The following is a 576,716-nucleotide window of genomic DNA, read 5'->3' as shown; positions in this document are numbered from 1 at the left end:
AGAAATCTTCACGAGTGGGCTCTTTTTTGGAAGTCCGGGTGTCTGATTTTGGGGCTCGGGGTTTAGCAGCACCCAATGAAGGGTGAGCCGTAGAGTGAGCAGGTGAGAGTGGGGAGATTGAATGAGCGATCTTTGCGCTGGCCGATCTGACGACTGTGGCACTAAAGGTGAGATCATGAGTCTGTGTGGCTGCCTCCTTTGTCGGCCAAGGAGAGGCAATGACAGCGCTGCATTTACCTGCGTGAAGCACAGTGGGCTTTCGACTGGCGAATAACTTTCGATCAGCAAAGGTCGACACCTTTTCCTTCACTCTGATTTCCTGAATGAGCCCTTCGTCTTTAAACATGGGACAATCTCTAGAGGAAACATCCTGGTCACCCATACAGTTGATGCAACGAGGGGATGGTGGTGGACCAGCACCCTGATGGGCATCCTTGACACACGTAACGCATTTGGCCGGATTGGAACATGACTGGCTGGTATGACTGAGCCGCTGACACCGATAGCAACGCATAGGGGATGGGATGTAAGGGCGAACGGAAATTATCTCATAGCCCACTTTTATGTTCGATGGAAGTTGAACTTTGTCAAATGTCAAGAAGACAGTACGGGTTGGAACCATGTTCTTGTCAACCCTTTTCATGACTTGATGAACAGCCTTTACGCCCTGGTCAGACAGGTAGTTTTGAATTTCCTCGTCGGACAATCCGTCGAGGGAGCGTGACGAATTTAAAGTGCAGTGCGCTTCCACCTGGACAGGGAAGGTGTGTAGCAGTGAAGTACACAGCAATTTCTGTTTCTAACAACAAGGTGCCACTTCGTAATCGAGAAGAAGACTTTACAGGACCTGCAATTGCGTCGACACCTTTCTGAATAATGAAAGGCTTGACTGAGGAGAAGTCTTTTCCTTCGTCCGACCGAGAAACAAGGAACTTTTGCTTGTGAGCAGACATAGTAGATGATGATGAAACCATTGCGGAAGTATCCCCCATGTTTACCGGCGTCTCCGATGGCGCGCTCCTTCCTTGTGGGGGCCCTCTCTGAGGGCACTCCCGCCTTAGGTGATTGTTCACACCTCAGGTCACACCTCCCGAGAAACGGATGGAGGGACCAATCGGCACGTTCGGAAGTTATCACCTCGCGTAATCACCCCTCCCTGGACCTGGCCATTACCAGGGCATACGTACGTGTCCTACCTGTCTGCCTGGGGCAGAGAATTATGCGTTACCCTGTCACCGGTTACGCGTGGGAATGCGTGGTTTGGCCTTCAGACACGCACAGGGAGGAAAAAGAAACAGGGAGGAACAAAGGAAAGGAAAGGAAAGGAACGAAGAGAGGTTTCAAACGCCGCAGCGGAGAAAATGGTAAAGAGAAGAGATAAGGAAAAGAGAAGGACAAACGAAGGACAAAGACGTGCCAGCAGAGAAAGTGAAGAAGAGAGACTGTTTTACAGTTTCGAGCGTCTGTCTCCAGACGTAGGCACTCAACATACTCCCAGAGGGGGAGAAAGGGAAGAGCAGAGGTGGAGGTGGAGGTGAGGGGGGGGGGGGAGACGAGGGATGGGGAACGATGTGGAAAAGGAAGGAGGGCCACACTAGCTCGGGGTCCCGTGCTCGCTACGCACGTATCCACAAAAGAGTTGTGGACCCCCTGGGGGGTGGGGGGGGGGGGGGGGGTAGGTACGTAGTAACTGCACGTGATGACCTGGATACGCCTGTTATTTATGCAAATAACTGAAGCCAACAGAGAGAACTACAGCTAGAGTACATGACTAACCAGTCCCATACAATTATAGTTAAAATGTAGTATGTGCAGTCATTAGTTAAAATTACTTCACATGGCAAAATGAGAGTCCGACAATATAACATGCACTGACATACAATGTGTGTAACTAGATCCATACCTAAAATCCATATAAAAGGTGCAAATATTAATAAAGGGAAGTTCCTAGCCTGGCAAGCCATGAAGGTTTCGATTTAAAGATGTGACATTATTTAACTTTTTATTCTGCCTCTTACACAACTGTGTGTTTTAATTTGGCAGGCTCTGAGCTTCCCAGATCCGACCTTGTAGTAAATACTTTAGCGAGCCATTGTAGTGACCACTGTGATCCATCATACATTTTAGGGGAGGGTACCCCTTTTGCCTTTAAATGTTCTCTCGGTTATCTGGAAGTTGTGTTCACCCCAAGTTCGTCAGACACTTAGTTTTCCAGCCATAGTTCGACTTTTGAAAAAGTGTCTGGTAAAAAGGCGACATCATGATCAGTGTGGCAACATTTAATTTCAACGATGAATAGAACCAGCATGTAGAAAGTTCTGCATAAAATCGGACGAAAAAAGTATCGAGCGAACGGAGCCGCCATCCCCAGAAGCTGCCCGAGGGGTCGCAGGACCACTACGGCCACGAAGAAGATAGAGGACGATCTCCTTTGGGAACTGAAAGGATTGCTCTGTAGTCCAGAGATCACTGGCGAGAGTTGTGTCTGTCTCACTTAACCACAAAAAAAGCGTTTTTCTCGAAAGCCTGTTTTCAAATTTGAGGGAAACTTAACTTGAGAACAGTGCATACTATTTTCTACCGAATCTGATTTTATTAGAACTTAATGCGTTTTAGTAATCTTATATGCTGATAGAGGATATATTGAAAATAACTTATACCAAATTTATTTCTTACAAGTCTAGTAGGGGGCTTCGGCAATTTCCAGCAATGACGAATGTTCAGGCTACAAGGGATCGTTCCACGTGGTGCAGCGGTTATATGAAGCGTCAGATATGGATTCAAAAAAGATTTTTAAAGAAAAAAGCTTAAAGAATAAAACCATACCACCCAATTTACCATAACTTTGTGTTTTACATGGAAAAAATAATGAATTTTTCAAATTTTCGTGCTTTCAAACATGTCCGTCCCTTAAGCTGCAGGCGGGATGGCTCACCTACATTTAAGAAGAGAACTACTTTCAGAATTCTACAAAAGCGTTTTCAGTGCACTCACCTCTTCCGCGGATACCGTCGGCAGCTCTGCCAGGCGGTACAGTTCTCACATTAAGGTACCGACGTAGAAAAACATTTCCTGTCACCTCTGTCACAGAAGGTGTTCCCCAGTTTGTATCTGCAGAATACTCCACTTTTTGCTACAGAAACAGCCTCGTCCTAATTCACACAGCACTCTTCCATGCTGCCCTAAATGCAACCGACGGACGTTTAGCCCACACTTTTAATACTCAAGTATCTAAACTTCACCGTCACCATCCTGTAGGCGAGGCATCACACATTTCTGCCGTTCTACAGATCAACCAGATACGACAGTGAGCTCCTACCAAAATTTCATACACACACTCATCGGTGCAAACTTTGCACCCTACATACCACAGACCACTGCACTATGTGCTCTATTCGCATCGTGTCTTTTTTAAAGACCCAGCACGGCCCTTCTTTTTACCAAGGAACGTCATCATTGGTTTCCAGCACTCATCTCCAATTTACTAGCATATGACACTTCAGGACAGCACGTCGCTGTGGTCCATCTTATGATACCCAGAAACTGCCAATTTCTTTTGTTCCAGCAACCACCATCGAGCCTGCCTGCTATAGGGACATGAAGATTGGCTTTACGATTTCCTCCATTCTGTAGAGAAGAGGGGGGGGGGCGAGAAGAATTCTGTGCGACCTTTAACACCTCTTGTGTCAGCAGTCAACATCACACTAGTGCCTCGAAGCTGCTTAGCACGCAGGGGACACTGTTCTTGACAGAGCGCTGTGCTCCAACGGTCCACTAAGAGGTGAAAAAAGCACCGCTGGAGACCGTGCGGTGCACGGACCTATTCTCTTCCGCAACAGGCGTGACGAGAGCTAGTCCCAATTGGATGCTAACGCCGAGCGTTATTTAGGACAGTAGTCGAACCACAGCACAGCACAGCGTTTCACTCAGAGTGAGTTTACTTCCAACAGGATTTCCACTTTATAAAGTACATGTTTAATGAACGTAGATTCAGTGACCATCAAACGAGCCTTCGGCTGCCACAAGTACTAATGCTCCATTTCAAGAAGTGACTTGCTATTCAGTTCACATTGGAGTACACTTGTTATTAATTCCTGATGAATCAATTCATTAACTGTACGCTACCTGGGTACTTTTGTTCCACCATCGGCGCACATATCAAGGAGAACCCTGCCTCCTGCAGCTCCGAGCTGCGGCCCTACTGAGACTCGTCCAGCTGGGCAGCCAGTCGTCGAATTCGTCACCTGTGTACTGCATGTTCAGGTGACGCTCTGATGGTGCCACCCGCTGACGTAGCGGCCGGCACAGCCGCTCGGGACGCTCTTTTATCGACCGAACTCTCGGCCCCACTCACGCTCCCTGACTGCACCGCTAACTGTGGCCCAGCTGATGGTGTGCAACATACCCACCCACTTTGCAGTGGATCGGCAGGAGTTTTAGGTCAGCTGTTTTTATGACGATTAACAAATGACAGCAACGGCAACGTAAAGGAAGTCACAAATAACGTCTCGTAAACACTTGCTTAAAATTCGCTTCATTCCTTCAAGTGTTCGAAATCCTCACCATCCACTCTTGGTTGCTGGTGCAAGTACCAGGTGATCAAAAAGTCAGTATAAAATTGAAAACTGAATAAATCACGGAGTAATGTAGATAGAGAGGTACAAATTGACACACATGCTTGGAATGACATGGGGTTTTATTAGAACCAAAAAAATACAAAAGTTCAAGAATTGTCCGACAGATGGCTCTTCATCTGATCAGAATAGCAATAATTAGCATAACAAAGTAAGACAAAGCAAAGATTTTCTTTACAGGAAATCCTCAATATGTCCACCATCATTCCCCAACAATAGCTGTAGTCGAGGAATAATGTTGTGAACAGCACTGTAAAGCATGTCCGGAGTTATGGTGAGGCATTGGCGTTAGATGTTGTCTTTCAGCATTCCTAGAGATGTCGGTCGATCACGATACACTTGCGACTTCAGGTAACCCCAAAGCCAGTAATCTCATGGACTGAGGTCTGGGGACCTGGGAGGCCAAGCATGACGAAAGTGGCAGCTGAGCACACGATCATCACCAATCAAGAGATCTTTCACGCGTCTAGCAATATGGGGTGGAGCGCTATCCTTAATAAACACCGTACGTACGTTCCAGAAGGTGCTTATCAGCCAGGTTGGGGATGATGCGATTCTGTAACATGTCGGCGTACCTCTCACCCGTCACGGTAGCAGTTACAAAACCAGGTGCACGCACTTCCTCGAAGAAAAAAGGCCCTCTAACGGTAGATGTGGTAAACCCAACCCATACCGTGACTTTCTCGTCGTGCAATGGAGTTTCCACGAGAGTTATAGGATTTTCGGTAGCCAAAATTCTGCAGTTGTGAGCGTTGACAGACCCTCAGAGCATGAAATGAGCTTCGTTGGTCCACAACACGTTACTCAACCAATCGTCATCTTCCGCCGTCTTTTGAAACGCCCACACCGCAAATGCCCTGCGCTTCACTAAATCTCCAGGTAACAGTTCATGATGCCGATGGATTTTGTACGGATGGCATTGGAGGGTACGCCTAAGTGCCAACCAAACAGTAGCATGGTGGGACGTGCGACTGCACGAGCGCTGACTTCCCCGTGCATAGACGAACCCGCTACAGTCTCCATTTCTTCCTGAACTGTCTCAGCAGCATTACGCCTCGTGCTCGGTCGGCCACGAAGGGGTCTATCGTCTAAACAACCCGTGGCTTCTAACTTCGAAACCATTCTCGCCACAGCTGCATTTGTCAACGGACCTTTACCCGATCGAATCCCCTTCCTATGACGATAGGATCGTAACGCTGAACTAGCACATTCCCCATTCTGATAATACAGCTTCACTAAAAGCACATTTTCAGGTAACGTCAACATGCTGCGACAGCTGGCGCATCTGATTCTCTCTCTCATTACAGCTCCTTTTATACACGATTGTCATGCGCAGTTACTGATGTTTTGCTGTCCAGCGCCATCTGTCGGACATTTTGTGAACTTTGTTTTTTTTTTGTTCTAATAAAACCCCGTGTCAAGCATGTGTGTCAATTTTTACCTCTCTATCTACATTATTCCGTGGTTTATTAAGTTTTCAAATTTATACCTACTCTTTGAACACCCGGTATATCTGAGCAAACTTAAGATCCATTCCGTGACATTGCACTCGCTACTACAATATGAAGCTCTAAACGCTCTTCCGTCGTTGGAACTTTTACACAGATTACCTCATTGCGTATACCCCTACAGATAAAAGTCTCGGGGTTTCAAACGAGGCGAACGTCCAAGCCAACTGATAGCGCCTTCACGTCGTATCATTCGACCAGGAAAGAAATGAACGAGTGCTTTCCTAGTCAGAAGTGACTAGTGATCTGGGAGCACACTGTGCTGCCAACACTCATATTTACATATTTCAAATGGTACTTCCTCTAGGGGGAGGCGGTAGCATCTGGGTAAGGAATTTTCCCTATCTTTTAATCGTAAAATTTTTTCAACAAAGTACAGAGCTGCATCGCATCCACGTCACACAGATGTTTAAAGTGGATTCCATGGGATGCAATGCACATATTCACCTGTCACATCATGGATTCTCACACTCTTTCACACATTCCAGCCACTCTCCAAATAACTTACATACATCGTGAACACGCATTCCTCTGTTGAGCCGTTAGTTGAGCACAAAGGCGGGTACAACCCCACCTTTCTTTATCGCCAAATTTATTCAAGATGAGGTCCAATAGGGTGGCCATAGATGTGGCAACATCGCAGTGACGTCAGGATGGGAAGTTCAAATTTTAGTGGGGAAACAGGTTAATTCGGCTACCTCCACTAACATAACACCTTCCCCTCCCCCACTCCCCTCATCCATCTGGAAATTGCCGGGGAAAGGACTCTGTGCTGAGGTGCTGGATAGCATGGAAGTAAGTCTTTATTATGCAAGCATTGTTTATTTAAACAATCTGAGTTGTCATAGGCAGTAGCTCCGTCCAGGGTTTTCACGATGTGGTCTGGAGTGCATCTGACCTAGTTTGAAACACCGTCACCTGAGGCCGCCGTCTTCCCTTCCCCTCTCTTCTCCTGTGATGTAATCCAAGATGGCGGTCTGGCGAAAAACTGGCAGGGAAAGGACTTGGCCCCCTTCCAGCTACTGGACTGGAAATGCGAACGTAATTGTGTACTGTGTTCAATGGATAAAACGTCTGTGCTGGAAGAGGAGTTCATTAGCACCTGAGAACTCTGTCAATAGCATCGATATTTCGTGAAGACGAACATTGTTCATGAAATAATGAATATGGGCTGAGATGGGGCCCCTCCACGCCCGCACCAACGTGGTGACCAAACCAAAAGTTCTACTGTCACCTCCGTAAAACATGTTAGTTATCTAGTAAGTGGATCACAGGATGCTGGGCTGTGATGTTGTCCGTGCGTCTGGGTAAGACTACGCATTAACACGGTCCATCAGGTGATAGATAGTGGACGAAACGCGAGTGAGGGTAGCGATTTGAAGAGCAGAGGGAAAAAAGTGCCATGGCTCGTGCCGTGGGAAAAAAACCTCTGCGACAGTGGGATGGGTAGTAAGAGCAGTAGTGGCTTACTAGCTGCGATAGCTCATGCAAGGTTGGATTTGTTAGTATGGGTATCATGCATCATTACCGTGACAAGCGATGGCGATGTGTCCCAGTGGCTGCAGCTGCTACATTCCTGGAACAATCAAGATCGTTATACAGTAGTGGGAGATCGGCCATAGATCGTCTCACTGTGTGGGGGATGTGTGGAGCCTGTCTGCATGCAGTGTACGGTACGGCTTCCCTGTGTGGTGCCAGTTATTCGGCAGTATATTTCAGCTGGATATCCAGTAATGGCGTCTGATTAACAGGGGCTCGCCTGTGCCGTTATGTTTGCGTATGCTTGGCCATAGATGTTATGCCCTTGCAAGTATGTCTTTTGGTCTTTTATGTTTCCATCTATGGTTGTGGTCGTAGTTTCCCAGATTCAGAATAAACGGGTTCTGCGAATGTCTGGAGTTTCTGTATAGTCTTGTGGTGAGTTTGTGGATTACCTCCGTGAGAGTCTCTAGTCGGTATTCCCGGTGAAGGTCCGCAATGCGTGTGTATCGTCGAGCATTGCTTTGATTTTGAGTACTTTGTTTTGTATGAGCTGCAGACGGCGCAGGCATGTAGGCGCAGCGTATCCCCAGACAGGAGCTGCGTACGTCATCAGGGGTCGGATAAGTGTCATGTACATGGACCTCGACACCCTTCTGTTCAGTGTGCTACGCCTGTTGAGCTTAGGATAGAGCTGTTTGAGCCTCGTGCTAGCTCGGTTGGTCATGTGTTGTATGTGGTCCCCCCAGAGTAATTTCCGGTCCAGCCAGACACCGAGGTATTTGACTTTCTCGCGGAAACGTATTGGACGTGCATGTAGGGTTATTGGTCTGCAGTAGCGGTGTTTACGCAGTTGCTTCGGTCTTCTAGTGAACAGAATGGCTTCGCACTTGTCGACGTTTACTCTAACACGCCATTTCTCCAACCAAGGCTCGGCCACTCTGAGTGCAGTCTGTAGGCGTGACGTAATGTTTGATGGTTTCCAATCTTGCGCAAGGATGGCTGTGTCATCCGCGTAGATTGCCATCATTGTGTTGTGTGTGGTTGGGAGATCGTTTATGTAGAGGTTAAACAGTAGGTGCCCTAGAATACTTCCCTGGGGTACTCCCGCGTGTATACCGTGTCGTGTTGATTGTTTTCCCTGCACGTCAGGCTGAGTTACACTTCGCAGCTCATACTAACAAATGCGTGTGCATTAACTGTGGATCACTCGATAAAAGTCGAAGCAGTCAGTCAGTCTTCCAACTTACAAGAGGTCTTGTCTTGAACATGAAGTGCTTCAAGAATTATTACATCTGGTTTTGCAGAATGATGTCACAAACTTAATTTGAAGATATTACAGCAAGTAAATGGACCACTGCGCAGAGTGTGTGAGAGAGAGAGAGAGAGAGAGAGAGAGAGAGAGAGAGAGAGAGAGCGCTTTGTAGATGATGTGAAAATATTTAAACAATTACACGTGTTATTCCGAGAATCACTGCACCACTTTTTGAGTTTCAGCTACTTGCTGGAAGGCAGTGCCAGAGAGAGAGAGCAAAATTTCTGAGTCCTACAGCTGTTGTTATGTTTGTCACTTTTCTGTTAGTTTTGTATTTGCTGCTGCTGGTGAGTGACATTTTGCTTACCTCTCGAAGCACTGTCTAAGCACAGACGGGAAAATCAGTTCAATTACACAAGCAGAATTCGAAACACTGTCCTACAACCGAGAAAAAAATGGCTGGAATTTTCGGTGAATTTTCGATGTCCTACAGTTGCTGGTCTGTAGGTGCTCTAAAGCCACAGTGGTGGATGAGGGACAGCATCCAGCAAGAGGAGGATGGTACGCTTGGACTTGTGTCTGAGCACTAACAAAAAAGGCAACACGTTACTCTCAGACGTCACAGAACTTTCCGTAGATACCTTTGCCCTGTCTTGTTCAAACCAGTCTGCAGATGGTCCTAAGCCCTGTACAAAGGATCTCTTTCGAACTGAACATTACGATTGGGTCTCATTCAATTTACCCGACAAACTGCGCCTGCTGCTGCTGCTGATGATGATGATGAGACAGCACTGTCCACCACACTCTGCAGACGAGACTCTCTTGTATATATCGAAAAAAACATAGAGCACTCATATTGTACCGACAGTAAAACTCTGAAAAAGTGGTATATAGATCATGAAATACGGAAATTATCGCCAAAGACACTTCCTCAATTACACAGCTCTGCTACTGGCGAGAAGAGCTTGAATTTTTTTCAGCATGAGACCGAACTGTTGTACAGGAGTAGGCCAGTCCATCTCGGCACAAAGACGTTACTGTTTCTGGACCATAGCTGTTAGCTTGTTTGCTGCCACGCTTTCCACACCCACCTCCATACTCTGGGATTACAATAACACATCTACTTTCACATGGTTTACCAGAATGTCATACCATTTACGCGATAGTTCTCGACATCAAGCACATGGCAATAATGCTTGCAATGCACTATCTCTTGCACAGTATTATTCCAAAGATAAAGATTGGAAATTATTATCTCTAGTTGGGACGTATTGCAAACCACAGAGAACTACAAAACCCTCTGGTCTGTGAGAATCTTTACGTGAAACTCGAAAAAATAGAGGAAACTGCTAGTTCTGCTTTTATTTTTTTTAACGAATACCTAAGACAACCATACAATACATTCCAAATCATAAAGTCAATTAAGGTGTTTCTCAAGTCTAGAGAACCAGGAAATGTGTCTTCCACCCATCTTATGTTCTCTCAAACAAATAATGTTGGGAATTGTGTAGATGCAGTCAACAAGACAATTTACATGGGAGGCAATAGCTGTCCACCGCAATGCCCATATTGAATCATCTCAAATTTCCATGGTGAACACACGCGATTACAAAGGCTGCCAAACATATACTGAGTATCAGTTCGCTGTTCACCCGCCTAGAGGGCGGCATTGTTAGGTGGGCCACATTCCTGTACCCAGCCAGCTTCTCCAGTCTGAGCAGCTCCCACTGTAAACCAGAAATGTCGATCGTTCCGGCCACAGGACACCGCCAATAAGCACTCCCCGCATGCCAGGCGTAAGCGTCCGAGGAAACCCGCCACACACATTTTATAACTGTACTTACAATTAAATCTTACGATTACAGTATGGATCTGGAAATAGAAATATCAGTATCTTACTTACGACTGGAATTAATTGTCCACGTAAAAAATCTGTTATTCCGCTTCCGGCTGTCGCAGATTTCTACGTCAAATCCACACCTTTCTTACGACAGACCAAAGCCATTATCTTTGCACATGTCGGAACACAAACATACATTATAATCCTGCTGATCACAGCGAGTCTGTCACTCAACCCCTACTACTATGTATGATAATTCTCCAATAACTGTATGCTGGCAAAGCCAAACAGTACACAGCAAAAAACGGTGATGGATAGACAGGTCCTATTTGTTTTTCTTGCAAGTGGTACCAGTGCTTCTTGGGAAGAGACAGACGTAATTGTCTTATAACCTACCAAGTATTTAAAAAAAGAACGCGATCACGACGACTATGTTACTTTCACAAACAGTGTTGGTTCTACAGACGCATACAAGTATCGCTAACGATATCCATGCTAAAAACTATACAACCCTTATAAATCGAGGTATGGCCTTACCTCCAAGTGAGTGGTTTTTCACACAAACACCGCGACACTGGATATAGACGGTGTTCTCTGGGGTGTGTATTAACACACCGACAGTGGGGGTACATGTTGCCGGCGGTGTAAGCTCGTAATAAAACCAACGAATTTAGAAAGGGTTTCGGCTAATGAACGTGGTATGAAGCTGATATCTGCAACTCGCTCTTCCCACTGCTAGATATGCCTCCATCACTTGTAATGCATTCTTCCCTGCTGCCAAGTTACAGGTTCTGCGAAATTTCCAGTGGGTTATAAGCGATGATTGCCTGAAAATTATCACATGCAGAACATGGTGTGCTATGCAACGAATCACTTAAAAAATGCAACACTAGAATGAGCTAGTAAGAAATATGCATTGGCTTTTCAGAACTATAGTGTTACACTTTGTGGTCGAAATGCTGTCTGGAATCAAGCCTTCCCATTCAACCACACACCTGCGTTACATCCTATGGAGGCGTCTTTTTAATGATTACGGCCACTAGTGAATCATATTCGTGGCTCTCGCGTATCTCGAAACGACTCACCTTTTTCGAACCTATCTGGTACAATAAAATTCCAACGCGGTTTTTCGGCAGGACCTAGGTATCATAACTGTTCCTCAGACTCCAGCTTTGACCATGTGATCGTTCCAATTTAAGTCGGAACTGAGCAGAAGTCAGAGAGTGCAAAATATACCACCTTCTGCAACCCATGTAGAAATAGTGAGCTGTGTTAATGCGACAGGACCGTGTTTTGATCATTCGGTGGAAATGGGAACATGTTGTTGTCGTAGTTCCTCCAATAATGTACGATCCGTAAGGCCAACGCCAAGGCCGGCCGGAGTGGCCGATCGGTTCTAGGCGCTACAGTCTGGAAACGCTACGGTCGCAGGTTCGAATCCTGCCTCGGGCATGGATGTGTGTGCTGTCCTTAGGTTAGTTACGTTTAAGTAGTTCTTAGTTCTGGGCAACTGGTGACCTTAGAAGGTTTGTCCCATAGTGCTCAGAGCCATTTGAGTCATTTGAGCCAACGCCAAACGAAACCTTTTCCACAACACACACACACACACACACACACACACACACACTGGATGATTTTAAATAAGGGACAGTCATGATATATGGAAACGTGGAAGAGCCTTGCAGCAATGTGTAGTTTTTCCTAACAGCTGGCTGAAGATGATTGACAGCCTCTACATTTAAACTCCTCTTTCATAAGTGATGGGATAGCTGATGGCTCAGTGTTCCGTTTAGACTGATTCCTCGTACTCAATCATGTATGCGAGCACTGTTTTGGTGCTACCCATCTCTGGAAGGTGCTGGCCTCCGCCAACGCTCTTTCTTCATCTCGGACAAGTGATGTCAGTTGATCATTATGTGCTTATCAACAGCCACCACTGTGGATAGTGGTGGTGGTGGTTAGTGTTTAACGTCCCGTCGACAACGAGGTCATTAGAGACGGAGCGCAAGCTCGGGTTAGGGAAGGAAATCGGCCGTGTCCTTTCAAAGGAACCATCCCGGCATTTGCCTGAAACGATTTAGGGAAATCACGGAAAACCTAAATCAGGATGGCCGGAGACGGGATTGAACCGTCGTCCTTCCGAATGCGAGTCCAGTGTGCTAACCACTGCGCCACCTCGCTCGGTCACTGTGGATGGGTGAGATGTAAAAGACACCACGGAGGTACCATAGTAAACACATGTTGATAAAGCGATCAATTTTAGCAATTTTTCCAGTTTTTCCACAACACCGACCTGTGGTACGGCAGCATCCTTCCGAATTTCTGTATCATCGCTAAACTGCCCCTCCACTACTTTGGGAGTATCATATAACTGATTGCGAATGTAGTCAGATGACTGTGCAGTACGTCCATTCATTGTTAATTCTGTGACACATAAACTGAAGCATATCAGACAGGAATTTACAAGTTTCTACCACTTCGATCATAGTGCGTTATTTAAGATCTTGCTGCATGGGGATGGATACCAAAGTGAATTCTTGCATTCTTAGGATAAAGTGAGACTGAAAGATCTCACATTGTCTTTGACCAGCCCTCCCTGCAGCATTTTAACCCATTTAATTTGCAGGTTAGCAGTAGTAGTCCGGGACATTCCACGTCTCGTGAAGGAACAGAGCGAGCCGAGAATGAGATTTTCACTCTGCAGCGGAGTGTGCGCTGATATGAAACTTCCTGGCAGATTAAAACTGTGTACCGGGCGTGAGTCGTGCTTCGGTAGCTCAGTTGGTAGAGCACTTGCCCGCGAAAGGCAAAGGTCCCGAGTTCGAGTCTCGGTCGGGCACACAGTTTTAATCTGCCAGGAAGTTTCATATCAGCGCACACTCCGCTGCAGAGTGAAAATCTCATTCTGGAAACATCCCCCAGGCTGTGGCTAAGCCATGTCTCCGCAATATCCTTTCTTTCAGGAGTGCTAGTTCTGCTAGGTTCGCAGGAGAGCTTCTGTAAAGTTTGGAAGGTAGGAGACGAGGTACTGGCAGAAGTAAAGCTGTGAGTACCGGGCGTGAGTCGTGCTTCGGTAGTTGGTAGAGCACTTGCCCGCGAAAGGCAAAGGTCCCGAGTTCGAGTCTCGGTCGGGCGCACAGTTTTAATCTGCCAGGAAGTTTCAGAGCGAGCCGAGTCTGTGACTGCAGTCCACACCAATCTTATGGTAGGCACCAAAGTGCACAAGTTTCTCCAGATGCACACATGTCGAGGACGTTAGCATCCCTTACAGTTGTATAGTAGATATGGAAGTACTGTGATGCAATAGACAGTTCAGAAGGAGAAGAAACTGGTGGTTTTTATGCATGATGGAACTCCAGAAGACCAGCGTTTGACGCATTATACGTATATCAACCGCGCTATCAATTCTGAAGCACTGTCCTCGTGTCTGGGGACAGCACCAAGAAGGTATTGGTAGGACAGAACATAAACTCATGCACTCATAAGACTGCACTATTCTACATTTAAGACACGCTATAATGTTTGAATGGTGCGGCTTCCGAAATATTAATTACGTGAAATCCAATGCTGTTGACACTATAATGTAAGAAATACATCCTCAGCACATGACATACATTCTCCTTGAAGATTTCTCTATGATAAATTATGGTGGCAAACTGTAAATTGATAAAACTACTTCCTAAAAACACGATCTTTATTATACATGCACAATAGAGCTTAGCACAGATGTATAGCGTCCGCTATTGACATCCGATCACGGTTCAGAAATTATACTATGCTCGCATCAGTCCTGGAAAATGATCGATAGTAATGGAGAATGCCTCTTACAAGTAATCAGACAAACGCATATCAGCGGTGTTTCACGTGTGAAATTACAGGTCATGCCGCTACTACAAGCGTAAACAGGACATAAATCAAGCAGGTGTGCACGTGGGGATTGCAGTACCTCACAAACACCATTCGCTAATTTATAATCACCGTAATAACGAAACTAAAGACTCCATTTTATGCCCTAGATGTGGCAGGAGAATGTAGGACGTCGCATATATCTTCGTTCGTCTAGAGGAAAGTGCCGCAACAGGATAGACATTTTTCATCATCATCATACAGGAAATGAAAGACCTCTGATGACAGAGGTCTGCTGTTAACGACCGTAAGTAGATAGTGCTCTATGTCACACACATAACACTCAGTTTTATGCGAGTCGAACGTAGGCCATGTCATACAACTCATTCACCCCAACAGAACAACGGGAAAAGTGGTTACATGACCTGCAGTAACATGTCCCTCTCTCTCTCGCTAGAACGCATCCTCAGTCTACCATTAAATTGTACTTCGTTACAACTCCGTCTCGACCGATCACCCCATCCACTTTCTGTCATCCTCCAACGTGGATGAGAATACGTTTAGAGGCAGATGGTTCTGTTTTGTCCAGGAAAGAATCAAAGACAGCAGTCAACTCGCGTGTGTAACTGTTACCTAAGTAGACACAGAGCAAAATGTGGCCGCAGAGCAATTGTTTGTTAGCTGTGATTGGCGGAGTGTACGGAGACCCACATTGTAAATCCTGTTTGTTAGTTATTAAAATACCTAGTCAGTCCTGCACAGGGTCAGACACGCGATTCACTCTGTAGTTGTATATTGCAGTCTCCCCACCATGGAGTACAGCGCCCTTTAGCTGAGGACACACAGCGTCCTGACGTCTGGGGCCTCCAACACTCGTCAGCTGCCGGGCCGCGCGACACTGGTCAGGGCGCATGCTCGACCGTGCACCAATCCTAGGCATACATCCTGTCTCACGAGAGACACCTCAGCCTTCGTTCTTTGTGACCATGTGATGCTGAGAGCAGACCTGAAGCCACTCTGCCTTCCTCCCTGAACCATCCATGACAGACATACAGAAAACCGAGTGTATCTTCTACTTTGGAAACTAAGCCCACCCACTGCAGCCATAGGTCTCAGATATTTCTCTCTCTCTCTCTCTCTCTCTCTCTCTTTGTGCAGTGGTACATTTAGCCCCTCTGACACCATCAATTCTTGAAACAATTCATGTTCAAAGATGAAAGATATCCGTTAGGAGGGGTGCAAGGGGGGTGCTGGTGAATTTTGTTAGGGCGGGTTGCATACATCACAGGCAGGTATGCACACAGGGGCAAACCTATTTTTTTCCTTTGATTGACAGGTATTTAACCTATTGTTCTCCTTTGATTGACAGGTACTAAACCTATTGTTCTGTTAAGCGGTTTTCCATGTCACCCAAATTTCCTTTAAATTGATAGGCAATTATCCTATTGTTCCCCCACCCCCTCCCCTTCGCCAAACCCACTTGCTGCTATACATACACTTTCATGTCTGAGTTGTTGGAATAGCTCCTCTCACACTTATCAATTTGATTGACTACTGAATTAAATTGATCAATTAATTAACCTCTCACCCATTCGTCCCCCCCCCCCAAAAAAAAAATGCTGGTAAGTTCAAATTACATCAGCACAATGCAACACACTATGGCTACCTCCACTAACCTAATAAGGGGGAAAAGGGCACTTTGGCTACCTCCACTAACCTATATAATCCAACCGCCACCTCTTCCTACGGATTGGCAGGGAAAGGACTCTACCTGTGCTGGAGGTAAACTTTTATTTTCAATCTCTATTTAAACAATTAGAGGTAGTACTGCCATCAACTGTCTTCACTACAAGGTCCAGGGTCCAACTCACCTGCTATGCAGTACTGCCATCATAGGGCGCTGTCATCCCTTCTGTGACATAATCCAAGATGGAGGGCTGGTGGTGGTGGAGAGGAAGGATCTCGTAAGACCAAATTCAAGGGCATAATGTTTATTTATAACAAAATCAGTTTGTGGATCTGGATTCCTCCTGCCCATCATTCTCTGCTGTTTGGAAACGTATTGGTTTTGTAAGAAGCAATTACATGGGGCAAACATGTTGCATAACCTAATGTTTGGCACTGGGTTTCTCAACCTAATGTTAGGGCCTTAGTTGGCATTAACCTATGTCCTCCCACCATTTTCTGACACACACTTCGAATTTCACGTGCTTTTGATCGCTATATTTGGTGCATTCTTCTTTGTCACCCACCCCTTAAAATATTGTACTGCGTTTTACATAAAAATTATGCAGATTAACCTATTGTACTGCACTTAACCTGCTGTTCTGCTCATTGTCACCCACTCACACACACCCTCCCCTTAACTATTGTATCACTAACTCCATGTTGATATAAAAATTTATGCAAACTAATTAAATCTGTATCCTTCACATGTATAGGGTAGTTATTCTTAATTCACAGCATCCTATTAGTCGGCAAAATCGATGTAATATAGTTTAAGCAAAAGGTCACTAATAAAAAACACACCCACCCACCTGATGCCCGACCACGACGCCAGAGTCTGGGTTCATCGGCGGACCCCATGAAGTGGTAATGCTGCTATCAGCTGCTCAGTGATACACAGGTCTCCGTTCAGGACCTGCAAGCATGAAGCAGCGACATCTCTTTCACACTTGACACCCAAGAAATTCCTGTCGAAATACGTCTTTACCTAGGCACCATTGCTGGCACAATGACGCATAGTTGGTGTGGGTACAGCGCTGAGGGATGTTGCAACGATTCCCAGAATAGCACAGCGTGCATTGTTCCTAGCAATCCTAACAGAACAGCCCATCTGTCAGTGAATTTACCCACCAAACTGCTGCTGCTGCCAGAGTGGGAGCACTGTCTGCCCTCTTTTTTTCTGCAGACGAGAGTTTCAGCGGCAAAAAACTGTTTTCTACACATCGCCATATTGCACTGGCATTTTAGCCCCGCAAAAGTGTCTACAGATCATCAAATACATACAAGACTCACAAGAATTTTGGGAGCCAGGAACATATTTACCAGTGTAACTACAATTAAATATTACAATTGCTGCTACAGTCTGACAACGATCGATGTACAGGTAATGTCTCCTCTTGACACCTGTGGTTCTGGAACGAATCTCAGTATTTATAGCGCACATAATTTTCCACGTAAAAATCTCTCTCATATCCTTGCACTTATCGATGTGCTGAATCTATACATCCCTCGTGATAGGATACACACTCATTTTCTCTGATCATGTCACAATGTAAGCCATAGTAACTTCGCACTGCTACATATACGCATTTCACACAAACAGTGCAATTAACTTTCATATCTGTACAGCGCCCGAAAAAATTATGGTATGCCTACACTCACACCGCTTATACGTCTCGATTTTCCTCCATCCCAGGAAATTATGTCACAAAGTCTTCGAATCAGCGCTTCTGGAAGGTGCTGCATCCCGCCAAGATTCTCTCAAACAAGTGTTATGAAGGACAGGTGTCAGGTACTATGTGTGATGATGAATACTGCACCCGCGGACGTAATGCTTGGAAAGACATCACCGACACGGGTTAGTGTACTGTAATCAACATCACTATCAACAGAACAACAAGGAAAATGAGGGGGTACACTTGGACGTGCTGATAACGTTCTCACTGCTATGTAGAAACTCTTACATCCTAGCACAAAGGATGTCTTGTGAATGAATGATTGTTATTGGCTCTTACCGAATTTACCACCAAGGTACTGATGCCACCGGCGTGGAAGCACCGTCCACCATTTTCTTTTTGCAGACGAGACTTTCAGCGACAAAAAGCTATTTTACACAGATCGCGATATTGCACCGACAATTAAACATTGCAAAGTGCCCTATATATCGTCAAATACCGAAAGACTCCTACTGAATTACACTGCTCTCCCACTGAGGACACGAGCCAGCGATATATCACCACGTACCATGTCGATGTAGTAAACATACAATTCATATCCTGTACCATACAAAGTCACCCCTTTTACATCGTTCATACATATACCGCGAAGACAGACAGCATAAGCACATGCACCATAGATATCCTCGTGGCACTAGATATTTCCCATGAGGGCGGGTGGTCATCCACTCCTGAAGCATGACCAGCGCTCCCTCAGTGGATAGAAGTCACTCTCAGAATTGTTGTGCAAGGACGGGTTCGTTTCCCCCTCGGCACAAACGCGCTACTGTTTCTGGTCCAGACCTGCTTGCTTGCTTTTCTACACACATCTTCAGACTCTGGGAATACAAGAACATATGTAATTTTGCATGGTTTGCTAGAATATTATACCATTTAAACGGTACTTCTCGATATCAAGCACATAGCAATATCGTTTGCATAGAAGTAGCGCTTTCATGACATAGTTCCAAAGATAAGGACTGGAAATTATTTCTGTAGAAACTCTACACTACAGATAGGTGGAGCGTACTGTAAACCACAGAATAACTAGAAACCTATCCTGTCTGCGTAGACCTTTACGTGATAACTCGAAAAAATAGAGGAAACTGATATTTCCACTTGTGAATACCAGTGTCAGTGATGTAACAGATTCCGAATCATCCTTATAATTTTCAAAGTCAACTAAGGTATTTCTCAAGTCTGGAGAACCAGCAAATGTGTCTTCCACCTGTCTTTCACCTGCTAGATGCACACCCCCCAAACGATGTCCTCTCAACTAAATAAAGACACGAAATGTGAAGAATCAGTCGACCGAACAATTTACATGGGAGGGCATAATGGTCCAGCTCAAACATATGTCCATGTTGAATCCTCTAATATTTACATGCGATCACGAAAGCTACCCAACACATACTAAGTATTAGCTCCGTATTCGGCCGTCTAGACGACGGTTGTCAACTACATTCCTACATTCCATTTGGACAGCTCCCACTGTTAATGGGAAACGTGAATCATTCCCACACAGGTCACCGGCGCTCCAAGTTAAGCACCCCTAGAGAGAATTATCCTAGGAAATCGGTCACATATACCTACTATTAAATATTACAATCGCAGTCTCAATTGAACGACATTCGACAATGAGTGAATATCGGAAATATACCCTGCTGACGGCTGTGGCTCTCGAAATAGAAATATCTGTACCATTCTTATGACTTGACATACTCTCCGCTTTGCTATCACAGTACTCGACATCAAATCCATACCTTCCTTACGAATTTACAGTCATTTCCTTTTCACATGTCAGAACACCACCACACAATTTATAAGTCTGATGCTCAAGGCGAACCTATCATATACCCCCTACTACTAAGTATAATACTTCACCAATAAATGATGGCCGGTGATAGAAAGTAATACTGATAGAAAATCAACGATAGGTGGACATGTCCAATAAGTTTTCTTGCGAGTGGTACCACTATGTCATGGAAAGAAAGGCGTAATCGTCTTACAAACTTCCACATGTTAAAAATGACAACCATATTACCATCACAAGCGGTCTTGATTCTACAGGTGCATCATACAAGTATCCATGTTAAAAGTTATACTGGTTTTATAAATCTATGTATGGCATTACCTCTTAATGAAGTGGTCTTTTAGAGACACAGAATATAGACGGTGATTGCCGGAGTGTATAGTAACAGACCAAAACGTCGCCGACGGTGTAACCTCGTAATAAAAGTACCGCATTTTGAAAGTAATTCGACTATGGAGCATGGTATGAAACCAGTACTTGCAACTCCCTCACACTGCTGCCGCTAGATATTTCTCCTCTATTTGTAATGCATTCTGTCTTGATGTCATGTCAGAGGCTCTGCGATAAGTCCACTGAGTTATAGGCAATGATTGATTGAGAAGCATCACAAACGGTATTGGATGGTGTGCTTATTTAGGTCGTAAGAAATGTACACCAGCTTTTGAGAGCAGTAGTGTTACGCAATCGGCTACAAATGGCGTCTATGATTTGGAATTAAGTCCTCCCATTCAACCACATACCTGTGTTGAATCACAGCCACAAGTGAATCATACTTCTGACACTCTCATATCTCAGAACGAGCCACCTTGCTCAAACCTATCTGCTACAGTAAAGTTCCAACATGGTTTTAGGTAGCCCCTATGCATTTTTGCACTTGTGCAGCTTTGCACTTGTGATTGTTCCAATGAAAGTCGGAACTGAGTAGAAGTCGAAGAAAGTTATTTCTACCACCTTCTGCAGCCTGTCTAGAAACAGGCGAAGCTGAGTTACTGTGACAGAACTATGTTTTCACCATTCGGCGGAAACAAAGCCTGCTCTTGCAACACGAGGTAGTATAAAAGACAGCATGGGAACAGGGGGAAGGACATCGATTTTGCTACTGCATTGTGGTGCTTCTCCAAACTACAAGCGGATACTACAGATCTACATCCCTCAGCGCTCATTCACATCTATCACCTAACATTCTATCATCGTTATTCTGAACCATCCACCAGAGAAAAATTACGAACTATAGAAGCTCCACTAACTTCATCTGATAGAGAACTCGATAAGATTTTTACCACATCTCTCTCCTCCCAAATATCGAAAACAAATACCGCATGCACATCATAGGTCAATGTTGAAGTTACTGTAAAAATGGTAAAATTGTTCACACAATCAACCATAATGCTTATTATTACGGTACGTTGGGGCTGTCTTTTCCAAGCCATCCATCCACTGGTACGCTGTTGGTTACCACATAATGACTGACTGACATCGCTTGCCGGCCGGAGTGGCCATGCGGTTCTAGGCTCAACAGTCTGGAGCCGAGCGCCCGCTACGGTCGCAGGTTCGAATCCTGCCTCGGGCATGGATGTGTGTGAAGTCCTTAGGTTAGTTAGGTTTAATTAGTTCTAGGCGACTGATGACCTCAGAAGTTAAGTCGCATAGTGCTCAGAGCCATTTTGACCAACATCGCTTGTTTGAGTTGAAAGAGTTTTGGTGGAGGGACAACACTTTCTGGGGACGGATAGCACCAAAACAGTGATTGCGTGTATGACTTTAGTATGAGGAATCAGTCGAAATGGAACACAGAGCCATCACCTACTGCGTCACTGTGACAGATGAGTTTAAATGTAGAGGTCGTCAATCACTTTTGGACAGCAGTTCGCAACACTCCAGAACGCCACCAAACTCTTCCAGGTTCGTTATGTTGTAACTGTTTTTTATTTAAAATCATGCACTGTATGCGGCATGTTATGGTAGGGGCAGTAACAACATGATTTACACCGTGTGACGTCTAGCTTTTTGCAAGAGGCAATGGATCAGAACATGTTAATGTCACTTTAGAACCTGACACCACGAAGACATGGCAGAAAAACCAGATGTATGGCAGTGTACAAAGCGTGTTACAGCAGGAAAAAAAAACAATGCTTCAAACAATGACACGGGGTCACAGGTAGTGTCTCTTGCAACTTACAGTATAGTCTGTGGGATACGGTCATCCTCCTACAGTACAGGTGATGAAACTTTAAACTGGTCTGCACAGTGGATCAATACCTGTATATTTAATAGGATCGTCACATGTGTTCGAAGCCAGCATGCATGCGGTACTTGTTTTCGATGTATGGGAGGAGAGAGATGTAAAAATCTTATCGAGTTTTCTATCTGATGAAGTTAGTGGAGCTATGATAGTTCGTAATTTTTCACTTCAGAGTAACAATGATAGAATGTTTTGTGATAGACGTGAATGGGCGCTGAGGGATGTGGATCTGTGGTACCTACTTGTAGTTTGGAGAAGCACCACAATGCATGTTCTTCCCCCAGTTCCTGTACTGTCTTTTATACTACCTCATGTTGGAGGAGCAGGCTTAGATTCCACCGAATCGTCAAAACACAGTTATGTCGCAGTAAATCAGTTTCGCCTGTTTCTGCACAGGTTGCAGAAGGTGGTAGAAATAACTTTCTTCGACTTCTACTCAGTTTCGACTTTTATTGGAACAATCACAAGTGCAAAGCTGCAGGGACAATAGCGCTGAGTATGTGGGGTGGTTCCAAGATGCATAGGGGCTACTTAAAACCATGTTGGAACTTTACTGTAGCAGATAGGTTCGAGAAAGGTGGCACATTTCGAGAAATGAGAGTGTCAGAAGTATGATTCACATGTGGCTGTAATCCAATGCAGGTATGTGGTTGAACGGGAGGACTGGATTCCAAATCATAGACGTCATTTGTAGTGGATAGCGTAATACTAGCGATCTGAAATGCTGGTGTACATTTCTTACGACCTCAATCAGCACACCATCTACTACTGTTCGTGATCCCTCTCAATCAACCATCACCACTAACTCAGTGGGTATATCGCAGAACCTCTGAAATATTATCGAGACAGTATGCGCTACAAATACAGGAGAAATATCTGGTGGCGGCGGCGTGAGGGAGTTGCAAATTCTGGTTTCTTACCAAGCTCCTTAGCCGAATTGCTTTCAAAATGCATTAATTTTATTACGAGCTTGCACCGTCTGCGATGTGTAGGTCTGATACTATACACCACTTCATTCAGAGATAATGCCATATGTAGATTTATAAAACCATTATAGCTTTTAACAAGGATACTTGTATGCACTTCCAGAACCAAGACCACTTGTGATGGTAATATGGTTGTGTTTTTTAACATGTCGAGGTTTGTAAGACGATTACGCCTTTCTTTCTATGACACAGAGGTACTACTCGCAAGAAAACTTATTGTACATGTCCAGCCATCGTTGATTTTCGATTAGTATTATTTTCTATCGCTGGCAATCATTTATTGCCGAAGTATTATATTTAGTAGTAGGGTGTGTGTGTGATAGGTTCGCCGTGAGCATCATGCTTATAAATTATGCTTTTTCGTTTCCGACATGTGTAAAAGAAATGACGTCCATTCGTAAGGAAGGTATGGATTTGACGTCAAGTACTGTGATAACAAAGGGGAGTATGTCAAGTCATAAGAATCGTACAGATATTTCTATTTCGAGAGCCACAGCTGTCAGCAGGGTGTATTTCCGATATTCGCTCATTATCGAACGTCGTGCAATTGAGACCGCGATCATAACATTTAATTGTAAGTATAGCGATCAATTTGTACAGAAACCAGATGGCAGTTATAAGAGTCGAGGGGCATGAAAGGGAAGCAGTGGTTGGGAAAGGAGTGAGACAGGGTTGTAGCCTCTCCCCGATGTTATTCAATCTGTATATTGAGCAAGCAGTAAAGGAAACAAAAGAAAAATTCGGAATAGGTATTAAAATTCATGGAGAAGAAGTAAAAACTTTGAGGTTCGCCGATGACATTGTAATTCTGTCAGAGACAGCAAAGGACTTGGAAGAGCAGTTGAACGGAATGGACAGTGTCTTGAAAGGAGGATATAAGATGAACATCAACAAAAGCAAAACGAGGATAATGGAATGTAGTCAAATTAAATCGGGTGATGCTGAGGGAATTCGATTAGGAAATGAGACACTTAAAGTAGTAAAGGAGTTTTGCTATTTAGGGAGTAAAATAACTGATGATGGTCGAAGTAGAGAGGATATAAAATGTAGACTGGCAATGGAAAGGAAATCGTTTCTCAAGAAGAGAAATTTGTTAACATCAAGTATAGATTTAAGTGTCAGGAAGTCGTTTCTCAAAGTATTTGTATGGAGTGTAGCCATGTATGGAAGTGAAACATGGACGATAACCAGTTTGGACAAGAAGAGAATAGAAGCTTTCGAAATGTGGTGCTACAGAAGAATGCTGAAGATAAGGTGGGTAGATCACGTAACTAATGAGGAGGTATTGAATAGGATTGGGGAGAAGAGAAGTTTGTGACACAACTTGACTAGAAGAAGGGATCGGTTGGTAGGACATGTTTTGAGGCATCAAGGGATCACAAATTTAGCATTGGAGGGCAGCGTAGAGGGTAAAAATCGTAGAGGGAGACCAAGAGATGAATACACTAAGCAGATTCAGAAGGATGTAGGTTGCAGCAGGTTCTGGGAGATGAAGAAGCTTGCACAGGATAGAGTAGCATGGAGAGCTGCATCAAACCAGGCCTGAAGACCACAACAACAACAACAACAACAATAGCGATCAAATATATATGTGACTGATTTCCTAGGATAATTCTGTCTAGAGGTGCTTGGCGTGCAGCGCTGGTGACCTGTGTGGGACTGACTCACGTTTCGCATTAACAGTGGAAGCTGACCGAATGGAAAGGTCTGTTGGGAGTATAGGAATGTGGGAATGTAGTTGACAACCGTCGTCTAGACGGCCGAATACGGAGCTAATACTTAGTATGTGTTGGGTAGCTTTCGTGATCGCATGTAAATATTAGAGGATTCAACATGGACATATGTTTGAGCTGGACCATTATGCCCTCCCATGTAAATTGTTCGGTCGACTGATTCTTCACATTTCGTGTCTTTATTTAGTTGAGAGGACATCGATTGGGGGGTGTGCATCTAGCAGGTGAAAGACAGGTGGAAGACACATTTGCTGGTTCTCTAGACTTGAGAAATACCTTAGTTGACTTTGAAAATTATAAGGATGATTCGGAATCTGTTACATCACTGACACTGGTATTCATGAGTGGAAATATCAGTTTCCTCAATTTTTTTCGAGTTCTCACCTAATGGTCTTCACAGACGGGATAAGTTTCTAGTTACTCTGTGGTTTACAGCACGCTCCACCTATCTACAGTGTAGGGTTTCTAGAGAAATAATTTCCAGTCCTTATCTCTGGAGCAATGTCGTGAAAGTGCTACTTAAATGGAAACGATATTGCTATGTGCTTGATATCGAGAAGTACCGCGAAAATGGTATAATATTCTAGCAAACCATGCAAAATTACATATGTTCTTGTATTCCCAGAGTCTGAAGATGTGTGTAGAAAAGCAAGCAAGCAGGTCCAGACCAGAAACAGTAACACGTTGGTGCCGAGGAAGAAAAGAGCCTGTCTTTGCACAACAGTTCTGAGTGTGACTTCTACCTATGTAGGGCGCGCTGGTCACGCTTTGGGAGTGGGTGACCACCCGCCCTCGTGGGAAATATCTAGTGCCGTGAGTATACCTATGGTGCATGTGCTTATGCTGTCTGTCTTCGCGGTATATGTATGAAAGATGTAAAAAGGGCGATTTTGTATGGTGCATGATACGAACTGTATGTTTACTCCATCGACATGGTACATGGTGGTATATCACTGGGTTGGAGATCGGTTTCACGCTCTAATATTCAAGCTCATGTCCTCAGTGGGAGAGCAGTGTAGTTGAGTAAGAGTCTTTTCGTAACTGACGATATGGAGGGTACTTTGCAAGCTTTAATTCTCAGTGCAATATCGCAATCAGTGTAAAATAGCTTTTTGCCGCTGAAAGTATCATCTGCAGAAAAAAGAGAGCAGCAGCAGTTTGATGTGTAAATTCACTGACAGACGGGCTGTTCTGTTAGGATTGCTAGGAGCAGTGTACCCTGTGCTATTCTGGGCAGCATTGCAACATCTCTCGGCACTGGACCCACACGTCAGCTATGCGTCATTGCACCAGCAATGGTGCCTACGTAAACACTTATTTCGACAGGAATTCCTCTAATGTCAAGTATGAAAGGAATGTCCCTGCCTCATGTTTGCAGGTCCCGAACGTACACCAATGTATCACTGGGCAGCTAATGGCGGCATCCCCATTCATGGGGCTCGCCGATGCACCCAGACTCCGGCATCCAGATGTGTTTTTTTATTAGCGATCTTTTGTTTAAACTATATTCCATCGATTTTGCCAACCAATAGGATGCTGTGAATTAAGAAGAACTACCCCATACATGTGAAGAATACCGATTTAATTAGTATGCATAAATTTTTTCTATCCATGTGGAGTTAGTGGTACAATAGTTAAGGGTGGGGGGGGTGGTGTGTGTGTGTGAGTGGGTGACATGGAGCAGAACAGCAGGTTAAGTGCAGAACAATAGGTTAATTTGCATAACTTTTATGTGAAATGCAGTACAGCAGTTTAAGGGGGTGGGTGACAAAGAAGAATGCAACAGAAATGGCATTCAAAAGCAAGTGAAATACGAAGAGCATGTCAGAAAATAGTGGGAAGACATAACTAATTACTTAATTTGGTATCAAAGGCGGTACAATAGTTTAAGGAAATGGGGGTGACATGGAAAATCACTTAACAAAACAATAGGTTAAGAGCCTGTCAATCAAAGGAGACTAACAGGTTTGCCCCTGAGTGCATACCTGCCCCTGATGATGCAACCCACACTAACAAAATTCACCAGCACCCCTGTTGCCCCCCTACTTCCATTTGTCAGGTATGAGATGTACGAAGGCCATGGAGGCTTTGGTGTGAAGATCTTCCCTCTTGCACCTCAGAAGTCTGACTAGACTAAACTTATCGAATGATCTACAGTTATAGCAAACCCATTTGTCAGAATGAGTTGTGAAGTGTAACATAGCTGCAGCTCCATCCTGCTGCATATTCATTATTTCATGAAACGTATTCCCCTTTACCAAGTATCATTGCTACCGACAAAGTCTTTACATGCTTGGCTACTATTAATACTACTACTTCAGCATAGACATCTCAACCACTGAAGACAGTTATCAATTATGATTTCTCTCCCAGTCCAGCAGCTAGACACATACAGTCCTTTTCCCACGATTTTCCCCAGACCGCCATCTTGAATTACGTCATGGGAGGGGGGAGGGTGTAAGGAGAGGAACGAGAGCGCCGTCAAATTGTTTAAATAAACAATGCATACTTACATCCGTCCCATCTGGAAACCCAGCACTGAGTCCATTTACTACCAATGTCCTGATGGGGTAGGGGACATGGAGTGGGAAGGTGTGTGGGGATTGAAGAGGGTAGGTGATTTAGGTTAGTGGAGGTACTTGAGTTGACTTATCTTCTACACAAAATTTGAACTTCTCGCCAAGATGTAACTTTGGTGTTGCCACATCTTAAATTTGCCAACAATGCAGTGGCAACGTTTCTACTTTTCCCTACCACTAAGTACGATTCTGTGCACTGTGTCCTTTAGATTTTAGAATATACTTGTTCCACTACTCGTGTTTCGTGTAGTAATGAAACATGCATACTTTTAGGTCTAAATCCCACTTCAATAATATTTTTATTGGATAACTACACTCGTTTAGGTTGATGTCACGCTAGTGCATCTTCGGTCAGGTTCATTTCTTGGGCAGAATAGATCTACATTCAACAAATCAGACTTATAAAAAAAAATGGCAATTTTAGAATCTCATCCCATCTTCAAATAAATTATGTGCATGCTCGTAGGCTGCAGTAGGTACTGGGAGACGAAGAAGCTTGCACAGGATAGAGTAGCATGGAGAGCTGCATCAAACCAGTCTCAGGACTGAAGACCACAACAAACAACGTTGCTTTACCCAGACTTGATAGGTTATTGCTTGGCAGGATGTATGACAATGCTAACGAAAGAAGTACTGTCCACTGAAGTTAGCTCCACGTTTATTTTGTAGCTGAATATTTTTGTAATTACTTACGCTTCGAAAACTTTAAAGCGACTGAGCAATGTATCGACTCGTGCTACACCTTGTGTTTAAATTGCATTGGTTTTGCTTTTCTTCCCCTGACATGTTTGTTTGATATGTTGTCTGTCATTAAGTGACTGCTTGGTTGTCTTTTCCCTCTGCTATCGGTATCTGCGTTTTGCTTCCGGGAAACTGCTATGGAGGAAGTGAGATCTTTGACCGGTGGTAACTTCGTGTGGTGGCGCGGAAGTAGGGGCGTGCGCGCAGAGCGTCTGGTGGAGATGGGAGGGCAGTGTAGCTGGCCAGCGCGGACCAAGCGTGGTCGGTTGTACCGAGTCGCTACGTGACGTATGTCGGTTGTGAGTTGACGGAAGAGCTCCCCGCGGGTTGGTTGTATACAGAATCGCCCCACGAGTAGTTGCTGTTCATTTCACCTTGGTGGGACGTTAACCAGTTTCTTTGTCCTCCGTTTCAACACTGGAGTTTAAAAAAGGAGACACCAAACATGAAGGAGTGGTCTCTACCCGTCAACGTTGCAGAGAAGACGTGAACTCCGGTGACAGAACGCGTTGTCGCGTGACCGTGGCGTGTTGGGTACACTGGCGACGCGTGCGCGGTCGGATGTGGGGATCCTTACCATCGGAGGTCGTGTACTGTCTGTTCGAGCATAATTGCAAGTTAAGTTAATCGAAGGTTTAATCAGTAAGTAATAAGTTGGCGTAACCAGTGTCTCTTCTGCCTTGTGGCCTCCGTCGATCGGGTTTCCTGTCCCCAGCACCGATGTAATTGAAGAAAGTGATCTTTCCTCCTCCTCCTCCTCTCGTTACTGCCCGATGGGAGGTGTACTTTTGGAAGTTTAATTGTTTCGCTATTCTGTCGTGTGTTATGAGTCAATTCATGCTTCATGTTGGTTGATCATGTGGTCGCTCATTCAGGACTGTGTGGTGTAATGTTTCCTTGCACGAGGTTAGCTCTAATTCTGTCAGCAAGTTAAGCCATCTTATTACAAGTTTTCGCTGGCTAAAAGTCGGTGCAGTGACCAGCTTGAGAGTGGCAATTGTATTTACGGGCGTTTTAAATTGATCGGTATTCTGTCTAGCTTGAGCATCCCTGAGTGGGTGATTTGTGGCCGCCTTACACTGGTCCGTCATATCTGTTATGTTCTAATGCTATTCCAGGACACTTTTGTTTAAAAACTTTTTAAATTCCTCCATTCCTTTATTGCCATTAATCGTGTGTTTGCTGAGACCTTTGATTTTTTTTTAATGGCGGTGTTGGTAGCTTCACTACCTCACCGTACTTTATTAACAAAGTTCTGTATTTACTTTAGTAGCCTGTTTACTAATGTCCTTTAAATTTTTTAAACTGTTGTATTGCTATAAATGACTTGAGTGCCGTTAGCGGCGTGTTTAAAAGGCTGTTTATTGCCGTACTGCTAGTTTCTGTAAGATATGAATAAAACATTTGGGGAGTGACGAGTGACCAGACTCCCCACATTTGTTAATAGCTCTCAAGAAGGATCCAATCTCAACATCAGAGTAAGGCAGTCACTGCTAAATACAAGTAAAGATAAATACAATTACATCCAAACTCAGAGACTAACGATGTAGAAGAATCTCATGATGCAGACAGGGAGTCGTTTGAAAACTTGTGCTTAGATTTAGAATCAAAGATAGCAACACTGCTCCAGTCAAATGTTGTGTTACCACCTAAGTCTGCAAGTTCATGCAGTGCACGTGAAATAAAGCTCCGAGCAATTTCATTACCAAAATTCAATGGTAACATAGCACAGTTCGTGCATTTCTTCGATACCTTTAAGGCACTAGTTATTAGCAATGAAGGCGTAACTGATGTCCAGCGATATTATCTACTGTCATGTGTGTCTGATGAACCTCGTAACCTGGTTGAGAACTTACCGGTTACAGAAAGTGACTAAGATTGCATGGGATTTGATCGTTCAAAGGTATAACAATCCCAAGTTATCAGAATGAAATTTTCACTCTGCAGCGGAGTGTGCGCTGATATTTAACTTCCTGGCAGAGTCTTTGCCGGACCGAGACTCGACCTCGGGACCTTTGCCTTTCGCGGGCAAGTGCCCTACGGACTGAGCTAACCAAGCACGACTCACGCCCCGTCCTCACAACTTTACTTCCACCAGTGCCTGGTCTCCTAACTTTCAATCCCAAGTTAAATGTCAATTTTCATGTAAAAGAACTTCTGAATTTGCCCAACGTCAAAGTTGAATCTACTAAGGACTGACAGATGTTAATCAATCAGCTAATGAGAAATCTGAACGCGATTGAGGTAATGCAGGTCGGCATTCCACTGCATGAAATATTGCTCTCGCACATTTTGTTGGATCGCTTTAGTGTGACTCTGAGGAAACAGTGGGAATGTAAAACACCTGACACCACATTTCCCGTCTGAAAGATCTGATGGCATTTCTAGAAACAAGCTGTCAGACTTTAGAGCTCAGTCATCTAGACAAAATGTTGCCCCACTCCCAGCAGCCGGCCGCGAAGCATACTAAGGCAGAAGGGTACAGTTCTCGACGTACATTTGTCACGACTGCTCCCGACTGTCCGTTCTGCAACTCAACGCATTAACTAAGTACTCGTAGATGTCCAACGTTCAAGAGAGCGACATTGCTAGCAGAATAGACTTCGTGAATAGACAAATACTTTGTTTCAACTGTCTGGCCTTGAATCATGGGGAAAAGGAATGTCGTTCTTGCAACTGCTGAATTTGTAACAAGCACCACAACACATTACTGCACAAGGAACAAGCCAGTAGTAGTGACAGTAGAAACCAAGAAGCGGATGTACAACAACAGCAAACATACTGCACAGTGACTAACAAATGAACTTTGTGTCTAGGAGCTTAGCATATCGGATGGGACTACTGCTCAGTCGATATTCTATACCAATAAGTGGCATCAGCGATGATCAAGTGGTAGAATCGTCGCACGTTTGCAGTGTGTACTTTTCCTCAAAGTTGTTGACTATGGCACACATGCTGTCTGTACATTACTACCGCGTATAAAAGGGCCACTCCCAACAGCATCCCTTGAAACCTCCACCTGGCAGCTTCCTAAGCACGTAGGGTTAGCTGACCCATCATTTAACAAACCTGGTCAGATTGATCTTCTGCATGGAGTATCGATCTTTTTTGATATATTGCAGCCTGGTCAACTGAAAAAGAGGTAACAACCGAAACTTACAGGAAACATCATTTGGTTGGATTGTGTCAGGAAATATACCTCCTCATTCAGCTAAGTCCAATGCTCAAAGAGTACTGTCATGCCTTGCACGCAATACCAACCTCAATATTCAGGTCAAAAGGTTCTGGCAGCAAGAAGAAATGGTATGTTTCTTTGCACACAATAGAACGATTATGTGAGGAGCATGTTGCGCGGACCATTCAGATGATGCAAGTGGTAGATTCGTGGTGAAACTAGCAGTGAAAGATAGATAATCATGCAGGACTAGGAGAGTGTAAATAATGCTACATGCTGCTTAGAACGCTTAGAGAGAAGGCTACAGCGACAGCCAGAATTAAGGGCACAGTATGTCAGTTTCATGAGAGAATATTAAAATTGGGTCATATGGAACTGGTGACCACAGAAACAAAGAACTTCACATATTACATGCCACATCATGCCACATCATGCAGTGCTTAAAGAATCAAGCAGTACTACTAATCTTTGAGTAGTGGTTAATGCCTCAGCAAGGACATCATTTCGAGAAGAATTGCAGCAGGTATAATAAACCACTTGTAGTTCAATGAAGAATAACGGTGGTGTCAGCTTCGTGCTGGAAGCAAGTAAGTTAAATGAAATTGTAGTAAGAGAGAGTGACAGACTAGCTAACATATATGAAATTTTGCAAAAGTTGTGCTAGGTGACAGTAAATCCGCCAGGGTAGCCGAGAGCGCTAACGCGCTGCTTCCTGGACTCGGGTAGGCGCGCCGGCCCTGGATCGAATCCGCCCAGCGGATTAACGACGTAGGGCCGCTGTACCGGCTAGCCTGGATGTGGTTTTTAGGCAGTTTTCCACATCCCCCTAGGTGAATACCGGCCTGGTCCCCACGTTCCGCCTCAGTTACACGACTAGCAGACATTTGCAACACATTCGCACTCTTCCATGGCTTACTTTACACAAAGACAGCTGGGGTACACTAATTCCTTCCTGGTGGGTACGGGGTGGCAGCCACATCCGATTAACCATGGCTGACCCTGTGTAACTGTGGGACAAGGCTCAGGGAAAGAAAGCTAGGTGACAGTAAGCTATGGTGGACAGGTCCTTGCTGGCTCCATCAGCCACCATCATCATGGTCTGTTAACACCATGAAGTATGCAGACGAAACAGCTGATACACCAGAGAAATGCATTCAACATGTTTGCTTACTCGTAACTACTTGCATTGTGAATGAGATAGCCCAACATTATTCTTTATGGGTTCTTACAGTCAGACGCACCCTGTCATCATTCCTCCTAAGCATCATGTCACTAAATTGATAGTTATGAGCGATCATCTTCGTTTGTTGCATGCAGGATCTCAGTTGCTCTTAGCAAGCCTCAGACAAAGGTACTGGATACCCAATGGAAGATCTGTAATCACACAAATAATCCACCAATGCCATGCCTTGCCTTTCGTGCCATCGCTTGAAGGCAACCACTGCAACACACCACATGGGACAACTTCCGTCAGTGCGTGTAGAGCAAAGAAGATCGTTCCTTAATTGTGGGGTTGACTATGGAGGGCTGCTACACATAAGGAATGGAGGAAAGAGGAGCAAAACTAGGACAAACGTCTACATTGCCTTGTTCGTTTTCGTACACATGGAGCTTTTCACTGATTTGTCCTCCCAAGCTTTCATTGCTGCTCTTCGAAAATTCGTTTCACGACGAGGCGTTTGCGCAAACGTGTGTAGTGACAATAGGAAGACGTTTTTGGGTGCAAGGAATGAACTGAGTGAACTGCATGAACTGTTCAGCTGTCAGTTTCACACAACCCAAATCCAGAACTATGCATCGCAGAATGGCGTACACTGGCATTTTACCACACCTCATGCAACTCATTTTCGTGCTCTGTGGGAAGAAGGTATAAAATCTATCAACACATATTTGAAGAGAGTCGTGAGAAACCAAGTGCTGACGTTTGAAGAAATATACACAGAAATTGAAGCATGTTTGAATTCCTGACCCATTACACAACTTCCTGACAACCCAGATGAATTCCCATACCTTACGACAGGCCATTTTCTTATTGGTGAACCCTTCACCACTATCCTAGAGCCAGGCTTGTTTTCAGAGCAATCATCCAGGTTGTCAAAACAGTAGCTCAACTAGAAGTGTAGCAGCACATTTGGAAATGGTGGTCAAAGGACTACCTATCATAACTACAACAGAGAGCTAAACAAAGGACAATCTACAGCCAGGTACATTGGTTCTACTGAAGGAAGACAATTTCCCACCCCTCATGTGGCGGTCTGGGGTCATTGCTCGTACATACCCTGGTCCTGATGGTATGGTACGAGTTGTTTCAGTGTGTACAGCAATGGGAACTTACAAACGACCACAATCGAAGATCGATGTTGTTCCACAGGAAACAGACTCTAATGCACATTACTATTAAATTACTAACTGAAGTAGTTATTTTGTTTACAGAGGACACAGTTTCTTCAATCACTTTATTTCTTTCTGTGTTTGGTGTAACTTGTGCTGCATGTGATTAATTGTATTTCTTTCATTTTCAACCGCTTTTCCTTTGCAACGAGTGATATGCCTTCGTTTGCCCTGTGGAAAGAGCGAAGTAGTGCAGAATTTACCGCCCGTTTTCCGTCTGCCTACAATAGTTCTTGTGTTAACTTGTATAGAATGGCATCTTGGCCTGGCAGATTATTTTTCAACAAGTGACAAGAACATGAGAGTTTCACTCATGGGAGTTCTTAAGAATTGTAAGAAAGAACTTTGAGAATTATTTAGACGAATACACAAAACCTTAACGATGACTTTCATGCAGTAACATCAGAATTCGCTGAAAACGTAGTGGCAACCTTTGAATGTCATTGGCATATATGGGAGGATAAAGAATGTGTTTCGAACTGACGATATTGCAAAATACAGGAACATAATGATTCAGTGAATAACAATTATAATGTTACACCCAGGTATTTCCATGAGGCAGAAATTTCTGACTAAATCAAATTGAAATATCATACATTGTAAGATGTAGGTACAACAGCGGACACATATCAGTCCTGGATACTTTGAAAATGAAATCATTCTATAAAGGGGACTGCTTCCAAAACACGCATACAACCAATCATATTATACTGCTTTACTGGTTGTGGTGCACCCCAGATACACTACAGGAAACACTGAATGGGTATAATGACGTGCAGCATATATGGCCAAAGGTTTATTTGACCCATGGAGAAGTGTTGTGGATACGCTGAAGAAACCAAATTAAACACCTGAACATCGAAGTGAACTTTCAGAATTTCAACACACAGTGTTAGGTGAGGAATGTAAAAATATACTAGACCCCTGAATCTCTCGTATCCATATGGTACACAAACACAACAGTACGCAAATTACAGTGTGCATGGTGGTATTTGAGCAGTAGTTCCTCCTCTGCTCCGTTTGCAAATGGAATGGGAAGCAATCCCAATACTTGGTAGAACTGGATGTACCTTCTGTCATTCCCATTACTGTGGACTGCAGAGTCTGGCTGTATATGTTACAACTCTTAAGGCAGTCCACCACTTACTTCTGAAAAGTGTACTAGAAGGCGTTAAATACTGTGGTTAATACGCTGACTGCGTGTAAGTCATGGTGTGATTTTTTACTATCGTTCTTTGGTATTGGTGAAATTAAGCTTAGCTTCCCTTCAGTAGTATATGTACCCCTAACTAGGGAGAGTCGTGTGCGTGCGTGCGTGCTTGCGTCAAAACATTATTATTATTATTATTATTATTATTATTTCTTTCTTTTCTCAGACGTTATGCCTGGTCAAAAATGGAAAGTGACGCGGACCTTGATCAAGCGTGACTTCCTTTTAACTGTACGGTATATGTTATATTGCATTTAGGAATTTTCGGGTAATTGAACATGTATCAATAATTACGGATATCTGTAGTTGTACATATAAGTTTGGATGTAGCAGTATTGCATTGATGTACTGGTGGATATTGTGTGGTATGACTCCTGTAGTTGATAGTATAATTGGTGTAATGTCAACTTTATCCTGATGCCACATGTCCTTGACTTCCTCAGCCAGTTGGATGTATTTTTCGATTTTTTTCTCCTGTTTTCTTTTGTATATTTGTTGTATTGGGTATGGATATTTCGATTAGTTGTGTTAATTTCTTCTTTTTATTGGCGAGTATGATGTCAGGTTTGTTATGTGGTGTTGTTTTATCTGTTATAATGGTTCTGTTCCAGTATAATTTGTATTCAATCATTCTCCAGTACATTTTGTGGTGCATACTTGTATGTGGGAACGTGTTGTTTTACAAGTTTATGTTGTAAGGCAAGCTGTTGATGTATTATTTTTGCTACATTGTCATGTCTTCTGGGGTATTCTGTATTTGCTAGTATTGTACATCCGCTTGTGATGTGATCTACTGTTTCTATTTGTTGTTTGCAAATTCTGCATTTATCTGTTGTGGTATTGGGATCTTTAATAATATGCTTGCTGTAATATCTGGTGTTTATTGTTTGATCATCATCATCATCATCATCATCATCATCATCATCATTATTATTATTAATGTTGGCAAATTTGTAATCATACCTACACTTCTCCCATCATCAACCACTGCCTCACAAGAAGTTCCCTCGACTGCTTTTATACTGTGCAAAAAGAGATCTGATAGAAAGTTTGTGGCATCACTACTGTTTGTTGCTGAACATCAATTGCAACGCAAGAGCTGTCTGCTGTTTAAGTAAGCTGTTTCTAAAGCTTCTGTAGACTAATTAATCGTCAGGTTTTGATTTATTTTGATAGAGCAGCACAGTATTTTTTATGCTGCATACAACGGAGCAAACCTGCCAGATTTTGGTGCTGCGCGTGTTTTGCTGCAATTTGAGCCACTGTTGCCTGCCTAATTCATAAAGCTCTGTGAGATTTTGCTTGTGCAAATTATGTTACTTACATTTTTATGTAACTGACAGACTTCGACGTTTTCACTCTAAAACATCAGAAGTAAAATGAATTTTGAAAACAGTGGGCCACAAATACTTTGTTTTGATATATTATTTTACTTAGCAGATTTTTATGCCTGCAATATCCTTGTTCTAGTATAATATACAATTTAAAAAACTAGCTCTATTAGAAAAATTTAAGTGACAATATCTTGTTTATCAAGAATACTGCGTTCTAGGTATTTATTTCAATATAGGAATACATATTTTCTCAAAAGAGAATTAGCAGTCCTGGCAGGACATCCAGTCAGTCAATGGTATTAGTGACGAATACAGTTTCATGTTAAGAATTTTTAGAATCAAAGCTAAACATAGCAGATTAGACAATGAAGGATAGAAATGAAGTATAAATACGAAAAATTTAATTGTAATTACTCAGGTTTAGTAAATATATGGATTTACAGAAGATGATATTGTACTATAGCTCATACAAGCGCCCTTTATACACGACTTCAATTAATACTAATACTTTATCTGGGGAAAGTAGCCAAGCCATTAAAGATTACTAAATGCACAGAGCCCATTCAATGTTGAAATAATGAATTTGTATTCCAGTTGAACAGAAGCAGGTATCCTTGACGGTATTTATATTTTTATTTACGAAACTTGGATTTCCACATCACCATAGAGGTACCAAGCATGATGCGTTACTCATTGTTTTACATGGCGAGTATCCCCAGTAGGCCTATAAACCATGGTGCATGCAACTACATGCACAAACATTATGAGCAGATCAATTTCCCTACGTTATGTTTATTACATACTCACCACACCTTCAGTTTTTGAATGCTAGTACAATCTGGAACATTTAAGTCAGCGTTGCAAAAAGACAAAAGGTGTTATGATTGAAGAAAAGGACATCATTGCCCTGTAACAAATTTAGGTGACCTATTAGTTTTTCTTAAGAATTTGTAATGTACCATCTAGTTCCCAGTCGTCATTATGTTTTCTAACTGAAGAGAAATTGTTAGCAGCTTCTTGAGTCACGATGACTGCACTGTGAACATTGTACCATAATGTAAGAAATAATTCACTGAGGTAACATGTATGTATTAGCATATGTTTAGCTTGGATGAATTGTCAAACCGAGAACAAAGAAATACGTTCACAGCTCTACCAAAGCAGAAAAAATTATTTCAGAATCCAACTCACACTCTAGTGTGTTTCGGATCTAGTAAGATATTGTATGCCACCATTATAAACTGTGATTAAGTATTAATAAAAACCCACAATAGTCCCACTAATTATGGAAAGGCACAATTCTCTTACTACCAACTCCTTGAAAGTGTCACCAGCAACGTATGAACAGTAGTGTTACGTATGAAGTCAATATAAACATCACTTGGTTCCAATTTTTCAGTGACAGTATTCAATGTTGCGATGTTTTTTCTCAAAATCGTTCGTCTTTTCACAATTTTTATTTATTTATTTATTTATTTATTTATTTATTTGGATCAGAACACTGATTTCCTCCAAACATACAACATTAATTTCGAGGATATAGTGGAATTGGTTAACACTGATGCCGTAATTCCTCTTCACGTTACAACCACAAGGGCAAGGTCAGAACGGCCTCTCCACTTCCACAGAATGCAATCTCTCGTCACATCGAATAGTTGTGATGTCGCACTCTCCTCAGTTTTGCCTGTCACATTTTACTCATTAGCTAACCGCCAACACATCTTCAAATTAAAGCAACTATGTATATCTCGCTTTATTTATAATTGTGGCAAACCATATTGTGGGGACAGAGGTTATGAAATTTTGTTTGTATGTATACCTTATATCTGGGTAAAAGATACAGAGAGTGCTAATGTGCTGGGGTATGTAAAATATGCCACGTGACTTAACCTCAGTGTGTTGTGTTTAGTACATCCTCCAGTCTGCTAAGGTTTTAATACGACTTGAGCAGTAGAACACTGCCTGGAAGAGAAGAATGGGCAAGGCTCAGGTGTCGGCAAGACATAGTTACTACAGGGTGGACACAATGAAACGGTTTGGAATTTGGTGACGATAGTATGCACAATATCAGTATCCACTGTCGAAAGTTACAGCTTGTTCTGTTCAGTAACAGATAACAGCGCTTGGGAGTGGGGTGAGAGCCAAAATGCGGTTACAGATCGTGCTGGATGTGAGGTGAAGCTAATGTATCAGGTGACAGAGCTGTGATGAGAAGCAGTATTGCTTTTTATCTGTTTGCTGTCTTGTGCTGTGAGGATTGTGTTAAGTTCTTTGTCTTGATGTGTAGGTTATTGAAGTGGTGCTAGAGGTAGTGCAGAGGTATTATTTAGTTTGAGGACTGATGAGAAGAGAGTAATAGAAATTGGGATTGTGATGAATTTCAAAGTATCGACAATATAATATTGTAAGAGAAATGATTCATCTGCTGAGACTGACTTTGTAATTAATTGCTCTATCTTTTAACTTAAATTGTCCCCAGGTTTCATTGAGCACATATAATATGGATGAATGCATCATCATGAACTGTACTTGGGAGGAAGCTTTGCAAGAGAAACAATCTAAGAATGATCACACATTGCTTACTGCAACTAGCGATGTTTATTTTGTACATATCCGAATATGGAATCCATCTGTATGGGTGTGGGGGTTTTGTTCTTCCTTGCTTATTCTTGAACTGAGAACAATTGTGTGAGGTGAAATGACAAGTTCAGTGTCGCAATATTTCTCGCCACATTACAGCTTTTTCACACAGTTTTCAACTCGCCAACATAAAAACAGCGCAATGGATAACACATCTTGCCAACATCAAAGAGTGAAATAAGTTTATACACAACAACATTAAATATTAACTCTCTGAATGAACATAAATCCTAAGCACAATATTATGAAAGTTTAATTGGACATTTTCTTACAAAATTGCTCCTACACATACTTTATGATGTTGGTCAGTACTACGAAAATCGTCCGATTTCGGTTCAATGTTCGGTATTATTTAGGATGACAATCAAGTCTACGGTGGAAGGTTAGCCAAGTGGCAAATTTGAGCCCAAGATTACCCAAGGCCGCTCGAGTTTACAGTGGACGCAAGCTGGTGAACCAACAAAGTTTACACCTCTGCACGCGGTATTTACATTAAGCTGCGACATGCTGCTGTCGGCAAGACCGCTATCTCCCACTGAAATTCCTACAAAACTAATCTGGCCTTTGCTGAAATTTCCAGCAGAAACTTTCCCTATGTTTCTCATTATGCGAGAAAACATGTACTCAGCCCTAGTCTTATTATGTGGCGATATTCATGTGCATGGTTGGAGCAGCGTGCATATTATAGTTCCCTCTCAGTTCTCGCAAGAACAATTAACTAATTTGGCTGGTTTGTTTCTCCACAGTTGGAGCTAAACGTTGCTACAGCTAATTTTAGCTGGAGTGCAGCTGCCGTGAACGCAGTGTCCACACCAATTTCTTCTCTGCATCGTAAGGAGCGTTAAGCGCTATGTTCTGCACTTCACGCCAGTTCAGAGAAGAATCCGCCACAAAATTTCTCTCTTGTCCTACTCATGACAGAACTGCCTCCCTCCACTTGGGTTCCTTTTTCGAGTCATGGCTTTTTTCGACCAATACGAGCGTTCCTCTAATTTTCTAGAAACAACCTCTACCAATCGCAACGTCCCTTCAATGCGTCGAAAGTTCAGTAGTTTTCTCCTTCCTAGTTAGTTTCCGCCAATCGGACGTTTTGTGCCCGTTCTAGACGCCTGAAGTACATTGACCTTTCCATGTGTCGCACTCACTGGACGAAAAAGCGTCACTTGCTTTTGTTCGTATCCCGATGGAATTTCGAAATGCAGTTTTCTAAAGCTTCTTCTCTGCTCTTGTACCGATGCCCTCGCTACAGGCGGCCCTCCAGCTTGAAACACGTGGCCCGGGGTTTCTGTCCTCATTACTGCCACCCCTTTAAGTGGTTGCCAGTGTAACCCTTGCAGCGCGGCTTCGATACGCCTGGCTTTTCAAAACTAAAAGAGACTCGACTCGCGTTCCCTCTTCTACCTTCCCCTCAAACACATGCATTGTATAGGAATGGTGTGTAATTACCATCAATTGACTGTCATCACTTTTTGAGTTACATATTACAGGCAAATGTTCTCGTAATTGTCGATTTACGTTAGGTGTCCTCTTCATCTTCTCATTGCCATTTGTAAAGGTCTCATGTATGGTGCGAATCTGAAAATTTATTCTGCCATGTTACATATCTATTGGCATCAGTTACACAGGACGTTTTACAGTAAGGTTGAGAGTTTCCACGAAAAATTCAGAGACTGTATTTTCCATGATCTCCAAATTAGAGATAGTTGATAATGCATGGATTGGGCTCTATATCTCCATACTGTGATTGGCACTATGGTCACACTTTATTGAGATGGTAACCTTTTAAGTAGGAATTATATGCATTACATGGCGTGGCACTTCAGTCACTTTGTCGCGAACTGCAGTGCCCAAGTCTGCCATCGGGATATTCGAAACTCATCTTACTTGCACTCCTACTCCTATTTCTATTTAGACATTATCTTTTGGTGTATGATCAACTAGAACTCGTCACTACAAAAAGGACATTTGTAGATTGGGCTGTGTACACATTCAAAGATACGTTCATTACATCTTGATGTCAGTTACCAGTTGGAGGAGTTGAGCTGCATGTACCTGGCTTCTCAGTTGAAGCTGATCACATGAACAGTTAGAGGGGTCTCATCCCCCTTCCATCTGACCCTCCAAAGAGGACATTACGAACAGACGGTAATCCTCAGATGTGATACGAAGTCCGTTAGTGTGGAACGATCTTTTTGATTTCCGTTACGAAAAAAAAAAATTAAAGTGATACGAAGTGTTACAAACGATCACTTCCCTCACATATTGCTTCTATTGAAAAAATAGAGGCGATAGATGTACCCTCCACTACACACATGGAATATTTTGGAGCCCGAATACCGTGGCTATCAAGAAGCGCATACTCACGACCAAATCGCTAAGAATTCGAGCCATAGCCTCGTCCTCGTGCTCGTGCTCACTCTCTGCTGTGCTCAGTAGCGGCGACTCAGACAGGAAGGTGGTCGGCGAGCGGTCTGGACTGTGGCCGCGCCGCTCACACGTGCGTCTCGCGGGCCCCGAGGAATCGCTTCATGACGTCATCAACAAGGCTTAAAGCTTGACAGCGCTGCCTGGTGCCTAGACCTGTAAACAAATCTGTTGACGTAAGTGACGTCACACGTTGGCTACAGTGTTTATACAGACTTGCCTTCAGCTGTTGTTTTGGAATGTCAAATCAATCCAGATTGTTTGAATGAAGCTTCCGTTAACAGAATAAAATGTAGAAAGAAGGTTTAAATGCGAATAATCTGTATTATGGTGACATGATAAATCCGCAGCGTAGTCAAGGTTACATATTAGAGCCGTACGTGATTGAAACCAACTCATTACAAATTATTGGTCGAAAGGCAGAGTGATTTATTGCATAACACATATTACGCATTGCGGACAATGTGTCTAAATGTTTTTAACGCATTAACTGCTGCTTACTAATGTAGGCTAACTACCGCTGAGACGTTTGCAGCACGAATTTGTCTTTGAACCCATACCAGCAGTAGCAAATGCGGAAAAACGAATCAAATATGGTAAAGGATGCGTAGTGGAACGCCCATTGCATTTTTCCAGTTTGTGTACGATATCTGTACGTAATATGCATCAAAACACGTCGGATGCTTGTTCATTTTCTAATATATGTTTTTTGGGGATGACCTAGTAGTTTTATTTTTTTTTATTATGAGAAATGCGTTAAATGTGGGAAAGTGCATTTAAATATGCCACAAACAAATATTAGGCAAAGACACACGTCTGTCTGTTACCACAACCTTTATTTCTCATTCGCTGTGTTCCACAACTGTCAACGAAATTATCGCTTTTCAACCTAATGTAGACCTCAGACTATGATACAAATAAAGTTATTACTCCAGTCAAGGTTTCTAGGGAAAAGGAGGCGAAATCCAGTATAGTGCTCTTGCCCAGATATGTGCTCTTGCCCAGATATGTGCTCTTGCCCTGTGTGCGTTACCGATATGCTTAAATTTTGATCGTTGTTTTTCTGTAAACAAACAGCTATATGCCAATCACATCTTCCTGTATGTAGTTTCTCAAAAATCCAGTTTATGTGATCTTAAAATAAAAAGAGCTCAATGAGGGAATATTAATAGATCGAAGCAATACTGACATCTCCAAATTGTAAGACTGCTATAGATGGAAGTCACTGATTGTCGGAGTGTGTCAGTGGGACAAAACATTTGAAGTAAATCACGAAGCTTTAGGTTAGTTCAACTATTACTTCTTAATGTAGTAGGCAGTCACAGTTTTCTTCCGTATTTTTATGTATATACATATACATACTACACAAGCAACCAAATGGTACCGTTCCACTCGCAAATAGAGAGAGGGAAGAAAGGCTGTCTATTATCCGAGCCCTGATTTCTCATACCTTCTAAATTTTCTCAATAGTGTTATACAAAATAATACTCGCACATAGTTTGAAACTACTGGTAACCTATCTACCATCCAGCCTCTGAGTTGCTTCAATGTGTTGCTTAAATCTGACATGGATCTCAAACTTTGGAGCAGTATTCATGAATGTGTCACGGGTGGTCTAAGTGATCTTCCCCTCATTTCCAGTCACAAAACATATTCATCTTCCCAGAGGAAGGAAGTAATGACCCTGAAAGCTAGAAATGGTTTTTTTTATTCAAGTGCTGTTTCTCTCATACTTTGTACAAAGCATTTCAGAATTTTACAATGAGTACTGGCAGCCCTATATATAATGGTAACATTAAAACCCTGTTTATTTGAACCTTAGTGTTAACTATCATATGCATCCTTGAGTAAGAACATTACGTTTAATTATAATTATAGAAGGAGAGGCTAATAAAATAATTTTTTTACTTTGTATTTTATTAATATCTTAAGATTTTCAGTTTGCTGCCTGATGTCTTGCAGCAACCTCTTAAAGACTTTCAATCAGAATGTGAAATTCCATTTCCTTCCAGTATTTTGCAAGTTCATTTCACTGAACAGAGTAAAATTACCCCTATTATGGACAACAAATACTATTAGGGAGTAAATATGTTGACATGTAAGTGAAAGACTCCGAAGGCCCTGAAGAGACTTCTGTAAGAAGCTGCACTATCGATTTTACACAATAATTTTACTCACATGGATCAAAAGTTCTGTTAACTTGCCATATCAGATTTGAATAATATCGCAAGCTTTTCATAACAGCCTCCATCACCGTCACCAGTAATGGTACTGGTATGTAATGGTATGGTGTACTGTAGCAGCACATTAAAAGTGTTTCAATTGAATTGATTCTGCATTATCTCTCTTCCCCATGTCCTTGACATTAATGCTACCAAGTTATGTTCTTGTACGGTAATTAGTTTCCATGTTATTTTATTTATTTATCGTGTGAGAAGCAAACTAAAAAAAAAAATATTAGATACATTACTACATACATACATACATTATGGTTTATAAATTAAACTAGTCAAGAATGAAATAAATGATTAGGCACAGATTGTGTTGTCAAACATAAGGTAATTTTAATCTATACAGTGGATGCCCAAAAATTTGCAGCGTCCAGTGCACTTTGTGTAGCGTTTACGAGGTCCTCCATGGTGCACACAGTTGGAGGTAATGTGCATTGTAGTAGATGTGTTGATGTCTGCATGGCAGCTCCGCAGTCACGCTGGAGAGAGTCCACCTGGAAGCCCCACCCCTCCAGATTACTCTTGGATCTTGTGACAGAAGAACACAGGCGGTTGAGTGATTTCCAAGTGGACCATTTCTCTGTGTGGCCTGGGGGAAATACTTCTTGCGGGATCAGCCACTCCTCCAGATGCTGGCATCTGACCTGCCATCTCTTCTCCCGGTGTTGATGTGGAGTGTCAGCGAGTGGTTCTGTACTGTGAAGGAAGCTCTTTCTAGACACAATTCTTTGCTGTGCCAGTTGGTGGCCATGTAGTGGGTGGGCTTCGGATGTTAATGCCTTCTTCATTTCACTCTGTGCTGCTGTATCTCTTCGGATGTCCGGGGGGGCTATGCCGGATAAGCAGTACAGTTTTTCCACAGGTGTGGCTCTTAGACAACCCGTAGTGATACGACATGTCTCATTCAGAGCAACATCAACTTTCTTTGTATGTGTAGATCTGCACCATACTGGGCAAGCGTACTCAGCTGCAGAGTAGCAGAGGGCTAATGCGGATGTGCGCACTGTGTCTGGCTGTGCTCCCTATGTTGTTCCAGTCAGCTTCCTAACCACATTGTTCCTGGCAGCCACTTTTTGCTTTGTTTTTAAGCAGTGTTCCTTATATGTAAGAGCACGGTCCAGAGTGACTCCGAGGTATTTTGGAGTCTTACAGTGTTCTAAAGAGGTTCCTTCCCAATCTATCTGCAAGGTTCTACTAGACTGTCTGTTTCGGAGGTGGAAAGCACAGGTCTGGGTCTTAGACGGATTTGGTTTCAATTGATTGTCCCTGTAATAGGCAGTTAATTCTTTCAGAGCATCAGTTAGCTTCCGCTCCACCCTCTCAAAGCTGTGATCTTGTGCTGTGATTGCTCGGTCATCCGCATATATAAAGCTTTGTGTTCCTTCTGGTAACGGCTGGTCATTAGTGTATATATTGAAGAGGGTGGGTGCCAGTACACTGCCTTGTGGCAACCCATTTTTCTGCTGCCTCCATCTGCTTCTTTGTCCTTGATATTCCACAAAATATCTTCGGTTCTGCAGAAGATTTCTAATTAGACAGGTTAGTTTATAGTCCTTGGTGAGGTTGTATAGCCTGAAAGATCTATAAACACTGCTCCTGTTATCTGTTACCTTTGGAAGCCGTCCTCTATATGCTGTGTCAAATTCAACACCTGTGCTGTACAGCTCTTCCCTTGTCCGAATCCTGCCTGTTGAGGGATCAGTAATGGTTCTATCATATCTGTAATTCTGTGGAGGATCAACCTTTCCAATACCTTATACAGGTGGCATAGGAGGGAGATTGGCCTGTAGCTTTTGGGGTCATCCCGGTCTTTCCCTGGTTTATGTATAGCTATAATTTTTGCTTTCCGCCAAGATTTTGGTATCTTGCCGCTCTTGACACAATTATTCATTAGCTCGAGTAGCCAGCACTTTGCGCCTGGACCAAAGTTCCTGATCTGTTCACTTCTTATGTCATCTACCCTGCTGCTTTTCCGACTTTGCACTTATTTAGAGCTGAGTCGAGCTCATTCAAACTGAACGGTCGAGACAGAGTGTTTCCCTCTTGTTCGGGCTCCCTTTCCAGGGTTCGTCTCCCGATTTTACTGGTATGATCAGGTTTACCATTTTTGAAAAGCTGGTATGCGATCTGGTCTGCCTTCACATTTGTATGCGTATTGGGTTGGGAGGGATCATTGTTAAGGTGTCGTAACAATCTCCAGGCCTTTTGACTACTTCTACTCATCTCACATTCTGTCATCAGTTTAATCCACTGTTCTCTCTTCACCTCAGAGATTGAGGAGAGAGTATTTTGCGCAGCCAGATAAGTCTCCTCGCTATAAGGGTTTTCTTCATATAGTCGATAGTATCCGTACAGCAGAGAAGCTGTTTCAGGTGTCACACCCTGCAGATACATTGTCCTACACCCTCTTGGAATTGATGCCCAGGAGCAATGTTTGACAGTTTGAACAAAGCTGTCATACTCTTCAGGAATAGGTCGCACGGACTTAATCTCCTTGTCCAGCATCTTAGCAAATTTTTTCCAATCAGCTCTCTTGAAATTGTATCTCCGTTTGAAATTCACCTCCTGTGGCCTTATTGCTGGAAGAACTTGACACAGTAGTGGCCTGTGTTGCGTCTTTGGTATGGGCGAGCACACTGATTTGGAGCAAAGCTGTGTGATGTCTTCACTCACAAAGAGGAGGTCAGGGTTAAATCCACGTTGCCACATGCCACTGTTGAAGGAGGGGGGTAGCTTGCTGTCATGTATAAGAGACAACTGGCAGGATTCAGCCCAGGAGAGGACTGCCTCCCCATTTTCGTCATCTTCAGAGTATCCCCACAAATGACTATGGCTGTTAAAGTCACCGATTACTACAGACGTCTTGCTGTTATGGAAGTTCCTGGGTGGTGTGAAGGAAAATGCAGCCGAAGGGGGCTTATACACAGAGGTAGCCACGCAGTTACTCAGCTCCACTGAAATGACTTCGATGTTATTTTCTACGGTGCAGTGAGCACTGATTATCTGAAGCCCTGGTCTTAACAAATATAGCACTTCCATACTGAGAGTGCGGTGTTTCTGCAGCTAGTTTCATGCCCGGTATTTTTGGTCGTCTCTGTCGCTCATCTCTATGCGTCTCTTGTATACACAGGACGTTGCATTTTTTGTCACTGCATAGGTTGTTCTTTGGCTGATGATATGCCTTCAACATTTATAGATATGATAGTTAAAGTTGGCTCTGATAAGGACCGTTTATTTCCATGTTATAACATGTTAAATATAGAAAGTTTAACTGTAACCAAGCAGTAGTTTTCTTTGGTGACAATATCAGTTCCAGTGCACAACTGAATTTAAAAATCTGTCTTGTGGGGTGAAAATCCGTTACTGCTGCTATCTTGTGCTGACAATGAGATGACTTTCATAGAAATACTGAGTTATTTCATTTGTAATACAGTTTCATAGTTTTTGTAGTTGCTCACGATCTTTACACTTGCATGCAATTGGTGTAGCATCGGCATACAGAACTATCCTTGAATTTGAGGAGCAGTATTTTGTCATTTACACAAATCAACAAAAGAAAGTATCCCAGTACAAAGTCCTGGGTACCCTGTATTACCTATCAGTAATGTTAGATCTGTGTGTGCCAATCGCCATCCTTATGAGTGAAAACTGATTTGTGTTAGATAAGGTTTTATTAAACTGTGAACAATTATCAGCATAATTACCAGCCGTTTTCCCTTAGTATTTACTATCTCTCTCTACAAGCAACTGATAGAGATTAGCTAAAACAAATCTGTAATTTCAGATGGAGGTCTGTCTATATCTAAAATTATGTTTCCTTTCCCATCTATAGCTTATCGCAGAAAGTTCAGTAACACCTTCAACGCGTAGGAATTACATCTTTGAGCACCAATTATTGCCACTTTTTGCAACATCACCATAAGGTTTCATATCCCTACTGAAAGATGAGCAGAAATTCTTTGTTAATGGGTGCATAACAAGATTCTTTTTTGGTATACCAATGCTCAGTAATAACTGAAACATCTGGTTTATTAAAACATGCTATTATGTCCAAATCATTGTGCTTACTTCCTAGGCTCGTAAAGTTTTGGAGGATGATCTTGGTTTGCAGGTTGCATTGTATCCACATATTTATTTATTTATTTATTTATTTTTGTTACCATAAATATACCCATTAAGCAAATCAGATGTGCTTGTCAAGCTGGGAAGAGGAAACAAAAAGGCCACACATGTACAAAATAATAATAAAAGGAAAGATCCCAAAAGAGTTCCTGACAGCAAAATGTAAAACTTAATTGTTTTTGGATGTATTACTTCTTATATCCATCATTCAAAAACTTAAGAAGGCTGTTAGTTTAGTGTCTTCAAGGCATAATGCTGTTGAGCATTGCAACAATCAAGTCTGAGATAGTAGTGTACTGATACTACCTATGAAGAAATTGATGCACTGGATGTGAAGTGCACAGTTTAGTCTACCCAGCAGAATATGGCCCTGCACTGTTCTATACCATCATGAATATACCTATACATTAGTGATATATTCATCACTGACAGAAAATTGAATAATCACATTTTTGCTTCAAGTTTCTGAAATGGCAGTTGATGAGATCATATCTGAAGAGACAGCTATCAACCCACACTTTCAGCATGAGGTAGGACTAGCAATTACCAGAATTCTGAAATGTGGATCTTGTAAACCTAGAGTTGCTCTAGGAAAACAAGTAAGATGTGACACGTGTTCCAGATCAAAGATGAGAAGATAAAAGGTTGCTGTATTAGTTATAGCACACAAATATGCAGTGAATAAGAAGTGTCAAATGACTGTGTTCGCCGGCTGCGGTGGCCGAGCGGTTCTAGGTGCTACAGTCTGGAACCGCGCGACCACTACGGTTGCAGGTTCGAATCCCGCCTTGGGCATGGATGTGTGTGATGTCCTTAGGTTAGTTAGGTTTACGTAGTTCTAAGTTCTAGGGGACTGATGACCTCAGAAGTTAAATCCCATAGTGCTCAGAGCCATTTGAACCAACCATTTTTTGGCTGTGTTCAAAGCTATGTAGACTTGTTTAATTCCTGGTTTAAGTAATTCACATTATTTCATTGCTGTTTCCTGCTGTCATCCATTAATATCTCAATGTCAACAACTACTTTGTTACTTTAAAACCTTCAACATGTTTACTGTGGCTGACAAGGTCAATAAGAGCTACTAATACCGTGCTTTTAAGTGTCATACACAGTGAATGTGGAAAACAAGAACACTTTTGCAATTTAATTGAAAGTCCTAATTCAGCTTCCTTTTTCAGGCATATTTATTTTTAAATATTAAAACTGATGAGAGTTTCATTACTAGACCACTAATTTTGAAATCTGGATGACATCATCCCAGCACTGTAACAAAATGTGCACCATACACAACAGGTTAAATGCAATCTCTCCTCTCCACAAATTTGCACCTCAGATGTGTTGTATGTCATATAATACTACAGTTAATTTTCCATATATCTGAGCAAAACCAGTTCTTGCGTGTCCAAGTTTATCTCATCTAGGCATTGCACCTTTCCCTTAACTTTAGTGTGCTTTACAATAAAATTTGTATAAAAAGTTTTCTGTGTAAATTACCTATTCTACACCTACAGCTAATGCTTGTATAACCCAGTGTGCCATTCAGGTGGTTTACTTGTGTGTCAATATAATTGTCAGGTTTGGTATGAAAAGGTTTCTTGAAATATATTCCCCACATACATTTTTTAGTATCTATTCTCAGTTGCAAAATATATTACGCACTGTCAGTGCCATTTCAATGCAAAAATTTTAAATCATGCTGGGGAATATACCAATAACTCAGTTCCAGCACACCTCAGAAATTTGATTTTAGTTGCTTCAACCAATGAGAATTACGGACCAAGTCTTGCACTGCCCTGTTTTGTGTATTAACCCGTTGGCTGGCATGAATGTGCCGGTGGTCACAGCAGACTGCTCTGCTGGGGCCAGCAGTGATATGGTAACAACCAGGTATCAGCAATTTTACACTTTTATCTTACTGAGGAAAAATATTTACTTATATTTGATATTCCTTGCCATTTCCAGACTATTTTTGGGTGTGCAGTATTTTTATTTAAATGTCTTACAAAACCAAATGATTAAATGACTACAAAGTTATTCATGAATTCATTTTTAGATACATATTTAACTGTGTAAAGGATAATTCCTGAAACAGTAATTAGCATTCTAGCTGTTCTTTTTAGCCACAACTGTACAGATGCATATACTTCACATTCAAAGTTCCTAAACGCCTGCTTAACACATTGACTACCATGCTGCTCACAGCAGAGCAGGACACTTAATGCTGTATGCCTAACCTGGTGGTGAAACACCTATTACTAGTCATGTCAGGGTCAAGAAATGCAGAAGATAATCTCTCAGGGAGTACTATAATCTAAAAACGTAAAATTATAACTAAAAAGGTTATTTCCAATTATGTCTACCAAGCAAATTATGCTTTCAGTCAGTGATTTCTTTTGCCATAAATGACTAGTGAACGCACGTGCCAGAGGATGGTAAATATTCATACTTTGCCTCTGACAAGCAGCAAAGCCATTAGAAACAGCTATGCACATAGTCCAATTTATGTTGAAATTATCACCTGGGTATTTTAATTAAATTTGGTCTACTATAAGCAACATGATTAAGGAATCAAAAGAAACACACACACACTGAATTAATTTCTTTATTAACAACGCTGGGATTTCCACATCACCATAGAGGTACCAAGCTTGATGCGTTACTCGTTTTTTTACATGGCGAGTTTCCCCAGTAGGCCTATAAACCATGAAACAGACAAAAAGCTACTTCTCGCTGTCTTCTCTTCTTTGGATTTTCACTTCAGAAACTGAAACATCCATTACAAAAACAGATTACATCACTCACAAATCTGGATTCAGTCACTGCAATTCATACCTATTTTACTGTAAAAATACTGACTATGATGAATGATGTAATTTTGAACATTCAAAATTTTTCAAATGTGCATGTTACTGACGTTATAATACAGTTACTATACAATTTTTGATGAGGAAAAAGTTACGATGATTGCAACTTAAATATCGAAGCCATTCGTTATGAGAATACGCCGTTACTACAAATAATTCACATAGAAGCATTGAAAGAAACTTTACTGGGTAACATAATGCATCAGAACACTATAGGCACAAAGAATGAAATTTCTGTAGATTTACCATACACTTTACTTTTCTTGAGCATTATAAGATTACTAACGGAAGTTACTTACCGTCCATTATCTGGAATATAAACTATCCTTTCTCCTCTGCAAGCATCTGCTTTTGCAGCAAGTATTATAAATTTTTTCCGTGATTGAAAAGCTTTAACGCACACAAATCACAAAACCCGCCATTATACACAAACACACACCCACAAGGCATTAGCATGTCATGTTCAAAGAATATCCGCGTTTCGAAAACTACCAGCGATATTGGCTAGCGTGAGAGACGACGTCATGTCATTATGTGACGTCATGATTCCTCGGGGCCCGCGAGACGCTTCTCGCCGCTCACCGCCAGCCACAGCTGAGCACCTGCTCCGCCTCCACCTCCCCCACTCTGTCTGGCTGCCCAGCCCTTCCGACTGACGAGGGACGCACCTGGTCGTCCGCAGAACTTGGCACCAACCACACTAACAATCCACTGCTCTGCACCCATCCGCCAGACACTCGTGTGCCTTCCAAATCCATTTACAGGCTGACTGATAACCTGTAGGTCTTTTTCGTCATTGCCCCATGCATTTTAGTCACACCACAGTAAAATGAAATGGAAATACCGAAGTATTTTCTCTGTACAACGTTTTATCACTTGCCTCATCTTTTCTTGTACACTGAGATGTCTTCTTGAGACCTACTGGCCATGTTCAACAGCATGTGCAATATATCTCAGTTGAGGTTGGAAATATGCATTGGCCAAAACTAACTCTCTCTTCATGTGACACTCTTTAAGATATTACAAATGGAAACTAATAGACATGTATGTTATCACACCGTTTCGTCTCAGCAGTATGAAGATCATTAAACTGGGTAGCTACATACTGCGAACACAGTTTACATACACATCGAGTTGTTTGAACAGAATATGACATTATCATTTTCATATAAACACTCTAATCGAAAAGTAAATAAACCAAGAGTAATAGGAAAGTTCCCTGACAGCGTGACAATGTCGTAAAATGAAGCCTCTGATTTCGAATATAAGTCTCAGAAAACTATCTGACTTTGCTAATTGAGATGTGAGTTTTAATTAATGCACCCCATTCGCTCGTAAGCAATAATTCCAAGACATCAGGTCGTCGTTCACTGTGTGCCAAAGTGATTTTTTTTTTATGATTCTACACATGCATAACCACACGAAGATATAATGTAGGAAACACTGTACTCAGTGCAAGATACTGCAATGCTTCAGAAGCTAACGGGAGCAGTAACACATCTTGAAATTATACCTGTAATGACAGTTACTATTTTCACCACCAGATGGCGCCACACCGACGAGAGAGGGAAGGAGAGAAAAAGAAAAAAAGGGGGAGCCGATGGAGGGAGGGGACACAGGAAAAGGGGAGCTAGGTGGATACGAGAAAGAAAGGCAGTGGAGGGGAGAGCAAAAGGACAGGGGAGAGAAGGGTATCAGAAAGAGGGTAGGTAGGGGGGAAAAACAGGATGGAAGGGAGGGGAGAGGAAGCCCAGGAAAAGGACAGAGGAAGGGAGGGTAAGGTGAGGATCAGAGTTGATAACAGGGATAAATGGAGGAAGAGTGGGTATCATCCGGGAGGAGGAGTTGATGGAAGCCACGTTGGGAAAAAGAGATGAAGGGTGTAGAGGTGGAGGGTAGGGGGGACACAACAGTGGAGGCGAGGCAGGGGACAGGGGTTTGAGCGGAGCAACCAGGAGATGAGGGGATCGAGTCAGCGGGAGGTGTAGAGGACGTGGGTGTGTATCTACCTCATACAAGCTTACACATTCACATGTCGCTGTCATTTGCTGTTATATACATTCGTAACACCTCTAAGTAGTGCGAGCACACACGTCCATATATCCACCATCACTAGTAACTTTTACACTAAACCACAGTAGCGAACTACAGTTTGGCGCGTAAACCGATTACAGATACTATTTTTGTTCTTCGTAAAGAGCCACTGCAATCCAGCGACTGTATTAGCAAACTTGGAGTTATGCACTCGTTATAAAATTATGGAACATCCTATAATTTCTCACAAAACCCACTCTTAATGCAGGATGGATGTAGGAACAGCACAACATTTATTTCGTCATTGGTTTTTAAAAAAAGTAGTAGCTAAAATACGTGAAGGTTTTAAATCATTTAATTAATGTTGGGGTGATATTCTGCCACCTTTACACATATTTTAAGCACACAGGTTGATCATCGGCATATAGGCATAAATTCAGGTACATATACTGTGTACTATTAAAGGCAATCGCCGTTACATAACTAAATTAATCATACAAATAGAGCACATAGTCGTTTCACCGAGATTTCTTCGTTTTCAGACAGTCGTAATACAATTTTTTTATTACGTTAGCCTAACTAGCGGATATTGGCTGTGTACATATCTAGAATAGTGTCTCTAATCCATTCAGAGTTAGGTGAATAAAACAGAACTTAGTGCCCAATGTCTCCAGAAATCAGTAGTATATGATGTGACTTCCACCTACAGCTTCGCGGCCTCTGATGGTAGGTAGTAGGCAGTGGTTTCATCAACGATGCTTTACACTGCCTATGACGAAACTGCAAGCACACAGTGAAGGGACATAAGCAAGAACCCTACCGAGGTCGGTGCACAGAACGTAACATTAATAACAACAATAACGACCGAAAAAGCACAGAAACAAATTCTCGAGTCATATCCTGAAAATCAATTCACGATAGTGTGTACTTATTGGCGATGAAATTCCGAAATCGCATTTTCCTAATGTTTTGAGAGAAAGATACATAGTGTCTGCGGCTAGCTCCAGAGTGCGCTGCTCTTGTCACACTAACAAATGTGGCATACTGCTTTACTACAAGTCACGCGTATGTTCATATTATTCAGCACCAATCCAGAATCGGATGTTCTTTCCGCCAATGCTATTCCGAAATCGTTATTCGTAACGTTTTGGGAGAATGATACATAGTATCTGCGGGTAGCTCCACAGTGCGCTGCACGTCCTACACCACAAAATGTGGCCTACTGCTTTACTACCATACACGAATCAGTTCATAATATTTAGCACCAAATCAGAATCGTGTGTTCTTTCAGCCAATGCTATTCCGAAATCGTTTTCGTAACGTTTTGGTGGTTTTGGGAGAATGATACTATGTATTACGAATAACGAATCGTGTGTTCTTTCCGCCAATACAATTCCGAAATCGTTATTCGTAACGTTTTGGGAGAATGATACATAGTATCTGCGGCTGGCTCCACACTGCGCTGCCCGTCCCATACCACAAATGTGGCCTACTGCTTTACTACCGTACACGAATCTGTTCATAATATTTAGCACCAATTCAGAATCGTGTGTTCTTTCCGCCAATGCTATTCCGAAATCGTTATCCGTAACGTTTTGGGAGAATGATACATAGTATCTGCGGCTGGCTCCACACTCCGCTGCCCGTCCCATACCACAAAATGTGGCCTACTGCTTTACTACCGTACACGAATCTGTTCATAATATTTAGCACCAATTCAGAATCGTGTGTTCTTTCCGCCAATGCTATTCCGAAATCGTTATCCGTAACGTTTTGGGAGAATGATACATAGTATCTGCGGCTGGCTCCACACTGCGCTGCCCGTCCCATACCACAAAATGTGGCCTACTGCTTTACTACCGTACACGAATCTGTTCATAATATTTAGCACCAATTCAGAATCGTGTGTTCTTTCCGCCAATGCTATTCCGAAATCGTTATCCGTAACGTTTTGGGAGAATGATACATAGTATCTGCGGCTGGCTCCACACTCCGCTGCCCGTCCCATACCACAAAATGTGGCCTACGGCTTTACTACAAGTCACACGTCTGTTCATATTATTTAGCACCAATACAGAATCTTGTGTTCTTTCCGCCAATGCTATTCCGAAATAGATATTAGTAATATTTTGGGAGAATGAGACATAGTATCTACCGCTAGCTCCAGAGTGCGCTAATCGTCCCACACCACAAATAGTGGCCGACTGCATTACTACAACTTTTCCATCTTTTCATATTATTTAGCACCAATTCAGAATCGTGTGTACTTTCCTCCAATGCTATTCCGAAATCGATATTCGTAATATTTTGAAAGAATGATACATAGTATCTGCGGCTAGCTCCAGAGTGCGCTGCTCGTCCCACACCACAGAATGCGGCCTACTGCTTTACTACCAGTCTCACGTCTCTTCATATTATTTTGCAACAATTCACAATCGTGTGTACTTTCCGCCAATGCTACTCCTAAATCGTTAATCGTAATATTTTGGGAGAATGATACATAGTATCTACCGCTAGCTCCAGAGTGCGCTAATCGTCCCACACCACAAATAGTGACCGACTGCATTACTACAACTTTCCCATCTTTTCATATTATTTAGCACCAATTCAGAATCTTGTGTACTTTCCGCCAATGCCATTCCGAAATCGATATTCGTAATATTTTGAACGGAATGATACATAGTATCTGCGGCTAGCTCCAGAGTGCGCTGCTCGTCCCACATTACAATATGTGGCCTAATGCTTTACTACCAGTCTCGCGTCTCTTCATATAATTTAGCAACAATTCAGTATCGTGTTTACTCTCCGTCAACTCTAATCCGAAATCGTTATTCGTAATATTTTGGGAGAATGATACATAGTATCTGCGGCTAGCTCCAGAGTGCGCTGCTCGTCCCACACCACAGAATGTGGCCTACTGCTTTACTACCAGTCTCACGTCTCTTCATATTATTTTGCAACAATTCACAATGGTGTGTACTTTCCGCCAATGCTACTCCTAAATCGTTATTCGTAATATTTTGGGAGAATGATACATAGTATCTGCGGCTAGCTCCAGAGTGCGCTGCTCGTCCCACATTACAATATGTGGCCTACTGCTTTACTACCAGTCTCGCGTCTCTTCATATTATTTAGCAACAATTCAGTATCGAGTTTAATCTCCGCCAACTCTAATCCGAAATCGTTATTCGTAATATTTTGAAAGAATGATACCTAGTATTCACAATCGTGTGTACTTTCCGTCAATGCTATTCCGAAATCGATATTCGTAATATTTTGGGAGAATGATACATAGTATCTGCGGCTACCTCCAGAGTGCGCTGCTAGACCAACACCACAAAATGTGGCCTACTGCTTCACTACCGGTCTCGCGTCTCTTCCTATTATTTAGTAAAAATTCAGAATCGTGTGTACTTTCCGCCAATGCTATTCCGAAATCGATATTCGTAATATTTTGGGAGAATGATACATGGTATCTGCGGCTAGCTCCAGAGTGCGCTGCTCGTCCCACACCCCAAAATGTGGCCTACTGCTTTACTACCAGTCTCGCGTCTCTTCATATTATTTAGCACCAATTCAGAATCGTGTGTACTTTCCGCCAATGCTATTCCGAAATCGATATTCGTAATATTTTGGGAGAATGATACATAGTATCTACGGCTAGCTCCAGAGTGCGCTGCTCGTCCCACACCACAAAATGTGGCCTACTGCTTTACTACCAGTCTCGCGTCTCTTCATATTATTTAGTACCAATTCAGAATCGTGTGTACTTTCCGCCAATGCTATTCCGAAATCGATATTCGTAATATTTTGGGAGAATGATACATAGTATCTACGGCTAGCTCCAGAGTGCGCTGCTCGTCCCACACCAAAAAATGTGGCCTACTGCTTAACTACCAGTCTCGCGCCTCTTTATATTATTTTGCAACAATTCAGAAGCGTGTGTACTTTCCGCCAATGCTATTCCGAAATCGTTATTCGTAATATTTCAGGAGAATGATACATAGTATCTGCGGCTAGCTCCAGAGTGCGCTGCTCGTCCCAAACCACAAAATGTGGCCTACTGCTTTACTACCAGTCTCGCGTCTCTTCATATTATTTAGTACCAATTCAGAATCGTGTGCACTTTCCGCCAATGCTATTCCGAAATCGATATTCGTAATATTTTGGGAGAATGATACATAGTATCTACGGCTAGCTCCAGAGTGCGCTGCTCGTCCCACACCACAAAATGTGGCCTACTGCTTAACTACCAGTCTCGCGTCTCTTCATATTATTTTGCAACAATTCAGAAGCGTGTGTACTTTCCGCCAATGCTATTCCGAAATCGTTATTCATAATATTTTGGGAGAATGATACATAGTATCTGCGGCTAGCTCCCGAGTGCGCTGCTGGTCCCACACCACAAAATGTGGCCTACTGCTTTACTACCAGTCTCGCGTCTCTTCATATTGTTTAGTACCAATTCAGAATCGTGTGTACTTTCCGCCAATGCTATTCCGAAATCGTTATTCGTAATATTTTGGGAGAATGATACATAGTATCTACGGCTAGCTCCAGAGAGCGCTGCTCGTCCCACACCACAAAATGTGGCCTACTGCTTAACTACCAGTCTCGCGTCTCTTCATATTATTTTGCAACAATTCAGAAGCGTGTGTACTTTCCGCCAATGCTATTCCGAAATCGTTATTCGTAATATTTTGGGAGAATGATACATAGTATCTACGGCTAGCTCCCGAGTGCGCTGCTCGTCCCACACCACAAAATGTGGCCTACTGCTTTACTACCAGTCTCGCGTCTCTTCATATTGTTTAGTACCAATTCAGAATCGTGTGTACTTTCCGCCAATGCTATTCCGAAATCGTTATTCGTAATATTTCAGGAGAATGATACATAGTATCTGCGGCTAGCTCCAGAGTGCGCTAATCGTCCCACACCACAAATAGTGGCCGACTGCATTACTACAACTTTTCCATCTTTTAAAATTATTTAGCACCAATTCAGAATCGTGTGTACTTTCCGCCAATGCTATTCCGAAATCGATATTCGTAATATTTTGGGAGAATGATACATAGTATCTGCGGCTAGCTCCAGAGTGCGCTGCTCGTCCCACACCACAAAATGTGGCCTACTGCTTTACTACCAGTCTCGCGTCTCTTCATATTATTTAGTACCAATTCAGAATCGTGTGTACTTTCCGCCAATGCTATTCCGAAATCGATATTCGTAATATTTTGGGAGAATGATACATAGTATCTACGGCTAGCTCCAGAGTGCGCTGCTCGTCCCACACCACAGAATGTGGCCTACTGCTTTACTACCAGTCTCACGTCTCTTCATATTATTTAGTACCAATTCAGAATCGTGTGTACTTTCCGCCAATGCTACTCCTAAATCGTTATTCGTAATATTTTGGGAGAATGATACATAGTATCTACCGCTAGCTCCAGAGTGCGCTAATCGTCCCACACCACAAATAGTGGCCGACTGCATTACTACAACTTTTCCATCTTCTCATATTATTTAGCACCAATTCAAAATCGTGTGTACTTTCCGCCAATGCTATTCCGAAATCGATATTCGTAATATTTTGGGAGAATGATACATAGTATCTGCGGCTAGCTCCAGAGTGCGCTGCTCGTCCCACACCACAAAATGTGGCCTACTGCTTTACTACCAGTCTCGCGTCTCTTCATATTATTTAGTACCAATTCAGAATCGTGTGTACTTTCCGCCAATGCTATTCCGAAATCGATATTCGTAATATTTTGAAAGAATGATACATAGTATCTGCGGCTAGCTCCAGAGTGCGCTGATCGTCCCACATTACAATATGTGGCCTGCTGCTTTACTACCAGTCTCCCGTCTCTTCATATTATTTAGCAACAATTCAGTATCGTGTTTACTCTCCGTCAACTATAATCCGAAATCGTTATTCGTAATATTTTGGGAGAATGATACATAGTATCTGCGGCTAGCTCCAGAGTGCGCTGCTCGTCCCACACCACAGAATGTGGCCTACTGCTTTACTACCAGTCTCACGTCGCTTCATATTATTTAGTACCAATTCAGAATCGTGTGTACTTTCCGCCAATGCTATTCCGAAATCGATATTCGTAATATTTTGAAAGAATGATACATAGTATCTGCGGCTAGCTCCAGAGTGCGCTGATCGTCCCACATTACAATATGTGGCCTGCTGCTTTACTACCAGTCTCCCGTCTCTTCATATTATTTAGCAACAATTCAGTATCGTGTTTACTCTCCGTCAACTATAATCCGAAATCGTTATTCGTAATATTTTGGGAGAATGATACATAGTATCTGCGGCTAGCTCCAGAGTGCGCTGCTCGTCCCACACCACAGAATGTGGCCTACTGCTTTACTACCAGTCTCACGTCGCTTCATATTATTTAGTACCAATTCAGAATCGTGTGTACTTTCCGCCAATGCTATTCCGAAATCGATATTCGTAATATTTTGGGAGAATGATACATAGTATCTGCGGCTAGCTCCAGAGTGCGCTGCTCGTCCCACACCACAGAATGTGGCCTACTGCTTTACTACCAGTCTCGCGTCTCTTCATATTATTTAGTACCAATTCAGAATCGTGTGTACTTTCCGCCAATGCTATTCCGAAATCGATATTCGTAATATTTTGGGAGAATGATACATAGTATCTGCGGCTAGCTCCAGAGTGCGCTGCTTGTCCCACACCACAAAATGTGGCCTACTGCTTTACTACCAGTCTCGCGTCTCTTCATATTATTTAGTACCAATTCAGAATCGTGTGTACTTTCCGCCAATGCTATTCCGAAATCGAAATTCGTAATATTTTGAAAGAATGATACATAGTATCTGCGGCTAGCTCCAGAGTGCGCTGATCGTCCCACATTACAATATGTGGCCTGCTGCTTTACTACCAGTCTCGCGTCTCTTCATATTATTTAGCAACAATTCAGTATCGTGTTTACTCTCCGTCAACTATAATCCGAAATCGTTATTCGTAATATTTTGGGAGAATGATACATAGTATCTGCGGCTCGCTCCAGAGTGCGCTGCTCGTCCCTCACCACAAAATGTGGCCTACTGCTTTACTACCAGTCTCGCGTCTCTTCATATTATTTAGTACCAATTCAGAATCGTGTGTACTTTCCGCCAATGCTATTCCGAAATCGAAATTCGTAATATTTTGAAAGAATGATACATAGTATCTGCGGCTAGCTCCAGAGTGCGCTGATCGTCCCACATTACAATATGTGGCCTGCTGCTTTACTACCAGTCTCGCGTCTCTTCATATTATTTAGCAACAATTCAGTATCGTGTTTACTCTCCGTCAACTATAATCCGAAATCGTTATTCGTAATATTTTGGGAGAATGATACATAGTATCTGCGGCTCGCTCCAGAGTGCGCTGCTCGTCCCTCACCACAAAATGTGGCCTACTGCTTTACTACCAGTCTCGCGTCTCTTCATATTATTTAGTACCAATTCAGAATCGTGTGTACTTTCCGCCAATGCTATTCCGAAATCGATATTCGTAATATTTTGGGAGAATGATACATAGTATCTACGACTAGCTCCAGAGTGCGCTGCTCGTCCCACACCACAAAATGTGGCCTACTGCTTTACTACCAGTCTCGCGTCTCTTCATATTATTTAGCACCAATTCAGAATCGTGTGTACTTTCCGCCAATGCTATTCCGAAATCGATATTCGTAATATTTTGGGAGAATGATACATAGTATCTACGGCTAGCTCCAGAGTGCGCTGCTCGTCCCACACCAAAAAATGTGGCCTACTGCTTAACTACCAGTCTCGCGCCTCTTTATATTATTTTGCAACAATTCAGAAGCGTGTGTACTTTCCGCCAATGCTATTCCGAAATCGTTATTCGTAATATTTCAGGAGAATGATACATAGTATCTGCGGCTAGCTCCAGAGTGCGCTGCTCGTCCCACACCACAAAATGTGGCCTACTGCTTTACTACCAGTCTCGCGTCTCTTCATATTATTTAGTACCAATTCAGAATCGTGTGTACTTTCCGCCAATGCTATTCCGAAATCGATATTCGTAATATTTTGAAAGAATGATACATAGTATCTGCGGCTAGCTCCAGAGTGCGCTGATCGTCCCACATTACAATATGTGGCCTGCTGCTTTACTACCAGTCTCCCGTCTCTTCATATTATTTAGCAACAATTCAGTATCGTGTTTACTCTCCGTCAACTATAATCCGAAATCGTTATTCGTAATATTTTGGGAGAATGATACATAGTATCTGCGGCTAGCTCCAGAGTGCGCTGCTCGTCCCACACCACAGAATGTGGCCTACTGCTTTACTACCAGTCTCACGTCGCTTCATATTATTTAGTACCAATTCAGAATCGTGTGTACTTTCCGCCAATGCTATTCCGAAATCGATATTCGTAATATTTTGGGAGAATGATACATAGTATCTGCGGCTAGCTCCAGAGTGCGCTGATCGTCCCACATTACAATATGTGGCCTGCTGCTTTACTACCAGTCTCGCGTCTCTTCATATTATTTAGCAACAATTCAGTATCGTGTTTACTCTCCGTCAACTATAATCCGAAATCGTTATTCGTAATATTTTGGGAGAATGATACATAGTATCTGCGGCTAGCTCCAGAGTGCGCTGCTCGTCCCACACCACAGAATGTGGCCTACTGCTTTACTACCAGTCTCGCGTCTCTTCATATTATTTAGTACCAATTCAGAATCGTGTGTACTTTCCGCCAATGCTATTCCGAAATCGATATTCGTAATATTTTGGGAGAATGATACATAGTATCTACGACTAGCTCCAGAGTGCGCTGCTCGTCCCACACCACAAAATGTGGCCTACTGCTTTACTACCAGTCTCGCGTCTCTTCATATTATTTAGTACCAATTCAGAATCGTGTGTACTTTCCGCCAATGCTATTCCGAAATCGATATTCGTAATATTTTGGGAGAATGATACATAGTATCTGCGGCTAGCTCCAGAGTGCGCTGCTTGTCCCACACCACAAAATGTGGCCTACTGCTTTACTACCAGTCTCGCGTCTCTTCATATTATTTAGTACCAATTCAGAATCGTGTGTACTTTCCGCCAATGCTATTCCGAAATCGATATTCGTAATATTTTGAAAGAATGATACATAGTATCTGCGGCTAGCTCCAGAGTGCGCTGATCGTCCCACATTACAATATGTGGCCTGCTGCTTTACTACCAGTCTCGCGTCTCTTCATATTATTTAGAACAATTCAGTATCGTGTTTACTCTCCGTCAACTATAATCCGAAATCGTTATTCGTAATATTTTGGGAGAATGATACATAGTATCTGCGGCTCGCTCCAGAGTGCGCTGCTCGTCCCACACCACAGAATGTGGCCTACTGCTTTACTACCAGTCTCGCGTCTCTTCATATTATTTAGTACCAATTCAGAATCGTGTGTACTTTCCGCCAATGCTATTCCGAAATCGATATTCGTAATATTTTGGGAGAATGATACATAGTATCTACGACTAGCTCCAGAGTGCGCTGCTCGTCCCACACCACAAAATGTGGCCTACTGCTTTACTACCAGTCTCGCGTCTCTTCATATTATTTAGCACCAATTCAGAATCGTGTGTACTTTCCGCCAATGCTATTCCGAAATCGATATTCGTAATATTTTGAAAGAATGATACATAGTATCTGCGGCTAGCTCCAGAGTGCGCTGATCGTCCCACATTACAATATGTGGCCTGCTGCTTTACTACCAGTCTCGCGTCTCTTCATATTATTTAGCAACAATTCAGTATCGTGTTTACTCTCCGTCAACTATAATCCGAAATCGTTATTCGTAATATTTTGGGAGAATGATACATAGTATCTGCGGCTAGCTCCAGAGTGCGCTGCTCGTCCCACGCCACAAAATGTGGCCTACTGCTTTACTACCAGTCTCGCGTCTCTTCATATTATTTAGCACCAATTCAGAATCGTGTGTACTTTCCGCCAATGCTATTCCGAAATCGATATTCGTAATATTTTGGGAGAATGATACATAGTATCTACGACTAGCTCCAGAGTGCGCTGCTCGTCCCACACCACAAAATGTGGCCTACTGCTTTACTACCAGTCTCGCGTCTCTTCATATTATTTAGTACCAATTCAGAATCGTGTGTACTTTCCGCCAATGCTATTCCGAAATCGATATTCGTAATATTTTGGGAGAATGATACATAGTATCTGCGGCTAGCTCCAGAGTGCGCTGCTCGTCCCACACCACAAAATGTGGCCTACTGCTTTACTACCAGTCTCGCGTCTCTTCATATTATTTAGTACCAATTCAGAATCGTGTGTACTTTCCGCCAATGCTATTCCTAAATCGTTATTCGTAATATTTTGGGAGAATGATACATAGTATCTACGGCTAGCTCCAGAGTGCGCTGCTCGTCCCACACCACAGAATGTGGCCTACTGCTTTACTACCAGTCTCGCGTCTCTTCATATTATTTAGTACCAATTCAGAATCGTGTGTACTTTCCGCCAATGCTATTCCGAAATCGATATTCGTAATATTTTGAAAGAATGATACATAGTATCTGCGGCTAGCTCCAGAGTGCGCTGATCGTCCCACATTACAATATGTGGCCTGCTGCTTTACTACCAGTCTCGCGTCTCTTCATATTATTTAGCAACAATTCAGTATCGTGTTTACTCTCCGTCAACTATAATCCGAAATCGTTATTCGTAATATTTTGGGAGAATGATACATAGTATCTGCGGCTAGCTCCAGAGTGCGCTCCTCGTCCCACACCACAGAATGTGGCCTACTGCTTTACTACCAGTCTCGCGTCTCTTCATATTATTTAGCACCAATTCAGAATCGTGTGTACTTTCCGCCAATGCTATTCCGAAATCGATATTCGTAATATTTTGGGAGAATGATACATAGTATCTACGACTAGCTCCAGAGTGCGCTGCTCGTCCCACACCACAAAATGTGGCCTACTGCTTTACTACCAGTCTCGCGTCTCTTCATATTATTTAGTACCAATTCAGAATCGTGTGTACTTTCCGCCAATGCTATTCCGAAAACGATATTCGTAATATTTTGGGAGAATGATACATAGTATCTGCGGCTAGCTCCAGAGTGCGCTGCTCGTCCCACACCACAGAATGTGGCCTACTGCTTTACTACCAGTCTCGCGTCTCTTCATATTATTTAGTACCAATTCAGAATCGTGTGTACTTTCCGCCAATGCTATTCCGAAATCGATATTCGTAATATTTTGAAAGAATGATACATAGTATCTGCGGCTAGCTCCAGAGTGCGCTGATCGTCCCACATTACAATATGTGGCCTGCTGCTTTACTACCAGTCTCGCGTCTCTTCATATTATTTAGCAACAATTCAGTATCGTGTTTACTCTCCGTCAACTATAATCCGAAATCGTTATTCGTAATATTTTGGGAGAATGATACATAGTATCTGCGGCTAGCTCCAGAGTGCGCTGCTCGTCCCACACCACAGAATGTGGCCTACTGCTTTACTACCAGTCTCGCGTCTCTTCATATTATTTAGCACCAATTCAGAATCGTGTGTACTTTCCGCCAATGCTATTCCGAAATCGATATTCGTAATATTTTGAAAGAATGATACATAGTATCTACGACTAGCTCCAGAGTGCGCTGCTCGTCCCACACCACAAAATGTGGCCTACTGCTTTACTACCAGTCTCGCGTCTCTTCATATTATTTAGTACCAATTCAGAATCGTGTGTACTTTCCGCCAATGCTATTCCGAAATCGATATTCGTAATATTTTGGGAGAATGATACATAGTATCTGCGGCTAGCTCCAGAGTGCGCTGCTCGTCCCACACCACAAAATGTGGCCTACTGCTTTACTACCAGTCTCGCGTCTCTTCATATTATTTAGTACCAATTCAGAATCGTGTGTACTTTCCGCCAATGCTATTCCGAAATCGATATTCGTAATATTTTGGGAGAATGATACATAGTATCTACGGCTAGCTCCAGAGTGCGCTGCTCGTCCCACACCACAGAATGTGGCCTACTGCTTTACTACCAGTCTCACGTCTCTTCATATTATTTAGTACCAATTCAGAATCGTGTGTACTTTCCGCCAATGCTACTCCTAAATCGTTATTCGTAATATTTTGGGAGAATGATACATAGTATCTACCGCTAGCTCCAGAGTGCGCTAATCGTCCCACACCACAAATAGTGGCCGACTGCATTACTACAACTTTTCCATATTCTCATATTATTTAGCACCAATTCAGAATCGTGTGTACTTTCCGCCAATGCTATTCCGAAATCGATATTCGTAATATTTTGGGAGAATGATACATAGTATCTGCGGCTAGCTCCAGAGTGCGCTGCTCGTCCCACACCACAAAATGTGGCCTACTGCTTTACTACCAGTCTCGCGTCTCTTCATATTATTTAGCAACAATTCAGTATCGTGTTTACTCTCCGTCAACTATAATCCGAAATCGATATTCGTAATATTTTGGGAGAATGATACATAGTATCTGCGGCTAGCTCCAGAGTGCGCTGCTCGTCCCACACCACAGAATGTGGCCTGCTGCTTTACTACCAGTCTCGCGTCTCTTCATATTATTTAGCAACAATTCAGTATCGTGTTTACTCTCCGTCAACTATAATCCGAAATCGATATTCGTAATATTTTGGGAGAATGATACATAGTATCTGCGGCTAGCTCCAGAGTGCGCTGCTCGTCCCACACCACAGAATGTGGCCTACTGCTTTACTACCAGTCTCGCGTCTCTTCATATTATTTAGCACCAATTCAGAATCGTGTGTACTTTCCGCCAATGCTATTCCGAAATCGATATTCGTAATATTTTGGGAGAATGATACATAGTATCTACGACTAGCTCCAGAGTGCGCTGCTCGTCCCACACCACAAAATGTGGCCTACTGCTTTACTACCAGTCTCGCGTCTCTTCATATTATTTAGTACCAATTCAGAATCGTGTGTACTTTCCGCCAATGCTATTCCGAAATCGATATTCGTAATATTTTGGGAGAATGATACATAGTATCTGCGGCTAGCTCCAGAGTGCGCTGCTCGTCCCACACCACAAAATGTGGCCTACTGCTTTACTACCAGTCTCGCGTCTCTTCATATTATTTAGTACCAATTCAGAATCGTGTGTACTTTCCGCCAATGCTATTCCGAAATCGATATTCGTAATATTTTGGGAGAATGATACATAGTATCTACGGCTAGCTCCAGAGTGCGCTGCTCGTCCCACACCACAGAATGTGGCCTACTGCTTTACTACCAGTCTCACGTCTCTTCATATTATTTAGTACCAATTCAGAATCGTGTGTACTTTCCGCCAATGCTACTCCTAAATCGTTATTCGTAATATTTTGGGAGAATGATACATAGTATCTACCGCTAGCTCCAGAGTGCGCTAATCGTCCCACACCACAAATAGTGGCCGACTGCATTACTACAACTTTTCCATATTCTCATATTATTTAGCACCAATTCAGAATCGTGTGTACTTTCCGCCAATGCTATTCCGAAATCGATATTCGTAATATTTTGGGAGAATGATACATAGTATCTGCGGCTAGCTCCAGAGTGCGCTGCTCGTCCCACACCACAAAATGTGGCCTACTGCTTTACTACCAGTCTCACGTCTCTTCATATTATTTAGTACCAATTCAGAATCGTGTGTACTTTCCGCCAATGCTATTCCGAAATCGATATTCGTAATATTTTGGGAGAATGATACATAGTATCTACGACTAGCTCCAGAGTGCGCTGCTCGTCCCACACCACAAAATGTGGCCTACTGCTTTACTACCAGTCTCGCGTCTCTTCATATTATTTAGTACCAATTCAGAATCGTGTGTACTTTCCGCCAATGCTATTCCGAAATCGATATTCGTAATATTTTGGGAGAATGATACATAGTATCTGCGGCTAGCTCCAGAGTGCGCTGCTCGTCCCACACCACAGAATGTGGCCTACTGCTTTACTACCAGTCTCGCGTCTCTTCATATTATTTAGTACCAATTCAGAATCGTGTGTACTTTCCGCCAATGCTATTCCGAAATCGATATTCGTAATATTTTGAAAGAATGATACATAGTATCTGCGGCTAGCTCCAGAGTGCGCTGATCGTCCCACATTACAATATGTGGCCTGCTGCTTTACTACCAGTCTCGCGTCTCTTCATATTATTTAGCAACAATTCAGTATCGTGTTTACTCTCCGTCAACTATAATCCGAAATCGTTATTCGTAATATTTTGGGAGAATGATACATAGTATCTGCGGCTAGCTCCAGAGTGCGCTGCTCGTCCCACACCACAGAATGTGGCCTACTGCTTTACTACCAGTCTCGCGTATCTTCATATTATTTAGCACCAATTCAGAATCGTGTGTACTTTCCGCCAATGCTATTCCGAAATCGATATTCGTAATATTTTGGGAGAATGATACATAGTATCTACGACTAGCTCCAGAGTGCGCTGCTCGTCCCACACCACAAAATGTGGCCTACTGCTTTACTACCAGTCTCGCGTCTCTTCATATTATTTAGTACCAATTCAGAATCGTGTGTACTTTCCGCCAATGCTATTCCGAAATCGATATTCGTAATATTTTGAAAGAATGATACATAGTATCTGCGGCTAGCTCCAGAGTGCGCTGCTCGTCCCACACCACAGAATGTGGCCTACTGCTTTACTACCAGTCTCGCGTATCTTCATATTATTTAGCACCAATTCAGAATCGTGTGTACTTTCCGCCAATGCTATTCCGAAATCGATATTCGTAATATTTTGGGAGAATGATACATAGTATCTACGACTAGCTCCAGAGTGCGCTGCTCGTCCCACACCACAAAATGTGGCCTACTGCTTTACTACCAGTCTCGCGTCTCTTCATATTATTTAGTACCAATTCAGAATCGTGTGTACTTTCCGCCAATGCTATTCCGAAATCGATATTCGTAATATTTTGGGAGAATGATACATAGTATCTGCGGCTAGCTCCAGAGTGCGCTGCTCGTCCCACATTACAATATGTGGCCTGCTGCTTTACTACCAGTCTCGCGTCTCTTCATATTATTTAGCAACAATTCAGTATCGTGTTTACTCTCCGTCAACTATAATCCGAAATCGTTATTCGTAATATTTTGGGAGAAAGATACATAGTATCTGCGGCTAGCTCCATAGTGCGCTGCTCGTCCCACACCACAGAATGTGGCCTACTGCTTTACTACCTGTCTCACGTCTCTTCATATTATTTAGTACCAATTCAGAATCGTGTGTACTTTCCGCCAATGCTATTCCGAAATCGATATTCGTAATATTTTGAAAGAATGATACATAGTATCTGCGGCTAGCTCCAGAGTGCGCTGATCGTCCCACATTACAATATGTGGCCTGCTGCTTTACTACCAGTCTCGCGTCTCTTCATATTATTTAGCACCAATTCAGTATCGTGTTTACTCTCCGTCAACTATAATCCGAAATCGTTATTCGTAATATTTTGGGAGAAAGATACATAGTATCTGCGGCTAGCTCCAGAGTGCACTGCTCGTCCCTCACCACAAAATGTGGCCTACTGCTTTACTACCTGTCTCGCGTCTCTTCATATTATTTAGTACCAATTCTGAATCGTGTGTACTTTCCGCCAATGCTATTCCGAAATCGATATTCGTAATATTTTGGGAGAATGATACATAGTATCTGCGGCTAGCTCCATAGTGCACTGCTCGTCCCACACCACAAAATGTGGCCTACTGCTTTACTACCAGTCTCGCGTCTCTTCATATTATTTAGTACCAATTCAGAATCGTGTGTACTTTCCGCCAATGCTATTCCGAAATCGATATTCGTAATATTTTGGGAGAATGATACATAGTATCTGCGGCTCGCTCCAGAGTGCGCTGCTCGTCCCACACCACAAAATGTGGCCTACTGCTTTACTACCAGTCTCGCGTCTCTTCATATTATTTAGTACCAATTCAGAATCGTGTGTACTTTCCGCCAATGCTATTCCGAAATCGATATTCGTAATATTTTGGGAGAATGATACATAGTATCTGCGGCTAGCTCCAGAGTGCGCTGCTCGTCCCACACCACAGAATGTGGCCTACTGCTTTACTACCAGTCTCACGTCTCTTCATATTATTTAGTACCAATTCAGAATCGTGTGTACTTTCCGCCAATGCTACTCCTAAATCGTTATTCGTAATATTTTGGGAGAATGATACATAGTATCTGCGGCTAGCTCCAGAGTGCGCTGCTCGTCCCACACCACAGAATGTGGCCTACTGCTTTACTACCAGTCTCACGTCTCTTCATATTATTTAGTACCAATTCAGAATCGTGTGTACTTTCCGCCAATGCTACTCCTAAATCGTTATTCGTAATATTTTGGGAGAATGATACATAGTATCTGCGGCTAGCTCCAGAGTGCGCTGCTCGTCCCACACCACAGAATGTGGCCTACTGCTTTACTACCAGTCTCGCGTCTCTTCATATTATTTAGTACCAATTCAGAATCGTGTGTACTTTCCGCCAATGCTATTCCGAAATCGATATTCGTAATATTTTGGGAGAATGATACATAGTATCTGCGGCTAGCTCCAGAGTGCGCTGCTCGTCCCACACCACAGAATGTGGCCTACTGCTTTACTACCAGTCTCACGTCTCTTCATATTATTTAGTACCAATTCAGAATCGTGTGTACTTTCCGCCAATGCTACTCCTAAATCGTTATTCGTAATATTTTGGGAGAATGATACATAGTATCTGCGGCTAGCTCCAGAGTGCGCTGCTCGTCCCACACCACAGAATGTGGCCTACTGCTTTACTACCAGTCTCACGTCTCTTCATATTATTTAGTACCAATTCAGAATCGTGTGTACTTTCCGCCAATGCTACTCCTAAATCGTTATTCGTAATATTTTGGGAGAATGATACATAGTATCTGCGGCTAGCTCCAGAGTGCGCTGCTCGTCCCACACCACAGAATGTGGCCTACTGCTTTACTACCAGTCTCACGTCTCTTCATATTATTTAGTACCAATTCAGAATCGTGTGTACTTTCCGCCAATGCTACTCCTAAATCGTTATTCGTAATATTTTGGGAGAATGATACATAGTATCTGCGGCTAGCTCCAGAGTGCGCTGCTCGTCCCACACCACAGAATGTGGCCTACTGCTTTACTACCAGTCTCACGTCTCTTCATATTATTTAGTACCAATTCAGAATCGTGTGTACTTTCCGCCAATGCTACTCCTAAATCGTTATTCGTAATATTTTGGGAGAATGATACATAGTATCTGCGGCTAGCTCCAGAGTGCGCTGCTCGTCCCACACCACAAAATGTGGCCTACTGCTTTACTACCAGTCTCACGTCTCTTCATATTATTTAGTACCAATTCAGAATCGTGTGTACTTTCCGCCAATGCTACTCCTAAATCGTTATTCGTAATATTTTGGGAGAATGATACATAGTATCTGCGGCTAGCTCCAGAGTGCGCTGCTCGTCCCACACCACAGAATGTGGCCTACTGCTTTACTACCAGTCTCGCGTCTCTTCATATTATTTAGTACCAATTCAGAATCGTGTGTACTTTCCGCCAATGCTATTCCGAAATCGATATTCGTAATATTTTGGGAGAATGATACATAGTATCTGCGGCTAGCTCCAGAGTGCGCTGCTCGTCCCACACCACAGAATGTGGCCTACTGCTTTACTACCAGTCTCACGTCTCTTCATATTATTTAGTACCAATTCAGAATCGTGTGTACTTTCCGCCAATGCTACTCCTAAATCGTTATTCGTAATATTTTGGGAGAATGATACATAGTATCTGCGGCTAGCTCCATAGTGCACTGCTCGTCCCACACCACAAAATGTGGCCTACTGCTTTACTACCAGTCTCGCGTCTCTTCATATTATTTAATACCAATTCAGAATCGTGTGTACTTTCCGCCAATGCTACTCCTAAATCGTTATTCGTAATATTTTGGGAGAATGATACATAGTATCTGCGGCTAGCTCCAGAGTGCGCTGCTCGTCCCACACCACAGAATGTGGCCTACTGCTTTACTACCAGTCTCACGTCTCTTCATATTATTTAGTACCAATTCAGAATCGTGTGTACTTTCCGCCATTGCTACTCCTAAATCGTTATTCGTAATATTTTGGGAGAATGATACATAGTATCTGCGGCTAGCTCCAGAGTGCGCTGCTCGTCCCACACCACAAAATGTGGCCTACTGCTTTACTACCAGTCTCGCGTCTCTTCATATTATTTAGTACCAATTCAGAATCGTGTGTACTTTCCGCCAATGCTACTCCTAAATCGTTATTCGTAATATTTTGGGAGAATGATACATAGTATCTGCGGCTAGCTCCATAGTGCACTGCTCGTCCCACACCACAAAATGTGGCCTACTGCTTTACTACCAGTCTCGCGTCTCTTCATATTATTTAGTACCAATTCAGAATCGTGTGTACTTTCCGCCAATGCTACTCCTAAATCGTTATCCGTAATATTTTGGGAGAATGATACATAGTATCTGCGGCTAGCTCCATAGTGCACTGCTCGTCCCACACCACAAAATGTGGCCTACTGCTTTACTACCAGTCTCGCGTCTCTTCATATTATTTAGTACCAATTCAGAATCGTGTGTACTTTCCGCCAATGCTATTCCGAAATCGATATTCGTAATATTTTGGGAGAATGATACATAGTATCTGCGGCTAGCTCCATAGTGCGCTGCTCGTCCCACACCACAGAATGTGGCCTACTGCTTTACTACCAGTCTCACGTCTCTTCATATTATTTAGTACCAATTCAGAATCGTGTGTACTTTCCGCCAATGCTATTCCGAAATCGATATTCGTAATATTTTGGGAGAATGATACATAGTATCTACCGCTAGCTCCAGAGTGCGCTAATCGTCCCACACCACAAATAGTGGCCGACTGCATTACTACAACTTTTCCATATTCTCATATTATTTAGCACCAATTCAGAATCGTGTGTACTTTCCGCCAATGCTATTCCGAAATCGATATTCGTAATATTTTGGGAGAATGATACATAGTATCTGCGGCTAGCTCCAGAGTGCGCTGCTCGTCCCACACCACAAAATGTGGCCTACTGCTTTACTACCAGTCTCGCGTCTCTTCATATTATTTAGTACCAATTCAGAATCGTGTGTACTTTCCGCCAATGCTATTCCGAAATCGATATTCGTAATATTTTGGGAGAATGATACATAGTATCTACCGCTAGCTCCAGAGTGCGCTAATCGTCCCACACCACAAATAGTGGCCGACTGCATTACTACAACTTTTCCATATTCTCATATTATTTAGCACCAATTCAGAATCGTGTGTACTTTCCGCCAATGCTATTCCGAAATCGATATTCGTAATATTTTGGGAGAATGATACATAGTATCTGCGGCTAGCTCCAGAGTGCGCTGCTCGTCCCACACCACAAAATGTGGCCTACTGCTTTACTACCAGTCTCGCGTCTCTTCATATTATTTAGTACCAATTCAGAATCGTGTGTACTTTCCGCCAATGCTATTCCGAAATCGATATTCGTAATATTTTGGGAGAATGATACATAGTATCTGCGGCTAGCTCCATAGTGCGCTGCTCGTCCCACACCACAAAATGTGGCCTACTGCTTTACTACCAGTCTCGCGTCTCTTCATATTATTTAGTACCAATTCAGAATCGTGTGTACTTTCCGCCAATGCTATTCCGAAATCGATATTCGTAATATTTTGGGAGAATGATACATAGTATCTACCGCTAGCTCCAGAGTGCGCTAATCGTCCCACACCACAAATAGTGGCCGACTGCATTACTACAACTTTTCCATATTCTCATATTATTTAGCACCAATTCAGAATCGTGTGTACTTTCCGCCAATGCTATTCCGAAATCGATATTCGTAATATTTTGGGAGAATGATACATAGTATCTGCGGCTAGCTCCAGAGTGCGCTGCTCGTCCCACACCACAAAATGTGGCCTACTGCTTTACTACCAGTCTCGCGTCTCTTCATATTATTTAGTACCAATTCAGAATCGTGTGTACTTTCCGCCAATGCTATTCCGAAATCGATATTCGTAATATTTTGGGAGAATGATACATAGTATCTGCGGCTAGCTCCATAGTGCACTGCTCGTCCCACACCACAAAATGTGGCCTACTGCTTTACTACCAGTCTCGCGTCTCTTCATATTATTTAGTACCAATTCAGAATCGTGTGTACTTTCCGCCAATGCTACTCCTAAATCGTTATTCGTAATATTTTGGGAGAATGATACATAGTATCTGCGGCTAGCTCCATAGTGCACTGCTCGTCCCACACCACAAAATGTGGCCTACTGCTTTACTACCAGTCTCGCGTCTCTTCATATTATTTAGTACCAATTCAGAATCGTGTGTACTTTCCGCCAATGCTACTCCTAAATCGTTATTCGTAATATTTTGGGAGAATGATACATAGTATCTGCGGCTAGCTCCATAGTGCACTGCTCGTCCCACACCACAAAATGTGGCCTACTGCTTTACTACCAGTCTCGCGTCTCTTCATATTATTTAGTACCAATTCAGAATCGTGTGTACTTTCCGCCAATGCTACTCCTAAATCGTTATTCGTAATATTTTGGGAGAATGATACATAGTATCTGCGGCTAGCTCCATAGTGCACTGCTCGTCCCACACCACAAAATGTGGCCTACTGCTTTACTACCAGTCTCGCGTCTCTTCATATTATTTAGTACCAATTCAGAATCGTGTGTACTTTCCGCCAATGCTACTCCTAAATCGTTATTCGTAATATTTTGGGAGAATGATACATAGTATCTGCGGCTAGCTCCATAGTGCACTGCTCGTCCCACACCACAAAATGTGGCCTACTGCTTTACTACCAGTCTCGCGTCTCTTCATATTATTTAGTACCAATTCAGAATCGTGTGTACTTTCCGCCAATGCTACTCCTAAATCGTTATTCGTAATATTTTGGGAGAATGATACATAGTATCTGCGGCTAGCTCCATAGTGCACTGCTCGTCCCACACCACAAAATGTGGCCTACTGCTTTACTACCAGTCTCGCGTCTCTTCATATTATTTAGTACCAATTCAGAATCGTGTGTACTTTCCGCCAATGCTACTCCTAAATCGTTATTCGTAATATTTTGGGAGAATGATACATAGTATCTGCGGCTAGCTCCATAGTGCACTGCTCGTCCCACACCACAAAATGTGGCCTACTGCTTTACTACCAGTCTCGCGTCTCTTCATATTATTTAGTACCAATTCAGAATCGTGTGTACTTTCCGCCAATGCTACTCCTAAATCGTTATTCGTAATATTTTGGGAGAATGATACATAGTATCTGCGGCTAGCTCCATAGTGCACTGCTCGTCCCACACCACAAAATGTGGCCTACTGCTTTACTACCAGTCTCGCGTCTCTTCATATTATTTAGTACCAATTCAGAATCGTGTGTACTTTCCGCCAATGCTATTCCGAAATCGATATTCGTAATATTTTGGGAGAATGATACATAGTATCTGCGGCTAGCTCCATAGTGCGCTGCTCGTCCCACACCACAGAATGTGGCCTACTGCTTTACTACCAGTCTCACGTCTCTTCATATTATTTAGTACCAATTCAGAATTGTGTGTACTTTCCGCCAATGCTATTCCGAAATCGATATTCGTAATATTTTGGGAGAATGATACATAGTATCTACCGCTAGCTCCAGAGTGCGCTAATCGTCCCACACCACAAATAGTGGCCGACTGCATTACTACAACTTTTCCATATTCTCATATTATTTAGCACCAATTCAGAATCGTGTGTACTTTCCGCCAATGCTATTCCGAAATCGATATTCGTAATATTTTGGGAGAATGATACATAGTATCTGCGGCTAGCTCCAGAGTGCGCTGCTCGTCCCACACCACAAAATGTGGCCTACTGCTTTACTACCAGTCTCGCGTCTCTTCATATTATGTAGTACCAATTCAGAATCGTGTGTACTTTCCGCCAATGCTATTCCGAAATCGATATTCGTAATATTTTGGGAGAATGATACATAGTATCTGCGGCTAGCTCCAGAGTGCGCTGCTCGTCCCACACCACAAAATGTGGCCTACTGCTTTACTACCAGTCTCGCGTCTCTTCATATTATTTAGTACCAATTCAGAATCGTGTGTACTTTCCGCCAATGCTATTCCGAAATCGATATTCGTAATATTTTGGGAGAATGATACATAGTATCTGCGGCTAGCTCCATAGTGCGCTGCTCGTCCCACACCACAAAATGTGGCCTACTGCTTTACTACCAGTCTCGCGTCTCTTCATATTATTTAGTACCAATTCAGAATCGTGTGTACTTTCCGCCAATGCTATTCCGAAATCGTTATTCGTAATATTTTGGGAGAATGATACATAGTATCTGCGGCTAGCTCCATAGTGCACTGCTCGTCCCACACCTCAAAATGTGGCCTACTGCTTTACTACCAGTCTCGCGTCTCTTCATATTATTTAGTACCAATTCAGAATCGTGTGTACTTTCCGCCAATGCTATTCCGAAATCGATATTCGTAATATTTTGGGAGAATGATACATAGTATCTGCGGCTAGCTCCATAGTGCGCTGCTCGTCCCACACCACAGAATGTGGCCTACTGCTTTACTACCAGTCTCACGTCTCTTCATATTATTTAGTACCAATTCAGAATCGTGTGTACTTTCCGCCAATGCTATTCCGAAATCGATATTCGTAATATTTTGGGAGAATGATACATAGTATCTGCGGCTAGCTCCAGAGTGCGCTGCTCGTCCCACACCACAGAATGTGGCCTACTGCTTTACTACCAGTCTCACGTCTCTTCATATTATTTAGTACCAATTCAGAATCGTGTGTACTTTCCGCCAATGCTATTCCGAAATCGATATTCGTAATATTTTGGGAGAATGATACATAGTATCTACCGCTAGCTCCAGAGTGCGCTAATCGTCCCACACCACAAATAGTGGCCGACTGCATTACTACAACTTTTCCATATTCTCATATTATTTAGCACCAATTCAGAATCGTGTGTACTTTCCGCCAATGCTATTCCGAAATCGATATTCGTAATATTTTGGGAGAATGATACATAGTATCTGCGGCTAGCTCCAGAGTGCGCTGCTCGTCCCACACCACAAAATGTGGCCTACTGCTTTACTACCAGTCTCACGTCTCTTCATATTATTTAGTACCAATTCAGAATCGTGTGTACTTTCCGCCAATGCTACTCCTAAATCGTTATTCGTAATATTTTGGGAGAATGATACATAGTATCTACCGCTAGCTCCAGAGTGCGCTAATCGTCCCACACCACAAATAGTGGCCGACTGCATTACTACAACTTTTCCATATTCTCATATTATTTAGCACCAATTCAGAATCGTGTGTACTTTCCGCCAATGCTATTCCGAAATCGATATTCGTAATATTTTGGGAGAATGATACATAGTATCCACCGCTAGCTCCAGAGTGCGCTAATCGTCCCACACCACAAATAGTGGCCGACTGCATTACTACAACTTTTCCATATTCTCATATTATTTAGCACCAATTCAGAATCGTGTGTACTTTCCGCCAATGCTACTCCTAAATCGTTATTCGTAATATTTTGGGAGAATGATACATAGTATCTGCGGCTAGCTCCATAGTGCACTGCTCGTCCCACACCACAAAATGTGGCCTACTGCTTTACTACCAGTCTCGCGTCTCTTCATATTATTTAGTACCAATTCAGAATCGTGTGTACTTTCCGCCAATGCTACTCCTAAATCGTTATTCGTAATATTTTGGGAGAATGATACATAGTATCTGCGGCTAGCTCCATAGTGCACTGCTCGTCCCACACCACAAAATGTGGCCTACTGCTTTACTACCAGTCTCGCGTCTCTTCATATTATTTAGTACCAATTCAGAATCGTGTGTACTTTCCGCCAATGCTATTCCGAAATCGATATTCGTAATATTTTGGGAGAATGATACATAGTATCTGCGGCTAGCTCCAGAGTGCGCTGCTCGTCCCACACCACAGAATGTGGCCTACTGCTTTACTACCAGTCTCACGTCTCTTCATATTATTTAGTACCAATTCAGAATCGTGTGTACTTTCCGCCAATGCTACTCCTAAATCGTTATTCGTAATATTTTGGGAGAATGATACATAGTATCTACCGCTAGCTCCAGAGTGCGCTAATCGTCCCACACCACAAATAGTGGCCGACTGCATTACTACAACTTTTCCATATTCTCATATTATTTAGCACCAATTCAGAATCGTGTGTACTTTCCTTCAATGCTATTCCGAAATCGATATTCGTAATATTTTGGGAGAATGATACATAGTATCTGCGGCTAGCTCCAGAGTGCGCTGCTCGTCCCACACCACAAAATGTGGCCTACTGCTTTACTACCAGTCTCACGTCTCTTCATATTATTTAGTACCAATTCAGAATCGTGTGTACTTTCCGCCAATGCTATTCCGAAATCGATATTCGTAATATTTTGGGAGAATGATACATAGTATCTACGACTAGCTCCAGAGTGCGCTGCTCGTCCCACACCACAAAATGTGGCCTACTGCTTTACTACCAGTCTCACGTCTCTTCATATTATTTAGTACCAATTCAGAATCGTGTGTACTTTCCGCCAATGCTATTCCGAAATCGATATTCGTAATATTTTGGGAGAATGATACATAGTATCTGCGGCTAGCTCCAGAGTGCGCTGCTCGTCCCACACCACAAAATGTGGCCTACTGCTTTACTACCAGTCTCACGTCTCTTCATATTATTTAGTACCAATTCAGAATCGTGTGTACTTTCCGCCAATGCTATTCCGAAATCGATATTCGTAATATTTTGGGAGAATGATACATAGTATCTGCGGCTAGCTCCAGAGTGCGCTGCTCGTCCCACACCACAAAATGTGGCCTACTGCTTTACTACCAGTCTCACGTCTCTTCATATTATTTAGTACCAATTCAGAATCGTGTGTACTTTCCTTCAATGCTATTCCGAAATCGATATTCGTAATATTTTGGGAGAATGATACATAGTATCTGCGGCTAGCTCCAGAGTGCGCTGCTCGTCCCACACCACAAAATGTGGCCTACTGCTTTACTACCAGTCTCACGTCTCTTCATATTATTTAGTACCAATTCAGAATCGTGTGTACTTTCCGCCAATGCTATTCCGAAATCGATATTCGTAATATTTTGGGAGAATGATACATAGTATCTACGACTAGCTCCAGAGTGCGCTGCTCGTCCCACACCACAAAATGTGGCCTACTGCTTTACTACCAGTCTCACGTCTCTTCATATTATTTAGTACCAATTCAGAATCGTGTGTACTTTCCGCCAATGCTACTCCTAAATCGTTATTCGTAATATTTTGGGAGAATGATACATAGTATCTACCGCTAGCTCCAGAGTGCGCTAATCGTCCCACACCACAAATAGTGGCCGACTGCATTACTACAACTTTTCCATCTTCTCATATTATTTAGCACCAATTCCGAATCGTGTGTACTTTCCGCCAATGCTATTCCGAAATCGATATTCGTAATATTTTGGGAGAATGATACATAGTATCTGCGGCTAGCTCCAGAGTGCGCTGCTCGTCCCACACCACAAAATGTGGCCTACTGCTTTACTACCAGTCTCGCGTCTCTTCATATTATTTAGTACCAATTCAGAATCGTGTGTACTTTCCGCCAATGCTATTCCGAAATCGATATTCGTAATATTTTGAAAGAATGATACATAGTATCTGCGGCTAGCTCCAGAGTGCGCTGATCGTCCCACATTACAATATGTGGCCTGCTGCTTTACTACCAGTCTCGCGTCTCTTCATATTATTTAGCAACAATTCAGTATCGTGTTTACTCTCCGTCAACTATAATCCGAAATCGTTATTCGTAATATTTTGGGAGAATGATACATAGTATCTGCGGCTCGCTCCAGAGTGCGCTGCTCGTCCCACACCACAGAATGTGGCCTACTGCTTTACTACCAGTCTCGCGTCTCTTCATATTATTTAGTACCAATTCAGAATCGTGTGTACTTTCCGCCAATGCTATTCCGAAATCGATATTCGTAATATTTTGGGAGAATGATACATAGTATCTACGACTAGCTCCAGAGTGCGCTGCTCGTCCCACACCACAAAATGTGGCCTACTGCTTTACTACCAGTCTCGCGTCTCTTCATATTATTTAGTACCAATTCAGAATCGTGTGTACTTTCCGCCAATGCTATTCCGAAATCGATATTCGTAATATTTTGGGAGAATGATACATAGTATCTGCGGCTAGCTCCAGAGTGCGCTGCTCGTCCCACACCACAAAATGTGGCCTACTGCTTTACTACCAGTCTCGCGTCTCTTCATATTATTTAGTACCAATTCAGAATCGTGTGTACTTTCCGCCAATGCTATTCCGAAATCGTTATTCGTAATATTTTGGGAGAATGATACATAGTATCTACGGCTAGCTCCAGAGTGCGCTGCTCGTCCCACACCACAGAATGTGGCCTACTGCTTTACTACCAGTCTCGCGTCTCTTCATATTATTTAGTACCAATTCAGAATCGTGTGTACTTTCCGCCAATGCTATTCCGAAATCGATATTCGTAATATTTTGAAAGAATGATACATAGTATCTGCGGCTAGCTCCAGAGTGCGCTGATCGTCCCACATTACAATATGTGGCCTGCTGCTTTACTACCAGTCTCGCGTCTCTTCATATTATTTAGCAACAATTCAGTATCGTGTTTACTCTCCGTCAACTATAATCCGAAATCGTTATTCGTAATATTTTGGGAGAATGATACATAGTATCTGCGGCTAGCTCCAGAGTGCGCTCCTCGTCCCACACCACAGAATGTGGCCTACTGCTTTACTACCAGTCTCGCGTCTCTTCATATTATTTAGCACCAATTCAGAATCGTGTGTACTTTCCGCCAATGCTATTCCGAAATCGATATTCGTAATATTTTGGGAGAATGATACATAGTATCTACGACTAGCTCCAGAGTGCGCTGCTCGTCCCACACCACAAAATGTGGCCTACTGCTTTACTACCAGTCTCGCGTCTCTTCATATTATTTAGTACCAATTCAGAATCGTGTGTACTTTCCGCCAATACTATTCCGAAAACGATATTCGTAATATTTTGGGAGAATGATACATAGTATCTGCGGCTAGCTCCAGAGTGCGCTGCTCGTCCCACACCACAGAATGTGGCCTACTGCTTTACTACCAGTCTCGCGTCTCTTCATATTATTTAGTACCAATTCAGAATCGTGTGTACTTTCCGCCAATGCTATTCCGAAATCGATATTCGTAATATTTTGAAAGAATGATACATAGTATCTGCGGCTAGCTCCAGAGTGCGCTGATCGTCCCACATTACAATATGTGGCCTGCTGCTTTACTACCAGTCTCGCGTCTCTTCATATTATTTAGCAACAATTCAGTATCGTGTTTACTCTCCGTCAACTATAATCCGAAATCGTTATTCGTAATATTTTGGGAGAATGATACATAGTATCTGCGGCTAGCTCCAGAGTGCGCTGCTCGTCCCACACCACAGAATGTGGCCTACTGCTTTACTACCAGTCTCGCGTCTCTTCATATTATTTAGCACCAATTCAGAATCGTGTGTACTTTCCGCCAATGCTATTCCGAAATCGATATTCGTAATATTTTGGGAGAATGATACATAGTATCTACGACTAGCTCCAGAGTGCGCTGCTCGTCCCACACCACAAAATGTGGCCTACTGCTTTACTACCAGTCTCGCGTCTCTTCATATTATTTAGTACCAATTCAGAATCGTGTGTACTTTCCGCCAATGCTATTCCGAAATCGATATTCGTAATATTTTGGGAGAATGATACATAGTATCTGCGGCTAGCTCCAGAGTGCGCTGCTCGTCCCACACCACAAAATGTGGCCTACTGCTTTACTACCAGTCTCGCGTCTCTTCATATTATTTAGTACCAATTCAGAATCGTGTGTACTTTCCGCCAATGCTATTCCGAAATCGATATTCGTAATATTTTGGAAGAATGATACATAGTATCTACGGCTAGCTCCAGAGTGCGCTGCTCGTCCCACACCACAGAATGTGGCCTACTGCTTAACTACCAGTCTCACGTCTCTTCATATTATTTAGTACCAATTCAGAATCGTGTGTACTTTCCGCCAATGCTACTCCTAAATCGTTATTCGTAATATTTTGGGAGAATGATACATAGTATCTACGGCTAGCTCCAGAGTGCGCTGCTCGTCCCACACCACAGAATGTGGCCTACTGCTTAACTACCAGTCTCACGTCTCTTCATATTATTTAGTACCAATTCAGAATCGTGTGTACTTTCCGCCAATGCTATTCCGAAATCGATATTCGTAATATTTTGGGAGAATGATACATAGTATCTACGGCTAGCTCCAGAGTGCGCTGCTCGTCCCACACCACAGAATGTGGCCTACTGCTTTACTACCAGTCTCACGTCTCTTCATATTATTTAGTACCAATTCAGAATCGTGTGTACTTTCCGCCAATGCTACTCCTAAATCGTTATTCGTAATATTTTGGGAGAATGATACATAGTATCTACGGCTAGCTCCAGAGTGCGCTGCTCGTCCCACACCACAGAATGTGGCCTACTGCTTAACTACCAGTCTCACGTCTCTTCATATTATTTAGTACCAATTCAGAATCGTGTGTACTTTCCGCCAATGCTACTCCTAAATCGTTATTCGTAATATTTTGGGAGAATGATACATAGTATCTACGGCTAGCTCCAGAGTGCGCTGCTCGTCCCACACCACAGAATGTGGCCTACTGCTTAACTACCAGTCTCACGTCTCTTCATATTATTTAGTACCAATTCAGAATCGTGTGTACTTTCCGCCAATGCTATTCCGAAATCGATATTCGTAATATTTTGGGAGAATGATACATAGTATCTACGGCTAGCTCCAGAGTGCGCTGCTCGTCCCACACCACAGAATGTGGCCTACTGCTTAACTACCAGTCTCACGTCTCTTCATATTATTTAGTACCAATTCAGAATCGTGTGTACTTTCCGCCAATGCTACTCCTAAATCGTTATTCGTAATATTTTGGGAGAATGATACATAGTATCTACGGCTAGCTCCAGAGTGCGCTGCTCGTCCCACACCACAGAATGTGGCCTACTGCTTAACTACCAGTCTCACGTCTCTTCATATTATTTAGTACCAATTCAGAATCGTGTGTACTTTCCGCCAATGCTATTCCGAAATCGATATTCGTAATATTTTGGGAGAATGATACATAGTATCTACGGCTAGCTCCAGAGTGCGCTGCTCGTCCCACACCACAGAATGTGGCCTACTGCTTTACTACCAGTCTCACGTCTCTTCATATTATTTAGTACCAATTCAGAATCGTGTGTACTTTCCGCCAATGCTATTCCGAAATCGATATTCGTAATATTTTGGGAGAATGATACATAGTATCTACGGCTAGCTCCAGAGTGCGCTGCTCGTCCCACACCACAGAATGTGGCCTACTGCTTAACTACCAGTCTCACGTCTCTTCATATTATTTAGTACCAATTCAGAATCGTGTGTACTTTCCGCCAATGCTACTCCTAAATCGTTATTCGTAATATTTTGGGAGAATGATACATAGCATCTACGGCTAGCTCCAGAGTGCGCTGCTCGTCCCACACCACAGAATGTGGCCTACTGCTTAACTACCAGTCTCACGTCTCTTCATATTATTTAGTACCAATTCAGAATCGTGTGTACTTTCCGCCAATGCTACTCCTAAATCGTTATTCGTAATATTTTGGGAGAATGATACATAGTATCTACCGCTAGCTCCAGAGTGCGCTAATCGTCCCACACCACAAATAGTGGCCGACTGCATTACTACAACTTTTCCATATTCTCATATTATTTAGCACCAATTCAGAATCGTGTGTACTTTCCGCCAATGCTATTCCGAAATCGATATTCGTAATATTTTGGGAGAATGATACATAGTATCTGCGGCTAGCTCCAGAGTGCGCTGCTCGTCCCACACCACAAAATGTGGCCTACTGCTTTACTACCAGTCTCACGTCTCTTCATATTATTTAGTACCAATTCAGAATCGTGTGTACTTTCCGCCAATGCTATTCCGAAATCGATATTCGTAATATTTTGGGAGAATGATACATAGTATCTACGACTAGCTCCAGAGTGCGCTGCTCGTCCCACACCACAAAATGTGGCCTACTGCTTTACTACCAGTCTCGCGTCTCTTCATATTATTTAGTACCAATTCAGAATCGTGTGTACTTTCCGCCAATGCTATTCCGAAATCGATATTCGTAATATTTTGGGAGAATGATACATAGTATCTGCGGCTAGCTCCAGAGTGCGCTGCTCGTCCCACACCACAGAATGTGGCCTACTGCTTTACTACCAGTCTCGCGTCTCTTCATATTATTTAGTACCAATTCAGAATCGTGTGTACTTTCCGCCAATGCTATTCCGAAATCGATATTCGTAATATTTTGAAAGAATGATACATAGTATCTGCGGCTAGCTCCAGAGTGCGCTGATCGTCCCACATTACAATATGTGGCCTGCTGCTTTACTACCAGTCTCGCGTCTCTTCATATTATTTAGCAACAATTCAGTATCGTGTTTACTCTCCGTCAACTATAATCCGAAATCGTTATTCGTAATATTTTGGGAGAAAGATACATAGTATCTGCGGCTAGCTCCAGAGTGCACTGCTCGTCCCTCACCACAAAATGTGGCCTACTGCTTTACTACCTGTCTCGCGTCTCTTCATATTATTTAGTACCAATTCTGAATCGTGTGTACTTTCCGCCAATGCTATTCCGAAATCGATATTCGTAATATTTTGGGAGAATGATACATAGTATCTGCGGCTAGCTCCATAGTGCACTGCTCGTCCCACACCACAAAATGTGGCCTACTGCTTTACTACCAGTCTCGCGTCTCTTCATATTATTTAGTACCAATTCAGAATCGTGTGTACTTTCCGCCAATGCTATTCCGAAATCGATATTCGTAATATTTTGGGAGAATGATACATAGTATCTGCGGCTAGCTCCAGAGTGCGCTGCTCGTCCCACACCACAAAATGTGGCCTACTGCTTTACTACCAGTCTCGCGTCTCTTCATATTATTTAGTACCAATTCAGAATCGTGTGTACTTTCCGCCAATGCTATTCCGAAATCGATATTCGTAATATTTTGGGAGAATGATACATAGTATCTGCGGCTAGCTCCAGAGTGCGCTGCTCGTCCCACACCACAGAATGTGGCCTACTGCTTTACTACCAGTCTCACGTCTCTTCATATTATTTAGTACCAATTCAGAATCGTGTGTACTTTCCGCCAATGCTACTCCTAAATCGATATTCGTAATATTTTGGGAGAATGATACATAGTATCTGCGGCTAGCTCCAGAGTGCGCTGCTCGTCCCACACCACAAAATGTGGCCTACTGCTTTACTACCAGTCTCGCGTCTCTTCATATTATTTAGTACCAATTCAGAATCGTGTGTACTTTCCGCCAATGCTATTCCGAAATCGATATTCGTAATATTTTGGGAGAATGATACATAGTATCTGCGGCTAGCTCCAGAGTGCGCTGCTCGTCCCACACCACAGAATGTGGCCTACTGCTTTACTACCAGTCTCACGTCTCTTCATATTATTTAGTACCAATTCAGAATCGTGTGTACTTTCCGCCAATGCTACTCCTAAATCGTTATTCGTAATATTTTGGGAGAATGATACATAGTATCTGCGGCTAGCTCCATAGTGCACTGCTCGTCCCACACCACAAAATGTGGCCTACTGCTTTACTACCAGTCTCGCGTCTCTTCATATTATTTTGCAACAATTCAGAAGCGTGTGTACTTTCCGCCAATGCTATTCCGAAATCGTTATTCGTAATATTTCAGGAGAATGATACACAGTATCTGCGGCTAGCTCCAGAGTGCGATGCTCGTCCCACACCACAAAATGTGGCCTACTGCTTTACTACCAGTCACGCGTCTCTTCATATTATTTAGTACCAATTCAGAATCGTGTGTACTTTCCGCCAATGCTATTCCGAAATCGATATTCGTAATATTTTGGGAGAATGATACATAGTATCTACGGCTAGCTCCAGAGTGCGCTGCTCGTCCCACACCACAAAATGTGGCCTACTGCTTTACTACCAGTCTCGCGTCTCTTCATATTATTTAGCACCAATTCAGAATCGTGTGTACTTTCCGCCAATGCTATTCCGAAATCGATATTCGTAATATTTTGGGAGAATGATACATAGTATCTACGACTAGCTCCAGAGTGCGCTGCTCGTCCCACACCACAAAATGTGGCCTACTGCTTTACTACCAGTCTCGCGTCTCTTCATATTATTTAGTACCAATTCAGAATCGTGTGTACTTTCCGCCAATGCTATTCCGAAATCGATATTCGTAATATTTTGGGAGAATGATACATAGTATCTGCGGCTAGCTCCAGAGTGCGCTGCTCGTCCCACACCACAAAATGTGGCCTACTGCTTTACTACCAGTCTCGCGTCTCTTCATATTATTTAGTACCAATTCAGAATCGTGTGTACTTTCCGCCAATGCTATTCCGAAATCGATATTCGTAATATTTTGGGAGAATGATACATAGTATCTACGGCTAGCTCCAGAGTGCGCTGCTCGTCCCACACCACAGAATGTGGCCTACTGCTTTACTACCAGTCTCACGTCTCTTCATATTATTTAGTACCAATTCAGAATCGTGTGTACTTTCCGCCAATGCTACTCCTAAATCGTTATTCGTAATATTTTGGGAGAATGATACATAGTATCTACCGCTAGCTCCAGAGTGCGCTAATCGTCCCACACCACAAATAGTGGCCGACTGCATTACTACAACTTTTCCATCTTCTCATATTATTTAGCACCAATTCAGAATCGTGTGTACTTTCCGCCAATGCTATTCCGAAATCGATATTCGTAATATTTTGGGAGAATGATACATAGTATACGGCTAGCTCCAGAGTGCGCTGCTCGTCCCACACCACAAAATGTGGCCTACTGCTTTACTACCAGTCTCGCGTCTCTTCATATTATTTAGTACCAATTCAGAATCGTGTGTACTTTCCGCCAATGCTATTCCGAAATCGATATTCGTAATATTTTGGGAGAATGATACATAGTATCTGCGGCTAGCTCCAGAGTGCGCTGCTCGTCCCACACCACAAAATGTGGCCTACTGCTTTACTACCAGTCTCGCGTCTCTTCATATTATTTAGTACCAATTCAGAATCGTGTGTACTTTCCGCCAATGCTATTCCGAAATCGATATTCGTAATATTTTGGGAGAATGATACATAGTATCTACGGCTAGCTCCAGAGTGCGCTGCTCGTCCCACACCACAGAATGTGGCCTACTGCTTTACTACCAGTCTCACGTCTCTTCATATTATTTAGTACCAATTCAGAATCGTGTGTACTTTCCGCCAATGCTACTCCTAAATCGTTATTCGTAATATTTTGGGAGAATGATACATAGTATCTACCGCTAGCTCCAGAGTGCGCTAATCGTCCCACACCACAAATAGTGGCCGACTGCATTACTACAACTTTTCCATCTTCTCATATTATTTAGCACCAATTCAGAATCGTGTGTACTTTCCGCCAATGCTATTCCGAAATCGATATTCGTAATATTTTGGGAGAATGATACATAGTATCTGCGCCTAGCTCCAGAGTGCGCTGCTCGTCCCACACCACAAAATGTGGCCTACTGCTTTACTACCAGTCTCGCGTCTCTTCATATTATTTAGTACCAATTCAGAATCGTGTGTACTTTCCGCCAATGCTATTCCGAAATCGATATTCGTAATATTTTGGGAGAATGATACATAGTATCTACCGCTAGCTCCAGAGTGCGCTAATCGTCCCACACCACAAATAGTGGCCGACTGCATTACTACAACTTTTCCATCTTCTCATATTATTTAGCACCAATTCAGAATCGTGTGTACTTTCCGCCAATGCTATTCCGAAATCGATATTCGTAATATTTTGGGAGAATGATACATAGTATCTGCGGCTAGCTCCAGAGTGCGCTGCTCGTCCCACACCACAAAATGTGGCCTACTGCTTTACTACCAGTCTCACGTCTCTTCATATTATTTAGTACCAATTCAGAATCGTGTGTACTTTCCGCCAATGCTACTCCTAAATCGTTATTCGTAATATTTTGGGAGAATGATACATAGTATCTACCGCTAGCTCCAGAGTGCGCTAATCGTCCCACACCACAAATAGTGGCCGACTGCATTACTACAACTTTTCCATCTTCTCATATTATTTAGCACCAATTCATAATCGTGTGTACTTTCCGCCAATGCTATTCCGAAATCGATATTCGTAATATTTTGGGAGAATGATACATAGTATCTGCGGCTAGCTCCAGAGTGCGCTGCTCGTCCCACACCACAAAATGTGGCCTACTGCTTTACTACCAGTCTCGCGTCTCTTCATATTATTTAGTACCAATTCAGAATCGTGTGTACTTTCCGCCAATGCTATTCCGAAATCGATATTCGTAATATTTTGAAAGAATGATACATAGTATCTGCGGCTAGCTCCAGAGTGCGCTGATCGTCCCACATTACAATATGTGGCCTGCTGCTTTACTACCAGTCTCGCGTCTCTTCATATTATTTAGCAACAATTCAGTATCGTGTTTACTCTCCGTCAACTATAATCCGAAATCGTTATTCGTAATATTTTGGGAGAATGATACATAGTATCTGCGGCTAGCTCCAGAGTGCGCTGCTCGTCCCACACCACAGAATGTGGCCTACTGCTTTACTACCAGTCTCACGTCTCTTCATATTATTTAGTACCAATTCAGAATCGTGTGTACTTTCCGCCAATGCTATTCCGAAATCGATATTCGTAATATTTTGGGAGAATGATACATAGTATCTGCGGCTAGCTCCAGAGTGCGCTGCTCGTCCCACACCACAGAATGTGGCCTACTGCTTTACTACCAGTCTCGCGTCTCTTCATATTATTTAGTACCAATTCAGAATCGTGTGTACCTTCCGTCAATGCTATTCCGAAATAGATATTCGTAATATTTTGGGAGAATGATACATAGTATCTACGACTAGCTCCAGAGTGCGCTGCTCGTCCCACACCACAAAATGTGGCCTACTGCTTTACTACCAGTCTCACGTCTCTTCATATTATTTAGTACCAATTCAGAATCGTGTGTACTTTCCGTCAATGCTATTCCGAAATCGATATTCGTAATATTTTGAAAGAATGATACATAGTATCTGCGGCTAGCTCCAGAGTGCGCTGATCGTCCCACATTACAATATGTGGCCTGCTGCTTTACTACCAGTCTCGCGTCTCTTCATATTATTTAGCAACAATTCAGTATCGTGTTTACTCTCCGTCAACTATAATCCGAAATCGTTATTCGTAATATTTTGGGAGAATGATACATAGTATCTGCGGCTAGCTCCAGAGTGCGCTGCTCGTCCCACACCACAGAATGTGGCCTACTGCTTTACTACCAGTCTCACGTCTCTTCATATTATTTAGTACCAATTCAGAATCGTGTGTACTTTCCGCCAATGCTATTCCGAAATCGATATTCGTAATATTTTGGGAGAATGATACATAGTATCTGCGGCTAGCTCCAGAGTGCGCTGCTCGTCCCACACCACAGAATGTGGCCTACTGCTTTACTACCAGTCTCGCGTCTCTTCATATTATTTAGTACCAATTCAGAATCGTGTGTACCTTCCGTCAATGCTATTCCGAAATAGATATTCGTAATATTTTGGGAGAATGATACATAGTATCTACGACTAGCTCCAGAGTGCGCTGCTCGTCCCACACCACAAAATGTGGCCTACTGCTTTACTACCAGTCTCACGTCTCTTCATATTATTTAGTACCAATTCAGAATCGTGTGTACTTTCCGTCAATGCTATTCCGAAATAGATATTCGTAATATTTTGGGAGAATGATACATAGTATCTGCGGCTAGCTCCAGAGTGCGCTGCTCGTCCCACACCACAGAATGTGGCCTACTGCTTTACTACCAGTCTCGCGTCTCTTCATATTATTTAGTACCAATTCAGAATCGTGTGTACTTTCCGTCAATGCTATTCCGAAATCGTTATTCGTAATATTTTGGGAGAATGATACATAGTATCTACGACTAGCTCCAGAGTGCGCTGCTCGTCCCACACCACAAAATGTGGCCTACTGCTTTACTACCAGTCTCACGTCTCTTCATATTATTTAGTACCAATTCAGAATCGTGTGTACTTTCCGCCAATGCTATTCCGAAATCGATATTCGTAATATTTTGGGAGAATGATACATAGTATCTACGACTAGCTCCAGAGTGCGCTGCTCGTCCCACACCACAAAATGTGGCCTACTGCTTTACTACCAGTCTCACGTCTCTTCATATTATTTAGCACCAATTCAGAATCGTGTGTACTTTCCGCCAATGCTATTCCGAAATAGATATTCGTAATATTTTGGGAGAATGATACATTGTATCTGCGGCTAGCTCCAGAGTGCGCTGCTCGTCCCACACCACAGAATGTGGCCTACTGCTTTACTACCAGTCTCGCGTCTCTTCATATTATTTAGTACCAATTCAGAATCGTGTGTACTTTCCGCCAATGCTATTCCGAAATCGATATTCGTAATATTTTGGGAGAATGATACATAGTATCTACGACTAGCTCCAGAGTGCGCTGCTCGTCCCACACCACAGAATGTGGCCTACTGCTTTACTACCAGTCTCGCGTCTCTTCATATTATTTAGTACCAATTCAGAATCGTGTGTACTTTCCGCCAATGCTATTCCGAAATCGATATTCGTAATATTTTGGGAGAATGATACATAGTATCTACGACTAGCTCCAGAGTGCGCTGCTCGTCCCACACCACAGAATGTGGCCTACTGCTTTACTACCAGTCTCGCGTCTCTTCATATTATTTAGTACCAATTCAGAATCGTGTGTACTTTCCGCCAATGCTATTCCGAAATCGATATTCGTAATATTTTGGGAGAATGATACATAGTATCTACGACTAGCTCCAGAGTGCGCTGCTCGTCCCACACCACAGAATGTGGCCTACTGCTTTACTACCAGTCTCGCGTCTCTTCATATTATTTAGTACCAATTCAGAATCGTGTGTACTTTCCGCCAATGCTATTCCGAAATCGATATTCGTAATATTTTGGGAGAATGATACATAGTATCTACGACTAGCTCCAGAGTGCGCTGCTCGTCCCACACCACAGAATGTGGCCTACTGCTTTACTACCAGTCTCGCGTCTCTTCATATTATTTAGTACCAATTCAGAATCGTGTGTACTTTCCGCCAATGCTATTCCGAAATCGATATTCGTAATATTTTGGGAGAATGATACATAGTATCTACGACTAGCTCCAGAGTGCGCTGCTCGTCCCACACCACAGAATGTGGCCTACTGCTTTACTACCAGTCTCGCGTCTCTTCATATTATTTAGTACCAATTCAGAATCGTGTGTACTTTCCGCCAATGCTATTCCGAAATCGATATTCGTAATATTTTGGGAGAATGATACATAGTATCTACGACTAGCTCCAGAGTGCGCTGCTCGTCCCACACCACAGAATGTGGCCTACTGCTTTACTACCAGTCTCGCGTCTCTTCATATTATTTAGCACCAATTCAGAATCGTGTGTACTTTCCGCCAATGCTATTCCGAAATCGATATTCGTAATATTTTGGGAGAATGATACATTGTATCTGCGGCTAGCTCCAGAGTGCGCTGCTCGTCCCACACCACAGAATGTGGCCTACTGCTTTACTACCAGTCTCGCGTCTCTTCATATTATTTAGTACCAATTCAGAATCGTGTGTACTTTCCGCCAATGCTATTCCGAAATCGATATTCGTAATATTTTGGGAGAATGATACATAGTATCTACGACTAGCTCCAGAGTGCGCTGCTCGTCCCACACCACAGAATGTGGCCTACTGCTTTACTACCAGTCTCGCGTCTCTTCATATTATTTAGTACCAATTCAGAATCGTGTGTACTTTCCGCCAATGCTATTCCGAAATCGATATTCGTAATATTTTGGGAGAATGATACATAGTATCTACGACTAGCTCCAGAGTGCGCTGCTCGTCCCACACCACAGAATGTGGCCTACTGCTTTACTACCAGTCTCGCGTCTCTTCATATTATTTAGTACCAATTCAGAATCGTGTGTACTTTCCGCCAATGCTATTCCGAAATCGATATTCGTAATATTTTGGGAGAATGATACATAGTATCTACGACTAGCTCCAGAGTGCGCTGCTCGTCCCACACCACAGAATGTGGCCTACTGCTTTACTACCAGTCTCGCGTCTCTTCATATTATTTAGTACCAATTCAGAATCGTGTGTACTTTCCGCCAATGCTATTCCGAAATCGATATTCGTAATATTTTGGGAGAATGATACATAGTATCTACGACTAGCTCCAGAGTGCGCTGCTCGTCCCACACCACAGAATGTGGCCTACTGCTTTACTACCAGTCTCGCGTCTCTTCATATTATTTAGTACCAATTCAGAATCGTGTGTACTTTCCGCCAATGCTATTCCGAAATCGATATTCGTAATATTTTGGGAGAATGATACATAGTATCTACGACTAGCTCCAGAGTGCGCTGCTCGTCCCACACCACAGAATGTGGCCTACTGCTTTACTACCAGTCTCGCGTCTCTTCATATTATTTAGTACCAATTCAGAATCGTGTGTACTTTCCGCCAATGCTATTCCGAAATCGATATTCGTAATATTTTGGGAGAATGATACATAGTATCTACGACTAGCTCCAGAGTGCGCTGCTCGTCCCACACCACAGAATGTGGCCTACTGCTTTACTACCAGTCTCGCGTCTCTTCATATTATTTAGTACCAATTCAGAATCGTGTGTACTTTCCGCCAATGCTATTCCGAAATCGATATTCGTAATATTTTGGGAGAATGATACATAGTATCTACGACTAGCTCCAGAGTGCGCTGCTCGTCCCACACCACAGAATGTGGCCTACTGCTTTACTACCAGTCTCGCGTCTCTTCATATTATTTAGCACCAATTCAGAATCGTGTGTACTTTCCGCCAATGCTATTCCGAAATAGATATTCGTAATATTTTGGGAGAATGATACATTGTATCTGCGGCTAGCTCCAGAGTGCGCTGCTCGTCCCACACCACAGAATGTGGCCTACTGCTTTACTACCAGTCTCGCGTCTCTTCATATTATTTAGTACCAATTCAGAATCGTGTGTACTTTCCGCCAATGCTATTCCGAAATCGATATTCGTAATATTTTGGGAGAATGATACATAGTATCTACGACTAGCTCCAGAGTGCGCTGCTCGTCCCACACCACAGAATGTGGCCTACTGCTTTACTACCAGTCTCGCGTCTCTTCATATTATTTAGTACCAATTCAGAATCGTGTGTACTTTCCGCCAATGCTATTCCGAAATCGATATTCGTAATATTTTGGGAGAATGATACATAGTATCTACGACTAGCTCCAGAGTGCGCTGCTCGTCCCACACCACAGAATGTGGCCTACTGCTTTACTACCAGTCTCGCGTCTCTTCATATTATTTAGTACCAATTCAGAATCGTGTGTACTTTCCGCCAATGCTATTCCGAAATCGATATTCGTAATATTTTGGGAGAATGATACATAGTATCTACGACTAGCTCCAGAGTGCGCTGCTCGTCCCACACCACAGAATGTGGCCTACTGCTTTACTACCAGTCTCGCGTCTCTTCATATTATTTAGTACCAATTCAGAATCGTGTGTACTTTCCGCCAATGCTATTCCGAAATCGATATTCGTAATATTTTGGGAGAATGATACATAGTATCTACGACTAGCTCCAGAGTGCGCTGCTCGTCCCACACCACAGAATGTGGCCTACTGCTTTACTACCAGTCTCGCGTCTCTTCATATTATTTAGTACCAATTCAGAATCGTGTGTACTTTCCGCCAATGCTATTCCGAAATCGATATTCGTAATATTTTGGGAGAATGATACATAGTATCTACGGCTAGCTCCAGAGTGCGCTGCTCGTCCCACACCACAAAATGTGGCCTACTGCTTAACTACCAGCCTCGCGTCTCTTCATATTATTTTGCAACAATTCAGAAGCGTGTGTAGTTCCCGCCAATGCTATTCCGAAATAGATATTCGTAATATTTTGGGAGAACGATACATATTATCTGCGGATAGCTCCAGAGTGCGCTGCTCGTCCCACACCACAAAATGTGGCCTACTGCTTTACTACCAGTCTCGCGTCTCTTCATATTATTTAGTACCAATTCAGAATCGTGTGTACTTTCCGCCAATGCTATTCCGAAATCGATATTCGTAATATTTTGGGAGAATGATACATTGTATCTGCGGCTAGCTCCAGAGTGCGCTGCTCGTCCCACACCACAAAATGTGGCGTACTGCTTTACTACCAGTCTCGCGTCTCTTCATATTATTTAGTACCAATTCACAATCGTGTGTACTTTCCGTCAATGCTATTCCGAAATAGATATTCGTAATATTTTGGGAGAATGATACATAGTATCTGCGGCTAGCTCCAGAGTGCGCTGCTCGTCCCACACCCCAAAATGTGACCTACTGCTTTACTACCAGTCTCGCGTCTCTTCATATTATTTAGTACCAATTCAGAATCGTGTGTACTTTCCGCCAATGCTATTCCGAAATCGATATTGGTAATATTTTGGGAGAATGATACATAGTATCTGCGGCTAGCTCCAGAGTGCGCTGCTCGTCCCACACCACAAAATGTGGCCTACTGCTTTACTACCAGTCTCACGTCTCTTCATATTATTTAGTACCAATTCAGAATCGTGTGTACTTTCCGCCAATGCTACTCCTAAATCGTTATTCGTAATATTTTGGGAGAATGATACATAGTATCTACCGCTAGCTCCAGAGTGCGCTAATCGTCCCACACCACAAATAGTGGCCGACTGCATTACTACAACTTTTCCATCTTCTCATATTATTTAGCACCAATTCATAATCGTGTGTACTTTCCGCCAATGCTATTCCGAAATCGATATTCGTAATATTTTGGGAGAATGATACATAGTATCTGCGGCTAGCTCCAGAGTGCGCTGCTCGTCCCACACCACAAAATGTGGCCTACTGCTTTACTACCAGTCTCGCGTCTCTTCATATTATTTAGTACCAATTCAGAATCGTGTGTACTTTCCGCCAATGCTATTCCGAAATCGATATTCGTAATATTTTGAAAGAATGATACATAGTATCTGCGGCTAGCTCCAGAGTGCGCTGATCGTCCCACATTACAATATGTGGCCTGCTGCTTTACTACCAGTCTCGCGTCTCTTCATATTATTTAGCAACAATTCAGTATCGTGTTTACTCTCCGTCAACTATAATCCGAAATCGTTATTCGTAATATTTTGGGAGAATGATACATAGTATCTGCGGCTAGCTCCAGAGTGCGCTGCTCGTCCCACACCACAGAATGTGGCCTACTGCTTTACTACCAGTCTCACGTCTCTTCATATTATTTAGTACCAATTCAGAATCGTGTGTACTTTCCGCCAATGCTATTCCGAAATCGATATTCGTAATATTTTGGGAGAATGATACATAGTATCTGCGGCTAGCTCCAGAGTGCGCTGCTCGTCCCACACCACAGAATGTGGCCTACTGCTTTACTACCAGTCTCGCGTCTCTTCATATTATTTAGTACCAATTCAGAATCGTGTGTACCTTCCGTCAATGCTATTCCGAAATAGATATTCGTAATATTTTGGGAGAATGATACATAGTATCTACGACTAGCTCCAGAGTGCGCTGCTCGTCCCACACCACAAAATGTGGCCTACTGCTTTACTACCAGTCTCACGTCTCTTCATATTATTTAGTACCAATTCAGAATCGTGTGTACTTTCCGTCAATGCTATTCCGAAATAGATATTCGTAATATTTTGGGAGAATGATACATAGTATCTGCGGCTAGCTCCAGAGTGCGCTGCTCGTCCCACACCACAGAATGTGGCCTACTGCTTTACTACCAGTCTCGCGTCTCTTCATATTATTTAGTACCAATTCAGAATCGTGTGTACTTTCCGTCAATGCTATTCCGAAATCGTTATTCGTAATATTTTGGGAGAATGATACATAGTATCTACGACTAGCTCCAGAGTGCGCTGCTCGTCCCACACCACAAAATGTGGCCTACTGCTTTACTACCAGTCTCACGTCTCTTCATATTATTTAGTACCAATTCAGAATCGTGTGTACTTTCCGCCAATGCTATTCCGAAATCGATATTCGTAATATTTTGGGAGAATGATACATAGTATCTACGACTAGCTCCAGAGTGCGCTGCTCGTCCCATACCACAAAATGTGGCCTACTGCTTTACTACCAGTCTCACGTCTCTTCATATTATTTAGCACCAATTCAGAATCGTGTGTACTTTCCGCCAATGCTATTCCGAAATAGATATTCGTAATATTTTGGGAGAATGATACATAGTATCTACGACTAGCTCCAGAGTGCGCTGCTCGTCTCACACCACAGAATGTGGCCTACTGCTTTACTACCAGTCTCGCGTCTCTTCATATTATTTAGTACCAATTCAGAATCGTGTGTACTTTCCGCCAATGCTATTCCGAAATCGATATTCGTAATATTTTGGGAGAATGATACATAGTATCTACGGCTAGCTCCAGAGTGCGCTGCTCGTCCCACACCACAAAATGTGGCCTACTGCTTAACTACCAGCCTCGCGTCTCTTCATATTATTTTGCAACAATTCAGAAGCGTGTGTAGTTCCCGCCAATGCTATTCCGAAATAGATATTCGTAAAATTTTGGGAGAACGATACATATTATCTGCGGATAGCTCCAGAGTGCGCTGCTCGTCCCACACCACAAAATGTGGCCTACTGCTTTACTACCAGTCTCGCGTCTCTTCATATTATTTAGTACCAATTCAGAATCGTGTGTACTTTCCGCCAATGCTATTCCGAAATCGATATTCGTAATATTTTGGGAGAATGATACATTGTATCTGCGGCTAGCTCCAGAGTGCGCTGCTCGTCCCACACCACAAAATGTGGCGTACTGCTTTACTACCAGTCTCGCGTCTCTTCATATTATTTAGTACCAATTCACAATCGTGTGTACTTTCCGTCAATGCTATTCCGAAATAGATATTCGTAATATTTTGGGAGAATGATACATAGTATCTGCGGCTAGCTCCAGAGTGCGCTGCTCGTCCCACACCCCAAAATGTGACCTACTGCTTTACTACCAGTCTCGCGTCTCTTCATATTATTTAGTACCAATTCAGAATCGTGTGTACTTTCCGCCAATGCTATTCCGAAATCGATATTCGTAATATTTTGGGAGAATGATACATAGTATCTGCGGCTAGCTCCAGAGTGCGCTGCTCGTCCCACACCCCAAAATGTGGCCTACTGCTTTACTACCAGTCTCGCGTCTCTTCATATTATTTAGTACCAATTCAGAATCGTGTGTACTTTCCGCCAATGCTATTCCGAAATAGATATTCGTAATATTTTGGGAGAATGATACATAGTATCTGCGGCTAGCTCCAGAGTGCGCTGCTCGTCCCACACCCCAAAATGTGGCCTACTGCTTTACTACCAGTCTCGCGTCTCTTCATATTATTTAGTACCAATTCAGAATCGTGTGTACTTTCCGTCAATGCTATTCCGAAATCGATATTCGTAATATTTTGGGAGAATGATACATAGTATCTGCGGCTACCTCCAGAGTGCGCTGCTCGTCCCACACCCCAAAATGTGGCCTACTGCTTTACTACCAGTCTCGCGTCTCTTCATATTATTTAGTACCAATTCAGAATCGTGTGTACTTTCCGCCAATGCTATTCCGAAATCGATATTCGTAATATTTTGGGAGAATGATACATAGTATCTGCGGCTAGCTCCAGAGTGCGCTGCTCGTCCCACACCCCAAAATGTGGCCTACTGCTTTACTACCAGTCTCGCGTCTCTTCATATTATTTAGTACCAATTCAGAATCGTGTGTACTTTCCGTCAATGCTATTCCGAAATCGATATTCGTAATATTTTGGGAGAATGATACATAGTATCTACCGCTAGCTCCAGAGTGCGCTAATCGTCCCACACCACAAATAGTGACCGACTGCATTACTACAACTTTTCCATCTTTTCATATTATTTAGCACCAATTCATAATTGTGTGTACTTTCCGCCAATTCTATTCCGAAATCGATATTCGTAATATTTTGAAAGAATGATACATAGTATCTGCGGCTAGCTCCAGAGGGCGCTGCTCGTCCCACATTACAATATGTGGCCTACTGCTTTACTACCAGTCTCGCGTCTCTTCATATTATTTAGCAACAATTCAGTATCGTGTTTACTCTCCGTCAACTCTAATCCGAAATCGTTATTCGTAATATTTTGGGAGAATGATACATAGTATCTGCGGCTAGCTCCAGAGTGCGCTGCTCGTCCCACACCACAGAATGTGGCCTACTGCTTTACTACCAGTCTCACGTCTCTTCATATTATTTAGCAACAATTCAGTATCGAGTTTACTCTCCGCCAACTCTAATCCGAAATCGTTATTCGTAATATTTTGAAAGAATGATACCTAGCATTCACAATCGTGTGTACTTTCCGTCAATGCTATTCCGAAATCGATATTCGTAATATTTTGGGAGAATGATACATAGTATCTGCGGCTAGCTCCAGAGTGCGCTGCTCGTCCCACACCACAAAATGAATCGATATTCGTAATATTTTGGGAGAATGATACATAGTATCTACGGCTAGCTCCAGAGTGCGCTGCTCGTCCCACACCACAAAATGTGGCCTACTGCTTTACTACCAGTCTCGCGTCTCTTCATATTATTTATTACCAATTCAGAATCGTGTGTACTTTCCGCCAATGCTATTGCGAAATCGATTTTCGTAATATTTTGGGAGAATGATACATAGTATCTGCGGCTAGCTCCAGAGTGCGCTGCTCGTCCCACACCCGAAAAAGTGGCCCACTGCTTTACTACCAGTCTCGCGTCTCTTCATATTATTTAGCACCAATTCAGAATCGTGTGTACTTTCCGCCAATGCTATTCCGAAATCGATATTCGTAATATTTTGGGAGAATGATACATAGTATCTGCGGCTAGCTCCAGAGTGCGCTGCTCGTGCCACACCACAAAATGTGGCCTACTGCTTAACTACCAGTCTCGCGTCTCTTCAAATTATTTAGCACCAATTCAGAATCGTGATTACTTTCCGCCAATGCTATTCAGAAATCTATATTCGTAATATTTTGTGAGAATGATACATAGTATCTGCGGCAAGCTCCGGAGTGCGCTGCTCGTCCCACACCACAAAATGTGGCCTACTGCTTTACTACCAGTCTCGCGTCTCTTCATATTATTTTGCAACAATTCAGAATCGTGTGTACTTTACGCCAATGCTATTCCGAAATCGATATTCGTAATATTTTGGGAGAATGATACATTGTATCTGCGGCTAGCTCCAGAGTGCGCTGCTCGTCCCACACCACAAAATGTGGCCTACTGCTTTACTACCAGTCTCGCGTCTCTTCATATTATTTAGTACCAATTCAGAATCGTGTGCACTTTCCGCCAATGCTATTCCGAAATCGATATTCGTAATATTTTGGGAGAATGATACATAGTATCTACGGCTAGCTCCAGAGTGCGCTGCTCGTCCCACACCACATAATGTGGCCTACTGCTTAACTACCAGTCTCGCGTCTCTTCATATTATTTTGCAACAATTCAGAAGCGTGTGTACTTTCCGCCAATGCTATTCCGAAATCGTTATTCATAATATTTTGGGAGAATGATACATAGTATCTGCGGCTAGCTCCCGAGTGCGCTTCTCGTCCCACACCACAAAGTGTGGCCTACTGCTTTACTACCAGTCTCGCGTCTCTTCATATTGTTTAGTACCAATTCAGAATCGTGTGTACTTTCCGCCAATGCTATTCCGAAATCGTTATTCGTAATATTTTGGGAGAATGATACATAGTATCTACGGCTAGCTCCAGAGTGCGCTGCTCGTCCCACACCACAAAATGTGGCCTACTGCTTAACTACCAGTCTCGCGTCTCTTCATATTATTTTGCAACAATTCAGAAGCGTGTGTACTTTCCCCCAATGCTATTCCGAAACCGTTATTCGTAATATTTTGGGAGAATGATACATAGTATCTGCGGCTAGCTCCAGAGTGCGGTGCTACTCCCACACCACGAAATGTGGCGTACTACTTTATTACCAGTCTCGCGTCTCTTCATATTATTTAGTACCAATTCAGAATCGTGTTTACTTTCCGCCAATGCTATTCCAAAATAGATATTCGTAATATTTTGGGAGAATGATACATAGTATCTGCGGCTAGCTCCAGAGTGCGCTGCTCGTCCCACATTACAATATGTGGCCTACTGCTTTACTACCAGTCTCGCGTATCTTCATATTATTTAGCAACAATTCAGTATCGTGTTTGCTCTCCGTCAACTCTAATCCGAAATCGTTATTCGTAATATTTTGGGAGAATGATACATAGTATCTGCGGCTAGCTCCAGAGTGCGCTGCTCGTCCCACACCACAGAATGTGGCCTACTGCTTTACTACAAGTCTCACGTCTCTTCATATTATTTTGCAACAATTCACAATCGTGTGTACTTTCCGCCAATGCTTCTCCAAAATCGTTATTCGTAATATTTTGGGAGAATGATACATAGTATCTACCGCTAGCTCCAGAGTGCGCTAATCGTCCCACTCCACAAATAGTGGCCGACTGCATTACTACACCTTTTCCATCTTTTCATATTATTTAGCACCAATTCAGAATTGTGTGTACTTTCCGCCAATGCCATTCCGAAATCGATATTCGTAATATTTTGAAAGAATGATACATAGTATCTGCGGCTAGCTCCAGAGTGCGCTGCTCGTCCCACATTACAATATGTGGCCTACTGCTTTACTACCAGTCTCGCGTCTCTTCATATTATTTAGCAACAATTCAGTATCGTGTTTACTCTCCGCCAACTCTAATCCGAAATCGTTATTCGTAATATTTTGAAAGAATGATACATAGTATCTGCGGCTAGCTCCAGAGTGCGCTGCTCGTCCCACACCACAAAATGTGGCCTACTGCTTAACTACCAGTCTCGCGTCTCTTCATATTATTTAGCACCAATTCAGAATCGTGTGTACTTTCCGCCAATGCTATTCCGAAATCGATATTCGTAATATTTTGGGAGAATGATACATAGTATCTACGGCTAGCTCCAGAGTGCGCTGCTCGTCCCACACCACAAAATGTGGCCTACTGCTTAACTACCAGTCTCGCGTCTCTTCAAATTATTTAGCACCAATTCAGAATCGTGTTTACTTTACGCCAATGCTATTCCGAAATCGATATTCATAACATTTTGGGGGAATGATACATAGTATCTGCGGCAAGATCCAGCGTGCGCTGCTCGTCCCACACCACAAAATGTGGCCTACTGCTTAACTACCAGTCTCGCGTCTCTTCATATTATTTTGCAACAATTCAGAAGCGTGTGTACTTTCCGCCAATGCTATTCCGAAATCGATTTTCGTAATATTTTGGGAGAATGATACATAGTATCTACGGCTAGCTCCAGAGTGCGCTGCTCGTCCCACACCACAAAATGTGGCCTACTGCTTAACTACCAGTCTCGCGTCTCTTCATATTATTTTGCAACAATTCAGAAGCGTGTGTACTTTCCGCCAATGCTATTCCGAAATCGTTATTCATAATATTTTGGGAGAATGATACATAGTATCTGCGGCTAGCTCCCGAGTGCGCTGCTCGTCCCACACCACAAAATGTGGCCTACTGCTTTACTACCAGTCTCGCGTCTCTTCATATTATTTTGAACCAATTCAGAAACGTGTGTACTTTCCGCCAATGCTATTCCGAAATCGATATTCGTAATATTTTGCGAGAATGATACATAGTATCTGCGGCTAGCTCCAGAGTGCGCTGCTCGTCCCACACCACAAAATCTGGCCTACGTCTTAACTACCAGTCTCGCGTCTCTTCATATTATTTAGTACCAATTGAGAATCGTGTGTACTTTCTGCCAATGCTATTCCGAAATCGATATTCGTAATATTTTGGGAGAATGATACATAGTATCTGCGGCTAGCTCCAGAGTGCGCTGCTCGTCCCACACCACAAAATGTGGCCTAATGCTTTACTACTAGTCTCGCGTCTCTTCTTATTATTTAGTACCAATCGAGAATCGTGTGTAGTTTCCGCCAATGCTATTCCGAAATCGATATTCGTAATATTTTAGAGAATGATACATAGTATCTGCGGCTAGCTCCAGAGTGCGCTGCTAGTCCCACACCACAAAATGTGGCGTACTGCTTTACTACCAGTCTCGCGTCTCTTCATATTATTTAGTACCTATTCACAATCGTGTGTACTTTCCGTCAGTGCTATTCTGAAATCGATATTCGTAATATTTTGGGAGAATGATACATAGTATCTGCGGCTAGCTCCAGAGTGCGCTGCTCGTCCCACACCACAAAATGTGGCGTACTGCTTTACTACCAGTCTCGCGTCTCTTCATATTATTTAGTACCAATTCACAATCGTGTGTACTTTCCGTCAATGCTATTCCGAAATAGATATTCGTAATATTTTGGGAGAATGATACATAGTATCTGCGGCTAGCTCCAGAGTGCGCTGCTCGTCCCACACCACAAAATGTGGCCTACTGCTTTACTACCAGTCTCGCGTCTCTTCATATTATTTAGTACCAATTCACAATCGTGTGTACTTTCCGTCAATGCTATTCCGAAATAGATATTCGTAATATTTTGGGAGAATGATACATAGTATCTGCGGATAGCTCCAGAGTGCGCTGCTCGTCCCACACCACAAAATGTGGCCTACTGCTTTACTACCAGTCTCGCGTCTCTTCATATTATTTAGTACCAATTCAGAATCGTGTGTACTTTCCGCCAATGCTATTCCGAAATCGTTATTCGTAATATTTTGAGAGAATGATACATAGTATCTGCGGCTAGCTCCAGAGTGCGCTGCTCGTCCCACACCACAAAATGTGGCCTAATGCTTTACTACCAGTCTCGCGTCTCTTCTTATTATTTAGTACCAATCGAGAATCGTGTGTAGTTTCCGCCAATGCTATTCCGAAATCGATATTCGTAATATTTTGTGAGAATGATACATAGTATCTGCGGCTAGCTCCAGAGTGCGCTGCTCGTCCCACACCACAAAATGTGGCCTACTGCTTTACTACCAGTCTCGCGTCTCTTCATATTATTTAGTACCTATTCACAATCGTGTGTACATTCCGTCAATGCTATTCTGAAATCGATAATCGTAATATTTTGGGAGAATGATACATAGTATCTGCGGCTAGCTCCAGAGTGCGCTAATCGTCCCACACCACAAATAGTGGCCGACTGCATTACTACAACTTTTCCATCTTTTCATATTATTTAGCACCAATTCAGAATTGTGTGTACTTTCCGCCAATGCTATTCCGAAATCGATATTCGTAATATTTTGAAAGAATGATACATTGTATCTGCGGCTAGCTCCAGAGTGCGCTGCTCGTCCCACACCACAAAATGTGGCCTACTGCTTTACTACCAGTTGCGCGTCTCTTCATATTATTTAGTACCAATTCACAATCGTGTGTACTTTCCGCCAATGCTATTCCGAAATAGATATTCGTAATATTTTGGGAGAATGATACATAGTATCTGCGGCTAGCTCCAGAGTGCGCTGCTCGTCCCACACCACAAAATGTGGCGTACTGCTTTACTACCAGTCTCGCGTCTCTTCATATTATTTAGTACCAATTCACAATCGTGTGTACTTTCCGTCAATGCTATTCCGAAATAGATATTCGTAATATTTTGGGAGAATGATACATAGTATCTGCGGCTAGCTCCAGAGTGCGCTACTCGTCCCACACCACAAAATGTGGCCTACTGCTTTATTACCACTCTCGCGTCTCTTCATATTATTTAGTACCAATTCAGAATCGTGTGTACTTTCCGTCAATGCTATTCCGAAATAGATATTCGTAATATTTTGGGAGTATGATACACAGTATCTGCGGCTAGCTCCAGAGTGCACTGCTCGTCCCTCACCACAAAATGTGGCCTACTGCTTTACTACCAGTTGCGCGTCTCTTCATATTATTTAGTACCAATTCACAATCGTGTGTACTTTCCGTCAATGCTATTCCGAAATAGATATTCGTAATATTTTGGGAGAATGATACACAGTATCTGCGGCTAGCTCCAGAGTGCGCTGCTCGTCACACACCACAAAATGTGGCCTACTGCTTTATTACCACTCTCGCGTCTCTTCATATTATTTAGTACCAATTCAGAATCGTGTGTACTTTCCGCCAATGCTATTCCGAAATCGATATTCGTAATATTTTGGGAGAATGATACATAGTATCTGCGGCTAGCTCCAGAGTGCGCTGCTAGTCCCACACCACAAAATGTGGCGTACTGCTTTACTACCAGTCTCGCGTCTCTTCATATTATTTAGTACCAATTCACAATCGTGTGTACTTTCCGTCAATGCTATTCCGAAATAGATATTCGTAATATTTTGGGAGAATGATACATAGTATCTGCGGCTAGCTCCAGAGCGCGCTGCTCGTCCCACACCACAAAATGTGGCCTACTGCTTTACTACCAGTCTCGCGTCTCTTCATATTATTTAGTACCAATTGAGAATCGTGTGTACTTTCCGTCAATGCTATTCCGAAATAGATATTCGTAATATTTTGGGAGAATGATACATAGTATCTGCGGCTAGCTCCAGAGTGCGCTGCTCGTCCCACACCCCAAAATGTGGCCTACTGCTATACTACCAGTCTCGCGTCTCGTCATATTATTTTGCAACAATTCAGAAGCGTGTGTACTTTCCACCAATGCTATTCCGAAATAGATATTCGTAATATTTTGGGAGAATGATACATAGTATCTGCGGCTAGCTCCAGAGTGCGCTGCTCGTCCCACACCCCAAAATGTGGCCTACTGCTATACTACCAGTCTCGCGTCTCTTCATATTATTTCGCAACAATTCAGAAGCGTGTGTACTTTCCGCCAATGCTATTCCGAAATCGTTATTCATAATATTTTGGGAGAATGATACATAGTATCTGCGGCTACCTCCAAAGTGCGCTGCTCGTCCCACACCACAAAATGTGGTCTACTGCTTTACTACCAGTCTCGCGTCTCTTCATATTATTTAGTACCAATTGAGAATCGTGTGTACTTTCCGTCAATGCTATTCCGAAATAGATATTCGTAATATTTTGGGAGAATGATACATAGTATCTGCGGCTAGCTCCAGAGTGCACTGCTCGCACCTCACCACAAAATGTGGCCTACTGCTTTACTACCAGTCTCGCGTCTCTTCATATTATTTTGCAACAATTCAGTAGCGTGTGAACTTTCCGCCAATGCTATTCCGAAATCGTTAATCATAATATTTTGGGAGAATGATACATAGTATCTGCGGCTAGCTCCAGAGTGCACTGCTCGTCCCTCACCACAAAATGTGGACTACTGCTTTACTACCAGTCTCGCGTCTCTTCATATTATTTAGTACCAATTCACAATCGTGTGTACTTTCCGTCAATGCTATTCCGAAATAGATATTCGTAATATTTTGGGAGAATGATACATAGTATCTACGGCTAGCTCCAGAGTGCACTGCTCGTCCCTCACCACAAAATGTGGATTACTGCTTTACTACCAGTCTCGCGTCTCTTCATATTATTTTGCAACAATTCAGTAGCGTGTGAACTTTCCGCCAATGCTATTCCGAAATAGATATTCGTAATATTTTGGGAGAATGATACATAGTATCTGCGGCTAGCTTCAGAGTGCACTGCTCGTCCCTCACCACAAAATGTGGATTACTGCTTTACTACCAGTCTCGCGTCTCTTCATATTATTTAGTACCAATTCACAATCGTGTGTACTTTCCGTCAATGCTATTCCGAAATAGATATTCGTAATATTTTGGGAGAATGATACATAGTATCTACGGCTAGCTCCAGAGTGCGCTGCTAGTCCCACACCACAAAATGTGGCCTACTGCTTTACTACCAGTCTCGCGTCTCTTCATATTAGTTAGTACCAATTCAGAAGCGTGTGTACTTTCCGTCAATGCTATTCCGAAATAGATATTCGTAATATTTTGGGAGAATGATACACAGTATCTGCGGCTAGCTCCAGAGTGCACTGCTCGTCCCTCACCACAAAATGTGACCTACTGCTTTACTACCAGTTGCGCGTCTCTTCATATTATTTAGTACCAATTCACAATCGTGTGTACTTTCCGTCAATGCTATTCCGAAATAAATATTCGTAATATTTTGGGAGAATGATACACAGTATCTGCGGCTAGCTCCAGAGTGCGCTGCTCGTCCCACACCACAAAATGTGGCCTACTGCTTTACTACCAGTCTCGCGTCTCTTCATATTATTTAGTACCAATTCACAATCGTGTGTACTTTCCGCCAATGCTATTCCGAAATAGATATTCGTAATATTTTGGGAGAATGATACATAGTATCTACGGCTAGCTCCAGAGTGCGCTGCTCGTCCCACACCACAAAATGTGGCGTACTGCTTTACTACCAGTCTCGCGTCTCTTCATATTATTTAGTACCAATTGAGAATCGTGTGTACTTTCCGTCAATGCTATTCCGAAATAGATATTCGTAATATTTTGGGAGAATGATACATAGTATCTGCGGCTGGCTCCAGAGTGCGCTGCTCGTCCCACACCACAAAATGTGGCCTACTGCTTTACTACCAGTCTTGCGTCTCTTCATATTATTTAGTACCAATTGAGAATCGTGTGTACTTTCCGTCAATGCTATTCCGAAATAGATATTCGTAATATTTTGGGAGAATGATACATAGTATCTGCGGCTAGCTCCAGAGTGCGCTGCTCGTCCCACACCCCAAAATGTGGCCTACTTCTATACTACCAGTCTCGCGTCTCTTCATATTATTTTGCAACAATTCAGAAGCGTGTGTACTTTCCACCAATGCTATTCCGAAATAGATATTCGTAATATTTTGGGAGAATGATACATAGTATCTGCGGCTAGCTCCAGAGTGCGCTGCTCGTCCCACACCCCAAAATGTGGCCTACTGCTATACCACCAGTCTCGCGTCTCTTCATATTATTTAGTACCAATTCAGAAGCGTGTGTACTTTCCGCCAATGCTATTCCGAAATCGTTATTCATAATATTTTGGGAGAATGATACATAGTATCTGCGGCTACCTCCAAAGTGCGCTGCTCGTCCCACACCACAAAATGTGGTCTACTGCTTTACTACCAGTCTCGCGTCTCTTCATATTATTTTGCAACACTTCAGTAGCGTGTGTACTTTCCGCCAATGCTATTCCGAAATCGTTAATCATAATATTTTGGGAGAATGATACATAGTATCTGCGGCTAGCTCCAGAGTGCACTGCTCGTCCCTCACCACAAAATGTGGACTACTGCTTTACTACCAGTCTCGCGTCTCTTCATATTATTTAGTACCAATTCAGAATCGTGTCTACTTTCCGTCAATGCTATTCCGAACTAGATATTCGTAATATTTTGGGAGAATGATACATAGTATCTGTGGCTAGCTCCAGATCGCACTGCTCGCACCTCACCACAAAATGTGGCCTACTGCTTTACTACCAGTCTCGCGTCTCTTCATATTATTTTGCAGCAATTCAGTAGCGTGTGTACTTTCCGCCAATGCTATTCCGAAATCGTTAATCATAATATTTTGGGAGAATGATACATAGTATCTGCGGCTAGCTCCAGAGTGCACTGCTCGTCCCTCACCACAAAATGTGGACTACTGCTTTACTACCAGTCTCGCGTCTCTTCATATTATTTAGTACCAATTCACAATCGTGTGTACTTTCCGTCAATGCTATTCCGAAATAGATATTCGTAATATTTTGGGAGAATGATACATAGTATCTGCGACTAGCTTCAGAGTGCACTGCTCGTCCCTCACCACAAAATGTGGATTACTGCTTTACTACCAGTCTCGCGTCTCTTCATATTATTTAGTACCAATTCACAATCGTGTGTACTTTCCGTCAATGCTATTCCGAAATAGATATTCGTAATATTTTGGGAGAATGATACATAGTATCTACGGCTAGCTCCAGAGTGCGCTGCTAGTCCCACACCACAAAATGTGGCCTACTGCTATACTACCAGTCTCGCGTCTCTTCATATTATTTTGCAACAATTCAGAAGCGTGTGTACTTTCCGTCAATGCTATTCCGAAATAGATATTTGTAATATTTTGGGAGAATGATACATAGTATCTGTGGCTAGCTTCAGAGTGCACTGCTCGTCCCTCACCACAAAATGTGGATTACTGCTTTACTACCAGTCTCGCGTCTCTTCATATTATTTAGTACCAATTCACAATCGTGTGTACTTTCCGTCAATGCTATTCCGAAATAGATATTCGTAATATTTTGGGAGAATGATACATAGTATCTACGGCTAGCTCCAGAGTGCGCTGCTCGTCCCACACCACAAAATGTGGCCTACTGCTTTACTACCAGTCTCGCGTCTCTTCATATTATTTAGTACCAATTCACAATCGTGTGTACTTTCCGTCAATGCTATTCCGAAATAGATATTCGTAATATTTTGGGAGAATGATACATAGTATCTACGGCTAGCTCCAGAGTGCGCTGCTCGTCCCACACCACAAAATGTGGCCTACTGCTTTACTACCAGTCTCGCGTCTCTTCATATTATTTAGTACCAATTCAGAATCGTGTGTACTTTCCGTCAATGCTATTCCGAAATCGATATTCGTAATATTTTGGGAGAATGATACATAGTATCTACGGCTAGCTCCAGAGTGCGCTGCTCGTCCCACACTACAAAATGTGGCCTACTGCTTAACTGCCAGTCTCGCGTCTCTTCATATTATTTTGCAACAATTCAGAAGCGTGTGTACTTTCCGTCAATGCTATTCCGAAATAGATATTCGTAATATTTTGGGAGAATGATACATAGTATCTGCGGCTAGCTCCAGAGTGCACTGCTCGTCCCTCACCACAAAATGTGGCCTACTGCTTTACTACCAGTCTCGCGCCTCTTCATATTATTTAGTACCAATTCACAATCGTGTGTACTTTCCGTCAATGCTATTCCGAAATAGATATTCGTAATATTTTGGGAGAATGATACATAGTATCTGCGGCTAGCTCCAGAGTGCACTGCTCGTCCCTCACCACAAAATGTGGCCTACTGCTTTACTACCAGTCTCGCGTCTCTTCATATTATTTAGTACCAATTCACAATCGTGTGTACTTTCCGTCAATGCTATTCCGAAATGGATATTCTTACTGTTTTGGGAGAATGATACATAGTATCTGCGGCTAGCTCCAGAGTGCGCTGCTCGTCCCTCACCACAAAATGTGGCCTACTGCTTTACTACCAGTCTCGCGTCTCTTCATATTATTTAGTACCAACTCACAATCGTGTGTACTTTCCGTCAATGCTATTCCGAAATAGATATTCGTAATATTTTGGGAGAATGATACATAGTATCTGCGGCTAGCTCCAGAGTGCGCTGCTCGTCCCTCACCACAAAATGTGGCCTACTGCTTTACTACCAGTCTCGCGTCTCTTCATATTATTTAGTACCAACTCACAATCGTGTGTACTTTCCGTCAATGCTATTCCGAAATAGATATTCGTAATATTTTGGGAGAATGATACATAGTATCTGCGGCTAGCTCCAGAGTGCACTGCTCGTCCCTCACCACAAAATGTGGCCTACTGCTTTACTACCAGTCTCGCGTCTCTTCATATTATTTAGTACCAATTCACAATCGTGTGTACTTTCCGCCAATGCTATTCCGAAATCGATATTCGTAATATTTTGGGAGAATGATACATAGTATCTGCGGCTAGCTCCAGAGTGCGCTGCTCGTCCCACACCCCAAAATGTGGCCTACTGCTATACTACCAGTCTCGCGTCTCTTCATATTATTTTGCAACAATTCAGTAGCGTGTGAACTTTCCGCCAATGCTATTCCGAAATCGTTAATCATAATATTTTGCGAGAATCATACATAGTATCTGCGGCTAGCTCCAGAGTGCGCTGCTCGTCCCACACCACAAAATGTGGCCTACTGCTTTACTACCATTCTCGCGTCTCTTCATATTATTTTGCAACAATTCAGTAGCGTGTGTACTTTCCGCCAATGCTATTCCGAAATCGTTAATCATAATATTTTGGGAGAATGATACATAGTATCTGCGGCTAGCTCCAGAGTGCGCTGCTCGTCCCACACCACAAAATGTGGCCTACTGCTTTACTACCAGTCTCGCGTCTCTTCATATTATTTAGTACCAATTCACAATCGTGTGTACTTTCCGTCAATGCTATTCCGAAATAGATATTCGTAATATTTTGGGAGAATGATACATAGTATCTGCGGCTAGCTCCAGAGTGCGCTGCTCGTCCCACACCACAAAATGTGGCCTACTGCTTTACTACCAGTCTCGCGTCTCTTCATATTATTTAGTACCAATTCACAATCGTGTGTACTTTCCGTCAATGCTATTCCGATATTCGTAATATTTTGGGAGAATGATACATAGTATCTGCGGCTAGCTCCAGAGTGCACTGCTCGTCCCTCACCACAAAATGTGGCCTACTGCTGAACTACCAGTCTCGCGTCTCTTCATATTATTTTGCAACAATCCAGAAGCGTGTGTAATTTCCGCCAATGCTATTCCGAAATCGTTATTCGTAATATTTTGGGAGAATGATACATAGTATCTGCGGCTAGCTCCAGAGTGCGCTGCTCGTCCCACACCACAAAATGTGGCCTTCTGCTTAACTACCAGTCTCGCGTCTCTTCATATAATTTTCAACAATTCAGAAGCGTGTGTACTTTCCGCCAATGCTATTCCGAAATCGTTATTCGTAATATTTTGGGGGAATGATACATAGTATCTGCGGCTAGCTCCAGAGTGCGCTGCTCGTCCCACATCAAAAATTGTGGCCTACTGCTTTACTACCAGTCTCGCGTCTCTTCATATTATTTAGTACCAATTCAGAATCGTGTGTACTTTCCGCCAATGCTAATCAAAAATCGTTATTCATAATATTTTGGGAGAATGATACATAGTATCTCCGGCTAGCTCCAGAGTGCGCTGCTCGTCCCACACCACAAAATGTGGGATACTGCTGAACTACCAGTCTCGCGTCTCTTCATATTATTTTGCAAGAATCCAGAAGCGTGTATACTTTCCGCCAATTCTATTCCGAAATTGTTATTCGTAATATTTTGGGAGAATGATACATAGTATCTGCGGCTAGCTCCAGAGTGCGCTGCTCGTCCCACACCACAAAATGTGGCCTTCTGCTTAACTACCAGTCTCGCGTCTCTTCATATAATTTTCAACAATTCAGAAGCGTGTGTACTTTCCGCCAATGCTATTCCGAAATTGTTATTTGTAATATTTTGGGAGAATGATACATAGTATCTTCGGCTAGCTCCAGAGTGCGCTGCTCGTCCGACACCACAAAATGTGGCCTACTGCTTAACTACCAGTCTCGCGTGTCTTCATATTATTTTACAACAATTAACAATCGGGTGTACCTTCCGTCAATGCTATTCCGAAATAGATATTCGTAATATTTTGGCAGAATGATACATAGTATCTGCAGCTAGCTCCAGAGTGCGCTTCTCGTCCCACACCACAAAATGTGGCCTACTGCTTTACTACCAGTCTCGCGTCTCTTCATATTATTTAGTACCAATTCAGAATCGTGTGTACTTTCCGTCAATGCTATTCCGAAATAGATATTCGTAATATTTTGGGAGAATGATACATAGTATCTGCGGCTACCTCCAAAGTGCGTTGCTCGTCCCACGCCACAAAATGTGGTCTACTGCTTTACTACCAGTCTCGCGTCTCTTCATATTATTTTGCAACAATTCAGTAGCGTGTGTACTTTCCGCCAATGCTATTCCGAAATCGTTAATCATAATATTTTGGGAGAATGATACATAGTATCTGCGGCTAGCTCCAGAGTGCACTGCTCGTCCCTCACCACAAAATGTGGACTACTGCTTTACTACTAGTCTCGCGTCTCTTCATATTATTTAGTACCAATTCAGAATCGTGTGTACTTTCCGTCAATGCTATTCCGAAATAGATATTCGTAATATTTTGGGAGAATGATACATAGTATCTGCGGCTAGCTCCAGAGTGCACTGCTCGCACCTCACCACAAAATGTGGCCTACTGCTTTACTACCAGTCTCGCGTCTCTTCATATTATTTTGCAACAATTCAGTAGCGTGTGTACTTTCCGCCAATGCTATTCCGAAATCGTTAATCATAATATTTTGGGAGAATAATACATAGTATCTGCGGCTAGCTCCAGAGTGCGCTGCTCGTCCCTCACCACAAAATGTGGACTACTGCTATACTACCAGTCTCGCGTCTCTTCATATTATTTAGTACCAATTCACAATCGTGTGTACTTTCCGTCAATGCTATTCCGAAATAGATATTCGTAATATTTTGGGAGAATGATACATAGTATCTGCGGCTAGCTCCATAGTGCACTGCTCGTCCCACACCACAAAATGTGGCCTACTGCTTTACTACCAGTCTCGCGTCTCTTCATATTATTTAGTACCAATTCAGAATCGTGTGTACTTTCCGCCAATGCTATTCCGAAATCGATATTCGTAATATTTTGGGAGAATGATACATAGTATCTGCGGCTAGCTCCAGAGTGCGCTGCTCGTCCCACACCACAAAATGTGGCCTACTGCTTTACTACCAGTCTCGCGTCTCTTCATATTATTTAGTACCAATTCAGAATCGTGTGTACTTTCCGCCAATGCTATTCCGAAATCGTTATTCGTAATATTTTGGGGGAATGATACATAGTATCTGCGGCTAGCTCCAGAGTGCGCTGCTCGTCCCACATCAAAAATTGTGGCCTACTGCTTTACTACCAGTCTCGCGTCTCTTCATATTATTTAGTACCAATTCAGAATCGTGTGTACTTTCCGCCAATGCTAATCAAAAATCGTTATTCATAATATTTTGGGAGAATGATACATAGTATCTCCGGCTAGCTCCAGAGTGCGCTGCTCGTCCCACACCACAAAATGTGGGATACTGCTGAACTACCAGTCTCGCGTCTCTTCATATTATTTTGCAAGAATCCAGAAGCGTGTATACTTTCCGCCAATGCTATTCCGAAATTGTTATTCGTAATATTTTGGGAGAATGATACATAGTATCTGCGGCTAGCTCCAGAGTGCGCTGCTCGTCCCACACCACAAAATGTGGCCTTCTGCTTAACTACCAGTCTCGCGTCTCTTCATATAATTTTCAACAATTCAGAAGCGTGTATACTTTCCGCCAATGCTATTCCGAAATTGTTATTTGTAATATTTTGGGAGAATGATACATAGTATCTTCGGCTAGCTCCAGAGTGCGCTGCTCGTCCCACACCACAAAATGTGGCCTACTGCTTTACTACCAGTCTCGCGTCTCTTCATATTATTTTACAACAATTAACAATCGGGTGTACCTTCCGTCAATGCTATTCCGAAATAGATATTCGTAATATTTTGGCAGAATGATACATAGTATCTGCAGCTAGCTCCAGAGTGCGCTTCTCGTCCCACACCACAAAATGTGGCCTACTGCTTTACTACCAGTCTCGCGTCTCTTCATATTATTTAGTACCAATTCAGAATCGTGTGTACTTTCCGTCAATGCTATTCCGAAATAGATATTCGTAATATTTTGGGAGAATGATACATAGTATCTGCGGCTACCTCCAAAGTGCGTTGCTCGTCCCACGCCACAAAATGTGGTCTACTGCTTTACTACCAGTCTCGCGTCTCTTCATATTATTTTGCAACAATTCAGTAGCGTGTGTACTTTCCGCCAATGCTATTCCGAAATCGTTAATCATAATATTTTGGGAGAATGATACATAGTATCTGCGGCTAGCTCCAGAGTGCACTGCTCGTCCCTCACCACAAAATGTGGACTACTGCTTTACTACTAGTCTCGCGTCTCTTCATATTATTTAGTACCAATTCAGAATCGTGTGTACTTTCCGTCAATGCTATTCCGAAATAGATATTCGTAATATTTTGGGAGAATGATACATAGTATCTGCGGCTAGCTCCAGAGTGCACTGCTCGCACCTCACCACAAAATGTGGCCTACTGCTTTACTACCAGTCTCGCGTCTCTTCATATTATTTTGCAACAATTCAGTAGCGTGTGTACTTTCCGCCAATGCTATTCCGAAATCGTTAATCATAATATTTTGGGAGAATAATACATAGTATCTGCGGCTAGCTCCAGAGTGCGCTGCTCGTCCCTCACCACAAAATGTGGACTACTGCTATACTACCAGTCTCGCGTCTCTTCATATTATTTAGTACCAATTCACAATCGTGTGTACTTTAGGTCAATGCTATTCCGAAATAGATATTCGTAATATTTTGGGAGAATGATACATAGTATCTGCGGCTAGCTTCAGAGTGCACTGCTCGTCCCTCACCACAAAATGTGGCCTACTGCTTTACTACCAGTCTCGCGTCTCTTCATATTATTTAGTACCAATTCAGAATCGTGTGTACTTTCCGCCAATGCTATTCCGAAATAGATATTCGTAATATTTTGGGAGAATGATACATAGTATCTGCGGCTAGCTTCAGAGTGCACTGCTCGTCCCTCACCACAAAATGTGGATTACTGCTTTACTACCAGTCTCGCGTCTCTTCATATTATTTAGTACCAATTCACAATCGTGTGTACTTTCCGTCAATGCTATTCCGAAATAGATATTCGTAATATTTTGGGAGAATGATACATAGTATCTGCGGCTAGCTCCAGAGTGCACTGCTCGTCCCACACCACAAAATGTGGCCTACTGCTTTACTACCTGTCTCGCGTCTCTTCATATTATTTAGTACCAATTCAGAATCGTGTGTACTTTCCGCCAATGCTATTCCGAAATAGATATTCGTAATATTTTGGGAGAATGATACATAGTATCTGCGGCTAGCTTCAGAGTGCACTGCTCGTCCCTCACCACAAAATGTGGATTACTGCTTTACTACCAGTCTCGCGTCTCTTCATATTATTTAGTACCAATTCACAATCGTGTGTACTTTCCGTCAATGCTATTCCGAAATAGATATTCGTAATATTTTGGGAGAATGATACATAGTATCTGCGGCTAGCTCCAGAGTGCGCTGCTCGTCCCACACCACAAAATGTGGCCTACTGCTTTACTACCAGTCTCGCTTCTCTTCATATTATTTTGCAACAATTCAGTAGCGTGTGTACTTTCCGCCAATGCTATTCCGAAATCGTTAATCATAATATTTTGGGAGAATGATACATAGTATCTGCGGCTAGCTCCAGAGTGCGCTGCTCGTCCCACACCACAAAATGTGGCCTACTGCTTTACTACCAGTCTCGCGTCTCTTCATATTATTTAGTACCAATTCAGAATCGTGTGTACTTTCCGCCAATGCTATTCCGAAATAGATATCGTAATATTTTGGGAGAATGATACATAGTATCTGCGGCTAGCTCCAGACTGCGCTGCTCGTCCCACACCACAAAATGTGGCCTACTGCTTTACTACCAGTCTCGCTTCTCTTCATATTATTTTGCAACAATTCAGTAGCGTGTGTACTTTCCGCCAATGCTATTCCGAAATCGTTAATCATAATATTTTGGGAGAATGATACATAGTATCTGCGGCTAGCTCCAGAGTGCACTGCTCGTCCCTCACCACAAAATGTGGACTACTGCTTTACTACCAGTCTCGCGTCTCTTCATATTATTTAGTACCAATTCAGAATCGTGTGTACTTTCCGCCAATGCTATTCCGAAATAGATATTCGTAATATTTTGGGAGAATGATACATAGTATCTGCGGCTAGCTCCAGAGTGCGCTGCTCGTCCCTCACCACAAAATGTGGACTACTGCTTTACTACCAGTCTCGCGTCTCTTCATATTATTTAGTACCAATTCAGAATAGTGTGTACTTTCCGTCTATGCTATTCCGAAATAGATATTCGTAATATTTTGGGAGAATGATACATAGTATCTGCGGCTAGCTTCAGAGTGCACTGCTCGTCCCTCACCACAAAATGTGGCCTACTGCTTTACTACCAGTCTCGCTTCTCTTCATATTATTTTGCAACAATTCAGTAGCGTGTGTACTTTCCGCCAATGCTATTCCGAAATAGATATTCGTAATATTTTGGGAGAATGATACATAGTATCTGCGGCTAGCTCCAGAGTGCGCTGCTCGTCCCACACCACAAAATGTGGCCTACTGCTTTACTACCAGTCTCGCGTCTCTTCATATTATTTAGTACCAATTCAGAATAGTGTGTACTTTCCGTCTATGCTATTCCGAAATAGATATTCGTAATATTTTGGGAGAATGATACATAGTATCTGCGGCTAGCTTCAGAGTGCACTGCTCGTCCCTCACCACAAAATGTGGCCTACTGCTTTACTACCAGTCTCGCTTCTCTTCATATTATTTTGCAACAATTCAGTAGCGTGTGTACTTTCCGCCAATGCTATTCCGAAATCGTTAATCATAATATTTTGGGAGAATGATACATAGTATCTGCGGCTAGCTCCAGAGTGCGCTGCTCGTCCCACACCACAAAATGTGGCCTACTGCTTTACTACCAGTCTCGCGTCTCTTCATATTATTTAGTACCAATTCAGAATCGTGTGTACTTTCCGCCAATGCTATTCCGAAATAGATATCGTAATATTTTGGGAGAATGATACATAGTATCTGCGGCTAGCTCCAGACTGCGCTGCTCGTCCCACACCACAAAATGTGGCCTACTGCTTTACTACCAGTCTCGCTTCTCTTCATATTATTTTGCAACAATTCAGTAGCGTGTGTACTTTCCGCCAATGCTATTCCGAAATCGTTAATCATAATATTTTGGGAGAATGATACATAGTATCTGCGGCTAGCTCCAGAGTGCACTGCTCGTCCCTCACCACAAAATGTGGCCTACTGCTTTACTACCTGTCTCGCGTCTCTTCATATTATTTAGTACCAATTCAGAATCGTGTGTACTTTCCGCCAATGCTATTCCGAAATAGATATTCGTAATATTTTGGGAGAATGATACATAGTATCTGCGGCTAGCTCCAGAGTGCGCTGCTCGTCCCTCACCACAAAATGTGGACTACTGCTTTACTACCAGTCTCGCGTCTCTTCATATTATTTAGTACCAATTCAGAATAGTGTGTACTTTCCGTCTATGCTATTCCGAAATAGATATTCGTAATATTTTGGGAGAATGATACATAGTATCTGCGGCTAGCTTCAGAGTGCACTGCTCGTCCCTCACCACAAAATGTGGATTACTGCTTTACTACCAGTCTCGCGTCTCTTCATATTATTTAGTACCAATTCACAATCGTGTGTACTTTCCGTCAATGCTATTCCGAAATAGATATTCGTAATATTTTGGGAGAATGATACATAGTATCTACGGCTAGCTCCAGAGTGCGCTGCTAGTCCCACACCACAAAATGTGGCCTACTGCTATACTACCAGTCTCGCGTCTCTTCATATTATTTTGCAACAATTCAGAAGCGTGTGTACATTCCGTCAATGCTATTCCGAAATAGATATTTGTAATACTTTGGGAGAATGATACATAGTGTCTGCGGCTAGCTCCAGAGTGCGCTGCTCGTCCCACACCACAAAATGTGGCCTACTGCTTTACTACCAGTCTCGCGTCTCTTCATATTATTTAGTACCAATTCAGAATCGTGTGTACTTTCCGCCAATGCTATTCCGAAACGATATTCGTAATATTTTGGGAGAATGATACATAGTATCTGCGGCTAGCTCCAGAGTGCGCTGCTCGTCCCACACCACAAAATGTGGCCTACTGCTTTACTACCAGTCTCGCGTCTCTTCATATTATTTAGTACCAATTCAGAATCGTGTGTACTTTCCGCCAATGCTATTCCGAAATCGATATTCGTAATATTTTGGGAGAATGATACATAGTATCTGCGGCTAGCTCCAGAGTGCACTGCTCGTCCCTCACCACAAAATGTGGCCTACTGCTTTACTACCAGTCTCGCGTCTCTTCATATTATTTAGTACCAATTCAGAATCGTGTGTACTTTCCGCCAATGCTATTCCGAAATCGATATTCGTAATATTTTGGGAGAATGATACTTAGTATCTGCGGCTAGCTCCAGAGTGCGCTGCTCGTCCCACACCACAAAATGTGGCCTACTGCTTTACTACCAGTCTCGCGTCTCTTCATATTATTTAGTACCAATTCAGATTCGTGTGTACTTTCCGCCAATGCTATTCCGAAATCGATATTCGTAATATTTTGGGAGAATGATACATAGTATCTGCGGCTAGCTCCAGAGTGCACTGCTCGTCCCTCACCACAAAATGTGGCCTACTGCTTTACTACCAGTCTCGCGTCTCTTCATATTATTTAGTACCAATTCAGAATCGTGTGTACTTTCCGCCAATGCTATTCCGAAATCGATATTCGTAATATTTTGGGAGAATGATACATAGTATCTGCGGCTAGCTCCAGAGTGCACTGCTCGTCCCTCACCAGAAAATGTGGCCTACTGCTTTACTACCTGTCTCGCGTCTCTTCATATTATTTAGTACCAATTCAGAATCGTGTGTACTTTCCGCCAATGCTATTCCGAAATCGATATTCGTAATATTTTGGGAGAATGATACATAGTATCTACGGCTAGCTCCTGAGTGCGCTGCTCGTCCCACACCACAAAATGTGGCCTACTGCTTTACTACCTGTCTCGCGTCTCTTCATATTATTTAGTACCAATTCAGAATCGTGTGTACTTTCCGCCAATGCTATTCCGAAATCGATATTCGTAATATTTTGGGAGAATGATACATAGTATCTGCGGCTAGCTCCAGAGTGCACTGCTCGTCCCTCACCACAAAATGTGGCCTACTGCTTTACTACCAGTCTCGCGTCTCTTCATATTATTTAGTACCAATTCAGAATCGTGTGTACTTTCCGCCAATGCTATTCCGAAATCGATATTCGTAATATTTTGGGAGAATGATACATAGTATCTGCGGCTAGCTCCAGAGTGCACTGCTCGTCCCTCACCACAAAATGTGGCCTACTGCTTTACTACCTGTCTCGCGTCTCTTCATATTATTTAGTACCAATTCTGAATCGTGTGTACTTTCCGCCAATGCTATTCCGAAATCGATATTCGTAATATTTTGGGAGAATGATACATAGTATCTGCGGCTAGCTCCATAGTGCACTGCTCGTCCCACACCACAAAATGTGGCCTACTGCTTTACTACCAGTCTCGCGTCTCTTCATATTATTTAGTACCAATTCAGAATCGTGTGTACTTTCCGCCAATGCTATTCCGAAATCGATATTCGTAATATTTTGGGAGAATGATACATAGTATCTGCGGCTAGCTCCAGAGTGCGCTGCTCGTCCCACACCACAAAATGTGGCCTACTGCTTTACTACCAGTCTCGCGTCTCTTCATATTATTTAGTACCAATTCAGAATCGTGTGTACTTTCCGCCAATGCTATTCCGAAATCGATATTCGTAATATTTTAGGAGAATGATCCATAGTATCTACGGATAGCTCCAGAGTGCGCTGCACGTCCCACACCACAAAATGTGGCCTACTGCTTTACTACCAGTCTCGCGTCTCTTCATATTATTTAGTACCAATTCAGAATCGTGTGTACTTTCCGCCAATGCTATTCCGAAATCGATATTCGTAATATTTTGGGAGAATGATACATAGTATCTGCGGCTAGCTCCAGAGTGCACTGCTCGTCCCTCACCACAAAATGTGGCCTACTGCTTTACTACCAGTCGCGCGTCTCTTCATATTATTTAGTACCAATTCAGAATCGTGTGTACTTTCCGCCATTGCTACTCCGAAATCGATATTCGTAATATTTTGGGAGAATGATACATAGTATCTGCGGCTAGCTCCATAGTGCACTGCTCGTCCCACACCACAAAATGTGGCCTACTGCTTTACTACCAGTCTCGCGTCTCTTCATATTATTTAGTACCAATTCAGAATCGTGTGTACTTTCCGCCAATGCTATTCCGAAATCGATATTCGTAGTATATTGGGAGAATGATACATAGTATCTGCGGCTAGCTCCAGAGTGCGCTGCTCGTCACACACCACAAAATGTGGCCTACTGCTTTACTACCAGTCTCGCGTCTCTTCATATTATTTAGTACCAATTCAGAATCGTGTGTACTTTCCGCCAATGCTATTCCGAAAACGATATTCGTAATACTTTGGGAGAATGATACATAGTATCTGCGGCTAGCTCCAGAGTGCGCTGCTCGTCCCACACCACAAAATGTGGCCTACTGCTTTACTACCAGTCTCGCGTCTCTTCATATTATTTAGTACCAATTCAGAATCGTGTGTACTTTCCGCCAATGCTATTCCGAAATCGATATTCGTAATATTTTGGGAGAATGATACATAGTATCTGCGGCTAGCTCCATAGTGCACTGCTCGTCCCTCACCACAAAATGTGGCCTACTGCTTTACTACCAGTCTCGCGTCTCTTCATATTATTTAGTACCAATTCAGAATCGTGTGTACTTTCCGCCAATGCTATTCCGAAATCGATATTCGTAATATTTTGGGAGAATGATACATAGTATCTACGACTAGCTCCAGAGTGCACTGCTCGTCCCACACCTGGCCTACTGCTTTACTACCAGTCTCGCGTCTCTTCATATTATTTAGTACCAATTCAGAATCGTGTGTACTTTCCGCCAATGCTATTCCGAAATCGATATTCGTAATATTTTGGGAGAATGATACATAGTATCTGCGGCTAGCTCCAGAGTGCGCTGCTCGTCCCACACCTGGCCTACTGCTTTACTACCAGTCTCGCGTCTCTTCATATTATTTAGTACCAATTCAGAATCGTGTGTACTTTCCGCCAATGCTATTCCGAAATCGATATTCGTAATATTTTGGGAGAATGATACATAGTATCTGCGGCTAGCTCCATAGTGCACTGCTCGTCCCTCACCACAAAATGTGGCCTACTGCTTTACTACCAGTCTCGCGTCTCTTCATATTATTTAGTACCAATTCAGAATCGTGTGTACTTTCCGCCAATGCTATTCCGAAATCGATATTCGTAATATTTTGGGAGAATGATACATAGTATCTGCGGCTAGCTCCAGAGTGCGCTGCTCGTCCCACACCTGGCCTACTGCTTTACTACCAGTCTCGCGTCTCTTCATATTATTTAGTACCAATTCAGAATCGTGTGTACTTTCCGCCAATGCTATTCCGAAATCGATATTCGTAATATTTTGGGAGAATGATACATAGTATCTGCGGCTAGCTCCAGAGTGCACTGCTCGTCCCTCACCACAAAATGTGGCCTACTGCTTTACTACCAGTCTCGCGTCTCTTCATATTATTTAGTACCAATTCAGAATCGTGTGTACTTTCCGCCAATGCTATTCCGAAAACGATATTCGTAATATTTTGGGAGAATGATACATAGTATCTGCGGCTAGCTCCATAGTGCACTGCTCGTCCCTCACCACAAAATGTGGCCTACTGCTTTACTACCAGTCTCGCGTCTCTTCATATTATTTAGTACCAACTCAGAATCGTGTGTACTTTCCGCCAATGCTATTCCGAAATCGATATTCGTAATATTTTGGGATAATGATACATAGTATCTGCGGCTAGCTCCAGAGTGCACTGCTCGTCCCTCACCACAAAATGTGGCCTACTGCTTTACTACCAGTCTCGCGTCTCTTCATATTATTTAGTACCAATTCAGAATCGTGTGTACTTTCCGCCAATGCTATTCCGAAATCGATATTCGTAATATTTTGGGAGAATGATACATAGTATCTGCGGCTAGCTCCATAGTGCACTGCTCGTCCCTCACCACAAAATGTGGCCTACTGCTTTACTACCAGTCTCGCGTCTCTTCATATTATTTAGTACCAATTCAGAATCGTGTGTACTTTCCGCCAATGCTATTCCGAAATCGATATTCGTAATATTTTGGGAGAATGATACATAGTATCTACGACTAGCTCCAGAGTGCACTGCTCGTCCCACACCTGGCCTACTGCTTTACTACCAGTCTCGCGTCTCTTCATATTATTTAGTACCAATTCAGAATCGTGTGTACTTTCCGCCAATGCTATTCCGAAATCGATATTCGTAATATTTTGGGAGAATGATACATAGTATCTGCGGCTAGCTCCAGAGTGCGCTGCTCGTCCCACACCACAAAATGTGGCCTACTGCTTTACTACCAGTCTCGCGTCTCTTCATATTATTTAGTACCAATTCAGAATCGTGTGTACTTTCCGCCAATGCTATTCCGAAATCGATATTCGTAATATTTTGGGAGAATGATACATAGTATCTGCGGCTAGCTCCATAGTGCACTGCTCGTCCCTCACCACAAAATGTGGCCTACTGCTTTACTACCAGTCTCGCGTCTCTTCATATTATTTAGTACCAATTCAGAATCGTGTGTACTTTCCGCCAATGCTATTCCGAAATCGATATTCGTAATATTTTGGGAGAATGATACATAGTATCTGCGGCTAGCTCCATAGTGCACTGCTCGTCCCACACCACAAAATGTGGCCTACTGCTTTACTACCAGTCTCGCGTCTCTTCATATTATTTAGTACCAATTCAGAATCGTGTGTACTTTCCGCCAATGCTATTCCGAAATCGATATTCGTAATATTTTGGGAGAATGATACATAGTATCTGCGGCTAGCTCCATAGTGCACTGCTCGTCCCTCACCACAAAATGTGGCCTACTGCTTTACTACCAGTCTCGCGTCTCTTCATATTATTTAGTACCAATTCAGAATCGTGTGTACTTTCCGCCAATGCTATTCCGAAATCGATATTCGTAATATTTTGGGAGAATGATACATAGTATCTGCGGCTAGCTCCATAGTGCACTGCTCGTCCCTCACCACAAAATGTGGCCTACTGCTTTACTACCAGTCTCGCGTCTCTTCATATTATTTAGTACCAATTCAGAATCGTGTGTACTTTCCGCCAATGCTATTCCGAAATCGATATTCGTAATATTTTGGGAGAATGATACATAGTATCTGCGGCTAGCTCCAGAGTGCGCTGCTCGTCCCACACCACAAAATGTGGCCTACTGCTTTACTACCAGTCTCGCGTCTCTTCATATTATTTAGTACCAATTCAGAATCGTGTGTACTTTCCGCCAATGCTATTCCGAAATCGATATTCGTAATATTTTGGGAGAATGATACATAGTATCTGCGGCTAGCTCCATAGTGCACTGCTCGTCCCACACCACAAAATGTGGCCTACTGCTTTACTACCAGTCTCGCGTCTCTTCATATTATTTAGTACCAATTCAGAATCGTGTGTACTTTCCGCCAATGCTATTCCGAAATCGATATTCGTAATATTTTGGGAGAATGATACATAGTATCTGCGGCTAGCTCCATAGTGCACTGCTCGTCCCTCACCACAAAATGTGGCCTACTGCTTTACTACCAGTCTCGCGTCTCTTCATATTAGTTAGTACCAATTCAGAATCGTGTGTACTTTCCGCCAATGCTATTCCGAAATCGATATTCGTAATATTTTGGGAGAATGATACATAGTATCTGCGGCTAGCTCCATAGTGCACTGCTCGTCCCTCACCACAAAATGTGGCCTACTGCTTTACTACCAGTCTCGCGTCTCTTCATATTATTTAGTACCAATTCAGAATCGTGTGTACTTTCCGCCAATGCTATTCCGAAATCGATATTCGTAATATTTTGGGAGAATGATACATAGTATCTGCGGCTAGCTCCATAGTGCGCTGCTCGTCCCTCACCACAAAATGTGGCCTACTGCTTTACTACCAGTCTCGCGTCTCTTCATATTATTTAGTACCAATTCAGAATCGTGTGTACTTTCCGCCAATGCTATTCCGAAATCGATATTCGTAATATTTTGGGAGAATGATACATAGTATCTGCGGCTAGCTCCAGAGTGCGCTGCTCGTCCCACACCACAAAATGTGGCCTACTGCTTTACTACCAGTCTCGCGTCTCTTCATATTATTTAGTACCAATTCAGAATCGTGTGTACTTTCCGCCAATGCTATTCCGAAATCGATATTCGTAATATTTTGGGAGAATGATACATAGTATCTGCGGCTAGCTCCATAGTGCACTGCTCGTCCCTCACCACAAAATGTGGCCTACTGCTTTACTACCAGTCTCGCGTCTCTTCATATTAGTTAGTACCAATTCAGAATCGTGTGTACTTTCCGCCAATGCTATTCCGAAATCGATATTCGTAATATTTTGGGAGAATGATACATAGTATCTACGGCTAGCTCCATAGTGCACTGCTCGTCCCTCACCACAAAATGTGGCCTACTGCTTTACTACCAGTCTCGCGTCTCTTCATATTTGTTAGTACCAATTCAGAATCGTGTGTACTTTCCGCCAATGCTATTCCGAAATCGATATTCGTAATATTTTGGGAGAATGATACATAGTATCTGCGGCTAGCTCCATAGTGCACTGCTCGTCCCTCACCACAAAATGTGGCCTACTGCTTTACTACCAGTCTCGCGTCTCTTCATATTATTTAGTACCAATTCAGAATCGTGTGTACTTTCCGCCAATGCTATTCCGAAATCGATATTCGTAATATTTTGGGAGAATGATACATAGTATCTGCGGCTAGCTCCATAGTGCGCTGCTCGTCCCTCACCACAAAATGTGGCCTACTGCTTTACTACCAGTCTCGCGTCTCTTCATATTATTTAGTACCAATTCAGAATCGTGTGTACTTTCCGCCAATGCTATTCCGAAATCGATATTCGTAATATTTTGGGAGAATGATACATAGTATCTGCGGCTAGCTCCAGAGTGCGCTGCTCGTCCCACACCACAAAATGTGGCCTACTGCTTTACTACCAGTCTCGCGTCTCTTCATATTATTTAGTACCAATTCAGAATCGTGTGTACTTTCCGCCAATGCTATTCCGAAATCGATATTCGTAATATTTTGGGAGAATGATACATAGTATCTGCGGCTAGCTCCATAGTGCACTGCTCGTCCCTCACCACAAAATGTGGCCTACTGCTTTACTACCAGTCTCGCGTCTCTTCATATTAGTTAGTACCAATTCAGAATCGTGTGTACTTTCCGCCAATGCTATTCCGAAATCGATATTCGTAATATTTTGGGAGAATGATACATAGTATCTGCGGCTAGCTCCATAGTGCACTGCTCGTCCCTCACCACAAAATGTGGCCTACTGCTTTACTACCAGTCTCGCGTCTCTTCATATTATTTAGTACCAATTCAGAATCGTGTGTACTTTCCGCCAATGCTATTCCGAAATCGATATTCGTAATATTTTGGGAGAATGATACATAGTATCTGCGGCTAGCTCCATAGTGCGCTGCTCGTCCCTCACCACAAAATGTGGCCTACTGCTTTACTACCAGTCTCGCGTCTCTTCATATTATTTAGTACCAATTCAGAATCGTGTGTACTTTCCGCCAATGCTATTCCGAAATCGATATTCGTAATATTTTGGGAGAATGATACATAGTATCTGCGGCTAGCTCCAGAGTGCGCTGCTCGTCCCACACCACAAAATGTGGCCTACTGCTTTACTACCAGTCTCGCGTCTCTTCATATTATTTAGTACCAATTCAGAATCGTGTGTACTTTCCGCCAATGCTATTCCGAAATCGATATTCGTAATATTTTGGGAGAATGATACATAGTATCTGCGGCTAGCTCCATAGTGCACTGCTCGTCCCTCACCACAAAATGTGGCCTACTGCTTTACTACCAGTCTCGCGTCTCTTCATATTATTTAGTACCAATTCAGAATCGTGTGTACTTTCCGCCAATGCTATTCCGAAATCGATATTCGTAATATTTTGGGAGAATGATACATAGTATCTGCGGCTAGCTCCAGAGTGCGCTGCTCGTCCCACATCACAAAATGTGGCCTACTGCTTTACTACCAGTCTCGCGTCTCTTCATATTATTTAGTACCAATTCAGAATCGTGTGTACTTTCCGCCAATGCTATTCCGAAATCGTTATTCATAATATTTCGGGAGAATGATACATAGTATCTGCGGCTAGCTCCAGAGTGCACTGCTCGTCCCACATCACAAAATGTGGCCTACTGCTTTACTACCAGTCTCGCGTCTCTTCATATTATTTAGTACCAATTCAGAATCGTGTGTACTTTCCGCCAATGCTATTCCGAAATCGTTATTCATAATATTTCGGGAGAATGATACATAGTATCTCCGGCTAGCTCCAGAGTGCGCTGCTCGTCCCACACCACAAAATGTGGCCTACTGCTTTACTACCAGTCTCGCGTCTCTTCATATTATTTAGTACCAATTCAGAAGCGTGTGTACTTTCCGCCAATGCTATTCCGAAATCGTTATTCATAATATTTCGGGAGAATGATACATAGTATCTCCGGCTAGCTCCAGAGTGCGCTGCTCGTCCCACACCACAAAATGTGGCCTACTGCTTTACTACCAGTCTCGCGTCTCTTCATATTATTTAGTACCAATTCAGAATCGTGTGTACTTTCCGCCAATGCTATTCCGAAATCGATATTCATAATATTTTGGGAGAATGATACATAGTATCTGCGGCTAGCTCCAGAGTGCGCTGCTCGTCCCACACCACAAAATGTGGCCTACTGCTTTACTACCAGTCTCGCGTCTCTTCATATTATTTAGTACCAATTCAGAATCGTGTGTACTTTCCGCCAATGCTATTCCGAAATCGATATTCGTAATATTTTGGGAGAATGATACATAGTATCTGCGGCTAGCTCCAGAGTGCGCTGATCGTCCCACACCACAAAATGTGGCTTATTGCTTTACTACCAGTCTCGCGTCTCTTCATATTATTTAGTACCAATTCAGAATCGTGTGTACTTTCCGCCAATGCTATTCCGAAATCGATATTCATAATATTTTGGGAGAATGATACATAGTATCTGCGGCTAGCTCCAGAGTGCGCTGCTCGTCCCACACCACAAAATGTGGCCTACTGCTTTACTACCAGTCTCGCGTCTCTTCATATTATTTAGTACCAATTCAGAATCGTGTGTACTTTCCGCCAATGCTATTCCGAAATTGATATTCGTAATATTTTGGGAGAATGATACATAGTATCTGCGGCTAGCTCCAGAGTGCGCTGCTCGTCCCACACCAATAAATGTGGCCTACTGCTTTACTACCAGTCTCGCGTCTCTTCATATTATTTAGTACCAATTCAGAATCGTGTGTACTTTCCGCCAATGCTATTCCGAGATCGATATTCGTAATATTTTGGGAGAATGATACATAGTATCTGCGGCTAGCTCCAGAGTGCGCTGATCGTCCCACACCACAAAATGTGGCTTATTGCTTTACTACCAGTCTCGCGTCTCTTCATATTATTTAGTACCAATTCAGAATCGTGTGTACTTTCCGCCAATGCTATTCCGAAATCGATATTCATAATATTTTGGGAGAATGATACATAGTATCTGCGGCTAGCTCCAGAGTGCGCTGCTCGTCCCACACCACAAAATGTGGCCTACTGCTTTACTACCAGTCTCGCGTCTCTTCATATTATTTAGTACCAATTCAGAATCGTGTGTACTTTCCGCCAATGCTATTCCGAAATCGATATTCATAATATTTTGGGAGAATGATACATAGTATCTGCGGCTAGCTCCAGAGTGCGCTGCTCGTCCCACACCACAAAATGTGGCCTACTGCTTAACTGCCAGTCTCGCGTCTCTTCATATTATTTAGTACCAATTCAGAATCGTGTGTACTTTCCGCCAATGCTATTCCGAAATCGATATTCATAATATTTTGGGAGAATGATACATAGTATCTGCGGCTAGCTCCAGAGTGCGCTGCTCGTCCCACACCACAAAATGTGGCCTACTGCTTTACTACCAGTCTCGCGTCTCTTCATATTATTTAGTACCAATTCAGAATCGTGTGTACTTTCCGCCAATGCTATTCCGAGATCGATATTCGTAATATTTTGGGAGAATGATACATAGTATCTGCGGCTAGCTCCAGAGTGCGCTGATCGTCCCACACCACAAAATGTGGCTTATTGCTTTACTACCAGTCTCGCGTCTCTTCATATTATTTAGTACCAATTCAGAATCGTGTGTACTTTCCGCCAATGCTATTCCGAAATCGATATTCATAATATTTTGGGAGAATGATACATAGTATCTGCGGCTAGCTCCAGAGTGCGCTGCTCGTCCCACACCACAAAATGTGGCCTACTGCTTTACTACCAGTCTCGCGTCTCTTCATATTATTTAGTACCAATTCAGAATCGTGTGTACTTTCCGCCAATGCTATTCCGAAATCGATATTCATAATATTTTGGGAGAATGATACATAGTATCTGCGGCTAGCTCCAGAGTGCGCTGCTCGTCCCACACCACAAAATGTGGCCTACTGCTTTACTACCAGTCTCGCGTCTCTTCATATTATTTTGCAACAATTCAGAATCGTGTGTACTTTCCGCCAATGCTATTCCGAGATCGATATTCGTAATATTTTGGGAGAATGATACATAGTATCTGCGGCTAGCTCCAGAGTGCGCTGCTCGTCCCACACCACAAAATGTGGCTTATTGCTTTACTACCAGTCTCGCGTCTCTTCATATTATTTAGTACCAATTCAGAATCGTGTGTACTTTCCGCCAATGCTATTCCGAAATCGATATTCATAATATTTTGGGAGAATGATACATAGTATCTGCGGCTAGCTCCAGAGTGCGCTGCTCGTCCCACACCACAAAATGTGGCCTACTGCTTTACTACCAGTCTCGCGTCTCTTCATATTATTTAGTACCAATTCAGAATCGTGTGTACTTTCCGCCAATGCTATTCCGAGATCGATATTCGTAATATTTTGGGAGAATGATACATAGTATCTGCGGCTAGCTCCAGAGTGCGCTGATCGTCCCACACCACAAAATGTGGCTTATTGCTTTACTACCAGTCTCGCGTCTCTTCATATTATTTAGTACCAATTCAGAATCGTGTGTACTTTCCGCCAATGCTATTCCGAAATCGATATTCATAATATTTTGGGAGAATGATACATAGTATCTGCGGCTAGCTCCAGAGTGCGCTGCTCGTCCCACACCACAAAATGTGGCCTACTGCTTTACTACCAGTCTCGCGTCTCTTCATATTATTTAGTACCAATTCAGAATCGTGTGTACTTTCCGCCAATGCTATTCCGAAATCGATATTCATAATATTTTGGGAGAATGATACATAGTATCTGCGGCTAGCTCCAGAGTGCGCTGCTCGTCCCACACCACAAAATGTGGCCTACTGCTTTACTACCAGTCTCGCGTCTCTTCATATTATTTAGTACCAATTCAGAATCGTGTGTACTTTCCGCCAATGCTATTCCGAAATCGATATTCGTAATATTTTGGGAGAATGATACATAGTATCTGCGGCTAGCTCCAGAGTGCGCTGATCGTCCCACACCACAAAATGTGGCTTATTGCTTTACTACCAGTCTCGCGTCTCTTCATATTATTTAGTACCAATTCAGAATCGTGTGTACTTTCCGCCAATGCTATTCCGAAATCGATATTCATAATATTTTGGGAGAATGATACATAGTATCTGCGGCTAGCTCCAGAGTGCGCTGCTCGTCCCACACCACAAAATGTGGCCTACTGCTTTACTACCAGTCTCGCGTCTCTTCATATTATTTAGTACCAATTCAGAATCGTGTGTACTTTCCGCCAATGCTATTCCGAAATTGATATTCGTAATATTTTGGGAGAATGATACATAGTATCTGCGGCTAGCTCCAGAGTGCGCTGCTCGTCCCACACCAATAAATGTGGCCTACTGCTTTACTACCAGTCTCGCGTCTCTTCATATTATTTAGTACCAATTCAGAATCGTGTGTACTTTCCGCCAATGCTATTCCGAGATCGATATTCGTAATATTTTGGGAGAATGATACATAGTATCTGCGGCTAGCTCCAGAGTGCGCTGATCGTCCCACACCACAAAATGTGGCTTATTGCTTTACTACCAGTCTCGCGTCTCTTCATATTATTTAGTACCAATTCAGAATCGTGTGTACTTTCCGCCAATGCTATTCCGAAATCGATATTCATAATATTTTGGGAGAATGATACATAGTATCTGCGGCTAGCTCCAGAGTGCGCTGCTCGTCCCACACCACAAAATGTGGCCTACTGCTTTACTACCAGTCTCGCGTCTCTTCATATTATTTAGTACCAATTCAGAATCGTGTGTACTTTCCGCCAATGCTATTCCGAAATCGATATTCATAATATTTTGGGAGAATGATACATAGTATCTGCGGCTAGCTCCAGAGTGCGCTGCTCGTCCCACACCACAAAATGTGGCCTACTGCTTAACTGCCAGTCTCGCGTCTCTTCATATTATTTAGTACCAATTCAGAATCGTGTGTACTTTCCGCCAATGCTATTCCGAAATCGATATTCATAATATTTTGGGAGAATGATACATAGTATCTGCGGCTAGCTCCAGAGTGCGCTGCTCGTCCCACACCACAAAATGTGGCCTACTGCTTTACTACCAGTCTCGCGTCTCTTCATATTATTTAGTACCAATTCAGAATCGTGTGTACTTTCCGCCAATGCTATTCCGAGATCGATATTCGTAATATTTTGGGAGAATGATACATAGTATCTGCGGCTAGCTCCAGAGTGCGCTGATCGTCCCACACCACAAAATGTGGCTTATTGCTTTACTACCAGTCTCGCGTCTCTTCATATTATTTAGTACCAATTCAGAATCGTGTGTACTTTCCGCCAATGCTATTCCGAAATCGATATTCATAATATTTTGGGAGAATGATACATAGTATCTGCGGCTAGCTCCAGAGTGCGCTGCTCGTCCCACACCACAAAATGTGGCCTACTGCTTTACTACCAGTCTCGCGTCTCTTCATATTATTTAGTACCAATTCAGAATCGTGTGTACTTTCCGCCAATGCTATTCCGAAATCGATATTCATAATATTTTGGGAGAATGATACATAGTATCTGCGGCTAGCTCCAGAGTGCGCTGCTCGTCCCACACCACAAAATGTGGCCTACTGCTTTACTACCAGTCTCGCGTCTCTTCATATTATTTTGCAACAATTCAGAATCGTGTGTACTTTCCGCCAATGCTATTCCGAGATCGATATTCGTAATATTTTGGGAGAATGATACATAGTATCTGCGGCTAGCTCCAGAGTGCGCTGCTCGTCCCACACCACAAAATGTGGCTTATTGCTTTACTACCAGTCTCGCGTCTCTTCATATTATTTAGTACCAATTCAGAATCGTGTGTACTTTCCGCCAATGCTATTCCGAAATCGATATTCATAATATTTTGGGAGAATGATACATAGTATCTGCGGCTAGCTCCAGAGTGCGCTGCTCGTCCCACACCACAAAATGTGGCCTACTGCTTTACTACCAGTCTCGCGTCTCTTCATATTATTTAGTACCAATTCAGAATCGTGTGTACTTTCCGCCAATGCTATTCCGAGATCGATATTCGTAATATTTTGGGAGAATGATACATAGTATCTGCGGCTAGCTCCAGAGTGCGCTGATCGTCCCACACCACAAAATGTGGCTTATTGCTTTACTACCAGTCTCGCGTCTCTTCATATTATTTAGTACCAATTCAGAATCGTGTGTACTTTCCGCCAATGCTATTCCGAAATCGATATTCATAATATTTTGGGAGAATGATACATAGTATCTGCGGCTAGCTCCAGAGTGCGCTGCTCGTCCCACACCACAAAATGTGGCCTACTGCTTTACTACCAGTCTCGCGTCTCTTCATATTATTTAGTACCAATTCAGAATCGTGTGTACTTTCCGCCAATGCTATTCCGAAATCGATATTCATAATATTTTGGGAGAATGATACATAGTATCTGCGGCTAGCTCCAGAGTGCGCTGCTCGTCCCACACCACAAAATGTGGCCTACTGCTTTACTACCAGTCTCGCGTCTCTTCATATTATTTAGTACCAATTCAGAATCGTGTGTACTTTCCGCCAATGCTATTCCGAAATCGATATTCATAATATTTTGGGAGAATGATACATAGTATCTGCGGCTAGCTCCAGAGTGCGCTGCTCGTCCCACACCACAAAATGTGGCCTACTGCTTAACTGCCAGTCTCGCGTCTCTTCATATTATTTAGTACCAATTCAGAATCGTGTGTACTTTCCGCCAATGCTATTCCGAAATCGATATTCATAATATTTTGGGAGAATGATACATAGTATCTGCGGCTAGCTCCAGAGTGCGCTGCTCGTCCCACACCACAAAATGTGGCCTACTGCTTTACTACCAGTCTCGCGTCTCTTCATATTATTTAGTACCAATTCAGAATCGTGTGTACTTTCCGCCAATGCTATTCCGAGATCGATATTCGTAATATTTTGGGAGAATGATACATAGTATCTGCGGCTAGCTCCAGAGTGCGCTGATCGTCCCACACCACAAAATGTGGCTTATTGCTTTACTACCAGTCTCGCGTCTCTTCATATTATTTAGTACCAATTCAGAATCGTGTGTACTTTCCGCCAATGCTATTCCGAAATCGATATTCATAATATTTTGGGAGAATGATACATAGTATCTGCGGCTAGCTCCAGAGTGCGCTGCTCGTCCCACACCACAAAATGTGGCCTACTGCTTAACTGCCAGTCTCGCGTCTCTTCATATTATTTAGTACCAATTCAGAATCGTGTGTACTTTCCGCCAATGCTATTCCGAGATCGATATTCGTAATATTTTGGGAGAATGATACATAGTATCTGCGGCTAGCTCCAGAGTGCGCTGATCGTCCCACACCACAAAATGTGGCTTATTGCTTTACTACCAGTCTCGCGTCTCTTCATATTATTTAGTACCAATTCAGAATCGTGTGTACTTTCCGCCAATGCTATTCCGAAATCGATATTCATAATATTTTGGGAGAATGATACATAGTATCTGCGGCTAGCTCCAGAGTGCGCTGCTCGTCCCACACCACAAAATGTGGCCTACTGCTTTACTACCAGTCTCGCGTCTCTTCATATTATTTAGTACCAATTCAGAATCGTGTGTACTTTCCGCCAATGCTATTCCGAAATCGATATTCATAATATTTTGGGAGAATGATACATAGTATCTGCGGCTAGCTCCAGAGTGCGCTGATCGTCCCACACCACAAAATGTGGCTTATTGCTTTACTACCAGTCTCGCGTCTCTTCATATTATTTAGTACCAATTCAGAATCGTGTGTACTTTCCGCCAATGCTATTCCGAAATCGATATTCATAATATTTTGGGAGAATGATACATAGTATCTGCGGCTAGCTCCAGAGTGCGCTGCTCGTCCCACACCACAAAATGTGGCCTACTGCTTTACTACCAGTCTCGCGTCTCTTCATATTATTTAGTACCAATTCAGAATCGTGTGTACTTTCCGCCAATGCTATTCCGAGATCGATATTCGTAATATTTTGGGAGAATGATACATAGTATCTGCGGCTAGCTCCAGAGTGCGCTGATCGTCCCACACCACAAAATGTGGCTTATTGCTTTACTACCAGTCTCGCGTCTCTTCATATTATTTAGTACCAATTCAGAATCGTGTGTACTTTCCGCCAATGCTATTCCGAAATCGATATTCATAATATTTTGGGAGAATGATACATAGTATCTGCGGCTAGCTCCAGAGTGCGCTGCTCGTCCCACACCACAAAATGTGGCCTACTGCTTTACTACCAGTCTCGCGTCTCTTCATATTATTTAGTACCAATTCAGAATCGTGTGTACTTTCCGCCAATGCTATTCCGAAATCGATATTCATAATATTTTGGGAGAATGATACATAGTATCTGCGGCTAGCTCCAGAGTGCGCTGCTCGTCCCACACCACAAAATGTGGCCTACTGCTTTACTACCAGTCTCGCGTCTCTTCATATTATTTAGTACCAATTCAGAATCGTGTGTACTTTCCGCCAATGCTATTCCGAAATCGATATTCATAATATTTTGGGAGAATGATACATAGTATCTGCGGCTAGCTCCAGAGTGCGCTGCTCGTCCCACACCAATAAATGTGGCCTACTGCTTTACTACCAGTTTCGCGTCTCTTCATATTATTTAGTACCAATTCAGAATCGTGTGTACTTTCCGCCAATGCTATTCCGAAATCGATATTCATAATATTTTGGGAGAATGATACATAGTATCTGCGGCTAGCTCCAGAGTGCGCTGCTCGTCCCACACCACAAAATGTGGCCTACTGCTTAACTGCCAGTCTCGCGTCTCTTCATATTATTTTGCAACAATTCAGAAGCGTGTGTACTTTCCGCCAATGCTATTCCGAAATCGTTATTCGTAATATTTCAGGAGAATGATACATAGTATATACGGCTAGCTCCAGAGTGCGCTGCTCGTCCCACACCACAAAATGTGGCCTACTGCTGAACTACCAGTCTCGCGTCTCTTCATATTATTTTGCAACAATCCAGAAGCGTGTGTAGTTTCCGCCAATGCTATTCCGAAATCGTTATTCGTAATATTTTGGGAGAATGATACATAGTATCTGCGGCTAGCTCCAGAGTGCGCTGCTCGTCCCACACCAAAAAATGTGGCCTACTGCTTTACTACCAGTCTCGCGTCTCTTCATATTATTTAGTACCAATTCAGAATCGTGTGTACTTTCCGCCAATGCTATTCCGAAATCGATATTCGTAATATTTTGGGAGAATGATACATAGTATCTGCGGCTAGCTCCAGAGTGCGCTGATCGTCCCACACCACAAAATGTGGCTTATTGCTTTACTACCAGTCTCGCGTCTCTTCATATTATTTAGTACCAATTCAGAATCGTGTGTACTTTCCGCCAATGCTATTCCGAAATCGATATTCATAATATTTTGGGAGAATGATACATAGTATCTGCGGCTAGCTCCAGAGTGCGCTGCTCGTCCCACACCACAAAATGTGGCCTACTGCTTTACTACCAGTCTCGCGTCTCTTCATATTATTTAGTACCAATTCAGAATCGTGTGTACTTTCCGCCAATGCTATTCCGAAATCGTTATTCATAATATTTTGGGAGAATGATACATAGTATCTGCGGCTAGGTCCAGAGTGCGCTGCTCGTCCCACACCACAAAATGTGGCCTACTGCTTAACTACCAGTCTCGTGTCTCTTCATATTATTTTGCAACAATTCAGAAGCGTGTGTACTTTCCGCCAATGCTATTCCGAAATCGTTATTCATAATATTTCGGGAGAATGATACATAGTATCTACGGCTAGCTCCAGAGTGCACTGCTCGTCCCACATCACAAAATGTGGCCTACTGCTTTACTACCAGTCTCGCGTCTCTTCATATTATTTAGTACCAATTCAGAATCGTGTGTACTTTCCGCCAATGCTATTCCGAAATCGTTATTCATAATATTTCGGGAGAATGATACATAGTATCTGCGGCTAGCTCCAGAGTGCGCTGCTCGTCCCACATCACAAAATGTGGCCTACTGCTTTACTACCAGTCTCGCGTCTCTTCATATTATTTTGTACCAATTCAGAATCGTGTGTACTTTCCGCCAATGCTATTCCGAAATCGTTATTCATAATATTTCGGGAGAATGATACATAGTATCTGCGGCTAGCTCCAGAGTGCACTGCTCGTCCCACATCACAAAATGTGGCCTACTGCTTTACTACCAGTCTCGCGTCTCTTCATATTATTTAGTACCAATTCAGAATCGTGTGTACTTTCCGCCAATGCTATTCCGAAATCGTTATTCATAATATTTTGGGAGAATGATACATAGTATCTACGGCTAGCTCCAGAGTGCGCTGCTCGTCGCACACCACAAAATGTGGCCTACTGCTTTACTACCAGTCTCGCGTCACTTCATATTATTTAGTACCAATTCAGAATCGTGTGTACTTTCCGCCAATGCTATTCCGAAATCGTTATTCATAATATTTCGGGAGAATGATACATAGTATCTGCGGCTAGCTCCAGAGTGCACTGCTCGTCCCACATCACAAAATGTGGCCTACTGCTTTACTACCAGTCTCGCGTCTCTTCATATTATTTAGTACCAATTCAGAATCGTGTGTACTTTCCGCCAATGCTATTCCGAAATCGTTATTCATAATATTTCGGGAGAATGATACATAGTATCTGCGGCTAGCTCCAGAGTGCACTGCTCGTCCCACATCACAAAATGTGGCCTACTGCTTTACTACCAGTCTCGCGTCTCTTCATATTATTTAGTACCAATTCAGAATCGTGTGTACTTTCCGCCAATGCTATTCCGAAATCGTTATTCATAATATTTCGGGAGAATGATACATAGTATCTGCGGCTAGCTCCAGAGTGCGCTGCTCGTCCCACACCACAAAATGTGGCCTACTGCTTAACTACGTGTCTCGTGTCTCTTCATATTATTTTGCAACAATTCAGAATCGTGTGTACTTTCCACCAATGCTATTCCGAAATCGTTATTCATAATATTTCGGGAGAATGATACATAGTATCTGCGGCTAGCTCCAGAGTGCGCTGCTCGTCCCACACCACAAAATGTGGCCTACTGCTTAACTACCAGTCTCGTGTCTCTTCATATTATTTTGCAACAATTCAGAAGCGTGTGTACTTTCCGCCAATGCTATTCCGAAATCGTTATTCATAATATTTCGGGAGAATGATACATAGTATCTGCGGCTAGCTCCAGAGTGCGCTGCTCGTCCCACACCACAAAATGTGGCCTACTGCTTAACTACGTGTCTCGTGTCTCTTCATATTATTTTGCAACAATTCAGAATCGTGTGTACTTTCCGCCAATGCTATTCGGAAATCGTTATTCATAATATTTCGGGAGAATGATACATAGTATCTGCGGCTAGCTCCAGAGTGCGCTGCTCGTCCCACACCACAAAATGTGGCCTACTGCTTAACTACCAGTCTCGTGTCTCTTCATATTATTTTGCAACAATTCAGAAGCGTGTGTACTTTCCGCCAATGCTATTCCGAAATCGTTATTCATAATATTTCGGGAGAATGATACATAGTATCTGCGGCTAGCTCCAGAGTGCGCTGCTCGTCCCACACCACAAAATGTGGCCTACTGCTTTACTACCAGTCTCGCGTCTCTTCATATTATTTAGTACCAATTCAGAATCGTGTGTACTTTCCGCCAATGCTATTCCGAAATCGTTATTCATAATATTTCGGGAGAATGATACATAGTATCTGCGGCTAGCTCCAGAGTGCACTGCTCGTCCCACACCACAAAATGTGGCCTACTGCTTTACTACCAGTCTCGCGTCTCTTCATATTATTTAGTACCAATTCAGAATCGTGTGTACTTTCCGCCAATGCTATTCCGAAATCGTTATTCATAATATTTCGGGAGAATGATACATAGTATCTGCGGCTAGCTCCAGAGTGCGCTGCTCGTCCCACACCACAAAATGTGGCCTACTGCTTTACTACCAGTCTCGCGTCTCTTCATATTATTTAGTACCAATTCAGAATCGTGTGTACTTTCCGCCAATGCTATTCCGAAATCGTTATTCATAATATTTCGGGAGAATGATACATAGTATCTGCGGCTAGCTCCAGAGTGCGCTGCTCGTCCCACACCACAAAATGTGGCCTACTGCTTAACTACCAGTCTCGTGTCTCTTCATATTATTTTGCAACAATTCAGAATCGTGTGTACTTTCCGCCAATGCTATTCCGAAATCGTTATTCATAATATTTCGGGAGAATGATACATAGTATCTGCGGCTAGCTCCAGAGTGCGCTGCTCGTCCCACACCACAAAATGTGGCCTACTGCTTTACTACCAGTCTCGCGTCTCTTCATATTATTTAGTACCAATTCAGAATCGTGTGTACTTTCCGCCAATGCTATTCCGAAATCGTTATTCATAATATTTCGGGAGAATGATACATAGTATCTGCGGCTAGCTCCAGAGTGCGCTGCTCGTCCCACACCACAAAATGTGGCCTACTGCTTAACTACCAGTCTCGTGTCTCTTCATATTATTTTGCAACAATTCAGAAGCGTGTGTACTTTCCGCCAATGCTATTCCGAAATCGTTATTCATAATATTTCGGGAGAATGATACATAGTATCTGCGGCTAGCTCCAGAGTGCGCTGCTCGTCCCACACCACAAAATGTGGCCTACTGCTTTACTACCAGTCTCGCGTCTCTTCATATTATTTAGTACCAATTCAGAATCGTGTGTACTTTCCGCCAATGCTATTCCGAAATCGTTATTCATAATATTTCGGGAGAATGATACATAGTATCTGCGGCTAGCTCCAGAGTGCGCTGCTCGTCCCACACCACAAAATGTGGCCTACTGCTTTACTACCAGTCTCGCGTCTCTTCATATTATTTAGTACCAATTCAGAATCGTGTGTACTTTCCGCCAATGCTATTCCGAAATCGTTATTCATAATATTTCGGGAGAATGATACATAGTATCTGCGGCTAGCTCCAGAGTGCGCTGCTCGTCCCACACCACAAAATGTGGCCTACTGCTTAACTACCAGTCTCGTGTCTCTTCATATTATTTTGCAACAATTCAGAATCGTGTGTACTTTCCGCCAATGCTATTCCGAAATCGTTATTCATAATATTTCGGGAGAATGATACATAGTATCTGCGGCTAGCTCCAGAGTGCACTGCTCGTCCCACACCACAAAATGTGGCCTACTGCTTAACTACCAGTCTCGTGTCTCTTCATATTATTTTGCAACAATTCAGAATCGTGTGTACTTTCCGCCAATGCTATTCCGAAATCGTTATTCATAATATTTTGGGAGAATGATACATAGTATCTGCGGCTAGGTCCAGAGTGCGCTGCTCGTCCCACACCACAAAATGTGGCCTACTGCTTAACTACCAGTCTCGTGTCTCATCATATTATTTTGCAACAATTCAGAAGCGTGTGTACTTTCCGCCAATGCTATTCCGAAATCGTTATTCATAATATTTCGGGAGAATGATACATAGTATCTGCGGCTAGGTCCAGAGTGCGCTGCTCGTCCCACACCACAAAATGTGGCCTACTGCTTAACTACCAGTCTCGTGTCTCATCATATTATTTTGCAACAATTCAGAAGCGTGTGTACTTTCCGCCAATGCTATTCCGAAATCGTTATTCATAATATTTCGGGAGAATGATACATAGTATCTGCGGCTAGCTCCAGAGTGCACTGCTCGTCCCACACCACAAAATGTGGCCTACTGCTTAACTACCAGTCTCGTGTCTCTTCATATTATTTTGCAACAATTCAGAATCGTGTGTACTTTCCGCCAATGCTATTCCGAAATCGTTATTCATAATATTTTGGGAGAATGATACATAGTATCTGCGGCTAGGTCCAGAGTGCGCTGCTCGTCCCACACCACAAAATGTGGCCTACTGCTTAACTACCAGTCTCGTGTCTCATCATATTATTTTGCAACAATTCAGAAGCGTGTGTACTTTCCGCCAATGCTATTCCGAAATCGTTATTCATAATATTTCGGGAGAATGATACATAGTATCTGCGGCTAGGTCCAGAGTGCGCTGCTCGTCCCACACCACAAAATGTGGCCTACTGCTTAACTACCAGTCTCGTGTCTCTTCATATTATTTTGCAACAATTCAGAATCGTGTGTACTTTCCGCCAATGCTATTCCGAAATCGTTATTCATAATATTTCGGGAGAATGATACATAGTATCTGCGGCTAGCTCCAGAGTGCACTGCTCGTCCCACATCACAAAATGTGGCCTACTGCTTTACTACCAGTCTCGCGTCTCTTCATATTATTTAGTACCAATTCAGAATCGTGTGTACTTTCCGCCAATGCTATTCCGAAATCGTTATTCATAATATTTCGGGAGAATGATACATAGTATCTGCGGCTAGGTCCAGAGTGCGCTGCTCGTCCCACACCACAAAATGTGGCCTACTGCTTAACTACCAGTCTCGTGTCTCTTCATATTATTTTGCAACAATTCAGAATCGTGTGTACTTTCCGCCAATGCTATTCCGAAATCGTTATTCATAATATTTCGGGAGAATGATACATAGTATCTGCGGCTAGCTCCAGAGTGCACTGCTCGTCCCACATCACAAAATGTGGCCTACTGCTTTACTACCAGTCTCGCGTCTCTTCATATTATTTAGTACCAATTCAGAATCGTGTGTACTTTCCGCCAATGCTATTCCGAAATCGATATTCATAATATTTTGGGAGAATGATACATAGTATCTACGGCTAGCTCCAGAGTGCGCTGCTCGTCCCACACCACAAAATGTGGCCTACTGCTTTACTACCAGTCTCGCGTCTCTTCATATTATTTAGTACCAATTCAGAATCGTGTGTACTTTCCGCCAATGCTATTCCGAAATCGATATTCATAATATTTTGGGAGAATGATACATAGTATCTGCGGCTAGCTCCAGAGTGCGCTGCTCGTCCCACACCACAAAATGTGGCCTACTGCTTTACTACCAGTCTCGCGTCTCTTCATATTATTTAGTACCAATTCAGAATCGTGTGTACTTTCCGCCAATGCTATTCCGAAATCGATATTCATAATATTTTCGGAGAATGATACATAGTATCTGCGGCTAGCTCCAGAGTGCGCTGCTCGTCCCACACCACAAAATGTGGCCTACTGCTTAACTACCAGTCTCGTGTCTCTTCATATTATTTTGCAACAATTCAGAAGCGTCTGTACTTTCCGCCAATGCTATTCCGAAATCGTTATTCATAATATTTCGGGAGAATGATACATAGTATCTCCGGCTAGCTCCAGAGTGCGCTGCTCGTCCCACACCACAAAATGTGGCCTACTGCTTTACTACCAGTCTCGCGTCTCTTCATATTATTTAGTACCAATTCAGAATCGTGTGTACTTTCCGCCAATGCTATTCCGAAATCGTTATTCATAATATTTCGGGAGAATGATACATAGTATCTGCGGCTAGGTCCATAGTGCGCTGCTCGTCCCACACCACAAAATGTGGCCTACTGCTTAACTACCAGTCTCGTGTCTCTTCATATTATTTTGCAACAATTCAGAAGCGTCTGTACTTTCCGCCAATGCTATTCCGAAATCGTTATTCATAATATTTCGGGAGAATGATACATAGTATCTCCGGCTAGCTCCAGAGTGCGCTGCTCGTCCCACACCACAAAATGTGGCCTACTGCTTTACTACCAGTCTCGCGTCTCTTCATATTATTTAGTACCAATTCAGAATCGTGTGTACTTTCCGCCAATGCTATTCCGAAATCGATATTCATAATATTTTGGGAGAATGATACATAGTATCTGCGGCTAGCTCCAGAGTGCGCTGCTCGTCCCACACCACAAAATGTGGCCTACTGCTTTACTACCAGTCTCGCGTCTCTTCATATTATTTAGTACCAATTCAGAATCGTGTGTACTTTCCGCCAATGCTATTCCGAAATCGATATTCATAATATTTTGGGAGAATGATACATAGTATCTACGGCTAGCTCCAGAGTGCGCTGCTCGTTCCACACCACAAAATTTGGCCTACTGCTTTACTACCAGTCTCGCGTCTCTTCATATTACTTAGTACCAATTCAGAATCGTGTGTACTTTCCGCCAATGCTATTCCGAATTCGATATTCGTAATATTTTGAGAGAATGATACATAGTATCTACGGCTAGCTCCAGAGTGCGCTGCTCGTTCCACACCACAAAATGTGGCCTACTGCTTTACTACCAGACTCGCGTCTCTTCATATTACTTAGTACCAATTCAGAATCGTGTGTACTTTCCGCCAATGCTATTCCGAATTCGATATTCGTAATATTTTGAGAGAATGATACATAGTATCTACGGCTAGCTCCAGAGTGCGCTGCTCGTCCCACACCACAAAATGTGGCCTACTGCTTTACTACCAGTCTCACGTCTCTTCATATTATTTAGTACCAATCCAGAATCGTGTGTACTTTCCGCCAATGCTATTCCGAAATCGATATTCGTAATATTTTGGGAGAATGATACATAGTATCTGCGGCTAGCTCCAGAGTGCGCTGCTCGTCCCACACCACAAAATGTGGCCTACTGCTTTACTACCAGTCTCGTGTCTCTTCATATTATTTTGCAACAATTCAGAATCGTGTGTACTTTCCGCCAATGCTATTCCGAAATCGTTATTCATAATATTTCGGGAGAATGATACATAGTATCTACGGCTAGCTCCAGAGTGCGCTGCTCGTCCCACACCACAAAATGTGGCCTACTGCTTTACTACCAGTCTCGCGTCTCTTCATATTATTTAGTACCAATTCAGAATCGTGTGTACTTTCCGCCAATGCTATTCCGAAATCGATATTCATAATATTTTGGGAGAATGATACATAGTATCTGCGGCTAGCTCCAGAGTGCGCTGCTCGTTCCACACCACAAAATGTGGCCTACTGCTTTACTACCAGTCTCGCGTCTCTTCATATTACTTAGTACCAATTCAGAATCGTGTGTACTTTCCGCTAATGCTATTCCGAATTCGATATTCGTAGTATTTTGGGAGAATGATACATAGTATCTACGGCTAGCTCCAGAGTGCGCTGCTCGTTCCACACCACAAAATGTGGCCTACTGCTTTACTACCAGACTCGCGTCTCTTCATATTACTTAGTACCAATTCAGAATCGTGTGTACTTTCCGCCAATGCTATTCCGAATTCGATATTCGTAATATTTTGAGAGAATGATACATAGTATCTACGGCTAGCTCCAGAGTGCGCTGCTCGTTCCACACCACAAAATGTGGCCTACTGCTTTACTACCAGTCTCGCGTCTCTTCATATTACTTAGTACCAATTCAGAATCGTGTGTACTTTCCGCTAATGCTATTCCGAATTCGATATTCGTAATATTTTGAGAGAATGATACATAGTATCTACGGCTACCTCCAGAGTGCGCTGCTCGTTCCACACCACAAAATTTGGCCTACTGCTTTACTACCAGTCTCGCGTCTCTTCATATTACTTAGTACCAATTCAGAATCGTGTGTACTTTCCGCTAATGCTATTCCGAAATCGATATTCGTAGTATTTTGGGAGAATGATACATAGTATCTACGGCTAGCTCCAGAGTGGGCTGCTCGTCTCACATCACAAAATGTGACCTACTGCTTTACTACCAGTCTCACGTCTCTTCATATTATTTAGTACCAATCCAGAATCGTGTGTACTTTCCGCCAATGCTATTCCGAAATCGATATTCGTAATATTTTGGGAGAATGATACATAGTATCTGCGGCTAGCTCCAGAGTGCGCTGCTCGTTCCACACCACAAAATTTGGCCTACTGCTTTACTACCAGTCTCACGTCTCTTCATATTATTTAGTACCAATCCAGAATCGTGTGTACTTTCCGCAAATGCTATTCCGAAATCGATATTCGTAATATTTTGGGAGAATGATACATAGTATCTACGGCTAGCTCCAGAGTGGGCTGCTCGTCTCACATCACAAAATGTGGCCTACTGCTTTACTACCAGTCTCGCGTCTCTTCATATTACTTAGTACCAATTCAGAATCGTGTGTACTTTCCGAGAATGCTATTCCGAAATCGATATTCGTAATATTTTGGGAGAATGATACATAGTATCTGCGGCTAGCTCCAGAGTGCGCTGCTCGTTCCACACCACAAAATGTGGCCTACTGCTTTACTACCAGTCTCGCGTCTCTTCATTTTATTTAGTACCAATCCAGAATCGTGTGTACTTTCCGCCAATGCTATTCCGAAATCGATATTCGTAATATTTTGGGAGAATGATACATAGTATCTACGGCGAGCTCCAGAGTGGGCTGCTCGTTCCACATCACAAAATGTGGCCTACTGCTTTACTACCAGTCTCGCGTCTCTTCATATTATTTAGTACCAATCCAGAATCGTGTGTACTTTCCGCTAATGCTATTCCGAAATCGATATTCGTAGTATTTTGGGAGAATGATACATAGTATCTGCGGCTAGCTCCAGAGTGGGCTGCTCGTCTCACATCACAAAATGTGGCCTACTGCTTTACTACCAGTCTCGCGTCTCTTCATATTACTTAGTACCAATTCAGAATCGTGTGTACTTTCCGCCAATGCTATTCCGAAATCGATATTCGTAATATTTTGGGAGAATGATACATAGTATCTGCGGCTAGCTCCAGAGTGGGCTGCTCGTCTCACATCACAAAATGTGGCCTACTGCTTTACTACCAGTCTCACGTCTCTTCATATTATTTAGTACCAATCCAGAATCGTGTGTACTTTCCGCCAATGCTATTCCGAAATCGATATTCGTAATATTTTGGGAGAATGATACATAGTATCTGCGGCTAGCTCCAGAGTGCGCTGCTCGTTCCACACCACAAAATTTGGCCTACTGCTTTACTACCAGTCTCGCGTCTCTTCATATTATTTAGTACCAATCCAGAATCGTGTGTACTTTCCGCTAATGCTATTCCGAAATCGATATTCGTAGTATTTTGGGAGAATGATACATAGTATCTGCGGCTAGCTCCAGAGTGGGCTGCTCGTCTCACATCACAAAATTTGGCCTACTGCTTTACTACCAGTCTCACGTCTCTTCATATTATTTAGTACCAATCCAGAATCGTGTGTACTTTCCGCCAATGCTATTCCGAAATCGATATTCGTAGTATTTTGGGAGAATGATACATAGTATCTACGGCTAGCTCCAGAGTGGGCTGCTCGTCTCACATCACAAAATGTGGCCTACTGCTTTACTACCAGTCTCACGTCTCTTCATATTATTTAGTACCAATCCAGAATCGTGTGTACTTTCCGCCAATGCTATTCCGAAATCGATATTCGTAATATTTTGGGAGAATGATACATAGTATCTACGGCTAGCTCCAGAGTGGGCTGCTCGTCTCACATCACAAAATGTGGCCTACTGCTTTACTACCAGTCTCGCGTCTCTTCATATTATTTAGTACCAATCCAGAATCGTGTGTACTTTCCGCTAATGCTATTCCGAAATCGATATTCGTAATATTTTGGGAGAATGATACATAGTATCTGCGGCTAGCTCCAGAGTGGGCTGCTCGTCTCACATCACAAAATGTGGCCTACTGCTTTACTACCAGTCTCGCGTCTCTTCATATTATTTAGTACCAATCCAGAATCGTGTGTACTTTCCGCCAATGCTATTCCGAAATCGATATTCGTAATATTTTGGGAGAATGATACATAGTATCTACGGCTAGCTCCAGAGTGGGCTGCTCGTCTCACATCACAAAATGTGGCCTACTGCTTTACTACCAGTCTCGCGTCTCTTCATATTACTTAGTACCAATTCAGAATCGTGTGTACTTTCCGCCAATGCTATTCCGAAATCGATATTCGTAATATTTTGGGAGAATGATACATAGTATCTGCGGCTAGCTCCAGAGTGGGCTGCTCGTCTCACATCACAAAATGTGGCCTACTGCTTTACTACCAGTCTCGCGTCTCTTCATATTATTTAGTACCAATCCAGAATCGTGTGTACTTTCCGCTAATGCTATTCCGAAATCGATATTCGTAGTATTTTGGGAGAATGATACATAGTATCTGCGGCTAGCTCCAGAGTGGGCTGCTCGTCTCACATCACAAAATTTGGCCTACTGCTTTACTACCAGTCTCACGTCTCTTCATATTATTTAGTACCAATCCAGAATCGTGTGTACTTTCCGCCAATGCTATTCCGAAATCGATATTCGTAGTATTTTGGGAGAATGATACATAGTATCTACGGCTAGCTCCAGAGTGGGCTGCTCGTCTCACATCACAAAATGTGGCCTACTGCTTTACTACCAGTCTCACGTCTCTTCATATTATTTAGTACCAATCCAGAATCGTGTGTACTTTCCGCCAATGCTATTCCGAAATCGATATTCGTAATATTTTGGGAGAATGATACATAGTATCTACGGCTAGCTCCAGAGTGGGCTGCTCGTCTCACATCACAAAATGTGGCCTACTGCTTTACTACCAGTCTCACGTCTCTTCATATTATTTAGTACCAATCCAGAATCGTGTGTACTTTCCGCCAATGCTATTCCGAAATCGATATTCGTAATATTTTGGGAGAATGATACATAGTATCTGCGGCTAGCTCCAGAGTGCGCTGCTCGTTCCACACCACAAAATTTGGCCTACTGCTTTACTACCAGTCTCACGTCTCTTCATATTATTTAGTACCAATCCAGAATCGTGTGTACTTTCCGCCAATGCTATTCCGAAATCGATATTCGTAATATTTTGGGAGAATGATACATAGTATCTACGGCTAGCTCCAGAGTGGGCTGCTCGTCTCACATCACAAAATGTGGCCTACTGCTTTACTACCAGTCTCGCGTCTCTTCATATTACTTAGTACCAATTCAGAATCGTGTGTACTTTCCGCCAATGCTATTCCGAAATCGATATTCGTAATATTTTGGGAGAATGATACATAGTATCTGCGGCTAGCTCCAGAGTGGGCTGCTCGTCTCACATCACAAAATGTGGCCTACTGCTTTACTACCAGTCTCACGTCTCTTCATATTATTTAGTACCAATCCAGAATCGTGTGTACTTTCCGCTAATGCTATTCCGAAATCGATATTCGTAGTATTTTGGGAGAATGATACATAGTATCTGCGGCTAGCTCCAGAGTGGGCTGCTCGTCTCACATCACAAAATTTGGCCTACTGCTTTACTACCAGTCTCACGTCTCTTCATATTATTTAGTACCAATCCAGAATCGTGTGTACTTTCCGCCAATGCTATTCCGAAATCGATATTCGTAGTATTTTGGGAGAATGATACATAGTATCTACGGCTAGCTCCAGAGTGGGCTGCTCGTCTCACATCACAAAATGTGGCCTACTGCTTTACTACCAGTCTCACGTCTCTTCATATTATTTAGTACCAATCCAGAATCGTGTGTACTTTCCGCCAATGCTATTCCGAAATCGATATTCGTAATATTTTGGGAGAATGATACATAGTATCTACGGCTAGCTCCAGAGTGGGCTGCTCGTCTCACATCACAAAATGTGGCCTACTGCTTTACTACCAGTCTCACGTCTCTTCATATTATTTAGTACCAATCCAGAATCGTGTGTACTTTCCGCCAATGCTATTCCGAAATCGATATTCGTAATATTTTGGGAGAATGATACATAGTATCTGCGGCTAGCTCCAGAGTGCGCTGCTCGTTCCACACCACAAAATTTGGCCTACTGCTTTACTACCAGTCTCACGTCTCTTCATATTATTTAGTACCAATCCAGAATCGTGTGTACTTTCCGCCAATGCTATTCCGAAATCGATATTCGTAATATTTTGGGAGAATGATACATAGTATCTACGGCTAGCTCCAGAGTGGGCTGCTCGTCTCACATCACAAAATGTGGCCTACTGCTTTACTACCAGTCTCGCGTCTCTTCATATTACTTAGTACCAATTCAGAATCGTGTGTACTTTCCGCCAATGCTATTCAGAAATCGATATTCGTAATATTTTGGGAGAATGATACATAGTATCTGCGGCTAGCTCCAGAGTGGGCTGCTCGTCTCACATCACAAAATGTGGCCTACTGCTTTACTACCAGTCTCACGTCTCTTCATATTATTTAGTACCAATCCAGAATCGTGTGTACTTTCCGCCAATGCTATTCCGAAATCGATATTCGTAATATTTTGGGAGAATGATACATAGTATCTGCGGCTAGCTCCAGAGTGCGCTGCTCGTTCCACACCACAAAATTTGGCCTACTGCTTTACTACCAGTCTCACGTCTCTTCATATTATTTAGTACCAATCCAGAATCGTGTGTACCTTCCGCCAATGCTATTCCGAAATCGATATTCGTAATATTTTGGGAGAATGATACATAGTATCTACGGCTAGCTCCAGAGTGGGCTGCTCGTCTCACATCACAAAATGTGGCCTACTGCTTTACTACCAGTCTCGCGTCTCTTCATATTACTTAGTACCAATTCAGAATCGTGTGTACTTTCCGCCAATGCTATTCCGAATTCGATATTCGTAATATTTTGAGAGAATGATACATAGTATCTACGGCTAGCTCCAGAGTGCGCTGCTCGTTCCACACCACAAAATGTGGCCTACTGCTTTACTACCAGTCTCACGTCTCTTCATATTATTTAGTACCAATCCAGAATCGTGTGTACTTTCCGCCAATGCTATTCCGAAATCGATATTCGTAATATTTTGGGAGAATGATACATAGTATCTGCGGCTAGCTCCAGAGTGCGCTGCTCGTTCCACACCACAAAATGTGGCCTACTGCTTTACTACCAGTCTCACGTCTCTTCATATTATTTAGTACCAATCCAGAATCGTGTGTACTTTCCGCCAATGCTATTCCGAAATCGATATTCGTAGTATTTTGGGAGAATGATACATAGTATCTACGGCTAGCTCCAGAGTGGGCTGCTCGTCTCACATCACAAAATGTGGCCTACTGCTTTACTACCAGTCTCGCGTCTCTTCATATTACTTAGTACCAATTCAGAATCGTGTGTACTTTCCGCCAATGCTATTCCGAAATCGATATTCGTAATATTTTGGGAGAATGATACATAGTATCTGCGGCTAGCTCCAGAGTGGGCTGCTCGTCTCACATCACAAAATTTGGCCTACTGCTTTACTACCAGTCTCACGTCTCTTCATATTATTTAGTACCAATCCAGAATCGTGTGTACTTTCCGCCAATGCTATTCCGAAATCGATATTCGTAGTATTTTGGGAGAATGATACATAGTATCTACGGCTAGCTCCAGAGTGGGCTGCTCGTCTCACATCACAAAATGTGGCCTACTGCTTTACTACCAGTCTCACGTCTCTTCATATTATTTAGTACCAATCCAGAATCGTGTGTACTTTCCGCCAATGCTATTCCGAAATCGATATTCGTAATATTTTGGGAGAATGATACATAGTATCTACGGCTAGCTCCAGAGTGGGCTGCTCGTCTCACATCACAAAATGTGGCCTACTGCTTTACTACCAGTCTCACGTCTCTTCATATTATTTAGTACCAATCCAGAATCGTGTGTACTTTCCGCCAATGCTATTCCGAAATCGATATTCGTAATATTTTGGGAGAATGATACATAGTATCTGCGGCTAGCTCCAGAGTGCGCTGCTCGTTCCACACCACAAAATTTGGCCTACTGCTTTACTACCAGTCTCACGTCTCTTCATATTATTTAGTACCAATCCAGAATCGTGTGTACTTTCCGCCAATGCTATTCCGAAATCGATATTCGTAATATTTTGGGAGAATGATACATAGTATCTACGGCTAGCTCCAGAGTGGGCTGCTCGTCTCACATCACAAAATGTGGCCTACTGCTTTACTACCAGTCTCGCGTCTCTTCATATTACTTAGTACCAATTCAGAATCGTGTGTACTTTCCGCCAATGCTATTCCGAAATCGATATTCGTAATATTTTGGGAGAATGATACATAGTATCTGCGGCTAGCTCCAGAGTGGGCTGCTCGTCTCACATCACAAAATGTGGCCTACTGCTTTACTACCAGTCTCACGTCTCTTCATATTATTTAGTACCAATCCAGAATCGTGTGTACTTTCCGCCAATGCTATTCCGAAATCGATATTCGTAATATTTTGGGAGAATGATACATAGTATCTGCGGCTAGCTCCAGAGTGCGCTGCTCGTTCCACACCACAAAATTTGGCCTACTGCTTTACTACCAGTCTCACGTCTCTTCATATTATTTAGTACCAATCCAGAATCGTGTGTACCTTCCGCCAATGCTATTCCGAAATCGATATTCGTAATATTTTGGGAGAATGATACATAGTATCTACGGCTAGCTCCAGAGTGGGCTGCTCGTCTCACATCACAAAATGTGGCCTACTGCTTTACTACCAGTCTCGCGTCTCTTCATATTACTTAGTACCAATTCAGAATCGTGTGTACTTTCCGCCAATGCTATTCCGAATTCGATATTCGTAATATTTTGGGAGAATGATACATAGTATCTACGGCTAGCTCCAGAGTGCGCTGCTCGTTCCACACCACAAAATGTGGCCTACTGCTTTACTACCAGTCTCACGTCTCTTCATATTATTTAGTACCAATCCAGAATCGTGTGTACTTTCCGCCAATGCTATTCCGAAATCGATATTCGTAATATTTTGGGAGAATGATACATAGTATCTGCGGCTAGCTCCAGAGTGCGCTGCTCGTTCCACACCACAAAATGTGGCCTACTGCTTTACTACCAGTCTCACGTCTCTTCATATTATTTAGTACCAATCCAGAATCGTGTGTACTTTCCGCCAATGCTATTCCGAAATCGATATTCGTAGTATTTTGGGAGAATGATACATAGTATCTACGGCTAGCTCCAGAGTGGGCTGCTCGTCTCACATCACAAAATGTGGCCTACTGCTTTACTACCAGTCTCGCGTCTCTTCATATTACTTAGTACCAATTCAGAATCGTGTGTACTTTCCGCCAATGCTATTCCGAAATCGATATTCGTAATATTTTGGGAGAATGATACATAGTATCTGCGGCTAGCTCCAGAGTGGGCTGCTCGTCTCACATCACAAAATGTGGCCTACTGCTTTACTACCAGTCTCACGTCTCTTCATATTATTTAGTACCAATCCAGAATCGTGTGTACTTTCCGCCAATGCTATTCCGAAATCGATATTCGTAGTATTTTGGGAGAATGATACATAGTATCTACGGCTAGCTCCAGAGTGGGCTGCTCGTCTCACATCACAAAATGTGGCCTACTGCTTTACTACCAGTCTCACGTCTCTTCATATTATTTAGTACCAATCCAGAATCGTGTGTACTTTCCGCCAATGCTATTCCGAAATCGATATTCGTAATATTTTGGGAGAATGATACATAGTATCTACGGCTAGCTCCAGAGTGGGCTGCTCGTCTCACATCACAAAATGTGGCCTACTGCTTTACTACCAGTCTCGCGTCTCTTCATATTACTTAGTACCAATTCAGAATCGTGTGTACTTTCCGCCAATGCTATTCCGAAATCGATATTCGTAATATTTTGGGAGAATGATACATAGTATCTGCGGCTAGCTCCAGAGTGGGCTGCTCGTCTCACATCACAAAATGTGGCCTACTGCTTTACTACCAGTCTCGCGTCTCTTCATATTATTTAGTACCAATCCAGAATCGTGTGTACTTTCCGCTAATGCTATTCCGAAATCGATATTCGTAGTATTTTGGGAGAATGATACATAGTATCTGCGGCTAGCTCCAGAGTGGGCTGCTCGTCTCACATCACAAAATTTGGCCTACTGCTTTACTACCAGTCTCACGTCTCTTCATATTATTTAGTACCAATCCAGAATCGTGTGTACTTTCCGCCAATGCTATTCCGAAATCGATATTCGTAGTATTTTGGGAGAATGATACATAGTATCTACGGCTAGCTCCAGAGTGGGCTGCTCGTCTCACATCACAAAATGTGGCCTACTGCTTTACTACCAGTCTCACGTCTCTTCATATTATTTAGTACCAATCCAGAATCGTGTGTACTTTCCGCCAATGCTATTCCGAAATCGATATTCGTAATATTTTGGGAGAATGATACATAGTATCTACGGCTAGCTCCAGAGTGGGCTGCTCGTCTCACATCACAAAATGTGGCCTACTGCTTTACTACCAGTCTCACGTCTCTTCATATTATTTAGTACCAATCCAGAATCGTGTGTACTTTCCGCCAATGCTATTCCGAAATCGATATTCGTAATATTTTGGGAGAATGATACATAGTATCTGCGGCTAGCTCCAGAGTGCGCTGCTCGTTCCACACCACAAAATTTGGCCTACTGCTTTACTACCAGTCTCACGTCTCTTCATATTATTTAGTACCAATCCAGAATCGTGTGTACTTTCCGCCAATGCTATTCCGAAATCGATATTCGTAATATTTTGGGAGAATGATACATAGTATCTACGGCTAGCTCCAGAGTGGGCTGCTCGTCTCACATCACAAAATGTGGCCTACTGCTTTACTACCAGTCTCGCGTCTCTTCATATTACTTAGTACCAATTCAGAATCGTGTGTACTTTCCGCCAATGCTATTCCGAAATCGATATTCGTAATATTTTGGGAGAATGATACATAGTATCTGCGGCTAGCTCCAGAGTGGGCTGCTCGTCTCACATCACAAAATGTGGCCTACTGCTTTACTACCAGTCTCACGTCTCTTCATATTATTTAGTACCAATCCAGAATCGTGTGTACTTTCCGCCAATGCTATTCCGAAATCGATATTCGTAATATTTTGGGAGAATGATACATAGTATCTGCGGCTAGCTCCAGAGTGCGCTGCTCGTTCCACACCACAAAATTTGTCCTACTGCTTTACTACCAGTCTCACGTCTCTTCATATTATTTAGTACCAATCCAGAATCGTGTGTACCTTCCGCCAATGCTATTCCGAAATCGATATTCGTAGTATTTTGGGAGAATGATACATAGTATCTACGGCTAGCTCCAGAGTGGGCTGCTCGTCTCACATCACAAAATGTGGCCTACTGCTTTACTACCAGTCTCGCGTCTCTTCATATTACTTAGTACCAATTCAGAATCGTGTGTACTTTCCGCCAATGCTATTCCGAATTCGATATTCGTAATATTTTGAGAGAATGATACATAGTATCTACGGCTAGCTCCAGAGTGCGCTGCTCGTTCCACACCACAAAATGTGGCCTACTGCTTTACTACCAGTCTCACGTCTCTTCATATTATTTAGTACCAATCCAGAATCGTGTGTACTTTCCGCCAATGCTATTCCGAAATCGATATTCGTAATATTTTGGGAGAATGATACATAGTATCTGCGGCTAGCTCCAGAGTGCGCTGCTCGTTCCACACCACAAAATGTGGCCTACTGCTTTACTACCAGTCTCACGTCTCTTCATATTATTTAGTACCAATCCAGAATCGTGTGTACTTTCCGCCAATGCTATTCCGAATTCGATATTCGTAATATTTTGAGAGAATGATACATAGTATCTACGGCTAGCTCCAGAGTGCGCTGCTCGTCCCACACCACAAAATGTGGCCTACTGCTTTACTACCAGTCTCACGTCTCTTCATATTATTTAGTACCAATCCAGAATCGTGTGTACTTTCCGCCAATGCTATTCCGAAATCGATATTCGTAATATTTTGGGAGAATGATACATAGTATCTGCGGCTAGCTCCAGAGTGCGCTGCTCGTCCCACACCACAAAATGTGGCCTACTGCTTTACTACCAGTCTCACGTCTCTTCATATTATTTAGTACCAATCCAGAATCGTGTGTACTTTCCGCCAATGCTATTCCGAAATCGATATTCGTAATATTTTGGGAGAATGATACATAGTATCTGCGGCTAGCTCCAGAGTGCGCTGCTCGTTCCAAACCACAAAATGTGGCCTACTGCTTTACTACCAGTCTCGCGTCTCTTCATATTACTTAGTACCAATTCAGAATCGTGTGTACTTTCCGCCAATGCTATTCCGAATTCGATATTCGTAGTATTTTGGGAGAATGATACATAGTATCTACGGCTAGCTCCAGAGTGCGCTGCTCGTTCCACACCACAAAATGTGGCCTACTGCTCTACTACCAGACTCGCGTCTCTTCATATTACTTAGTACCAATTCAGAATCGTGTGTACTTTCCGCCAATGCTATTCCGAATTCGATATTCGTAATATTTTGAGAGAATGATACATAGTATCTACGGCTAGCTCCAGAGTGCGCTGCTCGTTCCACACCACAAAATGTGGCCTACTGCTTTACTACCAGTCTCGCGTCTCTTCATATTACTTAGTACCAATCCAGAATCGTGTGTACTTTCCGCCAATGCTATTCCGAAATCGATATTCGTAATATTTTGGGAGAATGATACATAGTATCTGCGGCTAGCTCCAGAGTGCGCTGCTCGTTCCACACCACAAAATGTGGCCTACTGCTTTACTACCAGTCTCACGTCTCTTCATATTATTTAGTACCAATCCAGAATCGTGTGTACTTTCCGCCAATGCTATTCCGAATTCGATATTCGTAGTATTTTGGGAGAATGATACATAGTATCTACGGCTAGCTCCAGAGTGCGCTGCTCGTTCCACACCACAAAATGTGGCCTACTGCTTTACTACCAGACTCGCGTCTCTTCATATTACTTAGTACCAATTCAGAATCGTGTGTACTTTCCGCCAATGCTATTCCGAATTCGATATTCGTAATATTTTGAGAGAATGATACATAGTATCTACGGCTAGCTCCAGAGTGCGCTGCTCGTTCCACACCACAAAATGTGGCCTACTGCTTTACTACCAGTCTCGCGTCTCTTCATATTACTTAGTACCAATTCAGAATCGTGTGTACTTTCCGCCAATGCTATTCCGAATTCGATATTCGTAATATTTTGAGAGAATGATACATAGTATCTACGGCTAGCTCCAGAGTGCGCTGCTCGTTCCACACCACAAAATTTGCCCTACTGCTTTACTACCAGTCTCGCGTCTCTTCATATTACTTAGTACCAATTCAGAATCGTGTGTACTTTCCGCTAATGCTATTCCGAAATCGATATTCGTAGTATTTTGGGAGAATGATACATAGTATCTACGGCTAGCTCCAGAGTGCGCTGCTCGTCTCACATCACAAAATGTGGCCTACTGCCTTACTACCAGACTCGCGTCTCTTCATATTACTTAGTACCAATTGAGAATCGTGTGTACTTTCCGCCAATGCTATTCCGAATTCGATATTCGTAATATTTTGAGAGAATGATACATAGTATCTACGGCTAGCTCCAAAGTGCGCTGCTCGTTCCACACCACAAAATGTGGCCTACTGCTTTACTACCAGTCTCGCGTCTCTTCATATTACTTAGTACCAATTCAGAATCGTGTGTACTTTCCGCTAATGCTATTCCGAATTCGATATTCGTAGTATTTTGGGAGAATGATACATAGTATCTGCGGCTAGCTCCAGAGTGCGCTGCTCGTTCCACACCACAAAATGTGGCCTACTGCTTTACTAACAGACTCGCGTCTCTTCATATTACTTAGTACCAATTCAGAATCGTGTGTACTTTCCGCCAATGCTATTCCGAATTCGATATTCGTAATATTTTGAGAGAATGATACATAGTATCTACGGCTAGCTCCAGAGTGGGCTGCTCGTCTCACATCACAAAATGTGGCCTACTGCTTTACTACCAGTCTCACGTCTCTTCATATTATTTAGTACCAATCCAGAATCGTGTGCACTTTCCGCCAATGCTATTCCGAAATCGATATTCGTAATATTTTGGGAGAATGATACATAGTATCTGCGGCTAGCTCCAGAGTGCGCTGCTTGTTCCACACCACAAAATTTGGCCTACTGCTTTACTACCAGTCTCACGTCTCTTCATATTATTTAGTACCAATCCAGAATCGTGTGTACTTTCCGCCAATGCTATTCCGAAATCGATATTCGTAATATTTTGGGAGAATGATACATAGTATCTACGGCTAGCTCCAGAGTGGGCTGCTCGTCTCACATCACAAAATGTGGCCTACTGCTTTACTACCAGTCTCGCGTCTCTTCATATTTCTTAGTACCAATTCAGAATCGTGTGTACTTTCCGCCAATGCTATTCCGAAATCGATATTCGTAATATTTTGGGAGAATGATACATAGTATCTGCGGCTAGCTCCAGAGTGGGCTGCTCGTCTCACATCACAAAATGTGGCCTACTGCTTTACTACCAGTCTCACGTCTCTTCATATTATTTAGTACCAATCCAGAATCGTGTGTACTTTCCGCCAATGCTATTCCGAAATCGATATTCGTAATATTTTGGGAGAATGATACATAGTATCTGCGGCTAGCTCCAGAGTGCGCTGCTCGTTCCACACCACAAAATTTGGCCTACTGCTTTACTACCAGTCTCACGTCTCTTCATATTATTTAGTACCAATCCAGAATCGTGTGTACCTTCCGCCAATGCTATTCCGAAATCGATATTCGTAATATTTTGGGAGAATGATACATAGTATCTGCGGCTAGCTCCAGAGTGGGCTGCTCGTCTCACATCACAAAATGTGGCCTACTGCTTTACTACCAGTCTCACGTCTCTTCATATTATTTAGTACCAATCCAGAATCGTGTGTACTTTCCGCCAATGCTATTCCGAAATCGATATTCGTAATATTTTGGGAGAATGATACATAGTATCTGCGGCTAGCTCCAGAGTGCGCTGCTCGTTCCACACCACAAAATTTGTCCTACTGCTTTACTACCAGTCTCACGTCTCTTCATATTATTTAGTACCAATCCAGAATCGTGTGTACCTTCCGCCAATGCTATTCCGAAATCGATATTCGTAGTATTTTGGGAGAATGATACATAGTATCTACGGCTAGCTCCAGAGTGGGCTGCTCGTCTCACATCACAAAATGTGGCCTACTGCTTTACTACCAGTCTCGCGTCTCTTCATATTACTTAGTACCAATTCAGAATCGTGTGTACTTTCCGCCAATGCTATTCCGAATTCGATATTCGTAATATTTTGAGAGAATGATACATAGTATCTACGGCTAGCTCCAGAGTGCGCTGCTCGTTCCACACCACAAAATGTGGCCTACTGCTTTACTACCAGTCTCACGTCTCTTCATATTATTTAGTACCAATCCAGAATCGTGTGTACTTTCCGCCAATGCTATTCCGAAATCGATATTCGTAATATTTTGGGAGAATGATACATAGTATCTGCGGCTAGCTCCAGAGTGCGCTGCTCGTTCCACACCACAAAATGTGGCCTACTGCTTTACTACCAGTCTCACGTCTCTTCATATTATTTAGTACCAATCCAGAATCGTGTGTACTTTCCGCCAATGCTATTCCGAATTCGATATTCGTAATATTTTGAGAGAATGATACATAGTATCTACGGCTAGCTCCAGAGTGCGCTGCTCGTCCCACACCACAAAATGTGGCCTACTGCTTTACTACCAGTCTCACGTCTCTTCATATTATTTAGTACCAATCCAGAATCGTGTGTACTTTCCGCCAATGCTATTCCGAAATCGATATTCGTAATATTTTGGGAGAATGATACATAGTATCTGCGGCTAGCTCCAGAGTGCGCTGCTCGTCCCACACCACAAAATGTGGCCTACTGCTTTACTACCAGTCTCACGTCTCTTCATATTATTTAGTACCAATCCAGAATCGTGTGTACTTTCCGCCAATGCTATTCCGAAATCGATATTCGTAATATTTTGGGAGAATGATACATAGTATCTGCGGCTAGCTCCAGAGTGCGCTGCTCGTTCCAAACCACAAAATGTGGCCTACTGCTTTACTACCAGTCTCGCGTCTCTTCATATTACTTAGTACCAATTCAGAATCGTGTGTACTTTCCGCCAATGCTATTCCGAATTCGATATTCGTAGTATTTTGGGAGAATGATACATAGTATCTACGGCTAGCTCCAGAGTGCGCTGCTCGTTCCACACCACAAAATGTGGCCTACTGCTCTACTACCAGACTCGCGTCTCTTCATATTACTTAGTACCAATTCAGAATCGTGTGTACTTTCCGCCAATGCTATTCCGAATTCGATATTCGTAATATTTTGAGAGAATGATACATAGTATCTACGGCTAGCTCCAGAGTGCGCTGCTCGTTCCACACCACAAAATGTGGCCTACTGCTTTACTACCAGTCTCGCGTCTCTTCATATTACTTAGTACCAATCCAGAATCGTGTGTACTTTCCGCCAATGCTATTCCGAAATCGATATTCGTAATATTTTGGGAGAATGATACATAGTATCTGCGGCTAGCTCCAGAGTGCGCTGCTCGTTCCACACCACAAAATGTGGCCTACTGCTTTACTACCAGTCTCACGTCTCTTCATATTATTTAGTACCAATCCAGAATCGTGTGTACTTTCCGCCAATGCTATTCCGAATTCGATATTCGTAGTATTTTGGGAGAATGATACATAGTATCTACGGCTAGCTCCAGAGTGCGCTGCTCGTTCCACACCACAAAATGTGGCCTACTGCTTTACTACCAGACTCGCGTCTCTTCATATTACTTAGTACCAATTCAGAATCGTGTGTACTTTCCGCCAATGCTATTCCGAATTCGATATTCGTAATATTTTGAGAGAATGATACATAGTATCTACGGCTAGCTCCAGAGTGCGCTGCTCGTTCCACACCACAAAATGTGGCCTACTGCTTTACTACCAGTCTCGCGTCTCTTCATATTACTTAGTACCAATTCAGAATCGTGTGTACTTTCCGCCAATGCTATTCCGAATTCGATATTCGTAATATTTTGAGAGAATGATACATAGTATCTACGGCTAGCTCCAGAGTGCGCTGCTCGTTCCACACCACAAAATTTGCCCTACTGCTTTACTACCAGTCTCGCGTCTCTTCATATTACTTAGTACCAATTCAGAATCGTGTGTACTTTCCGCTAATGCTATTCCGAAATCGATATTCGTAGTATTTTGGGAGAATGATACATAGTATCTACGGCTAGCTCCAGAGTGCGCTGCTCGTCTCACATCACAAAATGTGGCCTACTGCCTTACTACCAGACTCGCGTCTCTTCATATTACTTAGTACCAATTGAGAATCGTGTGTACTTTCCGCCAATGCTATTCCGAATTCGATATTCGTAATATTTTGAGAGAATGATACATAGTATCTACGGCTAGCTCCAAAGTGCGCTGCTCGTTCCACACCACAAAATGTGGCCTACTGCTTTACTACCAGTCTCGCGTCTCTTCATATTACTTAGTACCAATTCAGAATCGTGTGTACTTTCCGCTAATGCTATTCCGAATTCGATATTCGTAGTATTTTGGGAGAATGATACATAGTATCTGCGGCTAGCTCCAGAGTGCGCTGCTCGTTCCACACCACAAAATGTGGCCTACTGCTTTACTAACAGACTCGCGTCTCTTCATATTACTTAGTACCAATTCAGAATCGTGTGTACTTTCCGCCAATGCTATTCCGAATTCGATATTCGTAATATTTTGAGAGAATGATACATAGTATCTACGGCTAGCTCCAGAGTGGGCTGCTCGTCTCACATCACAAAATGTGGCCTACTGCTTTACTACCAGTCTCACGTCTCTTCATATTATTTAGTACCAATCCAGAATCGTGTGTACTTTCCGCCAATGCTATTCCGAAATCGATATTCGTAATATTTTGGGAGAATGATACATAGTATCTGCGGCTAGCTCCAGAGTGCGCTGCTTGTTCCACACCACAAAATTTGGCCTACTGCTTTACTACCAGTCTCACGTCTCTTCATATTATTTAGTACCAATCCAGAATCGTGTGTACTTTCCGCCAATGCTATTCCGAAATCGATATTCGTAATATTTTGGGAGAATGATACATAGTATCTACGGCTAGCTCCAGAGTGGGCTGCTCGTCTCACATCACAAAATGTGGCCTACTGCTTTACTACCAGTCTCGCGTCTCTTCATATTTCTTAGTACCAATTCAGAATCGTGTGTACTTTCCGCCAATGCTATTCCGAAATCGATATTCGTAATATTTTGGGAGAATGATACATAGTATCTGCGGCTAGCTCCAGAGTGGGCTGCTCGTCTCACATCACAAAATGTGGCCTACTGCTTTACTACCAGTCTCACGTCTCTTCATATTATTTAGTACCAATCCAGAATCGTGTGTACTTTCCGCCAATGCTATTCCGAAATCGATATTCGTAATATTTTGGGAGAATGATACATAGTATCTGCGGCTAGCTCCAGAGTGCGCTGCTCGTTCCACACCACAAAATTTGGCCTACTGCTTTACTACCAGTCTCACGTCTCTTCATATTATTTAGTACCAATCCAGAATCGTGTGTACCTTCCGCCAATGCTATTCCGAAATCGATATTCGTAGTATTTTGGGAGAATGATACATAGTATCTACGGCTAGCTCCAGAGTGGGCTGCTCGTCTCACATCACAAAATGTGGCCTACTGCTTTACTACCAGTCTCGCGTCTCTTCATATTACTTAGTACCAATTCAGAATCGTGTGTACTTTCCGCCAATGCTATTCCGAATTCGATATTCGTAATATTTTGAGAGAATGATACATAGTATCTACGGCTAGCTCCAGAGTGCGCTGCTCGTTCCACACCACAAAATGTGGCCTACTGCTTTACTACCAGTCTCACGTCTCTTCATATTATTTAGTACCAATCCAGAATCGTGTGTACTTTCCGCCAATGCTATTCCGAAATCGATATTCGTAATATTTTGGGAGAATGATACATAGTATCTGCGGCTAGCTCCAGAGTGCGCTGCTCGTTCCACACCACAAAATGTGGCCTACTGCTTTACTACCAGTCTCACGTCTCTTCATATTATTTAGTACCAATCCAGAATCGTGTGTACTTTCCGCCAATGCTATTCCGAAATCGATATTCGTAATATTTTGGGAGAATGATACATAGTATCTGCGGCTAGCTCCAGAGTGCGCTGCTCGTCCCACACCACAAAATGTGGCCTACTGCTTTACTACCAGTCTCACGTCTCTTCATATTATTTAGTACCAATCCAGAATCGTGTGTACTTTCCGCCAATGCTATTCCGAAATCGATATTCGTAATATTTTGGGAGAATGATACATAGTATCTGCGGCTAGCTCCAGAGTGCGCTGCTCGTTCCAAACCACAAAATGTGGCCTACTGCTTTACTACCAGTCTCGCGTCTCTTCATATTACTTAGTACCAATTCAGAATCGTGTGTACTTTCCGCTAATGCTATTCCGAATTCGATATTCGTAGTATTTTGGGAGAATGATACATAGTATCTACGGCTAGCTCCAGAGTGCGCTGCTCGTTCCACACCACAAAATGTGGCCTACTGCTTTACTACCAGTCTCGCGTCTCTTCATATTACTTAGTACCAATTCAGAATCGTGTGTACTTTCCGCCAATGCTATTCCGAATTCGATATTCGTAATATTTTGAGAGAATGATACATAGTATCTACGGCTAGCTCCAGAGTGCGCTGCTCGTTCCACACCACAAAATGTGGCCTACTGCTTTACTACCAGTCTCGCGTCTCTTCATATTACTTAGTACCAATCCAGAATCGTGTGTACTTTCCGCCAATGCTATTCCGAAATCGATATTCGTAATATTTTGGGAGAATGATACATAGTATCTGCGGCTAGCTCCAGAGTGCGCTGCTCGTTCCACACCACAAAATGTGGCCTACTGCTTTACTACCAGTCTCACGTCTCTTCATATTATTTAGTACCAATCCAGAATCGTGTGTACTTTCCGCCAATGCTATTCCGAATTCGATATTCGTAGTATTTTGGGAGAATGATACATAGTATCTACGGCTAGCTCCAGAGTGCGCTGCTCGTTCCACACCACAAAATGTGGCCTACTGCTTTACTACCAGACTCGCGTCTCTTCATATTACTTAGTACCAATTCAGAATCGTGTGTACTTTCCGCCAATGCTATTCCGAATTCGATATTCGTAATATTTTGAGAGAATGATACATAGTATCTACGGCTAGCTCCAGAGTGCGCTGCTCGTTCCACACCACAAAATGTGGCCTACTGCTTTACTACCAGACTCGCGTCTCTTCATATTACTTAGTACCAATTCAGAATCGTGTGTACTTTCCGCCAATGCTATTCCGAATTCGATATTCGTAATATTTTGAGAGAATGATACATAGTATCTACGGCTAGCTCCAGAGTGCGCTGCTCGTTCCACACCACAAAATGTGGCCTACTGCTTTACTACCAGTCTCGCGTCTCTTCATATTACTTAGTACCAATTCAGAATCGTGTGTACTTTCCGCCAATGCTATTCCGAATTCGATATTCGTAATATTTTGAGAGAATGATACATAGTATCTACGGCTAGCTCCAGAGTGCGCTTCTCGTTCCACACCACAAAATTTGCCCTACTGCTTTACTACCAGTCTCGCGTCTCTTCATATTACTTAGTACCAATTCAGAATCGTGTGTACTTTCCGCTAATGCTATTCCGAAATCGATATTCGTAGTATTTTGGGAGAATGATACATAGTATCTACGGCTAGCTCCAGAGTGCGCTGCTCGTCTCACATCACAAAATGTGGCCTACTGCTTTACTACCAGACTCGCGTCTCTTCATATTACTTAGTACCAATTGAGAATCGTGTGTACTTTCCGCCAATGCTATTCCGAATTCGATATTCGTAATATTTTGAGAGAATGATACATAGTATCTACGGCTAGCTCCAAAGTGCGCTGCTCGTTCCACACCACAAAATGTGGCCTACTGCTTTACTACCAGTCTCGCGTCTCTTCATATTACTTAGTACCAATTCAGAATCGTGTGTACTTTCCGCTAATGCTATTCCGAATTCGATATTCGTAGTATTTTGGGAGAATGATACATAGTATCTGCGGCTAGCTCCAGAGTGCGCTGCTCGTTCCACACCACAAAATGTGGCCTACTGCTTTACTAACAGACTCGCGTCTCTTCATATTACTTAGTACCAATTCAGAATCGTGTGTACTTTCCGCCAATGCTATTCCGAATTCGATATTCGTAATATTTTGAGAGAATGATACATAGTATCTACGGCTAGCTCCAGAGTGGGCTGCTCGTCTCACATCACAAAATGTGGCCTACTGCTTTACTACCAGTCTCACGTCTCTTCATATTATTTAGTACCAATCCAGAATCGTGTGTACTTTCCGCCAATGCTATTCCGAAATCGATATTCGTAATATTTTGGGAGAATGATACATAGTATCTGCGGCTAGCTCCAGAGTGCGCTGCTCGTTCCACACCACAAAATGTGGCCTACTGCTTTACTACCAGTCTCACGTCTCTTCATATTATTTAGTACCAATCCAGAATCGTGTGTACTTTCCGCCAATGCTATTCCGAAATCGATATTCGTAATATTTTGGGAGAATGATACATAGTATCTGCGGCTAGCTCCAGAGTGCGCTGCTCGTCCCACACCACAAAATGTGGCCTACTGCTTTACTACCAGTCTCACGTCTCTTCATATTATTTAGTACCAATCCAGAATCGTGTGTACTTTCCGCCAATGCTATTCCGAAATCGATATTCGTAATATTTTGGGAGAATGATACATAGTATCTGCGGCTAGCTCCAGAGTGCGCTGCTCGTTCCAAACCACAAAATGTGGCCTACTGCTTTACTACCAGTCTCGCGTCTCTTCATATTACTTAGTACCAATTCAGAATCGTGTGTACTTTCCGCTAATGCTATTCCGAATTCGATATTCGTAGTATTTTGGGAGAATGATACATAGTATCTACGGCTAGCTCCAGAGTGCGCTGCTCGTTCCACACCACAAAATGTGGCCTACTGCTTTACTACCAGACTCGCGTCTCTTCATATTACTTAGTACCAATTCAGAATCGTGTGTACTTTCCGCCAATGCTATTCCGAATTCGATATTCGTAATATTTTGAGAGAATGATACATAGTATCTACGGCTAGCTCCAGAGTGCGCTGCTCGTTCCACACCACAAAATGTGGCCTACTGCTTTACTACCAGTCTCGCGTCTCTTCATATTACTTAGTACCAATCCAGAATCGTGTGTACTTTCCGCCAATGCTATTCCGAAATCGATATTCGTAATATTTTGGGAGAATGATACATAGTATCTGCGGCTAGCTCCAGAGTGCGCTGCTCGTTCCACACCACAAAATGTGGCCTACTGCTTTACTACCAGTCTCACGTCTCTTCATATTATTTAGTACCAATCCAGAATCGTGTGTACTTTCCGCCAATGCTATTCCGAATTCGATATTCGTAGTATTTTGGGAGAATGATACATAGTATCTACGGCTAGCTCCAGAGTGCGCTGCTCGTTCCACACCACAAAATGTGGCCTACTGCTTTACTACCAGACTCGCGTCTCTTCATATTACTTAGTACCAATTCAGAATCGTGTGTACTTTCCGCCAATGCTATTCCGAATTCGATATTCGTAATATTTTGAGAGAATGATACATAGTATCTACGGCTAGCTCCAGAGTGCGCTGCTCGTTCCACACCACAAAATGTGGCCTACTGCTTTACTACCAGACTCGCGTCTCTTCATATTACTTAGTACCAATTCAGAATCGTGTGTACTTTCCGCCAATGCTATTCCGAATTCGATATTCGTAATATTTTGAGAGAATGATACATAGTATCTACGGCTAGCTCCAGAGTGCGCTGCTCGTTCCACACCACAAAATGTGGCCTACTGCTTTACTACCAGTCTCGCGTCTCTTCATATTACTTAGTACCAATTCAGAATCGTGTGTACTTTCCGCCAATGCTATTCCGAATTCGATATTCGTAATATTTTGAGAGAATGATACATAGTATCTACGGCTAGCTCCAGAGTGCGCTGCTCGTTCCACACCACAAAATTTGCCCTACTGCTTTACTACCAGTCTCGCGTCTCTTCATATTACTTAGTACCAATTCAGAATCGTGTGTACTTTCCGCTAATGCTATTCCGAAATCGATATTCGTAGTATTTTGGGAGAATGATACATAGTATCTACGGCTAGCTCCAGAGTGCGCTGCTCGTCTCACATCACAAAATGTGGCCTACTGCTTTACTACCAGACTGGCGTCTCTTCATATTACTTAGTACCAATTGAGAATCGTGTGTACTTTCCGCCAATGCTATTCCGAATTCGATATTCGTAATATTTTGAGAGAATGATACATAGTATCTACGGCTAGCTCCAAAGTGCGCTGCTCGTTCCACACCACAAAATGTGGCCTACTGCTTTACTACCAGTCTCGCGTCTCTTCATATTACTTAGTACCAATTCAGAATCGTGTGTACTTTCCGCTAATGCTATTCCGAATTCGATATTCGTAGTATTTTGGGAGAATGATACATAGTATCTGCGGCTAGCTCCAGAGTGCGCTGCTCGTTCCACACCACAAAATGTGGCCTACTGCTTTACTAACAGACTCGCGTCTCTTCATATTACTTAGTACCAATTCAGAATCGTGTGTACTTTCCGCCAATGCTATTCCGAATTCGATATTCGTAATATTTTGAGAGAATGATACATAGTATCTACGGCTAGCTCCAGAGTGGGCTGCTCGTCTCACATCACAAAATGTGGCCTACTGCTTTACTACCAGTCTCACGTCTCTTCATATTATTTAGTACCAATCCAGAATCGTGTGTACTTTCCGCCAATGCTATTCCGAAATCGATATTCGTAATATTTTGGGAGAATGATACATAGTATCTGCGGCTAGCTCCAGAGTGCGCTGCTCGTTCCACACCACAAAATTTGGCCTACTGCTTTACTACCAGTCTCACGTCTCTTCATATTATTTAGTACCAATCCAGAATCGTGTGTACCTTCCGCCAATGCTATTCCGAAATCGATATTCGTAGTATTTTGGGAGAATGATACATAGTATCTACGGCTAGCTCCAGAGTGGGCTGTTCGTCTCACATCACAAAATGTGGCCTACTGCTTTACTACCAGTCTCGCGTCTCTTCATATTACTTAGTACCAATTCAGAATCGTGTGTACTTTCCGCCAATGCTATTCCGAATTCGATATTCGTAATATTTTGAGAGAATGATACATAGTATCTACGGCTAGCTCCAGAGTGCGCTGCTCGTTCCACACCACAAAATGTGGCCTACTGCTTTACTACCAGTCTCACGTCTCTTCATATTATTTAGTACCAATCCAGAATCGTGTGTACTTTCCGCCAATGCTATTCCGAAATCGATATTCGTAATATTTTGGGAGAATGATACATAGTATCTGCGGCTAGCTCCAGAGTGCGCTGCTCGTTCCACACCACAAAATGTGGCCTACTGCTTTACTACCAGTCTCACGTCTCTTCATATTATTTAGTACCAATCCAGAATCGTGTGTACTTTCCGCCAATGCTATTCCGAAATCGATATTCGTAATATTTTGGGAGAATGATACATAGTATCTGCGGCTAGCTCCAGAGTGCGCTGCTCGTCCCACACCACAAAATGTGGCCTACTGCTTTACTACCAGTCTCACGTCTCTTCATATTATTTAGTACCAATCCAGAATCGTGTGTACTTTCCGCCAATGCTATTCCGAAATCGATATTCGTAATATTTTGGGAGAATGATACATAGTATCTGCGGCTAGCTCCAGAGTGCGCTGCTCGTTCCAAACCACAAAATGTGGCCTACTGCTTTACTACCAGTCTCGCGTCTCTTCATATTACTTAGTACCAATTCAGAATCGTGTGTACTTTCCGCTAATGCTATTCCGAATTCGATATTCGTAGTATTTTGGGAGAATGATACATAGTATCTACGGCTAGCTCCAGAGTGCGCTGCTCGTTCCACACCACAAAATGTGGCCTACTGCTTTACTACCAGACTCGCGTCTCTTCATATTACTTAGTACCAATTCAGAATCGTGTGTACTTTCCGCCAATGCTATTCCGAATTCGATATTCGTAATATTTTGAGAGAATGATACATAGTATCTACGGCTAGCTCCAGAGTGCGTTGCTCGTTCCACACCACAAAATGTGGCCTACTGCTTTACTACCAGTCTCGCGTCTCTTCATATTACTTAGTACCAATCCAGAATCGTGTGTACTTTCCGCCAATGCTATTCCGAAATCGATATTCGTAATATTTTGGGAGAATGATACATAGTATCTGCGGCTAGCTCCAGAGTGCGCTGCTCGTTCCACACCACAAAATGTGGCCTACTGCTTTACTACCAGTCTCACGTCTCTTCATATTATTTAGTACCAATCCAGAATCGTGTGTACTTTCCGCCAATGCTATTCCGAATTCGATATTCGTAGTATTTTGGGAGAATGATACATAGTATCTACGGCTAGCTCCAGAGTGCGCTGCTCGTTCCACACCACAAAATGTGGCCTACTGCTTTACTACCAGACTCGCGTCTCTTCATATTACTTAGTACCAATTCAGAATCGTGTGTACTTTCCGCCAATGCTATTCCGAATTCGATATTCGTAATATTTTGAGAGAATGATACATAGTATCTACGGCTAGCTCCAGAGTGCGCTGCTCGTTCCACACCACAAAATGTGGCCTACTGCTTTACTACCAGTCTCGCGTCTCTTCATATTACTTAGTACCAATTCAGAATCGTGTGTACTTTCCGCCAATGCTATTCCGAATTCGATATTCGTAATATTTTGAGAGAATGATACATAGTATCTACGGCTAGCTCCAGAGTGCGCTGCTCGTTCCACACCACAAAATTTGCCCTACTGCTTTACTACCAGTCTCGCGTCTCTTCATATTACTTAGTACCAATTCAGAATCGTGTGTACTTTCCGCTAATGCTATTCCGAAATCGATATTCGTAGTATTTTGGGAGAATGATACATAGTATCTACGGCTAGCTCCAGAGTGCGCTGCTCGTCTCACATCACAAAATGTGGCCTACTGCTTTACTACCAGACTCGCGTCTCTTCATATTACTTAGTACCAATTCAGAATCGTGTGTACTTTCCGCTAATGCTATTCCGAATTCGATATTCGTAGTATTTTGGGAGAATGATACATAGTATCTACGGCTAGCTCCAGAGTGCGCTGCTCGTCTCACACCACAAAATGTGGCCTACTGCTTTACTACCAGTCTCGCGTCTCTTCATATTACTTAGTACCAATTCAGAATCGTGTGTACTTTCCGCCAATGCTATTCCGAATTCGATATTCGTAATATTTTGAGAGAATGATACATAGTATCTACGGCTAGCTCCAGAGTGCGCTGCTCGTTCCACACCACAAAATGTGGCCTACTGCTTTACTACCAGTCTCGCGTCTCTTCATATTACTTAGTACCAATTCAGAATCGTGTGTACTTTCCGCTAATGCTATTCCGAATCCGATATTCGTAGTATTTTGGGAGAATGATACATAGTATCTACGGCTAGCTCCAGAGTGCGCTGCTCGTCTCACACCACAAAATGTGGCCTACTGCTTTACTACCAGTCTCGCGTCTCTTCATATTACTTAGTACCAATTCAGAATCGTGTGTACTTTCCGCCAATGCTATTCCGAATTCGATATTCGTAATATTTTGAGAGAATGATACATAGTATCTACGGCTAGCTCCAGAGTGCGCTGCTCGTTCCACACCACAAAATGTGGCCTACTGCTTTACTACCAGTCTCGCGTCTCTTCATATTACTTAGTACCAATTCAGAATCGTGTGTACTTTCCGCTAATGCTATTCCGAATTCGATATTCGTAATATTTTGGGAGAATGATACATAGTATCTACGGCTAGCTCCAGAGTGCGCTGCTCGTCTCACACCACAAATTGTGGCCTACTGCTTTACTACCAGTCTCGCGTCTCTTCATATTACTTAGTACCAATTCAGAATCGTGTGTACTTTCCGCCAATGCTATTCCGAATTCGATATTCGTAATATTTTGAGAGAATGATACATAGTATCTACGGCTAGCTCCAGAGTGCGCTGCTCGTTCCACACCACAAAATGTGGCCTACTGCTTTACTACCAGTCTCGCGTCTCTTCATATTACTTAGTACCAATTCAGAATCGTGTGTACTTTCCGCTAATGCTATTCCGAATTCGATATTCGTAGTATTTTGGGAGAATGATACATAGTATCTACGGCTAGCTCCAGAGTGCGCTGCTCGTCTCACACCACAAAATGTGGCCTACTGCTTTACTACCAGTCTCGCGTCTCTTCATATTACTTAGTACCAATTCAGAATCGTGTGTACTTTCCGCCAATGCTATTCCGAATTCGATATTCGTAATATTTTGAGAGAATGATACATAGTATCTACGGCTAGCTCCAGAGTGCGCTGCTCGTCTCACACCACAAAATGTGGCCTACTGCTTTACTACCAGTCTCGCGTCTCTTCATATTACTTAGTACCAATTCAGAATCGTGTGTACTTTCCGCTAATGCTATTCCGAATTCGATATTCGTAATATTTTGGGAGAATGATACATAGTATCTACGGCTAGCTCCAGAGTGCGCTGCTCGTCTCACACCACAAATTGTGGCCTACTGCTTTACTACCAGTCTCGCGTCTCTTCATATTACTTAGTACCAATTCAGAATCGTGTGTACTTTCCGCCAATGCTATTCCGAATTCGATATTCGTAATATTTTGAGAGAATGATACATAGTATCTACGGCTAGCTCCAGAGTGCTGTGCTCGTTCCACACCACAAAATGTGGCCTACTGCTTTACTACCAGTCTCGCGTCTCTTCATATTACTTAGTACCAATTCAGAATCGTGTGTACTTTCCGCTAATGCTATTCCGAATTCGATATTCGTAATATTTTGGGAGAATGATACATAGTATCTACGGCTAGCTCCAGAGTGCGCTGCTCGTCTCACACCACAAATTGTGGCCTACTGCTTTACTACCAGTCTCGCGTCTCTTCATATTACTTAGTACCAATTCAGAATCGTGTGTACTTTCCGCCAATGCTATTCCGAATTCGATACTCGTAATATTTTGGGAGAATGATACATAGTATCTACGGCTAGCTCCAGAGTGCGCTGCTCGTCTCACACCACAAAATGTGGCCTACTGCTTTACTACCAGTCTTGCGTCTCTTCATATTACTTAGTACCAATTCAGAATCGTGTGTACTTTCCGCCAATGCTATTCCGAAATCGTTATTCGTAATATTTTAGGAGAATGATACATAGTATCTACGGCTAGCTCCAGAGTGCGCTGCTCGTCCCACACCACAAAATGTGGCCTACTGCTTTACTACCAGTCACGCGTCTCTTCATATTACTTAGTACCAATTCAGAATCGTGTGTACTTTCCGCCAATGCTATTCCGAATTCGATATTCGTAATATATTGGGAGAATGATACATAGTATCTACGGCTAGCTCCAGAGTGCGCTGCTCGTCTCACACCACAAAATGTGGCCTACTGCTTTACTACCAGTCTCGCGTCTCTTCATATTACTTAGTACCAATTCAGAATCGTGTGTACTTTCCGCCAATGCTATTCCGAATTCGATATTCGTAATATTTTTAGACAATGATACATAGTATCTACGGCTAGCTCCAGAGTGCGCTGCTCGTCTCACACCACAAAATGTGGCCTACTGCTTTACTACCAGTCTCGCGTCTCTTCATATTACTTAGTACCAATTCAGAATCGTGTGTACTTTCCGCCAATGCTATTCCGAATTCTATATTCGTAATATTTTGAGAGAATGATACATAGTATCTACGGCTAGCTCCGGAGTGCGCTGCTCGTCCCACACCACAAAATGTGGCCTACTGCTTTACTACCAGTCTCGCGTCTCTTCATATTACTTAGTACCAACTCAGAATCGTGTGTACTTTCCGCTAATTCTATTCCGAATTCGATATTCGTAATATTTTGGGAGAATGATACATAGTATCTACGGCTAGCTCCAGAGTGCGCTGCTCGTCCCACACCACAAAATGTGGCCTACTGCTTTACTACCAGTCTCGCGTCTCTTCATCTACGGCTAGCTCCAGAGTGCGCTGCTCGTCCCACACCACAAAATGTGGCCTACTGCTTTACTACCAGTCTCGCGTCTTTTCATATTACTTAGTACCAATTCAGAATCGTGTGTACTTTCCGCCAATGCGATTCCGAATTCTATATTCGTAATATTTTGAGAGAATGATACATAGTATCTACGGCTAGCTCCGGAGTGCGCTGCTCGTCCCACACCACAAAATGTGGCCTACTGCTTTACTACCAGTCTCGCGTCTCTTCATATTACTTAGTACCAATTCAGAATCGTGTGTACTTTCCGCCAATGCTATTCCGAATTCGATATTCGTAATATTTTGGGAGAATGATACATAGTATCTACGGCTAGCTCCAGAGTGCGCTGCTCGTCCCACACCACAAAATGTGGCCTACTGCTTTACTACCAGTCTCGCGTCTCTTCATATTACTTAGTACCAATTCAGAATCGTGTGTACTTTCCGCCAATGCTTTTCCGAATTCGATATTCGTAATACTTTGGGAGAATGATACATAGTATCTACGGCTAGCTCCAGAGTGCGCTGCTCGTCCCACACCACAAAATGTGGCCTACTGCTTTACTACCAGTCTCGCATCTCTTCATATTATTTAGTACCAATTCAGAATCGTGTGTACTTTCCGCCAATGCTATTCCGAAATCGTTATTCGTAATATTTTTGGAGAATGATACATAGTATCTACGGCTAGCTCCCGAGTGCGCTGCTCGTTCCACACCACAAAATGTGGCCTACTGCTTTACTACCAGTCTCGCGTCTCTTCATATTATTTAGTACCAATTCAGAATCGTGTGTACTTTCCGCCAATGCTATTCCGAATTCGTTATTCGTAATATTTTAGGAGAATGATACATAGAATCTACGGCTAGCTCCAGAGTGCGCTGCTCGTCCCACAAAATGTGGCCTACTGCTTTACTACCAGTCTCGCGTCTCTTCATATTATTTAGTACCAATTCAGAATCGTGTGTACTTTCCGCCAATGGTAATCCGAAATCGTTATTCGTAATATTTTAGGAGACTGATACATAGTATCTACGGCTAGCTCCAGAGTGCGCTGCTCGTCCCACACCACAAAATGTGGCCTACTGCTTTACTACCAGTCTCGCGTCTCTTCATATTACTTAGTACCAATTCAGAATCGTGTGTACTTTCCGCCAATGCTATTCCGAAATCGTTATTCGTAATATTTTAGGAGAATGATACATAGTATCTACGGCTAGCTCCAGAGTGCGCTGCTCGTTCCACACCACAAAATGTGGCCTACTGCTTTACTACCAGTCACGCGTCTCTTCATATTACTTAGTACCAATTCAGAATCGTGTGTACTTTCCGCCAATGCTATTCCGAAATCGTTATTCGTAATATTTTAGGAGAATGATACATAGTATCTACGGCTAGCTCCAGAGTGCGCTGCTCGTTCCACACCACAAAATGTGGCCTACTGCTTTACTACCAGTCTCGCGTCTCTTCATATTATTTAGTACCAATTCAGAATCGTGTGTACTTTCCGCAAATGCTATTCCGAAATCGATATTCGTAATATTTTAGGAGAATGATACATAGTATCTACGGCTAGCTCCAGAGTGCGCTGCTCGTCCCACACCACAAAATGTGGCCTACTGCTTTACTACCAGTCTCGCGTCTCTTCATATTATTTAGTACCAATTCAGAATAGTGTGTACTTTCCGCCAATGCTATTCCGAAATCTTTATTCGTGATATTTTAGGAGAATGATACATAGTATCTACGGCTAGCTCCAGAGTGCGCTGCTCGTCCCACACCACAAAATGTGGCCTACTGCTTTACTACCAGTCTCGCGTCTCTTCATATTACTTAGTACCAATTCAGAATCGTGTGTACTTTCCGCCAATGCTATTCCGAAATCGTTATTCGTAATATTTTAGGAGAATGATACATAGTATCTACGGCTAGCTCCAGAGTGCGCTGCTCGTCCCACACCACAAAATGTGGCCTACTGCTTTACTACCAGTCTCGCGTCTCTTCATATTACTTAGTACCATTACAGAATCGTGTGTACTTTCCGACAATGCTATTCCGAAATCGTTATTCGTAATATTTTAGGAGAATGATACATAGTATCTACGGCTAGCTCCAGAGCGCGCTGCTCGTCCCACACCACAAAATGTGGCCTACTGCTTTACTACCAGCCTCGCGTCTCTTCATATTACTTAGTACCAATTCAGAATCGTGTGTACTTTCCGCCAATGCTATTCCGAAATCGTTATTCGTAATATTTTGGGAGAATGATACATAGTATCTACGGCTAGCTCCAGAGTGCCCTGCTCGTTCCACACCACAAAATGTGGCCTACTGCTTTACTACCAGTCTCGCGTCTCTTCATATTATTTAGTACCAGTTCAGAATAGTGTGTACTTTCCGCCAATGCTATTCAGAAATCGTTATTCGTAATATTTTAGGATAATGATACATAGTATCTACGGCTAGCTCCAGAGTGCGCTGCTCGTTCCACACCACAAAATGTGGCCTACTGCTTTACTACCAGTCTCGCGTCTCTTCATATTACTTAGTACCAATTCAGAATCGTGTGTACTTTCCGCCAATGCTATTCCGAAATCGTTATTCGTAATATTTTGGGAGAATGATACATTGTATCTACGGCTAGCTCCAGAGTGCGCTGCTCGTTCCACACCACAAAATGTGGCCTACTGCTTTACTACCAGTCTCGCGTCTCTTCATATTATTTAGTACCAATTCAGAATCGCGTGTACTTTCCGCCAATGCTATTCCGAAATCGTTATTCGTAATATTTTAGGAGAATGATACATAGTATCTACGGCTAGCTCCCGAGTGCGCTGCTCGTTCCACACCACAAAATGTGGCCTACTGCTTTACTACCAGTCTCGCGTCTCTTCATATTATTTAGTACCAATTCAGAATCGTGTGTACTTTCCGCCAATGCTATTCCGAAATCGTTATTCGTAATATTTTGGGAGAATGATACATTGTATCTACGGCTAGCTCCAGAGTGCGCTGCTCGTTCCACACCACAAAATGTGGCCTACTGCTTTACTACAAGTCTCGCGTCTCTTCATATTATTTAGTACCAATTCAGAATCGCGTGTACTTTCCGCCAATGCTATTCCGAAATCGTTATTCGTAATATTTTAGGAGAATGAGACATAGTATCTACGGCTAGCTCCAGAGTGCGCTGCTCGTTCCACACCACAAAATGTGGCCTACTGCTTTACTACAAGTCTCGCGTCTCTTCATATTATTTAGTACCAATTCAGAATCGCGTGTACTTTCCGCCAATGCTATTCCGAAATCGTTATTCGTAATATTTTGGGAGAATGATACATAGTATCTACGGCTAGCTCCAGAGTGCGCTGCTCGTTCCACACCACAAAATGTGGCCTACTGCTTTACTACCAGTCTCGCGTCTCTTCATATTACTTAGTACCAATTCAGAATCGTGTGTACTTTCCGCCAATGCTATTCCGAAATCGTTATTCGTAATATTTTAGGAGAATGATACATAGTATCTACGGCTAGCTCCAGAGTGCGCTGCTCGTCCCACACCACAAAATGTGGCCTACTGCTTTACTACCAGTCTCGCGTCTCTTCATATTACTTAGTACCAATTCAGAATCGTGTGTACTTTCCGCCAATGTTATTCCGAAATCGTTATTCGTAATATTTTGGGAGAATGATACATAGTATCTACGGCTAGCTCCAGAGTGCGCTGCTCGTTCCACACCACAAAATGTGGCCTACTGCTTTACTACCAGTCTCACGTCTCTTCATATTATTTAGTACCAATTCAGAATCGTGTGTACTTTCCGCCAATGCTATTCCGAAATCGTTATTCGTAATATTTTAGGAGAATGATACATAGTATCTACGGCTAGCTCCAGAGTGCGCTGCTCGTCCCACACCACAAAATGTGGCCTACTGCTTTACTACCAGTCTCGCGTCTCTTCATATTACTTAGTACCAATTCAGAATCGTGTGTACTTTCCGCCAATGCTATTCCGAAATCGTTATTCGTAATATTTTAGGAGAATGATACATAGTATCTACGGCTAGCTCCAGAGTGCGCTGCTCGTCCCACACCACAAAATGTGGCCTACTGCTTTACTACCAGTCTCGCGTCTCTTCATATTACTTAGTACCAATTCAGAATCGTGTGTACTTTCCGCCAATGCTATTCCGAAATCGTTATTCGTAATATTTTAGGAGAATGATACATAGTATCTACGGCTAGCTCCAGAGTGCGCTGCTCGTCCCACACCACAAAATGTGGCCTACTGCTTTACTACCAGTCTCGCGTCTCTTCATATTACTTAGTACCAATTCAGAATCGTGTGTACTTTCCGCCAATGCTATTCCGAAATCGTTATTCGTAATATTTTAGGAGAATGATACATAGTATCTACGGCTAGCTCCAGAGTGCGCTGCTCGTTCCACACCACAAAATGTGGCCTACTGCTTTACTACCAGTCTCACGTCTCTTCATATTATTTAGTACCAATTCAGAATCGTGTGTACTTTCCGCCAATGCTATTCCGAAATCGTTATTCGTAATATTTTGAGAGAATGATACATAGTATCTACGGCTAGCTCCAGAGTGCGCTGCTCGTCCCACACCACAAAATGTGGCCTACTGCTTTACTACCAGTCTCGCGTCTCTTCATATTACTTAGTACCAATTCAGAATCGTGTGTACTTTCCGCCAATGCTATTCCGAAATCGTTATTCGTAATATTTTAGGAGAATGATACATAGTATCTACGGCTAGCTCCAGAGTGCGCTGCTCGTCCCACACCACAAAATGTGGCCTACTGCTTTACTACCAGTCTCGCGTCTCTTCATATTACTTAGTACCAATTCAGAATCGTGTGTACTTTCCGCCAATGCTATTCCGAAATCGTTATTCGTAATATTTTAGGAGAATGATACATAGTATCTACGGCTAGCTCCAGAGTGCGCTGCTCGTTCCACACCACAAAATGTGGCCTACTGCTTTACTACCAGTCTCGCGTCTCTTCATATTACTTAGTACCAATTCAGAATCGTGTGTACTTTCCGCCAATGCTATTCCGAATTCGATATTCGTAATATTTTGGGATAATGATACATAGTATCTACGGCTAGCTCCAGAGTGCGCTGCTCGTTCCACACCACAAAATGTGGCCTACTGCTTTACTACCAGTCTCGCGTCTCTTCATATTATTTAGTACCAATTCAGAATCGTGTGTACTTTCCGCCAATGCTATTCCGAAATCGTTATTCGTAATATTTTAGGAGAATGATATATAGTATCTACGGCTAGCTCCAGAGTGCGCTGCTCATTCCACACCACAAAATGTGGCCTACTGCTTTACTACCAGTCTCGCGTCTCTTAATATTACTTAGTACCAATTCAGAATCGTGTGTACTTTCCGCCAATGCTATTCCGAATTCGATATTCGTAATATTTTAGGATAATGATACATAGTATCTACGGCTAGCTCCAGAGTGCGCTGCTCGTTCCACACCACAAAATGTGACCTACTGCTTTACTACCAGTCTCGCGTCTCTTCATATTACTTAGTACCAATTCAGAATCGTGTGTACTTTCCGCCAATGCTATTCCGAATTCGATATTCGTAATATTTTGGGAGAATGATACATAGTATCTACGGCTAGCTCCAGAGTGCGCTGCTCATTCCACACCACAAAATGTGGCCTACTGCTTTACTACCAGTCTCGCGTCTCTTCATATTATTTAGTACCAATTCAGAATCGTGTGTACTTTCCGCCAATGCTATTCCGAAATCGTTATTCGTAATATTTTAGGAGAATGATACATAGTATCTACGGCTAGCTCCAGAGTGCGCTGCTAATTCCACACCACAAAATGTGGCCTACTGCTTTACTACCAGTCTCGCGTCTCTTCATATTACTTAGTACCAATTCAGAATCGTGTGTACTTTCCGCCAATGCTATTCCGAATTTGATATTCGTAATATTTTGGGATAATGATACATAGTATCTACGGCTAGCTCCAGAGTGCGCTGCTCGTTCCACACCACAAAATGTGACCTACTCCTTTACTACCAGTCTCGCGTCTCTTCATATTACTTAGTACCAATTCAGAATCGTGTGTACTTTCCGCCAATGCTATTCCGAAATCGTTATTCGTAATATTTTAGGAGAATGATACATAGTATCTACGGCTAGCTCCAGAGTGCGCTGCTCGTTCCAAACCACAAAATGTGGCCTACTGCTTTACTACCAGTCTCGCGTCTCTTCATATTACTTAGTACCAATTCAGAATCGTGTGTACTTTCCGCCAATGCTATTCCGAAATCGTTATACGTAATATTTTAGGAGAATGATACATAGTATCTACGGCTAGCTCCAGAGTGCGCTGCTCATTCCACACCACAAAATGAGGCCTACTGCTTTACTACCAGTCTCGCGTCTCTTCATATTACTTAGTACCAATTCAGAATCGTGTGTACTTTCCGCCAATGCTATTCCGAATTCGATATTCGTAATATTTTGGGATAATGATACATAGTATCTACGGCTAGCTCCAGAGTGCGCTGCTCATTCCACACCACAAAATGTGGCCTACTGCTTTACTACCAGTCTCGCGTCTCTTCATATTACTTAGTACCAATTCAGAATCGTGTGTACTTTCCGCCAATGCTATTCCGAATTCGATATTCGTAATATTTTGGGATAATGATACATAGTATCTACGGCTAGCTCCAGAGTGCGCTGCTCATTCCACACCACAAAATGTGGCCTACTGCTTTACTACCAGTCTCGCGTCTCTTCATATTATTTAGTACCAATTCAGAATCGTGTGTACTTTCCGCCAATGCTATTCCGAAATCGTTATTCGTAATATTTTAGGAGAATGATACATAGTATCTACGGCTAGCTCCAGAGTGCGCTGCTCATTCCACACCACAAAATGTGGCCTACTGCTTTACTACCAGTCTCGCGTCTCTTCATATTACTTAGTACCAATTCAGAATCGTGTGTACTTTCCGCCAATGCTATTCCGAAATCGTTATTCGTAATATTTTAGGAGAATGATACATAGTATCTACGGCTAGCTCCAGAGTGCGCTGCTCATTCCACACCACAAAATGTGGCCTACTGCTTTACTACCAGTCTCGCGTCTCTTCATATTACTTAGTACCAATTCAGAATCGTGTGTACTTTCCGCCAATGCTATTCCGAATTCGATATTCGTAATATTTTGGGAGAATGATACATAGTATCTACGGCTAGCTCCAGAGTGCGCTGCTCGTTCCACACCACAAAATGTGACCTACTGCTTTACTATCAGTCTCGCGTCTCTTCATATTACTTAGTACCAATTCGGAATCGTGTGTACTTTCCGCCAATGCTATTACGAATTCGATATTCGTAATATTTTGGGAGAATGATACATAGTATCTACGGCTAGCTCCAGAGTGCGCTGCTCGTCCCACACCACAAAATGTGGCCTACTGCTTTACTACCAGTCTCGCGTCTCTTCATATTATTTAGTACCAACTCAGAATCGTGTGTACTTTCCGCCAATGCTATTCCGAAATCGTTATTCATAATATTTTGGGAGAATGATACATAGTATCTACGGCTAGCTCCAGAGTGCGCTGCTCGTTCCACACCACAAAATGTGGCCTACTGCTTTACTACCAGTCTCGCGTCTCTTCATATTACTTAGTACCAATTCAGAATCGTGTGTACTTTCCGCCAATGCTTGTCCGAAATCGTTATTCGTAATATTTTGGGAGAATGATACATTGTATCTACGGCTAGCTCCAGTGTGCGCTGCTCGTTCCACACCACAAAATGTGGCCTACTGCTTTACTACCAGTCTCGCGTCTCTTCATATTACTTAGTACCAATTCAGAATCGTGTGTACTTTCCGCCAATGCTATTCCGAATTCGATATTCGTAATATTTTGGGACAATGATACATAGTATCTACGGCTAGCTCCAGAGTGCGCTGCTCGTCCCACACCACAAAATGTGGCCTACTGCTTTACTACCAGTCTCGCGTCTCTTCATATTACTTAGTACCAATTCAGAATCGTGTGTACTTTCCGCCAATGCTATTCCGAATTCTATATTCGTAATATTTTGAGAGAATGATACATAGTATCTACGGCTAGCTCCAGAGTGCGCTGCTCGTCCAACACCACAAAATGTGGCCTACTGCTTTACTACCAGTCTCGCGTCTCTTCATATTACTTAGTACCAATTCAGAATCGTGTGTACTTTCCGCCAATGCTTTTCCGAATTCGATATTCGTAATATTTTGGGAGAATGATACATAGTATCTACGGCTAGCTCCAGAGTGCGCTGCTCGTCCCACACCACAAAATGTGGCCTACTGCTTTACTACCAGTCTCGCATCTCTTCATATTATTTAGTACCAATTCAGAATCGTGTGTACTTTCCGCCAATGCTATTCCGAATTCGATATTCGTAATATTTCGAGAGAATGATACATAGTATCTACGGCTAGCTCCAGAGTGCGCTGCTCGTCCCACACCACAAAATGTGGCCTACTGCTTTACTACCAGTCTCGCGTCTCTTCATATTACTTAGTACCAATTCAGAATCGTGTGTACTTTCCGCCAATGCTATTCCGAATTCGATATTCGTAATATTTTGGGATAATGATACATAGTATCTACGGCTAGCTTCAGAGTGCGCTGCTCGTTCCACACCACAAAATGTGGCCTACTGCTTTACTACCAGTCTCGCGTCTCTTCATATTATTTAGTGCCAATTCAGAATCGTGTGTACTTTCCGCCAATGCTATTCCGAAATCGTTATTCGTAATATTTTAGGAGAATGATACATAGTATCTACCGCTAGCTCCAGAGTGCGCTGCTCGTTCCACACCACAAAATGTGACCTACTGCTTTACTACCAGTCTCGCGTCTCTTCATAATACTAAGTAACAATTCAGAATCGTGTGTACTTTCCGCCAATGCTATTCCGAATTCGATATTCGTAATATTTTGGGAGAATGATACATAGTATCTACGGCTAGCTCCAGAGTGCGCTGCTCGTCCCACACCACAAAATGTGGCCTACTGCTTTACTACCAGTCTCGCGTCTCTTCATATTATTTAGTACCAATTCAGAATCGTGTGTACTTTCCGCCAATGCTATTCCGAAATCGTTATTCGTAATATTTTGGGAGAATGATACATTGTATCTACGGCTAGCTCCAGTGTGCGCTGCTCGTTCCACACCACAAAATGTGGCCTACTGCTTTACTACCAGTCTCGCGTCTCTTCATATTACTTAGTACCAATTCAGAATCGTGTGTACTTTCCGCCAATGCTATTCCGAAATCGTTATTCGTAATATTTTAGGAGAATGATACATAGTATCTACGGCTAGCTCCAGAGTGCGCTGCTCGTCCCACACCACAAAATGTGGCCTACTGCTTTACTACCAGTCTCGCGTCTCTTCATATTATTTAGTACCAATTCAGAATCGTGTGTACTTTCCGCCAATACCATTCCGAAATCGTTATTCGTAATATTTTGGGAGAATGATACATTGTATCTACGGCTAGCTCCAGTGTGCGCTGCTCGTTCCACACCACAAAATGTGGCCTACTGCTTTACTACCAGTCTCGCGTCTCTTCATATTACTTAGTACCAATTCAGAATCGTGTGTACTTTCCGCCAATGCTATTCCGAAATCGATATTCGTAATATTTTGGGAGAATGATACATAGTATCTGCGGCTAGCTCCAGAGTGCGCTGCTTGTCCCACACCACAAAATGTGGCCTACTGCTTTACTACCAGTCTCGCATCTCTTCATATTATCTAGTACCAATTCAGAATCGTGTGTACTTACCGCCAATGCTATTCCGAATTCGATATTCGTAATATTTTGAGAGAATGATACATAGTATCTACGGCTAGCTCCAGAGTGCGCTGCTCGTCCCACACCACAAAATGTGGCCTACTGCTTTACTACCAGTCTCGCATCTCTTCATATTATTTAGTACCAATTCAGAATCGTGTGTACTTTCCGCCAATGCTATTCTGAATTCGATATTCGTAATATTTTGAGAGAATGATACATAGTATCTACGGCTAGCTCCAGAGTGCGCTGCTCGTTCCACACCACAAAATGTGGCCTACTGCTTTACTACCAGTCTCGCGTCTCTTCATATTACTTAGTACCAATTCAGAATCGTGTGTACTTTCCGCCAATGCTATTCCGAATTCGATATTCGTAATATTTTGGGAGAATGATACATAGTATCTACGGCTAGCTCCAGAGTGCGCTGCTCGTCCCACACCACAAAATGTGGCCTACTGCTTTACTACCAGTCTCGCGTCTCTTCATATTACTTAGTACCAATTCAGAATCGTGTGCACTTTCCGCCAATGCTATTCCGAATGCGATATTCTTAATATTTTGAGAGTATGATACATAGTATCTACGGCTAGCTCCAGAGTGCGCTGCTCGTCCCACACCACAAAATGTGGCCTACTGCTTTACCACCAGTCTCGCATCTCTTCATATTATTTAGTACCAATTCAGAATCGTGTGTACTTTCCGCCAATGCTATTCTGAATTCGATATTCGTAATATTTTGATAGAATGATACATAGTATCTACGGCTAGCTCCAGAGTGCGCTGCTCGTCCCACACCACAAAATGTGGCCTACTGCTTTACTACCAGTCTCGCGTCTCTTCATATTACTTAGTACCAATTCAGAATCGTGTGTACTTTCCGCCAATGCTATTCCGAAATCGTTATTCGTAATATTTTAGGAGAATGATACATAGTATCTACGGCTAGCTCCAGAGTGCGCTGCTCGTCCCACACCACAAAATGTGGCCTACTGCTTTACTACCAGTCTCGCGTCTCTTCATATTACTTAGTACCAATTCAGAATCGTGTGTACTTTCCGCCAATGCTATTCCGAATTCGATATTCGTAATATTTTGGGAGAATAATACATAGTATCTACGGCTAGCTCCAGAGTGCGCTGCTCGTCTCACACCACAAAATGTGGCCTACTGCTTTACTACCAGTCTCGCGTCTCTTCATATTACTTAGTACCAATTCCGAATCGTGTGTACTTTCCGCCAATGCTATTCCGAATTCGATATTCGTAATATTTTGAGAGAATGATACATAGTATCTACGGCTAGCTCCAGAGTGCGCTGCTCGTCCCACACCACAAAATGTGGCCTACTGCTTTACTACCAGTCTCGCGTCTCTTCATCTACGGCTAGCTCCAGAGTGCGCTGCTCGTCCCACACCACAAAATGTGGCCTACTGCTTTACTACCAGTCTCGCGTCTCTTGATATTACTTAGTACCAATTCAGAATCGTGTGTACTTTCCGCCAATGCTATTCCGAATTCTATATTCGTAATATTTTGAGATAATGATACATAGTATCTACGGCTAGCTCCAGAGTGCGCTGCTCGTCTCACACCACAAAATGTGGCCTACTGCTTTACTACCAGTCTCGCGTCTCTTCATATTACTTAGTACCAATTCAGAATCGTGTGTACTTTCCGCCAATGCTATTCCGAATTCGATATTCGTAATATTTTGAGAGAATGATACATAGTATCTACGGCTAGCTCCAGAGTGCGCTGCTCGTTCCACACCACAAAATGTGGCCTACTGCTTTACTACCAGTCTCGCGTCTCTTGATATTACTTCGTACCAATTCAGGATCGTGTGTACTTTCCGCCAATGCTATTCCGAATTCGATATTCGTAATATTTTGAGAGAATGATACATAGTATCTACGGCTAGCTCCAGAGTGCGCTGCTCGTCCCACACCACAAAATGTGGCCTACTGCTTTACTACCAGTCTCGCGTCTCTTCATATTACTTAGTACCAATTCAGAATCGTGTGTACTTTCCGCCAATGCTATTCCGATTTCGATATTCGTAATATTTTAGGAGAATGATACATAGTATCTACGGCTAGCTCCAGAGTGCGCTGCTCGTCCCACACCACAAAATGTAGCCTACTGCTTTACTACCAGTCTCGCATCTCTTCATATTACTTAGTACCAATTCAGAATCTTGTGTACTTTCCGCCAATGCTATTCCGAATTCGATATTCGTAATATTTTGAGAGAATGATACATAGTATCTACGGCTAGCTCCAGAGTGCGCTGCTCGTCCCACACCACAAAATGTGGCCTACTGCTTTACTACCAGTCTCGCATCTCTTCATATTATTTAGTACCAATTCAGAATCGTGTGTACTTTCCGCCAATGCTATTCCGAATTCGATATTCGTAATATTTTGAGAGAATGGTACATAGTATCTACGGCTAGCTCCAGAGTGCGCTGCTCGTCCCACACCACAAAATGTGGCCTACTGCTTTACTACCAGTCTCGCGTCTCTTCATATTACTTAGTACCAATTCAGAATCGTGTGTACTTTCCGCCAATGCTATTCCGAAATCGTTATTCGAAATATTTTAGGAGAATGATACATAGTATCTACGGCTAGCTCCAGAGTGCGCTGCTCGTCCCACACCACAAAATGTGGCCTACTGCTTTACTACCAGTCTCGCGTCTCTTCATCTTACTTAGTACCAATTCAGAATCGTGTGTACTTTCCGCCAATGCTATTCCGAATTCGATATTCGTAATATTTTGAGAGAATGATACATAGTATCTACGGCTAGCTCCAGAGTGCGCTGCTCGTCCCACACCACAAAATGTGGCCTACTGCTTTACTACCAGTCTCGCGTCTCTTCATCTACGGCTAGCTCCAGAGTGCGCTGCTCGTCCCACACCACAAAATGTGGCCTACTGCTTTACTACCAGTCTCGCGTCTCTTGATATTACTTAGTACCAATTCAGAATCGTGTGTACTTTCCGCCAATGCTATTCCGAATTCTATATTCGTAATATTTTGAGAGAATGATACATAGTATCTACGGCTAGCTCCAGAGTGCGCTGCTCGTCCCACACCACAAAATGTGGCCTACTGCTTTACTACCAGTCTCGCGTCTCTTCATATTACTTAGTACCAATTCAGAATCGTGTGTACTTTCCGCCAATCCTTTTCCGAATTCGATATTCGTAATATTTTGGGAGAATGATACATAGTATCTACGCCTAGCTCCAGAGTGCGCTGCTCGTCCCACACCACAAAATGTGGCCTACTGCTTTACTACCAGTCTCGCGTCTCTTCATATTACTTAGTACCAATTCAGAATCGTGTGTACTTTCCGCCAATGCTATTCCGAAATCGTTATTCGTAATATTTTAGGAGAATGATACATAGTATCTACGGCTAGCTCCAGAGTGCGCTGCTCGTCCCACACCACAAAATGTGGCCTACTGCTTTACTACCAGTCTCGCGTCTCTTCATATTACTTAGTACCAATTCAGAATCGTGTGTACTTTCCGCCAATGCTATTCCGAATTCTATATTCGTAATATTTTAAGAGAATGATACATAGTATCTACGGCTAGCTCCAGAGTGCGCTGCTCGTCCCACACCACAAAATGTGGCCTACTGCTTTACTACCAGTCTCGCGTCTCTTCATCTACGGCTAGCTCCAGAGTGCGCTGCTCGTCCCACACCACAAAATGTGGCCTACTGCTTTACTACCAGTCTCGCGTCTCTTCATCTTACTTAGTACCAATTCAGAATCGTGTGTACTTTCCGCCAATGCTATTCCGAAATCGTTATTCGAAATATTTTAGGAGAATGATACATAGTATCTACGGCTAGCTCCAGAGTGCGCTGCTCGTCCCACACCACAAAATGTGGCCTACTGCTTTACTACCAGTCTCGCGTCTCTTCATCTTACTTAGTACCAATTCAGAATCGTGTGTACTTTCCGCCAATGCTATTCCGAATTCGATATTCGTAATATTTTGAGAGAATGATACATAGTATCTACGGCTAGCTCCAGAGTGCGCTGCTCGTCCCACACCACAAAATGTGGCCTACTGCTTTACTACCAGTCTCGCGTCTCTTCATATTACTTAGTACCAATTCAGAATCGTGTGTACTTTCCGCCAATCCTTTTCCGAATTCGATATTCGTAATATTTTGGGAGAATGATACATAGTATCTACGCCTAGCTCCAGAGTGCGCTGCTCGTCCCACACCACAAAATGTGGCCTACTGCTTTACTACCAGTCTCGCGTCTCTTCATATTACTTAGTACCAATTCAGAATCGTGTGTACTTTCCGCCAATGCTATTCCGAAATCGTTATTCGTAATATTTTAGGAGAATGATACATAGTATCTACGGCTAGCTCCAGAGTGCGCTGCTCGTCCCACACCACAAAATGTGGCCTACTGCTTTACTACCAGTCTCGCGTCTCTTCATATTACTTAGTACCAATTCAGAATCGTGTGTACTTTCCGCCAATGCTATTCCGAATTCTATATTCGTAATATTTTAAGAGAATGATACATAGTATCTACGGCTAGCTCCAGAGTGCGCTGCTCGTCCCACACCACAAAATGTGGCCTACTGCTTTACTACCAGTCTCGCGTCTCTTCATCTACGGCTAGCTCCAGAGTGCGCTGCTCGTCCCACACCACAAAATGTGGCCTACTGCTTTACTACCAGTCTCGCGTCTCTTCATATTACTTAGTACCAATTCAGAATCGTGTGTACTTTCCGCCAATGCTATTCCGAAATCGTTATTCGAAATATTTTAGGAGAATGATACATAGTATCTACGGCTAGCTCCAGAGTGCGCTGCTCGTCCCACACCACAAAATGTGGCCTACTGCTTTACTACCAGTCTCGCGTCTCTTCATCTTACTTAGTACCAATTCAGAATCGTGTGTACTTTCCGCCAATGCTATTCCGAATTCGATATTCGTAATATTTTGAGAGAATGATACATAGTATCTACGGCTAGCTCCAGAGTGCGCTGCTCGTCCCACACCACAAAATGTGGCCTACTGCTTTACTACCAGTCTCGCGTCTCTTCATCTACGGCTAGCTCCAGAGTGCGCTGCTCGTCCCACACCACAAAATGTGGCCTACTGCTTTACTACCAGTCTCGCGTCTCTTGATATTACTTAGTACCAATTCAGAATCGTGTGTACTTTCCGCCAATGCTATTCCGAATTCTATATTCGTAATATTTTGAGAGAATGATACATAGTATCTACGGCTAGCTCCAGAGTGCGCTGCTCGTCCCACACCACAAAATGTGGCCTACTGCTTTACTACCAGTCTCGCGTCTCTTCATATTACTTAGTACCAATTCAGAATCGTGTGTACTTTCCGCCAATCCTTTTCCGAATTCGATATTCGTAATATTTTGGGAGAATGATACATAGTATCTACGCCTAGCTCCAGAGTGCGCTGCTCGTCCCACACCACAAAATGTGGCCTACTGCTTTACTACCAGTCTCGCGTCTCTTCATATTACTTAGTACCAATTCAGAATCGTGTGTACTTTCCGCCAATGCTATTCCGAAATCGTTATTCGTAATATTTTAGGAGAATGATACATAGTATCTACGGCTAGCTCCAGAGTGCGCTGCTCGTCCCACACCACAAAATGTGGCCTACTGCTTTACTACCAGTCTCGCGTCTCTTCATATTACTTAGTACCAATTCAGAATCGTGTGTACTTTCCGCCAATGCTATTCCGAATTCTATATTTGTAATATTTTAAGAGAATGATACATAGTATCTACGGCTAGCTCCAGAGTGCGCTGCTCGTCCCACACCACAAAATGTGGCCTACTGCTTTACTACCAGTCTCGCGTCTCTTCATCTACGGCTAGCTCCAGAGTGCGCTGCTCGTCCCACACCACAAAATGTGGCCTACTGCTTTACTACCAGTCTCGCGTCTCTTCATATTACTTAGTACCAATTCAGAATCGTGTGTACTTTCCGCCAATGCTATTCCGAATTCTATATTCGTAATATTTTGAGAGAATGATACATAGTATCTACGGCTAGCTCCAGAGTGCGCTGCTCGTCCCACACCACAAAATGTGGCCTACTGCTTTACTACCAGTCTCGCGTCTCTTCATATTACTTAGTACCAATTCAGAATCGTGTGTACTTTCCGCCAATGCTTTTCCGAATTCGAAATTCGTAATATTTTGGGAGAATGATACATAGTATCTACGCCTACCTCCAGAGTGCGCTGCTCGTCCCACACCACAAAATGTGGCCTACTGCTTTACTACCAGTCTCGCGTCTCTTCATATTACTTAGTACCAATTCAGAATCGTGTGTACTTTCCGCCAATGCTATTCCGAAATCGTTATTCGTAATATTTTAGGAGAATGATACATAGTATCTACGGCTAGCTCTAGAGTGCGCTGCTCGTCCCACACCACAAAATGTGGCCTACTGCTTTACTACCAGTCTCGCGTCTCTTCATATTACTTAGTACCAATTCAGAATCGTGTGTACTTTCCGCCAATGCTATTCCGAAATCGTTATTCGTAATATTTTAGGAGAATGATACATAGTATCTACGGCTAGCTCCAGAGTGCGCTGCTCGTCCCACACCACAAAATGTGGCCTACTGCTTTACTACCAGTCTCGCGTCTCTTCATCTTACTTAGTACCAATTCAGAATCGTGTGTACTTTCCGCCAATGCTTTTCCGAATTCGATATTCGTAATATTTTAGGAGAATGATACATAGTATCTACGGCTAGCTCCAGAGTGCGCTGCTCGTCCCACACCACAAAATGTGGCCTACTGCTTTACTACCAGTCTCGCGTCTCTTCATCTACGGCTAGCTCCAGAGTGCGCTGCTCGTCCCACACCACAAAATGTGGCCTACTGCTTTACTACCAGTCTCGCGTCTCTTCATATTACTTAGTACCAATTCAGAATCGTGTGTACTTTCCGCCAATGCTATTCCGAATTCTATATTCGTAATATTTTGAGAGAATGATACATAGTATCTACGGCTAGCTCCAGAGTGCGCTGCTCGTCCCACACCACAAAATGTGGCCTACTGCTTTACTACCAGTCTCGCGTCTCTTCATATTACTTAGTACCAATTCAGAATCGTGTGTACTTTCCGCCAATACTTTTCCGAATTCGATATTCGTAATATTTTGGGAGAATGATACATAGTATCTACGCCTAGCTCCAGAGTGCGCTGCTCGTCCCACACCACAAAATGTGGCCTACTGCTTTACTACCAGTCTCGCATCTCTTCATATTATTTAGTACCAATTCAGAATCGTGTGTACTTTCCGCCAATGCTATTCCGAATTCGATATTCGTAATATTTCGAGAGAATGATACATCGTATCTACGGCTAGCTCCAGAGTGCGCTGCTCGTCCCACACCACAAAATGTGGCCTACTGCTTTACTACCAGTCTCGCGTCTCTTCATATTACTTAGTACCAATTCAGAATCGTGTGTACTTTCCGCCAATGCTATTCCGAAATCGTTATTCGTAATATTTTAGGAGAATGATACATAGTATCTACGGCTAGCTCCAGAGTGCGCTGCTCATCCCACACCACAAAATGTGGCCTACTGCTTTACTACCAGTCTCGTGTCTCTTCATATTACTTAGTACCAATTCAGAATCGTGTGTACTTTCCGCCAATGCTATTCCGAAATCGTTATTCGTAATATTTTAGGAGAATGATACATAGTATCTACGGCTAGCTCCGGAGTGCGCTGCTCGTTCCACACCACAAAATGTGGCCTACTGCTTTACTACCAGTCTCGTGTCTCTTCATATTACTTAGTACCAATTCAGAATCGTGTGTACTTTCCGCCAATGCTATTCCGAATTCGATATTCGTAATATTTCGAGAGAATGATACATAGTATCTACGGCTAGCTCCAGAGTGCGCTGCTCGTCCCACACTACAAAATGTGGCCTACTGCTTTACTACCAGTCTCGCGTCTCTTCATATTACTTAGTACCAATTCAGAATCGTGTGTACTTTCCGCCAATGCTATTCCGAAATCGTTATTCGTAATATTTTAGGAGAATGATACATAGTATCTACGGCTAGCTCCAGAGTGCGCTGCTCGTTCCACACCACAAAATGTGGCCTACTGCTTTACTACCAGTCTCGTGTCTCTTCATATTACTTAGTACCAATTCAGAATCGTGTGTACTTTCCGCCAATGCTATTCCGAAATCGTTATTCGTAATATTTTAGGCGAATGATACATAGTATCTACGGCTAGCTCCGGAGTGCGCTGCTCGTTCCACACCACAAAATGTGGCCTACTGCTTTACTACCAGTCTCGCGTCTCTTCATATTACTTAGTACCAATTCAGAATCGTGTGTACTTTCCGCCAATGCTATTCCGAAATCGTCATTCGTAATATTTTAGGAGAATGATACATAGTATCTACGGCTAGCTCCCGAGTGCGCTGCTCGTTCCACACCACAAAATGTGGCCTACTGCTTTACTACCAGTCTCGCGTCTCTTCATATTATTTAGTACCAATTCAGAATCTTGTGTACTTTCCGCCAATGCTATTCCGAAATCGTTATTCGTAATATTTTAGGAGAATGATACATAGTATCTACGGCTAGCTCCAGAGTGCGCTGCTCGTCCCACAAAATGTGGCCTACTGCTTTACTACCAGTCTCGCGTCTCTTCATATTATTTAGTACCAATTCAGAATCGTGTGTACTTTCCGCCAATGCTAATCCGAAATCGTTATTCGTAATATTTTAGGAGAATGATACATAGTATCTACGGCTAGCTCCAGAGTGCGCTGCTCGTCCCACACCACAAAATGTGGCCTACTGCTTTACTACCAGTCTCGCGTCTCTTCATATTACTTAGTACCAATTCAGAATCGTGTGTACTTACCGCCAATGCTATTCCGAAATCGTTATTCGTAATATTTTAGGAGAATGATACATAGTATCTACGGCTAGCTCCAGAGTGCGCTACTCGTTCCACACCACAAAACGTGGCCTACTGCTTTACTACCAGTCTCGCGTCTCTTCATATTACTTAGTACCAATTCAGAATCGTGTGTACTTTCCGCCAATGCTATTCCGAAATCGTTATTCGTAATATTTTGAGAGAATGATACATAGTATCTACGGCTAGCTCCAGAGTGCGCTGCTCGTTCCACACCACAAAATATGGCCCATTGCTTTACTACCAGTCTCGCGTCTCTTCATATTATTTAGTACCAATTCAGAATCGTGTGTACTTTCCGCCAATGCTAATCCGAAATCGTTATTCGTAATATTTTAGGAGAATGGTACATAGTATCTACGGCTAGCTCCGGAGTGCGCTGCTCGTTCCACACCACAAAATGTGGCCTACTGCTTTACTACCAGTCTCGCATCTCTTCATATTACTTAGTACCAATTCAGAATCGTGTGTACTTTCCGCCAATGCTATTCCGAAATCGTTATTCGTAATATTTTAGGAGAATGATACATAGTATCTACGGCTAGCTCCAGAGTGCGCTGCTCGTTCCACACCACAAAATGTGGCCTACTGCTTTACTACCAGTCTCGCGTCTCTTCATATTACTTAGTACCAATTCAGAATCGTGTGTACTTTCCGCCAATGCTAATCCGAAATCGTTATTCGTAATATTTTAGGAGAATGATACATAGTATCTACGGCTAGCTCCAGAGTGCGCTGCTCGTTCCACACCACAAAATGTGGCCTACTGCTTTACTACCAGTCTCGCATCTCTTCATATTACTTAGTACCAATTCAGAATCGTGTGTACTTTCCGCCAATTCTATTCCGAAATCGTTATTCGTAATATTTTAGGAGAATGATACATAGTATCTACGGCTAGCTCCGGAGTGCGCTGCTCGTTCCACACCACAAAATGTGGCCTACTGCTTTACTACCAGTCTCGCATCTCTTCATATTACTTAGTACCAATTCAGAATCGTGTGTACTTTCCGCCAATGCTAATCCGAAATCGTTATTCGTAATATTTTAGGAGAATGATACATAGTATCTACGGCTAGCTCCAGAGTGCGCTGCTCGTTCCACACCACAAAATGTGGCCTACTGCTTTACTACCAGTCTCGCGTCTCTTCATATTACTTAGTACCAATTCAGAATCGTGTGTACTTTCCGCCAATGCTATTCCGAAATCGTTATTCGTAATATTTTAGGAGAATGATACATAGTATCTACGGCTAGCTCCGGAGTGCGCTGCTCGTTCCACACCACAAAATGTGGCCTACTGCTTTACTACCAGTCTCGCATCTCTTCATATTACTTAGTACCAATTCAGAATCGTGTGTACTTTCCGCCAATGCTAATCCGAAATCGTTATTCGTAATATTTTAGGAGAATGATACATAGTATCTACAGCTAGCTCCCGAGTGCGCTGCTCGTTCCACACCACAAAATGTGGCCTACTGCTTTACTACCAGTCTCGCGTCTCTTCATATTATTTAGTACCAATTCAGAATCGTGTGTACTTTCCGCCAATGCTAATCCGAAATCGTTATTCGTAATATTTTGACAGAATGATACATAGTATCTACGGCTAGCTCCAGAGTGCGCTGCTCGTTCCACACCACAAAATATGGCCCACTGCTTTACTACCAGTCTCGCGTCTCTTCATATTATTTAGTACCAATTCAGAATCGTGTGTACTTTCCGCCAATGCTAATCCGAAATCGTTATTCGTAATATTTTAGGAGAATGATACATAGTATCTACGGCTAGCTCCGGAGTGCGCTGCTCGTTCCACACCACAAAATGTGGCCTACTGCTTTACTACCAGTCTCGCGTCTCTTCATATTACTTAGTACCAATTCAGAATCGTGTGTACTTTCCGCCAATGCTATTCCGAAATCGTTATTCGTAATATTTTGACAGAATGATACATAGTATCTACGGCTAGCTCCAGAGTGCGCTGCTCGTTCCACACCACAAAATATGGCCCACTGCTTTACTACCAGTCTCGCGTCTCTTCATATTATTTAGTACCAATTCAGAATCGTGTGTACTTTCCGCCAATGCTAATCCGAAATCGTTATTCGTAATATTTTAGGAGAATGATACATAGTATCTACGGCTAGCTCCGGAGTGCGCTGCTCGTTCCACACCACAAAATGTGGCCTACTGCTTTACTACCAGTCTCGCGTCTCTTCATATTACTTAGTACCAATTCAGAATCGTGTGTACTTTCCGCCAATGCTATTCCGAAATCGTTATTCGTAATATTTTGAGAGAATGATACATAGTATTTACGGCTAGCTCCAGAGTGCGCTGCTCGTTCCACACCACAAAATGTGGCCTACTGCTTTACTACCAGTCTCGCGTCTCTTCATATTATTTAGTACCAATTCAGAATCGTGTGTACTTTCCGCCAATGCTATTCCGAAATCGTTATTCGTAATATTTTGAGAGAATGATACATAGTATCTACGGCTAGCTCCAGAGTGCGCTGCTCGTTCCACACCACAAAATGTGGCCTACTGCTTTACTACCAGTCTCGCGTCTCTTCATATTATTTAGTACCAATTCAGAATCGTGTGTACTTTCCGCCAATGCTATTCCGAAATCGTTATTCGTAATATTTTGAGAGAATGATACATAGTATCTACGGCTAGCTCCAGAGTGCGCTGCTCGTTCCACACCACAAAATGTGGCCTACTGCTTTACTACCAGTCTCGCGTCTCTTCATATTACTTAGTACCAATTCAGAATCGTGTGTACTTTCCACCAATGCTATTCCGAAATCGTTATTCGTAATATTTTGAGAGAATGATACATAGTATCTACGGCTAGCTCCAGAGTGCGCTGCTCGTTCCACACCACAAAATGTGGCCTACTGCTTTACTACCAGTCTCGCGTCTCTTCATATTATTTAGTACCAATTCAGAATCGTGTGTACTTTCCGCCAATGCTATTCCGAAATCGTTATTCGTAATATTTTGAGAGAATGATACATAGTATCTACGGCTAGCTCCAGAGTGCGCTGCTCGTTCCACACCACAAAATGTGGCCTACTGCTTTACTACCAGTCTCGCGTCTCTTCATATTACTTAGTACCAATTCAGAATCGTGTGTACTTTCCGCCAATGCTATTCCGAAATCGTTATTCGTAATATTTTGAGAGAATGATACATAGTATCTACGGCTAGCTCCAGAGTGCGCTGCTCGTTCCACACCACAAAATGTGGCCTACTGCTTTACTACCAGTCTCGCGTCTCTTCATATTATTTAGTACCAATTCAGAATCGTGTGTACTTTCCGCCAATGCTATTCCGAAATCGTTATTCGTAATATTTTGAGAGAATGATACATAGTATCTACGGCTAGCTCCAGAGTGCGCTGCTCGTTCCACACCACAAAATATGGCCCACTGCTTTACTACCAGTCTCGCGTCTCTTCATATTATTTAGTACCAATTCAGAATCGTGTGTACTTTCCGCCAATGCTAATCCGGAATCGTTATTCGTAATATTTTAGGAGAATGATACATAGTATCTACGGCTAGCTCCGGAGTGCGCTGCTCGTTCCACACCACAAAATGTGGCCTACTGCTTTACTACCAGTCTCGCGTCTCTTCATATTACTTAGTACCAATTCAGAATCGTGTGTACTTTCCGCCAATGCTATTCCGAAATCGTTATTCGTAATATTTTGAGAGAATGATACATAGTATCTACGGCTAGCTCCAGAGTGCGCTGCTCGTTCCACACCACAAAATGTGGCCTACTGCTTTACTACCAGTCTCGCGTCTCTTCATATTATTTAGTACCAATTCAGAATCGTGTGTACTTTCCGCCAATGCTATTCCGAAATCGTTATTCGTAATATTTTGAGAGAATGCTACATAGTATCTACGGCTAGCTCCAGAGTATGCTGCTCGTTCCACACCACAAAATGTGGCCTACTGCTTTACTACCAGTCTCGCGTCTCTTCATATTACTTAGTACCAATTCAGAATCGTGTGTACTTTCCGCCAATGCTATTCCGAAATCGTTATTCGTAATATTTTGAGAGAATGATACATAGTATCTACGGCTAGCTCCAGAGTGCGCTGCTCGTTCCACACCACAAAATGTGACCTACTGCTTTACTACCAGTCTCGCGTCTCTTCCTATTATTTAGTACCAATTCAGAATCGTGTGTACTTTCCGCCAATGCTATTCCGAAATCGTTATTCGTAATATTTTGAGAGAATGATACATAGTATCTACGGCTAGCTCCAGAGTGCGCTGCTCGTTCCACACCACAAAATATGGCCCACTGCTTTACTACCAGTCTCGCGTCTCTTCATATTATTTAGTACCAATTCAGAATCGTGTGTACTTTCAGCCAATGCTAATCCGAAATCGTTATTCGTAATATTTTAGGAGAATGATACATAGTATCTACGGCTAGCCCCGGAGTGCGCTGCTCGTTCCACACCACAAAATGTGGCCTACTGCTTTACTACCACTCTCGCGTCTCTTCATATTACTTAGTACGAATTCAGAATCGTGTGTACTTTCCGCCAATGCTATTCCGAAATTGTTATTCGTAATATTTTGAGAGAATGATACATAGTATCTATGGCTAGCACCAGAGTGCGCTGCTCGTTCCACACCACAAAATGTGGCCTACTGCTTTACTACCAGTCTCGCGTCTCTTCATATTACTTAGTACCAATTCAGAATCGTGTGTACTTTCCGCCAATGCTATTCCGAAATCGTTATTCGTAATATTTTGAGAGAATGATACATAGTATCTACGGCTAGCTCCGGAGTGCGCTGCTCGTTCCACACCACAAAATATGGCCTACTGCTTTACTACCAGTCTCGCGTCTCTTCATATTATTTAGTACCAATTCAGAATCGTGTGTACTTTCCGCCAATGCTATTCCGAAATCGATATTCGTAATATTTTAGGAGAATGATACATAGTATCTACGGCTAGCTCCAGAGTGCGCTGCTCGTCCCACACCACAAAATGTGGCCTACTGCTTTACTACCAGTCTCGCGTCTCTTCATATTACTTAGTACCAATTCAGAATCGTGTGTACTTTCCGCCAATGCTATTCCGAAATCGTTATTCGTAATATTTTAGGAGAATGATACATAGTATCTACGGCTAGCTCCAGAGTGCGCTGCTCGTCCCACAAAATGTGGCCTACTGCTTTACTACCAGTCTCGCGTCTCTTCATATTATTTAGTACCAATTCAGAATCGTGTGTACTTTCCGCCAATGCTATTCCGAAATCGATATTCGTAATATTTTAGGAGAATGATACATAGTATCTACGGCTAGCTCCAGAGTGCGCTGCTCGTCCCACACCACAAAATGTGGCCTACTGCTTTACTACCAGTCTCGCGTCTCTTCATATTATTTAGTACCAATTCAGAATCGTGTGTACTTTCCGCCAATGCTATTCCGAAATCGTTATTCGTAATATTTTAGGAGAATGATACATAGTATCTACGGCTAGCTCCCGAGTGCGCTGCTCGTTCCACACCACAAAATGTGGCCTACTGCTTTACTACCAGTCTCGCGTCTCTTCATATTATTTAGTACCAATTCAGAATCGTGTGTACTTTCCGCCAATGCTATTCCGTAATCGTTATTCGTAATATTTTAGGAGAATGATACATAGTATCTACGGCTAGCTCCAGTGTGCGCTGCTCGTCCCACAAAATGTGGCCTACTGCTATACTACCAGTCTCGCGTCTCTTCATATTATTTAGTACCAATTCAGAATCGTGTGTACTTTCCGCCAATGCTATTCCGAAATCGTTATTCGTAATATTTTAGGAGAATGATACATAGTATCTACGGCTAGCTCCAGAGTGCGCTGCTCGTTCCACACCACAAAATGTGGCCTACTGCTTTACTACCAGTCTCGCGTCTCTTCATATTATTTAGTACCAATTCAGAATCGTGTGTACTTTCCGCCAATGCTATTCCGAAATCGATATTCGTAATATTTTAGGAGAATGATACATAGTATCTACGGCTAGCTCCCGAGTGCGCTGCTCGTCCCACACCACAAAATGTGGCCTACTGCTTTACTACCAGTCTCGCGTCTCTTCATATTATTTAGTACCAATTCAGAATCGTGTGTACTTTCCGCCAATGCTATTCCGAAATCGTTATTCGTAATATTTTAGGAGAATGATACATAGTATCTACGGCTAGCTCCCGAGTGCGCTGCTCGTTCCACACCACAAAATGTGGCCTACTGCTTTACTACCAGTCTCGCGTCTCTTCATATTATTTAGTACCAATTCAGAATCGTGTGTACTTTCCGCCAATGCTATTCCGAAATCGATATTCGTAATATTTTAGGAGAATGATACATAGTATCTACGGCTAGCTCCAGAGTGCGCTGCTCGTCCCACAAAATGTGGCCTACTGCTTTACTACCAGTCTCGCGTCTCTTCATATTATTTAGTACCAATTCAGAATCGTGTGTACTTTCCGCCAATGCTATTCCGAAATCGATATTCGTAATATTTTAGGAGAATGATACATAGTATCTACGGCTAGCTCCAGAGTGCGCTGCTCGTCCCACACCACAAAATGTGGCCTACTGCTTTACTACCAGTCTCGCGTCTCTTCATATTATTTAGTACCAATTCAGAATCGTGTGTACTTTCCGCCAATGCTATTCCGAAATCGTTATTCGTAATATTTTAGGAGAATGATACATAGTATCTACGGCTAGCTCCCGAGTGCGCTGCTCGTTCCACACCACAAAATGTGGCCTACTGCTTTACTACCAGTCTCGCGTCTCTTCATATTATTTAGTACCAATTCAGAATCGTGTGTACTTTCCGCCAATGCTATTCCGTAATCGATATTCGTAATATTTTAGGAGAATGATACATAGTATCTACGGCTAGCTCCAGAGTGCGCTGCTCGTCCCACAAAATGTGGCCTACTGCTATACTACCAGTCTCGCGTCTCTTCATATTATTTAGTACCAATTCAGAATCGTGTGTACTTTCCGCCAATGCTATTCCGAAATCGTTATTCGTAATATTTTAGGAGAATGATACATAGTATCTACGGTAGCTCCCGAGTGCGCTGCTCGTTCCACACCACAAAATGTGGCCTACTGCTTTACTACCAGTCTCGCGTCTCTTCATATTATTTAGTACCAATTCAGAATCGTGTGTACTTTCCGCCAATGCTATTCCGAAATCGTTATTCGTAATATTTTAGGAGAATGATACATAGTATCTACGGCTAGCTCCAGAGTGCGCTGCTCGTCCCACAAAATGTGGCCTACTGCTTTATTACGAGTCTCGCGTCTCTTCATATTATTTAGTACCAATTCAGAATCGTGTGTACTTTCCGCCAATGCTAATCCGAAATCGTTATTCGTAATATTTTTGGAGAATGATACATAGTATCTACGGCTAGCTCCAGAGTGCGCTGCTCGTCCCACACCACAAAATGTGGCCTACTGCTTTACTACCAGTCTCGCGTCTCTTCATATTACTTAGTACCAATTCAGAATCGTGTGTACTTACCGCCAATGCTATTCCGAAATCGTTATTCGTAATATTTTAGGAGAATGATACATAGTATCTACGGCTAGCTCCGGAGTGCGCTGCTCATTCCACACCACAAAATGTGGCCTACTGCTTTACTACCAGTCTCGCGTCTCTTCATATTACTTAGTACCAATTCAGAATCGTGTGTACTTTCCGCCAATGCTATTCCGAAATCGTTATTCGTAATATTTTAGGAGAATGATACATAGTATCTACGGCTAGCTCCGGAGTGCGCTGCTCGTTCCACACCACAAAATGTGGCCTACTGCTTTACTACCAGTCTCGCATCTCTTCATATTACTTAGTACCAATTCAGAATCGTGTGTACTTTCCGCCAATGCTATTCCGAAATCGTTATTCGTAATATTTTAGGAGAATGATACATAGTATCTACGGCTAGCTCCCGAGTGCGCTGCTCGTTCCACATCACAAAATGTGGCCTACTGCTTTACTACCAGTCTCGCGTCTCTTCATATTACTTAGTACCAATTCAGAATCGTGTGTACTTTCCGCCAATGCTATTCCGAAATCGTTATTCGTAATATTTTAGGAGAATGATACATAGTATCTACGGCTAGCTCCAGAGTGCGCTGCTCGTCCCACACCACAAAATGTGGCCTACTGCTTTACTACCAGTCTCGCGTCTCTTCATATTACTTAGTACCAATTCAGAATCGTGTGTACTTTCCGCCAATGCTATTCCGAAATCGTTATTCGTAATATTTTGGGAGAATGATACATAGTATCTACGGCTAGCTCCAGAGTGCGCTGCTCGTTCCACACCACAAAATGTGGCCTACTGCTTTACTACCAGTCTCGCGTCTCTTCATATTATTTAGTACCAATTCAGAATCGTGTGTACTTTCCGCCAATTCTATTCCGAAATCGTTATTCGTAATAATTTGGGAGAATGATACATAGTATCTACGCCTAGCTCCAGAGTGCGCTGCTCGTTCCACACCACAAAATGTGGCCTACTGCTTTACTACCAGTCTCGCGTCTCTTCATATTATTTAGTACCAATTCAGAATCGTGTGTACTTTCCGCCAATGCTATTCCGAAATCGTTATTCGTAATATTTTGGGAGAATGATACATAGTATCTACGGCTAGCTCCAGAGTGCGCTGCTCGTCCCACACCACAAAATGTGGCCTACTGCTTTACTACCAGTCTCGCGTCTCTTCATATTACTTAGTACCAATTCAGAATCGTGTGTACTTTCCGCCAATGCTATTCCGAAATCGTTATTCGTAATATTTTGGGAGAATGATACATAGTATCTACGGCTAGCTCCAGAGTGCGCTGCTCGTTCCACACCACAAAATGTGGCCTACTGCTTTACTACCAGTCTCGCGTCTAATCATATTATTTAGTACCAATTCAGAATCGTGTGTACTTTCCGCCAATGCTATTCCGAAATCGTTATTCGTAATATTTTGGGAGAGTGATACATAGTATCTACGGCTAGCTCCAGAGTGCGCTGCTCGTCCCACACCACAAAATGTGGCCTACTGCTTTACTACCAGTCTCGCGTCTCTTCATATTACTTAGTACCAATTCAGAATCGTGTGTACTTTCCGCCAATGCTATTCCGAAATCGTTATTCGTAATATTTTGGGAGAATGATACATAGTATCTACGGCTAGCTCCAGAGTGCGCTGCTCGTTCCACACCACAAAATGTGGCCTACTGCTTTACTACCAGTCTCGCGTCTCTTCATATTATTTAGTACCAATTCAGAATCGTGTGTACTTTCCGCCAATGCTATTCCGAAATCGTTATTCGTAATATTTTGGGAGAATGATACATAGTATCTACGGCTAGCTCCAGAGTGCGCTGCTCGTTCCACACCACAAAATGTGGCCTACTGCTTTACTACCAGTCTCGCGTCTCTTCATATTACTTAGTACCAATTGAGAATCGTGTGTACTTTCCGCCAATGCTATTCCGAAATCGTTATTCGTAATATTTTAGGAGAATGATACATAGTATCTGCGGCTAGCTCCAGAGTGCGCTGCTCGTTCCACACCACAAAATGTGGCCTACTGCTTTACTATCAGACTCGCGCCTCTTCATATTATTTTGTTCCAATTCAGAATCGTGTGTACTTTCCGCCAATGCTATTCCGAAATCGTTATTCGTAATATTTTAGGAGAATGATACATAGTATCTACGGCTAGCTCCAAAGTGCGCTGCTCGTTCCACACCACAAAATGTGGCCTACTGCTTTGCTACCAGTCTCACGTCTCTTCATATTACTTAGTACCAATTCAGAATCGTGTGTACTTTCCGCCAATGCTATTCCGAAATCGTTATTCGTAAGATTTTAGGAGATTGATACATAGTATCTACGGCTAGCTCCAGAGTGCGCTGCTCGTTCCACACCACAAAATGTGGCCTACTGCTTTACTACCAGTCTCGCGTCTCTTCATATTACTTAGTACCAATTCAGAATCGTGTGTACTTTCCGCCAATGCTATTCCGAAATCGTTATTCGTAATATTTTAGGAGAATGATACATAGTATCTGCGGCTAGCTCCAGAGTGCGCTGCTCGTTCCACACCACAAAATGTGGCCTACTGCTTTACTATCAGACTCGCGTCTCTTCATATTATTTTGTTCCAATTCAGAATCGTGTGTACTTTCCGCCAATGCTATTCCGAAATCGTTATTCGTAATATTTTGGGAGAATGATACATAGTATCTACGGCTAGCTCCAGAGTGCGCTGCTCGTTCCACACCACAAAATGTGGCCTACTGCTTTACTACCAGTCTCGCGTCTCTTCATATTATTTTGTTCCAATTCAGAATCGTGTGTACTTTCCGCCAATGCTATTCCGAAATCGTTATTCGTAATATTTTAGGAGAATGATACATAGTATCTACGGCTAGCTCCAAAGTGCGCTGCTCGTTCCACACCACAAAATGTGGCCTACTGCTTTACTACCAGTCTCGCGTCTCTTCATATTATTTAGTACCAATTCAGAATCGTGTGTACTTTCCGCCAATGCTATTCCGAAATCGTTATTCGTAATATTTTGGGAGAATGATACATAGTATCTACGGCTAGCTCCAGAGTGCGCTGCTCGTTCCACACCACAAAATGTGGCCTACTGCTTTACTACCAGTCTCGCGTCTCTTCATATTACTTAGTACCAATTCAGAATCGTGTGTACTTTCCGCCAATGCTATTCCGAAATCGTTATTCGTAATATTTTAGGAGAATGATACATAGTATCTACGGCTAGCTCCAGAGTGCGCTGCTCGTCCCACACCACAAAATGTGGCCTACTGCTTTACTACCAGTCTCGCGTCTCTTCACATTATTAGTACCAATTCAGAATCGTGTGTACTTTCCGCCAATGCTATTCTGAAATCGTTATTCGTAATATTTTGGGAGAATGATACATGGTATCTACGGCTAGCTCCAGAGTGCGCTGCTCGTTCCACACCACAAAATGTGGCCTACTGCTTTACTACCAGTCTCGCGTCTCTTCATATTATTTAGTACCAATTAAGAATAGTGTGTACTTTCCGCCAATGCTATTCCGAAATCGTTATTCGTAATATTTTAGGAGAATGATACATAGTATCTACGGCTAGCTCCAGAGTGCGCTGCTCGTTCCACACCACAAAATGTGGCCTACTGCTTTACTACCAGTCTCGCGTCTCTTCATATTATTTAGTACCAATTCAGAATCGTGTGTACTTTCCGCCAATGCTATTCCGAAATCGATTGTCGTAATATTTTGGGAGAATGATACGTAGTATCTGCGGCTAGCTCCAGAGTGCGCTGCTCGTCCCACACCACAAAATGTGGCCTACTGCTTTACTACCAGTCTCGCGTCTCTTCATATTATTTAGTACCAATTCAGAATCGTGTGTACTTTCCGCCAATGCTATTCCGAAATGGATTGTCGTAATATTTTGGGAGAATGATACGTAGTATCTGCGGCTAGCTCCAGAGTGCGCTGCTCGTCCCACACCACAAAATGTGGCCTACTGCTTTACTACTAGTCTCGCGTCTCTTCATATTATTTAGTACCAATTCAGAATCGTGTGTACTTTCCGCCAATGCTATTCCGAAATCGATTGTCGTAATATTTTGGGAGAATGATACATAGTATCTACGGCTAGCTCCAGAGTGCGCTGCTCGTTCCACACCACAAAATGTGGCCTACTGCTTTACTACCAGTCTCGCGTCTCTTCATATTATTTAGTACCAATTCAGAATCGTGTGTACTTTCCGCCAATGCTATTCCGAAATCGATTGTCGTAATATTTTGGGAGAATGATACGTAGTATCTGCGGCTAGCTCCAGAGTGCGCTGCTCGTCCCACACCACAAAATGTGGCCTACTGCTTTACTACCAGTCTCGCGTCTCTTCATATTATTTAGTACCAATTAAGAATAGTGTGTACTTTCCGCCAATGCTATTCCGAAATCGTTATTCGTAATATTTTAGGAGAATGATACATGGTATCTACGGCTAGCTCCAGAGTGCGCTGCTCGTTCCACACCACAAAATGTGGCCTACTGCTTTACTACCAGTCTCGCGTCTCTTCATATTATTTAGTACCAATTCAGAATCGTGTGTACTTTCCGCCAATGCTATTCCGAAATCGATTGTCGTAATATTTTGGGAGAATGATACGTAGTATCTGCGGCTAGCTCCAGAGTGCGCTGCTCGTCCCACACCACAAAATGTGGCCTACTGCTTTACTACCAGTCTCGCGTCTCTTCATATTATTTAGTACCAATTAAGAATAGTGTGTACTTTCCGCCAATGCTATTCCGAAATCGTTATTCGTAATATTTTAGGAGAATGATACATGGTATCTACGGCTAGCTCCAGAGTGCGCTGCTCGTTCCACACCACAAAATGTGGCCTACTGCTTTACTACCAGTCTCGCGTCTCTTCATATTATTTAGTACCAATTCAGAATCGTGTGTACTTTCCGCCAATGCTATTCCGAAATCGATTGTCGTAATATTTTGGGAGAATGATACGTAGTATCTGCGGCTAGCTCCAGAGTGCGCTGCTCGTCCCACACCACAAAATGTGGCCTACTGCTTTACTACTAGTCTCGCGTCTCTTCATATTATTTAGTACCAATTCAGAATCGTGTGTACTTTCCGCCAATGCTATTCCGAAATCGATTGTCGTAATATTTTGGGAGAATGATACATAGTATCTACGGCTAGCTCCAGAGTGCGCTGCTCGTTCCACACCACAAAATGTGGCCTACTGCTTTACTACCAGTCTCGCGTCTCTTCATATTATTTAGTACCAATTCAGAATCGTGTGTACTTTCCGCCAATGCTATTCCGAAATCGATTGTCGTAATATTTTGGGAGAATGATACGTAGTATCTGCGGCTAGCTCCAGAGTGCGCTGCTCGTCCCACACCACAAAATGTGGCCTACTGCTTTACTACCAGTCTCGCGTCTCTTCATATTATTTAGTACCAATTCAGAATCGTGTGTACTTTCCGCCAATGCTATTCCGAAATCGTTATTCGTAATATTTTAGGAGAATGATACATGGTATCTACGGCTAGCTCCAGAGTGCGCTGCTCGTTCCACACCACAAAATGTGGCCTACTGCTTTACTACCAGTCTCGCGTCTCTTCATATTATTTAGTACCAATTCAGAATCGTGTGTACTTTCCGCCAATGCTATTCCGAAATCGATTGTCGTAATATTTTGGGAGAATGATACGTAGTATCTGCGGCTAGCTCCAGAGTGCGCTGCTCGTCCCACACCACAAAATGTGGCCTACTGCTTTACTACCAGTCTCGCGTCTCTTCATATTACTTAGTACCAATTCAGAATCGTGTGTACTTTCCGCCAATGCTATTCCGAAATCGTTATTCGTAATATTTTAGGAGAATGATGCATAGTATCTACGGCTAGCTCCAGAGTGCGCTGCTCGTTCCACACCACAAAATGTGGCCTACTGCTTTACTACCAGTCTCGCGTCTCTTCATATTATTTAGTACCAATTCAGAATCGTGTGTACTTTCCGCCAATGCTATTCCGAAATCGTTATTCGTAATATTTTGGGAGAATGATACATAGTATCTACGGCTAGCTCCAGAGTGCGCTGCTCGTTCCACACCACAAAATGTAGCCTACTGCTTTACTACCAGTCTCGCGTCTCTTCATATTATTTAGTACCAATTCATAATAGTGTGTACTTTCCGCCAATGCTATTCCGAAATCGTTATTCGTAATATTTTGGGAGAATGATACATAGTATCTACGGCTAGCTCCAGAGTGCGCTGCTCGTTCCACACCACAAAATGTGGCCTACTGCTTTACTACCAGTCTCGCGTCTCTTCATATTATTTAGTACCAATTCAGAATCGTGTGTACTTTCCGCCAATGCTATTCCGAAATCGATTGTCGTAATATTTTGGGAGAATGATACGTAGTATCTGCGGCTAGCTCCAGAGTGCGCTGCTCGTCCCACACCACAAAATGTGGCCTACTGCTTTACTACCAGTCTCGCGTCTCTTCATATTACTTAGTACCAATTCAGAATCGTGTGTACTTTCCGCCAATGCTATTCCGAAATCGTTATTCGTAATATTTTAGGAGAATGATGCATAGTATCTACGGCTAGCTCCAGAGTGCGCTGCTCGTTCCACACCACAAAATGTGGCCTACTGCTTTACTACCAGTCTCGCGTCTCTTCATATTATTTAGTACCAATTCAGAATCGTGTGTACTTTCCGCCAATGCTATTCCGAAATCGTTATTCGTAATATTTTGGGGGAATGATACATAGTATCTACGGCTAGCTCCAGAGTGCGCTGCTCGTTCCACACCACAAAATGTAGCCTACTGCTTTACTACCAGTCTCGCGTCTCTTCATATTATTTAGTACCAATTCATAATAGTGTGTACTTTCCGCCAATGCTATTCCGAAATCGTTATTCGTAATATTTTGGGAGAATGATACATAGTATCTACGGCTAGCTCCAGAGTGCGCTGCTCGTTCCACACCACAAAATGTGGCCTACTGCTTTACTACCAGTCTCGCGTCTCTTCATATTATTTAGTACCAATTCAGAATCGTGTGTACTTTCCGCCAATGCTATTCCGAAATCGTTATTCGTAATATTTTGGGCGAATGATACATAGTATCTACGGCTAGCTCCAGAGTGCGCTGCTCGTTCCACACCACAAAATGTGGCCTACTGCTTTACTACCAGTCTCGCGTCTCTTCATATTACTTAGTACCAATTCAGAATCGTGTGTACTTTCCGCCAATGCTATTCCGAAATCGTTATTCGTAATATTTTGGGAGAATGATACATAGTATCTACGGCTAGCTCCAGAGTGCGCTGCTCGTTCCACACCACAAAATGTGGCCTACTGCTTTACTACCAGTCTCGCGTCTCTTCATATTATTTAGTACCAATTCAGAATAGTGTGTACTTTCCGCCAATGCTATTCCGAAATCGTTATTCGTAATATTTTGGGAGAATGATACATAGTATCTACGGCTAGCTCCAGAGTGCGCTGCTCGTTCCACACCACAAAATGTGGCCTACTGCTTTACTACCAGTCTCGCGTCTCTTCATATTATTTAGTACCAATTCAGAATAGTGTGTACTTTCCGCCAATGCTATTCCGAAATCGTTATTCGTAATATTTTGGGAGAATGATACATAGTATCTACGGCTAGCTCCAGAGTGCGCTGCTCGTTCCACACCACAAAATGTGGCCTACTGCTTTACTACCAGTCTCGTGTCTCTTCATATTACTTAGTACCAATTCAGAATCGTGTGTACTTTCCGCCAATGCTATTCCGAAATCGTTATTCGTAATATTTTGGGAGAATGATACATAGTATCTACGGCTAGCTCCAGAGTGCGCTGCTCGTTCCACACCACAAAATGTGGCCTACTGCTTTACTACCAGTCTCGCGTCTCTTCATATTATTTAGTACCAATTCAGAATAGTGTGTACTTTCCGCCAATGCTATTCCGAAATCGTTATTCGTAATATTTTGGGAGAATGATACATAGTATCTACGGCTAGCTCCAGAGTGCGCTGCTCGTTCCACACCACAAAATGTGGCCTACTGCTTTACTACCAGTCTCGCGTCTCTTTATATTATTTAGTACCAATTCAGAATCGTGTGTACTTTCCGCCAATGCTATTCCGAAATCGTTATTCGTAATATTTTGGGAGAATGATACATAGTATCTACGGCTAGCTCCAGAGTGCGCTGCTCGTTCCACACCACAAAATGTGGCCTACTGCTTTACTACCAGTCTCGTGTCTCTTCATATTCCTTAGTACCAATTCAGAATCGTGTGTACTTTCCGCCAATGCTATTCCGAAATCGTTATTCGTAATATTTTGGGAGAATGATACATAGTATCTACGGCTAGCTCCAGAGTGCGCTGCTCGTTCCACACCACAAAATGTGGCCTACTGCTTTACTACCAGTCTCGCGTCTCTTCATATTATTTAGTACCAATTCAGAATAGTGTGTACTTTCCGCCAATGCTATTCCGAAATCGTTATTCGTAATATTTTGGGAGAATGATACATAGTATCTACGGCTAGCTCCAGAGTGCGCTGCTCGTTCCACACCACAAAATGTGGCCTACTGCTTTACTACCAGTCTCGTGTCTCTTCATATTACTTAGTACCAATTCAGAATCGTGTGTACTTTCCGCCAATGCTATTCCGAAATCGTTATTCGTAATATTTTGGGAGAATGATACATAGTATCTACGGCTAGCTCCAGAGTGCGCTGCTCGTTCCACACCACAAAATGTGGCCTACTGCTTTACTACCAGTCTCGCGTCTCTTCATATTATTTAGTACCAATTCAGAATAGTGTGTACTTTCCGCCAATGCTATTCCGAAATCGTTATTCGTAATATTTTGGGAGAATGATACATAGTATCTACGGCTAGCTCCAGAGTGCGCTGCTCGTTCCACACCACAAAATGTGGCCTACTGCTTTACTACCAGTCTCGCGTCTCTTTATATTACTTAGTACCAATTCAGAATCGTGTGTACTTTCCGCCAATGCTATTCCGAAATCGTTATTCGTAATATTTTGGGAGAATGATACATAGTATCTACGGCTAGCTCCAGAGTGCGCTGCTCGTTCCACACCACAAAATGTGGCCTACTGCTTTACTACCAGTCTCGTGTCTCTTCATATTACTTAGTACCAATTCAGAATCGTGTGTACTTTCCGCCAATGCTATTCCGAAATCGTTATTCGTAATATTTCGGGAGAATGATACATAGTATCTACGGCTAGCTCCAGAGTGCGCTGCTCGTTCCACACCACAAAATGTGGCCTACTGCTTTACTACCAGTCTCGCGTCTCTTCATATTATTTAGTACCAATTCAGAATAGTGTGTACTTTCCGCCAATGCTATTCCGAAATCGTTATTCGTAATATTTTGGGAGAATGATACATAGTATCTACGGCTAGCTCCAGAGTGCGCTGCTCGTTCCACACCACAAAATGTGGCCTACTGCTTTACTACCAGTCTCGTGTCTCTTCATATTACTTAGTACCAATTCAGAATCGTGTGTACTTTCCGCCAATGCTATTCCGAAATCGTTATTCGTAATATTTTGGGAGAATGATACATAGTATCTACGGCTAGCTCCAGAGTGCGCTGCTCGTTCCACACCACAAAATGTGGCCTACTGCTTTACTACCAGTCTCGCGTCTCTTCATATTATTTAGTACCAATTCAGAATAGTGTGTACTTTCCGCCAATGCTATTCCGAAATCGTTATTCGTAATATTTTGGGAGAATGATACATAGTATCTACGGCTAGCTCCAGAGTGCGCTGCTCGTTCCACACCACAAAATGTGGCCTACTGCTTTACTACCAGTCTCGTGTCTCTTCATATTACTTAGTACCAATTCAGAATCGTGTGTACTTTCCGCCAATGCTATTCCGAAATCGTTATTCGTAATATTTTGGGAGAATGATACATAGTATCTACGGCTAGCTCCAGAGTGCGCTGCTCGTTCCACACCACAAAATGTGGCCTACTGCTTTACTACCAGTCTCGCGTCTCTTCATATTATTTAGTACCAATTCAGAATAGTGTGTACTTTCCGCCAATGCTATTCCGAAATCGTTATTCGTAATATTTTGGGAGAATGATACATAGTATCTACGGCTAGCTCCAGAGTGCGCTGCTCGTTCCACACCACAAAATGTGGCCTACTGCTTTACTACCAGTCTCGCGTCTCTTTATATTACTTAGTACCAATTCAGAATCGTGTGTACTTTCCGCCAATGCTATTCCGAAATCGTTATTCGTAATATTTTGGGAGAATGATACATAGTATCTACGGCTAGCTCCAGAGTGCGCTGCTCGTTCCACACCACAAAATGTGGCCTACTGCTTTACTACCAGTCTCGTGTCTCTTCATATTACTTAGTACCAATTCAGAATCGTGTGTACTTTCCGCCAATGCTATTCCGAAATCGTTATTCGTAATATTTTGGGAGAATGATACATAGTATCTACGGCTAGCTCCAGAGTGCGCTGCTCGTTCCACACCACAAAATGTGGCCTACTGCTTTACTACCAGTCTCGCGTCTCTTCATATTATTTAGTACCAATTCAGAATAGTGTGTACTTTCCGCCAATGCTATTCCGAAATCGTTATTCGTAATATTTTGGGAGAATGATACATAGTATCTACGGCTAGCTCCAGAGTGCGCTGCTCGTTCCACACCACAAAATGTGGCCTACTGCTTTACTACCAGTCTCGTGTCTCTTCATATTACTTAGTACCAATTCAGAATCGTGTGTACTTTCCGCCAATGCTATTCCGAAATCGTTATTCGTAATATTTTGGGAGAATGATACATAGTATCTACGGCTAGCTCCAGAGTGCGCTGCTCGTTCCACACCACAAAATGTGGCCTACTGCTTTACTACCAGTCTCGCGTCTCTTCATATTATTTAGTACCAATTCAGAATAGTGTGTACTTTCCGCCAATGCTATTCCGAAATCGTTATTCGTAATATTTTGGGAGAATGATACATAGTATCTACGGCTAGCTCCAGAGTGCGCTGCTCGTTCCACACCACAAAATGTGGCCTACTGCTTTACTACCAGTCTCGTGTCTCTTCATATTACTTAGTACCAATTCAGAATCGTGTGTACTTTCCGCCAATGCTATTCCGAAATCGTTATTCGTAATATTTTGGGAGAATGATACATAGTATCTACGGCTAGCTCCAGAGTGCGCTGCTCGTTCCACACCACAAAATGTGGCCTACTGCTTTACTACCAGTCTCGCGTCTCTTCATATTATTTAGTACCAATTCAGAATAGTGTGTACTTTCCGCCAATGCTATTCCGAAATCGTTATTCGTAATATTTTGGGAGAATGATACATAGTATCTACGGCTAGCTCCAGAGTGCGCTGCTCGTTCCACACCACAAAATGTGGCCTACTGCTTTACTACCAGTCTCGTGTCTCTTCATATTACTTAGTACCAATTCAGAATCGTGTGTACTTTCCGCCAATGCTATTCCGAAATCGTTATTCGTAATATTTTGGGAGAATGATACATAGTATCTACGGCTAGCTCCAGAGTGCGCTGCTCGTTCCACACCACAAAATGTGGCCTACTGCTTTACTACCAGTCTCGCGTCTCTTCATATTATTTAGTACCAATTCAGAATAGTGTGTACTTTCCGCCAATGCTATTCCGAAATCGTTATTCGTAATATTTTGGGAGAATGATACATAGTATCTACGGCTAGCTCCAGAGTGCGCTGCTCGTTCCACACCACAAAATGTGGCCTACTGCTTTACTACCAGTCTCGTGTCTCTTCATATTACTTAGTACCAATTCAGAATCGTGTGTACTTTCCGCCAATGCTATTCCGAAATCGTTATTCGTAATATTTTGGGAGAATGATACATAGTATCTACGGCTAGCTCCAGAGTGCGCTGCTCGTTCCACACCACAAAATGTGGCCTACTGCTTTACTACCAGTCTCGCGTCTCTTCATATTATTTAGTACCAATTCAGAATAGTGTGTACTTTCCGCCAATGCTATTCCGAAATCGTTATTCGTAATATTTTGGGAGAATGATACATAGTATCTACGGCTAGCTCCAGAGTGCGCTGCTCGTTCCACACCACAAAATGTGGCCTACTGCTTTACTACCAGTCTCGTGTCTCTTCATATTACTTAGTACCAATTCAGAATCGTGTGTACTTTCCGCCAATGCTATTCCGAAATCGTTATTCGTAATATTTTGGGAGAATGATACATAGTATCTACGGCTAGCTCCAGAGTGCGCTGCTCGTTCCACACCACAAAATGTGGCCTACTGCTTTACTACCAGTCTCGCGTCTCTTCATATTATTTAGTACCAATTCAGAATCGTGTGTACTTTCCGCCAATGCTATTCCGAATTCGATATTCGTAATATTTTGAGAGAATGATACATAGTATCTACGGCTAGCTCCAGAATGCGCTGCTCGTCCCACACCACAAAATGTGGCCTACCGCTTTACTACCAGTCTCGCGTCTCTTCATATTATTTAGTACCAATTCAGAATAGTGTGTACTTTCCGCCAATGCTATTCCGAAATCGTTATTCGTAATATTTTGGGAGAATGATACATAGTATCTACGGCTAGCTCCAGAGTGCGCTGCTCGTTCCACACCACAAAATGTGGCCTACTGCTTTACTACCAGTCTCGCGTCTCTTTATATTACTTAGTACCAATTCAGAATCGTGTGTACTTTCCGCCAATGCTATTCCGAAATCGTTATTCGTAATATTTTGGGAGAATGATACATAGTATCTACGGCTAGCTCCAGAGTGCGCTGCTCGTTCCACACCACAAAATGTGGCCTACTGCTTTACTACCAGTCTCGTGTCTCTTCATATTACTTAGTACCAATTCAGAATCGTGTGTACTTTCCGCCAATGCTATTCCGAAATCGTTATTCGTAATATTTTGGGAGAATGATACATAGTATCTACGGCTAGCTCCAGAGTGCGCTGCTCGTTCCACACCACAAAATGTGGCCTACTGCTTTACTACCAGTCTCGCGTCTCTTCATATTATTTAGTACCAATTCAGAATAGTGTGTACTTTCCGCCAATGCTATTCCGAAATCGTTATTCGTAATATTTTGGGAGAATGATACATAGTATCTACGGCTAGCTCCAGAGTGCGCTGCTCGTTCCACACCACAAAATGTGGCCTACTGCTTTACTACCAGTCTCGTGTCTCTTCATATTACTTAGTACCAATTCAGAATCGTGTGTACTTTCCGCCAATGCTATTCCGAAATCGTTATTCGTAATATTTTGGGAGAATGATACATAGTATCTACGGCTAGCTCCAGAGTGCGCTGCTCGTTCCACACCACAAAATGTGGCCTACTGCTTTACTACCAGTCTCGCGTCTCTTCATATTATTTAGTACCAATTCAGAATAGTGTGTACTTTCCGCCAATGCTATTCCGAAATCGTTATTCGTAATATTTTGGGAGAATGATACATAGTATCTACGGCTAGCTCCAGAGTGCGCTGCTCGTTCCACACCACAAAATGTGGCCTACTGCTTTACTACCAGTCTCGTGTCTCTTCATATTACTTAGTACCAATTCAGAATCGTGTGTACTTTCCGCCAATGCTATTCCGAAATCGTTATTCGTAATATTTTGGGAGAATGATACATAGTATCTACGGCTAGCTCCAGAGTGCGCTGCTCGTTCCACACCACAAAATGTGGCCTACTGCTTTACTACCAGTCTCGCGTCTCTTCATATTATTTAGTACCAATTCAGAATAGTGTGTACTTTCCGCCAATGCTATTCCGAAATCGTTATTCGTAATATTTTGGGAGAATGATACATAGTATCTACGGCTAGCTCCAGAGTGCGCTGCTCGTTCCACACCACAAAATGTGGCCTACTGCTTTACTACCAGTCTCGCGTCTCTTTATATTATTTAGTACCAATTCAGAATCGTGTGTACTTTCCGCCAATGCTATTCCGAAATCGTTATTCGTAATATTTTGGGAGAATGATACATAGTATCTACGGCTAGCTCCAGAGTGCGCTGCTCGTTCCACACCACAAAATGTGGCCTACTGCTTTACTACCAGTCTCGTGTCTCTTCATATTACTTAGTACCAATTCAGAATCGTGTGTACTTTCCGCCAATGCTATTCCGAAATCGTTATTCGTAATATTTTGGGAGAATGATACATAGTATCTACGGCTAGCTCCAGAGTGCGCTGCTCGTTCCACACCACAAAATGTGGCCTACTGCTTTACTACCAGTCTCGCGTCTCTTCATATTATTTAGTACCAATTCAGAATAGTGTGTACTTTCCGCCAATGCTATTCCGAAATCGTTATTCGTAATATTTTGGGAGAATGATACATAGTATCTACGGCTAGCTCCAGAGTGCGCTGCTCGTTCCACACCACAAAATGTGGCCTACTGCTTTACTACCAGTCTCGTGTCTCTTCATATTACTTAGTACCAATTCAGAATCGTGTGTACTTTCCGCCAATGCTATTCCGAAATCGTTATTCGTAATATTTTGGGAGAATGATACATAGTATCTACGGCTAGCTCCAGAGTGCGCTGCTCGTTCCACACCACAAAATGTGGCCTACTGCTTTACTACCAGTCTCGCGTCTCTTCATATTATTTAGTACCAATTCAGAATCGTGTGTACTTTCCGCCAATGCTATTCCGAATTCGATATTCGTAATATTTTGAGAGAATGATACATAGTATCTACGGCTAGCTCCAGAATGCGCTGCTCGTCCCACACCACAAAATGTGGCCTACCGCTTTACTACCAGTCTCGCGTCTCTTCATATTATTTAGTACCAATTCAGAATCGTGTGTACTTTCCGCCAATGCTATTCCGAATTCGATATTCGTAATATTTTGGGAGAATGATACATAGTATCTATGGCTAGCTCGAGAGTGCGCTGCTCGTCCCACACCACAAAATGTGGCCTACTGCTTTACTACGAGTCTCGCGTCTCTTCATATTACTTAGTACCAATTCAGAATCGTGTGTACTTTCCGCCAATGCTATTCCGAATTCGATATTCGTAATATTTTTGGAGAATGATACATAGGATCTACGGCTAGCTCCAGAGTGCGCTGCTCGTTCCACACCACAAAATGTGGCCTACTGCTTTACTACCAGTCTCGCGTCTCTTTATATTATTTAGTACCAATTCAGAATCGTGTGTACTTTCCGCCAATGCTATTCCGAATTCGATATTCGTAATATTTTGGGAGAATGATACATAGTATCTACGGCTAGCTCCAGAGTGCGCTGCTCGTCCCACACCACAAAATGTGGCCTACTGCTTTACTACGAGTCTCGCGTCTCTTCATATTACTTAGTACCAATTCAGAATCGTGTGTACTTTCCGCCAATGCTATTCCGAATTCGATATTCGTAATATTTTGGGAGAATGATACATAGTATCTAGGGCTAGCTCCAGAGTGCGCTGCTCGTTCCACACCACAAAATGTGGCCTACTGCTTTACTACCAGTCTCGCGTCTCTTCATATTACTTAGTACCAATTCAGAATCGTGTGTACTTTCCGCCAATGCTATTCCGAATTCGATATTCGTAATATTTTAGGAGAATGATACATAGTATCTACGGCTAGCTCCAGGGTGCGCTGCTCGTTCCACACCACAAAATGTGGCCTACTGCTTTACTACCAGTCTCGCGTCTCTTCATATTACTTAGTACCAATTCAGAATCGTGTGTACTTTCCGCCAATGCTATTTCGAATTCGATATTCGTAATATTTTGGGAAAATGATACATAGTATCTACGGCTAGGTCCAGCGTGCGCTGCTCGTCCCACACCACAAAATGTGGCCTACTCCTTTACTACCGGTCTCGCTTGTCTTCATATTATTTAGTACCAATTCAGAATCGTGTGTACTTTCCGCCAATGCTATTCCGAATTCGATATTCGTAATATTTTGGGAGAATGATACATAGTATCTACGGCTAGCTCCAGAGTGCGCAGCTCGTTCCACACCACAAAATGTGGCCTACTGCTTTACTACCAGTCTCGCGTCTCTTCATATTACTTAGTACCAATTCAGAATCGTGTGTACTTCCCGCAATGCTATTCCGAATTCGATATTCGTAATATTTTGGGAAAATGATACATAGTATCTACGGCTAGGTCCAGCGTGCGCTGCTCGTCCCACACCACAAAATGTGGCCTACTCCTTTACTACCGGTCTCGCTTGTCTTCATATTATTTAGTACCAATTCAGAATCGTGTGTACTTTCCGACAATGCTATTCCGAATTCGATATTCGTAATATTTTGAGAGAATGATACATACTATCTACGGCTAGCTCCAGAGTGCGCTGCTCGTCCCACACCACAAAATGTGGCCTACTGCTTTACTACCAGTCTCGCGTCTCTTCATATTATTTAGTACCAATTCACAATCGTGTGTACTTTCCGCCAATGCTTCTCCTAAATCGATATTCGTAATATTTTGGGAGAATGATACATAGTATCTACGGCTAGCTCCAGAGTGCGCTGCTCGTCCCACACCACAAAATGTGGCCTACTGCTTACCTACCAGTCTCGCGTCTCTTCATATTATTTTGCAACAATTCAGAATCGTGTGTGCTTTCCGCCAATGCTATTCCGAAATCGATTTTCGTAATATTTTGGGAGAATGATACATAGTATCTACGGCTAGCTCCAGAGTGCGCTGCTCGTCCCACACCACAAAATGCGGCCTACTGCTTAACTACCAGTCTCGCGTCTCTTCATATTATTTTGCAATAATTCAGAAGCGTGTGTACTTTCCGCCAATGCTATTCCGAAATCGATATTTGTAAAATTTTAGGAGAATGATACATAGTATCTACGGCTAGCTCCTGGGTGCGCTGCTCGTCCCACACCACAAAATGTGGCCTACTGCTTTACTACCAGTCTCGCGTCTCTTCATATTATTTAGTACCAATTCAGAATCGTGTGTACTTTCCGCCAATGCTATTGCGAAATCGATATTCGTATAATTTTGGGTGAATGATACATAGTTTCTACGGCTAGCTCCAGAGTGCGCTGCTCGTCCCACACCACAAAATGTGGCCTACTGCTTTACTACCAGTCTCGCGTCTCTTCATATTATTTAGTACCAATTCAGAATCGTGTGTACTTTCCGCCAATGCTATTCCGAAATCGATATTCGTAAAATTTTGGGAGAATGATACATAGTATCTGCGGCTCGCTTCAGAGTGCGCTGCTCGTCCCACACCACAAAATGTGGCCTACTGCTTTACTACCAGTCTCGCGTCTCTTCATATTATTTAGTACCAATTCAGAATCGTGTGTACTTTCCGCCAATGCTATTCCGAAATCAATATTCGTAATATTTTGGGAGAATGATACATAGTATCTTCGGCTCGCTTCAGAGTGCGCTGCTCGTCCCACACCACAAAATGTGGCCTACTGCTTTACTACCAGTCTCGCGTCTCTTCATATTATTTAGTACCAATTCAGAATCGTGTGTACTTTCCGCCAATGCTATTCCGAAATCGATATTTGTAAAATTTTAGGAGAATGATACATAGTATCTACGGCTAGCTCCAGGGTGCGCTGCTCGTCCCACACCACAAAATGTGGCCTACTGCTTTACTACCAGTCTCGCGTCTCTTCATATTACTTAGTACCAATTCAGAATCGTGTGACCTTTCCGCCAATGCTATTCCGAAATCAATATTCGTAATATTTTGGGAGAATGATACATAGTATCTTCGGCTCGCTTCAGAGTGCGCTGCTCGTCCCACACCACAAAATGTGGCCTACTGCTTTACTACCAGTCTCGCGTCTCTTCATATTATTTAGTACCAATTCAGAATCGTGTGTACTTTCCGCCAATGCTATTCCGAAATCAATATTCGTAATATTTTGGGAGAATGATACATAGTATCTTCGGCTCGCTTCAGAGTGCGCTGCTCGTCCCACACCACAAAATGTGGCCTACTGCTTTACTACCAGTCTCGCGTCTCTTCATATTATTTAGTACCAATTCAGAAGCGTGTGTACTTTCCGCCAATGCTATTCCGAAATCGATATTTGTAAAATTTTAGGAGAATGATACATAGTATCTACGGCTAGCTCCAGGGTGCGCTGCTCGTCCCACACCACAAAATGTGGCCTACTGCTTTACTACCAGTCTCGCGTCTCTTCATATTACTTAGTACCAATTCAGAATCGTGTGACCTTTCCGCCAATGCTATTCCGAAATCAATATTCGTAATATTTTGGGAGAATGATACATAGTATCTTCGGCTCGCTTCAGAGTGCGCTGCTCGTCCCACACCACAAAATGTGGCCTACTGCTTTACTACCAGTCTCGCGTCTCTTCATATTATTTAGTACCAATTCAGAATCGTGTGTACTTTCCGCCAATGCTATTCCGAAATCAATATTCGTAATATTTTGGGAGAATGATACATAGTATCTTCGGCTCGCTTCAGAGTGCGCTGCTCGTCCCACACCACAAAATGTGGCCTACTGCTTTACTACCAGTCTCGCGTCTCTTCATATTATTTAGTACCAATTCAGAAGCGTGTGTACTTTCCGCCAATGCTATTCCGAAATCGATATTTGTAAAATTTTAGGAGAATGATACATAGTATCTACGGCTAGCTCCAGGGTGCGCTGCTCGTCCCACACCACAAAATGTGGCCTACTGCTTTACTACCAGTCTCGCGTCTCTTCATATTACTTAGTACCAATTCAGAATCGTGTGACCTTTCCGCCAATGCTATTCCGAAATCAATATTCGTAATATTTTGGGAGAATGATACATAGTATCTTCGGCTCGCTTCAGAGTGCGCTGCTCGTCCCACACCACAAAATGTGGCCTACTGCTTTACTACCAGTCTCGCGTCTCTTCATATTATTTAGTACCAATTCAGAATCGTGTGTACTTTCCGCCAATGCTATTCCGAAATCGATATTCGTAAAATTTTGGGTGAATGATACATAGTTTCTACGGCTAGCTCCAGAGTGCGCTGCTCGTCCCACACCACAAAATGTGGCCTACTGCTTTACTACCAGTCTCGCGTCTCTTCATATTATTTTGCAACAATTCAGAATCGTGTGTACTTTCCGCCAATGCTATTCCGAAATCGATTTTCGTAAAATTTTGGGAGAATGATACATGGTATCTGCGGCTCGCTCCAGAGTGCGCTGCTCGTCCCACACCACAAAATGTGGCCTACTGCTTTACTACCAGTCTTGCGTCTCATCATATTATTTAGTACCAATTCAGAATCGTGTGTACTTTCCGCCAATGCTATTCCGAAATCGATATTCGTAATATTTTAGGAGAATGATACATAGTATCTGCGGCTAGCTCCAGAGTGCGCTGCTCGTCCCACACCACAAAATGTGGCCTACTGCTTTACTACCAGTCTTGCGTCTCATCATATTATTTAGTACCAATTCAGAATCGTGTGTACTTTCCGCCAATGCTATTCCGAAATCGATATTCGTAAAATTTTGGGAGAATGATACATAGTATCTGCGGCTCGCTCCAGAGTGCGCTGCTCGTCCCACACCACAAAATGTGGCCTACTGCTTTACTACCAGTCTCGCGTCTCTTCATATTACTTAGTACCAATTCAGAATCGTGTGTACTTTCCGCCAATGCTATTCCGAAATCGTTATTCGTAATATTTTGGGAGAATGATACATAGTATCTACGGCTAGCTCCAGAGTGCGCTGCTCGTTCCACACCACAAAATGTGGCCTACTGCTTTACTACCAGTCTCGCGTCTCTTCATATTATTTAGTACCAATTCAGAATCGTGTGTACTTTCCGCCAATGCTATTCCGAAATCGTTATTCGTAATATTTTGGGAGAATGATACATAGTATCTACGGCTAGCTCCAGAGTGCGCTGCTCGTTCCACACCACAAAATGTGGCCTACTGCTTTACTACCAGTCTCGCGTCTCTTCATATTACTTAGTACCAATTCAGAATCGTGTGTACTTTCCGCCAATGCTATTCCGAAATCGTTATTCGTAATATTTTAGGAGAATGATACATAGTATCTGCGGCTAGCTCCAGAGTGCGCTGCTCGTTCCACACCACAAAATGTGGCCTACTGCTTTACTATCAGACTCGCGTCTCTTCATATTATTTTGTTCCAATTCAGAATCGTGTGTACTTTCCGCCAATGCTATTCCGAAATCGTTATTCGTAATATTTTAGGAGAATGATACATAGTATCTACGGCTAGCTCCAAAGTGCGCTGCTCGTTCCACACCACAAAATGTGGCCTACTGCTTTACTACCAGTCTCACGTCTCTTCATATTACTTAGTACCAATTCAGAATCGTGTGTACTTTCCGCCAATGCTATTCCGAAATCGTTATTCGTAAAATTTTAGGAGATTGATACATAGTATCTACGGCTAGCTCCAGAGTGCGCTGCTCGTTCCACACCACAAAATGTGGCCTACTGCTTTACTACCAGTCTCGCGTCTCTTCATATTACTTAGTACCAATTCAGAATCGTGTGTACTTTCCGCCAATGCTATTCCGAAATCGTTATTCGTAATATTTTAGGAGAATGATACATAGTATCTGCGGCTAGCTCCAGAGTGCGCTGCTCGTTCCACACCACAAAATGTGGCCTACTGCTTTACTATCAGACTCGCGTCTCTTCATATTATTCTGTTCCAATTCAGAATCGTGTGTACTTTCCGCCAATGCTATTCCGAAATCGTTATTCGTAATATTTTGGGAGAATGATACATAGTATCTACGGCTAGCTCCAGAGTGCGCTGCTCGTTCCACACCACAAAATGTGGCCTACTGCTTTACTACCAGTCTCGCGTCTCTTCATATTATTTTGTTCCAATTCAGAATCGTGTGTACTTTCCGCCAATGCTATTCCGAAATCGTTATTCGTAATATTTTAGGAGAATGATACATAGTATCTACGGCTAGCTCCAAAGTGCGCTGCTCGTTCCACACCACAAAATGTGGCCTACTGCTTTACTACCAGTCTCGCGTCTCTTCATATTATTTAGTACCAATTCAGAATCGTGTGTACTTTCCGCCAATGCTATTCCGAAATCGTTATTCGTAATATTTTGGGAGAATGATACATAGTATCTACGGCTAGCTCCAGAGTGCGCTGCTCGTTCCACACCACAAAATGTGGCCTACTGCTTTACTACCAGTCTCGCGTCTCTTCATATTACTTAGTACCAATTCAGAATCGTGTGTACTTTCCGCCAATGCTATTCCGAAATCGTTATTCGTAATATTTTAGGAGAATGATACATAGTATCTACGGCTAGCTCCAGAGTGCGCTGCTCGTCCCACACCACAAAATGTGGCCTACTGCTTTACTACCAGTCTCGCGTCTCTTCACATTATTAGTACCAATTCAGAATCGTGTGTACTTTCCGCCAATGCTATTCTGAAATCGTTATTCGTAATATTTTGGGAGAATGATACATGGTATCTACGGCTAGCTCCAGAGTGCGCTGCTCGTTCCACACCACAAAATGTGGCCTACTGCTTTACTACCAGTCTCGCGTCTCTTCATATTATTTAGTACCAATTAAGAATAGTGTGTACTTTCCGCCAATGCTATTCCGAAATCGTTATTCGTAATATTTTAGGAGAATGATACATAGTATCTACGGCTAGCTCCAGAGTGCGCTGCTCGTTCCACACCACAAAATGTGGCCTACTGCTTTACTACCAGTCTCGCGTCTCTTCATATTATTTAGTACCAATTCAGAATCGTGTGTACTTTCCGCCAATGCTATTCCGAAATCGATTGTCGTAATATTTTGGGAGAATGATACGTAGTATCTGCGGCTAGCTCCAGAGTGCGCTGCTCGTCCCACACCACAAAATGTGGCCTACTGCTTTACTACCAGTCTCGCGTCTCTTCATATTATTTAGTACCAATTCAGAATCGTGTGTACTTTCCGCCAATGCTATTCCGAAATCGATTGTCGTAATATTTTGGGAGAATGATACGTAGTATCTGCGGCTAGCTCCAGAGTGCGCTGCTCGTCCCACACCACAAAATGTGGCCTACTGCTTTACTACCAGTCTCGCGTCTCTTCATATTATTTAGTACCAATTCAGAATCGTGTGTACTTTCCGCCAATGCTATTCCGAAATCGATTGTCGTAATATTTTGGGAGAATGATACGTAGTATCTGCGGCTAGCTCCAGAGTGCGCTGCTCGTTCCACACCACAAAATGTGGCCTACTGCTTTACTACCAGTCTCGCGTCTCTTCATATTACTTAGTACCAATTCAGAATCGTGTGTACTTTCCGCCAATGCTATTCCGAAATCGTTATTCGTAATATTTTGGGAGAATGATACGTAGTATCTGCGGCTAGCTCCAGAGTGCGCTGCTCGTCCCACACCACAAAATGTGGCCTACTGCTTTACTACCAGTCTCGCGTCTCTTCATATTATTTAGTACCAATTAAGAATAGTGTGTACTTTCCGCCAATGCTATTCCGAAATCGTTATTCGTAATATTTTAGGAGAATGATACATGGTATCTACGGCTAGCTCCAGAGTGCGCTGCTCGTTCCACACCACAAAATGTGGCCTACTGCTTTACTACCAGTCTCGCGTCTCTTCATATTACTTAGTACCAATTCAGAATCGTGTGTACTTTCCGCCAATGCTATTCCGAAATCGTTATTCGTAATATTTTGGGAGAATGATACGTAGTATCTGCGGCTAGCTCCAGAGTGCGCTGCTCGTCCCACACCACAAAATGTGGCCTACTGCTTTACTACCAGTCTCGCGTCTCTTCATATTATTTAGTACCAATTAAGAATAGTGTGTACTTTCCGCCAATGCTATTCCGAAATCGTTATTCGTAATATTTTAGGAGAATGATACATGGTATCTACGGCTAGCTCCAGAGTGCGCTGCTCGTCCCACACCACAAAATGTGGCCTACTGCTTTACTACCAGTCTCGCGTCTCTTCATATTATTTAGTACCAATTCAGAATCGTGTGTACTTTCCGCCAATGCTATTCCGAAATCGATTGTCGTAATATTTTGGGAGAATGATACGTAGTATCTGCGGGTAGCTCCAGAGTGCGCTGCTCGTCCCACACCACAAAATGTGGCCTACTGCTTTACTACCAGTCTCGCGTCTCTTCATATTATTTAGTACCAATTCAGAATCGTGTGTACTTTCCGCCAATGCTATTCCGAAATCGATTGTCGTAATATTTTGGGAGAATGATACGTAGTATCTGCGGCTAGCTCCAGAGTGCGCTGCTCGTCCCACACCACAAAATGTGGCCTACTGCTTTACTACCAGTCTCGCGTCTCTTCATATTATTTAGTACCAATTAAGAATAGTGTGTACTTTCCGCCAATGCTATTCCGAAATCGTTATTCGTAATATTTTAGGAGAATGATACATGGTATCTACGGCTAGCTCCAGAGTGCGCTGCTCGTTCCACACCACAAAATGTGGCCTACTGCTTTACTACCAGTCTCGCGTCTCTTCATATTATTTAGTACCAATTCAGAATCGTGTGTACTTTCCGCCAATGCTATTCCGAAATCGATTGTCGTAATATTTTGGGAGAATGATACGTAGTATCTGCGGCTAGCTCCAGAGTGCGCTGCTCGTCCCACACCACAAAATGTGGCCTACTGCTTTACTACCAGTCTCGCGTCTCTTCATATTATTTAGTACCAATTCAGAATCGTGTGTACTTTCCGCCAATGCTATTCCGAAATCGATTGTCGTAATATTTTGGGAGAATGATACGTAGTATCTGCGGCTAGCTCCAGAGTGCGCTGCTCGTCCCACACCACAAAATGTGGCCTACTGCTTTACTACTAGTCTCGCGTCTCTTCATATTACTTAGTACCAATTCAGAATCGTGTGTACTTTCCGCCAATGCTATTCCGAAATCGTTATTCGTAATATTTTGGGAGAATGATACGTAGTATCTGCGGCTAGCTCCAGAGTGCGCTGCTCGTCCCACACCACAAAATGTGGCCTACTGCTTTACTACCAGTCTCGCGTCTCTTCATATTATTTAGTACCAATTAAGAATAGTGTGTACTTTCCGCCAATGCTATTCCGAAATCGTTATTCGTAATATTTTAGGAGAATGATACATGGTATCTACGGCTAGCTCCAGAGTGCGCTGCTCGTCCCACACCACAAAATGTGGCCTACTGCTTTACTACCAGTCTCGCGTCTCTTCATATTATTTAGTACCAATTCAGAATCGTGTGTACTTTCCGCCAATGCTATTCCGAAATCGATTGTCGTAATATTTTGGGAGAATGATACGTAGTATCTGCGGGTAGCTCCAGAGTGCGCTGCTCGTCCCACACCACAAAATGTGGCCTACTGCTTTACTACCAGTCTCGCGTCTCTTCATATTATTTAGTACCAATTCAGAATCGTGTGTACTTTCCGCCAATGCTATTCCGAAATCGATTGTCGTAATATTTTGGGAGAATGATACGTAGTATCTGCGGCTAGCTCCAGAGTGCGCTGCTCGTCCCACACCACAAAATGTGGCCTACTGCTTTACTACCAGTCTCGCGTCTCTTCATATTATTTAGTACCAATTAAGAATAGTGTGTACTTTCCGCCAATGCTATTCCGAAATCGTTATTCGTAATATTTTAGGAGAATGATACATGGTATCTACGGCTAGCTCCAGAGTGCGCTGCTCGTTCCACACCACAAAATGTGGCCTACTGCTTTACTACCAGTCTCGCGTCTCTTCATATTATTTAGTACCAATTCAGAATCGTGTGTACTTTCCGCCAATGCTATTCCGAAATCGATTGTCGTAATATTTTGGGAGAATGATACGTAGTATCTGCGGCTAGCTCCAGAGTGCGCTGCTCGTCCCACACCACAAAATGTGGCCTACTGCTTTACTACCAGTCTCGCGTCTCTTCATATTATTTAGTACCAATTCAGAATCGTGTGTACTTTCCGCCAATGCTATTCCGAAATCGATTGTCGTAATATTTTGGGAGAATGATACGTAGTATCTGCGGCTAGCTCCAGAGTGCGCTGCTCGTCCCACACCACAAAATGTGGCCTACTGCTTTACTACTAGTCTCGCGTCTCTTCATATTATTTAGTACCAATTCAGAATCGTGTGTACTTTCCGCCAATGCTATTCCGAAATCGATTGTCGTAATATTTTGGGAGAATGATACATAGTATCTACGGCTAGCTCCAGAGTGCGCTGCTCGTTCCACACCACAAAATGTGGCCTACTGCTTTACTACCAGTCTCGCGTCTCTTCATATTATTTAGTACCAATTCAGAATCGTGTGTACTTTCCGCCAATGCTATTCCGAAATCGATTGTCGTAATATTTTGGGAGAATGATACGTAGTATCTGCGGCTAGCTCCAGAGTGCGCTGCTCGTCCCACACCACAAAATGTGGCCTACTGCTTTACTACCAGTCTCGCGTCTCTTCATATTATTTAGTACCAATTCAGAATCGTGTGTACTTTCCGCCAATGCTATTCCGAAATCGTTATTCGTAATATTTTGGGCGAATGATACATAGTATCTACGGCTAGCTCCAGAGTGCGCTGCTCGTTCCACACCACAAAATGTGGCCTACTGCTTTACTACCAGTCTCGCGTCTCTTCATATTATTTAGTACCAATTCAGAATAGTGTGTACTTTCCGCCAATGCTATTCCGAAATCGTTATTCGTAATATTTTGGGAGAATGATACATAGTATCTACGGCTAGCTCCAGAGTGCGCTGCTCGTTCCACACCACAAAATGTGGCCTACTGCTTTACTACCAGTCTCGCGTCTCTTCATATTATTTAGTACCAATTCAGAATAGTGTGTACTTTCCGCCAATGCTATTCCGAAATCGTTATTCGTAATATTTTGGGAGAATGATACATAGTATCTACGGCTAGCTCCAGAGTGCGCTGCTCGTTCCACACCACAAAATGTGGCCTACTGCTTTACTACCAGTCTCGTGTCTCTTCATATTACTTAGTACCAATTCAGAATCGTGTGTACTTTCCGCCAATGCTATTCCGAAATCGTTATTCGTAATATTTTGGGAGAATGATACATAGTATCTACGGCTAGCTCCAGAGTGCGCTGCTCGTTCCACACCACAAAATGTAGCCTACTGCTTTACTACCAGTCTCGCGTCTCTTCATATTATTTAGTACCAATTCAGAATAGTGTGTACTTTCCGCCAATGCTATTCCGAAATCGTTATTCGTAATATTTTGGGAGAATGATACATAGTATCTACGGCTAGCTCCAGAGTGCGCTGCTCGTTCCACACCACAAAATGTGGCCTACTGCTTTACTACCAGTCTCGCGTCTCTTCATATTATTTAGTACCAATTCAGAATCGTGTGTACTTTCCGCCAATGCTATTCCGAAATCGTTATTCGTAATATTTTGGGCGAATGATACATAGTATCTACGGCTAGCTCCAGAGTGCGCTGCTCGTTCCACACCACAAAATGTGGCCTACTGCTTTACTACCAGTCTCGCGTCTCTTCATATTACTTAGTACCAATTCAGAATCGTGTGTACTTTCCGCCAATGCTATTCCGAAATCGTTATTCGTAATATTTTGGGAGAATGATACATAGTATCTACGGCTAGCTCCAGAGTGCGCTGCTCGTTCCACACCACAAAATGTGGCCTACTGCTTTACTACCAGTCTCGCGTCTCTTCATATTATTTAGTACCAATTCAGAATAGTGTGTACTTTCCGCCAATGCTATTCCGAAATCGTTATTCGTAATATTTTGGGAGAATGATACATAGTATCTACGGCTAGCTCCAGAGTGCGCTGCTCGTTCCACACCACAAAATGTGGCCTACTGCTTTACTACCAGTCTCGCGTCTCTTCATATTATTTAGTACCAATTCAGAATAGTGTGTACTTTCCGCCAATGCTATTCCGAAATCGTTATTCGTAATATTTTGGGAGAATGATACATAGTATCTACGGCTAGCTCCAGAGTGCGCTGCTCGTTCCACACCACAAAATGTGGCCTACTGCTTTACTACCAGTCTCGTGTCTCTTCATATTACTTAGTACCAATTCAGAATCGTGTGTACTTTCCGCCAATGCTATTCCGAAATCGTTATTCGTAATATTTTGGGAGAATGATACATAGTATCTACGGCTAGCTCCAGAGTGCGCTGCTCGTTCCACACCACAAAATGTGGCCTACTGCTTTACTACCAGTCTCGCGTCTCTTCATATTATTTAGTACCAATTCAGAATAGTGTGTACTTTCCGCCAATGCTATTCCGAAATCGTTATTCGTAATATTTTGGGAGAATGATACATAGTATCTACGGCTAGCTCCAGAGTGCGCTGCTCGTTCCACACCACAAAATGTGGCCTACTGCTTTACTACCAGTCTCGCGTCTCTTCATATTATTTAGTACCAATTCAGAATAGTGTGTACTTTCCGCCAATGCTATTCCGAAATCGTTATTCGTAATATTTTGGGAGAATGATACATAGTATCTACGGCTAGCTCCAGAGTGCGCTGCTCGTTCCACACCACAAAATGTGGCCTACTGCTTTACTACCAGTCTCGCGTCTCTTCATATTATTTAGTACCAATTCAGAATCGTGTGTACTTTCCGCCAATGCTATTCCGAATTCGATATTCGTAATATTTTGAGAGAATGATACATAGTATCTACGGCTAGCTCCAGAATGCGCTGCTCGTCCCACACCACAAAATGTGGCCTACCGCTTTACTACCAGTCTCGCGTCTCTTCATATTATTTAGTACCAATTCAGAATCGTGTGTACTTTCCGCCAATGCTATTCCGAATTCGATATTCGTAATATTTTGGGAGAATGATACATAGTATCTATGGCTAGCTCCAGAGTGCGCTGCTCGTCCCACACCACAAAATGTGGCCTACTGCTTTACTACGAGTCTCGCGTCTCTTCATATTACTTAGTACCAATTCAGAATCGTGTGTACTTTCCGCCAATGCTATTCCGAATTCGATATTCGTAATATTTTTGGAGAATGATACATAGGATCTACGGCTAGCTCCAGAGTGCGCTGCTCGTTCCACACAACAAAATGTGGCCTACTGCTTTACTACCAGTCTCGCGTCTCTTTATATTATTTAGTACCAATTCAGAATCGTGTGTACTTTCCGCCAATGCTATTCCGAATTCGATATTCGTAATATTTTGGGAGAATGATACATAGTATCTACGGCTAGCTCCAGAGTGCGCTGCTCGTCCCACACCACAAAATGTGGCCTACTGCTTTACTACGAGTCTCGCGTCTCTTCATATTACTTAGTACCAATTCAGAATCGTGTGTACTTTCCGCCAATGCTATTCCGAATTCGATATTCGTAATATTTTGGGAGAATGATACATAGTATCTAGGGCTAGCTCCAGAGTGCGCTGCTCGTTCCACACCACAAAATGTGGCCTACTGCTTTACTACCAGTCTCGCGTCTCTTCATATTACTTAGTACCAATTCAGAATCGTGTGTACTTTCCGCCAATGCTATTCCGAATTCGATATTCGTAATATTTTAGGAGAATGATACATAGTATCTACGGCTAGCTCCAGGGTGCGCTGCTCGTTCCACACCACAAAATGTGGCCTACTGCTTTACTACCAGTCTCGCGTCTCTTCATATTACTTAGTACCAATTCAGAATCGTGTGTACTTTCCGCCAATGCTATTCCGAATTCGATATTCGTAATATTTTGGGAAAATGATACATAGTATCTACGGCTAGGTCCAGCGTGCGCTGCTCGTCCCACACCACAAAATGTGGCCTACTCCTTTACTACCGGTCTCGCTTGTCTTCATATTATTTAGTACCAATTCAGAATCGTGTGTACTTTCCGCCAATGCTATTCCGAATTCGATATTCGTAATATTTTGGGAGAATGATACATAGTATCTACGGCTAGCTCCAGAGTGCGCAGCTCGTTCCACACCACAAAATGTGGCCTACTGCTTTACTACCAGTCTCGCGTCTCTTCATATTACTTAGTACCAATTCAGAATCGTGTGTACTTCCCGCAATGCTATTCCGAATTCGATATTCGTAATATTTTGGGAAAATGATACATAGTATCTACGGCTAGGTCCAGCGTGCGCTGCTCGTCCCACACCACAAAATGTGGCCTACTCCTTTACTACCGGTCTCGCTTGTCTTCATATTATTTAGTACCAATTCAGAATCGTGTGTACTTTCCGACAATGCTATTCCGAATTCGATATTCGTAATATTTTGAGAGAATGATACATACTATCTACGGCTAGCTCCAGAGTGCGCTGCTCGTCCCACACCACAAAATGTGGCCTACTGCTTTACTACCAGTCTCGCGTCTCTTCATATTATTTAGTACCAATTCACAATCGTGTGTACTTTCCGCCAATGCTTCTCCTAAATCGATATTCGTAATATTTTGGGAGAATGATACATAGTATCTACGGCTAGCTCCAGAGTGCGCTGCTCGTCCCACACCACAAAATGTGGCCTACTGCTTACCTACCAGTCTCGCGTCTCTTCATATTATTTTGCAACAATTCAGAATCGTGTGTGCTTTCCGCCAATGCTATTCCGAAATCGATTTTCGTAATATTTTGGGAGAATGATACATAGTATCTACGGCTAGCTCCAGAGTGCGCTGCTCGTCCCACACCACAAAATGCGGCCTACTGCTTAACTACCAGTCTCGCGTCTCTTCATATTATTTTGCAATAATTCAGAAGCGTGTGTACTTTCCGCCAATGCTATTCCGAAATCGATATTTGTAAAATTTTAGGAGAATGATACATAGTTTCTACGGCTAGCTCCAGAGTGCGCTGCTCGTCCCACACCACAAAATGTGGCCTACTGCTTTACTACCAGTCTCGCGTCTCTTCATATTATTTAGTACCAATTCAGAATCGTGTGTACTTTCCGCCAATGCTATTCCGAAATCGATATTCGTAAAATTTTGGGAGAATGATACATGGTATCTACGGCTAGCTCCAGGGTGCGCTGCTCGTCCCACACCACAAAATGTGGCCTACTGCTTTACTACCAGTCTCGCGTCTCTTCATATTACTTAGTACCAATTCAGAATCGTGTGACCTTTCCGCCAATGCTATTCCGAAATCAATATTCGTAATATTTTGGGAGAATGATACATAGTATCTTCGGCTCGCTTCAGAGTGCGCTGCTCGTCCCACACCACAAAATGTGGCCTACTGCTTTACTACCAGTCTCGCGTCTCTTCATATTATTTAGTACCAATTCAGAATCGTGTGTACTTTCCGCCAATGCTATTCCGAAATCGATATTCGTAAAATTTTGGGTGAATGATACATAGTTTCTACGGCTAGCTCCAGAGTGCGCTGCTCGTCCCACACCACAAAATGTGGCCTACTGCTTTACTACCAGTCTCGCGTCTCTTCATATTATTTTGCAACAATTCAGAATCGTGTGTACTTTCCGCCAATGCTATTCCGAAATCGATTTTCGTAATATTTTGGGAGAATGATACATAGTATCTACGGCTAGCTCCAGAGTGCGCTGCTCGTCCCACACCACAAAATGCGGCCTACTGCGTAACTACCAGTCTCGCGTCTCTTCATATTATTTTGCAACAATTCAGAAGCGTGTGTACTTTCCGCCAATGCTATTCCGAAATCGATATTTGTAAAATTTTAGGAGAATGATACATAGTATCTACGGCTAGCTCCCGAGTGCGCTGCTCGTCCCACACCACAAAATGTGGCCTACTGCTTTACTACCAGTCTCGCGTCTCTTCATATTATTTAGTACCAATTCAGAATCGTGTGTACTTTCCGCCAATGCTATTCCGAAATCGATATTCGTAAAATTTTGGGAGAATGATACATAGTATCTGCGGCTCGCTCCAGAGTGCGCTGCTCGTCCCACACCACAAAATGTGGCCTACTGCTTTACTACCAGTCTTGCGTCTCATCATATTATTTAGTACCAATTCAGAATCGTGTGTACTTTCCGCCAATGCTATTCCGAAATCGATATTCGTAAAATTTTGGGAGAATGATACATAGTATCTGCGGCTCGCTCCAGAGTGCGCTGCTCGTCCCACACCACAAAATGTGGCCTACTGCTTTACTACCAGTCTTGCGTCTCATCATATTATTTAGTACCAATTCAGAATCGTGTGTACTTTTTCCGCCAATGCTATTCCGAAATCGATATTCGTAAAATTTTGGGAGAATGATACATAGTATCTGCGGCTCGCTCCAGAGTGCGCTGCTCGTCCCACACCACAAAATGTGGCCTACTGCTTTACTACCAGTCTTGCGTCTCATCATATTATTTAGTACCAATTCAGAATCGTGTGTACTTTCCGCCAATGCTATTCCGAAATCGATATTCGTAAAATTTTGGGAGAATGATACATAGTATCTGCGGCTCGCTCCAGAGTGCGCTGCTCGTCCCACACCACAAAATGTGGCCTACTGCTTTACTACCAGTCTTGCGTCTCATCATATTATTTAGTACCAATTCAGAATCGTGTGTACTTTCCGCCAATGCTATTCCGAAATCGATATTCGTAAAATTTTGGGAGAATGATACATAGTATCTGCGGCTCGCTCCAGAGTGCGCTGCTCGTCCCACACCACAAAATGTGGCCTACTGCTTTACTACCAGTCTTGCGTCTCATCATATTATTTAGTACCAATTCAGAATCGTGTGTACTTTCCGCCAATGCTATTCCGAAATCGATATTCGTAAAATTTTGGGAGAATGATACATAGTATCTGCGGCTCGCTCCAGAGTGCGCTGCTCGTCCCACACCACAAAATGTGGCCTACTGCTTTACTACCAGTCTTGCGTCTCATCATATTATTTAGTACCAATTCAGAATCGTGTGTACTTTCCGCCAATGCTATTCCGAAATCGATATTCGTAAAATTTTGGGAGAATGATACATAGTATCTGCGGCTCGCTCCAGAGTGCGCTGCTCGTCCCACACCACAAAATGTGGCCTACTGCTTTACTACCAGTCTTGCGTCTCATCATATTATTTAGTACCAATTCAGAATCGTGTGTACTTTCCGCCAATGCTATTCCGAAATCGATATTCGTAAAATTTTGGGAGAATGATACATAGTATCTGCGGCTCGCTCCAGAGTGCGCTGCTCGTCCCACACCACAAAATGTGGCCTACTGCTTTACTACCAGTCTTGCGTCTCATCATATTATTTAGTACCAATTCAGAATCGTGTGTACTTTCCGCCAATGCTATTCCGAAATCGATATTCGTAAAATTTTGGGAGAATGATACATAGTATCTGCGGCTCGCTCCAGAGTGCGCTGCTCGTCCCACACCACAAAATGTGGCCTACTGCTTTACTACCAGTCTTGCGTCTCATCATATTATTTAGTACCAATTCAGAATCGTGTGTACTTTCCGCCAATGCTATTCCGAAATCGATATTCGTAAAATTTTGGGAGAATGATACATAGTATCTGCGGCTCGCTCCAGAGTGCGCTGCTCGTCCCACACCACAAAATGTGGCCTACTGCTTTACTACCAGTCTTGCGTCTCATCATATTATTTAGTACCAATTCAGAATCGTGTGTACTTTCCGCCAATGCTATTCCGAAATCGATATTCGTAAAATTTTGGGAGAATGATACATAGTATCTGCGGCTCGCTCCAGAGTGCGCTGCTCGTCCCACACCACAAAATGTGGCCTACTGCTTTACTACCAGTCTTGCGTCTCATCATATTATTTAGTACCAATTCAGAATCGTGTGTACTTTCCGCCAATGCTATTCCGAAATCGATATTCGTAAAATTTTGGGAGAATGATACATAGTATCTGCGGCTCGCTCCAGAGTGCGCTGCTCGTCCCACACCACAAAATGTGGCCTACTGCTTTACTACCAGTCTTGCGTCTCATCATATTATTTAGTACCAATTCAGAATCGTGTGTACTTTCCGCCAATGCTATTCCGAAATCGATATTCGTAAAATTTTGGGAGAATGATACATAGTATCTGCGGCTCGCTCCAGAGTGCGCTGCTCGTCCCACACCACAAAATGTGGCCTACTGCTTTACTACCAGTCTTGCGTCTCATCATATTATTTAGTACCAATTCAGAATCGTGTGTACTTTCCGCCAATGCTATTCCGAAATCGATATTCGTAAAATTTTGGGAGAATGATACATAGTATCTGCGGCTCGCTCCAGAGTGCGCTGCTCGTCCCACACCACAAAATGTGGCCTACTGCTTTACTACCAGTCTTGCGTCTCATCATATTATTTAGTACCAATTCAGAATCGTGTGTACTTTCCGCCAATGCTATTCCGAAATCGATATTCGTAAAATTTTGGGAGAATGATACATAGTATCTGCGGCTCGCTCCAGAGTGCGCTGCTCGTCCCACACCACAAAATGTGGCCTACTGCTTTACTACCAGTCTTGCGTCTCATCATATTATTTAGTACCAATTCAGAATCGTGTGTACTTTCCGCCAATGCTATTCCGAAATCGATATTCGTAAAATTTTGGGAGAATGATACATAGTATCTGCGGCTCGCTCCAGAGTGCGCTGCTCGTCCCACACCACAAAATGTGGCCTACTGCTTTACTACCAGTCTTGCGTCTCATCATATTATTTAGTACCAATTCAGAATCGTGTGTACTTTCCGCCAATGCTATTCCGAAATCGATATTCGTAAAATTTTGGGAGAATGATACATAGTATCTGCGGCTCGCTCCAGAGTGCGCTGCTCGTCCCACACCACAAAATGTGGCCTACTGCTTTACTACCAGTCTTGCGTCTCATCATATTATTTAGTACCAATTCAGAATCGTGTGTACTTTCCGCCAATGCTATTCCGAAATCGATATTCGTAAAATTTTGGGAGAATGATACATAGTATCTGCGGCTCGCTCCAGAGTGCGCTGCTCGTCCCACACCACAAAATGTGGCCTACTGCTTTACTACCAGTCTTGCGTCTCATCATATTATTTAGTACCAATTCAGAATCGTGTGTACTTTCCGCCAATGCTATTCCGAAATCGATATTCGTAAAATTTTGGGAGAATGATACATAGTATCTGCGGCTCGCTCCAGAGTGCGCTGCTCGTCCCACACCACAAAATGTGGCCTACTGCTTTACTACCAGTCTTGCGTCTCATCATATTATTTAGTACCAATTCAGAATCGTGTGTACTTTCCGCCAATGCTATTCCGAAATCGATATTCGTAAAATTTTGGGAGAATGATACATAGTATCTGCGGCTCGCTCCAGAGTGCGCTGCTCGTCCCACACCACAAAATGTGGCCTACTGCTTTACTACCAGTCTTGCGTCTCATCATATTATTTAGTACCAATTCAGAATCGTGTGTACTTTCCGCCAATGCTATTCCGAAATCGATATTCGTAAAATTTTGGGAGAATGATACATAGTATCTGCGGCTCGCTCCAGAGTGCGCTGCTCGTCCCACACCACAAAATGTGGCCTACTGCTTTACTACCAGTCTTGCGTCTCATCATATTATTTAGTACCAATTCAGAATCGTGTGTACTTTCCGCCAATGCTATTCCGAAATCGATATTCGTAAAATTTTGGGAGAATGATACATAGTATCTGCGGCTCGCTCCAGAGTGCGCTGCTCGTCCCACACCACAAAATGTGGCCTACTGCTTTACTACCAGTCTTGCGTCTCATCATATTATTTAGTACCAATTCAGAATCGTGTGTACTTTCCGCCAATGCTATTCCGAAATCGATATTCGTAAAATTTTGGGAGAATGATACATAGTATCTGCGGCTCGCTCCAGAGTGCGCTGCTCGTCCCACACCACAAAATGTGGCCTACTGCTTTACTACCAGTCTTGCGTCTCATCATATTATTTAGTACCAATTCAGAATCGTGTGTACTTTCCGCCAATGCTATTCCGAAATCGATATTCGTAAAATTTTGGGAGAATGATACATAGTATCTGCGGCTCGCTCCAGAGTGCGCTGCTCGTCCCACACCACAAAATGTGGCCTACTGCTTTACTACCAGTCTTGCGTCTCATCATATTATTTAGTACCAATTCAGAATCGTGTGTACTTTCCGCCAATGCTATTCCGAAATCGATATTCGTAAAATTTTGGGAGAATGATACATAGTATCTGCGGCTCGCTCCAGAGTGCGCTGCTCGTCCCACACCACAAAATGTGGCCTACTGCTTTACTACCAGTCTTGCGTCTCATCATATTATTTAGTACCAATTCAGAATCGTGTGTACTTTCCGCCAATGCTATTCCGAAATCGATATTCGTAAAATTTTGGGAGAATGATACATAGTATCTGCGGCTCGCTCCAGAGTGCGCTGCTCGTCCCACACCACAAAATGTGGCCTACTGCTTTACTACCAGTCTTGCGTCTCATCATATTATTTAGTACCAATTCAGAATCGTGTGTACTTTCCGCCAATGCTATTCCGAAATCGATATTCGTAAAATTTTGGGAGAATGATACATAGTATCTGCGGCTCGCTCCAGAGTGCGCTGCTCGTCCCACACCACAAAATGTGGCCTACTGCTTTACTACCAGTCTTGCGTCTCATCATATTATTTAGTACCAATTCAGAATCGTGTGTACTTTCCGCCAATGCTATTCCGAAATCGATATTCGTAAAATTTTGGGAGAATGATACATAGTATCTGCGGCTCGCTCCAGAGTGCGCTGCTCGTCCCACACCACAAAATGTGGCCTACTGCTTTACTACCAGTCTTGCGTCTCATCATATTATTTAGTACCAATTCAGAATCGTGTGTACTTTCCGCCAATGCTATTCCGAAATCGATATTCGTAAAATTTTGGGAGAATGATACATAGTATCTGCGGCTCGCTCCAGAGTGCGCTGCTCGTCCCACACCACAAAATGTGGCCTACTGCTTTACTACCAGTCTTGCGTCTCATCATATTATTTAGTACCAATTCAGAATCGTGTGTACTTTCCGCCAATGCTATTCCGAAATCGATATTCGTAAAATTTTGGGAGAATGATACATAGTATCTGCGGCTCGCTCCAGAGTGCGCTGCTCGTCCCACACCACAAAATGTGGCCTACTGCTTTACTACCAGTCTTGCGTCTCATCATATTATTTAGTACCAATTCAGAATCGTGTGTACTTTCCGCCAATGCTATTCCGAAATCGATATTCGTAAAATTTTGGGAGAATGATACATAGTATCTGCGGCTCGCTCCAGAGTGCGCTGCTCGTCCCACACCACAAAATGTGGCCTACTGCTTTACTACCAGTCTTGCGTCTCATCATATTATTTAGTACCAATTCAGAATCGTGTGTACTTTCCGCCAATGCTATTCCGAAATCGATATTCGTAATATTTTGGGAGAATGATACATAGTATCTGCGGCTCGCTCCAGAGTGCGCTGCTCGTCCCACACCACAAAATGTGGCCTACTGCTTTACTACCAGTCTTGCGTCTCATCATATTATTTAGTACCAATTCAGAATCGTGTGTACTTTCCGCCAATGCTATTCCGAAATCGATATTCGTAATATTTTGGGAGAATGATACATAGTATCTGCGGCTCGCTCCAGAGTGCGCTGCTCGTCCCACACCACAAAATGTGGCCTACTGCTTTACTACCAGTCTTGCGTCTCATCATATTATTTAGTACCAATTCAGAATCGTGTGTACTTTCCGCCAATGCTATTCCGAATTCGATATTCGTAAAATTTTGGGAGAATGATACATAGTATCTGCGGCTCGCTCCAGAGTGCGCTGCTCGTCCCACACCACAAAATGTGGCCTACTGCTTTACTACCAGTCTTGCGTCTCATCATATTATTTAGTACCAATTCAGAATCGTGTGTACTTTCCGCCAATGCTATTCCGAAATCGATATTCGTAAAATTTTGGGAGAATGATACATAGTATCTGCGGCTCGCTCCAGAGTGCGCTGCTCGTCCCACACCACAAAATGTGGCCTACTGCTTTACTACCAGTCTTGCGTCTCATCATATTATTTAGTACCAATTCAGAATCGTGTGTACTTTCCGCCAATGCTATTCCGAAATCGATATTCGTAATATTTTGGGAGAATGATACATAGTATCTGCGGCTCGCTCCAGAGTGCGCTGCTCGTCCCACACCACAAAATGTGGCCTACTGCTTTACTACCAGTCTTGCGTCTCATCATATTATTTAGTACCAATTCAGAATCGTGTGTACTTTCCGCCAATGCTATTCCGAAATCGATATTCGTAAAATTTTGGGAGAATGATACATAGTATCTGCGGCTCGCTCCAGAGTGCGCTGCTCGTCCCACACCACAAAATGTGGCCTACTGCTTTACTACCAGTCTTGCGTCTCATCATATTATTTAGTACCAATTCAGAATCGTGTGTACTTTCCGCCAATGCTATTCCGAAATCGATATTCGTAAAATTTTGGGAGAATGATACATAGTATCTGCGGCTCGCTCCAGAGTGCGCTGCTCGTCCCACACCACAAAATGTGGCCTACTGCTTTACTACCAGTCTTGCGTCTCATCATATTATTTAGTACCAATTCAGAATCGTGTGTACTTTCCGCCAATGCTATTCCGAAATCGATATTCGTAAAATTTTGGGAGAATGATACATAGTATCTGCGGCTCGCTCCAGAGTGCGCTGCTCGTCCCACACCACAAAATGTGGCCTACTGCTTTACTACCAGTCTTGCGTCTCATCATATTATTTAGTACCAATTCAGAATCGTGTGTACTTTCCGCCAATGCTATTCCGAAATCGATATTCGTAAAATTTTGGGAGAATGATACATAGTATCTGCGGCTCGCTCCAGAGTGCGCTGCTCGTCCCACACCACAAAATGTGGCCTACTGCTTTACTACCAGTCTTGCGTCTCATCATATTATTTAGTACCAATTCAGAATCGTGTGTACTTTCCGCCAATGCTATTCCGAAATCGATATTCGTAAAATTTTGGGAGAATGATACATAGTATCTGCGGCTCGCTCCAGAGTGCGCTGCTCGTCCCACACCACAAAATGTGGCCTACTGCTTTACTACCAGTCTTGCGTCTCATCATATTATTTAGTACCAATTCAGAATCGTGTGTACTTTCCGCCAATGCTATTCCGAAATCGATATTCGTAAAATTTTGGGAGAATGATACATAGTATCTGCGGCTCGCTCCAGAGTGCGCTGCTCGTCCCACACCACAAAATGTGGCCTACTGCTTTACTACCAGTCTTGCGTCTCATCATATTATTTAGTACCAATTCAGAATCGTGTGTACTTTCCGCCAATGCTATTCCGAAATCGATATTCGTAAAATTTTGGGAGAATGATACATAGTATCTGCGGCTCGCTCCAGAGTGCGCTGCTCGTCCCACACCACAAAATGTGGCCTACTGCTTTACTACCAGTCTTGCGTCTCATCATATTATTTAGTACCAATTCAGAATCGTGTGTACTTTCCGCCAATGCTATTCCGAAATCGATATTCGTAAAATTTTGGGAGAATGATACATAGTATCTGCGGCTCGCTCCAGAGTGCGCTGCTCGTCCCACACCACAAAATGTGGCCTACTGCTTTACTACCAGTCTTGCGTCTCATCATATTATTTAGTACCAATTCAGAATCGTGTGTACTTTCCGCCAATGCTATTCCGAAATCGATATTCGTAAAATTTTGGGAGAATGATACATAGTATCTGCGGCTCGCTCCAGAGTGCGCTGCTCGTCCCACACCACAAAATGTGGCCTACTGCTTTACTACCAGTCTTGCGTCTCATCATATTATTTAGTACCAATTCAGAATCGTGTGTACTTTCCGCCAATGCTATTCCGAAATCGATATTCGTAAAATTTTGGGAGAATGATACATAGTATCTGCGGCTCGCTCCAGAGTGCGCTGCTCGTCCCACACCACAAAATGTGGCCTACTGCTTTACTACCAGTCTTGCGTCTCATCATATTATTTAGTACCAATTCAGAATCGTGTGTACTTTCCGCCAATGCTATTCCGAAATCGATATTCGTAAAATTTTGGGAGAATGATACATAGTATCTGCGGCTCGCTCCAGAGTGCGCTGCTCGTCCCACACCACAAAATGTGGCCTACTGCTTTACTACCAGTCTTGCGTCTCATCATATTATTTAGTACCAATTCAGAATCGTGTGTACTTTCCGCCAATGCTATTCCGAAATCGATATTCGTAAAATTTTGGGAGAATGATACATAGTATCTGCGGCTCGCTCCAGAGTGCGCTGCTCGTCCCACACCACAAAATGTGGCCTACTGCTTTACTACCAGTCTTGCGTCTCATCATATTATTTAGTACCAATTCAGAATCGTGTGTACTTTCCGCCAATGCTATTCCGAAATCGATATTCGTAATATTTTGGGAGAATGATACATAGTATCTGCGGCTCGCTCCAGAGTGCGCTGCTCGTCCCACACCACAAAATGTGGCCTACTGCTTTACTACCAGTCTTGCGTCTCATCATATTATTTAGTACCAATTCAGAATCGTGTGTACTTTCCGCCAATGCTATTCCGAAATCGATATTCGTAATATTTTGGGAGAATGATACATAGTATCTGCGGCTCGCTCCAGAGTGCGCTGCTCGTCCCACACCACAAAATGTGGCCTACTGCTTTACTACCAGTCTTGCGTCTCATCATATTATTTAGTACCAATTCAGAATCGTGTGTACTTTCCGCCAATGCTATTCCGAATTCGATATTCGTAAAATTTTGGGAGAATGATACATAGTATCTGCGGCTCGCTCCAGAGTGCGCTGCTCGTCCCACACCACAAAATGTGGCCTACTGCTTTACTACCAGTCTTGCGTCTCATCATATTATTTAGTACCAATTCAGAATCGTGTGTACTTTCCGCCAATGCTATTCCGAAATCGATATTCGTAAAATTTTGGGAGAATGATACATAGTATCTGCGGCTCGCTCCAGAGTGCGCTGCTCGTCCCACACCACAAAATGTGGCCTACTGCTTTACTACCAGTCTTGCGTCTCATCATATTATTTAGTACCAATTCAGAATCGTGTGTACTTTCCGCCAATGCTATTCCGAAATCGATATTCGTAATATTTTGGGAGAATGATACATAGTATCTGCGGCTCGCTCCAGAGTGCGCTGCTCGTCCCACACCACAAAATGTGGCCTACTGCTTTACTACCAGTCTCGCGTCTCTTCATATTACTTAGTACCAATTCAGAATCGTGTGTACTTTCCGCCAATGCTATTCCGAAAGAGATATTCGTAAAATTTTGGGAGAATGATATATAGTATCTACGGCTAGCTCCAGAGTGCGCTGCTCGTCCCACACCACCAAATGTGGCCTACTGCTTAACTACCAGTCTCGCGTCTCTTCATACTATTTTGCAACAATTCAGAATCGTGTGTACTTTCCGCCAATGGTATTCCGAAATCGATTTTCGTAGTATTTTGGGAGAATGATACATAGTATCTGCGGCTAGCTCCAGAGTGAGCTGCTCGTCCCACACCACAAAATGTGGCCTACTGCTTTACTACCAGTCTCGCGTCTCTTCATATTACTTAGTACCAATTCAGAATCGTGTGTACTTTCCGCCAATGCTATTCCGAAATCGATATTCGTAAAATTTTGGGAGAATGATATATAGTATCTACGGCTAGCTCCAGAGTGCGCTGCTCGTCCCACACCACAAAATGTGGCCTACTGCTTAACTACCAGTCTCGCGTCTCTTCATACTATTTTGCAACAATTCAGAATCGTGTGTACTTTCCGCCAATGGTATTCCGAAATCGATTTTCGTAATATTTTGGGAGAATGATACATAGTATCTGCGGCTAGCTCCAGAGTGAGCTGCTCGTCCCACACCACAAAAAGTGGCCTACTGCTTTACTACCAGTCTCGCGTCTCTTCATATTATTTAGTACCAATTCAGAATCGTGTGTACTTTCCGCCAATGCTATTCCGAAATCGATATTCGTAAAATTTTGGGAGAATGATACATAGTATCTGCGGCTCGCTCCAGAGTGCGCTGCTCGTCCCACACCACAAAATGTGGCCTACTGCTTTACTACCAGTCTTGCGTCTCATCATATTATTTAGTACCAATTCAGAATCGTGTGTACTTTCCGCCAATGGTATTCCGAAATCGATTTTCGTAATATTTTGGGAGAATGATACATAGTATCTGCGGCTAGCTCCAGAGTGCGCTGCTCGTCCCACACCACAAAATGTGGCCTACTGCTATACTACCAGTCTCGCGTCTCTTCATATTATTTAGTACCAATTCAGAATCGTGTGTACTTTCCGCCAATGCTATTCCGAAATCGATATTCGTAATATTTTGGGAGAATGATACATAGTATCTGCGGCTAGCTCCAGAGTGCGCTGCTCGTCCCACACCACAAAATGTGGCCTACTGCTTTACTACCAGTCTCGCGTCTCTTCATATTATTTAGTACCAATTCAGAATCGTGTGTACTTTCCGCCAATGCTATTCCGAAATCGATTGTCGTAAAATTTTGGGAGAATGATACATAGTATCTGCGGCTCGCTCCAGAGTGCGCTGCTCGTCCCACACCACAAAATGTGGCCTACTGCTTTACTACCAGTCTTGCGTCTCATCATATTATTTAGTACCAATTCAGAATCGTGTGTACTTTCCGCCAATGCTATTCCGAAATCTATATTCGTAATATTTTGGGAGAATGATACATAGTATCTGCGGCTAGCTCCAGAGTGCGCTGCTCGTCCCACACCACAAAATGTGGCCTACTGCTTTACTACCAGTCTCGCGTCTCTTCATATTATTTAGTACCAATTCAGAATCGTGTGAACTTTCCGCCAATGCTATTCCGAAATCGATATTCGTAATATTTTGGGAGAATGATACATAGTATCTGCGGCTAGCTCCAGAGTGCGCTGCTCGTCCCACACCACAAAATGTGGCCTACTGCTTTACTACCAGTCTCGCGTCTCTTCATATTATTTAGTACCAATTCAGAATCGTGTGTACTTTCCGCCAATGCTATTCCGAAATCTATATTCGTAATATTTTGGGAGAATGATACATAGTATCTACGGCTAGCTCCAGAGTGCGCTGCTCGTCCCACACCACCAAATGTGGCCTACTGCTTAACTACCAGTCTCGCGTCTCTTCACACTATTTTGCAACAATTCAGAATCGTGTGTACTTTCCGCCAATGGTATTCCGAAATCGATTTTCGTAGTATTTTGGGAGAATGATACATAGTATCTGCGGCTAGCTCCAGAGTGAGCTGCTCGTCCCACACCACAAAATGTGGCCTACTGCTTTACTACCAGTCTCGCGTCTCTTCATACTATTTTGCAACAATTCAGAATCGTGTGTACTTTCCGCCAATGGTATTCCGAAATCGATTTTCGTAATATTTTGGGAGAATGATACATAGTATCTGCGGCTAGCTCCAGAGTGAGCTGCTCGTCCCACACCACAAAAAGTGGCCTACTGCTTTACTACCAGTCTCGCGTCTCTTCATATTATTTAGTACCAATTCAGAATCGTGTGTACTTTCCGCCAATGCTATTCCGAAATCGATATTCGTAATATTTTGGGAGAATGATACATAGTATCTACGGCTTGCTCCAGAGTGCGCTACTCGTCCCACACCACAAAATGTGGCCTACTGCTTTACTACCAGTCTCGCGTCTCTTCATATTATTTAGTACCAATTCAGAATCGTGTGTACTTTCCGCCAATTCTATTCCGAAATCGATATTCGTAATATTTTGGGAGAATGATACATAGTATCTGCGGCTAGCTCCAGAGTGCGCTGCTCGTCCCACACCACAAAATGTGGCCTACTGCTTTACTACCAGTCTCGCGTCTCTTCATATTATTTAGTACCAATTCAGAATCGTGTGTACTTTCCGCCAATGCTATTCCGAAATCGATATTCGTAATATTTTGGGAGAATGATACATAGTATCTACGGCTTGCTCCAGAGTGCGCTGCTCGTCCCACACCACAAAATTTGGCCTACTGCTTTACTACCAGTCTCGCGTCTCTTCATATTATTTAGTACCAATTCAGAATCGTGTGTACTTTCCGCCAATGCTATTCCGAAATTGATATTCGTAATATTTTGGGAGAATGATACATAGTAATTACGGCTAGCTCCAGAGTGCGCTGCTTGTCCCACACTACAAAATGTGGCCTACTGCTTTACTACCAGTCTCGCGTCTCTTCATATTATTTAGTACCAATTCAGAATCGTGTGTACTTTCCGCCAATGGTACTCCGAAATCGATATTCGTAATATTTTGGGAGAATGATACATAGTATCTACGGCTAGCTCCAGAGTGCGCTGCTCGTCCCACACCACAAAATGTGGCCTACTGCTTTACTACCAGTCTTGCGTCTCTTCATATTATTTTGAAACAATTCAGAATCGTGTGTACTTTCCGCCAATGCTATTCCGAATTCGATATTCGTAATATTTTGGGAGAATGATACATAGTATCTGCGGCTAGCTCCAGAGTGCGCTGCTCGTCCCACACCACAAAATGTGGCCTACTGCTTTACTACCAGTCTCGCGTCTCTTCATATTATTTAGTACCAATTCAGAATCGTGTGTACTTTCCGCCAATGCTATTCCGAAATCGATATTCGTAATATTTTGGGAGAATGATACATAGTATCTACGGCTAGCTCCAGAGTGCGCTGCTCGTCCCACACCACAAAATGTGGCCTACTGCTTTACTACCAGTCTCGCGTCTCTTCATATTATTTAGTACCAATTCAGAATCGTGTGTACTTTCCGCCAATGCTATTCCGAAATCGATATTCGTAATATTTTGGGAGAATGATACATAGTATCTACGGCTAGCTCCAGAGTGCGCTGCTCGTCCCACACCACAAAATGTGGCCTACTGCTTTACTACCAGTCTCGCGTCTCTTCATATTATTTAGTACCAATTCAGAATCGTGTGTACTTTCCGCCAATGCTATTCCGAAATCGATATTCGTAATATTATGGGAGAATGATACATAGTATCTGCGGCTAGCTCCAGAGTGCGCTGCTCGTCCCACACCACAAAATGTGGCCTACTGCTTTACTACCAGTCTCGCGTCTCTTCATATTATTTAGTACCAATTCAGAATCGTGTGTACTTTCCGCCAATGCTATTCCGAAATCGATATTCGTAATATTTTGGGAGAATGATACATAGTATCTACGGCTAGCTCCAGAGTGCGCTGCTCGTCCCACACCACAAAATGTGGCCTACTGCTTTACTACCAGTCTCGCGTCTCTTCATATTATTTTGAAACAATTCAGAATCGTGTGTACTTTCCGCCAATGCTATTCCGAAATCGATATTCGTAATATTTTGGGAGAATGATACATAGTATCTACGGCTTGCTCCAGAGTGCGCTGCTCGTCCCACACCACAAAATTTGGCCTACTGCTTTACTACCAGTCTCGCGTCTCTTCATATTATTTAGTACCAATTCAGAATCGTGTGTACTTTCCGCCAATGCTATTCCGAAATTGATATTCGTAATATTTTGGGAGAATGATACATAGTAATTACGGCTAGCTCCAGAGTGCGCTGCTTGTCCCACACTACAAAATGTGGCCTACTGCTTTACTACCAGTCTCGCGTCTCTTCATATTATTTAGTACCAATTCAGAATCGTGTGTACTTTCCGCCAATGGTACTCCGAAATCGATATTCGTAATATTTTGGGAGAATGATACATAGTATCTACGGCTAGCTCCAGAGTGCGCTGCTCGTCCCACACCACAAAATGTGGCCTACTGCTTTACTACCAGTCTTGCGTCTCTTCATATTATTTTGAAACAATTCAGAATCGTGTGTACTTTCCGCCAATGCTATTCCGAATTCGATATTCGTAATATTTTGGGAGAATGATACATAGTATCTGCGGCTAGCTCCAGAGTGCGCTGCTCGTCCCACACCACAAAATGTGGCCTACTGCTTTACTACCAGTCTCGCGTCTCTTCATATTATTTAGTACCAATTCAGAATCGTGTGTACTTTCCGCCAATGCTATTCCGAAATCGATATTCGTAATATTTTGGGAGAATGATACATAGTATCTACGGCTAGCTCCAGAGTGCGCTGCTCGTCCCACACCACAAAATGTGGCCTACTGCTTTACTACCAGTCTCGCGTCTCTTCATATTATTTAGTACCAATTCAGAATCGTGTGTACTTTCCGCCAATGCTATTCCGAAATCGATATTCGTAATATTTTGGGAGAATGATACATAGTATCTACGGCTAGCTCCAGAGTGCGCTGCTCGTCCCACACCACAAAATGTGGCCTACTGCTTTACTACCAGTCTCGCGTCTCTTCATATTATTTAGTACCAATTCAGAATCGTGTGTACTTTCCGCCAATGCTATTCCGAAATCGATATTCGTAATATTATGGGAGAATGATACATAGTATCTGCGGCTAGCTCCAGAGTGCGCTGCTCGTCCCACACCACAAAATGTGGCCTACTGCTTTACTACCAGTCTCGCGTCTCTTCATATTATTTAGTACCAATTCAGAATCGTGTGTACTTTCCGCCAATGCTATTCCGAAATCGATATTCGTAATATTTTGGGAGAATGATACATAGTATCTACGGCTAGCTCCAGAGTGCGCTGCTCGTCCCACACCACAAAATGTGGCCTACTGCTTTACTACCAGTCTCGCGTCTCTTCATATTATTTTGAAACAATTCAGAATCGTGTGTACTTTCCGCCAATGCTATTCCGAATTCGATATTCGTAATATTTTGGGAGAATGATACATAGTATCTGCGGCTAGCTCCAGAGTGCGCTGCTCGTCCCACACCACAAAATGTGGCCTACTGCTTTACTACCAGTCTCGCGTCTCTTCATATTATTTAGTACCAATTCAGAATCGTGTGTACTTTCCGCCAATGCTATTCCGAAATCGATATTCGTAATATTATGGGAGAATGATACATAGTATCTGCGGCTAGCTCCAGAGTGCGCTGCTCGTCCCACACCACAAAATGTGGCCTACTGCTTTACTACCAGTCTCGCGTCTCTTCATATTATTTAGTACCAATTCAGAATCGTGTGTACTTTCCGCCAATGCTATTCCGAAATCGATATTCGTAATATTTTGGGAGAATGATACATAGTATCTGCGGCTCGCTCCAGAGTGCACTGCTCGTCCCACACCACAAAATGTGGCCTACTGCTTTACTACCAGTCTCGCGTCTCTTCATATTATTTAGTACCAATTCAGAATCGTGTGTACTTTCCGCCAATGCTATTACGAAATCGATATTCGTAATATTATGGGAGAATGATACATAGTATCTGCGGCTAGCTCCAGAGTGCGCTGCTCGTCCCACACCACAAAATGTGGCCTACTGCTTTACTACCAGTCTCGCGTCTCTTCATATTATTTAGTACCAATTCAGAATCGTGTGTACTTTCCGCCAATGCTATTCCGAAATCGATATTCGTAATATTTTGGGAGAATGATACATAGTATCTACGGCTAGCTCCAGAGTGCGCTGCTCGTCCCACACCACAAAATGTGGCCTACTGCTTTACTACCAGTCTCGCGTCTCTTCATATTATTTTGAAACAATTCAGAATCGTGTGTACTTTCCGCCAATGCTATTACGAAATCGATATTCGTAATATTATGGGAGAATGATACATAGTATCTGCGGCTAACTCCAGAGTGCGCTGCTCGTCCCACACCACAAAATGTGGCCTACTGCTTTACTACCAGTCTCGCGTCTCTTCATATTATTTAGTACCAATTCAGAATCGTGTGTACTTTCCGCCAATGCTACTCCGAAATCGATATTCGTAATATTTTGGGAGAATGATACATAGTATCTGCGGCTAGCTCCAGAGTGCGCTGCTCGTCCCACACCACAAAATGTGGCCTACTGCTTTACTACCAGTCTCGCGTCTCTTCATATTATTTAGTACCAATTCAGAATCGTGTGTACTTTCCGCCAATGCTATTCCGAAATCGATATTCGTAATATTTTGGGAGAATGATACATAGTATCTACGGCTAGCTCCAGAGTGCGCTGCTCGTCCCACACCACAAAATGTGGCCTACTGCTTTACTACCAGTCTCGCGTCTCTTCATATTATTTTGAAACAATTCAGAATCGTGTGTACTTTCCGCCAATGCTATTCCGAATTCGATATTCGTAATATTTTGGGAGAATGATACATAGTATCTGCGGCTAGCTCCAGAGTGCGCTGCTCGTCCCACACCACAAAATGTGGCCTACTGCTTTACTACCAGTCTCGCGTCTCTTCATATTATTTAGTACCAATTCAGAATCGTGTGTACTTTCCGCCAATGCTATTCCGAAATCGATATTCGTAATATTATGGGAGAATGATACATAGTATCTGCGGCTAGCTCCAGAGTGCGCTGCTCGTCCCACACCACAAAATGTGGCCTACTGCTTTACTACCAGTCTCGCGTCTCTTCATATTATTTAGTACCAATTCAGAATCGTGTGTACTTTCCGCCAATGCTATTCCGAAATCGATATTCGTAATATTTTGGGAGAATGATACATAGTATCTGCGGCTCGCTCCAGAGTGCACTGCTCGTCCCACACCACAAAATGTGGCCTACTGCTTTACTACCAGTCTCGCGTCTCTTCATATTATTTAGTACCAATTCAGAATCGTGTGTACTTTCCGCCAATGCTATTACGAAATCGATATTCGTAATATTATGGGAGAATGATACATAGTATCTGCGGCTAGCTCCAGAGTGCGCTGCTCGTCCCACACCACAAAATGTGGCCTACTGCTTTACTACCAGTCTCGCGTCTCTTCATATTATTTAGTACCAATTCAGAATCGTGTGTACTTTCCGCCAATGCTATTCCGAAATCGATATTCGTAATATTTTGGGAGAATGATACATAGTATCTGCGGCTCGCTCCAGAGTGCACTGCTCGTCCCACACCACAAAATGTGGCCTACTGCTTTACTACCAGTCTCGCGTCTCTTCATATTATTTAGTACCAATTCAGAATCGTGTGTACTTTCCGCCAATGCTATTCCGAAATCGATATTCGTAATATTATGGGAGAATGATACATAGTATCTACGGCTAGCTCCAGAGTGCGCTGCTCGTCCCACACCACAAAATGTGGCCTACTGCTTTACTACCAGTCTCGCGTCTCTTCATATTATTTAGTACCAATTCAGAATCGTGTGTACTTTCCGCCAATGCTATTCCGAAATCGATATTCGTAATATTATGGGAGAATGATACATAGTATCTGCGGCTCGCTCCAGAGTGCGCTGCTCGTCCCACACCACAAAATGTGGCCTACTGCTTTACTACCAGTCTCGCGTCTCTTCATATTATTTAGTACCAATTCAGAATCGTGTGTACTTTCCGCCAATGCTATTCCGAAATCGATATTCGTAATATTATGGGAGAATGATACATAGTATCTACGGCTAGCTCCAGAGTGCGCTGCTCGTCCCACACCACAAAATGTGGCCTACTGCTTTACTACCAGTCTCGCGTCTCTTCATATTATTTAGTACCAATTCAGAATCGTGTGTACTTTCCGCCAATGCTATTCCGAAATCGATATTCGTAATATTATGGGAGAATGATACATAGTATCTACGGCTAGCTCCAGAGTGCGCTGCTCGTCCCACACCACAAAATGTGGCCTACTGCTTTACTACCAGTCTCGCGTCTCTTCATATTATTTAGTACCAATTCAGAATCGTGTGTACTTTCCGCCAATGCTATTCCGAAATCGATATTCGTAATATTATGGGAGAATGATACATAGTATCTACGGCTAGCTCCAGAGTGCGCTGCTCGTCCCACACCACAAAATGTGGCCTACTGCTTTACTACCAGTCTCGCGTCTCTTCATATTATTTAGTACCAATTCAGAATCGTGTGTACTTTCCGCCAATGCTATTCCGAAATCGATATTCGTAATATTATGGGAGAATGATACATAGTATCTGCGGCTCGCTCCAGAGTGCACTGCTCGTCCCACACCACAAAATGTGGCCTACTGCTTTACTACCAGTCTCGCGTCTCTTCATATTATTTAGTACCAATTCAGAATCGTGTGTACTTTCCGCCAATGCTATTCCGAAATCGATATTCGTAATATTATGGGAGAATGATACATAGTATCTACGGCTAGCTCCAGAGTGCGCTGCTCGTCCCACACCACAAAATGTGGCCTACTGCTTTACTACCAGTCTCGCGTCTCTTCATATTATTTAGTACCAATTCAGAATCGTGTGTACTTTCCGCCAATGCTATTCCGAAATCGATATTCGTAATATTATGGGAGAATGATACATAGTATCTGCGGCTAGCTCCAGAGTGCGCTGCTCGTCCCACACCACAAAATGTGGCCTACTGCTTTACTACCAGTCTCGCGTCTCTTCATATTATTTAGTACCAATTCAGAATCGTGTGTACTTTCCGCCAATGCTATTCCGAAATCGATATTCGTAATATTATGGGAGAATGATACATAGTATCTACGGCTAGCTCCAGAGTGCGCTGCTCGTCCCACACCACAAAATGTGGCCTACTGCTTTACTACCAGTCTCGCGTCTCTTCATATTATTTAGTACCAATTCAGAATCGTGTGTACTTTCCGCCAATGCTATTCCGAAATCGATATTCGTAATATTATGGGAGAATGATACATAGTATCTACGGCTAGCTCCAGAGTGCGCTGCTCGTCCCACACCACAAAATGTGGCCTACTGCTTTACTACCAGTCTCGCGTCTCTTCATATTATTTAGTACCAATTCAGAATCGTGTGTACTTTCCGCCAATGCTATTCCGAAATCGATATTCGTAATATTATGGGAGAATGATACATAGTATCTACGGCTAGCTCCAGAGTGCGCTGCTCGTCCCACACCACAAAATGTGGCCTACTGCTTTACTACCAGTCTCGCGTCTCTTCATATTATTTAGTACCAATTCAGAATCGTGTGTACTTTCCGCCAATGCTATTCCGAAATCGATATTCGTAATATTATGGGAGAATGATACATAGTATCTACGGCTAGCTCCAGAGTGCGCTGCTCGTCCCACACTACAAAATCTGGCCTACTGCTTTACTACCAGTCTCGCGTCTCTTCATATTATTTAGTACCAATTCAGAATCGTGTGTACTTTCCGCCAATGCTATTCCGAAATCGATATTCGTAATATTTTGGGAGAATGATACATAGTATCTGCGGCTCGCTCCAGAGTGCACTGCTCGTCCCACACCACAAAATGTGGCCTACTGCTTTACTACCAGTCTCGCGTCTCTTCATATTATTTAGTACCAATTCAGAATCGTGTGTACTTTCCGCCAATGCTATTCCGAAATCGATATTCGTAATATTTTGGGAGAATGATACATAGTATCTGCGGCTCGCTCCAGAGTGCACTGCTCGTCCCACACCACAAAATGTGGCCTACTGCTTTACTACCAGTCTCGCGTCTCTTCATATTATTTAGTACCAATTCAGAATCGTGTGTACTTTCCGCCAATGGTATTCCGAAATCGATATTCGTAATATTATGGGAGAATGATACATAGTATCTGCGGCTCGCTCCAGAGTGCGCTGCTCGTCCCACACCACAAAATGTGGCCTACTGCTTTACTACCAGTCTCGCGTCTCTTCATATTATTTAGTACCAATTCAGAATCGTGTGTACTTTCCGCCAATGCTATTCCGAAATCGATATTCGTAATATTATGGGAGAATGATACATAGTATCTGCGGCTCGCTCCAGAGTGCACTGCTCGTCCCACACCACAAAATGTGGCCTACTGCTTTACTACCAGTCTCGCGTCTCTTCATATTATTTAGTACCAATTCAGAATCGTGTGTACTTTCCGCCAATGCTATTCCGAAATCGATATTCGTAATATTATGGGAGAATGATACATAGTATCTACGGCTAGCTCCAGAGTGCGCTGCTCGTCCCACACCACAAAATGTGGCCTACTGCTTTACTTCCAGTCTCGCGTCTCTTCATATTATTTAGTACCAATTCAGAATCGTGTGTACTTTCCGCCAATGCTATTCCGAAATCGATATTCGTAATATTATGGGAGAATGATACATAGTATCTGCGGCTCGCTCCAGAGTGCACTGCTCGTCCCACACCACAAAATGTGGCCTACTGCTTTACTACCAGTCTCGCGTTTCTTCATATTATTTAGTACCAATTCAGAATCGTGTGTACTTTCCGCCAATGCTATTCCGAAATCGATATTCGTAATATTTTGGGAGAATGATACATAGTATCTACGGCTAGCTCCAGAGTGCGCTGCTCGTCCCACACCACAAAATGTGGCCTACTGCTTTACTACCAGTCTCGCGTCTCTTCATATTATTTAGTACCAATTCAGAATCGTGTGTACTTTCCGCCAATGCTATTCCGAAATCGATATTCGTAATATTTTGGGAGAATGATACATAGTATCTGCGGCTCGCTCCAGAGTGCACTGCTCGTCCCACACCACCAAATGTGGCCTACTGCTTTACTGCAAGTCTCGCGTCTCTTCATATTATTTAGCACCAATTCAGAATCGTGTGTACTTTCCGCCAATGCTATTCCGAAATCGATATTCGTAATATTATGGGAGAATGATACATAGTATCTACGGCTAGCTCCAGAGTGCGCTGCTCGTCCCACACCACAAAATGTGGCCTACTGCTTTACTACCAGTCTCGCGTCTCTTCATATTACTTAGTACCAATTCCGAATCGTGTGTACTTTCCGCCAATGCTATTCCGAAATCGATATTCGTAAAATTTTGGGAGAATGATACATAGTATCTACGGCTAGCTCCAGAGTGCGCTGCTCGTCCCACACCACCAAATGTGGCCTACTGCTTTACTGCAAGTCTCGCGTCTCTTCATATTATTTAGCACCAATTCAGAATCGTGTGTACATTCCGCCAATGCTATTCCGAAATCGATATTCGTAATATTTTGGGAGAATGATACATAGTATCTACGGCTAGCTCCAGAGTGCGCTGCTCGTCCCACACCACAAAATGTGGCCAACTGCTTTACTGCAAGTCTCGCGTCTCTTCATATTATTTAGCACCAATCCAGAATCGTGTGTACATTCCGCCAATGCTATTCCGAAATCGATATTCGTAATATTTTGGGAGAATGATACATAGTATCTACGGCTAGCTCCAGAGTGCGCTGCTCGTCCCACACCACCAAATGTGGCCAACTGCTTTACTACCAGTCTCGCGTCTCTTCATATTATTTAGTACCAATTCAGAATCGTGTGTACTTTCCGCCAATGCTATTCCGAAATCGATATTCGTAATATTTTGGGAGAATGATACATAGTATCTACGGCTAGCTCCAGAGTGCGCTGCTCGTCCCACACCACAAAATGTGGCCTACTGCTTTACTACCAGTCTCGCGTCTCTTCATATTATTTAGTACCAATTCAGAATCGTGTGTACTTTCCGCCAATGCTATTCCGAAATCGATATTCGTAATATTTTGGGAGAATGATACATAGTATCTACGGCTAGCTCCAGAGTGCGCTGCTCGTCCCACACCACAAAATGTGGCCAACTGCTTTACTGCAAGTCTCGCGTCTCTTCATATTATTTAGCACCAATCCAGAATCGTGTGTACATTCCGCCAATGCTATTCCGAAATCGATATTCGTAATATTTTGGGAGAATGATACATAGTATCTACGGCTAGCTCCAGAGTGCGCTGCTCGTCCCACACCACCAAATGTGGCCAACTGCTTTACTACCAGTCTCGCGTCTCTTCATATTATTTAGTACCAATTCAGAATCGTGTGTACTTTCCGCCAATGCTATTCCGAAATCGATATTCGTAATATTTTGGGAGAATGATACATAGTATCTACGGCTAGCTCCAGAGTGCGCTGCTCGTCCCACACCACAAAATGTGGCCAACTGCTTTACTGCAAGTCTCGCGTCTCTTCATATTATTTAGCACCAATCCAGAATCGTGTGTACATTCCGCCAATGCTATTCCGAAATCGATATTCGTAATATTTTGGGAGAATGATACATAGTATCTACGGCTAGCTCCAGAGTGCGCTGCTCGTCCCACACCACCAAATGTGGCCAACTGCTTTACTACCAGTCTCGCGTCTCTTCATATTATTTAGTACCAATTCAGAATCGTGTGTACTTTCCGCCAATGCTATTCCGAAATCGATATTCGTAATATTTTGGGAGAATGATACATAGTATCTACGGCTAGCTCCAGAGTGCGCTGCTCGTCCCACACCACAAAATGTGGCCTACTGCTTTACTACCAGTCTCGCGTCTCTTCATATTATTTAGTACCAATTCAGAATCGTGTGTACTTTCCGCCAATGCTATTCCGAAATCGATATTCGTAATATTTTGGGAGAATGATACATAGTATCTACGGCTAGCTCCAGAGTGCGCTGCTCGTCCCACACCACAAAATGTGGCCAACTGCTTTACTGCAAGTCTCGCGTCTCTTCATATTATTTAGCACCAATTCAGAATCGTGTGTACATTCCGCCAATGCTATTCCGAAATCGATATTCGTAATATTTTGGGAGAATGATACATAGTATCTACGGCTAGCTCCAGAGTGCGCTGCTCGTCCCACACCACCAAATGTGGCCAACTGCTTTACTACCAGTCTCGCGTCTCTTCATATTATTTAGTACCAATTCAGAATCGTGTGTACTTTCCGCCAATGCTATTCCGAAATCGATATTCGTAATATTTTGGGAGAATGATACATAGTATCTACGGCTAGCTCCAGAGTGCGCTGCTCGTCCCACACCACAAAATGTGGCCTACTGCTTTACTTCCAGTCTCGCGTCTCTTCATATTATTTAGTACCAATTCAGAATCGTGTGTACTTTCCGCCAATGCTATTCCGAAATCGATATTCGTAATATTATGGGAGAATGATACATAGTATCTACGGCTAGCTCCAGAGTGCGCTGCTCGTCCCACACCACAAAATGTGGCCTACTGCTTTACTACCAGTCTCGCGTCTCTTCATATTATTTAGTACCAATTCAGAATCGTGTGTACTTTCCGCCAATGCTATTCCGAAATCGATATTCGTAATATTTTGGGAGAATGATACATAGTATCTGCGGCTCGCTCCAGAGTGCACTGCTCGTCCCACACCACAAAATGTGGCCTACTGCTTTACTTCCAGTCTCGCGTCTCTTCATATTATTTAGTACCAATTCAGAATCGTGTGTACTTTCCGCCAATGCTATTCCGAAATCGATATTCGTAATATTTTGGGAGAATGATACATAGTATCTACGGCTAGCTCCAGAGTGCGCTGCTCGTCCCACACCACCAAATGTGGCCTACTGCTTTACTGCAAGTCTCGCGTCTCTTCATATTATTTAGCACCAATTCAGAATCGTGTGTACATTCCGCCAATGCTATTCCGAAATCGATATTCGTAATATTTTGGGAGAATGATACATAGTATCTACGGCTAGCTCCAGAGTGCGCTGCTCGTCCCACACCACAAAATGTGGCCAACTGCTTTACTGCAAGTCTCGCGTCTCTTCATATTATTTAGCACCAATTCAGAATCGTGTGTACATTCCGCCAATGCTATTCCGAAATCGATATTCGTAATATTTTGGAAGAATGATACATAGTATCTACGGCTAGCTCCAGAGTGCGCTGCTCGTCCCACACCACAAAATGTGGCCTACTGCTTTACTACCAGTCTCGCGTCTCTTCATATTATTTAGCACCAATTCAGAATCGTGTGTACTTTCCGCCAATGCTATTCCGAAATCGATATTCGTAATATTTTGGGAGAATGATACATAGTATCTACGGCTAGCTCCAGAGTGCGCTGCTCGTCCCACACCACAAAATGTGGCCTACTGCTTTACTACCAGTCTCGCGTCTCTTCATATTATTTAGTACCAATTCAGAATCGTGTGTACATTCCGCCAATGCTATTCCGAAATCGATATTCGTAATATTTTGGGAGAATGATACATAGTATCTACGGCTAGCTCCAGAGTGCGCTGCTCGTCCCACACCACAAAATGTGGCCAACTGCTTTACTGCAAGTCTCGCGTCTCTTCATATTATTTAGCACCAATTCAGAATCGTGTGTACATTCCGCCAATGCTATTCCGAAATCGATATTCGTAATATTTTGGGAGAATGATACATAGTATCTACGGCTAGCTCCAGAGTGCGCTGCTCGTCCCACACCACCAAATGTGGCCAACTGCTTTACTACCAGTCTCGCGTCTCTTCATATTATTTAGTACCAATTCAGAATCGTGTGTACTTTCCGCCAATGCTATTCCGAAATCGATATTCGTAATATTTTGGGAGAATGATACATAGTATCTACGGCTAGCTCCAGAGTGCGCTGCTCGTCCCACACCACAAAATGTGGCCTACTGCTTTACTTCCAGTCTCGCGTCTCTTCATATTATTTAGTACCAATTCAGAATCGTGTGTACTTTCCGCCAATGCTATTCCGAAATCGATATTCGTAATATTATGGGAGAATGATACATAGTATCTACGGCTAGCTCCAGAGTGCGCTGCTCGTCCCACACCACAAAATGTGGCCTACTGCTTTACTACCAGTCTCGCGTCTCTTCATATTATTTAGCACCAATTCAGAATCGTGTGTACTTTCCGCCAATGCTATTCCGAAATCGATATTCGTAATATTTTGGGAGAATGATACATAGTATCTACGGCTAGCTCCAGAGTGCGCTGCTCGTCCCACACCACCAAATGTGGCCTACTGCTTTACTGCAAGTCTCGCGTCTCTTCATATTATTTAGCACCAATTCAGAATCGTGTGTACATTCCGCCAATGCTATTCCGAAATCGATATTCGTAATATTTTGGGAGAATGATACATAGTATCTACGGCTAGCTCCAGAGTGCGCTGCTCGTCCCACACCACAAAATGTGGCCAACTGCTTTACTGCAAGTCTCGCGTCTCTTCATATTATTTAGCACCAATTCAGAATCGTGTGTACATTCCGCCAATGCTATTCCGAAATCGATATTCGTAATATTTTGGGAGAATGATACATAGTATCTACGGCTAGCTCCAGAGTGCGCTGCTCGTCCCACACCACAAAATGTGGCCTACTGCTTTACTACCAGTCTCGCGTCTCTTCATATTATTTAGCACCAATTCAGAATCGTGTGTACTTTCCGCCAATGCTATTCCGAAATCGATATTCGTAATATTTTGGGAGAATGATACATAGTATCTACGGCTAGCTCCAGAGTGCGCTGCTCGTCCCACACCACAAAATGTGGCCTACTGCTTTACTACCAGTCTCGCGTCTCTTCATATTATTTAGTACCAATTCAGAATCGTGTGTACATTCCGCCAATGCTATTCCGAAATCGATATTCGTAATATTTTGGGAGAATGATACATAGTATCTACGGCTAGCTCCAGAGTGCGCTGCTCGTCCCACACCACAAAATGTGGCCAACTGCTTTACTGCAAGTCTCGCGTCTCTTCATATTATTTAGCACCAATTCAGAATCGTGTGTACATTCCGCCAATGCTATTCCGAAATCGATATTCGTAATATTTTGGGAGAATGATACATAGTATCTACGGCTAGCTCCAGAGTGCGCTGCTCGTCCCACACCACCAAATGTGGCCAACTGCTTTACTACCAGTCTCGCGTCTCTTCATATTATTTAGTACCAATTCAGAATCGTGTGTACTTTCCGCCAATGCTATTCCGAAATCGATATTCGTAATATTTTGGGAGAATGATACATAGTATCTACGGCTAGCTCCAGAGTGCGCTGCTCGTCCCACACCACAAAATGTGGCCTACTGCTTTACTTCCAGTCTCGCGTCTCTTCATATTATTTAGTACCAATTCAGAATCGTGTGTACTTTCCGCCAATGCTATTCCGAAATCGATATTCGTAATATTATGGGAGAATGATACATAGTATCTACGGCTAGCTCCAGAGTGCGCTGCTCGTCCCACACCACAAAATGTGGCCTACTGCTTTACTACCAGTCTCGCGTCTCTTCATATTATTTAGCACCAATTCAGAATCGTGTGTACTTTCCGCCAATGCTATTCCGAAATCGATATTCGTAATATTTTGGGAGAATGATACATAGTATCTACGGCTAGCTCCAGAGTGCGCTGCTCGTCCCACACCACCAAATGTGGCCTACTGCTTTACTGCAAGTCTCGCGTCTCTTCATATTATTTAGCACCAATTCAGAATCGTGTGTACATTCCGCCAATGCTATTCCGAAATCGATATTCGTAATATTTTGGGAGAATGATACATAGTATCTACGGCTAGCTCCAGAGTGCGCTGCTCGTCCCACACCACAAAATGTGGCCAACTGCTTTACTGCAAGTCTCGCGTCTCTTCATATTATTTAGCACCAATTCAGAATCGTGTGTACATTCCGCCAATGCTATTCCGAAATCGATATTCGTAATATTTTGGGAGAATGATACATAGTATCTACGGCTAGCTCCAGAGTGCGCTGCTCGTCCCACACCACAAAATGTGGCCTACTGCTTTACTACCAGTCTCGCGTCTCTTCATATTATTTAGCACCAATTCAGAATCGTGTGTACTTTCCGCCAATGCTATTCCGAAATCGATATTCGTAATATTTTGGGAGAATGATACATAGTATCTACGGCTAGCTCCAGAGTGCGCTGCTCGTCCCACACCACAAAATGTGGCCTACTGCTTTACTACCAGTCTCGCGTCTCTTCATATTATTTAGTACCAATTCAGAATCGTGTGTACATTCCGCCAATGCTATTCCGAAATCGATATTCGTAATATTTTGGGAGAATGATACATAGTATCTACGGCTAGCTCCAGAGTGCGCTGCTCGTCCCACACCACAAAATGTGGCCAACTGCTTTACTGCAAGTCTCGCGTCTCTTCATATTATTTAGCACCAATTCAGAATCGTGTGTACATTCCGCCAATGCTATTCCGAAATCGATATTCGTAATATTTTGGGAGAATGATACATAGTATCTACGGCTAGCTCCAGAGTGCGCTGCTCGTCCCACACCACCAAATGTGGCCAACTGCTTTACTACCAGTCTCGCGTCTCTTCATATTATTTAGTACCAATTCAGAATCGTGTGTACTTTCCGCCAATGCTATTCCGAAATCGATATTCGTAATATTTTGGGAGAATGATACATAGTATCTACGGCTAGCTCCAGAGTGCGCTGCTCGTCCCACACCACAAAATGTGGCCTACTGCTTTACTTCCAGTCTCGCGTCTCTTCATATTATTTAGTACCAATTCAGAATCGTGTGTACTTTCCGCCAATGCTATTCCGAAATCGATATTCGTAATATTATGGGAGAATGATACATAGTATCTACGGCTAGCTCCAGAGTGCGCTGCTCGTCCCACACCACAAAATGTGGCCTACTGCTTTACTACCAGTCTCGCGTCTCTTCATATTATTTAGTACCAATTCAGAATCGTGTGTACTTTCCGCCAATGCTATTCCGAAATCGATATTCGTAATATTTTGGGAGAATGATACATAGTATCTGCGGCTCGCTCCAGAGTGCACTGCTCGTCCCACACCACAAAATGTGGCCTACTGCTTTACTTCCAGTCTCGCGTCTCTTCATATTATTTAGTACCAATTCAGAATCGTGTGTACTTTCCGCCAATGCTATTCCGAAATCGATATTCGTAATATTTTGGGAGAATGATACATAGTATCTACGGCTAGCTCCAGAGTGCGCTGCTCGTCCCACACCACCAAATGTGGCCTACTGCTTTACTGCAAGTCTCGCGTCTCTTCATATTATTTAGCACCAATTCAGAATCGTGTGTACATTCCGCCAATGCTATTCCGAAATCGATATTCGTAATATTTTGGGAGAATGATACATAGTATCTACGGCTAGCTCCAGAGTGCGCTGCTCGTCCCACACCACAAAATGTGGCCAACTGCTTTACTGCAAGTCTCGCGTCTCTTCATATTATTTAGCACCAATTCAGAATCGTGTGTACATTCCGCCAATGCTATTCCGAAATCGATATTCGTAATATTTTGGGAGAATGATACATAGTATCTACGGCTAGCTCCAGAGTGCGCTGCTCGTCCCACACCACCAAATGTGGCCAACTGCTTTACTACCAGTCTCGCGTCTCTTCATATTATTTAGTACCAATTCAGAATCGTGTGTACTTTCCGCCAATGCTATTCCGAAATCGATATTCGTAAAATTTTGGGAGAATGATACATAGTATCCACGGCTAGCTCCAGAGTGCGCTGCTCGTCCCACACCACCAAATGTGGCCTACTGCTTTACTGCAAGTCTCGCGTCTCTTCATATTATTTAGCACCAATTCAGAATCGTGTGTACATTCCGCCAATGCTATTCCGAAATCGATATTCGTAATATTTTGGGAGAATGATACATAGTATCTACGGCTAGCTCCAGAGTGCGCTGCTCGTCCCACACCACAAAATGTGGCCAACTGCTTTACTGCAAGTCTCGCGTCTCTTCATATTATTTAGCACCAATTCAGAATCGTGTGTACATTCCGCCAATGCTATTCCGAAATCGATATTCGTAATATTTTGGGAGAATGATACATAGTATCTACGGCTAGCTCCAGAGTGCGCTGCTCGTCCCACACCACCAAATGTGGCCTACTGCTTTACTACCAGTCTCGCGTCTCTTCATATTATTTAGTACCAATTCAGAATCGTGTGTACTTTCCGCCAATGCTATTCCGAAATCGATATTCGTAATATTTTGGGAGAATGATACATAGTATCTGCGGCTCGCTCCAGAGTGCGCTGCTCGTCCCACACCACAAAATGTGGCCTACTGCTTTACTACCAGTCTCGCGTCTCTTCATATTACTTAGTACCAATTCAGAATCGTGTGACCTTTCCGCCAATGCTACTCCGAAATCGATATTCGTAAAAATTTGTGAGAAAGATACATAGTATCTACGGCTAGCTCCAGAGTGCGCTGCTCGTCCCACACCACAAAATGTGGCCTACTGCTTAAATACCAGTCTCGCGTCTCTTCATATTATTTTGCAACAATTCAGAATCGTCTGTACTTTCCGCCAATGCTATTCCGAAATCGATATTCGTAATATTTTGGGAGAATGATACATAGTACCTACGGCTAGCTCCAGAGTGCGCTGCTCGTCCCACAAAATGTGGCCTACTGCTTTACTACCAGTCTCGCGTCTCTTCATATTATTTAGTACCAATTCAGAATCGTGTGTACTTTCCGCCAATGCTATTCCGAATTCGATATTCGTAATATTTTGGGAGAATGATACATAGTATCTACGGCTAGCTCCAGAGTGCGCTACTCGTCCCACACTACAAAATTTGGCCTACTGCGTTACTACCAGTCTCGGGTCTCTTCATATTATTTAGTACCAATTCAGAATCGTGTGTACTTTCCGCCAATGCTATTCCGAAATCGATATTCGTAATATTATGGGAGAATGATACATAGTATCTGCGGCTAGCTCCAGAGTGCGCTGCTTGTCCCACACTACAAAATGTGGCCTACTGCTTTACTACCAGTCTCGCGTCTCTTCATATTATTTAGTACCAATTCAGAATCGTGTGTACTTTCCGCCAATGGTACTCCGAAATCGATATTCGTAATATTTTGGGAGAATGATACATAGTATCTACGGCTAGCTCCAGAGTGCGCTGCTCGTCCCACACCACAAAATGTGGCCTACTGCTTTACTACCAGTCTCGCGTCTCTTCATATTATTTAGTACCAATTCAGAATCGTGTGTACTTTCCGCCAATGCTACCCCGAAATCGATATTCGTAATATTTTGGGAGAATGATACATAGTATCTTCGGCTAGCTCCAGAGGACGCTGCTCGTCCCACACCACAAAATTTGGCATACTGCTCTACTAACACTCTCGCGTATCTTCATATTCTTTTGCAACAATTCACAATCGTCTGTACTCTCCGCAAATGCTATTCCGAAATCGATATTCCTAATATTTTGGGAGAATGATGTATAGTATCTGCGGCTAGCCCCAGAGTGCGTTGCTCGTCCCACACCACAAAATGTGGCCTACTGCTTTACTACCAGTCACGCGTCTCTCCATATTAATTTGCAACAATCCACAATCGTGTGTACTCTCCGCCAATGGTTTCCGAAATCGATATTCGTAATATTTTGGGAGAATGATACATAGTATCTTCGGCTAGCTCCAGAGGGCGCTGCTCGTCCCACACCACAAAATTTGGCATACTGCATTACTACCACTCTCGCGTATCTTCATATTTTTTGCAACAATTCATAATCGTGTGTACTCTCCGCAAATGCTATTCCGAAATCGATATTCGTAATATTTTGGGAGAATGCTACATAGTATCTGCGGCTAGCGCCAGAGTGCGTTGCTCGTCCCACACCACAAAATGTGGCCTACTACTTTACTACCAGTCACGCGTCTCTCCATATTAATTTGCAACAATCCACAATCGTGTGTACTCTCCGCCAATGGTTTCCGAAATCGATATTCGTAATATTTTTGGAGAATGATGCATAGTATCTTCGGCTAGCTCCAGAGGGCGCTGCTCGTCCCACACCACAAAATTTGGCATACTGCTCTACTACCACTCTCGCGTATCTTCATATTCTTTTGCAACAATTCAGAATCGTCTGTACTCTCCGCAAATGCTATTCCGAAATCGATATTCGTAATATTTTGGGAGAATGATACATAGTATCTGCAGCTAGCTCCAGAGTGCGCTGCTCGTCCCACACCACAAAATGTGGCCTACTGCTTTACTACCAGTCTCGCGTCTCTTCATATTATTTAGTACCAATTCAGAAACGTGTGTACTTTCCGCCAATGCTATTCCGAAATCGATATTCGTAATATTTTGCGAGAATGATAGATAGTATCTACGGCTAGCTCCAGAGTGCGCTGCTTGTCCCACACTACAAAATGTGGCCTACTGCTTAACTACCAGTCTCGCGTCTCTTCATATTATTTAGTACCAATTCAAATTCGTGTGTACTTTCCGCCAATACTATTCCGAAATCGATATTCGTAATATTTTGGGAGAATGATACATAGTACCTACGGCTAGCTCCAGAGTGCGCTGCTCGTCCCACAAAATGTGGCCTACTGCTTTACTACCAGCCTCGCGTCTCTTCATATTATTTAGTACCAATTCAGAATCGTGTGTACTTTCCGCCAATGCTATTCCGAAATCGATATTCGTAATATTTTGGGAGAATGATACATAGTATCTACGGCTAGCTCCAGAGTGCGCTGCTCGTCCCACACTACAAAATGTGGCCTACTGCTTTACTACCAGTCTCGGGTCTCTTCATATTATTTACTACCAATTCAGAATCGTGTGTACTTTCCGCCAATGCTATTCCGAAATTGATATTCGTAATATTTTGCGAGAATGATAGATAGTATCTACGGCTAGCTCCAGAGTGCGCTGCTTGTCCCACACTACAAAATGTGGCCTACTGCTTTACTACCAGTCTCGCGTCTCTTCATATTAAATTGCGATCATTCACAATCGTGTGTACTTTCCGCCAATGCTATTCCGAAATCGATATTCGTAATATTTTGGGAGAATGATACATAGTATCTGCGGCTCGCTCCAGAGTGCGCTGCTCGTCCCACACCACAAAATGTGGCCTACTGCTTTACTACCAGTCTCGCGTCTCTTCATATTATTTAGTACCAACTCAGAATCGTGTGTACTTTCCGCCAATGCTATTCCGAAATCGATATTCGTAATATTTTGGGAGAATGATACATAGTATCTGCGGCTAGCTCCAGAGTGAGCTGCTCGTCCCACAACACAAAATGTGGCCTACTGCTTTACTACCAGTCTCGCGTCTCTTCATATTATTTAGTACCAATTCAAATTCGTGTGTACTTTCCGCCAATACTATTCCGAAATCGATATTCGTAATATTTTGGGAGAATGATACATAGTACCTACGGCTAGCTCCAGAGTGCGCTGCTCGTCCCACAAAATGTGGCCTACTGCTTTACTACCAGCCTCGCGTCTCTTCATATTATTTAGTACCAATTCAGAATCGTGTGTACTTTCCGCCAATGCTATTCCGAAATCGATATTCGTAATATTTTGGGAGAATGATACATAGTATCTACGGCTAGCTCCAGAGTGCGCTGCTCGTCCCACACTACAAAATGTGGCCTACTGCTTTACTACCAGTCTCGGGTCTCTTCATATTATTTACTACCAATTCAGAATCGTGTGTACTTTCCGCCAATGCTATTCCGAAATTGATATTCGTAATATTTTGCGAGAATGATTGATAGTATCTACGGCTAGCTCCAGAGTGCGCTGCTTGTCCCACACTACAAAATGTGGCCTACTGCTTTACTACCAGTCTCGCGTCTCTTCATATTAAATTGCGATCATTCACAATCGTGTGTACTTTCCGCCAATGCTATTCCGAAATCGATATTCGTAATATTTTGGGAGAATGATACATAGTATCTGCGGCTCGCTCCAGAGTGCGCTGCTCGTCCCACACCACAAAATGTGGCCTACTGCTTTACTACCAGTCTCGCGTCTCTTCATATTATTTAGTACCAACTCAGAATCGTGTGTACTTTCCGCCAATGCTATTCCGAAATCGATATTCGTAATATTTTGGGAGAATGATACATAGTATCTGCGGCTAGCTCCAGAGTGAGCTGCTCGTCCCACAACACAAAATGTGGCCTACTGCTTTACTACCAGTCTCGCGTCTCTTCATATTATTTAGTACCAATTCAGAATCGTGTGTACTTTCCGCCAATGCTACTCCGAAATCGATATTCGTAATATTTTGGGAGAATGATACATAGTATCTTCGGCTAGCTCCAGAGGGCGCTGCTCGTCCCACACCACAAAATTTGGCATACTGCATTACTACCACTCTCGCGTATCTTCATATTTTTTGCAACAATTCACAATCGTGTGTACTTTCCGCAAATGCTATTCCGAAATCGATATTCGTAATATTTTGGGAGAATGATACATAGTATCTGCGGCTAGCCCCAGAGTGCGTTGCTCGTCCCACACCACAAAATGTGGCCTACTGCTTTACTACCAATCACGCGTCTCTCCATATTAATTTGCAACAATCCACAATCGTGTGTACTCTCCGCCAATGGTTTCCGAAATCGATATTCGTAAAATTTTTGGAGAATGATGCATAGTATCTTCGGCTAGCTCCAGAGGGCGCTGCTTGTCCCACACCACGAAATTTGGCATACTGCTCTAGTACCACTCTCGCGTATCTTCATATTCTTTTGCAACAATTCACAATCGTGTGTACTCTCCGCCAATGCTATTCCGAAATCGATATTCGTAATATTTTGGGAGCAAGATACATAATATCTGCGGCTAGCTCCTGAGTGCGCTGCTCGTTCCACACCACAAAATGTGGCCTACTGCTTTACTACCAGTCTCGCGCCCCTTCATACTAATTGCAACAATTCACAATCGTGTGTACTTTCCGCCAATGGTTTCCGAAATCGATATTCGTAATATTTTGGGAGAATGATACATAGTATCTTCGGCTAGCTCCAGAGGGCGCTGCTCGTCCCATACCACAAAATTTGGCATACTGCTCTACTACCACTCTCGCGTATCTTCATATTCTTTTGCAACAATTCACAATCGTGTGTACTCTCCGCCAATGCTATTCCGAAATCGATATTCGTAATATTTTGGGAGCAAGATACATAATATCTGCGGCTAGCTCCTGAGTGCGCTGCTCGTTCCACACCACAAAATGTGGCCTACTGCTTTACTACCAGTCTCGCGTCTCTTCATATTATTTAGTACCAATTCAAATTCGTGTGTACTTTCCGCCAATGCTATTCCGAAATCGATATTCGTAATATTTTGGGAGAATGATACATAGTATCTACGGCTAGCTCCAGAGTGCGCTGCTCGTCCCACACTACAAAATGTGGCCTACTGCTTTACTACCAGTCTCGGGTCTCTTCATATTATTTACTACCAATTCAGAATCGTGTGTACTTTCCGCCAATGCTATTCCGAAATTGATATTCGTAATATTTTGCGAGAATGATAGATAGTATCTACGGCTAGCTCCAGAGTGCGCTGCTTGTCCCACACTACAAAATGTGGCCTACTGCTTTACTACCAGTCTCGCGTCTCTTCATATTAAATTGCGATCATTCACAATCGTGTGTACTTTCCGCCAATGCTATTCCGAAATCGATATTCGTAATATTTTGGGAGAATGATACATAGTATCTGCGGCTCGCTCCAGAGTGCGCTGCTCGTCCCACACCACAAAATGTGGCCTACTGCTTTACTACCAGTCTCGCGTCTCTTCATATTATTTAGTACCAACTCAGAATCGTGTGTACTTTCCGCCAATGCTATTCCGAAATCGATATTCGTAATATTTTGGGAGAATGATACATAGTATCTGCGGCTAGCTCCAGAGTGAGCTGCTCGTCCCACAACACAAAATGTGGCCTACTGCTTTACTACCAGTCTCGCGTCTCTTCATATTATTTAGTACCAATTCAGAATCGTGTGTACTTTCCGCCAATGCTACTCCGAAATCGATATTCGTAATATTTTGGGAGAATGATACATAGTATCTTCGGCTAGCTCCAGAGGGCGCTGCTCGTCCCACACCACAAAATTTGGCATACTGCATTACTACCACTCTCGCGTATCTTCATATTTTTTGCAAAAATTCACAATCGTGTGTACTTTCCGCAAATGCTATTCCGAAATCGATATTCGTAATATTTTGGGAGAATGATACATAGTATCTGCGGCTAGCCCCAGAGTGCGTTGCTCGTCCCACACCACAAAATGTGGCCTACTGCTTTACTACCAGTCTCGCGTCTCTTCATATTATTTAGTACCAACTCAGAATCGTGTGTACTTTCCGCCAATGCTATTCCGAAATCGATATTCGTAATATTTTGGGAGAATGATACATAGTACCTACGGCTAGCTCCAGAGTGCGCTGCTCGTCCCACACCACAAAATGTGGCCTACTGCTTTACTACCAGTCTCGCGTCTCTTCATATTATTTAGTACCAATTCAGAATCGTGTGTACTTTCCGCCAATGCTATTCCGAAATCGATATTCGTAATATTTTGGGAGAATGATACATAGTATCTGCGGCTAGCTCCAGTGTGCGCTGCTCGTCCCACACCACAAAATGTGGCCTACTGCTTTACTACCAGTCTCGCGTCTCTTCATATTAAATTGCGATCATTCACAATCGTGTGTACTCTCCGCCAATGGTTTCCGAAATCGATATTCGTAAAATTTTTGGAGAATGATGCATAGTATCTTCGGCTAGCTCCAGAGGGCGCTGCTTGTCCCACACCACAATATTTGGCATACTGCTCTACTACCACTCTCGCGTATCTTCATATTCTTTTGCAACAATTCACAATCGTGTGTACTCTCCGCCAATGCTATTCCGAAATCGATATTCGTAATATTTTGGGAGCAAGATACATAATATCTGCGGCTAGCTCCTGAGTGCGCTGCTCGTTCCACACCACAAAATGTGGCCTACTGCTTTACTACCAGTCTCGCGCCTCTTCATATTAAATTGCAACAATTCACAATCGTGTGTACTTTCCGCCAATGGTTTCCGAAATCGATATTCGTAATATTTTGGGAGAATGCTACATAGTATCTTCGGCTAGCTCCAGAGGGCGCTGCTCGTCCCACACCACAAAATTTGGCATACTGCTCTACTACCACTCTCGCGTATCTTCATATTCTTTTGCAACAATTCACAATCGTGTGTACTCTCCGCCAATGCTATTCCGAAATCGATATTCGTAATATTTTGGGAGCAAGATACATAGTATCTGCGGCTAGCTCCTGAGTGCGCTGCTCGTTCCACACCACAAAATGTGGCCTACTGCTTTACTACCAGTCTCGCGCCTCTTCATATTAAATTGCAACAATTCACAATCGTGTGTGCTTTCCGCCAATGGTTTACGAAATCGATATTCGTAATATTTTGGGAGAATGCTACATAGTATCTTCGGCTAGCTCCAGAGGGCGCTGCTCGTCCCACACCACAAAATTTGGCATACTGCTCTACTACCACTCTCGCGTATCTTCATATTCTTTTGCAACAATTCACAATCGTGTGTACTCTCCGCCAATGCTATTCCGAAATCGATATTCGTAATATTTTGGGAGCAAGATACATAGTATCTGCGGCTAGCTCCTGAGTGCGCTGCTCGTTCCACACCACAAAATGTGGCCTACTGCTTTACTACCAGTCTCGCGCCTCTTCATATTAAATTGCAACAATTCACAATCGTGTGTACTTTCCGCCAATGGTTTCCGAAATCGATATTCGTAATATTTTGGGAGAATGCTACATAGTATCTTCGGCTAGCTCCAGAGGGCGCTGCTCGTCCCACACCACAAAATTTGGCATACTGCTCTACTACCACTCTCGCGTATCTTCATATTCTTTTGCAACAATTCACAATCGTGTGTACTCTCCGCCAATGCTATTCCGAAATCGATATTCGTAATATTTTGGGAGCAAGATACATAGTATCTGCGGCTAGCTCCTGAGTGCGCTGCTCGTTCCACACCACAAAGCCGGCCGCGGTGGTCTAGCGGTTCTGGCGCTGCAGTCCGGAACCGCGGGACTGCTACGGTCGCAGGTTCGAATCCTGCCTCGGGCATGGGTGTGTGTGATGTCCTTAGGTTGGTTAGGTTTAAGTAGTTCTAAGTTCTAGGGGACTTATGACCTAAGATGTTGAGTCCCATAGTGCTCAGAGCCAGCCACACCACAAAATGTGGCCTACTGCTTTACTACCAGTCTCGCGTATCTTCATATTAAATTGCAACAATTCACAATCGTGTGTACTTTCCGCCAATGATTTCCAAACTCGATATTCGTAATATATTGGGAGAATGATACATAGTATCTGCGGCTAGCTCCAGAGTGCGTTGCTCGTCCCACACCACAAATTGAGGCCTACTGCTTTACTACCAGTCAGGCGTCTCTCCATATTAATTTGCAACAATTCACAATCGTGTGTACTTTCCGCCAATGATTTCCAAACTCGATATTCGTAATATATTGGGAGAATGATACATAGTATCTGCGGCTAGCTCCAGAGTGCGTTGCTCGTCCCACACCACAAAATGTGGCCTACTGCTTTACTACCAGTCTCGCGTCTCTTCATATTAAATTGCAACAATTCACAATCGTGTGTACTTTCCGCCAATGATTTCCAAACTCGATATTCGTAATATATTGGGAGAATGATACATAGTATCTGCGGCTAGCTCCAGAGTGCGTTGCTCGTCCCACACCACAAATTGTGGCCTACTGCTTTACTACCAGTCAGGCGTCTCTCCATATTAATTTGCAACAATTCACAATCGTCTGTACTCTCCGCAAATGATATTCCGAAATCGATATTCCTAATATTTTGGGAGAATGATGTATAGTATCTGCGGCTAGCCCCAGAGTGCGTTGCTCGTCCCACACCACAAAATGTGGCCTACTGCTTTACTACCAGTCACGCGTCTCTCCATATTAATTTGCAACAATCCACAATCGTGTGTACTCTCCGCCAATGGTTTCCGAAATCGATATTCGTAATATTTTGGGAGAATGATACATAGTATCTTCGGCTAGCTCCAGAGGGCGCTGCTCGTCCCACACCACAAAATTTGGCATACTGCATTACTACCACTCTCGCGTATCTTCATATTTTTTGCAACAATTCACAATCGTGTGTACTCTCCGCAAATGCTATTCCGAAATCGATATTCGTAATATTTTGGGAGAATGCTACATAGTATCTGCGGCTAGCGCCAGAGTGCGTTGCTCGTCCCACACCACAAAATGTGGCCTACTACTTTACTACCAGTCACGCGTCTCTCCATATTAATTTGCAACAATCCACAATCGTGTGTACTCTCCGCCAATGGTTTCCGAAATCGATATTCGTAATATTTTTGGAGAATGATGCATAGTATCTTCGGCTAGCTCCAGAGGGCGCTGCTCGTCCCACACCACAAAATTTGGCATACTGCTCTACTACCACTCTCGCGTATCTTCATATTCTTTTGCAACAATTCAGAATCGTCTGTACTTTCCGCCAATGCTATTCCGAAATCGATATTCGTAATATTTTGGGAGAATGATACATAGTATCTGCGGCTAGCTCCAGAGTGCGCTGCTCGTCCCACACCACAAAATGTGGCCTACTGCTTTACTACCAGTCTCGCGTCTCTTCATATTATTTACTACCAATTCAGAAACGTGTGTACTTTCCGCCAATGCTATTCCGAAATCGATATTCGTAATATTTTGGGAGAATGATACATAGTATCTGCGGCTAGCTCTAGAGTGCGCTGCTCGTCCCACACTACAAAATGTGGCCTACTGCTTAACTACCAGTCTCGCGTCTCTTCATATTATTTAGTACCAATTCAAATTCGTGTGTACTTTCCGCCAATACTATTCCGAAATCGATATTCGTAATATTTTGGGAGAATGATACATAGTACCTACGGCTAGCTCCAGAGTGCGCTGCTCGTCCCACAAAATGTGGCCTACTGCTTTACTACCAGCCTCGCGTCTCTTCATATTATTTAGTACCAATTCAGAATCGTGTGTACTTTCCGCCAATGCTATTCCGAAATCGATATTCGTAATATTTTGGGAGAATGATACATAGTATCTACGGCTAGCTCCAGAGTGCGCTGCTCGTCCCACACTACAAAATGTGGCCTACTGCTTTACTACCAGTCTCGGGTCTCTTCATATTATTTACTACCAATTCAGAATCGTGTGTACTTTCCGCCAATGCTATTCCGAAATTGATATTCGTAATATTTTGCGAGAATGATAGATAGTATCTACGGCTAGCTCCAGAGTGCGCTGCTTGTCCCACACTACAAAATGTGGCCTACTGCTTTACTACCAGTCTCGCGTCTCTTCATATTATTTAGTACCAATTCAGAATCGTGTGTACTTTCCGCCAATGCTATTCCGAAATCGATATTCGTAATATTTTGGGAGAATGATACATAGTATCTACGGCTAGCTCCAGAGTGCGCTTCTCGTCCCACAAAATGTGGCCTACTGCTTTACTACCAGCCTCGCGTCTCTTCATATTATTTAGTACCAATTCACAATCGTGCGTACTTTCCGCAAATGCTATTCCGAAATCGATATTCGTAATATTTTGGGAGAATGATACATAGTATCTGCGGCTAGCCCCAGAGTGCGTTGCTCGTCCCACACCACAAAATGTGGCCTACTGCTTTACTACCAATCACGCGTCTCTCCATATTAATTTGCAACAATCCACAATCGTGTGTACTCTCCGCCAATGGTTTCCGAAATCGATATTCGTAAAATTTTTGGAGAATGATGCATAGTATCTTCGGCTAGCTCCAGAGGGCGCTGCTTGTCCCACACCACGAAATTTGGCATACTGCTCTAGTACCACTCTCGCGTATCTTCATATTCTTTTGCAACAATTCACAATCGTGTGTACTCTCCGCCAATGCTATTCCGAAATCGATATTCGTAATATTTTGGGAGCAAGATACATAATATCTGCGACTAGCTCCTGAGTGCGCTGCTCGTTCCACACCACAAAATGTGGCCTACTGCTTTACTACCAGTCTCGCGCCTCTTCATATTAAATTGCAACAATTCACAATCGTGTGTACTTTCCGCCAATGGTTTCCGAAATCGATATTCGTAATATTTTGGGAGAATGATACATAGTATCTTCGGCTAGCTCCAGAGGGCGCTGCTCGTCCCATACCACAAAATTTGGCATACTGCTCTACTACCACTCTCGCGTATCTTCATATTCTTTTGCAACAATTCACAATCGTGTGTACTCTCCGCCAATGCTATTCCGAAATCGATATTCGTAATATTTTGGGAGCAAGATACATAATATCTGCGGCTAGCTCCTGAGTGCGCTGCTCGTTCCACACCACAAAATGTGGCCTACTGCTTTACTACCAGTCTCGCGTCTCTTCATATTAAATTGCAACAATTCACAATCGTGTGTGCTTTCCGCCAATGGTTTACGAAATCGATATTCGTAATATTTTGGGAGAATGCTACATAGTATCTTCGGCTAGCTCCAGAGGGCGCTGCTCGTCCCACACCACAAAATTTGGCATACTGCTCTACTACCACTCTCGCGTATCTTCATATTCTTTTGCAACAATTCACAATCGTGTGTACTCTCCGCCAATGCTATTCCGAAATCGATATTCGTAATATTTTGGGAGCAAGATACATAATATCTGCGGCTAGCTCCTGAGTGCGCTGCTCGTTCCACACCACAAAATGTGGCCTACTGCTTTACTACCAGTCTCGCGTCTCTTCATATTATTTAGTACCAACTCAGAATCGTGTGTACTTTCCGCCAATGCTATTCCGAAATCGATATTCGTAATATTTTGGGAGAATGATACATAGTACCTACGGCTAGCTCCAGAGTGCGCTGCTCGTCCCGCACCACAAAATGTGGCCTACTGCTTTACTACCAGTCTCGCGTCTCTTCATATTATTTAGTACCAATTCAGAATCGTGTGTACTTTCCGCCAATGCTACTCCGAAATCGATATTCGTAATATTTTGGGAGAATGATACATAGTATCTTCGGCTAGCTCCAGAGGGCGCTGCTCGTCCCACACCACAAAATTTGGCATACTGCATTACTACCACTCTCGCGTATCTTCATATTTTTTGCAACAATTCACAATCGTGTGTACTTTCCGCAAATGCTATTCCGAAATCGATATTCGTAATATTTTGGGAGAATGATACATAGTATCTGCGGCTAGCCCCAGAGTGCGTTGCTCGTCCCACACCACAAAATGTGGCCTACTGCTTTACTACCAATCACGCGTCTCTCCATATTAATTTGCAACAATCCACAATCGTGTGTACTCTCCGCCAATGGTTTCCGAAATCGATATTCGTAAAATTTTTGGAGAATGATGCATAGTATCTTCGGCTAGCTCCAGAGGGCGCTGCTTGTCCCACACCACAAAATTTGGCATACTGCTCTACTACCACTCTCGCGTATCTTCATATTCTTTTGCAACAATTCACAATCGTGTGTACTCTCCGCCAATGCTATTCCGAAATCGATATTCGTAATATTTTGGGAGCAAGATACATAATATCTGCGGCTAGCTCCTGAGTGCGCTGCTCGTTCCACACCACAAAATGTGGCCTACTGCTTTACTACCAGTCTCGCGCCTCTTCATATTAAATTGCAACAATTCACAATCGTGTGTACTTTCCGCCAATGGTTTCCGAAATCGATATTCGTAATATTTTGGGAGAATGCTACATAGTATCTTCGGCTAGCTCCAGAGGGCGCTGCTCGTCCCACACCACAAAATTTGGCATACTGCTCTACTACCACTCTCGCGTATCTTCATATTCTTTTGCAACAATTCACAATCGTGTGTACTCTCCGCCAATGCTATTCCGAAATCGATATTCGTAATATTTTGGGAGCAAGATACATAATATCTGCGGCTAGCTCCTGAGTGCGCTGCTCGTTCCACACCACAAAATGTGGCCTACTGCTTTACTACCAGTCTCGCGCCTCTTCATATTAAATTGCCACAATTCACAATCGTGTGTACTTTCCGCCAATGGTTTCCGAAATCGATATTCGTAATATTTTGGGAGAATGATACATAGTATCTTCGGCTAGCTCCTGAGTGCGCTGCTCGTCCCACACCACAAAATTTGGCATACTGCTATACTACCACTCTCGCGTATCTTCATATTCTTTTGCAACAATTCACAATCGTGTGTACTCTCCGCAAATGCTATTCCGAAATCGATATTCGTAATATTTTGGGAGAATGATACATAATATCTGCGGCTAGCTCCTGAGTGCGCTGCTCGTTCCACACCACAAAATGAGGCCTACTGCTTTACTACCAGTCTCGCGCCTCATCATATTAAATTGCAACAATTCACAATCGTGTGTACTTTCCGCCAATGGTTTCCGAAATCGATATTCGTAATATTTTGGGAGAATGATACATAGTATCTTCGGCTAACTCCAGAGGGCGCTGCTCGTCCCACACCACAAAATTTGGCATACTGCTCTACTACCACTCTCGCGTATCCTCATATACTTTTGCAACAATTCACAATCGTGTGTACTCTCCGCAAATGCTATTCCGAAATCGATATTCGTAATATTTTGGGAGAAAAATACATAATATCTGCGGCTAGCTCCTGAGTACGCTGCTCGTTCCACACCACAAAATGTGGCCTACTGCTTTACTACCAGTCTCGCGCCTCTTCATATTAAATTGCAACAATTCACAATCGTGTGTACTTTCCGCCAATGGTTCCCGAAATCGATATTCGTAATATTTTGGGAGAATGATACATAGTATCTTCGGCTAGCTCCAGAGGGCGCTGCTCGTCCCACACCACAAAATTTGGCATACTGCTCTACTACCACTCTCGCGTATCTTCATATTCTTTTGCAACAATTCACAATCGTGTGTACTCTCCGCAAATGCTATTCCGAAATCGATATTCGTAATATTTTGGGAGAATGATACATAGTATCTTCGGCTAGCTCCGGAGTGCTTTGCTCGTCCCACACCACAAATTGTGGCCTACTGCTTTACTACCAGTCACGCGTCTCTCCATATTAATTTACAACAATTCACAATCGTGTGTACTTTCCGCCAATGGTTTCCGAAATCGGTATTCGTAATATTTTGGGAGAATGATACATAGTATCTTCGGCTAGCTCCAGAGGGCTCTGCTCGTCCCACACCACAAAATTTAGCATACTGCTTTACTACCACTCTCGCGTATCTTCATATTCTTTTGCAACAATTCACAATCGTGTGTACTCTCCGCAAATGCGATTCCGAAATCGATATTCGTAATATTTTGGGAGAAAGATACATAATATCTGAGGCTAGCTCCTGAGTGCGCTGCTCGTTCCACACCACAAAATGTGGCCTACTGCTTTACTACCAGTCTCGCGTCTCTTCATATTAAATTGCAACAATTCACAATCGTGTGTACTTTCCGCCAATGATTTCCAAACTCGATATTCGTAATATATTGGGAGAATGATACATAGTATCTGCGGCTAGCTCCAGAGTGCGTTGCTCGTCCCACACCACAAATTGTGGCCTACTGCTTTACTACCAGTCAGGCGTCTCTCCATATTAATTTGCAACAATTCACAATCGTGTGTACTTTCCGCCAATGATTTCCAAACTCGATATTCGTAATATATTGGGAGAATGATACATAGTATCTGCGGCTAGCTCCAGAGTGCGTTGCTCGTCCCACACCACAAAATGTGGCCTACTGCTTTACTACCAGTCTCGCGTCTCTTCATATTAAATTGCAACAATTCACAATCGTGTGTACTTTCCGCCAATGATTTCCAAACTCGATATTCGTAATATATTGGGAGAATGATTCATAGTATCTACGGCTGGCTTTAGGGTGCGCCGCTCGTCCCACACCACAAAATGTGGCCTACTGCTTTACTACCAGTCTCGCGTCTCTTCATATTACTTAGTACCAATTCAGAATCCTGTGTAGTTTCCGCCAATACTATTCCGAAATCGATATTCGTAATATTTTGGGAGAATGATACGTAGTATCTGCGGCTAGCTCCAGAGTGCGCTGCTCGTCCCACATCACAAAATGTGGCCTACTGCTTTACTACCAGTCTCGCGTCTCTTCATATTATTTAGTACCAATTCAGAATCGTGTGTACTTTCCGCCAATGCTATTCCGAAATCGATATTCGTAATATTTTGGGAGAATGATACGTAGTATCTGCGGCTAGCTCCAGAGTGCGCTGCTCGTCCCACACCACAAAATGTGGCCTACTGCTTTACTACCAGTCTCGCGTCTCTTCATATTATTTAGTACCAATTCAGAATCGTGTGTAGTTTCCGCCAATGCTATTCCGAAATCGATTGTCGTAATATTTTGGGAGAATGATACATAGTATCTGCGGCTAGCTCCAGAGTGCGCTGCTCGTCCCACACCACAAAATGTGGCCTACTGCTTTACTACCAGTCTCGCGTCTCTTCATATTATTTAGTACCAATTCAGAATCGTGTGTAGTTTCCGCCAATACTATTCCGAAATCGATATTCGTAAAATTTTGGGAGAATGATACGTAGTATCTGCGGCTAGCTCCAGAGTGCGCTGCTCGTCCCACACCACAAAAAGTGGCCTACTGCGTTACTACCAGTCTCGCGTCTCTTCATATTATTTAGTACCAATTCAGAATCGTGTGTACTTTCCGCCAATGCTACTCCGAAATCGATATTCGTAATATTTTGGGAGAATGATACATAGTACCTACGGCTAGCTCCAGAGTGCGCTGCTCGTCCCACACCACAAAATGTGGCCTACTGCTTTACTACCAGTCTCGCGTCTCTTCATATTATTTAGTACCAATTCAGAATCGTGTGTACTTTCCGCCAATGCTATTCCGAAATCGATATTCGTAATGTTTTGGGAGAATGATACATAGTATCTGCGGCTAGCTCCAGAGTGCGCTCCTCGTCCCACACCACAAAATGTGGCCTACTGCTTTACTACCAGTCTCGCGTCTCTTCATATTATTTAGTACCAATTCAGAATCGTGTGTACTTTCCGCCAATTCTACTCCGAAATTGATATTCGTAATATTTTGGGAGAATGATACATAGTATCTGCGGCTAGCTCCAGAGTGAGCTGCTCGTCCCACACCACAAAATGTGGCCTACTGCTTTACTACCAGTCTCGCGTCTCTTCATATTATTTTTCAACAATTCAGAATCGTGTGTACTTTCCGCCAATGCTATTCCGAAATCGATATTCGTAATATTTTGGGAGAATGATACGTAGTATCTGCGGCTAGCTCCAGAGTGCGCTGCTCGTCCCACACCACAAAATGTGGCCTACTGCTTTACTACCAGTCTCGCGTCTCTTCATATTATTTAGTACCAATTCAGAATCGTGTGTAGTTTCCGCCAATGCTATTCCGAAATCGATTGTCGTAATATTTTGGGAGAATGATACATAGTATCTGCGGCTAGCTCCAGAGTGAGCTGCTCGTCCCACACCACAAAATGTGGCCTACTGCTTTACTACCAGTCTCGCGTCTCTTCATATTATTTAGTACCAATTCAGAATCGTGTGTAGTTTCCGCCAATGCTATTCCGAAATCGATATTCGTAATATTTTGGGAGAATGATACGTAGTATCTGCGGCTAGCTCCAGAGTGCGCTCCTCGTCCCACACCACAAAATGTGGCCTACTGCTTTACTACCAGTCTCGCGTCTCTTCATATTATTTAGTACCAATTCAGAATCGTGTGTAGTTTCCGCCAATGCTATTCCGAAATCGATATTCGTAATATTTTGGGAGAATGATACGTAGTATCTGCGGCTAGCTCCAGAGTGCGCTCCTCGTCCCACACCACAAAATGTGGCCTACTGCTTTACTACCAGTCTCGCGTCTCTTCATATTATTTAGTACCAATTCAGAATCGTGTGTACTTTCCGCCAATGCTATTCCGAAATCGATAATCGTAATATTTTGGGAGAATGATACGTAGTATCTGCGGCTAGCTCCAGAGTGCGCTCCTCGTCCCACACCACAAAATGTGGCCTACTGCTTTACTACCAGTCTCGCGTCTCTTCATATTATTTAGTACCAATTCAGAATCGTGTGTACTTTCCGCCAATGCTATTCCGAAATCGATTGTCGTAATATTTTGGGAGAATGATACATAGTATCTGCGGCTAGCTCCAGAGTGAGCTGCTCGCCCCACACCACAAAATGTGGCCTACTGCTTTACTACCAGTCTCGCGTCTCTTCATATTATTTTTCAACAATTCAGAATCGTGTGTACTTTCCGCCAATGCTATTCCGAAATCGATATTCGTAATATTTTGGGAGAATGATACGTAGTATCTGCGGCTAGCTCCAGAGGGCGCTCCTCGTCCCACACCACAAAATGTGGCCTACTGCTTTACTACCAGTCTCGCGTCTCTTCATATTATTTAGTACCAATTCAGAATCGTGTGTAGTTTCCGCCAATGCTATTCCGAAATCGATATTCGTAATATTTTGGGAGAATGATACGTAGTATCTGCGGCTAGCTCCAGAGTGCGCTCCTCGTCCCACACCACAAAATGTGGCCTACTGCTTTACTACCAGTCTCGCGTCTCTTCATATTATTTAGTACCAATTCAGAATCGTGTGTAGTTTCCGCCAATGCTATTCCGAAATCGATATTCGTAATATTTTGGGAGAATGATACGTAGTATCTGCGGCTAGCTCCAGAGTGCGCTCCTCGTCCCACACCACAAAATGTGGCCTACTGCTTTACTACCAGTCTCGCGTCTCTTCATATTATTTAGTACCAATTCAGAATCGTGTGTACTTTCCGCCAATGCTATTCCGAAATCGATAATCGTAATATTTTGGGAGAATGATACGTAGTATCTGCGGCTAGCTCCAGAGTGCGCTCCTCGTCCCACACCACAAAATGTGGCCTACTGCTTTACTACCAGTCTCGCGTCTCTTCATATTATTTAGTACCAATTCAGAATCGTGTGTACTTTCCGCCAATGCTATTCCGAAATCGATTGTCGTAATATTTTGGGAGAATGATACATAGTATCTGCGGCTAGCTCCAGAGTGCGCTCCTCGTCCCACACCACAAAATGTGGCCTACTGCTTTACTACCAGTCTCGCGCCTCTTCATATTAAATTGCAACAATTCACAATCGTGTGTACTTTCCGCCAATGGTTTCCGAAATCGATATTCGTAATATTTTGGGAGAATGATACATAGTATCTTCGGCTAACTCCAGAGGGCGCTGCTCGTCCCACACCACAAAATTTGGCATACTGCTCTACTACCACTCTCGCGTATCCTCATATACTTTTGCAACAATTCACAATCGTGTGTACTCTCCGCAAATGCTATTCCGAAATCGATATTCGTAATATTTTGGGAGAAAAATACATAATATCTGCGGCTAGCTCCTGAGTACGCTGCTCGTTCCACACCACAATATGTGGCCTACTGCTTTACTACCAGTCTCGCGCCTCTTCATATTAAATTGCAACAATTCACAATCGTGTGTACTTTCCGCCAATGGTTCCCGAAATCGATATTCGTAATATTTTGGGAGAATGATACATAGTATCTTCGGCTAGCTCCAGAGGGCGCTGCTCGTCCCACACCACAAAATTTGGCATACTGCTCTACTACCACTCTCGCGTATCTTCATATTCTTTTGCAACAATTCACAATCGTGTGTACTCTCCGCAAATGCTATTCCGAAATCGATATTCGTAATATTTTGGGAGAATGATACATAGTATCTTCGGCTAGCTCCGGAGTGCTTTGCTCGTCCCACACCACAAATTGTGGCCTACTGCTTTACTACCAGTCACGCGTCTCTCCATATTAATTTACAACAATTCACAATCGTGTGTACTTTCCGCCAATGGTTTCCGAAATCGGTATTCGTAATATTTTGGGAGAATGATACATAGTATCTTCGGCTAGCTCCAGAGGGCTCTGCTCGTCCCACACCACAAAATGTGGCCTACTGCTTTACTACCAGTCTCGCGTCTCTTCATATTAAATTGCAACAATTCACAATCGTGTGTACTTTCCGCCAATGATTTCCAAACTCGATATTCGTAATATATTGGGAGAATGATACATAGTATCTGCGGCTAGCTCCTGAGTGCGTTGCTCGTCCCACACCACAAATTGTGGCCTACTGCTTTACTACCAGTCAGGCGTCTCTCCATATTAATTTGCAACAATTCACAATCGTGTGTACTTTCCGCCAATGATTTCCAAACTCGATATTCGTAATATATTGGGAGAATGATACATAGTATCTGCGGCTAGCTCCAGAGTGCGTTGCTCGTCCCACACCACAAAATGTGGCCTACTGCTTTACTACCAGTCTCGCGTCTCTTCATATTAAATTGCAACAATTCACAATCGTGTGTACTTTCCGCCAATGATTTCCAAACTCGATATTCGTAATATATTGGGAGAATGATTCATAGTATCTACGGCTGGCTTTAGGGTGCGCCGCTCGTCCCACACCACAAAATGTGGCCTACTGCTTTACTACCAGTCTCGCGTCTCTTCATATTACTTAGTACCAATTCAGAATCCTGTGTAGTTTCCGCCAATACTATTCCGAAATCGATATTCGTAATATTTTGGGAGAATGATACGTAGTATCTGCGGCTAGCTCCAGAGTGCGCTGCTCGTCCCACATCACAAAATGTGGCCTACTGCTTTACTACCAGTCTCGCGTCTCTTCATATTATTTAGTACCAATTCAGAATCGTGTGTACTTTCCGCCAATGCTATTCCGAAATCGATATTCGTAATATTTTGGGAGAATGATACGTAGTATCTGCGGCTAGCTCCAGAGTGCGCTGCTCGTCCCACACCACAAAATGTGGCCTACTGCTTTACTACCAGTCTCGCGTCTCTTCATATTATTTAGTACCAATTCAGAATCGTGTGTAGTTTCCGCCAATGCTATTCCGAAATCGATTGTCGTAATATTTTGGGAGAATGATACATAGTATCTGCGGCTAGCTCCAGAGTGCGCTGCTCGTCCCACACCACAAAATGTGGCCTACTGCTTTACTACCAGTCTCGCGTCTCTTCATATTATTTAGTACCAATTCAGAATCTTGTGTACTTTCCGCCAATTCTATTCCGAAATCGATATTCGTAATATTTTGGGAGAATGATACATAGTATCTGCGGCTAGCTCCAGAGTGCGCTTCTCGTCCCACACCACAAAATGTGGCCTGCTGCTTTACTACCAGTCTCGCGTCTCTTCATATTATTTAGTACCAATTCAGAATCGTGTGTAGTTTCCGCCAATACTATTCCGAAATCGATATTCGTAAAATTTTGGGAGAATGATACGTAGTATCTGCGGCTAGCTCCAGAGTGCGCTGCTCGTCCCACACCACAAAAAGTGGCCTACTGCGTTACTACCAGTCTCGCGTCTCTTCATATTATTTACTACCAATTCAGAATCGTGTGTAGTTTCCGCCAATGCTATTCCGAAATCGATTGTCGTAATATTTTGGGAGAATGATACGTAGTATCTGTGGCTAGCTCCAGAGTGCGCTGCTCGTCCCACACCACAAAATGTGGCCTACTGCTTTACTACCAGTCTCGCGTCTCTTCATATTATTTAGTACCAATTCAGAATCGTGTGTACTTTCCGCCAATTCTATTCCGAAATCGATATTCGTAATATTTTGGGAGAATGATACATAGTATCTGCGGCTAGCTCCAGAGTGCGCTCCTCGTCCCACACCACAAAAAGTGGCCTACTGCGTTACTACCAGTCTCGCGTCTCTTCATATTATTTAGTACCAATTCAGAATCGTGTGTACATTCCGCCAATGCTATTCCGAAATCGATTTACGTAAAATTTTGGGAGAATGATACGTAGTATCTGCGGCTAGCTCCAGAGTGAGCTGCTCGTCCCACACCACAAAATGTGGCCTACTGCTTTACTACCAGTCTCGCGTCTCTTCATATTATTTTTCAACAATTCAGAATCGTGTGTACTTTCCGCCAATGCTATTCCGAAATCGATATTCGTAATATTTTGGGAGAATGATACGTAGTATCTGCGGCTAGCTCCAGAGTGCGCTGCTCGTCCCACACCACAAAATGTGGCCTACTGCTTTACTACCAGTCTCGCGTCTCTTCATATTATTTAGTACCAATTCAGAATCGTGTGTAGTTTCCGCCAATGCTATTCCGAAATCGATTGTCGTAATATTTTGGGAGAATGATACATAGTATCTGCGGCTAGCTCCAGAGTGAGCTGCTCGTCCCACACCACAAAATGTGGCCTACTGCTTTACTACCAGTCTCGCGTCTCTTCATATTATTTAGTACCAATTCAGAATCGTGTGTAGTTTCCGCCAATGCTATTCCGAAATCGATATTCGTAATATTTTGGGAGAATGATACGTAGTATCTGCGGCTAGCTCCAGAGTGCGCTCCTCGTCCCACACCACAAAATGTGGCCTACTGCTTTACTACCAGTCTCGCGTCTCTTCATATTATTTAGTACCAATTCAGAATCGTGTGTAGTTTCCGCCAATGCTATTCCGAAATCGATATTCGTAATATTTTGGGAGAATGATACGTAGTATCTGCGGCTAGCTCCAGAGTGCGCTCCTCGTCCCACACCACAAAATGTGGCCTACTGCTTTACTACCAGTCTCGCGTCTCTTCATATTATTTAGTACCAATTCAGAATCGTGTGTACTTTCCGCCAATGCTATTCCGAAATCGATATTCGTAATATTTTGGGAGAATGATACGTAGTATCTGCGGCTAGCTCCAGAGTGCGCTCCTCGTCCCACACCACAAAATGTGGCCTACTGCTTTACTACCAGTCTCGCGTCTCTTCATATTATTTAGTACCAATTCAGAATCGTGTGTACTTTCCGCCAATGCTATTCCGAAATCGATTGTCGTAATATTTTGGGAGAATGATACATAGTATCTGCGGCTAGCTCCAGAGTGAGCTGCTCGTCCCACACCACAAAATGTGGCCTACTGCTTTACTACCAGTCTCGCGTCTCTTCATATTATTTTTCAACAATTCAGAATCGTGTGTACTTTCCGCCAATGCTATTCCGAAATCGATATTCGTAATATTTTGGGAGAATGATACGTAGTATCTGCGGCTAGCTCCAGAGTGCGCTGCTCGTTCCACACCACAAAATGTGGCCTACTGCTTTACTACCAGTCTCGCGTCTCTTCATATTATTTAGTACCAATTCAGAATCGTGTGTAGTTTCCGCCAATGCTATTCCGAAATCGATTGTCGTAATATTTTGGGAGAATGATACGTAGTATCTGCGGCTAGCTCCAGAGTGCGCTGCTCGTCCCACACCACAAAATGTGGCCTACTGCTTTACTACCAGTCTCGCGTCTCTTCATATTATTTAGTACCAATTCAGAATTTTGTGTAGTTTCCGCCAATGCTATTCCGAAATCGATATTCGTAATATTTTGGGAGAATGATACGTAGTATCTGCGGCTAGCTCCAGAGTGCGCTGCTCGTCCCACACCACAAAATGTGGCCTACTGCTTTACTACCAGTCTCGCGTCTCTTCATATTATTTAGTACCAATTCAGAATCGTGTGTAGTTTCCGCCAATGCTATTCCGAAATCGATTGTCGTAATATTTTGGGAGAATGATACATAGTATCTGCGGCTAGCTCCAGAGTGAGCTGCTCGTCCCACACCACAAAATGTGGCCTACTGCTTTACTACCAGTCTCGCGTCTCTTCATATTATTTTTCAACAATTCAGAATCGTGTGTACTTTCCGCCAATGCTATTCCGAAATCGATATTCGTAATATTTTGGGAGAATGATACGTAGTATCTGCGGCTAGCTCCAGAGTGCGCTGCTCGTTCCACACCACAAAATGTGGCCTACTGCTTTACTACCAGTCTCGCGTCTCTTCATATTATTTAGTACCAATTCAGAATCGTGTGTACTTTCCGCCAATGCTATTCCGAAATCGATATTCGTAATATTTTGGGAGAATGATACGTAGTATCTGCGGCTAGCTCCAGAGTGCGCTGCTCGTCCCACACCACAAAATGTGGCCTACTGCTTTACTACCAGTCTCGCGTCTCTTCATATTATTTAGTACCAATTCAGAATCGTGTGTAGTTTCCGCCAATGCTATTCCGAAATCGATATTCGTAATATTTTGGGAGAATGATACGTAGTATCTGCGGCTAGCTCCAGAGTGCGCTCCTCGTCCCACACCACAAAATGTGGCCTACTGCTTTACTACCAGTCTCGCGTCTCTTCATATTATTTAGTACCAATTCAGAATCGTGTGTACTTTCCGCCAATGCTATTCCGAAATCGATATTCGTAATATTTTGGGAGAATGATACATAGTATCTGCGGCTAGCTCCAGAGTGAGCTGCTCGTCCCACACCACAAAATGTGGCCTACTGCTTTACTACCAGTCTCGCGTCTCTTCATATTATTTTTCAACAATTCAGAATCGTGTGTACTTTCCGCCAATGCTATTCCGAAATCGATATTCGTAATATTTTGGGAGAATGATACGTAGTATCTGCGGCTAGCTCCAGAGTGCGCTGCTCGTTCCACACCACAAAATGTGGCCTACTGCTTTACTACCAGTCTCGCGTCTCTTCATATTATTTAGTACCAATTCAGAATCGTGTGTACTTTCCGCCAATGCTATTCCGAAATCGATATTCGTAATATTTTGGGAGAATGATACATAGTATCTGCGGCTAGCTCCAGAGTGAGCTGCTCGTCCCACACCACAAAATGTGGCCTACTGCTTTACTACCAGTCTCGCGTCTCTTCATATTATTTTTCAACAATTCAGAATCGTGTGTACTTTCCGCCAATGCTATTCCGAAATCGATATTCGTAATATTTTGGGAGAATGATACGTAGTATCTGCGGCTAGCTCCAGAGTGCGCTCCTCGTCCCACACCACAAAATGTGGCCTACTGCTTTACTACCAGTCTCGCGTCTCTTCATATTATTTAGTACCAATTCAGAATCGTGTGTACTTTCCGCCAATGCTATTCCGAAATCGATATTCGTAATATTTTGGGAGAATGATACATAGTATCTGCGGCTAGCTCCAGAGTGAGCTGCTCGTCCCACACCACAAAATGTGGCCTACTGCTTTACTACCAGTCTCGCGTCTCTTCATATTATTTTTCAACAATTCAGAATCGTGTGTACTTTCCGCCAATGCTATTCCGAAATCGATATTCGTAATATTTTGGGAGAATGATACGTAGTATCTGCGGCTAGCTCCAGAGTGCGCTGCTCGTTCCACACCACAAAATGTGGCCTACTGCTTTACTACCAGTCTCGCGTCTCTTCATATTATTTAGTACCAATTCAGAATCGTGTGTACTTTCCGCCAATGCTATTCCGAAATCGATTGTCGTAATATTTTGGGAGAATGATACGTAGTATCTGCGGCTAGCTCCAGAGTGCGCTGCTCGTCCCACACCACAAAATGTGGCCTACTGCTTTACTACCAGTCTCGCGTCTCTTCATATTATTTAGTACCAATTCAGAATCGTGTGTACTTTCCGCCAATGCTATTCCGAAATCGATATTCGTAATATTTTGGGAGAATGATACATAGTATCTGCGGCTAGCTCCAGAGTGAGCTGCTCGTCCCACACCACAAAATGTGGCCTACTGCTTTACTACCAGTCTCGCGTCTCTTCATATTATTTTTCAACAATTCAGAATCGTGTGTACTTTCCGCCAATGCTATTCCGAAATCGATATTCGTAATATTTTGGGAGAATGATACGTAGTATCTGCGGCTAGCTCCAGAGTGCGCTGCTCGTTCCACACCACAAAATGTGGCCTACTGCTTTACTACCAGTCTCGCGTCTCTTCATATTATTTAGTACCAATTCAGAATCGTGTGTAGTTTCCGCCAATGCTATTCCGAAATCGATTGTCGTAATATTTTGGGAGAATGATACGTAGTATCTGCGGCTAGCTCCAGAGTGCGCTGCTCGTCCCACACCACAAAATGTGGCCTACTGCTTTACTACCAGTCTCGCGTCTCTTCATATTATTTAGTACCAATTCAGAATCGTGTGTACTTTCCGCCAATGCTATTCCGAAATCGATATTCGTAATATTTTGGGAGAATGATACGTAGTATCTGCGGCTAGCTCCAGAGTGCGCTGCTCGTCCCACACCACAAAATGTGGCCTACTGCTTTACTACCAGTCTCGCGTCTCTTCATATTATTTAGTACCAATTCAGAATCGTGTGTAGTTTCCGCCAATGCTATTCCGAAATCGATTGTCGTAATATTTTGGGAGAATGATACGTAGTATCTGCGGCTAGCTCCAGAGTGCGCTGCTCGTCCCACACCACAAAATGTGGCCTACTGCTTTACTACCAGTCTCGCGTCTCTTCATATTATTTAGTACCAATTCAGAATCGTGTGTAGTTTCCGCCAATGCTATTCCGAAATCGATTGTCGTAATATTTTGGGAGAATGATACGTAGTATCTGCGGCTAGCTCCAGAGTGCGCTGCTCGTCCCACACCACAAAATGTGGCCTACTGCTTTACTACCAGTCTCGCGTCTCTTCATATTATTTAGTACCAATTCAGAATCGTGTGTAGTTTCCGCCAATGCTATTCCGAAATCGATTGTCGTAATATTTTGGGAGAATGATACGTAGTATCTGCGGCTAGCTCCAGAGTGCGCTGCTCGTCCCACACCACAAAATGTGGCCTACTGCTTTACTACCAGTCTCGCGTCTCTTCATATTATTTAGTACCAATTCAGAATCGTGTGTAGTTTCCGCCAATGCTATTCCGAAATCGATTGTCGTAATATTTTGGGAGAATGATACGTAGTATCTGCGGCTAGCTCCAGAGTGCGCTGCTCGTTCCACACCACAAAATGTGGCCTACTGCTTTACTACCAGTCTCGCGTCTCTTCATATTATTTAGTACCAATTCAGAATCGTGTGTAGTTTCCGCCAATGCTATTCCGAAATCGATTGTCGTAATATTTTGGGAGAATGATACGTAGTATCTGCGGCTAGCTCCAGAGTGCGCTGCTCGTCCCACACCACAAAATGTGGCCTACTGCTTTACTACCAGTCTCGCGTCTCTTCATATTATTTAGTACCAATTCAGAATCGTGTGTACTTTCCGCCAATGCTATTCCGAAATCGATATTCGTAATATTTTGGGAGAATGATACATAGTATCTGCGGCTAGCTCCAGAGTGAGCTGCTCGTCCCACACCACAAAATGTGGCCTACTGCTTTACTACCAGTCTCGCGTCTCTTCATATTATTTTTCAACAATTCAGAATCGTGTGTACTTTCCGCCAATGCTATTCCGAAATCGATATTCGTAATATTTTGGGAGAATGATACGTAGTATCTGCGGCTAGCTCCAGAGTGCGCTGCTCGTCCCACACCACAAAATGTGGCCTACTGCTTTACTACCAGTCTCGCGTCTCTTCATATTATTTAGTACCAATTCAGAATCGTGTGTAGTTTCCGCCAATGCTATTCCGAAATCGATTGTCGTAATATTTTGGGAGAATGATACATAGTATCTGCGGCTAGCTCCAGAGTGCGCTGCTCGTCCCACACCACAAAATGTGGCCTACTGCTTTACTACCAGTCTCGCGTCTCTTCATATTATTTAGTACCAATTCAGAATCGTGTGTACTTTCCGCCAATGCTATTCCGAAATCGATTGTCGTAATATTTTGGGAGAATGATACATAGTATCTGCGGCTAGCTCCAGAGTGCGCTCCTCGTCCCACACCACAAAATGTGGCCTACTGCTTTACTACCAGTCTCGCGTCTCTTCATATTATTTAGTACCAATTCAGAATCGTGTGTACTTTCCGCCAATGCTATTCCGAAATCGATATTCGTAATATTTTGGGAGAATGATACGTAGTATCTGCGGCTAGCTCCAGAGTGCGCTGCTCGTTCCACACCACAAAATGTGGCCTACTGCTTTACTACCAGTCTCGCGTCTCTTCATATTATTTAGTACCAATTCAGAATCGTGTGTAGTTTCCGCCAATGCTATTCCGAAATCGATTGTCGTAATATTTTGGGAGAATGATACGTAGTATCTGCGGCTAGCTCCAGAGTGCGCTGCTCGTCCCACACCACAAAATGTGGCCTACTGCTTTACTACCAGTCTCGCGTCTCTTCATATTATTTAGTACCAATTCAGAATCGTGTGTAGTTTCCGCCAATGCTATTCCGAAATCGATATTCGTAATATTTTGGGAGAATGATACATAGTATCTGCGGCTAGCTCCAGAGTGCGCTCCTCGTCCCACACCACAAAATGTGGCCTACTGCTTTACTACCAGTCTCGCGTCTCTTCATATTATTTAGTACCAATTCAGAATCGTGTGTACTTTCCGCCAATGCTATTCCGAAATCGATATTCGTAATATTTTGGGAGAATGATACATAGTATCTGCGGCTAGCTCCAGAGTGAGCTGCTCGTCCCACACCACAAAATGTGGCCTACTGCTTTACTACCAGTCTCGCGTCTCTTCATATTATTTTTCAACAATTCAGAATCGTGTGTACTTTCCGCCAATGCTATTCCGAAATCGATATTCGTAATATTTTGGGAGAATGATACGTAGTATCTGCGGCTAGCTCCAGAGTGCGCTGCTCGTCCCACACCACAAAATGTGGCCTACTGCTTTACTACCAGTCTCGCGTCTCTTCATATTATTTAGTACCAATTCAGAATCGTGTGTAGTTTCCGCCAATGCTATTCCGAAATCGATTGTCGTAATATTTTGGGAGAATGATACATAGTATCTGCGGCTAGCTCCAGAGTGCGCTGCTCGTCCCACACCACAAAATGTGGCCTACTGCTTTACTACCAGTCTCGCGTCTCTTCATATTATTTAGTACCAATTCAGAATCGTGTGTACTTTCCGCCAATGCTATTCCGAAATCGATTGTCGTAATATTTTGGGAGAATGATACATAGTATCTGCGGCTAGCTCCAGAGTGCGCTCCTCGTCCCACACCACAAAATGTGGCCTACTGCTTTACTACCAGTCTCGCGTCTCTTCATATTATTTAGTACCAATTCAGAATCGTGTGTAGTTTCCGCCAATGCTATTCCGAAATCGATATTCGTAATATTTTGGGAGAATGATACATAGTATCTGCGGCTAGCTCCAGAGTGAGCTGCTCGTCCCACACCACAAAATGTGGCCTACTGCTTTACTACCAGTCTCGCGTCTCTTCATATTATTTAGTACCAATTCAGAATCGTGTGTACTTTCCGCCAATGCTATTCCGAAATCGATATTCGTAATATTTTGGGAGAATGATACATAGTATCTGCGGCTAGCTCCAGAGTGAGCTGCTCGTCCCACACCACAAAATGTGGCCTACTGCTTTACTACCAGTCTCGCGTCTCTTCATATTATTTAGTACCAATTCAGAATCGTGTGTAGTTTCCGCCAATGCTATTCCGAAATCGATATTCGTAATATTTTGGGAGAATGATACATAGTATCTGCGGCTAGCTCCAGAGTGAGCTGCTCGTCCCACACCACAAAATGTGGCCTACTGCTTTACTACCAGTCTCGCGTCTCTTCATATTATTTTTCAACAATTCAGAATCGTGTGTACTTTCCGCCAATGCTATTCCGAAATCGATATTCGTAATATTTTGGGAGAATGATACATAGTATCTGCGGCTAGCTCCAGAGTGAGCTGCTCGTCCCACACCACAAAATGTGGCCTACTGCTTTACTACCAGTCTCGCGTCTCTTCATATTATTTAGTACCAATTCAGAATCGTGTGTAGTTTCCGCCAATGCTATTCCGAAATCGATTGTCGTAATATTTTGGGAGAATGATACATAGTATCTGCGGCTAGCTCCAGAGTGCGCTGCTCGTCCCACACCACAAAATGTGGCCTACTGCTTTACTACCAGTCTCGCGTCTCTTCATATTATTTTTCAACAATTCAGAATCGTGTGTACTTTCCGCCAATGCTATTCCGAAATCGATATTCGTAATATTTTGGGAGAATGATACGTAGTATCTGCGGCTAGCTCCAGAGTGCGCTGCTCGTCCCACACCACAAAATGTGGCCTACTGCTTTACTACCAGTCTCGCGTCTCTTCATATTATTTAGTACCAATTCAGAATCGTGTGTAGTTTCCGCCAATGCTATTCCGAAATCGATTGTCGTAATATTTTGGGAGAATGATACATAGTATCTGCGGCTAGCTCCAGAGTGCGCTGCTCGTCCCACACCACAAAATGTGGCCTACTGCTTTACTACCAGTCTCGCGTCTCTTCATATTATTTAGTACCAATTCAGAATCGTGTGTACTTTCCGCCAATGCTATTCCGAAATCGATTGTCGTAATATTTTGGGAGAATGATACGTAGTATCTGCGGCTAGCTCCAGAGTGCGCTCCTCGTCCCACACCACAAAATGTGGCCTACTGCTTTACTACCAGTCTCGCGTCTCTTCATATTATTTAGTACCAATTCAGAATCGTGTGTACTTTCCGCCAATGCTATTCCGAAATCGATATTCGTAATATTTTGGGAGAATGATACATAGTATCTGCGGCTAGCTCCAGAGTGAGCTGCTCGTCCCACACCACAAAATGTGGCCTACTGCTTTACTACCAGTCTCGCGTCTCTTCATATTATTTTTCAACAATTCAGAATCGTGTGTACTTTCCGCCAATGCTATTCCGAAATCGATATTCGTAATATTTTGGGAGAATGATACGTAGTATCTGCGGCTAGCTCCAGAGTGCGCTGCTCGTCCCACACCACAAAATGTGGCCTACTGCTTTACTACCAGTCTCGCGTCTCTTCATATTATTTAGTACCAATTCAGAATCGTGTGTAGTTTCCGCAAATGCTATTCCGAAATCGATTGTCGTAATATTTTGGGAGAATGATACATAGTATCTGCGGCTAGCTCCAGAGTGCGCTGCTCGTCCCACACCACAAAATGTGGCCTACTGCTTTACTACCAGTCTCGCGTCTCTTCATATTATTTAGTACCAATTCAGAATCGTGTGTACTTTCCGCCAATGCTATTCCGAAATCGATTGTCGTAATATTTTGGGAGAATGATACATAGTATCTGCGGCTAGCTCCAGAGTGCGCTCCTCGTCCCACACCACAAAATGTGGCCTACTGCTTTACTACCAGTCTCGCGTCTCTTCATATTATTTAGTACCAATTCAGAATCGTGTGTACTTTCCGCCAATGCTATTCCGAAATCGATATTCGTAATATTTTGGGAGAATGATACGTAGTATCTGCGGCTAGCTCCAGAGTGCGCTGCTCGTCCCACACCACAAAATGTGGCCTACTGCTTTACTACCAGTCTCGCGTCTCTTCATATTATTTAGTACCAATTCAGAATCGTGTGTAGTTTCCGCCAATGCTATTCCGAAATCGATTGTCGTAATATTTTGGGAGAATGATACATAGTATCTGCGGCTAGCTCCAGAGTGCGCTCCTCGTCCCACACCACAAAATGTGGCCTACTGCTTTACTACCAGTCTCGCGTCTCTTCATATTATTTAGTACCAATTCAGAATCGTGTGTAGTTTCCGCCAATGCTATTCCGAAATCGATATTCGTAATATTTTGGGAGAATGATACGGAGTATCTGCGGCTAGCTCCAGAGTGCGCTGCTCGTCCCACACCACAAAATGTGGCCTACTGCTTTACTACCAGTCTCGCGTCTCTTCATATTATTTTTCAACAATTCAGAATCGTGTGTACTTTCCGCCAATGCTATTCCGAAATCGATATTCGTAATATTTTGGGAGAATGATACGTAGTATCTGCGGCTAGCTCCAGAGTGCGCTGCTCGTCCCACACCACAAAATGTGGCCTACTGCTTTACTACCAGTCTCGCGTCTCTTCATATTATTTAGTACCAATTCAGAATCGTGTGTAGTTTCCGCCAATGCTATTCCGAAATCGATTGTCGTAATATTTTGGGAGAATGATACATAGTATCTGCGGCTAGCTCCAGAGTGCGCTGCTCGTCCCACACCACAAAATGTGGCCTACTGCTTTACTACCAGTCTCGCGTCTCTTCATATTATTTAGTACCAATTCAGAATCGTGTGTACTTTCCGCCAATGCTATTCCGAAATCGATATTCGTAATATTTTGGGAGAATGATACGTAGTATCTGCGGCTAGCTCCAGAGTGCGCTCCTCGTCCCACACCACAAAATGTGGCCTACTGCTTTACTACCAGTCTCGCGTCTCTTCATATTATTTAGTACCAATTCAGAATCGTGTGTAGTTTCCGCCAATGCTATTCCGAAATCGATTGTCGTAATATTTTGGGAGAATGATACATAGTATCTGCGGCTAGCTCCAGAGTGCGCTCCTCGTCCCACACCACAAAATGTGGCCTACTGCTTTACTACCAGTCTCGCGTCTCTTCATATTATTTAGTACCAATTCAGAATCGTGTGTACTTTCCGCCAATGCTATTCCGAAATCGATATTCGTAATATTTTGGGAGAATGATACGGAGTATCTGCGGCTAGCTCCAGAGTGCGCTGCTCGTCCCACACCACAAAATGTGGCCTACTGCTTTACTACCAGTCTCGCGTCTCTTCATATTATTTAGTACCAATTCAGAATCGTGTGTACTTTCCGCCAATGCTATTCCGAAATCGATTGTCGTAATATTTTGGGAGAATGATACGTAGTATCTGCGGCTAGCTCCAGAGTGCGCTGCTCGTCCCACACCACAAAATGTGGCCTACTGCTTTACTACCAGTCTCGCGTCTCTTCATATTATTTAGTACCAATTCAGAATCTTGTGTACTTTCCGCCAATGCTATTCCGAAATCGATATTCGTAATATTTTGGGAGAATGATACATAGTATCTGCGGCTAGCTCCAGAGTGAGCTGCTCGTCCCACACCACAAAATGTGGCCTACTGCTTTACTACCAGTCTCGCGTCTCTTCATATTATTTTTCAACAATTCAGAATCGTGTGTACTTTCCGCCAATGCTATTCCGAAATCGATATTCGTTAAATTTTTGGAGAATGATGCATAGTATCTTCGGCTAGCTCCAGAGGGCGCTGCTTGTCCCACACCACAAAATTTGGCATACTGCTCTACTACCACTCTCGCGTATCTTCATATTCTTTTGCAACAATTCACAATCGTGTGTACTCTCCGCCAATGCTATTCCGAAATCGATATTCGTAATATTTTGGGAGCAAGATACATAATATCTGCGGCTAGCTCCTGAGTGCGCTGCTCGTTCCACACCACAAAATGTGGCCTACTGCTTTACTACCAGTCTCGCGCCTCTTCATATTAAATTGCAACAATTCACAATCGTGTGTACTTTCCGCCAATGGTTTCCGAAATCGATATTCGTAATATTTTGGGAGAATGCTACATAGTATCTTCGGCTAGCTCCAGAGGGCGCTGCTCGTCCCACACCACAAAATTTGGCATACTGCTCTACTACCACTCTCGCGTATCTTCATATTCTTTTGCAACAATTCACAATCGTGTGTACTCTCCGCCAATGCTATTCCGAAATCGATATTCGTAATATTTTGGGAGCAAGATACATAATATCTGCGGCTAGCTCCTGAGTGCGCTGCTCGTTCCACACCACAAAATGTGGCCTACTGCTTTACTACCAGTCTCGCGCCTCTTCATATTAAATTGCCACAATTCACAATCGTGTGTACTTTCCGCCAATGGTTTCCGAAATCGATATTCGTAATATTTTGGGAGAATGATACATAGTATCTTCGGCTAGCTCCTGAGTGCGCTGCTCGTCCCACACCACAAAATTTGGCATACTGCTATACTACCACTCTCGCGTATCTTCATATTCTTTTGCAACAATTCACAATCGTGTGTACTCTCCGCAAATGCTATTCCGAAATCGATATTCGTAATATTTTGGGAGAATGATACATAATATCTGCGGCTAGCTCCTGAGTGCGCTGCTCGTTCCACACCACAAAATGAGGCCTACTGCTTTACTACCAGTCTCGCGCCTCATCATATTAAATTGCAACAATTCACAATCGTGTGTACTTTCCGCCAATGGTTTCCGAAATCGATATTCGTAATATTTTGGGAGAATGATACATAGTATCTTCGGCTAACTCCAGAGGGCGCTGCTCGTCCCACACCACAAAATTTGGCATACTGCTCTACTACCACTCTCGCGTATCCTCATATACTTTTGCAACAATTCACAATCGTGTGTACTCTCCGCAAATGCTATTCCGAAATCGATATTCGTAATATTTTGGGAGAAAAATAAATAATATCTGCGGCTAGCTCCTGAGTACGCTGCTCGTTCCACACCACAAAATGTGGCCTACTGCTTTACTACCAGTCTCGCGCCTCTTCATATTAAATTGCAACAATTCACAATCGTGTGTACTTTCCGCCAATGGTTCCCGAAATCGATATTCGTAATATTTTGGGAGAATGATACATAGTATCTTCGGCTAGCTCCAGAGGGCGCTGCTCGTCCCACACCACAAAATTTGGCATACTGCTCTACTACCACTCTCGCGTATCTTCATATTCTTTTGCAACAATTCACAATCGTGTGTACTCTCCGCCAATGCTATTCCGAAATCGATATTCGTAATATTTTGGGAGCAAGATACATAATATCTGCGGCTAGCTCCTGAGTGCGCTGCTCGTTCCACACCACAAAATGTGGCCTACTGCTTTACTACCAGTCTCGCGCCTCTTCATATTAAATTGCCACAATTCACAATCGTGTGTACTTTCCGCCAATGGTTTCCGAAATCGATATTCGTAATATTTTGGGAGAATGATACATAGTATCTTCGGCTAGCTCCTGAGTGCGCTGCTCGTCCCACACCACAAAATTTGGCATACTGCTATACTACCACTCTCGCGTATCTTCATATTCTTTTGCAACAATTCACAATCGTGTGTACTCTCCGCAAATGCTATTCCGAAATCGATATTCGTAATATTTTGGGAGAATGATACATAATATCTGCGGCTAGCTCCTGAGTGCGCTGCTCGTTCCACACCACAAAATGAGGCCTACTGCTTTACTACCAGTCTCGCGCCTCATCATATTAAATTGCAACAATTCACAATCGTGTGTACTTTCCGCCAATGGTTTCCGAAATCGATATTCGTAATATTTTGGGAGAATGATACATAGTATCTTCGGCTAACTCCAGAGGGCGCTGCTCGTCCCACACCACAAAATTTGGCATACTGCTCTACTACCACTCTCGCGTATCCTCATATACTTTTGCAACAATTCACAATCGTGTGTACTCTCCGCAAATGCTATTCCGAAATCGATATTCGTAATATTTTGGGAGAAAAATACATAATATCTGCGGCTAGCTCCTGAGTACGCTGCTCGTTCCACACCACAAAATGTGGCCTACTGCTTTACTACCAGTCTCGCGCCTCTTCATATTAAATTGCAACAATTCACAATCGTGTGTACTTTCCGCCAATGGTTCCCGAAATCGATATTCGTAATATTTTGGGAGAATGATACATAGTATCTTCGGCTAGCTCCAGAGGGCGCTGCTCGTCCCACACCACAAAATTTGGCATACTGCTCTACTACCACTCTCGCGTATCTTCATATTCTTTTGCAACAATTCACAATCGTGTGTACTCTCCGCAAATGCTATTCCGAAATCGATATTCGTAATATTTTGGGAGAATGATACATAGTATCTTCGGCTAGCTCCGGAGTGCTTTGCTCGTCCCACACCACAAATTGTGGCCTACTGCTTTACTACCAGTCACGCGTCTCTCCATATTAATTTACAACAATTCACAATCGTGTGTACTTTCCGCCAATGGTTTCCGAAATCGGTATTCGTAATATTTTGGGAGAATGATACATAGTATCTTCGGCTAGCTCCAGAGGGCTCTGCTCGTCCACACCACAAAATTTGGCATACTGCTTTACTACCACTCTCGCGTATCTTCATATTCTTTTGCAACAATTCACAATCGTGTGTACTCTCCGCAAATGCGATTCCGAAATCGATATTCGTAATATTTTGGGAGAAAGATACATAATATCTGAGGCTAGCTCCTGAGTGCGCTGCTCGTTCCACACCACAAAATGTGGCCTACTGCTTTACTACCAGTCTCGCGTCTCTTCATATTAAATTGCAACAATTCACAATCGTGTGTACTTTCCGCCAATGATTTCCAAACTCGATATTCGTAATATATTGGGAGAATGATACATAGTATCTGCGGCTAGCTCCAGAGTGCGTTGCTCGTCCCACACCACAAATTGTGGCCTACTGCTTTACTACCAGTCAGGCGTCTCTCCATATTAATTTGCAACAATTCACAATCGTGTGTACTTTCCGCCAATGATTTCCAAACTCGATATTCGTAATATATTGGGAGAATGATACATAGTATCTGCGGCTAGCTCCAGAGTGCGTTGCTCGTCCCACACCACAAAATGTGGCCTACTGCTTTACTACCAGTCTCGCGTCTCTTCATATTAAATTGCAACAATTCACAATCGTGTGTACTTTCCGCCAATGATTTCCAAACTCGATATTCGTAATATATTGGGAGAATGATTCATAGTATCTACGGCTGGCTTTAGGGTGCGCCGCTCGTCCCACACCACAAAATGTGGCCTACTGCTTTACTACCAGTCTCGCGTCTCTTCATATTACTTAGTACCAATTCAGAATCCTGTGTAGTTTCCGCCAATACTATTCCGAAATCGATATTCGTAATATTTTGGGAGAATGATACGTAGTATCTGCGGCTAGCTCCAGAGTGCGCTGCTCGTCCCACATCACAAAATGTGGCCTACTGCTTTTCTACCAGTCTCGCGTCTCTTCATATTATTTAGTACCAATTCAGAATCGTGTGTACTTTCCGCCAATGCTATTCCGAAATCGATATTCGTAATATTTTGGGAGAATGATACGTAGTATCTGCGGCTAGCTCCAGAGTGCGCTGCTCGTCCCACACCACAAAATGTGGCCTACTGCTTTACTACCAGTCTCGCGTCTCTTCATATTATTTAGTACCAATTCAGAATCGTGTGTAGTTTCCGCCAATGCTATTCCGAAATCGATTGTCGTAATATTTTGGGAGAATGATACATAGTATCTGCGGCTAGCTCCAGAGTGCGCTGCTCGTCCCACACCACAAAATGTGGCCTACTGCTTTACTACCAGTCTCGCGTCTCTTCATATTATTTAGTACCAATTCAGAATCTTGTGTACTTTCCGCCAATTCTATTCCGAAATCGATATTCGTAATATTTTGGGAGAATGATACATAGTATCTGCGGCTAGCTCCAGAGTGCGCTGCTCGTCCCACACCACAAAATGTGGCCTACTGCTTTACTACCAGTCTCGCGTCTCTTCATATTATTTAGTACCAATTCAGAATCGTGTGTAGTTTCCGCCAATGCTATTCCGAAATCGATTGTCGTAATATTTTGGGAGAATGATACATAGTATCTGCGGCTAGGTCCAGAGTGCGCTGCTCGTCCCACACCACAAAATGTGGCCTACTGCTTTACTACCAGTCTCGCGTCTCTTCATATTATTTACTACCAATTCAGAATCGTGTGTACTTTCCGCCAATTCTATTCCGAAATCGATATTCGTAATATTTTGGGAGAATGATACATAGTATCTGCGGCTAGCTCCAGAGTGCGCTCCTCGTCCCACACCACAAAAAGTGGCCTACTGCGTTACTACCAGTCTCGCGTCTCTTCATATTATTTAGTACCAATTCAGAATCGTGTGTACTTTCCGCCAATTCTATTCCGAAATCGATATTCGTAATATTTTGGGAGAATGATACATAGTATCTGCGGCTAGCTCCAGAGTGCGCTGCTCGTCCCACACCACAAAATGTGGCCTACTGCTTTACTACCAGTCTCGCGTCTCTTCATATTATTTAGTACCAATTCAGAATCTTGTGTACTTTCCGCCAATTCTATTCCGAAATCGATATTCGTAATATTTTGGGAGAATGATACATAGTATCTGCGGCTAGCTCCAGAGTGCGCTGCTCGTCCCACACCACAAAATGTGGCCTACTGCTTTACTACCAGTCTCGCGTCTCTTCATATTATTTAGTACCAATTCAGAATCGTGTGTAGTTTCCGCCAATGCTATTCCGAAATCGATTGTCGTAATATTTTGGGAGAATGATACATAGTATCTGCGGCTAGGTCCAGAGTGCGCTGCTCGTCCCACACCACAAAATGTGGCCTACTGCTTTACTACCAGTCTCGCGTCTCTTCATATTATTTAGTACCAATTCAGAATCGTGTGTAGTTTCCGCCAATGCTATTCCGAAATCGATTGTCGTAATATTTTGGGAGAATGATACATAGTATCTGCGGCTAGCTCCAGAGTGCGCTGCTCGTCCCACACCACAAAATGTGGCCTACTGCTTTACTACCAGTCTCGCGTCTCTTCATATTATTTAGTACCAATTCAGAATCTTGTGTACTTTCCGCCAATTCTATTCCGAAATCGATATTCGTAATATTTTGGGAGAATGATACATAGTATCTGCGGCTAGCTCCAGAGTGCGCTGCTCGTCCCACACCACAAAATGTGGCCTACTGCTTTACTACCAGTCTCGCGTCTCTTCATATTATTTAGTACCAATTCAGAATCGTGTGTAGTTTCCGCCAATGCTATTCCGAAATCGATTGTCGTAATATTTTGGGAGAATGATACATAGTATCTGCGGCTAGGTCCAGAGTGCGCTGCTCGTCCCACACCACAAAATGTGGCCTACTGCTTTACTACCAGTCTCGCGTCTCTTCATATTATTTAGTACCAATTCAGAATCGTGTGTACTTTCCGCCAATGCTATTCCGAAATCGATTGTCGTAATATTTTGGGAGAATGATACGTAGTATCTGCGGCTAGCTCCAGAGTGCGCTGCTCGTCCCACACCACAAAATGTGGCCTACTGCTTTACTACCAGTCTCGCGTCTCTTCATATTATTTAGTACCAATTCAGAATCGTGTGTACTTTCCGCCAATTCTATTCCGAAATCGATATTCGTAATATTTTGGGAGAATGATACATAGTATCTGCGGCTAGCTCCAGAGTGCGCTCCTCGTCCCACACCACAAAAAGTGGCCTACTGCGTTACTACCAGTCTCGCGTCTCTTCATATTATTTAGTACCAATTCAGAATCGTGTGTACATTCCGCCAATGCTATTCCGAAATCGATTTACGTAATATTTTGGGAGAATGATACATAGTATCTGCGGCTAGCTCCAGAGTGCGCTGCTCGTCCCACACCACAAAATGTGGCCTACTGCTTTACTACCAGTCTCGCGTCTCTTCATATTATTTAGTACCAATTCAGAATCGTGTGTACTTTCCGCCAATGCTATTCCGAAATCGATATTCGTAATATTTTGGGAGAATGATACATAGTATCTGCGGCTAGCTCCAGAGTGCGCTGCTCGTCCCACACCACAAAATGTGGCCTACTGCTTTACTACCAGTCTCGCGTCTCTTCATATTATTTAGTACCAATTCAGAATCGTGTGTACTTTCCGCCAATGCTACTCCGAAATCGATATTCGTAATATTTTGGGAGAATGATACATAGTACCTACGGCTAGCTCCAGAGTGCGCTGCTCGTCCCACACCACAAAATGTGGCCTACTGCTTTACTACCAGTCTCGCGTCTCTTCATGTTATTTAGTACCAATTCAGAATCGTGTGTACTTTCCGCCAATGCTATTCCGAAATCGATATTCGTAATATTTTGGGAGAATGATACATAGTATCTGCGGCTAGCTCCAGAGTGCGCTCCTCGTCCCACACCACAAAATGTGGCCTACTGCTTTACTACCAGTCTCGCGTCTCTTCATATTATTTAGTACCAATTCAGAATCGTGTGTACTTTCCGCCAATTCTACTCCGAAATTGATATTCGTAATATTTTGGGAGAATGATACATAGTATCTGCGGCTAGCTCCAGAGTGAGCTGCTCGTCCCACACCACAAAATGTGGCCTACTGCTTTACTACCAGTCTCGCGTCTCTTCATATTATTTTTCAACAATTCAGAATCGTGTGTACTTTCCGCCAATGCTATTCCGAAATCGATATTCGTAATATTTTGGGAGAATGATACGTAGTATCTGCGGCTAGCTCCAGAGTGCGCTGCTCGTCCCACACCACAAAATGTGGCCTACTGCTTTACTACCAGTCTCGCGTCTCTTCATATTATTTAGTACCAATTCAGAATCGTGTGTACTTTCCGCCAATGCTATTCCGAAATCGATTGTCGTAATATTTTGGGAGAATGATACGTAGTATCTCCGGCTAGCTCCAGAGTGCGCTGCTCGTCCCACACCACAAAATGTGGCCTACTGCTTTACTACCAGTCTCGCGTCTCTTCATATTATTTAGTACCAATTCAGAATCTTGTGTACTTTCCGCCAATTCTATTCCGAAATCGATATTCGTAATATTTTGGGAGAATGATACATAGTATCTGCGGCTAGCTCCAGAGTGCGCTCCTCGTCCCACACCACAAAATGTGGCCTACTGCTTTACTACCAGTCTCGCGTCTCTTCATATTATTTAGTACCAATTCAGAATCGTGTGTACTTTCCGCCAATGCTATTCCGAAATCGATATTCGTAATATTTTGGGAGAATGATACATAGTATCTGCGGCTAGCTCCAGAGTGCGCTCCTCGTCCCACACCACAAAAAGTGGCCTACTGCGTTACTACCAGTCTCGCGTATCTTCATATTATTTAGTACCAATTCAGAATCGTGTGTACTTTCCGCCAATGCTATTCCGAAATCGATATTCGTAATATTTTGGGAGAATGATACATAGTATCTGCGGCTAGCTCCAGAGTGCGCTCCTCGTCCCACACCACAAAAAGTGGCCTACTGCGTTACTACCAGTCTCGCGTCTCTTCATATTATTTAGTACCAATTCAGAATCTTGTGTACTTTCCGCCAATTCTATTCCGAAATCGATATTCGTAATATTTTGGGAGAATGATACATAGTATCTGCGGCTAGCTCCAGAGTGCGCTCCTCGTCCCACACCACAAAATGTGGCCTACTGCTTTACTACCAGTCTCGCGTCTCTTCATATTATTTAGTACCAATTCAGAATCTTGTGTACTTTCCGCCAATTCTATTCCGAAATCGATATTCGTAATATTTTGGGAGAATGATACATAGTATCTGCGGCTAGCTCCAGAGTGCGCTCCTCGTCCCACACCACAAAAAGTGGCCTACTGCGTTACTACCAGTCTCGCGTCTCTTCATATTATTTTGTACCAATTCAGAATCGTGTGTACATTCCGCCAATGCTATTCCGAAATCGATTTACGTAATATTTTGGGAGAATGATACATAGTATCTGCGGCTAGCTCCAGAGTGCGCTCCTCGTCCCACACCACAAAATGTGGCCTACTGCTTTACTACCAGTCTCGCGTCTCTTCATATTATTTAGTACCAATTCAGAATCGTGTGTACTTTCCGCCAATGCTATTCCGAAATCGATATTCGTAATATTTTGGGAGAATGATACATAGTATCTGCGGCTAGCTCCAGAGTGCGCTCCTCGTCCCACACCACAAAATGTGGCCTACTGCTTTACTACCAGTCTCGCGTCTCTTCATATTATTTAGTACCAATTCAGAATCTTGTGTACTTTCCGCCAATTCTATTCCGAAATCGATATTCGTAATATTTTGGGAGAATGATACATAGTATCTGCGGCTAGCTCCAGAGTGCGCTGCTCGTCCCACACCACAAAATGTGGCCTACTGCTTTACTACCAGTCTCGCGTCTCTTCATATTATTTAGTACCAATTCAGAATCTTGTGTACTTTCCGCCAATTCTATTCCGAAATCGATATTCGTAATATTTTGGGAGAATGATACATAGTATCTGCGGCTAGCTCCAGAGTGCGCTCCTCGTCCCACACCACAAAAAGTGGCCTACTGCGTTACTACCAGTCTCGCGTCTCTTCATATTATTTAGTACCAATTCAGAATCGTGTGTACATTCCGCCAATGCTATTCCGAAATCGATTTACGTAATATTTTGGGAGAATGATACATAGTATCTGCGGCTAGCTCCAGAGTGCGCTGCTCGTCCCACACCACAAAATGTGGCCTACTGCTTTACTACCAGTCTCGCGTCTCTTCATATTATTTAGTACCAATTCAGAATCGTGTGTACTTTCCGCCAATTCTATTCCGAAATCGATATTCGTAATATTTTGGGAGAATGATACATAGTATCTGCGGCTAGCTCCAGAGTGCGCTCCTCGTCCCACACCACAAAATGTGGCCTACTGCTTTACTACCAGTCTCGCGTCTCTTCATATTATTTAGTACCAATTCAGAATCTTGTGTACTTTCCGCCAATTCTATTCCGAAATCGATATTCGTAATATTTTGGGAGAATGATACATAGTATCTGCGGCTAGCTCCAGAGTGCGCTCCTCGTCCCACACCACAAAATGTGGCCTACTGCTTTACTACCAGTCTCGCGTCTCTTCATATTATTTAGTACCAATTCAGAATCTTGTGTACTTTCCGCCAATGCTATTCCGAAATCGATATTCGTAATATTTTGGGAGAATGATACATAGTATCTGCGGCTAGCTCCAGAGTGCGCTCCTCGTCCCACACCACAAAATGTGGCCTACTGCTTTACTACCAGTCTCGCGTCTCTTCATATTATTTAGTACCAATTCAGAATCTTGTGTACTTTCCGCCAATTCTATTCCGAAATCGATATTCGTAATATTTTGGGAGAATGATACATAGTATCTGCGGCTAGCTCCAGAGTGCGCTGCTCGTCCCACACCACAAAATGTGGCCTACTGCTTTACTACCAGTCTCGCGTCTCTTCATATTATTTAGTACCAATTCAGAATCGTGTGTACTTTCCGCCAATTCTATTCCGAAATCGATATTCGTAATATTTTGGGAGAATGATACATAGTATCTGCGGCTAGCTCCAGAGTGCGCTGCTCGTCCCACACCACAAAATGTGGCCTACTGCTTTACTACCAGTCTCGCGTCTCTTCATATTATTTAGTACCAATTCAGAATCGTGTGTACTTTCCGCCAATTCTATTCCGAAATCGATATTCGTAATATTTTGGGAGAATGATACATAGTATCTGCGGCTAGCTCCAGAGTGCGCTGCTCGTCCCACACCACAAAATGTGGCCTACTGCTTTACTACCAGTCTCGCGTCTCTTCATATTATTTAGTACCAATTCAGAATCTTGTGTACTTTCCGCCAATTCTATTCCGAAATCGATTTACGTAATATTTTGGGAGAATGATACATAGTATCTGCGGCTAGCTCCAGAGTGCGCTGCTCGTCCCACACCACAAAATGTGGCCTACTGCTTTACTACCAGTCTCGCGTCTCTTCATATTATTTAGTACCAATTCAGAATCGTGTGTACTTTCCGCCAATTCTATTCCGAAATCGATATTCGTAATATTTTGGGAGAATGATACATAGTATCTGCGGCTAGCTCCAGAGTGCGCTCCTCGTCCCACACCACAAAATGTGGCCTACTGCTTTACTACCAGTCTCGCGTCTCTTCATATTATTTAGTACCAATTCAGAATCTTGTGTACTTTCCGCCAATTCTATTCCGAAATCGATATTCGTAATATTTTGGGAGAATGATACATAGTATCTGCGGCTAGCTCCAGAGTGCGCTGCTCGTCCCACACCACAAAATGTGGCCTACTGCTTTACTACCAGTCTCGCGTCTCTTCATATTATTTAGTACCAATTCAGAATCTTGTGTACTTTCCGCCAATGCTATTCCGAAATCGATATTCGTAATATTTTGGGAGAATGATACATAGTATCTGCGGCTAGCTCCAGAGTGCGCTCCTCGTCCCACACCACAAAATGTGGCCTACTGCTTTACTACCAGTCTCGCGTCTCTTCATATTATTTAGTACCAATTCAGAATCTTGTGTACTTTCCGCCAATTCTATTCCGAAATCGATATTCGTAATATTTTGGGAGAATGATACATAGTATCTGCGGCTAGCTCCAGAGTGCGCTCCTCGTCCCACACCACAAAAAGTGGCCTACTGCGTTACTACCAGTCTCGCGTCTCTTCATATTATTTAGTACCAATTCAGAATCGTGTGTACATTCCGCCAATGCTATTCCGAAATCGATTTACGTAATATTTTGGGAGAATGATACATAGTATCTGCGGCTAGCTCCAGAGTGCGCTCCTCGTCCCACACCACAAAATGTGGCCTACTGCTTTACTACCAGTCTCGCGTCTCTTCATATTATTTAGTACCAATTCAGAATCGTGTGTACTTTCCGCCAATGCTATTCCGAAATCGATATTCGTAATATTTTGGGAGAATGATACATAGTATCTGCGGCTAGCTCCAGAGTGCGCTCCTCGTCCCACACCACAAAATGTGGCCTACTGCTTTACTACCAGTCTCGCGTCTCTTCATATTATTTAGTACCAATTCAGAATCGTGTGTAGTTTCCGCCAATGCTATTCCGAAATCGATTGTCGTAATATTTTGGGAGAATGATACGTAGTATCTGCGGCTAGCTCCAGAGTGCGCTGCTCGTCCCACACCACAAAATGTGGCCTACTGCGTTACTACCAGTCTCGCGTCTCTTCATATTATTTAGTACCAATTCAGAATCGTGTGTACTTTCCGCCAATGCTATTCCGAAATCGATTGTCGTAATATTTTGGGAGAATGATACGTAGTATCTGCGGCTAGCTCCAGAGTGCGCTGCTCGTCCCACACCACAAAATGTGGCCTACTGCTTTACTACCAGTCTCGCGTCTCTTCATATTATTTAGTACCAATTCAGAATCTTGTGTACTTTCCGCCAATTCTATTCCGAAATCGATATTCGTAATATTTTGGGAGAATGATACATAGTATCTGCGGCTAGCTCCAGAGTGCGCTCCTCGTCCCACACCACAAAAAGTGGCCTACTGCGTTACTACCAGTCTCGCGTCTCTTCATATTATTTAGTACCAATTCAGAATCGTGTGTACTTTCCGCCAATGCTATTCCGAAATCGATATTCGTAATATTTTGGGAGAATGATACGTAGTATCTGCGGCTAGCTCCAGAGTGCGCTGCTCGTCCCACACCACAAAATGTGGCCTACTGCGTTACTACCAGTCTCGCGTCTCTTCATATTATTTAGTACCAATTCAGAATCGTGTGTACTTTCCGCCAATGCTATTCCGAAATCGATTGTCGTAATATTTTGGGAGAATGATACGTAGTATCTGCGGCTAGCTCCAGAGTGCGCTGCTCGTCCCACACCACAAAATGTGGCCTACTGCTTTACTACCAGTCTCGCGTCTCTTCATATTATTTAGTACCAATTCAGAATCGTGTGTACTTTCCGCCAATGCTATTCCGAAATCGATATTCGTAATATTTTGGGAGAATGATACATAGTATCTGCGGCTAGCTCCAGAGTGCGCTGCTCGTCCCACACCACAAAATGTGGCCTACTGCTTTACTACCAGTCTCGCGTCTCTTCATATTATTTAGTACCAATTCAGAATCGTGTGTACTTTCCGCCAATGCTACTCCGAAATCGATATTCGTAATATTTTGGGAGAATGATACATAGTACCTACGGCTAGCTCCAGAGTGCGCTGCTCGTCCCACACCACAAAATGTGGCCTACTGCTTTACTACCAGTCTCGCGTCTCTTCATATTATTTAGTACCAATTCAGAATCGTGTGTACTTTCCGCCAATGCTATTCCGAAATCGATATTCGTAATATTTTGGGAGAATGATACGTAGTATCTGCGGCTAGCTCCAGAGTGCGCTGCTCGTCCCACACCACAAAATGTGGCCTACTGCTTTACTACCAGTCTCGCGTCTCTTCATATTATTTAGTACCAATTCAGAATCGTGTGTACTTTCCGCCAATGCTATTCCGAAATCGATATTCGTAATATTTTGGGAGAATGATACATAGTATCTGCGGCTAGCTCCAGAGTGCGCTGCTCGTCCCACACCACAAAATGTGGCCTACTGCTTTACTACCAGTCTCGCGTCTCTTCATATTATTTAGTACCAATTCAGAATCGTGTGTACTTTCCGCCAATGCTACTCCGAAATCGATATTCGTAATATTTTGGGAGAATGATACATAGTACCTACGGCTAGCTCCAGAGTGCGCTGCTCGTCCCACACCACAAAATGTGGCCTACTGCTTTACTACCAGTCTCGCGTCTCTTCATATTATTTAGTACCAATTCAGAATCGTGTGTACTTTCCGCCAATGCTATTCCGAAATCGATATTCGTAATATTTTGGGAGAATGATACGTAGTATCTGCGGCTAGCTCCAGAGTGCGCTGCTCGTCCCACACCACAAAATGTGGCCTACTGCTTTACTACCAGTCTCGCGTCTCTTCATATTATTTAGTACCAATTCAGAATCGTGTGTACTTTCCGCCAATGCTATTCCGAAATCGATATTCGTAATATTTTGGGAGAATGATACATAGTATCTGCGGCTAGCTCCAGAGTGCGCTCCTCGTCCCACACCACAAAATGTGGCCTACTGCTTTACTACCAGTCTCGCGTCTCTTCATATTATTTAGTACCAATTCAGAATCGTGTGTACTTTCCGCCAATGCTATTCCGAAATCGATATTCGTAATATTTTGGGAGAATGATACATAGTATCTGCGGCTAGCTCCAGAGTGCGCTGCTCGTCCCACACCACAAAATGTGGCCTACTGCTTTACTACCAGTCTCGCGTCTCTTCATATTATTTAGTACCAATTCAGAATCGTGTGTACTTTCCGCCAATGCTACTCCGAAATCGATATTCGTAATATTTTGGGAGAATGATACATAGTACCTACGGCTAGCTCCAGAGTGCGCTGCTCGTCCCACACCACAAAATGTGGCCTACTGCTTTACTACCAGTCTCGCGTCTCTTCATATTATTTAGTACCAATTCAGAATCGTGTGTACTTTCCGCCAATGCTATTCCGAAATCGATATTCGTAATATTTTGGGAGAATGATACATAGTATCTGCGGCTAGCTCCAGAGTGCGCTCCTCGTCCCACACCACAAAATGTGGCCTACTGCTTTACTACCAGTCTCGCGTCTCTTCATATTATTTAGTACCAATTCAGAATCGTGTGTACTTTCCGCCAATTCTACTCCGAAATTGATATTCGTAATATTTTGGGAGAATGATACATAGTATCTGCGGCTAGCTCCAGAGTGAGCTGCTCGTCCCACACCACAAAATGTGGCCTACTGCTTTACTACCAGTCTCGCGTCTCTTCATATTATTTAGTACCAATTCAGAATCTTGTGTACTTTCCGCCAATTCTATTCCGAAATCGATATTCGTAATATTTTGGGAGAATGATTCATAGTATCTACGGCTGGCTTTAGGGTGCGCCGCTCGTCCCACACCACAAAATGTGGCCTACTGCTTTACTACCAGTCTCGCGTCTCTTCATATTATTTAGTACCAATTCAGAATCGTGTGTACTTTCCGCCAATGCTATTCCGAAATCGATATTCGTAATATTTTGGGAGAATGATACATAGTATCTACGGCTAGCTCCAGAGTGCGCTGCTCGTCCCACACTACAAAATGTGGCCTACTGCTTTACTACCAGTCTCGCGTCTCTTCATATTATTTAGTACCAATTCAGAATCGTGTGTACTTTCCGCCAATGCTATTCCGAAATCGATATTCGTAATATTTTGGGAGAATGATACATAGTATCTGCGGCTAGCTCCAGTGTGCGCTGCTCGTCCCACACCACAAAATGTGGCCTACTGCTTTAATACCAGTCTCGCGTCTCTTCATATTAAATTGCGATCATTCACAATCGTGTGTACTTTCCGCCAATGCTATTCCGAAATCGATATTCGTAATATTTTGGGAGAATGATACATAGTATCTGCGGCTCGCTCCAGAGTGCGCTGCTCGTCCCACACCACAAAATGTGGCCTACTGCTTTACTACCAGTCTCGCGTCTCTTCATATTATTTAGTACCAACTCAGAATCGTGTGTACTTTCCGCCAATGCTATTCCGAAATCGATATTCGTAATATTTTGGGAGAATGATACATAGTACCTACGGCTAGCTCCAGAGTGCGCTGCTCGTCCCACACCACAAAATGTGGCCTACTGCTTTACTACCAGTCTCGCGTCTCTTCATATTATTTAGTACCAATTCAGAATCGTGTGTACTTTCCGCCAATGCTACTCCGAAATCGATATTTGTAATATTTTGGGAGAATGATACATAGTATCTTCGGCTAGCACCAGAGGGCGCTGCTCGTCCCACACCACAAAATTTGGCATACTGCATTACTACCACTCTCGCGTATCTTCATATTTTTTGCAACAATTCACAATCGTGTGTACTTTCCGCAAATGCTATTCCGAAATAGATATTCGTAATATTTTGGGAGAATGATACATAGTATCTGCGGCTAGCCCCAGAGTGCGTTGCTCGTCCCACACCACAAAATGTGGCCTACTGCTTTACTACCAATCACGCGTCTCTCCATATTAATTTGCAACAATCCACAATCGTGTGTACTCTCCGCCAATGGTTTCCGAAATCGATATTCGTAAAATTTTTGGAGAATGATGCATAGTATCTTCGGCTAGCTCCAGAGGGCGCTGCTTGTCCCACACCACAAAATTTGGCATACTGCTCTACTACCACTCTCGCGTATCTTCATATTCTTTTGCAACAATTCACAATCGTGTGTACTCTCCGCCAATGCTATTCCGAAATCGATATTCGTAATATTTTGGGAGCAAGATACATAATATCTGCGGCTAGCTCCTGAGTGCGCTGCTCGTTCCACACCACAAAATGTGGCCTACTGCTTTACTACCAGTCTAGCGCCTCTTCATATTAAATTGCAACAATTCACAATCGTGTGTACTTTCCGCCAATGGTTTCCGAAATCGATATTCGTAATATTTTGGGAGAGTGCTACATAGTATCTTCGGCTAGCTCCAGAGGGCGCTGCTCGTCCCACACCACAAAATTTGGCATACTGCTCTACTACCACTCTCGCGTATCTTCATATTCTTTTGCAACAATTCACAATCGTGTGTACTCTCCGCCAATGCTATTCCGAAATCGATATTCGTAATATTTTGGGAGCAAGATACATAATATCTGCGGCTAGCTCCTGAGTGCGCTGCTCGTTCCACACCACAAAATGTGGCCTACTGCTTTACTACCAGTCTCGCGCCTCTTCATATTAAATTGCAACAATTCACAATCGTGTGTGCTTTCCGCCAATGGTTTACGAAATCGATATTCGTAATATTTTGGGAGAATGCTACATAGTATCTTCGGCTAGCTCCAGAGGGCGCTGCTCGTCCCACACCACAAAATTTGGCATACTGCTCTACTACCACTCTCGCGTATCTTCATATTCTTTTGCAACAATTCACAATCGTGTGTACTCTCCGCAAATGCTATTCCGAAATCGATATTCGTAATATTTTGGGAGAAAGATACATAATATCTGCGGCTAGCTCCTGAGTGCGCTGCTCGTTCCACACCACAAAATGAGGCCTACTGCTTTACTACCAGTCTCGCGCCTCATCATATTAAATTGCAACAATTCACAATCGTGTGTACTTTCCGCCAATGGTTTCCGAAATCGATATTCGTAATATTTTGGGAGAATGATACATAGTATCTTCGGCTAACTCCAGAGGGCGCTGCTCGTCCCACACCACAAAATTTGGCATACTGCTCTACTACCACTCTCGCGTATCCTCATATACTTTTGCAACAATTCACAATCGTGTGTACTCTCCGCAAATGCTATTCCGAAATCGATATTCGTAATATTTTGGGAGAAAGATACATAATATCTGCGGCTAGCTCCTGAGTGCGCTGCTCGTTCCACACCACAAAATGAGGCCTACTGCTTTACTACCAGTCTCGCGCCTCATCATATTAAATTGCAACAATTCACAATCGTGTGTACTTTCCGCCAATGGTTTCCGAAATCGATATTCGTAATATTTTGGGAGAATGATACATAGTATCTTCGGCTAACTCCAGAGGGCGCTGCTCGTCCCACACCACAAAATTTGGCATACTGCTCTACTACCACTCTCGCGTATCCTCATATACTTTTGCAACAATTCACAATCGTGTGTACTCTCCGCAAATGCTATTCCGAAATCGATATTCGTAATATTTTGGGAGCAAGATACATAATATCTGCGGCTAGCTCCTGAGTGCGCTGCTCGTTCCACACCACAAAATGTGGCCTACTGCTTTACTACCAGTCTCGCGCCTCTTCATATTAAATTGCAACAATTCACAATCGTGTGTGCTTTCCGCCAATGGTTTACGAAATCGATATTCGTAATATTTTGGGAGAATGCTACATAGTATCTTCGGCTAGCTCCAGAGGGCGCTGCTCGTCCCACACCACAAAATTTGGCATACTGCTCTACTACCACTCTCGCGTATCTTCATATTCTTTTGCAACAATTCACAATCGTGTGTACTCTCCGCAAATGCTATTCCGAAATCGATATTCGTAATATTTTGGGAGAAAGATACATAATATCTGCGGCTAGCTCCTGAGTGCGCTGCTCGTTCCACACCACAAAATGAGGCCTACTGCTTTACTACCAGTCTCGCGCCTCATCATATTAAATTGCAACAATTCACAATCGTGTGTACTTTCCGCCAATGGTTTCCGAAATCGATATTCGTAATATTTTGGGAGAATGATACATAGTATCTTCGGCTAACTCCAGAGGGCGCTGCTCGTCCCACACCACAAAATTTGGCATACTGCTCTACTACCACTCTCGCGTATCCTCATATACTTTTGCAACAATTCACAATCGTGTGTACTCTCCGCAAATGCTATTCCGAAATCGATATTCGTAATATTTTGGGAGAAAAATACATAATATCTGCGGCTAGCTCCTGAGTACGCTGCTCGTTCCACACCACAAAATGTGGCCTACTGCTTTACTACCAGTCTCGCGCCTCTTCATATTAAATTGCAACAATTCACAATCGTGTGTACTTTCCGCCAATGGTTTCCGAAATCGATATTCGTAATATTTTGGGAGAATGATACATAGTATCTTCGGCTAGCTCCAGAGGGCGCTGCTCGTCCCACACCACAAAATTTGGCATACTGCTCTACTACCACTCTCGCGTATCTTCATATTCTTTTGCAACAATTCACAATCGTGTGTACTCTCCGCAAATGCGATTCCGAAATCGATATTCGTAATATTTTGGGAGAAAGATACATAATATCTGAGGCTAGCTCCTGAGTGCGCTGCTCGTTCCACACCACAAAATGTGGCCTACTGCTTTACTACCAGTCTCGCGTCTCTTCATATTAAATTGCAACAATTCACAATCGTGTGTACTTTCCGCCAATGATTTCCAAACTCGATATTCGTAATATATTGGGAGAATGATACATAGTATCTGCGGCTAGCTCCAGAGTGCGTTGCTCGTCCCACACCACAAATTGTGGCCTACTGCTTTACTACCAGTCAGGCGTCTCTCCATATTAATTTGCAACAATTCACAATCGTGTGTACTTTCCGCCAATGATTTCCAAACTCGATATTCGTAATATATTGGGAGAATGATACATAGTATCTGCGGCTAGCTCCAGAGTGCGTTGCTCGTCCCACACCACAAAATGTGGCCTACTGCTTTACTACCAGCCTCGCGTCTCTTCATATTAAATTGCAACAATTCACAATCGTGTGTACTTTCCGCCAATGATTTCCAAACTCGATATTCGTAATATATTGGGAGAATGATACATAGTATCTGCGGCTAGCTCCAGAGTGCGTTGCTCGTCCCACACCACAAATTGTGGCCTACTGCTTTACTACCAGTCACGCGTCTCTCCATATTAATTTGCAACAATTCACAATCGTGTGTACTTTCCGCCAATGCTATTCCGAAATCGATATTCGTAATATTTTGGGAGAATGATACATAGTATCTGCGGCTAGCTCCAGAGTGCGCTCCTCGTCCCACACCACAAAAAGTGGCCTACTGCGTTACTACCAGTCTCGCGTCTCTTCATATTATTTAGTACCAATTCAGAATCGTGTGTACTTTCCGCCAATGCTATTCCGAAATCGATTTACTTAATATTTTGGGAGAATGATACATAGTATCTGCGGCTAGCTCCAGAGTGCGCTGCTCGTCCCACACCACAAAATGTGGCCTACTGCTTTACTACCAGTCTCGCGTCTCTTCATATTATTTAGTACCAATTCAGAATCGTGTGTACTTTCCGCCTATGCTATTCCGAAATCGATTGTCGTAATACTTTGGGAGAGTGATACATAGTATCTGCGGCTAGCTCCAGAGTGCGCTGCTCGTCCCACACCACAAAATGTGGCCTACTGCTTTACTACCAGTCTCGCGTCTCTTCATATTATTTAGTACCAATTCAGAATCGTGTGTACTTTCCGCCAATGCTATTCCGAAATCGATATTCGTAATATTTTGAGAGAATGATACATAGTACCTACCGCTAGCTCCAGAGTGCGCTCCTCGTCCCACACCACAAAATGTGGCCTACTGCTTTACTACCAGTCTCGCGTCTCTTCATATTATTTAGTACCAATTCAGAATCGTGTGTACTTTCCGCCTATGCTATTCCGAAATCGATTGTCGTAATACTTTGGGAGAGTGATACATAGTATCTGCGGCTAGCTCCAGAGTGCGCTGCTCGTCCCACACCACAAAATGTGGCCTACTGCTTAACTACCAGTCTCGCGTCTCTTCATATTATTTTGCAACAATTCAGAATCGTCTGTACTTTCCGCCAATGCTATTCCGAAATCGATATTCGTAATATTTTGGGAGAATGATACATAGTATCTGCGGCTAGCTCCAGAGTGAGCTGCTCGTCCCACACCACAAAATGTGGCCTACTGCTTTACTACCAGTCTCGCCTCTCTTCATATTATTTAGTACCAATTCAGAATCGTGTGTACTTTCCGCCAATGCTATCCCGAAATCGATATTCGTAATATTTTGGGAGAATGATACATAGTATCTACGGCTAGCTTCAGAGTGCGCTGCTCGTCCCACACCACAAAATGTGGCCTACTGCTTAACTACCAGTCTCGCGTCTCTTCATATTATTTTGCAACAATTCAGAATCGTCTGTACTTTCCGCCAATGCTATTCCGAAATCGATATTCGTAATATTTTGGGAGAATGATACATAGTACCTACGGCTAGCTCCAGAGTGCGCTGCTCGTCCCACACCACAAAATGTGGCCTACTGCTTAACTACCAGTCTCGCGTCTCTTCATATTATTTTGCAACAATTCAGAATCGTCTGTACTTTCCGCCAATGCTATTCCGAAATCGATATTCGTAATATTTTGGGAGAATGATACATAGTATCTGCGGCTAGCTCCAGAGTGAGCTGCTCGTCCCACACCACAAAATGTGGCCTACTGCTTTACTACCAGTCTCGCGTCTCTTCATATTATTTAGTACCAATTCAGAATCGTGTGTACTTTCCGCCTATGCTATTCCGAAATCGATTGTCGTAATACTTTGGGAGAGTGATACATAGTATCTGCGGCTAGCTCCAGAGTGCGCTGCTCGTCCCACACCACAAAATGTGGCCTACTGCTTTACTACCAGTCTCGCGTCTCTTCATATTATTTAGTACCAATTCAGAATCGTGTGTACTTTCCGCCAATGCTATCCCGAAATCGATATTCGTAATATTTTGGGAGAATGATACATAGTATCTACGGCTAGCTCCAGAGTGCGCTGCTCGTCCCACACCACAAAATGTGGCCTACTGCTTAACTACCAGTCTCGCGTCTCTTCATATTATTTTGCAACAATTCAGAATCGTCTGTACTTTCCGCCAATGCTATTCCGAAATCGATATTCGTAATATTTTGGGAGAATGATACATAGTACCTACGGCTAGCTCCAGAGTGCGCTGCTCGTCCCACACCACAAAATGTGGCCTACTGCTTAACTACCAGTCTCGCGTCTCTTCATATTATTTTGCAACAATTCAGAATCGTCTGTACTTTCCGCCAATGCTATTCCGAAATCGATATTCGTAATATTTTGGGAGAATGATACATAGTATCTGCGGCTAGCTCCAGAGTGAGCTGCTCGTCCCACACCACAAAATGTGGCCTACTGCTTTACTACCAGTCTCGCGTCTCTTCATATTATTTAGTACCAATTCAGAATCGTGTGTACTTTCCGCCTATGCTATTCCGAAATCGATTGTCGTAATACTTTGGGAGAGTGATACATAGTATCTGCGGCTAGCTCCAGAGTGCGCTGCTCGTCCCACACCACAAAATGTGGCCTACTGCTTAACTACCAGTCTCGCGTCTCTTCATATTATTTTGCAACAATTCAGAATCGTCTGTACTTTCCGCCAATGCTATTCCGAAATCGATATTCGTAATATTTTGGGAGAATGATACATAGTATCTGCGGCTAGCTCCAGAGTGCGCTGCTCGTCCCACACCACAAAATGTGGCCTACTGCTTTACTACCAGTCTCGCGTCTCTTCATATTATTTAGTACCAATTCAGAATCGTGTGTACTTTCCGCCAATGCTATCCCGAAATCGATATTCGTAATATTTTGGGAGAATGATACATAGTATCTACGGCTAGCTTCAGAGTGCGCTGCTCGTCCCACACCACAAAATGTGGCCTACTGCTTAACTACCAGTCTCGCGTCTCTTCATATTATTTTGCAACAATTCAGAATCGTCTGTACTTTCCGCCAATGCTATTCCGAAATCGATATTCGTAATATTTTGGGAGAATGATACATAGTATCTGCGGCTAGCTCCAGAGTGAGCTGCTCGTCCCACACCACAAAATGTGGCCTACTGCTTTACTACCAGTCTCGCGTCTCTTCATATTTTTTAGTACCAATTCAGAATCGTGTGTACTTTCCGCCAATGCTACTCCGAAATCGATATTCGTAATATTTTGGGAGAATGATACATAGTACCTACGGCTAGCTCCAGAGTGCGCTGCTCGTCCCACACCACAAAATGTGGCCTACTGCTTAACTACCAGTCTCGCGTCTCTTCATATTATTTTGCAACAATTCAGAATCGTGTGTACTTTCCGCCAATGCTATTCCGAAATCGATATTCGTAATATTTTGGGAGAATGATACATAGTATCTGCGGCTAGCTCCAGAGTGAGCTGCTCGTCCCACACCACAAAATGTGGCCTACTGCTTTACTACCAGTCTCGCGTCTCTTCATATTATTTAGTACCAATTCAGAATCGTGTGTACTTTCCGCCTATGCTATTCCGAAATCGATTGTCGTAATACTTTGGGAGAGTGATACATAGTATCTGCGGCTAGCTCCAGAGTGCGCTGCTCGTCCCACACCACAAAATGTGGCCTACTGCTTAACTACCAGTCTCGCGTCTCTTCATATTATTTTGCAACAATTCAGAATCGTCTGTACTTTCCGCCAATGCTATTCCGAAATCGATATTCGTAATATTTTGGGAGAATGATACATAGTACCTACGGCTAGCTCCAGAGTGCGCTGCTCGTCCCACACCACAAAATGTGGCCTACTGCTTAACTACCAGTCTCGCGTCTCTTCATATTATTTTGCAACAATTCAGAATCGTCTGTACTTTCCGCCAATGCTATTCCGAAATCGATATTCGTAATATTTTGGGAGAATGATACATAGTATCTGCGGCTAGCTCCAGAGTGAGCTGCTCGTCCCACACCACAAAATGTGGCCTACTGCTTTACTACCAGTCTCGCGTCTCTTCATATTATTTAGTACCAATTCAGAATCGTGTGTACTTTCCGCCTATGCTATTCCGAAATCGATTGTCGTAATACTTTGGGAGAGTGATACATAGTATCTGCGGCTAGCTCCAGAGTGCGCTGCTCGTCCCACACCACAAAATGTGGCCTACTGCTTAACTACCAGTCTCGCGTCTCTTCATATTATTTTGCAACAATTCAGAATCGTCTGTACTTTCCGCCAATGCTATTCCGAAATCGATATTCGTAATATTTTGGGAGAATGATACATAGTACCTACGGCTAGCTCCAGAGTGCGCTGCTCGTCCCACACCACAAAATGTGGCCTACTGCTTAACTACCAGTCTCGCGTCTCTTCATATTATTTTGCAACAATTCAGAATCGTCTGTACTTTCCGCCAATGCTATTCCGAAATCGATATTCGTAATATTTTGGGAGAATGATACATAGTATCTGCGGCTAGCTCCAGAGTGAGCTGCTCGTCCCACACCACAAAATGTGGCCTACTGCTTAACTACCAGTCTCGCGTCTCTTCATATTATTTTGCAACAATTCAGAATCGTGTGTACTTTCCGCCAATGCTATTCCGAAATCGATATTCGTAATATTTTGGGAGAATGATACATAGTATCTGCGGCTAGCTCCAGAGTGAGCTGCTCGTCCCACACCACAAAATGTGGCCTACTGCTTTACTACCAGTCTCGCGTCTCTTCATATTATTTAGTACCAATTCAGAATCGTGTGTACTTTCCGCCTATGCTATTCCGAAATCGATTGTCGTAATACTTTGGGAGAGTGATACATAGTATCTGCGGCTAGCTCCAGAGTGCGCTGCTCGTCCCACACCACAAAATGTGGCCTACTGCTTAACTACCAGTCTCGCGTCTCTTCATATTATTTTGCAACAATTCAGAATCGTCTGTACTTTCCGCCAATGCTATTCCGAAATCGATATTCGTAATATTTTGGGAGAATGATACATAGTACCTACGGCTAGCTCCAGAGTGCGCTGCTCGTCCCACACCACAAAATGTGGCCTACTGCTTAACTACCAGTCTCGCGTCTCTTCATATTATTTTGCAACAATTCAGAATCGTCTGTACTTTCCGCCAATGCTATTCCGAAATCGATATTCGTAATATTTTGGGAGAATGATACATAGTATCTGCGGCTAGCTCCAGAGTGAGCTGCTCGTCCCACACCACAAAATGTGGCCTACTGCTTTACTACCAGTCTCGCGTCTCTTCATATTATTTAGTACCAATTCAGAATCGTGTGTACTTTCCGCCTATGCTATTCCGAAATCGATTGTCGTAATACTTTGGGAGAGTGATACATAGTATCTGCGGCTAGCTCCAGAGTGCGCTGCTCGTCCCACACCACAAAATGTGGCCTACTGCTTTACTACCAGTCTCGCGTCTCTTCATATTATTTAGTACCAATTCAGAATCGTGTGTACTTTCCGCCAATGCTATCCCGAAATCGATATTCGTAATATTTTGGGAGAATGATACATAGTATCTACGGCTAGCTCCAGAGTGCGCTGCTCGTCCCACACCACAAAATGTGGCCTACTGCTTAACTACCAGTCTCGCGTCTCTTCATATTATTTTGCAACAATTCAGAATCGTCTGTACTTTCCGCCAATGCTATTCCGAAATCGATATTCGTAATATTTTGGGAGAATGATACATAGTACCTACGGCTAGCTCCAGAGTGCGCTGCTCGTCCCACACCACAAAATGTGGCCTACTGCTTAACTACCAGTCTCGCGTCTCTTCATATTATTTTGCAACAATTCAGAATCGTCTGTACTTTCCGCCAATGCTATTCCGAAATCGATATTCGTAATATTTTGGGAGAATGATACATAGTATCTGCGGCTAGCTCCAGAGTGAGCTGCTCGTCCCACACCACAAAATGTGGCCTACTGCTTTACTACCAGTCTCGCGTCTCTTCATATTATTTAGTACCAATTCAGAATCGTGTGTACTTTCCGCCTATGCTATTCCGAAATCGATTGTCGTAATACTTTGGGAGAGTGATACATAGTATCTGCGGCTAGCTCCAGAGTGCGCTGCTCGTCCCACACCACAAAATGTGGCCTACTGCTTAACTACCAGTCTCGCGTCTCTTCATATTATTTTGCAACAATTCAGAATCGTCTGTACTTTCCGCCAATGCTATTCCGAAATCGATATTCGTAATATTTTGGGAGAATGATACATAGTATCTGCGGCTAGCTCCAGAGTGCGCTGCTCGTCCCACACCACAAAATGTGGCCTACTGCTTTACTACCAGTCTCGCGTCTCTTCATATTATTTAGTACCAATTCAGAATCGTGTGTACTTTCCGCCTATGCTATTCCGAAATCGATATTCGTAATATTTTGAGAGAATGATACATAGTACCTACGGCTAGCTCCAGAGTGCGCTGCTCGTCCCACACCACAAAATGTGGCCTACTGCTTAACTACCAGTCTCGCGTCTCTTCATATTATTTTGCAACAATTCAGAATCGTCTGTACTTTCCGCCAATGCTATTCCGAAATCGATATTCGTAATATTTTGGGAGAATGATACATAGTATCTGCGGCTAGCTCCAGAGTGAGCTGCTCGTCCCACACCACAAAATGTGGCCTACTGCTTTACTACCAGTCTCGCGTCTCTTCATATTATTTAGTACCAATTCAGAATCGTGTGTACTTTCCGCCAATGCTACTCCGAAATCGATATTCGTAATATTTTGGGAGAATGATACATAGTACCTACGGCTAGCTCCAGAGTGCGCTGCTCGTCCCACACCACAAAATGTGGCCTACTGCTTAACTACCAGTCTCGCGTCTCTTCATATTATTTTGCAACAATTCAGAATCGTGTGTACTTTCCGCCAATGCTATTCCGAAATCGATATTCGTAATATTTTGGGAGAATGATACATAGTATCTGCGGCTAGCTCCAGAGTGAGCTGCTCGTCCCACACCACAAAATGTGGCCTACTGCTTTACTACCAGTCTCGCGTCTCTTCATATTATTTAGTACCAATTCAGAATCGTGTGTACTTTCCGCCTATGCTATTCCGAAATCGATTGTCGTAATACTTTGGGAGAGTGATACATAGTATCTGCGGCTAGCTCCAGAGTGCGCTGCTCGTCCCACACCACAAAATGTGGCCTACTGCTTAACTACCAGTCTCGCGTCTCTTCATATTATTTTGCAACAATTCAGAATCGTCTGTACTTTCCGCCAATGCTATTCCGAAATCGATATTCGTAATATTTTGGGAGAATGATACATAGTACCTACGGCTAGCTCCAGAGTGCGCTGCTCGTCCCACACCACAAAATGTGGCCTACTGCTTAACTACCAGTCTCGCGTCTCTTCATATTATTTTGCAACAATTCAGAATCGTCTGTACTTTCCGCCAATGCTATTCCGAAATCGATATTCGTAATATTTTGGGAGAATGATACATAGTATCTGCGGCTAGCTCCAGAGTGAGCTGCTCGTCCCACACCACAAAATGTGGCCTACTGCTTTACTACCAGTCTCGCGTCTCTTCATATTATTTAGTACCAATTCAGAATCGTGTGTACTTTCCGCCTATGCTATTCCGAAATCGATTGTCGTAATACTTTGGGAGAGTGATACATAGTATCTGCGGCTAGCTCCAGAGTGAGCTGCTCGTCCCACACCACAAAATGTGGCCTACTGCTTTACTACCAGTCTCGCGTCTCTTCATATTATTTAGTACCAATTCAGAATCGTGTGTACTATCCGCCAATGCTATCCCGAAATCGATATTCGTAATATTTTGGGAGAATGATACATAGTATCTACGGCTAGCTCCAGAGTGCGCTGCTCGTCCCACACCACAAAATGTGGCCTACTGCTTAACTACCAGTCTCGCGTCTCTTCATATTATTTTGCAACAATTCAGAATCGTCTGTACTTTCCGCCAATGCTATTCCGAAATCGATATTCGTAATATTTTGGGAGAATGATACATAGTACCTACGGCTAGCTCCAGAGTGCGCTGCTCGTCCCACACCACAAAATGTGGCCTACTGCTTAACTACCAGTCTCGCGTCTCTTCATATTATTTTGCAACAATTCAGAATCGTCTGTACTTTCCGCCAATGCTATTCCGAAATCGATATTCGTAATATTTTGGGAGAATGATACATAGTATCTGCGGCTAGCTCCAGAGTGAGCTGCTCGTCCCACACCACAAAATGTGGCCTACTGCTTTACTACCAGTCTCGCGTCTCTTCATATTATTTAGTACCAATTCAGAATCGTGTGTACTTTCCGCCAATGCTATCCCGAAATCGATATTCGTAATATTTTGGGAGAATGATACATAGTATCTACGGCTAGCTTCAGAGTGCGCTGCTCGTCCCACACCACAAAATGTGGCCTACTGCTTAACTACCAGTCTCGCGTCTCTTCATATTATTTTGCAACAATTCAGAATCGTCTGTACTTTCCGCCAATGCTATTCCGAAATCGATATTCGTAATATTTTGGGAGGATGATACATAGTACCTACGGCTAGCTCCAGAGTGCGCTGCTCGTCCCACACCACAAAATGTGGCCTACTGCTTAACTACCAGTCTCGCGTCTCTTCATATTATTTTGCAACAATTCAGAATCGTCTGTACTTTCCGCCAATGCTATTCCGAAATCGATATTCGTAATATTTTGGGAGAATGATACATAGTATCTGCGGCTAGCTCCAGAGTGAGCTGCTCGTCCCACACCACAAAATGTGGCCTACTGCTTTACTACCAGTCTCGCGTCTCTTCATATTATTTAGTACCAATTCAGAATCGTGTGTACTTTCCGCCTATGCTATTCCGAAATCGATTGTCGTAATACTTTGGGAGAGTGATACATAGTATCTGCGGCTAGCTCCAGAGTGAGCTGCTCGTCCCACACCACAAAATGTGGCCTACTGCTTTACTACCAGTCTCGCGTCTCTTCATATTATTTAGTACCAATTCAGAATCGTGTGTACTTTCCGCCAATGCTATCCCGAAATCGATATTCGTAATATTTTGGGAGAATGATACATAGTATCTACGGCTAGCTCCAGAGTGCGCTGCTCGTCCCACACCACAAAATGTGGCCTACTGCTTAACTACCAGTCTCGCGTCTCTTCATATTATTTTGCAACAATTCAGAATCGTCTGTACTTTCCGCCAATGCTATTCCGAAATCGATATTCGTAATATTTTGGGAGAATGATACATAGTACCTACGGCTAGCTCCAGAGTGCGCTGCTCGTCCCACACCACAAAATGTGGCCTACTGCTTAACTACCAGTCTCGCGTCTCTTCATATTATTTTGCAACAATTCAGAATCGTCTGTACTTTCCGCCAATGCTATTCCGAAATCGATATTCGTAATATTTTGGGAGAATGATACATAGTATCTGCGGCTAGCTCCAGAGTGAGCTGCTCGTCCCACACCACAAAATGTGGCCTACTGCTTTACTACCAGTCTCGCGTCTCTTCATATTATTTAGTACCAATTCAGAATCGTGTGTACTTTCCGCCTATGCTATTCCGAAATCGATTGTCGTAATACTTTGGGAGAGTGATACATAGTATCTGCGGCTAGCTCCAGAGTGAGCTGCTCGTCCCACACCACAAAATGTGGCCTACTGCTTTACTACCAGTCTCGCGTCTCTTCATATTATTTAGTACCAATTCAGAATCGTGTGTACTTTCCGCCAATGCTATCCCGAAATCGATATTCGTAATATTTTGGGAGAATGATACATAGTATCTACGGCTAGCTCCAGAGTGCGCTGCTCGTCCCACACCACAAAATGTGGCCTACTGCTTAACTACCAGTCTCGCGTCTCTTCATATTATTTTGCAACAATTCAGAATCGTCTGTACTTTCCGCCAATGCTATTCCGAAATCGATATTCGTAATATTTTGGGAGAATGATACATAGTACCTACGGCTAGCTCCAGAGTGCGCTGCTCGTCCCACACCACAAAATGTGGCCTACTGCTTAACTACCAGTCTCGCGTCTCTTCATATTATTTTGCAACAATTCAGAATCGTCTGTACTTTCCGCCAATGCTATTCCGAAATCGATATTCGTAATATTTTGGGAGAATGATACATAGTATCTGCGGCTAGCTCCAGAGTGAGCTGCTCGTCCCACACCACAAAATGTGGCCTACTGCTTTACTACCAGTCTCGCGTCTCTTCATATTATTTAGTACCAATTCAGAATCGTGTGTACTTTCCGCCAATGCTATCCCGAAATCGATATTCGTAATATTTTGGGAGAATGATACATAGTATCTACGGCTAGCTTCAGAGTGCGCTGCTCGTCCCACACCACAAAATGTGGCCTACTGCTTAACTACCAGTCTCGCGTCTCTTCATATTATTTTGCAACAATTCAGAATCGTCTGTACTTTCCGCCAATGCTATTCCGAAATCGATATTCGTAATATTTTGGGAGAATGATACATAGTACCTACGGCTAGCTCCAGAGTGCGCTGCTCGTCCCACACCACAAAATGTGGCCTACTGCTTAACTACCAGTCTCGCGTCTCTTCATATTATTTTGCAACAATTCAGAATCGTCTGTACTTTCCGCCAATGCTATTCCGAAATCGATATTCGTAATATTTTGGGAGAATGATACATAGTATCTGCGGCTAGCTCCAGAGTGAGCTGCTCGTCCCACACCACAAAATGTGGCCTACTGCTTTACTACCAGTCTCGCGTCTCTTCATATTATTTAGTACCAATTCAGAATCGTGTGTACTTTCCGCCTATGCTATTCCGAAATCGATTGTCGTAATACTTTGGGAGAGTGATACATAGTATCTGCGGCTAGCTCCAGAGTGAGCTGCTCGTCCCACACCACAAAATGTGGCCTACTGCTTTACTACCAGTCTCGCGTCTCTTCATATTATTTAGTACCAATTCAGAATCGTGTGTACTTTCCGCCAATGCTATCCCGAAATCGATATTCGTAATATTTTGGGAGAATGATACATAGTATCTACGGCTAGCTCCAGAGTGCGCTGCTCGTCCCACACCACAAAATGTGGCCTACTGCTTAACTACCAGTCTCGCGTCTCTTCATATTATTTTGCAACAATTCAGAATCGTCTGTACTTTCCGCCAATGCTATTCCGAAATCGATATTCGTAATATTTTGGGAGAATGATACATAGTACCTACGGCTAGCTCCAGAGTGCGCTGCTCGTCCCACACCACAAAATGTGGCCTACTGCTTAACTACCAGTCTCGCGTCTCTTCATATTATTTTGCAACAATTCAGAATCGTCTGTACTTTCCGCCAATGCTATTCCGAAATCGATATTCGTAATATTTTGGGAGAATGATACATAGTATCTGCGGCTAGCTCCAGAGTGAGCTGCTCGTCCCACACCACAAAATGTGGCCTACTGCTTTACTACCAGTCTCGCGTCTCTTCATATTATTTAGTACCAATTCAGAATCGTGTGTACTTTCCGCCAATGCTATCCCGAAATCGATATTCGTAATATTTTGGGAGAATGATACATAGTATCTACGGCTAGCTTCAGAGTGCGCTGCTCGTCCCACACCACAAAATGTGGCCTACTGCTTAACTACCAGTCTCGCGTCTCTTCATATTATTTTGCAACAATTCAGAATCGTCTGTACTTTCCGCCAATGCTATTCCGAAATCGATATTCGTAATATTTTGGGAGAATGATACATAGTACCTACGGCTAGCTCCAGAGTGCGCTGCTCGTCCCACACCACAAAATGTGGCCTACTGCTTAACTACCAGTCTCGCGTCTCTTCATATTATTTTGCAACAATTCAGAATCGTCTGTACTTTCCGCCAATGCTATTCCGAAATCGATATTCGTAATATTTTGGGAGAATGATACATAGTATCTGCGGCTAGCTCCAGAGTGAGCTGCTCGTCCCACACCACAAAATGTGGCCTACTGCTTTACTACCAGTCTCGCGTCTCTTCATATTATTTAGTACCAATTCAGAATCGTGTGTACTTTCCGCCAATGCTATCCCGAAATCGATATTCGTAATATTTTGGGAGAATGATACATAGTATCTACGGCTAGCTTCAGAGTGCGCTGCTCGTCCCACACCACAAAATGTGGCCTACTGCTTAACTACCAGTCTCGCGTCTCTTCATATTATTTTGCAACAATTCAGAATCGTCTGTACTTTCCGCCAATGCTATTCCGAAATCGATATTCGTAATATTTTGGGAGAATGATACATAGTATCTGCGGCTAGCTCCAGAGTGAGCTGCTCGTCCCACACCACAAAATGTGGCCTACTGCTTTACTACCAGTCTCGCCTCTCTTCATATTATTTAGTACCAATTCAGAATCGTGTGTACTTTCCGCCAATGCTACTCCGAAATCGATATTCGTAATATTTTGGGAGAATGATACATAGTACCTACGGCTAGCTCCAGAGTGCGCTGCTCGTCCCACACCACAAAATGTGGCCTACTGCTTTACTACCAGTCTCGCGTCTCTTCATATTATTTAGTACCAATTCAGAATCGTGTGTACTTTCCGCCAATGCTATTCCGAAATCGATATTCGTAATATTTTGGGAGAATGATACATAGTATCTGCGGCTAGCTTCAGAGTGCGCTGCTCGTCCCACACCACAAAATGTGGCCTACTGCTTAACTACCAGTCTCGCGTCTCTTCATATTATTTTGAAACAATTCAGAATCGTGTGTACTTTCCGCCAATGCTATTCCGAAATCGATATTCGTAATATTTTGGGAGAATGATACATAGTATCTGCGGCTAGCTCCAGAGTGCGCTGCTCGTCCCACACCACAAAATGTGGCCTACTGCTTAACTACCAGTCTCGCGTCTCTTCATATTATTTTGCAACAATTCAGAATCGTCTGTACTTTCCGCCAATGCTATTCCGAAATCGATATTCGTAATATTTTGGGAGAATGATACATAGTATCTGCGGCTAGCTCCAGAGTGCGCTGCTCGTCCCACACCACAAAATGTGGCCTACTGCTTTACTACCAGTCTCGCGTCTCTTCATATTATTTAGTACCAATTCAGAATCGTGTGTACTTTCGGCCAATGCTATTCCGAAATCGATATTCGTAATATTTTAGGAGAATGATACATAGTACCTACGTCTAGCTCCAGAATGCGCTGCTCGTCCCACACCACAAAATGTGGCCTACTGCTTTACTACCAGTCTCGCGTCCCTTCATATTATTTAGTACCAATTCAGAATCGTGTGTACTTTCCGCCAATGGAATTCTGAAATGGATATTCGTAATATTTTGGGAGAATGATACATAGTGTCTGCGGCTAGCTCCAGAGTGAGCTACTCGTCCCACACCACAAAATGTGGCCTACTGCTTTACTACCAGTCTCGCGTCTCTTCATATTACTTAGTACCAATTCAGAATCGTGTGTACTTTCCGAAAATGCTATTCCGAAATCGATATTCGTAATATTTTGGGAGAATGATACATAGTATCTGCGGCTAGCTCCAGAGTGCGCTACTAGTCCCACACCACAAAATGTGGCCTACTGCTTTACTACCAGTCTCGCGTCTCTTCATATTATTATGCAACAATTCAGAATCGTCTGTACTTTCCGCCAATGCTATTCCGAAATCGATATTCGTAATATTTTTGGAGAATGATGCATAGTACCTACGGCTAGCTCCAGAGTGCGCTGCTCGTCCCACAAAATGTGGCCTACTGCTTTACTACCAGTCTCGCGTCTCTTCATATTACTTAGTACCAATTCAGAATCGTGTGTACTTTCCGCCAATGCTATTCCGAAATCGATATTCGTAATATTTTGGGAGAATGATACATAGTATCTGCGGCTAGCTCCAGAGTGCGCTGCTCGCCCCACACCACAAAATGTGGCCTAATGTTTTACTACCAGTCTCGCGTCTCTTCATATTATTTAGTACCAATTCAGAATCGTGTGTACCTTCCGCCAATGCTATTCCGAAATCGATATTCGTAATATTTTGGGAGAATGATACATAGTATCTGCGGCTAGCTCCAGAGTGCGCTGCTCGTCCCACACCACAAAATGTGGCCTACTGCTTTACTACCAGTCTCGCGTCTCTTCATATTATTTAGTACCAATTCAGAATCGTGTGTACTTTCCGCCAATGCTATCCCGAAATCGATATTCGTAATATTTTGGGAGAATGATACATAGTATCTACGGCTAGCTTCAGAGTGCGCTGCTCGTCCCACACCACAAAATGTGGCCTACTGCTTAACTACCAGTCTCGCGTCTCTTCATATTATTTTGCAACAATTCAGAATCGTCTGTACTTTCCGCCAATGCTATTCCGAAATCGATATTCGTAATATTTTGGGAGAATGATACATAGTACCTACGGCTAGCTCCAGAGTGCGCTGCTCGTCCCACACCACAAAATGTGGCCTACTGCTTAACTACCAGTCTCGCGTCTCTTCATATTATTTTGCAACAATTCAGAATCGTCTGTACTTTCCGCCAATGCTATTCCGAAATCGATATTCGTAATATTTTGGGAGAATGATACATAGTATCTGCGGCTAGCTCCAGAGTGAGCTGCTCGTCCCACACCACAAAATGTGGCCTACTGCTTTACTACCAGTCTCGCGTCTCTTCATATTATTTAGTACCAATTCAGAATCGTGTGTACTTTCCGCCAATGCTATCCCGAAATCGATATTCGTAATATTTTGGGAGAATGATACATAGTATCTACGGCTAGCTTCAGAGTGCGCTGCTCGTCCCACACCACAAAATGTGGCCTACTGCTTAACTACCAGTCTCGCGTCTCTTCATATTATTTTGCAACAATTCAGAATCGTCTGTACTTTCCGCCAATGCTATTCCGAAATCGATATTCGTAATATTTTGGGAGAATGATACATAGTATCTGCGGCTAGCTCCAGAGTGAGCTGCTCGTCCCACACCACAAAATGTGGCCTACTGCTTTACTACCAGTCTCGCCTCTCTTCATATTATTTAGTACCAATTCAGAATCGTGTGTACTTTCCGCCAATGCTACTCCGAAATCGATATTCGTAATATTTTGGGAGAATGATACATAGTACCTACGGCTAGCTCCAGAGTGCGCTGCTCGTCCCACACCACAAAATGTGGCCTACTGCTTTACTACCAGTCTCGCGTCTCTTCATATTATTTAGTACCAATTCAGAATCGTGTGTACTTTCCGCCAATGCTATTCCGAAATCGATATTCGTAATATTTTGGGAGAATGATACATAGTATCTGCGGCTAGCTTCAGAGTGCGCTGCTCGTCCCACACCACAAAATGTGGCCTACTGCTTAACTACCAGTCTCGCGTCTCTTCATATTATTTTGAAACAATTCAGAATCGTGTGTACTTTCCGCCAATGCTATTCCGAAATCGATATTCGTAATATTTTGGGAGAATGATACATAGTATCTGCGGCTAGCTGCAGAGTGCGCTGCTCGTCCCACACCACAAAATGTGGCCTACTGCTTAACTACCAGTCTCGCGTCTCTTCATATTATTTTGCAACAATTCAGAATCGTCTGTACTTTCCGCCAATGCTATTCCGAAATCGATATTCGTAATATTTTGGGAGAATGATACATAGTATCTGCGGCTAGCTCCAGAGTGCGCTGCTCGTCCCACACCACAAAATGTGGCCTACTGCTTTACTACCAGTCTCGCGTCTCTTCATATTATTTAGTACCAATTCAGAATCGTGTGTACTTTCGGCCAATGCTATTCCGAAATCGATATTCGTAATATTTTAGGAGAATGATACATAGTACCTACGTCTAGCTCCAGAATGCGCTGCTCGTCCCACACCACAAAATGTGGCCTACTGCTTTACTACCAGTCTCGCGTCCCTTCATATTATTTAGTACCAATTCAGAATCGTGTGTACTTTCCGCCAATGGAATTCTGAAATGGATATTCGTAATATTTTGGGAGAATGATACATAGTGTCTGCGGCTAGCTCCAGAGTGAGCTACTCGTCCCACACCACAAAATGTGGCCTACTGCTTTACTACCAGTCTCGCGTCTCTTCATATTACTTAGTACCAATTCAGAATCGTGTGTACTTTCCGAAAATGCTATTCCGAAATCGATATTCGTAATATTTTGGGAGAATGATACATAGTATCTGCGGCTAGCTCCAGAGTGCGCTACTAGTCCCACACCACAAAATGTGGCCTACTGCTTAACTACCAGTCTCGCGTCTCTTCATATTATTATGCAACAATTCAGAATCGTCTGTACTTTCCGCCAATGCTATTCCGAAATCGATATTCGTAATATTTTTGGAGAATGATGCATAGTACCTACGGCTAGCTCCAGAGTGCGCTGCTCGTCCCACAAAATGTGGCCTACTGCTTTACTACCAGTCTCGCGTCTCTTCATATTATTTAGTACCAATTCAGAATCGTGTGTACTTTCCGCCAATGCTATTCCGAAATCGATATTCGTAATATTTTGGGAGAATGATACATAGTATCTGCGGCTAGCTCCAGAGTGCGCTGCTCGCCCCACACCACAAAATGTGGCCTAATGTTTTACTACCAGTCTCGCGTCTCTTCATATTATTTAGTACCAATTCAGAATCGTGTGTACCTTCCGCCAATGCTATTCCGAAATCGATATTCGTAATATTTTGGGAGAATGATACATAGTATCTGCGGCTAGCTCCAGAGTGCGCTGCTCGTCCCACACCACAAAATGTGGCCTACTGCTTTACTACCAGTCTCGCGTCTCTTCATATTATTTAGTACCAATTCAGAATCGTGTGTACTTTCAGCCAATGCTATTCCGAAATCGATATTCGTAATATTTTGGGAGAATGATAGATAGTACCTACGTCTAGCTCCAGAATGCGCTGCTCGTCCCACACCACAAAATGTGGCCTACTGCGTTACTACCAGTCTCGCGTCTCTTCATATTATTTAGTACCCATTCAGAATCGTGTGTACTTTCCGCCAATGCTATTCCGAAATCGATATTCGTAATATTTTGGGAGAATGATACATAGTATCTACGGCTAGCTCCAGAGTGCGCTGCTCGTCCCACACCACAAAATGTGGCCTACTGCTTTACTACCAGTCTCGCGTCTCTTCATATCATTTAGTACCAATTCAGAATCGTGTGTACTTTCCGCCAATGCTATTCCGAAATCGATATTCGTAATATTTTGGGAGAATGATACATAGTATCTACGGCTAGCTCCAGAGTGCGCTGCTCGTCCCACACCACAAAATGTGGCCTATTGCTTTACTACCAGTCTCGCGTCTCTTCATATTAAATTGCGAAAATTCACAATCGTGTGTACTTTTCGCCAATGCTACTCCGAATTCGATATTCGTAATATTTTGAGAGAATGATACATAGTATCTGCGGCTAGCTCCAGAGTGCGCTGCTCGTCCCACACCACAAAATGTGGCCTACTGCTTTACTACCAGTCTCGCGTCTCTTCATATTACTTAGTACCAATTCAGAATCGTGTGTACTTTCCGCCAATGCTATTCCGAAATCGATATTCGTAATATTTTGGGAGAATGATACATAGTATCTACGGCTAGCTCCAGAGTGCGCTGCTCGTCCCACACCACAAAATGTGGCCTACTGCTTTACTACCAGTCTCGCGTCTCTTCATATTATTTAGTACCAATTCAGAATCGTGTGTACATTCCGCCAATGCTATTCCGAAATCGATATTCTTAATATTTTGGGAGAATGATACATAGTATCTACGGCTAGCGCCAGAGTGCGCTGCTCGTCCCACAAAATGTGGCCTACTGCTTTACTACCAGTCTCGCGTCTCTTCATATTAAATTGCGAAAATTCACAATCGTGTGTACTTTTCGACAATGCTACTCCGAATTCGATATTCGTAATATTTTGGGAGAATGATACATAGTATCTGCGGCTAGCTCCAGAGTGCGCTGCTCGTCCCACACTACAAAATGTGGCCTACTGCTTTACTACCAGTCTCGCGTCTCTTCATATTATTTTGCAACAATTCAGAATCGTGTGTACTTTCCGCCAATGCTATTCCGAAATCGATAATCGTAATATTTTGGGAGAATGATACATAGTATCTACGGCTAGCTCCAGAGTGCGCTGCTCGTCCCACACCACAAAATGTGGCCTACTGCTTTACTACCAGTCTCGCGTCTCTTCATATTATTTAGTACCAATTCAGAATCGTGTGTACTTTCCGCCAATGCTACTCCGAAATCGATATTCGTAATATTTTGGGAGAATGATACATAGTACCTACGGCTAGCTCCAGAGTGCGCTGCTCGTCCCACACCACAAAATGTGGCCTACTGCTTAACTACCAGTCTCGCGTCTCTTCATATTATTTTGCAACAATTCAGAATCGTCTGTACTTTCCGCCAATGCTATTCCGAAATCGATATTCGTAATATTTTGGGAGAATGATGCATAGTACCTACGGCTAGCTCCAGAGTGCGCTGCTCGTCCCACAAAATGTGGCCTACTGCTTTACTACCAGTCTCGCGTCTCTTCATATTATTTAGTACCAATTCAGAATCGTGTGTACTTTCCGCCAATGCTATTCCGAATTCGATATTCGTAATATTTTGGGAGAATGATACATAGTATCTGCGGCTAGCTCCAGAGTGAGCTGCTCGTCCCACACCACAAAATGTGGCCTACTGCTTTACTACCAGTCTCGCGTCTCTTCATATTATTTAGTACAATTCAGAATCGTGTGTACTTTCCGCCAATGCTATTCCGAAATCGATATTCGTAATATTTTGGGAGAATGATACATAGTATCTGCGGCTATCTCCAGAGTGCGCTGCTCGTCCCACACCACAAAATGTGGCCTAATGTTTTACTACCAGTCTCGCGTCTCTTCATATTATTTAGTACCAATTCAGAATCGTGTGTACCTTCCGCCAATGCTATTCCGAAATCGATATTCGTAATATTTTGGGAGAATGATACATAGTATCAGCGGCTAGCTCCAGAGTGCGCTGCTCGTCCCACACCACAAAATGTGGCCTACTGCTTTCTACCAGTCTCGCGTCTCTTCATATTATTTAGTACCAATTCAGAATCGTGTGTACTTTCGGCCAATGCTATTCCGAAATCGATATTCGTAATATTTTGGGAGAATGATACATAGTACCTATGTCTAGCTCCAGAATGCGCTGCTCGTCCCACACCACAAAATGTGGCCTACTGCGTTACTACCAGTCTCGCGTCCCTTCATATTATTTAGTACCCATTCAGAATCGTGTGTACTTTCCGCCAATGCTATTCCGAAATCGATATTCGTAATATTTTGGGAGAATGATACATAGTAACTACGGCTAGCTCCAGAGTGCGCTGCTCGTCCCACACCACAAAATGTGGCCTACTGCTTTACAACCAGTCTCGCGTCTCTTCATATTATTTAGTACCAATTCAGAATCGTGTGTACTTTCCGCCAATGCTATTCCGAAATCGATATTCGAAATATTTTGGGAGAATGATACATAGTATCCACAGCTAGCTCCAGAGTGCGCTGCTCGTCCCACACCACAAAATGTGGCCTATTGCTTTACTACCAGTCTCGCGTCTCTTCATATTAAATTGCGAAAATTCACAATCGTGTGTACTTTTTGCCAATGCTACTCCGAATTCGATATTCGTAATATTTTGGGAGAATGATACATAGTATCTGCGGCTAGCTCCAGAGTGCGCTGCTCGTCCCACACCACAAAATGTGGCCTACTGCTTTACTACCAGTCTCGCGTCTCTTCATATTATTTAGTACCAATTCAGAATCGTGTGTACTTTCCGCCAATGCTATTCCGAAATCGATATTCGTAATATTTTGGGAGAATGATACAAAGTATCTACGGCTAGCTCCAGAGTGCTCTGCTCGTCCCACACCACAAAATGTGGCCTACTGCTTTACTACCAGTCTCGCGTCTCTTCATATTATTTAGTACCAATTCAGAATCGTGTGTACTTTCCGCCAATGCTATTCCGAAATCGATATTCGTAATATTTTGGGAGAATGATACATAGTATCTACGGCTAGCTCCAGAGTGCGCTGCTCGTCCCACACCACAAAATGTGGCCTACTGCTTTACTACAAGTCTCGCGTCTCTTCATTTTATTTAGTACCAATTCAGAATCGTGTGTACTTTCCGCCAATGCTATTCCGAAATCGATATTCGTAATATTTTGGGAGAATGATACATAGTATCTACGGCTAGCTCCAGAGTGCGCTGCTCGTCCCACACCACAAAATGTGGCCTACTGCTTTACTACCAGTCTCGCGTCTCTTCATTTTATTTAGTACCAATTCAGAATCGTGTGTACTTTCCGCCAATGCTACTCCGAATTCGATATTCGTAATATTTTGAGAGAATGATACATAGTATCTGCGGCTAGCTCCAGAGTGCGCTGCTCGTCCCACACCACAAAATGTGGCCTACTGCTTTATTACCAGTCTCGCGTCTCTTCATATTACTTAGTACCAATTCAGAATCGTGTGTACTTTCCGCCAATGCTATTCCGAAATCGATATTCGTAATATTTTGAGAGAATGATACATAGTATCTACGGCTAGCTCCAGAGTGCGCTGCTCGTCCCACACCACAAAATGTGGCCTACTGCTTTACTACCAGTCTCGCGTCTCTTCATATTATTTAGTACCAATTCAGAATCGTGTGTACTTTCCGCCAATGCTATTCCGAAATCGATATTCGAAATATTTTGGGAGAATGATACATAGTATCCACAGCTAGCTCCAGAGTGCGCTGCTCGTCCCACACCACAAAATGTGGAATATTGCTTTACTACCAGTCTCGCGTCTCTTCATATTAAATTGCGAAAATTCACAATCGTGTGTACTTTTCGCCAATGCTACTCCGAATTCGATATTCGTAATATTTTGGGAGAATGATACATAGTATCTGCGGCTAGCTCCAGAGTGCGCTGCTCGTCCCACACCACAAAATGTGGCCTACTGCTTTACTACCAGTCTCGCGTCTCTTCATATTATTTAGTACCAATTCAGAATCGTGTGTACTTTCCACCAATGCTATTCCGAAATCGATATTCGTAATATTTTGGGAGAATGATACAAAGTATCTACGGCTAGCTCCAGAGTGCTCTGCTCGTCCCACACCACAAAATGTGGCCTACTGCTTTACTAGCAGTCTCGCGTCTCTTCATATTATTTAGTACCAATTCAGAATCGTGTGTACTTTCCGCCAATGCTATTCCGAAATCGATATTCGTAATATTTTGGGAGAATGATACATAGTATCTACGGCTAGCTCCAGAGTGCGCTGCTCGTCCCACACCACAAAATGTGGCCTACTGCTTTACTACCAGTCTCGCATCTCTTCATATTATTTAGTACCAATTCAGAATCGTGTGTACTTTCCGCCAATGCTATTCCGAAATCGATATTCGTAATATTTTGAGAGAATGATACATAGTATCTACGGCTAGCTCCAGAGTGCGCTGCTCGTCCCACAAAATGTGGCCTACTGCTTTACTACCAGTCTCGCGTCTCTTCATATTATTTAGTACCAATTCAGAATCGTGTGTACATTCCGCCAATGCTATTCCGAAATCGATATTCGTAATATTTTGGGAGAATGATACATAGTATCTACGGCTAGCTCCAGAGTGCGCTGCTCGTCCCACAAAATGTGGCCTACTGCTTTTCTACCAGTCTCGCGTCTCTTCATATTAAATTGCGAAAATTCACAATCGTGTGTACTTTCCGCCAATGCTACTCCGAATTCGATATTCGTAATATTTTGGGAGAATGATACATAGTATCTACGGCTAGCTCCAGAGTGCGCTGCTCGTCCCACACTACAAAATGTGGCCTACTGCTTTACTACCAGTCTCGCGTCTCTTCATATTATTTTGCAACAATTCAGAATCGTGTGTACTTTCCGCCAATGCTATTCCGAAATCGATAATCGTAATATTTTGGGAGAATGATACATAGTATCTACGGCTAGCTCCAGAGTGCGCTGCTCGTCCCACACCACAAAATGTGGCCTACTGCTTTACTACCAGTCTCGCGTCTCTTCATATTATTTAGTACCAATTCAGAATCGTGTGTACTTTCCGCCAATGCTACTCCGAAATCGATATTCGTAATATTTTGGGAGAATGATACATAGTACCTACGGCTAGCTCCAGAGTGCGCTGCTCGTCCCACACCACAAAATGTGGCCTACTATTTACTACAAGTCTCGCGTCTCTTCATATTAAATTGCGAAAATTCACAATCGTGTGTACTTTCCGCCAATGCTACTCCGAAATCGATATTCGTAATATTTTGGGAGAATGATACATAGTACCTACGGCTAGCTCCAGAGTGCGCTGCTCGTCCCACACCACAAAATGTGGCCTACTATTTACTACCAGTCTCGCGTCTCTTCATATTAAATTGCGAAAATTCACAATCGTGTGTACTTTCCGCCAATGCTACTCCGAATTCGATATTCGTAATATTTTGGGAGAATGATACATAGTATCTGCGGCTAGCTCCAGAGTGCGCTGTTCGTCCCACACTACAAAATGTGGCCTACTGCTTTACTACCAGTCTCGCGTCTCTTCATATTATTTTGCAACAATTCAGAATCGTGTGTACTTTCCGCCAATGCTATTCCGAAATCGATAATCGTAATATTTTGGGAGAATGATACATAGTATCTACGGCTAGCTCCAGAGTGCGCTGCTCGTCCCACACCACAAAATGTGGCATACTGCTTTACTACCAGTCTCGCGTCTCTTCATATTATTTAGTACCAATTCAGAATCGTGTGTACTTTCCGCCAATGCTACTCCGAAATCGATATTCGTAATATTTTGGGAGAATGATACATAGTACCTACGGCTAGCTCCAGAGTGCGCTGCTCGTCCCACACCACAAAATGTGGCCTACTGCTTTAGTACCAGTCTCGCGTCTCTTCATATTAAATTGCGAAAATTCACAATCGTGTGTACTTTCCGCCAATGCTACTCCGAAATCGATATTCGTAATATTTTGGGAGAATGATACATAGTATCTGCGGCTAGCTCCAGAGTGCGCTGCTCGTCCCACACCACAAAATGTTGCCTACTGCTTTACTACCAGTCTCGCGTCTCTTCATATTATTTAGTACCAATTCAGAATCGTGTGTACTTTCCGCCAATGCTATTCCGAAATCGATATTCGTAATATTTTGGGAGAATGATACATAGTATCTACGGCTGGCTCCAGAGTGCGCTGCTCGTCCCACACCACAAAATGTGGCCTACTGCTTTACTACCAGTCTCGCGTCTTATATTATTTAGTACAAATTCAGAATTGTGTGTACTTTCCGCCAATGCTATTCCGAAATCGATATTCGTAATATTTTGGGAGAATGATACATAGTATCTGCGGCTAGCTCCAGAGTGCGCTGCTCGTCCCACACCACAAAATGTGGCCTACTGCTTTACTACCAGTCTCGCGTCTCTTCATATTATTTAGTACCAATTCAGAATCGTGTGTACTTTCCGCCAATGCTATTCCGAAATCGATATTCGTAATATTTTGGGAGAATGATACATAGTATCTACGGCTAGCTCCAGAGTGCGCTGCTCGTCCCACACCACAAAATGTGTCCTACTGCTTTACTACCAGTCTCGCGTCTCTTCATTTTATTTAGTACCAATTCAGAATCGTGTGTACTTTCCGCCAATGCTATTCCGAAATCGATATTCGCAATATTTTGGGAGAATGATACATAGTATCTACGGCTTGCTCCAGAGTGCGCTGCTCGTCCCACACCACAAAATGTGGCCTACTGCTTTACTACCAGTCTCGCGTCTCTTCATATTAAATTGTGAAAATTCACAATCGTGTGTACTTTCCGCCAATGCTACTCCGAATTCGATATTCGTAATATTTTGGGAGAATGATACATAGTATCTGCGGCTAGCTCCAGAGTGCGCTGCTCGTCCCACACCACAAAATGTTGCCTACTGCTTTACTACCAGTCTCGCGTCTCTTCATATTATTTACTACCAATTCAGAATCGTGTGTACTTTCCGCCAATGCTATTCCGAAATCGATATTCGTAATATTTTGGGAGAATGATACATAGTATCTACGGCTAGCTCCAGAGTGCGCTGCTCGTCCCACACCACAAAATGTGGCCTACTGCTTTACTACCAGTCTCGCGTCTCTTCATATTATTTAGTACCAATCAGAATCGTGTGTACATTCCGCCAATGCTATTCAAAATCGATATTCGTAATATTTTGGGAGAATGATACATAGTATCTACGGCTAGCTCCAGAGTGCGCTGCTCGTCCCACACCACAAAATGTGGCCTACTGCTTAACTACCAGTCTCGCTTCTCTTCATATTATTTTGCAACAATTCAGAATCGTGTGTACTTTCCACCAATGCTATTCCGAAATCGATATTCGCAATATTTTGGGAGAATGATACATACTATCTACGGCTAGCTCCAGAGTGCGCTGCTCGTCCCACAGCACAAAATGTGGCCTACTGCTTTACTACCAGTCTCGCGTCTCTTCATATTAAATTGCGAAAATTCACAATCGTGTGTACTATCCGCCAATGCTACTCCGAATTCGATATTCGTAATATTTTGGGAGAATGATACATAGTATCTGCGGCTAGCTCCAGAGTGAGCTGCTCGTCGCACACCACAAAATGTTGCCTACTGCTTTACAACCAGTCTCGCGTCTCTTCATATTATTTAGTACCAATTCAGAATCGTGTGTACTTTAGGCCAATGCTATTCCGAAATCGATATTCGTAATATTTTGGGAGAATGATACATAGTATCTACGGCTAGCTCCAGAGTGCGCTGCTCGTCCCACACCACAAAATGTGGCCTACTGCTTTACTACCAGTCTCGCGTCTCTTCATATTAAATTGTGAAAATTCACAATCGTGTGTACTTTCCGCCAATGCTACTCCGAATTCGATATTCGTAATATTTTGGGAGAATGATACATAGTATCTGCGGCTAGCTCCAGAGTGAGCTGCTCGTCGCACACCACAAAATGTTGCCTACTGCTTTACAACCAGTCTCGCGTCTCTTCATATTATTTAGTACCAATTCAGAATCGTGTGTACTTTCCGCCAATGCTATTCCGAAATCGATATTCGTAATATTTTGGGAGAATGATACATAGTATCTACGGCTAGCTCCAGAGTGCGCTGCTCGTCCCACACCACAAAATGTGGCCTACTGCTTAACTACCAGTCTCGCTTCTCTTCATATTATTTTGCAACAATTCAGAATCGTGTGTACTTTCCACCAATGCTATTCCGAAATCGATATTCGCAATATTTTGGGAGAATGATACATACTATCTACGGCTAGCTCCAGAGTGCGCTGCTCGTCCCACAGCACAAAATGTGGCCTACTGCTTTACTACCAGTCTCGCGTCTCTTCATATTAAATTGCGAAAATTCACAATCGTGTGTACTATCCGCCAATGCTACTCCGAATTCGATATTCGTAATATTTTGGGAGAATGATACATAGTATCTGCGGCTAGCTCCAGAGTGAGCTGCTCGTCGCACACCACAAAACGTTGCCTACTGCTTTACAACCAGTCTCGCGTCTCTTCATATTATTTAGTACCAATTCAGAATCGTGTGTACTTTCCGCCAATGCTATTCCGAAATCGATATTCGTAATATTTTGGGAGAATGATACATACTATCTACGGCTAGCTCCAGAGTGCGCTGCTCGTCCCACAGCACAAAATGTGGCCTACTGCTTTACTACCAGTCTCGCGTCTCTTCATATTAAATTGCGAAAATTCACAATCGTGTGTACTATCCGCCAATGCTACTCCGAATTCGATATTCGTAATATTTTGGGAGAATGATACATAGTATCTGCGGCTAGCTCCAGAGTGAGCTGCTCGTCGCACACCACAAAATGTTGCCTACTGCTTTACAACCAGTCTCGCGTCTCTTCATATTATTTAGTACCAATTCAGAATCGTGTGTACTTTCCGCCAATGCTATTCCGAAATCGATATTCGTAATATTTTGGGAGAATGATACATAGTATCTACGGCTAGCTCCAGAGTGCGCTGCTCGTCCCACACCACAAAATGTGGCCTACTGCTTTACTACCAGTCTCGCGTCTCTTCATATTAAATTGTGAAAATTCACAATCGTGTGTACTTTCCGCCAATGCTACTCCGAATTCGATATTCGTAATATTTTGGGAGAATGATACATAGTATCTGCGGCTAGCTCCAGAGTGCGCTGCTCGTCCCACACCACAAAATGTGGCCTACTGCTTTACTACCAGTCTCGCGTCTCTTCATATTATTTAGTACCAATTCAGAATCGTGTGTACTTTCCGCCAATGCTATTCCGAAATCGATATTCGTAATATTTTGGGAGAATGATACATAGTATCTACGGCTAGCTCCAGAGTGCGCTGCTCGTCCCACACCACAAAATGTGGCCTACTGCTTAACTACCAGTCTCGCTTCTCTTCATATTATTTTGCAACAATTCAGAATCGTGTGTACTTTCCACCAATGCTATTCCGAAATCGATATTCGCAATATTTTGGGAGAATGATACATACTATCTACGGCTAGCTCCAGAGTGCGCTGCTCGTCCCACAGCACAAAATGTGGCCTACTGCTTTACTACCAGTCTCGCGTCTCTTCATATTATTTAGTACCAATTCAGAATCGTGTGTACTTTCCGCCAATGCTATTCCGAAATCGATATTCGGAATACTTTGGGAGAATGATACATAGTACCTACGGCTAGCTCCAGAGTGCGCTGCTCGTCCCACAAAATGTGGCCTACTGCTTTACTACCAGTCTCGCGTCTCTTCATATTATTTAGTACCAATTCAGAATCGTGTGTACTTTCCGCCAATGCTATTCCGAAATCGATATTCGTAATATTTTGGGAGAATGATACATAGTATCTACGGCTAGCTCCAGAGTGCGCTGCTCGTCCCACACCACAAAATGTGGCCTACTGCTTTACTACCAGTCTCGCGTCTCTTCATATTAAATTGTGAAAATTCACAATCGTGTGTACTTTCCGCCAATGCTACTCCGAAATCGATATTCGTAATATTTTGGGAGAATGATACATAGTATCTGCGGCTAGCTCCAGAGTGCGCTGCTCGTCCCACACCACAAAATGTTGCCTACTGCTTTACTACCAGTCTCGCGTCTCTTCATATTATTTAGTACCAATTCAGAATCGTCTGTACTTTCCGCCAATGCTATTCCGAAATCGATATTCGGAATACTTTGGGAGAATGATACATAGTACCTACGGCTAGCTCCAGAGTGCGCTGCTCGTCCCACAAAATGTGGCCTACTGCTTTACTACCAGTCTCGCGTCTCTTCATATTATTTAGTACCAATTCAGAATCGTGTGTACTTTCCGCCAATGCTATTCCGAATTCGATATTCGTAATATTTTGGGAGAATGATACATAGTATCTGCGGCTAGCTCCAGAGTGAGCTGCTCGTCCCAAACCACAAAATGTGGCCTACTGCTTTACTACCAGTCTCGCGTCTCTTCATATTATTTAGTACCAATTCAGAATCGTGTGTACTTTCCGCCAATGCTATTCCGAAATCGATATTCGTAATATTTTGGGAGAATGATACATAGTATCTGCGGCTAGCTCCAGAGTGCGCTGCTCGTCCCACACCACAAAATGTGGCCTAATGTTTTACTACCAGTCTCGCGTCTCTTCATATTATTTAGTACCAATTCAGAATCGTGTGTACCTTCCGCCAATGCTATTCCGAAATCGATATTCGTAATATTTTGAGAGAATGATACATAGTATCTGCGGCTAGCTCCAGAGTGCGCTGCTCGTCCCACACCACAAAATGTGGCCTACTGCTTTACTACCAGTCTCGCGTCTCTTCATATTATTTAGTACCAATTCAGAATCGTGTGTACTTTCGGCCAATGCTATTCCGAAATCGATATTCGTAATATTTTGGGAGAATGATACATAGTACCTACGTCTAGCTCCAGAATGCGCTGCTCGTCCCACACCACAAAATGTGACCTACTGCGTTACTACCAGTCTCGCGTCTCTTCATATTATTTAGTACCCATTCAGAATCGTGTGTACTTTCCGCCAATGCTATTCCGAAATCGATATTCGTAATATTTTGGGAGAATGATACATAGTATCTACGGCTAGCTCCAGAGTGCGCTGCTCGTCCCACACCACAAAATGTGGCCTACTGCTTAACTACCAGTCTCGCGACTCTTCATATTAAATTGCGAAAATTCACAATCGTGTGTACTTTCCGCCAATGCTACTCCGAATTCGATATTCGTAATATTTTGGGAGAATGATACATAGTATCTGCGGCTAGCTCCAGAGTGCGCTGCTCGTCCCACACCACAAAATGTGGCCTACTGCTTTACTACCAGTCTCGCGTCTCTTCATATTATTTAGTACCAATTCAGAATCGTGTGTACTTTCCGCCAATGCTATTCCGAAATCGATATTCGTAATATTTTGGGAGAATGATACATAGTATCTACGGCTAGCTCCAGAGTGCGCTGCTCGTCCCACACCACAAAATGTGTCCTACTGCTTTACTACCAGTCTCGCGTCTCTTCATTTTATTTAGTACCAATTCAGAATCGTGTGTACTTTCCGCCAATGCTATTCCGAAATCGATATTCGCAATATTTTGGGAGAATGATACATAGTATCTACGGCTTGCTCCAGAGTGCGCTGCTCGTCCCACACCACAAAATGTGGCCTACTGCTTTACTACCAGTCTCGCGTCTCTTCATATTAAATTGTGAAAATTCACAATCGTGTGTACTTTCCGCCAATGCTACTCCGAATTCGATATTCGTAATATTTTGGGAGAATGATACATAGTATCTGCGGCTAGCTCCAGAGTGCGCTGCTCGTCCCACACCACAAAATGTTGCCTACTGCTTTACTACCAGTCTCGCGTCTCTTCATATTATTTACTACCAATTCAGAATCGTGTGTACTTTCCGCCAATGCTATTCCGAAATCGATATTCGTAATATTTTGGGAGAATGATACATAGTATCTACGGCTAGCTCCAGAGTGCGCTGCTCGTCCCACACCACAAAATGTGGCCTACTGCTTTACTACCAGTCTCGCGTCTCTTCATATTATTTAGTACCAATCAGAATCGTGTGTACATTCCGCCAATGCTATTCAAAATCGATATTCGTAATATTTTGGGAGAATGATACATAGTATCTACGGCTAGCTCCAGAGTGCGCTGCTCGTCCCACACCACAAAATGTGGCCTACTGCTTAACTACCAGTCTCGCTTCTCTTCATATTATTTTGCAACAATTCAGAATCGTGTGTACTTTCCACCAATGCTATTCCGAAATCGATATTCGCAATATTTTGGGAGAATGATACATACTATCTACGGCTAGCTCCAGAGTGCGCTGCTCGTCCCACAGCACAAAATGTGGCCTACTGCTTTACTACCAGTCTCGCGTCTCTTCATATTAAATTGCGAAAATTCACAATCGTGTGTACTATCCGCCAATGCTACTCCGAATTCGATATTCGTAATATTTTGGGAGAATGATACATAGTATCTGCGGCTAGCTCCAGAGTGAGCTGCTCGTCGCACACCACAAAATGTTGCCTACTGCTTTACAACCAGTCTCGCGTCTCTTCATATTATTTAGTACCAATTCAGAATCGTGTGTACTTTCCGCCAATGCTATTCCGAAATCGATATTCGTAATATTTTGGGAGAATGATACATAGTATCTACGGCTAGCTCCAGAGTGCGCTGCTCGTCCCACACCACAAAATGTGGCCTACTGCTTTACTACCAGTCTCGCGTCTCTTCATATTAAATTGTGAAAATTCACAATCGTGTGTACTTTCCGCCAATGCTACTCCGAATTCGATATTCGTAATATTTTGGGAGAATGATACATAGTATCTGCGGCTAGCTCCAGAGTGCGCTGCTCGTCCCACACCACAAAATGTGGCCTACTGCTTTACTACCAGTCTCGCGTCTCTTCATATTATTTAGTACCAATTCAGAATCGTGTGTACTTTCCGCCAATGCTATTCCGAAATCGATATTCGTAATATTTTGGGAGAATGATACATAGTATCTACGGCTAGCTCCAGAGTGCGCTGCTCGTCCCACACCACAAAATGTGGCCTACTGCTTAACTACCAGTCTCGCTTCTCTTCATATTATTTTGCAACAATTCAGAATCGTGTGTACTTTCCACCAATGCTATTCCGAAATCGATATTCGCAATATTTTGGGAGAATGATACATACTATCTACGGCTAGCTCCAGAGTGCGCTGCTCGTCCCACAGCACAAAATGTGGCCTACTGCTTTACTACCAGTCTCGCGTCTCTTCATATTAAATTGCGAAAATTCACAATCGTGTGTACTATCCGCCAATGCTACTCCGAATTCGATATTCGTAATATTTTGGGAGAATGATACATAGTATCTGCGGCTAGCTCCAGAGTGCGCTGCTCGTCCCACACCACAAAATGTGGCCTACTGCTTTACTACCAGTCTCGCGTCTCTTCATATTATTTAGTACCAATTCAGAATCGTGTGTACTTTCCGCCAATGCTATTCCGAAATCGATATTCGTAATATTTTGGGAGAATGATACATAGTATCTACGGCTAGCTCCAGAGTGCGCTGCTCGTCCCACACCACAAAATGTGGCCTACTGCTTTACTACCAGTCTCGCGTCTCTTCATATTATTTAGTACCAATTCAGAATCGTGTGTACTTTCCGCCAATGCTATTCCGAAATCGATATTCGTAATATTTTGGGAGAATGATACATAGTATCTACGGCTAGCTCCAGAGTGCGCTGCTCGTCCCACACCACAAAATGTGGCCTACTGCTTTACTACCAGTCTCGCGTCTCTTCATATTATTTAGTACCAATTCAGAATCGTGTGTACTTTCCGCCAATGCTATTCCGAAATCGATATTCGTAATATTTTGGGAGAATGATACATAGTATCTACGGCTAGCTCCAGAGTGCGCTGCTCGTCCCACACCACAAAATGTGGCCTACTGCTTAACTACCAGTCTCGCGTCTCTTCATATTATTTAGTACCAATTCAGAATCGTGTGTACTTTCCGCCAATGCTATTCCGAATTCGATATTCGTAATATTTTGGGAGAATGATACATAGTATCTACGGCTAGCTCCAGAGTGCGCTGCTCGTCCCACACCACAAAATGTGGCCTACTGCTTTACTACCAGTCTCGCGTCTCTTCATATTATTTAGTACCAATTCAGAATCGTGTGTACTTTCCGCCAATGCTATTCCGAAATCGATATTCGTAATATTTTGGGAGAATGATACATAGTATCTACGGCTAGCTCCAGAGTGCGCTGCTCGTCCCACACCACAAAATGTGGCCTACTGCTTTACTACCAGTCTCGCGTCTCTTCATATTATTTAGTACCAATTCAGAATCGTGTGTACTTTCCGCCAATGCTATTCCGAATTCGATATTCGTAATATTTTGGGAGAATGATACATAGTATCTGCGGCTAGCTCCAGAGTGAGCTGCTCGTCCCAAACCACAAAATGTGGCCTACTGCTTTACTACCAGTCTCGCGTCTCTTCATATTATTTAGTACCAATTCAGAATCGTGTGTACTTTCCGCCAATGCTATTCCGAAATCGATATTCGTAATATTTTGGGAGAATGATACATAGTATCTGCGGCTAGCTCCAGAGTGCGCTGCTCGTCCCACACCACAAAATGTGGCCTAATGTTTTACTACCAGTCTCGCGTCTCTTCATATTATTTAGTACCAATTCAGAATCGTGTGTACCTTCCGCCAATGCTATTCCGAAATCGATATTCGTAATATTTTGAGAGAATGATACATAGTATCTGCGGCTAGCTCCAGAGTGCGCTGCTCGTCCCACACCACAAAATGTGGCCTACTGCTTTACTACCAGTCTCGCGTCTCTTCATATTATTTAGTACCAATTCAGAATCGTGTGTACTTTCGGCCAATGCTATTCCGAAATCGATATTCGTAATATTTTGGGAGAATGATACATAGTACCTACGTCTAGCTCCAGAATGCGCTGCTCGTCCCACACCACAAAATGTGACCTACTGCGTTACTACCAGTCTCGCGTCTCTTCATATTATTTAGTACCCATTCAGAATCGTGTGTACTTTCCGCCAATGCTATTCCGAAATCGATATTCGTAATATTTTGGGAGAATGATACATAGTATCTACGGCTAGCTCCAGAGTGCGCTGCTCGTCCCACACCACAAAATGTGGCCTACTGCTTAACTACCAGTCTCGCGACTCTTCATATTAAATTGCGAAAATTCACAATCGTGTGTACTTTCCGCCAATGCTACTCCGAATTCGATATTCGTAATATTTTGGGAGAATGATACATAGTATCTGCGGCTAGCTCCAGAGTGCGCTGCTCGTCCCACACCACAAAATGTGGCCTACTGCTTTACTACCAGTCTCGCGTCTCTTCATATTATTTAGTACCAATTCAGAATCGTGTGTACTTTCCGCCAATGCTATTCCGAAATCGATATTCGTAATATTTTGGGAGAATGATACATAGTATCTACGGCTAGCTCCAGAGTGCGCTGCTCGTCCCACACCACAAAATGTGTCCTACTGCTTTACTACCAGTCTCGCGTCTCTTCATTTTATTTAGTACCAATTCAGAATCGTGTGTACTTTCCGCCAATGCTATTCCGAAATCGATATTCGCAATATTTTGGGAGAATGATACATAGTATCTACGGCTTGCTCCAGAGTGCGCTGCTCGTCCCACACCACAAAATGTGGCCTACTGCTTTACTACCAGTCTCGCGTCTCTTCATATTAAATTGTGAAAATTCACAATCGTGTGTACTTTCCGCCAATGCTACTCCGAATTCGATATTCGTAATATTTTGGGAGAATGATACATAGTATCTGCGGCTAGCTCCAGAGTGCGCTGCTCGTCCCACACCACAAAATGTTGCCTACTGCTTTACTACCAGTCTCGCGTCTCTTCATATTATTTACTACCAATTCAGAATCGTGTGTACTTTCCGCCAATGCTATTCCGAAATCGATATTCGTAATATTTTGGGAGAATGATACATAGTATCTACGGCTAGCTCCAGAGTGCGCTGCTCGTCCCACACCACAAAATGTGGCCTACTGCTTTACTACCAGTCTCGCGTCTCTTCATATTATTTAGTACCAATCAGAATCGTGTGTACATTCCGCCAATGCTATTCAAAATCGATATTCGTAATATTTTGGGAGAATGATACATAGTATCTACGGCTAGCTCCAGAGTGCGCTGCTCGTCCCACACCACAAAATGTGGCCTACTGCTTAACTACCAGTCTCGCTTCTCTTCATATTATTTTGCAACAACTCAGAATCGTGTGTACTTTCCACCAATGCTATTCCGAAATCGATATTCGCAATATTTTGGGAGAATGATACATACTATCTACGGCTAGCTCCAGAGTGCGCTGCTCGTCCCACAGCACAAAATGTGGCCTACTGCTTTACTACCAGTCTCGCGTCTCTTCATATTAAATTGCGAAAATTCACAATCGTGTGTACTATCCGCCAATGCTACTCCGAATTCGATATTCGTAATATTTTGGGAGAATGATACATAGTATCTGCGGCTAGCTCCAGAGTGAGCTGCTCGTCGCACACCACAAAATGTTGCCTACTGCTTTACAACCAGTCTCGCGTCTCTTCATATTATTTAGTACCAATTCAGAATCGTGTGTACTTTCCGCCAATGCTATTCCGAAATCGATATTCGTAATATTTTGGGAGAATGATACATAGTATCTACGGCTAGCTCCAGAGTGCGCTGCTCGTCCCACACCACAAAATGTGGCCTACTGCTTTACTACCAGTCTCGCGTCTCTTCATATTAAATTGTGAAAATTCACAATCGTGTGTACTTTCCGCCAATGCTACTCCGAATTCGATATTCGTAATATTTTGGGAGAATGATACATAGTATCTGCGGCTAGCTCCAGAGTGCGCTGCTCGTCCCACACCACAAAATGTGGCCTACTGCTTTACTACCAGTCTCGCGTCTCTTCATATTATTTAGTACCAATTCAGAATCGTGTGTACTTTCCGCCAATGCTATTCCGAAATCGATATTCGTAATATTTTGGGAGAATGATACATAGTATCTACGGCTAGCTCCAGAGTGCGCTGCTCGTCCCACACCACAAAATGTGGCCTACTGCTTAACTACCAGTCTCGCTTCTCTTCATATTATTTTGCAACAATTCAGAATCGTGTGTACTTTCCACCAATGCTATTCCGAAATCGATATTCGCAATATTTTGGGAGAATGATACATACTATCTACGGCTAGCTCCAGAGTGCGCTGCTCGTCCCACAGCACAAAATGTGGCCTACTGCTTTACTACCAGTCTCGCGTCTCTTCATATTAAATTGCGAAAATTCACAATCGTGTGTACTATCCGCCAATGCTACTCCGAATTCGATATTCGTAATATTTTGGGAGAATGATACATAGTATCTGCGGCTAGCTCCAGAGTGCGCTGCTCGTCCCACACCACAAAATGTGGCCTACTGCTTTACTACCAGTCTCGCGTCTCTTCATATTATTTAGTACCAATTCAGAATCGTGTGTACTTTCCGCCAATGCTATTCCGAAATCGATATTCGTAATATTTTGGGAGAATGATACATAGTATCTACGGCTAGCTCCAGAGTGCGCTGCTCGTCCCACACCACAAAATGTGGCCTACTGCTTTACTACCAGTCTCGCGTCTCTTCATATTATTTAGTACCAATTCAGAATCGTGTGTACTTTCCGCCAATGCTATTCCGAAATCGATATTCGTAATATTTTGGGAGAATGATACATAGTATCTACGGCTAGCTCCAGAGTGCGCTGCTCGTCCCACACCACAAAATGTGGCCTACTGCTTTACTACCAGTCTCGCGTCTCTTCATATTATTTAGTACCAATTCAGAATCGTGTGTACTTTCCGCCAATGCTATTCCGAAATCGATATTCGTAATATTTTGGGAGAATGATACATAGTATCTACGGCTAGCTCCAGAGTGCGCTGCTCGTCCCACACCACAAAATGTGGCCTACTGCTTAACTACCAGTCTCGCGTCTCTTCATATTATTTAGTACCAATTCAGAATCGTGTGTACTTTCCGCCAATGCTATTCCGAATTCGATATTCGTAATATTTTGGGAGAATGATACATAGTATCTACGGCTAGCTCCAGAGTGCGCTGCTCGTCCCACACCACAAAATGTGGCCTACTGCTTTACTACCAGTCTCGCGTCTCTTCATATTATTTAGTACCAATTCAGAATCGTGTGTACTTTCCGCCAATGCTATTCCGAAATCGATATTCGTAATATTTTGGGAGAATGATACATAGTATCTACGGCTAGCTCCAGAGTGCGCTGCTCGTCCCACACCACAAAATGTGGCCTACTGCTTTACTACCAGTCTCGCGTCTCTTCATATTATTTAGTACCAATTCAGAATCGTGTGTACTTTCCGCCAATGCTATTCCGAAATCGATATTCGTAATATTTTGGGAGAATGATACATAGTATCTACGGCTAGCTCCAGAGTGCGCTGCTCGTCCCACACCACAAAATGTGGCCTACTGCTTTACTACCAGTCTCGCGTCTCTTCATATTATTTAGTACCAATTCAGAATCGTGTGTACTTTCCGCCAATGCTATTCCGAAATCGATATTCGTAATATTTTGGGAGAATGATACATAGTATCTACGGCTAGCTCCAGAGTGCGCTGCTCGTCCCACACCACAAAATGTGGCCTACTGCTTTACTACCAGTCTCGCGTCTCTTCATATTATTTAGTACCAATTCAGAATCGTGTGTACTTTCCGCCAATGCTATTCCGAATTCGATATTCGTAATATTTTGGGAGAATGATACATAGTATCTACGGCTAGCTCCAGAGTGCGCTGCTCGTCCCACACCACAAAATGTGGCCTACTGCTTTACTACCAGTCTCGCGTCTCTTCATATTATTTAGTACCAATTCAGAATCGTGTGTACTTTCCGCCAATGCTATTCCGAATTCGATATTCGTAATATTTTGGGAGAATGATACATAGTATCTACGGCTAGCTCCAGAGTGCGCTGCTCGTCCCACACCACAAAATGTGGCCTACTGCTTAACTACCAGTCTCGCTTCTCTTCATATTATTTTGCAACAATTCAGAATCGTGTGTACTTCACACCAATGCTATTCCGAAATCGATATTCGCAATATTTTGGGAGAATGATACATACTATCTACGGCTAGCTCCAGAGTGCGCTGCTCGTCCCACACCACAAAATGTGGCCTACTGCTTTACTACCAGTCTCGCGTCTCTTCATATTAAATTGTGAAAATTCACAATCGTGTGTACTTTCCGCCAATGCTACTCCGAATTCGATATTCGTAATATTTTGGGAGAATGATACATAGTATCTGCGGCTAGCTCCAGAGTGCGCTGCTCGTCCCACACCACAAAATGTGGCCTACTGCTTTACTACCAGTCTCGCGTCTCTTCATATTATTTAGTACCAATTCAGAATCGTGTGTACTTTCCGCCAATGCTATTCCGAAATCGATATTCGTAATATTTTGGGAGAATGATACATAGTATCTACGGCTAGCTCCAGAGTGCGCTGCTCGTCCCACACCACAAAATGTGGCCTACTGCTTTACTACCAGTCTCGCGTCTCTTCATATTATTTAGTACCAATTCAGAATCGTGTGTACTTTCCGCCAATGCTATTCCGAAATCGATATTCGTAATATTTTGGGAGAATGATACATAGTATCTACGGCTAGCTCCAGAGTGCGCTGCTCGTCCCACACCACAAAATGTGGCCTACTGCTTTACTACCAGTCTCGCGTCTCTTCATATTATTTAGTACCAATTCAGAATCGTGTGTACTTTCCGCCAATGCTATTCCGAAATCGATATTCGTAATATTTTGGGAGAATGATACATAGTATCTACGGCTAGCTCCAGAGTGCGCTGCTCGTCCCACACCACAAAATGTTGCCTACTGCTTTACTACCAGTCTCGCGTCTCTTCATATTATTTAGTACCAATTCAGAATCGTGTGTACTTTCCGCCAATGCTATTCCGAAATCGATATTCGTAATATTTTGGGAGAATGATACATAGTATCTACGGCTAGCTCCAGAGTGCGCTGCTCGTCCCACACCACAAAATGTGGCCTACTGCTTTACTACCAGTCTCGCGTCTCTTCATATTATTTAGTACCAATTCAGAATCGTGTGTACTTTCCGCCAATGCTACTCCGAATTCGATATTCGTAATATTTTGGGAGAATGATACATAGTATCTGCGGCTAGCTCCAGAGTGCGCTGCTCGTCCCACACCACAAAATGTTGCCTACTGCTTTACTACCAGTCTCGCGTCTCTTCATATTATTTAGTACCAATTCAGAATCGTGTGTACTTTCCGCCAATGCTATTCCGAAATCGATATTCGTAATATTTTGGGAGAATGATACATAGTATCTACGGCTAGCTCCAGAGTGCGCTGCTCGTCGCACACCACAAAATGTGGCCTACTGCTTCACTACCAGTCTCGCGTCTCTTCATATTAAATTGTGAAAATTCACAATCGTGTGTACTTTCCGCCAATGCTACTCCGAATTCGATATTCGTAATATTTTGGGAGAATGATACATAGTATCTGCGGCTAGCTCCAGAGTGCGCTGCTCGTCCCACACCACAAAATGTGGCCTACTGCTTTACTACCAGTCTCGCGTCTCTTCATATTATTTAGTACCAATTCAGAATCGTGTGTACTTTCCGCCAATGCTATTCCGAAATCGATATTCGTAATATTTTGGGAGAATGATACATAGTATCTGCGGCTAGCTCCAGAGTGCGCTGCTCGTCCCACACCACAAAATGTGGCCTACTGCTTTACTACCAGTCTCGCGTCTCTTCATATTATTTAGTACCAATTCAGAATCGTGTGTACTTTCCGCCAATGCTACTCCGAATTCGATATTCGTAATATTTTGGGAGAATGATACATAGTATCTGCGGCTAGCTCCAGAGTGCGCTGCTCGTCCCACACCACAAAATGTTGCCTACTGCTTTACTACCAGTCTCGCGTCTCTTCATATTATTTAGTACCAATTCAGAATCGTGTGTACTTTCCGCCAATGCTATTCCGAAATCGATATTCGTAATATTTTGGGAGAATGATACATAGTATCTACGGCTAGCTCCAGAGTGCGCTGCTCGTCGCACACCACAAAATGTGGCCTACTGCTTTACTACCAGTCTCGCGTCTCTTCATATTAAATTGTGAAAATTCACAATCGTGTGTACTTTCCGCCAATGCTACTCCGAATTCGATATTCGTAATATTTTGGGAGAATGATACATAGTATCTGCGGCTAGCTCCAGAGTGCGCTGCTCGTCCCACACCACAAAATGTGGCCTACTGCTTTACTACCAGTCTCGCGTCTCTTCATATTATTTAGTACCAATTCAGAATCGTGTGTACTTTCCGCCAATGCTACTCCGAATTCGATATTCGTAATATTTTGGGAGAATGATACATAGTATCTGCGGCTAACTCCAGAGTGCGCTGCTCGTCCCACACCACAAAATGTTGCCTACTGCTTTACTACCAGTCTCGCGTCTCTTCATATTATTTAGTACCAATTCAGAATCGTGTGTACTTTCCGCCAATGCTATTCCGAAATCGATATTCGTAATATTTTGGGAGAATGATACATAGTATCTACGGCTAGCTCCAGAGTGCGCTGCTCGTCGCACACCACAAAATGTGGCCTACTGCTTTACTACCAGTCTCGCGTCTCTTCATATTAAATTGTGAAAATTCACAATCGTGTGTACTTTCCGCCAATGCTACTCCGAATTCGATATTCGTAATATTTTGGGAGAATGATACATAGTATCTGCGGCTAGCTCCAGAGTGCGCTGCTCGTCCCACACCACAAAATGTTGCCTACTGCTTTACTACCAGTCTCGCGTCTCTTCATATTATTTACTACCAATTCAGAATCGTGTGTACTTTCCGCCAATGCTATTCCGAAATCGATATTCGTAATATTTTGGGAGAATGATACATAGTATCTACGGCTAGCTCCAGAGTGCGCTGCTCGTCCCACACCACAAAATGTGGCCTACTGCTTAACTACCAGTCTCGCTTCTCTTCATATTATTTTGCAACAATTCAGAATCGTGTGTACTTTCCACCAATGCTATTCCGAAATCGATATTCGCAATATTTTGGGAGAATGATACATACTATCTACGGCTAGCTCCAGAGTGCGCTGCTCGTCCCACACCACAAAATGTGGCCTACTGCTTTACTACCAGTCTCGCGTCTCTTCATATTATTTAGTACCAATTCAGAATCGTGTGTACTTTCCGCCAATGCTATTCCGAAATCGATATTCGTAATATTTTGGGAGAATGATACATAGTATCTACGGCTAGCTCCAGAGTGCGCTGCTCGTCCCACACCACAAAATGTGGCCTACTGCTTAACTACCAGTCTCGCGTCTCTTCATATTATTTAGTACCAATTCAGAATCGTGTGTACTTTCCGCCAATGCTATTCCGAATTCGATATTCGTAATATTTTGGGAGAATGATACATAGTATCTACGGCTAGCTCCAGAGTGCGCTGCTCGTCCCACACCACAAAATGTGGCCTACTGCTTTACTACCAGTCTCGCGTCACTTCATATTATTTAGTACCAATTCAGAATCGTGTGTACTTTCCGCCAATGCTATTCCGAAATCGATATTCGTAATATTTTGGGAGAATGATACATAGTATCTACGGCTAGCTCCAGAGTGCGCTGCTCGTCCCACACCACAAAATGTGGCCTACTGCTTTACTACCAGTCTCGCGTCTCTTCATATTATTTAGTACCAATTCAGAATCGTATGTACTTTCCGCCAATGCTATTCCGAAATCGATATTCGTAATATTTTGGGAGAATGATACATAGTATCTACGGCTAGCTCCAGAGTGCGCTGCTCGTCCCACACCACAAAATGTGGCCTACTGCTTTACTACCAGTCTCGCGTCTCTTCATATTATTTAGTACCAATTCAGAATCGTGTGTACTTTCCGCCAATGCTATTCCGAAATCGATATTCGTAATATTTTGGGAGAATGATACATAGTATCTACGGCTAGCTCCAGAGTGCGCTGCTCGTCCCACACCACAAAATGTGGCCTACTGCTTTACTACCAGTCTCGCGTCTCTTCATATTATTTAGTACCAATTCAGAATCGTGTGTACTTTCCGCCAATGCTATTCCGAATTCGATATTCGTAATATTTTGGGAGAATGATACATAGTATCTACGGCTAGCTCCAGAGTGCGCTGCTCGTCCCACACCACAAAATGTGGCCTACTGCTTAACTACCAGTCTCGCTTCTCTTCATATTATTTTGCAACAATTCAGAATCGTGTGTACTTTCCACCAATGCTATTCCGAAATCGATATTCGCAATATTTTGGGAGAATGATACATACTATCTACGGCTAGCTCCAGAGTGCGCTGCTCGTCCCACACCACAAAATGTGGCCTACTGCTTTACTACCAGTCTCGCGTCTCTTCATATTAAATTGTGAAAATTCACAATCGTGTGTACTTTCCGCCAATGCTACTCCGAATTCGATATTCGTAATATTTTGGGAGAATGATACATAGTATCTGCGGCTAGCTCCAGAGTGCGCTGCTCGTCCCACACCACAAAATGTGGCCTACTGCTTTACTACCAGTCTCGCGTCTCTTCATATTATTTAGTACCAATTCAGAATCGTGTGTACTTTCCGCCAATGCTATTCCGAAATCGATATTCGTAATATTTTGGGAGAATGATACATAGTATCTACGGCTAGCTCCAGAGTGCGCTGCTCGTCCCACACCACAAAATGTGGCCTACTGCTTTACTACCAGTCTCGCGTCTCTTCATATTATTTAGTACCAATTCAGAATCGTGTGTACTTTCCGCCAATGCTATTCCGAAATCGATATTCGTAATATTTTGGGAGAATGATACATAGTATCTACGGCTAGCTCCAGAGTGCGCTGCTCGTCCCACACCACAAAATGTGGCCTACTGCTTTACTACCAGTCTCGCGTCTCTTCATATTATTTAGTACCAATTCAGAATCGTGTGTACTTTCCGCCAATGCTATTCCGAAATCGATATTCGTAATATTTTGGGAGAATGATACATAGTATCTACGGGTAGCTCCAGAGTGCGCTGCTCGTCCCACACCACAAAATGTTGCCTACTGCTTTACTACCAGTCTCGCGTCTCTTCATATTATTTAGTACCAATTCAGAATCGTGTGTACTTTCCGCCAATGCTATTCCGAAATCGATATTCGTAATATTTTGGGAGAATGATACATAGTATCTACGGCTAGCTCCAGAGTGCGCTGCTCGTCCCACACCACAAAATGTGGCCTACTGCTTTACTACCAGTCTCGCGTCTCTTCATATTATTTAGTACCAATTCAGAATCGTGTGTACTTTCCGCCAATGCTACTCCGAATTCGATATTCGTAATATTTTGGGAGAATGATACATAGTATCTGCGGCTAGCTCCAGAGTGCGCTGCTCGTCCCACACCACAAAATGTTGCCTACTGCTTTACTACCAGTCTCGCGTCTCTTCATATTATTTAGTACCAATTCAGAATCGTGTGTACTTTCCGCCAATGCTATTCCGAAATCGATATTCGTAATATTTTGGGAGAATGATACATAGTATCTACGGCTAGCTCCAGAGTGCGCTGCTCGTCCCACACCACAAAATGTGGCCTACTGCTTTACTAGCAGTCTCGCGTCTCTTCATATTAAATTGTGAAAATTCACAATCGTGTGTACTTTCCGCCAATGCTACTCCGAATTCGATATTCGTAATATTTTGGGAGAATGATACATAGTATCTGCGGCTAGCTCCAGAGTGCGCTGCTCGTCCCACACCACAAAATGTGGCCTACTGCTTTACTACCAGTCTCGCGTCTCTTCATATTATTTAGTACCAATTCAGAATCGTGTGTACTTTCCGCCAATGCTATTCCGAAATCGATATTCGTAATATTTTGGGAGAATGATACATAGTATCTGCGGCTAGCTCCAGAGTGCGCTGCTCGTCCCACACCACAAAATGTGGCCTACTGCTTTACTACCAGTCTCGCGTCTCTTCATATTATTTAGTACCAATTCAGAATCGTGTGTACTTTCCGCCAATGCTACTCCGAATTCGATATTCGTAATATTTTGGGAGAATGATACATAGTATCTGCGGCTAGCTCCAGAGTGCGCTGCTCGTCCCACACCACAAAATGTTGCCTACTGCTTTACTACCAGTCTCGCGTCTCTTCATATTATTTAGTACCAATTCAGAATCGTGTGTACTTTCCGCCAATGCTATTCCGAAATCGATATTCGTAATATTTTGGGAGAATGATACATAGTATCTACGGCTAGCTCCAGAGTGCGCTGCTCGTCGCACACCACAAAATGTGGCCCACTGCTTTACTACCAGTCTCGCGTCTCTTCATATTAAATTGTGAAAATTCACAATCGTGTGTACTTTCCGCCAATGCTACTCCGAATTCGATATTCGTAATATTTTGGGAGAATGATACATAGTATCTGCGGCTAGCTCCAGAGTGCGCTGCTCGTCCCACACCACAAAATGTGGCCTACTGCTTTACTACCAGTCTCGCGTCTCTTCATATTATTTAGTACCAATTCAGAATCGTGTGTACTTTCCGCCAATGCTACTCCGAATTCGATATTCGTAATATTTTGGGAGAATGATACATAGTATCTGCGGCTAGCTCCAGAGTGCGCTGCTCGTCCCACACCACAAAATGTGGCCCACTGCTTTACTACCAGTCTCGCGTCTCTTCATATTAAATTGTGAAAATTCACAATCGTGTGTACTTTCCGCCAATGCTACTCCGAATTCGATATTCGTAATATTTTGGGAGAATGATACATAGTATCTGCGGCTAGCTCCAGAGTGCGCTGCTCGTCCCACACCACAAAATGTGGCCTACTGCTTTACTACCAGTCTCGCGTCTCTTCATATTATTTAGTACCAATTCAGAATCGTGTGTACTTTCCGCCAATGCTACTCCGAATTCGATATTCGTAATATTTTGGGAGAATGATACATAGTATCTACGGCTAGCTCCAGAGTGCGCTGCTCGTCGCACACCACAAAATGTGGCCCACTGCTTTACTACCAGTCTCGCGTCTCTTCATATTAAATTGTGAAAATTCACAATCGTGTGTACTTTCCGCCAATGCTACTCCGAATTCGATATTCGTAATATTTTGGGAGAATGATACATAGTATCTGCGGCTAGCTCCAGAGTGCGCTGCTCGTCCCACACCACAAAATGTGGCCTACTGCTTTACTACCAGTCTCGCGTCTCTTCATATTATTTAGTACCAATTCAGAATCGTGTGTACTTTCCGCCAATGCTACTCCGAATTCGATATTCGTAATATTTTGGGAGAATGATACATAGTATCTGCGGCTAGCTCCAGAGTGCGCTGCTCGTCCCACACCACAAAATGTTGCCTACTGCTTTACTACCAGTCTCGCGTCTCTTCATATTATTTAGTACCAATTCAGAATCGTGTGTACTTTCCGCCAATGCTATTCCGAAATCGATATTCGTAATATTTTGGGAGAATGATACATAGTATCTACGGCTAGCTCCAGAGTGCGCTGCTCGTCGCACACCACAAAATGTGGCCTACTGCTTTACTACCAGTCTCGCGTCTCTTCATATTAAATTGTGAAAATTCACAATCGTGTGTACTTTCCGCCAATGCTACTCCGAATTCGATATTCGTAATATTTTGGGAGAATGTTACATAGTATCTGCGGCTAGCTCCAGAGTGCGCTGCTCGTCCCACACCACAAAATGTGGCCTACTGCTTTACTACCAGTCTCGCGTCTCTTCATATTATTTAGTACCAATTCAGAATCGTGTGTACTTTCCGCCAATGCTACTCCGAATTCGATATTCGTAATATTTTGGGAGAATGATACATAGTATCTGCGGCTAGCTCCAGAGTGCGCTGCTCGTCCCACACCACAAAATGTTGCCTACTGCTTTACTACCAGTCTCGCGTCTCTTCATATTATTTAGTACCAATTCAGAATCGTGTGTACTTTCCGCCAATGCTATTCCGAAATCGATATTCGTAATATTTTGGGAGAATGATACATAGTATCTACGGCTAGCTCCAGAGTGCGCTGCTCGTCGCACACCACAAAATGTGGCCTACTGCTTTACTACCAGTCTCGCGTCTCTTCATATTAAATTGTGAAAATTCACAATCGCGTGTACTTTCCGCCAATGCTACTCCGAATTCGATATTCGTAATATTTTGGGAGAATGATACATAGTATCTGCGGCTAGCTCCAGAGTGCGCTGCTCGTCCCACACCACAAAATGTGGCCTACTGCTTTACTACCAGTCTCGCGTCTCTTCATATTATTTAGTACCAATTCAGAATCGTGTGTACTTTCCGCCAATGCTACTCCGAATTCGATATTCGTAATATTTTGGGAGAATGATACATAGTATCTGCGGCTAGCTCCAGAGTGCGCTGCTCGTCGCACACCACAAAATGTGGCCTACTGCTTTACTACCAGTCTCGCGTCTCTTCATATTATTTAGTACCAATTCAGAATCGTGTGTACTTTCCGCCAATGCTATTCCGAAATCGATATTCGTAATATTTTGGGAGAATGATACATAGTATCTACGGCTAGCTCCAGAGTGCGCTGCTCGTCCCACACCACAAAATGTGGCCTACTGCTTTACTACCAGTCTCGCGTCTCTTCATATTAAATTGTGAAAATTCAGAATCGTGTGTACTTTCCGCCAATGCTACTCCGAAATCGATATTCGTAATATTTTGGGAGAATGATACATAGTATCTACGGCTAGCTCCAGAGTGCGCTGCTCGTCCCACACCACAAAATGTGGCCTACTGCTTTACTACCAGTCTCGCGTATCTTCATATTATTTAGTACCAATTCAGAATCGTGTGTACTTTCCGCCAATGCTATTCCGAAATCGATATTCGTAATATTTTGGGAGAATGATACATAGTATCTGCGGCTAGCTCCAGAGTGCGCTGCTCGTCCCACACCACAAAATGTTGCCTACTGCTTTACTACCAGTCTCGCGTCTCTTCATATTATTTAGTACCAATTCAGAATCGTGTGTACTTTCCGCCAATGCTATTCCGAAATCGATATTCGTAATATTTTGGGAGAATGATACATAGTATCTACGGCTAGCTCCAGAGTGCGCTGCTCGTCCCACACCACAAAATGTGGCCTACTGCTTTACTACCAGTCTCGCGTCTCTTCATATTATTTAGTACCAATTCAGAATCGTGTGTACTTTCCGCCAATGCTATTCCGAAATCGATATTCGTAATATTTTGGGAGAATGATACATAGTATCTACGGCTAGCTCCAGAGTGCGCTGCTCGTCCCACACCACAAAATGTGGCCTACTGCTTTACTACCAGTCTCGCGTCTCTTCATATTATTTAGTACCAATTCTGAATCGTGTGTACTTTCCGCCAATGCTATTCCGAAATCGATATTCGTAATATTTTGGGAGAATGATACATAGTATCTGCGGCTAGCTCCAGAGTGCGCTACTCGTCGCACACCACAAAATGTGGCCTACTGCTTTACTACCAGTCTCGCGTCTCTTCATATTATTTAGTACCAATTCAGAATCGTGTGTACTTTCCGCCAATGCTATTCCGAAATCGATATTCGTAATATTTTGGGAGAATGATACATAGTATCTACGGCTAGCTCCAGAGTGCGCTGCTCGTCGCACACCACAAAATGTGGCCTACTGCTTTACTACCAGTCTCGCGTCTCTTCATATTATTTAGTACCAATTCAGAATCGTGTGTACTTTCCGCCAATGCTATTCCGAAATCGATATTCGTAATATTTTGGGAGGATGATACATAGTATCTACGGCTAGCTCCAGAGTGCGCTGCTCGTCGCACACCACAAAATGTGGCCTACTGCTTTACTACCAGTCTCGCGTCTCTTCATATTATTTAGTACCAATTCAGAATCGTGTGTACTTTCCGCCAATGCTATTCCGAAATCGATATTCGTAATATTTTGGGAGAATGATACATAGTATCTACGGCTAGCTCCAGAGTGCGCTGCTCGTCCCACACCACAAAATGTGGCCTACTGCTTTACTACCAGTCTCGCGTCACTACATATTATTTAGTACCAATTCAGAATCGTGTGTACTTTCCGCCAATGCTATTCCGAAATCGATATTCGTAATATTTTGGGAGAATGATACATAGTATCTACGGCTAGCTCCAGAGTGCGCTGCTCGTCGCACACCACAAAATGTGGCCTACTGCTTTACTACCAGTCTCGCGTCTCTTCATATTATTTAGTACCAATTCAGAATCGTGTGTACTTTCCGCCAATGCTATTCCGAAATCGATATTCGTAATATTTTGGGAGAATGATACATAGTATCTACGGCTAGCTCCAGAGTGCGCTGCTCGTCGCACACGACAAAATGTGGCCTACTGCTTTACTACCAGTCTCGCGTCTCTTCATATTATTTAGTACCAATTCAGAATCGTGTGTACTTTCCGCCAATGCTATTCCGAAATCGATATTCGTAATATTTTGGGAGAATGATACATAGTATCTACGGCTAGCTCCAGAGTGCGCTGCTCGTCGCACACCACAAAATGTGGCCTACTGCTTTACTACCAGTCTCGCGTCTCTTCATATTATTTAGTACCAATTCAGAATCGTGTGTACTTTCCGCCAATGCTATTCCGAAATCGATATTCGTAGTATTTTGGGAGAATGATACATAGTATCTACGGCTAGCTCCAGAGTGCGCTGCTCGTCGCACACCACAAAATGTGGCCTACTGCTTTACTACCAGTCTCGCGTCACTACATATTATTTAGTACCAATTCAGAATCGTGTGTACTTTCCGCCAATGCTATTCCGAAATCGATATTCGTAATATTTTGGGAGAATGATACATAGTATCTACGGCTAGCTCCAGAGTGCGCTGCTCGTCCCACACCACAAAATGTGGCCTACTGCTTTACTACCAGTCTCGCGTCACTACATATTATTTAGTACCAATTCAGAATCGTGTGTACTTTCCGCCAATGCTATTCCGAAATCGATATTCGTAATATTTTGGGAGAATGATACATAGTATCTACGGCTAGCTCCAGAGTGCGCTGCTCGTCGCACACCACAAAATGTGGCCTACTGCTTTACTACCAGTCTCGCGTCACTTCATATTATTTAGTACCAATTCAGAATCGTGTGTACTTTCCGCCAATGCTATTCCGAAATCGATATTCGTAATATTTTGGGAGAATGATACATAGTATCTACGGCTAGCTCCAGAGTGCGCTGCTCGTAGCACACCACAAAATGTGGCCTACTGCTTTACTACCAGTCTCGCGTCACTTCATATTATTTAGTACCAATTTAGAATCGTGTGTACTTTCCGCCAATGCTATTCCGAAATCGATAATCGTAATATTTTGGGAGAATGATACATAGTATCTACGGCTAGCTCCAGAGTGCGCTGCTCGTCGCACACCACAAAATGTGGCCTACTGCTTTACTACCAGTCTCGCGTCTCTTCATATTATTTAGTACCAATTCAGAATCGTGTGTACTTTCCGCCAATGCTATTCCGAAATCGATATTCGTAATATTTTGGGAGAATGATACATAGTATCTACGGCTAGCTCCAGAGTGCGCTGCTCGTAGCACACCACAAAATGTGGCCTACTGCTTTACTACCAGTCTCGCGTCACTTCATATTATTTAGTACCAATTCAGAATCGTGTGTACTTTCCGCCAATGCTATTCCGAAATCGATAATCGTAATATTTTGGGAGAATGATACATAGTATCTACGGCTAGCTCCAGAGTGCGCTGCTCGTAGCACACCACAAAATGTGGCCTACTGCTTTACTACCAGTCTCGCGTCACTTCATATTATTTAGTACCAATTCAGAATCGTGTGTACTTTCCGCCAATGCTATTCCGAAATCGATATTCGTAATATTTTGGGAGAATGATACATAGTATCTACGGCTAGCTCCAGAGTGCGCTGCTCGTAGCACACCACAAAATGTGGCCTACTGCTTTACTACCAGTCTCGCGTCTCTTCATATTATTTAGTACCAATTCAGAATCGTGTGTACTTTCCGCCAATGCTATTCCGAAATCGATATTCGTAATATTTTGGGAGAATGATACATAGTATCTACGGCTAGCTCCAGAGTGCGCTGCTCGTAGCACACCACAAAATGTGGCCTACTGCTTTACTACCAGTCTCGCGTCTCTTCATATTATTTAGTACCAATTCTGAATCGTGTGTACTTTCCGCCAATGCTATTCCGAAATCGATATTCGTAATATTTTGGGAGAATGATACATAGTATCTACGGCTAGCTCCAGAGTGCGCTGCTCGTCCCACACCACAAAATGTGGCCTACTGCTTTACTACCAGTCTCGCGTCACTTCATATTATTTAGTACCAATTCAGAATCGTGTGTACTTTCCGCCAATGCTATTCCGAAATCGATATTCGTAATATTTTGGGAGAATGATACATAGTATCTACGGCTAGCTCCAGAGTGCGCTGCTCGTAGCACACCACAAAATGTGGCCTACTGCTTTACTACCAGTCTCGCGTCACTACATATTATTTAGTACCAATTCAGAATCGTGTGTACTTTCCGCCAATGCTATTCCGAAATCGATATTCGTAATATTTTGGGAGAATGATACATAGTATCTACGGCTAGCTCCAGAGTGCGCTGCTCGTCCCACACCACAAAATGTGGCCTACTGCTTTACTACCAGTCTCGCGTCACTACATATTATTTAGTACCAATTCAGAATCGTGTGTACTTTCCGCCAATGCTATTCCGAAATCGATATTCGTAATATTTTGGGAGAATGATACATAGTATCTACGGCTAGCTCCAGAGTGCGCTGCTCGTCGCACACCACAAAATGTGGCCTACTGCTTTACTACCAGTCTCGCGTCACTTCATATTATTTAGTACCAATTCAGAATCGTGTGTACTTTCCGCCAATGCTATTCCGAAATCGATATTCGTAATATTTTGGGAGAATGATACATAGTATCTACGGCTAGCTCCAGAGTGCGCTGCTCGTCCCACACCACAAAATGTGGCCTACTGCTTTACTACCAGTCTCGCGTCTCTTCATATTATTTAGTACCAATTCAGAATCGTGTGTACTTTCCGCCAATGCTATTCCGAAATCGATATTCGTAATATTTTGGGAGAATGATACATAGTATCTACGGCTAGCTCCAGAGTGCGCTGCTCGTCTCACAAAATGTGGCCTACTGCTTTACTACCAGTCTCGCGTCACTTCATATTATTTAGTACCAATTCAGAATCGTGTGTACTTTCCGCCAATGCTATTCCGAAATCGATAATCGTAATATTTTGGGAGAATGATACATAGTATCTACGGCTAGCTCCAGAGTGCGCTGCTCGTAGCACACCACAAAATGTGGCCTACTGCTTTACTACCAGTCTCGCGTCACTTCATATTATTTAGTACCAATTCAGAATCGTGTGTACTTTCCGCCAATGCTATTCCGAAATCGATATTCGTAATATTTTGGGAGAATGATACATAGTATCTACGGCTAGCTCCAGAGTGCGCTGCTCGTAGCACACCACAAAATGTGGCCTACTGCTTTACTACCAGTCTCGCGTCTCTTCATATTATTTAGTACCAATTCAGAATCGTGTGTACTTTCCGCCAATGCTATTCCGAAATCGATATTCGTAATATTTTGGGAGAATGATACATAGTATCTACGGCTAGCTCCAGAGTGCGCTGCTCGTCGCACACCACAAAATGTGGCCTACTGCTTTACTACCAGTCTCGCGTCTCTTCATATTATTTAGTACCAATTCTGAATCGTGTGTACTTTCCGCCAATGCTATTCCGAAATCGATATTCGTAATATTTTGGGAGAATGATACATAGTATCTACGGCTAGCTCCAGAGTGCGCTGCTCGTCCCACACCACAAAATGTGGCCTACTGCTTTACTACCAGTCTCGCGTCACTTCATATTATTTAGTACCAATTCAGAATCGTGTGTACTTTCCGCCAATGCTATTCCGAAATCGATATTCGTAATATTTTGGGAGAATGATACATAGTATCTACGGCTAGCTCCAGAGTGCGCTGCTCGTCGCACACCACAAAATGTGGCCTACTGCTTTACTACCAGTCTCGCGTCTCTTCATATTATTTAGTACCAATTCAGAATCGTGTGTACTTTCCGCCAATGCTATTCCGAAATCGATATTCGTAATATTTTGGGAGAATGATACATAGTATCTACGGCTAGCTCCAGAGTGCGCTGCTCGTCCCACACCACAAAATGTGGCCTACTGCTTTACTACCAGTCTCGCGTCACTACATATTATTTAGTACCAATTCAGAATCGTGTGTACTTTCCGCCAATGCTATTCCGAAATCGATATTCGTAATATTTTGGGAGAATGATACATAGTATCTACGGCTAGCTCCAGAGTGCGCTGCTCGTCGCACACCACAAAATGTGGCCTACTGCTTTACTACCAGTCTCGCGTCTCTTCATATTATTTAGTACCAATTCAGAATCGTGTGTACTTTCCGCCAATGCAATTCCGAAATCGATATTCGTAATATTTTGGGAGAATGATACATAGTATCTACGGCTAGCTCCAGAGTGCGCTGCTCGTCGCACACGACAAAATGTGGCCTACTGCTTTACTACCAGTCTCGCGTCTCTTCATATTATTTAGTACCAATTCAGAATCGTGTGTACTTTCCGCCAATGCTATTCCGAAATCGATATTCGTAATATTTTGGGAGAATGATACATAGTATCTACGGCTAGCTCCAGAGTGCGCTGCTCGTCGCACACCACAAAATGTGGCCTACTGCTTTACTACCAGTCTCGCGTCTCTTCATATTATTTAGTACCAATTCAGAATCGTGTGTACTTTCCGCCAATGCTATTCCGAAATCGATATTCGTAATATTTTGGGAGAATGATACATAGTATCTACGGCTAGCTCCAGAGTGCGCTGCTCGTCGCACACCACAAAATGTGGCCTACTGCTTTACTACCAGTCTCGCGTCTCTTCATATTATTTAGTACCAATTCAGAATCGTGTGTACTTTCCGCCAATGCTATTCCGAAATCGATATTCGTAATATTTTGGGAGAATGATACATAGTATCTACGGCTAGCTCCAGAGTGCGCTGCTCGTCGCACACCACAAAATGTGGCCTACTGCTTTACTACCAGTCTCGCGTCACTTCATATTATTTAGTACCAATTCAGAATCGTGTGTACTTTCCGCCAATGCTATTCCGAAATCGATATTCGTAATATTTTGGGAGAATGATACATAGTATCTACGGCTAGCTCCAGAGTGCGCTGCTCGTCCCACACCACAAAATGTGGCCTACTGCTTTACTACCAGTCTCGCGTCACTTCATATTATTTAGTACCAATTCAGAATCGTGTGTACTTTCCGCCAATGCTATTCCGAAATCGATATTCGTAATATTTTGGGAGAATGATACATAGTATCTACGGCTAGCTCCAGAGTGCGCTGCTCGTCGCACACCACAAAATGTGGCCTACTGCTTTACTACCAGTCTCGCGTCACTTCATATTATTTAGTACCAATTCAGAATCGTGTGTACTTTCCGCCAATGCTATTCCGAAATCGATATTCGTAATATTTTGGGAGAATGATACATAGTATCTACGGCTAGCTCCAGAGTGCGCTGCTCGTCGCACACCACAAAATGTGGCCTACTGCTTTACTACCAGTCTCGCGTCACTTCATATTATTTAGTACCAATTCAGAATCGTGTGTACTTTCCGCCAATGCTATTCCGAAATCGATATTCGTAATATTTTGGGAGAATGATACATAGTATCTACGGCTAGCTCCAGAGTGCGCTGCTCGTCCCACACCACAAAATGTGGCCTACTGCTTTACTACCAGTCTCGCGTCTCTTCATATTATTTAGTACCAATTCAGAATCGTGTGTACTTTCCGCCAATGCTATTCCGAAATCGATATTCGTAATATTTTGGGAGAATGATACATAGTATCTACGGCTAGCTCCAGAGTGCGCTGCTCGTCCCACACCACAAAATGTGGCCTACTGCTTTACTACCAGTCTCGCGTCTCTTCATATTATTTAGTACCAATTCAGAATCGTGTGTACTTTCCGCCAATGCTATTCCGAAATCGATATTCGTAGTATTTTGGGAGAATGATACATAGTATCTACGGCTAGCTCCAGAGTGCGCTGCTCGTCGCACACCACAAAATGTGGCCTACTGCTTTACTACCAGTCTCGCGTCTCTTCATATTATTTAGTACCAATTCAGAATCGTGTGTACTTTCCGCCAATGCTATTCCGAAATCGATATTCGTAATATTTTGGGAGAATGATACATAGTATCTACGGCTAGCTCCAGAGTGCGCTGCTCGTCCCACACCACAAAATGTGGCCTACTGCTTTACTACCAGTCTCGCGTCTCTTCATATTATTTAGTACCAATTCAGAATCGTGTGTACTTTCCGCCAATGCTATTCCGAAATCGATATTCGTAATATTTTGGGAGAATGATACATAGTATCTACGGCTAGCTCCAGAGTGCGCTGCTCGTCCCACACCACAAAATGTGGCCTACTGCTTTACTACCAGTCTCGCGTCACTACATATTATTTAGTACCAATTCAGAATCGTGTGTACTTTCCGCCAATGCTATTCCGAAATCGATATTCGTAATATTTTGGGAGAATGATACATAGTATCTACGGCTAGCTCCAGAGTGCGCTGCTCGTCGCACACCACAAAATGTGGCCTACTGCTTTACTACCAGTCTCGCGTCTCTTCATATTATTTAGTACCAATTCAGAATCGTGTGTACTTTCCGCCAATGCTATTCCGAAATCGATATTCGTAATATTTTGGGAGAATGATACATAGTATCTACGGCTAGCTCCAGAGTGCGCTGCTCGTCGCACACGACAAAATGTGGCCTACTGCTTTACTACCAGTCTCGCGTCTCTTCATATTATTTAGTACCAATTCAGAATCGTGTGTACTTTCCGCCAATGCTATTCCGAAATCGATATTCGTAATATTTTGGGAGAATGATACATAGTATCTACGGCTAGCTCCAGAGTGCGCTGCTCGTCCCACACCACAAAATGTGGCCTACTGCTTTACTACCAGTCTCGCGTCTCTTCATATTATTTAGTACCAATTCAGAATCGTGTGTACTTTCCGCCAATGCTATTCCGAAATCGATATTCGTAATATTTTGGGAGAATGATACATAGTATCTACGGCTAGCTCCAGAGTGCGCTGCTCGTCGCACACCACAAAATGTGGCCTACTGCTTTACTACCAGTCTCGCGTCTCTTCATATTATTTAGTACCAATTCAGAATCGTGTGTACTTTCCGCCAATGCTATTCCGAAATCGATATTCGTAATATTTTGGGAGAATGATACATAGTATCTACGGCTAGCTCCAGAGTGCGCTGCTCGTCTCACAAAATGTGGCCTACTGCTTTACTACCAGTATCGCGTCTCTTCATATTATGTAGTACCAATTCAGAATCGTGTGTACTTTCCGCCAATGCTATTCTAAAATCGATATTCGTAATATTTTGGGAGAATGATACACAGTATCTGCGGCTAGGTCCAGAGTGCGCTGCTCGTCTCACAAAATGTGGCCTACTGCTTTACTACCAGTATCGCGTCTCTTCATATTATGTAGTACCAATTCAGAATCGTGTGTACTTTCCGCCAATGCTATTCTAAAATCGATATTCGTAATATTTTGGGAGAATGATACACAGTATCTGCGGCTAGGTCCAGAGTGCGCTGCTCGTCCCACACCACAAAATGTGGCCTACTGCTTTACTACCAGTCTCGCGTCTCTTCATATTATTTAGTACCAATTCAGAATCGTGTGTACTTTCCGCCAATGCTATTCCGAAATCGATATTCGTAATATTTTGGGAGAATGATACATAGTATCTACGGCTAGCTCCAGAGTGCGCTGCTCGTCTCACAAAATGTGGCCTACTGCTTTACTACCAGTATCGCGTCTCTTCATATTATGTAGTACCAATTCAGAATCGTGTGTACTTTCCGCCAATGCTATTCTAAAATCGATATTCGTAATATTTTGGGAGAATGATACACAGTATCTGCGGCTAGGTCCAGAGTGCGCTGCTCGTCCCACACCACAAAATGTGGCCTACTGCTTTACTACCAGTATCGCGTCACTTCATATTATTTAGTACCAATTCAGAATCGTGTGTACTTTCCGCCAATGCTATTCCGAAATCGATATTCGTAATATTTTGGGAGAATGATACATAGTATCTACGGCTAGCTCCAGAGTGCGCTGCTCGTCTCACAAAATGTGGCCTACTGCTTTACTACCAGTATCGCGTCTCTTCATATTATGTAGTACCAATTCAGAATCGTGTGTACTTTCCGCCAATGCTATTCTAAAATCGATATTCGTAATATTTTGGGAGAATGATACATAGTATCTGCGGCTAGGTCCAGAGTGCGCTGCTCGTCTCACAAAATGTGGCCTACTGCTTTACTACCAGTATCGCGTCTCTTCATATTATGTAGTACCAATTCAGAATCGTGTGTACTTTCCGCCAATGCTATTCTAAAATCGATATTCGTAATATTTTGGGAGAATGATACACAGTATCTGCGGCTAGGTCCAGAGTGCGCTGCTCGTCCCACACCACAAAATGTGGCCTACTGCTTTACTACCAGTCTCGCGTCTCTTCATATTATTTAGTACCAATTCAGAATCGTGTGTACTTTCCGCCAATGCTATTCCGAAATCGATATTCGTAATATTTTGGGAGAATGATACATAGTATCTGCGGCTAGGTCCAGAGTGCGCTTCTCGTCTCACAAAATGTGGCCTACTGCTTTACTACCAGTATCGCGTCTCTTCATATTATGTAGTACCAATTCAGAATCGTGTGTACTTTCCGCCAATGCTATTCTAAAATCGATATTCGTAATATTTTGGGAGAATGATACACAGTATCTGCGGCTAGGTCCAGAGTGCGCTGCTCGTCCCACACCACAAAATGTGGCCTACTGCTTTACTACCAGTATCGCGGCTCTTAATATTATGTAGTACCAATTCAGAATCGTGTGTACTTTCCGCCAATGCTATTCTAAAATCGATATTCGTAATATTTTGGGAGAATGATACATAGTATCTGCGGCTAGGTCCAGAGTGCGCTGCTCGTCTCACAAAATGTGGCCTACTGCTTTACTACCAGTATCGCGTCTCTTCATATTATGTAGTACCAATTCAGAATCGTGTGTACTTTCCGCCAATGCTATTCTAAAATCGATATTCGTAATATTTTGGGAGAATGATACACAGTATCTGCGGCTAGGTCCAGAGTGCGCTGCTCGTCCCACACCACAAAATGTGGCCTACTGCTTTACTACCAGTATCGCGTCACTTCATATTATTTAGTACCAATTCAGAATCGTGTGTACTTTCCGCCAATGCTATTCCGAAATCGATATTCGTAATATTTTGGGAGAATGATACATAGTATCTACGGCTAGGTCCAGAGTGCGCTGCTCGTCTCACAAAATGTGGCCTACTGCTTTACTACCAGTATCGCGTCTCTTCATATTATTTAGTACCAATTCAGAATCGTGTGTACTTTCCGCCAATGCTATTCTAAAATCGATATTCGTAATATTTTGGGAGAATGATACATAGTATCTACGGCTAGCTCCAGAGTGCGCTGCTCGTCTCACAAAATGTGGCCTACTGCTTTACTACCAGTATCGCGTCTCTTCATATTATGTAGTACCAATTCAGAATCGTGTGTACTTTCCGCCAATGCTATTCTAAAATCGATATTCGTAATATTTTGGGAGAATGATACACAGTATCTGCGGCTAGGTCCAGAGTGCGCTGCTCGTCCCACACCACAAAATGTGGCCTACTGCTTTACTACCAGTCTCGCGTCTCTTCATATTATTTAGTACCAATTCAGAATCGTGTGTACTTTCCGCCAATGCTACTCCGAATTCGATATTCGTAATATTTTGGGAGAATGATACATAGTATCTACGGCTAGCTCCAGAGTGCGCTGCTCGTCCCACACCACAAAATGTGGCCTACTGCTTTACTACCAGTCTCGCGTCTCTTCATATTATTTAGTACCAATTCAGAATCGTGTGTACTTTCCGCCAATGCTATTCCGAAATCGATATGCGTAATTTTTTGGGAGAATGATACATAGTATCTACGGCTAGCTCCAGAGTGCGCTGCTCGTCCCACACTACAAAATGTGGCCTACTGCTTTACTACCAGTCTCGCGTCACTTCATATTATTTAGTACCAATTCAGAATCGTGTGTACTTTCCGCCAATGCTATTCCGAAATCGATATTCGCAATATTTTGGGAGAATGATACATAGTATCTACGGCTAGCTCCAGAGTGAGCTGCTCGTCCCACACTACAAAATGTGGCCTACTGCTTTACTACCAGTCTCGCGTCACTTCATATTATTTAGTACCAATTCAGAATCCTGTGTACTTTCCGCCAATGCTATTCCGAATTCGATATTCGTAATATTTTGAGAGAATGATACATAGTATCTACGGCTAGCTCCAGAGTGCGCTGCTCGTCCCACAAAATGTGGCCTACTGCTTTACTACCAGTCTCGCGTCTCTTCATATTATTTAGTACCAATTCAGAATCGTGTGTACTTTCCGCCAATGCTATTCCGAAATCGATATGCGTAATATTTTGGGAGAATGATACATAGTATCTACGGCTAGCTCCAGAGTGCGCTGCTCGTCCCACACCACAAAATGTGGCCTACTGCTTTACTACCAGTCTCGCGTCTCTTCATATTATTTAGTACCAATTCAGAATCGTGTGTACTTTCCGCCAATGCTATTCCGAAATCGATATTCGCAATATTTTGGGAGAATGATACATAGTATCTACGGCTAGCTCCAGAGTGAGCTGCTCGTCCCACACTACAAAATGTGGCCTACTGCTTTACTACCAGTCTCGCGTCTCTTCATATTATTTAGTACCAATTCAGAATCGTGTGTACTTTCCGCCAATGCTATTCCGAATTCGATATTCGTAATATTTTGGGAGAATGATACATAGTATCTACGGCTAGCTCCAGAGTGCGCTGCTCGTCCCACAAAATGTGGCCTACTGCTTTACTACCAGTCTCGCGTCTCTTCATATTATTTAGTACCAATTCAGAATCGTGTGTACTTTCCGCCAATGCTATTCCGAAATCGATATGCGTAATTTTTTGGGAGAATGATACATAGTATCTACGGCTAGCTCCAGAGTGCGCTGCTCGTCCCACAAAATGTGGCCTACTGCTTTACTACCAGTCTCGCGTCTCTTCATATTATTTAGTACCAATTCAGAATCGTGTGTACTTTCCGCCAATGCTATTCCGAAATCGATATTCGCAATATTTTGGGAGAATGATACATAGTATCTACGGCTAGCTCCAGAGTGAGCTGCTCGTCCCACACTACAAAATGTGGCCTACTGCTTTACTACCAGTCTCGCGTCACTTCATATTATTTAGTACCAATTCAGAATCCTGTGTACTTTCCGCCAATGCTATTCCGAATTCGATATTCGTAATATTTTGAGAGAATGATACATAGTATCTACGGCTAGCTCCAGAGTGAGCTGCTCGTCCCACACTACAAAATGTGGCCTACTGCTTTACTACCACTCTCGCGTCTCTTCATATTATTTAGTACCAATTCAGAATCGTGTGTACTTTCCGCCAATGCTATTCCGAAATCGATATTCGCAATATTTTGGGAGAATGATACATAGTATCTACGGCTAGCTCCAGAGTGAGCTGCTCGTCCCACACTACAAAATGTGGCCTACTGCTTTACTACCAGTCTCGCGTCTCTTCATATTATTTAGTACCAATTCAGAATCGTGTGTACTTTCCGCCAATGCTATTCCGAATTCGATATTCGTAATATTTTGGGAGAATGATACATAGTATCTACGGCTAGCTCCAGAGTGCGCTGCTCGTCCCACAAAATGTGGCCTACTGCTTTACTACCAGTCTCGCGTCTCTTCATATTATTTAGTACCAATTCAGAATCCTGTGTACTTTCCGCCAATGCTATTCCGAATTCGATATTCGTAATATTTTGGGAGAATGATACATAGTATCTACGGCTAGCTCCAGAGTGCGCTGCTCGTCCCACACTACAAAATGTGGCCTACTGCTTTACTACCAGTCTCGCGTCTCTTCATATTATTTAGTACCAATTCAGAATCCTGTGTACTTTCCGCCAATGCTATTCCGAATTCGATATTCGTAATATTTTGGGAGAATGATACATAGTATCTACGGCTAGCTCCAGAGTGCGCTGCTCGTCCCACAAAATGTGGCGTACTGCTTTACTACCAGTCTCGCGTCTCTTCATATTATTTAGTACCAATTCAGAATCCTGTGTACTTTCCGCCAATGCTATTCCGAATTCGATATTCGTAATATTTTGGGAGAATGATACATAGTATCTACGGCTAGCTCCAGAGTGCGCTGCTCGTCCCACACTACAAAATGTGGCCTACTGCTTTACTACCAGTCTCGCGTCTCTTCATATTATTTAGTACCAATTCAGAATCCTGTGTACTTTCCGCCAATGCTATTCCGAAATCGATATTCGCAATATTTTGGGAGAATGATACATAGTATCTACGGCTAGCTCCAGAGTGAGCTGCTCGTCCCACACTACAAAATGTGGCCTACTGCTTTACTACCAGTCTCGCGTCTCTTCATATTATTTAGTACCAATTCAGAATCGTGTGTACTTTCCGCCAATGCTATTCCGAATTCGATATTCGTAATATTTTGGGAGAATGATACATAGTATCTACGGCTAGCTCCAGAGTGAGCTGCTCGTCCCACAAAATGTGGCCTACTGCATTACTACCAGTCTCGCGTCTCTTCATATTATTTAGTACCAATTCAGAATCCTGTGTACTTTCCGCCAATGCTATTCCGAATTCGATATTCGTAATATTTTGGGAGAATGATACATAGTATCTACGGCTAGCTCCAGAGTGCGCTGCTCGTCCCACAAAATGTGGCCTACTGCTTTACTACCAGTCTCGCGTCTCTTCATATTATTTAGTACCAATTCAGAATCGTGTGTACTTTCCGCCAATGCTATTCCGAAATCGATATGCGTAATTTTTTGGGAGAATGATACATAGTATCTACGGCTAGCTCCAGAGTGCGCTGCTCGTCCCACACCACAAAATGTGGCCTACTGCTTTACTACCAGTCTCGCGTCTCTTCATATTATTTAGTACCAATTCAGAATCGTGTGTACTTTCCGCCAATGCTATTCCGAAATCGATATTCGCAATATTTTGGGAGAATGATACATAGTATCTACGGCTAGCTCCAGAGTGAGCTGCTCGTCCCACACTACAAAATGTGGCCTACTGCTTTACTACCAGTCTCGCGTCTCTTCATATTATTTAGTACCAATTCAGAATCGTGTGTACTTTCCGCCAATGCTATTCCGAAATCGATATTCGCAATATTTTGGGAGAATGATACATAGTATCTACGGCTAGCTCCAGAGTGCGCTGCTCGTCCCACACTACAAAATGTGGCCTACTGCTTTACTACCAGTCTCGCGTCACTTCATATTATTTAGTACCAATTCAGAATCGTGTGTACTTTCCGCCAATGCTATTCCGAATTCGATATTCGTAATATTTTGGGAGAATGATACATAGTATCTACGGCTAGCTCCAGAGTGCGCTGCTCGTCCCACAAAATGTGGCCTACTGCTTTACTACCAGTCTCGCGTCTCTTCATATTATTTAGTACCAATTCAGAATCGTGTGTACTTTCCGCCAATGCTATTCCGAAATCGATATGCGTAATTTTTTGGGAGAATGATACATAGTATCTACGGCTAGCTCCAGAGTGCGCTGCTCGTCCCACACCACAAAATGTGGCCTACTGCTTTACTACCAGTCTCGCGTCTCTTCATATTATTTAGTACCAATTCAGAATCGTGTGTACTTTCCGCCAATGCTATTCCGAAATCGATATTCGCAATATTTTGGGAGAATGATACATAGTATCTACGGCTAGCTCCAGAGTGAGCTGCTCGTCCCACACTACAAAATGTGGCCTACTGCTTTACTACCAGTCTCGCGTCACTTCATATTATTTAGTACCAATTCAGAATCCTGTGTACTTTCCGCCAATGCTGTTCCGAATTCGATTTTCGTAATATTTTGAGAGAATGATACATAGTATCTACGGCTAGCTCCAGAGTGCGCTGCTCGTCCCACAAAATGTGGCCTACTGCTTTACTACCAGTCTCGCGTCTCTTCATATTATTTAGTACCAATTCAGAATCGTGTGTACTTTCCGCCAATGCTATTCCGAAATCGATATGCGTAATTTTTTGGGAGAATGATACATAGTATCTACGGCTAGCTCCAGAGTGCGCTGCTCGTCCCACACTACAAAATGTGGCCTACTGCTTTACTACCAGTCTCGCGTCTCTTCATATTATTTAGTACCAATTCAGAATCGTGTGTACTTTCCGCCAATGCTATTCCGAAATCGATATTCCTAATATTTTGGGAGAATGATACATAGTATCTACGGCTAGCTCCAGAGTGCGCTGCTCGTCCCACACCACAAAATGTGGCCTACTGCTTTACTACCAGTATCGCGTCACTTCATATTATTTAGTACCAATTCAGAATCGTGTGTACTTTCCGCCAATGCTATTCCGAAATCGATATTCCTAATATTTTGGGAGAATGATACATAGTATCTACGGCTAGCTCCAGAGTGCGCTGCTCGTCCCACAAAATGTGGCCTACTGCTTTACTACCAGTCTCGCGTCTCTTCATATTATTTAGTACCAATTCAGAATCGTGTGTACTTTCCGCCAATGCTATTCCGAAATCGATATTCGTAATATTTTGAGAGAATGATACATAGTATCTACGGCTAGCTCCAGAGTGCGCTGCTTGTCCCACACCACAAAATGTGGCCTACTGCTTTACTACCAGTCTCGCGTCACTTCATATTATTTAGTACCAATTCAGAATCCTGTGTACTTTCCGCCAATGCTATTCCGAATTCGATATTCGTAATATTTTGAGAGAATGATACATAGTATCTACGGCTAGCTCCAGAGTGCGCTGCTCGTCCCACAAAATGTGGCCTACTGCTTTACTACCAGTCTCGCGTCTCTTCATATTATTTAGTACCAATTCAGAATCGTGTGTACTTTCCGCCAATGCTATTCCGAAATCGATATTCGTAATATTTTGAGAGAATGATACATAGTATCTACGGCTAGCTCCAGAGTGCGCTGCTCGTCCCACACCACAAAATGTGGCCTACTGCTTTACTACCAGTCTCGCGTCACTTCATATTATTTAGTACCAATTCAGAATCGTGTGTACTTTCCGCCAATGCTATTCCGAATTCGATATTCGTAATATTTTGAGAGAATGATACATAGTATCTACGGCTAGCTCCAGAGTGCGCTGCTTGTCCCACAAGATGTGGCCTACTGCTTTACTACCAGTCTCGCGTCTCTTCATATTATTTAGTACCAATTCAGAATCGTGTGTACTTTCCGCCAATGCTATTCCGAAATCGATATTCCTAATATTTTGGGAGAATGATACATAGTATCTACGGCTAGCTCCAGAGTGCGCTGCTCGTCCCACAAAATGTGGCCTACTGCTTTACTACCAGTCTCGCGTCTCTTCATATTATTTAGTACCAATTCAGAATCGTGTGTACTTTCCGCCAATGCTATTCCGAAATCGATATTCGTAATATTTTGGGAGAATGATACATAGTATCTACGGCTAGCTCCAGAGTGCGCTGCTCGTCCCACACCACAAAATGTGGCCTACTGCTTTACTACCAGTCTCGCGTCTCTTCATATTAATTAGTACCAATTCAGAATCGTGTGTACTTTCCGCCAATGCTATTCCGAAATCGATATTCGTAATATTTTGGGAGAATGATACATAGTATCTACGGCTAGCTCCAGAGTGCGCTGCTCGTCCCACAAAATGTAGTCTACTGCTTTACTACCAGTCTCGCGTCTCTTCATATTATTTAGTACCAATTCAGAATCGTGTGTACTTTCCGCCAATGCTATTCCGAAATCCATATTCGTAATACTTTGGGAGAATGATACATAGTATCTACGGCTCGCTCCAGAGTGCGCTGCTCGTCCCACACCACAAAATGTGGCCTAGTGCTTTACTACCAGTCTCGCGTCACTTCATATTATTTAGTATCAATTCAGAATCGTGTGTACTTTCCGCCAATGCTATTCCGAAATCGATATTCGTAATATTTTGGGAGAATGATACATAGTATCTACGGCTAGCTCCAGAGTGCGCTGCTCGTCCCACAAAATGTGGCCTACTGCTTTACTACCAGTCTCGCGTCTCTTCATATTATTTAGTACCAATTCAGAATCGTGTGTACTTTCCGCCAATGCTATTCCGAAATCGATATTCGTAATATTTTGGGAGAATGATACATAGTATCTACGGCTAGCTCCAGAGTGCGCTGCTCGTCCCACAAAATGTGGTCTACTGCTTTACTACCAGTCTCGCGTCTCTTCATATTAAATTGCGAAAATTCACAATCGTGTGTACTTTCCGCCAATGCTATTCCGAAATCGATATTCGTAATATTTTGGGAGAATGATACATAGTATCTACGGCTAGCTCCAGAGTGCGCTGCTCGTCCCACAAAATGTGGCCTACTGCTTTACTACCAGTCTCGCATCACTTCATATTATTTAGTACCAATTCAGAATCGTGTGTACTTTCCGCCAATGCTATTCCGAAATCGATATTCGTAATATTTTGGGAGAATGATACATAGTATCTACGGCTAGCTCCAGAGTGCGCTGCTCGTCCCACACCACAAAATGTGGCCTACTGCTTTACTACCAGTCTCGCGTCACTTCATATTATTTAGTACCAATTCAGAATCGTGTGTACTTTCCGCCAATGCAATTCCGAAATCGATATTCGTAATATTTTGGGAGAATGATACATAGTATCTACGGCTAGCTCCAGAGTGCGCTGCTCGTCCCACAAAATGTGGCCTACAGCTTTACTACCAGTCTCGCGTCTCTTCATATTATTTAGTACCAATTCAGAATCGTGTGTACTTTCCGCCAATGCTATTCCGAAATCCATATTCGTAATACTTTGGGAGAATGATACATAGTATCTACGGCTAGCTCCAGAGTGCGTTGCTCGTCCCACACCACAAAATGTGGCCTAGTGCTTTACTACCAGTCTCGCGTCACTTCATATTATTTAGTACCTATTCAGAATCGTGTGTACTTTCCGCCAATGCTATTCCGAAATCGATATTCGTAATATTTTGGGAGAATGATACATAGTATCTACGGCTAGCTCCAGGGTGCGCTGCTCGTCCCACAAAATGTGGCCTACTGCTTTACTACCAGTCTCGCATCACTTCATATTATTTAGTACCAATTCAGAATCGTGTGTACTTTCCGCCAATGCTATTCCGAAATCGATATTCGTAATATTTTGGGAGCATGATACATAGTATCTACGGCTAGCTCCAGAGTGCGCTGCTCGTCCCACAAAATGTGGCCTACTGCTTTGCTACCAGTCTCGCGACCCTTCATATTATTTAGTACCAATTCAGAATCGTGTGTACTTTCCGCCAACGCTATTCCGAAATCTATATTCGTAATATTTTGGGAGAATGATACATAGTATCTACGGCTAGCTCCAGAGTGCGCTGCTCGTCCCACAAAATGTGGCCTACTGCTTTACTACCAGTCTCGCGTCTCTTCATATTATTTAGTACCAATTCAGAATCGTGTGTACTTTCCGCCAATGCTATTCCGAAATCGATATTCGTAATATTTTGGGAGAATGATACATAGTATCTACGGCTAGCTCCAGAGTGCGCTGCTCGTCCCACACCACAAAATGTGGCCTACTGCTTTACTACCAGTCTCGCGTCACTTCATATTAATTAGTACCAATTCAGAATCGTGTGTACTTTCCGCCAATGCTATTCCGAAATCGATATTCGTAATATTTTGGGAGAATGATACATAGTATCTACGGCTAGCTCCAGAGTGCGCTGCTCGTCCCACAAAATGTTGTCTACTGCTTTACTACCAGTCTCGCGTCTCTTCATATTATTTAGTACCAATTCAGAATCGTGTGTACTTTCCGCCAATGCTATTCCGATATCCATATTCGTAATACTTTGGGAGAATGATACATAGTATCTACGGCTCGCTCCAGAGTGCGCTGCTCGTCCCACACCACAAAATGTGGCCTAGTGCTTTACTACCAGTCTCGCGTCACTTCATATTATTTAGTATCAATTCAGAATCGTGTGTACTTTCCGCCAATGCTATTCCGAAATCGATATTCGTAATATTTTGGGAGAATGATACATAGTATCTACGGCTAGCTCCAGAGTGCGCTGCTCGTCCCACAAAATGTGTCCTACTGCTTTACTACCAGTCTCGCGTCTCTTCATATTATTTAGTACCAATTCAGAATCGTGTGTACTTTCCGCCAATGCTATTCCGAAATCGATATTCGTAATATTTTGGGAGAATGATACATAGTATCTACGGCTAGCTCCAGAGTGCGCTGCTCGTCCCACAAAATGTGGTCTACTGCTTTACTACCAGTCTCGCGTCTCTTCATATTAAATTGCGAAAATTCACAATCGTGTGTACTTTCCGCCAATGCTATTCCGAAATCGATATTCGTAATATTTTGGGAGAATGATACATAGTATCTACGGCTAGCTCCAGAGTGCGCTGCTCGTCCCACAAAATGTAGTCTACTGCTTTACTACCAGTCTCGCGTCTCTTCATATTATTTAGTACCAATTCAGAATCGTGTGTACTTTCCGCCAATGCTATTCCGAAATCGATATTCGTAATATTTTGGGAGAATGATACATAGTATCTACGGCTAGCTCCAGAGTGCGCTGCTCGTCCCACAAAATGTGGCCTACTGCTTTACTACCAGTCTCGCATCACTTCATATTATTTAGTACCAATTCAGAATCGTGTGTACTTTCCGCCAATGCTATTCCGAAATCGATATTCGTAATATTTTGGGAGAATGATACATAGTATCTACGGCTAGCTCCAGAGTGCGCTGCTCGTCCCACACCACAAAATGTGGCCTACTGCTTTACTACCAGTCTCGCGTCACTTCATATTATTTAGTACCAATTCAGAATCGTGTGTACTTTCCGCCAATGCAATTCCGAAATCGATATTCGTAATATTTTGGGAGAATGATACATAGTATCTACGGCTAGCTCCAGAGTGCGCTGCTCGTCCCACAAAATGTAGTCTACTGCTTTACTACCAGTCTCGCGTCTCTTCATATTATTTAGTACCAATTCAGAATCGTGTGTACTTTCCGCCAATGCTATTCCGAAATCCATATTCGTAATACTTTGGGAGAATGATACATAGTATCTACGGCTAGCTCCAGAGTGCGCTGCTCGTCCCACACCACAAAATGTGGCCTAGTGCTTCACTACCAGTCTCGCGTCACTTCATATTATTTAGTACCTATTCAGAATCGTGTGTACTTTCCGCCAATGCTATTCCGAAATCGATATTCGTAATATTTTGGGAGAATGATACATAGTATCTACGGCTAGCTACAGAGTGCGCTGCTCGTCCCACAAAATGTGGCCTACTGCTTTACTACCAGTCTCGCGTCTCTTCATATTATTTAGTACCAATTCAGAATCGTGTGTACTTTCCGCCAATGCTATTCCGAAATCGATATTCGTAATATTTTGGGAGAATGATACATAGTATCTACGGCTAGCTCCAGAGTGCGCTGCTCGTCCCACACCACAAAATGTGGCCTACTGCTTTACTACCAGTCTCGCGTCTCTTCATATTATTTAGTACAAATTCAGAATCGTGTGTACTTTCCGCTAATGCTATTCCGAAATCGATATTCGTAATATTTTGGGAGAATGATACATAGTATCTACGGCTAGCTCCAGAGTGCGCTGCTCGTCCCACAAAATGTGGCCTACTGCTTTACTACCAGTCTCGCGTCTCTTCATATTATTTTGAAACAATTCAGAATCGTGTGTACTTTCCGCCAATGGAATTCTGAAATCGATATTCGTAATATTTTGGGAGAATGATACATAGTATCTACGGCTAGCTCCAGAGTGCGCTGCTCGTCCCACACCACAAAATGTGGCCTACTGCTTTACTACCAGTCTCGCGTCACTTCATATTATTTAGTACCAATTCAGAATCGTGTGTACTTTCTGCCAATGCTATTCCGAAATCAATATTCGTAATATTTTGGGAGAATGATACATAGTATCTACGGCTAGCTCCAGAGTGCGCTGCTCGTCCCACACTACAAAATATGGCCTACTGCTTTACTACCAGTCTCGCGTCACTTCATATTATTTAGTACCAAATCAGAATCGTGTGTACCTTCCGCCAATGCTATTCCGAAATCGATATTCGCAATATTTTGGGAGAATGATACATAGTATTTACGGCTACCTCCAGAGTGCGCTGCTCGTCCCACACCACAAAATGTGGCCTACTGCTTTACTACCAGTCTCGCGTCACTTCATATTATTTAGTACCAATTCAGAATCGTGTGTACTTTCCGCCAATGCTATTCCGAAATCCATATTCGTAATACTTTGGGAGAATGATACATAGTATCTACGGCTAGCTCCAGAGTGCGCTGCTCGTCCCACACCACAAAATGTGGCCTACTGCTTTACTACCAGTCTAGCGTCACTTCATATTATTTAGTACCAATTCAGAATCGTCTGTACTTTCCGCCAATGCTATTCCGAAATCGATATTCGTAATATTTTGGGAGAATGATACATAGTATCTACGGCTAGCTCCAGAGTGCGCTGCTCGTCCCACACCACAAAATATGGCCTACTGCTTTACTACCAGTCTCGCGTCTCTTCATATTAAATTGCGAAAATTCACAATCGTGTGTACTTTCCGCCAATGCTACTCCGAATTCGATATTCGTAATATTTTGGGAGAATGATACATAGTATCTACGGCTAGCTCCAGAGTGTGCTGCTCGTCCCACACTACAAAATGTGCCCTACTGCGTTACTACCAGTCTCGCGTCTCTTCATATTATTTAGTACCAATTCAGAATCGTGTGTACTTTCCGCCAATGCTATTCCGAAATCGATATTCGTAATATTTTGGGAGAATGATACATAGTATCTACGGCTAGCTCCAGAGTGCGCTGCTCGTCCCACAAAATGTGGCCTACAGCTTTACTACCAGTCTCGCGTCTCTTCATATTATTTAGTACCAATTCAGAATCGTGTGTACTTTCCGCCAATGCTATTCGGAAATTGATATTCGTAATATTTTGGGAGAATGATACATAGTATCTACGGCTAGCTCCAGAGTGCGCTGATCGTCCCACACTACAAAATGTGGCCTACTGCTATACTACCAGTCTCGCGTCTCTTCATATTATTTAGTACCAATTCAGAATCGTGTGTACTTTCCGCCAATGCTATTCCGAAATCGATATTCGTAATATTTTGGGAGAATGATACATAGTATCTACGGCTAGCTCCAGAGTGCGCTGCTCGTCCCACAAAATGTGGCCTACAGCTTTACTACCAGTCTCGCGTCTCTTCATATTATTTAGTACCAATTCAGAATCGTGTGTACTTTCCGCCAATGCTATTCCGAAATCGATATTCGTAATATTTTGGGAGAATGATACATAGTATCTACGGCTAGCTCCAGAGTGCGCTGCTCGTCCCACACTACAAAATGTGTCCTACTGCTTTACTACCAGTCTCGCGTCTCTTCATATTATTTAGTACCAATTCAGAATCGTGTGTACTTTCCGCCAATGCTATTCCGAAATCGATATTCGTAATATTTTGGGAGAATGATACATAGTATCTACGGCTAGCTCCAGAGTGCGCTGCTCGTCCCACACTACAAAATGTGGCCTACTGCTTTACTACCAGTCTCGCGTCACTTCATATTATTTAGTACCAATTCAGAATCGTGTGTACTTTCCGCCAATGCTATTCCGAAATCGATATTCGTAATATTTTGGGAGAATGATACATAGTATCTACGGCTAGCTCCAGAGTGCGCTGCTCGTCCCACAAAATGTGGCCTACTGCTTTACTACCAGTCTCGCGTCTCTTCATATTATTTAGTACCAATTCAGAATCGTGTGTACTTTCCGCTAATGCTATTCCGAACTCGATATTCGTAATATTTTGGGAGAATGATACATAGTATCTACGGCTAGCTCCAGAGTGCGCTGCTCGTCCCACAAAATGTGGCCTACTGCTTTACTACCAGTCTCGCGTCTCTTCATATTATTTCGAAACAATTCAGAATCGTGTGTACTTTCCGCCAATGGAATTCTGAAATCGATATTCGTAATATTTTGGGAGAATGATACATAGTATCTACGGCTTGCTCCAGAGTGCGCTGCTCGTCCCACACCACAAAATGTGGCCTACTGCTTTACTACCAGTCTCGCGTCTCTTCATATTATTTAGTACCAATTCAGAATCGTGTGTACTTTCCGCTAATGCTATTCCGAAATCGATATTCGTAATATTTTGGGAGAATGATACATAGTATCTACGGCTAGCTCCAGAGTGCGCTGCTCGTCCCACACCACAAAATGTGGCCTAGTGCTTTACTACCAGTCTCACGTCACTTCATATTATTTAGTACCAATTCAGAATCGTGTGTACTTTCCGCCAATGCTATTCCGAAATCGAAATTCGTAATATTTTGGGAGAATGATACATAGTATCTACGGCTAGCTCCAGAGAGCGCTGCTCGTCCCACACCACAAAATGTGGCCTACTGCTTTACTACCAGTCTCGCGTCACTTCATATTATTTAGTACCAATTCAGAATCGTGTGTACTTTCTGCCAATGCTATTCCGAAATCGATATTCGTAATATTTTGGGAGAATGATACATAGTATCTACGGCTAGCTCCAGAGTGCGCTGCTCGTCCCACATAATGTCGCCTACTGCTTTACTACCAGTCTCGCGTCTCTTCATAGCATTTAGTACCATTTCAGAATCGTGTGTACTTTCCGCCAATGCTATTGCGAAATCGATATTCGTTATATTTTGGGAGAATGATACATAGTATCTACGGCTAGCTCCAGAGTGTGCTGCTCGTCCCACACTACAAAATGTGGCCTACTGCTTTACTACCAGTCTCGCGTCACTTCATATTATTTAGTACCAATTCAGAATCGTGTGTACTTTCCGCCAATGCTATTCCGAAATCGATATCCGTAATATTTTGGGAGAATGATACATAGTATCTACGGCTAGCTACAGAGTGCGCTGCTCCTCCCACACCACAAAATGTGGCCTACTGCTTTACTACCAGTCTCGCGTCTCTTCATATTATTTAGTACCAATTCAGAATCGTGTGTACTTTCCGCCAATGCTATTCCGAAATCGATATTCGTAATATTTTGGGAGAATGATACATAGTATCTACGGCTAGCTCCAGAGTGCGCTGCTCGTCCACACTACAAAATGTGGCCTACTGCTTCACTACCAGTCTCGCGTCTCTTCATATTATTTAGTACCAATTCAGAATCTTGTGTACTTTCCGCCAATGCTATTCCGAAATTGATATTCGTAATATTTTGGGAGAATGATACATAGTATCTACGGCTAGCTCCAGAGTGCGCTGCTCGTCCCACACCACAAAATGTGGCCTACTGCTTTACTACCAGTCTCGCGTCTCTTCATATTATTTAGTACCAATTCAGAATCGTGTGTACTTTCCGCCAATGCTATTCCGAAATCGATATTCGTAATATTTTGGGAGAATGATACATAGTATCTACGGCTAGCTCCAGAGTGCGCTGCTCGTCCCACACTACAAAATGTGGCCTACTGCTTTACTACCAGTCTCGCGTCACTTCATATTATTTAGTAGCAATTCAGAATCGTGTGTACTTTCCGCCAATGCTACTCCGAAATCGATATTCGTAATATTTTGGGAGAATGATACATAGTATCTACGGCTAGCTCCAGAGTGCGCTGCTCGTCCCACACTACAAAATGTGGCCTACTGCTTTACTACCAGTCTCGCGTCTCTTCATATTATTTAGTACCAATTCAGAATCGTGTGTACTTTCCGCCAATCCTATTCCGAAATCGATATTCGTAATATTTTGGGAGCATGATACATAGTATCTACGGCTAGCTCCAGAGTGCGCTGCTCGTCCCACAAAATGTGGCCTACTGCTTTACTACCAGTCTCGCGACTCTTCATATTATTTAGTACCAATTCAGAATCGTGTGTACTTTCCGCCAATGCTATTCCGAAATCGTTATTCGTAATATTTTGGGAGAATGATACATAGTATCTACGGCTAGCTCCAGAGTGCGCTGCTCGTCCCAGAAAATGTGGCCTACTGCTTTACTACCAGTCTCGCGTCTCTTCATATTATTTAGTACCAATTCAGAATCGTGTGTACTTTCCGCCAATGCTATTCCGAAATCGATATTCGTAATATTTTGGGAGAATGATACATAGTATCTACGGCTAGCTCCAGAGTGCGCTGCTCGTCCCACACCACAAAATGTGGCCTACAGCTTTACTACCAGTCTCGCGTCACTTCATATTATTTAGTACCAATTCAGAATCGTGTGTACTTTCCGCCAATGCTATTCCGAAATCGATATTCGTAATAGTTTGAGAAAATGATACATAGTATCTACGGCTAGCTCCAGAGTGCGCTGCTCGTCCCACAAAATGTGGCCTACTGCTTTACTACCAGTCTCGCGTCTCTTCATATTATTTAGTACCAATTCAGAATCGTGTGTACTTTCCGCCAATGCTATTCCGAAATCGATATTCGTAATATTTTGGGAGAATGATACATAGTATCTACGGCTAGCTCCAGAGTGCGCTGCTCGTCCCACACTACAAAATGTGGCCTACTGCCTTACTACCAGTCTCGCGTCTCTTCATATTATTTAGTACCAATTCAGAATCGTGTGAACTTTCCGCCAATGCTATTCCGAAATCTATATTCGTAATATTTTGGGAGAATGATACATAGTATCTACGGCTAGCTCCAGAGTGCGCTGCTCGTCCCACACCACAAAATGTGGCCTACTGCTTTACTACCAGTCTCGCGTCTCTTCATATTATTTAGTACCAATTCAGAATCGTGTGTACTTTCCGCCAATGCTCTTCCGAAATCGATATTCGTAATATTTTGGGAGAATGATACATAGTATCTACGGCTAGCTCCAGAGTGCGCTGCTCGTCCCACACTACAAAATGTGGCCTACTGCTTTACTACCAGTCTCGCGTCACTTCATATTATTTAGTACCAATTCAGAATCGTGTGTACTTTCCGCCAATGCTATTCCGAAATCGATATTCGTAATATTTTGGGAGAATGATACATAGTATCTACGGCTAGCTCCAGAGTGCGCTGCTCGTCCCACACTACAAAATGTGGCCTACTGCTTTACTACCAGTCTCGCGTCTCTTCATATTATCTAGTACCAATTCAGAATCGTGTGTACTTTTTGCCAATGCTATTCCGAAATCGATATTCGTAATATTTTGGGAGAATGATACATAATATCTACGGCTAGCTCCAGAGTGCGCTGCTCGTCCCACAAAATGTGGCCTACAGCTTTACTACCAGTCTCGCGTCTCTTCATATTATTTAGTACCTATTCAGAATCGTGTGTACTTTCCGCCAATCCTATTCCGAAATCGATATTCGTAATATTTTGGGAGCATGATACATAGTATCTACGGCTAGCTCCAGAGTGCGCTGCTCGTCCCACAAAATGTGGCCTACTGCTTTACTACCAGTCTCGCGACTCTTCATATTATTTAGTACCAATTCAGAATCGTGTGTACTTTCCGCCAATGCTATTCCGAAATCTATATTCGTAATATTTTGGGAGAATGATACATAGTATCTACGGCTAGCTCCAGAGTGCGCTGCTCGTCCCACACCACAAAATGTGGCCTACTGCTTTACTACCAGTCTCGCGTCTCTTCATATTATTTAGTACCAATTCAGAATCGTGTGTACTTTCCGCCAATGCTATTCCGAAATCTATATTCGTAATATTTTGGAAGAATGATACATAGTATCTACGGCTAGCTCCAGAGTGCGCTGCTCGTCCCACAAAATGTGGCCTACTGCTTTACTACCAGTCTCGCGTCTCTTCATATTATTTAGTACCAATTCAGAATCGTGTGTACTTTCCGCCAATGCTATTCCGAAATCGATATTCGTAATATTTTGGGAGAATGATACATAGTATCTACGGCTAGCTCCAGAGTGCGCTGCTCGTCCCACACCACAAAATGTGGCCTACTGCTTTACTACCAGTCTCGCGTCACTTCATATTATTTAGACCCAATTCAGAATCGTGTGTACTTTCCGCCAATGCTATTCCGAAATCGATATTCGTAATAGTTTGAGAAAATCATACATAGTATCTACGGCTAGCTCCAGAGTGCGCTGCTCGTCCCACAAAATGCGGCCTACTGCTTTACTACCAGTCTCGCGTCTCTTCATATTATTTAGTACCATTTCAGAATCGTGTGTACTTTCCGCCAATGCTATTGCGAAATCGATATTCGTAATATTTTGGGAGAATGATACATAGTATCTACGGCTAGCTCCAGAGTGCGCTGCTCGTCCCACACTACAAAATGTGGCCTACTGCTTTACTACCAGTCTCGCGTCACTTCATATTATTTAGTACCAAATCAGAATCGTGTGTACTTTCCGCCAATGCTATTCCGAAATCGATATTCGTAATATTTTGGGAGAATGATACATAGTATCTACGGCTACCTCCAGAGTGCGCTGCTATACCAACACCACAAAATGTGGCCTACTGCTTCACTACCGGTCTCGCGTCTCTTCCTATTATTTAGTACCAATTCAGAATCGTGTGTACTTTCCGCCAATGCTATTCCGAAATCTATATTCGTAATATTTTGGAAGAATGATACATAGTATCTACGGCTAGCTCCAGAGTGCGCTGCTCGTCCCACAAAATGTGGCCTACTGCTTTACTACCAGTCTCGCGTCTCTTCATATTATTTAGTACCAATTCAGAATCGTGTGTACTTTCCGCCAATGCTATTCCGAAATCGATATTCGTAATATTTTGGGAGAATGATACATAGTATCTACGGCTAGCTCCAGAGTGCGCTGCTCGTCCCACACCACAAAATGTGGCCTACTGCTTTACTACCAGTCTCGCGTCACTTCATATTATTTAGAACCAATTCAGAATCGTGTGTACTTTCCGCCAATGCTATTCCGAAATCGATATTCGTAATAGTTTGAGAAAATGATACATAGTATCTACGGCTAGCTCCAGAGTGCGCTGCTCGTCCCACAAAATGCGGCCTACTGCTTTACTACCAGTCGCGCGTCTCTTCTTATTATTTAGTACCATTTCAGAATCGTGTGTACTTTCCGCCAATGCTATTGCGAAATCGATATTCGTAATATTTTGGGAGAATGATACATAGTATCTACGGCTAGCTCCAGATTGCGCTGCTCGTCCCACACTACAAAATGTGGCCTACTGCTTTACTACCAGTCTCGCGTCACTTCATATTATTTAGTACCAAATCAGAATCGTGTGTACTTTCCGCCAATGCTATTCCGAAATCGATATTCGTAATATTTTGGGAGAATGATACATAGTATCTACGGCTAGCTACCGAGTGCGCTGCTAATCCCACACCACAAAATGTGGCCTACTGCTTTACTACCAGTCTCGCGTCTCTTCATATTATTTAGTACCAATTCAGAATCGTGTGTACTTTCCGCCAATGCTATTCCGAAATCGATATTCGTAATATTTTGGGAGAATGATACATAGTATCTACGGCTAGCTCCAGAGTGCGCTGCTCGTCCACACTACAAAATGTGGCCTACTGCTTTACTACCAGTCTCGCGTCTCTTCATATTATTTAGTACCAATTCAGAATCTTGTGTACTTTCCGCCAATGCTATTCCGAAATTGATATTCGTAATATTTTGGGAGAATGATACATAGTATCTACGGCTAGCTCCAGAGTGCGCTGCTCGTCCCACACCACAAAATGTGGCCTACTGCTTTACTACCAGTCTCGCGTCTCTTCATATTATTTAGTACCAATTCAGAATCATGTGTACTTTCCGCCAATGCTATTCCGAAATCGATATTCGTAATATTTTGGGAGAATGATACATAGTATCTACGGCTAGCTCCAGAGTGCGCTGCTCGTCCCACACTACAAAATGTGGCCTACTGCTTTACTACCAGTCTCGCGTCACTTCATATTATTTAGTACCAATTCAGAATCGTGTGTACTTTCCGCCAATGCTATTCCGAAATCGATATTCGTAATATTTTGGGAGAATGATACATAGTATCTACGGCTAGCTACAGAGTGCGCTGCTAATCCCACACCACAAAATGTGGCCTACTGCTTTACTACCAGTCTCGCGTCTCTTCATATTATTTAGTACCAATTCAGAATCGTGTGTACTTTCCGCCAATGCTATTCCGAAATCGATATTCGTAATATTTTGGGAGAATGATACATAGTATCTACGGCTTGCTCCAGAGTGCGCTGCTCGTCCCACACCACAAAATGTGTCCTACTGCTTTACTACCAGTCTCGCGTCTCTTCATATTATTTAGTACCAATTCAGAATCGTGTGTACTTTCCGCCAATGCTATTCCAAATCGATATTCGTAATATTTTGGGAGAATGATACATAGTATCTACGGCTAGCTCCAGAGTGCGCTGCTCGTCCCACAAAATGTGGCCTACAGCTTTACTACCAGTCTCGCGTCTCTTCATATTATTTAGTACCAATTCAGAATCGTGTGTACTTTCCGCCAATGCTATTCCGAAATCGATATTCGTAATATTTTGGGAGCATGATACATAGTATCTACGGCTAGCTCCAGAGTGCGCTGCTAGTCCCACAAAATGTGGCCTACTGCTTTACTACCAGTCTCGCGTCTCTTCATATTATTTAGTACCAATTCAGAATCGTGTGTACTTTCCGCTAATGCTATTCCGAAATCGATATTCGTAATATTTTGGGAGAATGATACATAGTATCTACGGCTAGCTCCAGAGTGCGCTGCTCGTCCCACAAAATGTGGCCTACTGCTTTACTACCAGTCTCGCGTATCTTCATATTATTTTGAAACAATTCAGAATCGTGTGTACTTTCCGCCAATGGAATTCTGAAATCGATATTCGTAATATTTTGGGAGAATGATACATAGTATCTACGGCTAGCTCCAGAGTGCGCTGCTCGTCCCACATAATGTCGCCTACTGCTTTACTACCAGTCTCGCGTCTCTTCATATTATTTAGTACCAATTCAGAATCGTGTGTACTTTCCGCTAATGCTATTCCGAAATCGATATTTGTAATATTTTGGGAGAATGATACATAGTATCTACGGCTAGCTCCAGAGTGCGCTGCTCGTCCCACACCACAAAATGTGGCCTAGTGCTTTACTACCAGTCTCGCGTCACTTCATATTATTTAGTACCAATTCAGAATCGTGTGTACTTTCCGCCAATGCTATTCCGAAATCGATATTCGTAATATTTTGGGAGAATGATACATAGTATCTACGGCTAGCTCCAGAGTGCGCTGCTCGTCCCACACTACAAAATGTGGCCTACTGCTTTACTACCAGTCTCGCGTCACTTCATATTATTTAGTACCAATTCAGAATCGTGTGTACTTTCTACCAATGCTATTCCGAAATCGATATTCGTAATATTTTGGGAGAATGATACATAGTATCTACGGCTAGCTCCAGAGTGCGCTGCTCGTCCCACATAATGTCGCCTACTGCTTTACTAACAGTCTCGCGTCTCTTCATAGTATTTAGTACCATTTCAGAATCGTGTGTACTTTCCGCCAATGCTATTGCGAAATCGATATTCGTAATATTTTGGGAGAATGATACATAGTATCTACGGGTAGCTCCAGAGTGCGCTGCTCGTCCCACACTACAAAATGTGGCCTACTGCTTTACTACCAGTCTCGCGTCACTTCATATTATTTAGTACCAAATCAGAATCGTGTGTACTTTCCGCCAATGCTATTCCGAAATCGATATTCGTAATATTTTGGGAGAATGATACATAGTATCTACGGCTAGCTACAGAGTGCGCTGCTAATCCCACACCACAAAATGTGGCCTACTGCTTTACTACCAGTCTCGCGTCTCTTCATATTATTTAGTACCAGTTCAGAATCGTGTGTACTTTCCGCCAATGCTATTCCGAAATCGATATTCGTAATATTTTGGGAGAATGATACATAGTATCTACGGCTAGCTCCAGAGTGCGCTGCTCGTCCACACTACAAAATGTGGCCTACTGCTTTACTACCAGTCTCGCGTCTCTTCATATTATTTAGTACCAATTCAGAATCTTGTGTACTTTCCGCCAATGCTATTCCGAAATTGATATTCGTAATATTTTGGGAGAATGATACGTAGTATCTACGGCTAGCTCCAGAGTGCGCTGCTCGTCCCACACCACAAAATGTGGCCTACTGCTTTACTACCAGTCTCGCGTCTCTTCATATTATTTAGTACCAATTCAGAATCGCGTGTACTTTCCGCCAATGCTATTCCGAAATCGATATTCGTAATATTTTGGGAGAATGATACATAGTATCTACGGCTAGCTCCAGAGTGCGCTGCTCGTCCCACACTACAAAATGTGGCCTACTGCTTTACTACCAGTCTCGCGTCACTTCATATTATTTAGTACCAATTCAGAATCGTGTGTACTTTCCGCCAATGCTATTCCGAAATCGATATTCGTAATATTTTGGGAGAATGATACATAGTATCTACGGCTAGCTCCAGAGTGCGCTGCTCGTCCCACACTACAAAATGTGGCCTACTGCTTTACTACTAGTCTCGCGTCTCTTCATATTATTTAGTACCAATTCAGAATCGTGTGTACTTTCCGCCAATGCTATTCCGAAATCGATATTCGTAATATTTTGGGAGAATGATAAATAGTATCTACGGCTAGCTCCAGAGTGCGCTGCTCGTCCCACAAAATGTGGCCTACAGCTTTACTACCAGTCTCGCGTCTCTTCATATTATTTAGTACCAATTCAGAATCGTGTATTTTCCGCCAATGCTATTCCGAAATCGATATTCGTAATATTTTGGGAGCATGATACATAGTATCTACGGCTAGCTCCAGAGTGCGCTGCTCGTCCCACAAAATGTGGCCTACTACTTTGCTACCAGTCTCGCGACTCTTCATATTATTTAGTACCAATTCAGAATCGTGTGTACTTTCCGCCAATGCTATTCCGAAATCTATATTCGTAATATTTTGGGAGAATGATACATAGTATCTACGGCTAGCTCCAGAGTGCGCTGCTCGTCCCACAAAATGTGGCCTACTGCTTTACTACCAGTCTCGCGTCTCTTCATATTATTTAGTACCAATTCAGAATCGTGTGTACTTTCCGCCAATGCTATTCCGAAATCGATATTCGTAATATTTTGGGAGAATGATACATAGTATCTACGGCTAGCTCCAGAGTGCGCTGCTCGTCCCACACCACAAAATGTGACCTACTGCTTTACTACCAGTCTCGCGTCACTTCATATTATTTAGTACCAATTCAGAATCGTGTGTACTTTCCGCCAATGCTATTCCGAAAACGATATTCGTAATAGTTTGAGAAAATGATACATAGTATCTACGGCTAGCTCCAGAGTGCGCTGCTCGTCCCACAAAATGTGGCCTACTGCTTTACTACCAGTCTCGCGTCTCTTCATATTATTTAGTACCAATTCAGAATCGTGTGTACTTTCCGCCAATGCTATTGCGAAATCGATATTCGTAATATTTTGGGAGAATGATACATAGTATCTACGGCTAGCTCCAGAGTGCGCTGCTCGTCCCACACTACAAAATGTGGCCTACTGCTTTACTACCAGTCTCGCGTCACTTCATATTATTTAGTACCAAATCAGAATCGTGTGTACTTTCCGCCAATGCTATTCCGAAATCGATATTCGTAATATTTTGGGAGAATGATACATAGTATCTACGGCTACCTCCAGAGTGCGCTGCTATACCAACACCACAAAATGTGGCCTACTGCTTCACTACCGGTCTCGCGTCTCTTCCTATTATTTAGTACCAATTCAGAATCGTGTGTACTTTCCGCCAATGCTATTCCGAAATCTATATTCGTAATATTTTGGAAGAATGATACATAGTATCTACGGCTAGCTCCAGAGTGCGCTGCTCGTCCCACAAAATGTGGCCTACTGCTTTACTACCAGTCTCGCGTCTCTTCATATTATTTAGTACCAATTCAGAATCGTGTGTACTTTCCGCCAATGCTATTCCGAAATCGATATTCGTAATATTTTGGGAGAATGATACATAGTATCTACGGCTAGCTCCAGAGTGCGCTGCTCGTCCCACACCACAAAATGTGGCCTACTGCTTTACTACCAGTCTCGCGTCACTTCATATTATTTAGAACCAATTCAGAATCGTGTGTACTTTCCGCCAATGCTATTCCGAAATCGATATTCGTAATATTTTGGGAGAATGATACATAGTATCTACGGCTAGCTCCAGATTGCGCTGCTCGTCCCACACTACAAAATGTGGCCTACTGCTTTACTACCAGTCTCGCGTCACTTCATATTATTTAGTACCAAATCAGAATCGTGTGTACTTTCCGCCAATGCTATTCCGAAATCGATATTCGTAATATTTTGGGAGAATGATACATAGTATCTACGGCTAGCTACCGAGTGCGCTGCTAATCCCACACCACAAAATGTGGCCTACTGCTTTACTACCAGTCTCGCGTCTCTTCATATTATTTAGTACCAATTCAGAATCGTGTGTACTTTCCGCCAATGCTATTCCGAAATCGATATTCGTAATATTTTGGGAGAATGATACATAGTATCTACGGCTAGCTCCAGAGTGCGCTGCTCGTCCACACTACAAAATGTGGCCTACTGCTTTACTACCAGTCTCGCGTCTCTTCATATTATTTAGTACCAATTCAGAATCTTGTGTACTTTCCGCCAATGCTATTCCGAAATTGATATTCGTAATATTTTGGGAGAATGATACGTAGTATCTACGGCTAGCTCCAGAGTGCGCTGCTCGTCCCACACCACTAAATGTGACCTACTGCTTCACTACCAGTCTCGCGTCTCTTCATATTATTTAGTACCAATTCAGAATCATGTGTACTTTCCGCCAATGCTATTCCGAAATCGATATTCGTAATATTTTGGGAGAATGATACATAGTATCTACGGCTAGCTCCAGAGTGCGCTGCTCGTCCCACACTACAAAATGTGGCCTACTGCTTTACTACCAGTCTCGCGTCACTTCATATTATTTAGTACCAATTCAGAATCGTGTGTACTTTCCGCCAATGCTATTCCGAAATCGATATTCGTAATATTTTGGGAGAATGATACATAGTATCTACGGCTAGCTACAGAGTGCGCTGCTAATCCCACACCACAAAATGTGGCCTACTGCTTTACTACCAGTCTCGCGTCTCTTCATATTATTTAGTACCAATTCAGAATCGTGTGTACTTTCCGCCAATGCTATTCCGAAATCGATATTCGTAATATTTTGGGAGAATGATACATAGTATCTACGGCTTGCTCCAGAGTGCGCTGCTCGTCCCACACCACAAAATGTGTCCTACTGCTTTACTACCAGTCTCGCGTCTCTTCATATTATTTAGTACCAATTCAGAATCGTGTGTACTTTCCGCCAATGCTATACCAAATCGATATTCGTAATATTTTGGGAGAATGATACATAGTATCTACGGCTAGCTCCAGAGTGCGCTGCTCGTCCCACAAAATGTGGCCTACAGCTTTACTACCAGTCTCGCGTCTCTTCATATTATTTAGTACCAATTCAGAATCGTGTGTACTTTCCGCCAATGCTATTCCGAAATCGATATTCGTAATATTTTGGGAGCATGATACATAGTATCTACGGCTAGCTCCAGAGTGCGCTGCTAGTCCCACAAAATGTGGCCTACTGCTTTACTACCAGTCTCGCGTCTCTTCATATTATTTAGTACCAATTCAGAATCGTGTGTACTTTCCGCTAATGCTATTCCGAAATCGATATTCGTAATATTTTGGGAGAATGATACATAGTATCTACGGCTAGCTCCAGAGTGCGCTGCTCGTCCCACAAAATGTGGCCTACTGCTTTACTACCAGTCTCGCGTATCTTCATATTATTTTGAAACAATTCAGAATCGTGTGTACTTTCCGCCAATGGAATTCTGAAATCGATATTCGTAATATTTTGGGAGAATGATACATAGTATCTACGGCTAGCTCCAGAGTGCGCTGCTCGTCCCACATAATGTCGCCTACTGCTTTACTACCAGTCTCGCGTCTCTTCATATTATTTAGTACCAATTCAGAATCGTGTGTACTTTCCGCTAATGCTATTCCGAAATCGATATTTGTAATATTTTGGGAGAATGATACATAGTATCTACGGCTAGCTCCAGAGTGCGCTGCTCGTCCCACACCACAAAATGTGGCCTAGTGCTTTACTACCAGTCTCGCGTCACTTCATATTATTTAGTACCAATTCAGAATCGTGTGTACTTTCCGCCAATGCTATTCCGAAATCGATATTCGTAATATTTTGGGAGAATGATACATAGTATCTACGGCTAGCTCCAGAGTGCGCTGCTCGTCCCACACTACAAAATGTGGCCTACTGCTTTACTACCAGTCTCGCGTCACTTCATATTATTTAGTACCAATTCAGAATCGTGTGTACTTTCTACCAATGCTATTCCGAAATCGATATTCGTAATATTTTGGGAGAATGATACATAGTATCTACGGCTAGCTCCAGAGTGCGCTGCTCGTCCCACATAATGTCGCCTACTGCTTTACTAACAGTCTCGCGTCTCTTCATAGTATTTAGTACCATTTCAGAATCGTGTGTACTTTCCGCCAATGCTATTGCGAAATCGATATTCGTAATATTTTGGGAGAATGATACATAGTATCTACGGGTAGCTCCAGAGTGCGCTGCTCGTCCCACACTACAAAATGTGGCCTACTGCTTTACTACCAGTCTCGCGTCACTTCATATTATTTAGTACCAAATCAGAATCGTGTGTACTTTCCGCCAATGCTATTCCGAAATCGATATTCGTAATATTTTGGGAGAATGATACATAGTATCTACGGCTAGCTACAGAGTGCGCTGCTAATCCCACACCACAAAATGTGGCCTACTGCTTTACTACCAGTCTCGCGTCTCTTCATATTATTTAGTACCAGTTCAGAATCGTGTGTACTTTCCGCCAATGCTATTCCGAAATCGATATTCGTAATATTTTGGGAGAATGATACATAGTATCTACGGCTAGCTCCAGAGTGCGCTGCTCGTCCACACTACAAAATGTGGCCTACTGCTTTACTACCAGTCTCGCGTCTCTTCATATTATTTAGTACCAATTCAGAATCTTGTGTACTTTCCGCCAATGCTATTCCGAAATTGATATTCGTAATATTTTGGGAGAATGATACGTAGTATCTACGGCTAGCTCCAGAGTGCGCTGCTCGTCGCACACCACAAAATGTGGCCTACTGCTTTACTACCAGTCTCGCGTCACTTCATATTATTTAGTACCAAATCAGAATCGTGTGTACTTTCCGCCAATGCTATTCCGAAATCGATATTCGTAATATTTTGGGAGAATGATACATAGTATCTACGGCTAGCTCCAGAGTGCGCTGCTCGTCCCACACTACAAAATGTGGCCTACTGCTTTACTACCAGTCTCGCGTCACTTCATATTATTTAGTACCAAATCAGAATCGTGTGTACTTTCCGCCAATGCTATTCCGAAATCGATATTCGTAATATTTTGGGAGAATGATACATAGTATCTACGGCTAGCTACAGAGTGCGCTGCTAATCCCACACCACAAAATGTGGCCTACTGCTTTACTACCAGTCTCGCGTCTCTTCATATTATTTAGTACCAGTTCAGAATCGTGTGTACTTTCCGCCAATGCTATTCCGAAATCGATATTCGTAATATTTTGGGAGAATGATACATAGTATCTACGGCTAGCTCCAGAGTGCGCTGCTCGTCCACACTACAAAATGTGGCCTACTGCTTTACTACCAGTCTCGCGTCTCTTCATATTATTTAGTACCAATTCAGAATCTTGTGTACTTTCCGCCAATGCTATTCCGAAATTGATATTCGTAATATTTTGGGAGAATGATACGTAGTATCTACGGCTAGCTCCAGAGTGCGCTGCTCGTCGCACACCACAAAATGTGGCCTACTGCTTTACTACCAGTCTCGCGTCACTTCATATTATTTAGTACCAAATCAGAATCGTGTGTACTTTCCGCCAATGCTATTCCGAAATCGATATTCGTAATATTTTGGGAGAATGATACATAGTATCTACGGCTAGCTCCAGAGTGCGCTGCTCGTCCCACACTACAAAATGTGGCCTACTGCTTTACTACCAGTCTCGCGTCACTTCATATTATTTAGTACCAAATCAGAATCGTGTGTACTTTCCGCCAATGCTATTCCGAAATCGATATTCGTAATATTTTGGGAGAATGATACATAGTATCTACGGCTAGCTACAGAGTGCGCTGCTAATCCCACACCACAAAATGTGGCCTACTGCTTTACTACCAGTCTCGCGTCTCTTCATATTATTTAGTACCAGTTCAGAATCGTGTGTACTTTCCGCCAATGCTATTCCGAAATCGATATTCGTAATATTTTGGGAGAATGATACATAGTATCTACGGCTAGCTCCAGAGTGCGCTGCTCGTCCACACTACAAAATGTGGCCTACTGCTTTACTACCAGTCTCGCGTCTCTTCATATTATTTAGTACCAATTCAGAATCTTGTGTACTTTCCGCCAATGCTATTCCGAAATTGATATTCGTAATATTTTGGGAGAATGATACGTAGTATCTACGGCTAGCTCCAGAGTGCGCTGCTCGTCGCACACCACAAAATGTGGCCTACTGCTTTACTACCAGTCTCGCGTCACTTCATATTATTTAGTACCAAATCAGAATCGTGTGTACTTTCCGCCAATGCTATTCCGAAATCGATATTCGTAATATTTTGGGAGAATGATACGTAGTATCTACGGCTAGCTCCAGAGTGCGCTGCTCGTCCCACACTACAAAATGTGGCCTACTGCTTTACTACCAGTCTCGCGTCACTTCATATTATTTAGTACCAAATCAGAATCGTGTGTACTTTCCGCCAATGCTATTCCGAAATCGATATTCGTAATATTTTGGGAGAATGATACATAGTATCTACGGCTAGCTACAGAGTGCGCTGCTAATCCCACACCACAAAATGTGGCCTACTGCTTTACTACCAGTCTCGCGTCTCTTCATATTATTTAGTACCAGTTCAGAATCGTGTGTACTTTCCGCCAATGCTATTCCGAAATCGATATTCGTAATATTTTGGGAGAATGATACATAGTATCTACGGCTAGCTCCAGAGTGCGCTGCTCGTCCACACTACAAAATGTGGCCTACTGCTTTACTACCAGTCTCGCGTCTCTTCATATTATTTAGTACCAATTCAGAATCTTGTGTACTTTCCGCCAATGCTATTCCGAAATTGATATTCGTAATATTTTGGGAGAATGATACGTAGTATCTACGGCTAGCTCCAGAGTGCGCTGCTCGTCGCACACCACAAAATGTGGCCTACTGCTTTACTACCAGTCTCGCGTCACTTCATATTATTTAGTACCAAATCAGAATCGTGTGTACTTTCCGCCAATGCTATTCCGAAATCGATATTCGTAATATTTTGGGAGAATGATACATAGTATCTACGGCTAGCTCCAGAGTGCGCTGCTCGTCCCACACTACAAAATGTGGCCTACTGCTTTACTACCAGTCTCGCGTCACTTCATATTATTTAGTACCAAATCAGAATCGTGTGTACTTTCCGCCAATGCTATTCCGAAATCGATATTCGTAATATTTTGGGAGAATGATACATAGTATCTACGGCTAGCTCCAGAGTGCGCTGCTCGTCCCACAAAATGTGGCCTACAGCTTTACTACCAGTCTCGCGTCTCTTCATATTATTTAGTACCAATTCAGAATCGTGTATTTTCCGCCAATGCTATTCCGAAATTGATATTCGTAATATTTTGGGAGAATGATACATAGTATCTACGGCTAGCTCCAGAGTGCGCTGCTCGTCCCACACTACAAAATGTGGCCTACTGCTTTACTACCAGTCTCGCGTCACTTCATATTATTTAGTACCAAATCAGAATCGTGTGTACTTTCCGCCAATGCTATTCCGAAATCGATATTCGTAATATTTTGGGAGAATGATACATAGTATCTACGGCTAGCTCCAGAGTGCGCTGCTCGTCCCACAAAATGTGGCCTACAGCTTTACTACCAGTCTCGCGTCTCTTCATATTATTTAGTACCAATTCAGAATCGTGTATTTTCCGCCAATGCTATTCCGAAATTGATATTCGTAATATTTTGGGAGAATGATACATAGTATCTACGGCTAGCTCCAGAGTGCGCTGCTCGTCCCACAAAATGTGGCCTACTGCTTTACTACCAGTCTCGCGTCTCTTCATATTATTTAGTACCAGTTCAGAATCGTGTGTACTTTCCGCCAATGCTATTCCGAAATCGATATTCGTAATATTTTGGGAGAATGATACATAGTATCTACGGCTAGCTCCAGAGTGCGCTGCTCGTCCCACACTACAAAATGTGGCCTACTGCTTTACTACCAGTCTCGCGTCACTTCATATTATTTAGTACCAAATCAGAATCGTGTGTACTTTCCGCCAATGCTATTCCGAAATCGATATTCGTAATATTTTGGGAGAATGATACATAGTATCTACGGCTAGCTCCAGAGTGCGCTGCTCGTCCCACAAAATGTGGCCTACAGCTTTACTACCAGTCTCGCGTCACTTCATATTATTTAGTACCAAATCAGAATCGTGTGTACTTTCCGCCAATGCTATTCCGAAATTGATATTCGTAATATTTTGGGAGAATGATACATAGTATCTACGGCTAGCTACAGAGTGCGCTGCTAATCCCACACTACAAAATGTGGCCTACTGCTTTACTACCAGTCTCGCGTCTCTTCATATTATTTAGTACCAATTCAGAATCTTGTGTACTTTCCGCCAATGCTATTCCGAAATTGATATTCGTAATATTTTGGGAGAATGATACGTAGTATCTACGGCTAGCTCCAGAGTGCGCTGCTCGTCGCACACCACAAAATGTGGCCTACTGCTTTACTACCAGTCTCGCGTCTCTTCATATTATTTAGTACCAATTCAGAATCGTGTGTACTTTCCGCCAATGCTATTCCGAAATCGATATTCGTAATATTTTGGGAGAATGATACATAGTATCTACGGCTAGCTCCAGAGTGCGCTGCTCGTCCCACACTACAAAATGTGGCCTACTGCTTTACTACCAGTCTCGCGTCACTTCATATTATTTAGTACCAATTCAGAATCGTGTGTACTTTCCGCCAATGCTATTCCGAAATCGATATTCGTAATATTTTGGGAGAATGATACATAGTATCTACGGCTAGCTCCAGAGTGCGCTGCTCGTCCCACACTACAAAATGTGGCCTACTGCTTTACTACTAGTCTCGCGTCTCTTCATATTATTTAGTACCAATTCAGAATCGTGTGTACTTTCCGCCAATGCTATTCCGAAATCGATATTCGTAATATTTTGGGAGAATGATAAATAGTATCTACGGCTAGCTCCAGAGTGCGCTGCTCGTCCCACAAAATGTGGCCTACAGCTTTACTACCAGTCTCGCGTCTCTTCATATTATTTAGTACCAATTCAGAATCGTGTATTTTCCGCCAATGCTATTCCGAAATCGATATTCGTAATATTTTGGGAGCATGATACATAGTATCTACGGCTAGCTCCAGAGTGCGCTGCTCGTCCCACAAAATGTGGCCTACTACTTTGCTACCAGTCTCGCGACTCTTCATATTATTTAGTACCAATTCAGAATCGTGTGTACTTTCCGCCAATGCTATTCCGAAATCTATATTCGTAATATTTTGGGAGAATGATACATAGTATCTACGGCTAGCTCCAGAGTGCGCTGCTCGTCCCACAAAATGTGGCCTACTGCTTTACTACCAGTCTCGCGTCTCTTCATATTATTTAGTACCAATTCAGAATCGTGTGTACTTTCCGCCAATGCTATTCCGAAATCGATATTCGTAATATTTTGGGAGAATGATACATAGTATCTACGGCTAGCTCCAGAGTGCGCTGCTCGTCCCACACCACAAAATGTGACCTACTGCTTTACTACCAGTCTCGCGTCACTTCATATTATTTAGTACCAATTCAGAATCGTGTGTACTTTCCGCCAATGCTATTCCGAAATCGATATTCGTAATAGTTTGAGAAAATGATACATAGTATCTACGGCTAGCTCCAGAGTGCGCTGCTCGTCCCACAAAATGTGGCCTACTGCTTTACTACCAGTCTCGCGTCTCTTCATATTATTTAGTACCAATTCAGAATCGTGTGTACTTTCCGCCAATGCTATTCCGAAATCGATATTCGTAATATTTTGGGAGAATGGTACATAGTATCTACGGCTAGCTCCAGAGTGCGCTGCTCGTCCCACACTACAAAATGTGGCCTACTGCCTTACTACCAGTCTCGCGTCTCTTCATATTATTTAGTACCAATTCAGAATCGTGTGTACTTTCCGCCAATGCTATTCCGAAATCGATATTCGTAATATTTTGGGAGAATGATACATAGTATCTACGGCTAGCTCCAGAGTGCGCTGCTCTTCCCACAAAATGTGGACTACTGCTTTACTACCAGTCTCGCGTCTCTTCATATTATTTAGTACCAATTCAGAATCGTGTGTACTTTCCGCCAATGCTATTCCGAAATCGATATTCGTAATATTTTGGGAGAATGATACATAGTATCTACGGCTAGCTCCAGAGTGCGCTGCTCGTCCCACCCTACAAAATGTGGCCTACTGCTTTACTACCAGTCTCGCGTCTCTTCATATTATTTAGTACCAATTCAGAATCGTGTGTACTTTCCGCCAATGCTATTTCGAAATTGATATTCGTAATATTTTGGGAGAATGATACATAGTATCTACGGCTAGCTCCAGAGTGCGCTGCTCGTCCCACACCACAAAATGTGGCCTACTGCTTTACTACCAGTCTCGCGTCTCTTCATATTATTTAGTACCAATTCAGAATCGTGTGTACTTTCCGCCAATGCTATTCCGAAATCGATATTCGTAATATTTTGGGAGAATGATACATAGTATCTACGGCTAGCTCCAGAGAGCGCTGCTCGTCCACACTACAGAATGTGGCCTACTGCTTTACTACCAGTCTCGCGTCTCTTCATATTATTTAGTACCAATTCAGAATCTTGTGTACTTTCCGCCAATGCTATTCCGAAATTGATATTCGTAATATTTTGGGAGAATGATACGTAGTATCTACGGCTAGCTCCAGAGTGCGCTGCTCGTCCCACACCACAAAATGTGGCCTACTGCTTTACTACCAGTCTCGCGTCTCTTCATATTATTTAGTACCAATTCAGAATCGTGTGTACTTTCCGCCAATGCTATACCGAAATCGATATTCGTAATATTTTGGGAGAATGATACATAGTATCTACGGCTAGCTCCAGAGTGCGCTGCTCGTCCCACACTACAAAATGTGGCCTACTGCTTTACTACCAGTCTCGCGTCACTTCATATTATTTAGTACCAATTCAGAATCGTGTGTACTTTCCGCCAATGCTATTCCGAAATCGATATTCGTAATATTTTGGGAGAATGATACATAGTATCTACGGCTAGCTCCAGAGTGCGCTGCTCGTCCCACACTACAAAATGTGGCCTACTGCTTTACTACCAGTCTCGCGTCTCTTCATATTATTTAGTACCAATTCAGAATCGTGTGTACTTTCCGCCAATGCTATTCCGAAATCGATATTCGTAATATTTTGGGAGAATGATACATAGTATCTACGGCTAGCTCCAGAGTGCGCTGCTCGTCCCACAAAATGTGGCCTAGAGCTTTACTACCAGTCTCGCGTCACTTCATATTATTTAGTACCAATTCAGAATCGTGTGTACTTTCCGCCAATGCTATTCCGAAATCGATATTCGTAATATTTTGGGAGCATGATACATAGTATCTACGGCTAGCTCCAGAGTGCGCTGCTCGTCCCACAAAATGTGGCCTACTGCTTTACTACCAGTCTCGCGTCTCTTCATATTATTTAGTACCAATTCAGAATCGTGTGTACTTTCCGCCAATGCTATTCCGAAATCGATATTCGTAATATTTTGGAAGAATGATACATAGTATCTACGGCTAGCTCCAGAGTGCGCTGCTCGTCCCACACCACAAAATGTGGCCTACTGCTTTACTACCAGTCTCGCGTCACTTCATATTATTTAGTACCAATTCAGAATCGTGTGTACTTTCCGCCAATGCTATTCCGAAATCGATATTCGTAATAGTTTGAGAAAATGATACATAGTATCTACGGCTAGCTCCAGAGTGCGCTGCTCGTCCCACAAAATTTGGCCTACTGCTTTACTACCAGTCTCGCGTCTCTTCATATTATTTAGTACCAATTCAGAATCGTGTGTACTTTCCGCCAATGCTATTCCGAAATCGATATTCCTAATATTTTGGGAGAATGATACATAGTATCTACGGCTAGCTCCAGAGTGCGCTGCTCGTCCCACACCACAAAATGTGGCCTACTGCTTTACTACCAGTCTCGCGTCTCTTCATATTATTTAGTACCAATTCAGAATCGTGTGTACTTTCCGCCAATGCTATTTCGAAATTGATATTCGTAATATTTTGGGAGAATGATACATAGTATCTACGGCTAGCTCCAGAGTGCGCTGCTCGTCCCACACCACAAAATGTGGCCTACTGCTTTACTACCAGTCTCGCGTCTCTTCATATTATTTAGTACCAATTCAGAATCGTGTGTACTTTCCGCTAATGCTATTCCGAAATCGATATTCGTAATATTTTGGGAGAATGATACATAGTATCTACGGCTAGCTCCAGAGTGCGCTGCTCGTCCCACAAAATGTGGCCTACTGCTTTACTACCAGTCTCGCGTATCTTCATATTATTTTGAAACAATTCAGAATCGTGTGTACTTTCCGCCAATGGAATTCTGAAATCGATATTCGTAATATTTTGGGAGAATGATACATAGTATCTACGGCTAGCTCCAGAGTGCGCTGCTCGTCCCACACCACAAAATGTGGCCTACTGCTTTACTACCAGTCTCGCGTCTCTTCATATTATTTAGTACCAATTCAGAATCGTGTGTACTTTCCGCTAATGCTATTCCGAAATCGATATTTGTAATATTTTGGGAGAATGATACATAGTATCTACGGCTAGCTCCAGAGTGCGCTGCTCGTCCCACACCACAAAATGTGGCCTAGTGCTTTACTACCAGTCTCGCGTCACTTCATATTATTTAGTACCAATTCAGAATCGTGTGTACTTTCCGCCAATGCTATTCCGAAATCGATATTCGTAATATTTTGGGAGAATGATACATAGTATCTACGGCTCGCTCCAGAGTGCGCTGCTCGTCCCACACCACAAAATGTGGCCTACTGCTTTACTACCAGTCTCGCGTCACTTCATATTATTTAGTACCAATTCAGAATCGTGTGTACTTTCTGCCAATGCTATTCCGAAATCGATATTCGTAATATTTTGGGAGAATGATACATAGTATCTACGGCTAGCTCCAGAGTGCGCTGCTCGTCCCACATAATGTCGCCTACTGCTTTACTACCAGTCTCGCGTCTCTTCATAGTATTTAGTACCATTTCAGAATCGTGTGTACTTTCCGCCAATGCTATTGCGAAATCGATATTCGTAATATTTTGGGAGAATGATACATAGTATCTACGGGTAGCTCCAGAGTGCGCTGCTCGTCCCACACTACAAAATGTGGCCTACTGCTTTACTACCAGTCTCGCGTCACTTCATATTATTTAGTACCAAATCAGAATCGTGTGTACTTTCCGCCAATGCTATTCCGAAATCGATATTCGTAATATTTTGGGAGCATGATACATAGTATCTACGGCTAGCTCCAGAGTGCGCTGCTCGTCCCACAAAATGTGGCCTACAGCTTTACTACCAGTCTCGCGTCTCTTCATATTATTTAGTACCAATTCAGAATCGTGTATTTTCCGCCAATGCTATTCCGAAATCGATATTCGTAATATTTTGGGAGCATGATACATAGTATCTACGGCTAGCTCCAGAGTGCGCTGCTCGTCCCACAAAATGTGGCCTACTACTTTGCTACCAGTCTCGCGACTCTTCATATTATTTAGTACCAATTCAGAATCGTGTGTACTTTCCGCCAATGCTATTCCGAAATCTATATTCGTAATATTTTGGGAGAATGATACATAGTATCTACGGCTAGCTCCAGAGTGCGCTGCTCGTCCCACAAAATGTGGCCTACTGCTTTACTACCAGTCTCGCGTCTCTTCATATTATTTAGTACCAATTCAGAATCGTGTGTACTTTCCGCCAATGCTATTCCGAAATCGATATTCGTAATATTTTGGGAGAATGATACATAGTATCTACGGCTAGCTCCAGAGTGCGCTGCTCGTCCCACACCACAAAATGTGACCTACTGCTTTACTACCAGTCTCGCGTCACTTCATATTATTTAGTACCAATTCAGAATCGTGTGTACTTTCCGCCAATGCTATTCCGAAATCGATATTCGTAATAGTTTGAGAAAATGATACATAGTATCTACGGCTAGCTCCAGAGTGCGCTGCTCGTCCCACAAAATGTGGCCTACTGCTTTACTACCAGTCTCGCGTCTCTTCATATTATTTAGTACCAATTCAGAATCGTGTGTACTTTCCGCCAATGCTATTGCGAAATCGATATTCGTAATATTTTGGGAGAATGATACATAGTATCTACGGCTAGCTCCAGAGTGCGCTGCTCGTCCCACACTACAAAATGTGGCCTACTGCTTTACTACCAGTCTCGCGTCACTTCATATTATTTAGTACCAAATCAGAATCGTGTGTACTTTCCGCCAATGCTATTCCGAAATCGATATTCGTAATATTTTGGGAGAATGATACATAGTATCTACGGCTACCTCCAGAGTGCGCTGCTATACCAACACCACAAAATGTGGCCTACTGCTTCACTACCGGTCTCGCGTCTCTTCCTATTATTTAGTACCAATTCAGAATCGTGTGTACTTTCCGCCAATGCTATTCCGAAATCTATATTCGTAATATTTTGGAAGAATGATACATAGTATCTACGGCTAGCTCCAGAGTGCGCTGCTCGTCCCACAAAATGTGGCCTACTGCTTTACTACCAGTCTCGCGTCTCTTCATATTATTTAGTACCAATTCAGAATCGTGTGTACTTTCCGCCAATGCTATTCCGAAATCGATATTCGTAATATTTTGGGAGAATGATACATAGTATCTACGGCTAGCTCCAGAGTGCGCTGCTCGTCCCACACCACAAAATGTGGCCTACTGCTTTACTACCAGTCTCGCGTCACTTCATATTATTTAGAACCAATTCAGAATCGTGTGTACTTTCCGCCAATGCTATTCCGAAATCGATATTCGTAATATTTTGGGAGAATGATACATAGTATCTACGGCTAGCTCCAGATTGCGCTGCTCGTCCCACACTACAAAATGTGGCCTACTGCTTTACTACCAGTCTCGCGTCACTTCATATTATTTAGTACCAAATCAGAATCGTGTGTACTTTCCGCCAATGCTATTCCGAAATCGATATTCGTAATATTTTGGGAGAATGATACATAGTATCTACGGCTAGCTACCGAGTGCGCTGCTAATCCCACACCACAAAATGTGGCCTACTGCTTTACTACCAGTCTCGCGTCTCTTCATATTATTTAGTACCAATTCAGAATCGTGTGTACTTTCCGCCAATGCTATTCCGAAATCGATATTCGTAATATTTTGGGAGAATGATACATAGTATCTACGGCTAGCTCCAGAGTGCGCTGCTCGTCCACACTACAAAATGTGGCCTACTGCTTTACTACCAGTCTCGCGTCTCTTCATATTATTTAGTACCAATTCAGAATCTTGTGTACTTTCCGCCAATGCTATTCCGAAATTGATATTCGTAATATTTTGGGAGAATGATACGTAGTATCTACGGCTAGCTCCAGAGTGCGCTGCTCGTCCCACACCACTAAATGTGACCTACTGCTTTACTACCAGTCTCGCGTCTCTTCATATTATTTAGTACCAATTCAGAATCATGTGTACTTTCCGCCAATGCTATTCCGAAATCGATATTCGTAATATTTTGGGAGAATGATACATAGTATCTACGGCTAGCTCCAGAGTGCGCTGCTCGTCCCACACTACAAAATGTGGCCTACTGCTTTACTACCAGTCTCGCGTCACTTCATATTATTTAGTACCAATTCAGAATCGTGTGTACTTTCCGCCAATGCTATTCCGAAATCGATATTCGTAATATTTTGGGAGAATGATACATAGTATCTACGGCTAGCTACAGAGTGCGCTGCTAATCCCACACCACAAAATGTGGCCTACTGCTTTACTACCAGTCTCGCGTCTCTTCATATTATTTAGTACCAATTCAGAATCGTGTGTACTTTCCGCCAATGCTATTCCGAAATCGATATTCGTAATATTTTGGGAGAATGATACATAGTATCTACGGCTTGCTCCAGAGTGCGCTGCTCGTCCCACACCACAAAATGTGTCCTACTGCTTTACTACCAGTCTCGCGTCTCTTCATATTATTTAGTACCAATTCAGAATCGTGTGTACTTTCCGCCAATGCTATTCCAAATCGATATTCGTAATATTTTGGGAGAATGATACATAGTATCTACGGCTAGCTCCAGAGTGCGCTGCTCGTCCCACAAAATGTGGCCTACAGCTTTACTACCAGTCTCGCGTCTCTTCATATTATTTAGTACCAATTCAGAATCGTGTGTACTTTCCGCCAATGCTATTCCGAAATCGATATTCGTAATATTTTGGGAGCATGATACATAGTATCTACGGCTAGCTCCAGAGTGCGCTGCTAGTCCCACAAAATGTGGCCTACTGCTTTACTACCAGTCTCGCGTCTCTTCATATTATTTAGTACCAATTCAGAATCGTGTGTACTTTCCGCTAATGCTATTCCGAAATCGATATTCGTAATATTTTGGGAGAATGATACATAGTATCTACGGCTAGCTCCAGAGTGCGCTGCTCGTCCCACAAAATGTGGCCTACTGCTTTACTACCAGTCTCGCGTATCTTCATATTATTTTGAAACAATTCAGAATCGTGTGTACTTTCCGCCAATGGAATTCTGAAATCGATATTCGTAATATTTTGGGAGAATGATACATAGTATCTACGGCTAGCTCCAGAGTGCGCTGCTCGTCCCACATAATGTCGCCTACTGCTTTACTACCAGTCTCGCGTCTCTTCATATTATTTAGTACCAATTCAGAATCGTGTGTACTTTCCGCTAATGCTATTCCGAAATCGATATTTGTAATATTTTGGGAGAATGATACATAGTATCTACGGCTAGCTCCAGAGTGCGCTGCTCGTCCCACACCACAAAATGTGGCCTAGTGCTTTACTACCAGTCTCGCGTCACTTCATATTATTTAGTACCAATTCAGAATCGTGTGTACTTTCCGCCAATGCTATTCCGAAATCGATATTCGTAATATTTTGGGAGAATGATACATAGTATCTACGGCTAGCTCCAGAGTGCGCTGCTCGTCCCACACTACAAAATAAGGCCTACTGCTTTACTACCAGTCTCGCGTCACTTCATATTATTTAGTACCAATTCAGAATCGTGTGTACTTTCTACCAATGCTATTCCGAAATCGATATTCGTAATATTTTGGGAGAATGATACATAGTATCTACGGCTAGCTCCAGAGTGCGCTGCTCGTCCCACATAATGTCGCCTACTGCTTTACTAACAGTCTCGCGTCTCTTCATAGTATTTAGTACCATTTCAGAATCGTGTGTACTTTCCGCCAATGCTATTGCGAAATCGATATTCGTAATATTTTGGGAGAATGATACATAGTATCTACGGGTAGCTCCAGAGTGCGCTGCTCGTCCCACACTACAAAATGTGGCCTACTGCTTTACTACCAGTCTCGCGTCACTTCATATTATTTAGTACCAAATCAGAATCGTGTGTACTTTCCGCCAATGCTATTCCGAAATCGATATTCGTAATATTTTGGGAGAATGATACATAGTATCTACGGCTAGCTACAGAGTGCGCTGCTAATCCCACACCACAAAATGTGGCCTACTGCTTTACTACCAGTCTCGCGTCTCTTCATATTATTTAGTACCAGTTCAGAATCGTGTGTACTTTCCGCCAATGCTATTCCGAAATCGATATTCGTAATATTTTGGGAGAATGATACATAGTATCTACGGCTAGCTCCAGAGTGCGCTGCTCGTCCACACTACAAAATGTGGCCTACTGCTTTACTACCAGTCTCGCGTCTCTTCATATTATTTAGTACCAATTCAGAATCTTGTGTACTTTCCGCCAATGCTATTCCGAAATTGATATTCGTAATATTTTGGGAGAATGATACGTAGTATCTACGGCTAGCTCCAGAGTGCGCTGCTCGTCCCACACCACAAAATGTGGCCTACTGCTTTACTACCAGTCTCGCGTCTCTTCATATTATTTAGTACCAATTCAGAATCGTGTGTACTTTCCGCCAATGCTATTCCGAAATCGATATTCGTAATATTTTGGGAGAATGATACATAGTATCTACGGCTAGCTCCAGAGTGCGCTGCTCGTCCCACACTACAAAATGTGGCCTACTGCTTTACTACCAGTCTCGCGTCACTTCATATTATTTAGTACCAAATCAGAATCGTGTGTACTTTCCGCCAATGCTATTCCGAAATCGATATTCGTAATATTTTGGGAGAATGATACATAGTATCTACGGCTAGCTACAGAGTGCGCTGCTAATCCCACACCACAAAATGTGGCCTACTGCTTTACTACCAGTCTCGCGTCTCTTCATATTATTTAGTACCAGTTCAGAATCGTGTGTACTTTCCGCCAATGCTATTCCGAAATCGATATTCGTAATATTTTGGGAGAATGATACATAGTATCTACGGCTAGCTCCAGAGTGCGCTGCTCGTCCACACTACAAAATGTGGCCTACTGCTTTACTACCAGTCTCGCGTCTCTTCATATTATTTAGTACCAATTCAGAATCTTGTGTACTTTCCGCCAATGCTATTCCGAAATTGATATTCGTAATATTTTGGGAGAATGATACGTAGTATCTACGGCTAGCTCCAGAGTGCGCTGCTCGTCGCACACCACAAAATGTGGCCTACTGCTTTACTACCAGTCTCGCGTCTCTTCATATTATTTAGTACCAATTCAGAATCGTGTGTACTTTCCGCCAATGCTATTCCGAAATCGATATTCGTAATATTTTGGGAGAATGATACATAGTATCTACGGCTAGCTCCAGAGTGCGCTGCTCGTCCCACACTACAAAATGTGGCCTACTGCTTTACTACCAGTCTCGCGTCACTTCATATTATTTAGTACCAATTCAGAATCGTGTGTACTTTCCGCCAATGCTATTCCGAAATCGATATTCGTAATATTTTGGGAGAATGATACATAGTATCTACGGCTAGCTCCAGAGTGCGCTGCTCGTCCCACACTACAAAATGTGGCCTACTGCTTTACTACTAGTCTCGCGTCTCTTCATATTATTTAGTACCAATTCAGAATCGTGTGTACTTTCCGCCAATGCTATTCCGAAATCGATATTCGTAATATTTTGGGAGAATGATAAATAGTATCTACGGCTAGCTCCAGAGTGCGCTGCTCGTCCCACAAAATGTGGCCTACAGCTTTACTACCAGTCTCGCGTCTCTTCATATTATTTAGTACCAATTCAGAATCGTGTATTTTCCGCCAATGCTATTCCGAAATCGATATTCGTAATATTTTGGGAGCATGATACATAGTATCTACGGCTAGCTCCAGAGTGCGCTGCTCGTCCCACAAAATGTGGCCTACTACTTTGCTACCAGTCTCGCGACTCTTCATATTATTTAGTACCAATTCAGAATCGTGTGTACTTTCCGCCAATGCTATTCCGAAATCTATATTCGTAATATTTTGGGAGAATGATACATAGTATCTACGGCTAGCTCCAGAGTGCGCTGCTCGTCCCACAAAATGTGGCCTACTGCTTTACTACCAGTCTCGCGTCTCTTCATATTATTTAGTACCAATTCAGAATCGTGTGTACTTTCCGCCAATGCTATTCCGAAATCGATATTCGTAATATTTTGGGAGAATGATACATAGTATCTACGGCTAGCTCCAGAGTGCGCTGCTCGTCCCACACCACAAAATGTGACCTACTGCTTTACTACCAGTCTCGCGTCACTTCATATTATTTAGTACCAATTCAGAATCGTGTGTACTTTCCGCCAATGCTATTCCGAAATCGATATTCGTAATAGTTTGAGAAAATGATACATAGTATCTACGGCTAGCTCCAGAGTGCGCTGCTCGTCCCACAAAATGTGGCCTACTGCTTTACTACCAGTCTCGCGTCTCTTCATATTATTTAGTACCAATTCAGAATCGTGTGTACTTTCCGCCAATGCTATTCCGAAATCGATATTCGTAATATTTTGGGAGAATGATACATAGTATCTACGGCTAGCTCCAGAGTGCGCTGCTCGTCCCACACTACAAAATGTGGCCTACTGCCTTACTACCAGTCTCGCGTCTCTTCATATTATTTAGTACCAATTCAGAATCGTGTGTACTTTCCGCCAATGCTATTCCGAAATCGATATTCGTAATATTTTGGGAGAATGATACATAGTATCTACGGCTAGCTCCAGAGTGCGCTGCTCTTCCCACAAAATGTGGACTACTGCTTTACTACCAGTCTCGCGTCTCTTCATATTATTTAGTACCAATTCAGAATCGTGTGTACTTTCCGCCAATGCTATTCCGAAATCGATATTCGTAATATTTTGGGAGAATGATACATAGTATCTACGGCTAGCTCCAGAGTGCGCTGCTCGTCCCACCCTACAAAATGTGGCCTACTGCTTTACTACCAGTCTCGCGTCTCTTCATATTATTTAGTACCAATTCAGAATCGTGTGTACTTTCCGCCAATGCTATTTCGAAATTGATATTCGTAATATTTTGGGAGAATGATACATAGTATCTACGGCTAGCTCCAGAGTGCGCTGCTCGTCCCACACCACAAAATGTGGCCTACTGCTTTACTACCAGTCTCGCGTCTCTTCATATTATTTAGTACCAATTCAGAATCGTGTGTACTTTCCGCCAATGCTATTCCGAAATCGATATTCGTAATATTTTGGGAGAATGATACATAGTATCTACGGCTAGCTCCAGAGAGCGCTGCTCGTCCACACTACAGAATGTGGCCTACTGCTTTACTACCAGTCTCGCGTCTCTTCATATTATTTAGTACCAATTCAGAATCTTGTGTACTTTCCGCCAATGCTATTCCGAAATTGATATTCGTAATATTTTGGGAGAATGATACGTAGTATCTACGGCTAGCTCCAGAGTGCGCTGCTCGTCCCACACCACAAAATGTGGCCTACTGCTTTACTACCAGTCTCGCGTCTCTTCATATTATTTAGTACCAATTCAGAATCGTGTGTACTTTCCGCCAATGCTATACCGAAATCGATATTCGTAATATTTTGGGAGAATGATACATAGTATCTACGGCTAGCTCCAGAGTGCGCTGCTCGTCCCACACTACAAAATGTGGCCTACTGCTTTACTACCAGTCTCGCGTCACTTCATATTATTTAGTACCAATTCAGAATCGTGTGTACTTTCCGCCAATGCTATTCCGAAATCGATATTCGTAATATTTTGGGAGAATGATACATAGTATCTACGGCTAGCTCCAGAGTGCGCTGCTCGTCCCACACTACAAAATGTGGCCTACTGCTTTACTACCAGTCTCGCGTCTCTTCATATTATTTAGTACCAATTCAGAATCGTGTGTACTTTCCGCCAATGCTATTCCGAAATCGATATTCGTAATATTTTGGGAGAATGATACATAGTATCTACGGCTAGCTCCAGAGTGCGCTGCTCGTCCCACAAAATGTGGCCTAGAGCTTTACTACCAGTCTCGCGTCACTTCATATTATTTAGTACCAATTCAGAATCGTGTGTACTTTCCGCCAATGCTATTCCGAAATCGATATTCGTAATATTTTGGGAGCATGATACATAGTATCTACGGCTAGCTCCAGAGTGCGCTGCTCGTCCCACAAAATGTGGCCTACTGCTTTACTACCAGTCTCGCGTCTCTTCATATTATTTAGTACCAATTCAGAATCGTGTGTACTTTCCGCCAATGCTATTCCGAAATCGATATTCGTAATATTTTGGAAGAATGATACATAGTATCTACGGCTAGCTCCAGAGTGCGCTGCTCGTCCCACACCACAAAATGTGGCCTACTGCTTTACTACCAGTCTCGCGTCACTTCATATTATTTAGTACCAATTCAGAATCGTGTGTACTTTCCGCCAATGCTATTCCGAAATCGATATTCGTAATAGTTTGAGAAAATGATACATAGTATCTACGGCTAGCTCCAGAGTGCGCTGCTCGTCCCACAAAATTTGGCCTACTGCTTTACTACCAGTCTCGCGTCTCTTCATATTATTTAGTACCAATTCAGAATCGTGTGTACTTTCCGCCAATGCTATTCCGAAATCGATATTCCTAATATTTTGGGATAATGATACATAGTATCTACGGCTAGCTCCAGAGTGCGCTGCTCGTCCCACACCACAAAATGTGGCCTACTGCTTTACTACCAGTCTCGCGTCTCTTCATATTATTTAGTACCAATTCAGAATCGTGTGTACTTTCCGCCAATGCTATTTCGAAATTGATATTCGTAATATTTTGGGAGAATGATACATAGTATCTACGGCTAGCTCCAGAGTGCGCTGCTCGTCCCACACCACAAAATGTGGCCTACTGCTTTACTACCAGTCTCGCGTCTCTTCATATTATTTAGTACCAATTCAGAATCGTGTGTACTTTCCGCTAATGCTATTCCGAAATCGATATTCGTAATATTTTGGGAGAATGATACATAGTATCTACGGCTAGCTCCAGAGTGCGCTGCTCGTCCCACAAAATGTGGCCTACTGCTTTACTACCAGTCTCGCGTATCTTCATATTATTTTGAAACAATTCAGAATCGTGTGTACTTTCCGCCAATGGAATTCTGAAATCGATATTCGTAATATTTTGGGAGAATGATACATAGTATCTACGGCTAGCTCCAGAGTGCGCTGCTCGTCCCACACCACAAAATGTGGCCTACTGCTTTACTACCAGTCTCGCGTCTCTTCATATTATTTAGTACCAATTCAGAATCGTGTGTACTTTCCGCTAATGCTATTCCGAAATCGATATTTGTAATATTTTGGGAGAATGATACATAGTATCTACGGCTAGCTCCAGAGTGCGCTGCTCGTCCCACACCACAAAATGTGGCCTAGTGCTTTACTACCAGTCTCGCGTCACTTCATATTATTTAGTACCAATTCAGAATCGTGTGTACTTTCCGCCAATGCTATTCCGAAATCGATATTCGTAATATTTTGGGAGAATGATACATAGTATCTACGGCTCGCTCCAGAGTGCGCTGCTCGTCCCACACCACAAAATGTGGCCTACTGCTTTACTACCAGTCTCGCGTCACTTCATATTATTTAGTACCAATTCAGAATCGTGTGTACTTTCTGCCAATGCTATTCCGAAATCGATATTCGTAATATTTTGGGAGAATGATACATAGTATCTACGGCTAGCTCCAGAGTGCGCTGCTCGTCCCACATAATGTCGCCTACTGCTTTACTACCAGTCTCGCGTCTCTTCATAGTATTTAGTACCATTTCAGAATCGTGTGTACTTTCCGCCAATGCTATTGCGAAATCGATATTCGTAATATTTTGGGAGAATGATACATAGTATCTACGGGTAGCTCCAGAGTGCGCTGCTCGTCCCACACTACAAAATGTGGCCTACTGCTTTACTACCAGTCTCGCGTCACTTCATATTATTTAGTACCAAATCAGAATCGTGTGTACTTTCCGCCAATGCTATTCCGAAATCGATATTCGTAATATTTTGGGAGAAAGATACATAGTATCTACGGCTAGCTACAGAGTGCGCTGCTAATCCCACACCACAAAATGTGGCCTACTGCTTTACTACCAGTCTCGCGTCTCTTCATATTATTTAGTACCAGTTCAGAACCGTGTGTACTTTCCGCCAATGCTATTCCGAAATCGATATTCGTAATATTTTGGGAGAATGATACATAGTATCTACGGCTAGCTCCAGAGTGCGCTGCTCGTCCACACTACAAAATGTGGCCTACTGCTTTACTACCAGTCTCGCGTCTCTTCATATTATTTAGTACCAATTCAGAATCTTATGTACTTTCCGCCAATGCTATTCCGAAATTGATATTCGTAATATTTTGGGAGAATGATACGTAGTATCTACGGCTAGCTCCAGAGTGCGCTGCTCGTCCCACACCACAAAATGTGGCCTACTGCTTTACTACCAGTCTCGCGTCTCTTCATATTATTTAGTACCAATTCAGAATCGTGTGTACTTTCCGCCAATGCTATTCCGAAATCGATATTCGTAATATTTTGGGAGAATGATACATAGTATCTACGGCTAGCTCCAGAGTGCGCTGCTCGTCCCACACTACAAAATGTGGCCTACTGCTTTACTACCAGTCTCGCGTCACTTCATATTATTTAGTACCAATTCAGAATCGTGTGTACTTTCCGCCAATGCTATTCCGAAATCGATATTCGTAATATTTTGGGAGAATGATACATAGTATCTACGGCTAGCTCCAGAGTGCGCTGCTCGTCCCACACTACAAAATGTGGCCTACTGCTTTACTACCAGTCTCGCGTCTCTTCATATTATTTAATACCAATTCAGAATCGTGTGTACTTTCCGCCAATGCTATTCCGAAATCGATATTCGTAATATTTTGGGAGAATGATACATAGTATCTACGGCTAGCTCCAGAGTGCGCTGCTCGTCCCACAAAATGTGGCCTACAGCTTTACTACCAGTCTCGCGTCTCTTCATATTATTTAGTACCAATTCAGAATCGTGTGTACTTTCCGCCAATGCTATTCCGAAATCGATATTCGTAATATTTTGGGAGCATGATACATAGTATCTAGGCTAGCTCCAGAGTGCGCTGCTCGTCCCACAAAATGTGGCCTACTGCTTTGCTACCAGTCTCGCGACCCTTCATATTATTTAGTACCAATTCAGAATCGTGTGTACTTTCCGCCAACGCTATTCCGAAATCTATATTCGTAATATTTTGGGAGAATGATACATAGTATCTACGGCTAGCTCCAGAGTGCGCTGCTCGTCCCACAAAATGTGGCCTACTGCTTTACTACCAGTCTCGCGTCTCTTCATATTATTTAGTACCAATTCAGAATCGTGTGTACTTTCCGCCAATGCTATTCCGAAATCGATATTCGTAATATTTTGGGAGAATGATACATAGTATCTACGGCTAGCTCCAGAGTGCGCTGCTCGTCCCACACCACAAAATGTGACCTACTGCTTTACTACCAGTCTCGCGTCACTTCATATTATTTAGTACCAATTCAGAATCGTGTGTACTTTCCGCCAATGCTATTCCGAAATCGATATTCGTAATAGTTTGAGAAAATGATACATAGTATCTACGGCTAGCTCCAGAGTGCGCTGCTCGTCCCACAAAATGTGGCCTACTGCTTTACTACCAGTCTCGCGTGTCTTCATATTATTTAGTACCAATTCAGAATCGTGTGTACTTTCCGCCAATGCTATTCCGAAATCGATATTCGTAATATTTTGGGAGAATGATACATAGTATCTACGGCTAGCTCCAGAGTGCGCTGCTCGTCCCACACTACAAAATGTGGCCTACTGCCTTACTACCAGTCTCGCGTCTCTTCATATTATTTAGTACCAATTCAGAATCGTGTGTACTTTCCGCCAATGCTATTCCGAAATCGATATTCGTAATAGTTTGAGAAAATGATACATAGTATCTACGGCTAGCTCCAGAGTGCGCTGCTCGTCCCACACTACAAAATGTGGCCTACTGCCTTACTACCAGTCTCGCGTCTCTTCATATTATTTAGTACCAATTCAGAATCGTGTGTACTTTCCGCCAATGCTATTCCGAAATCGATATTCGTAATATTTTGGGAGAATGATACATAGTATCTACGGCTAGCTCCAGAGTGCGCTGCTCGTCCCACAAAATGTGGTCTACTGCTTTACTACCAGTCTCGCGTCTCTTCATATTATTTAGTACCAATTCAGAATCGTGTGTACTTTCCGCCTATGCTATTCCGAAATCGATATTCGTAATATTTTGGGAGAATGATACATAGTATCTACGGCTAGCTCCAGAGTGCGCTGCTCGTCCCACCCTACAAAATGTGGCCTACTGCTTTACTACCAGTCTCGCGTCTCTTCATATTATTTAGTACCAATTCAGAATCGTGTGTACTTTCCGCCAATGCTATTTCGAAATTGATATTCGTAATATTTTGGGAGAATGATACATAGTATCTACGGCTAGCTCCAGAGTGCGCTGCTCGTCCCACACCACAAAATGTGGCCTACTGCTTTACTACCAGTCTCGCGTCTCTTCATATTATTTAGTACCAATTCAGAATCGTGTGTACTTTCCGCCAATGCTATTCCGAAATCGATATTCGTAATATTTTGGGAGAATGATACATAGTATCTACGGCTAGCTCCAGAGAGCGCTGCTCGTCCACACTACAAAATGTGGCCTACTGCTTTACTACCAGTCTCGCGTCTCTTCATATTGTTTAGTACCAATTCAGAATCTTGTGTACTTTCCGCCAATGCTATTCCGAAATTGATATTCGTAATATTTTGGGAGAATGATACGTAGTATCTACGGCTAGCTCCAGAGTGCGCTGCTCGTCCCACACCACAAAATGTGGCCTACTGCTTTACTACCAGTCTCGCGTCTCTTCATATTATTTAGTACCAATTCAGAATCATGTGTACTTTCCGCCAATGCTATTCCGAAATCGATATTCGTAATATTTTGGGAGAATGATACATAGTATCTACGGCTAGCTCCAGAGTGCGCTGCTCGTCCCACAAAATGTGGCCTACTGCTTTACTACCAGTCTCGCGTCTCTTCATATTATTTAGTACCAATTCAGAATCGTGTGTACTTTCCGCCAATGCTATTCCGAAATCGATATTCGTAATATTTTGGGAGAATGATACATAGTATCTACGGCTAGCTCCAGAGTGCGCTGCTCGTCCCACAAAATGTGGCCTACTGCTTTACTACCAGTCTCGCGTCTCTTCATATTATTTAGTACCAATTCAGAATCGTGTGTACTTTCCGCCAATGCTATTCCGAAATCGATATTCGTAATATTTTGGGAGAATGATACATAGTATCTACGGCTAGCTCCAGAGTGCGCTGCTCGTCCCACAAAATGTGGCCTACAGCTTTACTACCAGTCTCGCGTCTCTTCATATTATTTAGTACCAATTCAGAATCGTGTGTACTTTCCGCCAATGCTATTCCGAAATCGATATTCGTAATATTTTGGGAGAATGATACATAGTATCTACGGCTAGCTCCAGAGTGCGCTGCTCGTCCCACAAAATGTGGCCTACTGCTTTACTACCAGTCTCGCGTCTCTTCATATTATTTAGTACCAATTCAGAATCGTGTGTACTTTCCGCCAATGCTATTCCGAAATCGATATTCGTAATATTTTGGGAGAATGATACATAGTATCTACGGCTAGCTCCAGAGTGCGCTGCTCGTCCCACACCACAAAATGTGGCCTACTGCTTTACTACCAGTCTCGCGTCTCTTCATATTATTTAGTACCAATTCAGAATCGTGTGTACTTTCCGCCAATGCTATTCCGAAATCGATATTCGTAATATTTTGGGAGAATGATACATAGTATCTACGGCTAGCTACAGAGTGCGCTGCTCGTCCCACAAAATGTGGCCTACTGCTTTACTACCAGTCTCGCGTCTCTTCATATTATTTAGTACCAATTCAGAATCGTGTGTACTTTCCGCCAATGCTATTCCGAAATCGATATTCGTAATATTTTGGGAGAATGATACATAGTATCTACGGCTAGCTCCAGAGTGCGCTGCTCGTCCCACAAAATGTGGCCTACAGCTTTACTACCAGTCTCGCGTCTCTTCATATTATTTAGTACCAATTCAGAATCGTGTGTACTTTCCGCCAATGCTATTCCGAAATCGATATTCGTAATATTTTGGGAGAATGATACATAGTATCTACGGCTAGCTCCAGAGTGCGCTGCTCGTCCCACAAAATGTGGCCTACTGCTTTACTACCAGTCTCGCGTCTTTTCATATTATTTAGTACCAATTCAGAATCGTGTGTACTTTCCGCCAATGCTATTCCGAAATCGATATTCGTAATATTTTGGGAGAATGATACATAGTATCTACGGCTACCTCCAGAGTGCGCTGCTCGTCCCACAAAATGTGGCCTACTGCTTTACTACCAGTCTCGCGTCACTTCATATTATTTAGTACCAATTCAGAATCGTGTGTACTTTCCGCCAATGCTATTCCGAAATCGATATTCGTAATATTTTGGGAGAATGATACATAGTATCTACGGCTAGCTCCAGAGTGCGCTGCTCGTCCCACACCACAAAATGTGGCCTACTGCTTTACTACCAGTCTCGCGTCTCTTCATATTATTTAGTACCAATTCAGAATCGTGTGTACTTTCCGCCAATGCTATTCCGAAATCGATATTCGTAATATTTTGGGAGAATGATACATAGTATCTACGGCTAGCTCCAGAGTGCGCTGCTCGTCCCACAAAATGTGGCCTACAGCTTTACTACCAGTCTCGCGTCTCTTCATATTATTTAGTACCAATTCAGAATCGTGTGTACTTTCCGCCAATGCTATTCCGAAATCGATATTCGTAATATTTTGGGAGAATGATACATAGTATCTACGGCTAGCTCCAGAGTGCGCTGCTCGTCCCACACCACAAAATGTGGCCTACTGCTTTACTACCAGTCTCGCACTCTTCATATTATTTAGTACCAATTCAGAATCGTGTGTACTTTCCGCCAATGCTATTCCGAAATCGATATTCGTAATATTTTGGGAGAATGATACATAGTATCTACGGCTAGCTCCAGAGTGCGCTGCTCGTCCCACAAAATGTGGCCTACTGCTTTACTACCAGTCTCGCGTCACTTCATATTAATTAGTACCAATTCAGAATCGTGTGTACTTTCCGCCAATGCTATTCCGAAATCGATATTCGTAATATTTTGAGAGAATGATACATAGTATCTACGGCTAGCTCCAGAGTGCGCTGCTCGTCCCACAAAATGTAGTCTACTGCTTTACTACCAGTCTCGCGTCTCTTCATATTATTTAGTACCAATTCAGAATCGTGTGTACTTTCCGCCAATGCTATTCCGAAATCGATATTCGCAATATTTTGGGAGAATGATACATAGTATTTACGGCTAGCTCCAGAGTGCGCTGCTCGTCCCACACCACAAAATGTGGCCTACTGCTTTACTACCAGTCTCGCGTCACTTCATATTATTTAGTACCAATTCAGAATCGTGTGTACTTTCCGCCAATGCTATTCCGAAATCCATATTCGTAATACTTTGGGAGAATGATACATAGTATCTACGGCTAGCTCCAGAGTGCGCTGCTCGTCCCAAACCACAAAATGTAGTCTACTGCTTTACTACCAGTCTAGCGTCACTTCATATTATTTAGTACCAATCCAGAATCGTGTGTACTTTCCGCCAATGCTATTCCGAAATCGATATTCGCAATATTCTGGGAGAATGATACATAGTATTTACGGCTAGCTCCAGAGTGCGCTGCTCGTCCCACAAAATGTGGCCTACTGCTTTACTACCAGTCTCGCGTCACTTCATATTATTTAGTACCAATTCAGAATCGTGTGTACTTTCCGCCAATGCTATTCCAAAATCGATATTCGTAATATTTTGGGAGAATGATACATAGTATCTACGGCTAGCTCCAGAGTGCGCTGCTCGTCCCACAAAATGTGGCCTACTGCTTTACTACCAGTCTCGCGTCACTTCATATTAATTAGTACCAATTCAGAATCGTGTGTACTTTCCGCCAATGCTATTCCGAAATCGATATTCGTAATATTTTGGGAGAATGATACATAGTATCTACGGCTAGCTCCAGAGTGCGCTGCTCGTCCCACAAAATGTAGTCTACTGCTTTACTACCAGTCTCGCGTCTCTTCATATTATTTAGTACCAATTCAGAATCGTGTGTACTTTCCGCCAATGCTATTCCGAAATCGATATTCGTAATACTTTGGGAGAATGATACATAGTATTTACGGCTAGCTCCAGAGTGCGCTGCTCGTCCCACACCACAAAATGTAGTCTACTGCTTTACTACCAGTCTAGCGTCACTTCATATTATTTAGTACCAATTCAGAATCGTGTGTACTTTCCGCCAATGCTATTCCGAAATCGATATTCGTAATATTTTGGGAGAATGATACATAGTATCTACGGCTAGCTCCAGAGTGCGCTGCTCGTCCCACACCACAAAATGTGGCCTACTGCTTTACTACCAGTCTCGCGTCTCTTCAAATTATTTTGCAACAATTCAGAATCGTGTGTACTTTCCGCCAATGCTATTCCGAAATCGATATTCGCAATATTTTGGGAGAATGATACATAGTATCTACGGCTTGCTCCAGAGTGCGCTGCTCGTCCCAAACCACAAAATGTGGCCTACTGCTTTACTACCAGTCTCGCGTCTCTTCATATTAAATTGCGAAAATGCACAATCGTGTGTACTTTTCGCCAATGCTACTCCGAATTCGATATTCGTAATATTTTGGGAGAATGATACATAGTATCTACGGCTAGCTCCAGAGTGTGCTGCTCGTCCCACACTACAAAATGTGCCCTACTGCGTTACTACCAGTCTCGCGTCTCTTCATATTATTTAGTACCAATTCAGAATCGTGTGTACTTTCCGCCAATGCTATTCCGAAATCGATATTCGTAATATTTTGGGAGAATGATACATAGTATCTACGGCTAGCTCCAGAGTGCGCTGCTCGTCCCACAAAATGTGGCCTACAGCTTTACTACCAGTCTCGCGTCTCTTCATATTATTTAGTACCAATTCAGAATCGTGTGTACTTTCCGCCAATGCTATTCCGAAATCGATATCCGTAATATTTTGGGAGAATGATACATAGTATCTACGGCTAGCTCCAGAGTGCGCTGCTCGTCCCACACTACAAAATGTGGCCTACTGCTTTACTACCAGTCTCGCGTCTCTTCATATTATTTAGTACCAATTCAGAATCGTGTGTACTTTCCGCCAATGCTATTCCGAAATCGATATTCGTAATATTTTGGGAGAATGATACATAGTATCTACGGCTAGCTCCAGAGTGCGCTGCTCGTCCCACACTACAAAATGTGGCCTACTGCTTTACTACCAGTCTCGCGTCACTTCATATTATTTAGTTCCAGTTCAGAATCGTGTGTACTTTCCGCTAATGCTATTCCGAAATCGATATTCGTAATATTTTGGGAGAATGATACATAGTATCTACGGCTAACTCCAGAGTGCGCTGCTCGTCCCACACCACAAAATGTGGCCTAGTGCTTTACTACCAGTCTCGCGTCACTTCATATTATTTAGTACCAATTCAGAATCGTGTGTACTTTCCGCCAATGCTATTCCGAAATCGATATTCGTAATATTTTGGGAGAATGATACATAGTATCTACGGCTAGCTCCAGAGTGCGCTGCTCGTCCCACACCACAAAATGTGGCCTACTGCTTTACTACAAGTCTCGCGTCACTTCATATTATTTAGTACCAATTCAGAATCGTGTGTACTTTCCGCCAATGCTATTCCGAAATCGATATTCGTAATATTTTGGGAGAATGATACATAGTATCTACGGCTAGCTCCAGAGTGCGCTGCTCGTCCCACAAAATGTGGCCTACAGCTTTACTACCAGTCTCGCGTCTCTTCATATTATTTAGTACCAATTCAGAATCTTGTGTACTTTCCGCCAATGCTATTCCGAAATTGATATTCCTAATATTTTGGGAGAATGATACATAGTATCTACGGCTAGCTCCAGAGTGCGCTGCTCGTCCCACACCACAAAATGTGGCCTACTGCTTTACTACCAGTCTCGCGTCTCTTCATATTATTTAGTACCAATTCAGAATCGTGTGTACTTTCCGCCAATGCTATTCCGAAATCGATATTCGTAATATTTCGGGAGAATGATACATAGTATCTACGGCTAGCTCCAGAGTGCGCTGCTCGTCCCACACTACAAAATGTGGCCTACTGCTTTACTACCAGTCTCGCATCACTTCATACTATTTAGTACCAATTCAGAATCGTGTGTACTTTCCGCCAATGCTATTCCGAAATCGATATTCGTAATATTTTGGGAGAATGATACATAGTATCTACGGCTAGCTCCAGAGTGCGCTGCTCGTCCCACACTACAAAATGTGGCCTACTGCTTTACTACCAGTCTCGCGTCTCTTCATATTATTTAGTACCAATTCAGAATCGTGTGTACTTTCCGCCAATGCTATTCCGAAATCTATATTCGTAATATTTTGGGAGAATGATACATAGTATCTACGGCTAGCTCCAGAGTGCGCTGCTCGTCCCACAAAATGTGGCCTACTGCTTTACTACCAGTCTCGCGTCTCTTCATATTATTTAGTACCAATTCAGAATCGTGTGTACTTTCCGCCAATGCTATTCCGAAATCGATATTCGTAATATTTTGGGAGAATGATACATAGTATCTACGGCTAGCTCCAGAGTGCGCTGCTCGTCCCACACTACAAAATGTGGCCTACTGCCTTACTACCAGTCTCGCTTCTCTTCATATTATTTAGTACCAATTCAGAATCGTGTGTACTTTCCGCCAATGCTATTCCGAAATCGATATTCGTAATATTTTGGGAGAATGATACATAGTATCTACGGCTAGCTCCAGAGTGCGCTGCTCGTCCCACACTACAAAATGTGGTCTACTGCTTTACTACCAGTCTCGCGTCTCTTCATATTATTTAGTACCAATTCAGAATCGTGTGTACTTTCCGCCAATGCTATTCCGAAATCGATATTCGTAATATTTTGGGAGAATGATACATAGTATCTACGGCTAGCTCCAGAGTGCGCTGCTCGTCCCACACCACAAAATGTGGCCTACTGCTTTACTACCAGTCTCGCGTCACTTCATATTATTTAGTACCCATTCAGAATCGTGTGTACTTTCCGCCAATGCTATTCCGAAATCGATATTCGTAATATTTAGGGAGAATGATACATAGTATCTACGGCTAGCTCCAGAGTGCGCTGCTCGTCCCACACTACAAAATGTGGCCTACTGCTTTACTACCAGTCTCGCGTCACTTCATATTATTTAGTACCAATTCAGAATCGTGTGTACTTTCCGCCAATGCTATTCCGAAATCGATATTCGTAATATTTTGGGAGAATGATACATAGTATCTACGGCTAGCTACAGAGTGCGCTGCTCGTCCCACACCACAAAATGTGGCCTACTGCTTTACTACCAGTCTCGCGTCTCTTCATATTATTTAGTACCAATTCAGAATCGTGTGTACTTTCCGCCAATGCTATTCCGAAATCGATATTCGTAATATTTTGGGAGAATGATACATAGTATCTACGGCTAGCTCCAGAGTGCGCTGCTCGTCCCACACTACAAAATGTGGCCTACTGCTTTACTACCAGTCTCGCGTCTCTTCATATTATTTAGTACCAATTCAGAATCGTGTGTACTTTCCGCCAATGCTATTCCGAAATCGATATTCGTAATATTTTGGGAGAATGATACATAGTATCTACGGCTAGCTCCAGAGTGCGCTGCTCGTCCCACAAAATGTGGTCTACTGCTTTACTACCAGTCTCGCGTCTCTTCATATTATTTAGTACCAATTCAGAATCGTGTGTACTTTCCGCCAATGCTATTCCGAAATCGATATTCGTAATATTTTGGGAGAATGATACATAGTATCTACGGCTAGCTCCAGAGTGCGCTGCTCGTCCCACACTACAAAATGTGGCCTACAGCTTTACTACCAGTCTCGCGTCTCTTCATATTATTTAGTACCAATTCAAAATCGTGTGTACTTTCCGCCAATGCTATTCCGAAATCGATATTCGTAATATTTTGGGAGAATGATACATAGTATCTACGGCTAGCTCCAGAGTGCGCTGCTCGTCCCACAAAATGTGGCCTACAGCTTTACTACCAGTCTCGCGTCTCTTCATATTATTTAGTACCAATTCAGAATCGTGTGTACTTTCCGCCAATGCTATTCCGAAATCGATATTCGTAATATTTTGGGAGAATGATACATAGTATCTACGGCTAGCTCCAGAGTGCGCTGCTCGTCCCACACCACAAAATGTGGCCTACTGCTTTACTACCAGTCTCGCGTCTCTTCATATTATTTAGTCCAATTCAGAATCGTGTGTACTTTCCGCCAATGCTATTCCGAAATCGATATTCGCAATATTTTGGGAGAATGATACATAGTATCTACGGCTAGCTCCAGAGTGCGCTGCTCGTCCCACAAAATGTGGCCCACTGCTTTACTACCAGTCTCGCGTCTCTTCATATTATTTAGTACCAATTCAGAATCGTGTGTACTTTCCGCCAATGCTATTCCGAAATCGATATTCGTAATATTTTGGGAGAATGATACATAGTATCTACGGCTAGCTCCAGAGTGCACTGCTCGTCCCACACCACAAAATGTGGCCTACTGCTTTACTACCAGTCTCGCGTCTCTTCATATTATTTAGTACCAATTCAGAATCGTGTGTACTTTCCGCCAATGCTATTCCGAAATCGATATTCGTAATATTTTGGGAGAATGATACATAGTATCTACGGCTAGCTCCAGAGTGCGCTGCTCGACCCACACCACAAAATGTGGCCTACTGCTTTACTACCAGTCTCGCGTCTCTTCATATTATTTAGTACCAATTCAGAATCGTGTGTACTTTCCGCCAATGCTATTCCGAAATTGATATTCGTAATATTTTGGGAGAATGATACATAGTATCTACGGCTAGCTCCAGAGTGCGCTGCTCGTCCCACACTACAAAATGTGGCCTACAGCTTTACTACCAGTCTCGCGTCTGTTCATATTATTTAGTACCAATTCAGAATCGTGTGTACTTTCCGCCAATGCTATTCCGAAATCGATATTCCTAATATTTTGGGAGAATGATACATAGTATCTACGGCTAGCTCCAGAGTGCGCTGCTCGACCCACACCACAAAATGTGGCCTACTGCTTTACTACCAGTCTCGCGTCTCTTCATATTATTTAGTACCAATTCAGAATCGTGTGTACTTTCCGCCAATGCTATTCCGAAATCGATATTCGTAATATTTTGGGAGAATGATCCATAGTATCTACGGCTAGCTCCAGAGTGCGCTGCTCGTCCCACACCACAAAATGTGGCCTACTGCTTTACTACCAGTCTCGCGTATCTTCATATTATTTAGTACCAATTCAGAATCGTGTGTACTTTCCGCCAATGCTATTCCGAAATCGATATTCGCAATATTTTGGGAGAATGATACATAGTATCTACGGCTAGCTCCAGAGTGCGCTGCTCGTCCCACACCACAAAATGTGGCCCACAGCTTTACTACCAGTCTCGCGTCTCTTCATATTATTTAGTACCAATTCAGAATCGTGTGTACTTTCCGCCAATGCTATTCCGAAATCGATATTCGTAATATTTTGGGAGAATGATACATAGTATCTACGGCTAGCTCCAGAGTGCGCTGCTCGTCCCACACTACAAAATGTGGCCTACAGCTTTACTACCAGTCTCGCGTCTGTTCATATTATTTAGTACCAATTCAGAATCGTGTGTACTTTCCGCCAATGCTATTCCGAAATCGATATTCCTAATATTTTGGGAGAATGATACATAGTATCTACGGCTAGCTCCAGAGTGCGCTGCTCGTCCCACAAAATGTGGCCTACAGCTTTACTACCAGTCTCGCGTCTCTTCATATTATTTAGTACCAATTCAGAATCGTGTGTACTTTCCGCCAATGCTATTCCGAAATCGATATTCGTAATATTTTGGGAGAATGATACATAGTATCTACGGCTAGCTCCAGAGTGCCCTGCTCGTCCCACACCACAAAATGTGGCCTACTGCTTTACTACCAGTCTCGCGTCTCTTCATATTATTTAGTACCAATTCAGAATCGTGTGTACTTTCCGCCAATGCTATTCCGAAATCGATATTCGCAATATTTTGGGAGAATGATACATAGTATCTACGGCTAGCTCCAGAGTGCGCTGCTCGTCCCACAAAATGTGGCCCACTGCTTTACTACCAGTCTCGCGTCTCTTCATATTATTTAGTACCAATTCAGAATCGTGTGTACTTTCCGCCAATGCTATTCCGAAATCGATATTGGTAATATTTTGGGAGAATGATACATAGTATCTACGGCTAGCTCCAGAGTGCGCTGCTCGACCCACACCACAAAATGTGGCCTACTGCTTTACTACCAGTCTCGCGTCTCTTCATATTATTTAGTACCAATTCAGAATCGTGTGTACTTTCCGCCAATGCTATTCCGAAATTGATATTCGTAATATTTTGGGAGAATGATACATAGTATCTACGGCTAGCTCCAGAGTGCGCTGCTCGTCCCACCCTACAAAATGTGACCTACTGCTTTACTACCAGTCTCGCGTCTCTTCATATTATTTAGTACCAATTCAGAATCGTGTGTACTTTCCACCAATGCTATTCCGAAATTGATATTCGTAATATTTTGGGAGAATGATACATAGTATCTACGGCTAGCTCCAGAGTGCGCTGCTCGTCCCACACCACAAAATGTGGCCTACTGCTTTACTACCAGTCTCGCGTCTCTTCATATTATTTAGTACCAATTCAGAATCGTGTGTACTTTCCGCCAATGCTATTCCGAAATCGATATTCGTAATATTTTGTGAGAATGATACATAGTATCTACGGCTAGCTCCAGAGTGCGCTGCTCGTCCCACACTACAAAATGTGGCCTACTCCGTTACTACCAGACTCGCGTCTCTTCATATTATTTAGTACCAATTCAGAAACGTGTGTACTTTCCGCCAATGCTATTCCGAAATCGAAATTCGTAATATTTTGGGAGAATGATACATAGTATCTACGGCTAGCTCCAGAGTGCGCTGCTCGTCCCACAAAATGTGGCCTACAGCTTTACTACCAGTCTCGCGTCTCTTCATATTATTTAGTACCCATTCAGAATCGTGTGTACTTTCCGCCAATGCTATTCCGAAATCGATATTCGTAATATTTTGGGAGTATGATACATAGTATCTACGGCTAGCTCCAGAGTGCGCTGCTCGTCCCACAAAATGTAGTCTACTGCTTTACTACCAGTCTCGCGTCTCTTCATATTATTTAGTACCAATTCAGAATCGTGTGTACTTTCCGCCAATGCTATTCCGAAATCGATATTCGTAATATTTTGGGAGAATGATACATAGTATCTACGGCTAGCTCCAGAGTGCGCTGCTCGTCCCACACCACAAAATGTGGCCCACTGCTTTACTACCAGTCTCGCGTCTCTTCATATTATTTAGTACCAATTCAGAATCGTGTGTACTTTCCGCCAATGCTATTCCGAAATCGATATTCGTAATATTTTGGGAGAATGATACATAGTATCTACGGCTAGCTCCAGAGTGCGCTGCTCGTCCCACACTACAAAATGTGGCCTACAGCTTTACTACCAGTCTCGCGTCTGTTCATATTATTTAGTACCAATTCAGAATCGTGTGTACTTTCCGCCAATGCTATTCCGAAATCGATATTCCTAATATTTTGGGAGAATGATACATAGTATCTACGGCTAGCTCCAGAGTGCGCTGCTCGTCCCACAAAATGTGGCCTACAGCTTTACTACCAGTCTCGCGTCTCTTCATATTATTTAGTACCAATTCAGAATCGTGTGTACTTTCCGCCAATGCTATTCCGAAATCGATATTCGTAATATTTTGGGAGAATGATCCATAGTATCTACGGCTAGCTCCAGAGTGCGCTGCTCGTCCCACACCACAAAATGTGGCCTACTGCTTTACTACCAGTCTCGCGTCTCTTCATATTATTTAGTACCAATTCAGAATCGTGTGTACTTTCCGCCAATGCTATTCCGAAATCGATATTCGCAATATTTTGGGAGAATGATACATAGTATCTACGGCTAGCTCCAGAGTGCGCTGCTCGTCCCACACCACAAAATGTGGCCCACTGCTTTACTACCAGTCTCGCGTCTCTTCATATTATTTAGTACCAATTCAGAATCGTGTGTACTTTCCGCCAATGCTATTCCGAAATTGATATTCGTAATATTTTGGGAGAATGATACATAGTATCTACGGCTAGCTCCAGAGTGCGCTCCTCGTCCCACACCACAAAATGTGGCCTACTGCTTTACTACCAGTCTCGCGTCTCTTCATATTATTTAGTACCAATTCAGAATCGTGTGTACTTTCCGCCAATGCTATTCCGAAATTGATATTCGTAATATTTTGGGAGAATGATACATAGTATCTACGGCTAGCTCCAGAGTGCGCTGCTCGTCCCACCCTACAAAATGTGACCTACTGCTTTACTACCAGTCTCGCGTCTCTTCATATTATTTAGTACCAATTCAGAATCGTGTGTACTTTCCACCAATGCTATTCCGAAATTGATATTCGTAATATTTTGGGAGAATGATACATAGTATCTACGGCTAGCTCCAGAGTGCGCTGCTCGTCCCACACCACAAAATGTGGCCTACTGCTTTACTACCAGTCTCGCGTCTCTTCATATTATTTAGTACCAATTCAGAATCGTGTGTACTTTCCGCCAATGCTATTCCGAAATCGATATTCGTAATATTTTGGGAGAATGATACATAGTATCTACGGCTAGCTCCAGAGTGCGCTGCTCGTCCCACACTACAAAATGTGGCCTACAGCTTTACTACCAGTCTCGCGTCTCTTCATATTATTTAGTACCAATTCAGAATCGTGTGTACTTTCCGCCAATGCTATTCCGAAATCGATATTCGTAATATTTTGGGAGAATGATACATAGTATCTACGGCTAGCTCCAGAGTGCGCTGCTCGTCCCACAAAATGTGGCCTACAGCTTTACTACCAGTCTCGCGTCTCTTCATATTATTTAGTACCAATTCAGAATCGTGTGTACTTTCCGCCAATGCTATTCCGAAATCGATATTCGTAATATTTTGGGAGAATGATACATAGTATCTACGGCTAGCTCCAGAGTGCGCTGCTCGTCCCACAAAATGTAGTCTACTGCTTTACTACCAGTCTCGCGTCTCTTCATATTATTTAGTACCAATTCAGAATCGTGTGTACTTTCCGCCAATGCTATTCCGAAATCGATATTCGCAATATTTTGGGAGAATGATACATAGTATTTACAGCTAGCTCCAGAGTGCGCTGCTCGTCCCACACCACAAAATGTGGCCTACTGCTTTACTACCAGTCTCGCATCACTTCATATTATTTAGTACCAATTCAGAATCGTGTGTACTTTCCGCCAATGCTATTCCGAAATCCATATTCGTAATACTTTGGGAGAATGATACATAGTATCTACGGCTAGCTCCAGAGTGCGCTGCTCGTCCCACACCACAAAATGTGGCCTACTGCTTTACTACCAGTCTAGCGTCACTTCAATTTATTTAGTACCAATTCAGAATCGTGTGTACTTTCCGCCAATGCTATTCCGAAATCGATATTCGTAATATTTTGGGAGAATGATACATAGTATCTACGGCTTGCTCCAGAGTGCGCTGCTCGTCCCAAACCACAAAATGTGGCCTACTGCTTTACTACCAGTCTCGCGTCTCTTCATATTAAATTGCGAAAATTCACAATCGTGTGTACTTTCCGCCAATGCTATTCCGAAATCGATATTCGTAATATTTTGGGAGAATGATACATAGTATCTACGGCTAGCTCCAGAGTGCGCTGCTCGTCCCACAAAATGTGGCCTACAGCTTTACTACCAGTCTCGCGTCTCTTCATATTATTTAGTACCAATTCAGAATCGTGTGTACTTTCCGCCAATGCTATTCCGAAATCCATATTCGTAATATTTTGGGAGAATGATACATAGTATCTACGGCTAGCTCCAGAGTGCGCTGCTCGTCCCACATAATGTCGCCTACTGCTTTACTACCAGTCTCGCGTCTCTTCATAGTATTTAGTACCAATTCAGAATCGTGTGTACTTTCCGCCAATGCTATTCCGAAATCGATATTCGTAATATTTTGGGAGAATGATACATAGTATCTACGGCTAGCTCCAGAGTGCGCTGCTCGTCCCACACTACAAAATGTGGCCTACTGCTTTACTACCAGTCTCGCGTCACTTCATATTATTTAGTACCAATTCAGAATCGTGTGTACTTTCCGCCAATGCTATTCCGAAATCGATATTCGTAATATTTTGGGAGAATGATACATAGTATCTACGGCTAGCTACAGAGTGCGCTGCTCGTCCCACACCACAAAATGTGGCCTACTGCTTTACTACCAGTCTCGCGTCTTATCATATTATTTAGTACCAATTCAGAATCGTGTGTACTTTCCGCCAATGCTATTCCGAAATCGATATTCGTAATATTTTGGGAGAATGATACATAGTATCTACGGCTAGCTCCAGAGTGCGCTGCTCGTCCCACACTACAAAATGTGGCCTACTGCTTTACTACCAGTCTCGCGTCACTTCATATTATTTAGTACCAATTCAGAATCGTGTGTACTTTCCGCCAATGCTATTCCGAAACCTATATTCGTAATATTTTGGGAGAATGATACATAGTATCTACGGCTAGCTCCAGAGTGCGCTGCTCGTCCCACAAAATGTGGCCTACTGCTTTACTACCAGTCTCGCGTCTCTTCATATTATTTAGTACCAGTTCAGAATCGTGTGTACTTTCCGCCAATGCTATTCCGAAACCTATATTCGTAATATTTTGGGAGAATGATACATAGTATCTACGGCTAGCTCCAGAGTGCGCTGCTCGTCCCACAAAATGTGGCCTACTGCTTTACTACCAGTCTCGCGTCTCTTCATATTATTTAGTACCAATTCAGAATCGTGTGTACTTTCCGCCAATGCTATTCCGAAACCTATATTCATAATATTTTGGGAGAATGATACATAGTATCTACGGCTAGCTCCAGAGTGCGCTGCTCGTCCCACAAAATGTGGCCTACTGCTTTACTACCAGTCTCGCGTCTCTTCATATTATTTAGTACCAATTCAGAATCGTGTGTACTTTCCGCCAATGCTATTCCGAAACCTATATTCGTAATATTTTGGGAGAATGATACATAGTATCTACGGCTAGCTCCAGAGTGCGCTGCTCGTCCCACAAAATGTGGCCTACTGCTTTACTACCAGTCTCGCGTCTCTTCATATTATTTAGTACCAATTCAGAATCGTGTGTCCTTTTCGCCAATGCTATTCCGAAACCTATATTCGTAATATTTTGGGAGAATGATACATAGTATCTACGGCTAGCTCCAGAGTGCGCTGCTCGTCCCACAAAATGTGGCCTACTGCTTTACTACCAGTCCCGCGTCTCTTCATATTATTTAGTACCAATTCAGAATCGTGTGTACTTTCCGCCAATGCTATTGCGAAACCTATATTCGTAATATTTTGGGAGAATGATACATAGTATCTACGGCTAGCTCCAGAGTGCGCTGCTCGTCCCACACTACAAAATGTGGCCTACAGCTTTACTACCAGTCTCGCGTCTGTTCATATTATTTAGTACCAATTCAGAATCGTGTGTACTTTCCGCCAATGCTATTCCGAAATCGATATTCCTAATATTTTGGGAGAATGATACATAGTATCTACGGCTAGCTCCAGAGTGCGCTGCTCGTCCCACAAAATGTGGCCTACAGCTTTACTACCAGTCTCGCGTCTCTTCATATTATTTAGTACCAATTCAGAATCGTGTGTACTTTCCGCCAATGCTATTCCGAAATCGATATTCGTAATATTTTGGGAGAATGATACATAGTATCTACGGCTAGCTCCAGAGTGCCCTGCTCGTCCCACACCACAAAATGTGGCCTACTGCTTTACTACCAGTCTCGCGTCTCTTCATATTATTTAGTACCAATTCAGAATCGTGTGTACTTTCCGCCAATGCTATTCCGAAACCTATATTCGTAATATTTTGGGAGAATGATACATAGTATCTACGGCTAGCTCCAGAGTGCGCTGCTCGTCCCACAAAATGTGGCCTACTGCTTTACTACCAGTCTCGCGACTCTTCATATTATTGAGTACCAATTCAGAATCGTGTGTACTTTCCGCCAATGCTATTCCGAAACCTATATTCGTAATATTTTGGGAGCATGATACATAGTATCTACGGCTAGCTCCAGAGTGCGCTGCTCGTCCCACAAAATGTGGCCTACTGCTTTACTACCAGTCTCGCGACTCTTCATATTATTTAGTACCAATTCAGAATCGTGTGTACTTTCCGCCAATGCTATTCCGAAACCTATATTCGTAATATTTTGGGAGAATGATACATAGTATCTACGGCTAGCTCCAGAGTGCGCTGCTCGTCCCACAAAATGTGGCCTACTGCTTTACTACCAGTCTCGCGTCTCTTCATATTATTTAGTACCAATTCAGAATCGTGTATACTTTCCGCCAATGCTATTCCGAAACCTATATTCGTAATATTTTGGGAGAATGATACATAGTATCTACGGCTAGCTCCAGAGTGCGCTGCTCGTCCCACAAAATGTGGCCTACTGCTTTACTACCAGTCTCGCGTCTCTTCATATTATTTAGTACCAATTCAGAATCGTGTGTACTTTCCGCCAATGCTATTCCGAAACCTATATTCGTAATATTTTGGGAGAATGATACATAGTATCTACGGCTAGCTCCAGAGTGCGCTGCTCGTCCCACAAAATGTGGCCTACTGCTTTACTACCAGTCTCGCGACTCTTCATATTATTTAGTACCAATTCAGAATCGTGTGTACTTTCCGCCAATGCTATTCCGAAACCTATATTCGTAATATTTTGGGAGCATGATACATAGTATCTACGGCTAGCTCCAGAGTGCGCTGCTCGTCCCACAAAATGTGTCCTACTGCTTTACTACCAGTCTCGCGTCTCTTCATATTATTTAGTACCAATTCAGAATCGTGTGTACTTTCCGCCAATGCTATTCCGAAATCGATATTCGTAATATTTTGGGAGAATGATACATAGTATCTACGGCTAGCTCCAGAGGGCGCTGCTCGTCCCACACCACAAAATGTGGCCTACTGCTTTACTACCAGTCTTGCGTCACTTCATATTATTTAGTACCAATTCAGAATCGTGTGTACTTTCCGCCAATGCTATTCCGAAATCGATATTCGTAATAGTTTGAGAAAATGATACATAGTATCTACGGCTAGCTCCAGAGTGCGCTGCTCGTCCCACAAAATGTGGCCTACTGCTTTACTACCAGTCTCGCGTCTCTTCATATTATTTAGTACCAATTCAGAATCGTGTGTACTTTCCGCCAATGCTATTCCGAAATCGATATTCGTAATATTTTGGGAGAATGATACATAGTATCTACGGCTAGCTCCAGAGTGCGCTGCTCGTCCCACACTACAAAATGTGGCCTACTGCCTTACTACCAGTCTCGCGTCTCTTCATATTATTTAGTACCAATTCAGAATCGTGTGTACTTTCCGCCAATGCTATTCCGAAATTGATATTCGTAATATTTTGGGAGAATGATACATAGTATCTACGGCTAGCTCCAGAGTGCGCTGCTCGTCCCACACTACAAAATGTGGCCTACTGCGTTACTACCAGTCTCGCGTCTGTTCATATTATTTAGTACCAATTCAGAATCGTGTGTACTTTCCGCCAATGCTATTCCGAAATCGATATTCGTAATATTTTGGGAGAATGATACATAGTATCTACGGCCAGCTCCAGAGTGCGCTGCTCGTCCCACACCACAAAATGTGGCCTACTGCTTACCTACCAGTCTCGCGTCTCTTCATATTATTTAGTACCAATTCAGAATCGTGTGTACTTTCCGCCAATGCTATTCCGAAATCGATATTCGTAATATTTTGGGAGAATGATACATAGTATCTACGGCTAGCTCCAGAGTGCGCTGCTCGTCCCACACTACAAAATGTGGCCTACTGCGTTACTACCAGTCTCGCGTCTCTTCATATTATTTAGTACCAATTCAGAATCGTGTGTACTTTCCGCCAATGCTATTCCGAAATCGATATTCGTAATATTTTGGGAGAATGATACATAGTATCTACAGCTAGCTCCAGAGTGCGCTGCTCGTCCCACACTACAAAATGTGGCCTACTGCGTTACTACCAGTCTCGCGTCTCTTCATATTATTTAGTACCAATTCAGAATCGTGTGTACTTTCCGCCAATGCTATTCCGAAATCGATATTCGTAATATTTTGGGAGAATGATACATAGTATCTACGGCTAGCTCCAGAGTGCGCTGCTCGTCCCACACTACAAAATGTGGCCTACTGCTTACCTACCAGTCTCGCGTCTCTTCATATTATTTAGTACCAATTCAGAATCGTGTGTACTTTCCGCCAATGCTATTCCGAAATCGATATTCGTAATATTTTGGGAGAATGATACATAGTATCTACGGCTAGCTCCAGAGTGCGCTGCTCGTCCCACACCACAAAATGTGGCCTACTGCTTACCTACCAGTCTCGCGTCTCTTCATATTATTTAGTACCAATTCAGAATCGTGTGTACTTTCCGCCAATGCTATTCCGAAATCGATATTCGTAATATTTTGGGAGAATGATACATAGTATCTACGGCTAGCTCCAGAGTGCGCTGCTCGTCCCACACTACAAAATGTGGCCTACTGCGTTACTACCAGTCTCGCGTCTCTTCATATTATTTAGTACCAATTCAGAATCGTGTGTACTTTCCGCCAATGCTATTCCGAAATCGATATTCGTAATATTTTGGGAGAATGATACATAGTATCTACAGCTAGCTCCAGAGTGCGCTGCTCGTCCCACACTACAAAATGTGGCCTACTGCGTTACTACCAGTCTCGCGTCTCTTCATATTATTTAGTACCAATTCAGAATCGTGTGTACTTTCCGCCAATGCTATTCCGAAATCGATATTCGTAATATTTTGGGAGAATGATACATAGTATCTACGGCCAGCTCCAGAGTGCGCTGCTCGTCCCACACCACAAAATGTGGCCTACTGCTTACCTACCAGTCTCGCGTCTCTTCATATTATTTAGTACCAATTCAGAATCGTGTGTACTTTCCGCCAATGCTATTCCGAAATCGATATTCGTAATATTTTGGGAGAATGATACATAGTATCTACGGCTAGCTCCAGAGTGCGCTGCTCGTCCCACACCACAAAATGTGGCCTACTGCTTACCTACCAGTCTCGCGTCTCTTCATATTATTTAGTACCAATTCAGAATCGTGTGTACTTTCCGCCAATGCTATTCCGAAATCGATATTCGTAATATTTTGGGAGAATGATACATAGTATCTACGGCTAGCTCCAGAGTGCGCTGCTCGTCCCACACTACAAAATGTGGCCTACTGCGTTACTACCAGTCTCGCGTCTCTTCATATTATTTAGTACCAATTCAGAATCGTGTGTACTTTCCGCCAATGCTATTCCGAAATCGATATTCGTAATATTTTGGGAGAATGATACATAGTATCTACGGCTAGCTCCAGAGTGCGCTGCTCGTCCCACACTACAAAATGTGGCCTACTGCGTTACTACCAGTCTCGCGTCTCTTCATATTATTTAGTACCAATTCAGAATCGTGTGTACTTTCCGCCAATGCTATTCCGAAATCGATATTCGTAATATTTTGGGAGAATGATACATAGTATCTACGGCCAGCTCCAGAGTGCGCTGCTCGTCCCACACCACAAAATGTGGCCTACTGCTTACCTACCAGTCTCGCGTCTCTTCATATTATTTAGTACCAATTCAGAATCGTGTGTACTTTCCGCCAATGCTATTCCGAAATCGATATTCGTAATATTTTGGGAGAATGATACATAGTATCTACGGCTAGCTCCAGAGTGCGCTGCTCGTCCCACACTACAAAATGTGGCCTACTGCCTTACTACCAGTCTCGCGTCTCTTCATATTATTTAGTACCAATTCAGAATCGTGTGTACTTTCCGCCAATGCTATTCCGAAATTGATATTCGTAATATTTTGGGAGAATGATACATAGTATCTACGGCTAGCTCCAGAGTGCGCTGCTCGTCCCACACTACAAAATGTGGCCTACTGCGTTACTACCAGTCTCGCGTCTGTTCATATTATTTAGTACCAATTCAGAATCGTGTGTACTTTCCGCCAATGCTATTCCGAAATCGATATTCGTAATATTTTGGGAGAATGATACATAGTATCTACGGCCAGCTCCAGAGTGCGCTGCTCGTCCCACAAAATGTGGCCTACTGCTTTACTACCAGTCTCGCGTCTCTTCATATTACTTAGTACCAATTCAGAATCGTGTGTACTTTCCGCTAATGCTATTCCAAAATCGATATTCGTAATATTTTGGTAGAATGATACATAGTATCTACAGCTAGCTCCAGAGTGCGCTGCTCGTCCCACACCACAAAATGTGGCCTACTGCTTAACTACCAGTCTCGCTTCTCTTCATATTATTTTGCAACATATTCAGAATCGTGTGTACTTTCCGCCAATGCTATTCCGAAATCGATATTCGTAATATTTTGGGAGAATGATCCATAGTATCTACGGCTAGCTCCAGAGTGCGCTGCTCGTCCCACACCACAAAATGTGGCCTACTGCTTTACTACCAGTCTCGCGTCACTTCATATTATTTAGTACCAATTCAGAATCGTGTGTACTTTCCGCCAATGCTATTCCGAAATCGATATTCGTAATATTTTGGGAGAATGATACATAGTATCTACGGCTAGCTCCAGAGTGCGCTGCTCGTCCCACATAATGTCGCCTACTGCTTTACTACCAGTCTCGCGTCTCTTCATATTATTTAGTACCATTTCAGAATCGTGTGTACTTTCCGCCAATGCTATTCCGAAATCAATATTCGTAATATTTTGGGAGAATGATACATAGTATCTACGGCTAGCTCCAGAGTGCGCTGCTCGTCCCACACCACAAAATGTGGCCTACTGCTTTACTACCAGTCTCGCGTCTCTTCATATTATTTAGTACCAATTCAGAATCGTGTGTACTTTCCGCCAATGCTATTCCGAAATCGATATTCGTAATATTTTATGAGAATGATCCATAGTATCTACGGCTAGCTCCAGAGTGCGCTGCTCGTCCAATACCACAAAATGTGGCCTACTGCTTTACTACCAGTCTCGCGTCTCTTCATATTATTTAGAACCAATTTAGAATCGTGTGTACTTTCCGCCAATGCTCTTCCGAAATCGATATTGGTAATATTTTGGGAGAATGATCCATAGTATCTACGGCTAGCTCCAGAGTGCGCTGCTCGTCCCACACCACAAAATGTGGCCTACTGCTTTACTACCAGTCTCGCGTCTCTTCATATTAATTAGTACCAATTCAGAATCGTGTGTACTTTCCGCCAATGCTATTCCGAAATCGATATTCGTAATATTTTGGGGAATGATACATAGTATCTACGGATAGCTCCAGAGTGCGCTGCTCGTCCCACACCACAAAATGTGGCCTACTGCTTTACTACCAGTCTCGCGTCTCTTCATATTATTTAGTACCAATTCAGAATCGTGTGTACTTTCCGCCAATGCTATTCCGAAATCGATATTGGTAATATTTTGGGAGAATGATACATAGTATCTACGGCTAGCTCCAGAGTGCGCTGCTCGTCCCACACCACAAAATGTGGCCTACTGCTTTACTACCAGTCTCGCGTCTCTTAATATTATTTAGTACCAATTCAGAATCGTGTGTACTTTCCGCCAATGCTATTCCGTAATCGATATTCGTAATATTCTGGGAGAATGATCCATAGTATCTACGGCTAGCTCCAGAGTGCGCTGCTCGTCCCACACCACAAAATGTGGCCTACTGCTTTACTACCAGTCTCGCGTCTCTTCATATTATTTAGTACCAATTCAGAATCGTGTGTACTTTCCGCCAATGCTATTCCGAAATCGATCTTCGTAATATTTTAGGAGAATGATACATAGTATCTACGGCTAGCTCCAGAGTGCGCTGCTCGTCCCACACCACAAAATGTGGCCTACTGCTTTACTACCAGTCTCGCGTCTCTTCATATTATTTAGTACCAATTCAGAATCGTGTGTACTTTCCGCCAATGCTATTCCGAAATCGATATTCGTAATATTTTGGGGAATGATACATAGTACCTACGGATAGCTCCAGAGTGCGCTGCTCGTCCCACAAAATGTGGCCTACAGCTTTACTACCAGTCTCGCGTCTCTTCATATTATTTAGTACCAATTCAGAATCGTGTGTACTTTCCGCCAATGCTATTCCGAAATCGATATTCGTAATATTTTGGGAGAATGATACATAGTATCTACGGCTAGCTCCAGAGTGCCCTGCTCGTCCCACACCACAAAATGTGGCCTACTGCTTTACTACCAGTCTCGCGTCTCTTCATATTATTTAGTACCAATTCAGAATCGTGTGTACTTTCCGCCAATGCTATTCCGAAACCTATATTCGTAATATTTTGGGAGAATGATACATAGTATCTACGGCTAGCTCCAGAGTGCGCTGCTCGTCCCACAAAATGTGGCCTACTGCTTTACTACCAGTCTCGCGACTCTTCATATTATTGAGTACCAATTCAGAATCGTGTGTACTTTCCGCCAATGCTATTCCGAAACCTATATTCGTAATATTTTGGGAGCATGATACATAGTATCTACGGCTAGCTCCAGAGTGCGCTGCTCGTCCCACAAAATGTGGCCTACTGCTTTACTACCAGTCTCGCGACTCTTCATATTATTTAGTACCAATTCAGAATCGTGTGTACTTTCCGCCAATGCTATTCCGAAACCTATATTCGTAATATTTTGGGAGAATGATACATAGTATCTACGGCTAGCTCCAGAGTGCGCTGCTCGTCCCACAAAATGTGGCCTACTGCTTTACTACCAGTCTCGCGTCTCTTCATATTATTTAGTACCAATTCAGAATCGTGTATACTTTCCGCCAATGCTATTCCGAAACCTATATTCGTAATATTTTGGGAGAATGATACATAGTATCTACGGCTAGCTCCAGAGTGCGCTGCTCGTCCCACAAAATGTGGCCTACTGCTTTACTACCAGTCTCGCGTCTCTTCATATTATTTAGTACCAATTCAGAATCGTGTGTACTTTCCGCCAATGCTATTCCGAAACCTATATTCGTAATATTTTGGGAGAATGATACATAGTATCTACGGCTAGCTCCAGAGTGCGCTGCTCGTCCCACAAAATGTGGCCTACTGCTTTACTACCAGTCTCGCGACTCTTCATATTATTTAGTACCAATTCAGAATCGTGTGTACTTTCCGCCAATGCTATTCCGAAACCTATATTCGTAATATTTTGGGAGCATGATACATAGTATCTACGGCTAGCTCCAGAGTGCGCTGCTCGTCCCACAAAATGTGTCCTACTGCTTTACTACCAGTCTCGCGTCTCTTCATATTATTTAGTACCAATTCAGAATCGTGTGTACTTTCCGCCAATGCTATTCCGAAATCGATATTCGTAATATTTTGGGAGAATGATACATAGTATCTACGGCTAGCTCCAGAGGGCGCTGCTCGTCCCACACCACAAAATGTGGCCTACTGCTTTACTACCAGTCTTGCGTCACTTCATATTATTTAGTACCAATTCAGAATCGTGTGTACTTTCCGCCAATGCTATTCCGAAATCGATATTCGTAATAGTTTGAGAAAATGATACATAGTATCTACGGCTAGCTCCAGAGTGCGCTGCTCGTCCCACAAAATGTGGCCTACTGCTTTACTACCAGTCTCGCGTCTCTTCATATTATTTAGTACCAATTCAGAATCGTGTGTACTTTCCGCCAATGCTATTCCGAAATCGATATTCGTAATATTTTGGGAGAATGATACATAGTATCTACGGCTAGCTCCAGAGTGCGCTGCTCGTCCCACACTACAAAATGTGGCCTACTGCCTTACTACCAGTCTCGCGTCTCTTCATATTATTTAGTACCAATTCAGAATCGTGTGTACTTTCCGCCAATGCTATTCCGAAATTGATATTCGTAATATTTTGGGAGAATGATACATAGTATCTACGGCTAGCTCCAGAGTGCGCTGCTCGTCCCACACTACAAAATGTGGCCTACTGCGTTACTACCAGTCTCGCGTCTGTTCATATTATTTAGTACCAATTCAGAATCGTGTGTACTTTCCGCCAATGCTATTCCGAAATCGATATTCGTAATATTTTGGGAGAATGATACATAGTATCTACGGCCAGCTCCAGAGTGCGCTGCTCGTCCCACACCACAAAATGTGGCCTACTGCTTACCTACCAGTCTCGCGTCTCTTCATATTATTTAGTACCAATTCAGAATCGTGTGTACTTTCCGCCAATGCTATTCCGAAATCGATATTCGTAATATTTTGGGAGAATGATACATAGTATCTACGGCTAGCTCCAGAGTGCGCTGCTCGTCCCACACTACAAAATGTGGCCTACTGCGTTACTACCAGTCTCGCGTCTCTTCATATTATTTAGTACCAATTCAGAATCGTGTGTACTTTCCGCCAATGCTATTCCGAAATCGATATTCGTAATATTTTGGGAGAATGATACATAGTATCTACGGCCAGCTCCAGAGTGCGCTGCTCGTCCCACACCACAAAATGTGGCCTACTGCTTACCTACCAGTCTCGCGTCTCTTCATATTATTTAGTACCAATTCAGAATCGTGTGTACTTTCCGCCAATGCTATTCCGAAATCGATATTCGTAATATTTTGGGAGAATGATACATAGTATCTACGGCTAGCTCCAGAGTGCGCTGCTCGTCCCACACTACAAAATGTGGCCTACTGCCTTACTACCAGTCTCGCGTCTCTTCATATTATTTAGTACCAATTCAGAATCGTGTGTACTTTCCGCCAATGCTATTCCGAAATTGATATTCGTAATATTTTGGGAGAATGATACATAGTATCTACGGCTAGCTCCAGAGTGCGCTGCTCGTCCCACACTACAAAATGTGGCCTACTGCGTTACTACCAGTCTCGCGTCTGTTCATATTATTTAGTACCAATTCAGAATCGTGTGTACTTTCCGCCAATGCTATTCCGAAATCGATATTCGTAATATTTTGGGAGAATGATACATAGTATCTACGGCCAGCTCCAGAGTGCGCTGCTCGTCCCACACCACAAAATGTGGCCTACTGCTTTACTACCAGTCTCGCGTCTCTTCATATTACTTAGTACCAATTCAGAATAGTGTGTACTTTCCGCTAATGCTATTCCAAAATCGATATTCGTAATATTTTGGTAGAATGATACATAGTATCTACAGCTAGCTCCAGAGTGCGCTGCTCGTCCCACACCACAAAATGTGGCCTACTGCTTAACTACCAGTCTCGCTTCTCTTCATATTATTTTGCAACATATTCAGAATCGTGTGTACTTTCCGCCAATGCTATTCCGAAATCGATATTCGTAATATTTTGGGAGAATGATCCATAGTATCTACGGCTAGCTCCAGAGTGCGCTGCTCGTCCCACACCACAAAATGTGGCCTACTGCTTTACTACCAGTCTCGCGTCACTTCATATTATTTAGTACCAATTCAGAATCGTGTGTACTTTCCGCCAATGCTATTCCGAAATCGATATTCGTAATATTTTGGGAGAATGATACATAGTATCTACGGCTAGCTCCAGAGTGCGCTGCTCGTCCCACATAATGTCGCCTACTGCTTTACTACCAGTCTCGCGTCTCTTCATATTATTTAGTACCATTTCAGAATCGTGTGTACTTTCCGCCAATGCTATTCCGAAATCAATATTCGTAATATTTTGGGAGAATGATACATAGTATCTACGGCTAGCTCCAGAGTGCGCTGCTCGTCCAATACCACAAAATGTGGCCTACTGCTTTACTACCAGTCTCGCGTCTCTTCATATTATTTAGAACCAATTTAGAATCGTGTGTACTTTCCGCCAATGCTATTCCGAAATCGATATTCGTAATATTTTGGTAGAATGATACATAGTATCTACAGCTAGCTCCAGAGTGCGCTGCTCGTCCCACACCACAAAATGTGGCCTACTGCTTAACTACCAGTCTCGCTTCTCTTCATATTATTTTGCAACATATTCAGAATCGTGTGTACTTTCCGCCAATGCTATTCCGAAATCGATATTCGTAATATTTTGGGAGAATGATCCATAGTATCTACGGCTAGCTCCAGAGTGCGCTGCTCGTCCCACACCACAAAATGTGGCCTACTGCTTTACTACCAGTCTCGCGTCTCTTCATATTATTTAGTACCAATTCAGAATCGTGTGTACTTTCCGCCAATGCTATTCCGAAATCGATATTCGTAATATTTTGGGAGAATGATACATAGTATCTACGGCTAGCTCCAGAGTGCGCTGCTCGTCCCACATAATGTCGCCTACTGCTTTACTACCAGTCTCGCGTCTCTTCATATTATTTAGTACCATTTCAGAATCGTGTGTACTTTCCGCCAATGCTATTCCGAAATCAATATTCGTAATATTTTGGGAGAATGATACATAGTATCTACGGCTAGCTCCAGAGTGCGCTGCTCGTCCAATACCACAAAATGTGGCCTACTGCTTTACTACCAGTCTCGCGTCTCTTCATATTATTTAGAACCAATTCAGAATAGTGTGTACTTTCCGCTAATGCTATTCCAAAATCGATATTCGTAATATTTTGGTAGAATGATACATAGTATCTACAGCTAGCTCCAGAGTGCGCTGCTCGTCCCACACCACAAAATGTGGCCTACTGCTTAACTACCAGTCTCGCTTCTCTTCATATTATTTTGCAACATATTCAGAATCGTGTGTACTTTCCGCCAATGCTATTCCGAAATCGATATTCGTAATATTTTGGGAGAATGATCCATAGTATCTACGGCTAGCTCCAGAGTGCGCTGCTCGTCCCACACCACAAAATGTGGCCTACTGCTTTACTACCAGTCTCGCGTCTCTTCATATTATTTAGTACCAATTCAGAATCGTGTGTACTTTCCGCCAATGCTATTCCGAAATCGATATTCGTAATATTTTATGAGAATGATCCATAGTATCTACGGCTAGCTCCAGAGTGCGCTGCTCGTCCAATACCACAAAATGTGGCCTACTGCTTTACTACCAGTCTCGCGTCTCTTCATATTATTTAGAACCAATTTAGAATCGTGTGTACTTTCCGCCAATGCTCTTCCGAAATCGATATTGGTAATATTTTGGGAGAATGATACATAGTATCTACGGCTAGCTCCAGAGTGCGCTGCTCGTCCCACACCACAAAATGTGGCCTACTGCTTTACTACCAGTCTCGCGTCTCTTCATATTAATTAGTACCAATTCAGAATCGTGTGTACTTTCCGCCAATGCTATTCCGAAATCGATATTCGTAATATTTTGGGGAATGATACATAGTATCTACGGATAGCTCCAGAGTGCGCTGCTCGTCCCACACCACAAAATGTGGCCTACTGCTTTACTACCAGTCTCGCGTCTCTTCATATTATTTAGTACCAATTCAGAATCGTGTGTACTTTCCGCCAATGCTATTCCGAAATCGATATTGGTAATATTTTGGGAGAATGATACATAGTATCTACGGCTAGCTCCAGAGTGCGCTGCTCGTCCCACACCACAAAATGTGGCCTACTGCTTTACTACCAGTCTCGCGTCTCTTAATATTATTTAGTACCAATTCAGAATCGTGTGTACTTTCCGCCAATGCTATTCCGTAATCGATATTCGTAATATTCTGGGAGAATGATCCATAGTATCTACGGCTAGCTCCAGAGTGCGCTGCTCGTCCCACACCACAAAATGTGGCCTACTGCTTTACTACCAGTCTCGCGTCTCTTCATATTATTTAGTACCAATTCAGAATCGTGTGTACTTTCCGCCAATGCTATTCCGAAATCGATCTTCGTAATATTTTAGGAGAATGATACATAGTATCTACGGCTAGCTCCAGAGTGCGCTGCTCGTCCCACACCACAAAATGTGGCCTACTGCTTTACTACCAGTCTCGCGTCTCTTCATATTATTTAGTACCAATTCAGAATCGTGTGTACTTTCCGCCAATGCTATTCCGAAATCGATATTCGTAATATTTTGGGGAATGATACATAGTACCTACGGATAGCTCGAGAGTGCGCTGCTCGTCCCACACCACAAAATGTGGCCTACTGCTTTACTACCAGTCTCGCGTCTCTTCATATTATTTAGAACCAATTCAGAATCGTGTGTACTTTCCGCCAATGCTATTCCGAAATCGATATTGGTAATATTTTGGGAGAATGATACATAGTATCTACGGCTAGCTCCAGAGTGCGCTGCTCGTCCCACACCACAAAATGTGGCCTACTGCTTTACTACCAGTCTCGCGTCTCTTCATATTATTTAGTACCAATTCAGAATCGTGTGTACTTTCCGCCAATGCTATTCCGAAATCGATATTCGTAATATTTTGGGAGAATGATACATAGTATCTACGGCTAGCTCCAGAGTGCGCTGCTCGTCCCACACCACAAAATGTGGCCTACTGCTTTACTACCAGTCTCGCGTCTCTTCATATTATTTAGTACCAATTCAGAATCGTGTGTACTTTCCGCCAATGCTATTCCGAAATCGATATTCGTAATATTTTGGGAGAATGATCCATAGTATCTACGGCTAGCTCCAGAGTGCGCTGCTCGTCCCACACCACAAAATGTGGCCTACTGCTTTACTACCAGTCTCGCGTCTCTTCATATTATTTAGAACCAATTTAGAATCGTGTGTACTTTCCGCCAATGCTCTTCCGAAATCGATATTCGTAATATTTTGGGAGAATGATCCATAGTATCTACGGCTAGCTCCAGAGTGCGCTGCTCGTCCCACACCACAAAATGTGGCCTACTGCTTTACTACCAGTCTCGCGTCTCTTCATATTATTTAGTACCAATTCAGAATCGTGTGTACTTTCCGCCAATGCTATTCCGAAATCGATATTCGTAATATTTTGGGAGAATGATACATAGTATCTACGGCTAGCTCCAGAGTGCGCTGCTCGTCCCACACCACAAAATGTGGCCTACTGCTTTACTACCAGTCTCGCGTCTCTTCATATTATTTAGAACCAATTTAGAATCGTGTGTACTTTCCGCCAATGCTCTTCCGAAATCGATATTGGTAATATTTTGGGAGAATGATACATAGTATCTACGGCTAGCTCCAGAGTGCGCTGCTCGTCCCACACCACAAAATGTGGCCTACTGCTTTACTACCAGTCTCGCGTCTCTTCATATTATTTAGTACCAATTCAGAATCGTGTGTACTTTCCGCCAATGCTATTCCGAAAACGATAATCGTAATATTTTGGGAGAATGATACATAGTATCTACGGCTAGCTGCAGAGTGCGCTGCTCGTCCCATACCACAAAATGTGGCCTACTGCTTTACTACCAGTCTCGCGTCTCTTCATATTATTTAGTACCAATTCAGAATCGTGTGTACTTTCCGCCAATGCTATTCCGAAATCGATATTCGTAATATTTTGGGAGAATGATCCATAGTATCTACGGCGAACTCCAGAGTGCGCTGCTCGTCCCACACCACAAAATGTGGCCTACTGCTTTACTACCAGTCTCGCGTCTCTTCATATTATTTAGTACCAATTCAGAATCGTGTGTACTTTCCGCCAATGCTATTCCGAAATCGATATTCGTAATATTTTGGGAGAATGATACATAGTATCTAAGGCTAGCTCCAGAGTGCGCTGCTCGTCCCACACCACAAAATGTGGCCTACTGCTTTACTACCAGTCTCGCGTCTCTTCATATTATTTAGTACCAATTTAGAATCGTGTGTACTTTCCGCCAATGCTCTTCCGAAATCGATATTCGTAATATTTTGGGAGAATGATACATAGTATCTACGGCTAGCTCCAGAGTGCGCTGCTCGTCCCACACCACAAAATGTGGCCTACTGCTTTACTACCAGTCTCGCGTCTCTTCATATTATTTAGTACCAATTCAGAATCGTGTGTACTTTCCGCCAATGCTATTCCGAAAACGATAATCGTTATATTTTGGGAGAATGATACATAGTATCTACGGCTAGCTGCAGAGTGCGCTGCTCGTCCCACACCACAAAATGTGGCCTACTGCTTTACTACCAGTCTCGCGTCTCTTCATATTATTTAGTACCAATTCAGAATCGTGTGTACTTTCCGCCAATGCTATTCCGAAATCGATATTCGTAATATTTTGGGAGAATGATCCATAGTATCTACGGCTAGCTCCAGAGTGCGCTGCTCGTCCCACACCACAAAATGTGGCCTACTGCTTTACTACCAGTCTCGCGTCTCTTCATATTATTTAGTACCAATTCAGAATCGTGTGTACTTTCCGCCAATGCTATTCCGAAATCGATATTCGTAATATTTTGGGAGAATGATACATAGTATCTACGGCTAGCTCCAGAGTGCGCTGCTCGTCCCACACCACAAAATGTGGCCTACTGCTTTACTACCAGTCTCGCGTCTCTTCATATTATTTAGTACCAATTCAGAATCGTGTGTACTTTCCGCCAATGCTATTCCGAAATCGATATTCGTAATATTTTGGGAGAATGATACATAGTATCTACGGCTAGCTCCAGAGTGCGCTGCTCGTCCCACACCACAAAATGTGGCCTACTGCTTTACTACCAGTCTCGCGTCTCTTCATATTATTTAGTACCAATTCAGAATCGTGTGTACTTTCCGCCAATGCTATTCCGAAATCGATATTCGTAATATTTTGGGAGAATGATCCATAGTATCTACGGCTAGCTCCAGAGTGCGCTGCTCGTCCCACACCACAAAATGTGGCCTACTGCTTTACTACCAGTCTCGCGTCTCTTCATATTATTTAGTACCAATTCAGAATCGTGTGTACTTTCCGCCAATGCTATTCCGAAATCGATATTCGTAATATTTTGGGAGAATGATACATAGTATCTACGGCTAGCTCCAGAGTGCGCTGCTCGTCCCACACCACAAAATGTGGCCTACTGCTTTACTACCAGTCTCGCGTCTCTTCATATTATTTAGTACCAATTCAGAATCGTGTGTACTTTCCGCCAATGCTATTCCGAAATCGATATTCGTAATATTTTGGGAGAATGATACATAGTATCTACGGCTAGCTCCAGAGTGCGCTGCTCGTCCCACACCACAAAATGTGGCCTACTGCTTTACTACCAGTCTCGCGTCTCTTCATATTATTTAGTACCAATTCAGAATCGTGTGTACTTTCCGCCAATGCTATTCCGAAATCGATATTCGTAATATTTTGGGAGAATGATACATAGTATCTACGGCTAGCTCCAGAGTGCGCTGCTCGTCCCACACCACAAAATGTGGCCCACTGCTTTACTACCAGTCTCGCGTCTCTTCATATTATTTAGTACCAATTCAGAATCGTGTGTACTTTCCGCCAATGCTATTCCGAAATCGATATTCGTAATATTTTGGGAGAATGATCCATAGTATCTACGGCTAGCTCCAGAGTGCGCTGCTCGTCCCACACCACAAAATGTGGCCTACTGCTTTACTACCAGTCTCGCGTCTCTTCATATTATTTAGTACCAATTCAGAATCGTGTGTACTTTCCGCCAATGCTATTCCGAAATCGATATTCGTAATATTTTGGGAGAATGATACATAGTATCTACGGCTAGCTCCAGAGTGCGCTGCTCGTCCCACACCACAAAATGTGGCCTACTGCTTTACTACCAGTCTCGCGTCTCTTCATATTATTTAGTACCAATTCAGAATCGTGTGTACTTTCCGCCAATGCTATTCCGAAATCGATATTCGTAATATTTTGGGAGAATGATACATAGTATCTACGGCTAGCTCCAGAGTGCGCTGCTCGTCCCACACCACAAAATGTGGCCTACTGCTTTACTACCATGTCTCGCGTCTCTTCATATTATTTAGTACCAATTCAGAATCGTGTGTACTTTCCGCCAATGCTATTCCGAAATCGATATTCGTAATATTTTGGGAGAATGATACATAGTATCTACGGCTAGCTCCAGAGTGCGCTGCTCGTCCCACACCACAAAATGTGGCCCACTGCTTTACTACCAGTCTCGCGTCTCTTCATATTATTTAGTACCAATTCAGAATCGTGTGTACTTTCCGCCAATGCTATTCCGAAATCGATATTCGTAATATTTTATGAGAATGATCCATAGTATCTACGGCTAGCTCCAGAGTGCGCTGCTCGTCCCACACCACAAAATGTGGCCTACTGCTTTACTACCAGTCTCGCGTCTCTTCATATTATTTAGTACCAATTCAGAATCGTGTGTACTTTCCGCCAATGCTATTCCGAAATCGATCTTCGTAATATTTTGGGGAATGATACATAGTATCTACGGATAGCTCCAGAGTGCGCTGCTCGTCCCACACCACAAAATGTGGCCTACTGCTTTACTACCAGTCTCGCGTCTCTTCATATTATTTAGTACCAATTCAGAATCGTGTGTACTTTCCGCCAATGCTATTCCGAAATCGATATTCGTAATATTTTGGGAGAATGATACATAGTATCTACGGCTAGCTCCAGAGTGCGCTGCTCGTCCCACACCACAAAATGTGGCCTACTGCTTTACTACCAATCTCGCGTCTCTTCATATTATTTAGTACCAATTCAGAATCGTGTGTACTTTCCGCCAATGCTATTCCGAAATCGATATTCGTAATATTTTGGGAGAATGATCCATAGTATCTACGGCTAGCTCCAGAGTGCGCTGCTCGTCCCACACCACAAAATGTGGCCTACTGCTTTACTACCAGTCTCGCGTCTCTTCATATTATTTAGTACCAATTCAGAATCGTGTGTACTTTCCGCCAATGCTATTCCGAAATCGATAATCGTAATATTTTGGGAGAATGATACATAGTATCTACGGCTAGCTGCAGAGTGCGCTGCTCGTCCCAAACCACAAAATGTGGCCTACTGCTTTACTACCAGTCTCGCGTCTCTTCATATTATTTAGTACCAATTCAGAATCGTGTGTACTTTCCGCCAATGCTATTCCGAAATCGATATTCGTAATATTTTATGGGAATGATCCATAGTATCTACGGCTAGCTCCAGAGTGCGCTGCTCGTCCCACACCACAAAATGTGGCCTACTGCTTTACTACCAGTCTCGCGTCTCTTCATATTATTTAGAACCAATTCAGAATCATGTGTACTTTCCGCCAATGCTCTTCCGAAATCGATATTGGTATTATTTTGGGAGAATGATACATAGTATCTACGGCTAGCTCCAGAGTGCGCTGCTCGTCCCACACCACAAAATGTGGCCTACTGCTTTACTACCAGTCTCGCGTCTCTTCATATTATTTAGTACCAATTCAGAATCGTGTGTACTTTCCGCCAATGCTATTCCGAAATCGATATTCGTAATATTTTGGGGAATGATACATAGTATCTACGGATAGCTCCAGAGTGCGCTGCTCGTCCCACACCACAAAATGTGGCCTACTGCTTTACTACCAGTCTCGCGTCTCTTCATATTATTTAGTACCAATTCAGAATCGTGTGTACTTTCCGCCAATGCTATTCCGAAATCGATATTCGTAATATTTTGGGAGAATGATACATAGTATCTACGGCTAGCTCCAGAGTGCGCTGCTCGTCCCACACCACAAAATGTGGCCTACTGCTTTACTACCAGTCTCGCGTCTCTTCATATTATTTAGTACCAATTCAGAATCGTGTGTACTTTCCGCCAATGCTATTCCGAAATCGATAATCGTAATATTTTGGGAGAATGATACATAGTATCTACGGCTAGCTCCAGAGTGCGCTGCTCGTCCCACACCACAAAATGTGGCCTACTGCTTTACTACCAGTCTCGCGTCTCTTCATATTATTTAGTACCAATTCAGAATCGTGTGTACTTTCCGCCAATGCTATTCCGAAATCGATATTCGTAATATTTTGGGAGAATGATACATAGTATCAACGGCTAGCTCCAGAGTGCGCTGCTCGTCCCACACCACAAAATGTGGCCTACTGCTTTACTACCAGTCTCGCGTCTCTTCATATTATTTAGTACCAATTCAGAATCGTGTGTACTTTCCGCCAATGCTATTCCGAAATCGATATTCGTAATATTTTGGGAGAATGATACATAGTATCAACGGCTAGCTCCAGAGTGCGCTGCTCGTCCCACACCACAAAATGTGGCCTACTGCTTTACTACCAGTCTCGCGTCTCTTCATATTATTTAGTACCAATTCAGAATCGTGTGTACTTTCCGCCAATGCTATTCCGAAATCGATATTCGTAATATTTTGGGAGAATGATACATAGTATCTACGGCTAGCTCCAGAGTGCGCTGCTCGTCCCACACCACAAAATGTGGCCTACTGCTTTACTACCAGTCTCGCGTCTCTTCATATTATTTAGTACCAATTCAGAATCGTGTGTACTTTCCGCCAATGCTATTCCGAAATCGATATTCGTAATATTTTGGGAGAATGATCCATAGTATCTACGGCTAGCTGCAGAGTGCGCTGCTCGTCCCACACCACAAAATGTGGCCTACTGCTTTACTACCAGTCTCGCGTCTCTTCATATTATTTAGTACCAATTCAGAATCGTGTGTACTTTCCGCCAATGCTATTCCGAAATCGATATTCGTAATATTTTGGGAGAATGATACATAGTATCAACGGCTAGCTCCAGAGTGCGCTGCTCGTCCCACACCACAAAATGTGGCCTACTGCTTTACTACCAGTCTCGCGTCTCTTCACATTATTTAGTACCAATTCAGAATCGTGTGTACTTTCCGCCAATGCTATTCCGAAATCGATATTCGTAATATTTGGGGAGAATGATACATAGTATCTACGGCTAGCTCCAGAGTGCGCTGCTCGTCCCACACCACAAAATGTGGCCTACTGCTTTACTACCAGTCTCGCGTCTCTTCATATTATTTAGTACCAATTCAGAATCGTGTGTACTTTCCGCCAATGCTATTCCGAAATCGATATTCGTAATATTTTATGAGAATGATCCATAGTATCTACGGCTAGCTCCAGAGTGCGCTGCTCGTCCCACACCACAAAATGTGGCCTACTGCTTTACTACCAGTCTCGCGTCTCTTCATGTTATTTAGTACCAATTCAGAATCGTGTGTACTTTCCGCCAATGCTATTCCGAAATCGATATTCGTAATATTTTGGGGAATGATACATAGTATCTACGGATAGCTCCAGAGTGCGCTGCTCGTCCCACACCACAAAATGTGGCCTACTGCTTTACTACCAGTCTCGCGTCTCTTCATATTATTTAGTACCAATTCAGAATCGTGTGTACTTTCCGCCAATGCTATTCCGAAATCGATATTCGTAATATTTTGGGAGAATGATACATAGTATCTACGGCTAGCTCCAGAGTGCGCTGCTCGTCCCACACCACAAAATGTGGCCTACTGCTTTACTACCAGTCTCGCGTCTCTTCATATTATTTAGTACCAATTCAGAATCGTGTGTACTTTCCGCCAATGCTATTCCGAAATCGATAATCGTAATATTTTGGGAGAATGATACATAGTATCTACGGCTAGCTCCAGAGTGCGCTGCTCGTCCCACACCACAAAATGTGGCCTACTGCTTTACTACCAGTCTCGCGTCTCTTCATATTATTTAGTACCAATTCAGAATCGTGTGTACTTTCCGCCAATGCTATTCCGAAATCGATATTCGTAATATTTTGGGAGAATGATACATAGTATCAACGGCTAGCTCCAGAGTGCGCTGCTCGTCCCACACCACAAAATGTGGCCTACTGCTTTACTACCAGTCTCGCGTCTCTTCATATTATTTAGTACCAATTCAGAATCGTGTGTACTTTCCGCCAATGCTATTCCGAAATCGATATTCGTAATATTTTGGGAGAATGATACATAGTATCAACGGCTAGCTCCAGAGTGCGCTGCTCGTCCCACACCACAAAATGTGGCCTACTGCTTTACTACCAGTCTCGCGTCTCTTCATATTATTTAGTACCAATTCAGAATCGTGTGTACTTTCCGCCAATGCTATTCCGAAATCGATATTCGTAATATTTTGGGAGAATGATACATAGTATCTACGGCTAGCTCCAGAGTGCGCTGCTCGTCCCACACCACAAAATGTGGCCTACTGCTTTACTACCAGTCTCGCGTCTCTTCATATTATTTAGTACCAATTCAGAATCGTGTGTACTTTCCGCCAATGCTATTCCGAAATCGATATTCGTAATATTTTGGGAGAATGATCCATAGTATCTACGGCTAGCTGCAGAGTGCGCTGCTCGTCCCACACCACAAAATGTGGCCTACTGCTTTACTACCAGTCTCGCGTCTCTTCATATTATTTAGTACCAATTCAGAATCGTGTGTACTTTCCGCCAATGCTATTCCGAAATCGATATTCGTAATATTTTGGGAGAATGATACATAGTATCAACGGCTAGCTCCAGAGTGCGCTGCTCGTCCCACACCACAAAATGTGGCCTACTGCTTTACTACCAGTCTCGCGTCTCTTCACATTATTTAGTACCAATTCAGAATCGTGTGTACTTTCCGCCAATGCTATTCCGAAATCGATATTCGTAATATTTGGGGAGAATGATACATAGTATCTACGGCTAGCTCCAGAGTGCGCTGCTCGTCCCACACCACAAAATGTGGCCTACTGCTTTACTACCAGTCTCGCGTCTCTTCATATTATTTAGTACCAATTCAGAATCGTGTGTACTTTCCGCCAATGCTATTCCGAAATCGATATTCGTAATATTTTATGAGAATGATCCATAGTATCTACGGCTAGCTCCAGAGTGCGCTGCTCGTCCCACACCACAAAATGTGGCCTACTGCTTTACTACCAGTCTCGCGTCTCTTCATGTTATTTAGTACCAATTCAGAATCGTGTGTACTTTCCGCCAATGCTATTCCGAAATCGATAATCGTAATATTTTGCGAGAATGATACATAGTATCTACGGCTAGCTGCAGAGTGCGCTGCTCGTCCCACACCACAAAATGTGGCCTACTGCTTTACTACCAGTCTCGCGTCTCTTCATATTATTTAGTACCAATTCAGAATCGTGTGTACTTTCCGCCAATGCTATTCCGAAATCGATATTCGTAATATTTTGGGAGAATGATCCATAGTATCTACGGCTAGTCCAGAGTGCGCTGCTCGTCCCACACCACAAAATGTGGCCTACTGCTTTACTACCAGTCTCGCGTCTCTTCATATTATTTAGTACCAATTCAGAATCGTGTGTACTTTCCGCCAATGCTATTCCGAAATCGATATTCGTAATATTTTGGGAGAATGATCCATAGTATCTACGGCTAGCTCCAGAGTGCGCTGCTCGTCCCACACCACAAAATGTGGCCTACTGCTTTACTACCAGTCTCGCGTCTCTTCATATTATTTAGTACCAATTCAGAATCGTGTGTACTTTCCGCCAATGCTATTCCGAAATCGATAATCGTAATATTTTGGGAGAATGATACATAGTATCTACGGCTAGCTGCAGAGTGCGCTGCTCGTCCCACACCACAAAATGTGGCCTACTGCTTTACTACCAGTCTCGCGTCTCTTCATATTATTTAGTACCAATTCAGAATCGTGTGTACTTTCCGCCAATGCTATTCCGAAATCGATATTCGTAATATTTTGGGAGAATGATACATAGTATCAACGGCTAGCTCCAGAGTGCGCTGCTCGTCCCACACCACAAAATGTGGCCTACTGCTTTACTACCAGTCTCGCGTCTCTTCATATTATTTAGTACCAATTCAGAATCGTGTGTACTTTCCGCCAATGCTATTCCGAAATCGATATTCGTAATATTTTGGGAGAATGATACATAGTATCTACGCCTAGCTCCAGAGTGCGCTGCTCGTCCCACACCACAAAATGTGGCCTACTGCTTTACTACCAGTCTCGCGTCTCTTCATATTATTTAGTACCAATTCAGAATCGTGTGTACTTTCCGCCAATGCTATTCCGAAATCGATATTCGTAATATTTTATGAGAATGATCCATAGTATCTACGGCTAGCTCCAGAGTGCGCTGCTCGTCCCACACCACAAAATGTGGCCTACTGCTTTACTACCAGTCTCGCGTCTCTTCATATTATTTAGAACCAATTTAGAATCGTGTGTACTTTCCGCCAATGCTCTTCCGAAATCGATATTGGTAATATTTTGGGAGAATGATACATAGTATCTACGGCTAGCTCCAGAGTGCGCTGCTCGTCCCACACCACAAAATGTGGCCTACTGCTTTACTACCAGTCTCGCGTCTCTTCATATTATTTAGTACCAATTCAGAATCGTGTGTACTTTCCGCCAATGCTATTCCGAAATCGATAATCGTAATATTTTGGGAGAATGATACATAGTATCTACGGCTAGCTGCAGAGTGCGCTGCTCGTCCCACACCACAAAATGTGGCCTACTGCTTTACTACCAGTCTCGCGTCTCTTCATATTATTTAGTACCAATTCAGAATCGTGTGTACTTTCCGCCAATGCTATTCCGAAATCGATATTCGTAATATTTTGGGAGAATGATCCATAGTATCTACGGCTAGCTCCAGAGTGCGCTGCTCGTCCCACACCACAAAATGTGGCCTACTGCTTTACTACCAGTCTCGCGTCTCTTCATATTATTTAGTACCAATTCAGAATCGTGTGTACTTTCCGCCAATCCTATTCCGAAATCGATATTCGTAATATTTTGGGAGAATGATACATAGTATCTACGGCTAGCTCCAGAGTGCGCTGCTCGTCCCACACCACAAAATGTGGCCTACTGCTTTACTACCAGTCTCGCGTCTCTTCATATTATTTAGTACCAATTCAGAATCGTGTGTACTTTCCGCCAATGCTATTCCGAAATCGATATTCGTAATATTTTGGGAGAATGATACATAGTATCTACGGCTAGCTCCAGAGTGCGCTGCTCGTCCCACACCACAAAATGTGGCCTACTGCTTTACTACCAGTCTCGCGTCTCTTCATATTATTTAGTACCAATTCAGAATCGTGTGTACTTTCCGCCAATGCTATTCCGAAATCGATATTCGTAATATTTTGGGAGAATGATACATAGTATCTACGGCTAGCTCCAGAGTGCGCTGCTCGTCCCACACCACAAAATGTGGCCTACTGCTTTACTACCTGTCTCGCGTCTCTTCATATTATTTAGTACCAATTCAGAATCGTGTGTACTTTCCGCCAATGCTATTCCGAAATCGATATTCGTAATATTTTATGAGAATGATCCATAGTATCTACGGCTAGCTCCAGAGTGCGCTGCTCGTCCCACACCACAAAATGTGGCCTACTGCTTTACTACCAGTCTCGCGTCTCTTCATATTATTTAGTACCAATTCAGAATCGTGTGTACTTTCCGCCAATGCTATTCCGAAATCGATATTCGTAATATTTTGGGGAATGATACATAGTATCTACGGATAGCTCCAGAGTGCGCTGCTCGTCCCACACCACAAAATGTGGCCTACTGCTTTACTACCAGTCTCGCGTCTCTTCATATTATTTAGAACCAATTCAGAATCGTGTGTACTTTCCGCCAATGCTATTCCGAAATCGATATTCGTAATATTTTGGGAGAATGATACATAGTATCTACGGCTAGCTCCAGAGTGCGCTGCTCGTCCCACACCACAAAATGTGGCCTACTGCTTTACTACCAGTCTCGCGTCTCTTCATATTATTTAGTACCAATTCAGAATCGTGTGTACTTTCCGCCAATGCTATTCCGAAATCGATATTCGTAATATTTTGGGGAATGATATATAATATCTACGGATAGCTCCAGAGTGCGCTGCTCGTCCCACACCACAAAATGTGGCCTACTGCTTTACTACCAGTCTCGCGTCTCTTCATATTATTTAGTACCAATTCAGAATCGTGTGTACTTTCCGCCAATGCTATTCCGAAATCGATATTCGTAATATTTTGGGAGAATGATACATAGTATCTACGGCTAGCTCCAGAGTGCGCTGCTCGTCCCACACCACAAAATGTGGCCTACTGCTTTACTACCAGTCTTGCGTCTCTTCATATTATTTAGTACCAATTCAGAATCGTGTGTACTTTCCGCCAATGCTATTCCGAAATCGATATTCGTAATATTTTGGGAGAATGATCCATAGTATCTACGGCTAGCTCCAGAGTGCGCTGCTCGTCCCACACCACAAAATGTGGCCTACTGCTTTACTACCAGTCTCGCGTCTCTTCATATTATTTAGTACCAATTCAGAATCGTGTGTACTTTCCGCCAATGCTATTCCGAAATCGATATTCGTAATATTTTGGGAGAATGATACATAGTATCTACGGCTAGCTCCAGAGTGCGCTGCTCGTCCCACACCACAAAATGTGGCCTACTGCTTTACTACCAGTCTCGTGTCTCTTCATATTATTTAGAACCAATTCAGAATCATGTGTACTTTCCGCCAATGCTCTTCCGAAATCGATATTGGTATTATTTTGGGAGAATGATACATAGTATCTACGGCTAGCTCCAGAGTGCGCTGCTCGTCCCACACCACAAAATGTGGCCTACTGCTTTACTACCAGTCTCGCGTCTCTTCATATTATTTAGTACCAATTCAGAATCGTGTGTACTTTCCGCCAATGCTATTCCGAAATCGATATTCGTAATATTTTGGGGAATGATACATAGTATCTACGGATAGCTCCAGAGTGCGCTGCTCGTCCCACACCACAAAATGTGGCCTACTGCTTTACTACCAGTCTCGCGTCTCTTCATATTATTTAGTACCAATTCAGAATCGTGTGTACTTTCCGCCAATGCTATTCCGAAATCGATATTCGTAATATTTTGGGAGAATGATACATAGTATCTACGGCTAGCTCCAGAGTGCGCTGCTCGTCCCACACCACAAAATGTGGCCTACTGCTTTACTACCAGTCTCGCGTCTCTTCATATTATTTAGTACCAATTCAGAATCGTGTGTACTTTCCGCCAATGCTATTCCGAAATCGATAATCGCAATATTTTGGGAGAATGATACATAGTATCTACGGCTAGCTCCAGAGTGCGCTGCTCGGCCCACACCACAAAATGTGGCCTACTGCTTTACTACCAGTCTCGCGTCTCTTCATATTATTTAGTACCAATTCAGAATCGTGTGTACTTTCCGCCAATGCTATTCCGAAATCGATATTCGTAATATTTTGGGAGAATGATACATAGTATCAACGGCTAGCTCCAGAGTGCGCTGCTCGTCCCACACCACAAAATGTGGCCTACTGCTTTACTACCAGTCTCGCGTCTCTTCATATTATTTAGTACCAATTCAGAATCGTGTGTACTTTCCGCCAATGCTATTCCGAAATCGATATTCGTAATATTTTGGGAGAATGATACATAGTATCTACGGCTAGCTCCAGAGTGCGCTGCTCGTCCCACACCACAAAATGTGGCCTACTGCTTTACTACCAGTCTCGCGTCTCTTCATATTATTTAGTACCAATTCAGAATCGTGTGTACTTTCCGCCAATGCTATTCCGAAATCGATATTCGTAATATTTTGGGAGAATGATACATAGTATCTGCGGCTAGCTCCAGAGTGCGCTGCTCGTCCCACACCACAAAATGTGGCCTACTGCTTTACTACCAGTCTCGCGTCTCTTCATATTATTTAGAACCAATTCAGAATCGTGTGTACTTTCCGCCAATGCTATTCCGAAATCGATATTGGTAATATTTTGGGAGAATGATACATAGTATCTACGGCTAGCTCCAGAGTGAGCTGCTCGTCCCACACCACAAAATGTGGCCTACTGCTTTACTACCAGTCTCGCGTCTCTTCATATTATTTAGTACCAATTCAGAATCGTGTGTACTTTCCGCCAATGCTATTCCGAAATCGATATTCGTAATATTTTGGGGAATGATACATAGTATCTACGGATAGCTCCAGAGTGCGCTGCTCGTCCCACACCACAAAATGTGGCCTACTGCTTTACTACCAGTCTCGCGTCTCTTCATATTATTTAGTACCAATTCAGAATCGTGTGTACTTTCCGCCAATGCTATTCCGAAATCGATATTCGTAATATTTTGGGAGAATGATCCATAGTATCTACGGCTAGCTCCAGAGTGCGCTGCTCGTCCCACACCACAAAATGTGGCCTACTGCTTAACTACCAGTCTCGCGTCTCTTCATATTATTTTGAAACAATTCAGACTCGTGTGTACTTTCCGCCAATGCTATTCCGAAATCGATATTTGTAATATTTTGGGAGATTGATACATAGTATCTACGGCTAGCTCCAGAGTGTGTTGCTCGTCCCACACCACCAAATGTGGCCTACTGCTTCACTACCAGTCTCACGTCTCTTCATATTATTTAGTACCAATTCAGAATCGTGTGTACTTTCCGCCAATGCTACTCCGAAATCGATATTCGTAATATTTTGGGAGAATGATACATAGTATCTACGGCTAGCTCCAGAGTGCGCTGCTCGTCCCACACCACAAAATGTGGCCTACTGCTTTACTACCAGTCTCACGTCTCTTCATATTATTTAGTACCAATTCAGAATCGTGTGTACTTTCCGCCAATGCTACTCCGAAATCGATATTCGTAATATTTTGGGAAGAATGATACATAGTATCTACGGCTAGCTCCAGAGTGCGCTGCTCGTCCCACACCACAAAATGTGTCCTACTGCTTTACTACCAGTCTCGCGTCTCTTCATATTATTAGTACCAATTCAGAATCGTGTGTACTTTCCGCCAATGCTATTCCGAAATCGATATTCGTAATATTTTGGGAGAATGATACATAGTATCTACGGCTAGCTCCAGAGTGCGCTGCTCGTCCCACAAAATGTGGCCTACTGCTTTACTACCAGTCTCGCGTCTCTTCATATTATTTAGTACCAATTCAGAATCGTGTGTACTTTCCGCCAATGCTATTCCGAAATCGATATTCGTAATATTTTGGGAGAATGATACATAGTATCTACGGCTAGCTCCAGAGTGCGCTGCTCGTCCCACAAAACGTGGCCTACTGCTTTACTACCAGTCTCGCGTCTCTTCATATTATTTTGAAACAATTCAGAATCGTGTGTACTTTCCGCCAATGCTATTCCGAAATCGATATTCGTAATATTTTGGGAGAATGATACATAGTATCTACGGCTAGCTCCAGAGTGCGCTGCTCGTCCCACACCACAAAATGTGGCCTACTGCTTTACTACCAGTCTCGCGTCTCTTCATATTATTTTGAAACAATTCAGAATCGTGTGTACTTTCCGCCAATGCTATTCCGAAATCGATATTCGTAATATTTTGGGAGAATGATACATAGTATCTACGGCTAGCTCCAGAGTGCGCTGCTCGTCCCACACCACAAAATGTGGCCTACTGCTTTACTACCAGTCTCACGTCTCTTCATATTATTTAGTACCAATTCAGAATCGTGTGTACTTTCCGCCAATGCTACTCCGAAATCGATATTCGTAATATTTTGGGAGAATGATACATAGTATCTACGGCTAGCTCCAGAGTGCGCTGCTCGTCCCACACCACAAAATGTGGCCTACTGCTTTACTACCAGTCTCGCGTCTCTTCATATTATTTTGAAACAATTCAGAATCGTGTGTACTTTCCGCCAATGCTATTCCGAAATCGATATTCGTAATATTTTGGGAGAATGATACATAGTATCTACGGCTAGCTCCAGAGTGCGCTGCTCGTCCCACACCACAAAATGTGGCCTACTGCTTTACTACCAGTCTCACGTCTCTTCATATTATTTAGTACCAATTCAGAATCGTGTGTATTTTCCGCCAATGCTACTCCGAAATCGATATTCGTAATATTTTGGGAGAATGATACATAGTATCTACGGCTAGCTCCAGAGTGCGCTGCTCGTCCCACACCACAAAATGTGTCCTACTGCTTTACTACCAGTCTCGCGTCTCTTCATATTATTTAGTACCAATTCAGAATCGTGTGTACTTTCCGCCAATGCTACTCCGAAATCTATATTCGTAATATTTTGGGAGAATGATACATAGAATCTACGGCTAGCTCCAGAGTGCGCTGCTCGTCCCACACCACAAAATGTGTCCTACTGCTTTACTACCAGTCTCGCGTCTCTTCATATTATTTAGTACCAATTCAGAATCGTGTGTACTTTCCGCCAATGCTACTCCGAAATCGATATTCGTAATATTTTGGGAAGAATGATACATAGTATCTATGGCTAGCTCCAGAGTGCGCTGCTCGTCCCACACCACAAAATGTGTCCTACTGCTTTACTACCAGTCTCGCGTCTCTTCATATTATTAGTACCAATTCAGAATCGTGTGTACTTTCCGCCAATGCTACTCCGAAATCGATATTCGTAATATTTTGGGAGAATGATACATAGTATCTACGGCTAGCTCCAGAGTGCGCTGCTCGTCCCACACCACAAAATGTGTCCTACTGCTTTACTACCAGTCTCGCGTCTCTTCATATTATTTAGTACCAATTCAGAATCGTGTGTACTTTCCGCCAATGCTACTCCGAAATCGATATTCGTAGTATTTTGGGAGAATGATACATAGTATCTACGGCTGGCTCCAGAGTGCGCTGCTCGTCCCACACCACAAAATGTGTCCTACTGCTTTACTACCAGTCTCGCGTCTCTTCATATTATTTTGAAACAATTCAGAATCGTGTGTACTTTCCGCCAATGCTATTCCGAAATCGATATTCGTAATATTTTGGGAGAATGATACATATAGTATCTACGGCTAGCTCCAGAGTGCGCTGCTCGTCCCACACCACAAAATGTGTCCTACTGCTTTACTACCAGTCTCGCGTCTCTTCATATTATTTAGTACCAATTCAGAATCGTGTGTACTTTCCGCCAATGCTACTCCGAAATCGATATTCGTAATATTTTGGGAGAATGATACATAGTATCTACGGCTAGCTCCAGAGTGCGCTGCTCGTCCCACACCACAAAATGTGTCCTACTGCTTTACTACCAGTCTCGCGTCTCTTCATATTATTTTGAAACAATTCAGAATCGTGTGTACTTTCTGCCAATGCTATTCCGAAATCGATATTCGTAATATTTTGGGAGAATGATACATAGTATCTACGGCTAGCTCCAGAGTGCGCTGCTCGTCCCACACCACAAAATGTGGCCTACTGCTTTACTACCAGTCTCACGTCTCTTCATATTATTTAGTACCAATTCAGAATCGTGTGTACTTTCCGCCAATGCTACTCCGAAATCGATATTCGTAATATTTTGGGAGAATGATACATAGTATCTACGGCTAGCTCCAGAGTGCGCTGCTCGTCCCACACCACAAAATGTGTCCTACTGCTTTACTACCAGTCTCGCGTCTCTTCATATTATTTAGTACCAATTCAGAATCGTGTGTACTTTCCGCCAATGCTACTCCGAAATCGATATTCGTAATATTTTGGGAGAATGATACATAGTATCTACGGCTAGCTCCAGAGTGCGCTGCTCGTCCCACACCACAAAATGTGGCCTACTGCTTTACTACCAGTCTCGCGTCTCTTCATATTATTTAGTACCAATTCAGAATCGTGTGTACTTTCCGCCAATGCTATTCCGAAATCGATATCCGTAATATTTTGGGAGAATGATACATAGTATCTACGGCTAGCTCCAGAGTGCGCTGCTCGTCCCACACCACAAAATGTGTCCTACTGCTTTACTACCAGTCTCGCGTCTCTTCATATTATTAGTACCAATTCAGAATCGTGTGTACTTTCCGCCAATGCTACTCCGAAATTGATATTCGTAATATTTTGGGAGAATGATACATAGTATCTACGGCTAGCTCCAGAGTGCGCTGCTCGTCCCACACCACAAAATGTGTCCTACTGCCTTACTACCAGTCTCGCGTCTCTTCATATTATTTAGTACCAATTCAGAATCGTGTGTACTTTCCGCCAATGCTACTCCGAAATCGATATTCGTAATATTTTGGGAGAATGATACATAGTATCTACGGCTGGCTCCAGAGTGCGCTGCTCGTCCCACACCACAAAATGTGTCCTACTGCTTTACTACCAGTCTCACGTCTCTTCATATTATTTAGTACCAATTCAGAATCGTGTGTACTTTCCGCCAATGCTACTCCGAAATCGATATTCGTAATATTTTGGGAGAATGATACATAGTATCTACGGCTAGCTCCAGAGTGCGCTGCTCGTCCCACACCACAAAATGTGTCTTACTGCTTTACTACCAGTATCGCGTCTCTTCATATTATTTAGTACCAATTCAGAATCGTGTGTACTTTCCGCCAATGCTATTCCGAAATCGATATTCGTAATATTTTGGGAGGATGATACATAGTATCTACGGCTAGCTCCAGAGTGCGCTGCTCGTCCCACACCACAAAATGTGGCCTACTGCTTTACTACCAGTCTCACGTCTCTTCATATTATTTAGTACCAATTCAGAATCGTGTGTACTTTCCGCCAATGCTACTCCGAAATCGATATTCGTAATATTTTGGGAGAATGATACATCGTATCTACGGCTAGCTCCAGAGTGCGCTGCTCGTCCCACACCACAAAATGTGTCCTACTGCTTTACTACCAGTCTCGCGTCTCTTCATATTATTTAGTACCAATTCAGAATCGTGTGTACTTTCCGCCAATGCTACTCCGAAATCGATATTCGTAATATTTTGGGAGAATGATACATAGTATCTACGGCTAGCTCCAGAGTGCGCTGCTCGTCCCACACCACAAAATGTGTCCTACTGCTTTACTACCAGTCTCGCGTCTCTTCATATTATTTAGTACCAATTCAGAATCGTGTGTACTTTCCGCCAATGCTATTCCGAAATCGATATTCGTAATATTTTGGGAGAATGATACATAGTATCTACGGCTAGCTCCAGAGTGCGCTGCTCGTCCCACACCACAAAATGTGTCCTACTGCTTTACTACTAGTCTCGCGTCTCTTCATATTATTTAGTACCAATTCAGAATCGTGTGTACTTTCCGCCAATGCTATTCCGAAATCGATATTCGTAATATTTTGGGAGAATGATACATAGTATCTACGGCTAGCTCCAGAGTGCGCTGCTCGTCCCACACCACAAAATGTGGCCTACTGCTTTACTACCAGTCTCACGTCTCTTCATATTATTTAGTACCAATTCAGAATCGTGTGTACTTTCCGCCAATGCTACTCCGAAATCGATATTCGTAATATTTTGGGAGAATGATACATAGTATCTACGGCTAGCTCCAGAGTGCGCTGCTCGTCCCACACCACAAAATGAGTCCTACTGCTTTACTACCAGTCTCGCGTCTCTTCATATTATTTAGTACCAATTCAGAATCGTGTGTACTTTCCGCCAATGCTACTCCGAAATCGATATTCGTAATATTTTGGGAGAATGATACATAGTATCTACGGCTAGCTCCAGAGTGCGCTGCTCGTCCCACACCACAAAATGTGTCCTACTGCTTTACTACCAGTCTCGCGTCTCTTCATATTATTTAGTACCAATTCAGAATCGTGTGTACTTTCCGCCAATGCTATTCCGAAATCGATATTCGTAATATTTTGGGAGAATGATACATAGTATCTACGGCTAGCTCCAGAGTGCGCTGCTCGTCCCACACCACAAAATGTGTCCTACTGCTTTACTACCAGTCTCGCGTCTCTTCATATTATTTAGTACCAATTCAGAATCGTGTGTACTTTCCGCCAATGCTACTCCGAAATCGATATTCGTAATATTTTGGGAGAATGATACATAGTATCTACGGCTAGCTCCAGAGTGCGCTGCTCGTCCCACACCTGAAAATGTGTCCTACTGCTTTACTACCAGTCTCGCGTCTCTTCATATTATTTAGTACCAATTCAGAATCGTGTGTACTTTCCGCCAATGCTACTCCGAAATCGATATTCGTAATATTTTGGGAGAATGATACATAGTATCTACGGCTAGCTCCAGAGTGCGCTGCTCGTCCCACACCACAAAATGTGTCCTACTGCTTTACTACCAGTCTCGCGTCTCTTCATATTATTTTGAAACAATTCAGAATCGTGTGTACTTTCCGCCAATGCTATTCCGAAATCGATATTCGTAATATTTTGGGAGAATGATACATAGTATCTACGGCTAGCTCCAGAGTGCGCTGCTCGTCCCACACCACAAAATGTGTCCTACTGCTTTACTACCAGTCTCGCGTCTCTTCATATTATTAGTACCAATTCAGAATCGTGTGTACTTTCCGCCAATGCTACTCCGAAATTGATATTCGTAATATTTTGGGAGAATGATACATAGTATCTACGGCTAGCTCCAGAGTGCGCTGCTCGTCCCACACCACAAAATGTGTCCTACTGCCTTACTACCAGTCTCGCGTCTCTTCATATTATTTAGTACCAATTCAGAATCGTGTGTACTTTCCGCCAATGCTACTCCGAAATCGATATTCGTAATATTTTGGGAGAATGATACATAGTATCTACGGCTGGCTCCAGAGTGCGCTGCTCGTCCCACACCACAAAATGTGTCCTACTGCTTTACTACCAGTCTCACGTCTCTTCATATTATTTAGTACCAATTCAGAATCGTGTGTACTTTCCGCCAATGCTACTCCGAAATCGATATTCGTAATATTTTGGGAGAATGATACATCGTATCTACGGCTAGCTCCAGAGTGCGCTGCTCGTCCCACACCACAAAATGTGGCCTACTGCTTTACTACCAGTCTCGCGTCTCTTCATATTATTTAGTACCAATTCAGAATCGTGTGTACTTTCCGCCAATGCTATTCCGAAATCGTTATTCGTAATATTTTGGGAGAATGATACATAGTATCTACGGCTAGCTCCAGAGTGCGCTGCTCGTCCCACACCACAGAATGTGGCCTACTGCTTTACTACCAGTCTCGCGTCTCTTCATATTATTTAGTACCAATTCAGAATCGTGTGTACTTTCCGCCAATGCTATTCCGAAATCGATATTCGTAATATTTTGGGAGAATGATACATAGTATCTACGGCTAGCTCCAGAGTGCGCTGCTCGTCCCACACCACAGAATGTGGCCTACTGCTTTACTACCAGTCTCGCGTCTCTTCATATTATTTAGTACCAATTCAGAATCGTGTGTACTTTCCGCCAATGCTACTCCGAAATCGATATTCGTAATATTTTGGGAGAATGATACATAGTATCTACGGCTAGCTCCAGAGTGCGCTGCTCGTCCCACACCACAGAATGTGGCCTACTGCTTTACTACCAGTCTCGCGTCTCTTCATATTATTTAGTACCAATTCAGAATCGTGTGTACTTTCCGCCAATGCTATTCCGAAATCGTTATTCGTAATATTTTGGGAGAATGATACATAGTATCTACGGCTAGCTCCAGAGTGCGCTGCTCGTCCCACACCACAGAATGTGGCCTACTGCTTTACTACCAGTCTCGCGTCTCTTCATATTATTTAGTACCAATTCAGAATCGTGTGTACTTTCCGCCAATGCTATTCCGAAATCGATATTCGTAATATTTTGGGAGAATGATACATAGTATCTACGGCTAGCTCCAGAGTGCGCTGCTCGTCCCACACCACAGAATGTGGCCTACTGCTTTACTACCAGTCTCGCGTCTCTTCATATTATTTAGTACCAATTCAGAATCGTGTGTACTTTCCGCCAATGCTATTCCGAAATCGTTATTCGTAATATTTTGGGAGAATGATACATAGTATCTACGGCTAGCTCCAGAGTGCGCTGCTCGTCCCACACCACAGAATGTGGCCTACTGCTTTACTACCAGTCTCGCGTCTCTTCATATTATTTAGTACCAATTCAGAATCGTGTGTACTTTCCGCCAATGCTATTCCGAAATCGATATTCGTAATATTTTGGGAGAATGATACATAGTATCTACGGCTAGCTCCAGAGTGCGCTGCTCGTCCCACACCACAGAATGTGGCCTACTGCTTTACTACCAGTCTCGCGTCTCTTCATATTATTTAGTACCAATTCAGAATCGTGTGTACTTTCCGCCAATGCTATTCCGAAATCGTTATTAGTAATATTTTGGGAGAATGATACATAGTATCTACGGCTAGCTCCAGAGTGCGCTGCTCGTCCCACACCACAGAATGTGGCCTACTGCTTTACTACCAGTCTCGCGTCTCTTCATATTATTTAGTACCAATTCAGAATCGTGTGTACTTTCCGCCAATGCTATTCCGAAATCGATATTCGTAATATTTTGGGAGAATGATACATAGTATCTACGGCTAGCTCCAGAGTGCGCTGCTCGTCCCACACCACAAAATGTGGCCTACTGCTTTACTACCAGTCTCACGTCCCTTCATATTATTTAGTACCAATTCAGAATCGTGTGTACTTTCCGCCAATGCTACTCCGAAATCGATATTCGTAATATTTTGGGAGAATGATACATAGTATCTACGGCTAGCTCCAGAGTGCGCTGCTCGTCCCACACCACAAAATGTGTCCTACTGCTTTACTACCAGTCTCGCGTCTCTTCATATTATTTAGTACCAATTCAGAATCGTGTGTACTTTCCGCCAATGCTACTCCGAAATCGATATTCGTAATATTTTGGGAGAATGATACATAGTATCTACGGCTAGCTCCAGAGTGCGCTGCTCGTCCCACACCACAAAATGTGTCCTACTGCTTTACTACCAGTCTCGCGTCTCTTCATATTATTTAGTACCAATTCAGAATCGTGTGTACTTTCCGCCAATGCTATTCCGAAATCGATATTCGTAATATTTTGGGAGAATGATACATAGTATCTACGGCTAGCTCCAGAGTGCGCTGCTCGTCCCACACCACAAAATGTGTCCTACTGCTTTACTACTAGTCTCGCGTCTCTTCATATTATTTAGTACCAATTCAGAATCGTGTGTACTTTCCGCCAATGCTATTCCGAAATCGATATTCGTAATATTTTGGGAGAATGATACATAGTATCTACGGCTAGCTCCAGAGTGCGCTGCTCGTCCCACACCACAAAATGTGGCCTACTGCTTTACTACCAGTCTCACGTCTCTTCATATTATTTAGTACCAATTCAGAATCGTGTGTACTTTCCGCCAATGCTACTCCGAAATCGATATTCGTAATATTTTGGGAGAATGATACATAGTATCTACGGCTAGCTCCAGAGTGCGCTGCTCGTCCCACACCACAAAATGAGTCCTACTGCTTTACTACCAGTCTCGCGTCTCTTCATATTATTTAGTACCAATTCAGAATCGTGTGTACTTTCCGCCAATGCTATTCCGAAATCGTTATTCGTAATATTTTGGGAGAATGATACATAGTATCTACGGCTAGCTCCAGAGTGCGCTGCTCGTCCCACACCACAGAATGTGGCCTACTGCTTTACTACCAGTCTCGCGTCTCTTCATATTATTTAGTACCAATTCAGAATCGTGTGTACTTTCCGCCAATGCTATTCCGAAATCTATATTCGTAATATTTTGGGAGAATGATACATAGTACCTACGGCTAGCTCCAGAGTGCGCTGCTCGTCCCACACCACAAAATGTGGCCTACTGCTTTACTACCAGTCTCACGTCTCTTCATATTATTTAGTACCAATTCAGAATCGTGTGTACTTTCCGCCAATGCTACTCCGAAATCGATATTCGTAATATTTTGGGAGAATGATACACAGTATCTACGGCTAGCTCCAGAGTGCGCTGCTCGTCCCACACCACAAAATGTGTCCTACTGCTTTACTACCAGTCTCGCGTCTCTTCATATTATTTAGTACCATTTCAGAAGCGTGTGTACTTTCCGCCAATGCTATTCCGAAATCGATATTCGTAATATTTTGGGAGAATGATACATAGTATCTATGGCTAGCTCCAGAGTGCGCTGCTCGTCCCACAAAATGTGGCCTACTGCTTTACTACCAGTCTCGCGTCTCTTCATATTATTTAGTACCAATTCAGAATCGTGTGTACTTTCCGCCAATGCTATTCCGAAATCGATATTCGTAATATTTTGGGAGAATGATACATAGTATCTACGGCTAGCTCCAGAGTGCGCTGCTCGTCCCACACCACAATATGTGGCCTTCTGCTTTACTACCAGTCTCGCGTCTCTTCATATTATTTAGCACCAATTCAGAATCGTGTGTACTTTCCGCCAATGCTACTCCGAAATCGATATTCGTAATATTTTGGGAGAATGATACATAGTATCTACGGCTTGCTCCAGAGTGCGCTGCTCGTCCCACACTACAAAATGTGTCCTACTGCTTTACTACCAGTCTCGCGTCTCTTCATATTATTTAGTACCAATTCAGAATCGTGTGTACTTTCCGCCAATGCTATTCCGAAATCGATATTCGTAATATTTTGGGAGAATGATACATAGTATCTACGGCTAGCTCCAGAGTGCGCTGCTCGTCCCACACTACAAAATCTGGCCTACTGCTTTACTACCAGTCTCGCGTCTCTTCATATTATTTAGCACCAATTCAGAATCGTGTGTACTTTCCGCCAATGCTATTCCGAAATCGATATTCGTAATATTTTGGGAGAATGATACATAGTATCTACGGCTAGCTCCAGAGTGCGCTGCTCGTCCCACACTACAAAATCTGGCCTACTGCTTTACTACCAGTCTCGCGTCTCTTCATATTATTTAGTACCAATTCAGAATCGTGTGTACTTTCCGCCAATGCTATTCCGAAATCGATATTCGTAATATTTTGGGACAATGATACATAGTATCTACGGCTAGCTCCAGAGTGCGCTGCTCGTCCCACACCACAATATGTGGCCTTCTGCTTTACTACCAGTCTCGCGTCTCTTCATATTATTTAGCACCAATTCAGAATCGTGTGTACTTTCCGCCAATGCTACTCCGAAATCGATATTCGTAATATTTTGGGAGAATGATACATAGTATCTACGGCTTGCTCCAGAGTGCGCTGCTCGTCCCACACTACAAAATCTGGCCTACTGCTTTACTACCAGTCTCGCGTCTCTTCATATTATTTAGTACCAATTCAGAATCGTGTGTACTTTCCGCCAATGCTATTCCGAAATCGATATTCGTAATATTTTGGGAGAATGATACATAGTATCTACGGCTAGCTCCAGAGTGCGCTGCTCGTCCCACACCACAGAATGTGGCCTACTGCTATACTACCAGTCTCGCGTCTCTTCATATTATTTAGTACCAATTCAGAATCGTGTGTACTTTCCGCCAATGCTACTCCGAAATCGATATTCGTAATATTTTGGGAGAATGATACATAGTATCTACGGCTAGCTCCAGAGTGCGCTGCTCGTCCCACACCACAAAATGTGGCCTACTGCTTTACTACCAGTCTAACGTCTCTTCATATTATTTAGTACCAATTCAGAATCGTGTGTACTTTCCGCCAATGCTACTCCGAAATCGATATTCGTAATATTTTGGGAGAATGATACATAGTATCTACGGCTAGCTCCAGAGTGCGCTGCTCGTCCCACACCACAAAATGTGTCCTACTGCTTTACTACCAGTCTCGCGTCTCTTCATATTATTTAGTACCAATTGAGAATCGTGTGTACTTTCCGCCAATGCTACTCCGAAATCGATATTCGTAATATTTTGGGAGAATGATACATAGTATCTACGGCTAGCTCCAGAGTGCGCTGCTGGTCCCACACCACAAAATGTGTCCTACTGCTTTACTACCAGTCTCGCGTCTCTTCATATTATTTAGTACCAATTCAGAATCGTGTGTACTTTCCGCCAATGCTATTCCGAAATCGATATTCGTAATATTTTGGGAGAATGATACATAGTATCTACGGCTAGCTCCAGAGTGCGCTGCTCGTCCCACACCACAAAATGTGTCCTACTGCTTTACTACCAGTCTCGCGTCTCTTCATATTATTTAGTACGAATTCAGAATCGTGTGTACTTTCCGCCAATGCTACTCCGAAATCGATATTCGTAATATTTTGGGAGAATGATACATAGTATCTACGGCTAGCTCCAGAGTGCGCTGCTCGTCCCACACCTGAAAATGTGTCCTACTGCTTTACTACCAGTCTCGCGTCTCTTCATATTATGTAGTACCAATTCAGAATCGTGTGTACTTTCCGCCAATGCTACTCCGAAATCGATATTCGTAATATTTTGGGAGAATGATACATAGTATCTACGGCTAGCTCCAGAGTGCGCTGCTCGTCCCACACCACAAAATGTGTCCTACTGCTTTACTACCAGTCTCGCGTCTCTTCATATTATTTAGTACCAATTCAGAATCGTGTGTACTTTCCGCCAATGCTACTCCGAAATCGATATTCGTAATATTTTGGGAGAATGATACATAGTATCTACGGCTTGCTCCAGAGTGCGCTGCTCGTCCCACACCACAAAATGTGTCCTACTGCTTTACTACCAGTCTCGCGTCTCTTCATATTATTTTGAAACAATTCAAAATCGTGTGTACTTTCCGCCAATGCTATTCCGAAATCGATATTCGTAATATTTTGGGAGAATGATACATAGTATCTACGGCTAGCTCCAGAGTGCGCTGCTCGTCCCACACCACAAAATGAGTCCTACTGCTTTACTACCAGTCTCGCGTCTCTTCATATTATTTAGTACCAATTCAGAATCGTGTGTACTTTCCGCCAATGCTACTCCGAAATCGATATTCGTAATATTTTGGGAGAATGATACATAGTATCTACGGCTAGCTCCAGAGTGCGCTGCTCGTCCCACACCACAAAATGTGTCCTACTGCTTTACTACCAGTCTCGCGTCTCTTCATATTATTTAGTACCAATTCAGAATCGTGTGTACTTTCCGCCAATGCTACTCCGAAATCGATATTCGTAATATTTTGGGAGAATGATACATAGTATCTACGGCTAGCTCCAGAGTGCGCTGCTCGTCCCACACCACAAAATGAGTCCTACTGCTTTACTACCAGTCTCGCGTCTCTTCATATTATTTAGTACCAATTCAGAATCGTGTGTACTTTCCGCCAATGCTACTCCGAAATCGATATTCGTAATATTTTGGGAGAATGATACATAGTATCTACGGCTAGCTCCAGAGTGCGCTGCTCGTCCCACACCACAAAATGTGTCCTACTGCTTTACTACCAGTCTCGCGTCTCTTCATATTATTTAGTACCAATTCAGAATCGTGTGTACTTTCCGCCAATGCTATTCCGAAATCGATATTCGTAATATTTTGGGAGAATGATACATAGTATCTACGGCTAGCTCCAGAGTGCGCTGCTCGTCCCACACCACAAAATGTGTCCTACTGCTTTACTACCAGTCTCGCGTCTCTTCATATTATTTAGTACCAATTCAGAATCGTGTGTACTTTCCGCCAATGCTACTCCGAAATCGATATTCGTAATATTTTGGGAGAATGATACATAGTATCTACGGCTAGCTCCAGAGTGCGCTGCTCGTCCCACACCACAAAATGTGTCCTACTGCTTTACTACCAGTCTCGCGTCTCTTCATATTATTTAGTACCAATTCAGAATCGTGTGTACTTTCCGCCAATGCTATTCCGAAATCGATATTCGTAATATTTTGGGAGAATGATACATAGTATCTACGGCTAACTCCAGAGTGCGCTGCTCGTCCCACACCACAAAATGTGGCCTACTGCTTTACTACCAGTCTCACGTCTCTTCATATTATTTAGTACCAATTCAGAATCGTGTGTACTTTCCGCCAATGCTATTCCGAAATCGATATTCGTAATATTTTGGGAGAATGATACATAGTATCTACGGCTAGCTCCAGAGTGCGCTGCACGTCCCACACCACAAAATTTGGCCTACTGCTTTACTACCAGTCTCGCGTCTCTTCATATTATTTAGTACCAATTCAGAATCGTGTGTACTTTCCGCCAATGCTATTCCGAAATCGATATTCGTAATATTTTGGGAGAATGATACATAGTATCTGCGGCTAGCTCCAGAGTGCGCTGCTCGTCCCACACCACAAAATGTGGCCTACTGCTTTACTACCAGTCTCGCGTCTCTTCATATTATTTAGTACCAATTCAGAATCGTGTGTACTTTCCGCCAATGCTATTCCGAAATCGATATTCGTAATATTTTGGGAGAATGATACATAGTATCTACGGCTAGCTCCAGAGTGCGCTGCTCGTCCCACAAAATTTGGAGTACTGCTTTACTACCAGTCTCGCGTCTCTTCATATTATTTAGTACCAATTCAGAATCTTGTGTACTTTCCGCCAATGCTATTCCGAAATCGATATTCGTAATATTTTGGGAGAATGATACATAGTATCTACGGCTAGCTCCAGAGTGCGCTGCTCGTCCCACACTACAAAATGTGGCCTACTGCTTTACTACCAGTCTCGCGTCTCTTCATATTATTTAGTACCAATTCAGAATCGTGTGTACTTTCCGCCAATGCTATTCCGAAATCGATATTCGTAATATTTTGGGACAATGATACATAGTATCTACGGCTAGCTCCAGAGTGCGCTGCTCGTCCCACACTACAAAATGTGGCCTACTGCTTTACTACCAGTCTCGCGCCTCTTCATATTATTTAGTACCAATTCAGAATCGTGTGTACTTTCCGCCAATGCTATTCCGAAATCGATATTCGTAATATTTTGGGAGAATGATACATAGTATCTACGGCTAGCTCCAGAGTGCGCTGCTCGTCCCACACCACAAAATGTGGCCTACTGCTATACTACCAGTCTCGCGTCACTTCATATTATTTAGTACCAATTCAGAATCGTGTGTACTTTCCGCCAATGCTATTCCGAAATCGATATTCGTAATATTTTGGGAGAATGATACATAGTATCTACGGCTAGCTCCAGAGTGCGCTGCTCGTCCCACACCACAAAATGTGGCCTACTGCTTTACTACCAGTCTCGCGTCTCTTCATATTATTTTGAAACAATTCAGAATCGTGTGTACTTTCCGCCAATGCTATTCTGAGATCGATATTCGTAATATTTTGGGAGAATGATACATAGTATCTGCGGCTAGCTCCAGAGTGCGCTGCTCGTCCCACACCACAAAATGTGGCCTACTGCTTTACTACCAGTCTCACGTCTCTTCATATTATTTAGTACCAATTCAGAATCGTGTGTACTTTCCGCCAATGCTACTCCGAAATCGATATTCGTAATATTTTGGGAGAATGATACATAGTATCTAGGCTAGCTCCAGAGTGCGCTGCTCGTCCCACACCACAAAATGTGTCCTACTGCTTTACTACCAGTCTCGCGTCTCTTCATATTATTTAGTACCAATTCAGAATCGTGTTTACTTTCCGCCAATGCTACTCCAAAATCGATATTCGTAATATTTTGGGAGAATGATACATAGTATCTACGGCTAGCTCCAGAGTGCGCTGCTCGTCCCACACCACAAAATGTGTCCTACTGCTTTACTACCAGTCTCGTGTCTCTTCATATTATTTAGTACCAATTCAGAATCGTGTGTACTTTCCGCCAATGCTACTCCGAAATCGATATTCGTAATATTTTGGGAGAATGATACATAGTATCTACGGCTAGCTCCAGAGTGCGCTGCTCGTCCCACACCACAAAATGTGTCCTACTGCTTTACTACCAGTCTCGCGTCTCTTCATATTATTTAGTACCAATTCAGAATCGTGTGTACTTTCCGCCAATGCTACTCCGAAATCGATATTCGTAATATTTTGGGAGAATGATACATAGTATCTACGGCTAGCTCCAGAGTGCGCTGCTCGTCCCACACCACAAAATGTGGCCTACTGCTTTACTACCAGTCTCGCGTCTCTTCATATTATTTAGTACCAATTCAGAATCGTGTGTACTTTCCGCCAATGCTACTCCGAAATCGATATTCGTAATATTTTGGGAGAATGATACATAGTATCTACGGCTAGCTCCAGAGTGCGCTGCTCGTCCCACACCACAAAATGTGTCCTACTGCTTTACTACCAGTCTCGCGTCTCTTCATATTATTTAGTACCAATTCAGAATCGTGTGTACTTTCCGCCAATGCTACTCCGAAATCGATATTCGTAATATTTTGGGAGAATGATACATAGTATCTACGGCTAGCTCCAGAGTGCTCTGCTCGTCCCACACCACAAAATGTGTCCTACTGCTTTACTACCAGTCTCGCGTCTCTTCATATTATTTAGTACCAATTCAGAATCGTGTGTACTTTCCGCCAATGCTACTCCGAAATCGATATTCGTAATATTTTGGGAGAATGATACATAGTATCTACGGCTAGCTCCAGAGTGCGCTGCTCGTCCCACACCACAAAATGTGTCCTACTGCTTTACTACCAGTCTCGCGTCTCTTCATATTATTTAGTACCAATTCAGAATCGTGTGTACTTTCCGCCAATGCTACTCCGAAATCGATATTCGTAATATTTTGGGAGAATGATACATAGTATCTACGGCTAGCTCCAGAGTGCGCTGCTCGTCCCACACCACAAAATGTGTCCTACTGCTTTACTACCAGTCTCGCGTCTCTTCATATTATTTAGTACCAATTCAGAATCGTGTCTACTTTCCGCCAATGCTATTCCGAAATCGATATTCGTAATATTTTGGGAGAATGATACATAGTATCTGCGGCTAGCTCCAGAGTGAGCTGCTCGTCCCACACCACAAAATGTGGCCTACTGCTTTACTACCAGTCTCGCGTCTCTTCATATTATTTAGTACCAATCCAGAATCGTGTGTACTTTCCGCCAAAGCTACTCCGAATTCGATATTCGTAATATTTTGGGAGAATGATACATAGTATCTACGGCTAGCTCCAGAGTGCGCTGCTCGTCCCACACCACAAAATGTGGCCTACTGCTTTACTACCAGTCTCGCGTCCTTTCATATTATTTAGTACCAATTCAGAATCGTGTGTACTTTCCGCCAATGCTATTCGGAAATAGATATTCGTAATATTTTGGGAGAATGATACATAGTATCTACGGCTAGCTCCAGAGTGAGTTGCTCGTCCCACACCACCAAATGTGGCCTACTGCTTTACTACCAGTCTCGCGTGTCTTCATATTATTTAGTACCAATTCAGAATCGTGTGTACTTTCCGCCAAAGCTATTCCGAAATCGATATTCGTAATATTTTGGGAGGATGATACATAGTATCTACGGCTAGCTCCAGAGTGCGCTGCTCGTCCCACACCACAAAATGTGGCCTACTGCTTTACTACCAGTCTCGCGTCTTATCATATTATTTAGTACCAATTCAGAATCGTGTGTACTTTCCGCCAATGCTATTCCGAAATCGATATTCGTAATATTTTGAGAGAATGATACATAGTATCTACGGCTAGCTCCAGAGTGCGCTGCTCGTCCCACACCACAAAATGTGGCCTACTGCTTTACTACCAGTCTCGCGTCTCTTCATATTATTTAGCACCAATTCAGAATCGTGTGTACTTTCCGCCAAAGCTATTCCGAAATCGATATTCGTAATATTTTGGGAGAATGATACATAGTATCTGCGGCTAGCTCCAGAGTGCGCTGCTCGTCCCACAAAATGTGGCCTACTGCTTTACTACCAGTCTCGCGTCTCTTCATATTATTTAGTACCAATTCAGAATCGTGTGTACTTTCCGCCAATGCTATTCCGAAATCGATATTCGTAATATTTTGAGAGAATGATACATAGTATCTACGGCTAGCTCCAGAGTGCGCTGCTCGTCCCACACCACAAAATGTGGCCTACTGCTTTACTACCAGTCTCGCGTCCTTTCATATTATTTAGTACCAATTCAGAATCGTGTGTACTTTCCGCCAAAGCTATTCCGAAATCGATATTCGTAATATTTTGGGAGAATGATACATAGTATCTGCGGCTAGCTCCAGAGTGCGCTGCTCGTCCCACAAAATGTGGCCTACTGCTTTACTACCAGTCTCGCGTCTCTTCATATTATTTAGTACCAATTCAGAATCGTGTGTACTTTCCGCCAATGCTATTCCGAAATCGATATTCGTAATATTTTGGGAGAATGATACATAGTATCTACGGCTAGCTCCAGAGTGCGCTGCTCGTCCCACACTACAAAATGTGGCCTACTGCTTTACTACCAGACACTTGTCTTTTCATATTATTTAGCACCAATTCAGAATGGTGTGTACTTGCGCCAATGCTATTTAGAAATCTTTATTCGTAATATTTTGGGACAATGATACATACTGTCTACGGCTAGCTCCCGAGTGCGCTGCTCGTCTCACACCACAAAATGTGGCCTACTGCTTTACTACCAGTCTCGCGTCTCTTCATATTATTTAGCACCAATTCAGAATGGTGTGTACTTTCTGCCAATGCTATTCCGAAATCGATATTCGTAATATTTTGGGAGAATGATACATACTATCTACGGCTAGCTCCAGAGTGCGCTGCTCGTCCCACACTACAAAATGTGGCCTACTGCTTTACTACCAGTCTCGCGTCTCTTCATATTATTTAGTACCAATTCAGAATCGTGTGTACTTTCCGCCAATGCTATTCCGAAATCGATATTCGTAATATTTTGGGAGAATGATACATACTATCTACGGCTAGCTCCCGAGTGCGCTGCTCGTCCCACACCACAAAATGTGGCCTTCTGCTTTACTACCAGTCTCGCGTCTCTTCATATTATTTAGTACCAATTCAGAATCGTGTGTACTTTCCGCCAATGCTATTCCGAAATCGATATTCGTAATATTTTGGGAGAATGATACATACTATCTACGGCTAGCTCCAGAGTGCGCTGCTCGTCCCACACTACAAAATGTGGCCTACTGCTTTACTACCAGTCTCGCGTCTCTTCATATTATTTAGCACCAATTCAGAATCGTGTGTACTTTCCGCCAATGCTATTCCGAAATCGATATTCGTAATATTTTGGGAGAATGATACATAGTATCTACGGCTAGCTCCAGAGTGCGCTGCTCGTCCCACACCACAAAATGTGGCCTACTGCTTTACTACCAGTCTCGCGTCTCTTCATATTATTTAGCACCAATTCAGAATCGTGTGTACTTTCCGCCAATGCTATTCCGAAATCGATATTCGTAATATTTTGGGAGAATGATACATAGTACCTACGGCTAGCTCCCGAGTGCGCTGCTCGTCCCACACCACAAAATGTGGCCTACTGCTTTACTACCAGTCTCGCGTCACTTCATATTATTTAGTACCAATTCAGAATCGTGTGTACTTTCCGCCAATGCTATTCCGAAATCGATATTCGTAATATTTTGGGAGAATGATACATAGTATCTACGGCTAGCTCCAGAGTGCGCTGCTCGTCCCACACTACAAAATGTGGCCTACTGCTTTACTACCAGTCTCGCGTCTCTTCATATTATTTAGTACCAATTCAGAATCGTGTGTACTTTCCGCCAATGCTATTCCGAAATCGATATTCGTAATATTTTGGGAGAATGATACATACTATCTACGGCTAGCTCCCGAGTGCGCTGCTCGTCCCACACCACAAAATGTGGCCTTCTGCTTTACTACCAGTCTCGCGTCTCTTCATATTATTTAGTACCAATTCAGAATCGTGTGTACTTTCCGCCAATGCTATTCCGAAATCGATATTCGTAATATTTTGGGAGAATGATACATACTATCTACGGCTAGCTCCAGAGTGCGCTGCTCGTCCCACACCACAAAATGTGTGCTACTGCTTTACTACCAGTCTCGCGTCTCTTCATATTATTTAGCACCAATTCAGAATGGTGTGTACTTTCTGCCAATGCTATTTCGAAATCGTTATTCATAATATTCTGGGAGAATGATACATAGTATCTGCGGGTAGCTCCAGAGTGCGCTGCCTCCCACACCACAAAATGTGGCCTACTGCTTTACTACCAGACACTTGTCTTTTCATATTATTTAGCACCAATTCAGAATGGTGTGTACTTGCGCCAATGCTATTTAGAAATCGTTATTCGTAATATTTTGGGACAATGATACATAGTATCTGCGGCTAGCTCCAGAGTGCGCTGCTCGTCCCACACCACAAAATTTGGCCTACAGCTTTACTACCAGTCACGCGTGTGTTCATATTATTTAGCACCAATTCAGAATCGTGTGTATTTTCCGCCAATGCTATTCCGAATTCGATATTCTTAATATTTTGGGAGTATGATACATAGTATCTGCGGCTACCGTCAGGTTGCGCTGCTAGTTTCCCACTACGAGAAGTCGCCTACCTCTTTACTACCAGCCATGCGTTATTTCATTTTCTTAACAAATCTTTGTTACTAATACTTTCCTAGTATGATACATGGTGCCTGCAACTAGTTTCATGGCGCCTTACTGTCGTCAAAGCACAAATTCGGGGTCATTTCATTTTCTTGAGGTTCAAATCAGAAACTATTACTGCATAGTTATTTATACTTAAATCGTCTTTAGTAATTTTGTAGTTGAACTATTCTACAATTTGGTAATGTTCTAGTTTATTTACGCTCAGTGGTATAATTACTGGAAGAAATCCAGTCATGTGACAACAGTACTCGCGCTCGTATTTCAGTGACCTACACTCCTGGAAATTGAAATAAGAACACCGTGAATTCATTGTCCCAGGAAGGGGAAACTTTATTGACACATTCCTGGGGTCAGATACATCACATGATCACACTGACAGAACCACAGGCACATAGACACAGGCAACAGAGCATGCACAATGTCGGCACTAGTACAGTGTATATCCACCTTTCGCAGCAATGCAGGCTGCTATTCTCCCATGGAGACGATCGTAGAGATGCTGGATGTAGTCCTGTGGAACGGCTTGCCATGCCATTTCCACCTGGCGCCTCAGTTGGACCAGCGTTCGTGCTGGACGTGCAGACCGCGTGAGACGACGCTTCATCCAGTCCCAAACATGCTCAATGGGGGACAGATCCGGAGATCTTGCTGGCCAGGGTAGTTGACTTACACCTTCTAGAGCACGTTGGGTGGCACGGGATACATGCGGACGTGCATTGTCCTGTTGGAACAGCAAGGTCCCTTGCCGGTCTAGGAATGGTAGAACGATGGGTTCGATGACGGTTTGGATGTACCGTGCACTATTCAGTGTCCCCTCGACGATCATCAGTGGTGTACGGCCAGTGTAGGAGATCGCTCCCCACACCATGATGCCGGGTGTTGGCCCTGTGTGCCTCGGTCGTATGCAGTCCTGATTGTGGCGCTCACCTGCACGGCGCCAAACACGCATACGACCATCATTGGCACCAAGGCAGAAGCGACTCTCATCGCTGAAGACGACACGTCTCCATTCGTCCCTCCATTCACGCCTGTCGCGACACCACTGGAGGCGGGCTGCACGATGGATGTTGGGGCGTGAGCGGAAGACGGCCTAACGGTGTGCGGTGGAGATGGGGCATCCGCTCATGAATTGTTTTATAGAGTAGAATCTTTCAAAGGAGTGAACAATCAGTGATTCAGAAAAAAAGGACGGTAGCTCCAAACGTTTCACACAGCAGAGAGAGAGAGAGAGAGAGAGAGAGAGAGAGAGAGAGAGAGACGGAGCATATCAGGGGGGCCTCTGCTGGTCAGAGCACACTGCACGCCACACAACACAGCTGGCGCCGGCCTCTGCCCTGCTTCTGCCCTGGCTGCCTGCATTGTGCAGTGCCCCATTGGATTTTGTGTTTCACATATGCCGTGCCGTCTCTGTGCTTCCCTTGCCGCGTGCAGTGTCTGGCCGCTGGCGCACCTTAGCATCGCACTCCGTCGGCGATCGTTTCAGTCGCACGTCCTGCCCTCTGGGCGGTTGATGCGAGCAACAGGACAGAGCCTCCTAGCGGAGAACATAAGAACTACTTGCAACAACCTGCTCGCAAGAGGACGATTTGCCTCAGAGCGGGTGAGTGGTGGCAGCTCACCGCTTCCCCCACCCTCGGAACTCGCCCGCTCAACGCTCACCCCACCGTCCTCGACTCTAGCCAGAGCGTTGAGCAAAGCAACTCAGGTATCACTCTGGTCTCTGCGGTCTTAGCTCGCGCAGCAATACAGCTCGCGGCTCGACCAGCTTGACTAAGCGCCCCTGCATCGGAGTTCGTCTATTCTGGATATTGTTTTTCGTACTAATACCGATATGTATATTACATAATTATGTTATATATACATCATTTGTTTTTATTTTATTTTTATTTGTTTAAACTGATCAGATGAGGTTCCTGACGACTCCTCTTACTATAGGATTTTTTATTATGGACACTCGAATTTACACATTAATTACGAGCGAACCAATAAACGTATTGCAAAATGTGATACACCAATATTTTCCTTGTTTTATTCTGCATAAGGCTATATGCAGCACTTTGGTCTTACAGTCAAATTTATATTTTTTTTCTAATTGTAGTACGGATTTTGCGATTTTGGGCGTCTTCGGAAGGAAATGTTCACTTTAAAAATATATGGCTTGGGATGTATTTGTACGAGGTTAATGAAATTTTAATACATTATAGCCAAATACATTGTTAATGTAAATCTCAAGTAACAACTTTTTCCGATCACCCAAAAAACCACGATAGTGCAAAATAAATCGATAATCAAAAACTTTGTCATATCGTGGAAATTTCAATAAACAATACAAAATTCTTACTCATTATCTGTGTTACTTCAAAATAGGATCAAATAAGATCAAAATACAGGTATAGTACTGGAATAAACCAAGTTTAAAGGGCAATGTGCCTTCCATTTATTTTCTATTGTGAATGAGTGGTGAGTCATGAAAAAGACCTAGTTCATTTCAGGGAGTGAACAGTTCGGATCTGATCTATGAAAAGAACAGTTTTGCCCATCTCTAGTGTGCGGGACCGTAGCCCAGCTTCATGGAGACGGTTGCGAATGGTCCTCGCCGATACCCCAGGAGCAACAGTGTCCCTAATTTGCTGGGAAGTGGCGGTGCAGTCCCCTACGGCACTGCGTAGGATCCTACGGTCTTGGCGTGCATCCGTGCGTCGCTGCGGTCCGGTCCCAGGTCGACGGGCACGTGCACCTTCCGCCGACCACTGGCGACAACATCGATGTGGAGACCTCACGCCCCACGTGTTGAGCAATTCGGCGGTACGTCCACCCGGCCTCCCGCATGCCCACTATACGCCCTCGCTCAAAGTCCGTCAACTGCACATATGGTTCACGTCCACGCTGTCGCGGCATGCTACCAGTGTTAAAGACTGCGATGGAGCTCCGTATGCCACGGCAAACTGGCTGACACTGACGGCGGCGGTGCACAAATGCTGCGCAGCTAGCGCCATTCGACGGCCAACACCGCGGGTCCTGGTGTGTCCGCTGTGCCGTGCGTGTGATCATTGCTTGTACAGCCCTCTCGCAGTGTCCGGAGCAAGTATGGTGGGTCTGACACACCGGTGTCAATGTGTTCTTTTTTCCATTTCCAGGAGTGTATAATGGTTTAGATTTTTACATTTTATCTTTATTTTAACTATCCCGAAACTTTCAAGTGGGTGTAAATTTTAATTTCAAATTCGTGTGAATCCCACTGATTGTCGTAATTTTTGATTCATTTTATTCATGTTATACTAATATTCTATGCTCATTGGCAAATGAAAATGCGGTTGCTTGCATCCCTGTTACAATTACTGGTAAAATTTGACTGGATTCTTCAGGGAAGGGAACGGTACCGCTGGCTGTAGATGTACTGTTGTGGCTTAGACGTCAATTTGTTCTGAGAAATAGTTCAATCGATTTTCTGTAGGACATTTATACTCACCTCAAGTAATGGCATCAAACCGGTATCAGTTACCTCATTACTTTGTACGAAATATTGTACATGTTGTATGAGTCTTATAGATCAGCTGTGTAGTAAATTTTCAATCTAAGAACGAGTTGTTCCTAAAGGGCCTGCAGTACTTTTGCTGGCCTGACACAGCTGATGGATAGCATTCACCCTATCACCACTTGATTGATTGTTTCGGTTTAGGTCGCAAAAACAACTGGGGTCATACGTGTCCACTGCCGAATTATAGAAGACAAAGCGAGCAGTTAAAAAAGACTACATGTTAATCCAAATCGACAAAAGAGAAGACACCTAAAATCAGGGACGTTGAGAAAGGTGTGTAAAACACGCCATAGAAAATCTGAGGTCCTGAACTAAAACTTAAAAGGCCCTCGCGATATTGCTACGACGAATAAAAAGTAAAACGCTGTCTTCAACCCGCGCGTGGTTCGCTAAAATGGCCGTTATCTCAGACGGTAAGCTCAAACGAGAACGTAGGCGTTTAAAGTAGAGGCATTCGGCCAGGAAATGGCCGACAGTCAAAGGTGAAGCACAATGAGCACGAAGTGGTGGGGGAGCACCACTTAAATGGCAGTGGCTAAGAAGACAGTGTCCAATACGCAACCTAGTTAAAATGATTTCCTCGCAGCGAGATGCGGTCGTCCAGGCCGTTGGGAGAGGCTTAATAACCCGGAGCTTGTTCCCATGAAGGGAGGACCAGTGGTGACGCCAGTGATACCACCTGCTGACAGACGGCAACACAGAGAGAATCGCAGGGAATATAGGAACTAGTGGTCTGAGGTACGAGGACTGCAGCTTTGGCAGCAGCGGCAGCAGCCTCGTTTCCTGTTAGACCGACATGACGAGGAACCCAAGATCGAGTGACGGCTTTCCTGGATCCATTTCTCTACGGGATGGACAGTGTACAGCACACAGAGGCTTTTATGGGCGCAGAGTGTCTGAGCAGATGACGTAATTGAAAAGCCTGTGTCGCCAGATGTGCTGCGTGGCCTGATACAGGGCGAAGAGCTCTGCTGTAAATACTGACCAGTGCTCCAGGAGCCGATACCGAAAAACTTCGGCGGCAGTGACAAAGGCACACAGACACACGCTCAGCCCGAGACCAGTGAGTATACACAAAGATACTATCGCAAATTTCCCTGCAAAGGGCGTGAAACTGCAGGCGATAGAGCGAGGCGCGAACAGTGTCCTTAGGACAAGGTGAACACGGGTCATTGCACGAAGCCAAGGTGGTGAAGGGTTTAAACCCGCCAGTGAAGTTCCAGGTAACATGAAGTTATGCTGCCAGGGCAAGAGCTGAATACGAACTCCAGGAGGTAACTGGGAAGAGGGACACACCCCATACTTGCAATCAAAGGTGTTATCTGCGAAGGAGGCACAGGACAGGTGGCCACACACGGCAGACAAACAGTATGCTTATCTGCTGAAGAGAAAGTCACAACATTAGGATAGTGGTAGTTCAGCACCTTCTGCAAGCAGACACTCAACTGGGCTAGTGTAAAGACGCCAGTGGTCGAACGGATGCCACAATGGTGGGTAGTACTGAAATGGCGTAAGAGGGATGGACGTGCAGGTGCATAAATGAAACTCCTGTAGTCTAGTTTCGAACAGAAAAGGGTCATGTACAAACGGAGGAGGGTGGCTCGATCTGCTCCCCACAAAGCACCACTGAGGACACGTAGGACAGAGGGACTGCATACAGCAGGCTGCCAAGTGAGTCATGTGGGAGGACCGAGAAAGTTTCCTAACGAGCATGAGCCCCAGGAATTCCATAGGTTCAAAGAACAGAGGATCAAGAGGCCCAACATGTAAAGACGGTGGAAGAAACCAACTACGCCTCGAGTAATTCATACGAACGGTTTTGTCAGTGGGAAAACTCCAGCCATTGTCGACACTCCATCAATGAGGACGATCGAGAGATCACTGAAGACACCGCTCAAGAAGTCAGTGGTGAACTTCAATAGATGCAAAATTGTCAACGAAAATGGAGCTTCAGATACCCAGCGGAAGACAGGCCATTATAATGCTAACGACCATAGCAAAGGCGACGACGCTCAGGATGGAACCCAGAGTCACACCGTTTTCCTGAAGGCGTCCAACAAGCCAAAGCCCACGCGACCTTTGAAACCCACGCTTTTAAAAATTCCTCAAGGAAACGGAGCATGCGGCCACGGAAGCCCCACGTGTAGATAGTACACAGGATATCAGTCCTGCAGCAGGTAGTGTAGGCTTTCTCTAAACTGAAAAACACAGCCAGTCTGGTATCTGTGCAGAAAACCATTCATGACATGGGTGAACAAAGTGACGAGATGGTCAAATGCAGAATGGAGTGGTCGAAATTCACACTGCCAGACTCTAGCAACCATACCAGTCGGGTATGACTCATGTTCCATCACCTTGCAAACAGCTGGTAAGAGAAATGGGGCAGTAGCTAGAAGGAAGGTGCTTGTCTTTACCATGCTTAGGTAGAGGTATGACAGTGGCTTCACGACAGTGTCTGGGAAACGTGCTCCCTGCCCACATGTGGTTGAACCTATCAACCAGAAGTTCTTGCCTGCAAGAGAAAGGTGTTGCAACATCTGAATGTGAACATCATCTGGTTGGTTGGTTGGTTTGTTTAGAGGCGGGAGAAGGGACTAAACTATGAGGTCATCCGTCCCTTGGTCCTAATAATACAATGCCACAAGTGTGAGAATAAAACGGACAGAACGTAACACAAAACGGAAAGAAAGGGAAAGCCACAAGAATGAAGGGAAGGCAACGAACACTAAAACGAACGAAAGAGGACAAGAAAACAACAGAGACGCTGGAAACAGAAGAGACTACAACATGAAAGTAGATTACAGTGGCTGGCCAACCACAAGAATAAAAAGGGAAAGCCAGCCACTCTGCAATACATTAAAACCTCCACCCTAAAAGCACTGGGGTGAAGGACACAGAGGGACAAAGAACATGCGCTAAAACCTTGATAGAAGTATAATACCCACTCTCACGGATAAAACGTAAAACTGAAGCTGCTGTGGAGACATTGTCGCCCAACACAGAAGGCAGGGTGCTGGGAAAGTTTGCCGCAGAGCAGCTAAAAGTGGGCAGTGTAGCAAGAGGTTGGCGACTGTCATTTGGGAGCCACAGCGACACTGAGGTGGGTCCTCGCGACGGAGTAGGTAACCTGCGTTCTGTCTTACACTGCAAGGTTTTCCGGCTTTGGGAGATGGAATGGCATAACAGCACGCACAACAAGCTGTGTGTCATTAAGGAGACTATGAATGTGTGGAAGTCTTCCACGCAGGCATCTCGCAGGGAATCAGTTGTCCTATGCAGGCTCCACATTGGCCTGCTGTTATGCCATTCCATCTCCCAAAGCCGGAAAACCTTGCAGTGTAAGACAGAACGCAGGTCAGCTCCAGAAGTGGTTTCCGCATCGCCTATTTGGTCAGCCTGTTAGCAAGTTCGTTGCAGGGGATTCCGAAGTGTCCTAAGGTCCACACAAACACAACAGAATGGTGGGACTGTTCCAGGGCAAAGATGGACTCCTGAATGGACGCTACCAGAGGGTGGCGTAGGTAGCACTGGTCGATAGCTTGTAGGCTGCTCAGTGAGTCAGTACACAGGAGAAATGACTCGCCACGTCATGAGCGGATGTACTCAAGAGCATAAGATATGGCCGCCAGCTCTGCAGCTAACTGGCAAGGAGTGCTGCTCAACATGTCCTCCATGAACATATGCGATGTGACCATCAGCCATTGAGCCGTCGGTGTAAACCGCTTCAGAGCCCCGGAACACGTCAAGAATTGAGAGGAAGTGACAGCAGAGAGCAGCAGGGTTAACAGAGTCTTTAGGGCCATGCAAAAGGTCAGGATGAAGCTGCAGCCGAGATGTACACCATGGAGCCGTACGTGAACCAACCACAAGTAGAGGTGGTAAAGGGAAGGACTTCCGTTCAGAGAGAAGGGATCGCACGCGAACTGCAATACTTAGCCCTGATCTGGGCCGCCGATGCGGGAGATGGACTGCCACGGTCGGGAAAAGGAGATGGTAATTCAGATGCTCAGGGGAACTATGAATGTGTGCTGCATAACTGGCGAGCAGTTGCGCACGTCTGATCTGCAGTGGAGGGACACCAGCCTCCACCAGTACTCCAGCACAGACTCGTCCTAAGAGCTCCTGTTGCTAATCGAACCCCACAGTGGTGCACAGGGTCGAGTAAATGCAATGCTGAAAGTGCTGCCAAACCTTAAACCACACTTCCACAGTCAATTCAGGATTCAACAAGGGCTCTGTAGAGCTGCAGCAGCATAGAGCGATCTGCTCCCCAATTGGTGTTGCACAGGCAACAGAGGGCATTTAGGTGCTACCAGCACTTCTGATTAAGCCGACTAAGATGAGGGAGCCAAGTCAATCAAGCGTCGAAAACCAGTCCTAAGAATTGATATGTCTCCACTACAGTGAGTGGATCGTCATTAAGGTAAAGTGAGGATTCCGGATGAACAATACGACACTGACAGAAGTGCATGACACGACTTAGCAGCTGAAAACCAGAAGCCATGGGCTAGAGCCCATGATGGCGCCTTGTGGATGGCTCCGTGGCGCCGCTCAGCAACAACAGTACTGAAGAAGCAGTACGAAATGCAGAAGTCGTCTGCATTCAGAGAAGGTGAGACGGAGGGCCCGACAGCTGCTGCGAGACCGTTAATGGCCACTAAAAATACAGAGACTCAATACAGAGCCCTGCGGGACTCCAATCTCCTGGATATGGATGGAACTATGGGAGTCACCAACTTGGATCGAAAAGTACAGAGCGACAGCAAGTTTTGGATAAAAATCGGGAGTGGTGCCTGGAGACCCCACTTATACAATGTGGCAAGGATATGAGGTCGCCAAGTTGTGTCGTATGCTTTACCTAAGTCAAAAAAGACAGCAGTCAGGTGTTGCCGCCTGGAAAAAGGCTGTTCAAATGGCAGACTCGATGGACACAAGATTATCAGTGGTAGAACGACCCTGGTGGAAGCCACCCTGAGATGGAGCCAGCAAGCCACATGACTCCAGGACCCGACCCAACCCAACTGCCGACATACCATACGTTCCAGTAGCTTACAAAGAACATTGGTGAGGCTGATGGGCCGATAGCTATCCACATCAAGCGGGTATTTACAGGGTTTGAGCACCAGAATGATGGTGCTCTCCTGCCATTGCGACAGAAAGACGCCATCGCGCCAGATCTGGTTGAAGATGACGAGAAGATGTCGCTTTTAGTCAGATGAGAGATGTTTAATCATCTGGCTGTGGATACGATCAGGCCCAGGAGCTATGTTGGGGCAATGTGCAAGGCACTGAGGAGCTACCACTCTGTAAATGGGGCGTTATAGCTGCATTGTGTAGTGAATGAGAGGACGTTCCCTTCCAGCCGCCATTTGAGTGTGCGAAAGGCTGGGGGTTATCCTCCGATGCAGAGCACGAGCTGAGTGCTTGGCAATCAAGTTTGTGTCGGTACATAACTCGCCATTTATGGTAACACTGGGGACAGCTGTTGGGGCCTGGTACCCGAAAAGACGTCTCATCTTTGCCCAGACTTGGGAAGGTGCCATGTGGCACCAAATGGTGGAGACATCTCTCTCCCAATACTACTACTTCCGTTGTTTGATGAGGTAGCAAACACAGTAACGGAGCCATTTAAAGGCTATGAGGTGCTCCAGGGAAGGGTGCTGCTTATGTTGCTGTAGAGCTCGCCGGCGCTCCTGAATTGCTTCAGCTACTTCTGGCGATCACAAAGGGACTGCCTTACACCTCGGGCACACTAAAGAGCGAGTGATCGCGTTTTCTGCCGCAGAAACAATTGTGCTATTCACCTGCTCAAACATCACGATGTTACTATGTGGGGGAGATTCAGTGGTGACATTGAGAAATCAATGGCTGAGTAACTACCATGAGCCACAATGAAATGCGTGACGGCGCCAGTATTTAAGAGGCAGAGGTCGAACAGCGACAGTAAAGTTTCGACATCTCTGCCTCAGCCAGTAAGCATGGTACCAGCCCCCAAGGGATTATGGGCATTAAAATCTCCCAGAAATAGTAAAGTTTTAGGGAGTTGATCAATCAGTGCAGCTAATACATTCAGGAGTACTGCACCATCTGGAGGAAGATATACATTGCAGACAGTTATTTCCTATATCATACTTATTCTGACAGCCACAGCTTCAAGAGGGGTTGGAAGGGGTACATGTTCACTACAGACCGAGTTTAAGACAAACACAGACTCCACCTGACACTCGATTATAGTCGCTATGGTTCCTGTAATATCCCTTATAGCCATGGAGGGCAGGGGTCCGCATTGCTGGGAACCAGGTTTCTTGGATGGCAATGCAGATAGCAGGTGTAAAGCTTAACAGTTGCCATAGCTCAGCGTGAAGTCCTACGACCAGCTGCTTTTGAGCTCTTCAGCCACTGGCAGGTGTTGTCTTTCCCACTAGAAGAAACCTGGGAAGGGAGTGACCCAAGAGACCCCTACCTAGCGAGAGAAGCCGAAAAAGACTTACGCTTCTCTGGCTTAGAAGTGGGGATGGACATACCCAATGGTTTGGGGGGGGGGGTGCTGCTCCCGAAGTAGGTGGTGCAGGAGCAACATGGAGGGAAATGTCCCCACCATCTAGGAGGCAGGTGTAGTCTTCCGGGCCCTGGGTTGGTGGAGCTGATGGTGCCAGAACTGTTGTTATGGCGGTGTAAGACAATGTCATACACACAGGATGCAGGCATTCAAATTTTCTCTTAGCCTCAGTGTAGGTCCGTCTGTCCAGGGTCTTTTACTCCATGATTTTCCTTTCTTTCTGGAGAACCCTGCAGTCAGGCAAGCAAGGCGAATGGTGCTCTCCGCAACTGACACAGATGGGAGGTGGGGCACATGGAGTATTAGGATGTGATGGGCATCTTTCTCGGCATGTGACGCTGGAAGTACAGTGGGAAGACATATGGCAGAACTTCCAGCACTTAAAGCACCGCATTGGGGGAGGGATATAGGGCTTTACATCACACCGGTAGACCATCACCTTGACCTTCTTGGGCAATGTATCACCCTCAAAGGCCAAGATGAAGGCACCAGTGGCAACCTGATTATCCTTCAGACCCCGGTGGACACGCCAGACAAAACGTACGGCTCGCCACTCTAAATTGGCACACAGTTCATCGTAGGACTGCAAAAGAAGGTCTCTGAAATATGATACGCTGGACCATATTCAAGCTCTTATGGGGTGTGATGGTTACAGAAACATGCCCCAGGTTGTCACAAGCGAGTAACTCCTGTGACTGGGTAGAGTATGCTGTTTTGATCAAGACTGACCCAGATCTCATTTTGGACAAGCCCTCCACCTGCCCAAACTTGTCCTCTAAATGCTCAACAAAAAACTGAGGCTTCATCATCATGAAAGATTCCCCATCAGCTCTCTTACAAGGTACCAGGGCGAATAAGATCCACTGCCATTCTTAGCCTGACGTTCCTCCCATGGTGTGGCCAGGGAGGGGAACGATTTGTGGTCATACTCCTGTACATTGAGCTCATGATCACTTAGAGACTGCTGGTGTTTCATTACATGTCATCCACCCTGATGCCATCCACTCCAACCAGGGGTCCTCCCCATGGGCACCACCCAGCTGCAGCAAAGGTCACCTTGGGATGGGCATCTATGCCTTGGCATACGTGGGGAGTTAACGGTGCAGGCATAAGCTGAGCAATCACTGTGTGGTCAAGGGGCTACAACCAACAGGGTATATGGTGGCCCCACCACAACAGATTGGCTACCGTGTTGGATATTAGGTGCAATGGTCATTGTCGATGCAGAAATCAACACTGCATAGTGCATGGTGGAAAACACACCCAGGAAGGTGTCCACGCCCAAGAGAATGGGCAGGACTGCAATGCGACGACGAGACAGTGGGCTAATAATCTCATGCACGATGGACACGATGCACCTTGTAAGGTGCCCTTCCCCAATTGGCTCGCACTTCGGGAAAATTTTTAAGAATGGAGATCTAACCCTACAGGGGCCCATCACATAAAGGCCGAAACGTGTGAAACTGCTTTTAGTCGCCTCATGTGACAGGCAGGAATACCTCTGGACTATTCTAACCCCCGGACCCGCAGGGAGGGAACATCGTCAGGCTCTGGCGCAGAGGATCGGGATGAAGTGAGAGCATGATCTAGCTCCCTCATAGTAAAGGCGGTTTCTAGCTCTCATGATTCTGAGAAAAGGCTATCGCCCGACCCGCCTCCGCTCGTTTCCGATGGAAAAAGGCAAGGTGATAGTGGGAGGACTCGAAATCTCAACAAAATGGTGGCCCAAGGTAGCAATAGGGTCCACTATGACCATCTGCTACTGTCATGCCAAAACTGGGGAATGGATCTTGGTACCAGAGAACCATCAGGTTCGCCCACACAATGGATGAGGGAGTGGAACTGTTAAAAGAACTAGTGAATAAAATACAGACAGCATTTTTGCTATCCCAAAGAATGCGACGACACAGTGCATGCAACTGTTTGTAATGAATGCAGTTTGCCATCGAAGGATAATTAAAAATGTGGAGAGGATGTGCCCACGCGAATCGTCGCGGCACACCTCAGCCCACAAAAGGACTGGGAAATGGTGTGGTAAAGAGGAAGTGCGAGGAATGGAACTATCTGCAGCGTTAAGTATAACATTTGTAATACAATCTACCTGGTCTTCACAACGGGGGGAAATGATGTTCGTGGAAGTTCGCCAGGGAGGAGTAAAACCTGCAGTCGGGAAGAAATGTTAGAGCTCAAAGCGGTCGTGAGGACGCAACTTTGTTTCCTGAAGGAAGAGAACAAGTGGACACTGCGACACTAAGAGCAGCTGTAAACACTCTTAGTTGGATCAAAGACCGTGAACATTCCATTGCAGGAGAGTCATGATGAAAAAATGAAGGGGTGTCACCTTGACGGTTGCCGAGTGTCAGCCCTTAAAGACTCACTGTTACAGGGTGGAGAGGCTGGAGGATCCTGCTTCATGATCTACAGAGGCGTCCGCATTCTCCCCCTGTCGATCTGCAGGGTCCAGGGCAGAAAAACGGCTGGTGGTGCGCACCGGCGATGTGGAGGTCAGCTGGGCGAATGTATCACATGGCGACACAATCGAAGAGGATCTCTGAGTTGGCGAAGGAGAAGACCGTTTCCCTTTGTTTGACTTCTTGGACCTTTCCGGTTGGCAGAGGAAGACTCAAATGTTTGTTGTTGGCTGGAGGGGATAGGAAGTCTTCACAGGAGTATTTCTTCTGTCCTTTCCGGTCTGCCGGTTGTGTATCAGGTAAATTCGGCCCTGTAGGTGAATGTTTGGTGTCTTGTTGCACAGCTGGACGAGAAGATGGCAATGCTACCAAGACACTCGGCGACTTCACAAACGCAGTGCTTAAGGTTGCATGTCTCTGTGGCCGTGCCCTTCATGGAGCGAGATGTAGCAAGAACAAGGATAGTTTGTGTATTTAATTTACAAACACTTCGTGCTAATTGGCTGAGCCACGATGATTAGAAGTCGCTGGCCACTGTCAAGAGGAAGCTTTCGACATCAACATGCGAGCGACCAGGTAAGGCACTTTTTCCTCTACCTGAATCTCCTGGAGAGCTCACTCACTGAAACACATGGGAAAATCTCTAAAGCATATGGCATGATCGCCACTGCAGTTGATACAGCAGAGAGGAGGTGGACAATCGCCCTCATGCACATCCCTACCACAGGTTACGCATTTGGCTGGGTGTGGACAAGACATTCAAGCTTGGTTGAAATGATGGTACCAGTAGCAGCGCATCAGGTTTGGAATTTGTAGTCTGACTGTGGTAACTTCATTGCCTGCTTTGATTGTGGAGAGAAGCACCATATAAAGGTGAGAAAAAGTATGCCTTTGGACACTAAGGATGTATCTACCTTTTTTATCACCCAGTGGACGGCAATGACACCCTGATCAGAGAGGTACATTTGGATTTCTACCTCAGTCAGATCCTTGAGCAGCCTCGTGTAAATAATACCATGGAAAAAATTCAACGTTATATGGCCCTCGACATTAACAGGATAGCTGAGGAGAAGTAAAATGGCAAACAGTTGTGCTTAATAATCAGAAGTTGTCTCCAAAAGCAAAGTGCCATTGCGTAAACAAGAGTAGGATTTCACAAGGCCAGCAATTGCATCAACCCCCTTCTGAATAAGAAAAGGATTTACTGTTGCAAATGAGTGATGTCTTCATCACGTGAAACCACGAGGAACCATGGTGTAGCTGGGTCTTTGAATCAGGAGCTTCATTTCATTTACATTTGGTGGATGTGGACCGCGAAGATGGTGATTGGCACATTGCGAGAAAAGCCTCCACGATTGACAGCATCTCCGATGGCACATTCCCTCCAACTGGGTGCTGCCCCCTCAGAGAGAGGCTCACCCACCTTAGGTGACTGTTCACACCGCAGGTCCCACCTCCCAAACATATGACAGAGGGACCAGTCGGCAATTTGGGAAGGTAGCAGCTCAGGCCATCATCCCTCCCTGAGCCTAGCCTGTACCAAGGGTACTTGCGAACCCTACCTGTCGAGCTGGGGCTGGGAATTGTACGTTACCCAGTCACCTGTTATGCATCAGACGCGTGGGCTGGCCTTCAGGAGCGCACAGGGATGAAGAAGGAAAAGAGGAGCCTCAAACGCCGATGCGGAGGAACGATAGGAGAAGGGGAACGAAGAAAGAAAAAAATAAAAAAAAAGGAACGAAAAACAGTGGTGAGACTGTTCTTATGTCAGCTACTAAAAATGCGGAATACATTCCCAAAAACAGCAAGACATGTTCCCCAAAGTAGTGGAAAAGTAATAGGACAGACATGCAGCACGGAAGGAAAAAGATGCTGCGAAGACTGGGGCCCTGTGGTAGCAAAGTACAAACCCGCCGAAGAGCGGTGAGCCCCCTGGGGTGTCACTACTTGATGTCGAAGGCTTCCTCTTGACAGTGGCCAGCGACTTCTAATCATCGTGGCAGCCAATTAGCACGAATTGTTTGTAAATTAAATACACAAACTATTCTTGTGAACTACTCTACTCATTATGTCAATCCAAATCAACACCTCTACAATGGTACATGATATTTTTGACTGACTGCAATATAAGTTTATAGTGATATGAAGTATTTTCTTCATTTGATATCGTTACAACTGAACAGTTTTCACGTTTTTCTTCTTTACATGCGCTGTGAAACCTTGCTTAATTCCCAATTTCATGATTCTCGGTTAAAGTATTGTACAGATCTTGATGAGTGTTTGCGAGTATCAAATTATGACAAATGGCTGTATATTTTGATTGCAGTGACTTAGATGCTTCAATTTTTTATACCGCCAATGAACAGCAGACGTTAGTACCTGACAAATTTAACCTTGACACTCGTTCCAAACAGAATTGCCTTAACAGTCCGACAGACGCAGTGATCTTATAAGGGTTCTATTTTTACATACTGAGGTAGAGAAGCCTAGAAAAAGCGACAATTTACGGTAAATGCCTTGGGTTAGTCCGGTAGAGTAAGGGTTGTGGATGCGACCTCGTCCAAAGCGAATTTTTATTTTGTTTCCTATTATTACTCTTTCACTTTAGATAACTGACACCCGCTTTCATTATGCTCGTTGTCAAACTGATTTCACATTTAATATGTAGCTTATAGTACAGGCCTCAGAGCAACATCGGTTACAAGCTGTTCTTGAACCACGAACATTCGAACGACGGCACGTTGCCACAGCAGCACTAACTTGACAGTGGAAAAACATCTGTCAACATTTTGTAATGCTGGTTTTTCCATTAGTTGATTTTGCACCTATAAACCAGCGTCTGTTCTTTTTCTTTATATTCAGTAACATCAGCGCGTGTTGATGCCGACATTAGTGAAAAAAAAAATTGTACACGATTCACTGAACCACACACGTGCCAGTCTTAAACCGTACTCGCTCGTTTCTCTCACCAACACGAAAACCGCCATCTTTTTAATGAATGGCAAGTAAACTCGCCTCACCTACTTTCCGGATTGTCTCCTGTACAAAGGCCACAAGGTGAACGATTTCAGGGTGAGATAACGTGTCAATCTACATCACGCTTCAGTCCGCTCTCCAATCATCATCCCCGTCCTACTCTTCACATAAGAAAGTTATGTTCAAGTAATTTTTTTTTAATGTGCAAACATAGACGAGTTCTGTACAAACGACAACAGTTTCAAACATTTCAAATATTACATTTTTACGAAATGACATTGGCCAAGTGTTTCTTTCGACGGTATATGTATTCAAATTGATTATACTGTAAATAACTGTTGGCGAAGTGGTGTACGAGGAATACTGACAAGAGACCCGGTCTACGTTCTTCCATGCTAGGCTTTGGCCGTCCACCAGCTACAATACTGAAGAATACTATTGTCCGATTAAATTACTTGACAGGTGCTACTTCACGCCATGGAGCTCGTTTCCTCCAATCAGAGCCCTCAGCGTCACGCCCGAACAGATCGTGGTAGCTCAACTGCCACTACGATTTCGCATTTCATACACAGCACTAGCCGAACACTACTGGATCCTTGTGCACTGGACGCGATGCAGTGTCACACATACAGCTGTTGAGATCAGTTTACATAAGTTAAGCTACGCACGACATTACATTGAGCTGCATTTTTCAACGTTGCTCGTGTAGTACCATTGTAATAAATGAAACAGCTTTATTCATCACAGTGGCTTAGGAGTGGCTAGTGTATTAACCCGTCGTGTAGAAGGTCGTGGGTTTGAATTTCGTGAAATACAGCGATTTTTTATTGAATCTAATCACAAGACTTTCATTATCATTTTTATTGAAATACTTGATTTAAATGTAATTTTATTTTCTAATATTTTGCCACATCATTTTCACTGTCGTATTGTCTTTTAATTTTCCTTCCTAATTTTTTCGTTGAATCTACCTGAATCGTCTAAAACCTACAACCAAGTGCCAACCAAGGCTGCTCATCGTGTGGCAAACTGGCAGTTGGAATAGCCAGGTTGAGGATAGTTTCAGGCAACCAGTGAATGATAGCGAGAGTTTAGTTTTTTAGCGCTGAAACTGAACATTTTTCTGTGTTGAGTTTCATCATAAAGGTTAGCTTTAGTCGTCGTGAACAAACTGATTTTATTAACGCCGCTGGTTGCTGACCGTAGTTTTCTCGGATACATGGCACATCACGACGTTATGCTTAGATTAGGAAATAAGTTTAAATTCAAGTCTACAAAACGCGTCGTCTGCCTCAGTTCAGTCAACTGTCACTTAAAATCAGCTGTCAACAGAGCGTCTCCCATTTCCGTTGCACGTCGCGATGGCCGCTTCGAACATTGCTCCGCGTTACACATTAACAGCATTTGTGTATTGCGTGTCACAAAAACCGAGCAGTAGCCGGCACCCGAAGCGGCAACACTGTAGTGGAAAGTGACAGCCCACTATTAAGTGACTTTCATCGAACTATAGTTCCCAGTAGTCGACGATGAAAATGAATGAACAGTGTAGTACTAGCCTTTTGTATTATGTAATAGCATGTTTGCACACATGAAGACTACTGTAAACTAGAGATAAACTGACTGAGGCTGTGGTGTTTGAAACACAGTGCATTTGTTTTCGCGAGGATGGGGATTAATTCCCAACCAACGGTATATCCCAAACTACTTTAGACAAATGCTGGGATTGCACCTATGTCAAGGCCAACTACTTGTCAATCCTTGTGAAACAAAACCAGTCCTATATACTCAACGTGATTCACATATGAAAACCAATACCTTTTGAGCTCCAAATATTTTTGATACAAGTGAGGGCCTGAAGTGCAGCTATCAACTCCACTGTAGAATTTTGTGCATTCATTGGGTAGAAAACGGTGTTCGAAAAAATTAATATGGGCGTTTTCTCCGTCTAGCGCCGCTTGTGTAGAGCTGATTGAACGATACATGATCTGGAAGGACTGAGTGGAATTAATGGTAAATTTATCGAGCTGAATCAGCCTTAATGCCGTGCCTAAGGTCACATGGTGGGACAGGCACCATGCTGGTACTTGTGATGTCAGTACAAGAGTTCAAGCTTAGGAAGTTGAAACTATTCCGCTTATAGTTTCCATTCCTTTTAATAACTCGTTTCTTCCTCGACTTTCAGCTAATTGTTCTTATGCAAGTGTGGAATATGCCATGTACAGTGCTAACTCTAAATGATTAATTTCTTATTTACAATACTATTTCACGTAATTTCCTAACTTGTGTCAATTTATCAATTTCTGCTGATACTGGTTTATTTACTATCACTGTGAACTTTGTTAATTATAAGAAATGGTCATTGAAATTGTTACAACAATATGTAATGGTGAAATCTGAGTAAGCTAATCGGTAATTGCAATCGTGTGGATGCCACTCATGAAGTCCATTGCATTGTACATCTGTTGGCCCAAACATTTCAACCAGGTAACTCTTGATTATCCAGTTAAGCCCGTAATTACAAATTTGCATAAAATAACAAAATTTCAAACATGACACCTAAATACGTGAGTAATCCACCATGTAGGTATATGGTGTGCTAATCAAATAATAATGCAAAATTCTTTATTTTTCCAACCAACTATCTTTTAGTTAAACCTAATCCTCGTTGGAATCTATTTCATCTACATTATTAAATTTTCATCCTGCAGTTTTATATCCAAGGTCCCAAAATATCAGTCTTTATATACCACTCCCACCCCAAGAATCTTCTGTCTGCTATCGCTATTCGTATGATCAATAACTGTGTAAGTTAAGTCCACACAAGGCAATCCTAACGTCTGCATGTCTACAGATTACACGATTAACATCTCTTTGTGAAAGTGCGTATCAGAGCGCCTGACTATCACTCACCAACCTAACATCTCTATCAAAATGCACTCTCAGTTGTGCTACTAGCTCTATGGCGTTTGCAACAATCCAGGACAGGGCCTCGCTCTGTACAATAATACTTATTATAGCATAAATGGGGGTATTATCTTATTAGCTCCCCTGCTGCGAGTGATGGGACACGTGTGCAAACGATCAGGCACGTTATTTTCCCTGAACTGTGATTTGAAGAACGATTAGGCTCACTGTCAGTGCATATTTTACTTCTGTTATTGAATTATTACTAGTACCGTGGTTAGAGTGAATTCGGTGAATTACAAAGTAACGTGTGCAAATAAAATGAGCATAAGCGATAACGGACTGCATAAAGAATCTGTCACTGAGTTACTTTTTATAATGTCGACAATGACAGTTCTTTACTTACACTAAGTAAGATGAAAACTGACGGCAGGTTTCACTGTACCTAGCAGTGGAGTATTGCGGATTGGTCATCACTGTGTTGGAGAAAAATACACATACCAGTAAATCCGAAATCCCACGATGTTGCATCCGTTATTGCTGAATGTAGTTTTAAGATACAAACAAATTTTATAGTTTGAGACTACGGGCTTACAATGCTACTTAAGAAGAAGGAACACAACCAGGTAAATACACTTGGAGTTGGGATCCAGGGCAAGAGAACGTGACAGAACGTACCATAGGTGGCCACCCCCCTCTTAAAGGATAACGCGTGCATGTCGGGGATAAGGAATAATGTTGAATAACAAGGATGTTCTGGCACTGCACTTATTTCATTCGCATAACAGCTGAGACCCAGCACTGCCCGGGTACGCAATCACTTCATTCTCCGATCAGTCGTCCTGCTCCCGAAATTCCACTTACGTAGTGTGGCCCGGATGTCTTATCTCCACATATTGTCTTAAGCCGTTTGGTAAGAATAACGCTCTAAGGTGTCTAATGGCAGATTCCAATCAGTAAGTACGAGATCAACAGTAGTACTGGTGCGTCTGATACCACGTCGAAGTTGCTATAGAGAAGGTCAGGAAAGTTTTGCCCAGTAGACTGCACAAGAATTGTCAGTGAGCTAAGTAGTGCAGGTTACAAATTTGGTGTAGTTTTACTTTCCTTTTACAGAGCAGTTAAAATTCCTTCTAACCATATCTTGTTGAATAGTGATAACAGTCCAAAACCTAAAATAATCACTCTCTCTTCCCTCGCATCTTTTCCACTCTCTAGTACATATCACTTATTAATCTCTCGTCCGAATACGTTTCAAGCCTGTAACCAAAATCATCTTGTCATTTCTGAATTCCTCTTACCTTTCCGAAACCTTCCATTTATGGTTGTTGCCAACCAAACTATCTCAGCATTATTATGTTATCTTTTACGCAAATATTTAGTTTTTCTAGTCCTAGAATTGTATAAATGTGTTAGTTCCTTTGTTAATTATTTACCATATGCTTTCTTAGTTTTTTTTTTTTACTATTGTACCTGGTTTTTTCTTTAGTACTCTCTACCACTCCCTCCTGTTTAGCGCTGGCCCAATACTTCTCAATCACATTTTCTGCGAAAGCATGAAATCTTTTGAACGCATATTGCACATTTGCACCCCAATCCAATTTTACTCCTAAAGTGATACACTACCTCCGCTTAACATGTTCATCTAATCCAGTGTCAGTTGATTTTTCAAGCTACTGTAAATGATATTGGATGTCTTACAACGACTGGTTCAAAGTGGGTGCCACTGAAACGGTTCCTACCGCTGCCTCGCTTGTCAGAGCTATGACTCTTCTAGGACCATCTTTTCAGGCACTTACGCTATCCTCTATTTCTGAGATGGTGTCTTTTCCTTCTCTTTCATAGCCTCAGTAAGCTTTTGGAAGACATGACAACAGTTTATTTCATTTCTTCCTTGCCTACTCCCTTTGATTTGGCCCAAAACATTTTTTCCAAGTCATACCCGTCTGTTAGCTATAATTTTACTTGTATAAATAGTGTTACGACATTTATATTTTACATTCTACTGTCCTTTGTTTTATTCATCAAATCTTTTTTCTACTTCATTGTTTATAAGTGATATTGGAGGTATTAATCCAAATGACTCAAAGCGAATGCCACTGAAATGATTCTTACCCCTGCCTAATTTGTGAATGCTATGGCTAAGACCTTTTCAAGCACTTATTTTTAATTTTTGAGTTGGTCTCTTTTTTTCCATCTCTTCCCTAACCTCATGAAGCTTTTGGAAGACATGACAACAGTTTATTTCATTTCTTCCTTGCCCACTTTCTTTGACTTGGCCCAAAATATTTTTCCAAGTCATATCTTCATGTTATCTATAATTTTACTTATATATAATTATTTCAGTTTTACATTCCCCTATCCTAATTTTTGTGTGATTTTCCACTTGGTTTATTTCTACTTTGAACTTCTCACACTGCTCTGAAGTGATTATACCTTTCCTCTAGCTGTTGATTATCTCCTCCATAGGTTTTTCTGAATCTCTCCTCTCTTTAATGTACATGAACTACAGCTAAATTCAGTGTCTCACAGGACGTTGTTCCTCCGAAACGATTTCTGACATTCAGATTTTACTCACAAACTTTCATTCCATCTTCTCTCTTTTCGTTCATCAGCTGCATCCCATCTTCTTCAAACTGTCTCAATAATTGCTCAATTATTGTTTCTAACACTTTTGTATTAATTCTCTCGTCATGCTGCACCTGACTATTGGAAAGTTTGAACAAGCTACTTCAAAGGTTCTTTGAAAAGATCGGCTGTGACTTACTACTTTTACGATAGGGATGACTACTGCAGGAGCCACCTACAAACTAAGTTTGATTACTCAGGTAGCTAAATGTGTGTTAGAAACACACACACACACACACACACACACACACACACACACACACACACACACACACACACTTTTGTTTAGATTACCCAACTGCAGGCAGTTCAGATAATAGTGTAACAGACCTCGAAGTATTAGTTTAAAACCCAAAGAAAAGTCACTCATAGACTCTAGCATTAAAATCCTAGTGACCAAGTGCTGAATCACTGGAAAGAAAGTGCCAGAGTTTGTAACGCTCCTAACCAGCGGTTGGGCTAACTAATAGGTACTGGAACATGACAGACTTTGAACACAGTCGTGAAATTTTTAGGTAAGTCTACGTGTATATCGAAAAGATAAGCTAATGGAAAATGAAGGTGGTGAATTCTTCGCAACACACAAATTCATTCTCACCAAGATGGAAATTGAAGTTGCATGCCATTTCGTTTGGACAAGACTGGGTCCTATCGACCACCAGACCCATTTCTAAAAGAAACCAAAAACATTACAAAAATAATACGTATCAAGTCTGCAAGACAGTCAAGTCGAGATCGACATTTAATTGATTTATTTCACTCAATATCATAAGAACGTTGATCTTTGACCTCAGCGACGTACTCAACCAACTACCCCGCACTCTAAATTCCAATTTCTGACGACGCTCTTATTAAACTGAGCAAACCCGGTCAGTAAAAAAATATTGACTGCGACTTGTGGCTGTCCTGCAAACTTAATTTCAACACTGGGTATTTCCCCTGCAGCAATGCCTGCTCTCACTAAATCTCAGATAGGTTTAGTGATTCAGCAATGAAGGAGACTAATCAGCCAAGAAGCTATTGGGATAGTCATGGATTTGTAAGTAATGGGTACATCCCATGAAACACTAGCTGCCTTCACTAAAACTTGCTTAGAACAGATATTTCTGAAGAGAACACATGAAGGAAATATATTACATTTAACAGCAACAGAACTGACCTCTTAGAATGTCCACATTGAAACTGGCAGCATCCAATCTATCCATCGTTAACGTTGCATCTGCCTTACTTCTGCTGCAGAAAATTTCTTTAGTTGACTCTTCCTCAGGCACTTCTTCATGGGCTGGAAGCAAATTTATACCGAAGAGAATTAAAGCCTTAAACTGCTAGCATCGAACTACAGAGTGTCTGGAAAGCAAGGGCGAATTTGAATTTTGCGGCATTGTCATAAAACGGTTCGCAGCTGTGGTTTGTTATTTGCGATCCTTCCCATTAGATAGCTTGTGTGTGATGAGCACTGTTTGATGTTTATTTTCGTTATGGAGCAGATGAAAATTGAGCGACACATCCAAGTGATAAAAAGTTATTACAAAAACAGTTAAAGTCCAAAAGCAACCGTCCGTGAACTGCGTATGACACTCGGACGTAAGGCTACTTCCAACCAAATTATTAGTTCGGAAGTTGATCCTGAAGTTTCTGTTTCAAACGTTCAGAAATCAGGACGACCGCATTCTGTTCGATCACAAGAAAACACTGCTGTCGTGCGTGACAATGTCACCGTAAGCCCCAGGAAACTGGTTCGCTGACGAGCTCAATTGAAATTGTCAGGAAGTTCGCGGCCTGAAATCCTTTCAAATGATCTGAAAATGCATGGGTACAAGACTCAACTTACACAAAAGTTGAAGCCTGCAGATCATGGAAAGAGACCGATTTGCTCAATGGATCTTGGCTCGACAAGCAGCGAACGAGAACTTCAAAAAGTGTAATTGTCTCAGATGAGGCACACTTCCATCTCAGTGGGTACATCAAAAAGAACTGCAGAATTTTGGGTAATGAAATCCGCGAGTGACTGTGGAAGAGAAGATGCATCCACAACACAGGACCCTGTGGTGTTTGTTCTCGGCAGTAGTGATCGGCCCGTATTTTTTTAAAATGAGGGAGCTGCCGCCACTGAACAGCGACCGTTACCGAAACATGCTTTTTGACTGGTTTTTCCTCTTATTGACGAAAATGACGATTTTGGTTTCGACAAGATCGTGCAACATGTTACAGCCCTTGAAACGATCGCTCTGCTGAATGAAAAGTTTCCTCAAAAAATTCTCTGAGGGGCAACTAGAAATGGACTGCCGAATCATGCGATCTCACGCCTCGTGACTTTTTTGTGGGTATTTGTAAAATCAAAAGTGTACGTGAATATACCACAAACAATCCACCAACTGAGGGATGATATTAAAAGGGTTATTAACGACATCCTACCAGATATCTGTGAACGCGTGATCGAGAACAATGGAAGCATTGCTCGTTGCCGCGCGGCCTTGTGTGGTCATATGGAGGATATAACTTTTCATACATAAATGGGAGAACTTTGTGTGTTTGTAAAAGCATTACATTTTCAATACATTTTGTATGTTCTATAGCACTCAAATATTCGTCTCTACTTCCCGGACATCGTCTAGAACGGCATCGTGACTTCTATTGAACAAATACGATGCATCCACACATGAAAGCTTTGTACGAGAAATGTATGATTATATACAATTATGAAACAGAACTATGGACGTTAAATGATATATGTGCTATATGAATAAATCCACCGAGCAGTGAGTACAGAAAAGAAACATGAGGAGCAATGGCAGTCCTCATTTCATCGGAACATTTATAGCAGACGAAAAATTAATGGTATTCAAACGTAGTGTTATCATATAGCGATTTACGGACACCATGTACATATTTTCTACTCATTGTAAAGAATGGTAGGGGCACTCGAAAATGTGGTGCTACTTTTAAATTTTGTTTGGCTTATGTAACGAGAAAAATCACATTTAAGGTTCTCCAGTGAAACTATTGTAACAAGTAATTTATCTCTTTTATCGGTATAACTCAAGTAATCGAGTAAGGTGGGAGTTCCACTTATTAGGATCGTTTACATCACATGCTGAGCTGGGGAAGTGTTCAGGGCCCTGCCACTTAACGGAACCAGTTGCCTCCATTTAAAATTCCATCACTTAAAACACTTCGAAAGTCACCTAATAGGCATACAAAAAAATACACCATTGAGTACACAGTAGTAAATCTTTGTCGATTACACTTATCTTTGGACGTTACCTTTGATACTTCCTTTACTAGAGCAAGTCTGTTGGCGAGTCCATTATCTGCAGCGATTATGTAAATGTTCGTTTAATAAACAAACGCCTTTTTCTTGCTGCAGTCTATTCATGTTTCAGACTTTTTCGCCTTTTACATTACGGCATCTTCAGTTTATTTAGTCGGAAATGGTCTTGCTTTTATGAGCCATACTCTTAGATAAAACTATTCACATCAGTGCTTACATTAATGCATTACTACTTTGGGCTGTTTCTTTTTCCAGCGAAATCGAAGGGAACGCAGATTTTGGTAGTAAAAACTAAGTAATTATTATTGTAATGAACAAAACCACGATTCCCTATTAAATGCATTTAAGATGCCATAACCTAAAAGGCGAAACAAGAGGCACTGAATAAATAGTGGAGGAAAGAAGGCGCTTCAATTTATAAAAACGAACGTTTAATCCAGAAACAGTTTCCAGGAAAATGTCTACCTCAGCTCGCGTAATAAAAATATACAGTTTACTGTGAAATGTTACGCAATTTGAAAACTACTTGTCATTAGAAGTATCACTAGCAACTGGTTCTGGAAATTCTTCGCTGAGAGCACCGAAGAGAAGCTTTCCCACGGCAGGAGATTTTAAGCAGTGCCACTGCCTGCATCGCATCCAATCCTAAATTTGCAACTGAAGCTGTTGTTAGCCTCATGAAGGGAGGGGCAATTACTTTGACCGCCGTAATGCATAAACTGCAACTTCTCATTTACACGTGCGCCCCGCCAACGAGCATACATTTCTTTCTCGAAGGTAATCGTTTCGCCTGTGCTGTGAAGTTTCCAACTTCAAGTTATTACGTCTTTATAAATTTCGGACGTAAGGACCGCGGATATTTAAAAACCACATTAAACAAAGACATTAAGAAGTTGAACTTGGAGCAACACGAAGGAAGCTGCTGACCATGAAGCATCCGGCAAACAGAACGTTACAGAACTAACGACGTTAAGGAGAAAAATGGAGGCGGAGACAAGTTCACATTTCGCGCTATAATTTAAAGTGTTGTTAATAAACCTGTCTTGCCGTATGTTTCACGATCCACCCAGAGCAACACGAAATGCCGTCACAAAAATAGGTAATTGTAAATGAATGCGCAGAAACAAATGCACCTGTCTTAAGGGTCGAATATTGGTGATTTAACACAGCGAAACTTATTGCCGGTTGGCGCAGTCGCTATGTGTGACGACAGCTACGTTGCTTGCACAACGGCTCCCACCTCTCGTTTAACACTATGCCGTTCGTGTGCATAGTATCGCTCAGTGACCGGCGACAGCACTTAGTATCATTTGCGTTCTGCTGGTGTTTTGTTTAGGAAACTAAGTTACACGTCAACAAGTTTGATTTTTTATAAGTACTTGTGCCCTTTCAGCATGGCAAACGAAAGAGACGATACGATTATTTAAGATGAATGCGCGGACGTCTTGTCTGACGTTCCGGACGACTTGACCGATTGGGAAGAAGACATTGAATATAAAAATAATGAAAGTTAAGCAGAATCGTCCGAAGATTGTAAAATACGTCCAAGAATAATTCGGCGAACACTACGGTTGCTACCTAATTCAGATGAATCCGAAGAAGCTAGTAAACAGTGGTCAGACTGATTTACCGAGGACTAATGATAAATTTGAAGGATCTCTGGGTCCAACATACTTCCCAAAGATACACAGAGCGTCGAGGACATCGTAGGATTATATATTTGGAACGGTCTATTTGAATATATTAGCAAAGAAACCAATAAGTGCCGGCCGCGGTGGTCTAGCGGTTCTGGCGCTGCAGTCCGGAACCGCGGGACTGCTACGGTCGCAGGTTCGAATCCTGCTTCGGGCATGGGTGTGTGTGATGTCCTTAGGTTAGTTAGGTTTAAGTAGTTCTAAGTTCTAGGGGACTTATGACCTAAGATGTTGAGTCCCATAGTGCTCAGAGCCATTTGAAACCAATAAGTACTGCAGTCAAATTTGCAATAGAAGGAAACTAGATTAAAAAATGCCAAATTTGTCGACGTTACGGGACCCGAACTTAGAAAACGGTTTTGGCTTGCTATCCTTATGGGAATTGTAAAAAAGCAATTAGTAATTGATTATTTTTCCAAAAAGTTTAAAGAAAGCTCTAATCCAAGTCAAAACATCAGTTGATGAAGGCATGGTACCGTGGCGTGGACGGTTAAATTTTAAAATTTACAATCGGTCGAAAATTACAAAATATGGCATACTGATTCGGATGCTGGGTTATTCAAGTACGGGATACATTACCTCATTCAAGATATATTCCGGCGCTGGAAAGCCTTTAGCAAAAACAGTGATGACACCTTCTGGAAAATGGAACCACCTCTACATGGATAATTATTACAACAGTATAGAACTTGCAGAGAAGTTACTTGAAAATAAAATTTGATTTTGTGGAACGATACGGAAAAATATAGGATTTCCGGAAAAATTAAAGCTCGCAAAAGTCAATGTGTTTGAAGCTTGTCATCAACGGAAAGGTGAAGTAATCGCACAGGTATGGAGGGCTTCGAAAAACTAAAGCGATACGAATGATCTCACAATACTTAATGCCACTTTGACACTCAAAGATGATGTAGAAAAACCAATTAAACTATAAAAAACGTCGAAGTGTATTAGACTACAACAATACATGAGAGGAGTGGATCGGGCAGACCAGTATTTGAGATATTACCCTATATAGAGAAAAACTATAAAATGGTTAAAGGTTTGCATGTACCTCTTTAATTGCGCATTATTTAAAGCGTTCCGTACATGGCAATATTTCAATACAGACCTCAAGAGTCTCCGATTTCACGATTTTTTATTGAAAGTGTCTGAATCGTGGAAAAACGACCATGTACCTGCTTCTGAGCAAAACTTGGGGGTTGCCACTACATCGCGCACGTTTCGTCGTGATCCGGTTGACAGACTTCCCGGTCACATAAAGCAACACCATTAACATTTATTTGCGAAACGAATCAACGAAAACGAAGGAACTGCCATGTATGTTCCAAAAACAAAAAGAGAACTAAATGTGGGGTTCCGTTACATCTTGGAGACTGTTTCGCTGCATATAAGAAAGAGAAATAGTACCAAAGACAATGCAAATAAGCAAATATATGAAACATTTTGTAATTATTTACGTATGTAAATCTTCGAAATTTTATGAAAGCAGGGGAACAGGATTTTGAACTTATGAGAACTAACGATGAGATTAGTAAAAATTTATAATCTTCCGATGTCAAGAACGGCCGGCGATTAGCCAAGTAATCCGAATTAGCGCTGCCGGCGCCAAGCGATTAGATCTGTACGAAACGTGCGGACGGCAAAGTGAAGTTCCGTTTATATTACAGCAGCACGCTTTACGTGTGACTATTCTGAGCATATTTGAGGCTTAACGTAGCTTACAATAGTTAGTATGAAGAAAAACCCTGCAGGAAATGAAAGCAGGTGGCAGAAACGCAATGAAATAAAGTACACACGTCACCGTCAATAGCTGGTGTCGAGTAACTTCAGGTTGCCTATTCCCACTGGCCGTTTACGGCAAGCAGAACCGCTCATTTCGCAGAAACAGTCATTGATACCTCCCGTCTCTAATTTTGTTTCCAGCCGCAACCCCCATTATCAACCGGATTCAAATACAGGAACTTTTTCTTTCCGAGCACCACCCCTGTGGGTGGCGGCTTTAATGAAGTGCAGCTGAAAGTAAACGTTCTCTAAACTGGTCCGTTCAAATGGTTCAAATGGCTCTGAGCACTATGGGACTTAACATCTATGGTCATCAGTCCCCTAGAACTTAGAACTACTTAAACCTAACTAACCTAAGGACAGCACACAACACCCAGCCATCACGAGGCAGAGAAAATCCCTGACCCCGCCGGGAATCGAACCCGGGAACCCGGGCGTGGGCGGTCCGTAACAACTTCCGAATGGAAGGTAACCTGATGGTCCGTAAAAAGTTTATAGTCGCTCGTGACGTGTTCAGCGACTGAGGAGAGCAGACTGCAGGCTCCAGTCTGCTGAGCTATTGCTTCTCTAGCCTACTCGTCCACAACAGCCAATGTTAAAACCTGATACGGGATGTTTCGGGTTATTGTCCTCCCGCTTTTCAGTCTTACTTCATTACGCACTGCCTGCGCGGCATTTTTCTGAGTCGTCGTGATGTCAGACGCCAATATTTCCTGGTTTGGTCGTCTGTCCTTCCAAGCAAATGGATTTCTGCACCAATCTATAAATTACATTACTTCTGAATACATTATGGGAGTGAACAGTGATCAGTGTGTCACAAATATTTACTATCAAAAGCAGTCTTGATCACTATTTATTACGGTGACCGGTTTCGACCACTACTGTGGTCATCTTCAGAGCAATCAGTAAGAACTTCCTTCTGCTGGAGAATCTCCAGCAGGTGGTGGTTCTTACTCATTGGTCTGAAGATGACCACAGTAGTGGTCGAAACCGGTCACCGTAATAAACTGTGATCGAGACTGTTTTTGATGGTAAATATCTATAAATTACCATTCAAGCGGAGGTTACTGAAATAGGAAAGAAACCTTCCTATTGTTTCGCGTTGACCAGCAAATGCTAGGAGACCTACACAGGATTTTAAGTCTACTATCATCTGTACAGTTCATGTTGAAATCTCATCTTTGTATTTATTCACTCACGGCCTCTTGCAGTGCTACTAAGCAGCAACTAGGGTGATCTAAAAATTCTTAAAATTATCAGAGGTTACTAGATTTAATAAAAATCATTTACAGAGCCAGGCCGGAATTTTCTTTGAGAAAATGTCTATGTTTGGCTGTGGTTGCCCGCCCTTCAAAACAGTTGTCCCCAGGATTATCTAACGAAGGGCTGAGTATCACTGCAGTTGGGATGACTAAATTAGTTAAGAAAACTGTTGTATGGGGTAGGTGAGGTTGTAGCCAACAAAACGTGCACACATGTCTCACGATGACTGAGAAAAGTGCCTCGTTTACTTAGAATGTTACTTAAAATTAAGAACGGTCTCACAAATTGAAACTAGCTTCCCCAGTAGAAAAAGTGAAGCCTATTACGGCGCACAAAAATTTTACAAGTAACCAGTCTTCCTGAGACCGATAGATTTCAATATGTGACACGTGTTCTCAAGTATAAGATATGTCTAAACAAAGGAAAAGACGTGGGTCATAGTTACCCGCTGTGGCGGCGACGGCGGCTCGCGCTCGCCCGCACTGCCCCGCCAAGCCGCACTGCACGGCGGGCCGCGGGCCGCGCGCCCCCTGTCGGGCCGCTACACGGGCAACAGTTTATCGGCCGGCGGATTTCGTGTCAGCCTGCACACGTCCCGACCTGCGGCGCTCAGCGAGTACTGCGCCGCCATTTTGGTGTCATTTGTGTAGCTCAAGTTAGACGTGTTTCCTCCCTACGGCATACGGCTCGGTTTTACACAGAAACAAAAGCGCGTATTTGCCCTGGCTGTTTTCGAGGTTCTAATTAAAAAAAAAAAAAAAAAAAGACGAGAGAAAGCTGTCGGCAAAGAAGTGGCCAATGCAAGGAAAGAAATTCGTCATGTTATGTTACGCAGCTAGGATTCGACGATTTTCATAACTACCGAAGAATGTATGAACTGCACATTTCTGAGCTACTGAACAACACAAAACCACTCTTAACGAAAAACAAAACAGTCATACGAGAGGCTGTAAGGTGCGGGGAGAGGCTATTGGCTACGTTATGATTTCTAACGGCTGGCAGAAGTTGAGAGGACCTCAAAGTCAGTGCAGTTGTATCCCCACAGTTGTTAACTAAAATGATTCGTGAAGCCTACAACGTGATTTATAGTTGACTGAGGAAATAAATACTGCTAAAGGAAAATAAATAAAACAAAATACGTTCGTCTAAACGTTATTAATTTATTTATATATGTAGCGTAAAAAATGATCGTGAGTTTAAGAAACTCATTTCAAATTCGAATAAGGAAGACTACACATGATGGTGGCGCACATCATCTAATGAACACAATAACAGGGACATAAGAAATGCAACATGTAGCAACTGTCAGACAAGTGAAAAAAAAAAAATTCCCACACTTCGGCCTTCATAGCAGAGGGCTTGGATGTAGATGTTTCGGTTTTTACATTTAATTTCCAATAAGTATCAGAAATCTCTAATTCTCGCTAACTGCAACACGAAACCATTATGGATTCGTTAAAAATGAAAAAAAAAAAACTTTCTTGCATCTGTACTTCTATACTCCTCGCACGACGTGTCCCACAAACATCTACACTGTTTAAATTTCTCCAGAAACTCTGGCCTTAAAGTTTCGCCCGCCTCGCACCCTGTCATATATAATTAGAACGGCATTTAATCCCGCGCAGTGACAAAAGAGGAACTTTGGTCGGGAGGTTGGCACGACCGCGCTGCACGTGGCACAGTTGGTTGGGTGGAGTCGTGAGGGGGTCGTCTGTCGAGTGGCCCTACCCACCCCATCTCCCGACAAGGTATGTTCGTTGGTCGGTCTGTCAAAATGCCTACACACGTCCAATTTGTAGGTCAGTTGGTACCTGTGTAGGGCCTTTAAGCCTCACACGTTCAGTAATATTGACAAACCGTTAACATGCTGACTGTCTGAGGACGTGTATTGTCGTCACTAGGAATACTAACAAACAGTACTGATGACCTCAAAAATATTCTCAGTATTGTCAGTAAGTACTGAGCGTGCGAGGTCCAGAACTGACTTTTGACATTATTCGGCTGCTGACAGAGCTCCACTAACCAGCCACACGATGTTAGTGTTCACGGGTTTCAGTTCGTCTTTCAGTATAGCATCTAAGATTCAGTTTTTCAAGAGCTCTTGTAACACAAAAGTGTGCCAAAAGAACTATGCAATGATAGTTGTATTTAGCATAGGATGGTTAATGAAGCATTGACAGTGGATTACTTTCTTTATTAATTTCAAAACATGGTAGGCCTCGCCATATACTGTACATGCAATGACAGCGAAACACCACAAAACGCATAAAAATGTTGTACGTTAATTATCTGAATACATAATTGCAGGCAAGAACAACTAATTCATAGGTTTCAATAGCATTTTTCCTAATTCTGTTTGCTGATATTATAGCACTGAACATCAAACTTCGGAATGACCTGCCTCTCGCCAGAAATCTTAAAATTACACCTAATCTCTCGCAGACTACTATTGCCTCTTTTATTAAGATACTTTGCTTGTCTATTTTATGTCGTATGAACACTATTAATTTGTCGTGAGATCCAGAACTCATCCGAAAATTGTTTATGTAATCTTTGCAATCCGCGGTTGTGGTTTCAGTCAGTAAATTAACATATGAAAAATCGCTGTTTTTTCAGTCATTGCCGGACCCATTTCCTCTTTTTCATTGTTTTCTGTTTTTTACCGCCTGTAGCTAAAATAGCTGCGGCACAAGCTTTCTTTTGGGCCTTCCATAATTCAACCTTGTAGAATCGCGTTGTTAACTGACGTATTAACATTTTTTATTTATTTATTTTACATATTAGTGTGTAACATAGGGCACACGCTTCGACGTCACGACTAAATCGCTCCAGGCAAATGCCGGTGTGGTTCCTTTAATAGGGCACGTCCGATTTCCTTCTCCACCCTTGACACAATCCGAACTTGTGCTCCTTCTCTGATGACCTCGATGTCAACGGGACGTTGAACTAAATCTTCCTTCTTCCTTTTCCGCCCACCAAAAGTGTCAACTGAGCTGCCTAGATTTATTTAGCCACTGTTTGTCACTCTTTAATACATGAGACAATCTTCCAGGTGCTCAAGGAGCATCAGTTTATAACAAGCGCTTTGTACATTTTTCTCACGTGCTATTCGTGTATGGAATGTCTTAAAGCGCATTTGCGAACTCAATTACTGCCTAACTATTAGTAGCACAATCTGGATTCTGCATATATTATGTTACCAAAAATATTAGGACGCCTGCTCTGTGCTGGCTACGAATCACGTAAAGCAGGCGGCAGCATTCTCGCCGACAGGTGCGTAAAAGAACGAATGCTTCACAACCACACTGGGCTCCACTCTACATAAGCCGAAAGTCAGCGCGTCAGTAATGATGCATTGTTATTAGCAAGTCACCATCGTGTCATACTGTCCCTAGCGAGGTTCTCCCATAAAAGGAATCTGACTGCATTCCTCAATAAACCAGACAAAAGGTAAGAGATGAAAACAGCGATTTCCCTAAACAAATAAGTTGTCCTGACGTTGCACATTCTATAGCATAATTTTAAATCCTTTGTCAAAGCCCCCAGTCCCTGTACTGTTCACCGATCCTCTGCAATTCGCTGCACTCTACCAGCACTGCTATAAGCAGCATACCTGTCTTTTTGTACATACACGATTGCTCTCCAGTCAGAAACACCTACTTATGCAGTAAAAGTAGGTGTGTTTATGTACTACAGTGACAGCTATATTAAATCACTAGTAGTGTGCCCGCTGTTGCCCGGTTATGTTTCTATTTCATTTCTAGCAGACCATCTCCTCCTTTCTCTCTTCTCTCTCTCTCTCTCTCTCTCTCTCTCTCTCTCTCTCTCTCTCTCTGTCCATCTCCTCTGCCTCCCTCTCTCCCCATCTCCTTCTCCCCCTTCTCTGTCCATCTCTTCCAGCGTCTCTCTGTCCATCTCTTCCAGCCTCTCTGTCCATTTCCTCCAGCCTGTCCCTGTCCATCTGCTACTCCTTTCTTTGTCCATATCGTCTCTCTCTATGCCCATCTTCTCTTTCTACATCTATCTCCTCTTCCCCTTTCCCTGTCTACCTCCACCAGTTTCTCTGTCCCCCTCTCTCTGTATCGTACAATGAAGTATGTGGCTACTGTCTGCCAAATGTGATGTGAATGGAGTTGGTACCAAAGAAATAACACATTTAAAAATCATGACGTCAAGACTGATGCGACAGTTTTACTGGATGAACAGCGAAAATGTAGTAAGCAGTAATTTTTGTCTCTTTCCTCATTTTGAAGAGGTTGTTGCCGAGAAAAAGTTTTGTAAAGCTTTGAAATTATGTGTAAAGTTTGTTGCGAATCACTAAGTGCCCTCATTCTCAAATATTGGATGAATAAAATCTGGGTGTTCTTGCGTCGTTGTCTAAACTTTTTCACCCCTACCCTACCCCTCTGATAGGTAGGTGGACCTTCTTTCCAGCCAGTAAGTGATACGTGTACCAAGTTTGGTTGAAATCGGTCCTGAGGTTTCGGAGGAGATGTGGAACATACATACATCCATACATAGTACATGCAGTTTTATAATATGTATGCATATTTTTTTTAGTTATCCTATTTTGATTAATGTGCGTAGCTCGTGGTCTCGCGGTAGCGTTCTCGCTTCCCGAGCACAGGGTCCCGGGTTCGATTTCCGGCTGGGTCAGGGATTTTCACCTGCCCCGAGATGACTGGGTGTTGTTGTGTCGTCTTCATCATCATCATTCATCCCCATTACGGTCGGACGAAGGCAACGGCAAACCACCTCCATTAGGACTTTTCCTAGTACGGCGGTACGGGTCTCCCGCATCGTTCCCCTACGCTCTGTCAAGAAGCATGGGACTTCATTTCCGTTTTTTTTTTCCATTTTGATTAATAAAGCCTATAGGGTTCCCAACGCTATACTCAAGTTATCTGCGAAAACATCATGAAAATTCGTCCAGTTGTTTTGGATATTAGCGTGTTCAGACAGACAGACAGACAAGAAAATGTTCAAAAATGGTTCAAATGGCTCTGAGCACTATGGGACTTAACTTCTGAGGTCATCAGTCCCCTAGAACTACTTAAACCTAACTAACCTAAGGACATCACACACATCCATGCCCAAGGGGTCGCGCGGTTCCAGACTGTAGCGCCTAGAACCGCTCGGCCACCCCAGCCGGCAAGAAAACGTTACTAAAACTTTAAATTACGGTATCTTTTTTTCGCATATCGCATAACCCGATCTATTTGTAGAGTTTTCGATGGTTGTGATCAACAGTCAGGGATCGGTAAGCACATGTGTCCATCGTGTCAATCAACGTACGTGTTTTATTTTATTTGTAACACACCACAAAACGCACTTGAAAATCGGTATGAATTTACCGAAACGTGTCATGCAGGAGATAAATAATTCTAGTTTGGATCTGTCCGGGTGGGTGCTCATAGGTATTCTGTAGCGGTTTAATGCCAGCAGTACAGTGGACACTGCGACACACACTGTTACGTTTTCTGTATCGTTAGAGCAGTAAGGACTATACACAGGTGAAAAGCATCAATTACCGGTAGGTCCCATCAGTATGTGAGTATTAAGAAAATGTTTTGTGAACTGAAATGGAAATACCTCGAAGAAAAACAACGGTCTTTTCGTGAAACATTGTTGACAAAATTCAGAGAACAGGCATTTATAGTAGTCTGCAGAATGATTCTACTGCTACCAAAGCACATGTACAGTATAGGAATTAGGGCTAGTATGGAAGCATATAGACATTTTTCCCTCACTCTGTTTGCAAGTGGAAAAGGTAAGCGAACGAATAGTAGTGGAAAAATTTCGTCTATGAAGCTTTTTTGGGGTATGCTCCTGCCCGTGAAAATCTGGTGAGATTTTTTTCTTTTTTTTATCTTACGGCTACTATTGGGCCAACGACCTTGCCCCAGTGGTAACGCCAATTCCCGCGAGATCGCCGAGGTTAAGCGCTATCGTGCTGGGCTGGGCTTGGATGGGTGACCATCCCGTCTGCCGAGCGCTGTGGCAAGCGGGGTGCACTCAGCCCTTGTGAGGCAAACTGAGCAGCTACTTGATTGGGAAGTAGCGGCTCCGGTCTCGGAAACTGACATACCGCCGGGAGAGCGTTGTGCTGACCACATGCCCCTCCGTATCCCCATCTGGTGACGCCTGTGGGCTGAGGATGACACGACGGCCGGTCGGTACCGCTGGATCCGCCAAGGCCTGTGGACGGAGTTTACGTTTTTACGGGTATGATTGCCGAGTATGCGCAAAGTAATTATAGGTGGCCGTCTGTCCAGTTCTGCAGCCCGACACTCCATCAGCCGCGACCTCCACAAAGTAAAATGCATGACGTTGCTCCCTGCCTCCGAGGAGGTGCCGGAATCCAGTCTCTAGGCGAGTGCCAAGAGATTTAAACTGATATGCAAAGGGCAACACACATAGCCTAGACTAGATATGCAAGGAGTGCCATTTTAGTATTCCACACAGAAGTCATTGATTCTAAAGGAAAAGATGCCGTACATTCTAAAACAGTACTAAATGGTCATACCTTAGGTTAGGGTTCCCCGTTTTTATTGTTTAAATTGTAACGTAAGGTATGTGCTTGAAACTGAAATGTAGAATATATTAAATTTAAGTGGCATTAGCAAAGGACGAGCCACAGGCTGTAAAATCAAAACTGCTGAAGCGATCGTAATGCCATAACGTTGCTCCCTTTAACACAAAACGAAGATAGACCACCTTATCTATATGAAATAACATTAAAAAACAAGATTTACGAATCAACAGGAAGGACAACAAGAGACCATACACAGCAAAGAAGAAACGAAATTCCAGAGCATTCTGATAAAATAGCTCCATATTTAGTCATCACATACAACCAATCGCTCGTTGAAAGTCGCACAAGAAACACCAATACCCAAGAAAGGAAATAAGAGTAATCCGCTGATTTACAGACCCATATCGTCAACGTCGATTTGCAGTAGGATTTTGGAAAATATACTGTGTTCGAACATTATGACTTATCTCGAAGAAAACGATTTATTGGCAAACAGCCCTACGGATTCAGAAAATATCATTCTTGTGAAACACAACTAGCTCTTAGTACTATTGACAAGGGATGTCAAACTAATTACATACTTTTAGATTTCCAGAAGACTTTTGACACCGTTCCTCACAAGCGACTTCTAATCAAATTGCGTGCCTATGGACTATCGTCTTAGTTGTGCCACTGGATTCGTGATTTCCTGTCAGAAAGGTCATAATTCGTAGTAATTGACGGAAAGTCATCGAGTAAAACAGAAGTAACATCTGTCATTCCCCAAGGAAGTGTTATGGGCCCTCTGTTGTCCCTGATCTACATAAACGATTAGGAGACAATATGAGTAGCACTCTTAGATTGTTTTCAGATAATGCTGCCATTTACCCTCTTACAAAGTTATCAGATGATCAAAACCAATTGCGAAACGATTTAGAGAAGATATCTGTATGGTACGAAAAGTGGCAATTGTCTCTAAGTTATGAAAAGTGAGAAGTCATCCACATGAGTACCAAAAGGAATCCGCTAAATTTCGCCCGCATCTCGTGGTCGTGCGGTAGCGTTCTCGCTTCCCACGCCCGGGTTCCCGGGTTCGATTCCCGGCGGGGTCAGGGATTTTCTCTGCCTCGTGATGGCTGGGTGTTGTGTGCTGTCCTTCGGTTAGTTAGGTTTAAGTAGTTCTAAGTTCTAGGGGACTGATGACCATAGATGTTAAGTCCCATAGTGCTCAGAGCCATTTGAACCATTTGAACCGCTAAATTTCGGTTACACAATAAACAACAAAAATCTAAAGGTTGCAAATTCAACTAAATACTTTCGGATTACGATCACATAGATAATGTTGTGGAGAAAGCAAACCAAAGACTATGACTTATCGGCAGAACACTGCGAAAATGCTACAGGTCTACCAAAGAGACAGCCTACGCTACGCTTGTTCGTCCTCTCCTGGAGTACTGCTGTGCGGTGTGGGATCCGCATCAGATAGGATCGACGGAGGGCGTCGAAAAAGTTAAAAGAAGGGCAGCTCGTGTTATGCTATGGCAAAATAGGGGAACTGAGCCACAGATATGAAACGTGAATTGGGATGGCAGCCGTTAAAAGAAAGGCGTTTTTCGTTGCGGCAGGATATTCTCACGAAATTTCAGTCACCAACTTTGTCTTCAGTGTGTGAAAATATTTTGTTGGCACCCACCTACACAGGAAGGAATAATTATCACAATAAAATAACAGAAATCAGAGCTCGTACTGAAAGATTTAAGTGTTCATTTTTCCCGCGAGCTGTTCAGGAGTTTGACGGTAGAGAAATGGCGTGAAGTGGTTGATGAACCCTCTGCCTGGCACTTCATTGCGAATTGCACAGTAATCACGTAGACGTAGATGTAGATATAACTTCATACAGCAGTGGAATGTGTAAAAACTAGATGTAAGTTCACGGATACCAAGAAAAAAATGTTTGCTAATATTGTTTGAATCTCAAATAAAATAAAATGAATATGGAAATAACATAGTTATAAAATCTATAAATAAATATATGTAAAAGCACGTGGCTGAATAGAGCATAAAAAAGCTCTCAAGCAGCTTGCCCTTTTGTCCCCCTCAGAGCAGGGAATCAAAAGATCAAAAATAAAAAAATAATAATTAACTCGCCGCTAGACGGACACTGGCACCTACGCGGCGTCAGAGCGAGCGCTTGCGCGCCTCGGCCGCCCACTATACTCCGTCGTGCTCGAAACAAGGCAGTGGAGGTCTGAGGGAAGAGCAAGGGGTTGCGCACAGTGCGTGCAGGAGTGCGGGGAACGGAAATGCGTCGAAGAATGGCCCAAGCGGAGGGTGAGCACTGCACGTCTGTTGCGATTCACCATATCCTCCCGCAGTTAATGTGTGACACACAACGACAAACGCACTTGAAATTATTGCTGTTGACTGCAGAATAACTCCACTGCCGCCATCACACATTTCACGAAGCCAGGACAGTTGTATGTCCCTCACTGTATTTGCGAGAGGAAAGGATAGGGAATGACATGCGGTAAATATTACCATAAATTACGAGGCAATACACTTCGATAATGTAGTATGTGACTGTCAAACTCACGACGGAACAAGAATTAGACGGAAAGGTAATCTTTTCAGATTTGACCATTTTGTAACAAAAACGGTAGACAAGCATTTCAAATCTACAGGAATTCGACACGTACGGATGTGATTATTAGTGCCCATTTCAATCATCCTCTACACCAGGCACATGCATGCTTGTACTCTATGAAACGTAGAATAAAATGGTTCCCACCATTCAAAGCTAATACGAGCATACGTGTCTCGTTGCTTCCGCGAACTCTTTCTTGATGAGTGAGCAGAAAGTTTTATGAAATTGTTGGGGATACCGTCTACCCTCGGGCTCGTGTGTTTTGACATAATTTTTATTATGGCATCTATTACTTCTTCGGATACTGTTTCTGACAAAGTAGGTAGTAACACCATAGTGCAACAGATATACATACAACCGTGAAACAGAAATGTTGTTTTTGTACTTAGCCACATATTTTTCTTTCGTTCTCTTGTAAGATGGTAAATGCTCCACTCATTATCTGACTGGTCGCCGTAAACATTAATGTGGTGATTTTATCTTCTGGTTCGCTTTCTTGAAGCTCTAAAATCTTTTTATTATTATTATTTAAATCGCTTGCTCAATCTATCCCCCCGCCATCTGCTTTCTCAAGAAAGTAGCCGGGTCATCTAAATATAAATTACATACCACGTATTTGGCGTGTAGTGAAATTGTAAGATATAAGGATGATCAAAAAGTTTCCATTTGAGGGGGTTTTGTGGTGTTTTGCAACTTAGTGTGACTCCGGTGCGGGTATATAAGGTTCAGAAATGGTTCAAATGGCTCTAAGCATTACATCTGAGGTCATCAGTCCCCTAGACTTAGAACTACTTAAACCTAACTAACTTAAGGACATCACACACATCCATTCCCGAGGTATGATTCGAAACTGCGACCATAGGATCAGCGTGATTCCGGACTGAAGCGCCTAGAACCTCTCGGTCAAACAGGCCGGCTCCCTTACTATAGGTTACGGCCAATTCCTTTCGAGTTCCTTTCATTCCTGACAGATTCCAATTCCCTAGTAGAAGCAGCCTCTCTGCTTAAAATGAAAGAGCTGCAGCGAAGATGAGCCGAACATCTCTTCGGAGACTCCCGGCACTAAAAGCCACATTTACATTGGAAGGCAACTAGCGATAGTCATTTTATACCACGTATCTGTGAATAAAGTTGGCTCATTTGTCGTACGGCGATATGCCACGTCTTCAGGTTTCACTACAAGAACGATATTCTACTGTGAAATGTGTTATTCGTAAGCCGGCCGCTGGTGGCCGAGCGGTTCTGGCGCTACAGTCTGGAACCTCGCGACCGCTACGGTCGCAGGTTCGAATCCTGCCTCGGGCATGGATGTGTGTGTTGCCCTTAGGTTAGTTAGGTTTAAGTAGTTCTAAGTTCTAGGGGACTTATGACCACAGCAGTTGAGTCCCATAGTGCTCAGAGCCATTTTTTTGTTATTCGTAATACCCTTGCAACAGTGACTCCAACCGTCACCACTCTAACGTACTTGTAGATAAACGTCATACAGACGACAATGTATGTTGCAAATCCTCCTCCCGCCCGAGGTTCGAGCCCTCCCTCGGTCATGGGGGTGTGTGTTGTTCTTAGCGTAAGTTAGTATAAGTTAGTTTACGTAGTGTGTAAGACTAGGCACAGATGACCTCAGCAGTTTGGTCCCTTAGGAATTCACACACATTTGAACATTTTTGCAAATCGCAGATGAGTTTATTGGCATCAAACGCTGTATAACCATAGTCTCATGGGTAAACACAAACCCAATTATGAGGCCATATAAATTAAAGTCTAGTTGAAAATAATGCGTGAATAAGTTTTAAGATCCCAAAACTGTAGCTCAAAGTATTTGTGTGTTCCATTTCGTTTTATAAATAAATTTGATTGCTATAGTTTCAAGCTGACCGTTGAAATAATAATTTAAAACATTTTTATCACTTAAGAAAACTGATTCTAATAAAATTAAAGATACTTTAATAAAATTTGAATTGAGGAATATGGGTTGCTTTGATGTGCTGAAGAAATTCTGACTTGGTTTCACATAAGTCGTAAATTTAAATAGGAGATTGTAGCAGGAGATGGTTCAAATGGCTCTGAGCACTATGGGACTTAACTTCTGAGGTCATTAGTCCCCTAGAACTTAGAGCTACTTAAACCTAACTAGCCTAAGGACATCACACACATCCATACCCGAGGCAGGATTCGAACCTGCGACCGTATCCCGGTCGGTCAATCGGCCGGCCATAGCAGGAGAAAAATAGCCACTGTCAAAAGAAATTTGAACCTGTTTCACTTTATAAGTTATTCAACCCAACGTTTAGCTGCTTCTGCTCAGCGATTGTGAAACTTATATTAGAAGAACGAACTGTGTTTTGTTAGCAAAGAGGTAATACATTATATTTGAATTTTAATTCGTTTCGCAAGTTGTCATATTGCCAAATAAAGAAATATTTAATTGAGCGTTTGGGTATTCATTTTAACTGAAGGCATTGAAATACGTCGAAAACTACACATCGGATCAAAACAAGTTAAATACCAATGTTTGTCTCGGAAGGGATATCCAAGGATACAACACTCGACCCGCCACCCAACCGGTGCGTGGGTGGCGTGGGGCAAGTTTGAAATCTACAATGGGAACCGCCGTTTTTTATTGCAGATTACAGTTCTACGACAAAATCGACATACGTTTTTTCTGAAACATTTTCTTCGTTTCTCCACAGACTGCTCTGTAATCGGAGGGATGGAAATGGGTACACAATCGTAATGTACGACATGCTACTCAATGGCCCTTGAATATCCGTGGTACACCACCTCCTTGCTACAAGAGTAGAACAGGCCAGTATTTCATAGCTTCTAATTGGAAATCATATTTGCAATGTTGTATTCCTCCATCGTATACAACAGGAGACTACTCGATTCGCCACCGTGGCCGCGTTGCCAACGACGGCGTATCATAACGGGCAGTGCACTACGACTGGAGCTCACATATTGTGCAGACGTGGACCAGACAGCGGCTATAAATATTACGGTACTTGTACAGTGTTTATTGCCTGTACAACTAGCTATCATTTAGCGAATAGACGTGCAACTAGACGAATGTTGCAACCACAGAAGGAAAAAACTGAAATTATCCTAATTTGTGGAGAACGTAGGAGGAATGTCGAGGCTGCTATTGTCTAGTGTGCCGAGCGTTTTCCAGAGAAAGCTCGCTCTCGTTCGTTCTGGTACAAGGTTGTGAATGCACTTGGCTGGGGCGATTTAGGGAAATCACGGAAAACCTAAATCTGGATGGCCGGACGGGGGTTCGAACCATCGTCCGAATGCGAGATCCAGTGTGCTAACCACGGCGACAACTCGTTTGTTGCAATCCACGGATAAGCGCTCAGCAATTACACCGCGATTCCGGTATGTTAGCAGGTAGTTTATCACAGTACTGCGTCGTCATAAATACCATCCATGCCACCTATACTGCATCAAGAACTACATGGCGCCGATTTCCATAACCTGGTAATGTTTTGTGAATGGGCATGTCAACAAATGCAAATTACCTCTACGTTCTTTGGGTCTACATTTACAAACCACGGTAGTTTTAGGCGGTATAACAAGAATTACTGGAGTTTAGAGAATCCCCACTGGTTACAGCAAGTTGAACATCTACGACCTTGGTCGGTATGGCATCATTGGGAACAAACTCATTGGTCCGTATTTTATCAATGGCACGGTTAATGGACACAAATATCTAACGTTTTTGGAGCAGGAGCTATCGGTATTACTGCAGGATGTTACCCTGGACATTCGCTGGCCGGGTGGCCGAGCGGTTCTAGGCGCTACAGGCTGGAACCGTGCGACCGTTACGGTCGCAGGTTCGAATCCTGCCTCGGGCATGGGTGTGTGTGATGTCCTTAGGTTAGTTAGGTTTAAGTAGTTCTAAGTTCTAGGGGACTGATGACCTCAGCTGTTAAGTCCCATAGTGCTCAGAGCCATTTGAACCTGGACATTCGACAACGTGTGTGGTTTCAGGATGACGGTTGCCTAGCTCATTACGCAACTGAAGCACGGTAGGTATTGGACCGTGTTTACACCCGTCGGTGGATCGGCAGACGTGGCCCTATTAACTGCCAGGTCAACGGATTTGACGTCGCCGGATTTCCTTCTGTGGAGATATTTAAAATATAAGATGTAGCAGCAAGTGACCTTCCCCCCCCCCCTTATGTATCCCCCCTTTTTCCCCCCTCAACTGCCTTCGTGTCTACTCTATAGTGCAGTTTACGTGAGTGCTCAGTGTTCTGTGTCCCCTTTTCTTTAAGTGTTGTGAACAGATACCATACTGTAGTTAGGTGTGTTTCTTAACTCTTGCGAACAGAAACCAGACTGTCGTCGTGTTATTTTTTTAATTGTGCCTGTCTAATTCCTATGTGTTTTAATTAGCATCACCAACCCTTTGTTTTTATATTTTCACTTCCACAACTTTTCGCCATGTTACAATTTTAAACAGTCGCCGTTTTATCGTCTGTCTCTACTGTTTGTTATCTACTCGTTATGTTCTTAACTCTTCTGTAGGCTGCAGAGCGGCATATTACGCTGCTGCCACCCCCCCCCCCCCCTTGCCACCCCCCTGCCCTTCTGGGGGTCCGATTTGTTAAAGGGGCCCTTAAAAGAGGCTCATATTTTTCATTTTATGCTGAAGGCACATGTATTTATTCATTACTTAGGCACATGTATTTATTCATTACTTCTATGTTTCTTAATTTGCTTTAAGGGCGGCCTTCCCCAGAGGAGGGGAATCGGAAAAAAAAGAACAGGCCGCGAAGACATGGTCGACCTCATCAGAAATACCTGTGCTGACGTTCCCGCAGATATGCTTCTGGCCCGTGAACGGCCATTTGAAAAGTGAATCACTAAGTGTATCGAAGTTGGCAATACTATGTTTGAACACTTACTCTAATTAGAATAGTACAGTAGCGTTCACTTCGGTATGTCGGAAGATTGCAACGTTGCGAATGGGGTTTCCAATTAAAAGTTATGAAATACGGGCCTCTTCTACCATCGCAGCGTGAAAGTGCGGTCCAAATTGCCACTGCATTTTCAAGGGCCATTGAGTAACATTTAGTAAAATACACTTGTGTACTGTACCATTTCTATTTCTCCGATTACAGTGCCGTCCGTGGCGAAACGAAGAAAGTGCTTCAGAAAAATGCCTGTAGATTTTGTCGCAGAATCGTAATCTGCAATAAAAAGCGGGGTTCCCCATTGAAGATTTCAAAGTTATCTCACGCCACCCACACACGGAGTCGAGTGGAGAGTCGAGTGTGGAATTATTGAGATTACAACTTTCTTTGATACAATGTGTAGTTTTCCAGATATCCCAATGTCTTCAGTTAAAATGAACGTCCTGTATATATACAGGGTGTAACAAAAATTTACGGCACATATACAAATCACATTCCTCACACGTAGATGAAGAAATTATGTTTTCCGAAAATGGGTCTAGAAAGGCTTTGTTTCCATGTCTCAACTGATTTTCTCCAACTCGTTAATCATGGGAAACAGACACGAACAAACACGTCAGCAACATGTGAGGAACGTGACCTGTAATTTGTGCCGTACCTTTTCGTTACACCCTGTATACTTTTGATAATATATGTCATTTTCTAGCTTAATTTTATAGACCAAATATTATTTGCATGAAGGCGTCCCTTAAAGCAAATTATGTGCATAAAAGTAATAAATAAATATATGTGCTTTCAGCATAAAATGAAAAATATGAGCTTTCTTTAAGGTCCGCTCCCCACCCCCTCTCCCTTGACAAAATCCTGGCGACGTCCTTGACTTTCGCTTGCACTTCACGAGTTAGGAGGTAGTAATATTCGATTTTCTTTCTCTCTTTGTCGCTTCTAGTTTTACGAACTTTCATATGAATCTACTGCGGCGTGGTAGAAATGCCTCCAGCTGATCCATAACTGGCAATGAGCACCCATTCGATTTACAGCATAGTACAGTTTAATTCCCAATATCCTCTGCCAATTAATTTGGAAGAGGTAGACCTTTTTACTTAGGTTATTAGGGCATGGTGGTTGGAAAATGTGATAAGAGTGACATTATAACCATGCACATTCCCATTGTAGTAGAGATTCTATCAAGCCTTGATGCTGCTACTGCGGCAAAACATACACATAATAGCAAGCCAATCAAGTGCGTCTTTCATGCTCAAATCTCTAATGATGTGGACCACAGAAGGATGTTGTGGCTTTTGAGTCTCTCACCCCTAAAAGCCAATTTAGGTTATTATATGTCATGATATGAAACTTCGATGTCTGTTATATCCTTTTACAGAATTCTGGATTGAGGGGAAAAAAACGTGTCCCTCAATAAAATATAGCATTTATGAATGATACCCATGTCCTCTGTGTTAGGAATCTCCACCTTTCTTATAGGTATATAACAAAAACACGGGCATATATAGAGAATTCCCCTGATTGACATTGCACAAGTGTAACACAGATTTCCACCAAAGAGATCATCTACAATACACCTGACAGCCCCTTTTACTAAGTATAGTATTCCTGTGCAGTACTACCACCTGCCATTACTAAATGGTCCATTAAAACATCATTTCGAAAACTCAGCAGTGAACCTAAACAGTGACTCTCAGTAAACTACATATAAGCTACAATTTTCCTGGATTTTCACACGGCGATCACATCAAAGATATATCTGGGAGGAAATAAGATGTTTTATTGGCCACCCAGTTAGCCGAGTGGTCTAACACACTGCTTTCTGCGCAGTGGATTAGTGTCGAGGTCCGGTATGCCGGCCAGTCTGTGCATTGTTTCTAAGGCAGTTTTCCACCTGCCTTGGCAAATGCGGGCTGGTTCCCCTTCTTCCGTCTCAGTTGCACAATGTCGGTGATAGCTGCACAAACACTTTCTCCACGTACATGTACACGTACACGTACACCATAATTACTCTACCACATAATTTTGGGGTTTCACCCATCGGGTGTGAGACATTCCCGGGAAGGGGGGGGGGGGGTGGGGGGGGGGTGTCCACTGGGGGCCGAACCACACAATAACTCTGGATTCGGTGTGGGGTGGCAGTGGTGTGAGTGGATTGCTGTAGCCTGTTGTGGGGCTGTGTACTACTGCGGGCTGTGGCGGGGACAAAGCCTCTCCATCGTTTCTAGGTCCACAGTCCCATACAATACAATATGTTTGATTTATTTTCCATTTCTGTTCAACTGTCATTCATTTTCATTTTGCTGTTGTGTTCCTATTCACAACATTAGCATTACCATCTTCAATTCCCCCGTCCCAGCTGTGATGATTTACTTGTGCACTAACTACATCCTCAGCAATCTATGGGCATATTCTCTACAACTGAAGTTCTGGCAGAGCAATTTAATGACTAGAACACGAAAATCGAAAATGTGTGAAAGATATATGCTGAAACCAGAATATAGTCTCCTTGACACTGTCACCAAAATTATTACCTTTCTTTTAGAATGGCTAATGGACTCTCATATCCACTGTCACTCATAATCCCCCCCCCCACTGATTGCAAACACTCTAACATCAGATGGTTGCATAAGGTAACCCCAATATCACCTTACAGGAGCAGAGTCACATAAGCCACAAGTAAAAATTAAATTTTCTCCTCATCTCATAAGTCAACCACATATTCACAAAATAAAAACATTACTCAAAGAGAATCTCGTAGGATAACATATATGTTTTGCAAATCAAAGATATCTATAAGCTTACCACAACCAATGAAATATCGGAGAAACATAAGGGTTTTGTTGTGACATTGGACAATATGTACAACACTGGGACTCCAACTCAGGCACACAGTGGTTTTCTCGTCTGTCACCTCACCTCAATTATTGTGGTTATTTGAGCACAACTCAAGTTCTCACTCATACACTGCCACTCATTATTCCACCAACCAACTGCAAGCACAATAAGGTGTCATTCTTCCATAGGGTATATGACAATATCACCTTTACAAGAGCAGTCTTTTAAATTACAAATAAAAACTTCAATTGTACTTAATGCCTTCTACAAATACATATTCTCAAGATAAAAACACTGATGAGAATGAATCTCTTACGACATACTATACTGTATGTGTCACAAATCAATAAAATTTAAAGATTTCCCACAACCATTCAAATAACAGAAAAAAATTTAGAGAATATGTTCTGACAGTGGCTAATACGTGCAAGATCGGTGCCCAAACCCAGACACTCGTTTCTTGAATCTGACTCTTTAATTATTACAGTTATATCAGCATAACTCAAGGTGTAATCCACTCATTTAGACTCATTAATCCAATGATAAATAGCAAACACTGTAAGATGACATCCAACCATAGGATATACAGCAATATCACCATTCTAGTAGCAGTCTACTAAACCACCAATTAAAATTTCAATTCATCTTAATGTCTACTGTAAATCACATATTCTCAACATAGAAATACTCGTGATAGGAACCTTTTATGGCATGGAATATGTCACACCAAAGAAATTTGTAAATTTACAATTGATGTCTTCTTGACTAGGTGGTGTGGTTGGACATAGTGAAATGTACTCTGAAATAAAAACTATTACTTACAAGAACCAAATTAAATACAACTTCTGAGAGTAATGCTACACAACTCGTGAACAGCAATGTCTCCACAAGCAGGGAAGAATAACGACACAGTCCCACAAGGCACTGAACTCTTAAACAGTCACACAATGAGCAGCAAGTGTTGAGACGACAGTCATACAAGAAAAGGAGCTTGAAGGCAGTCCTCTGGTAATAAGATGGTACTACGTGGTTAGGGGCTCATAGCCAGACACAAGCTAACACTGTAATGAGGTCCACTTCAGAGCAGGTGTGAGGGTGAGGTGACACCTTGGCAGGCAATAGATTTGGCAGCAGGAGGTGTGGTCCTTAACAGAGACACATAGCAGAGCCCTGAAGCAACTGTTGATAGCTCAGAGTTTGGAACATAATTTGCTTTCCGTGGGCAGAGCAGAGAACTAATTACACATTTGCAAAAAGATACAATGCACAATATCATGTGAATATGTGAATGTCCAGATGTTAATTAGAGGTGCAGACTGTAGTGCTGAGTGCTATGACTTGCATGACACACACTGGTGAGGCTGGTGCCCCTAGACACTATGACCTCTTGACTGTAAACAATATCTTGCATCTTCTGTTTACAAATAACCTCCTAGGTAAGACAGCGGCCATACTTGGCTCACAAAACATACAAGTACGTGTAGTGGCTGAAATATGCAGGGAAGGGAGGGGGGGCATACACACACAAAACAACAACCATTGATATATCAGAAAAATTTAAAGAATATGTTGAAGACACTCGATAATATGTGCAAGAGCAGAACTCAAGCCCATTCACAGATCTCTTGCTGATCACCATACAGTCTTACAGTGCTTGCAATTCATAGTTGGATTAATGAATCTAAATGAATGTGTTATACCTTGTGTTATGCTGATGTAACCATTATTATTTTGGTTATTTGACTCAAAACCTGTAACCCATATAAGGTATATTACAAAATCACAATAATGGTGGCAGTGTTAGAAACCATAAATAAAAATTTCAATTCAGGTTTATGTCGTCTGTCAATCACAAATTCTGAACATAAAAACATTGGTGAAAGTGAGCCTCTTAGATCAGTGGTTCCAAACCTGAGAGTAATTCCTCACCCTGGGGGGTGGGGTGGGGGGGTGGGGGTAAAATGGCAATTTCTGAGGAGTAGAAACTAAAGGGATCAAATATGATATAGTCAAAAACAGATTATTATTAAAATATGTTGTCATTATCACTATTTCTTAAGACTGTGATGCTGATTACATATAATATAACTACACTTTTCAAAATAGTATCATTAACACATTTAAATGAATGAATGAATTTCTTTCTCCTCATGTAGTCCAACCGCTACCCACAGACTTTGTACTTCTACCCAAACACTTTGTACCATACATGTCTGACAGTAAAGTTGAGACATACACATAAAAAATGCTTAAATATCTCATGAAAATGTCTTCTCCTGTGAAACATTCAGCAGATGGTAATCACATTTATCAATGAATGTAACAGAAAAAGTATACCATTATACAACACATAGTTCAGGAGATACATGATAAACATGTGTGGAAATGAAACTGCAAGGTGAAATTTGCTACAGATACAGGTGAAATACCTTTATAAATATGTGTGAAATATGATAAGCACATGTGAAATATGTTTGTCATGTATGTACATGGACAAAGTCAAAGGTCAAAAGTTCATCCTAAGCAAGGCCATGGGTACGAAGCCCGTTCAAAACCCCTGAAATAATTTCAACAAAATTTGGCTCAGATATAAAAAAAGATTTGGTAAGAAATATTGTCAGTGTTTTATTATGATGGGTTGATAACATGGAGAGACAAGGGGGAGGGAGATGAAGATGGACAGAAAGAGAAAGGGAAGGAGGAGACAGACACAGTTAGGGGCAGGAGGAGGTGGACAGTGAGAGAGGAGATGAGTGGTTGGATGTGGAGACAGAGGAGGGAGATGGAATAGAGAAAGGGTATCTCATAGAGTATATGGCAATATCACTATTACTGTTGCATTCATAAACCATACAAAAAATTTCAATTCCGCTTAATGTCTGTTGTTACTCAAATCTTCTCAAGATGAAAACACTGGTAAAAGTGAACCTCTTAGCAAATGGACTGTGTCTCACACAACAAAGAAATTTATAAATTTGCGACAACCACTGAAATATCAGAGGAATTCACAGAATATGTTGTGACAGTGGGCAATATGTACAAGATTGAGACTCAAACACGGACCTTCATTTCACGTATCTGCCACCATAATTATTATATTGATATCAGCACAACTGAAGCCATAACACATTCATTTAGACTCATTGTTCCACCTATGAATTCATCATAATCTGACATTCTCCTATATGGTATATGACAATATCATAATTAATGCAATGCTCTTATAAATGATAACGAAAGATTTCAGTTTGCCTTCTTTCAGTCACATAGTCTCAAGATAAAAACATTGGAGAAAGTGAATCTCTTAGGGCATGGAATATGCCTCATACATCAAAAACAAATTATAACTTTGTGACAACTGATAAAATATCAGAGAAATTTGAGGAATATGGTGTGACAGATGAAAATACATACTCACGCCTAGACACTGGTTTCTCACATATGTTACCTTAGTTATTATCATTTCAGCACAAATCATGGCTGACACATTGATTGTCACTCATTATGATTAGATTAGATTAGATTAGTTTTCGTTCCATAGATCCGTGCTGAGGAGATCCTCGTGGATGTGGAACATGTAAATTTTTTTTTTTTTAAAAAAAAAGCTGAAATTACAATACTAATAGTATGAATATATACAATACATCATTTGTTTCTACTAAAAAATTCGTCAGTGGAGTAGAAGGAGTTGGCCACTAGTAAGTCTTTCAGGCTCCTTTTAAACTGATCTTTATTTGTAACTAAATTTTTTATGTTTACTGGCAAATTATTGAAGATGAGTGTTCCTGAGTAGAGGACCTATGAAATGCAAGCAATGTAAGGTAATTGCATAGCAAATAGAATCTCTTCTATTCACGATGGTAATTGGATAGATAAAAAAGCAGTGGCTTTTTTTATCCATCCAGTTACTTAATATTGTCAAAAATTGATTATATTCATTGTTATATTAAGCAATGTAAGGTGACATTCATCCATGGGGTTTGTGACAGCACCACCATTACAGAAGTGATCTTGCGAACCACAGATAAATTTTTCAATTGCATTTAATGCCTTCTGTGATTCACATATTCATAACATAAAAACACTGATGAAAGTGAAGATCTTAGGACATGGAGTATATATATCACACATAAAAGAAATTTACAAATTAGCCACATCCATTAAAATGTCAGAGCAATTTAAAGAGTATGTTGTGGTAGGGGACATCATGTACAAGAATCGATTCTCACATCTATCCCCTTGATTATCATGTTTATATCAAAGCAACTCATGGCCCAAAATGTTCGTTGCTACTCATTATTCCACCTATAAATTGCTGCAAGCAGTCCAATAAGGTATATGTCAATATCTCCATTGCAATAGCACTCTTGTAAACCCTAAACACAAATTTCAATTCTTCTTAAAGTCTTCTGTCATTTACAAATTCTAAAGACAAAATAATTGGTGTAAGTGAATTTCTTAGAACATAGAATACGTCTTGCTAATCAAAGAATAACAATGACACTGTCCCACAAACTCATGACCTTGTAGACAGACACTCGATGAGCAGCAATTTCTGAGATGACATGGTCCTACGAACTGGGAGCTCAAAGGCAGTCCACTGCTAATCGCATTGACCTAGAAGGCTAGGCACCTGTATGCAGCCACAAGCCAACACTGCAATGCTGTGCCTTTCGGAGTGGGTGTGAGAGTGGAAGGACACCTTGAACCGTGCAGTAATAGCAGCAGCAGCAGGCGTAGTCCGTAGCCAAGACTAGTAGTGGATACTTGAAGCAGCTGTTGGTGGCTCAGAGCTCAAGATATAACTGACTTCCCTGGATGGACCATCAACCTAACTACACACCTGTGGAAGGATAGAGCGTGTGGTATCACCTTAGCAGGTGACTGTGCAGAAATAAATTAGTGCCAGTGATCACAGTGCTGTGTGCTGCAACATGCACACCACTTAGTGGCAATGCTTGTGACGCTGGACACTGTGGCAGCTTGACTGTACACAGTACCTTGCATATTCTATTTGTAGACAACCTCCTAGGTGAGGCAGGTGCAGTACCTGGCTCTCAACATGTACACATAAGTGTGGTGGCCCAAATATGCAGGGGGCAGCCCTGTATATACATCACAATGATATCATAATATAATAAGTGCAAGACAAGGGCCAAAACCTGGAAACTTGTCTCTCACATCTGTTGTGTTAATTATTACAGTTATTTGAGAACAACTCAAGGCATAAAACATTTTTTGTCACTCATTATTCCATGTTTGAATTGAAAGCACACTAAGGTGACATTCTCCCAAATTCACTTCACCCATTTCCTTCACACCTATCTCTCTGTTGATCTCCCTCTCACCCTTCTCTCCTCCCCACCCCCCATCTCTCTGTCCATCTTCTTCTCTTCACTTACTCTGTCCATCTGCTCCTCCCCATTATCTGTGTCCATCTTCTCCTTCCCGCTCACTGTCTATCCATCTTGTCCACCTCCCTCCTCTCTCCATCTCGTCAGCTCCCCCCCCCCCCCTCTCCCACCATGCCCCAGAGCAGACTGGTGGTTATTACCCCCCACAGTATTTATTTCTTGTTTCTAACCAATATGTGTACCAAATTTGGTTGAAATTGTTCCATGGTTCTAGGATGAGCTTTCAGCCTAATGTTTTGCCCATGTATGCACATATAAAAGTCATTTCACATATATTTAACATATTTCACATGTATTTGCATAGATATTTTACTTATTATCTCTAGCAAATTTCAGCCCGCAGTTTCATTTTTAGGCAGCTCAATGATTATGACATTGTATTTACAGAACTATGGCTTTGGTAATATATATAAGATAAAAAAATTGTCAGTTGATCATAGTGTCATCAGTGAATCCAATATTTTCAAGACAAAAACACTGGTAAAGTGAATCTCTTAGGACATGGACTATTTATCAGAAATCAAAGAAATCTATAAATATGCCATAACCACTGATTTATCATACAAATTTAAACATTATGCAGGAAAATTTGACAATATACACAAGACCACAACTCAAACACAAATTCTGGCTTTTCACATGTCCCACCTTGATTATTATGGTTAACTGAGCACAACCCAAGTCCTGACAACCATTGTCACACATTATTCCACCTATGAATTGCAAGCACTGTAAGCAAAATGTCTCCTATTAGGTATATGGCAACATCCCCATTACAGGAGCAATCTTATAAACCATAAATAAAAATTTCAATTCATCTAATGTCCCCTGTCAATCACATACAAGACAGAAACATTGGTGAATGTGAATCTGTTATGGCATGGAATATATCGCAGCAATCAAAGAAATTTATAAATTTACAATTGATGTGTTCTTAACTGAGTGGTGTGGGTGGATGTAGTGAAACACGCTATGAAATAAAATCTGTTTTTTACAGGAACCAAACTAAATACAATTTCTGAGAGTAATGTCTACACAACTTGAGAGCAGCAATGTCGTGACAAGCAGGAAAGAATAACTATACAGCCTCATGAGGCACTGAACTCTTAGACAGTCACCCAATGAGCAGCAAGTGCTGAGATGATTCGGTCCTATGCAGCAAGGAATCAGAAGCAGTTTACTAGTAGTGACACAGTCTTATGTTGCTAGCAGCTCACAGGCAGTCACAAGCTACCACTGTGATTAGGTGCACTCGAGAGTGGGTGCAAGTGTGAGGTGACACCATGGTGTGCAACAGGATTGGCAGTGGCTGGTGTGCTCCACAGCAGAGACTCATAGCAGACACTTGAAGCAGTTATTTGTGCCTCAGAGATCTGGACATAACTGGGTCTCCCTGTGAAGAGCACACCTAAGTACACATCTGTGGAAATGTACAGTGTGAGGCATCACATGAGCATGTAACTGTGTGGACATAAATTAGTGCCTGTGACTTACATGCCATGTAGCAGTGAGGTTGGCACATCCAGACGTTGTGGCAGCTTGACTGTACACAGTGTATTGCATCTTCTATTCACATTTAAGCTACTAGGTGAAGCATACACATCAACAACCACTGAAATGTCGGAAAAATTTAATCAGTATGCTGTAACAGTGGACACTACATGCAAGACTGGGGCTCAAACCCAGACATTTGTTTCTCACATCTGTCACCATAATTATTACAGTTATTTGAACACATCCAAGGCCTGACACATTCATTGGCAGTCATTATTCCACTTATGATTTGCAAGCACTGTACAGTGAGAATTTCCGATAGAGTGTATGGCAACATAACCATTACAAGAGCAGTCAAATAAACCTTAAACAAAAATTTCAACTGATCTCAATATCTTCTGTCAGTCACATTGGTGGGAGTGATTCTCTTACAGCATGTAAAATATCTCACACGTAAAAAAATTGTAAATTTGCCACAACCAAAAAAAATCAGAGGAACTTGAAGAATACGGTTTGTATTTGAATAATATGTGCAAAACTCAGACTCACACACAGTCAGTAATTTCTTGCATCTGTCAGCTTTTACAGTTACTTGAACACTTCTCAGTGCCTGACACATTCGCTGTCACCCATTATTCCACCAATGAACTGCAGGCAATGTAATCTGAGGCTCTCCAATAGAATATATGGCAACTTCAACATTATAGGAGCACTCTTAAGAATCAATGGTTCTCAAACTTTCTTCCTCCGGGCTCTCCTTCATGAGGAGAAACAGTGTCAGGCTCCTCCCCTCCCCCCAGTCTAGTTAATTAATAAAAATTCATTTCTTAAGATTTTCTTTGCCTTGTTCTCTGTTTTACAAAATCAGTTTAGAAGGAATTTACACAACAGAAACCAAAACTACATGAATTATTATAACTAAAAATACCATTATCACATTTTCATTCATTCAGAAATATGAAATGAACAATATTTACAATTCAGCAAACATGAATTACAAGATCATTAAAATTTTAGTTGCGTAGCTCAATGGGATGATTTTGAGAAGTAAGTTTCTCAAGATGTGGCATGATAGAAGAAACAGGCACTCGAAGTCTTTGCTTACACAAGTACATTGTTGCAGAAGGAATCAGTATCTTCAGTGAACATTTGCTCAGTGTTAGGAACATGTTGCTAATATGTATGCAAAACTCCAACAAAGACACTTCATTAATTTACTCTTCAGTGAAGTACCATAAGTGAGAGCAATAAGTTTTTCCTGTTCTTTTATATTTAGACTTGATAGTCCAGCAGCACTTTTGAATGGAGTTTTAATCCAATTAAATTCATAAAAATCATCACTGAAATACTTTATGAAGTGAACCTTCAGTGTTGCAAACGTTTAAGAAGACAGGCATTTATCTCCATTGGAAGTAACAGATTATCAACAGATTATCTGTGTCCTCTATCAATGATACTAGAGTAGTGAACATATCTAGCATGCCACTTTCCATTTGGTTTTGCCACAGCTCTAACTTCTTTATAAACATCTTCACTTTTTCATTCCAGAATAGTAAAGTTCCCTGATTACCTCGAAGTGAAGAGTTAAAAATACTGAGTTTCTCAAAAATGTCAGTGAGGTAAGCTATTTTCAGTAGAAAAGCTCTGTTGCAGAAACAGTCTGCTAGAGAGTGACTTTCCTCCTTTAAGAAACAGAATACCTCATTCCTCAGTTCATACAGTATTTTTGTACTTTACCCATTGAAAGTCATCGAACACAATTAAAAAAGAGCATTTGAGTGTGTTCACCATCAGTTTCCTCACATGGCACTTTAAAAAGCCTTGATATATAGAGTTTGCCTTAGTAATATTATGATTACTGAAGAAAATTTCACCAGCCAAGGTCACTAAAAAGCATTTTATTGGATGACCAGTTTTGACAGAGCTATGCAGATCTGCAAAAGGATAAACACAAGTTGATAGGAAGGTTTTTTGCAAATCATGATGTTATAAGTTGAAAAACTGCCTTGTTACATAACCTATGGTACTACAACATACCGTCAAACAGGGTGATTTCGGACGGTTTTGTCGTTATTTTGATTGTAACTTTCGTATATATTGTTAGATTAAATTGATTATTATGGTAGTGGTAGGGCATATGTGTAATGGATAAAATATCCCAGAACCAGAAAGTGTATTTGTAGGTATATTTATCTGAGGCAGTTAAATTAAGTGTCCCAAATCACCCCATGGATTGGGGTGATTTCGAACACATGTGTTTTTTGTAAATCTCTGTCCGAAGTTATATAGAGGGCGAATTCGGACAGTTACTGCCTTTTTTTTAATTCTACATGTTTTTTATTTGATTTTGGTGACATTTTACACATTTTAAAGGAGCCCTTTGTTATAAATAAGTGATATAGAATGATATAATGAATTTTATATATTACAGATACGTTTTTACTTTGAAAGAATTTAAATAAACAGTCTCTTTGTTCACTTGTGCACGAACTCATTTAATATTTTCGCTTAAGCGAATGGAAAGATCTTCTGACTGTCATTTGAGGAATAAATTCACCCATTCTTCTCCTGGCAAGGTATTACAAAGTTTCTTCTCTTTTCGGCTAGATCTATCAAGGTACCCTTTAACTAAATATCTCATATCCAATTTAGTGAAGGGAAATCCCCAATGTGCAACCCTCAAGATACCTTGCTTCAACATTTCTTCTTCTTCTTCTTCTTCTTCTTCTTCTTCTTCTTCTTTATTTAGCACTGGCTGTCCTCCCATTTTTTTATGTGCTTTCTGCACTTTATTTTGTAGGGTTGATTTAGGTATACCATACATATCACATGCTTTTCTGTATGATAATTTATCACTCTGAATATCGCGAACAGCTTTATCTAAAAGTTCTGGGTCATAATTATACCATACTGTAGCACCTCTCCTGCTCTTATCCGTTCTTGGCATTGTCCGAAATCACCCCACACAGTACACAGTTTTACAAAAACCATCGTTATTTTATAACCTTCACGAGAAACTCTGCAAACTTGTACAGAAATTGTCTAAATGCTGTTAGCTACTGAGTGCATCGACAACTACGCTTACAATAACTTCCCGCTCGGCGCAACAATAGAAAGTTTCCACTTTACGATAATGCATGGATTTTTAACACTGAGACTGTTGGTCAGTTATTCACCTAGGTAAACAACTGACGCAAAATAAAAGTTGTGGAAAGCGATAAAAGCAATCTTGGGCTTAAAATAACTGGTGCACAGACGTTAAAATAAGTAACTCTTTGTTTCTATGCAGTTGTTGTTGTTGTTGTTGTTGTTGTGGTCTTCAGTCCTGAGACTGGTTTGATGCAGCTCTCCATTCTACTCTATCCTGTGCAAGCTCCTTCATCTCCCAGTACCTACTGCAGCCTACATCCTTCTGAATCTGCTTAGTGTATTCATCTCTTGGTCTCCCTCTACGATTTTTACCCTCCACACTGCCCTCCAAAGCTAAATGTGTGATCCCTTGATGCCTCAGAACATGTCCTACCAACCGATCCCTTCTTCTAGTCAAGTTGTGCCGCAAACTTCTCTTCTCCCCAATCCTATTCAATACCTCCTCATTAGTTACATGATCTACCCACTTAATCTTCAACATTCTTCTGAAGCACCACATTTTGAAAGCTTCTATTCTCTTCTGGTCCAAACTATTTATCGTCCATGTTTCACTTCCATACATGGCTACACTCCATACAAATACTTTCAGAAACGACTTCCTGACACTTAAATCTATACTCGATGTTAACAAATTTCTCTTCTTCAGAAACGCTTTCCTTGCCATTGCCAGTCTACATTTTATATCCTCTCTACTTCGACCATCATCAGTTATTTTGCTCCCCAAATAGCAAAACTCCTTTACTACTTTAAGTGTCTCATTTCCTAATCTAATTCCCTCAGCATCACTCGACTTAATTTGACTACATTCCATTATCCTCGTTTTGCTTTTGTTGATGTTCATCTTATATCCTCCTTTCAAGACACTGTCCATTCTGTTCAACTGCTCTTTCAAGTCCTTTGCTGTCTCTGACAGAATTACAATGTCATCGGCGAACCTCAAATTTTTTATTTCTTCTCCATGGATTTCCTCAATATACAGATTGAATAACATCGGGGATAGGCTACAACCCTGTCTCACTCCCTTCCCAACCACTGCTTCCCTTTCATGCCCCTCGACTCTTATAACTGTCATCTGGTTTCTGTACAAATTGTAAATAGCCTTTCGCTCCCTGTATTTTACCCCTGCCACCTTTAAAATTTGAAACAGAGTATTCCAGTCAACATTGTCAAAAGCTTTCTCTAATTCTACAAATGCTAGAAATGTAGGTTTGCCTTTCCTTAATCTTTCTTCTAAGATAAGTCATAGGGTCAGTATTGCCTCACGTGTTCCAACATTTCTACAGAATCCAAACTGATATTCCCCGAGGTTGGCTTCTACAAGTTTTTCCATTCGTCTCTAAGGAATTCGCGTTAGTATTTTGCAGCTGTGACTTATTAAACTGATAGTTCAGTAATTTTCTATGCAGTAGCAAAGAGAAAATAAGCCATACTGTCCGAATTCACCCCGATGTCCAAAATCCCCCCGTTTGATGGTACTTACTCTTTAAAATTTTTTACAACATGTTGTCCACCAATGTTGCAAGTCACTTCACATTGTACGTGCACTTCCCACTATCATGAAGGTCACTACACATCAGCATGTTAAATATAAAAATATTATGAAGAAACAGAAACATAAAAATAACAATATTGAAGTGATTACAAGTAGCTATTTCTGTTCACCACCCGTTGGCAACTGAGAGAGAAATGGTGTAAACACAATGACCAACATGTATGTCTGCCAGGTGGCACTATAGCAGTTGACTGGATAATCGTCTTGTGTATAGCATAAGACATAGATATGTAATTCCATATAATAGGTGATATCTTGTTAAGGATCATTTTTATTTACATTATTATACAACCCATCTCAGAGATATAAAGAATTTTTTTGTGTAATTAATGTGTGTACCTTTGATAATTTGGTTTGTATAAAACATGTATGACATATGTTAGGTAACAAGAATTAGGCTCACAATATGCTAAATGTAGATAAGAAATTGAAAATAAATAATTTAGGCAGGTTGTTGTATTCTGGTGTACTCCGTAACATGTTTATAATTTACACCTGAATGTCCTCAGTTATGTTTCGATTTTCTCATCATAATGGCTAGACAGTATATTTTGCTGTTTATTACAAAAAAAAAAAAGTGTCATACATACAACATTATAAACAGATCACAGGTAAAAAAAATGAAAAAGCTTGTAATTTTAACCATGGAATTACACTGCTTGCCACATCACATACATCGCCTGATATCTACGTACTCATCATGATCTAGCTTATCAAATGAAATTAAAATAATGTTGACTTGCACTTAGAATTTATACAAGATGTAATATATATCTATGTAATTCATCAAAATATTTAACAATTTTTATCAGTTACGTCATGTTGAAAAGAAGCGTACGTTGTCCTCTCTTCCAGGATCTCGCGCTCTTTAATACATTTTGTATATCAAAGTCAATAATTCACAATTGCTACATTAGATTTTTTAAATTTATTGTGTTATTATTTGTTGTTACTTGTCATCCAATGGCACAACTCATATCAACAGAAACATACAATTGCTATCTCCATTTACATCTTACATATAAATAAAACATCATGTTCAAAGAAGTGATGAAGTGAAATATCAGATAAATTTAAACAATATGTTGTGAAAGAGAACACTATGTGCAAGACCGGAACTAAAACCCACACACTAGTTTCTAGCATTTGCCACCAAAACCTTACATAAAAACTTCAGTTCAACTTAATGTCTTCCGTCAAACACATTCTCTAGATAAAAATATTACTGAAAGTGAATCTCCTTGGATATGGAATATTTCATAAACCAAACTTATTTATAAATTTCCCATAAAATCTGACATATTAGTGAAATGTAATCAATATATTGGGACAGTGGACAGTACGTGCAAGACCAGGTCTCAAACTCTGACACTGAGTCTTTGCACTTGTTGCCTTACCTATTACAGTTATTTGAGCACAAGTCAATGCCTGACATACATTGTCACCATTATTCCACCCATGAATAGCAAGCACTATAAGGTGAAAGTCTCCCTCAGGTTGTATGGCAATATCACCTTTACAGGAGCAGTCTTAAAGATAAACAGAATTTCAGTTCAACTTAATGTTCCTACGGTATGCCAACATTGTCTTAAATTTATCCATCCAACTTGTTTTTTGCTGGAGAAAGGAAACAGCCAGGGATGTCAGAACTACAGAGGTATTAGATGTCTGAATTCATGTTATAAACTGAATGCCACAATTTTAACAAATCAACTATCACCAACTGCTGAAATTGTGTTATTGAACACCCAATATGGCTCTCAAAAAGGCAATTATGCTCTGACTGTATCTTTATCATGACACAACTAATAGAAAAACTCATGAATTCAGCTTACCAATGTTTCTTGCCTTCACTACCTACAAAAAAAGCATTTGATAAAGTAAACTATGGGAAATTTTAAGCAACAGAAGGATTCCATCTCATCTTATAAGAGCTTTACAGGATTTATATATGAATAACAAAGTTCAAATAATAAATGCAGGCTGCAGACATAAGATGGCTGAAATTAACCAAGGAGCTAGACAAGGGCATCCAGTCTCATCCCCCCTTTTTAATATGTATATCAAAGATGTAACCAAAACTTGGATACAGACAATAAAACACTTTTAAATTAATATTGTGGGTATCAGTGCATTACTTTACTGATGATCAAGTAATTATAGTCAGAATGAAAATAACTTACAAGAAGCTGTCTTTAATTTAAGTAAAACAGCCTGAGAATACAATGTGAGTGTATCCATCACAAAGACAAAATTAATGGCATTTTTAAGACACCAGTCCATGTGAGTTGAAGCTGAAATTGACAAGCAGATCATAGAGCAAGTTAATTCATTTAAATAATTAGAATAATTAGGGTACAGTATTACATACAGGGCCAACAATGAAATATAAAATAAATTAGACATATTTAACTAATTCTGTGGAACGTTATGCAGAACATTGGGAAATAAAGTAACAGTAATTAATGAAATTCTGTAAGGTTATGGCTATCAGCATTGCTCTATGGAAGCAAAAATTGGACTCTTAAGAAGAGATATGAAAAGAGAATAGAAGCATGTGTTAGATGATGTCAGATTATGATCAGTTTGGCTTTAGGAAAGGTAAGGGTACCAGAGAGGCAGTTCTGATGTTATAGCTGATGATGGAAGCAAGACTAAAGGAAAATTAAGACATGTTCACAGGATTTGTTGATCTGAAAAAAGTGGTCAACAACGTCAAGTGGTGCAAGATTCTGAGAAAAATAGGGGTGAGTTATAGAGGAAGATGGGTAATATACTATATGTACAAAAGCCAAGGGGGAACAGTAGGAGTGGAAAACCAAGAACAAAGAGCTCAGATTCAAAGGGATGTAAGATAGGGAAGTAGTCTTTTACCCCCAATATTCAATCTACACATGGAAGAAGTAATGACAAAAATAAAGGAAAGGCTCAAGAGTGGAACTGAAATTCAAGGTAAAAGGATATCAATGATACAATTTGCTGATGACATAGCTATCTGCAGTTAATGTGAAGAAGAATTACAGGATCTGCTGAATGCAGTGAACAGTCTAATGGGTACACAATCTGGACTGAGAGTAAACCAAAGAAAGATGAAAGTAATGAGAAGTAGCAGAAACAAAAACAGCGAGAAACTTGACATCAGGGTTGGTCATCATGAAGTAGATGAAGTTAAAGAATTTGCTACTTAGGTAACAAAATAACCCATAACAGGCAGAGCAAGGAGGAAACAAAATGCAGACCAGCACTAGGCAAAAGGGGTATTTCTGGCCAAGAGAAATCCACTAGTATCAAAAATAGGCGTTAATTTGAAGAAAATAGGCGTTAATTTGAAGAAGAAATTTCTGAGAACGTATATTTGGAACACAGCAGTGTATGGTAGTGAAAATGGACTGTGGGAGAACCAGGACAGAAGAGAATCAAAACATTTGAAATGTAGTGCTACAGAAGAATACTGAAAATTAGGTGGACTGGTAAGGTAAGGAATGAAGTGGTTCTCCGCAGAATCAGTGAGGAAAGGGACATATGGAAAACAATGACAAGAAGAAGGGATAGAATGGTAGGACATCTGTTGAGATATCACAGAATACGTTCCATGACACTAGAGGGACCTTTAGAGGGTAAGAACTGTAGAGGAAGACAGAGATTGGAATACATCCAGCAAATAATTGAGAATGTAGGTGCAAGTACTATGCTGAGATAAAGAGGATGGCACAGGAGAGGAATTTGTAACAGGCCTCATAAACCAGTCAGTGGACAATTAAAACAATTTAAAAAACATGAATTTCCTTAGATATGTGGATGGATACACTTTGATACATGAAAAGAGAAATGATGACATCTGAGCTGAACTGAATATGCAAAACATAACTGATATTATAAAACATCAGTTAAAATGAAGGAACATATATAGACCATATGCCAGATACAAAGCCATAAAACAATAAAAACCAAGAAGTAAAAGATCTTTAGGAAGACCAATGAAGAGATGGCCTGACCAATCCTTGATGTAGATGATGATGGTGAACTTAACATCTTCTGTCAGTCACACCTTCTGAGATTTTAATGTTGGTGAAAGTGGATCTCTTTGGGTATGGAATATGTCCAATACCTATCAAAGACAATATTATGAAAAGGACAAAGTGCTACTCAATGTAAGTGGAGATATTGAGTCACTGACAGGCACAACAAAAAGACTGCTAAAAAAGTATCTTTCAGCCAGAAGGACTTGTTCTGAGGTACACGACACATACACACATTCATGCAAACACACACACATGTGTATGTCAGTTGTGTTTGAGTGTGTGTATGTGTGTGTGTGTGTGTGTGTGTGTGTGTGTGTGTGTGTGTGTGTGTTGTCTACTTCAGAAAAAAGCCTTTTGAGCGAAAGCTTACTTGTCTTCCACTCTTTTTGTTGAACATGTCTACGACTCAACATCTTCAATATATGGAGAGTAGCTGTCTATCTTTTTCATAATTCTGCATTATTACATCCTGGATTTCTCATATCTCAAAGGTATTTATAAATTTTCCACAACACTAAAACATCAGAGAACCTTAAATAATATATTGTGACAGTGAACAACATATTCAAGACCTGGACTCAAACTCGGTCATTGGTTTCTTGCATCTGTTGCCTTAATCATTACAGTTATTTTAGCAAAACACAAAGTCTGATGCAAACACACATTGTCACTCATTATTTCACTATGAATTGCAAGCACTGTATGGTGAGAGTCTCCCATATGATTTACTGCAATATCACCACTACAAGAGCAGTCTTACAAAACATAAATACACACTTCAATTCAACTTAATGTCTTTGTCAACCACAGATTCTCAAGATAAAAATATTGGTAAAAATTAACCCCTCTGGATATGGTATGTCTCATAAATCAAAGATATTTATAAGTTTAATACAATCTTTGAAATATCAGAGAAATTTGAAGAACATATTGTGACAGTGGACAACATGTGCTAGGATGGGACTCAAATGCAAACACATGTTCCTCACATGTGTCGCCTTAATTATTATAGTTACTTGAGCACTCCTCAAGGCCTCACACATACACTATTATTCCATTATTCCACATGTAAATTGCAAACACTGTAAAGTGAGGGTCCCCCATAGTGTGTATGGCAATATCATCATTAGAGGAACAGTCTTATAAAATATAAATAAAAATTCACTTCAGCTTTCACAATCACACATTCTCAAGATATAAATATTGTTGAAAGTGAACCTCTTTGGCTATGGAATATATTTCATAAATCAAAGAAATTTACTAACAATACTAGGAAAAGGAGAGATTGCTATCCATCATAAAGATGACCCATTGCAGACAGGCTCAGTGGAAAGACTGTTTTATGTTATAGCTTTAGGACAAAGCCATCTTCAGCAAAGAAAACACCCGAAAATTCACGCGAGTAAGCACACCTCATGCACACATGACTGCTATCACCAGCAGCTGTGATTGGAATGTGACTTTCACATGAATAGTAATCTGGAGTTGGGTGGGGATGGGGGAGGGATAGCAGGACATGGGTGGGGTGAGAGAAACACACTATCTAGTGGTGTGTGTAGGGACTAGAGCCTACCAGGGGTGGTACTGGTTGATGAAGGGGCCACTGTGTTTTGGCTAGCTCTTTGGGGTGGTGGGAGGATTTGGGGTGTGTGGAGAAATGACAGGGGAACTTTTTGTACATTAAAATTGGGGGATAGTGCCTGTCTGTGAAGGCCTTTGTGAGACCTTCAGCATACTGAAACAATCAATTATTGGTAAAATCATTTAATTGGATAGATAACAAATCTACTCATCAAGTGGTGGCTGAACACACACATAAAAGACTGTGCTTTTGGAACCAGTGGCTCCTTTTTCCGGTAGAAAGGTTGAAGGGGAAGGAAGAAGGGTGAATGTAAAGGACTGGAGAGGTCTAGGAAAAGGGGTAAATTTTGGGAAAGTCGCCCAGAACCACAAGTCAGGGGAGACTTAGCAACCAGGATGAGAAGAAAAGACTGATTGTTAGGGTCTGCATTGGATGAGATTTGAAAACCTGAAAGCTTGAAGGTGGAAGACAGGGTAGTATGCAAGAAAGAGATTACTACTAAAACATCATGCATAAGTTAATAAGAGTGAGTTTTAGTAGTAATCTCTGTCTTGCATATTACCCTGTCTTCCACCTTTAAGCTTTCAGGTTTTCAAATCTCTTCCAATGCAGTCCCCAACAATCAGTCTTTCCTTCTCATCCTGGTTGGTAAGTCTCCCCTGACGTGTGGTTCTGGGTGACTTTACCAAAATTTACCCCTTTTCCTAGACCTCTCCAGTCCTTTACCTTCACCCTTCTTCCTTCCCCTTCAACCTTTCTACGTAAAAAAGGAGCCACTGGTTCCAAAAGCACAGTCTTTTATGTGTGTGTTCTGCCACCACTTGATGAGTAGATTTTTTATCTATTCAATTAAATAACTTCAGCATACTGAGAAAGATAATGCTTGTCAGCGCAGATATGCTGTACCCGGGTGGCAAGACATACAGCCAGCAAAGGACCAGTTACAAAATAGTGCCCCTTTAACCATCCAGTACCACCACAGACTGGAACAACTGATTCAGTCCTTTTCCTGTCCCTACTCCTTTTGTTTCCTGCTCCTATTTCAGTCCCCATTTTATTGCTCACACCCCACCTCCTGATATTGCACCTTGCATTCTCTAGTCCCTGCACGCCCTGCCAGGTGTGATCTTCTCCTCTCCCCACCCCACACCCCACACCCCACCACCCCCCACCACCACCTGTAAGCTGCTATATGCTACACCTCCCACTTCCCCGTCCCACACTAGATTCATGTCCAAGTGACAGTCACATTCCAGGCAGATCTGCCAGTGCTAGTAGTATATGTGAGTGAGGTGTGCTTTCTTATGTGAATTGAATGTGTGCATGTTTTCTTTACTGAATAAGGTAGTAGTGTGTAACAGTCTTTTCATTGTACCTGTCTGCAGCTCAGTGGGTCATTTCATGGTGAATATAAATCTATCCTTTTCCTAATATTGTTGATATTTCAGCCTGATGTTTCCATTGTTTGAAGATAAGTTTTCCACAGCCATTGAAACACCAGAGAATTTTAAAAAATATATATTGTGACAGTGAACATGAAGTGCAAGACTGGGACACTAACTCAGATACTGGTTTCCCACATCTCTTGGCTTCATTATTACAGTTATTTGGGCACAACTCAAGGCATGGCATATGAAGGGCTTATTTAAATAGTGGTACAAGTCCATTTTTGTTCATTTTCAGATACAGAGTCCTAAAGTTAAATGAGTGCTGAAAAATCTGCAGTTGAGATACCAAAAATATTCAAGCATATGGCTTCTTGCTAGAGATGAACCTTTCTTTCTGTATGTTTGGATAATTAATTTCAGAAGCATTATAGGCATAAACATAGAGGTAATGGACTTGTACCACTATTGAAATAAGCCCTTCATTTGTTGTCACCCATTATTTCACCTCTGAATTGCAAGTACTGTAAGGTGAGAGTCTCAGATAGGATGAATGGCAACATCATCATTACAGGAGCTGCCTTATGAAATATAGATAGAAATTTAAGTTTATCTTAATGTTTTCAGTCAATTACACATTTCCAGGATAAAAACATCAGTGAAATTACATCTCTTTGAATATGGAATTTGTCTCATAAATCAGAGATATTAATAATTTTTCCACAACAGTGATGTTTATACTAACTGGATATCAATCTCCAGTTATCTGAGTGTGCCAGCCAAAGATGCTCATATTTCCTTTTCTGTCTAATTACAACAAGGCTGCCACGAAATATCACAGGAATGCAAAATGGAAATTCTGCTCCCACAGCATCTTTATTCATGGCATATTGATTTATCTACATCTACATCTATACTCTGCAAACCACCATGAGGTGCATGGCAGAGGGTATGTTCCACTACACCCATTATCAGGGCTTCTTGCTGTTCCATTCACTTATGGAGCATGGGAAGAATGATTGTTTGAATGACTCTGTGCATGCAGTAATTATTCTTATCTTATCTTCATGATTCCTGTGTGAGTAATACATGGAGGGTTGTAGTATAACTGTAGAGTAATCATTTAATGCCAGTGCTTGAAACTTTGTTAATAGGCTTTCTTGGGATAGTTTACGTCCATCTTCAAGAGTCTGCCATTTCAGTTCCTTCAGTATCTCTCTGACACTCTGCCATGTGTTAAACAAACCTATGACCACTCGTGCTGCCCTTCTCTGTATACATTCAATATTCTCTCTTAGTCCTATCTGCTATGGGTCCCACACACACTTGAGCAATATTGTAGGATTGGTCATACAAGTGACTTGTAAGCAATCTCTTTTGTACACTGACTGCACTTCCCCAGTATTCTACCAGTAAACTGAAGTCTACCACCTGCTTTACCCATGACTGGACCTATGTAATCATTCCATTTTATATCTCTACAAAATCTTACACCCAGGTACTTGTATGAGTTGGCCGATTCCAACAGTGACTTACTAATATTATAGTCATTTGATACTATATTTTTTCGTTTTTTGAAGTGAAAAATTTTACATTTCTGAACATTTAGAGCAAGTTTTCAATTTCTGTGTCATGTTGAACTCCTATCAGGTTGTGAATGATTATTTATGCAGCTTCTCTCAGATAGTACTTCATTATATAACTGTATCAGAGGCAAAAAGCCTGATTTTACTATTAAAATTGTCTGCAAGGTCATTAATATACAACATGAACAGCAAGGGTACCAATACACCTCCCTGGGGCACACCCAAAGTTATTCTACATCTGACGATGACTCCCTATCCAAAACAACATTCCGTGCCTCCCTACCAAAAGTCCTCAATCCAGTCACAAATTTAACTTGGTACCCTACATGATCGTACTTTTAAAAATAACCATAGGTGCGGTACTGAGTCAAATACTTTTCGGAAATCGAAGTATAAAGTTCAGAGCCAAAGAATTCTTCATCATGTACAGACCATTGGAATTTTTTTTTGCCTAGTTAAAACATGGTGGACCATGCTGGTGACAAAAATCTGCAGTGACATCAAACTTCCAGACTCTGAGATTAGAGATCTATGTTTATGTAGTACAGAGAACACTGCCGACAACCACTAAAAAGTCAGAGAAATGCAAAGACCGTATTGTGACATTGGACAATATGTGCAAGACTGGCAACCAAACTCCAACACTTGTTTCTTATACCTGTCTCCTTAATTAACACAGTTACTTGAGCACAACTCAAGGCCTCGCACATACTGTGTCACTCGTTATTCCAACTATGAATATCAAGACCTGTATTGTGAGTGTCTCGCATGGGGTGTATGGCACTATTTCCATTACAGGAGCATTTTTATAAACCTCAAATAAAAATTTCAATTTAACTTAATGTCTGCTCTCAGTCACAAATTCTCAAGATAAAATCATTAGTGAAAGTGAATCTCTTGCGATATGGAATATGTCTCATAAATCAAGGATTTTCCTCCTTAATTATCACAGTTATACGAACACAGCTCAGGGCCTGACAAATCCATTGTCACCCATTATTTCACCTATGAATTAAAATCATTGTAATGTGAGTGCCCCATAGGATGTATGGCAATATTACTATTAGAAACACAATCTGATAAAACTGAAATGAAAATTTCAGTTTAACATAAATACTTTTAGTCACAAACTAATTAATGACATTTAGCTGGTACTGGCCACTGATTTAAATCAATGAGAAAGTTGAAAATTTTTGCCAGACCAACATGGGTCTCCTGTTCACTAGGCAGATGGTCTGACCACTAAGTCATCCAAACACAGTGGTCATCACAATGTCAAGGACAGTGGCATATTTACCATCTGACCCAAATCCTCAACTTATCCACACACTAGTGACGTAGTGCCCCTGCCAATTATCAGACATGCTGAAATAACAGACACTACACACATCATTAAGACGAGGCTGGCCAATGATCCCTTCAGTGTGGATACACACCACACTCCAACTCTTACAGGAATAGGTGAAATGCTGCAAGTAATGAGGATAATGGGTAGGGGCTATAGAGTGTGGATAGTTGAGAATTTGAGTCTGATGAGAGGCTAACGTAGTCCTAGTAGTTGCTGTGACCACTGAGTCTGAATGGCTTAGTGGTTACAGCATCTGCCTAGTAAGCAGGAGACACAGGTTCAAATCCCAGACTGGCACAAATATTCAACTTTTCCCATTGATCTAAATCAATTCCCACTAGCAGCAAAATATCATTAATTCCTGTTTCTCTTGGTTCATAATGGCTGCATGATCAAAATGGTGTCAGTCATACACTCACACGATAAAAAAAATTGGTGAAAGTTAATCTCTCTGGTTGTGGAATATGTCTCATAAATCAAACATATTAATAAATTTCACAAAATCGTTGAAATATCAGAGACATTTAAAGTACAGTTTGTGACAGTGGACAGTATGTGCAAGACTGGGACTCAAACCTGCACACTGGGTGTGTCACATCTGTCACCTTAATTATATTATTACAGTCACCTGAGCACACATCCATTATCAACCATTTTTCCACCTATGAATTACAGCACTGTAAGGTGAGAGTCTCCCACAGGCTATTTGGAAATATCTCCTTTAAGGAGCATTCATATAAATATTAAATGAAAATTTCAATTTAACTTTATGCCTCCTGCCAATGGTAGACTCCCGAGATTAAACAATTAGTGAAAACGAATCTCTTTTGAAATGGCTTATGACTCGTCAGTTACAGATTTTTGTAAATATCCCACAACGATTGAGAAAATCAGAGATATACAAAAAGAATGTGTTGCAACAATATGTGCAAGACTGTGAGTCAAACCCAGATACTGCTTTCTTCCAACTGCACCCTTACTTATTTCAGTGCAACTCGAGGCTTGACAAGTACATTGTCACTCATTCATCCACCTATGAAGTCAATCACTGTTAAGTTACAGTCTCGCATAGGGTCTATGACAATAACATATCAGTATAAATTAGCACATATATTAAACACAAATAAAAATTTCAGTTTTACTTAATGTCTTCTGTCAAACATACATTCACAAGATAAAACAGTGGAAAATCCAGGATGGAATATAACAATATTATGAAAAGAATAGTTGCTACTCAGCACATAGTGGTGGTGCTGTGTCGCAGATAGGCACAACAAAAAGACTGTCAGGAAGTAAGCTTTTTGCCAACAAGACCTTCATCAGAAACAGACAACATAAACACACACTCACGCAAATGCAACCCACACACACATGACCACAGTTTCTGGTCAGACCCAGTCTGGCTACGTAGCCAGAGCCATTGTCCAATTGCTTTTGGAAGTAGAGTGTTATAAAACAAGAAAATTCTTACATCATTACTTGAAAAGAGTTATTGGCTATTCATTGGGCATTTGACAAGTTTCAAAATTATCTGTCAGATCATAAAATCAAAAAATAACTCAGATCATAAAGCATTAAGTTACCTTCAAGAGTGCAGATTACACAATGAAAGACCCACAAGATGGGGTATGTTTTTACAGGATTTTGACTATGAAGCAGTCTACATCAAAGGTACTAACAATGTTGTTGCAGATGCTTTATCTAGCTTACCCTTAGATTGAATTACTGAATTACATCATCAGAAGAAGGAAAAGGAGTTTAAGATGAGATATATGAAGGGTGTTCACAATGAGAAAGGCATTACAGCCGTGTGTAACGGAATCAGGAGAAATCAAGTAAAGAATTGTGATCCTGTGATAGATCTCAAATAGTAAAGATAGATACTGCCTACAGGAAAATTAAAGAGACCTTTGGAGATAAGAGAACCACTTGTATGAACATCAAGAGCTCAGGTGGAAACCCAGTTCTAAGCAAAGAAGGGAAAGCAGAAAGGTGGAAGGAGTATATAGAGGGTCTATACAAGGGCGATGCACTTGAGGACAATATTATGGAAATGGAACAGGATGTAGATGAAGATGAAATGGGAGATACAATACCGCGTGAAGAGTTTGACAGAGCACTGAAAGACCTGAGTCGAAACAAGGCCCCCGGAGTAGACAACATTCCATTGGAACTACTGACGGCCTTGGGAGAGCCAGTCCTGACAAAACTCTACCATCTGGTGAGCAAGATGTATGAAACAGGCGAAATACCCTCAGACTTCAAGAAGAATATAATAATTCCAATCCCAAAGAAAGCAGGTGTGGACAGATATGAGAATTACCGAACAATCAGTTTAATAAGCCACAGCTGCAAAATACTAACACGAATTCTTTACAGACGAATGGAAAAACTAGTAGAAGCCGACCTCGGGGAAGATCAGTTTGGATTCCGTAGAAATACTGGAACACGTGAGGCAATACTGACCTTACTTAGAAGAAAGATTAAGGAAAGGCAAACCTACGTTTCTAGCATTTGTAGACTTAGAGAAAGCTTTTGACAATGTTTACTGGAATACTCTCTTTCAAATTCTAAAGGTGGCAGGGGTAAAATACAGGGAGCGAAAGGCTATTTACAATTTGTACAGAAACCAGATGGCAGTTATAAGAGTCGAGGGACATGAAAGGGAAGCAGTGGTTGGGAAGGGAGTAAGACAGGGTTGTAGCCTCTTCCCGATGTTATTCAATCTGTATATTGAGCAAGCAGTAAAGGAAACAAAAGAAAAATTCGGAATAGGTATTAAAATCCATGGAGAAGAAATCAAAACTTTGAGGTTCGCCGATGACATTGTAATTCTCTCAGAGACAGCAAAGGACTTGGAAGAGCAGTTGAACGGAATGGATGGTGTCTTGAAGGGAGGATATAAGATGAACATCAACAAAAGCAAAACGAGGATAATGGAATGTAGTCGAATTAAGTCAGATGATGTTGAGGGTATTAGATTAGGAAATGAGACACTTAAAGTAGTAAAGGAGTTTTGCTATTTGGGGAGCAAAATAACTGATGATGGTCGAAGTAGAGAGGATATAAAATGTAGACTGGCAATGGCAAGGAAAGCGTTTCTGAAGAAGAGAAATTTGTTAACATTGAGTATAGATTTAAGTGTCAGGAAGTCGTTTCTGAAAGTATTTGTATGGAGTGTAGCCATGTATGGAAGTGAAACATGGACGGTAAATAGTTTGGACAAGAAGAGAATAGAAGCTTTCGAAATGTGGTGCTACAGAAGAATGCTGAAGATTAGATGGGTATATCACATAACTAATGAGGAGGTACTGAATAGGATTGGGGAGAAGAGGAGTTTGTGGCACAACTTGACTAGAAGAAGGGATCGGTTGGTAGGACATGTTCTGAGGCATCAAGGGATCACCAATTTAGTATTGGAGGGCAGCGTGGAGGGTAAAAATCGTAGGGGGAGACCAAGAGATGAATACACTAAGCAGATTCAGAAGGATGTAGGTTGCAGTAGGTACTGGGAGATGAAGAAGCTTGCACAGGATAGAGTAGCATGGAGAGCTGCATCAAACCAGTCTCAGGACTGAAGACCACAACAACAACAACAAGTAGTAGGGGATGTCGGGACGAAATGCAAAACATCATTCCTGAGAAAACCTATGAACCTGGTATACATAGACTTCCATGGATCTTTATCAAAGAGTAGAGATGGTCCAGTTACATTTTTACTATGGTTGATATTTTTTTCCAAATTCAAAGAACTGTTATTTTAAATTTGTGAAATGATTGCAAGTATATATATCAACAAAGTGAAAACTGAAATATGTTCATTGTTTTGATTTGAATTGATTAAACCTGCAAACTCCTGCAAATCCAAATATTTTGTCAATATCCTAAAAGAAAGTCCACTGAATGTGAACCACAAGAAACAACAAAGAAGAATCAGCTAAGTGCCAATTATTTTGACCAATCAACATTTCTGAACTTTACACCCTGTTTTTTCAATGTGCTGTTAAGCAGGACGAAGTATATGTATGCCCTGTAAATCAGGAGAGACTAAATTTAAATAATTAATTTGTATCAGTAATTATATGGTGGCAGGTCAGTGTATGCATATGTAATACCTTTTATATGTGTGTTTTCCTGCTGCCCCTCAGTGAGTAGATTTATGTATCCAATTGCATCACATATATCAAAGATATTTATAAATTTCCCACAACAATTGAAATATTAAGTACATTTAAGTAATGAGTTCTGCACTGCACAATACCTGCAAGACTGGGACTCAACCCCAGGCACTGTTTTTTCCCATCTCTCATCTTAACTATTACAGTTATTTGAGTGCAACTCAAAGCCTGACACATATTCAATGAATTTCCCACAACTACTGAAATATAACTGATATTTAAAGCACAGAATGTGACAGTGGACAATATGTGCAAGACAGGAAGTCAAACCCTGACACTGGTTTATCACATTTGTCACCTTAATTACTACAGTTATTTGAGCATGGCTCAAGGTCTGACATATGTTTTATCACCATTATTCCACTTATCAATCACAGCACTATAAGGTGGGCCTCTCCCATGTGGTGTTATGCAACACCACTGTATGAGGTGCAGTGTTATAAACCTTACATAAAAATTTCAATTATTGTAAATAGTTTTCCTTGGAAATGAAAAAAATGTCTACAGGGGCAAGGTCTGGAGAGCTGAAGCAGCACAGTGATTTCACACCAAGGGAGTTGAATGTGCAGGTGCTTTATCATTATGCAAGAGCCATGAATTGTCTCACATTTTCTCACAGGTGTTGCAACACGTCCCAATAGTACCATCGATTAACAGTTTCTCCCCGTGGCACGACTTCATGATGAACTAATCCTTCAAAGTCAAAGAAAACTATCAGCATGCCTTTGACAATTGACATGACCTGAGGAGCTTTTTTTTGTTTTGGAGAATCTTTCCTGACCCATTGTGAAGATCGAACATTGGTGTCAACATCATGACCGTAGACCTCCTCTCATCATCAGTTATGATTCTCTTACGGAACATCTCATTCTCATTTTGTGATCCAAAAGCTCTTCACAGATTTTGAGGTGAAGGTCTTTCTGGTCTTCATTCATGAACCATGGGACGAACTTGGCGGCAACATGATGTATTTCAAGATGCTGTTTCAGGATTTCATGACATGATCGAGTTGAAATGTTACATTCTTCTGCAATCTCTTGGGCAGTCAGTCTTTCACTGGAATGCACATTTTCATGGACGTTCCTGGCATGAACATCATCAGCAGACATCGTAGGGTGTCTTGAACAAGGGTCATCTTTAACTTCCGTCCAGCCGTTTTTAAACCATGTGAACCATTCATAACACCGAGTATGGCTTAAACACCCATCACCGTAGGCTTCCTGTATCATTTGGTGTGTCTCTGTATGGGTTTTCTGGAGTTTCACGTAATATTTAATACAGATGTGTTGCTCCTCAACACTACCATTTCGAAATTTACAAACTGTGTGACACAACATTCTACTCAATACAGCACTGAACAATAACTAATAGACATACAACAATGAAACTTCCAGCAGTTACACATTAAACATAGGCATGTGCAGGCATGCCAACTGCATTTTGCTCCAACACACCATTTGGGCGAATGTTCTGGAATTTTTTGAACAGACCTTGTATGTTGTCATTATCTGTAAGAGTGGAACTCAAATCTGACACTGTTTTCTTGCATCTGTTTCCTGTTTATTACAATTATTTTGAGGACAACTAAAGGCCTGACACATACCCTGTCACCATTATTCCACCTATGGTTTGCAACACTGTAAGGTGAGTGACTACTATAGTGTTATGCAATATCACCATTAGAGTTACAGTGTAATAAATCTTAAATAAAAATTGCAATTCAAGTAAATGTCTTCCATCAATCACACACTCCCAAGATAAAAAATTGAAAACAGAATATGTCACATAAATCAAAGATAGTTATAAATTTCGCACAACTATTCAAATCGATCAGTGAAATTTAATGATCACAATGTCACAGTGTACAATATGTGCAAGACTAGGACTCAAACCCCAACATTGGTTTCTCACATGTATTACTTTAATTATTACAGTTATTTGAGCACATCTCAAGGCCTTGCATATGTTGTCACCTAATGTTCACCTATTAATTGCTCCCACCACATATATGCAATATCACCATTACATCAGCATTCTTTCAGAACTTACATAAGAATTTCAATTGCTCTAAATGTCTTCTGTCAAACACACACTCTCAACATAAAAGAACTGTCAAATGTGTATTTACGAGGAAAGTGAATAGATCTCACATCTCAAAAGTTATTCCAAATTTGCCATAATAACTGAAACATTAGAGAAATTCAAATAGTATGTTGTGGTAGTAGCTAATACGTGCAAGACTGGAACTCAAACTGGAGAACTGCTTTCTTCCAAGTGCACCCTTATTTAGTACAATTATTGGAGCAAACTTTCTAGGCAAGACACATAAATTATCACCATTATCTCACCTACGAATTGCAGCACTGCAAGGTAAATGTCTCTCTTAGGATATTATAAAGTATAACCAATAGACACATAGTCTTATTAACCTTAAATAGAAATTTCAATTTCACTAAATGTCTTCTGCTACTCACACAATTTTCAAGGTAAAATAAGTGTTGAAAGTGAATATCTTGGGAAATGAAGTGTGTGTCACCAATCAAAAATATTTATAAATTTTCCACAACCATAGAAATACCAGTGAAATTTAAAGAACAGGTTGTGACAGTAGGTAATATATGCAAGACTGGGACTCATATCGGGAGACTGGTTGCTTCAATATGTTGCCTTAATTATTATAGTTATTTGAGCACAACTCAAGTCCTGACACATACATTGTCACCCATCATTCCATCTGTGAACTGCCACTTAAAGTGGTCTCTCCCACGGGTTGTATGGCAGTATCACTACTAGAGGTCCAATCTTATACACCCTAAAAAAAAATTTCAATTCAACTTAATGTCTTCTATCAATCATACACTCTCAAAACAAAACTTCTGTTGAAGTGAATCACTTTGGGTATAGAATATGTCTCATAAATAAAAGATATGTATAAAGTTCACAAAACCATTGAAATATCAATGAAATTTAAAAAATTTGTTGTGACAGGGGACAATTTGTACAAGACTGAGACTCAAACCTGGACACTGTTTTCTTGTATCTGTACCCTTCATTAGTGCAGTTATTCATGTACAATTCAAGGCTTGACACATTTATTCATCTATGTCCATGGACTTCTGGTACAACAGTGTTGGAGAAGTTTATACGAAGTTTGAAAAAAATTCTAAAACACATAACTACATGCTTACATGAATAAAATGGCTGATTTCTTCAAAAATAGCCTCTAAATTACAAGTATCTAAAAAACATTGATATACATATGGAATTGAAGTCCCATGCTTATTGACAGAGTGTAGGGGAACAATGCAGGAACCCACACCGCCGTACTAGGCAAGATCATAATGGAGGTGGTTTTCCGTTGCCTTCCTCCGACTGTAATGGGGATGAATGATGATGATGATGAAGAAGACGACACAACACCCAGTCATCTCGGGACAGGTGAAAACCTTGATCCAGGACTCCAAACTCAGGATGCGAGAACGCAACCGTAAGACCACGAGCAGTGGACTGATACAAATATATAATTACTAAATGTTAAAATCACTTTATGCTTTCCAAAAGTTTTTTATGTTATGTGCACAGTTACATAGGAGGAGGAGGAGATTAGTGTTTAACGTTCCGTCGACAACGAGGTCATTAGAGACCGAGCGCAAGCTCGGGTGAGGGAAGGATGGGGAAGGAAATCGGCCGTGCCCTTTCAAAGGAACCATCCCGGCATTTGCCTGAAGCGATTTAGGGAAATCACGGAAAACCTAAATCAGGATGGCCGGAGACGGGATTGAACCATCGTCCTCCCAAATGCGAGTCCAGTGTGCTAACCACTGCACCATCTCGCTCGGTAGTTACATAGGGAAACATATTAAGTGGAGATTGTACCTTATATATTTACAATGTTAAATTTGTCAATTGTAGGTACATTTATCTTGTGAACAGTTCATGATAATGTTATAAAATTTTAATGGTTAGTGGAGGAAGTCTCTCTTCATTGATCTATTTTTGTACATAAGTCACTTGCATAATTTATTTTTTAGAGAATTTTTTGCAAGTTGTAAAATTTTTGTCCACATATTTAAGTTTTATTAATTCATAATTTCTACAATGTTAAACTGAACTTCTTTTAAAAATGCATCATTGATGTTCAGCTCAGTTTCTGTAAGTTGTATATGTTTCTCTGTTCTACAATGGTACGTTCCCAAAAAAAATGTACCTAATCATAAAAAAAATAAAATCTCAGGAATCCGGCTTTAAAGATAAACATACTTTGTTACTGACCTTAGAACATCCCTGCACCATATCCTGGGTCATCTGCATTTTTTTTTTCATTTTCTTCATCCTCCCTGGCTCTCTTAGCATTCCTTGAGTGCTTTCTTGACTTCCTAGCTATAATAGTTACTTCATAATCTGCTTTCTTCACATGGACAGCATCCAATTTGGAACATGCCATCACCGTATTTTCCCCAGGTTGTATGCCTAACTTCTGAAGCAGCCTAATTCTCCCCACATTGCCATCATTAAATGAAAGAACTGCACCATAAACACACAAATTCAATGTATCTTTACCTACAAATACTGTTTTAGGAATTCTAGACCGTATGACACTGTTAAATGTTTCATTTGTGTGACTACATGGTCTTTATGATAATATTAGAAGCTGTAGTTGTGTTTATGTAATAACTGAATTTGGTTTCTTTTGTCAATTTTTTTATATGATCTCTTCTTGCCTCTGCCTCTGTAGGCATTACCATTTGCTTGGGTTTATCTGAGATTGTTCATACACAGTTTCTAGCTCTTCTCTCTTCTATTTTACATCTGCTGTGATCCAATTTTTACTGCACTTAACATTTGTATTCCTTTGACCAATGGACATGCAGGATCTATGTGATGGGATAATGTTGTGGAGAATGATTGTGGTCCCTTATTTATGCTTTCCGTTTGGTATATGTTGCTCCAGTCTTTAGATTGCATTAATTTTTGTTGCCTCCATAGGTTTGTTTGCTTTGTTCATTACAACTCTTTAAAGATGTTTTCTGACATTGTTTTCTTGTCTGATACCTCTGTTAACATCCCACAGTGGTCAGCAGTAGCTGTGTTTATGACATTCATTGCCACTCATTATTCTACCTATGATCTGCAAGCACCATAAGGTGAGAGTCTCCCATAGGGTGTACACCAGTATCACTATGTCAAGAGTACTTCTATAATACATAAATAAAAATTACAATTCAACTTAATGTGTTCTGTCACTCACACATTCTCAAAGAAAAAATATTGGTGAACGTAGTTCTCTTTGGATGTAGAATACGTCTCCTGAGTCAATTACATTTATGAACTGGATCATCAGAGAAATTTAAGGAATATTTAGATTAGAGATTAGATTAGATTCAGTTTTCGTTCCATAGACCCAAAAAATGAGATGATTCTTGTGGGTGCGGAATATGTCAGAAAGTATGACATAAAAACATAAAACATTTGAATATAATACTTACTGCTCATTTGTTAGGAGATAGTCAAAATTAAGTTAATACAATGTAGTAAACTGGGACAGCTAATATTTACAGAATTAACACACTGTCAGAATGAAACACTGTTATGCACTATTAATAAATTTATCATATGCAAAATACCTAATCTTGACTCTTGTGACCAAGTGTTGTCAAAACTGAAATCTAACAGATACTTTTACTTAAGTTGACATAACAGTCTCTGTTAAGATATTCATCGATGGAGTAGAAGGAGTTGCCTATCAAAAAGTCTTCAAGCTCTGTTTAAACCATGCTTTATCTGAAACACAGCGGAAAGTATCTGTAAGACTGGGACTCAAACATGGACACTGTTTTCTCAGATCTGTCATCTTATTTATTACTATTATTTGAGCACAACTCAAAGCCAAACACACACATTGCCACCATTATTTCACCTATAAATAGCAGCACTAATTTGTGTCTCTCTTAGAGTATATGGCAACAGAAGCATTACAGAAAGAGTCTTATAAAATATAAATAAAAATTTCAGGTGACCTTGGTATCTTCTGTCAATCATATTTTCTCAAGAAAAAATATTGGTAAAGTGAATCTCTTTGGATGTAGAACATGTCTCATAAATCAAAGATATTTAACATTATTTAATTGGATGGAGAAAAAAAAAATCTACTCACCAAGCGGTGGCAGAACACACACATAAAAGACGGTTGTAATTGCAAGCTTTTGGAGTCAGTGGCTCCTTCTTCAGGCAGAAGGGTTGAAGAGGAAGGAAGAGGGGTGAAGGAAAAAGACTGGAGAGGTCTAGGAAAAGGGGCAGATTTTGGGAAAGCCACACAGAACTGCGGGTAAGGGGAGACTTACCATATGGGTGAGAAAGAAAGTCCTTTTCCTTCACCCCTCTTCCTTCCTCTTCAACCCTTCTGCCTGAAGAAGGAGTCACTGGCTCCGAAAGCTTGCCAATTACAACCGTCTTTTGTGTGTGTGTTCTGTCACCGCTTGGTGAGTAGATTTTTTATCTATCCAATTAAATAATTTTGGCAATAATTGATTGTTTTCAAAGATATTTAAAAGTTTCACACAACCATTAAAATATCTGTGAAATTTAAAGAATGTGTTGTGACAGTGGACAATATGTCCAAGACATGGACTCAAACCCTGACACTGGGTTCTCATATCTGTCACCTTAATTATTACAGTTAGAGGATAGCTCACAGCCTGCTGCACATATTGTCGCCCATTACTCCACAGAAGAATTGGAGCAGTGTAAGGTAAGTGTCTCCCACAGTGTATAAGGCAATATCACCATTACAGGAATATTCGTATACACCTTAAATAAAACTTTCAATTGATTTAATTGCCTTCTGTCAGTCACATATTCTCAAAATAAAAAATATTGGTGAATGTGGATTTCTTAGGACATCAAATATGTCTCAGTCAAATTTGCCACAACCATTGAAATATCAGAGAAATTTAAAAAAATTGTGTGACAGTCAACAGTATGTGTGCAGGCCCAGGACTCAATCCCGGACACTGGTTTCTCACATATTCCACCTTCATTATTACGGTTGTTTGAGCTCAGCTCAAGGTGTGACACATACATTGCCACACATTATTCCACCTATAACTGCAAGTACTGTAAGGTGAGAGTCACCCCATGTGATATATGGCAACATCACCACTGCCACTACTACTACTACTACTACTACTACTACAGTTATAACCTGTGCAATACAGAGACTCAAACCTAGATACAGGCTTCACACAACTCAACCATCACCTTAATTATAGCAGTTATTTGAGCATTTCTCAAGGCACTATTCACATTTTCAATGTTACTTATTCTTCCATACATGGAATGGATGGGACGTCTATAAACTGGAAATAAAAATTCGCATTAGACGTTAACATCCTCAGTCATTCACCAAGTCTGAAAAGGTAAACGCTTACCAAAACAAACTTAACAGGTGACCGAACATGTGTTGCAAACAAAGATAATATATAATATGCCACGACTATTGAAATATCAGTGCAATGTAATGAATATGCTGTGAAAATGAATATTCTGTGCAAGAAAAGGACTCAAACATGGATTTCAGATTTTTCACAACAGTGAACTCAACAATTAACATTTAGCACACATCTAGGCCTTACTCATACTTTGATAGTCACTAATTCTTCTATTTGTAGTCTGTAAGTACCGCAATCAGAAGTTCTCTCATAGTGCATATGGGAATACAGCTACTGCAGGAATGGAACTGATGGGGGACTGTGCAGACACGTTCATATAGCCCAACGGTAAACGCTGCTCGCAAAAACTTGGAGCTGAAGATTTAAGTATTGGTCTGATACACATTTGCAAGTTTACTACTTGAAACTGTTGGCACTAATCCCATTCTCACCATTGTATCTTCAACATCTCTGTCATCATACATCCATTCCCTGGAATTCTGTGCATTAATTTCTAAGAAAGAGAGTTCTTCTCAAAGAAAATCAAATTTTAATAATAATGTTTAACCTATCACTATCTTCAATACTTAACATTCATCAAGACCACTTCATTTGCCTATAAGGTAATGGTTTTGTAATACAAAACCAGCATGGATTCTAACAACTGCTCATCCTTAAAATTAAAATTCTAAGTGAATGAACCATGATCTTTGTAACTGGCCCCTACAAGTCTTACCTACGCTAAGAAATTGTTACCCCAAGGTCCGGTACCACCTAGACTATATGGACTCCCGAAGGTTCACAAAGAGGGGGTACCATTACGCCCCATTGTCAGCAACATCAGGGCACCTACATATTTGTTGGCCAAATACCTGACGGGAATATTAAGTCCTTACGTGGGTAAATGCCCTCATCACATCCGTAATTCCGTGGATTTTGTTAAACGCCTTGATAGCTTCACGTTGGGTGAGTCAGATATCATGGTGAGTTTTGACGTCGTTTCCTTGTTCACGAGGGTACCCCTGCGAGAGTCACTAGAATTGATTAGTCAGAAGTTTGACGAGAAGACCACTGAACTTTTTAGACATGTCTTGACTTCCACGTATTTTCTTTTTAATGGAGAATACTACGAACAGACGGAGGGAGTCGCCATGGGTAGCCCACTCTCACCGGTGGTAGCGAATTTGTACATGGAGAACTTCGAGGAGGAAGCCCTGTCGTCATCCGAATGGAAACCTACTTGCTTTTTCCGTTACGTGGACGACACTTTCGTCATCTGGCCACATGGTATGGATAAACTCCTTGACTTCCTTACACATCTAAACTCCATACACCCCAACATCAAATTCACTATGGAGACTGAAACAGAGGGTAAACTACCTTTCCTTGACGTCTTGGTCAAGAGAAGGCCTGACGGCACCCTAGGTCATGGGGTGTATCGGAAGACAACGCACACTGATCTGTATTTGCACGCAGACAGCTGCCACCACCCTTCACAGAGGAATGGGGTACTTAAAACTCTAGTACATAGGGCGCGCACTATCTCTGACGCATAGAGTCTACCCCAGGAATTGGAACATCTGAGAACTGTATTTCGAAAAAATGGGTACTCAGAGTGGCAGATTCAACGTGCTCTCCGCCCAACCACTACAGCACAACCTGTGGATATGGATGAAATCACGAGGGAGGAGGTAGGCACTGCGTTTATCCCATATACAGGCGCACTCTCGGGAAAGATCGCCCGCATTTTGAAGAAACACCGGGTCGGAACGGTGTTTTGTCCTCCGAATAAAACTCGTACACTGGTGGGAAGCGCCAAAGATGACCTCGGTTTGAGGAAGGCCGGCGTGTACCAGATTCCGTGTCAATGTGGCAAGTCGTATATTGGTCAGACGATGCGTACCGTCGAGGATCGATGCCGTGAACACCAGAGGCACACTCGACTGATGTATCCGAGCAAGTCGGCGGTCGCTGAACATTGTTTGTCGGAAAATCACGCTATGGAGTATGAACGCACGAGGATTCTGGTACAGACGTCGAGATACTGGGACAGCGTTGTTAGAGAGGCCATCGAAATTCGCACCAATGACGACCTCATAAATCGTGACTCTGGCTATAATCTTAGCAAGGCTTGGGAACCAGCGATTGGGTTAATCAAGAGTAAATCGAGCAAATGTATAGTTGTGACGACCACGGCGGACGGAGCCATCACACCGACGTCATCTCAGACGCCGTCGCAATCTGTTCCACCGCGCGACCGTGGCGCGGGGCGCGGACGGCGGAGTGAGCGCGCCGCGGGCGGAGGGTATTTAAATCCGCCGCCGCCGCGACCGAACCCAGTTCCACCTGAGCAGCCATAGTGTACGGATCTCCGTGCCGGCACGTTCACAGGAGCTCAGTCCGTCAGTTCACCTGATGATGGCGACATGTATGATCGCCGAAATATTGTGCCCGTTGGACACTGTAGACCGGCAGTACACCCGTGGATATTTTGATTAAGTCTTACCTTGTTCTCGGCATCATTTTTGCTGAATATGGGATACTTTCTATTTTTTTCTGGGATAATCTTCTGGGTCAGTGCACTGTAAACAAATAAAGTACTTTTTTTAGAAGGAAGGGATGCTAATAACATTGTGTATGGTACATAACTGCACATCTTCCAGAGATCTTGCATTTCTTCCAGTTCCCACCCAGTACATTCCCTTCTTAATGGCCTTTGTTGCTGATAATAACTTAGATTGAGCTGAACTGTGATCTGTACAATACGAATACGAGTTCATGAAGCCTTTTCCTCCTTTTCTAGGGTAGGGAGTGCTCACTGTGAAATTGATGAAAAGTTATCTGCATATTGTAAATGTTAATGAACGTATGGCTCCAGGTAGCCTTAGAACAATGGAACCTTATTAACATAACACGTCCAGCAAATTCAACCTAAAACCATTTCATATTGTTTATGCTAGGTGTGGTCACTGAGTGAAGTATACTGGTCTGTCTGAATAGTGTATCACTGACATGGCTGGGAAATATCTGAACATGGACAACATCCATGGTTGATGCACTTGCCTATGACTTGATGGTTTCAGTGTGGTCGGTAGGCCATATGCTCCAAATGGTGCACCATGGATGTGGCTGGCATGCTTGTTGAATTAAACTCTAATTGAGGGATAACTTGTGCAGTTGGTGTTAAGCCCTGAGAACTGCAAACTACGAGCTCTCAATGCCGACTGCCTGGACAGTGGTCAGACAGCATCCAACACAGCTGTACAGCAGAAGAATACCAGGAAAGTGTGGTGGTGACACATGATTCATGGAAGCAAAATAGTGCCAACGATAGCAGTGATGCACGGGTAACTTAATAACTTTTAATAACAATACTGTAACGAAGTAAATATTAAGTCAGGAACAGAAGGCAAACAATAGCTTTTCTTAATCTCATCATCACTGTTGATGATTCATCTCAGTATCATATAGCCTGGATGTATTTTATTACATGAAAGATTACAGACTTCTTCAGATTGCACACTGACATTGATCATTCATACAATGTACATGACTTATTTTGGAGTACACATTTCATCATGTGACAAATCTGAGAAAGAAATCACATTTACATCCACTCAAGAAACTATGTCCATGCACAGACAGACAGCCAGCTGATAATCACCAGTTTACTGACACACTACTTTACCACATTTGGTAGAGTCTTCTAAAGTTCTCAAAAATAATTTTTATTGCAATTCAGATTTGGCCAGTACACTTCAAAACTAGTTTTGGTTTCATAGGTATTGTAAAACAAAAGTAGTTCTCACAGTAACTTATGTAATCCCATCGGCATTGTAACGTGATATGGCAGGGAACTCGTGGTTATCAGCTATCCGTGCGTGGATGTATTTCATTGCATTGATATAAATGTGATTGGTTTCCTGGACACACATGATGATGGAACGTGATTCCAAAACTAATAATATATGTTGTGTGAATAATAAACACCAGTAAAGTGCAGCCTGTACAAGTCTGTAATCTTTCATGTAATAAAATAAACAAAAGTTCCTTAATATGACTGATGAAGCAGGAACAAAAGCACAAATAGTATTAAGCATGACAGTTTTAGCTTATTGTTAAGGTACTAAACACATTAAGTTATTGTGGTTTCCATATCTTTTGATAATGTCCACCTTGACAGCTTCCACAGCCTCAAAGATTCACCACCTTTGATCAGATCAGTGAAACATGTTGAATAAATCAATGATTGAATGTGGTGTTAACACAAATATTAAATACCCATATCAAATGACCGTGGATGTGTCTTGTCTAATTAACAAATCTACCACACTACAGCAAAATGAGCAACCATAATTATAATAGATTCAGAGGTCAATGTATTTTGACATGTTGCAGTTTATAATAGATTCAGAGGTCAATATATTTTGACATGCAGTTATAAATTGATCCCACAGTCACCACAATGCTCAACATATTGTTAGTATAGCAATGCCATGTTCAGAGACAGTTGTGTGCCTTGTCATAAAGATGCTTCTCATTACATAAACACTAATAAAACTCACTATCAATCAAAAGAGATATTCACATCTTTTATCATACAGCATCAATTTCCAGCAATTCCAGCTTCATTTATATTACACTGCTCACAATAATTCTGACAGCTGGCATCTTAGATGCTTGCAGCTTCACACGACAGCTCAAAAACAAGAAAATTGCCACACACACAGCCCTAAACATCTGTACCACATGGTCACTGTCCACTCCGTGTCACAGAGCATACAGGTGCACTACACAACAAGACTGCTAGCCAGGAAGCTGTATACGGCATACACACAAGGATTTTTTGGGGTTAGATGGCTTTTCATCCAATCCAGATAATGACAGTTGTAGAAGACCTGGGGATAGCAGTATAAAATCCAAAGAAATATCTCCTATAGTTGACAGTATTAAAATCCTAGTGATTAATTGCTGAAGCACCTGGAACACTTCTAAAAAGCAGTGGAGCTTACATAATACTAGCTACAGAAAGCTGATTAAAATCCAGAACTGATAGCAGTGAGACTTTTGGGGAAAACATAAGTACATATCAAAAGGAAAGGCTAATCAAATGCAGGTATGTATTTGTCACAGAAGATAACAAAGTCCAATCCATCCAGAGAGAAACTGAAAGCAAGACTGTTTAGGCAGGACTCTGTATTGAAGGTGGACATTAGCTTTTAATCAAATACTTCTATCATGCATTAGACTCACCCACAGATATAACTGAAAACTATAGAAAACCTCAGTTTATTAGTACTGAATACATGTTCTCCCATCATAATGCTATCATTGGAGGAGAATTTAATCATTTTATTGATGTAGTTAGAGTTTTGTAAAGTAGCGAGTATGACAAGACATCTCATGAAACATTACTTAATGCCCTCTCTGAAAACTACAAAGCAGATAGTTTGGAAGCCCACTCTTGATGGAAATACACTGGATCTAACAGTAGCAAATAGACGTGACCTCTCTGAGGATCGCGATGCTGATGCAATGATTATCACAGTACAACGAATAATTAAAACAAGCAGAAATAGAATAGAATAGAATGTTTATTAGCTTTTCAGTATGTGTTTGATGCAGTTAGCTTCATCAGTGGGTGCTTTACAGTTATACAAGTACATTTACAGACAAGTACATACATTTACAAGTGATTCTCATTACACATTTACCTACATATGTGAACAAGTACACCATTCTCTTCTCCAATTTCATAATATATATCTACATTGCATTCAGCTAGTTACATTACATACATACATATTATCTAATTAAGTAAACAGTAGCTACATGATAGACTTATATGCAAGAATTAGGGACTGCAGTATTTAGGTTATTCAAATTACTTTGAAGTAATTCTTTCGACTGAATAATATGCTTTAATTTTAATCCAAGTGTCTTAATACCTCTAAGATTTTTGATGTTTGTCGCAATTATTTTAGAAATTTTAAGTTTAGATTTTTGTGGCTCTTGTGTGTGACTGACAGCCTCAAAAAAGATATGTCTAGATTACAGCTGTTTCTTTTACTGTACAAATGTGCATTTGACTTTCAAATTAAATTTCTTTACATTCACTTTGGAACACACACACACACACACACACACACACACACACACATACACACACACACACACACACACACACAGAGGCTTGAGGAAGTCATTTAACAAAAATTTATTTGAAATAGTTTTTTATGGGATTCTTGATGACCCAGTTCTATGACACATCTGATTGCTTTTTTTCTGCCATGTGAATATACAATTTAATTTGATCCTGATGAGTGTCCCCATAATAGAAGACACAACATGACAGAAGCAGTAAATTTTTACTAACATAATTTCTTAGTTTATGTAACAGAAAAAGTGTGCACGTAAGTTTATGTCTCAGCCCCCGATGATAATCTTTGGTCTATTACGAGACCCAATAGTTTGACACTTCAGTTCTCTTTTTTGACCATTAGATTAAAATAAACGCCCTCTGCATGATTGGTTAGATTTAAACCAGGGGCTACTACTTTCAGCTATCTCCCTATTTTTATGTAAAACTACATGCAAATTCTCAGCTGATGTGAGCAACATCATGCCGTTGCATTAGAGCACATTTTTGCAGTCCACATTGCTTGGAAGACCATTAACATAAACAATAACATGTCCATCGATCTAGATAAAGAGGCAGTACTGTCATATCTCAACAAGGATCTTGAAACGTTTAGCTCTGGGCAAGAGCATGCTGAAAAACTGTTGCTGTAGTTCAGAAGAATAGTGGACCAAGCACTGGATACGTGTGTGCCTACTAAAACAATTCACAAAGGGAAGGACTTTCTATGGCATACAGTCCCTGTAAAGAAACAATTGAAAAATACTGACTTCTGTACGAAAGGTGTAAATCAAATCTAAGGGTGATGGACAAAATGATACCAAATTAAAAGTGTTTGGCTGTCTAAATGGCAGTGTGTGATGCCCTCAATGACTACCACAGAAGAATCTTATTGAAAGATCTCTTACAAGACCAAATATAATGTCTGTTTCAGAAAAAAACTGTACCCAGTAGTTGGAAGAGAGCACACGTAACACTGGTCAACAAGAAGGAACTTATCCACAAAAGTAGCATAACAGCACATTCTAAACTCAAACTTAATGAAATATCTCTAATGGACACTCACGGGTGATGCATGAACAGAAATTGAGAGCAGTAAAGCAAATGCTGAAATACTGACTGCATTTTCAAATGTTTCTGTACAAACTAAATTCCATAACTGCACCAGTTTAATTCTTGTGCCACTACAGAGATGAGTAATATCGATATTAGTGTCAGTGGTGTAAGGATCAACTCAAATCACTAAAACTGAACTAAGCTTCAAGGCTCTTTGGAATCCCTATAATTTTATATATTGAATTTGCAACTGTTGAAAACATAACAGGAAATTATCTGTGATCTGAAAGGTAATTAAAATATTAATAAGTCTTGATCACAAAGATTTATTAAAAATTAATAATCACACATCAATTATTAATTGATTCATTAACAGTTACCAGTGGTGTCCTCCAACACTTACGAATGCTCCAGCTGTTGCCTCTGTTCACCATCTGACGAGGAATGGTCTGAAGATGATTTCTGGTAAACTCGAAACCTTGAAATCAGTTACCATTTGGATGTGTGATTATGAATTTTTAATAAATCTCTGTGATGATGACTGATTAATATTTTAATTTCCTATATTTGCACCTGAGCTAGCTTCTCTTTTAACTTTTATAGGCTACACCACATGTCTGTTGCAGAAAAAACTGTACCCTGTAGTTGGAAGAGAGGACAGGTCACACTGGTCTACAGGAAAGTTAACTGAACTTATCCACAAAAGTAGCATAACAGCACATTCTAAACTCAAACATAATGAAATATCTCTAATGGAATTATCTCTTACAGGTCAACAAGCATGGAATCTGCAAACACAGATACTGCAAACACAACTAGGACTTTTATTATGTGACACCTGAAAGCCATGTATCAAAGCAGTCAAGTAAACACAGTATGTCTTTACTTCTGAAAAGTATTTGACTTATTATGACAACCATGATTATTGATGAAAGTATGGTCATATGTGACATTAAACTTTTACTGGTAAGGCAGAATTGCTGTTTCTGTATCATATTAATGACCTGGCACACAGTATTAACAGTAACATCAGACACTTTGCAAATGATGCAGTTATCTGTAATGAAGTACGGTCTGAAAAAAGTTGCAGAAATATTCACACAGATCTTTGTAAGTGATGCAGAGATGGGTACTTCGCTTTAAATTGTTAGTAATGTAAGACTTAGCACTTTGCAAAATGCAGGAAAGTGTTATAACTATAATATCCATTAAGTCACAGTTAGAACCGGCCTGACTATAACATTTTGTGGGGATATGAAATGGAAAAATCACATAGGCTTAGCTGTAGGTAAAGCAGGCAGAAGACTTTGATTCATGCTAGGACACTGGGAAAATGTAGTGAATCTCCAAAGGAGGCTGCTCAAAATTCACTTAGACAATCCTTTCTATAATATTTTTCAAGTGTATGGGACCAATACAAAATAAGATTAACAGCACATACAGAATGTATAACAAAGAAGGGCAGTACAAATGGTCACAGGTTTATTTAACTCATGGGAGAGTGTCATGAAATGCTGAAAAATTTGAACTGGCAGGCACTTGAAAGAAGACACAAATTAGCCCGGAAAAGCCTACTTTCAAGGTTTCACAAATGGCCCAACTAGGCAGCCGCATGTGTCCGCATGTCACTTCTGGGATCTGGGAATTTGCATCAGTCCTGGATCAAATCTGCATGGCAGATTAATGATTCAGTTTCCCACAGCTGTCTAGATGAATATACCCACTACATGACTCAGTTACACAGTTAGCAAACATTTTGAAAACATCCTCACACATTCACATGGCATGGCATGTGATAGGTGGAGTACGTAAATTTCATTCCAGGAAGGGGGAAGGGGGTAAGGAGTGATGACTGGAAGGGCACCTGACCACCCTCTACCACTAATATTGTCAAATCCAGACTAACATGCTGATATTATGAAGATATGGGATAAGTTTGGGAAAAAGAAAAGAAGACAAAGTTTCAAGATCTAGTATTAAGTGGAGACATCAGGAAAACACTTCAGCTCACTATATATCACCCCCATATGGAGGGAAGATTAGACCACTTATAATCTGCACAGAGGGATTTAAGCATTTAAACAGTCATTCTTCTGACTGCATACACGCGATTGGAATGGAAAGATATGTCATACGGTGGCAAGTACCTGTGCATCATGCTTCACAGTCATTTGCAGTGAATGCTTGTAGAACCAGCCCTCCAGCCACAACACACTCCACTGAAACACATTTAATCACACAAGGCTATCAAAAGGAAATGTAAATAATGAAAAAAATCTCATCTGAGGTGCATTACTATGACATCTACACAGTTTGCAGACTAAACAAAATATCTGAAAAAAATAATAAGCATAATACGATCAGCATCCCTATACCTTGTAATTATTACATACCTTGTACAGCACACATTAAAAGAGAATGTAAAAATTGTAAGCATGATATGTATGAACACATAGTGCCCTGTGACTTAGGATACCACTCAACACAGAAAGCATGGAAATATTTAAGCAAACTAGTCTCCACAACAATCACAGAACAGACAACACATTTCAATACAACCAATTATAAAAAAATAAACTTACATAAACCGAAAGAATCATTACAGTGGACAAACCTACAGAAATATGTAAACCATATACAAAAGGTAAATTACATCACAGGACCACACGAAAGACACATAGCATGACACTTACAGCTTAAAACCTTAAATACCACACAAATCAAAGTGACAGGGAAACAATCAGTAGAAACAATCAGAACAGAGACCTTTAACACAACATGAAGATGAAAAATGAAGGATCGACTCCAAAATGTATCTGCTGAAAAGGAATAATGCGGTAAAGTAATGGGCATATCATCAACAAATAATAGTACAAATAGATAGACAAAAACACATTCACAACACTTTTATTGTCCTTGTGTGATTGTTTCCAGTCATCACAGTCACACCAGCAAAATTAGTCATTGTAACATGTCTCCTGATAGAAAATATGGAAAATCCTCATGCATTTATATTCGTCTAACAGAAATGTTACTTAACTTTTCCGGGTTCGATTCCCGGCGGGGTCAGGGATTTTCTCTGCCTCGTGGTGGCTCAGTGTTGTGTGCTGTCCTTAGGTTAGTTAGGTTTAAGTAGTTCTAAGTTCTAGGGGACTTATGACCACAGCAGTTGAGTCCCATAGTGCTCAGAGCCACTTAACTTTTCAAAATCTGAAATGATCTTGATGATACAACCATACTTATAGTGCTTCAGATCAAGTGTACCAGCTGGAGTCGAGCAAATCTTCTAAGAGGATTATACAATGGAAAATCCAGGATGGAATGCAACAATATTATAACAAGCATTGTTGCTCTCACTGTACAGTGGAGATGCTGAGCCACAGATAGTCACAACAAAAAGCCTGTCATAAAATAAGCTTTCAGCCAACAGGGCCTTTGTCAAAAATAGACAACAGACACACATACTCACGCAAACACAACACACATGCACATGACCACAGTCTCTGGCAGCTGAACCCAGTGTCTGGCTTCTGCTACTAGAGATTGTGGTCACGCGTGAGTTGTGTGTGTGTGTGTGTGTGTGTGTGTGTGTGTGTGTGTGTGTGTGTGTGTGTGTGTGTCTATTTTTGATAAAGCTTGTTTTGTGACAGTCTTTTTGTTGTACCTATCTGCGACTCAGCATCTCTGCTAGTGGTGAGTAGCAACTGTCATCATAATAAAGTTACTAAGATGATTATACTTTTTTCAAGTCACATACTCATTTAAACCCAATAAAAACTCTTGATATAAAACTCCAAACAGTTAACAATGATTTACAGACTCTGACAATACATTAAATATAATACAATTACAGATTATTTTATTTTTATATTTTCTCATGAAACAATCACATCAGCATTTCACAATGCCCTCACCAGAGCTGACCAGCTAGTGGTTATTTCCAAACTCTCAACATTTAAAAAGCGAACATAAAGAATCATTGTACAACTGGGGAAGTGAAATCAGTTTACAAAGGAGATTGCTTACAAATCATTCGGGTGACCATTCTAGTCTATTGCTCAAGTGTATGGGACGCACACCATATAGGACTAACAGGGCATATTGAATGTATACAGACAAGGTCAGCATGAATTGTCAGAGGTTTATTTGAACTGTGGCAGGGTATCATAGAAATGCTTAAGAAATTGAACTGGCAAACTTTTGAAATTAAATGTAAACTATACCAAGAAACAATACCAACAAAGCTTCAAGAACTGTCTTTAAATGATGACTCTTGAAATATACTACAAGCCCTGCAAAATATCTCTCATATAGGAATCATGTGGACAAGATCAGAATAATTACTGCACAGAGGTATTCAGGCAATCATTGTTCCCAAATTTCATACAGGAATGGAATGGGAAGAAACAGAAATAACTGGTACAATGGAACATACTCTCTGCTATGCACTTCTAGATCTACATGTATACTTTGCAAACCACTGTGAGGTGCAGTGCAGAGCTGCTGAACAAACTGAACTAGCAGACTTTTGAGTCAGATTTAAACTATACCAAGAAAGTCTGCTAACAAAGTTCCAAGAGCCATCTTTAAATGATGACTCTAGAAATATTCTACAACCCCTTACATATTGCTCATATAGGGATCCGCTTGTTTGCAGAGTACAGATGTAGAGCCAGATGTAGCTTTATAAAGTATGCCACATAATTACCTATGTAATCATAAATAAGGATAAAATCAAACCTACAGGATTACATTGAAAATGCAATGGAAACCACTTGCATGATGTTCCTGTAGGTATGATTTTCTTCTTTTTTTATTATTACATAGTTAATTACTTGGCCTATTTTATAGATTGTACAATGATTCTTTGTATCCTTTCTTTTTGTATTGGGAGTCTGGAAATTACCACTGGCTGGTGGGACCACATGACAGAACTGTGAACAGTGTCGTGAGAAAACCTGTGCAAATTATAAAAATTGATGTACGTACATAAATATATTTGTTCCACATCTCCTCTTAAACACTGAACCGATTTCAACGAAACTTGGAACACACACAATTTACTGTCTGGAGAGAATCACTGTGAGTGTAAGAACCACCCACCTATCTAGGGGTGGAGGTGAAAAAGCAACGTAGCCCATGACTTTAGAATACCCATACTTTAGTCATCCAATATTTGAGAATGGAAGCCCTTAGAGACTTGCAGCAACTTTACACATAGTTTCGAACCTTCACAAAAATTTTTCTTGTTGACAACCCCCACAAACTGATGAAATAAAAAAAGTTTGTCGCTTACTACACTTTCACTGATCGTGCAGTAAAACTGCCGCATGAAGCATGATATTTCAATTTATTACTTTTTTGTTACTAACTGTATTTGTGACACATTTTTCAGGCAGTATTCACACATTCCACTTAATGTAACAGAAGAACTACATCAGTATATGACACATAATTTGGGAGATGTGATGTCGTAGACACTGAGACACATGAGAAATTGTGGCATTGTGCATGATGCTTTAATTTGTTATTTCTTTACAACTAACTCTATTCACAACACATTTTGCAGGCAGGCTTATATACCACTAGATGCACGTGCACAATTACATCATTGTACAGCAAATCGTTCAGGAGATACAATGTCACAAACACTGAGCTGCATGAAAATGAAACTGCACGGCAAAATCTGCTAGACATAGAGGTGGAATATGTGTACAAATACACATAATATATGTTGAATATGTGTGAAATATATTTTACACTTGTGTATTCTGGCAAACACATGGGTATAAAGCTCATCCTAAACCCCTAGAATAATTTTAGTCAAATTTGGTACACATATTAATTACAAACTGGAAAGAAATACTGTAGGGGTAACACCCACCAACAGAGAGAAGGGAGGATGAGGAGACAGACAGACTGGGGGGGGGGGGGGGGGGGGAAGGATGAGATAGGCAGAGAAGGGGAGAGAATAATTATGGAGATGAGGGAGCAGAGAAAGGGATAAGGAGGAGATGGACCGATAGAAGAACGGAATACATACATGCTCAGTCAAAACTGGGTTAGTATAAAAATAAAATAATGTAAGGTTTTCTCTTAAAACTCCTAGTACTGTTAATTTCTTGCAGTGTATTTGTGGGTAGCTTGTTAAAGACCATATGCATAAAAAATTGAGAAGCCTGCAAGAAATTATTTTGGAACTTGTATTACAAGAACTTCAGAAATGAAATGAAATGATCATGTGGTATTGTTGGCCAGGAGGCCCCAACCATGTAAGTTCAGCTGCCAGGTTGCAAGTCATTTCAGGTGACTACGCTGAGCGACTCGCACATTGGTGATGATGAGGACACCCTGTCCACAAACGCAGAAAATCTCCAACCTGGCCGGGAATCAAACCTGGACCTGCTGCATGTTAGGCGAACAGATAACCACTCAGCTATGCAGGTAGACACCAACTTCAGAAATCTTCAAAGATTTCTATATATGTTGTAGAGTTACATATTTTACACAAGATTGTTACTGATTATTTTTACACCTGAATGTGAGCACCACAGTGAAGCAAGAAAATAGTCATGAGGACAAAAAGAATTGTGTCCATCTATTTTCTAGAAAGTAGACCGCTACAGAATGTTATGATACCACCTCACATTTAATTGAATAAAATGTGACAGTTTTTTTATATTGTTAAATAAATCTACAGACCAGATGTAAAGGGACATGTGTTATATAAATATACTCTTATATGCTAGTGAAATGAGTCTCAAAATAATGGCTATTTTACAATTATGGTTACAACTTCAACACTAAAAAAATTAAAATGACTTCACTAAGTACTATCCACAGCATTATATTCTGGAGAAGTGAAGGTAAGATCAAAAAAGCATTTATTTTACAGACGTGTGCAGTAAGAATATTACGTAAACTTCTTAACTGAACATTTTATGGAAGCTTCTTTAGGAACCTCAAGACTCTTAAATTCACATGCCCATACACATATTCTCAAATGGAATTTGTATTTCATAAAGAACAGTAAAATTCATAACCACAATAATAAAAGCAAGGATAATTTCCCCATAGATTAGTTAAGTTTTGAAAAGGTAAAGCTGTCACCAGCATGAAAGTGAGTTTGAGCAGCACCCTGATGGGCACAGTCCTGTTGGAGGTGGTACATCTTTGCCTCCCTGACTTACGCAGCCAGTTACAGGGGGACGGACAGTTTAACATGGTCTCCAAACTATGGTGCAGCTCAGCATTTTTCAGATGAGGTGAAAGAAGAGGTAAATGAGAGTTAAAAATTTTAAGACAAACTGGTGACTGAATCACAGAGCTTTGGATCCACTCTCTGGAACTTTAACAGCAGATTACAGAGCCACTAGAACAGTTTCGGTTTCCTGTATGATGCACAGACCATATCTGCGACAACTCATTGTGACGTAGAATAGTCAGCAGGTTTTCAGATATGATTGGTACAGGCTGGATATTTACATAACCGGATTTTTTAAAAATCTTGATTTGCAAAAAAAATTGATAAATGTGACACATATAACACGATCACATAAACAAATACTCCATCATCCTTACGACTGGTGGACCCCAGTCATTCTGGGCTCTGGGTGAGCTGCTCCATTCTCTCCTCCCCAATAGTTTTGAAAATTAGGATGGTGTACCTGTATGTAGTTTTATACATGTCTATCCACAGTATGCATAGACTGCATAAATATAAACATACATCAGGCATATTTTTGAATCTTTCTAAAGTGTTTGATACAGTCGAACACAGGATTTTATTAAATAAATTAGAAGCATTAGGAATAAGAAGGGTAGATAATGACTGGTTTTGATCATACCTAACAGATAGGGTACAAAGAGTAGAGGTAACACATACTTCAAATAGATCTAAAAATTTAGCAATACACTTATCAGAATCAAAATACATTAATATAGGGGTTCTGTAAGGTAGCACATCTGGACCAATACTGTTCCTGATATGCATCAACGACTTTCCCAGTATTGTTACTCATGGTGAAAAAATGCTCTTCACTGATGACAGCAATATTATAGTCACTGAGAAAACAAGAGAACTCCTTGCCGAGAAAGCAAATGAAACTATCAAGGAAGTTTATTGGTCAATAAGCAATAAAGTGACATTGAACATAAAGAAAACTAATGCCATTAATTTCAGTTTGAAGAGGAAAAATGACAATGTTAATTTAAATGTAGATGGCACCTCTATAGACTGTGTAACAAATGCAACATTTCTAGGAATGAATATTGATGCTCAGTTGAAGTGGTGTGAACACACAAGGCTACTTGCAAACAGAATGTCATCAGCATGTTATGCCCTTAGAATCCTATCATCAGTGAGTAACATGCAGTGTCTTTTAGTCACATATTATTCATATGTACAATCAGTTCTTTTTTGGGGAACAAATGCACAAAATATGAAAACAATTTTTAAATTCCAGAATAGAGCCATAAGAATAATAATCAAAAATAGTAGTCGACGTCATTGTAAAAATCTGTTCAAAACACAGGATTTAACTGCTCTGAGTGAATACATTTACCAATCAGTTGAACACATCAAAAATAACATTGGTAATTACTGCACAAACAGCTCTGTCCATGACCATGCAACAAGAGATAGACTTACATTTACCAAGAAGAAATCAATATAAAACTCAAAACAGCATTTCCTACCAAGGAATAAAACTGTACAATAAATTACCAAAAGAGATTAAAGAAATTGAAGGGTTACTTAGATAAAACAGAGTAGGGGTTTGATGAAAAAAATGTTATAAAATAAATAATAATAATGATGATGATTATAAAACATCCAACATTCCACATAACACCCTCACTTTATGTTTTTTTCCCTTCTTTTTTCCATTCTAGAAATACTTACCCCCAAACTATGCATAGCACAATACTAACACCTCTTCCTCACTCATTATGAAGGGATGCAGACTCAGTTTTTTCAGGATAGCAAATGGGAAGTTGTGGTACAGAAAATGGCTCAGAGATCACCAGTGTGATAGTGAGATATGAGTGAAAAGTGTGGCATTACATTATTGCATAAGTTATTTGTAAAAAAAAGAATTGTATACCAGGAGTAAATCTAATGACTGTCTCTAACTAGAAGTCTTTATACATATGTGTATACGAATTGGCTTATTTTAAATTGATCTAAACTTGTAAATACTTTGCCATGTCCTATATCTTTGTAAAAATAGATATACGGATGAATAAAGTTACTACTACTACCACTACTACTACTCCACAGGGTACTTATCTATTAATCTCAGTGTTACTTATGGTGACAGAAGACACAATCGGAAGAATTCTTTTTGAATTTTTCCTTATATCAATTTAACCAGTACTGCTAGTGTAAGTACACTGTTCTGTGCCAGCATAATCCATTTATTTGAAAAACGCAAACAGGTTTAACTGAAGATACCTCCTCTCAGCTGGTGCATAATTGTGAATGCTGCTTTAGACTTATAAATAGCCCAACAATTGTAAATTTCATGTGACTATTTTGCACTGTGTGAAACAATATTACATATGAATACATTAATACTAACCAGAGTCAAGAGGACAACGGTTCAAACCAACGTCCGGTCATCCTGTTTCAGGATTTCTGTGATTTCCCTAAATCACTACAGGCAACTGCCAGGATGGTTCCTTTGAAGGGTACAGCCGACTTCCTTCCCCATTCTTCCCTAGCCTGGTGGGACCAATGAGATCACTGTTTAGTCCCTTCCACCAAATCAACCAACCAACCAACTAACCAGAGTCGAAAATGCTAACTTTCTAGGAAATTTCAAGTAAATTTGATATCTGGTTGGATTTGATTAGATTCAGTTTTTGTCCCATAGACCCAAGAAAGATGATTCTCGCGAGTGTGGAACATGTCAGAAAGAATAACATAAAAAACATAAAACATTTTAATATAAAACTTACTACCCTAATCATTTGTCAGGGCAATTTCAAAATAGGTGAATACATTACAGTAAACTGGAACTGCTAATATTTACAGAATTAATACACAGTAAGAAGGAAATATTGTTATGCACTATTAATAAATTTATCATACACAGAATATATAATCTTGACTGTTGTGGCCAAGTGCTGTCAAAACTGAAATCTAACATTCTAGTTGAGCTGGTCTAACAGTACCAGTTAAGATATTCATCTACAGTGTAGAAGGAGTTGCCTATCAAACAATATTTCAAACTCTGTTAAAACTGTGCTTTATCTGAAATTGTGTTTTTAATGGTTGCTGGCAATTTATTGAAAATGTGTGTCCCTCAAATTGGACCCCTTTTTGGACAAAGGTCTTCATGTAGATTGTTCTTATTCCTGATATTGATACTATGTATTGAGCTATTGGGTGGAAATAGAGATACATTACTTGCAACAACTTTCATTAAGGAATAAATATACTGAGAAGCAGTGGTTAGAATACAAAATTCTTTGAACAGATTTCCACATGATGTTCTTGAGTTTACAAGTGTTTGGGTCAACAGAAAGGTCCGATCTTACTCGTCGGCTTTGACCCGTGACGTAAGCGTGTTGTGGTGTGTGACGTCATTACGGCGCGGAAAACCTAATACATGGTTTGATGTACTCTTGTTTAAAGAACATGTATACGTAATATGAAGCAATTTGATGAACATATTGATCTGTAGCGTAGCCCACTTGAGGTTAGGTTGGGAGTTTTTTTTTTTTTGGAATGCGGCCGCGGCAGCGGCCGCCTATGATTCGAAAATATTGATTTGACACTAATGAAGCCTGTGGGGGGATGGGGGGGGGGGGGGCACTGCAGACTCCCCCCACCGCATAACGACATATTTAGTTTCTCCCCACCCAAAAACCCCCAATTTCCCACGCTTGTCCCGTTTTTGTGAAACTTGTGTATTTCAGTGTTTACAATACGTATTCGATGTTTTTATATCCGCCATATTGGAATTGTTGTTTATGGTCGTTTCCGCGGTATTTGTGACGTCATGGGTCAAAGCCGACGGGTAAGATCGGACGCTTCTGTATTTCCGTGAATCTCACTACACACTTTTGCACACTAAAAACTGTTGCTCGGTTTGATAAGTTACCCAGAATATGATTTCATATGACATAATAGAAAGAATATATATACACCTCCTACGTCTGATATCATTCTCACTGCAAATACAAACTATTTTTTCATCTACCATAGTACATGAGTCTGTCACTGTTTCCTTGGTTAAATGAGTAAGCTTGTGTTTCAAAAATCAAAGTTTAATATCATGGGTTAACATATAGCATTTTGATACAGTACCTATTCTATTCCTCCCAGACGCCATCCTACTAGTGATCAAGAAATGTTGGACAAACTGTGCAAGAAACCATATATTTCATCCTCGTGATCACACAGTATTCATTACAGTGAACTTAGTGGCCCATCAACTTCTTCTGGGTAGCACCACAGTTTCGATGAATATGCAGAAAGACGTCGTTCCATCATGCTGTACCATACTTTATTAAGCACTATTGTTCTGTTTTAGAAGTGCTGCAGTTTTAAAGGCTATGACTGTACTCCAAACGACTTGATCTCCAGGTTCATGAATTTGTATTGTTTCTCGCTGCACAAATTAAAACACATTACTGCACAAAGTAATCTACTGTACTACGGCACAAACGTGATAAACAAAATTGTTGCAAATATGTCAGACGTGAAGGGGATGTTAAAACACCTAAATCAGACAAAGGGTTACTCAAGTGTTGTGGGATTGCGGTGGCAATAATCGTTTTTCTGCAGATTTTAAAGCACCATACCGCACTTCCCCGCACAAGCATCTTACTCCGTGAAACGAAAAGTTGCAGACAGAGTGAAATCCTTGACCAAGCTTCGCTGGATGTGTGTGAGAGGCCGGACCGCTGGTCGTGCCCCAACATTCATACTCCCCTCCTTCCGATCCCCGAACGAATTTTGATGTTCCTTGGTCCCGCCTGACATCGTCTCTCTGTCTGAGGAAGGCTGTAAAACCGGTGCAGACAAACTCTTAGGTTGCTGAAACTCTTAGGTTGCTGTCAGAACCTAAACAGCTGCAAGGCTGCTACTATAAAGCGCTTTAGAGGGGAAAAAAAAACAAAAAAAAACAAAAAAAACAACTTCAGTGCGCATGCGCAACTACGATCACGTAGAAATCCATGTTTGGTATTTGCAATGATTAAACGTTTCTCGTCCCTTTTTTGGTTAGATTCCCGCGTGTAATGATGGATAGACATCTAATTTCCTTATCTTGCTATTAACAATGAAGTGTGAACGTGAAATTGCCGAACGCAATATCTTCGAAACGATTGAAAAACGCGCCACAAACAAAACACTTGTCACGTGTAGTGTACCTCGCAGCTATGCGCATGCGCGAGTTGTTCGGGATAGATTCTGGCTGCTTACTCTCACTGCCTATCCATCAAACAGCCACACTTCAAGTAGCCAAAATCGGGATGAGGCGCTGCTTATTTTTTACGCCAATTCAGCTCTGCGCATACGTTTCAAGCTGTCTGGCAGCTGCTTAAACGAACCTCGTGGCACCCATCTCGGTGGCTTCCGCTGACAACCGACATGGGCCGAAGACCCGATCTTTTCAAATCAGTATGCCACCAAGTGCGCGGTCTCATCTTAGCAGATCTCATTGTCCAAGCATGTAGACTTAGGACGACAGGCGGTGAAATCTAAGTCAGTTTGTTTTCTACGGTCATGTTGGCCGACACAGCATGAAACATGGAGTGCGAGAAACTGATAAGTTTAGTCAAAGATGATGTTTGTGGGATCCTGAGGATGAAAAATATAATCGGGATGTAGTTCGGAATTAGAGAATGAAACTGCAGATTTATTGCAAACCTCAAGTAGACAAAATCTGTATCGGAAATTTTAGGTGTAAATTATAACCCCAAAATATTTGTTCCTGTGAGAGGGATCGTGTAATTATCTTACGCTTAATGCTACTGTAGTGGACCTTTTTTGGGTAATTGTAGATGGACATCAGCTGTCTCCAAATTATGATTACTGCTAACTGGCGTTTTTATGCCAGTAAGGTGGTGATTCTGTTACATGAAGTGGTTTGCAAATGGTATATGTTTTTCCACTTATCAACGCTTTACGTGCTCAGAACTATGTCTTCCACCGAGAGTGCTGAATGGCAATATTGCAGGTTAAGTGACTATCTGTACAAATAAATTCAGCAAAAGAGTACTTGTAATTTTGCTTTTCAAGGTTGCTATGAATCATCTCGAGTACGTAACAGAATGTTTGCCCTTCGTCTCACTTATTCGTACAACTTGTATAGTAATTCCTGTGACTGGAGATAGAGTGGTGTACAGTCCTCGTCACGTTCTTTACGAGACAGATGTCGCTCTTTCTCATGCATTCAGCATCTTTTTAATAACGAAAGTCACACTGCAGAACTCGTCTCCATGTGCAGAGGCGGTGTGGTATTCACCCCACCCTTGCGGTTTAAAACCAGACCTACTTGACCCTCTCAAAACTGACGAAGCAGATCGGACGCATTGTTATCAGGCGACCTCTGGCGATGCTGTCTGACGACCGTTGTCTGCCACCGTTCAAACGCAGTCTTAAATAATAGTCAGAGCTAACAAGCCCGTGTTTTACTTGAAAATATTGGCTGGGCCGGTGTCTTCGTACCCTCGTCGCGGAGTTTGCGATGAGAAGTTACCAGAAGCAGATCTGCCTTCGCACAGACTACACTGACTGATCCCAGAGCGTCGTCTTTCCGCCAAACGTATCGTAAATCAGTTTTACGGTCGGAGACCTAAAAACCGAATGCAAACTCCCCAAATGGAAAAAAAAGGGTTCTCACATGTCCACGTAGGTACAGGGAGAGACGCCAAAACGTTTCACCTCAAATAGCTTTAGATTAGTTAGACTTTTTAACTATACTAGTCATGAAAAAATGGCCGACGCGTTTCTCGCAGTTACATAGGTAAAGGCATCCACTTGTTTTTTAATGAGACTACCGGTACACTACTTTTAAGGGCGAGAATAGCGGATCTGCATCAGGCAAATTTAGTTATTTACGTCATTTGTTAGTCTGACAATGAATTGCGGAGAAAAAATGCATTGAACGTGGGGGTTTTTCTGCTATTGTTGTGTACTTTTCAGAACTCCGCCCCGTCCCGTTCCAGCCCGGCTACTCAGGCCGCCATAAAAGCTCCCGGACGGCCGCAATGATATCCATGGCACGAATGGAGGCCGTAAAGGAAGGTTCACCCGCATAACTGAAAAGGTTTTCCCAATCCTCCGCACCCGCAGGCACGTTCCCTTCGTGAAGCATGAGAGCAGTGTGCTTAAGTGTGGGTTACCGTAATGGGTGGAGTTTGTAACGTAATTCTGCATGTGCTTCTACAAAGATACGCTGCAAATCATACTTAAGTGCGTGGTAGAGGGGTCATCGAACCATCTTCATAATAAGTCTCTGCTATTCCACTCTCTGACAGGGCGTGGAAAGAACGAACACCTACATCTTTCCGTGCGAGCCCTGATTTCCCTGGTTTTATTATGGTGATCGTTTCTCCCTGTGTAGGTCGGCGTCATCGCCATATTTTCGCATTCGGAGGAGAAAGTTGGTGATTCAAATTTCGTGAGAAGATCCTGCCGCATCGGGAAAATGCTTTGTTTTAATTATGTCCACTCCAAGCCCTGTATCATATCCGTAACACTCCCCCCCTCCCCCCTCCCTTTCTCGATAATGCAAAACGCGCTGCTCTCCTTTGTACTTTCTCGTTGTACTCCGTTAATCCTACCTGGTAAGGATCCCACACGGCGCAGCAGTACTCCAGAAGAGGACGGCCAAGCGTAGTGTAGGCAGTTTAGTAGATCTATTGCATCTTCCAAGTGTTCTGCCAACAAATCGCAGTCTTGGTTCGTCTTCCCCACAAAATTTTCTGTGTTCTTTCCAATTCTAGTTGTTCGTAAATGTAATCCATAGGTGTTGAGTTGAGTTTATAGCCTTCAAATTTGACGGATTTATCGTGTAACCGAAGTTTAACGGATTCCTTTTAGCACTAATGTGCACGATATCACACTTTTCCTTATTTAGGGACAACCGCCAAAATTTTCTAAATCGTTTTGCAATTTGTTTTGATCTTGCGGTGTCTTTAGTAGTCGCTCTACAGTGTGGGAGGAGTGAGAGGGTGGCAGCCGGAGCCGGCACGCAGCCTACTCTCCGGGGCCGCCGACCTTCACGCACACACCATATGTTGTGTCTCAAGGGACCAACAAATGTTAAATGAGGCTATAAAGTCAGACTCCTCACGGTGCATGCCAATATTATAGGACGTGCCTATCATGTTGCGCATGCGAACAGGGTTTCTTCCTCTTTGCCACTTTGAACAGCGGCATCATGCTGCGCAATGTACGTAGTACAGGCACTACCAACATCTTTGCACAGCATCTATCGCGTGTGATAAACGTATTGTCCATCAAATTCCGCCCGGTCTAATAGCATCTGAAGATGTCCAATGTAGACCGAGGCATGTAACGGTTGTGTCGTAAAAAGTGACTGCCTCTAAAAAAAAGAAGTTCACAATACTTCAATCACCGATTTCCTTCGATGGCATGTTTGTTTTTCCATTCAACAGGTAAATATTCCCTGCTGGATAAACTCACATTGCGGCATTCAAGAATACGAAATAGCCTATATTTCTTCCAAGATGGGTACTGAGGATGGACAAATTAGTCATTAATAAACCCCAACTATCTATTCCCTTCGATTGTAGCTTCAGCGACTAAGGTAGAGCTATGGGACAAAATAATATGTTACTGTTCCAAGTGTTGAGAGAGACTTCAATCATAAATACCGACTTCGGTACCAATGTCGCATTGGTATGACAACTGCCGGTTTCGAAAGAGATTAAAAGCTCATTAATGAGCTTAGGTGTCGAACCTAAGTTAGGCTCACCTTGACGAACGTACTTGCGTCTAACAATGTCATGTGAACACACATGATTACGGTTAAAACGCCAGAACCAGATACCACACTAAATTGCGGAAAAATTTAGGCTGTAGATTAAATTTCATTATTTTTGGTTGTTTCCCCAAAACGCAGCCCAAAATTCCAAACACACTCGACCTGATATCACTGGATCAACTTTGCATCACTGTGGTCCATACTCCTGTGACAATATACATCACTCGGACGAAGGCATCCATATTGGACTACGAGGCAGTACTCACTCCCCAACTGCCTGGCAATCGGCTGGTAGTCTTAGCGCATAGCTAATCGATCTGGCTAGTGTAGGTGGACTCGTAATAAATGGATGGCGGGGGGTTCACTTATGGGGAGAAATCTTAAGTTACGCTTCTTTTTCTTTATTCATTTTTCCTTACAGTAACTGATGAACCGCGGACCAACCGCGGGCGTTAGCCTCACGCCCATCATTTCATTTGTATGACTAATTGCAAATGGATTAGCTTCTGTAAAAACAAAAACCAGCCAGAACAAAAGACACGTCGGTTTCAACACGCACATACTGAGGTAGGAATAGACTGCTGACAGGGTTTTTGCTGTAGTTGCGTCAGACTGAACGGATACCCGTAAGGAATCCTGCCAAGGATAACTAATCAACGATCCCCAGTATGTTTATTACGAGATTCGTGTTGCGATATTGAGTGAACCCTACACTGAAATTGTGTCCATTTGCAATAAGGAGCCCTACACAGGTACCAACAGACCGACCAACCGACAGACGAATTGGACGTGTGTAGGCGTTTTGACCGACCGACCGGCAGACGAACAATCCTTTTCGGGCTGTCGGGCGGGTAGGGGTCACACGACAGCCGACATTCCACTGCGCCCAGCAAACTGTGCCGTGTGCAGCGCTACCCTGCCAACTACCCGACAAAAGTCCGTCTCTTGTCACTGCACGCGTTACTAAATGCTGTTTGCGAAGTGCACGAAACATTAAGTCCAGAGTTTTTGGAGAAATTTAAATACTGTACATGTTTGTGGGACATGTCGTGCGAGGAGTATAGCAATACAGATACAAGAAATGAAGTAGTTTTGTTTTCTTCATTTTTTTAACGAATCCGTAATAGTTTCGTGTTGCAGAATAAAAGACCGTCCGCCTTCTGTATTTCCGTTTCTAGGTTTTATTTTCACTACTTATCGCAAATGAAATCTAAAAACCGAAATACCGACATTCAACGGATGTTAATTCGTAAAATATATTTGCTTCATAGTTATCAGTGTTCTATATCCAAGTCCTCGCCTATGAAGACTAAACCCTGCGACTTTTTTTTTACAGGTCTAACAGTTGCTAAATGCTTCAATTCTTGCGTATTTCTTGTTGTATTTATTAAATGATGTGTGTCACCACCGTGTGTAGACTTTCTTGTTCGAATTTGAAACGAATTCCTTAAACTTACACGTTATCATTTATGCTACATACATTTATAAATTACTAACGTTAACACGAACGTCTGTTGTTTTATTTATTTTGCTTTAGATTATTTATTTCCTCAATCAA

This window comes from Schistocerca nitens, chromosome 9, assembly GCF_023898315.1.
Source record: "Schistocerca nitens isolate TAMUIC-IGC-003100 chromosome 9, iqSchNite1.1, whole genome shotgun sequence".
Lineage (NCBI taxonomy): Eukaryota > Metazoa > Arthropoda > Insecta > Orthoptera > Acrididae > Schistocerca > Schistocerca nitens.
The sequence above is the reverse complement of the archived record's forward strand: the minus strand, read 5'-3'. Positions refer to the sequence as shown.